This window comes from Thrips palmi, unplaced genomic scaffold (genome assembly GCF_012932325.1).
Source record: "Thrips palmi isolate BJ-2018 unplaced genomic scaffold, TpBJ-2018v1 HiC_scaffold_2, whole genome shotgun sequence".
NCBI classification, from domain to species: Eukaryota; Metazoa; Arthropoda; class Insecta; order Thysanoptera; family Thripidae; genus Thrips; species Thrips palmi.
In genome coordinates this window covers 9,566,277-10,113,548 of record NW_023144629.1, presented here as the reverse complement: position 1 = coordinate 10,113,548, position 547,272 = coordinate 9,566,277, and the positions used below count along the sequence as shown (strand labels likewise).

At 48.7% G+C, this 547,272-nt stretch overlaps 53 protein-coding genes across 150 annotated transcripts; 28 read left to right on the top strand and 25 right to left on the bottom strand.

Moving 5' to 3' along the window:
* Positions 1-170: 170 nt before the first annotated feature.
* On the top strand, positions 171-25,181 carry LOC117647166. Of its 5 annotated transcripts, none has more exons than XM_034388740.1 (8): positions 5,265-5,394; positions 16,739-16,996; positions 17,895-18,128; positions 18,883-19,028; positions 19,970-20,152; positions 22,536-22,654; positions 23,033-23,220; positions 24,254-25,181. In XM_034388740.1, exons 2-8 carry the CDS (start codon positions 16,811-16,813, stop codon positions 25,007-25,009), a joined length of 1,812 nt encoding a protein of 603 aa, XP_034244631.1. In that variant the 5' UTR covers positions 5,265-5,394; positions 16,739-16,810; the 3' UTR covers positions 25,010-25,181. The 5 variants fall into 5 exon arrangements, with proteins under 5 accessions (XP_034244636.1, XP_034244633.1, XP_034244634.1 ...); XM_034388741.1 differs by lacking the exon at positions 5,265-5,394 and adding an exon at positions 11,440-11,457; XM_034388745.1 differs by lacking the exons at positions 17,895-18,128; positions 18,883-19,028; positions 19,970-20,152; ... (1 more) ...; positions 23,033-23,220; positions 24,254-25,181 and adding exons at positions 171-611; positions 922-1,001; positions 3,283-3,428; positions 4,041-4,232; positions 4,740-4,855 and having other exon boundaries at positions 5,207-5,394; positions 16,739-16,891.
* Positions 25,182-35,187: 10,006 nt separating this feature from the next.
* Positions 35,188-45,213, top strand: LOC117647138. 7 transcript variants are annotated; one of them, XM_034388685.1, is made up of 9 exons: positions 35,188-35,515; positions 36,299-36,390; positions 36,831-36,860; positions 38,678-38,847; positions 39,583-39,786; positions 40,610-40,725; positions 42,449-42,639; positions 43,434-44,257; positions 44,332-45,213. In XM_034388685.1, exons 2-8 carry the CDS (start codon positions 36,367-36,369, stop codon positions 44,223-44,225), a joined length of 1,527 nt encoding a protein of 508 aa, XP_034244576.1. In that variant the 5' UTR covers positions 35,188-35,515; positions 36,299-36,366; the 3' UTR covers positions 44,226-44,257; positions 44,332-45,213. The 7 variants fall into 7 exon arrangements, with proteins under 7 accessions (XP_034244576.1, XP_034244575.1, XP_034244579.1 ...); XM_034388684.1 differs by having other exon boundaries at positions 43,434-45,213; XM_034388686.1 differs by lacking the exon at positions 35,188-35,515 and adding an exon at positions 36,068-36,216 and having other exon boundaries at positions 43,434-45,213.
* A 10,298-nt stretch (positions 45,214-55,511) lies between these two features.
* LOC117647091 lies at positions 55,512-57,347 on the top strand. The gene is made up of 2 exons (XM_034388606.1): positions 55,512-55,863; positions 56,784-57,347. Exons 1-2 carry the CDS (start codon positions 55,780-55,782, stop codon positions 57,033-57,035), a joined length of 336 nt encoding a protein of 111 aa, XP_034244497.1. The 5' UTR covers positions 55,512-55,779; the 3' UTR covers positions 57,036-57,347.
* A 13,306-nt stretch (positions 57,348-70,653) lies between these two features.
* Positions 70,654-75,169, top strand: LOC117647433. Its single transcript, XM_034389174.1, has 3 exons — positions 70,654-71,684; positions 73,632-73,853; positions 74,739-75,169. The coding sequence occupies exons 1-3, from the start codon at positions 71,556-71,558 to the stop codon at positions 74,952-74,954; spliced, it is 567 nt and encodes a 188-aa protein (XP_034245065.1). The 5' UTR covers positions 70,654-71,555; the 3' UTR covers positions 74,955-75,169.
* A 117-nt stretch (positions 75,170-75,286) lies between these two features.
* LOC117647434 lies at positions 75,287-86,263 on the top strand. Of its 2 annotated transcripts, XM_034389176.1 has the most exons (4): positions 75,287-75,940; positions 82,465-82,605; positions 84,158-84,310; positions 85,141-86,263. In XM_034389176.1, the coding sequence occupies exons 1-4, from the start codon at positions 75,890-75,892 to the stop codon at positions 85,318-85,320; spliced, it is 525 nt and encodes a 174-aa protein (XP_034245067.1). In that variant the 5' UTR covers positions 75,287-75,889; the 3' UTR covers positions 85,321-86,263. The 2 variants fall into 2 exon arrangements, with proteins under 2 accessions (XP_034245067.1, XP_034245066.1); XM_034389175.1 differs by lacking the exon at positions 75,287-75,940 and having other exon boundaries at positions 82,158-82,605.
* A 1,077-nt stretch (positions 86,264-87,340) lies between these two features.
* LOC117647182 (cytochrome P450 6k1-like) lies at positions 87,341-91,671 on the top strand. The gene is made up of 3 exons (XM_034388806.1): positions 87,341-87,959; positions 91,289-91,390; positions 91,436-91,671. Exons 1-3 carry the CDS (start codon positions 87,416-87,418, stop codon positions 91,546-91,548), a joined length of 759 nt encoding a protein of 252 aa, XP_034244697.1. The 5' UTR covers positions 87,341-87,415; the 3' UTR covers positions 91,549-91,671.
* A 1,799-nt stretch (positions 91,672-93,470) lies between these two features.
* LOC117647181 lies at positions 93,471-98,997 on the bottom strand. Of its 7 annotated transcripts, none has more exons than XM_034388799.1 (4): positions 98,931-98,997; positions 97,464-97,603; positions 95,655-96,123; positions 93,471-93,772 (listed from the first exon to the last, which is right to left on the bottom strand). In XM_034388799.1, the coding sequence occupies exons 1-4, from the start codon at positions 98,970-98,972 to the stop codon at positions 93,644-93,646; spliced, it is 780 nt and encodes a 259-aa protein (XP_034244690.1). In that variant the 5' UTR covers positions 98,973-98,997; the 3' UTR covers positions 93,471-93,643. The 7 variants fall into 7 exon arrangements, with proteins under 7 accessions (XP_034244690.1, XP_034244693.1, XP_034244692.1 ...); XM_034388802.1 differs by lacking the exons at positions 97,464-97,603; positions 98,931-98,997 and adding exons at positions 96,808-96,994; positions 97,358-97,426; XM_034388801.1 differs by lacking the exons at positions 97,464-97,603; positions 98,931-98,997 and adding exons at positions 96,808-97,085; positions 97,358-97,373.
* Positions 98,998-99,301: 304 nt separating this feature from the next.
* Positions 99,302-102,801, bottom strand: LOC117647180 (leucyl-cystinyl aminopeptidase-like). Its single transcript, XM_034388798.1, has 5 exons — positions 102,537-102,801; positions 101,697-101,863; positions 101,025-101,207; positions 100,399-100,554; positions 99,302-99,746 (listed from the first exon to the last, which is right to left on the bottom strand). The coding sequence occupies exons 1-5, from the start codon at positions 102,798-102,800 to the stop codon at positions 99,329-99,331; spliced, it is 1,188 nt and encodes a 395-aa protein (XP_034244689.1). The 5' UTR covers position 102,801; the 3' UTR covers positions 99,302-99,328.
* A 3,235-nt stretch (positions 102,802-106,036) lies between these two features.
* On the bottom strand, positions 106,037-110,651 carry LOC117647700. The gene is made up of 4 exons (XM_034389596.1): positions 110,519-110,651; positions 109,751-109,944; positions 106,378-106,746; positions 106,037-106,135 (listed from the first exon to the last, which is right to left on the bottom strand). Exons 1-4 carry the CDS (start codon positions 110,646-110,648, stop codon positions 106,037-106,039), a joined length of 792 nt encoding a protein of 263 aa, XP_034245487.1. The 5' UTR covers positions 110,649-110,651.
* Positions 110,652-111,292: 641 nt separating this feature from the next.
* On the bottom strand, positions 111,293-125,158 carry LOC117647699 (aminopeptidase M1-D-like). Its single transcript, XM_034389595.1, has 16 exons — positions 125,041-125,158; positions 124,385-124,742; positions 123,979-124,145; positions 122,751-122,939; positions 121,439-121,594; positions 120,835-121,137; positions 120,118-120,298; positions 117,230-117,386; positions 116,696-116,777; positions 115,499-115,887; positions 114,588-114,637; positions 114,160-114,467; positions 113,396-113,560; positions 112,782-112,931; positions 112,399-112,474; positions 111,293-112,129 (listed from the first exon to the last, which is right to left on the bottom strand). Exons 2-16 carry the CDS (start codon positions 124,739-124,741, stop codon positions 111,764-111,766), a joined length of 3,096 nt encoding a protein of 1,031 aa, XP_034245486.1. The 5' UTR covers position 124,742; positions 125,041-125,158; the 3' UTR covers positions 111,293-111,763.
* Positions 125,159-161,575: 36,417 nt separating this feature from the next.
* LOC117647171 lies at positions 161,576-171,143 on the top strand. Of its 25 annotated transcripts, XM_034388775.1 has the most exons (6): positions 161,576-161,805; positions 162,769-162,846; positions 163,763-163,855; positions 164,609-164,694; positions 167,233-167,324; positions 169,194-169,238. In XM_034388775.1, exons 1-4 carry the CDS (start codon positions 161,584-161,586, stop codon positions 164,663-164,665), a joined length of 450 nt encoding a protein of 149 aa, XP_034244666.1. In that variant the 5' UTR covers positions 161,576-161,583; the 3' UTR covers positions 164,666-164,694; positions 167,233-167,324; positions 169,194-169,238. The 25 variants fall into 25 exon arrangements, with proteins under 25 accessions (XP_034244666.1, XP_034244667.1, XP_034244663.1 ...); XM_034388776.1 differs by lacking the exon at positions 162,769-162,846; XM_034388772.1 differs by lacking the exons at positions 161,576-161,805; positions 162,769-162,846; positions 163,763-163,855; positions 164,609-164,694 and adding an exon at positions 163,519-163,534 and having other exon boundaries at positions 169,194-171,143.
* Positions 171,144-172,045: 902 nt separating this feature from the next.
* Positions 172,046-180,255, bottom strand: LOC117647169 (zinc finger protein 883-like). The gene is made up of 5 exons (XM_034388747.1): positions 180,185-180,255; positions 180,024-180,074; positions 175,840-177,536; positions 174,744-174,873; positions 172,046-172,711 (listed from the first exon to the last, which is right to left on the bottom strand). The coding sequence occupies exons 3-5, from the start codon at positions 177,484-177,486 to the stop codon at positions 172,440-172,442; spliced, it is 2,049 nt and encodes a 682-aa protein (XP_034244638.1). The 5' UTR covers positions 177,487-177,536; positions 180,024-180,074; positions 180,185-180,255; the 3' UTR covers positions 172,046-172,439.
* Positions 180,256-183,416: 3,161 nt separating this feature from the next.
* Positions 183,417-187,771, top strand: LOC117647185. Its single transcript, XM_034388809.1, has 2 exons — positions 183,417-183,534; positions 186,184-187,771. The coding sequence occupies exons 1-2, from the start codon at positions 183,523-183,525 to the stop codon at positions 186,463-186,465; spliced, it is 294 nt and encodes a 97-aa protein (XP_034244700.1). The 5' UTR covers positions 183,417-183,522; the 3' UTR covers positions 186,466-187,771.
* A 7,022-nt stretch (positions 187,772-194,793) lies between these two features.
* LOC117647176 lies at positions 194,794-202,158 on the top strand. Of its 11 annotated transcripts, XM_034388787.1 has the most exons (4): positions 197,205-197,223; positions 197,314-197,473; positions 198,969-199,051; positions 200,532-202,158. In XM_034388787.1, exons 3-4 carry the CDS (start codon positions 199,031-199,033, stop codon positions 201,867-201,869), a joined length of 1,359 nt encoding a protein of 452 aa, XP_034244678.1. In that variant the 5' UTR covers positions 197,205-197,223; positions 197,314-197,473; positions 198,969-199,030; the 3' UTR covers positions 201,870-202,158. The 11 variants fall into 11 exon arrangements, with proteins under 11 accessions (XP_034244684.1, XP_034244682.1, XP_034244685.1 ...); XM_034388793.1 differs by lacking the exons at positions 197,205-197,223; positions 197,314-197,473 and adding an exon at positions 194,794-194,812; XM_034388791.1 differs by lacking the exons at positions 197,205-197,223; positions 197,314-197,473 and adding an exon at positions 196,323-196,341.
* Positions 202,159-213,107: 10,949 nt separating this feature from the next.
* LOC117647170 lies at positions 213,108-218,575 on the bottom strand. Of its 2 annotated transcripts, none has more exons than XM_034388748.1 (7): positions 218,448-218,575; positions 215,419-215,541; positions 215,113-215,342; positions 214,501-215,037; positions 214,149-214,305; positions 213,752-213,900; positions 213,108-213,672 (listed from the first exon to the last, which is right to left on the bottom strand). In XM_034388748.1, the coding sequence occupies exons 2-7, from the start codon at positions 215,521-215,523 to the stop codon at positions 213,261-213,263; spliced, it is 1,590 nt and encodes a 529-aa protein (XP_034244639.1). In that variant the 5' UTR covers positions 215,524-215,541; positions 218,448-218,575; the 3' UTR covers positions 213,108-213,260. The 2 variants fall into 2 exon arrangements, with proteins under 2 accessions (XP_034244639.1, XP_034244640.1); XM_034388749.1 differs by having other exon boundaries at positions 213,109-213,672; positions 215,506-215,541.
* LOC117647179 lies at positions 215,551-218,236 on the top strand. The gene is made up of 5 exons (XM_034388796.1): positions 215,551-216,161; positions 216,255-216,391; positions 216,692-217,146; positions 217,224-217,549; positions 217,675-218,236. Exons 1-5 carry the CDS (start codon positions 216,094-216,096, stop codon positions 218,003-218,005), a joined length of 1,317 nt encoding a protein of 438 aa, XP_034244687.1. The 5' UTR covers positions 215,551-216,093; the 3' UTR covers positions 218,006-218,236.
* On the bottom strand, positions 218,230-219,358 carry LOC117647184. Of its 2 annotated transcripts, none has more exons than XM_034388807.1 (4): positions 219,223-219,358; positions 218,869-219,042; positions 218,688-218,795; positions 218,230-218,608 (listed from the first exon to the last, which is right to left on the bottom strand). In XM_034388807.1, the coding sequence occupies exons 2-4, from the start codon at positions 219,037-219,039 to the stop codon at positions 218,264-218,266; spliced, it is 624 nt and encodes a 207-aa protein (XP_034244698.1). In that variant the 5' UTR covers positions 219,040-219,042; positions 219,223-219,358; the 3' UTR covers positions 218,230-218,263. The 2 variants fall into 2 exon arrangements, with proteins under 2 accessions (XP_034244698.1, XP_034244699.1); XM_034388808.1 differs by having other exon boundaries at positions 219,196-219,335.
* Positions 219,359-224,268: 4,910 nt separating this feature from the next.
* LOC117647173 lies at positions 224,269-240,016 on the top strand. Of its 6 annotated transcripts, XM_034388780.1 has the most exons (4): positions 224,269-224,418; positions 226,895-226,928; positions 235,668-235,791; positions 238,312-240,016. In XM_034388780.1, exons 3-4 carry the CDS (start codon positions 235,771-235,773, stop codon positions 239,707-239,709), a joined length of 1,419 nt encoding a protein of 472 aa, XP_034244671.1. In that variant the 5' UTR covers positions 224,269-224,418; positions 226,895-226,928; positions 235,668-235,770; the 3' UTR covers positions 239,710-240,016. The 6 variants fall into 6 exon arrangements, with proteins under 6 accessions (XP_034244671.1, XP_034244668.1, XP_034244669.1 ...); XM_034388777.1 differs by lacking the exon at positions 226,895-226,928; XM_034388778.1 differs by lacking the exons at positions 224,269-224,418; positions 226,895-226,928 and adding an exon at positions 232,825-232,971.
* A 297-nt stretch (positions 240,017-240,313) lies between these two features.
* On the bottom strand, positions 240,314-243,941 carry LOC117647698 (cytochrome P450 4C1-like). Its single transcript, XM_034389594.1, has 4 exons — positions 243,440-243,941; positions 241,779-241,996; positions 240,737-241,154; positions 240,314-240,331 (listed from the first exon to the last, which is right to left on the bottom strand). Exons 1-4 carry the CDS (start codon positions 243,917-243,919, stop codon positions 240,314-240,316), a joined length of 1,134 nt encoding a protein of 377 aa, XP_034245485.1. The 5' UTR covers positions 243,920-243,941.
* Positions 243,942-244,597: 656 nt separating this feature from the next.
* Positions 244,598-245,416, bottom strand: LOC117647697 (KRAB-A domain-containing protein 2-like). The gene has a single exon (XM_034389592.1). It carries the CDS (start codon positions 245,414-245,416, stop codon positions 244,598-244,600), a length of 819 nt encoding a protein of 272 aa, XP_034245483.1.
* Positions 245,417-248,923: 3,507 nt separating this feature from the next.
* LOC117647175 lies at positions 248,924-254,471 on the top strand. The gene is made up of 2 exons (XM_034388784.1): positions 248,924-249,237; positions 252,692-254,471. The coding sequence occupies exons 1-2, from the start codon at positions 249,226-249,228 to the stop codon at positions 254,039-254,041; spliced, it is 1,362 nt and encodes a 453-aa protein (XP_034244675.1). The 5' UTR covers positions 248,924-249,225; the 3' UTR covers positions 254,042-254,471.
* Positions 254,472-258,194: 3,723 nt separating this feature from the next.
* Positions 258,195-264,290, top strand: LOC117647222 (putative fatty acyl-CoA reductase CG5065). Its single transcript, XM_034388867.1, has 7 exons — positions 258,195-258,408; positions 259,279-259,509; positions 260,902-261,044; positions 261,443-261,552; positions 262,016-262,499; positions 263,133-263,375; positions 263,859-264,290. The coding sequence occupies exons 1-7, from the start codon at positions 258,223-258,225 to the stop codon at positions 263,971-263,973; spliced, it is 1,512 nt and encodes a 503-aa protein (XP_034244758.1). The 5' UTR covers positions 258,195-258,222; the 3' UTR covers positions 263,974-264,290.
* An 887-nt stretch (positions 264,291-265,177) lies between these two features.
* Positions 265,178-266,450, bottom strand: LOC117647223. Of its 2 annotated transcripts, XR_004587827.1 has the most exons (3): positions 266,247-266,450; positions 265,528-265,810; positions 265,178-265,307 (listed from the first exon to the last, which is right to left on the bottom strand). XR_004587827.1 is itself a non-coding variant. In XM_034388868.1 (2 exons), the coding sequence occupies exons 1-2, from the start codon at positions 266,352-266,354 to the stop codon at positions 265,529-265,531; spliced, it is 390 nt and encodes a 129-aa protein (XP_034244759.1). In that variant the 5' UTR covers positions 266,355-266,450; the 3' UTR covers positions 265,338-265,528. The 2 variants fall into 2 exon arrangements, 1 of the variants encoding a protein (XP_034244759.1); XM_034388868.1 differs by lacking the exon at positions 265,178-265,307 and having other exon boundaries at positions 265,338-265,810.
* An 897-nt stretch (positions 266,451-267,347) lies between these two features.
* Positions 267,348-269,811, top strand: LOC117646962 (serine/arginine repetitive matrix protein 1-like). 2 transcript variants are annotated; one of them, XM_034388370.1, is made up of 4 exons: positions 267,348-267,922; positions 268,005-268,328; positions 268,420-269,336; positions 269,415-269,811. In XM_034388370.1, exons 2-4 carry the CDS (start codon positions 268,133-268,135, stop codon positions 269,775-269,777), a joined length of 1,476 nt encoding a protein of 491 aa, XP_034244261.1. In that variant the 5' UTR covers positions 267,348-267,922; positions 268,005-268,132; the 3' UTR covers positions 269,778-269,811. The 2 variants fall into 2 exon arrangements, with proteins under 2 accessions (XP_034244261.1, XP_034244262.1); XM_034388371.1 differs by lacking the exon at positions 267,348-267,922 and having other exon boundaries at positions 267,960-268,328.
* On the bottom strand, positions 269,604-272,187 carry LOC117646963 (protein ALP1-like). The gene is made up of 4 exons (XM_034388373.1): positions 271,814-272,187; positions 271,414-271,729; positions 271,086-271,320; positions 269,604-270,992 (listed from the first exon to the last, which is right to left on the bottom strand). Exons 1-4 carry the CDS (start codon positions 271,899-271,901, stop codon positions 270,243-270,245), a joined length of 1,389 nt encoding a protein of 462 aa, XP_034244264.1. The 5' UTR covers positions 271,902-272,187; the 3' UTR covers positions 269,604-270,242.
* Positions 272,188-280,030: 7,843 nt separating this feature from the next.
* Positions 280,031-296,245, bottom strand: LOC117647696. Its single transcript, XM_034389591.1, has 7 exons — positions 296,177-296,245; positions 295,914-296,110; positions 292,807-293,097; positions 290,372-290,663; positions 287,947-288,566; positions 284,222-284,321; positions 280,031-280,842 (listed from the first exon to the last, which is right to left on the bottom strand). The coding sequence occupies exons 1-7, from the start codon at positions 296,243-296,245 to the stop codon at positions 280,423-280,425; spliced, it is 1,989 nt and encodes a 662-aa protein (XP_034245482.1). The 3' UTR covers positions 280,031-280,422.
* Positions 296,246-297,464: 1,219 nt separating this feature from the next.
* Positions 297,465-298,807, top strand: LOC117647574 (protein YIPF2). Its single transcript, XM_034389394.1, has 2 exons — positions 297,465-298,227; positions 298,311-298,807. The coding sequence occupies exons 1-2, from the start codon at positions 297,724-297,726 to the stop codon at positions 298,665-298,667; spliced, it is 861 nt and encodes a 286-aa protein (XP_034245285.1). The 5' UTR covers positions 297,465-297,723; the 3' UTR covers positions 298,668-298,807.
* Positions 298,808-298,822: 15 nt separating this feature from the next.
* Positions 298,823-300,756, bottom strand: LOC117647576 (ragulator complex protein LAMTOR1). The gene is made up of 5 exons (XM_034389400.1): positions 300,617-300,756; positions 300,213-300,289; positions 300,030-300,119; positions 299,705-299,909; positions 298,823-299,626 (listed from the first exon to the last, which is right to left on the bottom strand). Exons 1-5 carry the CDS (start codon positions 300,659-300,661, stop codon positions 299,534-299,536), a joined length of 510 nt encoding a protein of 169 aa, XP_034245291.1. The 5' UTR covers positions 300,662-300,756; the 3' UTR covers positions 298,823-299,533.
* Positions 300,708-303,471, top strand: LOC117647572 (tRNA-specific adenosine deaminase 2-like). Of its 6 annotated transcripts, none has more exons than XM_034389392.1 (6): positions 300,708-300,934; positions 301,769-301,806; positions 301,893-302,073; positions 302,155-302,307; positions 302,387-302,516; positions 302,595-302,732. In XM_034389392.1, exons 1-5 carry the CDS (start codon positions 300,734-300,736, stop codon positions 302,501-302,503), a joined length of 690 nt encoding a protein of 229 aa, XP_034245283.1. In that variant the 5' UTR covers positions 300,708-300,733; the 3' UTR covers positions 302,504-302,516; positions 302,595-302,732. The 6 variants fall into 6 exon arrangements, with proteins under 6 accessions (XP_034245283.1, XP_034245281.1, XP_034245282.1 ...); XM_034389390.1 differs by having other exon boundaries at positions 301,721-301,806; XM_034389391.1 differs by having other exon boundaries at positions 300,708-300,967.
* On the bottom strand, positions 303,467-306,407 carry LOC117647571 (protein HEXIM-like). The gene is made up of 2 exons (XM_034389387.1): positions 306,260-306,407; positions 303,467-305,844 (listed from the first exon to the last, which is right to left on the bottom strand). Exon 2 carries the CDS (start codon positions 305,695-305,697, stop codon positions 304,444-304,446), a length of 1,254 nt encoding a protein of 417 aa, XP_034245278.1. The 5' UTR covers positions 305,698-305,844; positions 306,260-306,407; the 3' UTR covers positions 303,467-304,443.
* Positions 306,408-306,491: 84 nt separating this feature from the next.
* On the top strand, positions 306,492-308,789 carry LOC117647570 (coiled-coil domain-containing protein 149). Its single transcript, XM_034389386.1, has 10 exons — positions 306,492-306,667; positions 306,787-306,945; positions 307,035-307,199; positions 307,272-307,391; positions 307,471-307,713; positions 307,806-307,899; positions 307,976-308,120; positions 308,196-308,314; positions 308,387-308,458; positions 308,548-308,789. The coding sequence occupies exons 1-10, from the start codon at positions 306,635-306,637 to the stop codon at positions 308,721-308,723; spliced, it is 1,326 nt and encodes a 441-aa protein (XP_034245277.1). The 5' UTR covers positions 306,492-306,634; the 3' UTR covers positions 308,724-308,789.
* A 510-nt stretch (positions 308,790-309,299) lies between these two features.
* Positions 309,300-316,462, top strand: LOC117647569 (E3 ubiquitin-protein ligase KCMF1-like). Of its 5 annotated transcripts, none has more exons than XM_034389381.1 (10): positions 309,590-309,666; positions 310,010-310,103; positions 310,389-310,556; positions 310,633-310,772; positions 310,878-310,994; positions 311,151-311,251; positions 311,330-311,510; positions 311,993-312,186; positions 312,273-312,619; positions 312,718-316,462. In XM_034389381.1, the coding sequence occupies exons 2-10, from the start codon at positions 310,070-310,072 to the stop codon at positions 313,014-313,016; spliced, it is 1,581 nt and encodes a 526-aa protein (XP_034245272.1). In that variant the 5' UTR covers positions 309,590-309,666; positions 310,010-310,069; the 3' UTR covers positions 313,017-316,462. The 5 variants fall into 5 exon arrangements, with proteins under 5 accessions (XP_034245275.1, XP_034245272.1, XP_034245271.1 ...); XM_034389380.1 differs by lacking the exon at positions 309,590-309,666 and adding an exon at positions 309,753-309,802; XM_034389384.1 differs by lacking the exons at positions 309,590-309,666; positions 310,010-310,103 and adding an exon at positions 309,300-309,566.
* An 859-nt stretch (positions 316,463-317,321) lies between these two features.
* On the bottom strand, positions 317,322-321,606 carry LOC117647575 (ras-related protein Rab-8A). 3 transcript variants are annotated; one of them, XM_034389395.1, is made up of 7 exons: positions 321,465-321,606; positions 321,092-321,359; positions 320,669-320,729; positions 320,202-320,406; positions 319,958-320,098; positions 319,535-319,537; positions 317,322-319,205 (listed from the first exon to the last, which is right to left on the bottom strand). In XM_034389395.1, exons 2-7 carry the CDS (start codon positions 321,213-321,215, stop codon positions 319,110-319,112), a joined length of 630 nt encoding a protein of 209 aa, XP_034245286.1. In that variant the 5' UTR covers positions 321,216-321,359; positions 321,465-321,606; the 3' UTR covers positions 317,322-319,109. The 3 variants fall into 3 exon arrangements, with proteins under 3 accessions (XP_034245286.1, XP_034245287.1, XP_034245288.1); XM_034389396.1 differs by having other exon boundaries at positions 321,092-321,355; positions 321,465-321,576; XM_034389397.1 differs by lacking the exon at positions 319,535-319,537.
* Positions 321,579-327,461, top strand: LOC117647565 (longitudinals lacking protein, isoforms F/I/K/T-like). The gene is made up of 12 exons (XM_034389371.1): positions 321,579-321,716; positions 322,468-322,714; positions 322,823-322,981; positions 323,108-323,201; positions 323,282-323,482; positions 323,562-323,725; positions 323,811-324,011; positions 324,112-324,393; positions 324,476-324,757; positions 324,835-325,012; positions 325,091-325,309; positions 325,389-327,461. Exons 2-12 carry the CDS (start codon positions 322,544-322,546, stop codon positions 326,192-326,194), a joined length of 2,757 nt encoding a protein of 918 aa, XP_034245262.1. The 5' UTR covers positions 321,579-321,716; positions 322,468-322,543; the 3' UTR covers positions 326,195-327,461.
* A 76-nt stretch (positions 327,462-327,537) lies between these two features.
* Positions 327,538-328,805, bottom strand: LOC117647577. Of its 3 annotated transcripts, none has more exons than XM_034389402.1 (4): positions 328,722-328,805; positions 328,113-328,267; positions 327,906-327,993; positions 327,538-327,824 (listed from the first exon to the last, which is right to left on the bottom strand). In XM_034389402.1, the coding sequence occupies exons 2-4, from the start codon at positions 328,246-328,248 to the stop codon at positions 327,674-327,676; spliced, it is 375 nt and encodes a 124-aa protein (XP_034245293.1). In that variant the 5' UTR covers positions 328,249-328,267; positions 328,722-328,805; the 3' UTR covers positions 327,538-327,673. The 3 variants fall into 3 exon arrangements, with proteins under 3 accessions (XP_034245293.1, XP_034245292.1, XP_034245294.1); XM_034389401.1 differs by having other exon boundaries at positions 328,584-328,781; XM_034389403.1 differs by lacking the exon at positions 328,722-328,805 and adding an exon at positions 328,408-328,569.
* Positions 328,806-329,023: 218 nt separating this feature from the next.
* LOC117647566 (pyruvate dehydrogenase protein X component, mitochondrial-like) lies at positions 329,024-332,764 on the top strand. The gene is made up of 10 exons (XM_034389372.1): positions 329,024-329,204; positions 329,485-329,666; positions 329,741-329,912; positions 329,990-330,171; positions 330,250-330,595; positions 330,705-330,862; positions 330,935-331,111; positions 331,216-331,400; positions 331,486-331,586; positions 331,686-332,764. The coding sequence occupies exons 1-10, from the start codon at positions 329,078-329,080 to the stop codon at positions 331,871-331,873; spliced, it is 1,818 nt and encodes a 605-aa protein (XP_034245263.1). The 5' UTR covers positions 329,024-329,077; the 3' UTR covers positions 331,874-332,764.
* A 1,455-nt stretch (positions 332,765-334,219) lies between these two features.
* LOC117647567 (serine/threonine-protein phosphatase 2B catalytic subunit 3-like) lies at positions 334,220-375,016 on the bottom strand. 7 transcript variants are annotated; one of them, XM_034389379.1, is made up of 16 exons: positions 374,460-375,016; positions 347,177-347,380; positions 346,959-347,083; positions 346,767-346,878; positions 346,526-346,671; positions 346,301-346,440; positions 346,138-346,215; positions 345,952-346,045; positions 345,747-345,873; positions 345,579-345,659; positions 345,232-345,237; positions 343,613-343,639; positions 338,850-338,925; positions 338,638-338,735; positions 338,357-338,560; positions 334,220-338,268 (listed from the first exon to the last, which is right to left on the bottom strand). In XM_034389379.1, exons 1-15 carry the CDS (start codon positions 374,509-374,511, stop codon positions 338,391-338,393), a joined length of 1,536 nt encoding a protein of 511 aa, XP_034245270.1. In that variant the 5' UTR covers positions 374,512-375,016; the 3' UTR covers positions 334,220-338,268; positions 338,357-338,390. The 7 variants fall into 7 exon arrangements, with proteins under 7 accessions (XP_034245270.1, XP_034245264.1, XP_034245266.1 ...); XM_034389373.1 differs by lacking the exon at positions 374,460-375,016 and adding an exon at positions 361,796-361,923; XM_034389375.1 differs by lacking the exons at positions 343,613-343,639; positions 374,460-375,016 and adding an exon at positions 361,796-361,923 and having other exon boundaries at positions 338,850-338,934.
* Positions 375,017-376,674: 1,658 nt separating this feature from the next.
* On the bottom strand, positions 376,675-378,241 carry LOC117647649 (dr1-associated corepressor). Its single transcript, XM_034389522.1, has 5 exons — positions 378,006-378,241; positions 377,465-377,537; positions 377,227-377,320; positions 376,999-377,136; positions 376,675-376,910 (listed from the first exon to the last, which is right to left on the bottom strand). Exons 1-5 carry the CDS (start codon positions 378,051-378,053, stop codon positions 376,736-376,738), a joined length of 528 nt encoding a protein of 175 aa, XP_034245413.1. The 5' UTR covers positions 378,054-378,241; the 3' UTR covers positions 376,675-376,735.
* A 546-nt stretch (positions 378,242-378,787) lies between these two features.
* Positions 378,788-386,839, top strand: LOC117647645 (DDB1- and CUL4-associated factor 6-like). Of its 2 annotated transcripts, none has more exons than XM_034389515.1 (15): positions 378,788-379,237; positions 379,711-379,865; positions 379,936-380,053; positions 380,150-380,325; positions 380,434-380,569; positions 380,666-380,817; positions 380,904-381,069; positions 381,162-382,014; positions 382,099-382,270; positions 382,372-382,459; positions 382,763-382,826; positions 382,905-383,000; positions 384,680-384,932; positions 385,032-385,137; positions 385,235-386,839. In XM_034389515.1, the coding sequence occupies exons 1-15, from the start codon at positions 379,138-379,140 to the stop codon at positions 385,294-385,296; spliced, it is 2,697 nt and encodes an 898-aa protein (XP_034245406.1). In that variant the 5' UTR covers positions 378,788-379,137; the 3' UTR covers positions 385,297-386,839. The 2 variants fall into 2 exon arrangements, with proteins under 2 accessions (XP_034245406.1, XP_034245407.1); XM_034389516.1 differs by having other exon boundaries at positions 378,793-379,237; positions 382,102-382,270.
* LOC117647646 (ectonucleotide pyrophosphatase/phosphodiesterase family member 5-like) lies at positions 386,831-389,663 on the bottom strand. Of its 2 annotated transcripts, none has more exons than XM_034389518.1 (6): positions 389,172-389,663; positions 388,599-389,070; positions 388,316-388,528; positions 387,903-388,235; positions 387,719-387,830; positions 386,831-387,424 (listed from the first exon to the last, which is right to left on the bottom strand). In XM_034389518.1, the coding sequence occupies exons 1-6, from the start codon at positions 389,556-389,558 to the stop codon at positions 387,364-387,366; spliced, it is 1,578 nt and encodes a 525-aa protein (XP_034245409.1). In that variant the 5' UTR covers positions 389,559-389,663; the 3' UTR covers positions 386,831-387,363. The 2 variants fall into 2 exon arrangements, with proteins under 2 accessions (XP_034245409.1, XP_034245410.1); XM_034389519.1 differs by having other exon boundaries at positions 387,719-387,766.
* A 220-nt stretch (positions 389,664-389,883) lies between these two features.
* LOC117647648 lies at positions 389,884-392,853 on the top strand. Its single transcript, XM_034389521.1, has 8 exons — positions 389,884-390,350; positions 390,469-390,520; positions 390,607-390,633; positions 390,713-390,771; positions 390,947-390,980; positions 391,148-391,263; positions 391,344-391,489; positions 391,578-392,853. The coding sequence occupies exons 1-8, from the start codon at positions 390,310-390,312 to the stop codon at positions 391,937-391,939; spliced, it is 837 nt and encodes a 278-aa protein (XP_034245412.1). The 5' UTR covers positions 389,884-390,309; the 3' UTR covers positions 391,940-392,853.
* Positions 392,854-392,861: 8 nt separating this feature from the next.
* LOC117647647 (lathosterol oxidase-like) lies at positions 392,862-396,271 on the bottom strand. The gene is made up of 5 exons (XM_034389520.1): positions 396,010-396,271; positions 394,084-394,268; positions 393,695-393,943; positions 393,235-393,591; positions 392,862-393,102 (listed from the first exon to the last, which is right to left on the bottom strand). The coding sequence occupies exons 1-5, from the start codon at positions 396,233-396,235 to the stop codon at positions 392,890-392,892; spliced, it is 1,230 nt and encodes a 409-aa protein (XP_034245411.1). The 5' UTR covers positions 396,236-396,271; the 3' UTR covers positions 392,862-392,889.
* Positions 396,272-399,885: 3,614 nt separating this feature from the next.
* LOC117646706 (unconventional myosin-Ie-like) lies at positions 399,886-406,842 on the top strand. Of its 3 annotated transcripts, XM_034387835.1 has the most exons (24): positions 399,886-400,295; positions 400,681-400,806; positions 400,909-400,998; positions 401,088-401,182; positions 401,266-401,443; positions 401,526-401,688; positions 401,777-401,884; positions 401,967-402,095; positions 402,186-402,382; positions 402,457-402,624; positions 402,712-402,882; positions 402,956-403,122; positions 403,213-403,491; positions 403,565-403,712; positions 403,797-403,917; positions 403,998-404,161; positions 404,246-404,392; positions 404,480-404,619; positions 404,699-404,856; positions 404,948-405,124; positions 405,203-405,301; positions 405,383-405,737; positions 405,822-406,003; positions 406,086-406,842. In XM_034387835.1, exons 1-24 carry the CDS (start codon positions 400,293-400,295, stop codon positions 406,160-406,162), a joined length of 3,642 nt encoding a protein of 1,213 aa, XP_034243726.1. In that variant the 5' UTR covers positions 399,886-400,292; the 3' UTR covers positions 406,163-406,842. The 3 variants fall into 3 exon arrangements, with proteins under 3 accessions (XP_034243726.1, XP_034243725.1, XP_034243724.1); XM_034387834.1 differs by having other exon boundaries at positions 399,887-400,295; positions 404,951-405,301; XM_034387833.1 differs by having other exon boundaries at positions 399,887-400,295; positions 404,948-405,301.
* Positions 406,819-412,386, bottom strand: LOC117646707. Its single transcript, XM_034387836.1, has 5 exons — positions 411,615-412,386; positions 411,124-411,347; positions 410,802-411,036; positions 410,578-410,713; positions 406,819-410,502 (listed from the first exon to the last, which is right to left on the bottom strand). The coding sequence occupies exons 1-5, from the start codon at positions 411,908-411,910 to the stop codon at positions 408,955-408,957; spliced, it is 2,439 nt and encodes an 812-aa protein (XP_034243727.1). The 5' UTR covers positions 411,911-412,386; the 3' UTR covers positions 406,819-408,954.
* Positions 412,387-412,396: 10 nt separating this feature from the next.
* On the top strand, positions 412,397-414,567 carry LOC117646708 (DDB1- and CUL4-associated factor 13). The gene is made up of 9 exons (XM_034387837.1): positions 412,397-412,466; positions 412,597-412,796; positions 412,879-413,064; positions 413,152-413,320; positions 413,411-413,558; positions 413,643-413,796; positions 413,882-414,028; positions 414,113-414,276; positions 414,360-414,567. Exons 1-9 carry the CDS (start codon positions 412,397-412,399, stop codon positions 414,445-414,447), a joined length of 1,326 nt encoding a protein of 441 aa, XP_034243728.1. The 3' UTR covers positions 414,448-414,567.
* A 5,752-nt stretch (positions 414,568-420,319) lies between these two features.
* Positions 420,320-427,522, top strand: LOC117647511 (regulator of microtubule dynamics protein 1-like). Its single transcript, XM_034389269.1, has 6 exons — positions 420,320-420,441; positions 422,043-422,306; positions 423,522-423,577; positions 425,169-425,312; positions 425,922-426,036; positions 427,185-427,522. The coding sequence occupies exons 1-6, from the start codon at positions 420,391-420,393 to the stop codon at positions 427,227-427,229; spliced, it is 675 nt and encodes a 224-aa protein (XP_034245160.1). The 5' UTR covers positions 420,320-420,390; the 3' UTR covers positions 427,230-427,522.
* Positions 427,523-428,079: 557 nt separating this feature from the next.
* LOC117646943 (neuropeptide CCHamide-1 receptor) lies at positions 428,080-470,677 on the top strand. Of its 4 annotated transcripts, none has more exons than XM_034388331.1 (9): positions 428,080-428,115; positions 456,351-456,409; positions 464,092-464,152; positions 465,886-466,041; positions 466,385-466,484; positions 466,719-466,958; positions 469,328-469,564; positions 469,719-469,915; positions 470,327-470,677. In XM_034388331.1, the coding sequence occupies exons 2-9, from the start codon at positions 456,379-456,381 to the stop codon at positions 470,592-470,594; spliced, it is 1,290 nt and encodes a 429-aa protein (XP_034244222.1). In that variant the 5' UTR covers positions 428,080-428,115; positions 456,351-456,378; the 3' UTR covers positions 470,595-470,677. The 4 variants fall into 4 exon arrangements, with proteins under 4 accessions (XP_034244222.1, XP_034244221.1, XP_034244224.1 ...); XM_034388330.1 differs by lacking the exon at positions 428,080-428,115 and adding an exon at positions 438,395-438,522; XM_034388333.1 differs by lacking the exons at positions 428,080-428,115; positions 470,327-470,677 and adding an exon at positions 438,395-438,522 and having other exon boundaries at positions 469,719-469,919.
* Positions 470,678-471,062: 385 nt separating this feature from the next.
* LOC117647542 (probable phosphorylase b kinase regulatory subunit alpha) lies at positions 471,063-478,351 on the top strand. 3 transcript variants are annotated; one of them, XM_034389324.1, is made up of 24 exons: positions 471,063-471,157; positions 471,347-471,377; positions 471,502-471,659; positions 471,751-471,909; positions 471,998-472,214; positions 472,292-472,374; positions 472,444-472,635; positions 472,721-472,909; positions 472,992-473,144; positions 473,225-473,398; positions 473,490-473,813; positions 474,562-474,709; positions 475,062-475,134; positions 475,219-475,310; positions 475,388-475,555; positions 475,635-475,764; positions 475,914-476,050; positions 476,141-476,526; positions 476,613-476,751; positions 476,828-476,880; positions 476,961-477,122; positions 477,209-477,262; positions 477,343-477,546; positions 477,630-478,351. In XM_034389324.1, the coding sequence occupies exons 3-24, from the start codon at positions 471,579-471,581 to the stop codon at positions 477,855-477,857; spliced, it is 3,546 nt and encodes a 1,181-aa protein (XP_034245215.1). In that variant the 5' UTR covers positions 471,063-471,157; positions 471,347-471,377; positions 471,502-471,578; the 3' UTR covers positions 477,858-478,351. The 3 variants fall into 3 exon arrangements, with proteins under 3 accessions (XP_034245215.1, XP_034245213.1, XP_034245214.1); XM_034389322.1 differs by having other exon boundaries at positions 475,896-476,050; XM_034389323.1 differs by lacking the exon at positions 474,562-474,709 and adding an exon at positions 474,030-474,177 and having other exon boundaries at positions 475,896-476,050.
* Positions 478,352-478,416: 65 nt separating this feature from the next.
* Positions 478,417-485,197, bottom strand: LOC117647541 (DNA (cytosine-5)-methyltransferase PliMCI-like). The gene is given in 24 exon segments (XM_034389320.1): positions 478,417-478,930; positions 479,012-479,252; positions 479,330-479,496; positions 479,579-479,607; positions 479,610-479,727; positions 479,816-479,927; positions 480,014-480,216; positions 480,296-480,427; positions 480,504-480,655; positions 480,726-480,849; positions 480,925-481,115; positions 481,199-481,433; positions 481,526-481,651; positions 481,740-482,121; positions 482,213-482,362; positions 482,454-482,654; positions 482,730-482,860; positions 482,934-483,257; positions 483,358-483,602; positions 483,682-483,800; positions 483,889-484,107; positions 484,198-484,649; positions 484,724-484,826; positions 484,966-485,197. Coding segments are annotated over 22 exon segments (4,269 nt in total). The 5' UTR covers positions 484,635-484,649; positions 484,724-484,826; positions 484,966-485,197; the 3' UTR covers positions 478,417-478,699.
* Positions 485,198-485,313: 116 nt separating this feature from the next.
* Positions 485,314-501,403, top strand: LOC117647543. 9 transcript variants are annotated; one of them, XM_034389333.1, is made up of 18 exons: positions 487,250-487,562; positions 488,560-488,685; positions 488,758-488,902; positions 488,991-489,110; positions 489,197-489,387; positions 489,463-489,777; positions 490,008-490,269; positions 490,597-490,958; positions 491,039-491,249; positions 493,112-493,346; positions 493,448-493,738; positions 497,846-498,014; positions 498,111-498,272; positions 498,356-498,457; positions 498,547-498,770; positions 498,876-498,891; positions 499,256-499,264; positions 499,373-499,517. In XM_034389333.1, exons 1-18 carry the CDS (start codon positions 487,500-487,502, stop codon positions 499,379-499,381), a joined length of 3,012 nt encoding a protein of 1,003 aa, XP_034245224.1. In that variant the 5' UTR covers positions 487,250-487,499; the 3' UTR covers positions 499,382-499,517. The 9 variants fall into 9 exon arrangements, with proteins under 9 accessions (XP_034245217.1, XP_034245218.1, XP_034245219.1 ...); XM_034389326.1 differs by lacking the exons at positions 487,250-487,562; positions 498,876-498,891; positions 499,256-499,264 and adding exons at positions 485,314-485,408; positions 485,790-485,864 and having other exon boundaries at positions 499,373-501,403; XM_034389327.1 differs by lacking the exons at positions 487,250-487,562; positions 498,876-498,891; positions 499,256-499,264 and adding exons at positions 485,361-485,498; positions 485,790-485,864 and having other exon boundaries at positions 499,373-501,403.
* An 86-nt stretch (positions 501,404-501,489) lies between these two features.
* Positions 501,490-502,663, bottom strand: LOC117647544 (protein DPCD). 2 transcript variants are annotated; one of them, XM_034389336.1, is made up of 4 exons: positions 502,510-502,663; positions 502,134-502,333; positions 501,813-502,043; positions 501,490-501,730 (listed from the first exon to the last, which is right to left on the bottom strand). In XM_034389336.1, exons 1-4 carry the CDS (start codon positions 502,517-502,519, stop codon positions 501,611-501,613), a joined length of 561 nt encoding a protein of 186 aa, XP_034245227.1. In that variant the 5' UTR covers positions 502,520-502,663; the 3' UTR covers positions 501,490-501,610. The 2 variants fall into 2 exon arrangements, with proteins under 2 accessions (XP_034245227.1, XP_034245226.1); XM_034389335.1 differs by having other exon boundaries at positions 502,450-502,662.
* Positions 502,664-503,557: 894 nt separating this feature from the next.
* Positions 503,558-514,654, bottom strand: LOC117647501. The gene is made up of 9 exons (XM_034389258.1): positions 514,367-514,654; positions 508,115-508,993; positions 507,162-507,238; positions 506,004-506,175; positions 505,824-505,922; positions 505,473-505,709; positions 505,174-505,356; positions 504,836-505,028; positions 503,558-504,756 (listed from the first exon to the last, which is right to left on the bottom strand). The coding sequence occupies exons 1-9, from the start codon at positions 514,416-514,418 to the stop codon at positions 504,636-504,638; spliced, it is 2,013 nt and encodes a 670-aa protein (XP_034245149.1). The 5' UTR covers positions 514,419-514,654; the 3' UTR covers positions 503,558-504,635.
* Positions 514,655-516,732: 2,078 nt separating this feature from the next.
* Positions 516,733-528,296, bottom strand: LOC117647298 (lachesin). Its single transcript, XM_034389005.1, has 8 exons — positions 528,192-528,296; positions 526,318-526,338; positions 523,199-523,384; positions 522,751-522,946; positions 521,652-521,780; positions 519,842-519,961; positions 519,047-519,217; positions 516,733-518,059 (listed from the first exon to the last, which is right to left on the bottom strand). The coding sequence occupies exons 1-8, from the start codon at positions 528,228-528,230 to the stop codon at positions 517,809-517,811; spliced, it is 1,113 nt and encodes a 370-aa protein (XP_034244896.1). The 5' UTR covers positions 528,231-528,296; the 3' UTR covers positions 516,733-517,808.
* Positions 528,297-547,272: the final 18,976 nt, after the last annotated feature.

Here is a 547,272-nt window from a genome sequence, read left to right as displayed (position 1 = left end):
TATGATTTTTCTAGTGCACAGTTTGTCTGCTTCTTAGCTTCCAAGACTGTGTATTCCAATCTCAAAGAAACCAGTCCTATTACATGTCAGTCGGATTCTCGTAGGTGTTGGCACTTTTGGAGACCAAAGAAGACAAAAAGATGAAGATGCTTAAGCAGACAGCTCGCAGCCTCCTCACAGCTCAGCTGTTGTTTCGTTCTCAATTAAGAGTCATTTTCACGAAATTTTTCGGCAGTATCATCGTGTTATGGTCCATTAATGACACTATTCCTTTAAGATTAACCTCCGGTTCGCCTTGGAAGCAAGCGCGACGCGTTTGAGTGCTGACAATCAATGTTTGGCTCTTGGCCTATAGAGTGGCCACGACTTAACCTGCTCACAGCTCGTGAATCAAAACGCCCGGCTGTGACAGAACGTAACCACCTCAGTACGGTCCGCGTGTGAACCCATCTTAGCTCACCTGCGAAGAGACCTCCCCACCAGTGTACTTACTGAGACTGGGTAGTAACTTTTGCATCAACATTTGTGTAAAAGTGATATGGACTACCTTTGTTGCTGGACATGAATGTTGGACTCACATTATCTTCTGCGTCACACCCAGTTTGTCACAAGTAAGTACCCTGGTCATCAAGGTGAATCAAAGTGTCCGTAGTTTAGTGTCACAACTGATGGCTGTCACTTGCCAGAGCTGCGTTCACTCACAGACATCCTATTTTGCTGCTGCAAAGCACCTATTTTGAGGCCAACGTGTGCTACACTTCAGGCCAATAAGGTGTACGGAAAAGACTGCTAAGGGCATACGGAGAACACTGTAAAGTCATACGGTCAATATTGACAACAGGGCTACGGAAACTAGTGAGGCCTGGGTACGGAGAATTATCACAAGTTGTTTACAGAATTCTCCATAGTCTTTTGCCACAGTGATGTGGGAGCTGCAGCGACAGCTGGATCTGCAGGAACTGCCGGCTGCGTCGTCCCAGAGCGCTCCCCACTGCATGGAGGTGAGTTTCAGTCGCCGCTGAGACCGAACCGGTAGGAATGTGGAGATGTTTCAGAATTGAATTGAATCTCCGCGGCTTTCTCTGCAAGGTGAGGACACTTAAGTTTGTGGAGTAGGCGTGGCATCGACCAATTATATTCCTTAAAAGATCTGAAACGAGTCAGCCCCATCTCGTCTTCAGATTAAGTTATCTTTCTAACGAACACTAGCATGCATTTTGTGCTTCGGGCGTGAATGGCTGGGTTCGGATTTGTTCCAGAAACTCGTTGAAGAGCTTCAATGAGAAGAAATTTTGGCAGATTTTATTCGAACTTCATTACACTGAATTTATATGTACAAATTTTGTATGAGACGACAGTGAAGACGAACTTTTTGTTCATATCTGTATGCAAAGTTATTTTTGTACATAGTGTGACACAAAATTGAGCATTAGGGTGAGATTCTACTGAAAATCATACTTTCTTCAAATTGAGTCCATCAATATTCATTGTCAATTTAAAGTATTTCATAGTAAATAGTAAAATTTGAAGTTTGGAGACCAATACCTTGCTCCAAATCCAGTCGAAGAGGAATTTTCTGCTATTTACAGTCGTAACTTGAAAAATTCTCCTACGCAAAGTAATGCAACGTTGATGTTCTGGGCATTTCTCTCTTCTTTGGTTCATACTTGATAAACCGTGGCATTAGCAAGATACAGGGACCATTACAAGATCATAAGCTCTGTTTTTAAGACAGCATGTCACTAAAATTTCAATAAAATGGTAAAAATCCTGATATTTTAGTGTCTTTTTTTTTCTGAAAAGCAACGTCATGTAAATTTGTTGGGTCCCATGTCTTGGTGATGCCACGCTTTACTGCATATGAGCCAAAGAAGTGAAAAATGTCCAGAACATCAGTTTACGTTAAAATACTTTGTGTAGGAGAACTTTTAAAGATTTTGCTATATAATAGGCTGAAAAAACCTCTTCGACTGGATTTGGAGGAAGGTATTGAGCTCTAAATTTCATGTTTGACTGATAACTATGTAGTGCTGCGACAAATGTTAACACTGGGGCTCAATTTGAAAAATGCAATATTTTCAGTAGAACCTCCCCTTTAGGTGGGAAATAACCATTGAAGCCCCTTTTTTTTAAAGTGCCTAGTTTTCATTGAAAACTCTTTCCTACCTTAAGGAGTTTAATTTTGTCTTGTAATGTGTTCCTTATAGATTCCAAATTCAGCCAGACATTTCACCCAAGTACCCTATGAGTGTAGAAAACTTCGGCCAAAAAGCAACGCTGCCAACCTTCGGTGCGCACGTTTTCTCGAAAAGTAATTGATCTCCAGGTCCAGGTATTCTGTACAGGATACTTGACACATATATCTAGTTCACACCGTCGCCGTTTTTTGAAAGTGAGTTCCAGTTTTTTGTAAACACGGCAGAAAAGTGCAAAAAATGAAGTATTGACTCTCTATTTTCAATTTTCCGCCTTATACCAAAAAACTGGAACTCACTTTCAAAAAGGGCGACGGTGTGAACTAGATATATGTGTCAAGTATCCTGTACAGAATACCTGGACCTGGAGATCAATTACTTTTCGAGAAAACGTGCGCACCGAAGGTTGGCAGCGTTGCTTTTTGGCCGAAGTTTTCTACACTCATAGGGTACTTGGGTGAAATGTCTGGCTGAATTTGGAATCTATAAGGAACACATTACAAGACAAAATTAAACTCCTTACGGTACGAAAGAGTTTTCAATGAAAACGAGGCACTTTAAAAAAAGGGGCTTCAATGGGTATTTCCCACCTTAACGTATGCACCAATTCGTGCGCAACAACTTGCGAAGAGCTGCGTAACAATTCACATTTTCACACGCGACAAATTCGTGTACTTCAAAACGTGTGCTCGATTTTGTGCGTAGCTTTGCACCAATAACTGCGTAGAAATTAGATGCTAGAAGCGGAAGTAAAGAATAATTTGACAAAGTTCCAAATTGAGGTTTGGAAACAACTAAACCAAAGTCAACGTGACTCTTTTGAAAATATTGTCGGTAGACGATAGCTCAACTTATGTTTTAATGAGTCGAATGTAAAAATAAACAAGTCAACTTCACCTTTCTCATTTTGAGCTGGTTGAACTTGTTAGCATTCATTTATTTAGTTTTCTCTGCTAACAGTTCTGTTTCTCCTGAAAAATGGCCGAAGCCGAAATGGAGTTATCGCCTACTTTCGCTTCCTTGCGTCAGTTGAGTTTGAACTTTGCCGTGATTTCCAACCCCGTGACCGTCCGTGCGTTCGGCGCAGATGGCGGCGCTGCCCGAGGACGAGCTGCTGCAGGTGCTGAGCCACCTGAGTCCCGGGGAGCTGTTGCAGTGCCGGCAAGTCTGCCGCCGGTGGCGGGACTTGGCGCTGCACCCGGACCTGTGGCGAAGTAAGAGCCTGCGCGCCTCGTGAGTATTTTGGTACCTGAGCCCTGAGCTAAAGTCTCTAAAATATATCTATATCTACTCCAAACCTTCATCTTACCAGGCCTTACCGTGACAGCAATGTGAAACCAAACGTGGGCAACTCCACACTTCCTGTTGTGGAGTAAGTCTCCACCCTTGGAATTGCAGAGTTTGCAGCCTCCACACTTCAAGTGTGGAGTAGCTCACAAGGCCCCTATCTCTCTGCATGGTGTCAACGTGGACAACTCCACGTTGGAGGTGTGGAGACTCCAAACTCTGCACTTTTAAGTGTGGAGACTGAACATTCCTCTCCTCCGCAATTCAAATGTGGCGTTCTCCTCGTTTGGTTTCACAGTGAGGAAGCTGCATGTGAATTGAAAACGCTGTCGTCAGCAGTGGTTCAAAAATATTTAAAGTTAATGTTTTGAATTTTTGCTCTCGGTTTTAGCCAGCTACAGATGATTCCATGTGCCTATTCTTTTTGTTGTTACGGGCCTTTTCAAAAACTACAAATATTTTAGAGAACTGGGAGAGGAAGGACAAACTTGAAATTCTAGATAGTGCCCATTACTTCAGATGATAATCGTCCCTAATCACGTGCTGTTTTATTTTAAGCTCCGGCTCCTCCGCCCGCCTGGTCGCTGCTGCACTACGTCTAGCCCCCTGCCTTAACCACCTATCTATGTTGGGTTCGGAAAGCATGGCTCGTCTTGGCGTTCTGCTTAGCTCTACGACGTGTGCCTTTGCCAAGCTCTACATCTGGGTGGATCCAGCTGACGCAGTTCTCGTTGCAGTGGTGGTCAGCAGGTGGGAAAAGGGTTCAGGGCAGCTTCGCAAACACACGTGGCCGCATGACTGTATGCATACACTGGGAAAACAAAGGCATAAAATTTACGCCCTTGAGGGCATCAATACTCTTTTACGCCCGAGGGCGTAAATCGTTTTATGCCCTTAGGAAGGACATAGGTAATTTCTTAAAAATTTGAATGCCCTTTCAAAAGGCATTGACGATTCACGCCGCTCCAAGGGCGTAATTGCTTTACGCTCTTAAAGGGCATTATTTTAATGCCTTTGTTTCACCAGTGTACTGTTCTGAACGGTGTGCCTGTGAAGCACACTGTTTCTAACTCTGTGCCGAGGACCCATGCAGTCTCTCCCGATCAGGCACGCTTCTTTAAAGTGTGTGGGTGACAAGCACACGGTTCAGAGCAGTGTGCACACTGGCGTTTGCATTGCAGAACGCATCACTTCCCATTGTAACTCAACTCCAATTCGGCGGACTCCACGTGACTCACTTTCCTTTTCCTTGCGCAGGCAAGCCGCCCTGGGACGATTGCGTGTTGTCGAGTTGTCTTTGTGGTCTCGGGATCTGAATGAAGAGACTTTCCTGAGACTGCAGTGTCTCCATGAAAGCCTTCTCTACACTCCAGGTAAAAACTTCTGGGGCTGGTCAGAGATCGTAATAGATTTTCCTTTTCATGGAGGGAAAAGGGGGGAGAGGGGTGGGGTGATGTCAATGATCACCTCCCCCGATTCTCGCATTCGACGCGACCATGCCAACCAAACCGAAAGAATTGGTTCATCAGGCTCCCTGTCTAAGAGTTCTTAGTGCTCTATTGTTTGGTTCAGAAGATTGGTTCGGATTGATTGTGCTGAAATAAGTTATCTCACTGATCGTGAGCCAGCAAAAATTTTGGCCACTAAAGTGCATTGCACTTTACACTCGTTCACACAAAAGAGTCAAACACGTGTGTCAAGAGCAACATGTTTGTTTTGCTTAGGGTTGGAACGTTTGTATCTTTCCATCGGCGAAGGCACTGCGGACATCATGAGGTGGAGAGCACCCCTCTCCCACGTAGCTAAAAGCGATCTGCCGGTGCCGGCATCCCTGCAGGTGTTGATGTATCCGTCAGAGTTCGCACATACGTACCTGCCCCTCCACCTTGAGTGGCATGCGTCAACTCTAAAGGTAAGGAAATGAAATGGCGAGATATTTTCGCTGTAACTCAGTTTATATCGCACACTAGATGTTTAGTATGTACTCCTCTTGTCCATAGACGAATAGGGTATTTCGGAGGAGCTCTGGCCTGGAAGAGGAAAAACTAAAACGGAAGTTAGAAATGGCAGTTACTATATGAGAAACGCTATGGATGAGGTCTGGGGCTCATCCGCAGCGAATATTTCTTATAGGAACTCCAATTTCTTACTTCCGGGCCACACTGCAAAAAATCAGTGTCTGATTCGGAGCATGCTACGGCGTTCCGTATACCCCCTGAAATGGTGATACGGACATCTGCCGTACCACTCCTCCCATAAGAGCCTGTGCTTTGTAAAGCGTGGTACGGAAATTTAACGGAAAATGTACCGCTAATTTTAGACCGGAGGTTGCCGTTTCGGTTTTCCGTTTGTGAAATAGTCCAAAATGCTCCACGGACAGTGAGGAAACGGACACTCCGTAACTCAAATTTCTGTAACGGATAACGTGTAAGGGCCAGTCCGTATCCTTACGGAGTGACCGTTTCATGCGTTTCGTCAGAGAACTTTGCGTTACGGAGCGTCCGTTCCTCTTTGTCCGTAGAGCATTTTGGACTATTTCACAAACGGTAAAACAAAACGGCACGAGAAAAAACCAATGGTGCCAGTTTCGAGCGAATCGGAGAAGTTCGGACACGGGTTCAAATCCCAGCGGGGTACTTTTTGAACATTCTTTTTTTCGAGTTGTTTCATTGTTTCTGATGGTTTTGAGGGTGCTGATGACGAAAACGACATTTATTTTAACCCCAGACTCAGGTTTAATTCCCGTCAGGGTCAAATATAGGCGAAATTCGTACGTTTCTTAACGGGACGGGCCAAAGTTGGCAATGTATATCGCTACTTTTCCTGTTACCGTAAACTGGGGCTACTTTGACCCACCGGGGTAACTTTGGCCCATGGGCTAGAAATTCGTTTTAAGTGCTTCTTATTCCATTGGTAACATTTTTAGCCGCTGGGCCAAAGTTACCCCAGTGGGCAAAGTAGCCCCGGTTTACGGTATTGGTGTTCCCAAGAGCTCGGGTTGGGGTGGTCCGACTAAAGCTTTCTCGGCATCTTTTATTTTAGACCTAATGTTTTTTTCTTGAATTATTGGTTGACAATTTTTGTGTTTTGTGATCACTGATCATGTTAACCTAATGTTTCATTAGAACTTCAATGTTACTTCTTCTTGAACAATTGAGTGAAAACTTATTTATGCAGCTTTTTTCTTTGACTTTTTGTGCGCAAATGAAGTGAAAAATTAATGTACCTCACTTTTGCTCAAAATTTGTACAAGGTAGGTGTACGCCAGACCGTGTCTTGTCGTAACAGGCTTCGCGATGCTGCGCCAGTTACGACAATCCACGCCTGGCGTTACACCTACCTTGGCCTGCGGCGCTTGCCTGCCTTCGGCAGGCTAGGTTTCTTTTCCAGGCATCCGCACACCAATTTGCGTGATTGAAGGTCAAAACAGCATTTGATTTCGTGCCTAAGGCTGCATTGGCCTGACTTTTTAACTTGTCGAGGCTGGGGGGCCCGCCCCGCCCCCCAGACCCCCCTTTCTTCAAGACAGAAGTGATCTGCCTGCAGAAAACTCGATTTTTCGCCGTTTTTTAGGTGTTTTTCGGCTATAAAAACCGAACCAGTTGAGCTAGGATAGTGAAATTTCGCGTGTACTGAGCCAAGGACATACCCAAAAAGTGTGCAAAATCTCACCGAGATCGGCCGAGCCGTTCAGGAGGAGTAGCGCGGACACACACACACACGCACGCAGACAGGAAAAATTTTTCAACCCCACCTGAGTAACAGGCTTCGCTATCGCTCAGCCAATTAATTAAATCTTAATATATACTAACAAATCGTTCACTTGCTCGCCCTTATAATATTATCACAGTTTTAAGAGAGAATTATGGCTGTAGTGTCGATTTCTTTATAAACTGTGATAAGGGCCAGCAAGTGAACAAAGTAAAAACGCCCTTTTTACGCATCTAGATTAGTTGGAGCCAATCGTAAAAAGGGCGATTTTTCAAAATACTCCGATTTGACTTCAACTTATATCAATTGATTCGTCTTGAAAAGGCGAAAAAAAGTCTAATGTCGCTCATTAAGTCAGACTTAAAATGGCGATACTGTGGGCCAAAAACTGCAAAAAACAGGTATAAACGCGATTTTTATTCTGTTTTCCATTGGCTAAACCCAAAACCAAAAAGGGTGATAGACCACCATCAAATCTTCCTTAAAAAAATTATCATCAAAAAATTCAGATGCATTTTTTGGGTATTCGCGAAAAACGAATTTTTTGGTACGTATCTCCTAGAACAAGTGACTTGTGAAGTGGCTCTCGGACACTTTTTTTTTTCAGTATACCATGAAAAGAAGGGAAATCCACCGGGCAGGTCGCCCTCGGGCAACAAACAAATTTTTAGTGAAGGTTTCAGTGTTTTTTACAAAATACGCGATAAAAAATTTTTGGGCCGACCACAAAAGTCCAATTTTTTTTCTGGAGCTCTTTGCTACATAGGGAACACACCCACAAAGTTTCGTCGGAATCCGAGACATCGATTTCGGGACCTCGGGTGACTTGGGAAAGAATTATCCCTCACGGATCGGCATGGCTCGGCGCGCTCGGGGCGCGGCGCGGCGGTGCAAGCTGGTGCAAGCCACAACTTGGCTACCACACCTCGCTTAGGTCTATGTATTTTATTGGGCTATCTATTTTATTTCATACACAATTATAAATACTATAATCCCGAACTACTACCTAGAAGAAAGCCTTACGAGTATCATTTGCTTTCATTAACGTTGGTTGAATGAGATTTTAAAGTTATAAAAAGTTTTTGGACATAAAAACTTCACTGCCAACAAAGATTCAGTTTTTCCTCCTCTTTCCAAATCTGGTCTCGGATTTGACGTACGACCAATGGTTGCTGTGCCCTCCAAGGTTGCGCTGTTCCCGTATTCAGCGAAAAAGTAAATTGGCCACAGCTCAGCCCCTAGGGGGCCGGACCCCAAACCAAGTACTGATTATTTCATGGGACCATAGGGGTAACAAACCCTGAAAAGGAGAACCTGATCGGAGCCCAAGGTGGCTAAGGCCTGGTTGACTTCACATGGAATGTCCCATCAGCTTGCCAATATTTAGCACTTCAGCCGCTGGCGATGCCCAATTATGGTCAGTATTTTAGGACCACTCTTCAAACTGAAGTGTATTCTCAGTATGCATCTGCAGATGCATACTTACAAGTGAACACCTCCTAGTGCATACTTGAGTGAGTACACATGGATTCATACTTAGCTGAGTACACATCTGCGGATGCATACTTGGATCAGCTCACACCTATAACGTATGCATCCGTAGGTGTGTACGCATCCAAGAGTAGATGTGTACTCGAGTTTGTAGGGGAGGCTTGCCAACTTTCGGCTTTCAAAACGGCTTTTCAATACCGTGGCAAGCAAACTTGCTAACGGATTGCTGGTTAACAGAGAACTTGCCCGCTCACTGCGTGTTGCCCTTTCAGTCCGTGACACTGGGGAACGCTCCGCCTCCGCCACGCACTGCGGCGCTGCTCTCCACCGTGTCCAACCTGCGGGAGTTGACCTGCCCCATGATGGCCGACATGCCGGCCATCCTCCAGTGCACGGAGTTGAAGGTGCTTCGGCTCTACCCGCGGCTGGAGGATGCAACGCAGCCTTTCTTGCCGGGCGTGCTGAAGTTCCTCCGAGGGGCCGTGATGCACTTGAGGGACCTGGCTCTCAACTTCTCCGTCGTGCCTCATCTCCAAGCCTCGGACACTGTGCTCAGCCTGGGTGGGTCTGGAGAGGCTGCCCCGGCACTCAAACGCCTCGAATTTCAATTTAAGTGTGAGAACGATATGTCACCTCCCCCAGGCTACGGAACTGTACCGCTGCGCAATCTCGCTACTGTCATCCACCGCTTGAAGAATCTTGTGCACCTTGACTTAGACGGCCCGCTCCATGATGACCTGCTGCGTGAACTGGACGGCGAAGTCCTTCCTCACCTGCAGGAGCTGTATTTCGACTTGCCTGAGCCATGCATGCACGAGTGGGCACACAGGGAGCAAGTCCGTGCGGCCGTGCTGAGATGCCCACTGTTGCACTTGTCTGCGATGAGCAAGTGGGAGGAGGGAGCTTGCACTTTTTGTCAGGGTTGCTGTCGACATGATAGCTGCGAACGGCACGTTGTGTTCAGCCATCCAACGGAAGCGATCTGTGGCGTATCTCACTACGATTCTGATATTCACATAAAATAATTTAATTTGGGTGGCACCGTGGCTAGCTCCCCCTCTCCAAAGAAAAACAAAACAAGGAAGTATTAAAGAATTTACATGGAGGAATGTTGAATGCCTCACTGATCCTGTAATTGCTTTGGGCAACCCAACTTTTCTACTGTATTGAGAATAAATTCGATATTAATACTTAAATCGTGATTTTCCAGGATCCTTACGCATGTTTGTATTTGTATTTATTTGCGGTTAATTTACACACAAAGGAATACATGAAGTTCAGCCAAAGTTGGTATTGACGATCACATGGTAAAGGGAACGTTCACAAATTACATAAGGGCGATTTGGGGGGGTGACCTTCTAAGGCCATGTAAGGCCATCTAAGCCCCCTGACCCCCATTTACCTGAGGTTTTCGCCAAAAACTCACTTAAAACCCCTCTTAACTTTTTTTCTTTTTTTACGTGTTTTGTGCACAAGACGAGACAAGAGAGCGGTTTTGGAGGCAAAAATCAATCACGTGTTGAGATGGCACTGCTTTTATTACAAAATCATTTTTAAAAAAGGCATTTGGCCACAATAAAATCAACGCAGCCATGGAAACAAAACATAATACTGACAAGGTCAAAAACATAAAACAGGTATAAAAAAACATTTTCCAAACACTTTTCGTCCCCGTCCGTCCAGGGGCAGGTAAGCCGTTCTGGCAGGCTCGGGTAGGCTTTTGATCGGCTCCGCACTTCCGCTCGGTACCAGCTGGTACTATCTCAATGAGCGCGCTGCAGCACTGGTAAAACTAAAGCGTAGTATTACCCTCTATTTTCAAGCGTAATTAGGTTACGCTTGAAATCAAGCGTAACAGGCTCATCCACCAAGATTTCCCCTATCTAAATGCATGGGGGAATTTCCAGGGTATGTTTCAAGTCAAGCGTAACGTCTTCAAGCGTAACTTTATGCTTGACTCAAGCATAGAGTTACGCTTTAGTTTTTCCAGTGAGGCGCAGCGCCTACAATGCACTAGCGGCGTTAAATTCCCGTTTTGGCGCGTTTGGGAAACCGTCCATAAGGCATGCACTAGACGCCCCATCCCCCACATTAGACAATAGTAACAATTGGCCGGCCACCCCCTACCCTTTTGAAGCCTTCACGTAATTTGTGAACGTTTCCTCAGGATCACATAGATGGGCATAGATGAGCCCAGTATAATTTGACAAAACATCCTGGTAAAACATTTCTTATTGAATAAGATGATTTTTAAAAACAGTTGCAAAGATATTTAATTTACTTTCTTATCTATTATTTCGTTCCTGTAGATCCTATGCAAACTTGAATATTTATATTGCTAGTTCTGGGGAGATCTCCCTGGATGTAAGTGTTATTTCTGGTGCAGTGTTCCTCATTTCGAAGAGTAACTTTATCCAAACATTTCGTAACAAAGAGTACACTCATACACACAGAGTGAGAAGATTGTTAGCGACGAGCGACCGAGGCGCGCCCAGGCGGCGAGCGCTGGCACCACACACCTGCACATCTGCAGATCCCCGTGCGACGTAGAAAAGAGCTTCATTTGTACTGTTTTTGGAGGTCCCGAAGAGCTCCCAAAACCGACTTCTTCGGGACGTCCCAAAGTCGTCGGATTCCGCTCATGTACTACTTTTGTTTACAGGGAACTACTGCGTTGTCGCACCACTAGGGTACGCACCGAGGCACAAACTGCATGAGTCATCGAAGAGGAAGGGAAAGCGTCTCTTTGAGGGATACGAACTCAGCTACCGTGGTACAGTCGACTCTGTCATTTTGTCCACCTACCCGGGAGGAGCTGTGGACAATCAAAACAGCCTGGGCGGATTAGGCCGCCGTAATCCATACCTGGGCTGGGTCAGTCCCGGGCCGGCGAGGCAAGGCACTGGCCGGCGGCGCCCGTCCAGCCAAAGTGGTGGGGATGACTTGTGGACAAAATGACAACAGCAAAAATGAACAAAATGACAGAGTCGACTGTACTAATAAGGGCTACACTATTCTGCTTCTTGGATTCCCACTTCACAGTGCTCCGGATACCACCCCAATGCTTGATGCTGGCTACGCAGTGACATTTTCAGTCGTCACTTGATGACAATTTCAAAGCTAATTTTCCTTTACAACAACGTTTTGTTGTCAAGCCCATGCAATAAGCAATTGCTGTGAAGTGGGAATCCAAGAAGTTCTTATGAAAATTCCATCGTTCTCACAATCATCACTTGAAAGTGATGAAAATATCATTCACGATTAGTCTTAAGGAGGCAGTCTCGTCCCTGTTCCCTTTTTAGGGGGTTTCCCCCCTCTTTTGATGGCGATGATTTTTTAAATATACCTCTCAGAGGCAAACGTTAAAAACCAAATGAAAGAACGGAATTTTTAAAACGTTTCCAAAAAAGATATTTTGTTTTGTCTGTAGTTGTAAGGGAGTATGGTTAAGTAATGCAACAAAAGCCGGCAAAACATACAAAATTTCACTGCGCGACATTTTTATCCTGAAGTTCTTAACTCTTTCGGCAATTGGTTTTCGGCATTTTGAAGATAAAAAAAAATAGCTTTTACTTTGGTCTACAACTATCCCTATAGCCCAAGGAAAACCATTATTAAACCAATACCGAAGTTTGAAGATATGTTTGGATACGTTTATAAAAAACGTTTTCCTTGGGCTATAGGGATGATTGTAGTCCAAGTAAAGACCGTTTTTGTCTTCAAACTGCCGCAAACCGATTGCCAAAAAAGTAAGAACTTCCAAAGAAAACTGTCGCGCAGTGAAATTTTGTTTGTTTTGCCGGCTTTTGTTGCATTACCTGTAACTCCCTTACAACTTAAAAACAAAACAAAATTATTTTTTTTTTTTTGAAAATGGAAAAATTCCTTTTTTCATTTGGTTTTGACCGTTTCTCTCTAAGAGGTATATTTAAAAAATCATCGCCATGAAGAGAGGGGGAAACCCCTTAAAAAGGGTTCAGGGACGAGACTGCTCCCTTAAGAGGATATGGTACACCTCCCCAGAAGCGGCATTTCCAGGGACGCGCAGGGACCTCTTTCTAACGCCGTCCTGGCCACACCGTTCGAGGTATCGATATGAAACTTGACACACGGGCTCAGAAGGGATCAATCTCAATGACGGTGCGTCCAAAAATTTTTTTGAACGCCTAAGTTAGGCCCCAGGGCAGTCCAGTTCTGGTCCAACTTTCGTTCACAACAAGTCCTAAGAAAATAGGAATATCCAAAAAAGGGCCACGGCACGTTGTAGCTGCAACTTTGCTCTATCCAGAGAACTTGTCCCCATCTGCGTGCGGTCAAAAATAGAGATCAAAACCTGGTAGACGGCGGACCTCTGCACGGCGGATTTGAACATCTTGCGAAGTTTTGAAAAGGCACTGTCGCAGACGAGCTCTACTAACCCCGCCTCCCCCCGCCCATCCCTCCGGGCGACCCGCCTGCAGCCCGCTGCTTTGTCTCTGCGCCGGGCCCCCCGCTGGCCCCCTCCTCATTCACGCGCCGGAGCCGAGGGTCGGCAGCGTGACGGCTCGATTTATGGCCTTGTACTCCGAGAGTTAAATTTTTGAACGGATGACTCTAGACTCTCAGGACATGAACCATTGCACTCAGCGCGTGTTCCTTGTGCCAGGCGAATCAAATTTTAATTTTCTACGATAATTTTGACCTTTGTCATTGTTTCAACAGGTCCGGGTCAAATGGTCGTAGAAACTGAAATTTTAGTTGCCTGTCACCAGAATAGCACGCCAAACATCTTCGTACAAGTTTCAAAACTAGAAAATGTCCCCTTTTAAAAGTTTGGCCGTACAGCCTAGAGCCATAAATCGACCTGTCACGGTGCCGAACCTCTCGGGTGAGGGTGGGCAGCCCGACAGTCCCCATTCAGTGAAACAAAGTCGGCGACATCATGTGCGGGGCTTGGAGACGGTACAGCTCGTCGGCACAAATATTGCACCTCCTCTCTCCGACTAGCTCCAAACCGGCCGTGCAGAGGTCCGCCGTCTACCAGGTTTTGATCTCTATTTTTGACCGCACGCAGATGGGGACAAGTTCTCTGGATAGAGCAAAGTTGCAGCTACAACGTGCCGTGGCCCTTTTTTGGATATTCCTATTTTCTTAGGACTTGTTGTGAACGAAAGTTGGACCAGAACTGGACTGCCCTGGGGCCTAACTTAGGCGTTCAAAAAAAATTTTGGACGCACCGTCATTGAGATTGATCCCTTCTGAGCCCGTGTGTCAAGTTTCATATCGATACCTCGAACGGTGTGGCCAGGACGGCGTTAGAAAGAGGTCCCTGCGCGTCCCTGGAAATGCCGCTTCTGGGGAGGTGTACCATATCCTCTTAAACTGCCAACAAATATGCGCAGTGTAGGAACAGAACGATGGTACGCAATCTGGTCAAGTTAAGCAACATACATGTATGCTTAGTGCAATTGGCAATTGGCACTCGCTCCCGCCGTCACTTAGCGTAACATAACGTATGGGCATGTCAAATTTAAACGTACGTGACTGTACATTCGTTTGGATGTGACACAACATATGTTAGCGGGTACTACGAGTAACATTGGTTCAAGTGTCACTCTCGTAGAATGTGACAAAGCGATGCGGTGTGTCACATTCGTTGTACGTGTGACACGATCAAACTGGCACTCGCATTGCAGTTTTCACGTGCAATACGTATGTGATGTCACATTCATTGGCGAGTAGTGTGCCCCTGAATTGGTGACGTCCCAGAGCAGGAGTCAGGAGAACAGGATCGGAAGTAACAACAGTTTTTCGAGATGCACTAGGACATAAAATGTGTATTTAGTACACAGTTGTGGGCGTGTACTTAGAAGCACACACCTGTGAGTGTGCGCTGGAGTGTGGTTGGACAAGCACACCGCTGTTTGAGCGTAGGGGTATGGGCTCCTTGCTCCGTAAGAAAGAACACTGTTAAAAAAAATTACTGAAAAGTCATAATTTTTTGTAAGAAGTCGATTTACTTACATTCAGTCTGAATTTTCATACCAAAACTTTCATACTTCGCGGTCTGAAAGTTTCAGACGACATTAGTCTGAATTTTCAGATCAACATGTTGTATGAAAAATGATACCAGTCCGTCTATTTTATCAGACTAAGTTGTACGAAGAATATGAACAGTCGCACTAAACAATGCCACTCTGTAGAGTAGAGCTCTAATCGGCGAACTTTTGCCATCGGTTTATCGCAGACGCTCAGCGGATCGTCCCAGCTCAAAAATTAAGTGCACGGCAGCAGGCTCCTTCTTGCAAAGGAAGTGAAGAGGCTAGAGGTGACTGCTGAATTGCGAGAGAGAGCGGCCTTAGCCCAACCACGCACCGACCCGTGGCCATGCGCGAGAGTGAAATTGTATTCTTTGTTATTTAGCTTATACTGCACTTAGTAACCTGAATCTTGCTTTGGTGCGCTCATGCTTTTTTAGACAATCACTTGGAATAAGTTTGTAACAAAATATTCGCGATTTCACCTTCAAGAGGCAATTTTAGCTCCAAAAGATCATCCATGCGACACTAGCGCCACCTCGCGGATGGAGCAATAAGTGTCCATTTCGGAGCTCTGAAACATTCTCTATGCTTTTACGGCACTAAACGTTTGAAATACAACAGTAGTATTGATAAAAGTTCTGAGAAAATCGAAAAACGTACAAAGGGGACGGTTTTTTTTCACTCGTTTTCCGATTTCACAAGTATGAATTTAGTTTTCGGACGACAATGTACAAAACTTGATAGCCATCGCTCTAAATATTCAGACTAGCTAGTCTAAATTCAAATTTCAGACATCAGGTCACACTTTTCAGACAGTTGGTCTTAATATTCGTACCATTTTATGAATTTACGATTTAGACCACCAAGTGAGACGAAATCAGTCTGAATTTTCATATATTTTTTAACAGTGAAGATGGCGGCGAGGTGGCGGAGCGTAGTGGCGTCCCACAACAAGCAGAAAGCTCGGCTGATGTCCTGGCGGCGTCCGCTGAGCAAATTACTTTTTTACAATCAACTAGGGTAAAAACAAGTCTAATCCGCCTTAGTCGACCTGGGCGGGACGGAACGCCGCCAGGACATCAGCCGAGCTTTCTGCTTGTTGTGGGACGCCACTACGCTCCGCCACCTCGCTGCCATCTTCTTTCTTACGGAGCAAGGAACCCATTCACTCCGAGAAATCGTATACAGACTTCTCGGTTTTCCGCTCTATTACAGGAATTTTACACGAGAATTACGGCATGGATATGCCAAAATTTGGAACATTTTACCGTTAAACGGCTACGCTCACGTGTATCACGCGGAATACACAGTTTCTGTGTATACAGTACTACGCGAGTGTCTACCCACTCGTGTTTCAGTGTGCTTTCAGATCGGTGAGAGAGGTGTGCTAGGCCAAGCACAATCCTATAGGTGCGTGCCTGTCTAAGCGTACTTGCATCATCAACTCCAGTTTTAGGTGTACTACAGGAAAAGTTTTCTTAAAAAGGGGGAATTCTGTAACTGATACAACAGAAAAGACTAAGTAAACCTTGCTAACCAGTAAGGCCTTGAAAAGAAACATGGCATATTATAACAACATATTTCGATCAAACATAAATGTGATTCTTAAGAAAAAAAAACTTAAAAGTTTACAAGCTATTTCTTCGTCTTAGAGACGACACTTAAGTCCTCTGTAATACAACACAATAACCTTCAGTTATGTCGTTAAATAACATCAGTTCTGCTTTGTGTCTGAACGGGAAATCCATCCATAGACAACAATTTTGTTTCGTTAACAACTCCCTCGTCAACAGTTTCATTTAAGACAGCACCACTTGCAAATGCTTGTAATATAACAAAATGTGTTGCTATCATTACCCTCAACAGCTCCTAACCTTAACAGCATAACTGGTTAATTTACAACACTTTTAACAGTGGCACCTTACGTTCGTGTGCTTTAAGTACTTCGTGAAGTTTTAAGCGTGTGGTTAAGAAGATACACTGTCCCGTTCTGTGACAGTTTGGTAAATCTTGGCTCCTTTGTATTTTCTGCAGCCCATCTTCTGAACACTGCAGCCCGCGCCCGGAGAAACCCCATCCTTCTCTGCAGTCCTCGCCGTCCCCACCATGCAGGCCGAGGTCGTCGTCGACTTGGCAGTGCAGGCGGCCGAGGCGGCGCTGCGGGTGGAGCGCCTCCAGCTGCGGGTGGCCAAGTTGGCTGTGGACGCGGCCAGGACCCAGGTCCGGCTGGCGGAGCGTCGCAGGGACGACGCCGTGGGGCGCAGCGAGCAGCGCGACGGCTGCGGATCTGGGGTGAGTCGCCACCGCAATGTCTGCGGAGAAATTCCCATGACACGAAGGAAATGGCGCAAGCATTGCACGAAGGGGTTTTCTTCGTGTTAAGAAGGTTTTTCTGTGCATTCGCCGCAAGTACAATACAAAGCAATTTATGAGCATTAGTACGCAAAGCTTGTTTGCACAAAATTGTGTGAGACTACAACCAAAATTTGCACGAATAAATATTGTGTGTCAATACTGGGATTCAGGGAATGTGACGATCATGTCACGTTCCTTTGAATACTGTGTCACATTCGTTTAAACGTGAATCGGCTGGCCCCGGGCCTGGACGAGGCTGGTTCACGTTTAAACGGATGTGACACAGTATTCACATGCACTGTTAAAAATAGTTGTTTTAAAACAACAACACAGTTACCAACCTCGACAACGCTGTTGTTTGTGAACAAGTTTGCTTGTTTTGAAACGACGAATTCGTTGCTAATTATTTTAATGACTTATGCTGTTTCAAAACAATATTTTGCTGCGTACAAACAACCCGGACAATCTAAGAAGTGGTTACTGCGGGGTAACTGGGAATCTACTAGGTCTGTGACCTAATCGGCAATAAAAAGTGATGCAAATAAGGCTGTCTATCGGTTTACAAACATCTTGTGGACGAACGACGCAACTCGTTAGTAAACAACAAAAGTCATTTGAAAACAACTTTGATCGCTAAGAAAATTAGCAACATATTTACTGCTAAATTACAACATAATTTTTAACAGTGTGGTATTCGAACGAACGTGACACGATTCACGTTTAAACGAACGTGACGTCACATTTCCTGATTTTCAGTGAAGTGACTTGGCGTGTAGTGCATTAAAATGGCAGCATGCGCCTGACGGGATTTCCTCTGTCTGCGCGGCGCGCTCAGGACGCGTCGCCGTCGTCCCCTGCCGCCAAGAAGCGGAAGGCGTGGCCCTCCCCCGGAGCCGAAGTGGAAGTGGAGGCCCGGGAAAGGTTGGCGGCGCTGCAGGCCCAAGAGGCGGTGCTGGAGGCGGAGGCGGAGGCAGCGACGGGCCGCGTGCTGGAGCTGCAGCGACACCTGGACCTGCACGAACTGCCGGCTGCGTCGTCCCAGAGCGCTCCCCACTGCATGGAAATGGAGGTGAGTTTCAGTCGCCGCCGAGACCGAACCGGTAGGAATGTGGAGATGTGTCAGAATTGAACCGAATGTATGGGGTTTACTCTACCAACTGAGGACACTAGAATTTATGGAGTAGGTGTGGCATCGACGATAGCGTGGCAGGAGGACCGATATTGTTCTTGTGCACTGAGATGTAACCCTGGTGCCTGTCCTAACACTCTGGTGTTTATGAATTGCCATCCCCAATATTTTGCTGACAGTAAGAGTACCTCCTTAGGGTCCTTTGATGGCAGTATGGCCAAAAGTAAAATGGCATATTTTGGGAATAAAAAAAACCGTTAGTCAAAACGTTCTTTTTGGGTAAAGCTTGAGGTCACAAACTTGTTTTTGACTGTATTACGTTGCCATCAGTGGTTTAAACTCATGTGAGCGCCGAAAGACACAGCGCCGTAATTTCATTTGAAATTTCAATAAATCACCACGGCCAAAGTCCTGAATATTTTTCAAAAAAATGTGTAGGAGTGTTCCTTGGGTGCAAGGCTACTACGACAGAAAAAATTGGGTGTCTTCCATTTGAATGGAAAGTGCTTAGTCACAACAATCCTGTAGTCACAACAATCCTGTGCAGAGTGACCTGACATTTAGGATGCTACTTAAAACTATAAGTGAGCTTTTTGAACTAGTTATCATTCATTTACTTAGTTTTCCCTGCATCAATGGAGTGTGAACTTTGCCGTGATTTCCCACCCCGTGACCGTCCGTGCGTTCGGCGCAGATGGCGGCGCTGCCCGAGGACGAGCTGCTGCAGGTGCTGAGCTACCTGAGTCCCGGGGAGCTGTTGCAGTGCAGGCAGGTCTGCCGCCGGTGGCGGGACTTGGCGCTGCACCCGGACCTGTGGCGAAGCAAGAGCTTGGACGCCGAGTGAGTATTTGGCACCTGAGCGAAATCTCTAAAATATGGCTATGTATATCCACCCCAAACTCTCATCATATGCTGGGTAAAAAGGAAGCTGCCTGTAAATTAAAAACGTAAAAGACTGACTGTCTTAAGCAGTTGGTCAAAAATATTGCAGAAAATGTTTTTCATTTCTGCTCTTGGTTTTAAGACGGGTTTGTACTGAGTTTTCCTTACGCTAATACGAGATTTCTTACGCTCTTACAAAATTCTTACGCTTAAACGAAAATTCCATCGAGTTACATAGGGGCATTTGCCATGCTCTACGCTTTGACAAGCCCTTACGCTACGCAGAATGGCTACAACGGGCGGTTGGTTTTAAGCCTTAATCCAACAGGATGTATTTTTTAGCGCAACAGGCCCTTACGCTATGACAAGTTCGCGTTTTTGAAATTTTGAAAGGGTACACTCTGAAGGTGCCACGAAAAAATTTTGAGACATCTCTGATGAATGGATTCTTTGTAATAATAACGCTTTGAATTTTGACTCCTAACCTAACCCAAAACCAGGCCGTTTTCGGACCCTTTTTCATTGGCATAATGTAAGGGTGGTAAGAATGATCTCACTCTCTCTCGCGCGTGATACTGTCAAGAGTGCAGACTACTTGAAAAACTTGAAAAAATTCAATTGGTCTGGTTTGGCGGCAGGGGCTCGCTGACAAAAATGATCCATTGTTGGTACCTCGATCCATGTTCCCTAATTCAGCTCAGCACAGATAATTTCATGTACCTACTTAGCTCTTGTTTTGAGCCTTTTCAATAAACTACAATAATTTAAAGAAGGAAGACGAATTTGGAATTGGAGGTAATGCAACGGACATAATAACACACTACTTGTGAATTAGGGCGTATGTACAGTCTTTAAATCCTCCCCAGCATTACTAACCATGTGTGTCGTTTTATTTTAAGCTCCGCCAGCTTGGTCGCTGCTGCACTACGTCTAGCCCCCTGCCTTGACCACCTCTACATGTGTGGTTCGGAAAGCATGGCTCTTCTTGGCGTTCTGCTTAGCTCCACGAGGTGTGCCGTTTCCCAGCTCTACATCAGGGTCCATCCAGCTGACGCAGTTCTCGCTGCAGTGGTGATCAGCAGGTGGGAACAAGGTTCAGGCAGCGGGTGGAAACTCGCTAGGTGGGGCTGGGACCGGGTCGGGATCGGTCCGCTCGGGGCGCCACGGCCAGCAGACGAACTTGTCGCCCCGCATCGGTACCTTATTTTAAAGAAATGTACCCTAAATCGAAACATTTGGAGTCATATTCGGGTATCAAAATCAAGGTCATTGTCTAAAGAATGCATCTGAAGCATAGTTTTCTCTTTATAATCGAAATAGAAATAAGGGAGGTGATGAAAATGCGATGGCTCGGTCGCGGGAAACGCTACCACCAGATTTTGTAACACTTAGTTTTCAATGTTAGAGCCCTCGGAGGCCATACATGTAAGCGAGCCGATTTTTCCTTACAAAATTTCGCTCGGCGTAGGATACATTTCCTTTTGATTGGACTCACCTTGCAAGAAATATCCCACATAATAGTTGATGCGACGGAATGGTGTCTGCTTGTACTTCTCACTTCAACTCGATAAATAGAATACAAACCACTCGAATCAAAGCTGCATATCTGGCCTAATGCACGGCAAATTTAATGTAGATTCATTTTGCACACGCGGCTTTGGGAAATAAGGTCGGATTTCTTTACATTAAGTGGATTAAAAACACCAGACGCAAAGAGGCTGAAATGACCACTTTTACGGTCTCTACTAATGTGAGAAATCCGACCCGTCTAGACACACGCGAGTTCTTGAGAACAAATCTTCAAACATGCCGTCGTGCATTTTGTTTAAAGGTTTTCGCACGAAACTAACCTCAAATTATACAATATGAATTCTAAAATACTGCAGCGTCAAACACCGTTGAAAGCGTCGTCGGCCCGTGTCGTCTGGACCGGAGGACGGGACAGACTATGGCAAATTCACCGCTCGGCACAGTTTTGTTTCCATTTTGTGACAGTTGCACCTGCCGACATGTTGGCTGCTCGGGTAGCGCGTGTTGCTTTCATTGACTTCCACACTAACCTCCTGAGGAGAATCCATGCTCTCAAAATCAACCAAATGCAATGCCCAATCGTGGAACTGTGAAAAGTAAACAAACGGTGCCGAGCGGTGAATTTGCCATAGTCTGTCCCGTCCTCCGGTCCAGACGACACGGGCCGACGACGCTTTCAACGGTGTTTGACGCTGCAGTATTTTAGAATTCATATTGTATAATTTGAGGTTAGTTTCGAGCGAAAACCTTTAAACAAAATGCACGACGGCATGTTTGAAGATTTGTTCTCAAGAACTCGCGTGTGTCTAGACGGGTCGGATTTCTCACATTAGTAGAGACCGTAAAAGTGGTCATTTCAGCCTCTTTGCGTCTGGTGTTTTTAATCCACTTAATGTAAAGAAATCCGACCTTATTTCCCAAAGCCGCGTGTGCAAAATGAATCTACATTAAATTTGCCGTGCATTAGGCCAGATATGCAGCTTTGATTCGAGTGGTTTGTATTCTATTTATCGAGTTGAAGTGAGAAGTACAAGCAGACACCATTCCGTCGCATCAACTATTATGTGGGATATTTCTTGCAAGGTGAGTCCAATCAAAAGGAAATGTATCCTACGCCGAGCGAAATTTTGTAAGGAAAAATCGGCTCGCTTACATGTATGGCCTCCGAGGGCTCTAACATTGAAAACTAGGTGTTACAAAATCTGGTGGTAGCGTTTCCCGCGACCGAGCCATCGCATTTTCATCACCTCCCTTATTTCTATTTCGATTATAAAGAGAAAACTATGCTTCAGATGCATTCTTTAGACAATGACCTTGATTTTGATACCCGAATATGACTCCAAATGTTTCGATTTAGGGTACATTTCTTTAAAATAAGGTACCGATGCGGGGCGACAAGTTCGTCTGCTGGCCGTGGCGCCCCGAGCGGACCGATCCCGACCCGGTCCCAGCCCCACCTAGCGAGTTTCCACCCGCTGGTTCAGGGCAGCTCCGCAAACAATGGCACTCTCAGTCCCATGTGGACTTTTTTATTCCCTTGCTTATAAAGTGAAAACAGCAGACGTAAATTCTTCTATTTTGTCTTAAGCTATGCACAAGTTTGATCGTTTTTAAGACCAATTTGTCAATAGATCATGAATTATTTAAAAAGTACATTGCAGTTGACAAAATTCAGGGTAAATGAACTGAATACCTTAGAAGATGAACAGAAATGCGCGAAGCTAGCTTGAAGGGAAAATAGTACATTACGGTTGCACAAAAAACTTTTTGGCATTTGAGAAGAAGTTATTTCGAGTCTGAGAGTGTGTGTGCATGGTACCCTGTTCTAAACTGTGTGCCTCAATGCACACTGATCTCAACTGTGTTAAAACTCAGTGCCCAGGACTCGTGCAGTCACAGGCTCCACCACATGACGCTGATCATATTTTTGCGCAGGCAAGCTGCCCTGGGACGACTGCGTTGCGTCCGACTGTCGCTCGTATCAGACGATTTGAATGAAGAGACCGCCTTCCTCAGACTGCAGCGTCTTCAAGAAAGCCTTCTCTACACTCCTGGTATAAATACATTCAACGCTCCAGCAAATTTCGGCTCCCTTGAATCTTTTTCTCGGAAGCACACTCAAAAACCCTTTGAGAAGTATTCTCTGGCAATGTATTGCAAACTCTCTTACAAACTTCCTCCTTTGCATTGCGAAACTTTGCAACTAGCAAAGAAAATGCTTTGCAACGTAACAAACCAGTGCTTCGCAACTTTACAGACTGCTTTGCATGTTTGCTTCAGAAGATAGGTCCGGGTTGATTATACTGTAATAGGATTCACTCACATCGTGAGCAGACAAAAATATTGACCATTAGTGCATTGTGATAAAGAACTCTGTTTACATTAAGGAGTCGAAATTGTGTCAAAAGCGACATGTTTGTTTACTTGTCTAGGATTGGAGCTGTTGGAGCTTTCCTTCGACGAAGGCACTGCGAACATCATGAAGACGAGAGCGCCTGTTATCCATTCAACGAGCAGCGACCTGCCAGTCCCGGCATCCCTGCAGGTGTTGGAGTATATGTTGGAGTTCACAGATACCTACCTGCCCCTCCACCTTGAGTGGCATGCGTCAACTCTAGAGGTAAAGACACTGAAAATGGGCGAGATTTCCACTGTAGCTCAGTTCTTCACGCTTAAGGAGGCTCATACATTTTAAAAGCACTTTGTAAAAACATTATTTTTTTGTAGAAGGATCAAGATTTTGTGATTTCTGTACTAAAACCTTCCTAGATAATTGAGTAGGCCTCATTTTGGCATTAGTTAAAGTGACTTTGGACACTTTTTGGAAACTTAGTAGGAAAGTTTAAAATTTTGGTTCCCTTAAGATTTTCTTCGCATTACTTGCTCAGATCTGGGGAAAAAATCAGGGAGACTCATCCTCAGTAGTGTCATATAATCGACTATAATGGGCTTCTCATCTGCAATAGTTTTCAAAATAAAAACAACCACTTTCTAAACAATTTTTGGAACAAATTTTTGAACACAAATCAATTGTGGGCCAAAACAGTCTATTTTTAATACGGCCGTAGCTCAGTAAATGAGGGTGACAGCCGGGCAGCTATGCTGCAAAACGTAGTCAAGGGATCTTATTGAAACGTCTCAAAGTTCCTTTGGCTACTTGTTCAAAATACAAATATTTTTACTATGCATTTTTCGATAAAGTGACCTACAATTGATTTGGCATACAGGACATGAGCCCCGTCCCGATTGAGCCCCGTTGGTCTGAGCCCGGATTGAGCCCCGACCGAAGCCCCAATATCCAGAGCCCGGATTGAGCTCCGATCTGAGCCCCATTTGAGCCCGACTTAGCCTCGCGTCCTGAAATCGCCTTTTTGCATGATTCATTGCCACGGGGCTCAAGTAGGGGCTCGAACAGGGCTTAGGTCGGGACTCAATCCGGGCTCTGGATATTTGGGCTTCGGTCGGGGCTCAAATGGGGGTCAAAGTTGGAGCTCAGGTCGGGGCTCAGACCATCGGGGTTCAAACGGGACGGGGCTCATGTCCTGTACGCCATTGATTTTTTTACCTTAATGCTGTGGCAAGCAAACTTTCCACCGGTTGGCAGTGACAGAGAACTTGCCGCCTCGCGTTAACTCTGCGCGTTGCCCTGCCAGGACGTGACATTCTGGAGCACTCCGCCTCCGCCACGCACTGCGGCGCTGCTCTCCACTATGGCCAACTTGCGGGAGTTGTGCTGCCCCATGATGGCCGACATGCCGGCCATCCTGCAGTGCACGGAGTTGAAGGTGCTTCGGCTCACCGCGCGGCTGGACGATGCAACGAGGCCTTTCTTGCCTGGCGTGCTGAAGTTCCTCCGAGAGGCCGTGATGCACCTGGAGGACCTGACTCTCGACTTCTCCGTTGTTCCCCATCTCCAAGCCACGGACACTGTGCTCAGGCTGGGTGGGTCTGGAGACGCTGTCCCAGCTCTCAAGTCCCTCCAGTTTCAATTTCTGTGTGAGAAAGGTGTGTCACCTTCGCCCCCAGGCTACGAAACTGTACCGCTGCGCAATCTGGCAACTATCATCCACCGCTTGAAGAATCTTGTGCTCCTTGACTTAGACGGCCCGCTCCTTGATGACCTGCTGCATGAGCTGGACGGTGAAGTCCTTCCTCACCTGCAGGAGCTGCATTTCAACTTGCCTGAGCCATGCATGCACAAGTGGGCAAACAGGGAGCAAGTCCGTGCGGCCGTGCTGAGATGCCCACTGTTGCACTTGTCTGCGATGAGCAAGTCGGAAGAGGGAGCTTGCAGTTTTTGCCAGGGTTGCTGTCGACATGATAGCCACGTACGGCACTTTGTGTTCAGCCATCCAACGGAAGCGATCTGTGGTGTAACTCACTTCGACTCTGATATTCACATAAAATAATTTAATTTGGGTGGCATCGCGGCAAGCTCCCCCCTTCCAAAGAAAAACAAAACAAGGAAGTATTAAAGAATTTACATGGAGGAATGTTGGATGCCTCACTGATTCTTATTAGTTCTTAGACAACCCATTGTTTCTACTTTTGTATTGAGAATAAATTCTTATTAAATACTTATGTCGTGATTTTCCAGGCTCCTTTCAGATGGTTGTATTTGTATTTATTTGCGGTAAATTTACATTCAAGAGAATACATGAGGTTTACCTAAGTCATGATCACCTAATAACGGAACGTTCACCAATTACGGAAGGGCGATTTGGGGGGTTTTCGGCTCCCCTAAGGCCATGTAAAGCCCCCTGTGGGCAAAGTTTTGTTCCTTGGACAATCTTACTTAAGAGGACTGCTGTCTCAGCCACTTGGTGCAAAAATTGATTCGATGAGGCAAAATACCCAAATTCATGTTTTTAGTCCGAAAGTGTAACTTTGCTGGGCTATAACTCAGGCAGGACATATCTCAGCAGGACATAATAGTTTGGCTTTTGAAGTCTTTTTAGGGGCAACATGCCCTCAAAATATCAGGACGACCGGAGGGGGTCGTGGCACAGAGTGCCTTTTCTTAAATGAGATTTTACTCAGGGATGAGGCGGGGAAAGGATTTTTCCGAAGGGAGAGGGGGGGCGTTCGTCAAATAGGCAGGGTAGACAGCGCGCGGGAATGTGCATTGTCTCGACGGTGATGGCGATCGACGCCGTCGTGATCCTCGCAGTGGTTCACTCGCTTTCCTGCACTGCAAACCTAACTGTCTACTAAGTACACACTTACAAATGCATGCTTGCAAGTACACACACTGAGAAAACCTTACAAACTATTTTGGGCCTTACAAAGAAAAGTACTTTGTATAACAAAGTATTTTGAGCATACATAAGCTTACAAAGAAAATACTTCGTAATTTACGAACTATTTCTTCGTAAAACAAAGTATTTTAGTTTGTAACATGTATGCTCAAGATACTTCGTAAGGTTTTAAGAGTGCATTTTCTCGGCGGTGATAGTGATCGACGCCGTCGTGATCTTCGCAGTGGTTTACTCGTCTTTTCTGTGGCGCGACGATTCCATCTTCGTAACCGCGGGGCTTGGTTAGGAAGGGAAAGGATCATCCAGCATTACTTCTGAGTTGTATTTTCTGAGTGCGGCTGGTAAATGGTCTCAAGCAGTGAGCCTGCACCTGTACCCCACTTACTAGGGAGTCAAAAATGGCATTCTACGTGTAAAATCACAAGAGGAATCCGAACCTGGCCTCGAATGGGTCGTACCTCGACTCCGTCTACCTGTAACCGCACGTTTGAGCTTGATTTTCAAGCAATTTTCAGACTTTCTGGTTCGCAGTGTCCCCAAGCAAAACAAAATTACTTTTTCAGGGTTCAAACGGTGTCTCTGGTCCGACTTCAAAATTCCAATGCCCGAACTAAAGCGTGGCGTATGAGCCACGGTTTGACACGTCTACTGATCGTCAATGAACTGAACTGCTCATCATCTAATGCATCGCAAGTAGAAAAATCGATTTCCATCCCATTACCTGGCCAACAAAGCTGTATATCATTGTTATTCAAGGCACACACAAGGGCACGGTCATGGTTTTCGATCCACGGCCAAGGTCCAAGACGAACCCTGAGTCAGCCGCTTCTCCGACCAGACCTCTCTGCAATGTCAGTTACAGTCCTTCTGAGGCTCACCATAGTGACTCAGCTCTGCGTTTCCAATGTAGGGTCAGGGCGGGGAAGAACTGGACGTTTTGCAATCTTTCTCGATTTTGACTCTAATTGACTATCTTTAGCCAATGTATCCGTTGGGTCTGTTGATCGAGCCTCAAAGAAAGACATTTCAACCCTCAGCGAGTGCGTTTGCGGCTTCATTCAGTAATAAATGAGAAAAAACAGTGTGCGATTCTTCCCCGTCGAAACGGGGAAAAATCGAACACCTAAGGGGAAAAATCGGACATAGGCTTTAATTTAACAAAAATCTATGAAAGTAGGTCAGAAATCTCTTGGGAACGATATTTGGGGGTAACACTTGCGATACCCAATGAAGCAGGCGCACGAGTATTCCTAGGTAGACAGAAATCATCGTAGCATTGTTAGGGGGTCCGTGGCGGCACGTTTTTGAGGTTAAATGACCAAAATGTATGAAATCGTCAACAGCCGTGTTTGTTTTCCCACTAAATGTTGGAAAATGCTAAAATACATTTGTTACGACCACTTTGGTGGGATGTTAGGGCAATTTATCGATTATTATAGAAAAAAGATGTGTTCGATTTTTCCCCGCACCAGTGTACGGTTTTTCCCCGTTTCGTATTTAACCCTTCATATGGAATCCAGCTGGAAATCTGCTAAAACATTTCAACGTATCTTGGGCTCCGAACTTCCAACTTTCGTTTACAATAAGAATATTCGTCACAGTAGGCTCGGAAAGTCGTTAAAAAGAGATATTGCGGGCACCAACTTTGAAAGTTTTTAAGGTGTTTTAAACGAGACCTCGTTTAAAGGTGACTTTGAATACTTTCCGGTTCAAGTAGGCTAAATTCCTCTTAAACGCAATCTAGCAGATCATCAATAAGCAATACTGAATACTTTGCACGTCCCAAAACTGGTAAATCTGTGGCGAAAGTGCGGTGTGCGTTTCTTCCCCAACTTGCAGGTGTCCGGTTTTTCCCCGCCCTGACCCTAGCTGTTGGCTGGTTGGAATCAAAGTACGGCAAGTCACGGAGAACTGAAATAGTCACAGCACTCCGAAGAGCCCATTTCGCTTTTTCTGCGTAATACGAAACAAAAAGTTAGCTTTATGAAAGTAGCAAAGGTAAAAATTATCAGTAATTTATGATCAGTCTCTTCACTGCACTCTAAATGTCTTACAATGAAATTTGACGTATGTTTTTCGTATGTTACGGTGAATTCGGCGCAAGCATAATACGAAGCAATATTCCTTCGTAATACGAATCTTTTTAGCTTTTTCATTGTGAGATATAAAGAAAAACCTTTGCAATACGAAGAAAAACTACCTTCGTATTATGCTTGCTCCATTTCCTTCGTATTATGGGAAATTTCTTCGTAAGACATTTAGAGTGTGGAACATTGAAGGCATAAACGTTACGCTCTTAAGGGAATACACTTTTTTGCCCTTTAATGCCCTTCCAAAAGGCATTAACGATTCACGCCACTCCAAACTTTGGCATTTTGAGTGCACGGCATTTCTTAAGTAGGGCATGAGAGTAACTTGGCATGTATACTCCTATAGATGTTTACTTCCCAAGTACACTCCTATAGATGTATACTAAGTACACAGTGGATTTTGTAGTGTGATGGCATCTGCCGTTAACACCACCATCTAGAAGTTCATTTCGAGATTTTGCGATTGCAGGAATTCTTCCGAGGCGCACTTCTTCGAGTTCCTCGGAGTGCTGGCAACGCATTACCGAGACCTGTCACCGAAAAGCCACAGCGCTGTCGCCCTGTGCGTCGACTGGGAGACGCACCGGCCCTGGATGCCCGCGCACCTGAACTACGTGCCGCTCATGCTGCTGTGCCCGGGTTCCAAGGTGCCACCGGGCACAGCGGCGGGCTTCATGGTGGTGGCGGCAGCGCGGCGAGTGCTGCAGGTCCTGTCGGGGATTCGGCCAATTCCCTCAGCACTGCACTGGTCCGCAGGCAAGGGGAAATAATTCCAGCCAAATTTGTACACAGAAATTCATCAAACTTGTAAAATTCATCAAAATTCATCGATATTTGATTGAAATTCATCAAAATTTGACTAAATTTCATCTAATTTCGACTAAAATTCATCGAATTTAGACTGATTTCCATCGAAATGTGACTGAAATTCATCGAAATTTGACTGAAATTCATCGGAATTGTTCACTGAAATTCAGTCGTTATTTCCCCTTGTCCACAGGCATGACCATCGTGGTGCGTGTGGACGAGAGCGCCGATCCAACTTCTATGCAGCCCTTGGTCCCCGAGCTGATCGCTGCAGTGTGGTCGAAGTCCTGGCGACGCTTCACCGTGGCGGTGGCGGGCCGCGAGTCCGCCACCCTACACCGTGGCACCCTTTGCCAACGCGTCCGGTGTGTGCGGCAGTCGCGCGCCAGCCGCTCCGGCCGCCGCCACGGTCCGCCTGGACCAGATCTCGCTCGAGTCGATCCGCACCATCCTCCACGACTCCGCTGTCCCCCCACGCGACCTCGGCGGGTGCATCCTTCGCGCCAACCTCATCGTTAGGCAGGAACGCGACTGTGACATCAGCGCCGAGCCGAGAATGTCCACGGAGGCGAAGGTCTCCAAGGCCATCATGAACACCATGGCGCGGTACAGGAACGTCAGCGTGGAGTGGCGCACCACTCTTGAGACGGCACTCGACTTCCAGAACGGCACCTACTCCGACGCGCTGGCCGGGCTCGGCCGGGACTCTGACGTGGTCCTGGGGGGCATTTTCATGACGCAGGACAGGTTGCGGTCCTGGGGGGCCACCGTGCCGTTCGCACACGTGCCCGTGGTGGTCGTGGCCCGCTGCCCGGACTCGGGTGAGGAGGGACCGCACGTCTGGGAAGTGGTGCTCCGCAACCTGGTCCAGCCCGGCGCTGGGCTGGCGACCACCTGCACGTTGGTGGTCGGTTCCGCGGTCACCGTTGCCCTGCGCGTGGCCATTGCGTCTGTCACGGTGAACCGCGGGGGAGGCTGGTGGTCGTCCGCGATCTCAGCAGCTCTCCTGGACCAGTGGGCCAAAGTCTTCGAAGTGCCCGCACCGGTGTCCCGCCTCTTGCCGGACGTGTGGTCCGGCCGCGCTCTCACCGGCGCGTGGCTGCTGTACATTCTCAACTTCAACGTGGTCTTCAAGGGTCTGCCCTTCACCGAAAGCGCCGTTCGGACATCAGCGCCGTACCCAAGGACAGTCCGTGAACTGGCCAACGCCGTGCCGGACCTCGCGGTGGGCATCGCGGGCAGCAGGTTGCGTGGAATCTTGGAAAGAGCAAAATCAACTAAGACGGACCACTTCTTCCGGTGACCCTCTCCGATTTGCCTGATTTTTTGTAGGCTTAATAACTCACTAAAGGAGAGTCTAAAACTAAAATATTAGGTCCGGCAAAAATTTATTGCCCGAGATATGGCCAACTTTAGTTTAACTTTTGAAGAAAAAACACGAATTTGGGTATTTTGGACTAATTTTACACTTTTCATAGTAGAGGGTTTAAATTTTGTCAGTTTATGTAAAATTGGCCAAGGAACAAGAATATGGCCTCAGATTTGACCTCCGACGAATACTTACAGAGTAAACCCCCCAAAACACCCTAAAAACACATAAAAAACCGTTTTTTCTTGGGGTTTCTGGGAAAAATATGTGGACAAAACTTTCTGATGATCTTATCTTGTAGAAAATCACACGATGAATCGAATGAGACCACGCGCAGATTTTTATGTCAAACCGTTTAGAAGATATAGAGGTTCAAAGTATGAACATTTTGCCATTTATTTTTTAAAAATGCAGGTTTTGAGCAAAGTTTGACGTTTTTTGCCTCCTTGGTGCGTGTTGGTGTTCTTATCTTGTGGAAAAAGACGCGCTGAATCGAATGAGACCACGCACAGAGTTGTATCTCAAACCGTTTAGGAGATATAGTGGTTTAAAGTATGGGCACTGTAGTCCGCCCGCCCAACAGGCGTGATTGGCGGCTCTGCCTTGTCGGGTGTTTGCAGGAGCTCTCCCGTGCCCATACTTTAAACCACTATATCTCCTAAATGGTTTGAGATACAACTCTGTGCGTGGTCTCATTCGATTCAGCGCGTCTTTTTCCACAAGATAAGAACACCAACACGCACCAAGGAGGCAAAAAACGTCAAACTATGCTCAAACCCTGCATTTTTAAAAAAATAAATGGCAAAATTTTCATACTTTGAACCGCTATATCTCCTAAACGGTTTGACATAAAAATCTGCGCGTGGTCTCATTCGATTCATCGTGTGATTTTCTACAAGATAAGATCATCAGAAAGTTTTTTCCACATATTTTTCCCAGAAACCCCAAGAAAAAACGGTTTTTTAATGTGTTTTTAGGGTGTTTTGGGGGGTTTACTCTGTAAGTATTCGTCGGAGGTCAAATCTGAGGCCATATTCGTGTTCCTTGGCCAATTTTACATTAACTAACCAAATTTTAACCCTCTACTATGAAAAGTGTAAAATTAGTCCAAAATACCCAAATTCGTGTTTTTTCTCCAAAAGTTAAACTAAAGTTGGCCATATCTCGGGCAATAAATTTTTGCCGGACCTAATATTTTGGTTTTAGACTCTCCTTTAGTGAGTTATTAAGCCTACAAAAAATCAGGCAAATCGGAGAGGGTCACCGGAAGAAGTGGTCCGTCTTATTTGATTTTGCTCAAAGAGAAGGCTTGCCGTCGAAGCAGGTCATCTATCGTGCGAGACCCCTCAGGAGATTCAACAGTTCGAAAAGCGATTCGCTAGTGACACCAGCACCGCCGTCGCGGCGGCCGATGTCTTCACACGGTTTGGCTGCCTCCGCGGCTGCCACTACCAGCTGGCCACGCACCTGGTCCACGTCACCTTTGTCCATTACGCCATGAAGAACCACCCTGCGGTGAAGCTTTTGGATGAGACTATGCTTCGGCTGCACAACGGCGGTGTCATCACCAGATGGATACAAATGCAACTTGAATGGAAGAAATACAAGCGGGCTAGGGCTCGGATGCGGCACTCCGAAGCGCAACGCCGGACCCAGGGGCGCGCCATGGTGAAGGACTTCGTGAGCCTGCTCTCCGTGGGATTCCTGGTGGCTACGGCGGCTCTTCTGGCTGAGATTGTTGCACACCGGGCACTGCAGAGAATCTGAGCGTGCACTTAAAGAAGTATGCACGCAGCGTCTGATTCGTAACTACGAAGAAACTGAAGGCTGTGTAGAATTGCTTCGTACACACTAAATGTTTAGGTAGAATTTTGTACGTGCAACTTGCACGATTTTGTGCACTCGTGGAATTTGCACTATATCATGCGTAAAAATTGATAAATTTATGCAAATTCACGCATTATTTTATACACAACGGTTCATAGGTTAAAAATTATGCATCACCACGTACAAAATTGTACATAAAGATTTAACGTGTATAATGAAGAAATGTTTCGTATCATGAAGAATGCTGTAACATAATACGAAGTGTTTTCTTTTTTCGTAGATTTTCCACTGCTTTTGTTTGCTCTGTATTTTGAAGCGATGTTTTGTGCGATTTTTATTGTGTGCCTTCAGCAGGCCTACGAAAGCCTGATTTGTTGCTTCGAAAATTTCGTGAGCAGCTTGCATGGGCGTCAGTTTGAACAAGCCAATAAAAACGACAGCCCAAAAATACAAACGCATTTTCATTGACCTCACTCTAAATGTCTTACGAAGAAATTTCCCATAATACGAAGGAAATGGCGCAAGCATAATACGAAGGTGGTTTTTCTTCGTATTATGAAGGTTTTTCTTCGTATCTTACAATGAAAAAGCTAAAAAGATTCGTATTACGAAGGAATATTGCTTCGTATTATGCTTGCGCCGAATTCACTGTAACATACGAATAACATAGGTCAAATTTCATTGTAAGACATTTAGAGTGCTTATCGGGGTGCCCACTATCTTTGGAAAACAAAATTACCTGACTTTTCCCTGACCTTAAATCCACTTTCCCTGACCAAACGTGCACGGTACGTGGAGAGATAAAGTAGAGAAAAGAATGGGTTATGTACGTTGCTTGTAGACACTATGTAATTTTGGACGCGAGCACACTCTAAATGTCTTACAGTGAAATTTGACCTATGTTATTCGTATGTTACAGTGAATTCGGCGCAAGCATAATACGAAGCAATATTCCTTCGTAATACGAATCTTTTTAGCTTTTTCATTGTAAGATACAAAGAAAAACCTTCGTAATACGAAGAAAAACCACCTTCGTATTATGCTTGCGCCATTTCCTTCGTATTATGGGAAATTTCTTCGTAAGACATTTAGAGTGCAAAGCGAGCCCAAAGAACACGCATTATATTGACGAAAATTTGATTCCGACGGTCTCCAGTCAGCCTTTACGTAGATACGTTTTCTGCCCTCACTTAAAAATCAGTGTCCGACAATTCGACGCGTCCTAATACAGTGATCCTAAATGCCAGGGTCGAAAGACAATCCCAACTTTTCGTGTCAATTCAGAACTATCCTAAATGCACCTCACGTGAAAGGCGGTGTTTTCTCAAGTCCGTGACGCCAACATACTTCATCAAAGTACTGGCCCAGGGGCTTGTTGCAAAGTTCCATCCTTACATAAATACGTGGTTATTGTATTTCAGATATATCGAGATTCTCCGATTTGCAGAGATAAACTTCATCAACACTTTGAGGTACCTCTGCAGTTGGGATAGTTCTAAATCTGCACTGCACTGTTAAAAAAAATTACTGAAAATTCATAATTTTTTGTAAGAAGTCGATTTACTTACATTCAGTCTGAATTTTCATACCAAAATTTTCATACTTCGAGGTCTTAAATTTTCAGACGACGTTAGTCTGAATTTTCAGATCAATTTGTTGTATGAAAAATGATACCAGTCAGTCCGTTTTATCAGACTAAATTGTACGAAGAACATAAACAGTCGCACCAATAAATGCCTCTTATATAGTGGAGCCCAAATCGGCTAACTTTTGCCGTTAGTTTGTAGTAGACGCTCTGCAGATCGTCTCGAGGCAAAAATCAGGTAGACGGTAGCAGCCATCTCCTTCCCGAGGTAGTGGAGAGTCTAATGGAGACTGCTGAAGTCCGAGGGTGAGCGGCCTTAGCCCAACCACGCGTCGACCCGTGGCCATGCGCGAGAGGGAAATTGTATTCTCTGTTATTTAGCTTATATTGCACATATTAACATCAATCTTGCTTTGGTGCGCTCATGCCCTTTCAGACAATCATTTGGAATGAGTTTGTAACAAAATATTCACCCATTTTCGCCTTCAAGAGGCAATTTTAGCTCCGAAAGATCAACCATGCGACACTAGCGCCACCTAGCGGATAGAGCAATAAGTATCCATTTCGGAGCTCTGAAACATTCTGTTTGCTCTTACGACACTAAACGTAAATATTATTTGAAATACAACAGAAGTATTGATAAAATTCTTGAGAAAGCCGAAAAATGTAGAAAGTGGACGGCGTTTTTTCACCAGTTTTCCGACTTCACAAGTATGAATTTAGTTTTCGGACGACAATGTACAAAACTTGATAGCCATTGCTTTAAATATTCAGACTTGCTAGTCTAAATTCAAATTTCAGACTACAGGTAACACTTTTTGGACCTTTAGTCTTAATATTCGTACCATTTTATGAATTTACGATTCAGACCACCAAGTAAGACGAAATCAGTCTGAATTTTCATATTTTTTTTAACAGTGTGACAGTGAGGATTGTCTTGAATCAGCTCTGGCAGTTAGGATTGTCTTGGATGTGCTCTGACGGTTAGGATTATTCGAATAGGACGCGTCGAATTGTGATTTTTCCTCACTTCCTTGACAGACTTTCATTTCCCTGACTTCCCTGATACGTTGCCACCCTATGTATGGAACACCTCTGAGCTAACTTTCCAAATCGTGAGACAGTCCAATAGGGTACTTTCGTAGATCCCTGAACCGGAAGCACACAGACGCCATGTTGGCGGAAGTAGATCCAAACTTGACATGGGAAAGAGACGTTAGTCAAACGTATCGGCACCACTTGAACATTAACAGTCGTTTGATTCTTGTTTGCGATGCGTATGTGTTTCGCGAACAATATTTGTACAGCTCGGCTATAGTTTTAGATCCGAAGAGAGGTTAGTTTCCGGCCAATTTGGCGTCTGCTGGTCTGCTTGCTTCCGGTTCAGGATCTACGAAAGTACCCTATACGCGGCGCACACTCTAAATGTCTTACAATGAAATTTGACCTATGTTATTCGTATGTTACAGTGAATTCGGCGCAAGCATAATACGAAGCAATATTCCTTCGTAATACGAATCTTTTTAGCTTTTTCATTGTAAGATACGAAGAAAAACCTTCATAATACGAAGAAAAACCACCTTCGTATTATGCTTGCGCCATTTCCTTCGTATTATGGGAAATGTCTTCGTAAGACATTTAGAGTGCACGTCTTGTGCACCGTTTATCGTTTACTTTGACATGCCACATCAGTTTAAAACGAATGTAACATCGTTTAGAAACAAATGTGACTGTTGATAGCTTGGTAACTCATCTTTTCCTTTAGCAGTCATCTAACACAATGTTACGCAGGCCTTGACCCCCTGTGCCCCTCACGTACCGCACCGTTACTCTCTCGAGATACCCCCTTCTTTATAAGTTACGCGATTGAGTATTTTGACGGCTTCGCGGTTCGCAGAGCAGAAGTAAGAAGCACACGATCGGAAGTGACAAAATTCTCGAGAAGTGCAGGCTGCGAAGCTCATCCGCGTATTCATGAGGTAAGGGGCCGTCCATTAATAACGTAACGCACTTTTGAGCCTTTTTTGGACCCCCCGTCCCCCCATGTTACGCTGCGTTATGCTAGTCCTGACCCCACCTCAAGTCGGGCTACATGCGTGCTGCGGAAGGCAGTAAACGAGAGCTCTCTCTCTCTCTCTCTCTCTCTGACGCCCCCCACCCCCCACCCAGCGTAACGCAATTCAAACTCTCTCAGATAACCACATTATTTACCCTTATTAACCGTCTGAACATCTTAAATGGGCTCTCATATAGGGTACTTTCGTAGATCCTGAACCGGAAGCAAGCAGACCGGCAGACGCCAAATTGGCCGGAAACTAACCTCTCTTCGGATCTAAAACTATAGCCGAGCTGTACAAATATTGCTCGCGAAGCACATATGCACTGCAAACAAGTATCAAACGACTGTTTATGTTCAAGTGTGGCCGATACGTTTGACTAACGTCTCTTTCCCATGTCAAGTTTGGAACTACTTCCGCCAACATGGCGTCTGTGTGCTTCCGGTTCAGGGATCTACGAAAGTACCCTATTGGAAGTATCATGCGTAACGCTACGCTAGCTCGGAGTCCATGTCCCTCCATGTAACGCTGCGTATCTCAGTGCGGATTCCCCCTCCTCCCCCACCCGATCTCCCTTAGATGCATAACATATTATAGATGGACGGCCTCTGATACAAACTTAAGTAATTTCTCTCGTTTTTTATTCTTTACACTGGCGTTCTGGAAGGGCGTTGGAATACCATTTCAGTGAACGTCCTCTTGCAGCATTTTCCGAACCTGAGGGCTGAAAACAACATTTCGGTCACGGTTCAATAGCAGTCAGAGAAAGCATCATGTGCGAAGCTTCTGAAGAAATGCAAAGGGGGCATCCATAAAGTACGTCCGCACTCGAAGGGGGAGGGGGAGGTGGACAAAAGCGGACGTTGGCGGACGTGAGGGGGAGGGGGGGTCCGAGGTGGTCGGACGTCCTACTTTTATACGAAGAAAATTAAGAAAAATTAGACGATTTGCGCCGTCTTTACGCGCGGCGCCGATGTCAGCGGCGACGGAAACGGAACATAGTCATCTTTATTTTTATTTTCTGAATAACGCAGAAGGCCTCTTTTTGTGGCTTAACACGCGTTTTTTATCAGTTTACCCCCAAAAAAGCGCTTTATTGTTGAAATTTGGAATACTTTGGCCAAAATGGACGTCCAAAGGGGGGAGGGGGGGTCGCCGAAAGCGGACGTTAGCGGACAGGGGGGGAGGGGGGGTCAAAATTACCGAAAAAAGTGCGGACGTACTTTATGGATGGCCCCAAACCGAACAGTGTGTAGTGAGATCAGAGGTGAGATGCGGCGCATTACGGCATAGCGGTTAATCTCACGGTTTCGACAAAATGTTCCGAACTGTACGACCAACCGTCGTGATTTAGGCTTCTCTGGAAAGCCAGAAGGCTTGTCCGGGTTTGCTCGTCATTGCAGAACGATTAGAGGAATTAAAACCGGGAAACGATTGTTTCGGTAGTAAGTAGCCAGCTCGGTTGGTTGTCAAATGTGGTATTTTGTCGAATTTCTTCTCCATCATTATATGTTGATGCATGCATCAAGCCTTTCACCAGAGTGTGCTCTTTGCGAAGGTATTCGTGTCCTTGAAGCAGTATCGAAATTCTGTAAGGGAGAGTGGGGTAGTTCCGGACGCTTTTTTTTCTTTTTGGTCTTTGAGCTTGAATATGCTTCTTGGGTTAAATGTTATGTCAGGAGAGTAAAGTATGGACCTTTACCTTCAAAACGGTACACTCTACCAAAAATGTCCTGTAAATGCCGCTAATTTATTACCAGTTTTCACTGTAGGTCAATTCACAGCGTTTACTGTGATCTGCTCACGGGATTCACTGTGATCTTGTTCGCGGTGTTCACTGTGATCTGGTCCCCAGTAAACACTGTGAGTTTGACGCCGCTGAGCACCGAAGTACTGCAAATCAGGCTCCAATTCACGGCGTTTACTGTGGCCAGATCACAGTGAACACTGTAACCGAGATCACAGTGAACGCCGTGAACTAGTTCACAGCAAACGCCGTGAATTGCATAACAGCAAACATTGGTAATAAATTAACGGCGTTGACAGGACATTTTTTGTAGAGTGTATACATGAAAGCCAAATCTCAGCAACGGTTAGGGAGATATAGGCACCTAACAAAAGCCCTGCACGTGTCCGGAGTTGCCCCAGGCTGGGGTAATTCCGGACGACCTATGGGGCAATGCCGGACGACCTTAAAATTTGACACTACTCGAGCTTACTTTCGCTTGTTTTGATGTGAGGCATGCTTTTAGAAGGCGTTCAAGGACATTTGCTGCGAACTGAAGTGTTTGATTATTACTCAAAGCATATTATAAGGAATAATTTCTATCAAAACCCCTAAATTGACAACACTGTCTTGAGTAAAGCTCTCAAACATAGCTGCAATGCTATTTTTCGTTCTTTCTTTATCCTTCTTAACGGTGGGGATGCATGTCCACAATATTGAACCCACTACCTTAACATTATGCGGGAAATTGAAGAAAATAACCCTTATTGTCCGGATTTACCCCACTGGTAGTGAAAACCTTTGATGTTCAACTGTAAGAAAACGGCGAGCCATACGAGCACTCCCGAAACGCCAAAGTAAAGTCCAATGACCATATTATATGATAAAATTTTAGTCATGGGACTGAACTTGACGGTAAGGTACGATAAGTACATGGAAATACGAGGGAAAGATGCAGCTTTTGCCTATTTTTGATGGTACTCAAATTTCGTGAAGCGACCACAGGCAAACGGTTTGACCTCCTACTTTGGCGATTTGGAATTCTCCTTTTAAACTGATTATCTTCCTCTGTTAGGCGGGCTTTTGAGTTATCTTCACTCAAACCCAGTGAAAATCGAAGTGTCCGGAATTACCCCACCCTCCCTTACTTATGTGCTTATCTTCCGTAACATAGTATACTCTCAGCACGTTACTGACTTTTTTGTCTTTAATTACGTATTCGTATGAGCAACAATAATACTTAGTATTATTTCAGTTAGTATGATTAATTTCCTTTGTAAAATTATGTACAAAACCAAATTGCCAATACCTTACTCAATATTTCCTAATTATTTCTTTAAAAAGACTGGCTGTTGCAGATGGAGCTGGACTCGCTGTGCGACGATGCCCTGCTGCAGGTGCTGCGCTACCTCAGCCCCGCGGAGCTGTTGGCGTGTCGCTGCGTCTGCACGCGGTGGAGGGACCTGGCGCTGGACCCGTTCGTCTGGCAGGACAAGGGCCTGACTGCCGTCTTTAAGGGAGAACGCGAGTGAGTCGAATAACAGGAAAAGTAGCGATATACGTCGGCAACTTTGGCCCGCCCCGTGTTACATTAAGAAACGTACGAATTTTGCCTATGTTTGACCCTTACGGGAATTAAACCTGAGTCTGGGGTTTAAATAAATGTCGTTTTCGTCATCAGCAACCTCAAAAACATCAGAAACAATGCAAAAACTCGAATAAAAAGAATGTTCCAAAAATACCCCGCTGGGATTTGAACCCGGGTCCGAACTTCTCCGATTCGCTCGAAACTGGTACCATTGGTTTTCTCTCGTCGCCCCGATTCCAAAAATACCCCTACATGCCCTCCTAGCTGCATCCGTTGCCGAGATCTTCCTCGACCCCATGTAGACCATGGTGCACCTGCAGCAGCGCCCCCGGGGCTCGGATCGGATTTGCTGCCACCGGGCGGTTCTTAGGGTCACCCAAGGAGGCTGCATACCAAATTTGGTCAAGATCGGACCACGGGAAGTCCTCGGACGGACGGACGGACGGACGAACGAACGAACGGACGCACAGCAAGGATCATACTATATGCCCGTCCCTCCATCATTTTTTATACAAAAAATAAACGGGACGGGCCAAAAATTGTTATTTATTAAAATTGGCTGTATTTTAAGGTGGGTCTGCCTTTTAAGTTATTGACGAGACCGCACGTGTGGAGTAGACCACGTTTGGGTATTTGGTGAATTCTCACTGATTCCTCTCTCTGACTTTCTCTCAGTGAAAGATACTTTGGAGTTTGCTGCCAATTGGTCGCTGCCACCTTGCGGCTGGCCCCTTGCCTGCGCTACCTCTGCGTGGGCGCCGACGGGCTGCACATGGATTTCCTGGGCGTGCTCCTGGCCACCACCAACTGCGCTGTGTCTTCGCTCGGCATGACCTGCAATCCAATAGATGCGCCACTCTGGTCGGTGGTGCTCAGTAGGTAAGAGTGCAGTACGTTAATCCTCTGGAGGAATTTCTTTCTGAGGATACTCGCCCCCTCCAAATTTAATAGTGTACAGAGCATGGCTCTAAATGCGTGACCTTGAAGATGCTTGTCATGTGAGCCAAAAGAACCCGACCGCTCCGGCCGGCTCTGGTCGGGGTTTTCTGGTCACAGCGTCTAAACCGTTGAATTTAGAGGGGTAAAGTAAGCGAGCCGATTGTTCCTTGCACAGAGACCTACAATCGGCTCGCTTACTTTACCCCTCTAAGTTGAACGGTTTAGACGCTTTGACCAGAAAACCCCGGCCAGAGCCGGCCGGTGCGGTCGGGTTCTTTTGGCCCAAAACCTGGAGAACCGGCATTTACACTTCAAGTAGCACATTCCTTCATATGCTCTGTTGTTCTGCTTTACCTCCGTCATGCAGGCATGCGTCACTTAGCATATGCCAGGCGTACTGGTGTGCTTCAACCTCAAATCCTTAATAGCTTAGCAATGTAACAAATCAATTTTGTTGAAATTCGATCACCTGTGTAGCCACACAGACTGAAAATTGTTTTGGGGCTTAGCCCTATGCTTCGAAGTTATCGTTCATTATTCTTTAATTGTTCCCTCAAAAAGGGGTTTTAAAAGTTCGATTTACTAAATACTCTCGTACTTCCTTTGTCCACAAGTGATGCTTTATTCACGCATATGTAAGCTTTTTACAATTTATTTTATAATTTGGGGTCAAAACTTTTAAAATAACTTATAAAGCTGTTCCTACATACTTCCTACATAATAGTTATGTCTGTGGCAATTGTTGGCACCATTTTGTTCTCAGGCAAGCTGCCCTGGGACGGCTGAAACACGTGGAGCTGTGGGTGAAGTCGGACACGGAAGAAAAATCTCACTTGTGCAGACTACGGCAGCTCCTAGATCAACTTGTGCACACCCAAGGTAAGTGGGAAGCCGATCTGCAAACCCAAGTGTGTGGCAGGCGCACACTTCTTTTCTGCACGTCCGGCAGGCACACACTTCCCGTCGCTAATGCATGCATACAAGCAAGTGAGTGCTTGAGACGTGCAGAAAAGAAGTGAGTGCTTGGCGCACACTTGAGTTTGCAGAGCGACCGGGACCGAAACAGAAGTGCATCGTGATTGTATCTTTGGCCAGGTACACTGTAAATCCAAGTGCGAACCGCTATGTCTCACGCTTACATTTCGAGGGGTCCTATTCAAAAGATCTTATCTGCGCGTTCCCCCCAAGACAATCTTATCTTAAACGCAGGCAAATTCCACTCAGTTTGATCATTTGATACAGCTACATATCAATATAATTTGTGATTAAATTCACTGAAATGTGAAGATGAAAGATCAAAGAAACCAACAGTGCATGCAGAAATATATTCCGCTTACTCTCGTACCCATCACAAGTGGTCAAACTGAGTGAAATTCGCCTGCGTTTAAGATAAGATTGTCTTGGGGGGAACGCGCAGATAAGATCTTTTGAATAGGACCCCTCGATTTGTGAGCCGCGTTTTGTCTCACGCTTGCAATTGATCCAGGAAGCGGAAGAAGGGAATAATTCGACTTATCTCCAAATTGAGTTTTTATTATGTCGTTGTGCCTTGGAATGGTTTGCATCATTGTACCAAATTATTTGACTCAATTCCTAGCAGTTAAACAGAAAATCCACTTTGAAAAAAGATGTAACTCAACTTGACCCCTTTTTCACTCTCAATTTAGCGGAAAATAGAATCATCTGAACCAAAGTCAACATGACTCCGTTCAACATATTGTTGATAGGAGATAACTCAACTTGTGTTTTTATGTATCCATTGTAAAAAGAATCAAGTCAACTTACCCCCCTTTAATTTTAAGAACTTGAACGGAAAAAAGAGCTAAGTCCAAAAAATGCACCAGATGAACCAACACTCTCTGCTGACTATAGTTCCACTTGACATGTCTCCGAATTCCACTTGGTTTAAGAAATTTAAGTTGAGATGACTCTGTTTTCCATTTCAGTGGAAAGTGATAAGTCACAGATATCCTATACGCAGTGACTTGACACTCGTGATGTTTATCTCAAAATTTAACTTCCTTTTTTATTTATAACTTGTTATCATCTATAACATTCCATTGTTCAGTTTTAGATTTCCCTGCTAACAGTTTTTTGTTGCTCCTGAAAAATGGTCAAAATGGAGTTATCCCCTTCTTCCGCTTCCTGGATCAATTGTGAGCCACTGTTTGTCCCACACTTGCAAGCGTGGGTCCTGTGGCATTGAACCAGCGGGAACCGTAGGCAGCAAGTGTGGGAAAAACCACACTTGTATCACTGTAAAAAATTAGTTCGTTAAATTACATACATTTCTTTGGTAATTTTGTTGCACGAATACTTTGTAAATTTACAACGTTTTTATGTTTCTAAACCATTTATGAAATATTCTTCATTCAGGAGTTCGTAAAATTACGAACTTTATACGCGTTCCAAATAACGTGGACCTTACAAATAGATTTCATAAAGTAACGAAATATTTCCGTTTCTTTGCAGGGAATTTGTTACAATTCTTCTCGTAAATTTACAATTGTTTTTTGCAGTGTAGTTAGGGTGATAAAGCCCACTTCGCGGAAGGTATGGACTTGATCTATTGCCATTGCAGAACTTCTCTTGCGTTGTGCAGGTCTGAAGTCGCTGGAGATGCGGGTAGATATTCGCCCCGAGTCCTTCCGCAACGCGCCGCGCCCCCTGAAAGCGGCACAGCTGGACGCTAAAGTGACGGCTTCGTTGCGAGAGCTGATGTACTTATCGCGTACCGCTTTCGTTGACCCCTACCTGCCCTTGCTTCTGGAGCGGCATGCGGCCACGTTGGAGGTGAGTGTAGGCACCAAAGCGAGGGGGTAACCACTCGCGTAATACCCTGTAAGCAAAAACCGTGTATTACGCGTAATACACGTGATCGTAATACCATTTTTGGGTCAAATGTGCCAAATTTTGGCATTTTAGGGCCGTAATACACGTGTAATACACCCGTAATACAGCGTAATACCGAGTAGTCTGTACACGATTTCTTGAAGTGTTAACCCCCTCGCACCAAAGCGTGATGTCTTGTCTGACTGACCGATTTCCCCGGTAAAACTGGTCTAAAATAATTAATCTAAAATTCCTGTAAATTTTCGCCGCCTTTCGATGAGTTGAACTTGCTTCTTACGCGTTAAATGCCTACACTGGTAAAACTAAAGCGTGGTAGTTTTACCCCTATTTTCAAGCGTAATTCGGTTACGCTTGAAATCAAGCGTAATTAGGTTACGCTTGAAATCAAGCGTGACAGGCTCATCCACCAAGATTTCCCCTATCTAAATGCATGGGGGAATTTCCAGAGTATGCTTAAGTCAAGCGTAACGTCTTCAAGCGTAACTTTATGCTTGACTCAAGCATAGAGTTACGCTTTAGTTTTACCAGTGTATGGACTTGTTTGCCCAAATCTACTGCCATATTTGTGCACATGTAGGTACTCTGACATACTGTCTGTAACTTGCGGCAACTCGGTTATTAAACTCCACTAAGCTTCCGTATGCACAAATACGACAATAGTTTTAGACAGTTTAAGTACATATTCAGAGTGTGTTCTCTTACCCCGAGCTTGTGGTGCTTGACTTGGCCGGCAGGTGGTGCGGCTCGACGTGCAGCACCCGCGTGCAGCCGCCCTGCTCGCCGGCGCGGCCCGCCTGCGCGAGCTGCGCTGCCCCTTGCTGGAAGGCATGCCGGCCCTGCTGCGGTGCACCGCCCTCACGTCGCTCAGCTTGGTCGTCGGCGAGGACAGGGCGCCCTTGCCCGCCGTCAAGGAGTACCTGCGCTCGGCTGTGGCGCGCCTCGAGAGCCTGGTGCTCATCTACCCCTACGACGAGGATCGCGACGAGGACGCGGACGTGGTGCTGAGCCTGGCGGGCACGGGCCGTGCCGCCCCGGCCCTGCGTAGCCTTTCTTTCGTGTTCACGGCCGGACTGGACGAAGAGTGCTTAGCCCACTCGATGCCCCAATTACGCCCGCTGACCGCCGTCCTGCCGCGCCTGCAGCACCTCACCCGCCTCTCCTTCAACGGCTTGCTTTTGCGCAGCGACTTCCTGGACGCGCTGGACGGCCAAGTACTGCCGGACCTGGAAGAACTCCGCTTCGACATGGACGCGCCCTGCCCGCACCAGTGGGCCCACGGCGAGCAGGTGCGACGCCTCTTGCAGCGCTACCCGCGCCTGCACTTGTGCGGCTATTCCGTTCACGATGACGACAGTCTCCTGTGCGAGTACTGCAAGCAGCACGACTGCCACTGGTTTGAGTACATGTCGTGTGTGTTGTTCAGCCACGCGGTGGAAGACAGCTGCGGCGTGGACCACTCGAAGAGCGAAGTGCAGATGCGTGTCAGTCTGGAAGCTCCACCACTTGGGGAGGCCCCACCTCTGTAGGAGGCTTTACCTCTGGAGGAGGCTCCACCTCTGTAGGAGGCTTTACCTCTGGAGGAGGCTCCACCTCTGGAGGAGGCTCCACCTCTGTAGGAGGCTTTACCTCTGGAGGAGGCTCCACCTCTGGAGGAGGCTCCACCTCTGGAGGAGGCTCCACCTCTGGAGGAGGCTTTGCCTCAGTAGATGACTTTGCCTCAGTAGATGGCTTTGCCTCAGTAGATGTGTTCGTGTCATCCGCGTCACCGCGCTCATTTGACGACCATGCCTACTGTCTTGTTCCGAAATTCGTAATGAATGCAGCAAAGCAGATGCCAGCGCTTTATCAGTTGTGTGACTATAGTTTTACGGCTGGCGACCTTGTTGCTCTCGTGCTACCGACATATTTTGTTTTCTTTTTATTGTTCCAGTTTGGATTCCTAATTTGTCTTAGTTATTTCTTTTCTGTACTGTATTTAACACTAGAACCGCGGAGGGGGTCAATTTGACCCCTTTTAATTTTCGTCATAAATTTTTCTGACTTATTTTTTTCTTCTCGGATTTGGGGCTTTTTGACTTTTTATAAATACCAGAAAAGAACATTTGGGTGAAATTTCGGCTCTGTCGGACCATTTTTGTGGGCGTAGGACAACAATATACCTAGAACCGCGGCAGGGGTCATTTTGACCCCTGTATTGTTTGCACTCAGGAAGTTCGAATTTTGGCAATAAAAAAAGCGTCACAAGCGTCAATTTTAGTGGTGAATCATTTGGGAGTGCTATGGACTGCCCTGGGAGACCTAACTTGGCCAACGGCATAGGCGACCCGCCGAGCAAACGCCTAAATGTATGCAAGATGCGTGTGTTCCGCGTAAGGTATCTGTAGAATAAAAAAATCTCATTCAACGAACGTTAATGAAAGCAGATGATACTCGTTTGGTTTTCTTCGAGGTAGTAGTTCGGGCTTTTTTATAACTGTGTATGAAATAAATAGATAGCCCAATAATATACATGGACCTAAGCGAGCTGGCCAATGTCGGTGCGAACCGAGCTGTGGCTTGCACCGGCCGAGCCGTGAGACATTGTTGCTGTTCTGTGCGCGCTGTACCCGGGGCAGGGGATTGTTGGCCGGTGCCGCTCGCGCTGTACCCGCGAGGTATTGTCGATGTTTCGAGCAGACTGCCTGCCATGCGACACTCACGATCCCGCCCGGCAGCCACCACCCTAATATTATTGTATTATTGTTAGGATACCGCTTGGTTTCTGGACTCAGCAGTAAAAGCACGGTGTCACCTTAATGTGTCTAATAGTTTCAGATACGTTTCAAGTGTAAAGGTATCATCTGGTAAAAAATCTACGTCACTTAGTACCCATCCCTACACTGAATAACAGGAAAAGTTGCGATATACATCGGCAACTTTGGCCCGTCCCGTACATTGAGGAATGTACTAATTTCGCCTATTTTTAATCCGGACGGGACTTGAACCTGAGTCTGGGGTCAAATTAGATGTTTTTAGATCAGCATAAATTAGATCAGCACCCTCATACACATCAACAACAATGCAAAAACTAGAATAAAAGGAATGTTCTTAATGTACCCCACTGGGATTTGAACCCGGGTTCAAACCTCTCCGATCCGCTTGAAACTGGCACCGTTGGTTTTGTCTCGTCACCCCGATTCAAAAAATTTCCCTTCATGCTCTTCTAGCTGCATCCGTTGCCGAAATCCTCCTCGACCTAAGGTAGACCATGATGCACCTGCAGCAGCGCCCCCGGGGCTCGAATCGGATTTGCTGCCAGCGGGCGGTTCTGAAGGGTCACCCAAGTAGGCTGCATATCAAATTTGGTCAAGATCGGACCACGGGAAGTCCTCAGACGGACGAACGAACGGACGGACGCACAGCATGGATCATACTCCGTCCCTCCGTCATTTTTTTAACAAAAAAAATACAAGGGACGGGCCAAAAATGGTAGAAAAGGAGCAAAACAGGTTATTCGTGCCATGCGGGTTGCCTACCTTTGGCCTTTTAAGGCCCTATATAACTCAAAATATCATTGTTGATCTCAGATACATCATTTTACATCGTTAAGGGCCCATAACATGAGCAAAATTAAAAAAATACGGGCAGAAAAAATAGGGGGTCAAAATGACCCCTTCCGCGGTTCTAGGTATACAAAAAAGTCAGCGGTTCTAGTGTTAAGTTTGTTATGCTGTCCATTAAATTTAACGGTCAACGTTAGGCTCTGAATTTTTGTTTTAAGAATGAAATGCTTGAAATTTTCCTTCCTGTTCGTGTGCCTGCGTGCTCGTACACTTAATGTCATGGGACATCTTTGGTCCCATGAATGATACAATTTTGTGTCCAGGTGACAAGGGGTGAATCACTCGGCGTTGTGGTGTACACATGAGTACGAGTGAGTACACCCGAGGGGCAAACAACTTGAATTTAGGTGTACATTTTCCGTGAAATAACGTGAAATAACGGTGAAATAACGTTGAAATAACGCCAAAATAAGCGTGAAATAGCGTGAAATAACGGTGAAATAGCGCGAAATAACGGTGAAATAGCGCGAAATAACGTGAAATAACACGAAATATCGCGAAATAACGTTGAAATACCCTTGAAATAACGTTGGAATAACAATGAAATAACGTGAATTTGAAATAACGGTGTACAAATTTTGACGAAGTTGTTTGCCCCTCGAGTACACCTAATATTTTTAATTGTTTTTCGGCTTTCTTTAGCGGTTACACAATGCCAAATCGTATAAGAAATGAACTAATTTTGCTCTTTTCTAATTCTGTACACTGAGTACGGGCCCATTGGTACACATGAGTACACTAGTGATTCACTAGTGATTCGCCAGGTGACACTAAATCTTTTCGACGCCTATTGCAATTTCATTTGTCAAAATTGTACCACCGACGGATGTGCTTAAAAAATGCATCATTCGTGGGATCATTCATGACATTCAGTGAGCAGACTTTTCTTCCGACACGGAGAGGGACATCAAACAGTGTCCTTGGCTCGCTACACGTCCAAATCCATCCTTTCACCTCAATCAGAGCAGTCATACATCAAATATATATAGGTTGAAATGCTATTTTTGCGAATGAAGTTTTCATACCGTTTGGTATGCTTGTTTTCGCATGACTTTCTGGGTATCTGTTTTGAACTCCTGGGCGCCTAAACGCCAAAGTGATTGGGGTTGAGGTTGCCCCCGGTAACGCCTATTGCCGGCATTCATCATGTTACTACGTGGGCTATAGCACGTGCCGACATCTCCTCAGTAGAGGAACATTGCGCACTGATTCCGATTGTCTGCTCGGATTCGAATAATGTTGTAGGATTGCTGAGAACAAAGCGTTTTCAGTTTATCGTGTAGAGGTTAGCTGTCGGGCCGGAGGGGCTCGACGGCAGTTTCCTCGTACTAGAACGTGATTGTCCATCGCCGGGGTTTCCACTTAGCGTGCTTATTATCTGAGGCATGACTCCGCGCCCTCAGCTGATTATGAACGTGTGGGGGGACACTAATTACCCCACTTTCCCATAAATTGTTACATCGATACCTTTCTCGAGGAGATGTCGATGACTAAAATTGGTCATTCTGGTGGCAATTGTCAGTAATGCTTTGCCGTCCTCGGTTATGGCGCAACAGCAGTGTTGTCCGGCAGTGTGGGAAGTGGGCCAAGTCTCGACCTGGGAGCTGTCTTGGTGAGCGGTGACCTCACCCTCGTTGGTGGCCACCCGTATTTTCCCCTACACATATTTGAAGGGGAAATACAACTTCGAATTTCAGTGAACAAATTTTTTGAATCCCACATGAATTTTGGACGAACTTCAATGAATTGCAGACAATGCCCTGTGAAATTCCTATCGAATTTCACAGGTTTTTAAAAGAATTCCTTTGAACTTTGACGGTTTTTCATTTTGACTGAAAATGAAGATTGCGCATGAATTTTGGCGTACCAATTTTTGTACGTGTTTTCGGTTTTCCCCTACCATATTTACAGGGGTCACACGACTATGGGGTCGCTCCCGACTTGGTATCTTGCATTCAAATGATACGTACTCTAAACAATTGCAATAATTCAAATGCTAAACAAAATGCCTTGGCAGTGTGTAAGGTCCCAAAACACTAATTCTAACCGGTGAAGTCCAATTATAGAGCACCCTGAAGGCCTCTGGGATAGTGTGCAATTATTTAATGTTCCGATGCTTGTTTGCGACTAGCAGTTTACAGAGATGGTGCAGTTTTTTCTCCTTCCAAATAGGGTAATTCGGAGAATACCTAGACCGGAACTCAGCGACAGAACGAAAGGAACAACAGAGCGTCGCACGGCTGGGCTGAGCGGTGGTCGGTGGTGGGGCACTCTAAATGTCTTACGAAGAAATTTCCCATATTACGAAGGAAATGGCGCAAGCATAATACGAAGGTGGTTTTTCTTCGTATTACGAAGGTTTTTCTTTGTATCTTACAATGAAAAAGCTTAAAAGATTCGTATTACGAAGGAATATTGCTTCGTATGCTTGCGCCGAATTCACTGTAACATACGAATAACATAGGTCAAATTTCATTGTAAGACATTTAGAGTGGGCTTGAAATCGGCGGAGTAGGGGTAGCTGGTCCCACTCTGCCCATCCCGGCCCCCACTACCACTCAGCACGCCTCGCGACGCTCTTTTGTTGCTCCCGTTCTGTCGCTGAGCTCCTGTCTGAATTTCCCCCGAAGTACCTCATTTCGGCATTCGACGCTGGAAACAGCGACCTATCAACTTATTGTTTAAATATTCGTTTGTGTTTTTTTTTTTAAACCGATTTGAGAGTCTGCGTCTTGGAGGTCAAACCTTCCAAGTATAGGAAGTTATCTGTGTTGATAACTACTGTCGTTACAGTACGAGGGGCAAAACAACTGGCTCAAAACTTGTACACCGTTATTTCAAATTCACGTTATTTCATTGTTATTTCAACGTTATTTCAAGGGTATTTCAACGTTATTTCGCGTTACTTCATGTTATTTCTCGATATTTCGCGTTATTTCACGTTGCTTCACAGTTATTTCAACGTTATTTCAACGTTATTTCACCATTATTTTAACATTACTTCACCGTTATTTCACGTTATTTCAAGGAAAATGTACACCAAAATTCAAGTTGTTTGCCCCTTGTTACAGTACGATATCCGTTTACGGCGTGGAGCCCACGGCTAGAGTGACGACGAATGGCTGCAACCGCCCCGGAGTCTGCAGGGCCCCTCACCGCCCACCTGCTGTGTCGCGCGCATGACGTGACGCCCCACGAGCACCGCACCCGATTCCACAGGCAGGTGGCCTGGCTGCGTTCCTCCGCGGTACTGACCCTGATTTAAACTAAAGGAAGTGAAAAGCCTGCTTCTGATTTTTTCAGACGTCTTTTTAACAAAAAAAAGTCATACCCCACAAAACAAGAAGGGTTTGGAAAGTCTCGGGAAAAATGTTGGCAAAATAGCATTCCCGTCGTTGACGAGTGAAGAACGGGTGGGATCACAAAGCCGGAAAGGGCGCCGGCTACTTATAGTCCGGTTTGATTAGTTCGAAGTGCAAAAAGATTCGCAAACACGCGCCGATTAGGGGATCGATAGCACCACCCATAAGCATTAGATCTTGAAAATTCCCAAGAATTCGCATCATGCATTCTCCCGGAAACGGCGTTCTAAGTCCACCATTTTGGATTTCGGGGCCCAAGTGGTTTTCGACCACTATCGATACTATTGCTACCACAATTTAATCTATGTCTAAAACGATGAAAATTGCGCGAAGCTGATGAGAAAATAGTACATTTTACATCTGGTCTGTATCTATATGAGAAGAAAAGAAAAAATTCCAATGCTAACGCATTGCACGGTGTTCCGGTTGTAGGAATCAATTTGAAGTCTGTCGTCTAAACGTTAATCACGTTAATTTTACCGTTATTTACGTAACTTTGAATCCTACCGGTATTTTTACATCCCCAAACCTGATTCAGTTAACACAATGACCATCTCAGTCCATCTCGCGATCTCGCGATTTACAGTGCTCATGTTCGTCAAACAAAAGTCATCCGCGTTCCGAAACCACCCCTCCCGAGTTTGTAAAGTTTGTCAAACCAACCGTCGTGCTGGTTACAGAATTGAGGAAAACATCACAGGAGAACCGCAGCCTTTAAAAGCAAGCCAAACAATCCAACCTCAGCAACAATGTAGGGGCAGTTTCAATGCGCGACTACTCGTGTTTTCAGCCTCGCGATTTTCGAAAGGGCGCAGACGCCGAGAAAATTGTTGCCAACCCCAGAAAATTAATTTATTGCGTCTTTTCTGCTACGAACTTTTTACTGACAGACTTCAAAGATGTTCCAATGTCGGGACACCGTGCGATGCGTTAGCATTGGCATTTTCGAATTTCACGGCGTTTTTATTTCTTTTTATCAGCGACTTTAAATTTTGACAGTTGGTACGATGGCACCGTGTCGTTGCCATGGAGACTATTTTTTCATGTTTTAACCATTTTCTCAGAACACAGACGATTTCTTGTCACTTTGATGAGGCAGGAGGTTTAGTTTTGAGGAGTGGCACATTTTCTCTTTGAAACGTTTCTGGAAAATGTGAACGGATAAGGGTGCTTGATTGTTGCAAATTTATGTTTTAGTCGTTCACGTTAAATTCTCACGATAAATTTTTGAAATTTTCAGGAATTTTTATTTGATTATGATAACGAGTAATTTGGCGGGATCCATTTTCCAATCACAGGATACCGGAAAAAAAATAAGAATCTGAGCCGTCCCGGGCAATAGGGGTCCTCCTTCGTCGGAACCCCTAAAAATATGTGGCTCAGAGTGGAACGCTTTAATGAGGTTCTGGGATTTAGGGCAGCATGGTGCTGGTGGCGGTGATACTCGTCTTCATCTCGAGGGAGCTGTCCTTGGAGCCAGTGCTGTACGGGACGTACTCGCGGTACCTCGTGGGAAGCATCTCGTGCATCCAGGCCAAGCTAATCTACCGTTACCGCTGGCGCGAACTCAGAGACGTTTTCGTCCGTGCCGCTCAAATTGCCTCAGTGCTCGAGCGGGGCACGAACACAGGGTCTCGGGTGAGCTATCGACTAATGTTATCATTTTTATAAAGACGGTCGTCCGCCAAATGCCAAACGCCAATTTTGTGTTTTTGGTGCGACGGGCATTCGAAGAGCAACCTGTCCAAAGTTTATCTACGATCTGAAATCTTTAACTTTCAATCTGTCCCTTCGAATCCAAATTACTCGTCCGACATGAAAACCTACCTAGGTATAGGTTAATGGTGGTTGCGTTTTCGTGGCGAAGCAAGCCCAGATGAGATCACTGAAATTCAATGAGTGAGACATCTCAACAATTTGCGGCGATACAAAAAGTATCACAGAAAATAAGTCGTCCACCAATGCATCACCAAAAAATAGGTCGTACAGTACACAAATATGTCCCCGAAAAAAAGGTCGAACAAAAATGTAACACCACAAAAATGTTAGACGTCAGCGAGATTGGCCCTTGTTTTTCTGGGGATGTATCACCCTTCTTCGGTGTACGCTTCTGTACGACTTTTTTTAGGTGATACTGTATCACTGATACATTTTAGTATCACCCTTTTTCGGTGAGACAGTCCTGTCTCATCCCTCAGAGAATGAGATGTATCACTATTTGATTTTCAGCGATGAGTGTCAGTTCGATTTGCATGCCGACATCTGTCGAAAAGAGCCCGTCAAAGCCAGGCGACGCACTGCAAGTACAAAGGCGATACTTAAGTACAATTTTTGGCGAAACAATTGAGTATCGCCAACAAACGGCCTTACGGAGAAGTATTGCCTTCGGAACGGCGATACACAGTAGTATCGCCAAAATTTGGCGATACTTTTGGGTATTGGGTATCGCCAAAACCTCGGCATTAAACTAAGGACTTGCCCCCTTGATTTGTTTAACGTTCAGTGCCAAATCGTGGCAATATTCCGAAGTATCGTCAAATTTTGGCAGTACTTTTGTGTATCGCCGTTTTGAAGGCAATACTTTACCGTAAGGCGGTTTATTGGCGATACTCCATTGTATCGCCAAAAAGGGTACTAAGAGTATTGCCTTTGGATTTGCAGTGTGCCCTAGGCCTAGGTATACGTGCAAACGCCTCGCGTGGAATGTCTAAACTGGCGCAGCATCGCAAAGCCCGTTACCATGATAAACGGTCTGGCGAGAACACCTACCTTGTGGTAGAACCTTCATGTTCAAAGTCCTCGAGCTGTAAGGTTTATATTTAAAATCCGGTAGGTTCGTCTCGAGCGCACAGCCCGCCACTGCAACAGAGTGGTGAAAAGGTTCCAGCTTCTGTGTGCGGCCACTGTTATAACTTCGTCTATCGACAATTACAATGGACTGCGGTGGGACCAGCTCCTGGCCCTCTTGTTGGTGCGAGTGCTCAGCATCTCAGAGGTATTAGATTTTAGCATGACGAAATGGCAGTTTACAGTGCAGATCGAGCCAAGAGGCTAAAACGAAAACTTCTCTTAACACTGTGAAGGGAAATTAGAGCTAAAAGGGGTAGTGCGGGGTAGTGCTCTACGCAAGGTCAATAATACTATGTTTCCGCGAAACTTTTGTGGATGGATGACTTACGAGCTGCAAAACTGATCATGGGATCTGTTCATACTGTAACTTAAGATCAAAATCACAAATTTTGTTACTTACCGTCAACGGGGGTAACTTGGGACACCAGGGGTAACTTGGGACAGTCTGCCCTGTACAGCTTGTTGGTGCTGCCATTCAGTGACGGGGGTTCCTAGCGTCAAACCCGCGGCAGGGTTTTGTTTCAGAGGCCTCAGGGCACGCGCGGAAAGGTGGAAGAGTGCATAACATCACAATTAGTATTTGAGAAACGGGAAAATACATAATAGGGTTTTTGACAAAATATGTCAATCATTGACAAGTTGACCTTAGTGCAAGAAGTGAATTGCAGATTTGGCCGATTAGTCTTTCTGGGTAGTTAGATCATACACAGACAACAAAGTTTGCAAAAGGGCGTTGGTTATAGTTTTCCTATCTTCGGTCCAGACTTCAATTTATCAAAAATCGAAATTTTACGGGGTAACTTGGGACAGTATTTTCCTCATGTTTTCAGCAGTCCTAGCCTTCTAGGAGTTGACTGACCCGGTCCCTGACATAACTTAGACTTCGTATTTTACGCTGATGATGGAAAGAGATGCCTTGCTCTGCAGTTTTGTCTTCTGCTAATCCATATTTTGAAATTATCAGAAAATGCCTAGAAAATACCAGTAGAAAAGAGACGTTCCACGTAGAGCCCTAGATATAGCCCAATATCGGCCCTACAAGGGTTCATAGGCCTGAATTCTTGGTCTACATGTTGTGACTTAAATTTATTACATCCATTAACATCAATAGATGCATGCGAATGTAGCTAATTGCCTACTGTCCCAAGTTACCCCTGGTCATGGGGTAACTTGGGACACTCTTTCGAGACCGCTGGGAAACGACATAATCGAGGGAAATGAACCAGACAAGCATGAAATCATTGGAAAAGGGTCAAACTTTAACATAGTTAGGATCCATTGGTCTGGGTTGAGAATCTTGCCTCTGGCGTTTAAAAAACGTGAAAAAGTGTCCCAAGTTACCCCCGTTGACGGTATCTTAATCAGCTATCGTGAGTTCGTCGTATTCCCACTGCAAAGAATACACATTTCGTTCACTGAAAATTGAACAGTCGTATACCTGGTAAAACTTTAGCGAGGCGTGACGTGTGCGTCACGCCATCATCTTCTGGCGTTCATGTACAATGTGTGTTGGATTAGTGCGTATACTATGCGTCTTATGAGAAGTCATGCCAAAAACCGGTATGACAGGAAATTCACGCCAAAACTTGGCGTGAATTTCTGAGTCAAGCCGATTTTTGGCATGACCTTTCTGTCGCTTTTTTTGGCGTGACACGTAATTCACGCCCCTGCAGCGGCACGAAGTCCCGCCGATAGATATTCAGTGTTGGTTTTGGACTAAACGGTACGGCACGTGCAGCGACGTGCAGTCTAATGCGCCTGTTTCATTTTTTCCCAAATTGGAGTGTTCTTGTCATGTGCACTGTAATTTACAGCTTTCCTGCCATAGTAGGGTAAGGTGCCCAGTGATGGCCACTTTAGACGGTAGTGTCAGAAGAGTTCACTATGTGTTTTCAGTTTGAAGAGTTAACTTTATTTCTAGAGTTCGATCAAGTTTTATTGTTATGTTTTAATGATAATCGTCTTCTTAAAAGGGATCGTATACTTTTCGTGCTCTGGCATGATTTCCGAATAGGATCAAACTAAAGAAAACGTCGAAACTGCTTTCAAGATAGCGTCTTGGCCTCTTAAATGGGTCGTAGCAGCGACGTTTAATGTTGGATTTTACGCAATCATTGCCTGCTTCGTCGTTATGCCAACTGTGCTCGCCACTTTCTACCAAGAAGTCTCCCACGCAGTCGAGGTTTGTAAGAAAAGGAAAAAAGATTTCCATTTACCATTGCAGGGAGGGGCTTGAAAAGATTTGCTTGCACCGACCCAACTGCACTCTGTCTCATATTGACTTTTTGTCAGTTACCCGTAATATAATGACAATTCGGACCAAGGTGCGAATACACATTAAGACCAAATTCGCACCAGTGGTGCGAATAAACATTAAGACTAAATTGGCACCATTGGTGCAACTCAGTACCTATCCACTATTCGCACCTGCCACCTCCAGTGCAATTAAGAGATCGCAGACTATTGGGACGCACTGAGATTCTAAACGCTAGGAGTGGCACGTATGGTGCAAGGCAGCTGAGATATCGCACCATACGTGCAATGCGATAGCCATATTGCACCTTACGTGCAATGCGTCCCGGAAACACTGCAAATGCAACGGCGATACTAGAGGACATTTTTTGTCGATACAATTGAGTATCGACAATAAACGGCCTTTCGGAAAAGTATTGCCTTCAGAACGGCGATAGAAGTATCGCCATCGCCAAAATTTGGCGATACTTTTGGGTATTGCGAAAACCACGGCATTAAACAAAGGTCTTGTCCCCTTGATTTGTTCGACGTTTATTGCCAAATCGTGGCAATACTCCAAAGTATCGCAAAATTTTGGCAATACTTTTGTGTATCGCCGTTTTGAAGGCAATACTTTTCCGTAAGGCCGTTTATGGGCGATACTCAATTGTATCGCCAAAAAAGGTACTAAAAGTATTGCCGTTGGATTTACAGTGTATTCGCACCTCCAGTCCTCCTCCTCCCCTTCCCGCCCTGTCCACTCCAAGTGGTGCGAATAGTAAGAGACGTGTAGTACGCCCCGACGGTGACAAGCATGACATTCTCCATTATCTGTACCAGTTCCTTGACTATAGGGTGGTGCGAATAGACTGTACGGTCTTGCGTGCGCGCGTGGTGCTAGTAAATATTACCCTAACCCTTACTGCAACTTGAAAGGCAGTGCTATTAGCCGTTAACGGGTATCTTTTTCTGACTAGGACAGGCCTGCCTCTTATCAGTGGGCTGTCGTCCAGAGAGCTACACTGGAGGCTTCGATGGATATGGAGCGGATGGCGTTCACGGCGCTGCCGGCTGTCCTCGTCATGGTCTACGTCATGCCCATCCTGTGCACCATAGAGGTACGGTTTCAGTCTCTTCTTCTCACGAGAATCAATGTTCGTACTAGATAGGTGTACCAGACCGTGGCTTGTAAATGGTCTTGCGATGCAGCGCCTGGCGTTTACACCTTTCCTTGGCCTGCGGCTCTGGCCTGCCTTCGGCACACTACAAACCTGTATACGAAGCACATGCATGCTTGCAGGTGCGCACTTACAAACGAATGCTTGGCCAAGTACATACTTACAAACGCAAGTTTGGCAAGTGCACACTTACAAACGCATGCTAGGAGCCGTATAACTTCATTCCAAGCATGGGCTTTTGTACGGCCTACATAATTTCTCCACTGATGCCCTTTAAGTTCTGTTGGTTTCTTCTAGTATTAGCACTGCCTTTTTTCCAGGTTAGACGATTCTGAATTAGATGTGACTGCAGATGTGAATGAACATGACGAAATGATGATCCATATTCCTCAACTCTAAAGAATCCCTATTTTGTTCTCTCCGTCCTAATTTTCTGAGCACTCTTCTCGCCACTTAGTATTTATACATTCATGCATAGGTTTTCCTTACCTTCCAAATGTTATGTTTATGCTATTAATGTAAAAAGTGTGAATGCATTATTTGTTGGTAGACGTTTTGAAGAGTCGCTGGTGTCTGCTATCATTCATTTCCTACTTTAATATAATTATGGTGATGATTCCTAATTTTATCGTAACTAGCAATCAACATATTTGAGGCACATTAAAATTGGGTAATGTTTTTTTCCCCACTCAATGACATTCTAATAGACTCCATAACCTTACCTTTCTTCATGAAGGGAGTGACGTTTTGCCTACTCCCACTACGTTCGTTTCTGCCTGCATCAAATTGCAACTTCCTGGCCCTGGCATCCTGAGGCCTACCCCACTCTTTACTCTTACCCTTTTTTAATGTTACTCCAGGTTCTGGTCCTGAGCAACGAAGCTGAGCTGTTCTCTTACGTGACGGCGTCGCACGTTTTGACTCTGCTGCTTCCCATGTGCATGGCTGGCGACCTTCTGAGCCGTCTTCGGAACGGCGTGTGCAACGGCGCCTACAACGGACCCTGGACAGAGGTGGGTGCATACCTACGTAATACGCCACGCCGCCACGTGGACGTCAGACGATGCGACTTTTACGTCTGTATTTCATGTCGGCACGAGTTTGCACACTAAATGTTGTGTACAATTTTGTACGAGACATCACAGTTTTTTGTGCACACGAAATTTTCGTACCATTTTCGTACAAAACACTGCACATTTTTCGCCTTTTTTGCACAAATTTGTCCAAAATCATGTACAGATTTGTACGAAAAGTTCGTGTGCACTAAAAGCTGTGATGTCTAGTACAAAATTTGTACAAAAATATTTAGTGTGTGGGCATCACGGATGGCGAAATTCTCGGTCCCCCTTAGCTTACAACACCCAATCAGTTGGCTAACTAATTGTGAAATAGTGCGCATTGGATTTCATTTGAAACTTAAGAGGTTCGAGCCGACGAGTGCACCGATTATGATGAATCTAGCATCGATTGTTAATCCCCCTGCACTGAAAAAGTTTTGGTCGCCTTCGTGACAACGTCGAGGCAAAGTTTTCTTGCGAAAATATCATTAAAGCTACTGATAACGTTGTTGTCACATCAACATCAGCGCTCAACAGACCGTTAGCGTTCCAGTAAGCAACCAAAATATGAGTATCGATGAAATTGTCAGGAATTTGTGATGAACCTGTCATCATTTTCAAATGGTGAAAATATTAGACACGGTTTCTTTATCAATTGTCATCAAATTTACCAAAGGAGAACATGAATGTGTTCGTTCATGAGCTGCAGACGATGCGCATGACAAGGATTGCATGTCTGGCAGGAACGACCTTCTGGACGCCGCTTCCGCCTGCAAATGATGCAGTCGTCGTTCGGCGTGGCGGGCCGGCTGCGAGGCGTAGGCATCGGTGTTCTCGACCGCCGGTCCTGCCTGAAGGCTCTCAGGTCGTGGTACAACTTCGTACAGCTTTTCCACAACATCGGGTTTGGTGCGCCGCATTGAGACGCATTTCCACCACTGTATTAACACTAGAACCGCGGAGGGGGTCAATTTGACCCCTTTTAATTTTCGTCATAAATTTTTCTGACTTATTTTTTTCTTCTCGGATTTGGGGCTTTTTGACTTTTTATAAATACCAGAAAAGAACATTTGGGTGAAATTTCGGCTCTGTCGGACCATTTTTGTGGGCGTAGGACAACAATATACCTAGAACCGCGGCAGGGGTCATTTTGACCCCTGTATTGTTTGCACTCAGGAAGTTCGAATTTTGGCAATAAAAAAAGCGTCACAAGCGTCAATTTTAGTGGTGAATCATTTGGGAGTGCTATGGACTGCCCTGGGAGACCTAACTTGGCCAACGGCATAGGCGACCCGCCGAGCAAACGCCTAAATGTATGCAAGATGCGTGTGTTCCGCGTAAGGTATCTGTAGAATAAAAAAATCTCATTCAACGAACGTTAATGAAAGCAGATGATACTCGTTTGGTTTTCTTCGAGGTAGTAGTTCGGGCTTTTTTATAACTGTGTATGAAATAAATAGATAGCCCAATAATATACATGGACCTAAGCGAGCTGGCCAATGTCGGTGCGAACCGAGCTGTGGCTTGCACCGGCCGAGCCGTGAGACATTGTTGCTGTTCTGTGCGCGCTGTACCCGGGGCAGGGGATTGTTGGCCGGTGCCGCTCGCGCTGTACCCGCGAGGTATTGTCGATGTTTCGAGCAGACTGCCTGCCATGCGACACTCACGATCCCGCCCGGCAGCCACCACCCTAATATTATTGTATTATTGTTAGGATACCGCTTGGTTTCTGGACTCAGCAGTAAAAGCACGGTGTCACCTTAATGTGTCTAATAGTTTCAGATACGTTTCAAGTGTAAAGGTATCATCTGGTAAAAAATCTACGTCACTTAGTACCCATCCCTACACTGAATAACAGGAAAAGTTGCGATATACATCGGCAACTTTGGCCCGTCCCGTACATTGAGGAATGTACTAATTTCGCCTATTTTTAATCCGGACGGGACTTGAACCTGAGTCTGGGGTCAAATTAGATGTTTTTAGATCAGCATAAATTAGATCAGCACCCTCATACACATCAACAACAATGCAAAAACTAGAATAAAAGGAATGTTCTTAATGTACCCCACTGGGATTTGAACCCGGGTTCAAACCTCTCCGATCCGCTTGAAACTGGCACCGTTGGTTTTGTCTCGTCACCCCGATTCAAAAATTTCCCTTCATGCTCTTCTAGCTGCATCCGTTGCCGAAATCCTCCTCGACCTAAGGTAGACCATGATGCACCTGCAGCAGCGCCCCCGGGGCTCGAATCGGATTTGCTGCCAGCGGGCGGTTCTGAAGGGTCACCCAAGTAGGCTGCATATCAAATTTGGTCAAGATCGGACCACGGGAAGTCCTCAGACGGACGAACGAACGGACGGACGCACAGCATGGATCATACTCCGTCCCTCCGTCATTTTTTTAACAAAAAAAATACAAGGGACGGGCCAAAAATGGTAGAAAAGGAGCAAAACAGGTTATTCGTGCCATGCGGGTTGCCTACCTTTGGCCTTTTAAGGCCCTATATAACTCAAAATATCATTGTTGATCTCAGATACATCATTTTACATCGTTAAGGGCCCATAACATGAGCAAAATTAAAAAAATACGGGCAGAAAAAATAGGGGGTCAAAATGACCCCTTCCGCGGTTCTAGGTATACAAAAAAGTCAGCGGTTCTAGTGTTAAAAATAACAGGAAAAGTAGCGATATACATCGGCAACTTTGGCCCGTCCCGTTCATCAGGGAATGTGCAAATTTCGCCTATGTTTAACCCTGACGGGATTTGAACCTGAGTCTGGGGTCAAAATAAATGTTATTTTCGTCATCAGCGCCCTCAAAAACATCAGAAACAATGCAAAAATTTGAATAAAAAGAATATCCAAAATATACCCTACTGGGATTTGAACCCGGGTCCAAACTTCTCCGATTGGCTTGAAACTGGCACCGTTGGTTTTGTTTCGTCGCCCCGATTCCAAAAATACCCCTACATGACCTCCTAGCTGTATCCGTTGCCGAAATCCTCCTCGACCCCATGTAGACCATGATGCACCTGCAGCAGCGCCCCCGGGGCTCGGATCGGATTTGCTGCCACCGGGCGGTTCTTAGGGTCACCCAAGGAGGCTGCATACCAAATTTGGTCAAGATCGGACCACGGGAAGTCCTCGGACGGACGCACGCACAGCAGGGATCATACAATATGCCCGTCCCTCCGTCATTTTTTTTACAAAAAATAAACGGGACGGGCCAAAAAAGACCATACCGGCGATTGCTATACGGTATATTTGGCACTATACAATACACAACAGCACCGCATCACATCAGAGTTTTATACTCATTCTGGACATATGATCCAATTGTTGTGATCCAAGTACAACCCCTACCGTATCCCTAAACGTCCCCGATCCCAGAGCCCCCTTCAGGGCGCAGGGTCATGAGGACTTCAAGAACCTGGTCTGAATTTCAAACTGACGTCATTTTCGTTATCAGGACCCCCGGAAACATCCGATATGATGAAAAGCTCATGATGAAAATTGTGATTAGAATCCACCCTAACGGGATTCGAACCAGGGTCGGGGGGTGAAAATGGATTGTACATTCGTCATGAGCACCCTCGAAAACATATGAAACGATGTAAAACTTGGTTTAAAAAGTACAGTCACAAAAAAGGTGCTTTTTTCTGCCGTTTTTTTTAGTGTTTTTCGGGTGGTATGACTAAACCGATTCACCTAAAAAGCTGAATTTTGGTGTGTGGCGAGCCAAGGACATACCTAATGACCCTGCAAAATCTCAGTCGAATCAGCCCAGCCGTTCAGGAGGAGTAGTGCTGACACACAGACACACACACGGACAGACAGAAAAAAACTTTTCAACCCCACCCGAGTAACGGACTTCGCTATCGCTCAGCCAAAAAGTAGGTGCACTCTTAAATGAGCCTGTGCCAGGCTGGCATTGAAATCGAAAGTGTGTTGAATTTTCCTTATTTGGCTGTGGTGCGACCTAAAATGTGGTTACCTCATTCTACCCCACGTACAAATGAGGCAAGAATTATAAACCCTCACCTGAACATTGAGCCACTCATTTCAAAGTAAGCAGTGTAAATCAGATTTCAGATTTCCAATCACCACTGCTTTGCAGTGAACAGGCCATGCATTGATTGTATTAACGTTCATCTATCAAAGATAAAACCATTAATAGGAATGTCACAAGTTCCACGGTAATGTATATTATTTCAAAACCAAAAATACCATTAGGTCAGCAGACAGTTGAAATTTTCTAGGATTTGATGAATTTATATTCTACAAATCCAAAAGCGTGCATTGTATGCTCTTCCTGGAGCATGCCTGTAAGCACGCTCTAGCTAGCGCATGCCTGCCAAGCATGCACTTACTAGTGCATACATGCCAAGTACACGCTTACTGAAGCATACATTTAGTGCATAAGGGATAGGAAGTTGCCTGCATCAGGCAGCGTGGCATGTATGCACTAGTAAGTGCATGCTTGGCAAGCATGCGCTAGCTAGAGCGTGCTTGCAGGCATGCTCCAGGTAGAGCATTCTATGTACGCTTTTGAATTTGTAGAATAGGTTTAAATACATTTAAAACGAATGCATTTTTTTCAGATTCTGGTTCCAGCTCTGAAATTGAATTAATTATCTTATCCTGAAAAAGGCGAAATGCTTTATGTGGAAGACACCGCACAGGGTCGTCAAAGGAGAGCAGAAACCTGCAGACAGGATCCCCTTTTTTTTCTTCAACTCATCAATGATGGCTTTCTCATAGGGAGTAATTGTACCTGTGCAACAACTTGAGGCTTCTGTTTTTAGGCACGAAGTAGCCTTATAGTATACCCAGGACTCAGCCGGCTCGAGATTTGATTTGTGTGGCCCTTTATGCATTTCGGAAGTTTTCTATACGATTTTAATGAGATTTTGCAGACTAGTAGAACTTTGAACGCTGATTCTGATGTTGAAATCTGGTCAAAAATTTGGTGGCCAATTTTGAGAAATTTGCTGTCAAAATCGCCGTTTCCATGGCAAAACTCGACTCGTCAAAGGAAAAAAAAGGGAGTGGGGGGAGCCGAGCCGGGGCGGACCAATAGCGGAGCTTCTTTTTGGGTCTGTACAGCTTACTCCAAAAGCTGAAAAAGCAACGTTCGAAATGAAAAATTTCTTTGACTGCAGGTAGACAAGATGCAACAATAGAATTGGTGCCGGTTCGAACGCAGTTTTTCGGGTAGAACTATCCAATAATACTTCTTGATTGGAGTGTTTTTGGACATGCGCAGTGTTGTTGTTGTGATTCAGTTAGCACTAGGACCACTTCGCTCCACCTCGCGACTTGCAGTGCTCATGTTCCTCGAACAAGACTCACCCGCGTTTCGAAACCATCCCTCCCGAGTTTATGAAGTTTGTCAAACCAACCGTCGTGGTGTTGATACGTTGTAAGGGAGAACTATTACACAGAATTGAAGAAAACATGACTAGAGAACCATAGCCTTTTGAAACAAGCCAAACAATTCAACGTCCACAACAATGGAGGGGCAGTTTTAATGCGCGACTGCTGGCGCTTTCAGCTTCGCGATTTTCGCAAGGGCGCAGACGCCGAGAAAGAAGTTGCCAACCCGAGAAAATTAATTTACTGCCTTCTTTCTGCTAAGAACATTTTAATCATGATGGACTTCAAAGATGTTCCATTGTCAGAACACTGCGGAATACATTAGCATTGGAATTTTTTGAATTTACCAGCATTTTGATTTCTATTTATTGTCAAGTTTAAATTTCGACGGATGGCACATCGACCACATTGGTACCACTGCCATTGGTAGTCCCCTGAGCCACAACTTCACAACACCACTTCTTTTCTTTCTCCACACTCTTACAAAATAATCAAATTGACTTCGTGACTCCTAGGATTTCTTGAAATCGTATTTTTGCTTCATCTTTTGCTCTAACCTTTTCTTTCCTCTTGCATCTTCTTTGCTTTTTCCACCTCACTTATCTTCCGTTAAATAACATCCTCCCGCTCTCTGTCGAGCCGCTCCTGCTTCTCCCTCTTTAATCTATCCTTCCTCTCAGACAGCGTTTCAATTTTCTGAAATAACATGCAAGCCAGGAAATCAAAATTTGAAAGGGTAAAGGAGCCTGAGGAGAAACGACTTAACAGAGAAGATACCTTTGACTTTGTACTCTTTTTTTAAAATATGGAAGCTGAATAGGGGTAGGTTGGGGAAGAAAAGTACAAAACGCGTACTTTGCACTGTACAGAAGTCTCAAATGAGGATTCAACTATTCTGCTCTCGTGAACTTGTAATCCGATGGCTTCCTAATGAAATGGATCACTGTGCATCGATTATAGTTCCCCACATTACGTACAACATGCTGAAATGTATATGATTTCGGAACTCATCGAAAAGGGTAAGAAAAGTACACCACCGGGAAAGAAAAGTACAACGAAAAGAATTGCGATTTCGAAGCAGGAGACCACCAATCCTGGCTCAATACACGTTTACCCCTAAAGTGGAGAGCTTTCACTTGCCATTAGTTCAAATTTCGTCAAAATCGGTCAATTGGTTCTGATTCTACATGCAGTCATCACAGAAGGTCCAAGAAGCCGTTTCTCAGAGATAAGTGGGTACAGCATTTTTGTACTTTTCTTCCCCTTTTCACGTAAATGCCCAATAACTTGTTTATTTCGAGTCTAATTCTATAACTTGTGTTGACATTTTTTGCTTGTCTCGCCCAATCAAATTTATTTCCGTGATCAATTCAATTTTCATCCCGCTTTTAGTTTCTTAGAGGGTGTTCTTTTCTTCCCCAATGCCTGTACTTTTCTTCCCCAGCCGACTGTACTTTTCTTCCCCATTTCATTTTTACACTTATAAAACATTGTGTTGAAGCCTGAGAGCATCGAACGGCACTGTTTTTCAAAGATGATGGTCTAAGCTATAAGGTGGTACTTTACATTGGACTGTCGGCTGATTCTGCTGGAAGCTGTACTTCAAAGTACAAACAGTTAAAAAAAAGATTTTCATAGTTATTTTTAATGTTTTTTTCAAACGTGCAGTTTGTTTCTAAATATTATATGTAGAACTGGGCTAAATTTATTTTTTGTCAGCCGGATGACCAATCTTTCTAAAACCACTAACGTGATGGTTCAGTGTAGTTTCAGTTCGGAGATATAACGGGTGTACTTTTCTTACCCGAGCTTCGAGTGTACTTTTCTTACCCAACCTACCCCTATGGGGAGCTCTTTATCTTCTTATTTTTGGTTACAGTATTCTCCCGCAATAGGTCGACGGCTCGGGACCGGATCTCGGACTATAACGGACACGAAAACCGAACAGCACATGGTGCGAAGGCCGGGCTCCAGCAGTGCTCCGAGCTCGGGGAGGCCATAAAACAATTAGCCGGCCCTTGGGTCCTACACTGGAGTGGCCCGAAACGCAGTGCCGGCCGGCGCCTTACGGGTGTCCGTTACCTGGCCAGGTCGGCACTGCGGTTCGGGGTCCCGTCAGCGCCCGGGTTCGCGCGTGTTCTACCTGGCGGCACGGAGGACCCCTGTCAATCATCCCCGAGGGTCGAGCTCGCCGGGCCATAAACCCCCGTGCGTAAGCGGGGGCCGTCACATGAATTCGACTTATTGCGAGTCGACCTAATGCGGGAGAATACTGTAGTTTACTAGCATCACCTGGACTGAAATGGTTCCGATGGTTCGACAAGCGCCTTCGAAGACCATCCCACATTTTTCTGCACGCATCTGCTAAGTATACAGAGCAAAACGAAATAAGCAGTCAATGCATGTGCATGAGTCATTCTTTGCTGAAGCAGTGATCACTTACGAGAACCACCAACGAATGTGGCTCCTTGTGAAAGGTGTGAAATGGATCCCTGGGCGACTGCTAACCAGTGTTCTTTGTGTGCGTGAGTACGTGTGAGCGTGTCGTCTTTGAACATAGAGGAAACAAACAAGCAGACGACGCAGTGCTTGGTTTGTTTATGTTGTGGTACTGGTGGCGCTGCGCCACGTGATAATAACCAACCTAACCCCCGCTAAGGAACGCGTCCGGAAGTCCTTTTCCCAACATGGTTCAAGTCGGTTTGGAAAAGACCCTTGGCGGGATCAGCTCCAACTAGCTCGAACAAGACACCAAACGTCCGATTTTACTCCCAGAGAAGTGTGTCCCAGCCCAGCCCCCAAAGATTCATCGAGGTTTGCCCTTTGATTCTTTTATATTCTTGGTAAAGTAAGCCTGATTTAGGGGGATCATTCAATCATCTCATAAGACAGCATTTGCTTCATGTGAAAACGACAATAATTTTGTTTGGACTTAATTTGTTCCTCACTATAACCAATACATTGGGATGGGTTGGCTACGGAACCTTCCATAGCCGGTTCTGAGGGTCCCTAAGGGTCCAGAGCCAAGACCCTTAGCTCACAAGGGAACCTATTCAGGGGGTACACTCAGATTTCGACCAAACTTTTTTTTTTCGTAAGAATAACATATAAGATTAAGAATGCACCTCAAAGTTGGTGCCAAGATATATATCTACACCCTTTACCAATTTTTTAAAACCGAAAAAAGGGGTAAAATAAGCCTTTTTGCATTGTGTGGGTCATTTTCGGACATCGAATCGGAAAATTTGAAGTCGAGTTTTTTGTCATTTCCTTCAATGTTTGGTCCCCTTGTGACGAAAATGAGAAAAAATTTTGCTCTGTTTCATATATTATCATATTTTGCACAAATTTGGTGCGACTGCCCAATTATGACCGAAAATCTGCTCGTTGCATGTAAAATCATGGGCCATTTTACCCCTTTTTTCGGTTTAAAATAGTCAGGAGGGGTGTGGATATGTATCTTGGCACCAACTTAGGGGTGCATTCTTAATCTTATTTGTTATTCTTACGAAAAAAAAAGTTTGGTCGAAATCTGAGTGTACCCCCTGAATAGGTTCCCTTGTCAGATGACCGGCCCTTGTTAAACAACAAATTTTTTTACCGTGGATAGGCTGAGAGCTGTGCAAAAGTTGTACGTAGTGACTCGGACTCTTGGCAGTCATTACAATACGGATAGTGCCTACAACAGGGATCTACGATATACATCTCATCAATAGGACACATAGTATGGCACTCCACACCTTCTTGCTGCATCTTCTGTAAAAATAACAAAAAGATAAGTTTTACTGCTATATAGGAATGTCAGTGAGGGTGAGAGCTATCAGAAAATTTGCAGAGAAGAACTAGAACTGTGTAGGTGTGGAATAAATAAAATCTTTCACCTACCAGGTTCTATTTCGACATCCTCTTCATCAGGAACTTTAAGCACACCAGCGCACCACAGTTATTGCATGAAGGTTCCTTCAAATTCAACTTTGATTGGCACATAAGCAGGTGCTGGTGCCACCTGTTGTTGACCGACAGTTGTTAGTTTCAACTTGAGAGCTGTTGTGCTAACAGAAGCAGCAAAAAATGCGGGCTGATGTTCATGAATGATAAGTGGTTTGTTTTGTTAAGGTCGAGAGATGGGCATTGCCACAGGTGCAGCCTGCACTTTCAAAAATTCCGTAGTACGGAAAATGTACTGACGAAAAAGGTACGGGAGCACGGAAAAAAGTACGGAACGTCCGTACTTGTCCCAAAAGAACTCGTGTAATCGAGTACGGAAAAATAGTAGGGAAGTTCCGTAAGGACAGTTACGGATGGTCCAGGCAATTTGTGACCGGAAATGGTCCGTCCTTATGTACACTGTTAAAAAAAGTCTGAAAATTCAGACCAATTTTTTTAGACCTAGTGGTCTGAATCTGGAATTCAGACTTGAGTCTGAATTTTCAGACAGCTGGTCTTAATTTTACACCTTGTGGTCTGAAAAATGAGTTTCGGACTCAAGAGTCTGAATATTTAGATGGCGTGGTAGAAATTTTCGGCGTCGGGGTCTTAAAACGGTCATTTGTAGTAGAAGGTCTGAATTTTCATCCTGCGCAGTCTGAAATTCTCGCTTTATTTTCTGATAAAAGGCATGACTGCGTTTCAAGTGCGATGGGCCCTTAATTGCCAGAGCAGTACTTAACTAACTTTTGTTCAGCTAAGCGAACGGCCATCTAGTGTTGAGCAGTGTTGAGTTTAAAATCGGCTTGCACTCCGCTGGAAGATGCAGGATGCGACACGTTTGCCCTGGTTCCGGCCTGGACCGAAGCCCGGGTCACCCGAGCCGAGCCGCTCCGGCGGCGGCCAGCCGAGCCAGGTACACCGAGCCGAGCCGGGGCTTTCGGAAAATCACCGCTGACCGACGTGCCGGCCGAAGCCTACCTGCGCGGGGCGGGGCGGGGGGAGAGGAGGGGCCCTTAATCCCTCGGCCACTCGGGATTTCTGGACACTATGCGTCAGTTTTAGCTTGTCTCCAGAGCAGTGCACATCGCATCCGAATACAAGTTCGCGTCGCGTGGCATCTTTCTTGTGGCGCTCCGTCGTGAAGCAACGTTTTGTGTGTCACTTCAGCGCTCAGCACAGTGTGTAGTGCCGTTTTGCCTTCGCCTTTCCGTGCTCAAAAATTGCTTCTGGGTGCCGTGCAGTCACCACTCTGAAGCATCCGAAGTCCGCGGCAAGCAGGCTGTGAAAGTGGCGTATCCCTATGCTGATAATTGCATCTTCCAATCTAAAGGGACGGGTGAAGAGCGAGTGGGTGGCGTTTTGAAAATTTGGCACTCCTCTTTCATCCTGGTCCCAAAAGTATTTACATCGTGCCGAAAAAGCTTCCACAAAGTGGGCATCTCGTTCCAACATGCTGCTTTCCAGTGTTCACAGCTGCATCTCCGGGAGTCTAACATTCGAGGACAAGGTTTTTTTTTCGGGAAGCTCTCGCAGCACACTATCATATTTAGTTAAAGTTTTGCGCAACTTTGGGTGCTACAATTAACAAGAACTGTTTTACAAACTGTTCAATTTTGTGCATGCATTCCATGTTTCTCAGCAATTTAAAACATGCATCTCCAAAACATAATATCCATCCTGACAAAAGTGGTAATTTTCTTACCTGGGTGGCTAAGAATTCAAACCCGCGAGGTGGAAAATTCAGACTGCCAATTGGTCCGAAAATTCAGACTACCTGGTATAGTCTTAAAATTTAAACTACATGCTAGTCTGAAAATTCAGATGACAGGTGGTCTAAAAATTGAGAGTGTCCGGGGGTCTGAAAATTCAGACCACGGGGTTTCAAAATTGACTTCATCCTAAAAAGTCTGAAAATTTCGACTTTTTTTTTAACAGTGTACTTTTTTCTCACAGTGTGCGGTGCTTAGAGTTGCAGTTGAGGGGTGGGCATTGCCAGTGGTGCAGCCTGCGGTGCCGAGAGTTGAGGTTGAGGGGTGGGCATTGCCACGGCAGCAGCACGCGATGCTGTGAATGCTACCATTTTCTCCATCGCAACTGCGATTCGCAGAAGCACGGATTTACTTACTGCAAAAAGCGTCAAAAAGGGGAAAAATTGTGAGGGAAAACAGCAGAAATTAGAGGTTACACTAACCAAATGTCATTGATTAATAGTTTTTTTTTTTCAGATATTTTGGCATTTTGCCTCAATTGTTTTGGTAAAATTAGTACCGAAACTTTACATTCTTTGGAACAAAAATATTGGAACCTAAGTACTCTAGAAATATAAATGAATATATATATATATATATATATATATATATATATATATATATATATATATATATAAAATATATATATATATATATATAACGTTGGGTTGCCTAACTAAACGGGCTCGATGGTACCGAAAATAAATGTTACAACGGAAACACGTATATATTATATATATATATATATATATATATTATATATATATATATATATATATAGTTAGGCAACCCAACGTTCCCCGCCCCGCCTCCGTCCACTCCACAAAAAATGTCCTGTCAACGCCGTTAATTTATTACCAATGTTTGCTGTTATGCAATTCACGGCGTTTGCTGTGAACTAGTTCACGGCGTTCATTGCGATCTCGGTTACAGTGTTCACTGTGATCTGGCCACAGTAAACGCCGTGAATTGGAGCCTGATTTGCAGTACTTCGGTGCTCAGCGGCGTCAAACTCTTAGTGTTTTCTGTAGACCAGATCACAGTGAACACCGTGAACGAGATCATAGTGAATCGCGTGAGCAGATCACAGCAAACGCTGTGAATTGACCTTCAGTGAAAACTGGTAATAAATTAACGGCATTGACAGGTCATTTTTGGTAGAGTGTCGCTTGACGTTACCTTTTCCGCCACCGGACCGGGGCGGCGCTGCACCAAGTACTCCCCCTCCCCTCTCTCTCCGGCCCCCTCTCGAACAGCTGATCTAGCCTCGGGGCCTGGATCGTCAGAGCTGAACGTTTTAGCAACCCGAGAGGTCGCTCTCCTACTTTTCCATCATGTGTGTCCTCGGTAAGCCTTGTCCCTTTTAACCTATTTCAGTCCACGTGTTAATTCAAATTGATAACAACTGTCTTTCTCTTCTAGGGTTTTATGGTTTTTATTTAGTTATGGTACGTCTCTGACTTCCTTCGATATTACTGCCATTTTATCTAAAATGAATTATCAAGTTTTCTTCAACCACTCTCCACATGTGATTTGAGTTATGGACTCACCCTTTAAGACTACTGTGATTGTATAGTTAAGGATTATGGTTATTGTCATTCTAGTTTTGAATCGATGCTCTGGCATGCACTTGCCTTTGTATAATAAACTTGTTTAGTTCTTCCGATGTGTCTTTAGGGGGAGTTAGCTCCCTGGCGCCCTTAAATAGAAATCTTAAGTTCACCCTCACCCACTCAACCCGGTTGTGCTGAGGTAGCCACAAGTTTATATTATCTAGTCACCCAAACGGAGTATTAGCTCAAGCTAATATTTTTACCCGTTACAGACGTTCTGTTCTCTATTCGTCTGTGCATTTTCCGTACAAAAGGACGAACTTTTCACAGGGAGTGCACGCCCTTGCCTGTCATAATTAACGGGCGGTGATATGTCTGGGCCCCACTCACCCTCTAATCGCTCCATCGACATGTTCTTCGAGAAGGCGATGTCCATTTCGGAAATTGGTCACTCTATTGACGATTGTCGATAATGCTTCCCCGCCTTTCAGTTGGCGCAACTGCAATGCTTTCTCACAGAGTGGGACAAGTCCCCAGCTGCGGTCTGCTCCGATGACCCTTTACACTCGTCCCTCGTTACCTCTATTCTTCATTTGACATTGGTAGTTTCCTGCGCGGTTCACCTCTTCAAGTGAAGGACAGGTACATGCACTCTCATTCCAGGAGCGTGACATCACGTTGAAACGAACGTGACAAAATGTCACGTTCGTTTGAGCATTGTGTCACATTCGTTTGAGCCGAGGGGTACCTCACTTCGAAAACAGGTGTACACTGACTGGTGACTATACTCAATTTCCACTTTGACTAGACTGAAAATATCACGAAATGCGTTGCAAAAATACTAAAATTGGGACAAATTTACGTGGTTTTGCCGACTTTTTCAGTGACTAGACTGAAACAAGGCAGTGACTGGAGTCAGGGGTGTACACTGACTAGACGAAGTGAGGTACCCCTCGGTTTGAGCATTGTGAACAAGCTAAGTTTTGGCCGATTCACATCAAAACGAATGTGACACAATGCCCAAACGAACGTCACGTTCGTTTCAACGTGATGTCACGTTCCTGGAATGACAGTGTACGCACTTGCTGGCGTAGACCAAGATATCCAATCGCAACTGTCGACCATTCATGTCCCAATTGTCGACTTTTTCCAACGTAGGAATTCCGTCGAAATTGCGATACGTCAATTTGTCCGAGGCCTGCAAGTGTCGACCGCACGGTGTCTTTCTTTAGGAAGCATAACAAATCGATGGTTATCGAACGTAAAACAAGCTGTGGCCTACGCTTCGCGGCAGGACACTGTGTGGTCGATACTTGCGAGTGTCGGGCTGTATAGCCTGCGCCTGCAAGTGTGTACTTGTCCTAACTTCGATTAGCACTGTAGCCAAAGGCTGCTTTAGAAATTAAACTGAAGAAAGAAAAACCAGCAGTCCTGAGTCCGCCACACTGGGCTCGGCTCGGTGCTCCGCCCTGCTCGGTGTCGAACGGACTCAAGGAATTTGCGCCCCTGGAGTGGCGTAAATCGTTAATGCCTTTTGGAAGGGCATCAAAATTAAGCTTTAAATTCTTATACCATTTACGCCCTTCCCAAGGGATTAAAACGATTTATGCCCTTTGAAGGGCGTAAAAGAGTATTTATGCCCTAAAGGGCGTAAGTTTTCAGCCGTTGTTTTACCAGTAGACCTGCACACTCTCATTCCATGAACGTGACATCACGTTGAAACGCACGTGACATTTCGCAAGCTTGACTGTTGCCACGTCTCTTACTGGTGAAGCGCGGCGCGGATATTGTCCTTCGCCTTCAGTGCCTGGCCTTCACGGCAGAAAAACGGTAGCGGGTCCTCCCAGGCAGCTAAGAAATATGCGATTTCCAGGGGGTTCCTGGGAAAACCAGTAACCGTTTTTGCCGTGAAAGTAGCGTGGGGTGTATTTTCGTCTGTTTCCAGTGTAAAGCTCAAGGACAGTAGGAAATGGCCGCAACAGCCCCGGAGTCGGCAGGGCCACTGTCCGCCCACCTGCTGTGGTGGGCGTACGACGTGACGCCCAACGAGCACCGCACTCGCTTCCACAGGCAGGTGGCCTGGCTGCGTTCCTCCACGGTACTTGAGGGGCTGGTAGTGGCACGTTTTGCGAAGAAAGTCTTCTCTGCTGAGCTGAAGTGTGTACTCGGCATGCAACAGATCATGAGAGAAGGGCGCCCGGGGGACGATGCCTGGAGTGGGGAGAAGTCTGACCTGCTAACTTGAAGCGTTCACTCGCAGACGATATTTTATCACGTATTTGCAAAGCACCCGCTACGCTGCAAATTTGACACTTCGTAGTCCGCCGCAGCGATATGCGAAAAGCATAGCAAAAAGTGCCAATGTGAAAGAAATTTATCAGCAAGTGGAACGACCGCCTTTCACTGGCTGTCGGAGTGCCACCTCGGCTATCGGAGTATGAGCAACATATCCTTAAATAGAAATGCTGTCATTTTGGCATACAGGACATGAGCCCCGTCCCGTTTGAGCCCCGATGGTCTGACAATGTGAGCCCCGACCTGAGCCCCAACCTGAGCCCGGGTTGAGCCCCGACTTGAGCCCCGACCCAAGCCCCAATTTCCAGAGCCCGGATTGAGCCCCGACCTGAGCCCCGATTGAGCCCCATTTGAGCCCCATTTGAGCCCCGCGACGTGAAATCACGCATTTTTGCATGATTTATTGGCAAGGGGCTCAAATGGGGCTCAAATGGGGCTCAATCGGGGCTCAGGTCGGGGCTCAATCCGGGCTCTGGAAATTGGGGCTTGGGTCGGGGCTCAAGTCGGGGCTCAACCCGGGCTCAGGTTGGGGCTCAGGTCGGGGCTCAGACCATCGGGGCTCAAACGGGACGGGGCTCATGTCCTGTATGCCGTCATTTTCTTTCATACAAGTACACTGCTGCGTACCTTAAGCATCCTGAAAAAAAAAAACGGTGATTGCGGGTCTGTAAAAATGTCCCAGCGCGCGGGTAAGTAATTCCGCGACTGTCGGAAAACCAGATAAGATACGCGCGAAGTGGATCAGGCGAGTGCTTATAGCCATTTGATTTTGAAGGAAGAAGAGATAAACCACACTCCAGCGCAAAATAATATGTCCTATCGAAAAGGTTTTTAATTCTATGTTGAAACAATAATCATTTGACAAAAGCCATCAATACTTGCTTGTTGGTGCTAGGCTTACTAGAGAGGGCGAGGCAATTAAGAGCGGACACTCTTCGCTTCACTGCGGCAAGTTACAGAGAAATCTGTTAACAACTTCTCATATTTCACCGTACACACGCAATCTCCTACTGAAATGCCGTGCAGTCAAAATACTGAGCTGGTTCTTAGTACTTGGCGACACAAATCTGTCATAATGCAGATAACTTTGTTCGTAATATGAAGAAAGTGGTCATAAGTTACTGAGTGCTCATCGTCACCATGGTGAAGGCGCACCTTCGCTGCGCTGTCAATACTAAGCTTTTAGTTCATATTACGAAGAAAAAGGTCAGTAGGATATTGGGAGTGTACCCAGGACACAAGAAAGGCTACAAGAAATCTTGTCAATCTTCTCTGTAAGGGCTTAGAGTCATCTCCGTGCTGGTCTGCACTGGGAATGCGGAGAATACCGTAAAAGGCTACACTACGGAAAATACTGGGTTTTAGATACGAAAAATAACAGAAAAAAAATTAAATGACTTTTCCGTAGTTTTGGCCACAGTGAATTGTTACACCGCAAGTCGCATGGGCTGCACTGTGATCAGACAGAGACGCAAATGTCATTCCATAATGTGGCGCGACATTTTTGTCGGACCAAACTTTGGCCATACTTCCAGCTCTGACCGGGATTCCATCAGTCTCGCCGAGTAGTCGGAAGTCTGACAAGTCCTCCATTTTGGGATGCCCGAAGATAAGGAAACACGCAGCAGTCTAAGGGAGTCAAAATGACATCGAAATGATGCTTTTTTTTTCTTTTGACATCTTGATTTTAACTTGTCATTTTGATATCAAAATGACGTCTCGTCGCTGTGAGCGTTTCGTTTGGGTGCAGATCACCATGGTGCTCGTGATGGCCGTCTTCATCTTCATCTTGTGGGAGCTAGCCTCGGAGCCAGTGATTTACGGAAAGTTTGCGCGGTACACCGCGGGGAGCGTCTCGTGCATCCAGGCCAAGCTCATCTACCGGTACCGCTGGCGGCAACTCAGAGACTTCTACTTACATGCCGCTCGTATAGCCACGACTCTCGAGCGCAGCTGTGACCCCGAGGCCCGCGTGAGTTTCGGTATCAATTCTGAATTAAATTTCGTTAATTATTAAATTGCATCTAGCAGTAGTGAGTATATACCAAATAGAAGCCTACTTTTGCTTGTTTCTTTAAAGCATAGTGGTTCCAGTGGTAGGTTTGCTTGCCTTGCCACTTGACTGGCAAGCCTTTTCCAATGCCGAAAATTGGCTAGCTTTTGACCGGGAATCTTCATTAGATTGCCCATATTTGGAGCTTCGGCCGTCAGTAACGCCAAATTTTGGCAAACCGGGGAGTATTTAGGGCCGTGCTTGCTACGAGTTGGCATTTAAAACGGCTTGCCCATTTTGTGGCACCAAACTTTGCCATCGGCTTTGCAGTGCAGTCACTGTTTCGCGAATTTTCGCCACTACCATGCCTGTTGGTCTGTCATGTTTAGACGAGTTTTTGTTCTTCTAGGAAGTTAAGAGATTTTTTTCCCCTAAGTCGATAAATCTTGAATTCACCACACTGCAAACCTTACTGTCTACTAAGTACACACTTACAAATGCGTGCTTGCAAGTACGCACTTACAAACGCATGCTTGGGCAAGTACACACTTACAAATGCATGCTTGCAAGTACACACTTACAAACGCATGCTTGACGCCGTATAACTCCATGCGTCAAGCATGCGTTTGTAAGTGTGTACTTGCAAGCATGCATTTGTAAGTGTGTACTTGCCCAAGCATGCGTTTGTAAGTGCGTACTTGCAAGCACGCATTTGTAAGTGTGTACTTAGTAGACAGTTAGGTTTGTAGTGCATCCGTATGTTTTATGAACATTTTTTTAGATTTGTTGCCGGCTTGATGTGGAAAGTTTTACCTTGTAGTTGTATGGTTTTCGAGCGTTACAGGTTTTTTTCTTATCCTGTAGGTACGTCTCGACAGAACAGCCCGGTACTGCACCAGAGTCGTGAAATTGTTCCAGTTTTTCTGTGTGGTCACTGTTGTACCCTCATGTATAGACGATTACAATGGATTGAGGTGGGACACACTCCTTGCTCTCTTGTTGGTGCGAGTGTTCAACATCTCTGAGGTATCAGATTTGAATTCGTCGAAACGGCCCACACTGATCGCTTCTAGAAGCTGAGACCATAACGTTTTCAAAATGAAGCAGACTTGGAGACCAGAGCCATTCAAACAGCACATTTTAGCTGAATATTTTCAAGGTCAACAGTGAAGTGTACAGAGCCGGCATGCAAATCTCCAGCTCAGCCCGTGTCAAATAGTTGGCGAAGGAAAGAAACATTTTTGTCGTATCCCCAAAACCGGGGTACCACTGAACTACCTCATTCCGTGTTTCGTGCTTCACTCTAAATGTCTTACGAAGAAATTTCCCATCATACGAAGGGAATGGCGCAAGCATAATACGAAGGTGCTTTTTCTTCGTATTACAAAGGTTTTTCTTTGTATCACGTATCTTTGTATCACGAATTGCTTCGTATTATGCTTGCGCCGAATCCACTGCACTGAGAATCCCAACGCCATGAGTATAGCGTCAATTGGTGCAATGCAAAAGCATTGCACATGAAGTGCAATGCCTCCCCATTCCCATGCATTATCATAGGGCCTTTTCGGAATGCATTGAACGTAAAGTGCGATATGGCTATCGCATTGCACGTGTGGTGCGATATCTCAGCTGCATTGCACCATACGTGCTATACTCATAGCGTTTGGAATCTCAGTATGTAACATACGAATAACGTAGGTCAAATTTCATTGTAAGACATTTAGAGTGTTCTTCTTGTTCTTTAATTTTGTCGACTGGTAAGTTGCTATGCAATGATAACAAATCGAACAAGTGTTTATTTTCAAAGGTTTTCTCAACCTTCGTGTTATGTTTTATTGATTATCGTTTTCTTAAAAGAAATCGTGTACTTTTCGAGTTCTGGTATGATTTCAGAATAGAATCAAACACAACAGAACGTCGAAACTGCCCTCAAAATTGCGACTTGGCCTCTAAAGTGCGTGGTATCAGTGACGTTTAATATTGGTTTTTACCCAATCATTGCCTGCTTTGTCGTCATGCCAACTGTGCTAGCCACATTCTACCGGGAAGTCATTCATGCAGTTAAGGTTAGTAAAGACAAAAGAAAGCCCCTCTTTTCCACAAGGGAACTGAGGCATGGGACTCTACATAGTAAATAAATCAAAGGGTGGCCCAGTGTAAAATTTTGTGAACAATGATTGTCTTAATGTGTAAGAATGTGCAAGATTTCTGGCATTTTCGGCACACATGTCGCCTTCTTACAGGCGCCTTAGCCAAATTTTATACAACAAATGTGGCAAGCTGTTCCCCCTCGAAATAAATAAGTACGATTCGATACGTGGCCTCACACAATAGCGCGGGAATTTTCGTGAAAATTTATATGCCAATTGGCACAAATTCGTGCGAAATTTCGTATTCTTTAAAAATTTGCACGCATGCGCCACATTGTGTGAGACCACAGTGAGATTCCAAACGCTATGAATCATTTGTGGGTCACGAATCATTTGTGGGCCATTTTTTTGACGGGAAGCTACAATTCCATTAATGAGCGAATCGATTTCTCTTTCGGTGTGTCTTCGTTCAACCTTCCTTTGTCACCTGTAAAGACGCGGATGTCTGAGCAACGAACACAACGCCATCTACAGGGTGAGTTTTCTCAATGTGTCAATAATTTGTAGGGAGCTAGGGCACCCCTAGGGGATCATTTTTCGCCAGTGAACTAGTGGGCGCAAACGTCTCGGTACGGAGATAATTGGCGTTTTGTATTTGGCTTTCCCGCCGCCGAGCTAGGCAGCCCCTAGCGCCTGCCCGCGCCGCGGGCTGCCTACCTCACCATTACCATTGCCATTAAGGGCTGGACCACACATGATCGTATGCCATTTCGGGCCCGACACATGCTCGCCTGCACTGCAAAACGAGACATGGCCGTCCTTACTAAGGTGACACTTTATCCCGGCGGAGAAGAACCACCAACGGCTACGACTCCCACTCGCAGTATGGCCAGTCAGGGTGAAGGAGTACATCCCCCCCCCCCGAGGGGGTTATGCAGGCCTCCACCCCGGAACAGCCCCTGCGAGCACTACCGGTTCCGGTGCCCCCCTGCTTCGTCCCCTTATCTCGGGGATCAACGGCGTCCTCTTGGTCCAAATCTTGATGCATTGAGAAAGGTGTGCTTCGCCCTGCCCCTCTCTTCATGCGACCTGTGTCCTGGCGAGAGCATCCTGCGACCTTGTCGACAGAGTAGACAACTTCAGCACACCGAACACCCGACCGACTACACACCAAATCGCCGTGCTGTGCATGTTGGTCTCGGATCTGCGATCTGGCGGCAAAAGAGACATCCCACTGCTGGCTACCTGTAGACAGGACCGCCTGTGCGCGGCCCCGTCGCCGCATCACCACCGGCGCGCCGTCGCCAGAGCGCGCCGAAGCCGGAGCGCTCGGCCGCGCGCCGCCGCTAGAGCGCGCTGGTGCCAGGGCGTGCGTCCGCGCCACCCGCCGCGCCGTACGCCAGGTGCATGTGCATGCTGCCAGCTCCTCGTTCACAAACCCATCCATGTTGTCATTACGTTTTGTGCTGAACCAACTCGTGCTGCCTGGTTCGGTCAACGCCACAAGGGTGTTTTCTGCTGTCAGCGAAGACAAGCGTCAGCACCAGTCAACACAGCGCGCTCTAGCGGCGAGGCGTGGAAGCGCGCCCTGGCACCAGCGCGGTCTAGCGGCGGCGCGCGGCCGAGCGCTTCGGCTTCGGCGCGCTCTGGCTGCGGCGCGCCGGTGAGGTAGGCAGCCCGCGGCGCGGGCAGGCGCTAGGGGCTGCCTAGCTCGGCGGCGGGAAAGCCAATTACGAAACGCCAATTATCTCCGTACCGAGACGTTTGCGCCCACTAGTTCATTGGCGAAAAATGATCCCCTGGGGGTGCCCTAGCTCCCTACAAATTATTGACACATTGAGAAAACTCACCCTGTATAGGGCAGCAAAAGCAAAGAAGGGCCTTAAAATTTGATAGAAAATTGGGCCTATTCGAGAGCATTAAGGGGGCCCATTGTTAAAAGCACTTTTTTTAAAAAAAAATACGATTTCAAGAAATCCTAGGAGTCACGAAGTTAATTTGATTATTGTGTAAGAGTGTGGAGAAAGAAAAGAAGTGGTGTTGTGAAGTTGTGGCTCGGGGACTGGGACTACCAATAGCAGTGGTACCAATGTGGTCGATGTGCCACCCGTCGAAATTTAAACTTGACAATAAATAGAAATCAAAATGCTGGTAAATTCAAAAAATTCCAATGCTTATGTATTCCGCAGTGTTCCGACAATGGAACATCTTTAAAGTCCATCATTATTAAAATGTTCTTAGCAGAAAGAAGTCAGTAAATTAATTTTCACGGGTTGGCAACTAGTTTCTCGGCGTCTGCGCCCTTGCGAAAATCGCGAAGCTGAAAGCACCAGCAGTCGCGCATTAAAACTGCCCCTCCATTGTTGCTGACGTTGAATTGTTTGGCTTGTTTCAAAAGGCTATGGTTCTCTAGTCATGTTTTCTTCAATTCTGTGTAATAGTTCTCCCTAACAACGTATCAACACCACGACGGTTGGTTTGACAAACTTCATAAACTCAGGAGGGATGGTTTCGAAACGCGGGTGAGTCTTGTTCGAGGAACATGAGCACTGCAAGTCGCGAGGTGGAGCGAAGTGGTCCTAGTGCTAACTGAATCACAACAACAACAAAATTGTTTTATTGACAGAAAAAAAAGTAATATTTGAGAAACTTTATGTCAGAAAAAAAGAACTTTTGTTTTGCTATTTTTCTGTTAATATTTTTTTAGAAAGTCATCACATAAAAATTGAAAATTTGTTTTATATGAATTTTCATAAGCAGGAAACAAAGAAAATCAAGTAAGAGAGCAAAATTAATACAGATTTCAAATGCTACAGTTGGTTAAACTGTTAAACAGGTTGCAAACCTACTGCGCATGTCCAAAAACACTCCGATCAAGAAGTATTATTGGATAGTTCTACCCGAAAAACTGCGTTCGAACCGACACCAATTCTATTGTTGCATCTTGTCTTCCTGCAGTCAAAGAAAATTTTCATTTCGAACGTGCTATTTTCAGCTTTTGGAGTAAGCTGTACAGACCCAAAAAGAAGCTCGGCTATTGGTCCGCCCCGGCTCGGACTCCCCCCACTCCCTTTTTTTCCCTTTGACGAGTCGAGTTTTGCCATGGAAACGGCGATTTTGACAGCAAATTTCTCAAAATTGGCCGTTAACTTTTTAACCAGATTTCAGCATGAGAATCAGCGTTCAAAGTTCTACAAGTCTGCAAAGTCTCATTAAAATCGTATAGAAAATTTCCGAAATGCATAAAGGGCCACACAAATTGAATCTCGGGCCGGCTGAATCCTGGGTATACTATAAGGCTACTTCGTGCCTAAAAATTGATGTAGACGGATTAAGATTTTACAATTTCTATGTTAAGGGGGGACATCACTCCAAAATGATAAAAAATCGCAACTTTTTTTTATAAGTTCATACTAAAGACGTCGAATGGCGAAAACCGCATTCCGAAATTCAAAAAATTGCAGTTTTGGGAGGCTGTGGGCCGCAAACATGCATAGGGGAAAAGCCCAGTTTCCCCAACTTTGATCGCGTTTTTCTCGGAACATGAAATTGCAAACGGTTGCAGGCCTCTAGGGCGCAGTTTTTGAGCTACAGCGGGGAGATTTAGCATGGAAGCTCCTACGACATGCCGCTATGGTGGGAAGCAAAATAATTTGCATTGGTCAATTTTTATTATTTTTTTAACGTTCAAAATTGAACAATTTTGACCCAAAAAATTGAACAATATTTTTTGACATGAAACAAATACAACTTAAAATGATTTTTTAAATGTGATTGAGGTACCCACCATAGCCAGACATCTCAGGAAGGGTCAGTACTAGAGCTCCCCCCTCCTAGAGCTCCCCCCCTATTTTCCGCCTTTTCTTGAATTTATTTTATTTAAATGTGATAAAATGAATTAAATATGAAAAAGAAATAAAATATAATTAAATGAATTAAATATGATTAAATAAATTAAATGTGATTAAATGAATTAAATCTGATAAATTTGATTGCACTGCTGGTGCCGAGTGCAAGTTAGATGGATTGGAGTCTACACTAGCCGCGTGAGACCAGCATCGTTCTACCACGCAGCAAGATGCTACGAGAGCTCCAGCGCGGCGGCGGCGGCACTGACAGGGCTGAATTTAAGTGATCTTACCTATCCTAACCAAACCTAACGGGCTGGCGACGGATCTCACTCTCTCGCAAGCTAGAGAAAGATCTGTCGCGAGTGAGAGTGAGATCCGTCGCGAGCCCGTTAGGTTTGGTTAGGATAGGTAAGATCACTTAAATTCAGCCCTGTCAGTGCCGCCGCCGCCGGAGCTGGAGCTCTCGTAGCATCTTCCTGCGTGGTAGAACGATGCTGGTCTCACGCGGCTAGTGTGGACTCCAATCCATCCTACTTGCACTCGGCACCAGCAGTGCAATCACATTTATCAGATTTAATTCATTTAATCACATTTAATTCATTTTATCATATTTAAATTTATTTAATCATATTTAATTTCTTTTATCATATTTAATTCATTTTATCACATTTAAATAAAATTAATTCAAGAAAAGGCGGAAAATAGGGGGGAGCTCTAGGAGGGGGGAGCTCTAGTACTTCCTGCTCAGGAAGGCTGTCACCAAATTACGTTGTTCTAGGACAAACCGTTTGGCGTCTAGCGCTGCAACCGCGCGAAATGGTCTAACCCAACACTCAAAAATGCGTTTTCAACGAAAGCGCTGTACTGCCCTGGCGGATTGACTTAGTGTTGTTTTATACTTTATCTGTTAAAATATGAACAATTTTTCTCTTTCCGTTTGGTTTTTATGACGATTTTACAAAAGCACTGTTTTTGGAGTGATGTCCCCCCTTAAAATCCTTTTAGATAATTTAGTGAGCTTCATTTTGGCTTAAGGGGGGACATCACTCCAAAATGGTCAAAAATTGCAACTTTTTTTTATTAGTATATATTATAGACCATTCTTTTCTGCGTCAAATGGTGGAAACCGCATTCCAAAATTCAAAAAATTGCAGTTTTAGGAGGTTGTGGGCCGCAAACATGCATAAGGGAAAAGCCCAGTTTTCCCAACTTTGATCGCGTTTTTCTCGGAACATGATATTGCAAACGGTTGCAGGCCTCTAGGGCGCAGTTTTTGAGCTACAGCGGGGAGATTTAGCATGGAAGCTCGTACGACATGCCGCTATGGTGGGTAGCAAAATAATTTGCATTGGTCAATTTTTATTATTTTTTTTTCGTTCAAAATTAAACAATTTTGACCAAAAAAATTGAACAATTTTTTTTGGTATGTAACAAATACAACTTAAAATGATCTTTTAAATGTGATTGAGGTACCCACGATAGCCAGACATCTCAGGAAGGCTGTCACCAAATTTCGTTGTTCTAGGTCAAACCGTTTGGCGTCCAGCGCTGCAACCGTACGAAATGGTCTAACCTAACCCTCAAAAATGTGTTTTCAACAAATGCGCTATACTAACCTGGCGGATTGACTTTGTGTTGTTTTATACTTTATCTGTTAAAATATGAACAATTTTTCTCCTTCCGTTTTGTTTTTATGACGGTTTTACAAAAGCACTGTTTTTGGAGTGATGTCCCCCCTTAAGGGAAAGTGACTTTGGACATTTTTTGGAGATTTAGTCGAAACGTTTAAAATTTTGCTTCTCGTAAGATTTTGTTCTCATACTTGCTCAGATCTGTGGGGAAAAAATCAGGGAGACTCATCCCCAGTAGTGTCATAGAATTGACTAGAATGGGCTTTATATCTGCAATAGTTTTCAAGAAAAAAAATAAAAACAATTTTTTGTTGAAAAATTTGTTTAAAAAATTGTTTAAAAAATTGTTTTTATTTTTTTCTTGAAAACTATTGCAGATATAAAGCCCATTCTAGTCAATTCTATGACACTACTGGGGATGAGTCTCCCTGATTTTTTCCCCACAGATCTGAGCAAGTATGCGAACAAAATCTTACGAGAAGTAAAATTTTATACGTTTCGACTAAATCTCCAAAAAATGTCCAAAGTCACTTTCCCTTAAGCCAAAATGAAGCTTACTCAATTATCTAAAAGGATTTTAACACAGAAATTGTAAAATCTTAATCCGTCTACATCAAAAAATTTTTTTTTAAAGTGCTTTTAACATGTATGAGCCCCTTTAAGAGGGGAAGTTTGGAACATATAAAAAAAAGGAATTGGAATAGAGGGGGACGCCCTTACTGATTTGGGTGAATAATAAGTGAAGGAATATAAGTCAACCTAGGTTTGGCAGAAATTGTACAAGGCTTGGTGCGCGGATAGCTTTAAAAATTGCTGAGTCACGACCCACAATGCACAAAACCCGTAAGTATAGGCGGAGGTAATTTCCAGGGAGTTAGTGGGAAAACCAGGAACTTTTACCGCCGTGCAATCTTTGAGACTTTGACTGTTCCTAACCATGAAGTCGATTTTAACGTATTGCTGTCTCTCAGTGACACTTAGTAAGGCAGTGTCTTTAATAATTTTTTCGCTACTGCAGGACAGGCGTACAACCTATCAGTGGGCTGTCGTTCAAAGATCCACACTAGAGGCTTCGATGGAGATGGAGCGGATAGTGTTCACGGTGCTGCCGGTTATCCTCGTCATGGTCTACGTTATGCCCATCCTGTGCACCGTAGAGGTACGGCCTTCAGTTTTTTCTCGTCAAGTGTTACGTATAAGCAAAGTAGGTAGGACAGCGCTGCAAAGAAATCATCTCTACTACACTGATAATCCAAACGCTATGAGTATAGCGTCAATTGGTGCAATGCAAAAGCATTGCACATGAAGTGCAATGCCTCCCATTTCCCATGCATTAGCATAGGGCCTTTTCGGGAAGCATTGCACCAAAGTTGCAATATGGCTGTGGCATTGCACGTATCGTGCGATATCACAGCGCATTTGCACCATACGTGCTATACTCATAGCGTTTGGAATCTCAGTGTAAGAACATGAGAAATAACGAAACGTTGGTATCTGCTCTACAAACTGAAATGTGTACTTAGTATGCGTCTACAGATGCATACTTGCAAGTACACACACTGTAAAAAATCATGGGTAAATTTACCCGTGCACTGCACTGATAAATTTTACGCCATGGCCTGAGAAAATTTTTTCTCACATAATGGAGGCGCAGAGCTAAACTAACTATGTGGCTGGAAAATTTACCCACTGATAGTGTGGGGAAATTTATGAGCCACAAAAGTAAATTTACTCTTTGGGAAGATAAACTGATTTCACTTGCCACGACAGTAAAATTACCCCAGCAAGTCAGGATAAATTTCTACACCTGGAGTGGCCGACCATCTTTCCCGCGCCACAGGGGCAAATTTCCTCGCGCCTCTGCTCGGCCAGTCCGGCCGGACCAGTACAGAGCTCGCAGCGACCTGCCAGTAGGATGTCTCGTGGCGCAGTGGATAGCGTGGTGTGATTTGAATCACAAGGTTGACGGTTCGACTCCCATTGAAGTTAATAACGTGGGCAAGGTTTAGTCACCCTAACATAGTTTTAGCCACTGGCGCAAGCCAGCAGGGTAATTTTACCCCTGTGGCGTGAGTTATTTTGGGTCGGTAGAAATTTACCCCTGTGGCTCGGGAAAGATACACCCTCAGTCCATGTGCGTAAATTTCACAAGAAATGGGTGGAGAAATTTCTTACGCCATGTACTGATCTATTTACCTATACATTTCATGAGAAATAACTACCGCTTGATGGTGGACCAAGCGTTGCCCGGTCCAAATGCGTAAATTTTCCCCCGGGATTTTTTACAGTGCATGTACAGATGCATACTCAGATGAGTACGCGTCTAAAGATGCATGCGTACTCAGCTGAGTACACATCAGCAGATGCATACCTAACTCATCTAAGTATGCATCTGTCGACGTGTACTCAGCTGAGTATGCATCTGTAGACGTGTACTCATCTCAGTATGCATCTGTAGACGCATACTGAGTACACATTTCAGTTTGAAGAGTGAGTGGCTAAAACGGTTCCCGTTTTTTTTTTTTTGTTTTTTTTTTTACGGATTCCCTGGAAATCTGCTGTGATTTTCTTGCAGGCTTCCTGGAACCCCAGAAACCGTTCTTGCGAGGACAGAGCAGCCCGACTGCAATTGCGGAATCCTTCGAACATGTGCCCCACCATTCCATCTTAGTACCCAATGGTTCTGTAAGGATCAGTGTATGCTTCTCCAGGTTCTGGTCCTGGGGAAGGAGGCTGAGCTCTTCGCTTACGTGACAGCGTCGCATGTCGTCACCCTGCTGATTCCCATGTGCCTGGCTGGAGACTCGCTGAGCCTCTTCCGGAACGAGGTGTCCAACGGCGCCTACAACGGGCCTTGGACGGAGGTGGGGTCCCACTACCACTACATTACCTGTTTTATCTTCGACGGGCATTTGATATCCAATACGAGATCACGTTATTGGACTGTGCCTTCATGAAACTTATTTCACCAACCCGTTTGACTTTCACACGGTAAAAACGGAACCTGGTTTTCCCGGGAAGCCCATGATAGAGACGGGTGATTTCCGGGGAGTTCCTGGGGAAACCAGGAACCGTTAATACCGTGCACATGTCTACAATCGGTTTCACACGCATGATTTTTTATTTATTTATTTTTTCTCGGGGGCGGGGGGGGGGGCACCTAAATTGAGAGGTACTGCTATGCAAACTCAAGCGTGTGCCTGGCATGCACTTCTTGGTTCATGCCTGGCAGGCACACACTTCTTTTCTGCATGCCTGGCAGGCACACACTTCTTTTCTGCATGCCTCAGGCAAACACTTGCCGTAGGTAATGCATGCATACAAGCAAGTGTGTGCCTGCCAGGCATGCAGAAAAGAAGTGTGTGCCTGCCAGGCGCATGCAGAAAAGAAGTGTGTGCCTGCAGGCATGCACCAAAGAGTGCATGCCTGGCACACTTGAGTTTGCAGAGTGGCCTCCGAAGTTTTCTCAAGTTAAGACACACCTATTTTTTTAAACGGAGTTTTTTTTTTAGTTGCCGGTCCCAATTGATAAAAAGAGACAATAATCTTATTGTCAATAAATTGTACTCATAGTATATATTAGAAGATGTCTCGAAACTCGTATTAGGATTTCAACAAAGTGACAATTGGTTATTTGAGGGGTAGTGGCGCTTTTGAAGCTTTACGGTTTTCCGAATGATTGCTTGTCTGGTAGGAACGACCATTTGGACGCTACTTCCGCCTGCACATGATGAGGGCGTCGTTCGGCGTGGCGGGCCGGCTTCGAGGCATCGGCATCGGTGCTCTCGACCGCCGGTCGTGCATTCAGGCTCTCAAGTCGTGGTACAACTTCGTACAGTTTTTCCGCAATTTCAGCCCAGGTGCGCCACGCTGAGGCGCGTTCCCATTACACGGGGAAATAACTTTGAAAGAAACTCAGTCTGCAAATTTTTGAATTCCTCATGAATGTTGGATGAATTTCAGTAAATTGCTGCCAAATTTCCTGAAGTTTTGCTATGAATTTCACTTATTTTGAGTACTTAAAAATTTTGACTTCCTATCAAGAATTTTCAAGACATTTGACTCCTCAAAACTATAGGGCGTAAGTGCTCCACGTGGATTTGCTTTTACAATACGTTTTGGGTTTTAAGGGTATGAGGCTGGGTTGGAAGTGCCAAGTACCGTCCAGAAACCGCATGAGTACTACTATTAGAGTCACTGCCTTGCAACCCTGTTCTCCACTGTGCAACTAGCCTATGGATAATAAAGATGGTTCTGGAGTGTTCCCCTGTTGTACGAATATGTTTTTTTGTTTCTTATCCTGTGGTCACAACACTTGATTTTAAACTATTCTGTAAAAGAATAGAGTATTTTTATAAACTGACTTCCTCCTATAGGGGTAAGTCACGTCAAAATTAAACTACAAGCAACAAGATGTCACGCCGCAGTCACATTGGCTAAAAAAAACTACGGAAGTCAGTTAATTTGTTTGCAACGATTCTTCGTGCCCAAAACCCAACATTTTCCATTAGCCTCTTAAGAATCTTCTCCGCAGGACTGACATCATTTTCCCCATGCCCATTGCAGACCATTGGGTTGCACGGAATTGACTGTAATCCACGGAGAAGATTGACAAGAAGGCTACGGAAAACATTTCGTCCTGGGAAACGGACACAACAAGTTTTTAACAGATTTCTCCGATAAACACGCTGGTAAATTCCTGATACTATACTTGTCAAGTGCGCACAGTCCTAGGTTTACTTACGTTCACTCGCATGGGAGTACTTGTCAAGTTCCGGGCGTATCGTTTAGACAAACAGTATGGAGTGTCCACTCTACAGTCTCCCCAGCTTGACAACTGCCGCGCCCAAAATATTCCGCGAGTCCGACCACTTATCTACTGCCGCTCCCGCGGGCGGCTGGCGGGGCGGCGGCCAGGCGGCATCAACAAGTGACTAGTACTGCGCAGCGACAGCTGTGACGGGCAAGGTCAGCCCGCGGGCCGGCAGAGCGATTCTCACGTTTTGGGGTAATTTTGGCGTCTCTGATTTGCCGAAAGTGAAAAATATCCAATTAAGTTTTTCTGATTATTGGGGTCCTGGATGATACTAGAGTTATGGCAATGGTATTTATAGTAAAGACCTTGTACTACCTTCCTAAAAACATGAGCCATAAGGTATTCCCACACGTTTTAGTGGGTGTTTTGATCACGGAAATTACGTTATCACGGAAGTTACAAAGTGTGAAAATCGGCTTTAACGGCTGACTCGGGCTTGCTGTGGCTTAAAAGTCGTTCCAGGGTCAAATGATACTCTAAGCCCGACATTTAAGCGGAAAATTTTTTCACCTAGTGCTGCTGCATCATTGGGTAAAGGGTGCCACGGAAGTTACAGGTAATTGTTGATACACGCCATTTTATAATGCTCTAGCCCGCTTTGAGACCGTGTACAGCATCTTAGATTTCCGCGACCCATGCAATTATATCCCAGGGACTCCACTTTGATGGCTTGTGTCATGGAAAGTTAAAAGTTTGGCTTGGGGAGAAGTCCAGAGCTGCCTTTTCGAAATTAGTTTAGTGAAATTGAATACACGGAGGACATTTTTCGTTGCAGCATAAGTACCTTTGAAAGAAGTCTGGCGTGTTGGTCTTCGGTTGAAATTAGCTCGAGACATGCCAAGCTTCGAATCCCCATCGACAGTTGGCAGCATTTTCGAACCACACCGCCACACTGGGGGCGGAAAGTTCGAGTATGTTCTCTTTGGACAATCACGGAAGTTACATTTAGGGTATTCCAAACGCTACGTAGACCAATCCAACGAACGTGAACTTTTCGAAATGTGTGCGTTTAGTGGGCAATGGCCCTCCCTAACATCAGAAACAAACCCCATGTCGATATCTGCGCTCGTTTGGGCACAGGAGTCAGAAGAAACGAAACTACCCCGTAACGTGAGAATCGCTCGGCACAGTGTTGGCGGCTCCACGGCGCGAGATGGTCGACGCGACGAGCGTGCTGGTGGCGGTGCTGGCCGTGCTGGTGGCGGCCGCGCTGTGGTCGCGGCACCGGCAGGGCTACTGGCGCAAGCGTGGCGTGCCCACGCCGCCCGGGAGTCTGCCCTTCATCGGGGACATGGGCCCCATCGTGTTAGGCCGCAGGAGCTTCGCGGACCACTTCACCGACCAGACGCGTGGCCACCGCGACCGCGGCTACTGCGGCATGTACATGTGGGGCCAGCCCACGCTGCTGGTGTTCGACCCCGAGATGGTGAAGCAGGTCGTCTGCAAGGACTTCTCCAGCTTCCACGACCGCGCGCCGGCGAGCGTCTCCGCGGAGACCGACCCGCTCAGCCAGCACCTGTTCAGCATCACGGGCAGCAAGTGGCGGAACCTGCGCAACCGGCTGTCGCCCACCTTCACCTCCGGCAAGCTCAAGCTCATGTTCCCGCTGATGCGCGACATCAGCGACCAGCTCAGCGTCACGGTCGCGGGCGACGTCAAGAAGTCTGGCGGCGAGGTGGACGTGGCTCTCAGAAGAGGTGCTCAGGAAGAAAAACACCGCTGAGGGAGCCACCATCCACGCAGTGCATTAGCCCGTCCCGATTGAGCCCCGATGACCTGAGAGCCCGGGCGAGAGCCCGGGCCAGAGCCCCGGCCGAGCCCGACTGGCGCCCGGACTGAGTCCCGATGGCCCCAGACCTGACCTGAGCCCCATTAGACCCCATTTAAGCCCCGCGCCAAAAAAAATGTTGCAATTTGACCCAAAAGCTGGGCTCAATCGGGCGAGACCACTCTTACAGCTTGGCCTGACTCGGACGGACTCTGCCGGGGCTTAGCCAAGGCTTAGCCGGATTCCTATGGGGCGACCGGGCGGGTCAGGGCCGGGACTGAATAGGGTCGGGGCCTATGGGCTGGCACTTCGTCGCAGCAAGCCCCGGCCAGAGCGAAGGGTCAAACACTCTGATAATCGTTTGTACACTTCTTCCAGTAATTATTAGTAATTACACGCCAAAACTGGCTATTTTCGCTGTTGTTATCGGATTTGGGGGGGGGGGTCCTATGAAAATAGGCGAAACATGCTCTAGGCTGGCCAAAATAGGGTAAACTATACAGTTATCGGCAGGGGTACAGTTATCGTCATCTCGGCGAATAATTGGGTCCTGCTCTGCAAGTACGCGTCCGTTAGTGATACGGCCAATGCAGGTCGCTAGAGACACCTTTTGAGCATGCAGGACCGAGACAGCATCGCGTTTGACTGAGCATGTCAGCCAACAGAGCCACGTTTCTAGTCAAGTGCAGAATGAAGCCGCTTCGGCCGCCTGTTCTTATCTTCCATGCTAGGAACAGGGGTTCAATCTTTCGTTAAATTCGTGAATGTGGGCCAGAAAAAACTATTCTTTCTGCCAGGTTCCTTCTCCCCATCTATTGAAGAGGGCATACTGCGATTGGAGCATAGAAATTCCTCTTACTTGCCCTCATTCGGGGGGTGCTGATAACTGCACCAGAGAAATCACCCCAAACACAGTTATCGTCAGGGTGGCCTCAAACTTCATTGGTGTTCCGGGCGTCGCCCGGGAGTTAATATTCTGATGCATTATGACCAAAGGAAATCCCCTGCCAAATTTGAATGAAATCGGACCACTTTTTCCCAGTGATCTACGTGATTTACGAAATTTCCTCCTCGGCGCTTTGAGAGGTTGTTTTTTCGCAGCTCTTGGTGCTAGTTGTCCGTGAGTCTAAAATAAGGTGTGCAAGAGGCATAACAGAAGAGAGAGGGTGTTCGTGACATGTCGAGGGGTGATATAGAGTGTCTGTGACGACTGTTAGAAATTTTCGTCACTTTCGGTCATGTTTTGCCTTTTTAACAAGGGGTGCCGATAACTGTCATAAAGGGTGTCGATAACTGTATTTTGGCTGCCGATTACTGTGTTTCAGGTAACCTTTTTCTCAGGTTAAATATAAGCGTCACAAAAAGTTTTTGGTCAAATCTTTGTCAGCCACTTCTTTGTCTAGATCCTTCTGAGGTGTCTGGAACAAGTCACACGGGTCTAAGCGTCATAACCTACCCTCGAGGCCCTCGAAAAGAAAGCGATGCTCCCAAACTGACGGTAACTGTATAGTTTACCCTACTGGAGTTTTAGAGTATTTTTGTAGGTAATCACTGGTAATCAGTAATCCTGTGTACACTCCTGAGCTGAGTGGTGGAGCCCTCGGGCCAGAGCCCAGCCCGAGCCTGACTCGAGCCCCGATGGTCAGAGCCCCGGGATGGGCCCGGTTTGAGCGAGCCGTACTTGAGCTCCACGCCAAAAAAAAAACTTCCGTTTTGAACAGTTTTTGTAAAGCTTTTGGGTCAAATTGCAACATTTTTTTTTGGCACGGGGCTTAAATGGGGTCTAATGGGGCTCAGGTCAGGTCTGAGGCCATCGGGACCAGGGCGTGGCAACGGCCTAGGGAGAGCGTGAAGCGATGCTCGCGCCGTCAGTGCAGAGGTTGCGCACCTATTCGAGATCATGAAAGCTAGACAGTGTTTTTCAAAACGCTTTGCACCGATGGAAACGGCTTGAAATTTAGGGTGCATTGGGCTAATTGCTCTTCTCGAAACTTCCCCCTGACTTTATGTTAAGGTGCAGTGAAAACACCAAAAAACACGAGAAATCATAAAATTCGGGAAAAACTCGAATGCGCCATGTTGATGTAAATTATTCCGCCCTTGTGTTCGGTTAAATTGGAAGTATCGGGCAGTCTACTAGGCCTAATGCACCTTAAATTTTGTGCTCTTTTGATCTGCGCAAAGCGTTTTGCAATCAACGGGCTAGATCCTCCAATCGAAGCAAAATAAGTAACCCATGCACCTCCCTCGCGCATGGCTTCACGCGCTTCCTAGGCCGTTGCCGCCCCCTGTCGGGACTCAGTCCGGGCTCCAGTCGGGCTCGGCCGGGGCTCTGGCCTGGGCTCTCAGGTCATCGGGGCTCAATCGGGACGGGCTAATGCACTGCGTGGATGGTGGCTCCCTCAGCAGTGTTTTTCTTCCTAAGCACCTCTTCTGAGAGCCTCTTCTTTAATCTGCCAGTGGGCTGCGTTTCGCCACAGTATCACCTTCCTCTGAGCCGAGCTCTTCGCGAAGGCAGGCAGGATACGTGTCGTTGAAGGCTCAACAGTCTGAAAAGATGCAAAAACAACGTTTTCGGCACCCTACGAAAAATGGCTAACTTTAGAGCTGCGTATCTCCTGAACGGTTAGTCTCACGGACCTGGGCGTGAGCTCATTGTATTCCCTGGCTTTTTTTCTACAACATGAGCGTTGAATCGTGTCAATGGGTCCAGTAGTTTCCGAAATCCCAAGATTTGAGTATTTTCCTACATTTTGGCCCTTTTTTCCAACTTTGGAGGCCGATATATCCGTAAGTATTGGTCGTAGATCCATTCTGAGAGCACCATCGTGTTCCTTATTTAATTTTGCATCACGGAGCCAATTTTCATCCACCTGGCTTAAAAAGCACGTCTCGTATAAAAAATACCCAAAATACCCAGCTTTTTTAAGAAATAAAAACAAAGTTAGCTATAACTCAGCCAAGAAGGCTTCGAGCGACCTAATATTTTATTTTTGGACATCTACTTAGGTAAGCAATCTGCCAAGCCATCAACCGCGGAAATCGAAAGGGGTCACTGTAAGGACCTGTCCTTATTAAATAAATCTACTCAGCAGATGCGATGCCCGCACGGCACTGCAGCGTGGTTTCTAGGGCCGTCAAAGCAGAGGCGGCACTGCTCATCTTGCCCCTCTGCCGAACTGGAAGCAGCTGCCCTTGCATCGGCATTCGCAGCCTGTTGAAGCGCGTGCTGATGAGTCCGCCTTGCTGTTATTTCAGCTTCATCCATGAATCCTTCGGGCAGCTCTTGCTCTTCTTCATTTCCTTCACTACTCGATGAAGCGGACGGAACATTCCCAGCACCCCTGCCGCGACCACCCCTTCCGCGACCACCCCTTATGTCTGTCGAAAGTTATGTCTGTCAAGTTATGTCTGTCGACGGTTATGTCTATCAAATATTATGCCTGTCAAATGTTATGTCTGTCAACAGTTATATGTATATGCGATTTGGTTATTTCTGTAAAATGTTATGTCTGTAGCAATTATAATTATAATTTAAATAATAAATGCTTTTTATTTCAGAAATATATCCGTTATTTCTGTCACCAGTTATGTGGATTTACAGTTATGTGGGTCAAAAGTTATGTCTGTCAACAGCAACTCGATTTTGACTAAAGCTAAAACTTTGATATCCTGAAACAGCCAAACGGGGTGAGATATCGCAAAACCCTTTGGCAGGGGGTCTTTTTATGATGACCCCTACCCCCAAAAAAAGTTCCATCAAAATCGGAGAGATGAAATTCCAAGCGTTCGTTGGTTTGGCGTGGAATCGCCCAATTGGCTTTCCCGCCGCCGAGCTAGGCAGCCCCTAGCGCCTGCCCGCGCCGCGGGCTGCCTACCTCACCGGCGCGCCGCAGCCAGAGCGCGCCGAAGCCGAAGCGCTCGGCCGCGCGCCGCCGCTAGAGCGCGCTGGTGCCAGGGCGCGCTTCCACGCCTCGCCGCTAGAGCGCGCTGTGTTGACTGATGCTGACGCTAGTCTTCGCTGACAGCAGAAAACACCCTTGTGGCGTTGACCGAACCAGGCAGCACGAGTTGGTTCAGCACAAAACGTAATGACAACATGAATGGGTTTGTGAACGAGGAGCAGGGTTCGGAAAGTTACTCAAATTTTTGTAACTAGTACCGTTACAGTTACTTGTCCCAAAATTTTTACTAGTTACTGTTACCGTTACTTTCGTCCGGAAAAGTAACTAGTATCGTTACTGTTACCGAAAAAATTGTAACTAGTTACTTTTACTGTTACTTTTTGGCAGAGTAGAGAAGTTCAATGCATAAAAACGCCCCCCCCCCCCTCCCCGGTCACTTTTCCAAGCTGATCGGGTTCAACAAACGTCGTCTCTTCATTGCTTCTGCGACCAAGGTCAAGTGCACAGCCTCGCCCATTACGACCGGTGCCCTAGCTCCCTGCAAATTATTGACACATTGAGAAAACTCACCCTGTATAAACTCGGGAGGGGTGATTTCGGAGCGCGGATGACTTTCGTTTGGGGAACATAAGCACTGTAAGTCGCGAGATGGAGTGAGGTGGTCATGGTGTTAACTGAATCAGGTTTGACCAGAACTCTTTTGTATTGGTTAGTTTGAGTTTAGCGCATGCGCACTTTGAAATTTTTGGATTTTCTCATAATCATTGACCAGTTGGCACTGGCAAGGCACGGTCCAATACATGGATATTTCAAAATAGCCAAATGTGAAAATGGGAACACCTTGCAATGCGATTAAGTGAGCAGAAAAGCAGCAAGCACTAATAGATAACGCTGCGGGGCGACTTTCCTGTAGCACAGTAGTGAAAGGACTGTTAGTGAGAATAGTTCACACACAAGCCTATACAGAGAGGAGGTAAGATAAATTGGTTTAACTATTATTCTCTACAAATCAAAGAGTGTACATGGTACGCTCTAACTGGAGCATGCCTACAAGCACGCTCTAACTAGCGCATGCCTGCCAAGCATGCACTAACTAGTGCATACATGCCATGTACACGCTAACTGAAGCATACATTTACTGCATAAGGGATAGGGAGTTTTCTGCATCAGGAAGCGTGTACATGGCATGTATGCACTAGTTAGAGCATGCTTGGCAGGCATGCGCTAGCTAGAGCGTGCCTGCAGGCATGCTCCAGTTAGAGCATACTATGTACACTCTTTGATTTGTAGAGTTTTTTTAAAATGAAACTCAACTTTAATACTGATTTGTGTTAAAGGAATTCAAATAGGGTAGCAGATAAAACAATAAAGCTAAGTAAGCGAGAAGCAGCAAGCCTTAATAGATAACGCTCCGCGGTGACTTTTCTGTAGCACTGCAGTGAAAGGACTGTTGGCGAGAATAGTTCTTAAGACACAAGTCCATACGGAGAGGAGGTAAGATAAATTGATTTTAGTAAGATTATTTTTTTTAAACTCCACTTTAATACTGTTTAGTGTTACAGGAATTCAGATAGGCTAGCAGATAAAACAGCAACCACAAGAGAGCTTGGAACCGATGCAAACAGTGAGGCAAGACAATTTGTTGTAGAAACTTAATTCGATTCATTCTTATCGACCTTAATAAAAATATCCTGCGCAGGGAAAGAGATTACCAATCAAGCAGAACTTGATTCACACTATCTGGTACGGCAGCTGACTGACGGACGTGGAATCCTGGACTGACAGCTGTTGCGCGGCTGGAAACTTCCTGAAGCGGACCACTATCAGGAAGGTGAACCTGGAAAATGTCATAGAGGGACATCACTCCAAAGTGGTCAATCATTTTTGTAAAATTCTGCTCCCAACTTGACAGACTGTGTTCTACGTTGAATGCTGGACAATGGAAACCGTATCTATTACGGACAAAAGAAAGGCAAAGAGCAAAATTGCCGTTTCTCCACTTTTCAACAGCATTTTTCCTAAAAGTAAATTTTGCAACTTGCTCTTAAAGTCGCATAGCGCGTTATTTGAGATGTAGTAAAGAGATTTCACGTCGGATCGCTATGGCCAGAACTGCCAGAACTAGAAAAACTTTGCCGGCGCCATTACTTTCCGCGATAATTTTTATCGTTGTGCATTTTTCAAAGCCCCAAAGTCCTACTGGCGGGAAATCATCAGTTCGCGAAACTGAAGGTGTTGCAACCCCGTTTGCAAAGAAAGTATATTAAGGGGGCACACCAGTGAAAATGCAGAGGTTTCGAAAAACGATCATTCTGAGAAAAGTAACCGATGTATTCGATTGATATTTTATTCTTGGCTCAAAATTATGTCAAAGAAAAGGAAAATCAGTATGGGAGAGCGAGGTGGCGATGGCAAGATGAAGCGCCAGTGCACTTGATTTTTCAACGACCCTGCTTCACTCCTGCCACGATTCCGCCTCTCTGGATTGAGCTTCGCGCACGGGATTTGAAAATTTCTCAACAGGACACATGTGGCTATGGTCTGAACCACGGGCATGCCAAAATAATGATTTCGAATTTGTTTTTTCAGAGGGCAAAAATAGAAACAAATTTTTTAACCAATTTTTTCGCACTTTCATGGCTGCAGCTCACGTCCTATTTATGGGATGGCCATTTCCGAGGTTCAGACCATAGACGCAAGTGTAACGAACATTTTGCCGCAAACCGCATTAAATTATCTTAATTTTTGCGCCCGTGAGAGTGGCACAAAGGTACAAAAAAGGTGTTTTGAGAAAAAGCCCTTTTAGTAGAAACATAGATTTGACGTGTTTTTCGGATTATAAATGCGTCTTTTGACGTATTTTAGTTCAGTTTGCGCCAAAATGTCCCTCTTTTCAACTGCGTTTGGGTGGTTCAAGGGTTTTGTAATTGAAGTTCAAGTGAAAACCCTGAACGTTAACAATTGGTCAAAAATATGCAAAAATAATTACCTTATTAGCAACTTCAAAAATGTGCACAAGCCAAAGTATTCGGAATTTCGGGGTGGGGTTTGCGGCCTTCGACTCGGGATGAATAGCAGAAAAATAAGATAAAATAAAAGAGAAGGCAAAAATTTGCCGATTTTCACTGGTGTGCCCCCTTAAGCATACATACAGTCTCATTTTCTTTGTTATACGAAGAAATAGTTTGTAAATTACGAAGTACTTTCTTCGTAAGCTTGCTCGAGATACTTCGTTATAACAAACTGCTTTTCTTTGTAGGGCCCAAAATAGTTTGTAAGGTTTTTCCAGTGTGGCTACCGCATGAACTGCAACTATAATAATCAGCCACTCGTGAGTACAAAATTTTATGAAACAAAAACCAGGTTACGCGATTTTATGCTAGATCGTCGTCGAAAAGAAGTTTTTGGATGAGATTGGAATTTTAGTTGATCTTCATTCATAGATGTAGTTCATGCAATAGCCACAGATGTGCTTTATATCCTGTGCGTATATGACCACGACCATGACCCCGACTGACCGCACTCTTAAAACCTTACGAAGTATTTTGAGCGTACATATAACAAACTAATTTACTTTGCTATACGAAGAGATAGTTCGTCAATTACGAAGTATTTTCTTTGTAAGCTTATGTATGCTCAAAATTCTTTGTTATAACAAACTACTTTTCTTGCAAGGCCCAAAATAGTTTGTAAGGTTTTCTCAGTGCGCATCGACCTACCTCGAAGGCGTTCCCGTTCTGGCGAAGCTGCAGCACGATCATAGTAAGCAGGCGGACTTCGGCGCTCGAAATAGGCCACCTCCATTCAGTTGCATCATTCTTCATCACAAGCTGGATTTCGCACCAACGGGCTGTCAGCATCCTGGCGACTTCTTCAACGTGCTGCAGACCCTCCAGCGGGACCGTCGCCGGGTCCTCACACTTGTCCACTGCGGCCTGGAGCTCACACTCACCCTTTGCCATGACTTCCAGCTTTGCTTCCCACTCGTCTATTTGGTTCTGGAGTATGTCTTTCGATTCCCTCAGCGCCTTCAACACGCCGTTGGCAAAATCTTTCGCATCCCGTAACTGCAGAAACTTTGGAGCCGCCTGCTCTGCCCGTAATGTCCGCAGCGAGCACAAGGAGTGCGCATCGTCGGCGCAGGATTCAACCGCCTCCATGGAACAGTCTCTGCACCAGAGCCATAACCTGCGAACACAGAAGGAAGTCCCAAGTCTAAAGCAACAGGGTGATGCATGTACGTTGTTTCTCTAGCTATAAAGAGCTAACTACAACTGCTGAGAATTCTGCGAACGGAGGTTCACTCTAACGGTAAAACATTTAGTACCCTTCCTGCCTATACAAAATCTCGTCTTTCTTGAGGCGAGAAACAGAAGTAACGCCGAAAACTTGCCAATACTTCAGTGAATCGTCAACATCTTGCAACAAACCTTGTGTTGCTAGTTCATTAACGGATTTTAGAGATACTATTAAGTATCAGCAAGTTTTAGGAGACACGTTTTTTAAATATCACCTCGAAAAGGGCAAGATTTTGTGGAGGGCCGTTAAATGGCGTCGCAAAAGGCATTACAGTAAGCTTAGGCACGTCACCTTCGAATTTGGAGTGTCTAAACCAGGAAGGTGTGAGTTAAGGTGTACCTTCACTTCAACGTTTCGGCAGTTTGCCACTTCTCACAGAGTTCAGACTATGAAATTTGATTCAGAAGGCTTCAAACGACCCGGTCCGAAGAGAATCCTGTTAACTCGTCGCATTTCGAAAAGAGGGTTTATCGTTAAGCGGAGCCAGCGCACTAATACAGCGGTTTCCTGGTCACGACCCCAAGAATTTTTCACGGAAGATTGCAGAGCTACCTTTGAAGGCGTTGGACTTACTTGGGAATCGTGTTCATCGTAGATGTAGATGTCGCAACCTGAGACTTGTTTGTGGAAATATTATCTAAGACCTTGGTTGGAACCACAGGTTTAGGAGATTTCATTCAGTTTAACTGCTATGATTTGTTTGTGTGCTTTGCAGTACTGGTCAGACCAAAAGTTGGCCGAAAGAAACAGGGCGCAGGAACTGAACAAGTACAGACGGCACAATATGGGGGACGACTCTCACATCTGCTCGCTCCTCATATGACCAGCGGGTTTTTAGCTGTATGGGTGCTCTACAATTCGAAGAGACTACATTGTATGCTCGAACTGGAGCATGCCTGCAAGCACTCTCTAGCAAGCGCATGCCCACCAAGCATGCACTTACTAGTGCATACATTCCATGTACACGCCAACTGAAGCATGCATCTAGTGCATAAGGGATAGGGAGTTGCCTGCATTAGGAAGCGTGTACATGGCATGTATGCACTAGTAAGTGCATGCTTCGCAGGCATGCGCCAGCTAGAGCGTGCTTGCAGGCATGCTCCAGTTAGAGCATACAACGTACGCTCTTCGATTTGTAGAGTGGCTGGGAGTGCGTGGTTGGACTTTCATCTACAAAGGACGTATCGGAGGTAAGCTTGTTGGCCAAGCAAGTGAAAGAATATATTTACCAGTGAGAGGTCTTTGTCCTGAATGCTTTGAACTTCTTTTCTAGGTTGATCCCTATGGAAGGAGACACGAAAGGTCTCGATCTAGGGTCAGGGACGCTCCAGAGGATTTCGATCGAGGAGTCATGGACGTTCCAGAAGATCTAGATCCAGAAGTCATAGAGGCTACAGAAGATCCAGATCGACAAGTCACGGACGCTCCAGGAGATCCAAAATTACCAAAATGTTTTAACCAACTTCAACCCATCAAATACGAGGTAGGTGTACGCCAGACCGTGTCTTCTATCGTAACAGGCCTCGCGATGCTGCGCCAGTCACGACACAATCTACACCCGGCGTGTATACCCACGTTAGCCTGCGGCGCTAGCCTGCCCCATTTGAGCCCCGTGGCCAAAAATTCGTCCTGGGGCAAACCAGGGCCAATCAGCAGTGTCCAAAATGGACCATCGACGATTTGGCCCATTTTTGGCTCAAATGTTACCTACCCATAGGTTACCATCGGGGTAAAATTTTAGCCACCTAGGTGTCGTTTCATAGGAGGTTTAGGCAGTCTTAGTTTTTGACTTTTCTTCTTAAGTTGTTTTTGACTAAATTGCTACATTTTTTAAAAATCCCTCTCAAGTCTACACTTTTGCCCCAAATTGGCTGAAAACTTCTTCTCTCAGGTAAAATTGCATGAGGAATTCGATTTCAGGGCCCAAACGGACCCCTGGGCAGTCTATCATAGAGAAAAACGCCAATTTTGACGAAAAATCCCTTTTTTTTAAGGTTTTACGTCGGTGCGTTTTAAAGCTACACCCAAATCCAAACTTTGTCAACTCTATGCCGGAAATCGTACCTCATACTACCACCTAAAATAGCGCTGCTCGACATTTGGGTGGTATGGGTATGGTTTGGGCGCTGCAGCCTTGGGAACTTTAAAATTATGAAAAACTAGCAAATTCCTCCTTACGGCGAGGTCAACCCTCCTGCATTGGCTGTCTCGTGTTCAACTGAGGCCCCACGGTAAGAATTAAGTTAGAAAGGTCCTTCTTACCCCTACCATCACTGACCCTCTGAGAAGCGCACTGAGGTCACTTTTGGGTCCATGGCTGCAGCCAAAATGACAGTATTGACGAAACGCCTGAAGGGAAGGCAACTTATCCTACGCGAACTTCAAACACGAAGGGTGTGGTCGTCAGCGCCATCTCGCGGGACTAGTTCAGTTCGTACCATCACCCACTTCTTGATGTTGTTATGTTGTTGTCTGTGTCTCCAGTCTTTTGGGTGGGCTTGTCTTGTTGTTGTCAAGTATTTTGTTATTGCATTTATCATTGAATTGGTCCATTAATTCGCGTGCATGGTGCTGAACCAGTTGAACAGTAAAACTGGAAGAGGTGAGCTGTAGCACTGGTAAGAGCTGAGTAGTGTGTATATCCGCGATGTGTTTGTTGCGGTTCATAACCCTTTTGTCTGTCGAGGAGTCCTCACAGAAAATATATCTTCCAGGCTCTGCCCCTGCTGTCCCAACATGCTGCGATCCTCTTTCAATGCACAAAAGGCCTATTACCAGCAATGTAAATTGTGTGACTCCACTGTTTGAGACCAAACAGTGGAGTCACACATTTTACAATGCTGTTTGGTCCACTGTTTGAGACCAAATAGTGGAGTCATAGGGTTTTTCTCTGCAGGGTGTAAGGTAACCAGAACACGAACATTTAATTTCATTAAAAAGTTATAACTTTCCACCGGATTTCCGGTGATAAGCTAGAATAGGCTTATAACACCCTTTGGCCACGTATGAACTGTGGCAATAATGTTCATGCGGATTATTGCCCTTGGTCAACGTTCATGTGCATTAAAACTGTCTGTGGCAGTGATCGCCTTGTTTATTGGAACATAAGGATCAGAAGAGATGCAAGTACAATGGTGCCCATGCAAGTCGTTTGCCCCGCGCCACTCCTCATCGTTGAGGACCTGGGTGGGTAAGCGGTGGGCCTGTTGGTAGGCCTATTGGTAGGCCTGTTGGTGGGTCTATTGGTAGGCCTGTTTGTAGGCTTATTTGTTGGTCTGTTGGTAGGTTTGTTAGTAGGCCTGTTGGTGGGCTTGTTTGTTGGTCCGCTGGTGGGCCTATTGGTTGGCCTGTTGGTTGATGAACTTTGATCGGCAAACTGGTCGAGCTTCGACAATGCCTTCGGCCCCACCGAGTACGGTGTGATGTTGGTGGAGTCGGACACCACCCACGCAAGGAGACTGGCGGCCATCGGGTCGGTCTCATCGAACTCTGTGCGAGCAGCGGTCAAAGATCTGCAAAAGAAGCGCCATTTCAATCTCAAAAAGCCAATATTTAGGGGATCTGTGATCTCGGATCGGTACACTTAAGTATACCTCTGTCAGTCCAAGGAAGAAAATTTCTCCAAGTTTATTAATAACACTAACAGGTATTAGGTAAAATACCATAATTAAAACCATACCGAAGTTTGTCGATATTTTTGGATACGTTTATAAAAAAAAAAAACGTTTTCCTTGAGCTAAAGGGATGATTGTAGACCAAAGTAAAGACCTTTGTTTTTTATCTTCAAAATGCTTCCGAAGAAAGTTAAGAACTTCCGGAGAAAACTGTCGCGCGGTAAAATTTTGTTTGTTTTGCCGGCTCTTGTTGCATTACCTACAACTCCCTTACAACTCAAGACAAAACAAAATATTTTTTTGGAAAATGTTGTAAAAACTCCGTTCTTTTATTTGGTTTTTACCGTTTGTCTCTAATAGGTATACTTAAAAAATCATCGCCATCAAAAGAGGGGGAAAACCCCCCTAAAGAGGGTACAGGGACGAGACTGCCCCCGTAATAAACGTCCTAACATTTTGAGCGTCTCTAGAGCTTAGGTGAAATCCACAGTAAAGTTTATACTGAATCGGAACTCTCTTTTTACGCGTGTACTCCCGAGGGTGTACGTACATGTTGTTGCGGCTGATCTGGGGCACGTTGGACTTGGCGGTGAGGGCTCGGTCGTGCTCCACTACGACCTTGAAGGGCGCCTCCACGGCAGGCTCGTCGAAACACGGGAAAGCGTAGCGAGCGGCGCGCGGTTCAAACTGCGTCGCCGCCAGGAAACTGCAAATGACCAACCATCAACGTCGTGCCCACACTCTGAAAACCTTACAAACTTTTTTAGACCTGTCAAAGAAAAACTGCTTGTTATGACGAAGTATTGAGAGCATACATAAGCAAAGAAAATTGTTCATAATTTACGAATAATTTCTTCGTAATACCAACTAATTTAAGTTTTCATATCATACATGTGTGCTCAAAATACTTCGTGAGGTTTTCACTGCGAAAACCGTACAAACTATTTCAGGCCCTACAAAGAAAAGCAGCTTGTTATGGCAAAGTATTTTGTGCATACATGAGCTTACAAAATACTTCCTAAGTTACGAACAATTTTTTCATGTAACAATCAAAGCAGTTTGTACCTTCCGTATGCTCAAAACACTTCGTAGGGTATGAAGCTTGGCCTCCTTTAACGAGACAGGACATTTGGTGGCGTCTGAACAAAATGCTTCGGGGGTGTTCTCTTCACTCACTGTGTGCGACGATCGTGGTCCGTGTAGGAGGACAAGTAGAAGCCCTTGAGGTCCGACCTGAGACGCGACCCGAACAGGGGGAAGCGCAGCAGGTAGTGCTGGCCTGCCACCAGCTCCCTCTCCAGGTCCACCACGAGGCGGTCGTCGAAGCGGCCCAGCGGCACAAACTTGGCCTCGCCGTTCCTGCGGACAGATTACAAAAGAATGAAGAGCTTGAAGAGAAGATTTCGGTTTCATTTTCATTTCATTTTCGCGATAAAAACATCTCATTTGGTATGGCGTGAGTTCAAAAATGTCAGATCTTGACCAAGAATCAGCTGTCCCATTTTCCCCCGTGTCCCATAATTACCTTAACTGACCCTACAGCTTGCAGTTTTGGAGGCACACGATTTGGGCGTGTGGTTTTTAAGACCCACAGTGTTCGACGATTATACTTAGCAAAACCCAAGCGCACTATTATGCACTGTTTTAAGCGTAGTTCTACGTTTTGAGCGTCTTCGCCTTTCTTAACGAATTGGACAATTCCTTCTCTATACAAGGCTTCAAACGTAATGTCTTCTAGCTTATTTTGGGCTTGAATGAAGTGAAATCACGTTTCAGTGTTGCCAGAGTATCGCGTCAATTTTTTCCCGCAATGGCAAGGTTGAAAATAACGTCGAAAATGCCACTTACTCTTCAAAGCGGTTCTGCTCGGCCGAGTACTTGAAGATCTGCACTTGGCTGAACGTGATGTCCGGCGAGCCGTGGAGGACGATGCGGGAGGTGGCCTCCAGCACGTCGAGGTAGATGTCCGTCGACCCGAAGAACTCGCCACTGGTCAGGTTGGGCGCCATGACCACCTGGAGGAAGCCCTCTCGTAATTTTCATGTCGAAACGTTGCTCAACGGTTGCACATTGAGTGCACTGTAAAACCAAAAGCGGTCTAGACCGCACCACTGGTGTGGTCAAATTGGTGCCATTTTGACAACATCAGTTGGTGTGGTCTAGACCACGTTTGGTGCGTTGGTGTGGTCATTGCATGGAAAGACAATACCAAACGTGGTCTAGATCACACCACACGTGGCCAAACGTCAACATGGCACCCATGTTGGCACCAGTTGGTGTGGTCTAGACCACGTTTGGTTTTTGAGTGTGCTCATGGACTTTTCTACGTAAATATTGACGTGCGGGTGTAAGTTCTACGTACAAATATTTATGCCTTTAAAAGTATAACATGGAAATATTGTCCCTAATCTATGTACATAACATGTGCCTAGATGAGGCAAAAGTTAACACTTAAAACCTTACGAAGTATTTTGAGCATACGCACAGTTCAAACTAAATTTATTTTCTCATACGGAGAAAGAGTTCGTAAATAATGAAGTATTTTCTTTGTAAGCTTATGCATGCTCAAAATACTTACTTTCATCAAGGTGCTTTTCTTTGTAGCCTAAATAAGTTCAAAAGGTTTTCTCAGTGTTCGGAACAATAAAAGTACACAAACATTTAGTGTGTGAAATCTTGACCGCGTACCGTGTATCTGGTGGGAACCACTGTGGTGGGCAGCTTCGTCTCGTGGAAGGCCTTGTAGTCGGCGAGCTTGGCCCCGGTGCCTTCGACGGCCACCTCGGCGAGGGGCTTCCGCGGCGGCAGCGCGAAGCCCCGCTGGGCGGCCAGCTCTGCGAGGGGGAGCTCGCTGGAGGCCGGGTGCAGCGGCAAGGGCTGCGGGGCAGGCGCGGCGGAGGCGGCCGCCAACGCCACCAGGACGACGAACAGCGAGCAGCCGTGGCGAGCCATGCTGAGACAAAGGCATTCATCAGTTGTCTTGGTCGCTTCTGGTATAGCCTATCATGTTCATGTTCCCTACCCTCCACAACGAACCCCGCTCTGCAAACTGAAGTGTGTGCCAGGCATGCAGTTCTTGGTGCATGCCTGCACGCACACACTTCTTTTCTGCATGCCTCAGGCGCACACACTTGCCACTGTGGCAAAAAGGTACGGAAAATTCTGTTAATTTTTTTGCCAGGATTCTCCGTAGCCCTCTTATCAATATTCTCCGTAGGCTCTTACAGTATTCTCCGTAGGGCCGCACAGTCTTCTCCGTAGGACCTGGAAGACTGTATAGTCCTACGGAGATTACTGTAAGGTCCTACGGAGAATACTGTGCGGTCCTACGGAAAATACTGTAAGAGCCTACGGAGAATACTGACAAGGCGACGGAGAATTACCACAAGCTGTTTACAGAATTTTCCGTAGTTTTTTTGCCGCAGTGCAAGCAAACGAAACCAGTGCCTTTTATCAGTACACATCAAGTTATATTAATACGTGGCAAATGTCCGGTGTCCGGAGCTATCGGATCGTTTGTATATCGAATGATATAAAAAAAATCTAGTTTCAATCGAGACAGTTACGGAGCTGACAGTTGACTTGGCAAATCCAATAATATTCATCGTAGACTTACGTTTGTCCTACGTTACCACACCAAGATTGTTAATTTCAGGGATCCTTAACTTAACTCAACATTTAACTAACACTGCTTTCATAACGTAACATAAGACAATGTTCGCTAAAGGTTAAGGGTACGGACTTATGAAAGTACTTGGAAAAGTATATCCACACAAATTCGAGACATAAAAAAATAACCTACCCTTTTGAAAAGATGTTAGAAGTTAAGGGTAATAACTTTAACTCTTATGATAAACGTTATGATGCCCTTATGAGGTAAGTTAAGGATCCCTGGTTAATTTACGAAAATTCTTCGCTAATTTACGAAGGAACATCCGGCTACAATTTTGGCAGAGCGGTGCCTTTGCCATTTATGATTTATATTTCACTGTTTGACCCGTCACACTGATGTTAATGTTCAAACACTGAGTTTTTCACACGCAAGTAAGTAAAGGTCGTGAAAACGCATGACTTATGTCTGTCATTCTGATTATGATTGCACACCCTATCCTACAGACCCAAGAGTAAATCTATTGCGTTTGCGTTTCGCTTACTCTTACCTTCTTGTCGTGCCTACCTGCGTTGGTGATTGACTGAAGTGACACACGCGCCTGCCCAACCAGTCCAATCTAACGACCGACCGCGCGATTGGGCGGAAATGAATATCTATGTGTGAGCGTTATCAGTCCCAGTCTTCGCTGATAATACTTTTTATCACAGGAAATAGGCTAAATAGATCAGCAACTCTTAGTGGACAGTCGCGCTTCTCGGGTGTGTGTAAGTCAGTGTGATTACTGTGTGACGGTTTTCGAGACAACGTCATGACGTCACATCCCCACTATGACGACAGTGGTGATGCGTGTAGCCAGACGCCTCCAACGTCGCTCAAATATACTTGAGCACTATCGTGGGCTCAACCACTTCTCATGGCGGGTAATTATTACACTTAAAAAATCAGTGAAGTTTTGAACTCTGAAGTTTGCTTCAGAGGGTGAAAGGTTACTTCTTTCTCCCAACTATTTGTCAGATTGCAACCATGAGACTAGGGGCAATGGACTCGCAACGGAGCTGGCCGGAATCTCTGCCTCGCTAATTGTAGTTCACTATTTCTCCGACTAAATATGCGATTTTTGAGATGGGTCGGGCATTTTCGGAAAGAAGACATCTTAAAGTATGCCCTAAATTCAAAAAAGTTTCAATTTTCCCACCAGGGCTCGAACAGGAACAGGTTAACCGTTGCGCTACTCAAATGCGCAGGGCGACGGGCATGGTGCCAGTGGCGACGCAGGGGGGGCGCCTCTTCAACTTGCGCTAGAAGCTTCCGGATGCCGCAAAAGTGATGGGACAAGTGGTGCACCTTGATATATGTCGAAGACAAACTATGTCCCATCACTTTTGCGGCATCGGGAAGCTTCTATCGCAAGTTGAAGATGCGTCCCCCCTGCGTCGCCCCTGGCACCATGCCCGTCGCCCTGCGCATTTGAGTAGCGCAACGGTTAACCTGTTCCTGTTCGAGCCCTGGTGGGAAAATTGAAACTTTTTTGAATTTAGGGCATACTTTAAGATGTCTTCTTTCCGAAAATGCCCGACCCATCTCAAAAATCGCATATTTAGTCGGAGAAATAGTGAACTACAATTAGCGAGGCAGAGATTCCGGCCAGCTCCGTTGCGAGTCCATTACCCCTAGTCTCATGTTGCAACAATCAATTTAATGAGTAGCTGAGCGATCTCTCGGCAACGAAATTGGTGGTCTAAAATTCTTCTCCGAGCCGGAAAATTCCTTCGCTCAATGCAGTAGTCTGTGAAACTATCGTCAGGAAAGCGAAATGTCTACTGCCATGTCTTTGGCCCATATTTCCGTGAGGGATTCGTTTGAAGGGTTGTTTACGAAGAAAAACGCCATATGATGGTGAGCGGTTTGTTTTTATTCTCGATTCGCGACACCGTCATGCCTCCGGAGACTCGAGGATCTTCAGACACGGCGGCACACAGAAGCAGTGCGCTGCAGGCGACTACCCACCGACTCGGCCGCGCTGTGCCAAGAGAGACCAGTACATAGTTGTAAAACACCGACCTCCGTGCGCTGCACTCTCCATTCAATCGAAATTTCGTTGACGTTTGTGCTGCACATCAATAAAATTTCGTTCAGGAGCCTCACAGATTTGTCAAGACGACAGTGATAATGATGTTTCTAAAACAAGTAAAAATGCTCTGCCAACTCAACTGTGTACGCAGTACACTCTTTAGCGTGTACTAACGAGTACACTCTCTTCATCGTGTACTGACGAGTCGAGTTCACATTCTACAGCGTGTGCTCAAGAGCACACTCCCACGAGCGTGTAATAACCAAGCGGTTACCCACTCTGGTAATCGTGTGTACACTTCGTTCAGTAATCATTGGTAATCACACACCAAAACTGGCTAGTTTCGCCGTTTTCATCGGATTTGGGGGGTTTTCCTTATGAAATGAGGCCAAAATTCTCTTCGCTGGCCAAAATTATGGAGTTTTTTTTAGTATGTTTGTAGGTAATCACTGGTAATCAGTAATCCTGTGTACACTCCAGAGCTGAGTGGTCAACCCCTCGGTACTAACTGCATATACTTCCAGGATCTGGGCACACTCTCGTTAGAGTGTACTCATCTGAGTATACTTGCGAGTACAAGCGGAACGGAGTGTGCTGAGCACACTGTTGAGTTTGCAGAGTGCGTGTTATTGCTCATTTGTGCACAAACGTTTAAGTTATTATGCAAAAGCTCACGACGAATGTGAGAGTGCACCATTTGGCTGACTTGCCTGGGCCGTCAGGCCGGTGTTGGTGCCACCCGAAGACTTGGGGGTCCGTGGCGACTGTGCCGTGCCCGGGGCGAGTCTCTTGCCGACGGCGTCGTCGGGGGGCGCGGTGGCGGCGGGCTGCGCGGTGGCGGCCGCCTTGTCGTCGGCCTCGATGGGCCAGGGCGGCGGCCCGTCGAACGGGCCCTCGACCAGGGTGTTGTTGACGACCCTGGCGCCGCGCCACGTGTGTATCTTGTCGTCCTCGTCGTCGGGCACCCTGACGCCGGTGATGACGGGCACGCCCTCGTTGTCCACGAGCATCTGGGACTTCTTGGTGTCGCCGGCGCGGCCCCTGGCCGGCCGCTGAGCGCGGCCGCTCTTGCCCAGGCGGCCCGTGGCGTTGGACGGCCGCCGCGACTGGACGATGCCGTGCGCGCTCAGCGCCGCGTGCGCCGGGCTGAGGCTGATGCTGCGGCCGTGCCTCTTCACCACCAAGGAGACCACCTCGCCGGTGCGGGTGGGGACCTGCGGGCAGCACACTCTCAGCACGTTACTCACTTTTTCCTCATTAATTACGTATTCGTATAAGCAACACTTAAGTACACTGCAGGAAATAACCACAACAAAAGTACACAAATTTCTGGCAAATTTTTTTGTCAGGAACACTGTTAAAAAAAAATTCTGAAAATTCAGACTAAATGAACTGAAGAAAATTTCGCAAAAGGCACTCCTAATTTTCAGACCAACTTTTTCAGAAACATGCGGTCTGAAAATTCAGACCTGTGAATTCAGACCACAAGTCTGAATATGTATTAAGACCTCAAGTCTGAATTGATATTAAGACCGCTGGACTCTGAAATTTAGGAATTCGGTGAGCTTAAAATTGAGATGTCTTATTTCTTAAAAAAGGGCTTCCTGGTCTGAATTTGCTTTGAGCAGTTCACTCCCATACCCCTCGCCTCCCTCTTTGTGCGCAGTGCGGGGAAGGTAATATATAAGAGTTGATCCAACCAATGCTTTAAGAAGGATGAAAATTGCTGTGGCTAGTAAAAGTCAATTTTGTAACCTTAAGGAACTGTCAAGTGAAACTTGCATGTCCTAGAAATATATGTCACAGGGAGTTCATTTTGAGGTCAAAACTCCACCACTATTAGATAAATTTATTCGCAAAGTTGGGGACTCCAACTCTTATTAGTTTCTGAGTTATGGAGGTTTACGTAAACTTTTAGTCGTTTCCTCCAAATTCTTCTCACGACAAAGGATTAGCTACCCTGTCTTTAGATTCTGGCAATTATATCTATTTTTGCATATGAAGAAGAAAGAGTCGTCAAACTTGAAAAAAAAGTCCAGAAGAGGCAGTAAAAGCTAACTTATCAGGCCCACTTTTATTTTTCTTCAAATTTAAAAGATTTTGCCTTATTATTGGTTTATGGTTTTTCAGGAAAACTAAGGGAGATATTTTTAAAAAAAGCAACACTCTCTATTTTCTTTGCAAAAATAGATGTAATTACAAGAATATGAAGACTGGGTAGCTAATCCTTTGTCGTGAGGAGAATTTGAGAGAAACGACTAAAAGTTAACGTAAACATCCATAACTCAGAAACTGAAATAAGGTGGTGTACAACTCTTAGTGCATGAGTTAATGCAATGGAAAGGAACTTTATAAAGTCACTTTGGTTACTTTAGTCATTATAACCATAAATTTCTTTGCTTATCATTGCAAAATCAACTCAAACCTTGGTTGTAACAATTAACTCACTGTGGCAAGCACACGATCCAACACGCAACGGTGCACACGAAGTGAACGCATCAGATTCGCCCAACCAGAAGTTTGAACTAATATCCGATGAAGGCACTTTGGGGACGAGTGTGAACGGGGAGAGGCGAATAACTTAGAACACCTCTCGCCCTCTCACCGCCCGCCCCCTCAGTTTCGGGAGATGCGTAAAGCGAGCGCAGAGTCACTACAGCGTCAAGAAGGGTCATCAGCAGAAAACACTTCGAACTAAAATGCACTTCTTTCCGTCGACATGACTTCAGCGCGCCGAGCGAGTGGACCAGACGCAAGTTAAACGCGATGTGTGCACCTTGGAAGACTGCTGGAGACTGATGTTTAGTTTTGCGTGCAGGGCGCCGGGTCGGCCAAAACTTTCCGAGTTGCCGACGGATTAACGCTCCCCTCCTTGCCGAGCCAATCAGAGGGCGCCTCCAGCCGGCCCTGCCTCGCCGGACTTTCCGAGAATGCACCGGCGGAGACAGTCCTGAGGCCGCTGCACAGGGCTCGGCTCGGTGCTCGGCGCTGCTCGGTGCCGAACGAACTCAGCCGAACAATTCCGAGACAAACTAGATCGCTTTCGGGCCTACTAGCTTAGCTGGTCAAGGTGCTGCCAGAGCGCTATAAAGAGGGCTACTCTGGGGCTCAAGGTGCTACCTTCGGGGCAGTCCGATTAAGGCAGCGTATATAGAGAGAGAGGGCAGGAGTCAGACGAGTCGGGCAGAAAATTAAGACCGGACGCTGAATTCTACTTTCAGACTCGCGGGGCAAATTATTAATCCTTGTCAAGTCTGAATTTTCAGACCGCCACGTCTGAAATTTTTTTCAGACTACAAAGTCCGTATTTTTAGACCTGCGGTCCAAATATTAGGACTCTAGTCTGAAAACGAAATTCAGACGGACAAGTCTGACACTTTCGGTCTGAATTTTCAGAATTTTTTTAACAGTGAAAAGTTGTCATTTTGTGGATCGGAGCTGTGTGGACTTCGCTTGAAGTATTTCCCGTTTTCAACAAAATTTAGACCGTCGAAGGGGTCCAGTTTAGTTATATCTATACTCCTTGGGGATTTTCTGCTATACTGCTGGGACTTACGCCAAATAACTCGGTGAAATAATGTAAAACACTCTGAGGCACATTGAAAAACATATACCTACTCAATGTCAAGATAAGTCAAGTTATTCCTTCTTCCGCTTCCTGGGTCAACGCATGCCTTGCGAGTATTACGTCACATTAATTGAATAACTGTGATGAAGGTTAATCACTGTAAAGCCAGTGGTAAGTTTTCTTGCCACAAATTTGGAAAGCTTTTTCGAATGCCAAAACTTTACACGCTTTGAACAGAAATCTTCAAAAGCTGGCCGGCTGGGGAGTATTTCCGAGCCAAGCTTACCAATTTTCGGCATTCAAAACTGCTACGAATAACTTGTAATGACGTTACACTCGTCGAGTAACTTATAATGACGTCACATTCGTCGAATAACTTACAATGACGTCACATTCGCGTCGAATAACTTATAATGACGTCACATTCGTTGAATAACTTATAATGGCGTCACATGCGTTGAATAACTTATAATGACGTGACATTCGTGGAATAACGTAAATGACGTCACAATTGTGGAATGACTTGTAATGGCATCACATTCGTAAATAACTTGGCGTTACATTCGTCGAATAACTCATAATGGCGTCACATTCGTCATTAATAACTTAAAATGACGAGACATTCGTTGAATGTCTGCGATGACGCCCACCGTGATGGTGTCGTAGTCCTCCGGGCTGCCCGTCTCCTTGGCTATTTGGATGGCGGCTTGGGCGGCTTGACCGGCTTGGCTTTTGGCCTTGGCCTGGAAGTTGGCGCCCTTTCGCTCAGGGCGGACGCCTTGTGCCGTGCCGGTGACGCCCAGGGCGTCGGCCCAACATGCCTGCAGCACCACCAGCAGCACCACTTGCGGAAAGAGGAAAACCTAGTCTTAGACACTGTGAGAAAAACTAGGTTCACTGCAAGAAGAAAAAGTGAAGAGTTCACCAAAGGTACAACAAAAACATTGAAAGAAATGTCATCCCTGCTTTAAAAAACGTAGCCAGAAATTGTTGCAGGTTTGTTGCGGCTTTTCCTACCCGCTCAAAATTCTATGGAAAATGCACACTCTCAGCCTCCAATTGACTTCATCATCAGTGGTCAGGTTCGAAAGGCTACAACAGTACGATGTACTGTTTTCTTCCTGAACGTGACATCACGTTGAAACGAATGTGACAAATGTCTCGTTCCTTTGAGCATTGTGTCACATTCGCTTAGATGTGAATCAGCCATTAAAGTAGCTTTTTCAAATTCAAACGAATGTAACACAATGCTCGAGAGACGTGACATTTTGTCGCATTCATTTCAACGCGATGTCACATTCCTAAACTGAGAGTGTGAAGGACAAAATTTCCACATTGTGCGCAAGTAAAAAATGTACCTAATTTATGTACACAAACTTGTACAACTTAAGTTTGCACAAAAACGTCTCTTTACTTACGTACAAAAAGTCCACAAGCGTTTAGAGTCGGACGCGCTTCTTTTTTCTCATCTCTTGGCCGAAGCCAGCCGGTCCGCGGCGGACGCGGGGCGGCCCCCCTGGTGCCGAGCGCGCCGAGACTCTGCTGCATTTGTCGCAGTCGCCAAGGCGAGGCGCGGCGTGGCGTGGCTGGGAGGGTGGGCGCCGGGCGTCGCTGTGCCGCCGCTATCGCTCAGTATGACGTCATCGCAAAGCGCAGCGCCGTCAGGTCTAGCCTTACCAGTGCTAGGGGGAGAACAAAACGAAGAAGAAGGCTTTTGCGCATGCGTTGACCCCCTCCATACTCATCCTCCTATTTCTGAGCAAATTTGGATAATCGCACATACTGCTTTAATGTTTTTGGGCCACCCAAGTGACTTTAGTCTCCAAACAGCGGGGTATGAAGAAAGAAAATGCCGTATTTTGAACACATTCATCTCCTTCGCGTAAGAGAGGGTGTGACAGTTGAGTTCGAATGGCATTTAGAAACAAACACCCACATGTACGCGAGATTGCGAATTACGCAGTTGATTGTGTACGCAATAAATTAGTGGGAACTCCTGAAGGAAATGTGAGTATAAACCGTCTTTTAAAGAATGCTATTGGTTTCTAATTAACACAGGTTGAGAAGAGGGTGAAAATTCCAGATTATGTTACGAACCGACCCACCCTCCCTTAATTCGTTTCTTTTATTTTACGACCAGCAAACCAAATCAAGTAAACATCAAGAAAACAAGAAATGTTTCACGTGCTCACTTAATGTTCACGTACTTTTATTGCCCGTAGTTATTGCCATATTTGATCATACAAAATGATTGCGGACTTCACGCAAGACAGCTTCGGGGGCGCCAAGCGCTCTAGAGTGGCCACCCGTCCCGCACTGAGATACCAAAGGATATGAACGTAGCACGTTTGGTGCAATGCCACAGCCATATTGCACCTTACGTACAATGCTTCCCTATAAAGCCCTATGCTAATGCATTGGGGAGGCATTGCACTTCATGTGCAATGTAAAAGCATTGCACTTCATGTGCAATGTAAAAGCATTGCACCAATTGACGCTATATTCGTATCGTTTGGATTCTCAGTGCGGACTGTGGTTACATCAGCCTACACGGTAGAAACGGAACCTGGTTTTCCCAGGAACTCCCTGGAAATCGCCTATGTCTCCACCATAGGCTTCCTGGGAAAACCAGGTTCCGTTGTTACCGTGTAGCTGAGGCTAGGCTACGCATTTAAATCCATGATTCGTAGAAGCAAGACCGCCAGGAGAGACGGCAGTAGAATGGTGGCGACGCCCGTCGCTCGGCCCGCGGCACCTTTGGCCTTGGCGGTCGTGGTAGCCACTGTAGTGGTTGTGATGGTTGTGGTGGTCCTCGGTGGGGGTCGCGTGGGCGGCCCCTCGGTGGGACGCAGTGTAGGCGCCGTGGGCGGACTGACGGGCCCCGTGTCGGTGGCCGCGAACAGCCACTGCGACACCTCGGCGTAGTGCCTGCGGTTCCACTCCAGACCTTTCCTGGTGGCGTCCAGGAGCTGCTCAACCTTGGCGGCCATGGCGGGGTCGGGGTAGGTCTTGGCCATGAATCGGTCAATCTGATGGAGACGGAAATTTCCATTATGTGCTCGTGCTTTATGGTTTGGTATACTGCAAACCTGTCATCTACAAACTTACAAATGCATACGTGTAAGTTCACGCTTACAATTGCATACTTGCAAAGTATACTTGGTGCCAAGTATACTTGGCGCAGTTGAGTGTGCTTTACAAGTATGCATTTGTATGTTTGTACTTAGTAGAAAGGTAGTTTCGTAGTGCGTTCTTTTGGTAACCAGCTCAACTAATTCGGTATCTGGACGACACTTGCCTCTACTAGTTCATCCTCCGAACGCGCATCTTTGATAAGGGCGGTTAGGAGGCTGAAGAAGAAGCCACTTCCAGCGCTGAATGGAGAAAACTTAAGTTAGTGGGAGCGGTCGCAGTTACACAACATAACCATCATCATCGGACAAGTCTATATTCTCACTCTGCTCTCGAAATGTCTTAATAAAGGAAATGACATACGTTTAAGAAAGTTCCCATTGAAGGGAACGGTGCAAGCATAATACGAACGTAGTTTGTCTTTGTATCTTACGATGAAAATATAGAAAAGATTCATACTATGGGGAAACTCTGCTTCCTATTGTGCTTGCGCCGAATTCGTTGTTAGATTGCTGTAATTTCATGGCAAGACATTTAAATTGTACTCACAATGACTCAATTTCGTAGCTTCTTTTCTGGAAGTATGCTAGCATGAATTTGTGGTTGTCCCACTGGCTGAGGATGGCGTTAATGAGGACCCTCAAGTCCGTTGCAGTCGGCCGCGGATACCCCTGACCGTTAAGGATGCTGTCTAAAAGGCTGGTAAAAAAAAGAAAAAAAAAGAAAACGGGAATTAGCAGGGGTACACACCAATAAGTATAACAACTTTGAAATTTTAATTTTTTTAAAAAGATTTGAAAGTGGAAGTGCCCAAGGCCTAAGAGTGTTTTTGAAGTCGGTGGGGCGTCGAGTATGAGACAGGGGGACTTTTAAACCTTAAAACCCTACGAAGTATTTTGAGCATACATGCATACATACGTACAAACTAATTTACTTTGTTATACGAAGAAATATTTCGTAAATTACGAAGTATTTTCTTTAAAAGCTTATGTATGCTCAAACTACTTTGTTTTAACAAACTGCCTTGCTTTGTAAGGCCTGAAGTTGTTTGGAAGGTCTTATCAGTGTGTGACTGTGACATTAACTGCCCTGAAAATTCAAGTGAGTACTGAACACACTGAGGACTTATAAGTTTTCTGAAAGTGAAGCGCCACCCCTGATACCTCTCGAGAGAGCCGTAGCCCCGAGTGCAAGCGAGGGCCGCGGCGTACTGCGCCTTCTCTGTGGACACCTTGGCCGACATGTACATCTCCAGGATCCTGGCGCTAGTGCGGGCCGAGTTCTGCACGGCGTAGCAGAACGCAGCGTCCCTGGTGTCCGCAGGGGCTCTGCAGCAAAGGGAAAATGGGGTGATTTGTCAGCATCCGCATTCTCGCCGAAAGATCTGCAAATAGTAAATACGAGCATTGACACGTCGCGCTACTACATGGTAGCTGTGCGCCAGACCGTGGCCGTCGTAAGAGACAAGAGACTTCGCGATGCACAGTGGGCCAGAAGACCGGAGGGCGGACAAAGCTCCAGACACATTTTGAGCTCCAGAGTCGCTCGAACCGAATGTGTGACCCCACCAATGGATGCCTCGTTCGGAGAAAAATCCATTGGTGATCAAAGCTCCGATACTTATTGCATGGGCGTGACAACAATGTCGTTGTTTAGATGACATTCACTGAGAATGAAAAAGTAATGATCAATACCCAATTTTGGGCGAGGTTTACTACCCAAATTTGGGTGAGGAAGGGTGGATCAGCTCCCTATATAGCTCCATAGTAATGTGACCCAAGTTTGGGTAATAAAGAATTCCTCACCCTAAATTTTAGTCATGATCATGATTCTTTCAATCTGTGTTGTTGTAAGGAAAAATAGCCTTGAAATTGTCATCAAGTGACGACTCAAATTTTCTCAGAGTGTACCGGTGTGTACCCCTCACCGAGAGTAGTCGTGTTGCGCCGTTTGGACGGCCGCCTCGGCCCCCCGGATGCACTTCTCGTTGCCGCCGTAGCACGCCTGGCTGGCGACGAGGCGGCGCAGGTAGCGCTCCTCGTCCTTGGCCGTGTCCTCCACGGACGGCGAGCGCTCGGCCTCGAAGCCCACGGCGTCGAACGCGTCGGCGGTGATCTGCCGCACGAAGGCCCTGAGGGCCTGGGCGGCCTCGGTGATGGCCAGCCGGTCCCTCAGGAAGGCGAGCGCCTGGATGCCCGCCTTCCAGGCGGCGGCCGACCTCTCGGCCTTGAGGGCCTGCAGCAACGGCAGCGCCGCCCCGTAGGCCAGCCGCCCCGCGCGGGCCAGCGCCAGCGCGTCGTGCACCAGCTGGGCGCGCGTCGACGCCGGCAGCGAGGACGGCGAGGACAGCAGCGCCTGCTGCAGCAGCCGCCAGTTGGCCGGGTCGTAGTTGACGAGGTAGTAGCCTGCAGAAATATACGCTCTGAATTCCTTCGTACAATTTTTGAGAGGGAGACTGGGGCACCTCATGATGCCTTTTTGTAGGAGTTTGGGTCTGGACTTCAAAATTTCTACTTGATGAATATGTCTAGTCAGGAAACATAAGTTGTCCTCAACCTTAGATTACACTGCTAATCCAAGTGTGGACCAAGTTCACGCTAGAGAACGTGGACCACGAATGGTCCACGCTTGGAAACGTAGACCAAGCTGTGGTCCACACTTGGGAGGGAAGCTGGCCTATGAGGAGTCAAACGCTGTGAAGCGTGGACCACAACTTGGTCCACGTTTCCTAGCGTGGACCATTCGTGGCCCACGTCCTCTAGCGTGGGCCACCGTGCTGCGTGGACCTGATCCACACTAGGATTAGCAGTGAACCCGTTGATAAAATCAAAAATATGTCATATGGAGCAATGTCCTATTTTGGGCACCTCTGCAATTGACATTAGCCGGGGCTCCGGACGCGGGCGAGTATTCTCTGGGAGAGTGGACGGCTATCGAACATAATGTTTATGGTCCATGATAAATCAACCCTGCACTGCGAATCCAAACGCTATGAGTATAGCGTCAATTGGTGCAATATGCAAAAGCATTGCACATGAAGTGCAATGCCTCTCCACTCCCATGCATTGGCATAGGGCATTTTCGAGACGCACTGCACGTTGCACGTAAAGTGCAATATGGCTGTGGCATTCCACGTACGGTGCGATATCTCATTGCACCATACGTGCTTTACTCATAGCGTTTGAAATCTCAGTGTGTTTTTAACCTCTCCAGAAGAGTCAACTATGCACACTCTTTTGAAAGCTGAGTTGCGCTGCGAGACACACCGGTTTGCTGGGGGTTGACCGCGATCCACTCGTTGGCGCTGGCGGCGATCTCGAGGTCCGCGATGGTCGGCGCGTCCGGGGTCAGCCAGCGGGCGGGGGCTGTCTTCGTCCAGTCGCCGGTGCTGGCGGTCACCACTTCCGGGATGGGCACGTACCAGAGCATCGCCTGCTCATCGTCCGGAGTCCCGTACAGGAACTGCTCCTGGGTGATGGTGGCAGTGCCCCGCTCCGCGTTCCGGGTGACTGTCACCACGGGGACGCCGGCCTGCTCCGTCCACGACCTGGCCATGGTGGCGAAGTCCGCGCCGGGCGGCAGCGAGGGCCCCGAAAGTGCCGCCTCTGCGTTCATGGCGCGGAAGAGGAGGTCGGGGGAGCCGGAGCCGAACGCACTGCGTGAAAGAGGAGGTTAGTGTAGAGTGTAGCCAGGAACACCTTTATTTAGCACCTTCGCGCCGAAGTGAGATGAAAGGGATGGGAAATCGCGGCAAGGGACGAGAACACACTGAAAATCCAAGTGTGGGACAGGCATGCACTAGATAACGTGGGACAAACTGTCCCACGCTTGTAAGCGTGGGACAAATCCGTGTCCCACACTTGCAAGCGTGGGACAAACCGTGTCCCACGCTTGCAAGCGTGGGACACTTTGTCCCACGTTATCTAGTGCATGCCTGTCCCACACTTGGATTTTCAGTGCACAGTTCTCGCAATGGCGTGAAGGTGTTAAGGTCAGTTGGAGTTAGTTTGGGACACGTGGTTCGAATGAGTCAGCTGTTTCCTAGACAAGATTTGAAATTGTAGCCCTTATGCCATACCAAATGTTGTACTTGTAAAATGTAACCATTACATTTATAACAGTAATGGGTCTAAAATGTCAAATCTTGCTCACGGGCAGGCGCGGTTTAACGGGGAGGGCGAAGGGGCGATAAACTGGGGACAAACTGTCCCATTTTTACCCTCCGTTGTGGTTTTCCGAGTTTGTTTCTGCTTGCCGTTTTTCAAAACAGACTGTTTCTACTTCTTGTGGAAAAGCAAATTAACTTATTAAAACTTATCATTAACACAAATTAACATTTTAAATGGTTGATATTGAGATACTTAGGACGAAAAGTTCGAATTGATTAAAAGTTACAAGCTTTGCGATGGCGCGGCTGTTCTACGGCCCTCCGAAATGATCTGCGCTCTTCTCCATGGGCTTACTTTTCGGACAGGTAACGGTTTATGGCCTTCTTGAACGTTGTCGTTCCGAGGATGTGTTCGAACATGCGGAGCACGGATCCACCTGCGAACGAATTTAAAAACTTCTTTAACATCTGAACGTAAGATGGATATTAACTTTGCTAGTGAAAAGAGCTGCCAGCTGTCGCCAAGTTATGAAGGAGGAACGATTAGTTTGGTTCCGATTCGAATCAGGCATGCAAGATTGGGTTCGATTCGGAGTTGAATTTGTGCAGTCTGGTCTGAAATTATTCGAGCGAATCCTTGGTGAGTGGAAAGATTAGGGAAACAGTCATAAAATGGCAGAAATGTTATCGGCATCAAATCGTTAACTTCGATTTAATTTTGCAACTTTTTACCTGATTCAAATTTGATTAGGTAACTTATTTCCTGACGAGATTCGAATTCGATTCGAAAGTAGTTAAAAACTCCATTCGAAATGGATTTTAAACGAAAATCCTTGACTAATACACCCCTTGATATGGGCAGGTTTGATAGGTTCCGTAGTTTACTCGCCTTTCTTGTACGAGATGTGGTCAAACTTGTCTGCAATGGCGCCTGTGGTAGTCACAGGGCTCGACATGGCTACCTGACCGGGCAGAACGTCGTTCGCAATCGCCGCGTGCACGTTGTCGGTCACAAATTTGTCCATGAGGTTCCATTCTGGGAAAATCTGTGCGGAGCAGACCATCATGTGATGCGTCAGCATTTTTAATCGCCCCTAATGTCATTAAGGGGGCACACCAGTGAAAATCGTCAAATTTTGGCCTTCTTTTTTATTTTATCTTATTTTTCTGCTATTCATCCCGAGTCGAACGCCGCAAACCCCACCGCAAAATTCCAATTACTTTGGCTTGTGCACATTTTTAAAGTTGCTAAAAAGGTAACTTTTTTGCATATTTTAGACCAATTGTTAACGTTTAGGTTTTTCACTCGAAGTTCAATTACAAAACCCCTGAACCACCCAAACACACTTAAAAAGAGGAACATTTTGGCGCAAACGGAACTAAAATACGTCAAAAGGCACATTTATAATCCGAAAAAACACGTCAAATCTTTGTTTCTACTTAAAGGGCTTTTTCTCAAAACGCCTGTTTTGTACCTTTGTGCCACTCTCACGGGCGCAAAAATTGAGATAATTAAATGCGGTTTGCGGCAAAATGTTTGTTTTAATTGCGTCTATGGTCTGAACCTCGGAAATGGCCATCCGATAAATAAGACGTGACCAGCAGCCAAGAAAGCACGAAAAAATTGGTTAAAAAATTTGTTTCTATTTTTGCTCTTTGAAAAAACAACTTTAAAATCATTACTCGCGCTGCTCGCTGGGGGCTCCGCCCCCAGACCCCCGCATGTGTGGAGCGCGTGCCGAAGTATTTTCAGTAAGTCCGTGGTGACCAAAGGCAAATTTTCTAAGGAAGTAAATGTCCTGCTTCTTTGAAAGCTCTATTTAACCGCTTTTGACCTTATAATAAGGCTACTTTTACTGCCCAAATAGATAGCTTGTATTGCATTGGCTACTGTGGCAGTCAATGGGTGCATACAAGGTCCGGAAAATATTGAAGACTGCTTTGACAAGGATAGAGGTGAAAGGAAAAAAACCTTGGGTCTCTACGACCACTCCTTGACCCCAAACATTTCTTTGAGTCAGTAAGTGAGTGAGTGAGTCAGTCAGTCGGATTGGGGCTATATAGATTCTTGATGATGATTGCCCAATTGCCGGTGGTGGGGTCCCGATTACGGCACAGTTTCGGAAATTCTCGACCAGACCTACCGATGAGGCGAATAAAAATTTTTAGTCATTCGGTCCCCTTTTTAGAAGATTAAGTAGGTTTGCTCGGAAACGGTGAGAAATTTTCAACTTTTGGGATATTTCCCTATTTTCCCATTAAATTTGGAATCGAATGGAAAAAGCCGCAAGTCTCTACGACTACTCCTTGACCCCAAACATTTCTATGAGTGAGTGAGTCAGTGGATGAGTCAGTGAGTTGGATTGGGGCTATATAGGTTCTTGATAAGTGAGGGAGTCAGTCAGTCGGATTTTGCGGCTATGTAGGTTCTTGATGATAATTGATGATTGATTTTGAGTATGTTGCCGGTGACGGCGACCCGATTGCGGCACAGTTTCGGAAATGTCTCGACCAGACCTACCGATTGGGCGAATAAAAATTTTTAGTCGGTCGGTCTCCTTTTTTGAAGATTGAGTGGATTTTGTTGAATTTAGGCCTATTTAATCGTTTTTGAGGATGTTGCCGGTGACGGGGACCCGATTGCGGCACAGTTTCGGAAATGTCTCGACCAGACCTACCGATGGGGCGAATAAAAATTTTTAGTCGGTCGGTCCCCTTTTTTGAAGATTGAGTGGATTTTGTTGAATTTAGGCCTATTTAATCGTTTTTTGAGGATGTTGCCGGTGACGGAGACCCGATTGCGGCACAGTTTTGGAAATGTCTCGACCAGACCTACCGATAGGGCGAATAAAAATTTTTAGTCGGTCGGTCCCCTTTCTTGAAGATTGAGTAGGTTTGCTCGGAAACGGTGAGAAATTTGTTCCCCTTTTTTGTAGATAAAGTAGGTTTTCTCGGAAACGGTGAAAAATTTTCAACTTTTGGGATTTTTCCCAATTTTCCCATAAAATTTGGAATCGAATGGAAAAAACCGCAAGTCTCTACGACCACTCCTTCACCCCAAACATTTCTATGAGTGAGTGAGTGAGTGAGTCAGTGAGTGAGTCAGTCGGATTGGGGCTTTATAGGTTCTTGATTTTTGCATGCCCGTGGTTCAGACCATAGCCACATGTGTCCTGTTGAGAAATTTTCAAATCCCGTGCTCGAGGCTCAATCCAGAGAGGCGCAATCGTGGCAGGAGTGAGGCAAGGCCGCAGAAAAATGCAGTGGACTGGCGCTCCGTCTTGCCATCGCAACCCCGCCCTCCCATACTGATTTTTCTTTTCTTTGATATAATTTTAAGCCAAGAATAAAATATTAATCGAATACATAGGTTACTTTTCTCAGAATGATCGTTTTTCGAAACCTCTGCATTTTCACTGGTGTGCCCCCTTAAAATTTCTAAAATAGAAGCACAAGTAAATACGTAGTTGAGCGTCTGGACGCTTTCACTAAATTTGAGACAGATGTTAAGTAGGTTCATCTTATTTTCTTCAATGTCGGGCCCACTGCGAAAATTTGTTAGAAATATGAAATCTAGCTTAGGGAGGATCAAAATTTTACATTTTAAGTCACGTTTTATCCTCGAAAGTCAAAGAGCCAGTATGATGTAAAATTTGAGTCTAAAAAGCTTCATATTTGTACTCAGTGGGACCCATTTTAATGTGGGACCCATTTTAATGAAAGAAGGATTTCCACTGAATGCTGCAATTATAGTCTCGCCTAATGCTCATGCGTCACCTTGTCACAGATGACGTTCTCGAAGTAAGTCGCGAAGCCTTCGTTGAGCCAGGTGTTGGACCACCAGTCTAGGGTGACCAGATTTCCGGTCCATTGGTGTCCAAGTTCGTGGCACACGGTGGTCGCGATGAACTCTCTGATGCGAATCGATGTGTCCTCAGTCTCCAGCAAGTAACTCTCCCTGAGACCGACAATGTCTTCGGTTTGAACAAGCATGCGTTGTATGTATAAAAACCAAGTAAAGACGATGCCAAAGCGTAAAACCCCCAGAAAATGTTACAATAATGTCACATGACAAGAGCCCAGATGACATCATTTCCGACAGTTAGCGTTCTTCGTGGGTTACGAAGGATTTTTTAAATTGTAGATTGATTAATATTTATTCTGTAATACTAACGATTTTGCTTGAAATTGTGAACGATTTCCTTCGTAGGTTGAGATAAGCAGAAACAAACTCCAAAAAATTTGTGCAGCAAAATTCCAAGAACAATCCTATAAATTTTGGTAAAACTTCTTGAAATTCGATGAAATTTATAGATATTCATCGTAAATCAGTGAAATTTTCTCAAGAAAATTTGACTAATTCGTGTGGAATTCCAGGCGTTTCCCCCTCGGCTGGAAAACCGCTGATCTCCTTAGAAGGATCGTTCTTTGTACGACTTTATCTATGTTCCTGGTTCCAGGCAGACCGCCAGTGGCCGTGCGCGCCAACCATACTTGAACGTCACGAGCCCCCAGTTCTCCATGGCGCCGGCCTCGAAGTCTGGAATGGCGAACTGGTCGACCTTGGGCAGGGCGTACGGGATGCCCGTGAGCTCCTCCAGCAGCTGCAGAGCCTTCGGCCCCACCGTGTTGGCGAGGTAGGCGGAGCGCGGCGACAGGAGGCTGCTCCTGCCCCACGTCCTGAAGTTGCCGGCCGCGTCGGCGGCGATGTTCTCCAAGTCGGAGACCACCCACGCGAGGAGGTAGGTGGACATGGGGAGAGTCTCGTCGAACTCCGTGCGAGCGATGGCTAAGGATCTTGAAAAGACAATGCAAATCATTCCGATAAAGTACATTGTTGTACGTCAATAAAGGCACTCTCGTAGCTCACAGAAACACTCTAGTTTGCAGAGTCTTCGATTTCCTTATATAAGACCGATGCAGATGTACTACGCGAAAGTCTATTAGAGCTACGCGAACTGTTGATTGAGACCTATGAGTACGTCTTACATCAACTGATGTTCTGAACTGCTCAGAGTCCAACCTAAATCTCCGTTAACGCATTTGGCGGGACCTGACTCTGAATTTGGTGTTGCAGTGCAACAAGTAAGGAACGTACATGTTGTTGCGGCTGATCTCGGGCATGTTGGACTTGGCGGAGAGGCTGCGATCGTGTTCAATTAAGATCTTGAAGCGCGCCTTCAGAGAGGGCTCGTCGAAACACGGGAAGGCGTAGCGAGCGGCCGTCGGCTCGAACTGCGTCGTCGCCAGGAAGCTGAATGAGGAAAGACTGAGTCAGGGCCTCTTGATTTTCAAGCGAGTTCCTCGGAAATAAACAAAATATTCAGGGTCGTGGTGGAACCACGGGAGGTATGCGGGTTCAGGTCATTCCACCCGACGTCAATTTGGCTGCTTTGCACTCGAAGAGGTTCTTACGAAGTTTCTGTGTCAGTATGTGACTTGATGGCCACCGACAATTTTATCCGTTCACTTTGCAAATACAAGTCTGAGACTTTTCGGCGTGTCGTGAGACCAATAACGCTTCGTCTATGGTGGCTCCCGTGGTTCAATGCTGCCACAGGGTCGGCGATTGCAAGTGTGGGAGAGACCGTCTGTCACACTTGCAGGTGTGACATTAGGGTAAAGTGCCGAACATGGATCGGGGTACCAAACATGGATCATTTCTGTTTGGGGGTCTATATCTAAAGACCAGGTGGCCAGATTCTAAATTTCTGTCTTTCCTTGCTTAGACTGACCCTTTGACTGTTCGATGTGAATCTGACAAGTTTGCAACTGCGTCTCTCTACTCTGCAGGGTTGCGTTTGGAAAGACACCTAACACAGGCCCCCGAAAATCGATGGAAAAATGACGTTTAAAAAGGTGATTTTTGCACCCCTGATTCTGGGCCAAGCAATCACCGCAGTCACTTCAAAATTTTTCATCGTGCACTTTAGACGGACCACTTTGATATTTTGGGACTACTGAATGCATACCTTGCTTTGTGTCCAAACGCTGGTGGGGTATCCATGATTGGACCACCCTAACCTAACCTTAGCAAAAATAGCCATATTTTCTTGTCCTCACAACTTCCAAAGTATTCGAGCTAGAGGTACCATTTTTGGTAGCCATACGACCAGTGAGGTAAACATCAACATAAGATTCAAAAATAGTAGTCAACCCATACTTAATTTCGATCTAGAGAAGATCATTTAAAATGTGATCCATGTTTGGTAACCTTACCCTACATTGTCCCACGCTTGCAAACGTGAAACGTGAGCCATTTTGGTTATCCCTTGTCCTACATTTGTATCGCATTGAACTCTGCTGAACAGCTCGGGATCACGTTCGTCAGCAGAACAACAGAGAGAAAAGTCCGTGACACCGACATGACTCATCCGCAAGAACACTTGAATGCCGGTGAGAACACTCACTGTGTGTGACGATCGTGGTCCATGTAGGTGGACAAGTAGAAGCCCTTGAGGTCCGACCTGAGACGGGACCCGAACAGGGGGAAGCGCAGCAGGTAGTGCTGGCCTGCCACCAGCTGCCTCTCCAGGTCCACCACGAGGCGGTCGGCATCGTCATAGCGGCCCAGCGGAACGAACCTGGCCTCGCCGTTCCTGCGGATAGGGGAGTTGGCGTTGACTTGCACTGAGGCACGAATAAACTAGCTCGTAACTTGAAGACCAGGTAAGCTCAGGATCTATTGCGAAGACGGTCTGCCTCTGTTATCAGAGTTCCACCACTTTCAAAACTACACACTAAACTTCTTACGGATACATCCTATCTGTATTACGGACATTTTTGTGCAATTGCAATTACGGATAGATTTTGCTTGTAATACAAATGATTTTATCCGTAATACAAAGGTTTTCGTGTCCGTAACATACAGACGAAAATATCCGTATGGTACGGACGTAAAACTCTTTGTAATCCGGATGATTTCATCCGTATTACAAGCAAAATCTATCCGTAATTGCAATTGCACAAAAATGTCCGTAATACAGATAGGATGTATCCGTAAGAAGTTTAGTGTGTAGAACCTGAGATGACATCCCGAGGATTTTCACCACGATTCAGGGGGTTTCTAAGGATGGTCGATAGTTGGGATGAAGAAGGGAATGTTACACTGGTAAAACAAAGATATAAAAATTACGCCCTATAGGGCATAAATACTCTTTTACGCCCTTTCAGGGTCATAAATTGGGCTACATGGACGATCGTAAAGTAAAGAGGATTTTTTCATCTTCAAGATGCCGCAAACCGATTGCCAAAATGTTAAAAACTTCCGGAAAAAAGTGTCGCGCAGTGAAATTTTGTATGTTTTGTCGGCTTTTGTTGCATTCCCTATAACTCCCTTACAACTGAAGACAAAACAAAATATTTTTTTGAAAATGTTCTAAAAATTCTGTACTTTCATTTGGTTTTTACCGTTTGTCTCTGAGAGGTATATTTAATAAATCATCGCCATCAAAAGAGGGGGGGGGAAACCCTAAAATAGGGTACAAGGACGAGACTGTCCCCTTAAAGGACATAATTTTAATGTTGTTTCACCAGTTTAGTGTTACCTCAGCCAGTCTCCATCTACGCCTTCTCTTCAGTTACCTACCCCACCAAACATGTCCAACTTCTACGGTGTGGATCTAAAATGCCACTTACTCATCAAAACGGTTCTGCTCGGCGGAGTACTTGAAGATCTGGACTTGGCTGAACGCGATGTCCGGCGAGCCGTGGAGGACGATGCGGGAGGTGGCCTCCAGCACGTTTAAATAGATGTCCGTCGACCCGAAGAACTCACCACTGGCCAGATTGGGCGCCATGACCACCTGATGAGCGACAATTTGATTTTGTACATAATTTTATAAAGGAAATTTGTCATACTTACTAAGGAAACACTCATTGTTGCTTATACGAATTCGTAATTAATGAGGAAAAACGTGCTGAGAGTGTACCCACTCCACACTTGCAGCGTGGAGACTGCAAACTCTGCACCTTCAAGAGTGTATAGTGCATGCAGTGTTCTCCACACTTGGTTTGACAGTGCAGCACGTGACTGCCGGCGTACCGTGTATCTGGTCGGCACCACACTGGTGGGTAGCCTCGTCTCGTCGTAGACGTCGTCGGCGGCGCGCTTGGCCCTGGTGCCACCGTGCTCCCTTTGACGGGGACCGCGGGCACGCTGCGGCGGCTGAGGGTCCGCCATGCCGAAGGGGAAGCCCTGCGCGCCCGTCACAGTGCCGTCGACGGCCACCTCGGCGAGGGGCTTCCGCGGCGGCAGCACGAAGCCCCGCTGGGCGGCCAGCTCTGCGAGGGGGAGCTCGCTGGAGGCCGGGTGCAGCGGCAAGGGCTGCGGGGCCGGCGCGGCGGAGGCGGCCGCCAACGCCACCAGGACGACGAACAGCGAGCAGCCGTGGCGAGCCATGCTGAGACAAAGGCAATGGGTCCTTCAGACCAGACAACGCACACTCTCATCCTTCAATTGACATTTCATCAAAATTCATTGACGTTTGTGCGCATTAATAGAGTTTCCCTAGGAATTTGTTCAGACCAAATTGATAGCAATGTTATTGTAAAGCAAACAAAGATGTTAATACACTCATTAATTCGCATAAACGTCAATATGTTCTAAAACTAAAACTCAGTACGAGTCTGAGAGTGTTGGTAAATTATCAGTGACCGATCGTCCTGCTTCGCTGTTGCTTTGCTTTCGAAAACTTTTACCTTCTCGGAGCCTTCCTTGGATGGGAAGTGACAGCAGCGGCACACGCGACGTTCCGTTTGCACCTTCCCAAATCCGTGCAAGGTGACTAATAACGCATCGTGCTCCATTGGACCGAGGATAAATAGTGAGCTTTATCTGTCCGAGTGATTATCTGAGACGCTTGGGTGATGGTCAACACGCTGTCGACAGGGGATGAATCAACTACTTGAGTATTTCGAGTGTTCCATGTATGACATAGTCCGATACAGTCATATGCACCCAATGGCAGATCCACGGTTCAGGAGGAGGCTCGGTCCGGTCAGTAGCAAGGTACCGGGAACGCATTTCAAGTAGCAGACCTGCCGTCTGAAAGGCACAAACTATGAGTCAATGTGAGTGAAACATAAGTAGTTCGATTGCCCTTACTCATTACATTAGTATTCTCAGAGGGAATTCGGCGCTTGTGTGTCTGTATGCCGACTGATTTCGTGCATTCGAGCATTCCAGTGTCATTTTATGTATTTCGTTGGCAGTCCCTGCATTTTCGTTGACATATGCGTATGCATTTTGATGTCCGTCGTTACATTATTCCGATCATATTTCTACTTGGATCGATCAACGTCATCACGAGCAAGCGGCCCCAAGCAGGTCCCTCTGACGTTGATATGGCAGCTTTGTTTCTATTTAATCGCTGTTGTCACTCGAATTGGAACAGAACAACCAGAAAAGTTGCGTAAGAGCCCACGATCTGAAATGAGGCAAAAGAAACATTCAGTTAAGTGCACTCATGAGAAACAGCATAAGTTCCCTGCGTCGGACTGGCACGCAGAACACTCTTTTTCCAGGAACGTGACTTCACGTTGAAACGAACGTGACGCATTGTGTCACGTTCGTTTGAATGTGACCAAGCTGATTTTTGGCCAATTCACACCCAAACGAATGTGACACGATGCTCAAACAAATGTGACACACGTTCGTTTCAACGTGATGTCACGTTCCTGGAAAGAGAGTGGAAGGCAGTGGGCCAACATGTCCTCCGCTTGGCAGTGAGTCGCACGGACTGTCTGACACTGCATCCCCCACTGCTGACCGCGCTCATGGTGGGGAAGTCGAAGTACAGCAAGTCGTAGACCCCGCACCGGCAGTCCTGCAGCTGCACCTGGTGGCTGAAGCCTCGCACCTGCAGCACGACGTGAGGCACGACCAGGTTAGGTTAGGCTTGCCGGCAATGCATACTCACTCAGAGAACGGGCAACGTACTTCTCTTCTCGTCTGGTCGGGAATGGAATCGTTGCCCACCAGGAACCCGTCCAGCGTATTCGATATCCTCGAATTCTGAAGAAAACAAGCGAAACAACGCACACGCCTTATTTTCACATGAAGTAAGATGGACGGAAGTTCATGTGGTAACCTCAAAATTAGCCGTCCTCAACACGTGGCACCTCCGGGCTTAACACCATTTCCATTTCCAAACGTGATCTGGATCACTCCAACTGGTGTGGTCAAATGGGTGCCGGTTCGACCGCATCAGTTGGTGCGGTCTAGACCTAGACCACGTTTGGTGCGTTTGGTGTGGCCGTTGCATGGAAAGAAAACACCAAACGTGGTCTAGACCACGTGTGGTTTTTTAGTAATTATGGAGCCACTTTTCATTTGTAATACAAAAAAATTTCTTCGTACATCTACACTTTTTCACACTTAAAACTCTACAGTATTTTGAGCATATGTAAGGTACAAACTATTAAGTTTTTTACACGGTTTCGTAAATTGCGAAGTATTTTCTTTGTCAGCTTTTCTCAAAATACTTTGTTATATCAAGCTACTTTCGTTTGAAAAGCTTAAAATAGTTTGAAGGTTTTAGGAGAGTGCTTAATTCGGTGAGCAATTTATAGTACTGTGTTGAAATTTTCACTTACGTTTCTGCACAATTGTTGGCCCAGGATACAGTGGACGATGAACCTCAGCATGTGGGCGAGGCCCCAGAAGATGGGTGTGATACCAGCCGGTCCAACAGGCCTACCGCGCAGGTACGCGATGCCTACGAACGTGGACACGGCGGCCTCCGTGATGGTGATGAAGAGGCAGCACAGGCTGGCCCCGCCGTGCGCCTGGTTGCTGGCCGCCACCACGTCCAGCAGGACCTGCTGCCGCGTGCGCAGCGCGCGCAGCTCCAGCGCGATGCGGCGGTCCTCCTGGGGACTCATGCCCGCCGCGACCCGGCCGGCCAGGCGGCGGACCTGGTGCTGCACGTCCTCGGCGGCGTCGCGGCCCAGGAAGGCGCACGCCGCCACGACGGCGGCAGAGGCGCTGTCGGCCAGCATCATGTGCAGCGTGGGCGCGAAGTGCGTGCAGACGATGAGGGCCATTCTCGCTGGGGTCACGCCCTGGGCAGAGTCGGGTGTTTGCACCACAGCAGCGTACGGCACATTGGGCCAGAAGACCGGTGGAGGCGGCCGAAATTCATTACGCGTCTTGAGTTGGTCTTGAGTCCCCGAAACGAACGTGTGACCTCATCGACGGATTCCTCTCCGAATGAGTAATCCGTTGGTGGGATCACACGTTCGGTTTGAGTCCTGTTTGCCGACTCTGGAGCTCAAAACGCGTCCGGTACGGTATTGTGGCCCCCTCCACCGATCCTGGGCCAGTGGCACTGCTCCGTAGCGTGAAGCGTTGACCGACGACACACCGACAGGAATGTGGAAACGAAGCTGTACATGGGAAGGAGAATGGAACTCCCCAAGTGCCCCGCCAGCACCAGAGCCATGCCGAGCCATGAGTGGATGGAGGGGCAGCAGCATGCCGTGTACAAGACCAGGCCCTGCACCAGGGCGGCAAGCTCGAAGCGGCGCCGGATCAACATTGCCTGCGACGGAAAAAGAGCGACAAGGCATTATGCTACACTCTCATCCTTCAATCGGCATTTTATCAATATTTATTGACGTTTCGTGCGCATTAATAGTTTCGTTGAGAAGCTTAACAGATTTGCCATGACTAAATTGATGATAATGTTTGTAAAACAAATAAAAATGTCAATACGCGAGTCTGAGGGTGTAAGAAGACACGAGGGGTCCACCACTCAGCTCAGGAGTGTACACAGGACTACTGATTACCAGTGATTATCTACAAAAAATACTCAAAACTTTATAATTTTGGCCAGCCAAGATCATTTTTGACCTATTTTCCCAAAGAAAAAACCCAAATCCGATAAAAACAGCGAAAATAGCCATTTTTGGCCTGTGATGATTATCAATGATTACTGGACGAAGTGTACAGACGATTACACACTAAATGTTTTTGTTCAAATCACAGTTTTTTGAGCACACGAAATTTTCGTACAAATTTGTACAAAATTTTGTACAATTTTCTACAAAAATGGCGAAAAATGTGCAGTTTTTCGTACGAAAATTGTACGAAAATTTCGTGTTTACGAAAAACTGTGATGTCTCGTATAAAATTGTACATAACATTAAGTGGGTACCCGGGTGGTGGACCCCTCAAGAAGACATGAACTATCCGCCTTAGAACGTCGCATAGGGTCAGGGCGGGGAAGAACTGGACAGGGGAAGAACTGGACACCCCATATTTTACTTCAAATACCGGAGGCACAGGAATAACAACTATCAAAAGTTGTTCCGTGGCCTCAGCGATTCATTACACGACAGTTGTCAGGCCAGTACATACGGCATTTGAAGTAAAATGTGGGGTGTCCAGTTCTTCCCCTGTCCAGTTTTTCCCCGCCCTGACCCTAGGTTCTTCCAACGTCAACGACCTGCAGCACTGTTGAGGCGAAGTTCTTGATGAGGGTGTTCATGGCAAACAACGTCCTCACGTAGGACCTCTGGCCGTCAAAGCCCAGCGGCACTTCCGGCAGGAGCAGGCACACGCCCCAGGCCTTGGCGGCGGTGAGCAGGGCCAAGACGAGGACGCAGTAGCGCGTCCTGGTGCGCGTGGGCCGAGGCGGCCAGCCCGCCCCGCAGTGGTGGCCGCAGACGTGGAGCAGCAGCAGCAGGGCGCGCCACTGCAGCGAGCACAGCCTGGCCCAGCAGGGCCGGGGCTCCCCAGGCATCGTCCCAGAGCAGTGGGTTTTTCGGAAGGCCTGCGCAGGCGGCCGAAACCCAAGACGCGTTTTGAGCTCCAGAGTCGCTTAACAGGACTCGAACCGAACGTGTGACCCCACCAATGGATTCCTCGTTCGGAGAGCGATCCTCTGGCGGGGTCACACGATCGATTTGAGCCCCATTTAGCGACTCTGGAGCTCAAAACGCGTCCATAGCTTTAGCGGCCTGCGTCGGTCTTCTGGCCGACTGAGCAACACCTTCCGGAGACAGGGCGACTGCGCACGCGGCCACCGCACAAAGCTTGGGTCGATTCGCGTCCATCTCGTCACACAATCGACCGATCTAAAAGCGAACCTCACGAGTCGCATTGGCAAACACCCAATGGAGAGGAAAATGATGATGACCGCACTCTCATTCCAGGAACGTGACATCACGTTGAAACGAACGTGACGAAATGTCACGTTTGTTTGAGCATTGTGTCACGTTCGTTTGAATGTGAAGAGGCTGATTTTTGGCCAATTCACACCGAAACGAATGTGACACAATGCCCAAACGAGCGTGTTGTCACGTTCGTTTTTACGTGATGTCACGTTCTTGAAATGAGAGTGCGAGGAGAGAATTTTATTTTTCGAGAGTGCCGGGAGCTCGGCCGGGAGGGAGGAGCTTGGACTGTGAATAACCAAAATCTACTCTACAAATCAAAGAGTGTACATGGTACGCTCTAACTGGAGCATGCCTGCAAGCACGCTCTAACTAGCGCATGCCTGCCAGGCATGCACTAACTAGTGCATACATGCCATGTACACGCAAACTGAAGCATACATTTACTGCATAAGGGCTAGGGAGTTTTCTGCATCAGGAAGCGTGTACATGGCATGTATGCTCTAGTTAGTGCATTCTTGCCAGCAGGGCTGTTAAAGTTAATTTAACGATTAACGAAGTTAATTAACTCCGTTAAAGTTAATTAACGAATTAACGTTAACTCGTTACTTTTGTCCTAGGGTCTTAACGTTAACGAGTTAAGTTAATTTTGTGTGTTAACTTTTTAACGTCGTTCAAGTTAAAAGCATTCATCTTTTTTTTCAATTTTGGCCGAAAACTTGGAAAACTGTTAGAAAAAATGTGTCTGAAACGTACGAAAATCGACGAAACATCAATTTTATTGAAAGGTTTTGTAAAATTTGCAATTACCTTAAGTTTGGTAAAGTTATCACTTTAAGAAACTCACATAATTTTACTGGTCGCTAAGATACGCCAAAGCACGAAATTAACTTTAGCGCCGTTAACGCGTTAAATTAACGTTAACTCGTTAACAAGCTCAACAGAGCCTTAACTTTAACGAATGCGTTAATTTGGTCCGGTTAACGGGTTAACTTTAACGCGTTAACCAAAAAAATTAACTTTAACAGCCCTGCTTGGCAGGCATGCGCTAGCTAGAGCGTGCTTGCAGGCATGCTCCAGTTAGAGCATACTATGTACACTCTTTGATTTGTAGAGTAAGGGGCACACTGGTAGCCAACGAATGTGACGTCATATACGTTGGAGTGTAAATTTTGTCACGTTCGTTTGAACATGATGTCACATTCGTTTCAACGTGACTCAGCCGACAAAGTAGGGTGTCACATTCGTTTGAACGTGTATCAACATTTAACGAATATGACATCATATTCAAACGAACGTGACAAAATTCACATCCGAACGAATATGACGTCACATTCGTTGGCTACCAGTGCAACCACTTTTGATGTCTACTCTCTGTAGGGCACACTCAAAATGCTCTACGAACCGTCAACGGGGGTAACTTGGGACACTTTTTCACGTTTTTTGAACGCCAGAGGCAAGATTCTTAACCCAGACCATTGGATCCTAACTATGTTAAAGTTTGACCCTTTCCCATGATTTCATGCTTGCCTGGTTCATTTGCCTCGATCATATCGTTTACAAGCGGTCTCGAAAGAGTGTCCCAAGTTACCCCATGACCGGGGGTAACTTGGGACAGTAGGTAATAAGGTACATTCCCATGCATCTATTGATGTTAATGGATATAATAAATTTAAGTCACAACATGTAGACCTAGAATTCAGGCCTGGGAACACTTGTACGGCCGATATTGGAATATATCTAGGGCTCTGCGTGGAACTCTTTTTTCTACTGGTATTTTCCAGGCATTTTGTGAAAATTTCAAAATATGGACTACTAGAAGACAAAGCTGCAGAGCAAGACATCTCTTTCCATCATCAGCGTAATATCCGAAGTTGAAGTTATGTCAGAGACCGGGTCAGTCAACTCCTAGGAGGCTAGGACTGCTGGAAACATGAGGAAAAGACTGTCCCAAGTTACCCCGTAAAATTTCGATTTTTGATAAATTGAAGTCTGGATAGATGGGAACAATATAATGAACGCCCTTTTGCGAACGTTATTGTCTGTGTATGATCTAACCCAGAGAGACTAATACACTCTACCAAAAATGTCCTGTAAATGCCGTTAATTTATTACCAGTTTTCACTGTAGGTCAATTCACGGCGTTTACTGTGATCTGCTCACGGGATTCACTGTGATCTTGTTCGCGGTGTTCACTGTGATCTGGTCCCCAGTAAACACTGTGAGTTTGACGCCGCTAAGCATCGAAGTACTGCAAATCAGGCTCCAATTCACGGCGTTTACTGTTGCCAGATCACAGTGAACACTGTAACCGAGATCACAGTGAACGCCGTGAACTAGTTCACAGCAAACGCCGTGAATTGCATAACAGCAAACATTGGTAATAAATTAACGGCGTTGACAGGACATGTTTTGTAGAGTGTAGGCCAAATCTGCATTTCAATCCTTGCACTAGGGTCAACTTGTCTATGTTTGACATATTTTGTCAAATACCCTATTATGAAGTTTTCCGTTTCTTAAATACTAATTGTGATGTTAGGCACCTTTTCCACCTTTCCGCGCGTGTCCTCAGGCCTCTGAAACAAAACCCTGCCGCGGGTTTGACGCTAGGAACCCCCGTCGCTGAATGGCAGCACCAACAAGCTGTACAGAGCAGACTGTCCCAAGTTACCCCCGGTGTCCCAAGTTACCCCCGGTGTCCCAAGTTACCCCCGTTGACGGAACTGAAGTTTGAACTCAGAATGCGTCTAGATGCATACCTAGCTGCGTACACGTCTACAGATGCATACTCAGCTGAGAGCACATCTGCAAATGCATGCTTGGATGAGTCAGGTATGCATCTGTACATGTGTGCTCAGCCATGCATCTGTAGATGGTATTCAGCTGAGTATGCATCTGTAGAGGCGTACTGAGTGTTGTAGAGTGTCTTACAATAAAATTCGAGATATGTTACAATGAGTTCGGCGCAAGCATGACATGAAGGTAAATTTCTTCGAAGTACCAATCTTTTCAGGATTTTCATTGTAGGATGCGAATTTTTTACGCATGAACGAAGAAAACCTACGTTTGTACCATGCTTGCGCCATTTCCTTCGTTTTATGGGAAATTTCTTCGTAGGACCTTCAGAGTCCACTCTCAAGGAAAACAATCCTCTCGTCAAGGTTCTTTTCCTCGTCTGGGCTCTTGCTGATGCGGGCCACGTACACAGATCGGTCGATTGTGTGACACGACGTGAATCGACCTGCGCTTCGCGCGGTGCGGCCGTGGGTGCCGGCAAGACGCCGTGTGCGCCACTTGCCCTGTCTCCGGCAGGCGCTGCAAGGTGGGCCAGAAGACCGACGCAGGCGACCAAAACTCTAGACGCGTTTTGAGCTCCAGAGTCGCTAAACAGGACTCAAACCGACCGTGTGACCCCACCAACGGATTGCTCCCCGAACGAGGAATCCATTGGTGGGCTCACACGTCCGGTTCGAGTCCTGTTTAGCGACTCTGGAGCTCAAAACGCATCTTGGGTGTCGGCCGCCTGCGCAGGCCTTCCGAAAAACCCACTGCTCTGGGACGATGCCCGGGGAGCCCCGGCCCTGCTGGGCCAGGCTGTGCTCGCTGCAGTGGCGCGCCCTGCTGCTGCTGCTCCACGTCTGCGGCCACCACTGCGGGGCGGGCTGGCCGCCTCGGCCCACGCGCACCAGGACGCGCTACTGCGTCCTCGTCTTGGCCCTGCTCACCGCCGCCAAGGCCTGGGGCGTGTGCCTGCTCCTGCCATACGTGTCACGGACCCGTGACAAACCATGGTCCTACGTGATGACCTTGTTTGTCACGAACACCATGGTTAAGATCGTCGCCTCCATAGTGCTACAGGTTCTATTAAATTGTTGTACACGCAAAATTTTGTACGCTGCTTTTGGCAAGGCACCTACCACCTACCACGTGTAAGTCGGTTCCTTATGGCGGTTTGGCCTCTCGCTTCGTCACAGATGATGTTGATCCGTCGGCGCTACGAGATCGCCGCCGTGGTGCAGGGGCTGGTCATGTACACGTCAAGTTGCCCCCCCTCCGTCCGCACGTGGCTCGGCACGGCTGTGGTGCTGGCAGCGTACTTAGCGAGTTCCTTTTTCCTTCCCACGATGAGCATCGTGGCCGTAGCCCTTGTGGTGTGTGGTCTGTTCGGGTCTGTTACCCACACCGAGAATAGAGTCACCACGATCACTTTAGATGGGTGATGGTAGTGACTCCCAATTTTAGTTGACGAAAAATTTAGCATTCGAAATTTGATAACAAGTGTTAGTACACCCAAATTTGGGTAAAGGCGTTGGCCAGGCCGTGAGGTCCCCAATGACGTCCTTCTGGGGCCACCCACGATGACCCCAATATGGCGTTGAGGACGCCTCCGGGCCTCACGGCGCCCAAAGCCGAAGTCCGTTTTGTTGTACGTCACACTGAGAATCCAAACGGTAGCGTCAATTGGTGCACACTGCAAAAAATTCCGTGGTTTGGCACGGAAAATGTACGGAAAAATGGGGTACAGACGGGCACGGAAAAGGTACGGACCTTCTGTACTGGTTCTCTGTGGTCCCCATAAGGATCTCATGTAAACGGGTACAGAAAACATGCACAGAACCACCGTGGTTGGCAAGGTACGGACGGTCCGGGTAAAAAATTGACCAGACATGTTCCGTGTAATTTCTGTACTTTTTTCTATCAGTGCAATGCAAAAGCATAGCACATGAAGTGCATACCTCCCTTCCCATGCATTAGCATGGGGCCTTTCGGGACGCATTGCAGGTAAGGTGCAATTGGCTATCGCATTGCACGTATGGTGCGATCAGGGGGTGGAAACTCCTCGGCGCGGCTGAAGCCAAGCTCGGCGCGCCGCGCTACGCCACGCCACTGCCCAGCCGGCGGACGGCGGGCGGAGACGGTCTGCCGCCGCGTCTTTTATTGCTCAGAATCACTTAAAAATTGAATGTTATGGATCATGATTTTTAAACAATGGATTAAGACCCAAGGAATCGCCCTGTCACATTCATTTTGCCCAAACTTCCGTCATTTCGTACAGTTGTCGAGAAACTTGCGGCGGAGCACGAAAATCCAGACTGCAGTTCATATTTTATTTTATCGGGTATTTGTTGCTCTGACACGTATAGTGTAGCGAGTCAAGTTCCTTGTACTTTCCTCTATCCAATGCGATACGGGATGTTGAAAAAGACAATCCGCAAGAAATGCACCGTCATAAAAGATGCGACGGCGAAATGACAGTTTTCGGCAACATTCATTTCCCGCTTGGATTAAATTCATCTTTGAGGTTATCGAATAAAGACACCTCCTATGCCATGTCAAATTATGTAGACCAAATCTGTCCTCGGATTTGAAATCCGTTGAAGGATTGCTGAAATCGAAACGGATTAAGTTTGACTTGTAGAGGTTATGTGTACGTGAGCTCTACGGCTAACCTCTACAAGTCAAACTTAATCCGTTTCGATTTCAGCAATCCTTTAACGGATTTCAAATCCGAGGACAGATTTGGAATCTACATAAAATTTGACATGGCATAGGAGGTGTCTTTATTCGATAACCTCAAAGATGAAATTATAATCCAAGCGGGAATGAATGTTGCCGAAAACTGTCATTTCGCCGTCGCATCTTTTATGACGGCGCATTTCTTTGCGGATTGTCTTTTTCAACATCCGCGTATCGCATTGGATAGAGGAAGTAAAGGGAAACGTTTTACCGGCCCTGACCCCAATACGTCTTCAGAGGCCCAAACCCAAATGACCCGAAAAAAAAAAAATTGAGGACGCCTCGGGCCTCACGGCGCCCAAAGCCGAAGTCCGTTTGTTGTACGTCACACTGAGAATCCAAACGGTAGCGTCAATGGTGCACACTGCAAAAAATTCCGTGTTTGGCACGGAAAATGTACGGAAAATGGGGTACAGACGGGCACGGAAAAGGTACGGACCTTCTGTACTGGTTCTCTGTGGTCCCCATAAGGATCTCATGTAAACGGGTACAGAAAACATGCACAGAACCACCGTGGTTGGCAAGGTACGGACGGTCCGGGTAAAAAATTGACCAGACATGTTCCGTGTAATTTCTGTACTTTTTTCTATCAGTGCAATGCAAAAGCATAGCACATGAAGTGCAATACCTCCCCATTCCCATGCATTAGCATGGGGCCTTTTCGGGACGCATTGCAGGTAAGGTGCAATATGGCTATCGCATTGCACGTATGGTGCGATATCTCAGCTGCATTGCACCATGCTATACTCATAGCGTTTGGAATCTCAGTGCAGAGACGCGAGGACGTACCATGAGGAACCGCCGTCCAGGTGGAGGAGGAAGTGGTGATGTTTTTCGAGGCCAAGGAATTCTGGCCACGAATCTACGTGCTGTCCGGAACTTTTGACTTCAGAGAAGGGTTGAGGGGGTCCCAGCCCAAGGGACAGAAAATTGTCACATTGACGTCAAGTGACTTGAATTTGACCAATTTTTGTCAAGCTCAGATACAGTGACCTCAAGTGATGTCAATTTGACCTGGTACAATCCTATGCAAAACAACTTGAATTACAAGATAAAGTCCAAATTGTTTCAATTATTTGGTTTAGAGTGAAAGGAACTCAAATGTTGAAAATTTAATAGCTGAGAGAAGATTTAGTCACGATGACCTCTGTTTGATGTCATCTACGAACGCATTAAGGTTGTGTTATTTTAAGCAAATGGCGCGGCAAAATCATCCGTTCAATTTTTTTCTGAACATTCAAACTTTGTCCTGCGTGTTAAGATCGCATTTATAATACCTTGATCTGAAAAGTATCTGTATTTTGGTAACTCGCTTAGTACTCATATTATCTGAATATCTAAAATTTTGCACATTTTCAAACTTGGGTTGTCTGACAAGAATTTCCAGGCAAATCATTAAGTTTCACGCTCACTCTAAAAAAATATCATCAAGAACCTATAAAGCCCCAATCCGACTGACTCACTGACTCACTCACTCACTCACTCACTCACTCATAGAAATGTTTGGGGTGAAGGAGTGGTCGTAGAGACTTGCGGTTTTTTCCATTCGATTCCAAATTTTATGGGAAAATTGGGAAAAATCCCGAAAGTTGAAAATTCCTCACCGTTTCCGAGAAAACCTACTTTATCTACAAAAAAGGGGGACAAATTTCTCACCGTTTCCGAGCAAACCTACTCAATCTTCAAAAAAGGGGACCGACCGACTAAAAATTTTTATTCGCCCTATCGGTAGGTCTGGTCGAGACATTTCCGAAACTGTGCCGCAATCGGGTCCCCGTCACCGGCAACATCCTCAAAAACGATTAAATAGGCCTAAATTCAACAAAATCCACTCAATCTTCAAAAAAGGGGACCGACCGACTAAAATTTTTTATTCGCCCCATCGGTAGGTCTGGTCGAGACATTTCCGAAACTGTGCCGCAATCGGGTCCCCGTCACCGGCAACATCCTCAAAAACGATTAAATAGGCCTAAATTCAACAAAATCCACTCAATCTTCAAAAAAGGGGACCGACCGACTAAAATTTTTTATTCGCCCCATCGGTAGGTCTAGTCGAGACATTTCCGAAACTGTGCCGCAATCGGGTCCCCGTCACCGGCAACATCCTCAAAAACGATTAAATAGGCCTAAATTCAACAAAATCCACTCAATCTTCAAAAAAGGGGACCGACCGACTAAAATTTTTTATTCGCCCCATCGGTAGGTCTGGTCGAGACATTTCCGAAACTGTGCCGCAATCGGGTCCCCGTCACCGGCAACATCCTCAAAAACGATTAAATAGGCCAAAATTCAACAAAATCCACTCAATCTTCAAAAAAGGGGACCGACCGACTAAAATTTTTTATTCGCCCCATCGGTAGGTCTGGTCGAGACATTTCCGAAACTGTGCCGCAATCGGGTCCCCGTCACCGGCAACATCCTCAAAAACGATTAAATAGGCCTAAATTTAACAAAGTCCACTCAATCTTCAAAAAAGGGGACCGGCCGACTAATAATTTTTATTCGCCCTGTCGGTAGGTCTGGTCGAGACATTTCCGAAACTGTGCCGCAATCGGGTTTTTGTCACCGGCAACATCCTCAAAAACAATTAAATAGGCCTAAATTTAACAAAGTCCACTCAATCTTCAAAAAAGGGGACCGACCGACTAAAAATTTTTATTAGCCCAATCGGTAAATCGACATTTCAGAAACTGTGCCACAATCGGGTCCCCGTCGCCGGCAACATACTCAAAATCAATCATCAATTGTCATCAAGAACCTATAAGCCCGAAAATCCGACTGACTGACTTCCTCACTCATCAATCATCAAGAACCCATATAGCCCCAATCCGACTGACTGACTCACTCACTCATAGAAATGTTGGGGGTCAAGGAGTGGTCGTAGAGACCTGCGGGTTTTTCCATTCGATTCCAAATTTAATGGGAAAATTGGGAAAAATCTCAAAAGTTGAAAATTTCTCACTGTTTCCGAGCAAAGCTACTCAATCTTCCAAAAAGGGGACCGAATGACTAAAAAATTTTATTCGCCCCATCGGTAGGTCTGGTCGAGAATTTCCGAAACTGTGCCGTAATCGGGACCCCGCCACCGGCAATTGGGCAATCATCTTCAAGAATCTATATAGCCCCAATCCGACTGACTGACTGACTCACTCACTCAAAGAAATGTTTGGGGTCGAGGAGTGGTCGTAGAGACTTAAGGTTTTTTTCCTTTCACCTCTATCCTTGTCAAAGCAGTCTTCAATATTTTCCGGACCTTGTATGCACCCATTGACTGCCACAGTAGCCAATGCAATACAAGGTAGGTTTACGCCAGACCGCGTCTTGTCGTAACAGGCTTCGCGATGTGTCGCTGCCCGTTCCTCCAATCCACGCCTGGCGTACCTACCTTGGCCTGCGGCGCTAGCCTGCCTGCGGCAGGCAATGGCTTGTCCGTTGTCGGTTATTTTTTAACTTGTTGAATGTTGTGGGGCTCCGCCCCCCAGACCTCCCTACATTCTAAATAGAGTCGTTTTATCTACAGATAACACGATCTTGACCCTTGTCACTTTTTGGCTGAGCGATAGCGAAGCCCGTTACTCAGGTGGGGTTGAAAAGTTTTGTCTGTCTGTTTGTCTGTCTGTCTGTGTGTCTGTGTGTCTGTCTGTCTGTCAGCACTACTCCTCCTGAACGGCTCGGCCGATCTGGCTGAGATTTTGCACACATTTTGGGTATGTCCTTGGCTCGGCACACGCGAAATTTCACTATCCTAGCTCAACTGGTTCAGTTTTTATAGCCGAAAAACACCTAAAAAACGGCGAAAATCGAGTTTTCTGCCGGCAAATATCTTCTGCCTTGAAGAAAGGGGGGTCAGGGGGGCAGAGCCCCCCAGCCCCGGCAAGTTAAAAAGTAACAAGGGTCAAGATCGTGTTATCTGTGGATGAAGCAACTCTATCTGGAATGAAGGGGGGTCTGCGGGGCGGAGCCCCCAGTATGCAACAATTTAGAAGTAACCGACGATGGGCAAGCCATGGCCTGCCGAAGGCAGGCTAGCGCCGCAGGCCAAGGTAGGTCCGCCAGGCGCGGGTTGGAGGAACAGGCAGCGAGACATCGCGAAGCCTGTTACGACAAGACGCGGTCTGGCGTAAACCTACCTTGTTAACTTGTCGGGGCTGGGGGGCTCCGCCCCCCAGACCCCCCTTTCTCCAAGTCAGTAGTCGTCTATCTGCAGAAATCTCTATTTTTCGCCGTTTTTTAGGTGTTTTTCGCCAATAAAAACTGAACCAGTTGAGCTAGGATGGTGAAATTTCGCGTGTGCCGAGCCAAGGACATACCCAAGAAGTGTGCAAAATCTCACCGAGATCGGCCGAGCCGTTCAGGAGGAGTAGTGCGGACAGACAGACAGACAGACCGACAGACAGACAGACAGACAGACAAAACTTTTCAACCCCACTGGAGTAACAGGCTTCGCTATCGCTCAGCCAACAAGCTATCTATTTGGGCAGTAAAAGTAGCCTTATTATATGGTCAAAAGCGGTTAAATAGAGCTTTCAAAGAAGCAGGACATTTACTTCCTTAGAAAATTTGCCTTTGCTCACCACGGACTTACTGAAAATACTTCGGCACGCGCTCCACACATGCGGGGGTCTGGGGGCGGAGCCCCCAGCGAGCAGCGCGAGTCAAGAACCTATAAAGCCCCAATCCGACTGACTCACTGACTCACTGACTCACTCACTCATAGAAATGTTTGGGGTGAAGGAGTGGTCGTAGAGACTTGCGGTTTTTTCCATTCGATTCCAAATTTTATGGGAAAATTGGGAAAAATCCCAAAAGTTGAAAATTCCTCACCGTTTCCGAGAAAACCTACTTTATCTACAAAAAAGGGGAACAAATTTCTCACCGTTTCCGAGCAAACCTACTCAATCTTAAAAAAAGGGGACCGACCGACTAAAAATTTTTATTCGCCCTATCGGTAGGTCTGGTCGAGACATTTCCGAATCTGTGCCGCAATCCGGTCTCCGTCACTGGCAACATCCTCAAAAAACGATTAAATAGCCAAATTCAACAAATCCACTCAATCTTAAAAAAGGGGACCGACCGACTAAAAATTTTTATTCGCCCTATCGGTAGGTCTGGTCGAGACATTTCCGAATCTGTGCCGCAATCGGGTCTCCGTCACTGGCAACATCCTCAAAAACAGAAAATAGCATAAATCGGCAATTGCCACGTCATCTTCAAAAAAGTACGATCGCTAGATTTGATCCCACGGTACCGAGTCTGGTCGAAACATGAAATGTGTTTTCGTCATCGGCCCGTTCAAAAACGCAACATGCCCAAATAACTGATAAAGTATGCGAATACTCCGCAATTTGAGACCCGGTCCGACAGTTCCCGATTCGTCGAATTTGCGCACCATGGTTTGTCACCCGACGGCGATTCCAAATCCTAATGTCTAGTGGTTACACGAATCCTCGTCGATTCAGTAGACCATAGCACCTGCACAGCGGTCGATACGATTGCGCCACTCGTATTTACAAAAGGAGGCTCAAAAAATTTGGCAAGATTGAACCACGGGAAGTCCTCCGATCGCTCGAAAACGGGCACCATGGATTTTATCTCGTCCCCCGTATTTTCAAAAATACAACCCGGACGGCCTCAAAAACGATTAATAGGCCTAAATTCAAAAAATCCACTCAATCTTCAAAAAAGGGGACCGACCGACAAAATTTTTATTCGCCCCATCGGTAGGTCTGGTCGAGACATTTCCGAAACTGTGCCGCAATCGGGTCCCGTCACCGGCAACATCCTCAAAAACGATTAAATAGGCCTAAATTCAAAAAATCCACTCAATCTTCAAAAAAGGGGACCGACCGACTAAATTTTTTATTCGCCCCATCGGTAGGTCTGGTCGAGACATTTCCGAAACTGTGCCGCAATCGGGTCCCCGTCACCGGCAACATCCTCAAAAACGATTAAATAGGCCTAAATTCAACAAAATCCACTCAATCTTCAAAAAAGGGGACCGACCGACTAAAATTTTTTATTCGCCCCATCGGTAGGTCTGGTCGAGACATTTCCGAAACTGTGCCGCAATCGGGTCCCCGTCACCGGCAACATCCTCAAAAACGATTTAATAGGCCTAAATTCAACAAAATCCACTCAATCTTCAAAAAAGGGGACCGACCGACAAAAATTTTTTTATTCGCCCCATCGGTAGGTCTGGTCGAGACATTTCCGAAACTGTGCCGCAATCGGGTCCCCGTCACCGGCAACATCCTCAAAAACGATTAAATAGGCCTAAATTCAACAAAATCCACTCAATCTTCAAAAAAGGGGACCGACCGACTAAAATTTTTTATTCGCCCCATCGGTAGGTCTGGTCGAGACATTTCCGAAACTGTGCCGCAATCGGGTCCCCGTCACCGGCAACATCCTCAAAAACGATTAAATAGGCCTAAATTCAACAAAATCCACTCAATCTTCAAAAAAGGGGACCGACCGACTAAAAATTTTTATTCACCCCATCGGTAGGTCTGGTCCAGACATTTCCGAAACTGTGCCGCAATCGGGTTCCCGTCACCGGCAACATCCTCAAAAACGATTAAATAGGCCTAAATTTATCAAAGTCCACTCAATCTTCAAAAAAGGGGACCGACCGACTAAAAAAATTTATTCGCCCCATCGGTAGGTCTGGTCGAGCGGTTTCTGGAACTGTGCCGCAATCGGGTCCTGGTCACCGGCAACATCCTAAAATACGATTAAATAGGCCTAAATTTAACAAAGTCCACTCAATCTTCAAAAAAGGGGACCGACCGACTAATAATTTTTATTCGCCCTATCGGTAGGTCTGGTCGAGACATTTCCGAAACTGTGCCGCAATCGGGTTTTTGTCACCGGCAACATCCTCAAAAACTATTAAATAGGCCTAAATAGAGTATTCTAGTCGTCACCGATCGAAGAACAAGAAGAAGAACAAAGCCGGAACTGGCCCCGGCAACATAACCTCCCAAACGTCTCTGAGTGGGCTAGTTTCTGAGTTTTCTGTGTCGAATCTCTTTCAAAAGCACTTTCGTTTGTTTCAAACACTTTTTGACTCAGGAAATAAAAATATTTGTCGACATTTCTCGTTGAAACCGGGCTTGATACCTACTCCGTTTCTTCCCGGCTTCCGGTTTTGTTCTTCTTTATGTTCTTCGATCGGCGACGACTAGAATGCTCTATTTAACAAAGTCCACTCAATCTTCAAAAAAGGGGACCGACCGACTAAAAATTTTTATTAGCCCAATCGGTAAATCAAGTCGAGACATTTCAGAAACTGTGCCACAATCGGGTCCCCGTCACCGGCAACATACTCAAAATCAATCATCAATTGTCATCAAGAACCTATAAGCCCGAAAATCCGACTGACTGACTTCCTCACTCATCAATCATCAAGAACCCATATAGCCCCAATCCGACTGACTGACTCACTCACTCATAGAAATGTTGGGGGTCAAGGAGTGGTCGTAGAGACCTGCGGGTTTTTCCATTCGATTCCAAATTTAATGGGAAAATTGGGAAAAATCTCAAAAGTTGAAAATTTCTCACTGTTTCCGAGCAAAGCTACTCAATCTTCCAAAAAGGGGACCGAATGACTAAAAAATTTTATTCGCCCCATCGGTAGGTCTGGTCGAGAATTCCCGAAACTGTGCCGTAATCGGGACCCCGCCACCGGCAATTGGGCAATCATCTTCAAGAATCTTTATAGCCCCAATCCGACTGACTGACTGACTCACTTACTCACTCAAAGAAATGTTTGGGGTCGAGGAGTGGTCGTAGAGACTTAAGGTTTTTTTCCTTTCACCTCTATCCTTGTCAAAGCAGTCTTCAATATTTTCCGGACCTTGTATGCACCCATTGACTGCCACAGTAGCCAATGCAATACAAGCTATCTATTTGGGCAGTAAAAGTAGCCTTATTATATGGTCAAAAGCGGTTAAATAGAGCTTTCAAAGAAGCAGGACATTTACTTCCTTAGAAAATTTGCCTTTGCTCACCACGGACTTACTGAAAATACTTCGGCACGCGCTCCACACATGCGGGGGTCTGGGGGCGGAGCCCCCAGCGAGCAGCGCGAGTTTATACATTACAGGCCCATACAGGCCTCAAGAATTTCAAACGACCTGCATCTTAGAATACGAGTCACAATTGTGGGGCTACATCGTGGAAGCTCCATCATGGCTTTGAAGCGTTTGAGCCACGGGCGAAAACATTTCTTATGCCGCCCTCAAAGTAGCGCCTAGCTGGGAGAACAGTGTGGCAAGGTAGAGCACGGAAAAAAAGAAATTCGCTGATTCAGCGAGAAAATCGCTGATTCAGCGAATTTCGGCCTTCTAGATTTGAGACGAGGGGCAAATTCGCTGAAACAGCGAACTTTTGTTCGCCAAACAAATATTCGCTGGACTAGCAAACAAATATTGCTGGGATTGCGATTCATGAACGCTGGGGCAGACATGGGATGTTGGCTAGGAATGTGTTAGCGACCTCTGTTCGCTGAAATAGCGAACAGCCTTTGCCCTAGCTAAAAGCGTATCGCTGGCTCATCCAGCGTTAACATGCTTGCTGCTTGACGTTGGTCCAACCCAATTGATTTGCACCGTAGGATACCAGGTGACGCTCAGCTTGACAAATATTCAACCTCAGTAGGATTTGAACCCGTGATCTCCTCAATACGAGACGCACGCTTTGCCTCCAGACTACCATGCCATTCTCCTCGCATCAGCCAGAGGTTCGCACTTGTGTCTTGCGCCCACCTTTGGCATGGTGTTTGTTCGTTTAGCAAATAAATTCGCTCGTAGGTAGGCAAAATGTGATTGCTAAATTAGCCAACTGGGGTTCGCTAAACTAGCGTTCTAAATCCTTGTGTCAGCGTTTATTTTCGCCACTTCAGCGAACTTGAGTCTAGCAAACGCAGTTTCGCTGGAGTAGCGAAATAATTTTTTTCCGTGAGATAGGCACAGCTACCATGTAGCTTCGTGGCGTAATGGTAAAGTGCGCGCCTACGGAGCCAAGGAGTCGGGTTCGCATCCCGGCTACGGCGCAGCGGCGTTCGCCATTTGACGGAGAAAGCATACAGTAGGTGATATTCACCAAGTCAGGTTTCATCGGAAGGGAGAGACGGAGTAGGTTGCTAGTCCAAACAAATAATTTTAACACCACTTGACACAATGACATCAATTGACATCAACTTGATGTCAAAATTAACTCAGTCTGATGGTCCAGTATGATGTCATTTTGACGAACATAAATTTGACCTGAGTTTGACATCATGTGACGTCAAAGTGACAATTTTCTGTCCCTTGGGAGCCCACCTGGAAACCAAGTTCCGGCCAGCCGTTTGTCCAAAATGACATTGATTGTTTGATCAAACAGCTGAATTTTTAGACTTTTTCTGCTCACTGGATGATGTTCATTCCTAGACAAACTGCTGGCCGGAACATGACCAAACTTGGAATCCAGGTGGGCGGGGACCCCCTATGAGCAGTTGCCAAAATAAGGGTATCTTTCGTGTCTTTTGGCTCTATAATCGTTATTTTTCAACGTATTGAGATGCGGTTTGGTGCGTTGTGTTGGGCTCGACGTCGCCCACTCTTACCCATCTTAAGTCACCACTTTTTCAATTCAGAAGATGTCAATAAAGTGCTCCAAAGGGTCATTTTGTAACGTTCCGGCATGTCCCCCGTCCATATATTCAAAGTTTCGATGCTTATATTTCAGCTAATATGGAACGTAGAACGATTCTGAGAAGATATTCGGAATCGGAAACTTTATTATTTTATCTATCAGACACATGTTACTGAACTCGTTTTTACGAGCTCGATTTGTGTGCAATCTGTAAACGCAAAATGTCCTCCGTGGTTGACTTTACGGAACGTTACATGTGAATTATCACGGTTTCTCGCGTTGCACTCCACTGATAGTTCTCGGCCTTGTCGTCAGATTAATCTGTGGCATTTTTGCCGTCGAATGGTGCAAACGGGAACTCTGACAAGTTAATAGAAAGCTCAGAATCTTGTTTTATAGGTTAAGTTTCGGTAGTGTCCGACCATGATTTTAAAATGCTTTTCTGTTCCCCGGGCAAGTTCTAGACCAAACAGAGATATGAGCAAAATCAACTAAGACGGACCACTTCTTCCGGTGACCCTCTCCGATTTGTCTGATTTTTTGTAGGGTTAATAACTAACTAAAGGAGAGTCTAAAGCCAAAATATTAGGTCCGGCAAAAATTTATTGCCCGAGATTTGGCCAACTTTAGTTTAACTTTTGGAGAAAAAACACGAATTTGGGTATTTTGGACTAATTTTACACTTTTCATAGTAGAGGGCTAAAATTTGGTCACTTTGTGTAAAATTGGCCAAGGAACAAGAATATGACCTCAGATTTGACCTCCGACTAATACCTGAAGAGTAAACCCCCCAAAACACCCTAAAAACACCTAAAATTACAGTTTTTTCTTGGGGTTTCTGGGAAAAATGTGTGGACAAAAATTTCTGATGATCTCATCTTGTAGAAAATGACGCGATGAATCGAATGAGACCACGCGCAGATTTATATGTCAAACCGTTTAGGAGATATAGCGGTTCAAAGTAAGAAAATTTTGCCATTTATTTTTTTTAAATGCAGGTTTCGAGCATTGTTTGACGGTTTTTGCCTCCTTGGTGCGTATGGGCAATGTAGTTCCAACAGGCGTGTTTGGCGGCTCTGCCTTGTCGGGTGTTTGCAGGAGCTCTCCCGTGCCCATACTTTAAACCACTATATCTCCTAAACGGTTCGAGATACAACTCTGTGCGTGGTCTCATTCGATTCAGCGCGTCTTTTTCCACAATATTAAGACACCCACACGCACCAAGGAGGCAAAAACCGTCAAACAATGCTCAAAACCTGCATTTTTTAAAAATAAATGGCAAAATTTTCTGACTTTGAACCGCTATATCTCCTAAACGGTTTGACATAAAAATCTGCGCGTGGTCTCATTCGATTCATCGCGTCATTTTCTACAAGATGAGATCATCAGAAATTTTTGTCCACACATTTTTCCCAGAAACCCCAAGAAAAAACTGTAATTTTAGGTGTTTTTAGGGTGTTTTGGGGGGTTTACTCTTCAGGTATTAGTCGGAGGTCAAATCTGAGGTCATATTCTTGTTCCTTGGCCAATTTTACATAAAGTGACCAAATTTTAGCCCTCTACTATGAAAAGTGTAAAATTAGTCCAAAATACCCAAATTTGTGTTTTTTTTCCTAAAGTTAAACTAAAGTTGGCCATATCTCGGGCAATAAATTTTTGCCGGACCTAATATTTTGGCTTTAGACTCTCCTTTAGTTAGTTATTAAGCCTACAAAAAATCAGGCAAATCGGAGAGGGTCACCGGAAGAAGTGGTCCGTCTTAGTTGATTTTGCTCTATGATTCTTTCGGGACATGTTGAGGAATCTTAAAACAGGTGCTCGCACCAAATGGCGTGTTTTAATTCATAGCAAGAGAGTTACTAGGCCTGTTTGAATGACAATGTAACGTTCCGTGTCCCGCTTTTTTCTGCAACGTTCCGTGTATTTCCCCTATACTTTTGATAGGGGCTTTTTGGTCTTTCTGCAATATTGCACCGGGAGCTCGACTGCGTTCAGATATAAGTCGTGGGACATCACTGAATAAATTGGCCGAGAAAAAAGCCGACTTTGCCACATTTTTTTCTTGCGGTTCTATGGCCTTCAAAAGTGCCCCGAATTTTGGCAACTGCTCCTTACGCAACCCTGAAGCCAAAAGTCCCGGACACCAAGTAGGTTAAGGTTCGTGGCCAGACTCCTCTGGCCTCGAAAAGAGTCACCACTTCCTCCGCCTGGACGGCGACCTCGTGTTACGTCCTCGTGTCTCGCCGCGCCATGGTGATGGATCCCCTTGCTGCTCAGGGCGTACGCGCCACTAGACTGGCGATCTTCTTCTTCACCGACCTGGTGCCCACGCTGCACATGATGCTGGCCGACAGCGCAACTGCCGCCGTCGTGGCGGCGTGTGCCTTCCAGGGGCGCGACGCCGCCGAGGACGTGCAGCACCAGGTCCGCCGCCTGGCCGGCCGGGTCGCGGCGGGCATGAGTCCCCAGGAGGACCGCCGCATCGCGCTGGAGCTGCGCGCGCTGCGCACGCGGCAGCAGGTCCTGCTGGACGTGGTGGCGGCCAGCAACCAGGCGCACGGCGGGGCCAGCCTGTGCTGCCTCTTCATCACCATCACGGAGGCCGCCGTCACCACGTTCGTAGGCATCGCGTACCTGCGCGGTAGGCCTGTTGGACCGGCTGGTATCACACCCATCTTCTGGGGCCTCGCCCACATGCTGAGGTTCATCGTCAACTGTATCCTGGGTCAACAATTGTGCAGAAACGTAAGTAAAAATCTCAACTCAGCCTACACAAGTCTGGCCCATGCTTGGCCATGGTCGAGTATTCTACAAATCGAAAAGCGTACAGTGTGCGCCCTTTCTGGAGCAGGCCTGCCAAGCACGCACTTTACTGGTGCATACGTGCCATATGCGTTGTTTCGCTTGTTTTCTCCAGAATTCGAGGATATCGAACACGCTGGACGGGTTCCTGGTGGGCAACGATTCCATTCCCGACCAGACGAGAAGAGAAGTACGTTGCCCGTTCTCTGAGTGAGTATGCATTGCCGGCAAGCCTAACCTAACCTGGCCGTGCCTCACGGCGTGCTGCAGGTGCGAGGCTTCAGCCACCAGGTGCAGCTGCAGGACTGCCGGTGCGGGGTCTACGACTTGCTGTACTTCGACTTCCCCACCATGAGCGCGGTCAGCAGTGGGGGATGCAGTGTCAGACAGTCCGTGCGACTCACTGCCAAGCGGAGGACATGTTGGCCCTCTGAGTTGCTGTAACGCACATCATCGAATGTCCCTTTTGTCTCATTTCAGGTAGTGGGCTCCTACGCAACTTTTCTCGTCATCCTGTTTCAGTTCGAGTGACGATGGCCGATAAATAAAGTCGAATCGGGCAATGGTTCTGAGATGTGAAAGGCGCACTGATTTAAGAGTTAGTTGTCAAATCGATGCTTTGAAAGGTTAAGGTGCGTTAGCTGCTCGGAGATGCGTCCGCCCCTCCCCCCCCCCCTTTCCAAAAAACAACAACAACAAACCAACAGAAATGATGTTAAAATTGGGAAAATTCACCTGTTTCGAGGGCTCCGTACATTTCACTACCCTGATGAGAAGGGAATTCTTGAAAGTTCATTTCGGGGCTCGTTTTGTAAAAGCAACTTGAGCACATCATCGATTGAAACCGCTAGTTGGACCGATAAAGCCACCTCTAGAGCAGGACGCAAGACGGAAAACAGTTTCACCAAAAAGTAAGAAATTCTACTATTTTTCACAATTTTTCTTGTTAAAATGTTTTATAGTGGCTTAAATACTTCAACTGATTCACCGTTTTCGATAAGACTGAATGTCTTAATTAATCAGATCCTCCATTTCGCTTGCCTCACGGTAAAAACGCCGCCGAGGAATATCTTAAGAGATTGTTCCAGAGCCGAGACAGCTTGATCCAACCCCAAGACTAAATTGAGTTTTCTTGGCTTAGGAAATAGGGCAGTTGATGTAATTTTGAGACACGGGTTACGAAAATGAGAAAGTTAGTTACTAAAGATTTGACATTTTATAACTCACGCCATGTCCCTGATGGGAATTTATGGACGACTTTGGATGTCGTATTCTTGACGTCCAGGGACATCCAGGATGTTCCAATGACATCCACGGATATCCGGAATGTTTCATTCTGGAAGTCCCTGGATGTCAGCTCCTCACATCCAAACAGGTCCAACCACATCCACCGACATCCAAGCGACATCCAAACGTCATCCATTCACATCCAACGACGTTCCCTGACAGCCCAGCCACATCCATTCAGATCCACCGACATCCATATCCAGTAACGACCTCCACTGTCATCCGTTTGCATCCACCTGCATCCATTCTCATCCATCGGCATCCATCGACATCCATTCACATCCAAATCACATCCATCGTCATCCATTCACATCCTCTCTCATCCAATCACATCCAAATGACACCCATTCTCATCCATCGACATCCGTTCACATCCAAATGACATCCATTCTCTTCACACATCATCCATTTACCTCCATATGACATCCATTCTCATCCATCGTCATCCATTCACATCCAAACGACATCCGTGCTCTTCCACCTACATCCATTAACATCCAAAAGACATCCATTCTCATCCAAAGACATCCAATTGACATCCATTCTCATCCACCGTCATCCATTATCATCCATATGACATCCATTCTCATCCACCAACATCCACTCACATCCAAATGACATCATTCTCATACACCGTCATCCATCATTAACGTCCATATGACGCCTAATCTCATCCATCGTCATCCATTAGCTTCCATATGACATCCATTCTTGTCCATCGACATCCATTCACATCCAAATGGTCCTGTGGAGGAGCTCCCAAAGGAAGTTTCTAAACCTAAACGACCGTTGGGCGCAAAGGCCGAAAGGACCAAGTATGGTGAATGATCGCAAAAATGTCCTACAGCCTACTTAAAACATCAACCAACACTGTAACCGAGAACGAACAACGGAACGTTGAGCACAGCGCCATCTGGCGGCGGCTCCATGAACCTCATCCTCACACTACGAATGTTCGGGCGCTCACATCACCGACATACATTCTCAACGACCGTCATCCATTTACATCCATCGTCACCCACATGCATCCAAATGCCATCTCTTTGCATCCCAGCAACAACCAGGCACATCCAAGCGACATCCATTCAGATCCAAGTGACTTCTATTCGAATCCAAGTGACTTCCATTCACATCCATCGCCATCCACTCACATCCAAACGACATCCCTACTATTACAGTCACATCCATTCACATCCAAATGACATCCATTTTCATCCATTCACATCCAAATGACATCCATTCACATCCATTCTCATCCATTCACATCCAAATGACATCCATTCACATCCATTCTCATCCATTCACATCCAAATGACATCCATTCACATCCATGCTCATCCATTCACATCCAAATGACATCCATTCACATCCATTCTCATCCATTCACATCCAAATGACATCCATTCACATCCATTCTCATCCATTCACATCCAAATGACATCCATTCACATCCATTCTCATCCATTCACATCCAAATGACATCCATTCACATCCAAATGGCATCCAAGTGACATGGATGTTATTTGGATGAGAATGGGTGTCATTTGGATAAAAAGGGATGACGGTGGATAAAATTGGATGTCATTTGGGTATGAATGGATGTAAATGGATGTCATTTGGATGTGAATGGATGAAAATGGATGTCATTTGGATGTGAATGGATGTGAATGGATGTGAATGGATGAAAATGGATGTCATTTGGATGTGAATGGATGACAATGGATGTAAATGGATGTCATTTGGATGTGAATGGATGTCAATGGATGTCAATGGATGTCATTTGGAAGTGAATGGATTAAAATGGATGTCATTTGGATGTGAATGGATGTCATTTGGATGTGAATGGATGACAATTGATGTGAATAGATGTCTTTTGGATGTGAATGGATGTCATTCGGATCGAATAGAGGTCATTTGGATGTGAATGGAGGTCATTTGGATGTGAATGGACGAAAATGGATGTGATTTGGATGTGAATGGATGTAAATGGATAAAAATGGATGTCATTTGGATGTGAATGTTTGTCGTTTGGATGTGAATGGATGATGGTGGATGGGAATGGATGTCAGGTTTTTGGTCGTGGCTGGATGTCGGTGGATGCAAAAGGATGTCGTTTGGAAGTAAAGCCCATTGACTTAAATGGATGTCGTTGGAGACGAGCGGATGTCCCACGGAAGTCAGTGGATATCCTTGGACGTTTGTGGATGTGGCTGGGAAGGCAGTGGATGTCGTTGGATGAGGTTGGATGAGATTGGATGTGGCTGCGTAGTAGGTGGATGTCGTTGGACGTAAGTGGAAGTCGTCTGGAAGTTGGTGGAAGTCATTGGACGTGCGTGGATGTGGATGAGTAGACAGTGGATGTCGTTGGATGAGAATGGATGTGGCGGGGAAGGTGTGGATGTGGATGGACGTGAGTGGATGTCACTCGGAAGTCAGTGGATGTCTTTGGACGTGTGTGGATGTGGTAAGGAAGCTAGTGGATGTCCATGGACGAGAATGGATGTGGCCGGGAGGTGGGCGGATGTCGTTGGACGTGAGTGGATGTCGCCCGGAAGTCAGTGGAGATGTATGGACGAGTATGGATGTGACTGGATGTCAGTGGATGAAAATGGAGGGAAATGGATGAATTAGGATGTCTATGGAAGAAAATGGACGACTTTGGATGTGAAATCCGATCTCCAACCACATCCAAGTTCTACCAGGGGTTAAATGAAAAGTTCGGAATAAAAAACGTAACATTTGGTTAGCATGAGGTCTAAAATGTCAAATGATAAACAGCTGTTCAATTTTCGCGACGTGTCTCAAAAGGTTTCACGAAGGAATGTCCGCTGAAAAAATGTCCGCTCAAACTAAGGCCGCTCGGACGGAATGTCCACTAAAACTAAAGTCCTCGTGTAGAAAGTCCACTAGAATTGATGTCCGTTCCTCAAAAATGTCACAAGAAATAATGTCCTCAATATATTTATTTGCATCCGATTTGAACCCAACCAAAAGGCCTACCCAACCTGTCAATCGTGAATTTTAAGGTTGTATGCCACTGCCTCCAGATGACGTCGTCCCTGTCTTTATAATTGTTGTAATCTTCCGCCAGGCGATGGATTCGCCGCTGAGACATCTCATACCTCTTGCTAACCGGCTGCTTTACATTTATATGACAAGTCCGTACTTGCGCGAGCACCTGGTGGAAATCGTGCTCCTCAGCACGGAGCTCGTCCAAGAACTTCCACACGTAAGCGTGGTGAACAACAATCAATTTCTGGAATTTCGAGTGGTAGGCCTCAACCACGTTGTTGGTGCGGAAGGTGTTGTCCGCGGCTTGTTCATGCACGTCCCACAGTCCCTGGGGGAAACGTAGCGGTACGGCATTGCGGCGCCGCAGCGGACGATGCCCTCGGATGTAGTTCTGCTCCATGTGGGTGGCCACGCCCAGCACGCGGTGGTCCAGCTCATCGACGACCTGGTCGAAGGCCGGCTCCACGTCGTCAGAGGGCACGAAGGGGATCGCCATGAGCCGCTGCACGTCCCTCCGCACGGTGTGGTCCTCCTGCTCCGCGTTGATGTACAGCACTCGAAGTCCCTCGTTGACCACATAGCGCCACAGAGCCTTAAAAATGTTAAAAAGGCAAAACGGTCAAAGGTTAAAAAGGTTCTCCAAGAGGCCATATCGCGGTCTAATCGTCCCAGTACCTGGTTGAAATGGAAGAGGCACCCCTTGTGGGCGGCGAAGGGGAACGCCTGCTGGTGGACGTTACTTGCAGCCAGCTCGAAGTCCGTCATCATCAGGTTCACTTTCAACTGCAGGTTGAGTCGGCCCACCTCGTCGATAATGGCATCCCAAATTTGCTTGTAAGTTGCCTCGTTCTTTCGCACGCAGATGCAGGAGACCAAGGGAAAGACTAGTTTTCTCTGAGCAGTGTCCACCACTGTGCCATGGATGGTGTACAGCTGGCCAAATTGATTCGGGACCGTCTTGAACGTGCCGTCAGCAAATATCTAGTTACTTGCACAGAGAATCTTAAGCTGTTCCTCTGAGCAAGAGACGAGGACTCGGTCAGCATCATCTTGACCTACAACAAAAATAAAACGGCAACATGTATTTTACATGCATTCCACATGCAGAGACTAACAGCCCGCATCAGGGAACTTACCTGAATCGAACAGGAGGCAGCGCGTGCCTCGTTTGGTGGTTGTATATGGAGCCGCCATGAGAATGTCTTGCACGGTAACCGGGTTTCTTGGTCGGCCAATATTTTGATGAAGGTTGATCACCCTCCTCATGCTGTTTCTCTCTGGCAGCTTGGCGAGTACCTCCGGATCGTCAACATTGCCAACTGCGTCGCGCAGCGCCTGCTGCGGTGGTTCATTCGGGTGTTCTTCTGCCCGACGCTTGACTCCTTGCATGACTTTCTTGGCGATGACAGCGCGATGGTCTGCTTCGTGCCCCATGTGAGCTTCCGTCCCGTCCTTGAGGAGCTCTGGTTCTTCCAGGTCGAGGCTGGTGTGGGTGCGGGCGTTACAGCGGTCCTCCGTGCATCGCCAGTATATCTTCCTCAGGCGCAGGTTCCGCGAATGTTCAGTGTATGTGAATCCGTTCAGGCAAAGGGTTGCCTTGCCCTTGTTTGAAGGGATGATTTCCATGTTGGGCCCGGTTGGTACGGCCAGACTGCTGGGACAAGTGCCTTAGCAAGTGCCTCTGTTACTATTGAACGGCCGCGGCCGCGGCCAATAATGGGGACCGGACTTAAATACAAAGGCCATTGAAACAAAGGACATTTAGGGAAGGGACATTTTGTATGTGACATTTTAGTGTTGGACAAAAAATAAAGGCCCATACTTCGCGACATTTTTTTCAGCGGACATTCCTTCGTAGCACCGTCTCAAAATTAACCCTTCATGTGCAATGCTTTTGCATTGCACCAATTGACGCTATACTCATAGCGTTTGGATTCTCAGTGATGAGAGTGCACGCGGCCACCGCACGAAGCTCGGGTCGATTCGCGTCTATCTCGTCACACAATCGACCGACCTAAAAGCGAACCTCATGAGTCGCATCGGCAAACACCAAATGGAGAGGAAAATGATGTTGACCGAGGAAAGAATTTTGTTCTTCGAGAGTGTCGGGAGGGAGAGCCTGCAATAACCAAAATCGAAGGAGCAACCACTTTTGATGTTTACTTTCTAGGGCGCACTCATAATGCTCTACAAACTGAAGTGTGTACTCAGTATGCGTCAACAGATGCATACTTAGCTGAGAACACCTGCAGATGCATACTTGGATAAGTTACGTATACCTAACTCATGCATCAGTATACTCAGCCATGCATCTGTAGATGGTATTCAGCTAAGTATGCATCTACTTGCAAGTATGCATCTGTAGACGCATACTGAGTACACATTTAAGTTTGTAGAGTGCCTTACAATAAAATTCGAGCTATGTTACGATGAATTTCGGGCAGACATAACATGAAGGGAAATTTCTCCATAATACCAGTCTTTTCTGGATTTTCATTGTAGGACGACAATTTTTTTTCCCGTAAGACGAAGAGACCCTTTTGTACCATGCTTGCGCCATTCCCTTCGTATTATGGGAAATTTCTTCGTAAGACCTTCAGAGTCCACTCTCAAGGAAAACAATCCTCTCGTGAACGTTCTTTTCCTCGTCTGGGCTCTTGCTGATGCGGGCCACGTACACAGATCGGTCGATTGTGTGACACGACGTGAATCGACCTGCGCTTCGCGCCGTGCGGCCGTGGGTGCCAGCAGGACGCCGCGTGCGCCACTTGCGCTGTCTCCGGAAGGCGCTGCAAGGTGGGCCAGAAGACCGACGCAGGCGACCCAAACTCTAGACGCGTTTTGAGCTCCAGAGTCGCTAAACAGGACTCGATCCGAGCGTGTGACCCCACCAATGGATTGCTCTCCGAACGAGGTATCCATTGGTGGGCACTCTAAATGTCTTACAATGAAATTTGACCTGTGTTATTCGTATGTCACAGTGAATTCGGCGCAAGCATAATCATAATACGAAGCAATATTCCTTCGTAATACGAATCTTTTTAGCGACTCTGGAGCTCAAAACGCGTCTTGGGTTTCGGCCGCCTGCGCAGGCCTTCCGAAAAACCCACTGCTCTGGGACGATGCCTGGGGAGCCCCGGCCCTGCTGGGCCAGGCTGTGCTCGCTGCAGTGGCGCGCCCTGCTGCTGCTGCTCCACGTCTGCGGCCACCACTGCGGGGCGGGCTGGCCGCCTCGGCCCACGCGCACCAGGACGCGCTTCTGCGTCCTCGTCTTGGCCCTGCTCACCGCCGCCAAGGCCTGGGGCGTGTGCCTGCTCCTGCCATACGTGTTACGGACCCGTGACGGCCGGAGGTCCTACGTGAGGACGTTATTTGCCATGAACGCCATGGTTAAGATCGTCGCCTCAGTAGTGCTGCAGGTTGTATTAAATTTTTGTACACGCTAAACTTTGTATGCTCCGCGAAATGGAAACACCTAACCTTTATTTGGTCTTTATTTGATCTTTAAATGGGCGTTTCATTTTACTCATTCTTATAACGTTTTTATAAATCTTACTTTCTTATTTAAACCTGCAAAAATATTATGTAACTATGCTGCTCTGTTAAAAGAGTCACCATGTTAATCGAGACCTACGTATGATGTATATATGGTTTAAATTAAAAAGCCCTTATAAGTTATTTTAAAACCTTATAAGAATAAGTAAAATGAACGCCCATGTAAAGGTCTAATAATTGTCAAATAAAGGTTTTATTTGTTTCCATTTCGCGTTCGCACGGCACCTACCACGTGTAAGTCGGTTGCTCATGGCGGTGTGGCCTCTCGCTTCGTCACAGATGATGTTGATCCGTCGGCGCCACGAGATCGCCGCCCTGGTGCAGGGCCTGGTCATGTACACGTCGAGCTGCCCCCCCACTGTCCGCTCGTGGCTCGGCACGGCTCTGGTGCTGGCAGTGTACTTAGCGAGCTCCTTTTTCCTTCCCATGCTGAGCATCGTGGCCGCAGCCCTTGCGGTGTGTGGTCTGTTACCCACACTGCACTGTGCGAAAAAAGTACAGAAAAAAGTACGGAACATCCATGCCTGCACCGTCCGTACTTGCGAACTACAGAACTTCCGTACTTTTTTCCGTACCCGTTCACATGGGTTCATATGGAGCCAGTACGGACGTTCCATACTTTTCTCCGTACTATATTTTTCAGTACCATTTCCGTACACAAGTACGGAATTGTTAACAGTGTGAGAATGATGGAGTCACCGCCACCCTAAATGGGTGATGAAACTTTATTGCCCAGTTGTAGGTGATGAAAAATTCATTATTCGAAATTTGGTAACAGGCGTTATGTCACCCAAATTTGGGAAACGTCGTCGGTTCTTCTGGGGCCACCACGATGACGGACGATGACCCCTTTATGGCGTTGAGGCCTCCGGGCCCCACGGCACCTAACGCGCAGTCCGTTCTGTTTTACGTCGGAGATGCGAGGACGTACCACGAGGACGCCGTCCAGGCGGTGAAGTGGTTATTTTTTTCAAGGCCAAAGGAACTCTGGCCACGAATCTACTTGGTGTCCGGAACTTTTGATTTCAGAGAAGGGTTGAGGGCTCGGTGAATGGGGTTCCAGCCCACCTGCAAACCAAGTTTGGTCAAGTTCCGGCCAGCCGTTTGTCCGAAATGGCATTAAAGAGCTGCATTTTTCGACTTTTCGGCTGATTGGATGATGTTCCTGGTCATCCTGGACAAGCTGTTGGCTGGAACTTGACCAAACTTCGGATTCCTAGACCAGGTTCATACACTCTCAGACTCGTACTGACGTGTGACCCCACCAATGGATTCCTCGTTCGGTGGAGCGATCCTCGGGTGGGGTCACACGATCGATTTGCGTTCAGGTGGGTCGGGACCCCCTCAACCCTACTCTGTAGTCAAAAGTCCCGGACAGAGCTCCTTTGGCCTCGAAAAGAATCACCACTTCCTCCTCCGCCTGGACGGCGACCTCGGTACGTCCTTGTATCTCGCAGCTGCTGTGCCATGGTGATAGATTCCCCTGCTGCTCAGGGCGTGCGCGTGTCCACTAGACTGGCGGTCTTCTTCTTCACCGACCTGGTGCCCACGCTGCACATGATGCTGGCCGACAGCGCAACTGCCGCCGTCGTGGCGGCGTGCGCCTTCCTGGGCCGCGACGCCGCCGAGGACGTGCAGCACCAGGTCCGCCGCCTGGCCGGCCGGGTCGCGGCGGGCATGAGTCCCCAGGAGGACCGCCGCATCGCGCTGGAGCTGCGCGCGCTGCGCACGCGGCTGCAGGTCCTGCTGGACGTGGTGGCGGCCAGCAACCAGGCGCACGGCGGGGCCAGCTTGTGCTGCCTCTTCATCACCGTCATGGAAGCCGCCGTGTCCATGTTCGTGGGCATCGCGTACCTTCGCGGCAGGCCTGTTGGCCAGTCCGGTATCACCCCCATCTACTGGGGCCTCACCCTCATACTGAGGTTCATTGCCAACTGCATCCTGGGCCAACAATTGTGCGAAAACGTAAGTCAAAATCTCAACTCAGACTACACAAACTGCTTGGCCATGGTAGAGTATTCTACAAATCGAAAAGCGAACATTGCATGCCCCGAGGGGGCAACCACTCGCAAAGTCCTATGTGCACTTGATTTGCCAAAATTTTGCGCGAAATCGGTAGAAATCTCGCAAAATCCCTTCGAAATCTGGTGAAATTTCACGAATCCCCATCAAAATTTAGTGAAATTTCGCGAAATCCCACCAAAATCTCACGGAATCTGGCATAAATTTGACGCGAAATCATGGGAAATCTCGACAAAATCCCTACTTCACGAAAAAAAATTCGAGTGGTTGCCCCCTCGGCCACATTACCAAAAATGTCCTGTCAATGCCGTTAATTTATTACCAGTTTTCACTGTAGGACAATTCACAGTGTTTACTGTGATCTGCTCACGCGATTCACTGTGATCTTGTTCACGGTGTTCACTGTGATCTGGTCTACAGTAAACACTGTGAGTTAGACGCCGCTGAACACCGAAGTACTGCAAATCAGGCTCCAATTCACGGCGTTTACTGTGGCCAGATCACAGTGAACACTGTAACCGAGATCACAATGAACGCCGTGAACTAGTTCACAGCAAACGCCGTGAATTGCATAACAGCAAACATTGGTAATAAATTAACGGCGTTGACAGGACATTTTTTGTGGAGTGGCATGCCCTTTCTGGGGCATGCCTGCCAAGCATGCACTTAATGATGCATACGTGCCACGTACACATTTCCTGACGCAGGCAACTCCCTATCCCTTATGCACTAGATGTATGCTTCAGCACCAGTAAGTACATGCTTGGCAGGCATGGGCTAATTATTTAGCGACGCGTATTTCCGTAGCGATGTACGGAATGCACAGAAATTAAGGCGTGTGCGTTGTTTCGCTTGTTTTCTCCAGAATTCGAGGATATCGAACACGCTGGACGGGTTCCTGGTGGGCAACGATTCCATTCCCGACCAGACGAGAACAGAAGTACGTTGCCCGTTCTCTGAGTGAGTATGCATTGCCGGCAAGCCTAACCTAACCTGGGCGCGCCTCACGGCGTGCTGCAGGTGCGAGGCTTCAGCCACCAGGTGCAGCTGCAGGACTGCCGGTGCGGGGTCTACGACTTGCTGTACTTCGACTTTCCCACCATGAGCGCGGTCAGCAGTGAGGGACGCAGTGTCAGACAGTCCGTGCGACTCACTGCCAAGCGGAGGACATGTTGGCCCACGCAAGCCTAGTCCGACACTTCGGCTTGATTCGCTCTCAGTTGACTGTACACTGTACACTTAATCGACTGTATCTTTTGTCTCATTTCAGGTAGTGGGCTCCTATGCAACTTTTCTCGTCATCCTGTTTCAGTTCGAGTGACGATGGCCGATAAATAAAGTCGAATCGGGCAAGCTCTGGTTCTGAGATGTGAAAGGCGCACTGATTTAAGAGTTAGTTGTCAAATCGATGCTTTGAAAGGTCACCATTCTTCTTGTTCAAATGTTCTATGGTGGCTTAACTTCATCAACTGATTCACCGTTACGACTAAATGTCTTTATCAGGTCCTCCATTTCACTGCCGCACGGTAAAAACGCCGCCAAGGAATCTTAAGAGATTTTTCCAGACCCAAGAGAGCTTGATCCAACCCTGGGACTGGATCGAGTTTTCTTGGCTTAGGAAATGTGGTCAGTTGGTGTAATTTTAAGACACGGGTTATGAAAAGGGGAAAGCCAGTTACTTAATATTTGGCATTTTATAACTTTTGCCATGTAAAATGATAATTTCGGAATGAAAAACATAACAATTTCATTAGCATGAGGCCTAGAATGTCAAATCTTGTCCAGGATAAACAGCTATTTCATTTTCGCGCAGTGTCTCAAAATCACCCCAACTGACCTCATCCCTTCGGATTCCTAGGCCAAGTTCATGCACTCTCAGACTCGAACTGAGTTCTTGTTCAGTAACGTATTGACGTTTGAGCGCATTATTGAGTGTATTAACATCTTAGTTTGCTTTACACTATCAAATTCGTCTGAACAAATTCTTAACAAAAGTCTACTAATGCGCACAGAAACGTCGATGAATATTGATAAAATGTCGATTGAAGGATGGGAGTGTACCGTGTATGATTCCCTTAAAATATCACGACACCTGTGTCAGTAGGTGCTCATGTCACTTGGAGCCCCACTATCGCGACGGCTAGAGAACAGTGGATTCGGCTCAGCGATTGGAGTGTGCCCATTCTTTTGACCCAGACTACTCTCTAAATATGGAGTGTCCAGAAACTGGGCGCCTTTGTCGCCCAGTCTCGGGGTGCACAATTCACACAGCAACTGGCCCTCTCCCATGGTATAGCATGCACAGGTGGCTGGTTCCAGGACGACTAAGGTGCCCAGATTCCTGGGCACCTTGGCACTTTTAGGCGCTGCTGAGCCATGGGTGAAGGCAGGTTCCATAATGCATGGTAAAAACGGAACCTGGTTTTCCCAGGAAGCCTATGGTAGAGACATAGGCGATTTCCAGGGAGCTCCTGGGAAAACCAGGAACCGTTTTTACCGTGTGGTTTGTGCACCCCGAGACTAGGCGACAAAGGTGTCCAGAAACTGGGCGGGTGGGCGACAAAGGTGCCCAGTTTCTGGACACTCCAACTTTACAGTGTAGGCACATAGCCCTTCAGCCCGCTTCGCCGCAGCGGCACCTTGACGTGAAGGGTGCTCCGCCCTGACGAGCGATTACGCTGCCCGCACTTCCAGCTCCGTCTCTGTCGCGCTCATGGCGTGTGCCGTAGGAGTGCGAGAGAGACAGAGCGAAGCGTGCCTGTTCGACTGGCGAAAGCCAGCCAGTGGATCGAGCGCTCGCTCCCGCGGTCGACGTGCAGGGTTCGCACTCTGCGCCCGGCGATGCCCTACCGCAGGGCTACGATGCTCCTGTGGGCGGCAGCCTTCCAAATGGGGGCCTTCTTGGGGTACATCCCCGTGACGTGGCACGGAGGCGCTGCCGGCGGCGCGTCGCTGGCAGCCCTGCTCCTGAAGTGCGCGTGCCTGCAGCTCGCGACTGCGGCCCTCTTCGTGATGGCCTTGGGCACCATCCCCATTTCGCTGTTCCTCGTCGGCATCCAGCTGGCCGAGGGCCTGGCGTACGGCCTGCGGCGCCGCGAGCTCGCCGTGCTCGTGACCTGCCTCAGCAAGTACCTGATTCCGAGAGCCGTCTTCGTCGCTCTGTCTCTCTCGCACTCAGAAGGGATACGCCTGTGAGTGCGAGTGAGACAGCGACGAAAACAGCTCTCGGAATCAGGCTGCTGGACGTGCATCCCCTGGGCGCGGCCCGGTGGCGTCCTCTGTTCATCGCCACGTCCGCGACCCTCCTCGTCCTCCTGGCCAACGCGTGGCTCAACACCCACCACGGCGTCCTGCTGCTCCACATCCTCGCCCTCATCCGCCTCGTCATCGGCGTCTGCACGCACTTCCGCGTCATGTGTCCGCTGGCGGTCCTCGGGGCCGCGGCCGCCGACCTGCGCGTCGAGTACGGCCGGGAGGTGCGCGTCAAACACTACATCGCGAGAGAGCGACCACATTGGATGGTTGGAGACACAAGGTTTTTTTAAGGCTAAACATTTCGTCGGGTTTCGCAAGATTTTAACCGATATTACGCCCAAAATTTGCTATTTTTGGCCTATTTTGGGGACAGATCTCAGATTTTAAGAGATTTCTAGTGCTCAAGGGGACACAAGATTTCTAGAGTGGTTGCCCCCTGGCTACATCGTTTAGAGCACTACTCTCTAAATGTCTCACGATGAAATAGGAGCTAAGTTACTGCATGGATCCTCAATCTAAAAGTCGTATACTGAAGGTTCTCTACATTATGGTGGGAGTTCTCTACATTGTGGAAGTGCAGCTGACTCTGTAAGCATTCACGGTACCTCATAGATATTAAACTAATTTCGTTCGTATTAGAGAAAATCTCCTCCGTAATATGATGGTGCAGCTGCATTTACAGTGCTTAACTTAACGTAACACTTTTCACGAACATAAGACAATGCTCACTGAAGGTTGAGGGTATGAACGGTAGTTGCAAGTACCTCCAAATACAAATTCGAGAAGTTATAAAAAAAAACTTTTCCTTTCAAAAAGAATTTACAATTACGGGTTATAACTTTAACGCTTGCGCTATCGTCATTATGCCCTTCCACGTTTCATACCTCCGAAACCGTGTAGTCTACACACGACTTCTTGAAGTGTTTACCACCTCGCTCTTAAGAAAATCAATAGACGCGGGAAATGAATAAGCATGTTTGGCAGGTGCGCGCGGCCTGGCAAGACCGCCGTCTGGTGGACGGCCACGTGTGGCGAATGCTGCGCCAAAGACAATTCCTCCTCCACGACATGTACCGCAAGTGCAGCGAGGTGAACGGCGCCTGCGTCCTGCTGATGGCGGTCTACACCCTCACGATGCTCAACGTCTTCTATATAGATTCACGCAGCCCTCACAACCTCACCGTGGCCGCCTACCACGGCGTCGCTATGGCCTTGGTGGTTGTCGTCATCTCAGTGTGTCAGTGGCCCGCCACGGAGGTAATCCAAACCTAGTAGTAGCACTTGTAAAACTAGGGCGCAACAACACTGAAATTCGAAGGGTGAGACATCTGACCGATTTTCGGTGATACAAAAAGTATGATCGAAAAAGGGTCATACTTATGTATGACCAAAAAAAGGTCTCACATCAGCGAAACTGGCTATTGTTCAGCTTGGGGATATATCAGCCTTTACCTGTGATACACTGTGAAGTATGACCATTTTTCGGTCATACATCGAAGTATGACCTTTTGTCGGTCTCACATTTCAGTTTGACCCTTTTCCGGTCGTACATTTCAGTAAGACCGTTATAGGGGTCGAAAGTCTGACCTTTCTATTTTCAGTGTTAATACACACGCTTAAAATCTAACAATGTATTTTGAGCATACATATAATGCAAACTAATGTTGTTATACGAAGTAGAAGTTCGTACATTACGAAGAATTTTCTTTGTTAGCGTATGTTCAAAACACTTTGTTTTAACAAACTGCTTTGCTTTGTAAGGCCTAAAATAGTTTGTAAGGTTTTCTCAGTGCCCATCTGGAGGCGTACCGGAGTTCACGCGCTCCATTCGCTCTATCGGGACGCAAAGGGGAATTTGCCCTGAAGTATAGTTGTGCTTTCCGCGTACAACTCCGCTTCGTTTTTACCAGTGAATAGGTATAATTCTGAATGTTAAGAGACATGAGGCGTTTAGTTGCTCAAGGAGAAACAAGGATTCTACGTACGTAGGGGAATCTTGAAGACACTGTTTTGCTTCTCTTCAAGCGTGCTCTGTTCAATTCCACTCCTCTTCCGTCTATTTAAATGCGAGGAGAATTTCCAACGCTTGACTTCCAGCGTAGTTGTATGAAGCTTTTTGCCAAGAAACATTACGCTTTTTGCCCGCGTGCCCTCATTCAAGTGAGGGTGGCCCTGGTTGTTCATAAGCTGCCTAAATTGATAAAATTCGTTCTGCCGCAGTTCCAGGCCTTGGCAAAAGAGCTCAAAAGCCTCCACGTAAAGCATCGCCAAGTGTTCGGACCCTTGGCCGACAATGAGGTGAGCTGAAGTTTTCAGAATGCATTGGACTTTACATTCGTCTCAGCGTCAATCGTTCAACGTTCACGGTCGGTGCAGTAGAATGCCTCAGCGGGGGAGGGAGGCATTTCGGACGTTTGACTCAAACTGTGCACGGTAAAAACGGTACCAGGTTTTCCCAGGAAGCCCATGGTAGAGACATAGGTGATTTCCAGTAAGTTCCTGGGAAAACCAGGAACCGTTTTTACCGTGCTTTGCTTCGCTCAGCACTTACACTCTCACTCCGGGAACGTGACATCACGTTGAAATGAATGTGACAAAATGTCACGTTCCTTCGAGCATTGTGTCACATTCGTTTTTACGTGGGTAGGCTAATTTATGGCTGATTCGCGTCCACACGAATGTGACACAATGCTCAAGAAACGTGACACTTTGTCACATTCATTTCAACATGATGCCACGTTCCTCGAAGGAGAGAGTATATCACAGTATATGAACGTGACGAGTACATGTACATGAACGTGACGTGTCCGTCTGTAGTATGTAAACAAAACTTCATTTGTCACCGAGTGAAATACGAAAGTAATCAAGTAATCACACAGTAGGGACCGGCAGAGCGCCACCATGGGGTGGTTCACTGAGGATGAAAGAGTCTTGATCAATGCCCAATTTTGGGCGAGGTGTACTGTATCACCGAAATTTGTGCGAGGTAGGGTGTATCAGCGACGAGGATGGTTACCTTGACTTTCCATGACTTGTCGTTCTCTCGGGCACATACAGCTGATAGGGCGTGGGATTTGAGATACGATCGTGTTACATTGGTGTGAACGTAAATCAACCTTGAAACTCTTGTGGCATGATTGTCGAACAAAAGAGCGTCATTTTTGTTCACATCGTCAAGACGAACGTGGTTTGATTCGGCTGAGTCTTTCGTTAGTTGCAGTGGCTGCTTACGTGCATCGAGCAGTGCCAGGACAACCGGTTTAATATGATTGGAATAAGCTACTGCGACCGCGAGTCTGTTACTGGCGTAAGTCAAAGTCTGCAGAGTCAGTGCTACTCCCACTGCAAAGCCAGTGAAGTCTGCACACTAAACTTCTTACGGATACATCCTATCTGTATTACGGACATTTTTGTGCAATTGCAATTACGGATAGATTTTGCTTGTAATACGGATGAAATCATCCGTATTACAAAGAGTTTTACGTCCGTAACATACAGACGAAAATATCCGTATGGTACGGACGTAAAAATCTATCCGTAATTGCAATTGCACAAAAATGTCCGTAATACAGATAGGATGTATCCGTAAGAAGTTTACTGTGTGCTTGCCTCAAATTTGGCAAGCCGTTCTGAATGCCAATATTTGGCAAGCTTTGGTCGGAAATCATCATAAGCTTGCCAAATTTTGGCAAGCTGGGTGGTATCAACAGGCCAAGCTTGCCAATTTTTGGCATTCAAAACGGCTTGCCAAATCTGTGGCAAGCAAACTTACCACCGGCTTTGCAGTGCTGCCATGCACACTGCCGAAAACACTATTTAACTCCGAAAAATCAAAATTGATTTGCAATGTTACAAATAAACTGGGAAATCTCGGGAAGTGCGATCCGAAGCCCCGTGGAGAATTCCCAAAGGCTTTAGTTTTCAGAAAGTTTGAAAACTGACACAAACGTAAAACGATCCAAAGATCGGAGGCAGTTTTTTTTTCTTAACAAAATCTGCAGGAATTGCCCCTAAAAACTTATACGGTTTACTTCAGTGGTACGGTATATACCTGTTTCAGATGCTTTTGTCGGCCTGCATGTACTTCTTCACCTGCAAGCTGCACGAATTCAAGTGAATGGGAGACGATCAGGCAGCTTCGTTAAGGTGAAACCCCAAGTCTTCCATAGTGAACACCTAGTCTCTAAGTTTCAAATGTCGAAGGGGTGGAAAGACGTGACACTGGCTGAGGTTGTTCGCTTTGCAATGTATTGGAATAGTGGTTTCTCTTAGCAACTGATTTGCGGGCAGGAGAAGAGACGTCTGAACCGTGCATACCAACGAACTGAGCTTAGAAATGCATGTGTCTCTAAGAGTGACTTCAAGATATTCCAGGAAGTCGTTACTTTTGACTCCGACGCCGATCAAAGTGCGAGACAGTACGATAAATTATTCTTATCATCAGTCAAAACGTTTCTTAATCTGCACGCAAATAGTCGCAACAACACTCTCATTTCGTTGACCTGCAGAAGCCAAAGTAAGGTCAAAGGTGAGGAGTTTTTTTACTGCCAGCCACTCAAAATGTCAGACAATGAAGTCCAAGCTACAAATGTGACTGAATTCGGCGCAAAGCTTAAGAGAAGCAATATTTCTTCGTGGTAGGATCCTTACCGATACTGTTCAAATAAAAACTTTGCGTAACACGAAGAGAAACTGCTCTTGCATCATTACACTGGTAAAAATACAGCAAAACTGTATGCTCCAGTCAAGCAGAAAGTTCCGCTTGAACATGTTCCGCCTGAAATTGAGCCTGGACAAGAAAATACCCGATGCAAGTAGATAGGAGGAATCTGTGTGGAGGAACCTGGTACGCTTGATCTCGAGCGTAAACTGATAACGCTGGGAAACAGATGGTAACACAATGCTTCAGTTTTACTTGATAAAGCTTGCGCGAATTCCTTCGTGATACAGGAAATTTCTTCGTAAGACATTGGTCAGATTGTACTCGTGGTCCCTTCTTCACCGCGCCATCCAGCTGTGGATTTGAACTGTCTAACAATTCCTTTATTTCTTTGCATTTGGTTTTAAGTTTCGTTCCCAAGAAACAATAACGTAGTAAGTGAAAAGAGGGGAGCAGACCCACTGCCGCGTAGTGCCCTCCTTATTTCCCACTTGACTTCCGGTTTGCTTCTTGCTTGAGGTGCCCTGATAATAGGGTACTTTCGTAGATCCCTGAGCCGGAAGCACACAGACGCCGTGTTGGCGGAAGTAGATCCAAACTTGACATGGGAAAGAGACGTTCGTCAAAGGTATCGGCCACACTTGAACATAAACAGTCGTTTGATACTTGTTTGCAGTGCATATGTGTTTCGCGAGCAATATCTGTACAGCTCGGCTATAGTTTTGGATCCGAAGAGAGGTTAGTTTCCGGCCAATTTGGCGTCTGCTGGTCTGCTTGCTTCCGGTTCAGGATTCTACACTGTGGCAAAAAGGTACGGAAAATTCTGTTAATTTTTTTGCCAGGGTTCTCCGTAGCCCTCTTATCAATATTCTCCGTAGGCTCTTACAGTATTCTCCGTAGGGCCGTACAGTATTCCCTGTAAGTCCGCACAGTCTTCTCCGTAGGACCTGGAAGACTGTATAGTCCTACGGAGAATACTGTGCTGTCCTACGGAAAATACTGTAAGAGCCTACGGAGAATATTGATAAGGGGGCTACGGAGAATTACCACAAGCTGTTTACAGAATTTTCCGTAGCTTTTTGCTGCAGTGTACGAAAGTACCCTATTGGGAGGTGCATGCAGAAATTTATTATTGCGTGACGTTACGAAGTGGTAGACGAAATCTAGGCCGACGGAATACTGCGTAACATCGGGTGAGTCTTCAATTTAGGGATGTGTCGATCGCTTTCTGTCAAAATCGTGGATGATAGTGCACTTTCAAATGAATACAGACGATATCATTACGGATTGATAACCATTTCATAGGAGTTCATGTACGCATTGCTTGCCCGTGACAACAATTTCATCAACAGGGTTCTTACGTGGATCGTGAAACGGAAGTCAGTATACACCATTTTGTCGGGAACCTAAACTCGCGCGGAATTTCAGATTGGGAACCAAGCACTCCAAATGCATCGCTTCTACGTAGTTTTTTCAGTAGTGTGGCCTGAAATTGTCACTGATCCAAGTGACTGTCGTCTTGTTTCTATGTTAGATAATCTACTCCCGCTATCATGGCGACTGTGGGCTTCCGGTCCATGACCTACGAAAGCACCCGATTGTCTTGGTGACACTCTTTGTGTGGAAAATTAGCCTTGTTACAACCAAAGTGTTGCAGTGTCAAAGCCTCGGGAACAGCGAAACGTAATAAACGGGGACGTCACAACGTAGCTGACCACGTCACTCATATTTGGGCAACGAATCGTGGGTTACCAAATTTCGGGTGGTGAATATTTCGTCAGCCAGAATTGCGCATTAAAATTGTGTCACCCATTTGAAGGTGGTGACTCATTCTCAGTGAAATGTTTGAAGATCTCTACGCAATTAAGTTCGTTAATTTTTCAAAGAAGTGCATTGTTTGGTGTGGGGTGGGTGGAAAGATAATTGTTTCGGAAAGACCTTGTGGTTCCGTTCCTCCGGCTCCGCTCCAAGACTCTCCAAACGTAGCCTTTGAGAAAGTAATGTGTTCAAATTTTACGTTCTAGGCTTCACCCTGACGGACGGCGCTTCATTGGCTGTGCCTCCTCAACGTACTGCGTGGAAGCTCTGCTGCGTCTCTAGAACCATCGGCGCTATGGTGAGTCGTTTTCTTCAGCAACATTATAGACACTGAAGTATGTACCCAGTATGCATCTACAGGTGGATACTTGCAAGTACTGTATGCACACCTACAGATGCATACTTGGCTGAGAACACATCTACGGTTGCATACTTGGCTGAGTACACTCTCACACTCGATTTTGACTCTTAGTACATGGTATTGACAATTTGTCAGTAGCTTCTCTGCAAATGCCACGACAATATTAAAGTACATTTTTTTGGCGATACAATTGAGTATCGCCAATAAACGGCCTTACGGAAAAGTATTGCCTTAAGAACGGCGATACAAAAAAGTATCGCCAAAATTTGGCAATACTTTTGGATATTGCCAAAACCACGGCTTTAACTAAGGTCTTCTCCCCTTGATTTGTTCGCTCTGCAAACTCAAGTGAGTGCCAGGCATGCACTTCTTGGTGCATGCCTGCAAGCACACACTTCCTGGTGCATGCCTGGCAGGCACACACTTCTTTTCTGCATGCCTGGCAGGCACACACTTCCTGGTGCATGCCTCAGGCACACACTTGCCGTCGCTTATGCATGCATACAAGCAAGTGTGTGCCTGAGGCATGCACCAGGAAGTGTGTGCCTGCCAGGCGAGGGGTACCTCACCTCGAAAATAGGTGTACACTGACTGGTGACTATACTCAATTTCCACTTTGACTAGATTGAAAATATTACGAAATGCGTTGCAAAAATACTACAATTAGGACAAATTTACGTGGTTTTGCTGGCTTTTTAAGTGACTAGACTGAAACGAGGCAGTGACTGGAGTCAGGGGTGTACACTGACTAGACGAAGTGAGGTACCCCTCGCTGCCAGGCATGCAGAAAAGAAGTGTGTGCCTGCAGGCATGCACCAAGAAGTGCATGCCTGGCACACACTTGAGTTTGCAGAGCGACGTTTATTGCCAAATCGTGGCAATACTCCAAAGTATCGCCAAGTTTTGTTCCAGATTTGATTTCTTTCGTTTAAAGACAGTGTTTTGTCGTTTCGCAACAGTGGTACACTGAGAAAACTTTACAAACCATTTCTTCGTGTAACTAAGTTAATTAGTTTGTACTGTATGCTTAAAATACTTCGTTAGGCTTCAACTGTGTTGTTATTTATTCTGCGTTAAGGGGTGCTCGTACATGTTAATAGCACTTTGTAAAAACATTTTTTTGTTGTGGAAGGATCAAGATTTTATAACTTCTGTATTAAAACCCTTTTTGAGTCAGCTTCATTTTGCTATAAAGTAAATTGATTGTGGACACGTTTTGGTAATTTAGTAGAAACGTTTAAAATTTTGGTTTTTGTAAGATTTTGTTCGCAGACTTGCTCAGATCTGTGTGTGTGTGTGGGGTGGGGGGGAACCAGGAAGACTCATCCCTAGCAGTGTCATAGAATTGACTAGAATGGGCTTTCAATCTGCAATAGTTTAAAAGAAAAGAAGTTTTAACAATTCGTTCTTTTAAAAAAATTCTTAAAAAATAGTTTAGAAAATTGTTTTTATTTTTTTCTGCAAAACTATTGCAGATTCCAGTCAATTCTATGACACTAGTAGGGATGATACTCCCTGTTCCCCCCCCCCCGATCTGAACAAGTATGCGAACACAATCTTACGAGAACCAAAATTTTAAACGTTGCTACTAAAGTTCCAAAAAGTGTCCAAAGTCACTTAACTTTCTGGCAAAATGAAGCCTACTCCATTATCTAAAAGGGTTTAAATACAAAAGTCATAAAATCTTGATCCTTCTACACCCAAAAAAATGTTTTTACAAAGTGCTCTTAACATGTATGAACCCCCTTAAATTAAACATTCTGGAACGGCTGGATTTTGAAAGGCGAATCACTCGTCTGCCCGCAGCTGCTGTCGCTGCCGGACGAGACGCTGCTGGCCGTGCTGGCACACCTTGCTCCCCGGGAGCTCTTCAACTGCCGCGTTGTCTGCCGGCGCCTCCGCGACTTGAGCCTGCACCGCAGCCTCTGGCAGGCTGCTGTAGTCAAGGACAAGGGCCTGCTGCGCGCAGCGCTCAATCTCGCGCCCTGCCTCGGCAAAATATCTCCCCGTCTACCTCTCGAGACCATTGCCTCCTTCATGCCCAGTACCACCTGTGCGGTCGCGAACCTGGGCATAACTGTTCACAACGAGAGCGACGCGGCCCAGGCCACCATCATCCTATTGAAGCTATCTGCGCTCAGCGGCGTGAGAAGTCTCAACTTGGAGAATCGTTGTCCCCCTGGACAGTCTCTATCAACGCTCTTAAATGCTACCCACAACGTAATTGGTCTCCGAAAACTCAGCATCCAGAACTATTCTCAAGAGTCACTGTCTGTTGCCTGGTGTGACTTGAAAACAAGGCCGTCCCTCACGAAGCTGCTTTACAGTTCAAATTTATCGGAGCCCTTCCTCCATCTCCTGCTTGAGACACACGCGGCCACCCTTCAGGAAATGTGTTTATTCTGCCGAAATGACCAGGTCGGGACCTTGCTGGCCCAGATTCCCAACCTCCGCTCCCTTACTTGTTTCCCGAGCAATGACCTTTCCCACTTGGCGGTGCTGCCCGACCTCCAGTCGATTCATGTGATGTCACTGTCCGAGGCTTACCCTCCCGGCGCTCTGGAATTCCTGCGTGGAGCTTCGAATCTCCGGTCTGTGAAAATAACCAATAATTTTTCCTCTGAGCCCGCCCTGGCGCTGGCTGAGTCACCAAGTGCGTCTCAAATCGAATCTCTGACCATAACCACAATCCTATCCGAAACATTGGCTTTGGTGGTTCCCGTGCTCTGCAAGTTTTCCTCCCTGACGTCCCTTAGCATGAACTCGATAGAGTTCGACTGCGTCAATTTTCTGAGGGCTATGTGCTGGACATCGTTGCCGTGCCTCACCACGCTGAAAATTCCGTTTCCCAGAGAAATCTGTCTTCACTCGTGGCTGCATGGACCAGCTGTTCAGGGCACTCTGATCCGGAACCCCCGCCTGCACATCCGTGACCGCACAGCGTCAACAACCGCCGAGGACTGTTCTTGCCAGTGGTGTCAGTGGGGATGCCACGAACTCCTGCGTGAGTCGGACAAGCCGAAGGCTTACGCATCTCATTCTAGGGGACCTGAGTGCCCGGCTGACTGCTACCGGGTGGTCCTTCCGACGGGCCCGCCTTCTGTAGCCAATTAGCCCGTGGCTCGTGCAACTGAAACTGTCGACGGGGTTCCCAAGTGAAGCTGAAGAGACTCACCAATTTGCATCGACTCGCGATATTTGGCCGCCGTAAGGCAGAGGTGCTCGGGTGGCTTCTGTAGGTGGCTTTGTCACAATGAGAGAGATTCCGTTATCCTGAGGAAATTGCTACACTGCAAATCGAAAGTGTTTGCCTCCCTAGTGGTGCTCCGTTTTGAAAGCCGATAGTTGGCGTCCTGACCTCGGAGGATGCAGGTGAGAATGCCACTCCTGGTCGCCGGAGTGCCAAATTTCGGCATTCTCTGTTTAGGATTGCTCTGTGGTCAGAATGCCAAATTATGGCACTCAAAACGGAGTGCCACCAATGTGGCTAGCAGACTAACCAATCGATTTGCAGTGGACAGCAAAGTTCATGTATGTGTAATCAGTACACAATTGTGATTCTTCGCGTTTCAAGTCTGTAATTTTTGTTTGGACTAAGACTAACAGTTAATTCTCATCGGACCAGTGTTGAAACTTGTTTTATTTTCAACCACAAGGCGTGCTCAGAAACCATTTTTGTTTGCTAAACAACTTTGTTATTATGTAATAACGTTCACAAACAATGTCCACTTATGAATAAATTATCAGTGTAAAGGTCCTGTCGTGATTTAATTTTAAAGAAACCTTTGGTGACACTTATGAAACGGAACACTGATTATGAAAGAGTAATGATCATGGCTCAAATGATGGTAGAAGCTATTCAGACGTAAAATTGGTGGTCGACACTCGCTGATTCTCAACGTAACACCTCAATTGCCCCCACACACAAATTGATACATTCTACCTTAAAATTGTGTTCTGACCAGAAAACAAACACCTCTCTGAGTTTTTCAAGTTAATCACTGTGCGAAAAAACCACAGTGAATCCCGTTAATTTCATTGCCGGGATTTGCAGTAGTTCAGATCACAGGATTTACTGTGCCGTGCCTGGCTACAGTATTTACTGTACACCTGGTACAGGATATTCCGTACTCCACTCCTGTGGTACAGTGAATCCCGTACAAAGAACAGTAGATCCTGTAGAAAAGTACAGTAAATCCTGTACTCTGAACTACAGTGACAGCTGTACTTATCACTACAGGATTTACTGACTGAGATTTTTTCTCACAGTGAAGGGGATCTGCCACCTTGGCCGCCATTGCAGCGGCCCTGGACCGCGAAACCTCAGAGGTCTTTTTGGTCAGAGTATAAGAATCCAGTTTGAGCTTATTGCTATTAAAGGATCCTGTTGCATCATGAATTTCTCTCAGAGACGTCGAAATAATCATGAGCATTTTCTAGCTGCTCCTTAAACGGTTCCTGGTTTTGCCAAAATTTCTCTGAAAATCGCCTATGGCTTGTCGAGGGGCTTCCTGGTAAAACAAGGAACCGTTTGTGCCGTGTACGCGACCTACTTATCATTAAGTGCGGTCAATACTTCGTTAAGAAATGTCTCACGTCATGTCTCGGGATATGAGCGCATTCGAGCGCACTGGTTCACTTGAGGTAAAATAATAACGTTCGCATGAAACTCATTAGTTTATTTAACTAAATAAATTTGAACCGTGTTCGGAATGTGTCACCGATGTAAAGGAAAAATTGGAATACATTTTACCAGTGTAATTCAGGGTACAGAAATCACTGGAATTAATCTTCCGTTAAGGCAGATAAGTAAAAATATCAGCACCATTAAAAACAGTAAAACTTAACTTGTGATAATAAAACACTTGATCATGAATGATTTAAAATATATTGAAATAAACAAAAAAACTAATGATTAAAAACGCATAATACATGCTTATGATAAATATAAAACTCGCATGCATTAATTGATCAGCACTATGCTGAAGTACGGAGTCACGGAGTATTAAAAAAACAATTACAAAAGTTCTAACAGGCAACCAGCAGGATTACCTAGTCAACAATGTAATCTTTGAATCGCCTGGGTGGTCGCCGCAGTCGGCTTGGCCGAGCTTGCTCCATCGATTTGGTGAGTGCAGCAAATAACTTCCGAGGCTGCGCGACTGGTAGTGGACTCGTGGGGCTTCTCGCGGGAGGGAGGGTCTTGATGGGAATGGAGGGAGCATCAGCTGCGGGTGTTGAAGCGGCCGCAGGGGTTCGGAACTCTGCGATGTCGACAGGTTCAGGTTCCGTCTTGACCGAAGGTAGTTGCTTTGAACCAGCAACTTAAAACAAACAAAAGGAAACAGGTCAGAGCCCACACACGTAAAACCCTACAAAGAACGCTTGCTGGCTGCGAAGAAGTTCTTTGCAGTTCTTCTACAAAGGATATTTTCTTTGAAACAAATTTGTTTTTAAGGGGGGAGACTCGTCATTCTCCTTCAAAAAATCAGATTTTTGTTTTTGAGTTTTTTAATTCTTTGTGTCAAACGCTTGAATTGGATGGCTGGCTGGTTTCGAAATTCAAAACCGTTTGGCCAGAGGACGACATTTTGTAATTTATTTTCCACAGGATAGGTTAGACCGTTCAAACTTTGAAGCCATTTTACTCAATTGCAATATTTTGGGTCTTGTGCGCACGATTTAAGCCAGACCGTTGATTGTATTGACTTCATAATTTTTCCAATGTTTCACCTCCATAAGGCCGTCAGTCTGAACTAGGATATTTTCAATCGGACAAGCGGAAGTGGCCGAAAACAGTTATTGAAATGCTTAAATTTGAATGCTTTTTTTCGTACACCTAAAAATGTAAGTTTCAGGCACTTAGGAACCACCAATTTCAATTATCCTAGTACAATCTAGAGTGCCGGGAGTCCTTTTGAAGGAGGAACAAAGACATTTATGATATGATGCCGCATTCTCCAAAAATCATGCGCGCAGTGAATTTTTGTCGTATTTTCGAGGTTTGGCAGAAAGATTACAGATCCTAGGTTATGAGGCCTAGAGTCAAACTTTTTTTTCCAAAATGAACCTTAGAGAACCAGCTTTTTATTGGAAAACCCCCCTGACCCTCAAATCTATTGGAAATAGTTTTCATGTAAGCCTGCAATTTGCTAAAATTATGGTGTTAAAGACGAGTCTCCCCCCTTAATACAAAGAAACTTTGTAATACAAACGATATCCTTCGTACGCTACGATCCTCCGTTTTCTTTGCAGCTAAAGAGAACGTTCTTTAGAGATCTGTGGCAGTCAAATTGATTGAGATTTGTTGCCCGCAGAACGAGAAATCTATGAGAATTAGTCTATAGACACATTCCAAGCTACACTGGGAATCTGAGGTTGGTTGCGTCCGCCACAGGGTGAACCAAGGTATTGGCGAAGCAACCGGTGCTGGCATTTCGGTTCGACGAAAGGGCGAAGACAGCTTTTCTTAATTAGACTTCCGTTCAGTCGAGCAATCTCTTAATCGAGCCCCAAATCACACGGTAAAAACGGTTCCCGGTCTTCCCAGGAACTTCATGGAAATCGCCTATGTTTCTAGCATAGGCTCCCTGGGAAAACCAGGTACCGTTTTTACAGTGCACGCAAAATCAAGGGAGAAATGCTTCCTATAATGAAGCAAAATTCTTCCTACGAAGCATTTCTTTGAAATACGAAGCAATTCTGCAACGCCTTTATTTTCTTAACTACACTGGTAAAACAAAGGCATAAAAATTACGCCCTTTAGGGCATTAATGCTCTTTTACGCCCTTGCAAGGGCATAAATCGTTTTATGCCCTTGGGAAGGGCGTAAATGGTATGGGAATTTCAAGCAAAATTTTAATGCCCCTCCCAAAGGCATTAACGATTTATGCCCTTTAACACTGGTAAAACTAAAGCGTAACTCTATGCTTGAGTCAAGCATGAAGTTACGCTTGAAGACGTTACGCTTGAAATGAAGCATACTCTGGAAATTCCCCCATGCATTTAGATAGGGGGAATCTTGGCGGTTGGGCCTGTTGCGCTTGATTTCAAGCGTAACCTGATTACGCTTGAAAACAGAGGGTAATAATACGCTTTAGTTTTACCAGTGAAGCGCGTAAATCGTTTACGCCCTTGGAGGGCATAATTTTTATGCCTTTGTTTCACCAGTGTAAAACGCAAATGTTTCGTGGGCTTTAAGGATTGCGATCTTCGTGGCTTCCTGTCAAGGCATGGTCGGAAGATTCCGGAAAAAGCATTCGCTTTAGTTTGGTGGGGTGCATTCTTTATTTAATAATCTAGAATCCGTCGAATCACGTTGTTCTACTTACGTTCACCAACTTCCCTCTCTCCTACCTGAATCATTGGGTGGCAGCTCCACACGTACTGCTTCGTGTAGCAGCGGTATGTGGTCGATCACGTCCGTGGTAACGTCTCCTCTCTCCTCTGACTCCAACTCCTTCTTGACCTCGCTCTCGCCTTCGCCCTGCCAAATAAATAAACCATCAGTTCAGAACGTGCAGTGGAACTCCTTGGAACTGCTGCACTGGTAAAACTAAAGCGTTTGTGCGTCCTCGCACACCTAAAACCTTACGAAGTATTTTGAGCATACGTAAGGTACCAGCTATTTAGTTTGTAATACGAAGAAATAGTTAGCAAATTATGAACTATGCTATGAGCTATGAACATTGTGCATACGTGCCTTACACTGAAAATCAAATAGTGATACATCTCACTCTGTGAGGGGTGAGCCATAACTGTCTCACCGAAAAAGGGTGATGCTTAAATGTATCACTGAAGAAATGGTCGCACACAAATGTGTCACCGGAAAAAAAGTCGTACAAAAATGTATCGCTGAAAAAAGGATGATACTTCTCCAGCAAAACAAAGGCCAATCTCGACGGTGTCTCACCTTTTTTCGTTGATACATTTGCGTACGACCGCCTTTTCGGTGATATGTGCGTGTACGACCATTTTTTCGGTGATACATTCGTGTACGACCTTCTTTTCGGTGATACATTTTATATCGCCGAAAATTGGTGAGATGTCTCACCATTTGAATTGCAGTGTACGTACAGATGTGTACGCGTTTTCGCACGAAATAGGGTATGTATTTCGGAGGAGCTCTAGCCCCGAGGGGCAAACAACTTCGTCAAAATTTGTACACCATCATTTCAAATTCAGGTTATTTCGCGTAAATTCACGTTATTTCAACGTTATTTCAACGTCATTTCACGTTGTTTGAAGGAAAATGTACACCCAAATTCAAGTTGTTAGCCCCTCGTCTAGCCCGGTAGAACAAAAACGAAGTAAGAAATGGCAGTTTCTATGAGAAGTATACACTGCGGATGGGCCCTAAACCTCATCGGCAGCGTGTATTTCTAATACAATCTGCCATTTCTTACTTCCGTTTCTGTTCTTCCTCTTTCGGGCCAGAGCTTCTCCGAAGTACCGTATTGTAAGGGTGCCCAGTGCTCGAACAAACCCTGCTCATTGAAGGCTGCTCGCCGGTGATGCGCAGATGCGTGCGAAGGGACCCTTCCAAATAGAACTTCTTACTGCAGACCGTGCATTCAAACGGCTTCTCGTCAACGTGGGCGTTGAAGAGGTGCGCTCGGAGTCCGCTTTCGTCGTTGAAGCTTTTGAGGCATTCCGTGCACCGGAAGGACCTGTCTTTGACGTGACTGATGAGGACGTGCCTCTTGAGGTGGTCAGCCCGACCATACGTTTTCTGACAAACCGTGCAATCGAAAGACTTTTCCAAGTGGACGTACACGTGCGACCGAAGGTCTCGGGCTTCAACAAATGTCTTGCTGCAGACAGTACACTCGAAAGGCCTTTCTCCCGTGTGGGTGCGGACATGCGCCCGGAGGTCTTTGGCTCGGATGAAGCCCTTGTTGCAGACGGTACACTCGTAGGGTAGTTCCTCAATGTGAACGCGCACGTGTGCCCGCAGGTCTCCGGCTTGGAGGTACGTCTTTTTGCAGACCGTGCACTTGTAAGGTCTCTCCCCAGTGTGGATCAAGAGGTGCGTTCGAAGGGACCCGGCTGAGAGGAACTTCCTCTGACAGACCGTGCACACAAAGGGAGTATCTCCAGTGTGCATCCGGACGTGCACCCGTAACGCATCCTCCCTGCCAAATTTCTTTGAGCAAAACGTACACTTGTACGGCCTGTCCCCGGTGTGGGTCAGATAGTGCCTCTGTCGTTCAGGTTTCGTAGTAAACTTGGTATTGCAAACCACGCACTCGAAAGGCTTTTCAGCGGTGTGGGTTTGGAGGTGCTTTCGTAGGTCCGATTGAGAAATGAACTTTTTCCCACAGACCGTGCATTCAAAAGGCTTCTCCCCGATGTGGGTGCGAACGTGCATAGCGAGGTTTTGAGCCCACGTAAACTTTCGGTTGCAGACCACGCACTGGAAAGGCTTCTCCCCAGTGTGGGTAAGGAGGTGCTTGCGGAGGTTTTCTTCTCGACCAAACTTCCTTTTGCAGACCGTGCACTCGAAGGGCGTTTCTCCAGTGTGGATCCGAAGATGCGCTCGGAGGCTGCATGCCAAGCCGAACCTCTTCAGGCACACCGTGCATTCGAAAGCCTTCTCCCCGGTGTGGATACGGAGGTGCCTCTTCAGATGGTCTGCCTGGCCATACTTACCCTTGCAAATCGTGCATTCAAAAGACTTCTCTCCAGTGTGGGTGCGCAGGTGCTCACGATGGGATCCCTTGAGACGAAACTTCTTACCGCAGACCAAGCACTTGTATGGCTTCTCCCCAGTGTGGATGCGAAGGTGCGTCCGCAGTAGCGTTGCCACAACGAAGGTCTTCTTGCAGATGGTGCACTCGTAGGGCCTCTCCCCAGTGTGGGCGCGGAGGTGCGTCCGAAGGGACGTAGACTGGTGGAACTTCTTGTGGCAGACGGTGCACTCGAAGGGCCTCTCATTGGTGTGGATCCGCAGATGCGTTCGGAGGTAACTTCTTTGATTGAACTTCTTTTTGCAGATGGTACACTCGTACGGCTTCTCGCCGGTGTGGATCCTGACATGAACCTTGAGTGCGCCTGCAGAATGGCAAAGTTTGGAACAGACAGCGCACTTGGAACGCATCGTCTTCTCATCAGAATCACTGCACGTCACTCGATGCGAACGCCGCCAACCTGGAACAAGACCAGTTGTTGGAACTCTGAGGGGGATCCGGAAAATTCGTCCCCGAAAATTCATCCCAAGTACTTTTGGGACGGCAAACGAAATGAGGGGTACGAATAGTCCGGGGACCAATTTTCGGGGACGAATTGTCCAAGACCGCTCTGGGAACTAGGCGTCATCTCCACCACTCTGAGAACCTAACGAAGAGTGTGGCTTCAATGTAGTCAGTAGGTTAGGCAATAGGAAGACTGAGCCGAGGACTGTGAACACCGGTTTGCCTCAGGCAGCCTCAGGTTGCGACTTCTGCTGCCTACTACACTGAGGTAAATTTTATTCTCAGAATCTCAGAAACATGTCTAAAATCCTGATCGAAGTTCGCGCACCTCTGAAAGCTGAGATTCTAAAACGTTACCTGATATTGATTGCCTGAGTTCAACTCAATGTCAGAATAAAAACTCTGAGGTGCGCGAATTTTGATCAGGATTCCAGCCCCGTTTCTGACGTTCCGAGCAAATCCCACGAGTGTAGGCAGTCACGCAAAAGCTGCGGCGAGAAGATGCCAAGTAGGCACAAGGAAATGCAACAGCTGAGGCACACTGGCGAGTTTAAGCTACTTTTGGAGTGTCTGTCTGGCAACACCCTTTTTGTCTGATCGTAGTACGAAATGGTAAAGTGTTTGAAAGCGTACAAACAGGTTGTTTGCAATGTGAAGCGCCCGTTCGTAAAATGCCAACTACTGATGGGCGTTTGGTGTGGTACGTGGGGGAACGGGGTGTCAGAGCTAGCGTAACGTTACATCCAGCCCGTGAATAACCAGAGCCTGCTACTAGGTAGGTGTACGCCAGACTGCGCCTCGACGTAACTCGCTGATTCGCATCTGCGACCAGCTGTGTCCGACGCTCTAAAGTGTCGACCACACTGTCCGACGCCTGCATGTGTAGGACACTGTTTGTCCTACGACAAATTACACGAGTTTCCTATTGTGGCCCCGGCGTTTCACACTGCAAATCCAAGTGTAGGACAGGTCGACACTTTGAGGCGTAGACCAGTTTGTCCTACGCTTGCAAGTGTCGACCAGTTGTGTCCGACGCTTTGAAGTGTCGACCACACAGTGTCCAACGCCTGCAAGTGTCGACCACAGCATGTCCGACGGCTTTAGAGTGGGGCCACAATAGGAAACTCGTGTAATTTGCCGTAGGACAAACAATGTCCTATAACTACACATGCAGGCGTCGGCGCAGTGTCGTCGACACTTGCAAGCGTACGACAAACTGGTCTACGCCTTAGAGTGTCGACCTGTACTACACTTGGATTTGCAGTACACCTACCTTGACCTGCGGGTCCAACCTGCCTTCGGCAGGCCCTTTAAACAGATTGCCTTCAAGCGGGGTTTCAACGCAGGAATCATAATGTTAAGCCCGGCCTAAATATTTGAGTCCTTAACTGCTTCTTTAAGGGGTTCCACTTGAAGAATATTCAATCATCATACGAGTTGCAGCGTGTTTCGTGGGTCGGGTAGGCAAAACAACGAATAGGGTACTTTCGTAGATCCCTGAACCGGAAGCACACAGACGCCATGTTGGCGGAAGTAGATCCAAACGACATGGGAAAGAGACGTTCGTCAAAGGTATCGGCCACACTTGAACATAAACAGTCGTTTGATACTTGATTGCAGTGCATATGTGTTTCACGAGCAATATTTGTACAGCTCGGATATAGTTTCGGATCCGAAGAGAGGTTAGTTTCCGGCCGATTTGGCGTCTGCTGGTCTGCTTGCTTCCGGTTCAGGATTCTACGAAAGTACCCTATCCGAGTGCTTGAAACGACACCCGTCTTACTTTTCCGGTCAAAGATCGCCTTGGCCGGCCAATGGATCATTTCATTTCACCTTCCGCTTTGAATGTGATTGCTTCGCCTTTGAGCGTCCGCGTCCAGTTCAATAGTTCGAAGACGCCAAGACTGCTTCAAACTGTAAGTTCAACACAATGAAGCTCATTCCAAGTACGAAACATCACGTTGAATCGAATATGAGAAAATGTCACATTCCTTATAGCATTGTGTGTCACATTCGTTCGGATGTGAACCAGCCATATGTTACCTTAGTGGTACTTAGTACCATTCACGAATGTGATTCAGTGCTCAGTGAACTGTAATCAAGACGGTAGTCCAATAAGTCGCCATTCATCTTACGAAGTTGTTGTAGATGATGTGACCAGCTCATCTGCTGCTAGTTCACATGTGTGCTGCGTGTTATTTCGCGGTCACAAACAAGGTATGAGGACGTCCGCACAGTAAAAACTCTACGGAGAGTCGCTTCGTATTACGAAGAAAATGAAGGCATTGTAAAATCCACGAAGAAATGCTTCGTATTATGAAGCAAAATCCTGCGTAATACGAAGCATTTCTTCATATTACCAAGTAATTCTACAGCCTTCATTTTCTTTGTAGTTATGAAGCAAATGCTTCGCAGACTTTTAAGAGTGCGTGTAATGTGTTACTTTTCGTGGGTCGAGCTGCGCAAAGCTGCGGCTTAGGGTACTCCAATGAATCTTGAAACGGAGGAAGTACAAAAGTTAGTCTGAAAAACCTGCTTCGGCGCTTGCGCACCGGGTGGAGGGGGGACGTCTGAGCATGCGCAGGAGCTGTTTCTAGGCCTCACCTCTGTCAGTGTTCTTCCGTCTGAAGATTCGTTGGAGTAGCCTATCACTTCGGTCGGGGGATCCGAGCCGGCGTAACGGTACGTAGAACATCTCAGGTGTGAGAGAACATGTCTGAAGTTCTAACAGTGAGTAACGGCAAAAATAGTGGTTACGCGAGTAAGTTCTCCGCTGCGCTACGCTGTGGGAGTGGGCTAGGGGTCCCTGCCTGCGTAACGCCTCGTCAAGGGAGGGGGTCGCACAGTCCCGGCCGATGCGGCTTCACTTGACTTCCGGTGCGGAACCAGCGGAAGTCGAAAGCACACTGCCAAGGATCTACGCGTCGATTATCATTCCCATCACGAGCTCATGTGTAATAGAGTATTCTAGTCGTGGCCGATCGAAGAACAAGAAGAATAACAAAGCCGGAACTGGCCCCGTCAACATAACCTCTCAGACAGTTCTAAGTGGACATTAAGCGGTTGATGGACATTGCCAGGAACACCTGGCACCGGAGCCAGTTCTCCATATCGTCATGTTTTGAGGTTGCGGTGGGCTACAACCATGAATCTAAGCTGAAATTATTCAGAAGCAACTGTCAGTAACTAAGATAGCACGTATTGTAATAAGGTTAGGTTCTTTTGGGGACAGTTTTCAGTTTATGGTTCTTCTTCCTTGCTCTGATGGAACCGCCAAGTGGATTCGTTCTTTGTTTTTCCCTCAAACGAACAATCGGGGGGACTGGGCTGGAGCTTCCGGTTTTGATCTCAGCACTTCTGGTTTGCTGCTGCGTTAGAGTATCACACTCTGATTATTCTTCCAGTGCAAACTTCATCGGTGGACAAGTGAACCGTCGTCTCAGCCGCTTTCCAGTTAATTTAAACCTACTTAGACGACTACTCTGCAAACTGAAATGTGTGCATGGCACGCTCTATTTGGAGCATGCCAAGAGGCACGCTTTAAATAAGAGTGTGCTTACCAGGCACGCTCTAAATTAAAGCGTGCCTGCCAGGCACACTCTATTTTAAAGCGTGCTTAGCAAGCTTTTACTCTAAACTACAGATGGACGGCGGAAAGCATTGAAAGGTCATGACCGTCGCAACGTTTCTTCGATAAGCGACATACCTCCCTGAGTGGTGCAACATTTTGACGAGTCATTGGATTGAGATCGTGTATTCAAGTCAGCAAAGTTCTCCGCTCGACTTTCGAAACTACTTGCATGTATAAAGCATCGAATATCGTCAAATCCTTGGAAATATACAAATCGGCAAACGTGATTATACACATTTAAAACCTCAATGTAAAAAATTCGAGATCATCGTACGAGGCGACTCTCGGATGACCTCGTTTTGCTTTAGTTTAGAGTGGGGACTTGCACGGCAACGCTTCTAAAATGTCTAGAGTTTTTTTGATACTGGCAAGCACGATTTAAGTCTGTTTGAGCGGTGCTCGTGTAAGTCACTACTCTCCGGAATTCAAACTCATGAGAAAATGCACTTATGCTCCAAATTGTAAACGTTGCATTTACTATGCTCTAAATAATTAAAAAATAAAAACCATTACGAGCATTCAGGAGTGTGGTTGCTGTAGTTTAGAGTGAGCTTGCTAAGCACGCTTTAAAATAGAGTGTGCCTGGCAGGCACGCTTTAATTTAGAGCGTGCCTGGTAAGCACACTCTAATTTAAAGCGTGCCTGGCAAGCACGCTCCAATTTAAAGCGTGCTTCTTGGCATGCTCCAAATAGAGTGTGCCATGCACACATTTCAGTTTGCAGAGTACTGCAAAAGTGGATGTTAATGGATACTGCAACTGGGTACTTCAGAGAAGAGCTGGACGGAAGTTGAAAAGAAATCCCGAATGAAGCATGCGTATTACACGTCTTCAGTGGACCCGAGGAAAACAAAATGTGCGCGGACTACTTCCGGTTGGGTCTCAACAAACGACGCGTGGGTTGTCTATCAACCGAGGGGTATAATTTCATGGTATTTGCACTCGCATGAGTCTTAAATGTTATGTTTCACATTGAATCTGACAGACACCTAAAAGAGATTTTCGGCGATATCCTCTGTCGTCTGTTGTGACTCAAACGGAAGCGGCCCGCTCGCCTTTTCATTTTCCTTTCGAGTCCGCTGGAATAATCCAGAAGTGAGAATGAGCGTCTGCGTCGCCGTTCTGCCGCTTCCGCTGACCGGCGTCTGTTCTTGATTTCACGCTTCAAACCTCGCGTAGTATATTTAGCATACATTGTTCTGTCTAATGTACTTAGCTAGACGACGAAATTGTTCGTACGAAAAACTGATCCAGGAAGCGGAAGAAGGGGATAACTCAATTTTGGCCATTTTTCAGGAGAAACAAAAAACTGTTAGCAGGGAAAACTAAAACATAACAAATGAATGTTGCAGATGTTAATAATTTCAAAAAGCATTAGTAAAATTTTGGAAAAAAATCAAAAGTGTAAGGTCACTCCGTAGAGGATTTCTGCGGCTTATCACTTTCCGTTGAAATGGAAAACAGAGTCAGCTCACCTTATATATCCTAAACAAAGTGGAATTTGGAGACAAGTCAAGTGGAACAATAGTCTGCATCAAGTGTATGTTACTCTGGTGTATTTTTTGGACTTAGCTCTATTTTCCAAATTGAAATTTAAAATTAAAGGGGGGTTAAGTTGAGTTGATTCTTTTTACACTAGATTCATAAAAACACAAGTTGAGTTATATCCTTTTGCCAATTTGTCAAACGGACTCATGTAGACTAAGGTTGAGTTATCTCCATTTTCCAATGAAATTTAGACTGTAAAAGGGGTTAAGTTGAGTTATACCCTTTTTCCATGTGGATTTTCTCCTGAACTGCTTGGAATTCAGTCAAAAAATTTGGTGTAATGATGTAAACCATTCTAAGGCACAATAATAAAATAAAAACTCAATTTGGGGATAAGTCAAGTTATTTATTCCCTTCTTCCGCTTCCTGGATCAACTTTCCTTTTAAGTTCATGCAACGCTCAAAATACTTTGTTGTAGCAAGCTGCTTTTCTTTGAAAGTCCTACAATAGATAGTTAGGTTATCGGAGTGTTCTTTCGAACTTCCTGTCCAGCTATTTGCACCCTTATTGTGGATCTTTCCTCGGTGCTTAGTACTATGCGGCAAACGTGCCATCTTTTTCAAAGTTTCTCGTTCTTTTCCCGAACTTATGATCGTCTCATGCGGGTGGAATTCCGTGGACTTTGTTGTGGTCAATGGATGTTATTTTACGTTGCAGATCGATCCATCTGTCTACTCCACTGCTGCTGGGGCCGTGCCGGACTGTGAGCGAGGCTACGAGATTCTTCTGCGGATTCAACTGAAACTTGGAACCCGTGGCTGCAATGGACCTGTCGGTGAGTTGGTTTCCCTTTCACGATCAGAATCTAGCTTTTACACTGGGTTGCATTCTTGCTGGAGGCATGTGTTACCATATTTATTATCTACGTATATGTAGATCAACTGCTTCGTTATAACCCATTGAGGCTGTCTTAGACCGCTCCCTGATTGGTCGGAATACTTCACGCTTAAATTTTAGGATTTAAAAATTCGATCAATGTAAATTGTAACTGAGTTATTCGGTCCAACCGGCTCAAATCTTTCCATCCACCGTCTGGTGAGTTACGCGTCTTGGTGTTGATACCACGTGCTGCCTAAGGTCCTCAGTTGACGACGCGAGCATGTCTCGGCTGGAAAACTTTCTCCAAGTCTCAGAAGCTTATATCATAAATCAAGCTCAATCATGAGGCTTCCCGTTTATAAAGGCCTCTCTTATGTACTGAAAGTAGCCAAATATCGACTTAGGGTCAGTTGGGGTAATACGGATGAATTGGGTAAAAATGGGACACCTTTCATTGTGGACAAGATTTAACATCCATAACATACACTGTGGCAAAAAGGTACGGAAAATTCTGTTAATTTTTTGCCAGGATTCTCCGTAGCCCTCTTATCAATATTCTCCGTAGGCTCTTACAGTATTCTCCGTAGGGCCGTACAGTATTCTCTGTAAGTCCGCACAGTCTTCCCCGTAGGATCTGGAAGACTGTATAGTCCTACGGAGATCACTGTAAGGTCCTACGGAGAATACTGTGCTGTCCTACGGAAAATACTGTAAGAGCCTACGGAGAATATTGATAAGGGGGCTACGGAGAATTACCACAAGCTGTTTACAGAATTTTCCGTAGCTTTTTGCCACAGTGTATTTAGGCTCGAAACGTCCGTCTGCCTGTGTAGTATCCCATTTTTCATACGGCACGACTTCATCTGCTCTCAGAAATAAGATTTTATACACACTAAATGTCTTGGGACTTTTTTTTTGTCCCACGATTTATTCAATTTTAAGCACATCCGACGGTAATACAATTTTGTTGCCGTCTGGAGACACATTTTGTCCGACGCCTGCTGCAAATTGTACTTTCACTAGACAATTTGTCCCGCCTGGCGGACACAAAATTGCATCACCACCGGATGTGCTTAAAATTGCATCATTCTAACGGAAACTTTCTAACACTGTACCAACGGACTTAAGGAGGTCCGAAAATTTTGCTGCCGAGGTCCAGAATTTTGATCACTGCAAAACGTTTAGCAAAAGAAGAGTTAAGTGTTATAGCGCGATAGAAAGTTAAAAGAACGGGGATTACGCTCAAATAACTCGGTTTCACATAAATACATTCATTTACTTCTTAAAGTAAAATTTTTGTTTGGGCCAATAATGGGACACGACTTGGGGTGATAATTGGACTATTATCAACATGGGGATTTGGAAAATAAATTTTCATGACTGTCTAAATTGATATAACTGACCGGACGGAAATGGATTGGTCTCGTCTCGACAAGACAAACACTAATGTCAACATGAGCAATGGGTTTGCATGGAAAATGAAAATGATGGAGGGCTTTAAAGAAATCTGATGTGTTCCACGTCGTTTTGTTACTTTAGCTTCATTGAAGCTTCATAACTTCTTCATTTTTCATCGTAACTTATGGCATGTGCTGACATTTATTGTTTGGTCTTTCAAGACGAAACCATTTCTGTCAATGAAACACCTAACATTTTCTTTCCTTCGATACCGAGCCGCCTGTCCCATTATTTCCCCAGGATGTCCCATTTTTACCCCAAAGTGATATTTCCGAATTGACACAACTATTTCAACTTAACTTCCAATCTAAATAAGTTTTTGATGTTATTTCAACACCAAACTGTAGGGAAAAGATACTTATCACTGAGAAACATTGTTAACACTTAGAGGCGTCACTGCTGACTTGTGGAACCCTTATTTCAGAAATTGTCCCATTATTACCCCAACTGACCTTAATGTGCATAAAATCGCTCCACTGGCGTCGACCGCACCAAGCTGCTTCGGCTGCGAAATTACGAACGCTGTGTCCTGGCAGAGATTCTGGTCAGCTTCGGTACGAGTCCATCGCCCCTTGTCTCATTGTTATGGACAGTAAAAGTATGCAATTATTTAGTGTGATGCGCACGTTTTAGCCACGCCACGTGCACACTGAATTACATCGTGGTTGATTTATCTGTGCATAAGCTTTTGAACAGAATTTGAGCAAGCCCGTGAAACGCATGCACAATTTTGTGCAAAGCTTCTGCACAAGAAAACTACGCAGTAATTGATTGTGTTCTAGATTACTCATATTTTCGTGAGGATGTGGGCGATGAATGTTTCATAACTTGAACTCTCACCCTTAATTCTACGTAGTTTTTGTGCATAGCTTTTGCACCAAACCACTAGTAAGTGCGCCAAAACGCACACTTTCTTGCATTGTTGCGAAGAAAGTGGTGCATTTTTAAACGCATGCTTAGTTTTGTGCAAAACTTTTGCGTTACAAACCACATAATAATTTAGTGCTTTGTGCGGCAACTTCTTAGCTAGCACTGGTTAGGGTGAGAAAACCTTTATCACCTCAATTTGAGCGAGGAAACTTCATCACACGTATTTTCCGAATTGCCAGTGTAGCCAGCGCTCTGACTGTCCCTGCTTGTGCCGCAGCTGCTGGACCTCCCGGACGACGCGCTGCTGGCCGTGCTGGCCTACCTGTCCCGGGCGGAGCTGCTGGGCTGCCGGGTGGTGTGTCGCCGCCTGCGCGACCTCTGCCTTCACCGCCACTTGTGGAAGTCCGCCGCCATAGACACCGTGAAGCGGCTCCCGGGCGCTCCGTGTCCTCCCCTGCCTCCGGAAACTCTCTTTCGTGAACCCGGAACGGTGGCTGACGGTGGCGCTAAGAAAGAAGGTGCTGTCGTTGGTGGCCAGCACCGAGTGCGTCGTCGCTGATCTTGAAGTGCGTGCGGGTTCTGATTACGACGATGAAGTGGTGCGCTTGGCTACGGCCATTTGGGTTTTAAAAAATTCTTAGCTCTTGGTGGCTTGCGAGCGCTTGGACTGCAGTTTGCTAACCTTGAGGATCCGAGTTCTCTTGCTCCCCTTCTGAAGGCGGCTTTCAGTGTTGGCGGACTCCGCGAATTGCGGATCGATCTAGGACAGACGATTCCGCCAAATGCGGCTCCATGGTCCTTTTCGGAGAAACGACCCTCCTTGACCAAGCTGGAGTACTTTGGTAATTTGGACCCCTTACTCGAATCGTTGCTCACAACCCACGCGCCAACCCTGGAAGATGTAAGTTTGAGCCTAAGTAAAACAGATCACCTTCCAATGATGCCATGCCTTCGCTCGTTTGCTTGCAAGGCCAGTGCCTTGCTTGATACAGCGGCTCTGTCGAACCTAAACACTCTCAAGTTCTTCGATGCTCCACTACACTTTTCTCCCAGTGCCCTAGACTTTCTCCGCCAGGCGCCCCACCTCAGATCGGTGTCGTTTCCTTTACCTCGGGAAAACCACACGGCCCCGCTGCAGGCTCTGGCGAGCTCGCCCTCTGCCCGCCTCGTCGAATCCCTCACTGTGCGCTGGAAAAGCAGGAACCTGGACGCGATCGGTGTGGAGTTGGCAGCGAACATCCTGCCCGACTTCCCTTCCCTGCAGTCCCTGTCCTTGGAGTGCTGGCTACATGGAGATGCTGTGGACGGTTTTCTGCAGGCAGTGACCCCCACGTCTGCGCCTAGCCTCACCTCGCTCACGATGAAGCAACCTTTTCATTCGTGCCGCCATGGCTGGCTGCACTTCCCTGCGGTTCAGGAACTCCTGGAAAGGAACCCGCGCCTCCACCTTCACGTGCTCGGAGGAAATCGGGCAGAGTGTCGTTGTGAGTGGTGCCGCCTCGGTTGCCATGAGGAGCTGCGGAAACTGGTCAATCTGCAAGATTTTGTGTTGGCTGCTCACCGCAGGATGGCGGGCTGCCCGAGTGGCTGCCGTAGGTGGCCGTTGTGATCTGGTGTCGTGACAGAAATCCTGAAAGTGCATTGTCAGTCTGCAATTAGCATACTGGTGTGACTTTAAGCAGGTGTTTTTTATTGTGTTTGGAACTGGTTCTATTTGCAACTTGCTGAAGACAAACTGTTTTCTTTATTGTGTTGTGAAACAGCTCTTATGTATTTCCGTCTGATATCTTTATTAGCAATATTATCGGTTTTGTTTGATTATATACTATGTATAATTACTTGAATAATTAAACTATTTGCACTTACTCCTAATTTTGGTAACCTCAGTCTTGTGGAAGTGTTCACCGGGACCGATAAAGTAATGGCAATGCAATGGCGACAATGATGACCAATTAAAGCTGTATCAACTCAAATTGGTCATTATCAACTCGTTTAGAAGTGCGACCAAACAGGTGAAGGCGGTGAGGACAATTTGGACTCGATCGGTGCAAAGCAAACAACGCTTTGATGACCACAAAGGTGTCAAATCGGCAGGTAGACACATGGCGTTTGCCACCTTTTCCAATTGGTTGGCCTTTAGCACCTTGGCAATGTACACTCTCGGGACAAAGTAATTTTTAACTATGTCTGTGCAACTGAAACTAAAAATTAAATTGTGGTTGGTATCTAACACTGACACAAAATCAAGAGCAACAATAGCAATAAACATCCCAATAAAACAACAGCTACAGAACAGAACCATCACCTGGGCCCAGAGTGAATAAGATAGAGAAAGTGTGCACACTCACCAACCATTGCCCTACAGGGTCAAGGCAATATACATTGTAGAACAGGATGGAGGAAGATTGTGCATTGAGGGGCGCCTCCCCAACACACACACATTCACACCTAGCTTCACTTCATTTATTTACTAAACAAGGCGTAAACACGTCCAAGGCAGAAAGAGATTTCGATTTCACGTTGTTTCACTACATATCTCAGAGCGGCGCACCGCGGCACAACACTGGCACTAGCACTTCACTACGTCACGGCGGGCGCCCGAGTTGCCTCGAGAGCCGTGACGTCACGTCGGCGACGGCAAAGCGGAGGTGGGACGGCGTGGACAGGCCCGCTCCGGACGGAGACAGAGACCACTGAAAATCTATCGGCGTGACTTCGTGCCGCTGCATGGGCGGAAATTAAGTGTCACGCCAACAAACGGCATGACAGAAGAGTCACGCCCCAAATCGGCAAGACTCAAAAATTCACGCCAATTTTTGGTGTGAATTTCTTGTCATGCCACTTTTTGGCATGACTTTTCTAATAAAACGCGTTGTCAGTCACGCCAAACGAGGGCGTGACCCACAGGTCACGCCGTTTATCGGCGTGAATTGCGTGTCACGCCAATTTTTGGCGTGACTTTTTGGTCACGCTATTCTATGGCCATGTGTCCGACCATTACGTTTTCAGTGACGGTGTTGGGTGGCGAGGCGAAACATGGCAGCAGCAAGACGGCCTCTCACACGAGGCACGAGGCAGAGGCACGGCTTCGGCGGATGTTTAGCCCATCATAGTGTGTGGACTAAGCCCGGAACTTGACGCCCTTGCCATTAATCGGTGGCTTTAGCACTTGGCAATGTACACTCTCGGGACAAAGTAATTTTTAACTATGTCTGTGCAACTGAAACTAAAAATTAAATTGTGGTGGTATCTAACACTGACACAAAATCAAGAGCAACAATAGCAATAACATCCCATAAACAACAGCTACAGACAGAACCATCACCTGGGCCCAGATGAATAAGATAGAGAAGTGTGCACACTCACCAACCATTGCCTACAGGGTCAAGGCAATATACATTGTAGAACAGGATGGAGGACAGATTGTGCATTGGGGGCGCCTCCCCAACACACACACTTCACACCTAGCGTCACTTCATTTATTTACTAAACAGGCGTAAACTACGTCCAAGGCAGAAAGAGATTTCGATTTCACGTTGTTTCACTACATATCTCAGAGCGGCGCACCGCGGCACAACATGGCACTAGCACATTCACTACGTCACGGCGGGCGCCGAGTTGCCTCGAGAGCCGTGACGTCACGTCGGCGACGGCAAAGCGGAGGTGGGACGGCGTGGACAGGCCCGCTCCGGACGGAGACAGAGACCACTGAAAATCTATCGGCGTGACTTCGTGCCGCTGCATGGGCGGAAATTAAGTGTCACGCCAACAAACGGCATGACAGAAGAGTCACGCCCCAAATCGGCAAGACTCAAAAATTCACGCCAATTTTTGGTGTGAATTTCTTGTCATGCCACTTTTTGGCATGACTTTTCTAATAAACCGTGTCAGTCACGCCAAACGAGGGGTGACCCACAGGTCACGCCGTTTATCGGCGTGAATTGCGTGTCACGCCAATTTTTGGCGTGACTTTTTGGTCACGCTATTCTATGGCCATGTGTCCGACCATTACGTTTTCAGTGACGGTGTTGGGTGGCGAGGCGAAACATGGCAGCAGCAAGACGGCCTCTCACACGAGGCACGAGGCAGAGGCACGGCTTCGGCGGATGTTTAGCCCATCATAGTGTGTGGACTAAGCCCGGAACTTGACGCCCTTGCGGGCGATGAATCGGCGGGTGTAGTCATGATGGAAAATCCACGGATAAACGTCGGATTGCAACGGATTGATGGCAGAAACTTCGCGGAACACCAAACACGTGCACTGAGCGGCAGCGTCTCGTCTTGACGCTCCGTCGGCTGACTGTAGACTGACTGACTACACTGTTAGAAATTAGCTCCGAAATTTTATGGAGAAAAACCCTATAATCACGTTCATGGAGACTCCATTCATTTTCCATTTTTTTTTCGGAGAGATTTTCGCAGGGCTTATACAGATGTTCTACGGAGCATTCCTTGGGTCCAGATAGGAGGTAAAATGCAAGTCTTTTAAAGAGGACTTCGCTGAAGCATTTTTTGGTCTGAAATGGTCAAAGAAGGGACAATCTCATTCGAGCTCATTTCACTTATATCCTGTAGCTTTCCCTTAATATTATGAAAACTGAGCTCAAGAAGTAGGGGAATTTTAACTGGTTGCAAACCTTTTCTTCGTGTTTTTGTGATAGTGAAGCGTGCATTTTTGTTCAAAGTTCCGAATTTTTTCGGAGAAAGCCCAGAATTTGCATTACTGGAGAGCTCCATGCAGAAGTTTCGGAAAAACTCCATGATTTTTCCATTTTTTTCGGAATTTTCTGACAGTGTAGCCGGGCACGTTCTCTCTCTCTCGCACACCCATCGGCAGGCAGCGCCACCGTGCCGTCTCGCACGCAGCGACCGGCGACTGACCACCCGTCAGGGGAGACATCCGAATTCGGTGGATGGTATGCCTACCTTCACGGCGCTTTGTCTCGCATCGCGCGACGACTGCCATCGGAGTTTCGACGTCCAAACAAACGTGACGTCACGGGGCCACCAGAGAAAGGTGTGCCAACATTTAAAACAGTGTGCGCATCGCATATCCATATATTTTGAACCGTGCGCTGCAACGTGACACAACTCTCAGTGAAGTCACAGCTCATGGGTAGACTGCCTACTGGACAATCGCGAGACCACGATCTCGCCCACAAAGGCTGCAGTCGCCACGAGGCTGCCGGCTATCCAGACCTCGAAGCACACCCACACCTTGGCGATGTCCAGCGCAACGACCCGAGGGTTTGCACGCTCCGCCCTGGTTCTCTGGGAAGCGTACAGGCGCGTGTCCTTGACGTTTTGAAACCGGTGCACCACCTCGGGGTGTAAGCCAACCGCCCTAAATCGGTTAATAGTCACCCCAAAGCTTTTCGCTTGAGGCAAGCCTTTCTTTGCCATGAATAAAGTAACAACGGATTGTCTGGGCAGCGTGAATTTGTGCACACTGTCCATTGACCCCACTTCCGGTGCGATGTGTGAAAGACTCGTCTTCGTCAGCAGAAATGCGGCGCTTCGGTTTGCAACGGCAGCCAAGGCCTCACGGGCTGAGCCGGTAAAGACAGCGGCTCTGACGCTCAGTGCGTGCGATACATAATGGTCTTCCACGTCGATCCCAGGTTGGATGAGAACATTAAGTTTGGTTCGCGCCAGTTCTTCCAAAGTTTGTATTTCTCCAGCGGCGCATTTGCCGAGAAGACCAGCCAGAAGTTTCCCGCTGTAGGCCGAGGAGAGGACGACGCAGACGAGCAGCCATCCGCCCAGCAGCGGACGCCGCGCATCCCTGCCGACCGGCGAGCCGGACTGGCCGACCAGAGGGGCCAGCGCGTCGAGGAAGGCCCTGGAGCGCCCGTTGAGTGCATGCAGTAAGGTGGCGACCCCCAGCAAGGACAACGCCGTGGCAATCCAGAGGGCCGTTGAAAACTGTCCAGTGATGCTGTCGACGAGACAGTTGCCTTCCCCCATCCCGGCCGGCACCAGAACCACCACGCTGTCCATTGCCCAGGGGAAAGCATCGAATTTGCTATAAGTATGCACATGTAACGGGTATTCTAAGATGAACAAGTTGTAGCGGCAGAGTACTAGGAAGTTTCCCATCGTCTCGGTTTGTTCATTCGGACGAAGCTTAAGTTCCCGTATTTGTTGACAACTGTTTTTGCGTACTGTTCCAACATAGTTTGGTACACATTTGCGTCACCAGCGTTGAAGTACATTCCGGTGCTACGTGTCGCGTCTCCTCGAAAGTAGCATGGTGGGAAGAACATCACAGATCCTGGAAGCCAAACCCTTGCTGGCGGCGGACCCTAGTTGAGGTTTAAAGGTCCCCAGGTACACAGCCGAGCTTGAACCCACAACCCCAGCCAGTCGAACCACGAGCATTATTGGTGTCATGGAAAAAATTCTCCAAGATTCTGCGATTTTGTTCAGATCTTTCTCTGTCCAGCCAGACTTGTATTCTGTCCATAGCAGCGTTCGGCACTCAAGGGGCTTTTCTATGGCCGCGAGAACGGCGATCAAGTCTGATGCTCTTTCTTCGGCGACCAGAAGGACTGCACTCGGCAGAGACAGAGTATAACGATCCGCTGGGGTCGGCCATGGCCGTCCCGGGCTGGGCACCAGGACCACAGACGCTGTTCCGTGCAGTCTCAGAAAGGCGTCCATCCACTGCGGCCTTCCCGCGACAACCAGCTGAGGAGGATGGGGTCCGGTGCGCAGCAGGGCGGGCTCCAGCAGGCTGAGGATGAACCGCGCCTCCACTGCGAGAAAAGATCACGGTAAAGCCTGTACTGAGTACTCCAGAACACCGTTCTTTCAAAGCCAGCATCTGCCGTACATGTTACAGTGATTGCCGTACTCGTTTTACAAACCATACCGTAGTCTTTTCAACACTAGATACTGTGCTTTTCGACAGATCATGCCGCACTTTTTTGCAGGCAATGCCGTACTTTTTTGCAGGCAATACCGTACTTTAATACCTATCAAAAACTACAATAATTTTTTCCAGTCTGTTGACCCTCGTTTTCCAAGATCCTGATGTAGCCAACTGCCGAAGTCGGGCTCCTGGACCCCCCTTCCGGCCCTTGCGTAAAAAGGTCTTGCCAAGACCTATCGAAAGGTGCAATAAAATTTTTCAGTCGGTCGACCCCCTCTTCCCAAGATTCTGATGTACGCACCTGCTGAAGTCGGGACTCCTGTACATCCCCCCACCCTTTTCGGACCCCTAATTGAAAAGGTCTTGAAGAGATCTATTGAAAGCCGCAATATTTCAGTCGATCGACCCTTTTCTCAAGATCCTGACGTGGACAATTCTCGGAAGCGGCCTTCGTCGGGACCAGATCGGGGCCTTCCTCTATTTTTTTGAATAGAAAGGCGGGTCAATACGGCAGGGACTGTACTAAAGAACGGGAACTACTGTTAAAAGACTACGGAATATTTTGTAAAACAAGTACGGTAAATCCTATAGGCCAGCGGTTCCCAACCTTTTTCGGTTCGCGACCCCAAATTTGTAGCCAAAAATTTCCGCGACCCCCAGGAGAAATTTCGCGACCCCACGCGACCCCTCCTTTAGCATGCCTTTGATACAAAGTGCGATAATCTGCCTTAGTTCGGGAGCAGTATAGTCTCAAAGTTGATCAAAACGGTCACAAATGTCTTTGAAAAATCGTGTTTTGGGCCGACTTTAGGCACCCATTGTGTCTGATCCGAGGCGGTATTTCGTCCTTCCTCAACGGGCAATTGGTCTTTGGACCTTTCTTTTGCATGCCTTTAAAACGTGACGCGATTATCTGCCTTAGTTTGGAAGCAGTACTGCCGCAAAGTTGATCAGAACGGTCACAAATGTCTGAAAACACGTGGGTTGATCAACTTTGCGGCAATACTGCTCCCAAACTAAGGCAGATAATCGCACTCCGTAACAAAGGAATGCTAAAGGAAGGTCCTAAGACCAATTGCCCGTTGGGGGAGGACGAAATACCGCTTCGGATCAGACGCAGTGGATGCTTAAAGTCGACTCAAAACACGATTTTTCAAAGACATTTGTGACCGTTTTGATCAACTTTGCGGCATTTAAGCAGCCACCGCGTCTGATCCAAGGCGGTATTTCGTCCTCCCACGACGGGCAATTGGTCTTTGGACCTTCCTTCAGCATGCCTTTGTTACGGAGTGTGATTATCTGCCTTAGCAAATCAGTGTAGAGCAGGTCGCACTTAAGCGTAGACCAGTTTGTCCACGCTTGCACGTCGACCCCAGTGTGTCGACCTCGAAGTGCGACCACCCGTTCGGACGCCTACATGTGTAGGACCACTGTTGTCCTACGGCAAATACACTGAGTTCCAATTGTGACCCCACACTCAGCCGTCGGACATTCTGTGGCGAATGAAGGTTCGGACAGCGTGGGCCGACATTCAAGCGCGGACCTATACTGGTGCGACACTCAAGCGTGGTCCGTCCCGCTGTAAATGTCGACGTCCTACACTTGGTTGCAGGGTAAGTTTGAGAGCGTTCCGAGTTGTTCCCGCCACCGCGACCGTAGGCGACCGCGGGCGTCGGCTACCGCGACCCCAAGGTTGGGCCAACCGCCCGATTGGACACTCTGGTACATACTAGTTTTACAAGTACGGTAAAGTTTGGCAAAAAAATTATCCAGGATTTACCGTCATTTTTTCTCAGAGTGTCGTCCAAGCCTGTATCGTTACTTGGCAGCAGGGAGGTCCAGCTCGCAGAAAGTGCCTTGGCGGGTACCAAGAGGACCACGGCGAGCACTGCAGCACACATCGTTCCACTCGGACTGGCCATCCTGACTGAACTGCGCCACAGCAAAAGTGACCTGAACTTTTCGTGTGATGGCAAGCGTAGTCTTGCCGCACCATTCGAAGGGCGCCGTTCCATCGAAGGACTTGTCAAAAGTAAATAGTGGGCTGTGGAGCGAGGCCCGCCTATTAATGGGAGCTTCAAGCATTCACAGCGAAGCGACTGGAAACATGCTATTGCCCTTTCAGAAATCACTCGTAACTTTATCACCTCTTTCTTATGTCACCAGACGTGACAGCTGGTGCGCACCATTGCGAAGCGTATTCTGGACAAGAGGGGCGAAAATCACCACTTTCACGAGCACGCCTGCCTGCCCTGCGCGGAGTGCGCGCATCATCAACACACACACACTAAATCACTAAGTAGGTTTTTCTGCGCGCCAATGCACGAAATTAAACATGCATTTCGTAACGCACAAATTTGTGCGCGGCAATTCACGATTTCGAGCGCAAGTATGCAGCAAAGCGTACATTGTCACGCAGAAATTAGTACGTTACGAATTGCATGTTTAATTTCGTGCATTGGCGCGCAATGCTGCCTGCAGACCTGGCTGCAAGACCGATGCTGACAGGCGCATCGTCTCCCTGATCACCCGCTCGGTGCCTGCAAGAGAGGGCGCCGCTTAAGCCGTTCAAAGCCTTAAAGCGCCCTCAATTTTTCTGCTTTTTCAAATCGCAGTTCATAATTGGAATCGGCAGAAAAAATGCTACAAAATGCGGCATCTATAACTTTTGAGATATAGAAAAGAAAAAAAAAGGTTACAACACAAGTGTTTTTACCACCCGTACTTGACAGTTGCCCATGGTACCCGCTGTCCCATTGTGCCCCACGCTCCCTAAGAATGGTCATGAACACACATTTTTTTTCAAAATCGCAAAGGGGCCATTTTTTCTGCCGATTCGGTCCGAAGTGCATGCACTGTGCTTTGAAAAAAAATTAAATATTGAGGGCGCTACTAGCCTTGAAAATTCGATTTTTTTTTTCTTTACTTTGAAGGCCGGTTGCGCCCTCCGTTTTACTCATTTTTGCAAGACCAAGTACATGTTCGGAATCAGCAGGAAAGTCTAACTTTTGAGATTTCCACAAAAGAGTACTTTCGCCACCCCTTAACTAATGTGGGCGAACGGATGTCGTATCAGACATCCGAAATGAGATTTGGGATCCTCAGGACTTCTAACGGCATAGGCACCATAGGCCTCTTTTAATAGGCAACAGTGGTGACATCTGCCATTGGGGAATTTGAACCTTAGTCCGGGGCCAAACTAGCTTCGATTCCAAAAATTTATAATTTGTTTCCTACACCCAAAATTTGGCGTGCCCTGACAATGGCGCTCTTGTCGCCTGCTTTACACTTCAGGGCGCCGAATGTCGCCATGTCTCAAGGATCACAAATCATTAAGCAGCTTGTCTCTAACTGTGGGCCGCCGTAGCTCGGCAGCGCAAAAGGTGCCTGCCTAGAAAGTGGGCACCTGTGTATGCTCTACCATGGGAGGGGGCCGGGGTATGATTTGAGGACCCCGAGACAAGGCAACGAAGGTGCCCAAAATGTGGGCGACATTTGCCGCCTCTAGAAGTGGAGCAGGCGGTAACGGCGCCCAGTTCCAGGGAATACCGAATTTGGAGTGTAGGTCGCATGATGGCCCCGACCGAGGGGTGAATCACTCCGTGTCTTTGTGTACACATGAGTACATGAGTACAGATGAGTACACCTGAAAATACTCATAAATTGGGCTTTTTGTCGACGTTTTTACGCCTTTTTAGCGTTTTAAACGTAAATCCACACCGAATCCTGTATAAATTTGGCTATTTTTGCTCTTTCAAAATTTGTGAGTACCTGAGTACGGGCTTATTTGTACACATGAGTACACTAGTGATTCACCCCTCGGCCCCGACAAAATGTTTCACGGTGCAAATCCAACCTCAGGGTGAATTGTTGATGTCCGCCGAGGTGAGGCCCTCCTTGCCGCTCAGCTGCTCCAGGACCAGCGTTCAGCTGCATAGTTCCAAGACTCTAGGACTGCATGAGGCAGATAGTTAAGCACAATCGCTCATTTCAAGTACGAGACATCACGTTGAATCGTATATGTCAAAATGTCACAATCCTTTCAGCATTGTGTCACATTCGTTCGGGTGTGAACCAGCCATTGGTTGCCTTATTCCCATTCACGAATGTGATACAGTGCTCAAAAGAACGAGACATTTTGTCACCTTTGATTTACCATGGAATCACGTTCCTGTGTTGACCAGAAGTCATCCACTGAGCAAAAAATGTCCTGTCAATGCCGTTAATTTATTACCAATGTTTGCTATTATGCAATTCACGGCGTTTGCTGTGAACTAGTTCACGGCGTTCACTGTGATCTCGGTCACGACAGTGTTCACTGTGATCTGGCCACAGTAAACGCCGTGAATTGGAGCCTGATTTGCACTACTTCGATGCTCGGCGGCGTCAGACTCAGTGTATACTGTGGACCAGATCACAGCGAACAAGATCACAGTGAATCGCGTGAGTAGATCACAGTAAACGCTGTGAATTGACCTACAGTGAAAACTGGTAATAAATTAACGGCATTGACAGGACATTTTTATCTAACAGTGTCTGCCGTCAGTTTGGTGAAAGCAGACCATAACGTGAGCTGCAATCAAGACGGTAGTCCAATAAGTCACCATTCACCTTAGGAAGTTGTTGTAAATGTGACATGCTCGTCTGCTAGTTCACAAAGTGTGCTGAGTGTTATTTCGAGGTCACAAGCAAGGTATGAGGACGTTCGTGTTGTGTTTCTTATTTCGGGGGTCGAGCTGCGCAAAGCTGCGGTAAAGGGTACTCCAATGAATCGTGAAACGGAAGAAGTACAAAAGTTAGTCTGAAAAACCTGCTTCGGCACATGCGCACCGGGTGGTGGGGAAACGCCTGAGCGTGCGCAGGAGCTGTTAGGGCTCACTTTTGTCGCTGTTCTTCCGTTTCAAGATTAATTGGAGTACCGTACCTCATAGGTCGGGGGATCCGAGCCAGCGTAACGGTACGTTGAACATCTCAGGTGTGAGAGAATAGGTCGGAAGTTCTTTCAGTGAATAAGGTTCCCCCTTATTCGCTGAAAGAACTTCCGTGGTGGTATCGCGAAATTCTCCGTTGCGCTACGCCGTGGCAGCGGGCTGGGGGTCCCTGCCTGCGTAACGCCCGCTTCACTGGAGTTTTCTGAAAGGTTTTCTGGAACTATTCAGAGGCAACTGTCCGCAGCCAATATACCACGTATTGTATTCAGGGTAGCTACTTCTGGGGAGTCTCCGGTTTCTGTGTTTCTTCTTCGCTCTGATGGAACTGTCAATTGGATTCGTTCTATACTTCCCTCGAATGAACAATTGGAGGGACTGGGTAGGAGCTTCCGGTTTTGATCTCAGCACCTCTGGTTTGCAGCTGCGTTAGAGTATCATACTGTGTTTAGTCTTCTAGTTTGAACTTTATCATAGGACAAGTCGACTTCCGTCTCCACCGCTCCCAGTCGATTTAAATCCTACTCAGCCGATTACTGCAAGGTGGGTGTACGGATACTGCTACAGATTACTTCGGAGAAGAGCTGAACGGAGGTTGAAAAGAAATCCCGGTTAAAGTATGCGTCACAGATTTCCTCAGCGGAACCGAGTATAACAACAAGTGAGCGGGCCACTTCCGGTTGGGTCTCAACAAACAGACGACGACTACGCGTTAGTTTTCCATTAACCGAGGGGCCAAATTTCATGATATTTGCACTCGAATGAGTCTTAAATATTATGTTTCACTTGAGAACTGACGTACAACTTCTTAAAAGAGATTTCCGGTGATATTTGAATCCTCCGTCGTCCGTTGTGATCCAAACGGAAGCGACCCGCTCGCCTATTCTCCTTTTCGGGTCTGCTGAAATAGTCCAGAAGTGAGAACATAGGTCAGACGAACTTTGTTACACGAAGAAATAGTTGGGAAATTACGAAATATTTTTTTTGTACGCTTATGTATGCTTTAAATACTGTGTTGTATCAAGCTGCTTCTCTTATGTAAGGCCTAAAATAGTTTGTTAGGTTTTCAGAGATCTTCTAAACTTTCAGTCCAGTTCTTTGTAGCCTATTTGTGAATCTTTCCTTGGTGCTTAGTATTATGCGTCAACCGTGCCATCTTATTAAAGGTTTCTCGTTATTTTCCCGCATCCATGATGGTCTCAAGCGGGTGGAAGTCCGTGGACTATGTTCAGTGGTTAATGATGTTCGTCTACGTTGCAGGTTGATCCGTCTGTCTACGCCACTGCTGGGACCGTGCAAGACTGTGTGAACCCGTCGCTGCAATGGAAACAGTGGACCTATCGGTGAGTTAACTTTCCTTTCACGATCAGTAACTAGCTTTCACACAAGGTTGTATTCTTGCTGAAGGCATAGACCGCCGGCTTCGTGACAAACCATGTGTTACGCCGCTCCCTGATTGGTCGGAGTACTTCACGCTTGAATTTTAGGATTCAAAATTTGATGAATGTAAATTGTAACTGAATTATTCGGTCCAGCGGGCTCAACTCTGCCAATCCACCATCTGGTCTTTGAGTTACGCGTCTTGATATTGATACCAGGTGTTCCACGAAGTACTCAGTTGGCGACGCGAGCATGTCTCGGCTGGAAAACTTCCTCCAAGTTTCTCAAGCTAAAGTTTATTAAATAATATCAAGCTCGATTATAAGGTGTCCCGTTCATGTGAGCTTCTTTATCATCTACTAAGTAGCCAAACATCGACTTTGATCAACTCCGGTGCGAGTCCATTGCCCCTTATCTCGTTGTTATGGACAGAAAGTAAAAGTACGCAAACATTTAGTGCACGCGTTTCAGCCTCATTGCAGTGAGAAAACGTTACAAACTATTTTGGGCCTTACAAAGAAAAGTAGTTTGTATAACAAAGAATTTTGAGCATACATTAGCTTACAAAGGAAATACTTCGTAATTTACAAACTATTTCTTCGTATAACAAAGTATTTTAGTTTGTTATACGTATGCTCAAAATACTTCGTAAGGTTTTAAGAGTCTGAATTACCCTGAAGGTTTTTTTTTGCATGAGCTTTATGCTCAGAATTCGAGCATGCGCGTGAAAAGCACACTGCAAGAAAAAGTGTGAATAGTACAACAAAAGTACAACCAAAACTGTACAATAAAAGTACAACACGGATTGTATAAAGTACAACGAGAATTGTACAAACCACAACGAGGCCGGACTGCCCAGCACTCGTACTGCCGGTTTCATTGCACTTTGTACAACAATTGTTGTCCTTTGAAAGTACAATAAACTCCTGATTAAAAATTTGCCAGTAATTTGTGTACTTTCGTTGTGGCTTTTTTTGCAGTGCACGCACAATTTTGTGCAAAGCTTATGCACAAAAAAACTACACAGTCAATTAGTGTGTGCTAAATTACTCAAATTTTCGTGAGGATTTCATTTTTCACCCGAATCTGGGCGATGACTGTTTCATAACTTGAAATCTCACCCTTGATTCTATGTAGTTTTTTGGTGCATAGCTTTTGCACCAAACCGCGTGGAACGCACGAGTTCGTGCGCAACAACGCACCCTTTCCTTCTTTGTTGCGCACAACTTATGGTGCATTTTAAGACGCATGCACAATTCTGTGCAAAGCTTTTGCGTTAAAAGCAGCATAACAATTTAGTGTGTTGGGCGGCAACTTCTTAGCTAGCACCGGTTAGGGTGAGAAAACTTACATCACCCCAATTTGAGCGAGGAAGCTTCATCACCCGACTCTACCGAATTGCCAGTGTAGCCAGCGCTCTGACTGTCCCTGCTTGTGCCGCAGCTGCTGGACCTCCCGGACGACGCGCTGCTGGCCGTGCTGGCCTACCTGCCACCGGCGGAGCTGCTGGGCTGCCGGGTGGTGTGTCGCCGCCTGCGCGACCTCTGCCTTCACCGCCACTTGTGGAAGTCCGCCGCCATAGGCTGTGAGCTGCTCCCGGCGCTGCGTGTCGTCCCCTGCCTCCGGAAACTCTCTTTCGTGAACCCGGAACAAATGGTGACGTTGGCTCAAATGAAGAAAATGCCGTCGTTGTTGGCCAGCACCGAGTGCGTCGTCGCTGAACTTGAAGTGCGTGCGGATGTTTATTTTGCTGGTCCTGAGGTGCCCTTGGCTACGGCCATGGTTAAGAAATTCTCAGCTCTTGGCGGCTTGCGAGCGCTTCGACTTTCTTTTTTCAGCCTTATGGATTCGCACTCTCTTGCTCTCCTTCTAAAGGCGGCTCTCGGTGTTAGCGGTCTCCGCGAATTAGGGATCGGTCTATGTAGCAGAATTCCGTCACATCCGGCCCTATGGTCCTTAACGTTGAAACGACCCTCCTTGACCAAGCTGCAGTACGTTGGTAAATTGAACTATGTACTCGTACAATTGCTTACAACCCATGCGTCAACGCTGGAGGATGTGAGTGTGTGCCTGGGCACAGATCACCTCCCAATGAACTTCTTGCGGATGATGCCACGGCTTCGCTCGCTTGAGTGCAAGGCCGATGCTTTGTCTTATTCTGCGGCTCTGTCCAACCTCAACACTCTCAAGTTCATCAATGAAGATCTACCACCTGACTTTCCTTCCAGTGCTCTGGACTTTCTCAGCCAGGCGCCTCACCTCAGATCGGTGTCGTTTCCTGTACCTCGGAAAAACCACGCGGCCCCGCTGCAGGCTCTGGCGAGCTCGCCCTCTGCCCGCTTTGTCGAATCTCTCACTTTGAGCTGCGTTGGCTGGGATTTGGACGCGATCGGTGTGGAGTTGGCAGCAAACATCGTGCCCCTTTTCCCTTCCCTGCAGTCCCTGTCCTTGGAGTGCTGGCTGCATGGAGATGATCTTGACGGTTTTCTGCAGGCAGTGACCCCCACGTCTGCGCCGAGCCTCACCTCGCTCTCGATGAATCCACCCCTTGGAGAGTGCGCCCATGGCTGGCTGCACTCCCCTGCGGTTCAGGAACTCCTGGAAAGGAACCCGCGCCTCCACCTTCGCGTGCTCATCAGAAATCAGGCAGAGTGTCGTTGTGAGTGGTGCGGCCTCGGTTGCCATGAGGAGCTGCGGAAACTGGACGATCTGCAACATCTTGCGATGGCTGCTCACCGCAGGATGGCGGGCTGCCCGACTGGCTGCCGAAGGTGGCCGTAGTGACCTGGTGTCGTGTCAGAGATCTACCTGCCATCCTAGAAATGCATTGTCAGTGTGCAATTAGCATACTGGTGTGACTCTAAGCAGGTGCTCTTTTGTTAAATTGTGTTTGAAACTGGTTATATTTGTAACTTGAAGATGTGCTGAAGACTAACTAGACTTAATATTTTCTTGTGGAACATCTTTTATTTCTGTCCTATATTTTAATTAGCCATAATTTTTGCCGTCGGTTTTGTTTGATCATACAATTTGTATTCTTACTTGAATAATTAAACTTTTTAAGAACTTACTCCTTATTTTGAAACTCACTCTTGCCCCGATGATGAAGTTATGGCAATAGCTACATTCAAGCTGTATCAACTCAAATTGGTGATCATCAACTCGTTGAGAAGTGCGACCAAACTGGTTAACTATGGCGGTGAGGCAAATCGGCAGGTAGAAACACGGCATTCCCCACCTTTTTTCTTTCAATTTGTTGGCCTTTAGCACCTTGGCAAGGTGCACGCACGCTCAGGACAAAGAAATTTTTAACTATTTCTGTTCAACGTTAACTCGCTGCACAGGACCAGAAAGTATATTTTATCAAAACTCAGTACGTGGTAAAAAGTTTGAAGTGACCTGAGTGACACTTTAAAATAATCCGAAAAGTTTATAGAAATACGTTCAACTCTTAACTTGGGACCACCTTTTAGATTGGAAGAGCTACTCCTCTATTTATCAAAACTGTTTCCCCGTGCACACTGAAGTTTAGCATCACAATTTTGCACGAGACGTTGTACACTTTTTATTTTTTAATTACGATTAAAGAGCTTACATAGTATTGTGACAGCACAGCGATGCACAGTGGTTTAAAATGCGATTTTCGGGGGAATAAGTCCTAGCAAGCGTCCCGTGCGACCAAATGCTACCAGAATTGAACTGAATCATCGGTAGGCAATAGGCAAAGACTGGTTCAAAGGAAAAGGCGGTCCGATAAAAATTGGATTTATAATGCTGAAATAATGAGAAAAATAGCAAAATTAGAAGAAAAATGACAGAATTGACAAAAAAGGCAAAACTAAAAAATGCTCAAAATACTTAGTTTTAACTTCTGAGCCGCATTAAATCATTTTGATATAAAGAAAAACAAAATATTTGAAAAGAAAAACAATCCCACTTATGTTTTTTTCATTTTGTATGGTGTACACCAGAAGCAAATAGCCCCAAAACTAGTCAATTTGGCACGTTTTTGTAGTGTTGATCCCTGCGTTTCGTGTTGCGGACGAGTGCGGAAAAGTTATCATCGGGGCATCTTAATATACATGTAAGGGAAGCGCCTCGCACCAATAACTCCGCCCCATCGGGCCCCATCGATGTCCGAAACTCCAAAAGTGTGTTTTTTAATGTTTTGAACGCATTTGTGGCAAAAACCCGCCACCGTGAGCTAAACCGCGAACGAAGTGTTGCGCTGTGTGCTGCTATCCTTTGATTAATGATGATACGAAAAGAAAAACACGCCAGCATACCAGTAGCATCGCCCTCATTGGAAAAATAAGGGTAGGAAACATCTAAGAAAATCAGGGATCCTTAACTTACCTCATAAGGGCATCATAACGTTATCGTAAGAGTTTAAGTTATAACCCTTAACTTCTGACATCTTTTCAAAAAGGTTAAGTTATTTTTTTGTGTTTCGAATTTGTGTCGAGATACTTTTGGAAGTACTTCCAAAATTCCGTACCCTTAACCTTTAGCGAACATTATCTTATGTTACGTTATGAAAGCAGTGTTAGTTAAACGTTAAGTTAAGTTAAGGATCCCTGAAGAAAATTAGGTGAATCTGATCAAAATACAAAAGACTAAAATCAAACCCTTCCCAGTGGCTCCCAGCGTCATATAACTAGCCAGGGGAAGGCCTTCGGCCTCGCTGCTGAGCTGGATTTTGCTGGAGATGGAAATGCATTTTCATCAGTAGTAAATTAGGAAGTGAATATTTTGAAAATTATTATTGACCTCGGAGTATTGATCTCGGACTATTGATCTCGGACTATTGACCTCGGACTATTGACCTCGGACTATGTATACATAGATAGGTATAAGATTAAGATCAATAATAAGATACCTATTGTCAGCGAGGTGAACCTCGCTGCCTCGGTGCACGCGCCCTCACGCGCACGGCCCACTAGAGCACAGCTTGAACAGCACGCGCCGACGCGCGGTGCACGCGTACTCACGCCCCGCGCGGTTGTCTACCTCTAGGCGCCCGGTGACTCACGCGCTTGCCGCCCGGTAAAGTAGGTCACACTCATTCATACCGGTGGCTGGTCGCGGGCCGCGCCACCGGGAGTGGACTTTACTCCGGATCACACCACCCCGGTTGGAGGGTATTTAATCGGCCGCATTGGCCGCACAGGTAAACTAAAGGTATCCGGGGGGAGGCGGACAATTCGAACGTTTAAATTCCCCAACAGGGTGCTTCGCTTCGCTCAGCAAAAATCTATAAACGTCATTTTATATTGTATTAGAGTATTATAGTTCGTTTCCACCCCCCAGAATGCCCCCTGCGACACTTTTGAAAAACCGATTTATTCCCCCTAAAACAGGATTTTAAACCACTGTGCGATGGTTGTAGCCGGTCGTGAAGGGTTTTCAGTAACTTACGGTTAGTTTGTTCATATGACGAATAAAGTTCTCTGGTGATAAATTTGTGTTGCAGGGTACTGAGAATTAGCGTAGTATTATGACTGCTCGGCATTGCATAGTAGAAAATTAGGAGTGCAGTTTTTCGTGCCAATGGACTTTTCGGACGAGAAAATAAATGCACATGTTTCTCATATTTTATTCTAAATCAGAAACACATTTGTGCAAAACGTCTCGACAAAATGTGTACACCCTAAATGTCATGGGACTTTTTTTGTCCCACGATTTATGCAATTTTAAGCACATCCGACGCTGATACAATTTTGTTCCCGTCTGGTGACACATTTTGTCCGGCGCCAGCTGCAACTTGTACTTTCACTAGACAACTTGTGCCGCCTGGCGGACACAACATTGCATCACCACCGGATGTGCTTAAAATTGCATCATTCGTGGGACAAAAAAAGTCCCATGACATTTAGTGTGTACAGAATCGTGTGGTGTGCGGGGTGTTCCCGCGGTACTGCAGGAGCTTGGCTAGGCGGCGCGGGGCGTGCAGACGACGCGCACGCCGCCCAGCATCCTGGAGGCCACGTCGAACGTGAAGGGGAAGTCGGCGGGCTCCGTGTGGCCGTCCGGGACGGCGTCGACGCGGTAGCGCGGCACCAGGGCGGCCAGTGTCGTCTTGATGACCATCATGGCGTAGCGGCCGCCGATGCAGTTCCTCGCGCCCGCGCTGAAGGGCAGGTACGCGTACGGGTGCCGCTTGGCGCACGCCTCGGCCGAGAAGCGGTCCGGGTCGAAGCGCGTGGGGTCGGGCCAGTGCTTGGGGTCGCGGTGGCGGGTGATTCCGTGCGTAGGGGGTCATTTCAGGTCACCGGGGCCTTGCGCCTGAACTGAGGTTGATTTGGTAGCTTGGGCAATTCAAATTTGTTTTACTAAACGAAGGCCATGTCCTCATGTGGATAAGTCAATCTAACTTTTGTTTTTTTAAGTTTCGTAAGCTGCTTAAGTGTCGTTTTGTAAGTTCCGTCATGGTCACCAACACCTATAAGACAACTTTGCCATGATGTAGTATATGACTCAACCACATCAAAAGAAAACTGGCTATTTCTCTCTCTTCCTTGACTTATTCTTCACAAAATTACGAAAGGTGACCTTTGTATTATCACTTGTTGAACCCGAAACAGCCTATGGGAAAATGTCCACCGTGTGACCATGTGACCTATGCTGCTTTCACAAATGACGGTCTACAGGGGTTCCTTTTCGTTTTAGAACCTCGCGACCACTTGCGATCGAGAGAACATCGAAAACGCTTCCAGAAACCCGTGCCCGCGGGACCAGGGGCGGTCAAACGACGCTTCCAGGACGTCAGAATTGTTCAAAACGGTAAGGATGTAAAAATAGATGTAAATTCCGTTTCGGGCCGTAGCTCCTCCATCTGAGGGAGAAAGTTCCCACAACCTTTGCTGAAAAACGCTATTTTGGATGCTCAAAACGACACCGTCAACAGTTTTTACCTATCTTGTAACCCAGCGGGTCAGGAGTCTAAACACTTCGCTTTGTAAATTCCGTAATCTGTAAATTCCGTCATAATTTCTGTAAATTCCGCCGTATTTCATAGGGGGTGAAATTAAAAGTCAACTTGTAGCGCTGCCACGCTCAGAGGTGTACTGTGGGGTACTATGTATGCCATCTACACCAAATTTAGCCCCTAAAGTTGAACTTTAAAAAAGAACATTTGGAACATCCAAAATGACCCTCTACGCACGGAATCACCCTGGCAGCCCACGATGTTGAGGAACCGAGGGGTCGTCAACTCGCATCGCTCGTGTACGAAGTATTATAGTAATATATGGTAATAAACATACCATATTACCGTCTTTAGGCCGATTTTTCATTACCGATGATCTAAGTAGTCTATTAGGTATGGACTTTTAGCGGTAATATAAGAGTCTTACATTCGAGGACAAGGTTTTTTTCGGGAAGATCTCGCAGCAAACTATCATATTAAGTTAAAGTTTTGCGCAACTTTGGGTGCTACAATTAACCACAAGAGCTGTTTTACAACTACTCAATTTTGTGCATGCATTCCATGTTTCTCAGCAATTTAAAACATGCGTCTCCTAAACATAATATACATCTTGACAAAAGTGGTAGTTTTATTACCTGGGCGGCTTAGAATTTAAACCCGCCAGGTGAAAAATTCAGACTGCCAATTGGTCCGAAAATTCAGACTACCTGGTAGTCGTAAAATTCAGAGTACATGCTAGTCTGAAAATTCAGACGACAGGCACCCAGGGAATGATTTACTTGTTACAAAAAAAATTGCATCAGCACAAGACAAAATTTGTCTCACGGCTGGGCAATGCAGGTGTTGTGATTGTTAAAAGTATGTTCTCTGTCTCCCTGCTATGCAAAATTTATCTCTGGTCGAGACAAAATTACGTTTCTCAAGAAGTTTTTAATCAATTTGATTCAGACCCAGCATCAGCGATGTGACGTCAGACAGCAATGTTTTCTTGCTATTTTTGTCTCTGAATTTTGCTCGGCACAATGCTGCTTTTTGCATCAAGTAGTGAGAAAAGAACATTTTCTCAGTCTGAGACTAACATTCTTGTTTCTGCTGCGCCTGCGCACTTCTGATCTCTTCGACCAATGACAAGCAGAGCGGGAACTGCTTCGAACGGTAACCCGGTCCCTGATTGGCTGTGGCCTGCCATACTGAAGAAGAGCGGCGCGTTCCATGGCTCTCTCTCAAACGCGTCGGAGCAGCAACTGCTCTCGTAGCACAGTGGTAAAGTGCCAGCCCTCCTGGATAGTAACCCGGGTTCGGTTCCCACCGAAGCGCCACCAGTTTTCTCTGGCCAATTTATCACGTAGCCACCCAGAGAATGGACGGGAGTGTCAAGATTTCCGAAAAGGAGGGGGAGTAGTTTTTTCGAGTTTTTTTGGTGGGGTAGAAGGGGCACTGGCAAAAGATAAGACTGGCGGAACCGAACCCGGGACCTATGACTTTCCGACGTAGGCCTTAACCCCCAAGACTGCCGGACATGCCGAAACGTGCTGCCTCACGCACTGCACATAACACAAGCACTTGCTTCGAATCCTGGCAGAGGCAACTTGTTCCCGGCGTGAATGGCTGTCGACGAGGCGGGCGCGTGTTGCATTGAGGTACACGATTAATGTAGTCACCATCGCCGCTCAAAACACGGGAAAAAAATTACCGCGGTGCCGGGACTCGAAGCTGGTCCGCGGCTCGAGGCTTGCCGTGGAACGCCGCCTGAGCATCTCGGACGCAGTGGTATCGATTTGGAGGCTCGACACCATTAAAAAAATGAACCCTCCAGCTGAGAGTCGAACCCGGATCCTTCGGAGTCAAACGCGGGCACCGTATCCATTGCTCTACGGAACGGTTTGACAAGCTTGGCACGCAAAGGCGGCAGTTCTGTGGAGTTGAGTGGCGGGGAGCGCCTACATCGCGAAACTAAGAAAGCCGCGCGCCCAGTCACTTTCCTTCGTCGTTCCACCTTCGTAGCGAAGTGGGCAAGGCTACTGCACCCCACGTCAGAGGTTCCGAGTTCGAACCTTGCCACATGCAAGCGTTTTGTGTCAGTTCTCTCGAAACCTGAGCAAACATTTGTCTCATCCATGAGACAAAAGGCGTGAGAAAAATGCTCAATTTGAGAATAAAATGTTTGATTCGAATCAAATACAAGGTAGGTTTACGCCAGACCGCGTCTTGTCGTAACAGGCTTCGCGATGTCTCGCGGCCTGTTCCTCCAATCCGCGCCTGACGTACCTACCTTGGCCTGCGGCGCTAGCCTGCCTTCGGCAGGCATTGGCTTGTCCATCGTCGGTTACTTCTTACGTGTTGCATGCTGGGGGGCTCCGCCCCCCAGACCCCCCTTAATTCAAGATAGAGTTGCTTCATCTACAGATAACACGATCTTGACCCTTGTCACTTTTTTACTTGACGAAGCTGGGGGGCTCCGCCCCCCAGACCCCCCTTTCTTCAAGACAGAGGTGATCTACCTGCAGAAAACTCGATTTTTCGCCGTTTTTTAGGTGTTTTTCGGCCATAAAAACTGAACCAGTTGAGCTAGGATGGTGAAATTTCGCGTGTGCCGAGCCAAGAACATACCTAATAAGCCTGCAAAATCTCAGCCAGATCGGCCGAGCCGTTCAGGAGGAGTAGTGTACACACACACGCAGACAGACAGACAGACAGACAGACAGGAAAAATTTTTCAACCCCACTGGAGTAACAGGCTTCGCTATCGCTCAGCCAATCATGAAAAGTCAGGTGAGACAAAATCGAGCATCGATGCAAGTAAATCGTTCCCTGGGTGGGTGGTCCAAAAATTCAGAGTGTCCGGGGGTCTGAAAATTCAGACCACGGGGTTTCAAAATTGACTTCATCCTAAAGAGTCTGAAAATTTCGACTTTTTTTTAACAGTGATACAAGTAATATGGGAAGTTGCCAAAATTGTGGGTCCTTTTGTGTCTTTGGGCCACAGTTTCCTTATTTTTCGACGTATTGACCTGCGGTTTGATTCCTATGACTGGGCTTCATCTCCCCTGCTATCCCACCCACTAACCGAGTTTGCAGGTCAAGCATTTCCCTGTCAAAACAGGCTAAAACTGGGCAAAATGTAACTTCCGTGCTGTCCATTGTCGAAAAAGTCCGTGTTCCAAGGCGAAAATCTCCTGAACTATTTGTCGGAGAGCAAATCCGCGAACAGCCTTTTGTTCCGTTGGCAACCCTTTATGACACCCTTGGATAGCAATTTCTTCCAGTGACTCTCACCTCCTGCTTTATTGGATGAAAAAATGTCCACCGTGTACTGGTTTTCAAACATCGTCAGCTTTAGTTTCGCGCCTCAGCGCCGAACCTGTAGCGGGAAAAGTTCGGCTCAGCGTCCAGAATCAGCAGCACGGTTTCCTCTTTCCAGCGCGGTAGGTGGATTTTCGCTGGAGGGCTCCATTCCGGCTGGCTAGACCAACGAAGGTAAAAATCCGGCATGTGTCAGGTTTGTGTGTAACATTCCGTGTCATCAATAGCGAGCTTGCTACTCGACCTACCGACTTCAGTCCACCTGGCCATTTTGCGCTTTCACGTCTTTTAAACTTTAGGCGAGACACCTGTTCGATTTGGTGAACGGGTTGGTCCGTTTTCGCGGTTTGTTTGATGATGTAACTTCCGTGCCATGCACATTTTCGGTAACTTCCGTGCCATTCCCCCATGTAAAGTATAGGGGAAAAATCGAAGTGCGAGAAAATCCTGGCCTCCTTCGAAAATGCGTTTAGAATGACCCCTAGAATACAGGAAAAATACTAAAAAAAATTTAGAACGAGATATTTTTTTCATTTTTTTAGGAGCCAAAAGGAGCCACAATTTTGGCAACTTCCCATATAGAGCCTGTGTACGAAGTAATATGCAAGTTGACGACCCCTCGTGAGGAACAGGGTCGTGGTGAACTTGGTCTCCTCCCCGACGACGCGCGCCGTGTACGGCACGCACGGCAGCAGGCGCATCGTCTCCTTGATCACCTGCTCGGTGTACTTGAGCCTGCAACAGAGGGCGCCGCTTGAACAGTTCAAAGACTTGTCCGCTTGGGATACCCTTACTACTTAACAGCGATCTCCGTCTTTTAAAAGACGGAGATCACTGTGGTTTTGGGTGCAGAGCGACGCTGTGAAAAAATTAACAGGGTTCCCTGTAGTTTTTTCTCGCAGTGTGCAAGAGCCCTACCGCACCTGTGAGCCGCCCGAACGACGAGATGCGGTGGCAACTCGTCCAGTAATCATTGGTAATCACACACCAAAACTGGCTAGATTCGCCGTTTTTATTGGATTTTGGGGGGTTTTCTTATGGAATGAGGCCAAAATGCTCTTAGCTGGCCAAAATTATGGAGTTCTTTTTAAGTATGTTTGTAGATAATCACTGGTAATCAGTAATCCTGTGTACACTTCTGTTCTGAGCTGAGTGGTCAACCACTAGGGCAACACTCACTCGCGGACGGTCGTAAAAACCCTTCCCGGTAGGGGCCGTTCAAAAATGACATCACACTTTTTAGGGAGGGAGGGGTCAGAGAAATCGTGACCGAATGTGACATGGGGGAGAGGGGGATGCAGGCATTGTGACATCACACTTGTAAGTAGTGTAAAATAGTCAAATAAATGGAGTGAGCCACTAAAAAATAACTGAAACCGGCAATCCCCGCCTACAATCACTGAAAACGTAATGGTCGGACACATGGCCAAATTATGGCGTGACAAAAAGTCTCGCCAAAAATTGGCGTGACACGAAATTCACGCCGATAAACGGCATGACATGTGAGTCACGCCCTCATTTGGCGTAAATGTCAACGCGTTTTATGAGAAAAGTCATGCCAAAAAGCGGCATGACAAGAAATTCACACCAAAAATTGGCGTGAATTTTTGAGTCACGCCGACTTTTGGCGTGACTTTTCTGTCATGCCGTTTTTTGGCGTGACACTTAATTCACGCCCCTACAGCGGCATGAAGTCACGCCGATAGATTTTCAGTGAATAGCTTAAATTGTCACTGGCTTCGGTATTTTAGCTGCACTTTCCTCAGATTTTCCGAACAAGTTAGCGTTAGACCAGATTCGACCGGATTTGCCGAAATGCAATCAAATTGTTGGGAAATTCCAATTTAGGCACCTAATTAAGACGATGTAGTCGCGTATCTATTCCCGTTGCCAAGCATAATGATTTGGACAATGTGACGTCACGGGGAGGGGTGAGTCAAAATAGTGACCATTTGTAACTATAGGGGGAGGGGTCGAAAAATGAGCCTAAAAAGTGTGCCGTCATATTTGAACGGCCTCTAACAGACTGGGCCGTCCGGCACGCTGGTCGCTGCCAGCAGCGGCCCAAATGGTGCGTCTTCGCACCTCACACAGTGAGGTCCAGAGCGCACCGCCAGCCACTAGTCCTGGCCGCCCAGGCCACGATGTTGTGGCTACACAAGAACTGTCATCGTGTGGGTTTGGTAGAGCTGCCATCATGTGTTTCGGGTTGCAGCTGTGACGCTTTTAGTGCCTGCGAGGTAGGCCACCAACCCGTCCCGCAGCACACTGGTGTAGGCACGGTGGCCTACCTTGCCCCTGTGCCAACGTAGGCCACCGTCTCCACAGCGGTGCGTCGCGGGCCAGGCCGCTGGCCTACCTCGCAGGCGCTAAGGTGTGCCCGTGACTTTGACAGGCGGCTCAAACCGCGCACTAAACCTTACCAAGGTTTGAAGAATCTAGATGTCCTGAGATAAGGCGTTCTCATGTGGCCAAAACAGGGGCGCTCCATGGCCCCTCGTGCACCTGCTTCAAAAGGCACGCCACTGAGACTGGACGCAGTGGCCGCCGAAAGACATTTAAACTGAAATTTCAAATCCCGTGGTTGTGGGTGTGTGTGCGCGTGAACGTCCGTGTGCGTGTGTCAGTGCGACTCGCCAGAGGCGAGGAGGGAGATGACGGCCGGGCGTGCTGGGCCGTCGTCGAGGTGCCTGTCTCGAGTGCCCAGGCAGAGATGCGAAGCGGTGCTGCGGAGATCGGCGATGACGACGGCGATCACGGCGGGCGGCCTCGGTGACCATGACGGCGAGCTGCTGCTGCTACTCGGGCTGCAGGAGGGAGGCCCGCAGGACGACACCCCAGGAGCTTGAGACGAGACATAGACACATCCGCACCGTCCGGCCCGATCAGCCCTCTCCTCCGTTCGTCGTCCGTCCGCACCCACGCGCGTCTACCCCGCACGTGCCCCTAGACCAACGGGCGACGTGTGAGGCCGCCCAGCTGCGCCGCCATCGGGGCCCTGCACACTATTTTGTACGAGACATCGCTGTTTTTTGTGCACACGAAATTTTCGAACAATTTTTGTATGAAAAACTGCACATTTTTCGCCAGTTTTGTACAAATTTGTATGAAAAGTTCGTGCGCACAAAAAACTGTGATGTCTCGTACAAAATTTGTACAAAAACATTTGGTGTGTGATTCCAGGTGATTCCGAATACCGTCCGGTCGCTCCGTCGTCTCTCTCACGGACGCGCAGGAAGCCCCGGCCCGTCCAGTCCTGAGATAGGCCCTCCCTGCTTTGCCTCCTTGCAAGACGCTTTTTTCGCCCCAATTCACGGCCTTCACGGAGTGCCCCTGGGAGCGGCTACAGGTCTGTGGCACGGCACGTGCAGCGCTGTTTCGTTGAGGGGTTTGGCAGCTGCCTAGCTGCCCTCTCGTAGGGCACCGCTTACTTGTGACCTAGCGCCCGCGAGGTAGGCCAGGCCCAGCCCGCAACACACCGCAGCAGAAAAGGTGGCCTACCTCGCTTCTTTCAAGGGCGACAGGGGCAAAGTTTGGCCACTTGCCGATCGGCGGCCGCTCATGATGATGGTGTGTTAGGTGACGATGACCAATTATGGAAGTAATAGAACAAGCAGTTTCAAATATTGATGCTTTCATAAGATTAGATTATTTCATTTTCATACCAGTCATTATATCCAATTGATCTGTGAAGTATTTACTTTTCCTGTGACAATACTGAAAAAACAAAGAGGGATAGAAATGGGCAACTGATTTACTAATTAGAGTAAGTATATTCTTGAAATTTTACAATTATAATTACGTCAAGTACATCAAGCTTTTTTTTTGTTATAATTTTAACCAGCAAAGCAAAATTTAAGATAATAACATTTTAAACACACAATTAACTTGAAACATTTCTTGCACCTGCAATGAACCACATGGGAACACAAACTTAAGATGTTAATTTAAGGAAATTGAATATTGCTCAGTAAATTTTCTGACTGCTTCTTCATTGATGCGAGGTCTATGGTATTTCTTCAAATGGGTTTTCATATTGAACTTTTGAACACTGGCCCAAGACACATTACACACAGGGCACTTCACTCTTGACTTGTTTGCTTGTAACACTGGCAAAGTACCCAGCATTGCATCCGGGTCAGGGGCAGACACTGGTTCAAAAGATACACATGCAGCACTTTTTTCTTGCGTTACTGATGGTTCCACAATGAGGTCCATCCTACGAATGATAGTTGACTTTTGGAAATACTGATCCTTGATTTCGACAATACCATTTCTATTGCGATAAGCATTCAGAAGACTTGGTTGATGAACAGCAATTACATCTGAGAGGTCAGCATGCACTGAGTCTGGCCTGTAACCATAATTAACACCAGATGTACCTCCACACAGTGTTGCGTATCATCATATGAAACAGCTCATATAGTACTTACTTGCAATTGCATTGTAATGAGACACAGCCATATGGAATCCACTTGTTCGTACCAAAGTTACAGGCCTCAGACAAATTTGTGCCCAGGTTCCATCCAGCATGTGCACAGTTAGGAAGAAGAACTATGCCTTCTCCGGCATACTGAATCACCTGCAAGAAAAAAATAGAAATAAGTAAATAAGGCTATGACGACTAACTCCCTCCACAGCAATGAACAACCAGCATTTATTCGATCTAAGCCTCTCAAAATACAGGTACTGAACCGGTCGTAAAGAGGGAGAACAATAAATGTCAGGACAATAAAAGCCAACAATGCAAGATGTGGAAAAAGTCCAACAAGATGGAATAATTTCTGAGTGTTATTCTTTATCCTTTGCAGATATTATGCATTTTCTTACCAATTCAAAAGGAATATTTTCTTCCTTTAGAAATTGCAATGTAGGTAGAAAGAATTTGTGGTTTAATATATTTCGGCACCAGCTCACATAACCCAATTCTCCCCTCATCTGCAGAGCATCTGTCAGGCGGCTAACTGACGTCGGAGGAATAATCATCCTGAAAAAAATAGACACCATAAGTGATCGTTCGAACGTTACTTATTGTTGAAGAGGGCAGACCAAAGTGATTTAACGATTAAATTAAACCATTTCTAAAATTAGATGAATATTATTTTTTTAAACGATAAGAATTTGCCCCTGAAAGGAGGGTCACTCGAAATAATTATCAAGTGATATAAAAACAACCACATACCACAATTTGGGATATCCATGAAGTAGAAAATTGAAACTCCAAAGACTTAAATCCTCAATATGAAGTGGAATAAAAGAATGCACGCCACCAAGGTAAAGTTTCGGATATGACACACCAGCGTACATTGAGTCAAGATCAGACAGCATATTAGAGAAACAAAGTTGACTCATAGCAAAATTAGCAGTGGTCAAAACATAATCATCCTGATTTTCCTCTATGCCAAGACAATAAAAGATACCAGTTTCAACTGATGGCTGATCATAGGTAAGGGCACATAAGTTGCAACGGCAGGAAGAGGATGAATGAGTTACTCTCTCGAATTTCATGGCTATGGCGAACGCACTCTTCCTTCCCACCAGGGATGGAATGTTCCTAAGTGACTGACGTTTCTCAAATGCCTTCTTCAAAGATTGTGCTCGTTTACGTACAGTATTTAGGGAATCTTTAGATTTATTATGCATGGTCACAGAATGCCTTGAAACTTCGTCAAATATGTGCGTTAGGAGAGCCTCTTCACCATTCTCCAGTTCCTGCATGCTGAAAAGACAAGGTGAAATCATAGTAATACGCTTGTGAAATTTGATGAAGTTTTTGATGAGGTAATGTACTCACCAGCAATTGGAAGAAACTTGAAAATTTGTTGTGTCACCCAATAATGAGTCCATGTAACATTTCTGTTGCCAAGCATAGGTTGGGACAGCTGCAGTTCCGTAAAGACTCTTCACATCTGGGTTCCGCAATGGAAGAAATCTCTGAACGCTCTTCAGACACTTGATGGAGAACATTTTCTTGAATTCATCCAAGGAGGTACTTTGTCCAGCACACGATTCATCGAGTTTGATCTGAATGCAAACACAATGAGAGTATGAGCAGAGAGAAACTGTAATTACCGCCTTAGTGATGCGTTGTGAAATATACCTTGAAGAAACCATACTTTTGGCAATTGACATCCTCATATTTCGAGTCGCAAAATGAGTCAAAATGAAACAGATCATTTTCACTCACCGTGAAAATGCTTGCCATGTTTGAAATTCAGTGTCCCTGAAATCATTCATAAACAAATTTTTAATGTACATACATGTACATGTACGGGTACGGATTCCAGCCCCACCCCGGAGCAAGACTATATGAGAAATTTGCGGCGCTTTGTAAGCAGCGTTTTTACGAGTGTATCCCACTCCAACCGCTTCATAAACTTAACAAAAATAATCTTACAATGAACTACGCTAACTCTAACTAGCGCGTGCTGGCTGGCCGGCCTTAAGCGGCCTTGCTGGCCTTAGCTGCGTTAGCTGGCCTCGACACCTGACCACCACTGTTTCCATAGATTAGTCTCGTAGTTGTTGGCAGCGCCTCCTGACCAGCCAGAAACCTAGAACCTAGAGTACTATAGCTGGCTGGCTAGGACTCGCTAGGACTCTACAGAAACCACGGGCAACCACAGCGCGAGCAAGTCTCCACAGACTAGAGCTAACTAGAGCTGGCTGGCTGGAGTCAGTGAGAGCTGGGAGAAGTGCCTGGTCCCGCTGCCCGCCCGAGTAGCCCGAGTGCTTTGTGCTTTGCAGGCAACGGTAGACGCGACCTCCTGGCCTGATGGCAACGGCGAAGAAAAGACGTGCTGGGGCAGGGAAAACCTCGGCACAGCAGCCTACCTCTTCTGCGTAAGTCGGCTACAGCGTGAATTTTCTTGTTGGATACCTATCTTTGTCTTGCACAGTGCTGGACGACCATATTTTCTTCTATTCTGTTCCCAGATCTTTTGAAGCTCTCCCGCTTCTATCCCCTTCACAGTTACGGGACTTGTGGGACTTTGATAACCAGTGTGGATTTGATATTATGGGTGCTCCCCTTAGACGCTGTTCTTGCAGAGAAAACGATGAAAACACTGAGGGTAAAGTCCAGATCTCCAGAATGAAACATTCAGTGCACATTATGATTGCAGCACTGTAAATTTTGTCAGCATGTCAGAAACCTGTCTGATCATCCTGATCAAAATTCGCGCACCTCTAATAGCTGAAATTCTGAAAACTTACTGTAATTGATGGTCTGAATGATGTCAGAATTAGTTTTCAGCTTTCAGAGGTGCGCGAGTTTCAATCAGGTTTTCAGTCAGGTTTCTGACATCCTGACAAGATTTACAGGAGTTATTGTTACATTTTACAATAGAGTTACACTGTTCCATCTGTTGCAGGGTGTGATGCTATTAGCTCTGATGAGCTAGACACTTTGAAAGTTTCCATAAAGGAAATGTGGAACAATGCAAAATCAATTTTTGAAATTTTTTATGATCCCAATGCATCCCATTTAGGGTATCGTATGAGAGTGAAGAAGGACATGCCCATTAATGTGACTCTGAGAATGGAGGACAGTTTTTTCTTTGGATGGTGTGCTTCTGCGCCTGAAACAGGTCCTTGCTCCCATTTGTATGCACGAAGCCCGGTTCAGCCCAGAGGATATATGGGCGGACCTGCCAGCTTTTGTAACTGGGCACCTAGTACGGCTACCATATCCCTCATTAGGCCAAGCAACTTCAACTCCTGCTTTTTTGTGAGGCTGGAATGCAAAAATTTATCCAACGGTACCGAACTAGTTTGGAATTATGGTTGCCCAAAGAGGCAGCCTGTTGACAGTAATTGGTTTAAGCAGGTAATGAATGTGAACTAAGATAGTAATCAGGTAACATTTTCCTTTATGTGTGAAACATCTTTCTTTTTCTCACTTAGTGCTGTGTCTCAATTGAAAGCAAAGTCTTCAGACGACATGAAAAAAGGGATAAAATATGCGATTTCATGCATGCAGAAAAATGTGTCTTATGTGGACTTCCATTTTCTACCAAAAATAAAGAACGAAGGATACAGCGAAAGCCTCACTTCGTCAACAGTCATGCAGACTACCTTGGCAGCACCTGGAATGGTTTGGGATACTTCAAGAATGAGGAGGTCACTTCAGCACAGGTCCTGACCAACGCACATTTGCTAAATGGCCTTTTGCAGTCTTTGACCAGGGATCTCAAATGGACAATAGTTCCTGCCTGCATTGTAATGAACAGGTAATGCACCTTATGTTACTTCTCTTGTCATGAAACTCTACCTCTCTTGGCCAAAATTCTTACATTTAGGTGGCATCCATCTTATGTTCTCTCTGTTAACTCTTGTTCCCACTACCCACTTGCAGGGATAAAGATGCCTTTGCTGATTCTGAGTCTCTACTTCAGGAGTTCAAAAAGAGGTGTGAACTGCTGAAAGAGTTAGGCATTCTCGTGTTGAGAGGAATGGAAGAGGCACTCTCAATTGAAAACCTCAGTGTTGAACATCTTCAGCCCATCCCAAAGTCTGTGTGGAGGACTCTACAGTGGAAGGATGGTGTTATGCCCGTTCAGGGCATATACTCAGCACGCTCCGAAGGCAATTCATCAAGTTCTGACCACGATGCTGCTCTTCGTATATTAATTTCGAAAGTTTTCAGCAAGACCAACTTGAAGCAGCCTGACGAAGAATCATCTTGAACGACACCGTAAACTGAGTTTGATTTGTATTCCAGTTTGTTTCTGCAGAATCTATTTGATGTGTTTGCTTTCCAATATTTTTCTGAAGACGGGAGAATGTGACAGTAAAAAGGTCTGTAAGGATTTTTCAGTTGAAAATTACAATGCTTCCCATATTTTTTGAAAACCCCTGTAAATTTGGATCCAAATGTGAGCCTGAGTTTAGGGAGAGAATAACAGAAAACTTTTTCAAATGAAGGTATTCTGTACTACACTGGTTCATAAGTGCCTGCCGACCAACACTTCTATTTCACTCTGGAGAACTCTTTTCATATGACTGATTAACTTGCCATACAGGTCCATAGATTTGATCATAAGTTGGATAGCAGTAGAGGAATGCTTTGACTGAACATGCTTAATAAGTTCATGCATGCGGTTAAAGCCCTTAAACCAGATTCCACACCTTGGACAGAAAACAATTGGTAGGATTGAAGTTGGAGCGTTCCTGAGCCAGGATATCCCCGCTGATGCCACTCTTTCATAGTCCTCTAGAAGAATCATCAAGTAGATTATCCTGTCAAACTCTATTGATGGTGGAAGCATCTGAGATTCAATCTTCTTTTCCTGAAACATATACAAATGCAACAAGTTAGTCAAATGAAATGCCATCACTACAGCCCATGACAAATTGGTTAATACTTGCCTCATCATCGGGTGCGTCGGCCTTTGCAGAAGGTACCCAGATCTTGGGTTCCTCTTTCACAGCGTCCAGACTCATTTCTAATGAATGTAGGGGTAGTGTCTTTTCACACTGAAATTAAAAGAAAGCCAAATAAAATGTCACTAGAATATTTAGTCTAATTATGATGAAATTGGTATGAGACCTCATTTGCTTCTCCAGCCAAAGCTAGATCATATTGGCCTTCAGACTTCAGTTCCGTTTTGGCAATGTCAAAACTCATTTCCTGCGAAATATTGTCATCAGATCCTTGATTGATGGCGTTGGTGAATGTTTCTCCGTCATTTGGTTCTTCTTTGACAATATCCACATCCATTTCCTGAGCATTCAAGAGAGGAGATTTATGCAAGACAAGCAATTTACTTAAATATGAAATCTACAGGACCAGCAGACGCTCATAACTAGAGATATTTGAGGTTATATATCACGACATTCCTTCGAAGGGTCGAAATCATGAGCAAAGGTCTCAGACTTAAACAACGTTTTAACTGCCGCTTACTGTGCGTGGATTATCGCCCTTTTCCTCCCCGCAATCGAAAGAGGACACAAAACTGTGCCGAAATACAAAGTTAGGGACTTTCGTGAGTGTAGGGGAGCTTCAAAACCCTCGCCTCAACACAGCTGGTAGGTTGCTTATTTGCAGCATTATGACACATGCTTATTCACACGACAAAACAAAAACTTCATGTAATGCATAGTTTCCTGAGGCAAGGATGGCAAGAAGACGCAAGGATAATTTTAATTTTTATTATAGAGAAAATAATAAGTTACTGCTTTTTCGCTGTTGTCGTGTGTACAGAGGGGCTTATGTCACGCACGCCTTGGCGCTGTAAGGTTGGTGCTGTGCGGCAGGCAGCTGTTATGCACACGGCGAGCGAGCGGGCAACCGAGCCGAGAGTTGTAAACAAACATCAGGCGAGTGGGATGGAGGCCGTGGCGGCTATCTGCAGGCCGAACTCTTTCCAATTTTTCTTTGTTCAGACTCTAAAGGGAACACTGGGGCTTTATTAAAGCTGAGGCATATACTATCAAATGGATAGGTTCTTGGAAACTCAGGCAGGAAATATTTGCATTCTCATTGCAAAGTCGTCAGATACCCTTTCTGACCATGTCGGGGATCGACTCACCGCCTGCTAACGGCCTGAGGACGTCCAACTTTGTAAGGAGAATGCAAATTTCCTGCCCTGATTTTCCAGAACCTATCCATTTGATAGTATATGCCTCTAGCTTTAATAAAAGCCCCAGTTTTTACCTTTAGGAGCTGAACAAAGATAAAAAATGTATACTATGTGGCCTGCAGATGGGGCCCGCCGCGGATCCTCGCCAGACACGGCAGTCGACCCCCCCTTCCTTTTATGTCATTTTCCACGTTTAAACCGGCTAATCCGAGATAAAGGTGTTCGTTTTCCCAAAAAGTCTTACTGAGTGCGCCTCAATATATATTTTTGCTTATATATCCTTTAATTCTGAGTATTTTCGTTTCTTCAAACTCCTACCGACCATGGTCAGAACGCCAGACCGAGCGTCCGTTCCCGAGCCGAAGGCATTTATAATTCTCCTGCAAACATGTTCCAGGTGAACTGCGTTAGAGACCGAATCAAAACGAAGCCAGAGCAATTTTTACAGAATATGTCCATCCTAAATCTCATAAATCCCTAAAACCCTCATGGAGACTACAAGAATCTGCATGTTCTTTCAAGAATGTCATGTCTAGGTGAGTCCAGTAACCCGGTGCCGCCGGTGCTATCCCCATAATCTTTCCAACTTTATTGTTGAGAAAACAATAAAAAAATTTTGACATGTTTTTTATTTTTTAAATATTAGATATGTCTGATTACTTGTGTTGTTACGGTTTGATAGCTATGCTTCTCTTGTCTGTTGATAAGCAATTCCAATCCATTTTTCTCTGTTGGACAGGAAACCCTGGGCTGTACTGCACTGGAATTTTGAAAAATCTCCTGCACTTTTAAACTTTTAGGGTGGCCCATGAAGATGATGGCTATCTGCCGCAGGTATGACCAGTGCTTTGCCTATTTTTCCTTTACGAAGTTTGTCAAACTTCTTTTCAGTAATGCAAATTATTCTTTTTGTTTTTTGTTTATTTCATTAGTTGTTATGGAACGTGTTGCTATAGTTAGAAGCTTTCATTTTACTTGTAAAAGACAGTATGTATGTTGGTTGAAGATAACTCTGTGACAAACCTTCATGAGCACTAAGTTCCTTGGTTTTTATATAAAGAACAATCGCTCCTGGAGAGATCATATTATTATTTTAAAAAAGCATCTAAACAAGGGTATATTTGCACTGTATCATGTTTGTCAAAGTGTTGATCTTGCTCAGTCCAGAAAAATCTGTTGCATGTGTTGCTTACCAACATTTTGAAAAACTTTTACAGGTGGGGTTGCATTTGTTATGCGCAATTCGGATGACAGACTCAGATTACGAAGCCAGCAGGCCTCTAATTGATCCAGTTTCATCTTACAGCAGTTTCAACGCAGTACTAATAAGAAACATCTGGAGGAAGTCATGGATTTGTCAGAAATGAAGTAAGTCTGGTGTTTTCTTTTCTTTTTATCTTACTGTTAGGAATGTGTTGTTTACTTCACAATTGCATTACGATTGCCGTATCAACAGGCAACAGACCTTCATAAAAGCAAGCCAAAGGCGGAAGGTTCCTCCAATTAGCACAGTTAGCACTGCATCAGAGCGCCATTCTCAAGGTTGGTAATTTACTTCATATGTAGGCCGCCATCTGTTCTCAGATAAATGACTATTCTTTCTATTCTTCATTTTATACTGAATCTGACTCGGACAATGTGCTGGCACACTCCTTCAGAGTACCTTCATACTGAATCTGATTTGAATACACTTAAATGGTGGGTTGTCTTGTCATATTATTCTCTACGAGACAATCTTTGTGATTTACACCAACAGGTAAGATCATCATAAGTATACCGTACAAGAATTTTGGCAATCATGTATGATTATTGTTCAAATCAATGTCAGAGCTATGCTATATTTAGTTCCAAATAATTACAGCGAAACATTTTATTCACCAATGTTGCTGAATTTTTTTAAAATCTTGATTTTTTTTAAATGAGTCCTTACAGATTATCCATATCACTGTTTAATCCTGCTCTGATTTAGTTTAACATAAATTTCAGATATAAACATAAAACTTTCCAAAAATTTAAACCTGACTTTTGAGACAGAATGGTGTTTCGTATGTGTTATTGATATTTTTTCATCTTGTTCGTAGCATGAGTTGCACCAATATTATTAGAAAAGCTTTGTATCAGTTCAGAGTCCCTCTCTTAAACATTTGATTAAGAAACATCAACTCATTTATTAATTTTCCTTTACTTATTCCATTCCTATCATTGAGGTTTGCGAGCCAGTGTTGTTTCATGTTTAGGGGGAAATCTAGATTCGTTCTCTTATTACTTCTGTTGCCACTTTTTTAAATGTTTTATCTCTCTTTTTCTCTCTTTCCCTCTCTCTTCTGCTGTCTTCTAATCCATGACGGTGTTTTTATCAACAGAGCCAGCCAAAAGTGCAGGTGCATTACCAGCTATAAACATCTGGAAGAATTTAAAGTCTGTCACAAAAGAGGCAAGTCTGGTTTTTTCTTTTTCCTTAACTTTTTGAGTCTTTGTCAGTACTGAGTCTGTCATTTTGTGCATGCTGTCTATTCCAGAGCTTCGTCAATTAGTCAACTGATTTTGGAGCAAAGATATCGAAATATTGGCTTAGTGCTGCTGGGGGGGGAGAAATTAACATGGAAGCTGGTCTATGCAGCAAGTCACCAGATAAAGGCGGAATGTAAGTTTATATCTGTTAGGGGGTTGTTAGTGTTTTTGGTAGGGTTGCTGTAACTTCTGAAAGTGGAAAGAATTTGGTTTGAAATCACTTCGAATTCCCTCACCCCTTTTTGTCCTTGGAGCACCTGCATATCTGGGCTTAATCACTGCTGGATTGTTTTTGTCTTGGCTTCAATAATAGTTTAACAGAATGAAAAATTTTGAAACTAATGACAAGTATTGTCATGCTAGAGGATTATGATTGAATCACAATGTTGTTTTTTCCCTTCAATGAGTGATTTTACAAAATGTCAAACCTTTTGGACAGATTATTGTGAATTGGTATTTTAACTGGAGAGGCATGACAATGCTATTGTCCTGTTCCTCAAAAATTCCCTAGAATGATTGATTGTTCATATTTACCTTTTCTTATTTTGTAAACCAAGAAAGTCCCTGATTTTTCTTGAATGGTAGAGCCATTCCTTATTGGTATGTTCCAAGCAGCCCTCTCAACCATCTATGGCATTGGGAAGCTATAAAAGGACAGACAAGACCTAGAACAATCTCCCCTGGAGAGATCTTTTTATTATTTTCAAAAAGCAGCTAAACAAGGGTATATTTGCACTGTATCATGTTTGTCAAAGTGTTGATCTTGCTCTCTCTAGAAAAATATTTTTTGCTGATTTTTCTAGCTTTTAGCAGGAAACTTGAGTTTTAATGTGACAGGCAGCCAGCTGACCTTTATACTGTCAAAGTTTTCTAAAAAAAGAAAAACTACAGCAAAGGGCAAATTAATTTCATCTCACCAGGCCTTCTGTTGTACGCTCCCATGAAGTTTGCTGAGTTCGCAGTTCTTTATTTTGTCTCCCTTTTTGGGAAATTCCTAGTTCCATTGCCTCAGCATGTTTATGATTAGGGGTTGATCACAGGGGTGCACATGATTTGTATATTCATAATTTTTCCATGTAGAGGCTAACGGATTAATTATTTTTTTTTTTTAATTCCTCATTTTCCAGGTTTCAATTTTTTAGGTTTTGTTAAAAGGGGCCAAAATTCCCAAAAATGGGGAAATTGGAAAGACATGGGGTTTTAAAAGGTGATCAAGATCCTGACAATTTTGGATGCTCAATAATTTAATAGGAATTTGTGTTTTTTTTTTTTTTAATCTTCAATTTTCCCAGTTTCAATTTTGGTTGGTTTAAATTATGGGACAAAAATATTTAAAAAATTGTTTGCCTTTTTTTGGGTTTAAACTTGTCAATTTGGTTGGAGGTCTAAAATTTGTTTTCTATTTTTATGCTTTTAATTCATTCTTAGTTCTTTGTATGATCCTTAGCAAATTTATTTTTAATTTCTTTTAATAAGTTGCATTTTTTGTCATAAAATTTTTGACAAAAAAAAAGTTTCCCGAAATCTCAAAAGATTACTTAAATATGCTGGGAAAGTTTTTCATTTTGTAATCTCAAAGCGGAGGAAAAATATTTCATGAGAGTTCATGGTTCTCTGAGTTAGTTTCACATGTATTCAAGGCAAAAGGATGATACATTTAAAAATTAACTTGACTTCTTACACACAATGCCCTTTCATATGATAACTTCTGCGTTTTCTTATCAAAGTTGTGTGTTATTTTATAACCTTGATTTATTGAGTGTCAGAGTGGTAATCACTCATCTTTTTATTTAAGCATTAACTGAGCTAAAATAGAAAATTAATGCCCACTCCTCTTTGTAGGTGGGTGACTCCTCTTTGGCGCATTCCTGACGATTGACGAGGAGAGCTGTATCATATGGCACCAGATGTCTGCTGAAGACGCATCTCCCAGACTGCTACATCATACCAAAGTCCTTCATCAAAGACTAATACTTCTTGGTGGAACAGGATTCTCTGATATCCAGGTTTGTCAAAGCAGCAGCTGACGGGAGGGTCTCTAGCGGTTTACCATAGATACTTTTTTTGTAAGTGGTCCTTCCAAAATCAATTTTTTTAACCTCACTTTAACCGTCACTTTTCCACCAGTGTTTTGGGTATGGAGTACCCTCTCCACTAATTATGTTCAGAAATACATTTTTGATAAGTGTTCTGAATCTCAATGGGACAAGATATTTGGTTTCAATGAAATTTGTGCAAATCCTACCTTACATCAGTTTATATGCTTTGTAAAACCCTTTATTCATTTTGACCTACGAATTTTCTGAGTGGCTGCAGCAACCATATTTTTTGAGAGGTTCCTGAAACTGATTAAAAATGTGCTTTCTATCATAGCCAAAGAGTTTTTTGGGAAATTTTTTTTTTTAAAAATATGTATATATTGCAGTGAATGTTATTTTGCATACAGCAGACGATTTGCAGTTACAGATCAGATATTCAAAGCACTAATTAGCAAGCACTCGTTTTTGACAAATTTTTCACAGCATGACATGCAGGATGGCCGAACGAAGCATATGAGATTTTGTTTTGGGTCACGGAATCTTTTCAAATTTTGTGGGTTCAATAGGTGCCACTGGAAGCTAAGATCCCTAAGGGGAAAGTTGGCTACCCAAATATCACATGAGATCTTTACATATTTCTGACTTTGACAGATTTAGCGGGAAAATGTCGCCCTCTGTTTTTTTTTATAGAGAAAGTTGTTCGTACAGTTCTGGCTTGTGATTCTTTTTCAAGTCCTAAAAAAAAAAGGGGAAAAATAGCGCAGGCCATGTTTTTTGGCTGCTTGGTTTGGCCTTCATGAGGAATTTTATCGAAATGATCGAAACTCTCATCCCCAAAAAACTCCACCTTAACCCGCTAGAGTTACTCATGAGAAGTTATTATGTACTCACCAAAGGGTGATCTGTGCGGGCTTGGTGTGGTGCGTACTCTAATGGCGGACGGTCGCGTCGTCGCGCCCGCGGTCGCATCACCTCGCGGCATTCGCGAATGCAGCCTCCCTCCCCTTCCCCTTTCCCTTTGTCTTGACCAGTGGTTCCCAAACCCCGGGGGTTTTGGGGCGCGGAAAAAATTTTTTGGGGTCGCGGCATGCTACCTGGGGGCGCGTGGGGTCGCGAGTTGGCTCCTGAGGGGCGGTCAGTACCAAGCTTGGATGTCAAAATTAACACAGCAAGGCAGCTATCATTTGAAGATTAGAATGTCTCATTACAAATTTCGGCCCTCTATTTTAAATACACTCAAACCCTCTAAATTCGGTCAAAATTCAAAATGTGAAAGTTAATTTTCGAAAAAATCCCTCCTTCCCCTGAAAAAAGATGGGGTCGCGTAATTTTTTTCCTGGGGTCGCGAAAAATTTTTGGGAAACCGTTTTGGGGGCGCGGGCTGAAAAAAGGGAGGGAACCGCTGGTCTAGACGCTAGACGATGCACCCCCAACCCCCTCCACCTCCACCGCCCGCGCGATGCGCTGTGGGACTCACTGCTCTGTGACTTCCATTGTTCGAGACGATGCTGCACGTTGCGTTGCATGGGAGCTGTGCTGCTCTCGCTGTCCTCCAGCCGAATGATCGAGTGCGGCGAGCAGAGCAGCAGGCCGAAAAGAACGATTCCCCCCCCTCCATATCTCCCGGGCCAGGTGTGGTATAGGGTGCGCGGGAAAGATGTTAATCAACATAGGGTGGCCAAGAAGTTTCCTCTTCTTTGTCCACCTGGTGACGGGGGGAGTACACAGGTATACAATGTTTTCAGGTGGGGGCCGTATAGTGGCCCTGGGCCTCGGAGCCCTGGCGCACTTCTCGTGCCGCGCACGTAGGCAACCAGTCGGGCAGTGGCTTGGGTTATTGGTGGCTGGACCCTAAATGACCCTACGTGCCCGATGCCATTGCTATTGACGGCTGGACCACATATGATCGTATATACCATGGCAGGACCGCCCACGTCGGTCCAGCTGGGACCCGTACGAACACGTTGACATTGTGGAATTGATTGCGAGTTGTTTTACTCACCGCGTCCTCCCTAAACCTCAGTACCTGCGAACCTTGCACCTAGCGATGTGGCCCGGCTAGACACTAGACTAGACTGCGAGGGGGTATACACTCGCGTAATAGTCGGTTCACTCTATCTGTAATAGCACGCGTAATAATACGCGTAATAGTCGCGTAATAGCCAAAATTGTCAAAATTTTATCAATTTTGGTGTGTTTTAGGCCGTTTTTAGCTAAATTCCGATTAATTTGTGGCGTAATAGAGCGTAATAGCGTAATAGTCGGTACACAGGTTCAGAAAGCGCATACCCCCTCGCTAGACTGACTAGCGAGCGGCGCGACGTGGCGGGAGGATAGCCGCGAGGCCTCCCTCCCTCTCCCTCCCTACCGCCCGTCCCCACCCCCTCTCCGCAGAATGGAATCGAGTGATCATCTGCTGTCTCGCTCTCTGTCCTGTGCCCAGACGCGATGAGAGGGCCCAGTCGGGCGCGAACAAAGTAAGTACCGTTTCAACACCCCGCTTCTGTAAGACGACTATACTTCTGTGCATCCGTCTCTCGCACATTTCTTTTGTACCGCCAAGTGGGTGCTAGTCAGGAGATTGCTGGCCCGGCGGCGCAGGCGCGCGTCACCTGCCTGCCTGCCTCTGCAGCACCTGCACTGCAGCGGCAGGCAGCGATCCTCCTGTGCTGTAGCGGCCCAGGACACTCCTGTGCGGCCGGCCTGAATTCAGGGATCCGTAACTTACCTCATAAGGGCATCATAACGTTATCATAAGAGTTAAAGTTATTACCGTTAACTTCTAACATCTTTTCGAAAGGGTAGGTTATTTTTTTATGTCTCGAATTTGTGTGGATATACTTTTGCAAGTACTTTCCGAAGTCCGTCTTATGTTACGTTATGAAAGCAGTGTTAGTTTAATGTTAAGTTAAGGATCCCTGCCTAGATTTGTGTTTTCGACGAGCTGGACTCTCCGTCTGACGCGACGCGCAGTCGGCGCGTTCTCGGACCCGACCCCCAATGCCCCGCGGTTTTCGCATGACGCACCGCATCCCCCCCCCTCCCCCGCGACACGGCCGCATCGTGCAGAATATCGCGTATCCCGTGCCCGGTCGCGCATTCCGAGAGCGCCTGCACTCTGAGAAAGAAATGGGCATATAGGGCACATGGGGTATCTTTTTCTCTCCGCACTGTAAAATAAAAGTTGCGAATTTTTGCTACTTGCACGGCAAAACCAACGTCCGGGTTTCCCAGGCGCACCCTGGAAAAATGCCCTGTTTTTCCAGGGTGCGCCTGGGAAACCCGGACGTTGGTTTTGCCGTGTGCGTGCTGAAACTCCCCTGCACCCACCCTTCGATCACGAATTTCACAGCCCAAAGGGTTGCTAAATTTAGTAACCCACTGGCGCCAAATTTTTGTTGCCCAATGGGTGGGAACCATTCTTACCCAAATAGTAAATTTCTCACGTGGGCAACAGTAGGCCCTCCCACTGCCCAAGGTGCATAAATTTTGCATCTTGGTCCCAACTTGGTCCTAACTTGCCCACGTGTATAAATCCCATACACTCTGGGCAAGGACCAGTTGGAGGTTTCTTAAATGCGGGCTGACTTCAGAAAAACCACGAAATGCATGGGCATCGAACCTGCAACCTCCACTCAGGACCCAGCTCCTCTTACCACTGCGCTACCACGCTAGCTGGTCGAAGAGGCTAGGCGGAGGCTACTTGACCCAGCCGGCTCGAGACCCTCTACAGTTAGCGGCGCCCTCGATGGATGATTTGCTTTTGTGGGCAAGTTTAGGATCTCAGCTTACCCACAATGTTAATTTTCCTACAGGTGGGCATGCATGTGCGTATCATGGAGTTATATGGCCCCAAGCATGCAGTTGTAAGTTTGTACTTGCCAAGCATGCGTTTGTAAGTGCATGCTTGACTAAGCATGCGTTTGTAAGTGTGTACTTGCAAGCATGCATTTGTAAGTGCGTGCTAAGTAGACAATTAGGTTTGCAGTGTAGAGTTGCAAGTTGGCGGCCCCACAACATTTGGTGAGCGCCATCTGTCTCTCGCAATCGCACGGCGTTCACAAAGGTAGCTCGAAGTCGTCCTCCCCACCCCCCGCTAGTTTTCATGGCTAAATTAATGCAGAGAGGTGAGGAGGCGGCGGTGTTAAGCGGTGTTGCCTCGAATACCAGGTGTGGCCATCTCGCGGTGAGGTAGTCTTGTCCAAAGCACAAAATTTGATGAGCGCGGTGCTTTTTGCAGCATTGCAATGAGCAGCTGCGTGATGCCTCCGCTTGCAGATGAACGCCCGGCGCTGGGCAGCTTGTTTAGCAGAGGTGCTTGTTGGGCTGCCTATCCCTCGGCCGCCAGGGGCTCCGGGCACGACTTTGAGATGCTGGACCACAAGCGGTCTTCTCTGCCCCTGTCCCGCTGCGCGAGTGCGACTTTGCGTCTGCATGCGGAGCAGTATTTCAAGGCGAGTTTTAAAGGAGGGGATGATAATGACTAGGGTCAGTTGGGGTTATTATGGGACACGGGGTAAAAATGGGACAGCTGTTTCTTGGTGAAGATTTGACATTTTAGATTTCATTCCATACCAGATGTTATTTTCACAATTGAAGCGTCACATTTGGAGTGGTATGAGTCCTGTGATATCAAATTTTCTCCAAGAAACAGCTGTCCCATTTTTACCCCCATGTCTCATAATTACCCCAACTGACCCTAGTGTATGTCCTTTCCCGGAAATCAATGTCATGAGACATGTTGGTGTTGGTTTGCCACCTCGGACGCATTGGTATCTGTCAACGCGTCGCGGCGACCGAGACGCACGCGAACAGCCTTTTGTTCCGTTGGCAACCCTTTATGACACCCTTGGATAGCAATTTATTCCGGCGACTCTCACCTCCTGCTTTATTGGATGAAAGAATGTCTACCGTGTACTTGGTTTTCAAACATCGTCAACTTCAGTTTCGCGCCTCAGCGCCGAACCTGTAGCGAGAAAAGTTCGGCTCAACGCCCAGAATGAGCAGCACGGTTTCCTCTTTCCGGCGCGCTAGGCGGATTTTCGCTGGAGGGCTCCATTCCGGCTAGCTGGACCATCAAAGGTAAAAATCCGGCATGTGGCAGGTTTTTGTGTAACATTCCGTGTCATCAATACAAGGGGTTACCCACTGAGGTAATCCTGTGTACACCCACTCGGTAATCATGGGTAATCGTGGTAATCTCGGTAATCTTGGTAATCGTGGTAATCTTGTAGTAATCGTGGTAATCGTGTGGTAATCTTGTAGTAATCGTAGTAATCCTGTGGTAATCTTGGTAATCGCAACTGTGTGGGCGGGAGTCTAACGCCCGCAGTGCAGGCGGGCATGTGTCGGGCCCGAAATGGCATACGATCATGTGTGGTCTAGCCGTTAATAGTAATGGCAATGGCAAGGTAGGCCACCGATTAGACTCGCAAGGCACCAGTGTGGGAGTGGAGGCCGACATAGTCCCTGCTTGGGGAGGTGTCTTCCCCGGACACCCGAAGGACCCGAAGCCACCCAAGGCGTATCTGGTATGTGCGTCCTCGTGCCACATTTTAAATTTTTTGTGAACTAAATTGACTATTATTTTCCTATCCAAAACTATTGCTGACAAAGATACTACTTAAGAGGACTCTCAAAGAAGTTGCCTCTCCATATTTTATTATTAATAATTTTTTGTTTGCAGTTTTTCATATTTAACCAAAAAATGGAACTGTTATAACTTAGTCTCTTTGGAAGTCAGGGGTGGAATGGCGGCAAAATAACTTCTCTTACGCCCGACCACGCCAGAATCTTGTACCATGCCCAAGAAAACCAAGCAGACGAAATCGCGCAACACCGTCACTTCTCATCACCTTGGCTGTTCCTATGGTGAGCTTTGGCGGCAAATACACTATGCATTATTCGCAGTAGCTCTGTTCCGGAGACGAGGCATTCAAGTGAAAGTGAGAACACGGTTATTATCAAAGAATGCTAATAGACTTTGTTATCGCTGAGGTATCATGGTAATCATTAGGTAATCATGGTAATCGCTGGTAATCGTGGTAATCTTTTGGTGATCATAGTAATCATTAGGTAATCCTGGTAATCCCGGTAACCTTAGTAATCCTGGTAATCAAGGTAATTTTGGTAATCACGAATCCTGTGTACGCTAAAAATTTGAGTGGGTAACCCCTTGATATTTACAGTGTGGAGGAGACGGGGGACGATCTCCGAGGCCACCTACGCTGACGGCGCTGACGGTGCGTCCGTCGGCCGGAGCACACTGTGGCAAAAAGGTTCGGAAAATTCTGTTAATTTTATTGCCAGGATTCTCCGTAGCCTTCTTATCAATATTCTCCGTAGGCTCTTACAGTATTCTCCGTAGGGCCGCACGGTATTCTCCGTAGGGCCGCACAGTCTGCTCCGTAGGACCTGGAAGACTGTGTAGTCCTACGGAGAATACTGTGCGGTCCTACGGAAAATACTGTAAGAGCCTACAGAGAATATTGACAAGGGGGCTACGGAGAATTACCATAAGCTGTTTACAGAATTTTCCGTAGCTTTTTGCCACAGTGCAGTGCTGAACTTGCACTGCCGGCCATGCTCGCGGGGCGCTGGGCCTTCGCCGTTGGCAGTTGGCCTTCGGCGTGTGCAGGGAGGTCCACTCCAAATCGAAAGGCGGTAATATTTCCACCCTTTACTGGTGGTAATTGGCTATTGGCGGGCTCCAGGTTTTACCGCCAATACGAAGGCGGTACAGAAATTACCGCCCTTACAGAACCGTTTGTACCGCCTTTGGAGAGCTTTACCGCCGATTTCTTGGCGCACTGAGAGAACGTAAAAGGCGGTAATATTTTGTACCTCCTTTTTCGCACCATCTAAATGGCATGCAATTGGCGGTAATACTTTGTACCGCCTTTTTCGTTCAGTTTGTAGGGTGCGTAATTGGCGGGCTCCAGATTTTACCGCCAATAGAAAGGCGGTACAGGTTTTACCGCCTTTTCCACACCATGTGTACCGCCAATAGATTTGTAGCGTTCAGGTAGGTCAACGGGCGGGCACCGTGGTGTGTGGGTGGCGCGGTCGGTGCCGTCGGCTGGATGAGCTTCTCGCTGGCCTGCTGCCCAGCCTGCTGCTGCTGCGCTCGCTTTGCGCCAAGGTGGTCGCAGCGGACCACAGCCCGGCCAGGAGAAGGGCGGGGCAGCCGGTCGCTTCCCCGACGGCAGGCACGTTAAGGGCACTCGTGAGAACACATGAGTCTTGAATATAATCCACAAGGCCAGTCCCTTTGCTGCATAGAGACTGGAGACCCTCCCGTCAGGGTTGGTAGTCCCGTGGAGGCAAAGGCACCCCGAGTCAGGCTAGCGGGCGACCGCCGCGCGGGGCGAATTCGGGCTTCCCGCTCCGAATGGGACTACCAGTCGTCTGCGACTGGCCGAAAGGGGCCCCCATTGCGCATCTCTGACGGGGGAAGGGTCTGTAAGAGAGACCCACGTCGTTCATCCAGCCGTCGAGTGCCCCCAGGCCCTTTCTGACGAGGCCGGCGGCGTGCTCGGCAGAGATCCCCTGGAGGAGGCCGAGAGGGAGTCCGCCGGTTCCTGGTTTGGTTCGGCCGATGCTGCCCTGGACGTGGGGTGGGTGAGGTGAGGAGGCGCATGAAGTCCTCCGTCTATCTCTGCGTGGAGAGGCCTGCGGTTGAGGAGCTGGCCATCACCTCGTATTGGACATCGGGAGAGGCGGCCGGGGCCGGGGCTGCGGAGCATGACGAGAGGTAGAGTCCTAGAGTGGGAGAGAAACGCCATGCCTGTCCGCACTTTCTGACAGCGAAATCTGCCATACTTGTCACTCCCGGACCGCTGGTCTTGTTTCCGGACCGTCGTTTCCGCCGTTTCACTCGGAGAGACAGACGGCAGACGAATTATTGTTTACGTTCGGGTGGTTGGCCTGTCTTGTGACATTAGCGGGTTGCGAAGGTACGTCTTTTCGCGATAATGGTGTTTGAATTCCGGAAAACGGAAACCGGCTCTGCGGTCCGGAAATGACGAGTATGGCAAAGTGCGCGTAGCATTTTCGCAATTGACTTTTCTCTCCCACTCTAGGACCCTAACGAGAGGGAGGAAGCGCCTGCGAGCGCGGCGGATTGGCAGCCAACCACGCAGCTGCGCTTGGCGGGCGTGCCTACCCAGGAGATCGCAGGCGGCACGGACACACTACCTTACTACGAAGTTTTTCTTAGTGCATACGCTTTACTCAAAATAGAGCATGCGCGACTTAATGCACAACAACGCAGACTTTCGTGCTTGGTTACGCACAAATAAGTGCAATTCAGAACGCGTGCACAATGTACAATGCAACCACATAGTAACTCAGTGTGGAGACAGATTCGTGTTTCGTAGCGCTGTGCACTTAAACGAGGAGGGGGGGGGACGAAACCAGAGTAAGATAAAACCAGTGCAGACTGCTTGTGACAATGAGGCAACACTGCATAGTGCAAAGTGAACTAAGACACTTCACGCCAAAATATGGCAAGAAGTTTTGGTAAGACCTGGTCTGGCCATTGTGACGCATCGTCCGCCGCATGCTTTTTTTTACGGTGGTGGTGGTGGTGGTGGTGAGACAAAAAAAGTCTCGTTACTTTCTGGCGAGACTGTCCAGATTTTGGCGAGATTTTCAGGTCTGACCAAAACTTGACGATACCATATGTCTCACCTCGCCAGACCGCGTCTTGTCGTAACAGGCTTCGCGATGTCTCGCGGCCTGTTCCTCCAATCCGCGCCTGGCGTACCTACCTTGGCCTGCGGCGACGCGGTGTTTGTCTATCAACCGAGAGGTGTAACTTCATGGTATTTGCACTCGCATGCGCATGAGTCTTATTGTTATGTTTCACATTGAATCTTACACACGGTAAGACTCGGTCCTGGATCTTCCAGGACCGTCCTGGTTTCTCCTATGCTAAATACATAGGAAAACCAGGACGGTCCTGGAAGATCCAGGACCGAGTCTAACCGTACAGACATTTTCCTACAAGGTAGGTTTACGCCAGACCGCGTCTTGTCGTAACAGGCTTCGCGATATCTCGCGGCCTGTTCCTCCAATCCGCGCCTGGCGCACCTACCTTGGCCTGCGGCGCTAGCCTGCCTTCGGCAGGTATTGGCTTGTCCATCGTCGGTTCCTTCTTACGTGTTGCATGCTGGGGGGCTCCGCCCCCCAGACCCCCTTTTTCTAGAAAGAGTTGCTTCATCTACAGATAACACGATCTTGACCCTTGTCACTTTTTTACTTGTCGAAGCTGGAGGGCTCCGCCCCCCAGACCCCCCTTTCTTCAAGACAGAGGTGATCTACCTGCAGAAATCTCGATTTTTCGCCGTTTTTAGGTGTTTTTCGGCTATAAAAACTGAACCAGTTGAGCTAGGATAGTGAAATTTCGCGTGTGCCGAGCCAAGAACATACCTAATAAGCCTGCAAAATATCAGCCAGATCGGCCGAGCCGTTCAGGAGGAGTAGTGTACACACACACACACAGACACACAGACAGACAGACAGAAAAAACTTTTCAACCGCACTGGAGTAACAGGCTTCGCTATCGCTCAGCCAAAAAGAGATTTTCGGCGATATTTGAATCCTCTGTCGTCCGTTGTGACCCAAACGGAAGCGGCCCGTTCGCCTTTTCATTCTCCTTTCGAGTCCGCTGGAATAATCCAGAAGTGAAAATGAGCGTCGGCGTCGCTGTTCTGCCGCTTCCGCTGACTAATGTTTTCATATTAAAGTCCGGCGTCCGAGGGGGAAATCACTCGCGTAAAAGTCGGGTCACCGATTCCTAGTATTACGCGTAATAGTAATAGCGTAATAGCCAACTCTGCAAACTCAACAGTGTACTCAGTACACTCTAGTTAGAGTGTGCTCATCTGAGTACACGCTAGTTAGAGTGTACTCATCTGAGTACACGCTAGTTAGAGTGTACTCATCTCAGAACACGCTAGTTAGAGTGTACTCATCTCAGTACACGCTAGTTAGAGTGTACTCATGAGCACACTCTACTTACTGAGTACACTGTTGAGTTTGCAGAGAAATTTTTAAAAATTTTCCCTATTGAGGGTCCGATTTTAGCCTAAATCTGAATATTTTCGAGCGTAATAAGCCTTCTGTACACTGTTAAAAAAATCAGTTGTAATTTTCATAACATTGGTTGGCATTTTTTTTCACAAACAATTGTTATGAAAATTAAAATCACAAATGATTGTAAATTGTTTTACAATCACGTTATGAAAATTCATATCATGTTATGAAAATTCATATTCGCGTTTGCGAGGTCATTTTAGAGCAGTTAAGCAAAAGGACAACTAAATGTTCATGTATGTGAACACCCAAGCGGCCTTATGCCATTCATTGAACCGATTCTGCTTTTGATCAGCGGGTTTCGAACCCGGGATCTTTGACTTGTGATGCACGCTCTTTACCGCTGTGCTACCACGTCCCACGGGAGGCGGAGGGTCAGCTACTGATGACTCTACCAGCGCCCCTTGGCCACGCCTCTTGAGCTAGTTATGAAATTTACAATCGGATTCGGAAAATTACTATTGTGTGCTCAAAATCAACATTTAAGATTCGCAATTTTCAGAACATGGTTTTAAAATTACCAACAATTGTCAATTTTACGAAATTGTTCCGAATTTTCGCATCAAGTTATGAAAATTGCAATGTTTGTAAAATTCATATCCGTATTCATAAAATTGTCATCAAAATTGCTTTGAAAATTCATTACTTTTTTAACAGTGTAATAGCGTAAGCGTAATAGAGCGTAAGGGAGTAGTCGGGTGACAGTTTTTAAGAGTGATTTCCCCCTCGCCGGCGTCTGTTCTTGATTTCACGATTCAAACCTCGTGAAGTATTGTGAGCATACATTGTGCAGTCTAATTCACTTCGCTACATGATGAAATTGTTCGTACGAAATACTTTCCTAGTAAGTTTATGTACGCTCAAAATACTTCGTTATAACAAGCTGCTTTTCTTTGAAAGGCCTAAAATAGTTAGTTAGGTTATCGGAGTGTTCTTACGAACTTCCAGTCGAGCTATTTGCACCCTAATCGTGGATCTTTCCTCGGTGCTTAGCATTATGCGACAAACGTGCCATCTTATTTAAAGTTTCTGGTTCTTTTCCTGAACTCATGATCGTCTCAAGCGGGTGCAAGTCCGTGGACTTTGTTGTGGTTAATGGATGTTCTTTTACGTTGCAGATTGATCTATCTGTCTACTCCGCTGCTGGGATCGTGCCGGACTGTAAGTGAGGCGACGAGATTCTTCCGCGGATTCAGCTGAAACTGGGAACCCGTCGCTGCAATGGAAACAATGGACCTATCGGTGAGTTGATTTTTCCTTTCACGATCAGCAACTAGCTTTTACACGGGGTTGTATTCTTGCTGTAGGCATATATCATCATACGTACATGTACCACCATACCGCCAAGTCTCTTAAGCTATAGCTTATTTCAATAACAGGAAAGGTAGCGATATACATCGGCAACTTTGGCCCGTCCCGTACATTTAGAAATGTGTGAATTTCGCTGATGTTCAACCCTAACGGGATTTGAACCTCAGTCTGGGGTCCAAATTTATGTTATTTTCGTTATCAGCACCCTCAAAAACATCAGAAACAATGCAAAAACTCGAGTTAAAAGACTGTTGAAAATATACCCCACTGGATTTGAACCCGGTCCAACTTCTCCGATTCACTTGAAACTGGCACCCGTTGGTTTTCTCTCGTCGCCCTGATTCCAAAAATACCCCTACATGCCCTGCTAGCTGTATCCGTTGCCAAAATCCCTTCGACCCCATGTAGACCATGATGCACCTGCAGCAGCGCCCCGGGCTCGGTTCGGATTTGCTGCCACCGGCGGTTCTTAGGGTCACCAAGGAGGCTGCATACCAATTTTGGTCAAGATCGGCCCACGGGAAGTCCTCGGACGAACGACGACGGACGGACGCACAGCAGGATCATACTATATGCCCGTCCCTCCGTCATTTTTTTCAATAACAGGAAAAGTAGCGATATACATCGGCAACTTTGGCCCGTCCCGTACATTAACAAATGTGTGAATTTCCCCTTTGTTTAACCCTGACGGGTTTGAACCTGAGTCTGGGATCAAAAGAGATGTTATTTTCGTCATCAGCGCCCTCAAAAACCTAAGAAACAATGCAAAAACTCGAGTTAAAAGACTGTTGAAAATATACCCCACTGGGATTTGAACCCGGGTCCAAACTTCTCCGATTCACTTGAAACTGGCACCGTTGGTTTTCTCTCGTCGCCCTGATTCCAAAAATACCCCTACATGCCCTGCTAGCTGTATCCGTTGCCAAAATCCCCTTCGACCCCATGTAGACCATGATGCACCTGCAGCAGCGCCCCCGGGGCTCGGTTCGGATTTGCTGCCACCGGGCGGTTCTTAGGGTCACCCAAGGAGGCTGCATACCAAATTTGGTCAAGATCGGACCACGGGAAGTCCTCGGACGAACGGACGCACAGCAGGGATCATACTATATGCCCGTCCCTCCGTCATTTTTTTTTACAATAACAGGAAAAGTAGCGATATACATCGGCAACTTTGGCCCGTCCCGTACATTAACAAATGTGTGAATTTCGCCTTTGTTTAACCCTGACGGGTTTGAACCTGAGTCTGGGATCAAAAGAGATGTTATTTTCGTCATCAGCGCCCTCAAAAACCTAAGAAACAATGCAAAAACTCGAATAAAAAGAATGTTCAAAATATACCCCACTGGGATTTGAACCCGGGTCCAAACTTCTCCGATTCGCTTGAAACTGGAACCGTTGGTTTTGTCTCGTCGCCCCGATTCCAAAAATACCCCTACATGCCCTGCTAGCTGTATCCGTTGCCGAAATCCTCCTCGACCCCATGTAGACCATGATGCACCTGCAGCAGCGCCCCCGGGGCTCGGATCGGATTTGCTGCCACCGGGCGGTTCTTAGGGTCACCCAAGGAGGCTGCATACCAAATTTGGTCAAGATCGGACCACGGGAAGTCCTCGGACGAACGGACGCACAGCAGGGATCATACTATATGCCCGTCCCTCCGTCATTTTTTTACAAAAAAATAAACGGGACGGGCCAAAAAATAAACGGGACGGGCCAAAAACCAAGCTTAATTTTAAGGCTCCCCGTTAAGCTTCTTAATCATCTACTAAAAGTAGCCCAACATCGACTTAATGTGTACAAAATCGCTCTACTGGAGTCGACCGAACCAAGCTGCTTCGGCTGCGAAATTGCGAACGCCGTGTCCTGGCAGGGATTCTGGTCTGCGTCGGTGCGAGTCAGTAAAAGTGCGCAAACATTTAATGTGTGATGCATCGTTTCACCCACGCCACGTGCACACTGAATTACATCGTAGTTGATTTGTTCATAAGCTTTTGAACAGAATTTGAGCAAGCCCGTGGAACACATGCACATTTTTGTGCAAAGCTTCTGCACAAAAAAACTACACAGTTCTTGATTGTGTTCTAAATTACTCATATTTTCGTGAGAATCTGGGCGACGAATGTTTCATAACCTAAAATCTCACCCTTAATTGTACGGTACGTAGTTGTTTTGTGCATAGCTTTTGCACCAAACCACGTGGAACGCACGAGTTAGTGCGCCAAAACGCCCACTTTCGTGCTTCGGTGCCCTTTTTAACACCTCAATTTTGTGCAAAGCTTTTGGGTTAAAAACCACATGATAATATAGTGTGACAGGCGCCAACCTGTTAGCTAGCACCGGTGAGGGTGAGGAAACCTTCATGATCGCAGTTTGAGCGAGGAAACCTCATCACCCGACTTTACCGAATTGCCAGTGTAGCCAGCGCTCTGACTGTCCCTGCTTGTGCCGCAGCTGCTGGACCTCCCGGACGACGCGCTGCTGGCCGTGCTGGCCTACCTGTCCCCGGCGGAGCTGCTGGGCTGCCGGGTGGTGTGTCGCCGCCTGCGCGACCTCTGCCTTCACTCCGACCTGTGGAAGTCCACCGCCATAGACACCATGAAGCTGCTCCCGGCGCTCCGTGTCGCCCCCTGCCTCCGGAAAATCTCTTTGGTGAACCTGGAACAGAAGCTGACGCCGGCGCAGAGGGAGAAGGTGACGTCGTTGCTGGCCAGCACCGAGTGCGTCGTCGCTGAACTTGAAGTGATTGCGTTTTTTGATGATGACGATGTGCCCTTGGCTACGGCCATGGTTAAGAAATTCTCCGCTCTTGGCGGCTTGAGAGCGCTCGAACTGATTTATGTCGGATCAAACGTACCAGATTCGTATCTTGCTCCCCTTCTAAAGGCGGCTTTCGGTGTTGGCGGTCTCCGCGAATTGAGGATCATTATAGAAAGTGAGAATCCGCCAAATCCGGCCTCGTGGTCCATAACGGCGAAGCAACCCTCCCTGACGAAGCTGGTGTACACCGGTATATTGGACCCCTTCCTCGAATTGTTGCTTACAACCCATGCGCCAACCCTGGAAGATGTAAGTTTGAGCCTGAGGGAAACAGATCACCTTCCAATGAACTTGTTGCGGATGATGCCACGGCTTCGCTCGTTTGCTTGCAAGGCCAGTGCCTTGCTTGATACAGCGGGTCTGTCGAACCTCAACACTCTCAAGTTCATCGATGAAGATCTACCAGACTTTCCTCCCAGTGCTCTAAACTTTCTCTGCCAGGCGCCCCACCTCAGATCGGTGTCGTTTGCTTCACCTAAGGAAAACCACGCGGCCCCACTGCAGGCTCTGGCGAGCTCGCCCTCTGCCCGCCTCCTCGAATCCCTCACTGTGTGCTGGGCTAGGTTGCATCCGGACTCGATCGGTGTGGAGATGGCAGCCAACATCCTGCCCCACTTCCCCTCCCTGCAGTCCCTGTCCTTGGAGTGGTGGCTACGTGGAGATGCTCTTGACGGTTTTCTGCAGGCAGTGACCCCCACGTCTGCGCCGAGCCTCACCTCGCTCTCGATGAAGCCACTCCCTAGCGAGTGCGCCCATGGCTGGCTGCACTCCCGTGCGGTTCAGGAACTCCTGGAAAGGAACCCACGCCTCCACCTTCACGTGCTCGGAGGAAATCGGGCAGAGTGTAGTAGTAAGTGGTGCCGCCGCCTCGGTTGCCATGAGGAGCTGCTGAAACTAGACGATCTGCAACATCTTGTGTTGTCTGCTCACCGCAGGATGGCGGGCTGCCCGAATGGCTGCCAAGGTGGCCGTAGCGACCTGGTGTCGTGGCAGAGATTTGCCTGCCATCCTGGAAATGTATTGTGCAATTAGCATACTGGTGTGACTCTAAGCAGGTGCTCTTTTGTTAAATTGTGTTTGCAACTGGTTATATGTGTAACTTGAAGATGTGCTGAAGACTAGCTAGACGTAATATTTTCTTGTGAAACATCTTTTAATTCTGTCCAATATTTTAATTAGCCATTATTTTTGCTATCGGTTTTGTTTGATCATACAATTTGTCTTACTTGACTAATTAAACTTTTTAAGAACTTACTCCTTATTTTGAAACTCACTCTTGCCTTGCCCCGATGATGAAGCAATGGCAATGGCTACATTCAACCTATATCAACTCAAATTGGTGATTACCAAGAGAAGTGCGACCAATCAGGCGAAATGGTGGTGAGGACAACTTGGATTCGGTAACTAACGACGCTTTGAAGACCAGAAAGGTGTCAAATCGGCAGGTAGAAACACGGCATTTCCCACCTTTTTTCTTTCAATTTGTTGGTCTTTAACACCTTGGCAGTGTGCACGCACGCTCGGGACAAAGTAATTTTTAACCTATTTCTGTGCAACGTTAACTCGCGGCACAGGACCAGAAGAAAGTGTCATTCATCAAAACCTAAGGGTGGCATCACAAACTTTGCACGAGACGTTATACACTCCCAAGATCCTACTAAGCATTTCATTTTTTATAATTACAATTAAAGAGTTTACACAGTATTGTGACAGCACAGCGATGGTAGCAGCCGATCGTGAAGGGTTCTCAGGAACTTATGGCCAGTTTTTTATGTCACAAACGAATTTCTTCGATGATAAATTTGTGTTGCGGGGTACTGAGAATTAGCGTAGTATGACTGCTCGGCATTTCTTAGAAGGAAATTAGGTGTACAGTTTTTCGCGCCAATAGACTTTTCGGACGAGAAAATAAATGCACACGCTTCAATCAGGAACACATTTGTGCAAAACGTCTCGTCAAAATGTGTACAGAATCATGCAGTGTGCGGGGTGTTCCTGCGGTGCTGCAGGAGCTCGCCTAGGCGGCGCGGGCCGCGCGGGGCGTGCAGACGACGCGCACGCCGCCCAGCATCCTGGAGGCCACGTCGAACGTGAAGGGGAAGTCGGCGGGCTCCGTGTGGCCGTCCGGGACGGCGTCGACGCGGTAGCGCGGCACCAGGGCGGCCAGCGTCGTCTTGATGACCATCATGGCGTAGCGGCCGCCGATGCAGTTCCTCGCGCCCGCGCTGAAGGGCAGGTACGCGTACGGGTGCCGCTTGGCGGACGCCTCGGCCGAGAAGCGGTCCGGGTCGAAGCGCGTGGGGTCGGGCCAGTGCTTGGGGTCGCGGTGGCAGCCCACGATGTTGAGGAACAGGGTCGTGGCGGCGGGCAGTGTGTGCCCGCCGAACTTGGTCTCCTCCCGGACGACGCGCGCCGTGTACGGCACGGACGGCAGCAGGCGCATCGTCTCCTTGATCACCTGCTCGGTGTACTTGAGCCTGCAAAAGAGGGCGCCGCTTGAACCCACTAGGTTGAGTCTAATCCGAAATTTGAGAGTCCACTCTGAAATTGGGAGTTGATTTCGGGGTTTTAGAGATAATACTGAGTTAGACTCTGGAATCCAGGGATCTTTAACTTACTCAAAAGGGCATCATAACGTTATCGTAAGAGTTGAAGTTATATAACCCGTAACTTCTGACTTCTTTCCAAAAGGATAAGTTATTTTTCTAGTTTCCCTAATTTGTGTGGAGGTACTTTTGGAAGTACTTGCCGAAGTCCGTACACTTAATCTTCAGCTAACATCGTCTTATGTTACGATATGAAAGTAGTATTAGTTACACACTGAAGTACTTGGTAGGTTTTTCTACGCACCAATGCACGAAATTAAACTTGCACTTCGTAACGCACGAATTTGTGCGTTACGAAGTGCATGTTTAATTTCGTGCATTGGCGCGCAGAAAAACCTACACAGTAATTTCGTGTGTAAAAAGTCAAGGAATCCCAGAGTCTTTACCTGAATCCTTTTCTCGAGTTTCCGCGGGATTACGAAATTTGGAGTGTAGGTCGCATGATGGCCCCGACAAAATGTTTGACGGTGCAAATGAAACCTCAGGGTGACTTACTTGTTGATGTCCGCCGAGGTGAGGCCCTCCTTGCCGCCCAGCTGCTCCAGGACCTCTGCATGCACGCGCTCCTGCACCTCCGGCCGCACCGACAGCACCTTGAGCGTCCAGCCGAGCGCCGCCACGGTGGTCTCCACGGCCGCGCCCAGGAAGATCTTGACCTCGTCCAGGATCTCGCTGTCGCTCATTTCGAACAGTGTGCCCTCGGACGTCTTGCTCTGTGGATGGAGGGGGAAACCACTCTAAGTTTTGTATACTTTTTCCTTGCAATAAAATCGAAATGTGAAAGAACGTGAAATAACATCGAAGTAGTGAGAAATACGAGTGTAAAATGCGAAAACGCTCTTTGAAATGCAAAGAAAACGGAGAATTTGGAGCCTACGAAGGAAATCGTTTGCAAAACAGACGATTGTGCTTGTAATACAAATGAAAAATTCTTCACAGGCTGCGAATAAGTTCTTCGCAGGCTACAAAGGATTCGCACTAAGTTACTAAATGGACTTTTTTGTGCGTGAGCTTTGCATAAAAATTGAGCGTGAGTTTTGAAATGAAGGGATTTGTGCGTAGCGAAGGTGCGTTGTTGTGCATGACATTTATGCGTGCTCAATTTTGTACAAAGCTTGTGTTCAAAAAAGTACGTAGTAGTTTAGTGTGTTTTTCCTTGTTTACAAACAAAACCGTTCGTACTAAAAAGGATCTGCTTCGTAGCCTGCGAAGTCTCCGTTTTTTTTCTGCAGGAATTAATTTGTGCTCGGTTCACCAAAATGAGGAAGTCACTAATTTCCCGTTTGCGCCAAAATGCGGTTCCTTCAAGTGGCTATCGCATTAACTACGCTACGACCATAAGATTGTTTTGCTGGGATACCCGCGGCTCTATCTTGTGTGTGCGAACGAGAGAGAGGGAGCGCCTGCGAGCGCAGGGGATAGGCAGCCAACCACGCAGCTGCGCTTGGCGGGCGTGCCTACCCAGGAGTTCGCAGGCGTTACGCATACACTACATTACTACGTAGTTTCTTTTTGGGCACAATGTCCACGCAATGACCACACCAAACGCAGCAAACGTGTTCCAGACCGCACCAACTGATGCGGTCAAAATGGCACCCATTTGATCATACCAGTGCACTGAGAATGAATAGGTCACCAACATCACCCTTAAATGGGTGATGCAACTTCGTTGCCCAAATTTTGGTGACGAAAAATTCATCACCCGAAATTTGGTAACAGGCGTTTGGTCGCCCAAATTTGGGTAACGCCGTCGGCGACGCCATGAGGTTCCCGATGGCGTCTTTCCGGGGCCACCACGATGACCGGAGGCCTCAACGCCACATTGGGTCATCGTGGTGGCCTCGGAAGAGCGTCATCGGGGACCTCACGGCGTCGCCGACGGCGTTACCCAAATTTGGGCCACGATTTTATGACTGCCCAAAATTTATTCACCGCGGGCTCGTCACCCAAATTTGGGCAACAGTGCATGCGTTACCCAATGAAAGGGCGATGGTGGTGACTCTTTCATTCTCAGTGTGGGTTAGGTCTACACCACGTTTGGTTTTTCAGTGTCTGGAGTGGTGGGAAGTATGACCTTTGGACTTGTAGTGAATTGATCATTTTCATTAGCCTCTGCTTGAAAAAAAGCCTATCAAAGATGCGGTCTCTGCGTGTACCTTGGGGTCCAGCAAGATGTCGATGAGCGTCCGCCGCTGCCGGATGAAGTCCGCGCGGTCCTCGCCCTCCGCGCTGCGCTGGCCGAGCTCGGCGCGCCGCTTGGCGATGACCCGTCCGGAGAAGGCGTCCACCTTGGCCCTGAGTTGGCGCACCACGCGGCCGAGCGGCGTCAAGCCGAACACCAGGTCGGGCCACAGCAGGGGCTGAAAGGAGCGCGAGTTGACGGAGCGGCTGAACTCGTGCAAGCAGTCGGTGAACGTGGGGATGGCCTTCTCGGTGTCCTCGTCCAGGTCGCCCACCAGCGTGGTGCGCACGAAGGCGCGCGCCGTGAGCTGCAGCAGGTTCTCCGTCACGTCCTGCTCCTGGGGGTCCGACCAGAATATCAAGCATAACTTTAAGGTGCTGTAGAATATCAAGCATAACTGTTGGGTGCTGTAGGGGCGGGGCGAGAAGGTGGGGGGGCGCAGTGGCGTTGTCATGGTAACCAGGGAAGCTAGGCAAGCTAGCGAAGTCCAGGGAAGTCCGGTAAACCATGGCCATGGCGCTCCAGGCGGATGACTCCGATTTTCCTGACAAGACCAAGTTCTATGAAAGGCTGGAAGAAGCCCTGTCCACCCGTCGACTTGAGAACTCCAACTACATCAGAGCCGAGCAGTACGAGAAGTTCATCAGAGAAACGAAAGAAGCAAAGAATAACCGCTCGCTCTCCCTGTCGAAACGGCGCTTGCAGCGTTTCGCTGTGTGTGAAGTGGACGGGGTTGAGCATCTGATTGTCCCTCTAAAACCAGGCGAGACTAATATGAAATTCTTCGTGAAAGTGGAAGATTTGTATGATCGTATCAAGACGCATCACACGGCAACACACAAAGGCCGAAACCGTATTGTTGCCAGCTGCAATTTGAAGTACAAGAACATAACCCAAGAGGCCATCACTATTTTTCTTCAGCTGTGTCCTGGCTGCCTAGGGAAAAAAAAATGAAGCTGAGAGGTTTGACAGTTAAACCAATGGTCTTCAATAAGTTCAATGATAGGTGCCAAATTGACTTAATCGACCTGCAATCCGCACTTGTCGAGTGTCAACCCGGGGATGAACAAGAGGTCGCCACAGACAGCTACAAGTGGATTTTAGTCGTGCAGGACCATCTCACCAAGTATGTTCATCTCCGCCCTCTGAAGTCTAAGAAGGCTGTGGAAGTGGCCCACCATGTCGTGGAAATCTTCCTGGACTTCGGCGCGCCCGCGCGCCCATTGTCGGACTGGAGAATTGCGGGCGCGCCGAAGTCCAGGAAGATTTCCACGACATGGTGGGCCACTTCCACAGCCTTCTTAGACTTCAGAGGGCGGAGATGAACATACTTGGTGAGATGGTCCTGCACGACTAAAATCCACTTGTAGCTGTCTGTGGCGACCTCTTGTTCATCCCCGGGTTGACACTCGACAAGTGCGGATTGCAGGTCGATTAAGTCAATTTGGCACCTATCATTGAACTTATTGAAGACCATTGGTTTAACTGTCAAACCTCTCAGCTTCATTTTTTTTTTCCCTAGGCAGCCAGGACACAGCTGAAGAAAAATAGTGATGGCCTCTTGGGTTATGTTCTTGTACTTCAAATTGCAGCTGGCAACAATACGGTTTCGGCCTTTGTGTGTTGCCGTGTGATGCGTCTTGATACGATCATACAAATCTTCCACTTTCACGAAGAATTTCATATTAGTCTCGCCTGGTTTTAGAGGGACAATCAGATGCTCAACCCCGTCCACTTCACACACAGCGAAACGCTGCAAGCGCCGTTTCGACAGGGAGAGCGAGCGGTTATTCTTTGCTTCTTTCGTTTCTCTGATGAACTTCTCGTACTGCTCGGCTCTGATGTAGTTGGAGTTCTCAAGTCGACGGGTGGACAGGGCTTCTTCCAGCCTTTCATAGAACTTGGTCTTGTCAGGAAAATCGGAGTCATCCGCCTGGAGCGCCATGGCCATGGTTTACCGGACTTCCCTGGACTTCGCTAGCTTGCCTAGCTTCCCTGGTTACCATGACAACGCCACTGCGCCCCCCCACCTTCTCGCCCCGCCCCTACAGCACCCAACAGTTATGCTTGATATTCTACAGCACCTTAAAGTTATGCTTGATATTCTGGTCGGACCCCCCGCCCCTAAAATTATTCTTGATATTCTGGTCGGACCCTAACCGATGCCGGTCGGTTAGGGTCTCCTCAGGCTAACCCTAACCGGTTAGGGCCCGAGGGACTTCAAAATAAAATATTGTATCGGACATTAACCGGGCCGGAGCGGTTAGACCGGACCCTAACCGGTTAGGGTCGACCCTAACCGGCGATCGGGCTCTAACCGTAACACGTACACAAAAAAAGCTTGTGTCACTTTTTAGAATAGGGCAGAAGGATCAAGACGAATTTTATCTCACCGCTCTAACTCTGAAGGTATATCCCGCACGTCTGCGATATCTCAATATTTTGAATTTCTTCCACTTCAAAGGGCTGTTGTTTTGAGTATTATTAAATGCAAATGACTAAATTGGAAAAGAATTTGAAAAGAAAAGTGATAAGAAGTCAGATTTTGGCTTTGGTGTTCCCGCCCTCGCGGTTCCCCTCTCGTGAGACGCTGTCCTCACTCTTGAAAGTTTGCTAGGAAAGGTACTTAGCAGAACGAAGCATTCTCCGGCTTTGAATTACGAACTTCCGTGCGAACTTTTTTCTTCGCATTGCGAAGAAATAGTTCGTGAGTTGCGGAGCCTAGGTTTGTAACGTTGCAAAGCATTATCTATGCAGGTTATAAAGTAATACTTCGCAATGCAAAGAAAAATGTTTGTAAGAGAGTTTGCAATACAATGCCGGAGAATCTGTGAAAAGTTGTTGTCACTTTATGACAAAAACGTGGATGATATTTTCATCACTTTCAAATGATGGCAATCTCATCACAAATTGATGACATTTACATCAAAGCTCCTATACTTATTGCATGGGCATGACAACAATGTCATCAATTGATTTGATGACATCCTTGTAAGGAAAATTAGCCTTGAAATTGTCATCAAGTGACGACTCAAATTTTCACACACTCTAAATGTCTTACGAAGAAATTTCCCATAATACGGAGGAAATGGCGCAAGCATAATACGAAGGTGGTTTTTCTTCGTATTACGAAGGTTTTTCTTTGTATCTTACAATGAAAAAGCTAAAAAGATTCGTATTACGAAGGAATATTGCTTCGTATTATGCTTGCGCCGATTTCACTGTAACATACGAATAACATAGGTCAAATTTCATTGTAAGACATTTAGAGTGCAGTGAGACTGCAACCGCAAGGATTTTTGAGTGCGCACCCAAATGTCCAGAACCTCCAGGTGAAAGGCGGGCTGTGTCGCAATGCCAAGAAAATAGTTTGCTGGAGAGTTTGCAATACAATGCCGGAGAGTACATGGCAATGTTGTTAGAGTGCGCACCCACCTGTCCAGGACCTCCGGGTGGAAGGCGGGCTGCAGGGCGCGGCGGTGAGCGCGCCACTCCGCGCCGTTCAGGGTGAGCAGGCCGCGGCGGGAGAAGTACTCGAGGAACTCGTAGAAGAAGCGCGACTTGTCCTGCAAGTCGCGCCGCTTCATGACCCTCTCCATGTCGTCCGCGTCGCTCACGAACACGATCAGGCGGCCGAGCAGCGAGAAGCGGACAGCTCGTAGCGGCCGCCCCACATCCTGCGCAGCGTGGGCACCACCGTCTCCTCGGTGACGTTGAAGAAGTCGAGGGTGTTGCCCAGGACGGGGAGCGTCGGCGGCCCGGGGATGGACAACTCGGCCCTGCGGAACCGCATGTAGGCGCGGAGCAGCCGCAGCACCGCCAGCACCGCCACCGCCAGGACGCCGGCGAGAAGAGACATTTTTATTGCCGCCACGTTCGGCGTCCACGCGCCGGGCCTCTGAACTAGCTCCGAGCGAGCACACTCCGCCGCCTCGGAGCAGCAGGCGACGCGTGTGGGAACCCGCCAAAATTATCGTCTTGGATGATGGATGCGCAGGCAAGGCCGCCTTTCCCCGTAGTTTGGAGGTAAGCGTGCTGGGCCGGGGAAGAACAGGCGGAGAGGGGCATTTTCCAAACCAAATCCGTGAGATTTCACGCGTCAAGCAGTCGTTTAATGTCTTTTTTTCTGAGGGATTTATAGTTTGGATACGGAGTTTACGGTCTAGGACTAATTTTATCGCGAGTTGTTTTGCGTGGAGCCTCAGCTTTGCGAATCGAAACCTAAAACACGATGTGCCCGTGCGAAAACATGTAGATCAGATGCCTCCACCTCGCTCCACACTGTTAAGCTTATTCGACGAATGTGGCGCCACTCATTGGAATGTAATTCGTCATGTTCGTTTGGGATAGTATGTCTCATTGGTTTGGAACGTGCCACTGCCTTTTAACGAGTGTCACGGTCATTTTAACGTCGTGGATCAACATTCAAGCAGATGTGACCATATCGAGGGGTTGCTAAGTCCGCGCCCGCGCCGGGCATCATTCTAGATTTTATCCAAAATCCTACGTTTCCATATGGAATGTCATTGTCAATGTTGTCGTGGTACTGACGCAGAACACTCAAAAAACAAAGTCAAATGTTCGAAAGTTCTTACTTTTCTCGTGGGATTAGTTCGGGAAACGTGGGAATCCGGAATCGTATGTACGTCAAAGTAACGAGGTACTACCCCTCGGACCATATTCAAACGAATGTGACAAAGTTCACATTCTACGTCACATTATTTGCATAACAGTGCACTGGAGACAGACACGTCGGTAAGCCTTCCTAGAGACGAACGGACACATCCTGGAGAGATTGACTGTCCCAAAAATTTGAGTACGAATAAAGACTCTTCGGGATTATTTGGTGAAATTACGATTAATTTGCTGTTAAATCTGTACCACGAACTGCTCGTAAATTTCAAAAACGATCTGATCATCCATCTTTTTTTCGTCAATTTACAAAAATATTCTTAAACTTACCAACTTAATCCTCAAATTTTGGTCGTTTCAGGCACTTTTTCTTTCTATATAGTAAGGAAACAACAGACAAAAACACAATTTTTCAGATACTTTTACAATCATCCTTGTAAATTTACGATTTCACCTGTCAATTTAAGAAGCAGTTTGTAAAATGATGAACAATTTGTCAATTTACAATTTACTTTGTAAAAAAAAAACAGTGCAGTTCGAGGTACAGATTGGACAGGCAACTATTCGTAAAAGTAAGCTTGATTTGTAAGAACACAAGTTTACGCGTGACAAAACGAGAATAGTCGTAAGATAACGATTTAATAAGTAAAACTACGATCTTTCGTCAGTAACACTGGATCGAAAGCAATACAACGTGTGGTTGTCAGCTCATCGCGCATTACGAAGGAGTAAGTAACAGTATAGGGGGAGGGAGGGAGAGAGAGAGAGAGAGAGAGAGAGAGAGAGAGAGAGAGAGAGAGAGAGAGAGAGAGAGAGAGAGGCACATAATTGGTCCGTGGCGCACATTAGTCCATTTCAAATTTGGCAGGGATTGAGCGACCGCGGCGGCGCCATCCGCACTCTCTGACAGATCTTACACAGATCTGACAGACCACTGTTTCAGCCGTGTTTCACTTCGTAGCTCACGTTCCTCATTCTTGTCCCTCCTCCGCCATTGGCGTGCTCGAGGCTCTGCATCCGGTGTGTGCGTACCCCTGCAGTTTGTGACGTGGTCGACGAACGTTTAATCGCACGGTGTTCGCTGTGAATTCATCGGAACTTTGGAATCCACCGCGTGCTGCCTCAACAATGGACCAATCGGTGAGCCGTTTTCTCCTTCACTATCGGGGAATTTGCCTTGGGCACTGCAACGGATTTCTGGTCCGGAAGAAGAGCCAAAACGGAATTGAGAAAAAACAGTTTCTCTGAGTTCTGTTCGCGGCTGATGATGTCTGGGACTTACCGTATCATGCCTTATCGTATCTTATCGTAACGCAAATTTCTCATAGAGCCCGTATTTGTGACTTCCGTTTTCGTTCCTCTTGCGGGCCAGAATTCTCTTCGAGTACCCTGGCCATGGAGCATGTTGCAGTCACTGGCATCGGTCCGATGTGGGGAATTTGCTGCCAAAGTTTACATATTTTTTCTTTCCCTATAGTTCTATTGAAGATTGCGACGTGTTACGCTAGCGCGGTATTCTTTGTAACAGCTCAAATTTCATTCTTAGGCATCGAGTGTACGGTTTTGCAATGCTTCCTGTTCTTCTATCGACGACGGCCCTCCGTTGTGGCGTTGCTCTGCGCTGTCCCCGAACCCTAACATACACGCCTTGCGTAACGTCGCCCAATTCTGCACGGGGTTGTAGTCAATTTCCTTGGTGATTCGCAAGTTTACGCTCCTGTTAGGCCGTTAATGATTTCGTTCCACGGCGGTTTTTGAACTTGCGGCTTCGTCCCGTTTCTCTTAAACGGGACGAACGTACTCTCAGAAAACCTTACAAACTATTTTGGGCCTTACAAAGAAAAGTAGTTTGTATAACAAAGTATTTTGAGCATACGTAAGCTTACAAAGAAAATACTTCGTAATTTACGAACTATTTCTTCGTATAACAAAGTATTTTAGTTTGTTATATGTATGCTCAAAATACTTCGTAAGGTTTTAAGAGTGTAATACGATTCGCACTTTTTGGGCAGGTTTTTATCCCCTCTTCACTGTGGCAAAAAGCTACGGAAAATTCTGTAAACAGCTTGTGGTAATTCTCCGTAGGCCCCTTATCAATATTCTCCGTAGGCTCTTACAGTATTTTCTGTAGGACCGCACAGTATTCTCCGTAGGACCGCACAGTGATCTCCGTAGGACTATACAGTCTTCGAGGTCCTACGGAGAAGACTGTGCGGATTTACAGAGAATACTGTGCGGCCCTACGGAGAATACTGTAAGAGCCTACGGAGAATATTGATAAGAGGGCTACGGAGAATCCTGGCAAAAAAATTAACAGGATTTTCCGTACCTTTTTGCCACAGTGTTCCCCTACCATTCAACGCGTCGATACGTTAGGCCAGAACCCCGGACCTCCTCTCACAGCGTAATGCAGTATTTGTACCCTTATTCACTGTTTGTACCGAGGGTTTAACCACTCGCGTAATACCCTGTATTCAAAAACCGTGTATTACGCGTAATTCACGTGTTCGCAATACATTTTTTTGGATCCACGACATTTCACCCAAAATTCTCTCTCCCACCGCAAAAATGCCCACTTCAATTCAATCCACCAATATTTGACCCACTATTTTTATTCCGAAAAAAAGAGACCCGACCACCATTTGGCCCACCTTTGTACCTCGAAACCCACTAGAGTGTGACGTTATTCCCGCAGGCCATGCCTAAGGTAAGGTACTGTCTGTTAGTTGCAAACCGAATTATTCTACTTTTTCATGAATATTGGTTGTCTGTAACTTTCTCAGTTCCAGTTTAGCCATTTACCTGTCCCATTTCTTCTGTACTTCCTTGATGCGTATTACGACGGTATGTCATTATGGGGTACGGTCAATGGCACTTACGTAATTTGCACAGTTGCCAGTGCAAGGTATTGAGGTCTGCACAATGAAAACTTTGGTGGTCAGTTGATGGCCATTTCAAGGCTTATTTTCCTTACAAGGGTCATCAACACTGATCACATAGTTGTCACGCCTATGCAATAAGCATAAGCCGTCCTAACGCATGATTCATCGGAAGGTACGGTGAATTTTATCGTAAGCGCGTATGTTTTTGTAAGGATCATAAGGATCTGTGGGTGCAACATTGGGGGAAAGGGGAAGTACAGTGGGACAAATGCTGGTGGGCTATAGTGGTGGTGGGCTAAATGAGGTGGATGTAATAGTGGACAAAACACAAGTGGGCATTGCTGTTTCGGGTGAAAGGAATTGGGTGAACCGTCTTGATACCCATTTTTTTGGGGGTCAAATGTGCCACATTTTGGCATTTTAAGGCCGTAAATACACGTGTAATACCCCCTTAATACAGCGCAATACCGAGTAGTCTGAACACGCTTTCTTGAAGTGTTTACCTCCTCGGTTTGTACCTTCAAAATGTGCTCTCATTTTTTAATGTGTCCACCGTATCTTTAGGCTGCCCCCCTTTTTTTCCCCAAGCATCAACGCGTTACGCAAGGACAGATTCCCCCTCTCCTCTAAGTGAATAAAGTGGATGTCCTCTAAATACAGTACCATTCAATTTGAGTAAACAACGCTGTTACAAAAAGTGACTTTTTACAACGTTTTTTTTTTTCATTAATTTTTTGCTGCGTGCACGATTTTTCCTGAAGTTGAAGTACTTATCTTTTTCAGCGTTGTTCGAGGGGCAAACAACTTGAATTTTGGTGTACATTTCCCTTGAAGTAACGTGAAATAACGTTGAAATAAAGCTAAAATAACGTTGAAATAACCATGAAATGACGTGAAATAACGCGAATTTGAAATAACGGTGTACAAATTTTGACCAAGTTGTTTACCCCTCGGCGTTGTTGCAATGCCGATGTGAAGGACTTAATGCCTTTTGGCATGAACAAAATGTTCTCTTCAAAATTTGTCCAGCAGATTGCTGTGACATGACCAAATCTCACTGAAAGCCTGCGGTGTTTTCTATGGTGCTCTGCGGCGGTAGTGGCCCCTTCCCTCTCTTCAGGAGTCACGGCTGTTTTTCGCAGTACTGACTTAAATTTTCTTGGGAAAACCGAATCTGACCACCTCAGGTTCCAGTCGGGAGAGTAATTTTACGATATCTAACGTTTTTGATCAGCAGGTTTCAGCGTTTCTTCTGCATTTTATCTCACGTCAAAAGCAACGCCAGGGATTCACAGGCAAAGCTCCTGCAAAATATGTCCTTTTTTCAGGGTGGACCTGGGAATCCTAGGCGCTGCTTTTTCCGTTCAGGCTAGGTGGGTCATTTGGTGTCCGAATTGTGTGCGGCTTGGTTTCTGGTGTTTGTTGAAACCAACAAATGGACCCACTTGGCACAATTGCTCACTCCGAATGTTCATGGGCCTAGCGTCCATAATTATTGCCACATTTGTGCATACCGAAGCTGAGTAAAATTTTACTACAATAATTAGGGACAATATTTCCGTATTGGTCTTAAGTATTGGTCAAAGTTTACCTAAAATGTGTCCCAATTTGTACATAACGGACATGCACCAACATCGCAACAGTTATGGACAAGAAGTCCATGGGAATTTAGCATGCAGTGTTGGTCTGACTGTCCCCTGCTTGTGCCGCAGCTGCTGGACCTCCCGGACGACGCGCTGCTGGCCGTGCTGGCCTACCTGTCCCCGGCGGAGCTGCTGGGCTGCCGGGTGGTGTGCCGCCGCCTGCGCGACCTGTGCGTGCACCGCCACTTGTGGAAGTCCGCCGCCGTAGACTGCGAACTGCTCTCGGCGCTTCGCGTCGCCCCATGCCTCCGGAAACTCTCTTTCGAGGACTTGGACCTGAAGCTGACGCCGGCGGAAAAGGTGGCGTCTTTGGTGGCCAGCACCGAGTGCGTCGTCGATTATCTGAAGTTTCTTGTGAATTTTGACAATGACGAAACGGAGTTGGCGTTGGCTACGGCCGTAGTTCAGAAATTTACCGCTCTTGGTGGCTTGAGAGCGCTCAGACTGATTTTCCTGTACAAAATCAGGTCACCTGCTCCGGTGGCATCCCTTTTGAAGGCGGCTCTTAGTGTTCCCGATCTCCGTGAACTGATGATCTTTATGAGAGTTAAGTCATCACGAATGCCGGTTCCCTGGCTTGAAGAGTTAGACGCAAGACCCTCTTTAATCAAGCTGACTTATTTGGGAAAATGTGACCGCTTCCTCACATGGTTGTTGAAGACTCATGCGGACACCCTGGAGGATGTGAACCTGATGTGTGATGATCGTCTCCCCATAAACTTGTTAGCTATGTTGCCAAGGCTTCGCTCCCTGGCTTGCAACACGACACATGGCTTGCTTTACTCAGCGGCTCTGTCCAACCTCGACACCCTCAAGTTGTTCAACAAAGATCAAGATTTTTCCGTCTTCCCTCCAAGTGCTCTAGACTTTCTCCGCCAGGCGCCCCACCTCAGATCAGTATCGGTTTTCTTACCTTGTGGAGAAAATTTAACGGTCCCTCTGCAGGCTCTGGCGAGCTCACCCTCTGCCCGCTGTATCGAATCCCTCACTCTGAGCTGGAAGGGCTCGTATGAGTCTGCTTCAGTCGCTTCGGAGTTGGTAGCCAACATCCTGCCCCACTTCTCTTCCCTTCAGTCCCTGTCCTTGGAGTCCAAGCTCTCTGAAGACGCTCTGGTCTTCTTCCTTAAAGCAGTCACCCCTGTGTCTGCACCCACCCTCACCTCGCTCTTGGTGCGGCCAGATGAGTTATGCATGCACGACTGGTTGCATGGGCCCCTGGTTCAGGACCTCTGGGAGAGGAACCCTCGCCTCCACCTACGCGTGGACTGCCCTAGCGAATTCTGCCTATGCATTTGTCAGTGGTGCCGCTGGGGATGTCATACTGTGCTGCAGAAAGCCGGCAATCTTCATCAACTTACGTTTGCTGCTCACCGCAGGGTGGAGGGCTGCCCTAGTGACTGTCGCAGGTGGCCGCAGTGACTGATATCGTGACAGACATCTCCCTGCGTCCCTGGAAAGGCTTGTTTGAAGTCCCTGTTTGTTTGACCTGCATGGATTGAGACTATCCGTGCCAAATGTCTTTTTGTTAGAAACTATGACTTGATTATTTCAGAGCCTGTGGCATAACTTGTTCAATTTTAAACTCTGTAAATTCTAAGAGAACTTTGTAAACTAATACCTATCAGTTGTGCGGTGGCATTTACTTTGTTTGCGAAACACCTTTCTTTGTATGTAACATTATGTTAGCAATTAACATAGTCAATTTTTCTTTGTATACGTGATTATAGAAGTGCCACCGCCTATCAGAACTTTTTGTTTTGTAAAAGTGAACACTGAGGTGAACACTGAGAATAACTAAAGAATAATTAATTGATGGCTAATGAACAAGCTATTTAAACTCAAACTTGTTGATCAATCGCTTTTTCTCTCAGTAAACCCTACTTAATTCTTGAATACATCTCAACTAATTTTTACCATCACGAAAAGGCCGTGTGTTCGGGCCGATCCCCATCAAAGCAGGTGGTTGTCACTCCATTACTTCTTGCACTCGTTATGATTCGTCACTCTGTTCATCATGTCACTCCGTGAATTGTGGCACTCGTCACTCCATCAATTATGACAACAGGGATCCTTAACTTAACATTTAACTAACACTGCTTTCATAACGTAACATAAGACAATGTTCGCTGAAGGTTAAGGGTACAGACTTTTGGAAGTACTTCCAAAAGTATCTCTACACCAATTCGAAACACAAAAAAATAACTTAACCTTTTTGAAAAGATGTCAGAAGTTAAGGGTAATAACTTTAACTCTTACGATAACGTTATGATGCCCTTATGAGGTAAGTTAAGGATCCCTGTATGACACTCGTCAGTCCATTAATTGTGGCACGCATTGTCACTCGTCACTTTATTATGTCACTATCGCGTCCCTCCATTATTTCCCGACATCGATACAAAAGATTCGCAGTTGATTAAAAGTTGACCTCATTGACTGACACTAGCACGGACTATGAATACTAAAAGTGACGAATGCGTCATTACTGCAGTTTGCTGTCGTTTGCCTATTGGCTCGTCCAGAAGAACAGGAAGGCAAATATTTTATTCATACTGTTTTTTTGGTCCCGTATGCAACCGCTCCTCTGACCGCGTTCATACTCTGGTTGAACAAAGGCGTAAAAACTGCATCCTTAAGGGCATAAACAGTCTGCCTTTTGGAAGGGCGTGGGTTCGTAGAGGACTTTCAGGCAAAATTTCAATTCCCTTCGAAAGGCATTACGATTCACGCCATTCCGAGAGACTCAATAGTTTACTTTCTGTAAGGGCGTAGTTTGCTGCAGTTGAATTAAGGGGGCACACCAGTGAAAATCGTCAAATTTTTGCCTTCTCTTTTATTTTATCGAATTCCTACTATTCATCCCGAGTCGAATGCCGCAAACCCCACCACAAAATTCCAATTACTTTGGGTTGTGCACATTTTTAAAGTTGCTAAAAAGGTAATTATTTTTGCATATTTTTGACCACTTGTTTACGTTTAGGTTTTTCACTTGTACTTCAATTACAAAACCCTTGAACCACGAACATTTTGGCGCAAACTGAATTAAAATACGTCAGAAGACGCATTTATAATCCGAAAAAACACGTCAAATCTATGCGAATCTATGTTTCCACTTAAAGGGCTTTTTCTCAAAACACCTTTTTTGTACCTTTGTGCCACTCTCACGGGCGCAAAAATTAGGATAATTTAATGCGGTTTGCGGCAAAATGCTCGTTACACTTGCGTCTATGGTCTGAACCTCGGAAATGGCCATCCCATAAATAGGACGTGAGCTGCAGCCATGAAAGCGCGAAAAAATTGGTTAAAAAATTTGTTTCCATTTTTGCCTTCTGAAAAAACAAATTCAAAATCATTCTTTTTGCATGCCCGTGGTTCAGACCATAGCCACATGTGTCCTGTTGAGAAATTTTCAAATCCCGTGCGCGAAGCTCAATCCAAAGAGGCGGAATCGTGACAGGAGTGAAGCAAGGTCGTTGAAAAATGAAGTGCACTGGCGCTTCATCTTGCCATCGCCACCTCGCTCTCCCATACTGATTTTCCTTTTCTTTGACATAATTTTGAGCCAAGAATAAAATGTAAATCGAATACATCGGTTACTTTTCTCAAAATAATCGTTTTTCGAAACCTCTGCATTTTCACTGGTGTGCCCCCTTAACGTGAAATGACCTTAGTGGGAGATATTAGTGTATAAAATTTCTCGAGGTTGCTTGCCCCTTGGCGAGAGACGAGTCGGAAGCCGCGATCGCGACAGGGCGGCCGGTTGTTGACCGCACCGATCGGATGCGGTTAAAAGCGTGTTGTGGCTGAGACACGTAATATTCCGTCATTCAGCCACGGCCCGAGTCAGACGGAGCGGCGCTTCGGGGCACCGGTGAAGACCGCCAAGACCACTCGGCCTCTCCGCCTGCATTCGCCCTCGGACAAAGCTCGCCGCCACACTCGCCGTAAGTTGTAGCATAAGGCGAAATATCAATTGTAGGTCACTTCCTTTAAAAATGCATTTTTGAATTATTAATATTGAACAAGTAGCCAAAGTAGCTTTGAGACGTTTCAATATGATCCCTTGACTACGTTTTGAAACAAAGCAGCCCCGTCTGTCGCTCTCGTTACTGAGCTACGGCCATTTTAAAAACAGGCTGTTTTGGCCCGCAATTGATTTTTGAAACGAATTGGTCAGCAATTTTTAAAGCTTCCCCCGCGCCAAGCCTTGTACAACTTTTGCGGAACTTGGGTTCACTGGTATCCAAGGAATGTGACATCACATTCGTTTGAACGTGAAATTTTCACATTCGTTTGAATGTAACATGCCCTAATTGTCACATTCAAACGAACGTGACAGCCTATGGGTGTCACATTCGTTTCGATGTGACACGATGTATGTCAATGGGTACCATGTGTCACATTCGTTTTAATGTGACAGTTTGCCTGCTGATTTCGTGTCACACCCGAAGTAATGTGACAGAGCGGTGCGGTGTGTCACCTTCGTTTGAGTATGAATTTTCTCTGTTTGTTACGTTCAAACTGACATCGTAGTTTTCACGTTCAAGCGAATGTGATGTCACATTCCTTGGCTACCAGTGATTGACTTACAGTCCTTCACCGGACCGGAAGGACTTCACAGTCCTTCACATTATACACTTTATCGATTCGCTCATTCATATGAATGGATTTGTAGCGGCCCGTCAAACAAAATGATTAGTGACCCACAATTGACCTTTTACCTTAGGCACTGACAGTGAGGGGACTGTTTTTGTCCCATGGGACTCGTGCGCGAGTTATGCAATTTTAAGCGCACACACATCCGACTGTGATACTTACATTGTCAAGGAATCTGCCTCGTCTTGAACTCATTACGCTTCCGGCCTACACTCACTCCCACTATCAGATTTTGGCTTAAAAACGCCTGAATATATGCAATTTCTGAGACAAACGCCAGGCAAAAAGCTGGTCGAGTGGAGAAGAAGCTCACTACACTCTCCCGCAATTGTACATAATTTTAGTCAGTGACAGGCCCCTTGTAAACATTGTTCGTGCACAGTGACACATATTGACAGTGTACTGCAATTACATGTAGTCGTCACTTAAATAAGAGCGGCGCACTGTTAAAACTTTTTGCTGGAAATTCAGACTATTTTGACTGAAGTAAATATGCAGAATCGCCCACTGAAAATTCAGACCATATCCTGGTCTGAAATTTTCCGACCGAAATGAGTCGTAAAATTTCAGGCTGTTAGTCCGGCAAAATTTTCGTGGAAACCTTCCTCACCCAAATTTGGGTGATGAAGAATTCCTCGCCCAAAATTTTAGTCCTGACTCTTTCATACTCATCTCAGTGCGCCTGTGATTCAAACGGGTATTTTTTGTCCTTTCGAATGATGGGGCACCTTACTCCCGCGGTTCCTGGAGCGCCATGCAAGTCAGTGGCCGCGCTCGCTACGCGCTTCGTTAGTGGCCGCGTCAAATTCGACAGCGCGGCCTTGACGGGTTCACACGAGGTAGTGGGAGATTTCGAGCCTTATATGCATGTATTCCGTGTTGCTCTGGTCGGTCTCGGTGACGCGGGCGTCGTCGTCGAGCAGTCAGTCTTCGTCGTCGCCTCTGCCATGGAGATCCCCGACTTCTATCGCGGCCGCAGCGTGCTGCTGACGGGCGGCACGGGCTTCATCGGCAAGGCCGTGGTGGAGAAGCTGCTGCGCTGCTGCCCGGAGGTGGAGCGCATCTACCTGCTGGTCCGCGAGAAGCGCGGCGTCGACGCCAAGAAGCGCCTCAGCCAGCTGCTGGCCCTGCCGGTAGGTCGCAAAAACCCAACCAAGATTCCAAACGCCGCACTCTCAGGCTGTTATTGACCAAAAAGTCCTTTGGTAAAGAATTTTTCACACAGCAATAAAAATTACTATTTCGTCAATATCCATGTAAGATTTTGTTTGTTATATTGACTTAAAGTCAGTTTGTTATTGACAAAGAGTTAATACACAATAACTTAGTCTTTATAGTGAACAATACTGTACATTGTTACGAAGGAAATACTTCATATTATTGCTGCTTAAAAAACTAAGTAAGCAAAGGATAAAAAGCCAATAGAGAAAATAGTCATTTTATGGTGCGATGCATTGAGATATTCCACCATTCGTGCAATGCCATAGCCATATTGCACCTTACGTGCAATGCGTGCCGAATATGCTCTATGCTGATGCATCCAATTGACGCTGTACTCATAGCGTTTGGGTTCGCAGGTGCTCTCAGGGAAAAAGATGATTTATCTGCTGATAGCGTATTGGCAACTCAAGCATGTAAATTACACTAGTAAACCAAAGGCACAAAAAAACTACCAGTTTTTCACGCTCTTTACAGGCCGATTTTTTTAAAAAAGATTTTTGTGCTCATGAACTTTTTGTATTATTTTCGTCAAAAAAAACTGCGCAAATCTCTGTTTCTGTGGAATAACGCGTACAAATTTGTACAAAAAGTTTACCAGCATAGAATACTGTGACGCCTCGTACTTTGTCAAAAATGTTTTGTGTGCGCGCATTTTAGCTTTTCGGTACATTCTCAGCGCAACAGCCGCCTGGCACTTGCTGCACTTACATGTTAGTGCAGCAAGTGCCAGGCGACTGCTGCTGCAGAGAATGTCTTTGTATCGCGCACGGCGTGCTCGGCAGGTGTTCGCCGGCTGCCCCATCGGCAAGGTGACGGCGGTGGCCGGCGACGCGTCGCTGCCTGGCCTCGGCCTCAGCGCCGAGGACCGCGACGTGCTGGTGTCCAACGTGTCCGTCGTGCTGCACTCGGCGGCCACCGTCAGCTTCGCGGAGCCCCTGCGCGTCGCGGTGCCGCTCAACGTGGAGGCCGTGCACCACGTGGCCGAGCTGGCCCGCGACATGGAGCAGCTGGCGGTGAGTGGGCGACACGCCTTCCCCGCCCTGCACGCTCGGTCCCACAGTGCTTTCGTCGCTCGTGTCTCTGTCGCTCACTCCAAAGGCGCGCATTAATATAACAGGAGAAGTAGCGATACACATCGGCAACTTTGGCCCTTCTCGTACATTAAGAGGTGTGCGAATTTCGCCTATGTTTAGCTTTAACGGGATTTGAACCTGTCTGGGGTCGAAATACTTGCTATTTTCGTCATCAGCGCCCTTAGAAACACGGGAATGTATGGTATGTATGTACCCCACTGGAATTTGAACCCGGGTCCAAACTTTCCGATTCAATCGAAACTAGCGCCGTTGCCCCCCCCCCCTCCCCCCAAAAAAAAGCACCTGGATGGCCGCCTTGAAAGGTAGGCAAACAGTGCCACTTTGCCTTTGTAAGTAGGCAAGTTACCGCTTGCCTCAAGGCCGCCTATGGACGCGCCACTGACGACTCCGACACAAGGGGAAATATCTCACTTTATTTCACTGTACAAATGTTCGAATTCGGGATGCATTTAAACGAAATGCAGCCAAATCTCCAAGAATTTCGGTCTACACTTCACTGATTTTTGAAAAATTTCTTATAATTTTGACTAAGTTTCATGAACTTTGAAGAATTTTTTCTCATATTCGAGATTGTCATTGACTTGCACAAAGTCTGTGGAGTTGTTTGCCCTTGCTCTCACCGTGAGAAAAAACTACGGCACGGCGACTCCTGTTAATTTAAATGCCAGCGTGTACTGTTCTTTCAGGTACAGGATTCACTGCATTTTTATGAGCACCCCCACTCTCATTCCAGGAACGTGACATCACGTCGAAACGAATGTGTCAAAATGTCACGATCTTTGAACATGGTGTTACATTCGTGTGAATAAACTAATTGACAACATGCTCAAAGCAACGTGACATTGTGTCACATTTGTTTCATTGTGATGTCACGTTCGCGGAATGAGGAGTGCCGAAAACTAAAATTGTTTAAATGAGAACCAATCGTAAAATGGATGTCGCAACAGTGTTCAGAACGTCCTCACGTCCTTTTTTGGTGTTTTGAATTGTGCTCGCTTGACGGAGCCGTTTGTTGAAGGTCCATCTTTAAACCTTGAACCATCCTAATTGTCACACAAATCCTGTCAAGTTAAGATAGTCATCCTTTGTCCCGGTGGTGATTTGGGATCGATGGTTTTTGGAGTGCGGGATGGACGGTCCAAAAAGTACAGTGAATCAAGCGCCTTGGTACAGTTAGCATGCTTAGAGACAGTCCAGTTTGATCTTTTAATTATGACAAAGCAGAAGAGTGACGAAACACTGTTAGGAATCAGCATGCAGGGCTGCTACACTTGCAACGCCATGGCCTCCCACGCCAAAATCCTCCTCAAGGCCCTCGTGCACGTGTCCACAGCGTTCAGCAACTGCAACCTGCCCTCGGTGCGCGAGGAGGTGTACCCGCCGCCCGCCGACGTGCGTGACATCATCCGCAGGGCCAAGGAGGACGGCGACGCCCTGGAGAGGGACACGCCGCGGTGAGTCGCACACCCTGATAGGCGTATAGTGATGATTCTCTATGGTGAAAGTTACCAACATATTGTGGTGAAAATTTCCTCTTTCAAGATACATTAGACATAAATAAAGAACTATGAATTTTCCACTCATTGTACTTCAACTTCACTGCAAACCTAACTGTCTACTAAAGTACACACTTACAAATGCATGCTTGCAAGTACACACTTACAAACGCATGCTTCGTCAAGCATGCGTTTGTAAGTGTGTACTTGCAAGCATGCATTTGTAAGTGTGTACTTGGCCAAGCATGCGTTTGTAAGTGTGTACTTGCAAGCATGCATTTGTAAGTGTGACTTAGTAGACAGTGAGGTTTGTAGTGTTCCCTGTGCAAGTTTCACCCAACCGCTTTTGTCTGCAGGATCATCGGGGACCGCCCCAACACGTACACGTTCACCAAGGCGCTCGCCGAGAGTCTGCTGGCGGAGGAGGCGGCGGACTTGCCCGTGGCGATTGTGCGGCCCTCTATCGGTAAGCAGGCTTCTATGCTTGAGTCAAGCATAAAGTTGCGCTTGTACACGTTACGCTGGGGGAATCTTGGCAGATGAACCTGTTACGCTCTAAACCAGAGGGTAATTCCAAGCTTTAGTTTTCACTGTGATTTTTTTGGTGGGATATTTACTCCTAAGACATTACTGGCAAAACACAGGCATAAAAACTGCGCCATTGAGGGCACAAACAGTTTTCACGCTCACCGTTTAATGCCCTTTGAAAGGCTGTAGTCAGAAATATTTCGTTATGTTTCAAAATTTTTGATGTTGACTTAATTATTGCTATCATGCACACTTGGGCAAAATTTCAATGCCCTTAAAGGCACTGACGATTCACGCCGTCCGTAAATCGTTCACGCCCTTGAAGGACACAGTCGTAATGCCTTTGTTTCACCAGTGACTCAGAGTGAATCTCTCGGTGCCAAACCGTGCCGCCTTTGCAGTGGGCTGGGCGTGGCGCTACCCGTCCCCCGGCTACACGGACAACGCCAACGGGCTGATGGGGCCCTTCAACCTGGTGGCGCTGGGCGTGGTGCGGAGCGCCTTCTGCGAGTCCGGCTGCGTGGCGGACACGGTGCCGGTGGACTTCGTGGTCAACACGGTGCTGGCGGCGGCCTGGCACACTGCGAGACAGCGGCCCCCCGAGCCCCGCCCCCGGGACCACGTCGGCGCGGCGCCGCGGCCGCCCGCCCCGCCCGCGGTGTACAACTGCGTGGCGGGGACGCACAACCCGGTGCCGTGGGGCACACTGCTGCAGACCTGGGTGCGCCGCTGCAGGGAGCGGCCGCCCGCCCGGGCAGTGTGGTGGCCGTCGTGCCCCCTCACCACGTCCCCCTGGCGCCACCAGGTCAGCACCTTCCTCACCATGGTCCTCCCCGCCGCCCTGCACGACAGCGTCGTCGCGCCCCTCATGGAGAAGCCCGCCAGGTGAGTGCCCAAGCCGGCCGCACGGGAAAAAGTTGACGGAGCATCACTGTGGCTAAAAGCTACGGAAAATTATGTTAATTGTTTCGGATTATGAAGCAAGGTCTTTCGTAGTATGAAGCATTTCTTCATATTGTTGGGGTGTATCAGCTACCTATATGGCTCCATATAGTACACCTTCTAGGAAACCTTCCTCACCCAAATTTGGATAATAAAGAACTCCCCCCCCCATTTTAGTCATGAACACACCGTAAATGTCTTACGGTGAAAGGCTGCACCAACATATCATGGTGGAGATTTTCTCCATAATACCAACGAAATTCGTCAAAATATCTATAAGGTACAGTGAATTCTGAATGGTACGTTATAAAGTCAGCTCCACCATAATATGGAACATTTTCACCATACTATGGAGAATCTTCACTGTACAACATTTAGAGTGCATCACTCTTTCATTCTCAGTGAACACCCTCTGTCCAGGAAGCCAATTTTCGACTGATTCAAATGGAAACGAATGTGACACAATGCTCAAAGCAACGTGACGTTTTGTCTCATTCCTTGCAACGTGATGTTACGTTCCTTGAATGAGAGTGAAGCCGTGTCTGGCCCCGACACCGTCAACCACTTCCATCGCAGGTTGCTCCCCAAGCAGCGTAAGTTGGCCCGCCGACTGGAGGCGTTGCACTTCTTCACGACGCAGCAGTGGCACTTCCAGGACGACAACGTGCGCGCGCTGTGGTCGCTGCTGTCGGACCGCGACCGCGTGCTGTTCCCCCTGGACGTGGAGGCCATCGACTGGGACGCCTACTGCAAGACGGCCTTGGCGGGCACCAAGCTGCACCTGCTGCGAGAGGAGGGGGTCGACGGCAACCCACGCGGGTAGGCGCACGCTTTTGATTCAAAACAGAGGACTGAGCGGCCAACCCAAAGGCAACTGTCTTTTCACCCCTCGCTATCTACAATACTTCACTGTGAGAAAAAGTATAGAAAAAGTACGGAATATTTCTGGTCAACAATTTGCCTGGACCGTCCGTACCTGTCCTACTACGGAACGTCCGGACTTTTTTTTCCGTACCCTTTTACGTGGGTTCATATGGAGCAAGTACGGACGTTCCGTACTTTTTTCCTTACCTCCATACTTTATTTTCCTGTACCATTTCCGTACAAAAAGTACGGAATTTTTTACAATGTTGACATCTTATTTTTGGTATACCCATCGCTAAATCGATTCCTGGTTGGCCTCGGCATTCCCGGGAAATCGCCACCATGTCTTTACTATCGGTTCCAGGGGAAAACCAGGAACCGAATTTTGTGACGCGCTTGCAAGTTCGTAATTACAGACACATTGTGATTCCTTTTCAGACTTTACCTGTTGCACCGTCTCACGCAGACGGCGTTGACTTGCGCCGCACTGTTGACGCTGGCAGGGTGCGCCTTTGTGGCCAACCCCAGCCTCACTGCCGTCATTTCGACTTGAAGAAGCTTGGACCACAAATGATGCTCAGCTTTCCGTGTCCGCACGAGTGTTGCCTGCACTCCTTCACAACACAAGTCCGTCCCTACGTTCACAGCCCACTGTCAAGCGCGTCAAGTTCATCGAGCTGGTTCAAGCCGATTGGTGTAATTGGCGTACATCTGACACCACCTCACCGATGTTTCCAGTCCGGTGCCGACCGTCCAACGGTGTCCCTTTCCACTGGTAGCCAAGGAATGTGACGTCACGTTTGTTTTCACGTGATAACGGCGATGTTGGTTTGAGCGTGACAAACGGTGAAAATTTACAGTCAAACGAATGTGACACACCGCACCGCTTTGTCACATTACTTCGGGTGTGACACACAATCAGCTGTCGAACTGTCACATTAAAACGAATGTGACACATGGTACCCAAGTACACATGTCGTGTCACATCCAAACGAATGTGACACCCGTGTACTGTCACGTTCGATTCAATGTGGCATGCCCACTTTGTCACATTAAGACGAACGTGACACCCCTTAATCTGACAATCATGGCGTGTGACATTGAAACGAACGTGACAAAGTGGGCATGTCACATTTAAACGAATGTGACATTCGTTTGGATGTGACACGACATTTGTACTTGGGTACTATGTGTCACATTCGTTTTAATGTGACAGTTCGACAGCTGATTGCGTGTCACACCCGAAGCAATGTGACAAAGCGGTGCGGTATGTCACATTCGTTTGACTGTAAATTTTCACCGTTTGACACGCTCAAACTAACATCGCCGTTTTCACGTGAAAACGAACGTGACGTCACATTTCTTGGCTACCAGTATCCCCGCGTCCTTCGGCCCTTCATCCTAAACCTATTCCACCACCTACTCCTCCTAGTATGCGGGCATGCTCCCAAAGTGCAAAGTGCAAATAATCCAAACGCTGTCAGTATAGCGGAGTAGCGCCAATTGGTGCAATGCATTTTAAGACGTTTTCATTCATTGCACCTGGTGCAATGCTTTCGCATTGCACGTGAAGTGCGATGCCTTCCCATGCATTAGCATAAGACATTTTCGGGACGCATTGCACGTAAGGTGCACTATGGCTATGGCATTGCACGCATGGTGCAATATCTCAATACATTGCACCAAACATGGTATACTCATAGCGTTTGGAATCTCGAGATTGAGTAGTGAGCATACTTACTTTAAACACCCTTTAGTTCGTGAAGTACTGGACAATGGGTGTTTATTCTGAGACCGAAAAGACGATTTGGCGTTTCAGCAGCGTGCCATCGTTCGCCTGCCACCGTCTAACCGGCCAGAGGAGTACGGTCTGTTGGTGCAGAATTCCTGTATTTTAAACGACAATAATAAAAACAATTGGTTACTAATAGTTTGTTTATTGCTATGTATCGACACTCATAAAATGCATAAATTACAATTTATTCAAAAAAAAACTTTCGTTACATAAGTCATCAATATTTCCGAATGTGACTCGTTCTTTTGTGGTTTCGTACCATAAAAGATGACATATAGGAAATCGTGTGCACGTTTAGAAGAATTTTCTAACCTCATGGGTTAACAGCCCAATTTCGCTTCCGCAATATGTCCAATAGAAGCTGATCTCTCTCTGGAGGTTTGATCACGGGGACCCCTACGTCGGGTAAGTGAAGCGTCTGTTGGTGCTCTTGCATCGAACGGCCAAGGTTTATAATTACGCGAATTATGAATTTCACGACGAAGAATGTGACAGCGAAGGCGAAAATCGCACAGAAACGCGGCATGCAGCGACCGTAACAACCGTTGGGCGATCCTGGCACGTTATTTGCCTCCCGTCCGTTCTCCACTGGGACCTGAAAACCGACACGACACATTTTTACATTGAGTTGATTTATCGAGACATGCAACGCCTTCCCGTGCCCCCCCCCCGGGATTTCCACCATATTTTATTTATCAGATGCTCGTAGAAGTAATAGGTCAAATGCAATTTAAGAAAAGGTAGCAACGGATCGAACGAGAGAGCAGGTGTCTTAGAAACTATAGACCGCTCAAGTTTTTTGGTAGACGCAAGGGTAACATGAAGAGATGCAACATGCAACTAAGAAAAAAAAATTTTGTTCAAGAAAAATTCGGCAAGCTTTTAGTTGGGTGTCCCAGAAGGAAGTCGACTATGAGCAGCTGTGTGTGTTTTTATTTTGATAGTTCTTATTAATTTATTTTTTGGTGGTAAATTTTACATTTTGTAGGTGTGTTTTGGCCCGGCGTCTTTTGCCTTGTGTTGCTACTTACCACGACGACGCCGTCGCTCCTGGAGACTGGGTCTAAAGGTTCTCGGTCCTGGTCCATGTCCGCTACGTTCGGTCCCTCCCTGCGTTTGGTTTCTTTCTGCCCTGTCATGAAGGGCCTCCGCTTGACTGATGCGTCGCTGCCGTTGCGTGGTCGCAGGGGCCGGGTGCTGTGGCAGACTGGTGGGGCGCCTGACTGTAAACATGATCGTGACGCGAGGGGGACGACCGCTCCACCTGGCCGATTCCGCTCGCTCTCTCTCTCTCTCTCTCTCTATCTATCTATCTATCTATCTATCTCGCTCTCTCTCTCTCTTTCTCTCTCTCTGTCTCTCTCTCGTGCACTCACGGGGTGTCCCATATCGGTGCGAAAGAGATAGAGCCACGAATCACAGTGCTGAATCGGTCTGCAGTGCCGGTGGGTCGAACTTGGCGGTGTTCAGCTTATCGGCCGCTTTATCAGAGACCGTCGGTTCACTTTTCCTTCTCGACCCGAGATGCCTCCTTTTGCGGTGTGTTCGCTGGTCAATAATTATTGGCACTGTGACTGTCCAAAAAAAAACACACGTAGCAGAATGTTTAAAAATAGAATAGATTTGGTTTTCGGTGGTAGTCGCTGTTCGATTTATTGGCTGCTGCGTGCCAGCCTAAAAGATGGTTCAAGTCCCGTCGTAGAGAAGTTTAACCAAAATTTTTCATTGACCTCTATTTTATTTCTTATGTTCAAGGGCGCTGAGACCAAAATTGTCATTCAACTTTTAATTGTTTTGTTACTTTTGTTTCATGAATAAATTACAAAGGAATATTTAATTATTTACGAGGGAAATACTAAGCATGGTGGTTGCTTACAGAAATGCAACGGAGCCCAGTAATAGGGTGCTTTCGTAGATCCTGAACCGGAAGCAAGCAGACGCCATATTGGCCGGAAACTAACCTCTCTTCGGATCTGAAACTAAAGCCGAGCTATACAAATATTGCTCGCGAAACACATATGCACTGCAAATAAGTATAAAACGACTGTTAATGTTCAAGTGTGGCCGATACGTTTGGCTATCGTCTCTTTCCCATGTCAAGTTTTGATCTACTTCCGCCAACATGGCGCCTGTGTGCTTCCGGTTCAGGACCTACCCCATCTGTTACACACTGCCACTTGTATGTTTATTGCAAACCCCAACCCCAGAACTATTTCACCCACAACAGGACATCTTGAAAAAGGCGGTCAAAAATTGCTAAGACGCGGTCGCTCAAGCTGGCCCCACAATGGCCGCGGCCGGACCCAGGCTTCAGGCTTCAGGCTTCAGGTGTCGGATCGGGGCACTCTAACATTTCTGTTAACCGTCATCTCATTAATAAGCTTCAAATCCACCGTCCCGTTTCAATTTTCGTCGAAAAACAACGATATCGGTTATTATTTTACATTCTCTGCCCGGGAGCCGAGAGTGAGTGCCGGCATGTTGGTAGCGCCTGCCTGCCGCAGCGGCGGCGTCGCTGTCGTGTTTCAACTTGGAAAGTGTACGTACAATCGTTAGCCGAAATGGTTGTCCCCTACTCTGATTCGGCATTAATCGATGCAGTCCGAAGGAGACCTGTAATATGGGACCACACGATGAAAAATCATCACAAGAAGGGCGTGGTGAACAAAAGCTTGGGTGGAAGTGGCCGCTGAGTTTGGAACTGACGGTGTGTAGCATAACCTAAAAAAGTTTGTGTTTATAAAACCGAGCTATTTTCTATTAATCGTGTTTGGTTGTAAATTCTGCAGGTGAATTTTGCAAAAGCAACTTTCAAAGGCTGAGGAGAAACAGGGCTCAGAACAAAAGAAGGAAGGGGGATAAATGTGTCAGCGGAGCTGGCGGAGGCGAAGAAGCCATCAACTTTGGTGCCGACGAGATGGCATTCCTGGACGAGATCGGCAAGGACATGTCCCGTGTCAGGATCTCGAACGTCAATGTGCGTAGAGGATCTCAGCGGGAGGCGGCCCCTCAATTTCCCGACCCGCACGACAATCCTGCCGCTCTCGGTGCGAACGGCGAGGTCCAGGATCCCGTCAGCATTCGCTTTGCCAACGCCCCGCAGCCATCGGCTGGTGAGTGATTTCCTTTCATTTTTCTTTTGCTAAAGGACAGGCTTGTATTTGAAAGATTCCGCTAAAATATGGGCCGCTTGCCTTGTTGCAGATTGCTGTGCTGACATAGCCCTATTCAACGAAAGGCGCGCAGCAGAAGCAGACCAGCGGCCTCCGCCTTTGTCGCCGACCCCTGCAGGCCACGGCGGGCCCCTCGATCGGCCCCTCGATCTATCACCAGCTACCAGAGGTCGCATCCATCTGTGGACGCGGTCGCCGACCACTGCAGCCCTGCTGTCGCCGACCTCTGCAAGCCGCCACGGGCCCCGCAATTTAACCCCACGCAGTAATACTTCACGAGGCCTGCTGGGCTCGCCGTTCGCCGCGTCCTCACCATTGGCCGCCACTACACACCCTGCGTCGCCTGGCATTGGTAAACGTAAGCCCCGCCGCGACGTCCGCCCACCACCAAGATATTCCCCGTCACCCCCCGGCAGGCGTCGCAACACTTCCAACGACTCCATTGCGAGTGGGCGTTCATTCGTGAGTGCGTCATCGAGGGCCTCCGCCAGGAGCGGCAGACGCCGCCGCCAGGCCGAGATCTCATTCCAATCTACTGACATGCTGCATACTATTCATGAGGATGAAACTGTGGTCGGGGACAACGCCAACGTGTCTCGCCACTCTGAGTCTCAGCCTGCGACAGCGCCAGGCGGCCAGGCGGGGCAAGTGGTCGTGCAAGCCCTAGTGCACGACGGAGCGAGCAGCAGGGAAAGCGATGGACTTCCCCACGTGAATAGCATGGAGTTGCCGCGCGGCCCCCGGGCCGGGCGGACTCACATCCGGACTCCTTCCCCTCCCCCTCCCCGCCGCGGGCCCCGTCCACGGGTCCACTTCTCGCCTGTCATTCAGGAGGCACCGTCGGACCTGCCGGAAAATGTCTCGCCTGCGCGTGGACGCGGTCAACGCCGTCGTCGAGGGCAAGGGCAAGGGCTGTCTCGCGCTGCAGAGCGACAAGCCAGAGCTGCGGTTAGTTCGCATCCTAATTCGCTATAAATATGAATGACCCGACCTTTTCATCAGCTTGCTTTCTTCCATCCTTTGCAGGAGGCAGAACGCGAACGGAGACAGCTGCAGCTTTTCCATGAGGAACGAAGGGCAGGCCTTCGGGACAACATTCGGGCTCAGCAAGCAGCGTTAGCCAGGGAAAGGCCCAATGTCCAACAACATGATCAGGGTCCAGTGCCAGCCGAGGGTGCCGAAACTGCCATGCTGCGTCAATTCCTCACCGAAAAGGACCTAGATGTGTATGGGGCCTGGGGCCAGACAATGGCCTGCCTCCTGCGCGGAATAAGGGCGCCCGTCAGTGGTAAGCTGATGGTGGAAGTTCATGCTCACATCAACAAAATAGTTCAATTAGATGATGAGGCGGCAGATGAGTACCTAGCAGAAGGTTACAACTTCGATTGAGATTCCATCTACTTTGACTAAGATCTTCCATTCATTTTCCTGCGATGTACCTGACAGACTAGTCTTTTGTGTTCGTCAACATATTTCACTGTTTTATGTTTAGTTATCTTAATATTTTGGATCTATCATTTTCCTTCTGGATTAGATTTAATAGATTTGTTGTCTACTTTTTGACTTTGTATATTTTAAAATAATTGTGGACTTGTAAATTGGGTTCCCAAGCAAATTTTATTTTTAACTTGACTTTGTCACACTTTTTATTACTTTGATTTAAATATACATTGTTTATTGTACTTAATGATTAGGAAAGAGAGCACAAGTACCACTTTGAAATAAGTACAAAGACTACCTACTCACAATTGTGGTATTTTCTATTTAATAAACAATTTACATACACTCAATACAAGACATCAATTTTTTCAGAGGTATCCTTACACATCTCCTACAGGGGTCCTGCCCCTAGGCTTAAACATCAGGCACATTATCATATTGCCATGGTAAAGGATCAGACACAAATAACTCAACAAAGTTTTCTCGAACCTCATGTGCACTCTCTAAATTAACATGGACTCCTTCCGGTACTTCCTGTTGGACCAACCTCTTAAAAATGCAGAGCTCCTCATCCTTTGTTTCCTTCCTCCACCGGCCCTCCTTCAGGAATCCATTACTTTTGTACAAGTCTGCATATTCCGGGGGCATATAAACACGCTGCTTAGGTGGAATGCTATCCTCTCTAGTCAGATGCAGATTGTGGAGAGCGCAACAAGCTAGAATGATGTTCTGCACCAGAGTCTCACTTCCAATTATGGATTTACGAAGAACTCTGAAACGAGCAGCTAGGATGCCAAATGAGTTCTCTACAACACGTCTAGCCCGTGAGACTCTGTAATTGTAAACAACTTCTTCTGGTGGGAGAAAATCACCCTTAAACGGCTTCAACAGATGCACACCCAAGGGAAAAGCATCATCCCCCAAAAATACATAAGGGAGATGTGTCCTCAGAGCTTCATTGTAGGCCGGTGGTGGAAGTTGCAGCTCATGGTTGTTGTACAATTTTCCGAATGCTGACCTGGCAAAAACTCCACCATCGCTTTCACGTCCTCTTGCTCCTACGTCCACAATGATGAACTTGTACTTGGCATCGGTGAGAGCAAAGAGAACAACACTATTGCCATACTTATAGTTGAAATGCTCTGAGCCCCGCATTGGAAATTTCTGGAAAAGGAAGTACCGAATTAAAAGATCAATTCTGCAACAGGATGTTAAGTAATAATGTCAGTAAGAGGTATTAAGTTCGATGGAATGTACCTGAACAAAGCAGTGTTTGCCATCCATTGCTCCACCACACATAGGGAACTGCCACATACTTTCAAACTCTGCACTTTTTCTTCTCCAGAAATCCTCAGAAATGGGCTCAAATACCTCATCTTTAATAGCAAACCAGATAGCAGCAGTTGTCTCCAATATTATGTTAGATATGACCTGATTTGATACTCGGAACAAGTATGACAAAGAAGCCATGCTATCACCAGATGCAAGATACCTAATATGAGAACAATAACGTTAAACAATCATCACACTTTACAAATTTTCAGATGACCAGGAGGTCACACACATACGTTCAAAAATGCATTACCTTAATGTTATGGCAAGTCTTTCACCCTCACTGATGGGTTTCCGCTGACTTCTTTTCTGTATAAGAGGAGAAACTCTTTCTAACAGATAATCGAAGCTTTCCGGAGTCATCCGCATAAACCTGAAATATTCTTCACGATCGAATTCTCTCATAATAGGTATGAGGGTTGTCCAAGCTCCATATGCTTCACGATCCAGAAATATGGGCCTCACATGAAAACGCCTTTTTTTCTTCGCTAGAGCAATACGAAGGGTGGACTTTGCTCTAAAGCGTTCCCTTTTCAGGAAGTTGTACACGGCCAGACGTTTAATTGATCCTGGATAAAAAAATAGATAAAAAAGAGTTAGTATAGGCATCCTCCTGGGCCCTATAACCACACTTGAAAAAGTTTCCAACTTACTGGCGCGATTAGAAGAAAGCGGTTGTCCCCTTTTACTTCTGAGTATAGAAAGGAGAAGAAACCAATTCACAAGATTTTTCACCTTCATTGTTTGTTGACTTTGCCGACCGAACCAACAGAACTCAACTGAGCAGAACAAAAACAAACAGAACGCAGCTCATCCCTCCCCAAAGCGCTGAGCTACCAACATGCCGGCACTCACTCTCGGCTCCCGGGCAGAGAATGTAAAATAATAACCGATATCGTTGTTTTTCGACGAAAATTGAAACGGGACGGTGGATTTGAAGCTTATTAATGAGATGACGGTTAACAGAAATGTTAGAGTGCCCCGATCCGACACCTGAAGCCTGAAGCCTGAAGCCTGAAGCCTGGGTCCGGCCGCGGCCATTGTGGGGCCAGCTTCACACCAAACTGTTATTGGAGACCAATTTTTGGCGAGAAACAGATGTCTGACAGCGCTGACGGTGCTGGCTTTCTTGTCTATTCTTCGTTTGGCGTAATATCTTCCAGCGTAACTTTAGGCTTCAGACTCTAGCATACAGTTAGGACACATCCAAAAGAAAGTGACTCGTCGCTGAAAGGAGCGTGACATTTTGTGACGCTGGTAATGTCACACTACGTCACCCTCCTGAAATGATTGTTGCTCAAGTCTCTCGCAACTGCCACCTCTCGGCCCACTACACTCGTGTAACTGTGTTAATGTCAGTGCACTGCAAATGCAACGGCGATACTAAAGTACATTTTTTGGGGATTCAAAAAGTATCGCCAAGAAACGGCCTTTCGGAGAAGTATTGCCTTCAGAACGGCGATACAAAAAAGTATCGCCAAAATTTGGCAATACTTTTGGATATTGCCAAAACCACGGCATTAAACCAAGGTCTTGTCCCCTTGATTTATTCGACGTTTATTGCCAAATCGTGGCAACTCCAAAGTATCGCCAAATTTTGGCGATACTTTTGTGTATCGCCGTTTTGAAGGCAATACTTCTCCGTAAGGCCGTTTATTGGCGATACTCAATTGTATCGCCAAAAAAGGTGCCAAAAGTATTGCCTTTGGATTTACAGTGTAACGTGTTTGAAATCGCGCACTTCTGAAAGCTGCACTGAATCCAAACGCTACGAGTTTAGCGTCAATTGGTGCAATGCAAAAGCTTTGCTCATGAAGTGCAATGCCTCCCCCATGCATTAGCACAGATCATTTTCGGGACGCATTGCACGTAGGGTGCAATATGACTGAGGCATTGCATGTGTGGTGCGATATCTCAGTGCATTGCACCATACCTGCTATATTCATAGCGTTTGGAATCTCAGTGTGAGATTCTGAAAACTTATTCTGATATTGATGGCCTGAGTTTCTACAGAACGTCAGATAAAGATAATGGATGCCACGTCCACACGCCATGTGCAGCGGCGGGACTGCACCGCGCCCACAGGGACTTCCCCATCTATCGTCGAGGAGCAACAGGAACAGAGCCTGCTCGGCGACGAGCTGCTTTGACCGGGGGACTACGTGAGGGGTCCACACTCGGGGTTTAAGCGTACACATGATATCCCTGATTACACACACTGCCGCTCAAAATTAGCGGTTCCTTTTTTGCGAACGGCGCAGGGTGCTTCGTGCTGAGGGGTCGGTCATCACTATGAGGGTCGGGGTTCGATTCCCCAACGCGTGACTCCTTTCCCAAGTTTGCCGCTCTGATCTGGTGCCACCAGTACGAGTTTTGAGCTCGAGGCAGTCACGTGAGTTGGTTGCTGAGGGTATTGGCTGAAGCGTCGGTCGCCACTAGAAGGATCCAGGTTCGAATCCCAGGCGCCCGACTATTTTCCAAAGTTTGCGGCTCGAATTTGGTCCTAGTAGAAGTTTGAGGCCACGGAAAGGCATGGATGTTGGTGGCTGCGGGTGCTGAGGCGTCGTTCCCCACGAAGAGGACAGGTCTGGGTTCGAATCCCAGCCGTTCGACTGCTTTCCCATGTTTGCGGCTGTAAACTGGTGCCAAAACAGTACGAGTTTCGGGCCATTCAATGGCAGTCGGTGGCCGAGGGTTCAGAGGTGTTGGTCTCCAAGGGAAGAAACGGGGTTCGAATCCCCGACGCGAGACTTTTTTCCAAGTTTGTGGCTCGATACTGGTGCCTTTACTACAAGTTTCGGGCCAATACAATATATGAGTGTCGGTGGCCGAGGGTGCTGAGGCGCCGGTTGCCACGGGAAGGTTTGGGATTCGAATACTCGACGCTGGACTCTTTTCCAAGTTTGCGGCTCTTTGCGAGCCCTCAGTACGAGTTTCGGGCCGTGGTAAGGCAAGGGACTTAGTGGAGTCCGGTCCCGGCCGCCGCACGGGACGGACGCACGGGTCTCGGCTTCCCCTGAGCAGGTCGTACGCGTCGCGTCGAGTGAGGCAGCGCGCCTCGTTGTGTTGTGTAAACATGGAAGCACGAGTGAACACCCTGTTGTTCACAATCGATAATGACGGTCCTAAAGTGAATTCACTTAGTTTCCAACGTTTTCTCCGAGACGAACTGTCCTGCACCATGACGGATATATGTGGAATACAGCAGGAGTTCGGCACGCGCCGAGTTTTCGTGAAGTTTTCCACCGGACCCAAATGTGATGAAATAATACAGAATACCAACGGCAATAGCAAGATAAAGAACGAAGATGGCTCCAGAACCGATGTAGAAATTACGCACTGCGGGTTCGGGTACAGAGAAGTTCGAGTGTTCAACGTCCCGTTCGAGCTCAGCAACGAAAAGGTAGCAGCCGCCCTCTCTCCGTACGGAAAAGTACACAACATCCGAACGACTATGTACGGCGAAAACTACATTTTCAAGTGCGACAGTGGTGTGCGTCTGGTGCGCATGGAACTCAACAAGCATATCCCGTCGTTTGTATACATCGGGACTGCGCGCACCCGGGCGACGGTGGTCTACGACGGCCAAGAACGTACATGTGCAGTGTGCAACAAGACCGGACACCTCCGGTTTGATTGCCCGACACGAAGAAGTGCCCAAGAAAGAATCCGCTCCTATGCAGATGTGGTCGACAACCTAGTAATTAACGAAAACAATAACACCGGCAACCCAGCAGAAGACACCACCGTACCAACACCGAAGGCAACCGTCGCCGCGCAGACAGCGCCATCTGTCGGCGGAAACGAGAACCCGCTGCAAGGAACAGGGGCGAAGGTAGGCCACCCAAACGGCACCGACCCCGACAAGGTAGGCCACACAAGCGGCACCAGGACAGCGCAGCCGCTGTTCGAAGGGTTCGAGACGCTGCTCGGGCCCGCTGGCAAGCCCCTCACCGACACCCCCCAGTGGCCGAGTGTATCGAGGCGTCGGTTACCACGAATGTGATCGGGGTTCCATCCCCAGGTGCTCTACTCTTTTCCAAGTTTGTGGCTCGATACTGGTGCTATCAGTACGAGTTACGGGCTACAGTATTACAGGAGAGTCGTTAGCCGAGGGGGCTGAGGTGGTGGTTCCCACGATGAGGATATAAGTTCGAATCCCAGTCGACCAACTGTTTTCTTAAACTTGGCCCTAATCTGGTGCCATCAGTACAAGTTTCGGGCCACTATACGACATGTGAGTCGGTGGCCGAGGGTGCTGAGGCGTCGCTCGCCACTCAGAGGATCCGGGTTCGATTCCCCCGACGCATGACTTTTTTCCAAGTTTGCGGCTCCATGCTGGTGCCATCAGTACGAGTTTCGGGCAATTGAATGGGAAGGTAGTCGATGGCCGAGTGGGCTGAGGCGTCGGTCGCCACGAATGAGTCCTGGGTTCGATCCCCAGGTGCCTGACTCTTTTCCAAGTTTGTGGCTCGATACTGGTGCCATCAGTACGGGTTACGGTCCATGGGATCTCAAGGGAGTCGGTGGCCGAGGGTGCTGAGGCGTCGGTCGCCACGGGGAGGATGTGGGTTCGAATCCCAGGCGACTGAATCTTTTCTAAGTTTGCGTCCCTAATCTGGTGCCATCAGTACTAGTTTCGGCACGCAGACCTGCAAGGAAGTCGGTGGCCGAGGGTGCTAAGGTGTCGGTCGCCAACAGAAGGATCTGGGTTCAACTCCCAGATCAGGCCAAATACAGGAAGGGCCGGAACGAGAAGGACTTGGGTTCAACTCCCAGGCGAGGCCAAAGAGGGGCGGTGTGAGAGGACTTCGGTTCAATTCCCAGGCAAGGCTAGAGAAGCGATGTGAGAGGACTTGGGTTCAACTCCCAGGCAAGGCCAGAGGGGCGATGTGAGAGGACTTGGGTTCAACTCCCAGGCAAGGCTAGAGAAGCGATGTGAGAGGACTTGGGTTCAACTCCCAGGCAAGGCCAGAGAGGCGATGTGAGAGGACTTGGGTTCAACTCCCAGGCAAGGTTAGAGAAGCGATGTGAGAGGACTTGGGTTCAACTCCCAGGCGAGACCAGAGGGGTGACGTGAGGGGACCCAGGTTCAATTCCCAGGCGAGGCCAGAAGGGCGGTGTGAGAGCACTTGGGTTGAACTCCCAGGCGAGGCAGAGGAGGTGGTGTGGGAAAGCTTGGACGCAGCCTCGAAGCAAGGCCAAACCAGTGACAGTAAGCACAGTGAAAGGAAGGTTGAGAAGATTCCGTCCAGAACCATGACTTTAACTATATGGCAATCAAAGTTTTAAATATAATTTTTTCATTGTCTTTTTATTTATGTACCTAGGCCGTGTATTTATAAAAAGGTGCACGCAGTTTGATAAAAGTGTTGGCCTCCCTGACTACTTAAAACATATTCGGGATTTGGTGTTAATTTCTCACAGGGTCGCTTTCACCTTGCCTGGGAGTTGAACACGAGCCGGCTCTTGCTGTCTCTAATCTCGCCTGGGCGTTCACCCAAATATTTCCCTTACCGAACCTGCCTGCCTTTGGCCTCGCCTGGGAGTTGAACCCAAGATCTTCTCTTGCCATCCTTTCCTGCGTTTGGCGTCACCTGGGAGTTGCACCCAGGTTCTTCTCTTACCGGCCCTGCCTGTCTTTGGCTTCGCCTGGGAGTTGAACCCAAGTCCTTCTCTTGCCGGCCCTTCCTGCCTTAGGCCTCGCCTGGGAGTTGAACCCAAGTCCTTCTCTTGCCGGCCCTTCCTGTGTTTAGCCTCGCCTGGGAGTTGAACCCAGGTCCTTCTCTTGCCGGCCCTTCCTGCCTTAGGCCTCGCATGGGAGTTGAACCCAAGTCCTTCTCTTGCCGGTCCTTCCTGTGTTTAGCCTCGCCTGGGAGTTGAACCCAGATTCTCCTAGTGGCGACCGACACCTCAGCACCCTCGGCCACCGACTTCCTTGCAGGTCTGTGTGCCGAAACTCGCACTGATGGCACCAGATTAGGGCCGCAAACTCAAGAAAACGGTCAGTTGCCTGGGATTCGAACCCAGATCTTTTTCGTAGGGATCACCGCCTCAGCCCCCTCGGCTACCAACTCTCTTGTCATCCTGCAGTCCGTAACTCGTACTGATGGCGTCAGTTGGCCGCAAACTCAAGAAAACAGTCGGTCACCTGGGATTCGAACCCAGGTCATGTTCGTGGCGACCGACGCCTCAACACCCTCGGCCACCAACTCGCTTACACGGGGTAGGTCCGAAACTCGTACTGATGGCATCAGTTTAGGGCCGCAAACTCAAGAAAACAGTCGGTCGCCTGGGATTCGAACTCAGGTCATATTTGTGGCGACCGACGCCTCAACACCCTCGGCCACCAACTCGCTTGCATCGCGACGGCCCGAAACTCGTACTGATGGCACCAGGCTGGTGCCGCAAACTCGGAAAAGAGTGACGCGTCGGGGCATGGAACCCCGATCCCCCGAGTGATACCGACGCCTTAGCGCCCTCGGCCACCAATCAGTTTTCTGTCACCTGGACCGAAACTTGTACTGATGCCAACAGTTTCGAGTCGCAAACGTGGAAAGAGTCATCGAGGAATCCATTGGTGGGGTCACACGTTCGGTTCGAGTCCCATTTAGCGACTCTGGAGCTCAAAACGCGTCGAGTGCATTGGCACACCAGCGCAGCGCGTGTGATGGGTTGCCTACCTCATGGGCGCAAGGCGCAATGCTCTGTCTAGGCGAGAAACACCAGTGCATCACTCGCTTTGCGCCGTTCTCAACGGCGCGAGCGTTGCCGCACACTCTACAAAAAATGTCCTGTCAACGCCATTAATTTATTACCAATGTTTGCTGTTATGCAATTCACGGCGTTCACTGTGATCTCGGTTAGAGTGTTCACTGTGATCTGCCCACAGTAAACGCCCAGAATTGGAGCCTGATTTGCAGTACTTCGGTGCTCAGCGGCGTCAAACTCACAGTGTTTACTGGGGACCAGATCACAGTGAACACCGCGAACAAGATCACAGTGAATCCCGTGAGCAGATCACAGTAAACGCTGTGAATTGACCTACTCTAGAAACTGAAGAGAGTGCATGGCATGCTCCTCCTAGGAGTCAACCACAAAGCACACTCTTCCCAAGAGCATGCTTGCAAGCACACTTTTCCCAGGCGCATGCTTGGCAAGCACACTCTTCCCAGGAGCATGCTTGGCAAGCACACTCTTCCCAGGAGCATGCTTGGCAAGCACGCTCTTCCTAGGAGCATGCTTGCAAGCAAGGAGAGTGCTTGCGAGCATGCTCCTGGGAAGAGTGTGCTTGCAAGCATGCTCCTGGGAAGAGTGTGCTTGCAAGCATGCTCTTGGGAAGAGTGTGCTTTGTGGTTGACTCCTAGGAGGAGCATGCTATGCACTCTCTTCAGTTTCTAGAGTACAGTGAAAACTGGTAATAAATTAACGGCATTTACAGGACATTTTTGGTAGAGTGCATCGGGCTGAAAGTTTGGGGGCTTGCAGAGAAGGATTGTGTCGAGATGTCACACGTGGAGTTTGGACGCTACCCCACCTCAGTTCGGCGTTCATGGGCACACTGAATGTTTATGTACAATTTTGTACGTGGTGATGCATAATTTTAAACTTGTGTGCCGTCGTGCATAAAATTGTGCGTGAATTTGCATAAATTTATGCATTTTCACGCATAATATTATGCAAATTCCCCGCATGCACAAAATCGTGCAAAAGGCACGTACAAAATTCTACAAAAAAATTTAGTGTGGGGGATGAACTTAGGGAATGTTTTCTCTGCTTTCGACAGTTTCTCCATCCTGGAGGGCAAACGATGCACCGGATCGACTTGAGAATTTCAGGGACGATTCAGCCGTGTCTCTTGCCGAGGCCATCCTTGAACGGAGTTCCTACCCCTACCGGGCGAGCAAGGAGCGCTAGATGGTGGCCTCCCCTACAACAGTGGATGAAAATTTCCGGAACTGGTTTTTTTTTATTGGAATGGCTTTGTAAGCACCTAAGGTGTCTCCCTATGAATTTCAACGCCCAAATTCAACCCCTTTGCACCTGAAACGCCTCAGGGTACAAAAACGCGGTAGGTCCTCCAAGGGATTGGTACAGCCTGGGGGTGGTTGGATTTGACAAAGTAAACTTGCTGCGTGTACAGTGGAGGTCACTGGATCGTTTGCAGCCGGTTTCAGACATTTTCGAAAATCACCCCCAGGAGGGGGTGGACGTGACTGTGGAAAGGGGTGGGTTTGTCCGATTACAATTTCCGCTTGCACGGCTGTGAAGGGGAGACTCATTTGAGTCGTTACACAACAAATTTCACGTTTCCGCTCACTTAGAGTCAAAACTATCGCCACGTTTATCTCGGATTTCACACCCTTAACCACGGAAGAGGTTGCACAGGCTGGAAGGGATGACGCACGGAGCGCGTACTTCGCAGGGCTCAAGAAGAAATGTTGGGGCACCCGACCAAAGTTCAGCGTCCTACTCGACAAACAGAAACTGCACCGTTCGAAAGAAAGGAGCTGCGATTCCCTCCCATGATTGCCGGATGACTCCTGAACAAGATGTACACTGAAAATGTATTAGCGCGACTTTGTGCCGTTTCAGGGGCGTGAATAAAGTGACATGCCAAAAAACTGCATGGCAGAAAAGTCATGCCAAACATCGGCATGACTCAGAAAGTCATGCCAATTTTCGGCGTGACTTCTCTGTCATGCCGTTTTCTTTGACGTGACACTTTATTCGAAACGCCACCATCCTTACCCAATATTGGATGGCCATATAGGCAGTTGCAGCTCATGTTAGCACCCAAAAGTATACCTCGCCCAGAATCATCAAGTTAAAGGTTTTCAATTACAAATGAAAGATAAGACACATTACAAGTGCATAGATGCTTGTATTCTTGAATTCAGTACAAATAGAAAACATGCAGATCCTTCCACACGGGCACTAACGAACAAGGCGAAACCACTGAATTTCAGTGTACAAATGGAATGAATTTGGGTTAAGTTTTGATGAATTTCAGGCAAAAACTACTGAATTTCGAGAAAAATTTCAATGAATTTTATTAAGTTTTGATGAATTTGAAGGAAATTTAATGAATTTTACATGTTTGATGAATTTTGGTGTGCAACTTTGGCTGGAGTTACTGTATTTCCCCTTGATAACGAACGAACATAAATTAAACATAAAACAGTCATTTAAAAATCCACTCATCATGCAAACTTCAGTGCACAGAATCGAAGAGGTCGTCAACTGCGTGTCCAGATTAAGATTAATTGCTGGAACAGGTTTCATCCACGAATACATCGAACTGCAGTTTCGGGCTGGCACCGAAGAGGTCCATCTCGAATTCACAGCTCACGGTGTTCGGGGGAGGGACAAACCCTCCGGACACAATTTTGCCGACTGCCAGTACTCCGGCTGAATCCTGGCCAGAAGGAGCGGGCGGAGCGGGCACAGGTTCAACGCCCTCAGGGGACGCAGCGTCCTCGTCCACTAGCCCTTTCACCACCTTCCAGTCGGGAACGACTTCACCGCCACCGCGAAGATTCATGAGCAGGTACAAAGTGTCTTCATCCCTAATACCGTAGTCTCTGAGGGTGACACCGTCCTGTAGTCGCATGCCGCTCCAAATAATTGTCTGATAATCGGGCCAAACGCCCTCCCACTTTCTGATCCGCTCTTTCACCACCTGAAACATTCAGCAACAGAAAGCATCAGTTTACAGCACGTCACTGAAAACTCAATGGCGAGAATTCGTGCTCCACGGGAAAGAAAAGAAAAGTCTTGCCATTCTGTGGCGAGAATCGAATTTCTCGCCATTCTGTGGCGAGAATTGAATCAAACGTCTCGCCAACATATGACAATAATTGCCACCTATCTCTATTTGATGTGAGGAAACACTAGATAAAATATTCTCATAGATTAAAGACACGAAATGAAATTTAAATCATTGTAGAATGATATTCAATGGCTAATATATCCCATGTATATCCGTTTCATGCGTATCGGCAGACAACGGCTGCCCAGCCCTGTCTTCCGCTTAAATCCGCGAGGCTTTCGATTCTCGCCAAATCTTGGCGAGAAACTTGGTTCTCACCAAATAATGGTAAGACTTTTGTTTCTCGTCACAGTTTGGCGAGAAATTTGATTCGGCGTGGAGGGAAGAGGGGTGGGGAGAGAGACAACCCATGCTTCGGAGTGCGTCCGGGGTCTATTGTCTTTTAATTTACTTTATCCATGCAATACCTGCTTTCGGTCAGAGAAAAGTTTAGGGTAGGTCCTTGGCTATGGCAAAGCATAGGCCGATAAGGGAAGGTGGGGCACAATGGGACACTTTTCTTTAAATTGACGTACCCAACTGAATATTTGACTTAGAATGCCCCAAACCGTCCTCAATGATAGTAAATCATGTACTCTTTAAAGTGGTGGAATGTGTACCGTGAAACGGGGTAATTTCGGACACTCGGTGTAATTTCGGACAACTCTGCCCGGAAGCATTGCGATGATGCTCCCATCTAACGGCCAACTTGGAGGGTTGTCCCGTTGCGCGCATCGCATCGGCCACACCTAAAACCATCTGATCAATCACCCGGAGGCCAAATCAGGGGCAAACTCCAGGAGAAATGGTGGTTTTTGTATTTAACCATTTTTACCTAAATTCGCTTTATGCGTAAAAACTTTGACTGGCAAGCCGAAACTGTTCATGGCCGGTTCATGAGGTGATTGTTTGTCGATTCAATCATGTTAAGAGCATACTGTGTCAAATTTTCAATCACCTGGGTCAAATAGTATGGTTTATATGGGCTCAAAACTAAAAAAATGCTACTTTACGGGGTAATTTCGGACATACAAACGTCACTCCAGGGAGAGTGGGTATGTCCTGAACACTTCCAATTTCGCAGGGTTTGAGTGGTGGAAGCTGAAGAGCTCTTCTGAAAGTTGAAGTTAATCCAATAACAACGATAATCCTCAATTGTTAAAGCGGTTTCTTTGTAAACTTCGAATTTCATGAAAATGGGGCAAAGCTACATCTTTAATACTTAGTTTTTTTATGTGCGTGTTCTACCTTAGTGTCAACGACTGTTTTGTGATTAATTTTCTTTCATGTGACATGAGAGTTGGACTTGGCGAATGGCTGCATAGCTCGCCGGTTTACTATGCAACGCTTTCCACTGAGCCCCTGTATCTTCCTAACCGTACATACGACACGACTACTTGCCTTTCATATGCATGCATGTGATCGTATGTAATCTTGTAGAGGCAGATTTAAGATTCACTTTCGCGTAATAAAGTATGGCCCGAGTTGCCTGTGAAAGCTAATCGGTCAAAAACTAACAAATAGAAGCGTTCTAAATGGCTCTACTAGTTCCACCCACTATTTCTGAAATCGAACTACATATGAGTGCAAAACATGACTTAAAATTATGTATGAATGACCACCCCTACCTTTCTTTTACATCTTAACCCTTACGAATTTCTCACATAATCATATTAGCACTTTAGAAAGAGACAGTGAGCGATTTTGGGACCAAAATCAGAACGAAAAGTCGTTTTTTCCAAGCGTGTCCGAAATTACCCCAAAATACGGGGTAATTTCGGACACTGCTTCGGACCCTCCACTGTAAAAACGGTGAGGTGCAAATATTTGAAATCAGCGCCAAATCGAAGCTAAAGGTGCGTAGATGATAAATTTTAACCCTCAAGTCCATGACAGCACCACAACTTTCACAATTTCAAAAAAACCTCTCAAAAGTGTCCGAAGTTACCCCGTTTCACGGTACTGTTGTTTTTTAATGTCATCAGGTACATTTCTTCATTTTCCCAAAACATTGCACTTGTCCCATTGTGCCCCGGTCTGGGGCACAATGGGACACCCCCTGGAGTAGGATGGGACACTGCGTTTTTTCATCGAAAAGATAGGTTTTAAGAGCTCGAAACACCGACAGGTGCAAAGTCCAATGTTTATTGACTCTTAAGACAAACTTGTGGAAGTATTTTGAGTAGCACATATACGGAAAACGCATCATACCCGATGAGTGCTGTCAACATGAAAGAAGACCTTAAATTAAACCAAGATAAAACTGCCTTCACTTGCACATTTTGCTCTGGAGTAAAAATGCAACACGGAGACATATCAATAGTGAAGTACTCGATGTATTTTGAAAAAGTTTTGTTTACGAAGGGGTTGGGGCATAATAAGACAGTAAGTGGGCTGTCCCATTGTGCCCCAACCGGGTCTGTCCCATTGTGTACCGAACGACACATCCGACCAGCCGCGGTCTAGCAGCATGACCACTCATCCGACAGCGTGGCGACACGAGTCACAGACGCGCAAAGGGTCAAGGAACAGGCCCCTGTTTCAAAATCTCATCTACCTTCATTATATTCCGAGCTACAGGTAATAATAAATCGAGTGCTGGTGCTGGTTTTACCTTGATTTTAGTGTTTGTAAACTTCGTAGCTACCTGCCCTGGCGGGAGAAGGTCGATCGGGGTCAACTCCTTGTGTCAACTTATCTGCTACTCATAGGCTATCTCACCTCGTGATTGGGAGATCCCACGGCAACAGGAAGGCGGCAAATTTGAAAGTGTCCCATTGTGCCCCGTGTCCCATTGTGCCCCACCTTCCCTTAATGGAAAAATAAAATAAAGGGTCTTAGGAATAAGTTTAGCAGGATAAGTTTAGCATGGCTAAAATTACGGCTCAGGTCTCGCTACGGAATGGCGAGACATTTTGGTCGCGCCAAATTTCGGTCATCAGTCTCGCCATTTAATTTTCAGTGGTCCGCTGCGACGGGGTTTTCGTCAGTTTGACACTGATTGCGATGCGAACGCCGCCTCATTCACGCTCTCCTCATTCCAGGAACGTGACCTCACGTTCAAACGAATGTGACAGAATGCGACGCTCCTATGAGCATTGGGTCACATTCGAACAGATGAGACAAAATGCTCAAAGGCACGTGACAATTTGTCACTCGTTTCAATGTGATGTAGGTTCCTAGAATGAGTGTTATTGAGGGTGGTGATTGCTGAAGTCACACGACTCCCGGATAAGACAAAGAAACTCACCGCAATTGTGTCCGAATCGTAGCATTCCAAAAGACGCAACTTGCCAGTGAGAAATAAGATTTTGATGTATATCACCGAACTAGGGGGCCGGGCTGGAATCCTGAACAGACATAAACAACGCTTAATGTCCTGCGAAGAAGTGTCTTCGTTCACTGAGATCCCAAACGCTATGAGTATAGCACGTATGCTGCAATGCACCGTGATATCGCACCAGACTTCATGTGCAATGCAAAAGCATTGCACCAACTGACACTATACGCTATATTCATAGCGTTTGGATTTTCAGTGTATTATGGTACGAAACCATATGGCTTATGGCTGTGTGTGCGCTCTGTAACTTACGAAGTCAAATTCTTTGTTAGAAACGAACAAATTTACATACTTTCCTATATTAGAAACGATTTTCGTACCATAACATGGCCGGCACAGCCTTTCTTAGTAAGAAATTGAGTCTGTAGACGTATTGGCAAACAGCAGGCAAATCGTCCACATATTGAGCGAAATTAAGCGATGTCTCAAAAAAGGCCGTCAAGCAAGGCCGTAGAGCTTAATTTTGAATTGGTTCATGACTATGCCCTATTGTGGGAATTTATTAACAAAGATTGGCCCAAATCCGTGGGGGTAACGACTGGTAAATATCGTGTCAGCCGGATTACGGATTACCGTGAAACGGGGTAACTTCGGACACTTTTGAGAGGTTTTTTTGAAATTGTGAAAGTTGTGGTGCTGTCATGGACTTGAGGGTTAAAATTTATCATCTACGCACCTTTAGCTTCGATTTGGCGCTGATTTCAAATATTTGCACCTCACCGTTTTTACAGTGGAGGGTCCGAAGCAGTGTCCGAAATTACCCCGTATTTTGGGGTAATTTCGGACACGCTTGGAAAAAACGACTTTTCGTTCTGATTTTGGTCCCAAAATCGCTCACTGTCTCTTTCTAAAGTGCTAATATGATTATGTGAGAAATTCGTAAGGGTTAAGGGGGGAGACTCGTCATTCTCCTTCAAAAAATCAGATTTTTGTTTTTGAGTTTTTTGAATTCTTTGTGTCAAACCCTTGAATTGGGTGGCTGGCTGGTTTTGAAATTCAAAACCGTTTGGCCAAAGGACGACATTTTGTAATTTATTTTCCACAGGATAGGTTAGACCGTTCAAACTTTGGAGCTATTTTACTCAATTGCAATATTTTGGGTCTTGCGCGCACGATTTAAGCCAGACCGTTGATTGTATTGACTTCATAATTTTTCCAATGTTTCACCTCCATAAGGCCGTCAGTCTGAACTAGGATATCTTCAATCGGACAAGCGGAAGTGGCCGAAAACGGTTATGGAAATGCTTAAATTTGAATGCTTTCTTTCGTACACCTTAAAATGTAAGTTTCAGGCACTTAGGAACCACCTATTTCAATTATCCTAGTTCAATCTAGAGTGCCGGGAGTCCTTTTGAAGGAGCAACAAAGACATTTATGATATGATGCCTCATTATCCAAAAATCATGCGCGCAGTGAATTTTTGTCGTATTTTCGAGGTTTGGCAGAAAGATTACAGATCCTAGGTTATGAGGCCTAGAGTCAAACTTTTTTTTCCAAAATGAACCTTAAAGAACCAGCTTTTTATTGGAAAACCCCACTGACCCTCAAATCTATTGGAAATAGTTTTCATGTAAGCCTGAAATTTGCTAAAATTATGGTGTTAAAGACGAGTCTCCCCCCTTAAGATGTAAAGAAAGGTAGGGGTGGTCATTCATACATAATTTTAAGTCATGTTTTGCACTCATATGTAGTTCGATTTCAGAAATAGTGGGTGGAACTAGTAGAGCCATTTAGAACGCTTCTATTTGTTAGTTTTTGACCGATTAGCTTTCACAGGCAACTCGGGCCATACTTTATTACGCGAAAGTGAATCTTAAATCTGCCTCTACAAGATTACATACGATCACATGCATGCATATGAAAGGCAAGTAGTCGTGTCGTATGTACGGTTAGGAAGATACAGGGGCTCAGTGGAAAGCGTTGCATAGTAAACCGGCGAGCTATGCAGCCATTCGCCAAGTCCAACTCTCATGTCACATGAAAGAAAATTAATCACAAAACAGTCGTTGACACTAAGGTAGAACACGCACATAAAAAAACTAAGTATTAAAGATGTAGCTTTGCCCCATTTTCATGAAATTCGAAGTTTACAAAGAAACCGCTTTAACAATTGAGGATTATCGTTGTTATTGGATTAACTTCAACTTTCAGAAGAGCTCTTCAGCTTCCACCACTCAAACCCTGCGAAATTGGAAGTGTTCAGGACATACCCACTCTCCCTGGAGTGACGTTTGTATGTCCGAAATTACCCCGTAAAGTAGCATTTTTTTAGTTTTGAGCCCATATAAACCATACTATTTGACCCAGGTGATTGAAAATTTGACACAGTATGCTCTTAACATGATTGAATCGACAAACAATCACCTCATGAACCGGCCATGAACAGTTTCGGCTTGCCAGTCAAAGTTTTTACGCATAAAGCGAATTTAGGTAAAAATGGTTAAATACAAAAACCACCATTTCTCCTGGAGTTTGCCCCTGATTTGGCCTCCGGGTGATTGATCAGATGGTTTTAGGTGTGGCCGATGCGATGCGCGCAACGGGACAACCCTCCAAGTTGGCCGTTAGATGGGAGCATCATCGCAATGCTTCCGGGCAGAGTTGTCCGAAATTACACCGAGTGTCCGAAATTACCCCGTTTCACGGTACCCCGGATTACCCCCGAATTACCTCCGGATTACAACAAAAAAAATATCCTGGATTACCTCCATATTTAGCAGGATTACCCCGGATTACCTCAAAATTTTCCCGGATTACCCCGGATTACCTCAAAATTTCGGGTCAACCGGATTACGGGTTACCAATTTGCTGTCAGCCGGATTCCCGCAGTCGTTACCCCCTCGCCCAAATCGGAGCGAGGGGTGAATCACAGTGCGCTTTGGTGTACACATGAGTACATTACAGGTAAGTACACCATGTAATACTCAAAAATTCCACATTTTGCAACGTTTTTATCCTAAACTTTGAGTCTGAAACGACATACTACACCAAACTACGCAAAACACTATGAAACTTTTGCGTTTTTAAAACGTCTGATTACACTGATTTTGGAAAATGTGTACACATAGTGCACTTGTGATTCACCCCTAGAATCGACTGAAGGAGAGAGCACTATGCTCATAATACTCGGGTCACTTATCCGTCACAATAGAGTACGTAGCGTGGCCGAAATTCTTGAAATTTTTCGCATGGCGAGATTTTTGAAGTTTTACCTATTCATAAAGAAGTTTTCTCAAATCCCGATATTTCCAAGCCCACATTACGGTAACGCCGGGTTACGCGCAATACCAGCGTAATAGGCGGTCGGCTCACCGCTTTCAACCGCTTTGCACTCGAGTGCAAATCCCGTCGCAATCGACTCAGCGTGTCTGTACGCAAGGGGAAATAACTCCAGCCTAATTTGTACACCAAAATTCACCAAACATCTAAAATTTACTAAACTTCATTGAAATTCATCGAAATTTGGCTAGAATTCATCGAAATTCGACTGAAATTCACCAAATTTTGACTGAAATACATCGAAATTCGACTGAAATTCATCGAAATCCGACTGAAATTCGACGAAATTCGACTGAAATTCATTGGATTTGTACACCGAAATTCACAGTGATTTCCCCTTGTCTGTACGTACGCACCTTAGAACCAGATGGGCTGTCTGAGTGGAGCATAGGCCGCTCTCCGCAACAGAGCGATCCAAGTCAAGCTTCTCGTCCCCCAGGGCCAGCACGCAGTCAACAGATCGGTTGAGGCGCCTGACTTGTATGGAGTCTGTGATGGTCTTCAAGATGACCCTCCGTCGGAGCACCGCTACCGCGTCCTCTGGGTCGACGCCCACCTCCACCGTCACGGGGGCCTTGTCGGCGTCCTCCACGGTGAAGCTGAGGCGCAGGGAGCCTCTCTCGCGCATCTCGAGGGTGTCCAGGCACGCCACGTTGTAGCAGGACAGAGGTCGGTCACCGCGCAGCTCCTTGCCGTCCAGAAAGAGTCCGTCTAGGCCGCCTCTGTACCCTGGCACCTCGCTCAGCAGGCTATTCACTTCCTCACAAGACTTGGCCGCCAAGAACTTCTTCCCCTTCGGATGTTGCACGTAAAGCCAGAGATTGGGCCCTAATGTTTGCTTGCCGCACACGTATAGGGTAGGGAAGCCCTTGCCCAGGGCGGCGCACAGACTCCCAGCGCCGTCAGGGCAGGAGCCGTCGGCAGCGCGCAGCCGCTGCTCGGCAAGGGGGATGCCCAACTCGCGCTCGATGCTCGCCTGCACACACACCATCAACACTGCATTACACACAAGGCCAACTCTACGACTTCGACCCTCAAAAGGCGTTTATCGGGCGGGCAGCAGACGACATTCTCGTCGGTAAAACCAACATTTTAAAATGACATTTTTCAATTTTCTTTTAAGGTGCTAGATCGCGTAAATTTTGGGTCACCGATTTCGTTCAAAATTTGTACATGCATTAAGGACGACAATACAAGCACCCCATTCAAAGGATTTTCTTCTCAAAAAATTTTGAACCGAAATATTGAACGTTGTAAGTGTGAAAACAGCGCTCGCGGAAAAAAACGCCTTCGGCTCAACTATGCGGCATATTCGTGTAGGGGAAAGGTGTCCGGAGGGCAATTGATCAGGCCGGGAGCCGCGCGATCAATATTTGTACGTTTGGTGAGGTGTTCAAAACCGACTACTTTCGCTCTTTTCTTTGACGCTACCCCAATGACACTAATTATTGTCGGATTACTTTCAGACTGATCAATTGCCCTCCGGACACCCTTCCCCTACACGGATCCGTTTTCGGATTCGCTGTACTTATCATAGTTTTTGCGTAGGCGTTCTTGCCGTTTCACTCAGTTTTCCGTCCTTTTCACACGTTTTGAATTTGGCGGTCGAATTTTGAGGCATCGGAGGGTGGCGCGGCGGAAAGAATCGGAACTGCGTGCAGGACGGCCGAGTCGGTGCGACACGTTTATGATGGACACCTCGCTGCATTCCGATCTATTGTCTCCGCTCCGTCTGCCCCCTCCCCTCCCCCCGCTGGAGACGCAGCCCAGGACCGGCAGCGCGCTCGGCCACTGGGGCAGCCCCAGAAGGGCCAACAACAGGATTAGGCCGCGGACACTACCCGTTCATTTTGCACTATTGGGATAAATTTATATACCCCTGGCACCGCGATGAGACGAGGAAAACGACTGAAACAAGTTTGATTTGATAAATTTGAAATCTCAGAAGTTCACCCGTTGCTGTGCTCATGCTGAGTGACACCTGTCAAGCTGTCTTTGTGCACTTTGACGAGGGTGCCGGTGCTCGCCTCGGCCGCACCGGCAACTACACTGCCAAATCAGGCGGCATTGACACGAAGATGATGCACAGTGAGGATAGGACTCTCCACCCCCAACAAGGGCCTTTTAATTTTTTGGAAGTACTCGACTGTGGTGCCATCTCTCGGGAAAGTGCTACACTGCCTGAACTGCCTGAACGAAAATGGCAAGGAGTATTCGCATGAGAGGACTCCGGTCAATACAACGGTCTAAGTTCCTTTAGCCGTTGCTTGGACCCCGGTCCGCGATCTCGCACCTTAATTTTTTTTTTAATTTTTACTGAATGAATTGCAGACTTTAAATATGACGTAGTATTTTAAGCATTTGAAAGGTACAAGTTCATGAAGAATTTCGTAAAGTACGAAGTACATTCTTTATGCTTACACTAAAACAAAGGCATAAAAATTACGCCCTTTAGGGCATAAATACTCTTTAACGCCCGTTAAGGGCGTTGTTTTATGCCCTTGGGAAGGGCGTGAATGATATAGGAACTTTAAGCAAAAGTTTAATACCCTTCCCAAAAGGCATTAACGATTCACGCCGCTCCAAGGGCGTAAATCGTTTACGCTCTGCAAGGGCATAATTTTAATGCCTTTGTTTTACCAGTGTGTGTAAGCTCAAAATACTTTGGTTTAACAAGCTACTTGTTTTTGTAGGGCCTAAGAAGATCAGTAATGTTTGATACAGTGACTTTTAGCTTACTTTTACGAACTAAGGAGAGTTTGGACGACGAATGAAACTCACCTGCAGCGAGTCGATGGAGTCAGTGGGGCATGCCGCCAGCAAGGCGTCGCCGGTGGGAGTCCGCACGCAGAGGGGCACCTCGCGGCCCTGCTTGGCGTCCAGGAGGCGCCATCGGCTTCCCGACAGCTGCTGGTCGCCGTTCCTCTCCGGCCACGCACCGAGGCGCCACTTGGTGCGCGCCAAGCCCCGCACCTCGGCGTCCTGCTCGCCGAGGGGGCGGCCCTGCGCGTCCCGCAGCGCCTCCACCAGGATGCTGCGGCCGCCAGTGCTCTCGTCGCGGCGCACGGTCATGCTGCAGCAAAAAACACGCAGATCCGAAATCGTTCACAAGAATTATTGCGTCTGGACGGCTCTCACCGACGGTTGAACTACTGCAAATTTTTTGGAAAGGCGGGTTTCAGTACAATCGAGCCCAATGGAGGTTCGATTCTCGACTGCTTCGCCGGCTTTCGGCTCTGCGGCCTTTCTTAGGGAAATATACACAGATTTAGATTCGTCTCAAGAAGACAAACAAAACATCTCAACACGAGGGGGAAATCACTCGCGTAATAGTCGGGTCACCGATTCCTAGTATTACGCGTAATAGTAATAGCAGCCAATTTTTTTTTTTTCATTTTCCCTATTTTAGGTTTGATTTTAGCCTAAATCTGGATATTTTCGAGTGTAATAAGCCTTTTGTAACAGTGTAAAAGAACGTAATAGGGAATAGTAGGGTCACAATTTTTAAGAGTGATTTCCCCCTCGTCTCAACACGTGCCATGGGTTAAAATGAAAAATGAAAGAGTTATTGAACTTCTAATGTCTTTTTGACCATTTAAGCACTCTATAAGTCCAACAACTCTTTCATTTTCCATTTAAACCCATGACGTGTGTTATCATATCATGTTTGTCCTCTCGAGACGAATGAAAATCTGAAAGGCCATGTCTATCTGGTTTGTTTAAATATTCACTCAACTTAGCGAAGTTCAAACCAGAGAGGACGGAACAGAGAGGTATAACTCCCATGCTAAGCCGACAAAGCCGAAAATCGAACCCCCACCTTGTCAAAATATCGAATAGAGCACTTCCAATTGGGGTTCGAGGGCCCGCCAGAGAGCAGCACCATCGACCCCAATCAGTTGTTCAAGCAGATTTATAAATGCCTCCGCCAAGCGTTTACGCTATTACGCTTGTCGGGGTTAAGTTTTCTAAGATCAAATGAATTTTAGAGAGCTGATACGACACATGTTTCGACATGTCAGCGATATTTAGTCGGCGGCGTCGTCTGCTGTCCCATGCTCTCCGCGATTTGACAGTAGCATGGCACAATTCTTTTGTAGTTCCGCGGGTGGCCACCACGCCTGGCCAGGCGGCGCTGAGCTTTGCCTTCGAACCCCAATGGCGTACCGTTATGTTTGGCGGGAGTCACTGCCGGGTAAAGAACGTTCTCCGCTCGCTGAGGGCCGAGCAGCCGACGCTACGAAATCGCTCAAATCTCGGGAATGCTAAGTCTTTAGGACTAAACAAAACCTGTTCTGGCATCACCTGATTTTGCACTTTCATACTGAGGACACGAAAGATACCTAGGAATAGTTTTTAAAATTAAGTCTGCAAGCGAAAAGCCGCGGCAGTTCAAACAAGGGTACGCGTAGCACCATGATTTAACTCTTAAATTCACCCACGGGAGCGAATTCTGTGAATGATATTGTGACAAAATGTTTCGGATATCTTAAGGAACAAACTGGTAACATTAATCTGGTGGAAAACGCTGACAATACTAAAATATCGCTAGTTTCAAGCGTCTGGCAGGCGTCTTCTGCTGGCCCTCAGCGAGCAGGACTTGCCATACTTCGTGCCGCCATATTTCACATATTGGAAGTGCTCTATCATGCCACCGAGTCCGATTTTAGAACCGAGATGGGTTCGATCCTACTTAATCGAAAATCGAACCCTCTCCTGTGTCCTTGCCATTTTTTCATAAGAGCGCCCCCCCCCCCGATAAAACCGATAAAAACAGCGAAAATATCCTGTTATGGCCTGCAGTGTACGGCTATACAAGAGAAGGGCACCCCTCGATTTAAATCGCCTGAAGGTAGGCAACTCACAGAACAATCCACCTCAAGGTGGCAACGCACAGAACATTCCACCTGTGACAGTAAGCAAAAAGTGGGACATGAATTCCCTGAAGGAGAATCCTGGGTACGCGCCCGATGATGCAGTTCTTCCCGCACAGCACTCGACTCCCTACACGCTTAAAACCTTACAAAGTATTTTGAGCACAAATAAACAAACTAATTTACTTTGTTATAAGAAGAAATAGTTCGTAAATTACGAAGTATTTTTTTGTAAGCTTATGTATGCTCAAAATACTTTGATAAAACAAACTGCTTTTCTATGTAAGGCCCAAAATAGTTTGTAAGGTATTCTCAGTGTACAACAGCCGCCACTGTACGCACCTCTCGCCGTGGTAGAGCAGGTTGGCCTTGTTCACTTGGCCGGCCTCACACTTTTCCCAGGAGTCCTTGGGCCCGAGCTCAGCGCGCTCCAGCTCCAAGTAGCAGCCCGCCCGGACGCCGCCGTTGTGGAGCCGCACGGTGAGGCGGCCGCCGGGGCCGGGCGCCACGAAGCGCACGCTGGGGTGGTCGGTGGCGGGGTCCACGTGCGACAGGGCGCGCAGGGGCACGTCGTCGCACAGCACCTGCAGCGTAAGCTCGGGCTCGCCGCGGGGCCCCACCAGCACAGCCAGGCTGGAACAGGCGTAGCAAGAGTTGTAGACGGGCATAGCTTGACGAGGGGGTATGCAATCGCGTTATTCTAGCTTCCTCTGGCCTGCTGCTAACATCGGCGACCCGTGGCGCTACCTCACGGACATAATGCGAACTACTGATATGGCGGGAGATTTTGAACTTGGAACATATCAAACAAGGTTTGGGAAGTGAATTTTGATCCGTATGACCTAAATTTCAATGAAGATGCTTCCCATGATTAAATATTGTGGCCTAAAGTTGATCCCAGGCACATGATTGACTACTTTTTGGTGTTCCCAAGAGCTCGGGTTGGGGTGGTCCGACTAAAGCTTTCTCGACATCTTTTATTTTAGACCTAATGTTTTTTCTTGAATTATTGATTGACTATTTTTGTGCTTTGTGATCACTGATCATGTTAACCTAATGTTTCATTAGAACTTCAATGTTACTTCTTCTTGAACAATTGAGTGAAAACTTATTTATGCAGCTCCTTTTTTCTTTGAATTTTTGTACGCAAATGAAGTGAAAAATTAATGTTTAAAATTTGTATTAATTAAATCTTAATATATACTAACAAATCGTTCACTTGCATGCCCTTATTATCAGAGTTAAGAGAGAATTATGGCTGTAGTGTCGATTTCTTTATGAACTGTGATAAGGGCGAGCAAGTGAACGACTGGTTAGTATATATTAAGATTTAATTACTACAAATTTTAAACAAAGGTGAGGAACATTAATTTTTCACTTCATTTGCGTACAAAAAGTCAAAGAAAAAAGGAGCTGCATAAATAAGTTTTCACTCAATTGTTCAAGAAGAAGTAACATTGAAGTTCTAATGAAACATTAGGTTAACATGATCAGTGATCACAAAACACAAAAATAGTCAATCAATAATTCAAGAAAAAACATTAGGTCTAAAATAAAAGATGTCGAGAAAGCTTTAGTCGGACCACCCCAACCCGAGCTCTTGGGAACACCAAAAAGTAGTCAATCATGTGCCTGGGATCAACTTTAGGCCACAATATTTAATCATGGGAAGCATCTTCATTGAAATTTAGGTCACACGGATCAAAATTCACTTCCCAAACCTTGTTTGAAATGTTCCAAGTTCAAAATCTCCCGCCATATCAGTAGTTCGCATTATGTCCGTGCCGCAGCGCTGTATGTTGTCCCCTGAATGTAGGCAATTTCAAGGAGCCGAGGAACCAAGAATAGTCTGTTCACTCTATAAGTAATAGGACGCGTAATAATACGCGTAATAGCCGCGTAATATCCGAAATTCTCAAATTTTTACCAATTTTGGAGTGTTTTGGGGCAGTTTTTAGCTAAATTCTGATTATTATGAGGCGTAATATAGCGTAATAGCCTAATAGTTAGGTCACAGGTTTAGAGCGTGCAACCCCCTCGTAGCTTGACCCGAGAGGACAGTCACTGGGGACTGATGAAGCAGATCAACCTGAAAACGTCGCCCTCAATGACAAACTTGTTCATGATACACTTTCATGAAAGTTATTTCAGATGTAAAGCCCCTGTTGCAGGTATTTGGCACTGCATACTAATGACTTGTGTTCATCGAAACTGAAATGCTATCAGCTGTGAGCTGCCTTTGAGCGCACTGTTGTCGATTCACTCAACTTGTTGGTTCACTCAACTTGTCGATTCATAACAACTTTTACCATACCTGAAGTCTCTCTGAAATGTCGTACATTGTCCCAAAGACCTTTTAATACTAGATGCTGAGATGCGACTAATGGGCTTTCATCAGATAACATAAATAGTCTCCTTGAATATTGTGTGAAGGAAGCTATGCAACCTGATTACATTGCTTCATATCAATACTTTTCAGAGTAGACAAAATCTGTTCCTAAAAGCAAAAATAAATAACGCTTTTTTGAGCAATTTATGTTAAGGCTTATTGGTCCACTAAATTTTTGTCAGAATTTCTACTAAGTACATATTCTACTACAGGAACATTAAATCAAGCTGTTACGGAAATAGACAGCTTCCGCTAAATTAGATAGTTACAGCACAACCTTTCCACCAATCTTTAAACCCTAAAGGCGGGCTCAGAGCCTACTTGCTTTGTTGCTTTCTTGGACAGCTTACTAAAAACTGAGCTCCAGCCAAATCGAAGATGGCATAGTTACAAATTCAAATAAAATTGACCTATTTGGTCAAAATTTTAAAATTTGTAGGAATTTTAAAGAGATGCTGTGGTCAAAGACTGGACTTAGGCACACAATAAATAACAAAGAGTACGAAATTTCTTGCAGTTAGTGCACATCGCATTCATATGACTATTTCACTTTTATAAGTGCAACTGGACTTGCTCGCCTTTGGACATTCTAGTCATAAAACTAACCGTTCAAGTTGGGGAGGACCAGGGTTTGGCGTACACTAATACACTAACCTGCTAAAACAATCGCCTGAATATGGCTCGCCTCTCTCCCTATTTGAAGGCCTCAGCCACCTCCTTCTCCCGCGCCGCCCTCGACGTTTCCGAAGGACCTTCATATAGTAGGCGAACCCTTGTAAACACATTGCTGCACCAGTCATAATTAAATCGTCTAAATTATTCAAATCCATGGTTCAACAACGTGCGACAGCACTCTCAGTGCGTGCACGGTGCCACGGCCTTCAGAAAGTGCGCACCAACGACCTCAGGCCGCAAAATTCCGAACCTTGCGACTTGCGACTGCGACAGCCCTTGCGACTATTGTAGACGACGTACCACAACGCCATCATAACCTGTTGCTGAGGCCGGCTCGCTACACAGGAAGGAAGTGTGGCAAGACTAAACAGCCTTCGCGACTCACCTGCCCATGGCGAGGAAAAGATTCTGCCAATTAACGCCGAACTTCTTGTCAACAGGCGACTGAAAGCTGCTGCAACCGACAATGCACTTGCTGCACTTGTTGTTGACGACCGTCTCCAGCGTCTCCAGCAGTCTCCGGGAGCGGGGGAGGGGGGTGGAGAGAGGAAGGAAAGGGGGAGAGGAAGGGTAGCTCCAGTACTAACAACGAACAAAATAAAAATTAGAGCCACAATTTGGAGATACTGACCCTGCAGCATCTCAAACCTGTTCGAAACTCTTTTTATATTTGCCACCAGATAACACGTAGCGGGCGTCCAAATGTAATACGTCCATGCTGTTATCGATATAATGGACTACACAGCGGCAACGTTGCGGCACATGATGGGCGGTCTTTTTGATTACTGCTCGAAGAGAGACTAATTTGCCATTAAAAACTGAGACATTCTATTCGATGCGAAAATTACAACATAGCCAACGGAGGCGGGTTCGAGTACGTCGGTGGTTACTGCTGCTTTGTTCTGGTCGGCTCAGAACAAACCAAGCGCCGTGGCAAGCCACTGTCCACACACTTGCGAGCCCGATGGTTGGCCTACCTAACAGGCATATGTTGAAGAGCCTCTGGCGCCACTGTCTCTTCCTTCCCTCTGGAAGATTCCCCCCCTCCCCCCGATCCTTCAGGACATTGACAGGAGGGAAAACTGCAGTAATTTGCACAGTCAAAAAATAACTCTTGAGGGCTGCGGCAGAAAGGTGAGGGCTGACTGCAGCGCTACAGCTACTTGCTCAAGTCAGAGGTCAATGACTTTTTCGTGTTGAGCTCTTTGACGAATTCATCTTGAATCACTGTAAGTCTGATGTATTTAAGAGGATGTCTTATGACAAGAAATTCCAACTAGTAGTTTCTGGCCATTACCTCAGCCATAAACAGAAGTACCATGTTTTATTTGGAAGTGGAGAGTTAATTCTAAAAACAAAAGCATTTTTAAGAGTCTTTATTACAGGGCTGATGATGGCAATATCATTTAAAACAAAACTGTGATACAACATTGGAGAATTGGTGAAGTGCTTCAGTTGCAAAAGATTAAAAGATATACAAAAAATAGAATATAAAGCAGTTTTGCCTAAAGTTCTTTGCAAGAAACTTTTATTTAATTTATTGATTTTTCTGATTTTGAAAAAAAAAAAACAGAACTTGTTTTTGAGGATGTGTTGCTACACTCACATATACTTCATTAATTTACGAGGAGATTCAAGCAATGCTGATGATGATGATGATGATACCTTCAATTATTCACAGAGAGAGAGAGGTGGGGTGGCGTTCCAGCAGACGACACAGGCACACCAGTGTAGACACTGTTGCCAACTGTGGGGCATCCCCCGAACTGTGATGGCGTGCGTCTCCATTCTTCTGCCTTCAATTATCGTGTGATACTTGAAAAGAGGTAGGTTTGAATATTTTAGAATTGTATCAGTACTTCTGATGACTGTTTAATAGACACTGTTGGAACCTGTTTGGTCGAGGACCATTTTGTGACGTTGAGTTGGTTGAACTGAACTTGGCTGACAGCAGAGTGACAGAGAGAGACGTTTTTGACAACACTGCATTTGTTGTGAAGTGTGGCGGTGTGGCTCTTGCAGCTTCCTTTAATTTTTCGACACATTTGGGCGTGGTTTTCGCTGAGATTGGCTCTAGTGATGTAATTCTTTGTTTTACGGCTGCCCTTCGCTCAACGCTGCTCATTTCAACTGGAAGTCGGCTGAGAGACATTGTAACCTCAAAGTGACTTAGTTCGACACTATTTTAGGGCAGTATGGATCCACAATTGGAATTTCACAATGCCCCCAGCGGCTCCATGCAAAATGCTGCGTTGTTGGATATTGATTCTGACTCCGACATGGACCCAGGCAAGACGAAACTGACTGACAACCCTCTAGAGGACAGCACCGACCAGTCTACCAAGAAAACATCATTTTGGTCCCTCGGCTTTTTCCAAAATCTATTTGATGTAGATACTGATCAAGTATATGATCGCCTTTATGGAGCCTTAGTTCCTTTTCCCAAGAGTTTCCTACAACATCATGTAAATGGAAAGCCAGATTTGTACGGACCGTTCTGGATTTGCACAACTTTAGTTTTTTCTATCGCAATTAGTGGAAATCTTGCAAATTATCTTCAAGCTGGAGCAGCTAATGAAAACTATCATTGGAAATATGATTTCCATGCAGTGACACTTTCAGCAACTGCCATATACAGCTATGCGTGGATTGTCCCCCTCGGCCTGTGGGCAGTTTTCAAATGGATGGTCCCAGAAGAGGTGAGGATTTGAGCCAACTTGCTGCAGATAAATCTCTGTCTGTTTACACTTTTTAATTTTTTGTATCATATTTATTTTTGCAGCATCGACTGTCATTCTTGGAATTGCTGTGTGTCTATGGCTATTCCTTGACCATCTACATTCCTGTTTCTGTACTCTGGGTGATTCAACTATCGTGGCTCCAATGGCTTCTTGCCCTCGTTGGTACAGGGCTTTCAGCAACTGTTCTTGTGACCTCTGTATGGCCTGCCATTTCTCAGATGGAGGCTCGCCGTTATCTAGTTCTTGGTATTATAATTGTACTTCATACTGTTTTAGCAGCAGGCTTTATGCTTTACTTTTTCCATGCTTATCCAGTTTTAAATAAGAAAAATGTAAGTCTAGTTCCTGAGGTGACCACCATTCGGAATGTGATGACTAATAATGCTACCCATTCGTAGCCATATGTTATGGTATCCTTTTATGGTATTGTTATGTACAAGTCATTCCTTTCACCGTAGTAAGGTTCTTTCCTGATTTTAAATTTTTCCTTGTTCCCTGTCATTTTTCCGAAATACAAATGTTTAATGTTCAAATGGAATGAGTAAGTCCTCAGTGCTGCATGATTTTTTATTATCTTCATTCATATTAACGGTAGTAAAATTAAAGAAAAGTTGTATTTTTCTGATGAACTCACAAGAGTGGATAGACAAGTTCATATTTTCTGTCAAATAACAAAAAGAAAAATGTACAGTACAAGAAGTATGAGGTAATGTCCAACAAATAGTTAAAAGCAATACATACTAATCAACTTTTTACAGATTGATTTCATGTGTAATGCTGTGGCCAATGCCCACCACATGCTTAAAGAAATACAATTCCACAGCCAAAATTTGCAGTTACAAATTCCATGTGCCACCCACACACATAACAAAAGATAATTGTAAAGGTGTTATAAAAATGTTTAAGTTAAAAATAGTTCCCTAGAATTCAAACAGATAAGGAACGAAGATGACCAAAGTGAATAGGGAGCTTCTCTAGTAAAATTTTTGTATTCAGTCATGGAGCAGGGTGTTCAAATGGTCTGTATGTATTCCCAAAAGAATTCACATTCCATTTACCCTAGATTATATCACAAATGATGATTCATCAGTATCATTCACTACTCATAAATGGTAGAATTTATGGCTTGACATTTCTATACAAAATAATATATATATAAGATAAATGACTTAATATTTCAACAAATCTGTGAGAAATGACTCCTTCATTCTCAGGAACACATCAGATGTGAGAGAAGAACGCATCCTTATTTTGTAAGAGTCTTTCACGGGATTCTGAAGGGCACAACAAGGTCCTCTCTGTGCTCCACCTTCAATTCTTCCAATGCAAAGTTGGCATTTTGAACAAGTAGTGAAATCTGAAAAGTAAAATTAACGTAGAAATTATCATATTTATTGTGTCAACTAAAATTAAACCAAACAATCTAATCGCTTACCATGTCCATGTCTGCATAGCTCAGAGGTGGGGCTGCAAGTACCTTTTCTGGCATAGGTATATCAATAAGGAGACTGGGTGCAGACAAATGCCATCGCTGGCTTGATCCTTGCATCAACAACCTTTGCTGGTATTGTTTAGAACGTTCTTTATATTCATGCTGCTCTAAATTATGTGAATCTAATGCAGCCACATCAATTACATTTCTGTAAACAAAATTGCAAAGCCATTGTTGAGATTAACAATAACATTTCCATAAAAAATAAAAGCAACAAGGAGCAATCTGCAAAAACAAAAAAAAAAAAAAGACTTCTGAAAAGACTTACGTAGCTGTTTCTTGTAATATCCTGCTCAATGCAGACTGTTCATCTGTTTTCTTCGGTATCGAGTTAGGGTAGCGGGAGATGAAGTCGTCACTACCAACAAGTAGAATGAATGGCAATGAATTTCAATTAAGAAAGAATAACTCAATTCACAAAAGAATTTTACAATATTTGAGAAGTACACACCTGTTTGCCCTTTGAGCCGGAGTGTTGTTGCTGACAGGATCCACAAGGAGGTGGGTTCGTTCATTCGTATCTCCACCCTGTAAACCAAAGAAGGTGGTGTCATAAATGAGAGAATAAGCATGGACATCAGGCTTGGGAACTAGTTGCTACAGGAATGTGGCGCTTTCCAAGACGAGGACGACAAAGCAGGCTGAGCACACTGCGCTGTATAGTCACTACCTGGATCAGCACATGTCATGGTTGCCTCTGCCTTGAGGAGTAATGTAAACAGTAAAATACGAAGAAGATTCAGAGACCAATGGCACAACAAGATAAGGAGAACGACGCCCATCAGGAGCCTTTCTAACCTCAACCAGGATAGGCTACGTGACAAAATGCACCATTAATAGATCAACGAAGCACACCTGAGACGCGCTGTCTTCTTTGCAACTACCCCAACAGCACCCCATGGCTCAACAGCACGAAATCAGCACATGTAGTAAACGTAGAAAGGTGTAAAGGATGTGTCACCGGGGAAAACAATGGGAGTGCATCACAGTCCTGACACTTCTGACTTCACTGTTCTCGGTCGTGTCAATATCGGGTATCGCGTACTACGAATAGTGAAAGAATTATTATCAACTGCAAATAACCACAAGCGTCTGCTGGCGTCTTCTGCAAGGAGCGTGAGCGTGGACCGCCTGCACAGGCACCTGCTGCGATTTAGGATTTGCGGCTTTTCAGTTCGTACTCCGCGTGGAAAGCCGGAATGTGTGGTGTGTAGGAGCCCCCTTGCCCACCTAGCCAGGATTTCCTTACAGTAGCTTGCATTGGGGCATGTCGATTGCGAAGTGGACAGTTGTTTTATTGTTGTTGGTGTTCGGCCTGTGGATGCTGGGGGTATTGGGTGTAAAAAACGCATGCATTCTAGTCTTGTTTGTTCTTCACTGCTCAATTCACTTCTATTTAAGATGATGAAATTGGAGAGTGTTGACAATGAGGTGGAAGCGATACAGGACGGTCAAAGCTTTCAAAGTGATGACATCGACCAACCATCAACAAATACCACATTTGTTACAAATTTAAGCCCTTCGATAGCTGAGGAACTCTTGCGCATTGAGCTAGAACTGTGCGCACAAATAAGCTCACTGATGTTTAGTCTGCCTGTACGGTATGTGTACAGTCCAATTGAGTATGCATTTGATCTGCACGCTCAGTTTGTCAGGAATTTCTGTAACACATCAAAAAAGGTTCTCTTCTTGGGAATGAATCCAGGACCTTGGGGCATGTCACAGACTGGGGTGAGAACTAGTTCAATGTTTACTTTGCTTCTTGCTTTCAATATCCTCCTTTTATCACTTATTTAAAAAAAAAAATCTGATAAAGTAACTGCAGTGCTGTAGCATGGTTTCAATTTATTAGGTCAGAGATGGAAACACCTGCATGACAATTTTTTTTCGACCAAAACTGAGCATGAGTATTCGAGCTTGATTTAGTATTACAATCAGCTCTTTGTTTTTTCTCTCCAGGTCCCTTTTGGAGAGGTATCAGTTGTGAAGGATTGGTTTGGTTTGCAGGGGTCTGTCAAAAAGCCGAAGCACGAACATCCATCAAGGTGAGCTAAACAAGTAATGTTTGGCTGTTGCTCCAAGCTAATCCCAAACTTACAGGACATAAAAATATTTATTTTCCATTATCTAGGCTGATACAAGGGCTAGACTGTCGACGCAGTGAAGTTAGTGGCAAGCGATTTTGGGGTCTTTTCCGAGAAATCTGTGGCTCAAACCCCTACTTATTTTTTAAGAATTGTTTCATTTACAACCAATGTCCAATAGCTCTTATGTCTGATACTGGAAAAAACATTACACCTGCAGAGTTGAAGGTAAGCCACATTTTTATTGATGATAACAAAAAGCTGTTGATTCACTTAAAAACTCTCGCACCAATTTTTGCTTTTGACCAGGCTTCTGAATCAAAAGTTCTGCTAGCTTTCTGTGATAAAGCTTTGACCAAAGTGATTCAACTCCTGAAAGTCCATTTGGTTGTTGGAATTGGGAAATTTGCAGAAAAGAGAGCTTGCATAGCTTTAAATGAAGCATGCTTGAAAGAAGTCAAGGTAAAGTTAAACCAAGATTGAAAAATCAAAAAAATAATTACTCACTTAAAACGTTTGATTAATAATGTTGCTCTTGTAGGTTGTCTCAATTCCTCACCCAAGTCCCCGTAATGCTCACTGCAGTGGAAATTGGAAAGAGGTGGTAGCAAAGATTTTGACAGATCTGGGCATTCTTGACCTTCTATCTGGCAACTGAAATTTATTCTTAGGTTTGTTGCAAATAATCAACTGTGTCTATTGAATGAAAAGGGAATTCAAACATAATCATCAGAATACCTTGTCTTCAGGCTTTCTGAAAGAAAAGAAAGAAGTTAAAATGGATTCTTCTGCGTCCAAGTCAGATGACTTTTTCCCGGAGAAAAAGGAAAGTTCTTCCAGAGGGGACTTGAAGGATGACATTCCGGTTGTTGGGGACAAGTTGAAAGAAGACGGTATGGAAATTGCAATGAAACTGGCCCAGCAAGCACTTGCAGTTGGAGAGGTTCCTGTGGGATGTGTTTTTGTTCATGAAGACAAAATCATTGCTATTGGAAGAAATACTGTCAATGAAACGCGAAATGCAACAAGGCATGCAGAAATCAACTGTATTGATGAGGTATGTATTTTTTAAAATTTGACACATGTGTTTCTTGCCTCTTTCTTTAAGCTAATTGTGAAGTTTTGCCCCTAGGTACTAAAGTGGTGCAAAAATAATAACAAGGACTCCTCTGCTGTTCTTGCAAACACAGAAGTTTTTGTAACTGTGGAACCATGCATTATGTGTGCTGGTGCACTTCACAATCTTCATCTTAAACAAGTCACTTATGGATGTCAGAATGATCGATTTGGTGGCTGTGGCACTGTTTTGGATGCAGGGCTATTGGCAGAAAATCCCTGCAAAATAATTGGTGGAGTGAGAGCTGAAGAGGCTATGCAACTTCTTAAAGACTTCTACAAAGGTACAAACCCAAATGCTCCAGTCCCTAATGTAAAGAAGAAGTCTGGAAGGAAATCTGATACTGCTGATTCCTAAATAGGAATTGTAAACTTGTGAACATTTTGAAAATTTTCACTTGTGTATCCATGACAAAACTCAAGAACTTTTCTGAGTGTGTGAAGAAAATGAGACTGCTTTGTCAGGGCAAATTATTTTTAAGAAATTAATAAAAACACCAGCATGTTAAATATCTCAGTCTTTAATGCTTAAAATTAATCTGACAAGTAGCAAGACTTTACACAAATCACAGTGATCTCATGAGTTAACTCAACAAAATGGTATTTTTTGTAAGAATTTCTGAAGACCTTTAAAAAGAATGGAAGACTTGACACACAAAGCAACTGTTGCTTTCCCAGTGAAGATATGTTACACAAGTCTGAGCACATTAGTAAGTGAAAAAATGGCAAGATGAAATAAACATGAATGCAGCACAATTGGAAAAAAAAAATAATAAATATCAAAAATGGGCATAAAGCTAAGAGAACTCCTCACAAAGTGGCTGTTATCATACAGGTAGACAAAGGCACCTACATTTTGAACATAATGAACATAAATAGGTAATAATCAAAAGTTTCATAAGATCCATGATAAGATGGATACAAACTGGTGAAAGTACAACTTACTAATTCTAATTCAGCACCAAAGCACTTAGCAAATTTTAAAAATTATCTAACACGTGCCAACAAATGCCATACAAAGAAAAAATGGGAAAAAAAAATCATTTCTGACTGACCAAGTTTAGTGCTAAACCAAGACAGGTAAGAAAGAATGTGAACTTGAAGAGCAAATTTACTAACTTAATCAACACACATCTTTCTTATTAATACTAAAACTTAAAGCTAGCTTACAACAGTGAGATATTTTATTAAAGATATGCCAATACTCCTACAGAACAGATAAAAACAAAGACATAAACTGCTTAGTTATTACTATGTACAAAGTAAATTGTAGTAAAAATATGCTGCCGAACATTATCAAAATTACTAATAGCACTGGCATATCTTTAATTAAAATAAGCTTGTGATTTACATCACAAGTTCTAGGCTCAGTACACACAGCCTTTAGTTAGGTGGATTATAGTTCCCCATCCACTGTTTTTGTCTGAGTAAGGAAATATGAAGTTACAGAACAGAACATATTCGTTGTTTTACAGATGACACCTAATGGGCAGTGACAGACGAAACAGTTGAATTCTCTTCATGGACAGATTCCAGGTGGAGAGGAGCGTCATTCAAACTTTCACTTTCCATATCCTGGTCAGAGGACAAATCAATGGTTTTGTCCTCCAATTCAATACCTGGATTATTGTTTCTGATTGCACTTTGGGGTGATGATTTACCACTGTGACTGCGTCCTGAACCACTTGATCGACTGGCTCCACTGCACCCTGAACTGCTTGACGATGAGCTCCCAGATGAGGTAGAACTATCGCTTTCAGAGTCGATGGATGATGAGAGGGATGAGGATGATTGCCTCACAAGGCTGCTTGATGATTGGATTCTTTTATTTTCCTGAACCAATTGTTCATTTTCAACAGCAAGCTTCCGAATCTCTTCCTGGAATATTCGTATCTTCTCTGCCATGACGGGTTCTATTGCCAAGTCTCCTTCAGGAACTTCACTCTCAGAATCGGTGCCCGTGCTGCCTATCAATTTTTTCTCCAGGTTGCCAACTTGCTGTTCTAACCGAAGATACTCCTGGATGAGGTCCACCTTGGTCATTGTACCCAATCTCTCCACGTGGACATCTTCATAGGTGTTAGAGAACTGTTTCCAGAGGTACGCCTCATCCTCTGGGGATGAAGAGAAATCCTCATCCGAGTCGATGCTGAAGCTCGAGTCCCTGGCCCTGCTGGTCCTGGAGCCCCGCAGCGCCTCCAGGTCCAGGGCTGGCACGTCCGTATGGTCCTCCATGATGAACTGCGTCGTGTTGTTCGGGGCGGGCAGGGCTGCGTTGGAGCGGTTTGAACGGTTGGGCCGTGGTCTCTGCTGCCTCTGCCTCCCCGACGAAGGGCTCGCCCCGCCTCCGCCCCCGCCCGCCGCCAGCTCCTTCTTCCACAGCCACACCTTCTTGTTGTGCTGCAGCCGCCGATGTTTCTTCCTCTTACGTCCCTTCTCCTTGTCTTTGTCCTTCTCCGTCTCCGTGTCCATCAGCTTGTCCTTGTCCTTCTCGTCCTCGGGGGTGTCCGGGGCGTCCGGCGTGCGGGTCCCCGCTGAGGATTCGTCGGGCGCGCGCTCTTGCCTGAACGCCTCCATCTCCACCGAGAGCTTCAGCCCGACGCCGCTAGGGGGCAGCACCGCGCCTCCTTGCTCATGGCGATCATGGCGTCGCGACGGATCGTTAGCAACCTCAATTCTAACCTCGGCCGCATCTTCCATACCTATTTCCTGAGCGTCCTCCGTCTCCATGTCCATGCTGCCGTCTTCCTCGAGCCACCTGCACACTGCGGACGGTCCTGGGCCCCCAGATCCTTCCCAGACAGCTCCCAAACACGCAGCTCTCCCGCGGTGTGGCGCGCGTTGCGCCGCGTAGAGGACTGTTGTGTGTAGTTCCGAAGTACACTGTCAAAAGATCGGTGGCAAAAAAATTGAGCTCATGTCGTGATTACTTTCTTCCAACATGAAGCAGATTGGCGGTCATCAAATAAGTGGAACTTCCAGGCAACACTCCGTATTATGTCCGTTTTTAAATAAATTTATAAATAAATTGTGATATTTTTTGGGGGCTGCAAGTTACATGTGCTTCGGGTACCTAAAGTGGGTTACTGAACTGAGAGCCGAGAAATGACAAGAACGGTGTGCCTTTTCATCAGAATCGTTAAGAGACACGTAGCAAATTTTCCAAATTTCGTTTTTTAACAAAAAATAAATTTACTCTCTGTGCCATTCCAGGCGAGAGGGAAATCGCAAATCGTGTCAACTTATTTGGCCAACATGAAATAATGAAATTTAGACTGGATTCGTCTTTGAACCTTACCTTCGGTCTTGTGTCGAATCGACTGTTGCTCAGAAAGACTGCTCAGTCACACATTTTTGGCCATGCTGTCAGAGCTTCTAGAATGACGATTGTCAAAAATCTGATTCTTGTTTTTTGTGTTTCAAGTACACGATGTAGGACTCTAGTGTCTAGTGACCCTTTTCTCCACGCCCCCTCCTCACCCCTCCTCCCTCCCCCCCCCCGGCCCCTCGCCCCCTTCGCCTCGCACGTCGTCTGCTGCACAGCTGCGGGCTGCAGGCTCGCTCACTGACAGTTGACAGGTTGCTACGGCCAATACGGGCTGATTGCAGCCGCAATCGGTCGTTGTTTCAGGAGGAAAATGACGTGAGATGGAGTGCTTGGTCTTGAATCACGATGGAAAGTTACGTGGAGGGATGTGCGTCCGAGGTAAAGGATCGCGCTGTGTTTGTGCGCACGTTCGGTGTTTTGGTGTTGGTTAGACTTAGACTACTACATTGCCCTTTAGTTTAACTCCCAGAAATAAACTTGTCCTGTTCTTGTTTCAGAATGCTATGCTTCGGAGGAAGCTTCAGAGCAAAACTGAAGCTGTTTTAATTCTAAGCAAAGATCTCAACAAATGTAGGAGTGAACGAGACCAGTTTAAACTTCTGGTCGATGAATTGCAGCACCGGCTGGCCAGCATCAAACGAAATGTGCACAACAAGGTAAAGGAAGAGAAGTATATTAGCTTTACAACTATCATCTTAAACCTTAACATTTAATTTGCTCTTGGGTGTTATTTTGATTTCTCTAGGGTTTGTACCGAGTGGCACTCTACACTGAAGATGAAGAGGATGGATTTAGACCTGGTGTTACTGTTGCTGAAATGCTAAGGGATGCACAGAAAAGGAATAAAGCTCTGCGTATGGAAATAGATGATCTGAAACAACAGCTTTCTGATGCTAGAGAGGACATGGAGGTCAGTGGTGACTCATTAGAAGACGAAAGCTCATGCTGGTGTCTGTGCTACCAACATCCTTCTTTGTTTCAGGCTCTCCGATCAAATTATGCTCGACATCGCTGTGGCAATTCTTGTAGATGGGAGGGTCAGGCCTTCCCAAATCATCCAAAAGAGGAACTAATACAACAGTTGGAAACTTTGGATACTAAAGTAACAGAACTTATCCATTTTCCAATAAAGCTGTAACATGCCTGAAAATTTAAGAGACAATTTTTACCTGCTGTTCCAGTGTTCACAACTGCAGGTGAATCTTCAAGCTCTCCTAGATGAAAAAGAAGAATTAAAACAGGAGTGTGATACTTACAAATTTAAAGTTCACCGTTTGAATTATGAACTATCCTCTCTTCTGAAATCCAAGCAGAATAATATTGATATTGATGCTCTAGTCACAGAAAACAGGTATCTCCATGACAGATTGCTTCAATCGCAAGAAGAGATTGAGGTCATCCAACGATCTCTTCAAAAATACAAGGTACAACTTGTGTTAAGTATACTTTTTTTAAATGCAAGAAGTCTCTTCTATGTTTTGTGTTGCTTAATTTTAAAAAAATTTATCATCACCAGGCTGCTTTTGACCAAACAAACAAAAGCTCGAATTCACAAAGAAAAATTTCTGCTACTCTGTCTCCCGCAAATAGATTTATAAGCCAGAGCCAAGGTAGGTGCGAGTTATAAAGTGGAATCCAAATACGACTTTTGTCAACATTTGAAAACATAATAATTTATTTGAACAGTACGGGAGTTATTGGAAGCGGTGTCTCATCCAATGAAGTCGAGCACTCCTGCTTTCATGGAAAGCATGAGAAATGTATGTCAGGCATTGTTTGATTCTTTGGAGGACAAGAGTCTTCGTCTTGTACATCAGAAAAAAGCCAATCGGTAATTGATCCTTAATCTTTCTCTTGTTATTACATGTTGGACTATGTGACATTTTTATGCATTATCTTGCTGCAGGATTCTTGCTAAACGTATTGTAGAACTGGAATCCCTAGCAGGCGAACAAGGCACGCCAGTCTTCCCGTCAATGCTCCTGTTAGAAGGATACTCTGAGTCTGATGCAGCAAACACATTAGGTATTTCACTCCCTATAAACAATATGTTTAGAAAATTGTGCTCTCTCATCACGCCTTTTTTTCATCCCCCAGAAAAATTTAAATTACCAGAAAAGGAAGTGAAGATAAATAAAGAGGCAGCACCTGAAAACAAAGAAAATTGTGGTAAGAAGTAACTTGGAAATTAATTAGCTCCTACTCCTCTTGCGTTCAAGATGAAAATGTATTTTGTCCCTTTTTTATTTATTTTCTAGATGTGAAGAAAAAATCTACTTGGAGGAAAAGCAGTAGTAGCTCAGAAGTGGAGGATTTTCAACCTTTGCCTCCTGGAGTACGTGTACTTGTAGAACAGGCATTGGAAGAGTTGCGTCAAGAAAATTCTCAACCAGAGAAAGTTAATGTAGCTTTAAGTACCAAAGAAAATTTATGACATATCTAGTCACTTACAATAATGTTAAAAATTAAATTTATTGCATTCCTTGCATTTTATTTTAAAGATGACTTTTTTTTCACCAGATTCAAATGACAAAACATCATCATATTTTTTCAGACGCAATACAGTTTTTTTTTATTTGACAAATTATTTTGAGACATTTACATCATACATTTACACAACAGTCGTGGAACGGTTCATATAGTGATCAGGCACACTGGCACTGGGTCATTACATAAACTGAATTGATACACCAGAGGAGGGCACCGTCTTCACAAAACACAAAGATTAAATCTAGGATCTGCACTGATGCGATGCTCCGCAAGTAAAAATTAATAGGGGCTGGGGGCACGCTTACCTACGAAAGACGTACGCAAAGTATGGAATTTGGGAGGGCACGAAACGCACACGTCCTCGAGAAGGGAAGGGCCACATTTGAAAGAGAGGAGGAAGCGTTCATTTCTTAGTGTCAAAGCACTTTTTTTCAATTTATTGTTGTTCATTTAATGTGGGGGTTTTCGGCTTTCTGTGTGGGTTCTAGAGAGTCCCTTGTCCGTCGGATCTGAGTGTAGTCCGCACAGTGCAGACGTCTCGTCGGTTCGGTTCGGGCGGTACAGAACAGAGTCGGGCTTTCCGGACGAAACATCGTGACGTCATTATGGCCTAGATGGGTTAGGATTGGCGATGGAAATGAACTAAAATTTTCGTCAATGAAATTGTTATTATGAAGCTCACTGCAATACTCACGTCTAGTATTATTTGAAAGGGGAAATTGTTGCTCATTGTTGGCGCTAGTTTCGAAGTCGTGGGGGCACTGCGTTGAAATGTCTCGTCATGAAGGTGAGTCCCTGAGTTGGGTAGAATAGGCTTATTGGCCTCTCAAACCACATACGAGTTTTGTGTTTACCTTTTTGCACTTGTCAGCATCGTCAAATTAAACGTACTTAACCGTAACTGGTTTGGATTCATACGGTTGGTTCTCCTGGAACCTTTTCCCCCAACCGTCAAGTACGGTTAGCTCTCGTTCTGATCAAAGCCTAGGCCAGGCCCCCGTATGCGAGAAATGCAACATCATTGTTCGTTCCACTTTAGCCCTTAAATTCCTCTTTCAATATTTTCATTCACCGTCCCTCACCACCCTGGTTTTCTCCGCGAGCTTCTCACAGCTTATCAGTTCTAATCTGTCATCTGGTTGACAGCACAGAGTTTTATGACTGCTGTCTAATTGTGTGATAAGTCTTTGTTTAGTTTATGAAGATTTCTCTATATTCCTCGCATTCCAGCCGCTTCGCTTTCATAAATGTTTACTCGAACATAGATTATTGCTATCCATTGAGTGTCAAATGTTGGAGTGGTGTTCCTCACTGCTTGCGGATGGTGTGTCAAGTATTATACAATGTCTTTTTCTATAATCTGAATTTCATCATCTCTTTGAAACCCCTTTATATGTTTCAAAGATTAAGTTTAGTTTGTGTCAATTTTGTTGTGATGTTTGTTCTTTGCAAATTGTAAATGGGAGAAAGCATCTCTGCAAGTGTCTTAAACTAATTGTCAGTTGTGTCCCATTTGCTTTTCTTCCTTTTCATGTTTGACGTGAACTTAGTTAAGATAAAATTTTATTAATATGCTGAGCATGAACTGACACAAATGTTTTTGTTTCAGGTGTGAGCTGCGACTCCTGTTCTAAACGTAACTTTCGTGGTCGTCGCTACAAGTGTCTTGTCTGCTATGACTATGATTTATGCTCATCATGCTACGAAACAGGGGCCACTACGCCTCACCACACGACAGGCCATCCTATGCAGTGTATTCTCACCCGATCAGACTTCGGTAAATTTTTCTCTGATATTTTCACAAAATAACTAGAAGTTGAACATTTATAACACATTTTAATTCATTTCGACAGAACTTTACTACGGTGGGGAATCACTAACTGTTGAACAGCCCCAATCTTTCACTTGCCCGCACTGTGGAAGAATGGGCTTGACTGAAACAACTCTCCAGGAACATGTGACTTTAGATCACATGGTCACCACTGCTGAAGTGGTATGTAACAACTATGCAATTAAACGAAAAGCCTGGGCAGCATCATGTTTATTTGGTAGTACGGTTTTGTGCCATTTCTAAGTCTTTACCTCATATTGTTTTCAGGTTTGTCCAGTTTGTGCATCGTTACCTGGAGGTGATCCTAATCTCATGACTGATGACTTATCTGGCCATTTGAATCTTGAGCATCGAAGTGGACCTCGAGATCTTATATCATTTCTAATATCCTTTCATTGCCGTAGTATTGAATTTCCATGAAAACTATTGTCACCTTACTTTGCTTTCAAGTTTATTCGTACCTGTTTCTGTTTTCTTTTTATACTGAACAGTCTCATGTGCCCTCCTTTTTTAGAAATTTTCCTTAACAGACTGCTTTACGATGAACCAGCTAGTCTTCGGCATGGTGGCGTCCGTCGTGGTCCTCATGCATCAAGAGGTGTTGGTGGTCCAAGGCCTAGGAGGTGCAACATGCATTTCAGGTGATTGCTTTGTTATGCACCTTTGTGCTCTTTAGTTGAGTTGAGAATGCAACCCCTCTTCTTTATTTCAATTTCCAGTACTGGTGGCTTATCTTCTATATCACCTTCAACTCGAGACACTGTGGACCCCATTGCTGAGCTACTGTCCCAGCTGTCTGGCGTCCGACGATCAACGGCTAGTACTTCAGCTCAAAGCTCGACACCATCTCAATTACAACAGCTTCAAATGCAGCTGCAGTTGGAACGTCAGCAGGTGAGGGTATGAATGCTTCTCCTACTTTCAATTTTTTTTCATTTCTGGGGAAATGAGCGGGAGGGCATAAATTTGAAAAAATATTGGACAGCCAATCTTTACCATCATATTGTTTGTCATCTGTCTAATTTGAAGTTGTCTTTCTTAAAATTCTATTCTGGAATGTTTGAAATACTCATGCTGGGTGGCACCTAGTGGCACCCAGTTGGTAACCCAGACTTCTCAACAATGAGTTCTGTTACTGTGGTAGGCCATAGCCCAGTATGTCCTCTTCCAATGGCAGTCATGCTGTCAAAGTTTGGTCAGTCCTTTTTCAAAACACAAACTGGTGTCAATGATGGAGGAGGTATTAAAACTTGAGGGTGTACTGCTAAATTGCTTGGTCTGCTCAATTGGGTCCTCAAACAGTGCCTAATGTATCAACTAAAGAAGGTAGCCTAGAATTTGAGGGCAGCTTTAGTGTGCTTTGTTTGGTTTGTCTGTTTCAGGCGGCACGACAGCAGCTAGAGAGGCTACCTCGACGCCAGGCACAAACAAGCACTTCAAATGCAGCCAGTGGCACTGCAGCTGCCCCTACAGCCTCAGCGGCAGCTGTCGTCAGCGCTAGTTCTGCAAGTTCGAATGGAGAGTTAGGTTCAAGCACACCCACTGCACCTGTTAACTTACAGTTTTTACTTTCAAGGTTTGTTCTTGTGTAATTGTTTTAATAGGACTTTTGGTTTTTGACATTGCCGCCTATTAAATGTAATTGCAACTGTGTGTTTGCAGGTGCACTGAGCCGCCTCTCACTGAAGCAGAACTACAAGCAGCAGAGCAGGAGCGAGCTGATCACAGTCTGTTTGTTCAAGAGCTAGTAATGTCCACTTTGTCGGACTCAACTGCCTCAATTCTTTCCTTGGGTCAGAATGCAGTAGCCCCAAATAGGAATAGCGAAAACAGTGAAACTTCTTCAAGTAGGGAGTCTCCCGGTGGAGGAGGGGGGGCAAGGGTTCAATCTTCTCCACCTTCTTCTGCCCCCTCCACTGGCTCTTCGTCCAGCTCTTCATCAGTCCCAGCTTCATCTCAGCAAAGGGCTGCAACAGGAGCTGTCGCTGCAAAGCGCAGCAGCACTAGGGGTATGGGGCTCAACCATTATTGTTGGGCTATCCTCACAACTCTGAAACTTGTTTAATTTTGTTCCTTTCATCACTTTATGAAGTTTATGCAATTGCAGGTGTGGGGCCCGTGACTGCATCAAGTGGAAGTTCACGCAACCAAGCGCAGGCCGCGCAGGCCGCGCAGGCGCAGTCCCAACAAGTGGCCCAGCCTCAACAGCAACCGCTACACCTTCGCGATCGTGGCGCAGTGATGTCTCTGCAAAACCAGCCATCCCAGCAGCCTCCACAACCCATGCGCGTCGTCACAGGCACGGGCACCATCCGGGAAGTGGTCGCAGCACCTAGCTACGGCAGTCCAGGATCAAGCAGGAGAAAGCCAGTTCGCACTGCAACTGAGCCACCACCGCCTCACTAAAAGTGTTCATAGTTCTAGTCCTTATGCCTGTTTCTAGGTAACTAAAGCAAGTCCCTCCCCCTCTCCCCTCCCTGTCACCTTTCTTCATCCAATTGTTTTCTTGTCCTTTTCTCCCAAGTTTTGACCTAGTTAATAAAGTTTCACATAGTGAAAATGGTTGCTATTTATGATTTATTGGACAGCTGGGGTGGTTTGAGATTATCTTATGAATTGCTTTACCCAATGTTGGCAATATGTTTCATTGATTATTCTTGTTGATCCAGCTCAAGGTGCTTAGCTACTTGTTTTGTGTTTGTTTCCTGCGGGTTGCCTGAATTCAAATTTTTGAGTACATTAAAATTATACTTTTTTTATCACTGTGCATTAATGACACATTAAAATAAGTACTAATTTTGTACAATTCTCATCTCATGAAATTTCATGGTGATGGTTCCTTTAGCATTAATCATTTGAGCATTCAGAAGTGGGTGCATGTAATGGAAGGGGGTGAGAGGGGGATATTCTCAAGCCAGCTGGCTTAACACCTGAACTGATAGACTGAGAATATTGTGCGCACTTTTCAGCAAAATTAATGCCAGTTTTCTTCTTTTTTTGCAATTGAAATGAAATAAAACTACTTTCTCCTGCTGCTGGGAACATACTTTTGCACCACTGGCATGACTAGGATCTTCTCGTGGCTTCCTTTGGCTGTCTTTTATTTAGTATTTGCTTTCTGCTCAAATTTGAAATTGAAACCAGTGATGCTGTTTTCCCTTTGGTGTACAATTGAACAGTGTTTTGCTTGCCTTGGAATTTTGATTCTTCTTGGTAAACTTGCTAACTTTCCATCTGTTGGCTTCAAAATAAATCCTTGTAGTATGAGTAGTTTGTGCTTGTTATTAGCTCAGTCATCCATAAACTGCCTCATTCTCATGGTTTATTCCTTGTTAATTGTTTTTTTGTTGTTGTTTTCATGTTACAATCATTCATTTTATTGATCTATCATAACAGAACTGGTAGCAGGCAGACCCCACTTAGATGAATTGTTGATGTGGCATTCGTAATTGTATGTTGTGTTGATGCTCCCTTCACTTAGCTAGCTGACATTGTAGTGTGTGACATCATTTTGGTCCCCTGATAAGCCTTTTTTAGCTATGTTTTTGCTGCAAGAGCGTGTGATTAAACACATTTTTATGCTTTGGTAGTCTCTTTTATTAAATATATATTTTCTTTAATCAAATATTGGCTGTGTCAGACAAATTCAGAGCACAAGGGTTAATCATCAAAATTCATGGTGAACAGTTGTCATTGACTTGTGTCGCCTTAATAATAACTTTAAGACCAAGAAATTGATTGCATTAGAAGTGCTGTTTAGTTTCCAAAATTCACAACTTTGCCAACTTCTTTTGGTTGTAACCAAGAGAATCTATGTATAGGTATTTCATAATTCGAATTATCTAGTGTTGAAGGCTGTGGACATATCTACCAACTGAATATATTTTTTATGTCCTGACTTAGTCCAAAACAAGTCCAGTCGTTGAGGAATTCTGTTCTTTTGTATGACTATTTTAAAATTAACGTGCATAACTGAATCAAAGCCTTGGCACCTCGGCAAATTCTTTCAGTGTTATTTCTGAAATGCTTCAATAACTAATTTAATTTCATCCTAACCTATGAGCAGATTAAGTAAGAAAAATTTAATTATAAATGGCGGATATAGAGTACCATCATCATGGGGGTTTGGCAGAGTTGAGGGAAGTATGAGGAACTGTCCCAGCAAACATCCCTTCCAAGGATGTTGTTCAGGGGAAGTGAAATACTAAATAGAAACGCATCTGGATATTGAACTAAATTTTCCTTAGATACAACTCCTTTCTAGTTATGGGAATAATTCTCAAGTGTTTTAACTTAATTTGTAAATTATTTCATTGCTGAATGTTGTGGACATTTGGTGTTCTGTGATGAGATTAACCAACTTGTGGACATCGGCTATTAACAAGTTTGTGTGCACATTTGTCTGTTGTGTGACCTCTTAAGAATTTATATTAAATGTATATATTTAAATATATACATATGGTGTGCGCTTGTGTGAGTGCGAGTGTGTGTATGGTTGTATAGTTGTGAGTGTCCAATTGTAAATTTAGCCAATGTGTTAAATGCCCATACCCTTATTTTCCTCTTTGATTCTTACCCCCTTTAAACTATCTGTAAGGGGAGGACTGATCAATAAGCAAGCTCTATTTGGATAGTGATAAATTTGATTTAGTTTGTCTGAATTTAGAAGAGGAAGAAGGTTCACATTGCTGAGCAGTAGACTGATGTATATTACAGAGATGGCTATGGGGTTTCTCCGAGCCTAAAGGTTCTTTACCAATCTGAACATTTTACTTGTTTCCCCACAAATTAGATACTCTGTGAGTGTGTGTGCAATTAATTAGTGATCGACGCATTGCATAACTCTGGCTGAAATGTATGATGTATTCTGGGCAAAGAACTATTTTGTTATTTCAGTATTTGTTACAACCCATTTGCCAATATATTAACTATCTTAATGAACAAACAGAAATCGAAACCTTTTGCTAAAGCAAGACTTTTCTTGATTGGCTTAGCTATAACCTTGAACTTGAGCTGAGCAAAAAGTGAACTAATGTTTTGCTGTGGAAACCTTCGAATTTGTGGTATTCACTTTGAGGAGAACATTTCCCTATTTGACTCATTGAGGAAAAAGTTTTTTCCTGCTGTTATCATGTGTTAGGTACTTTTTAATCTACATTGGTGAGGAGGGCTCTCATGCTACCCAACTAAGTATTTTGTAAATACGTCAGTTTATCTTAAAGATTTCCTTGTTTTTAACATCATTGGTAAATTGATTCACAAATAAATATAAATTGGAAAAAAAATACTGTTTTGTTGAATTGTAAAGATTGTAGCTATCTGCTAGTCTCCTTGAAATATGTGATACAAAAGAAAAAATATAAAAAAGAAAGTAAGGGAACCTTATCAGCTTAAATCTTACTGGACCTTAAGGCATACAATACAAGTGCATTCTCCATCATACCTCAGTTACTGGTGGTAAAATAAGATTGCTGCTTGTTTCAAATGAAAAGATGCTTCTGCTGTCTGACAGTCTTGAGAGTGTGTGTAGATCATGTCAATGTATCTTCTCTCCCCTAATAAACATATAATTGAAACTGAGACAGTGGGCTCTTTTTTTGTTACTAATGATTTTTTTTCTGTTGAAATTTCTTGATTGTTATCCCTGTTTTGTTGCGAAACTAACCTTTCACACTCACATTACAATGAATGAACTTCATCTGATTCTGGAAACACGATCAAGGCTTTGTGATAATTGCTCACCCTGCCAAGTGCTATGGGCTTGCGGTGTGGTTTGTTAGTGTTCTTGTATTGTATGTTTCTTCACTATCAAATTGGAATTTTATTTATAAATATAAAATCTTGTAGCACAATCCTCCTTTCTTTTTTTGTTCTCTCACCACTCCTACTGTCAGTGGGTTAATTTTGTTCTCCAAGCATTACTGGATCTAGAACAATGTTTGAGGAAACATCAAGTGCCCAGTGTTGTTGAAAAGTTTTTTAGTTTAAGAGAGACATGCAGCTTGTCAAGGAACATCATTGAAATAAAATATTATTTGGAAAGGGTTGTAATTTTTCTCAAGATGAATAAGCGTTTCAGCAAAATTAGGACCCAGGTAAATGTTTCTCTTGAACTAGACAGTGCTTTATCTGGCTCAAAGGCCAAGATGCAGTACTGACCTGGCACTGCCCAGGGGTCCAGGGCAGCCCCATTGGCCATCGCAAGCCAGGCAGCACAGCGTCGCAAACGCACTCGCGGCAATGAATGATTAAGGGAAAAGCATTAGTCAAAAAATTTGGAATATATAAATAAATTTATTTGTAAGATCTACATACTGCACAATTATCTCCATATAAAAGATGCTAAATTTTCCACTGAATGCTCTGCAAATAATACAAAATACATGTAATACAATAAACTCAATCAATAAGCAAAGTTTTAGTCAAAATAAAAAGGGCAAGCAATTGCATGCCATGAGAATTATTTCACAATCTTCATAACAAAAATACATGAGATAATAACATTATAACTGTTGAAAAAGAACATGAACAAAATGAAAATTTTCAGAGCAGGCAGTCCAAAAATTTTCTTTGATTTGAAGTCTTAAGGGCAGTGTCTCTTACTCAGCACAAAGACATCAGCAAATGAAATAAAGTAGTATCACGTATTCAGAGACTAACAAGACCAATCATGTTTTATAAGGATGGGGAGGGAGAAAGAAAACAATTTAGGCAAGAACTTTGAGTTTCTTACAGAAATATTAAAATTAATAACTTTACAAATTGTACAAGCACACCATAAATTTTATTAAAAACACAATATATGACCTGTGCAAAATTTCAACTTATCAATCCAGACTTAGATGCCTTTTCATTACGCTGGCAAGCAGGATGACAGGCACTTATCACTTGAGTCATAATATCAATATGAGGTATTATCTCAAAGGATTTTCAACATAAAATATAAGAGAAACATTAACAGAAATTTTGGCAAAATAAACGAAGATACTGGTGTAAAGTCACACTTGAAACACTAGGCCTTATTTCAGACGTGTTTGGCTCCTGAATATTGCAAATACAACAAACAGGTACACATTATAAGTCAGATTTCAGGTAATATTAGAAACAATTATATTAACCACAAGTCACATCAGGCGTGTTTTAGAGCCACAAAAATGGTGAAAAGATAATAGCGAAAGAGGGATGACAGAAAGCCAATTAGTAAATGTGAACCCTGTCATTTGCAGAACAAGTGACACAGCAAAGCTTTAAACAACAATGTCATGGCTTAGCAATTACAAACATACATTCACTAAAACTATGCTTCCAATCATATTTTAAGGCATATTGATTGTGAAATCACATGCCTCAGCACGTCGAAAAGAAAAAAAAAGAGGGGGGGATGGGAAGTGGGAAGAAAAGTAATCCTTAACACATAAACAACATGCATAAATAAACAAGCCATCTACCACTGCTTTTAAACATTCACAGCAATTTTTAAATCAATATAACAGTGCACTAGAAAGCAAAGGAAAAAAAAATGAAAATGAAAAACATAAAGAAATGAGTATCCCCTAAACAGAAGTCTGACAGCCCCTATCTCTGTTGGGCTGACCTGGTTTATCACGCAAGTCAATATACGACAGGTATCATAATCATACTAAAGTCTTGTGCAAATATGCATTCAGGGATGAAAACCATCCTCTGAACTGAACGAAATTGATAGACCATTGTTCCCAAAAATGAAGCAACATTATTCTTCAAAACCACCTCCATAAATAATGAGTAAAAGTACAGTATCAAACTGATTTTAATTAAACAAAAGAGAAACGAAAATAAACACTGTGGAGTGGGGATAGTTAAAATCCATTGTTCCAAAACATTGGCAAGTGTAAATGATAAAAAGATTTGAACCAATTCCACAATCTTGAAAGACAGAACAGCACCAAGGTCCATCCAGAAGTAAATAGTACTATATAAATTTATGTTCAGTAAGAACTGATAAGAAATTGTAAATTTAACTGGATTCCAACGTGAAAGACAAGATTAAGTAGCACTTATGACTAAAGTATGCAACAATCGTTTGTATCTCCAGGTAGGAAAACAGTCTCTCCACTTTAAAGATTTATAAAAGAAGTGACAAAATACAATCTGAGAATGAGGAAAGTTAAAACAGTCAGCACACTTTCATTTTACCATTACTCCTTTTTTGTATTATTATTAAACGAATATACATCAGAACCAAAAAGAAATATAGGGTGTAAATTAGTCAATAATTGAGATCCCAGCTGTTAGTTGAAAGCAAGCAGAAATATTTGACGGGAGACCAAAGTTTGAAGATATTTTTCTTTCCAAAATGTTTGCTTACAAATGAAAGTACCTCTGTGCTCAGGTCTTTAGGAATATTGTTTGGATTTTTTTCCTACCATAAAAATGGGGAAAAAAATTCGAACAAATCCATAGAAAACGGCTAGCAAAATCAGACATTAAATTGAGCGAATGAAAGCACCAGTAGAGACGTCATAGTAAAGAACAACGTGACAACCAATTCGTAGGCTTTCGCTGCGGCTCAGCAGGTTTCAGTTGATGGCCTCCTTTGGGGGGGTTGCTTGCCTCCTAGAATCACAAACAAGATATTTTCATTAATTGAGGAGGGAAATGAATACTAAAGAAGAGTTAAGAATGAGTACCTTACAATGCATTCACACTACAAAAGACAAACTATAAACTAAAGACACCCTGTAGAACTGATTTGGAAACTCTTTGGTTCAATACCTCTTAAATAAAGCAAAGTCACAGTGCTCAAAGCTGTATTGAGAGTATTAATTATGCTCATCTTCAGCATAAAAGCAGAGATTGAAAATCCTAGGACTACCAAATACAGAAGTATTTTCATATTCCTCATGCACTGGACACAACACACACAAAAATACAGTCGTATTTACCTTCTGCCATGTCCAGATGAAAGCAAAGACAAAAGAGAAGACAAGAAAGGACATTAGACAACAGAAAAGATGACATAATTAACTAGAATAATCTTGTGATGTGCGGTAAATATATGAGTAGAAGGGTCACCAAGAGACATCTCATTTTGACAAAAGCTCTCTCTCTCACATGAAGTATAAGCACACACACACTTTCTCAGTTTCTATCGGCAAACCTAGCTTTGCACATAGCAAGAAAACAAACTACGCATTGAAAAGAGACACTATCTTTAAAAAGGGACTGATGAGAGAGCAAGTTCTGTTTCCAAAGACAACATAAAAGAAAAGGAATGACTTCACTGAGGCAGTAAACCACAGAAACTATGTTGGGAAAAACATTGGTTTGAAATGACACTTTAAATTATGATGTGAATAAATTCTTACCAATTTCTTCTCAGTTTTAGCCTTAATATCTCTTGCTAAAGTGTAAAACGCTTCTTCCACATTGATTGATGCTTTTGCACTAGTTTCCATAAACTTGATACCGTACTCTATTGCTAGTGCTTCACCTCTTTCTCTTGAAACCTGCAATGGAAAGACCATGACATACAGGCAAAACGCAAGTAGTTAAGCAGACAATTGAGCTGTTTGTTTGAAACAAGAATAGATTCATTAAAAAAGCTCTGACCTGTCGTTTCTCACTTAGTTCACACTTGTTTCCCAACAACATTTTTTCTACATCTGCTGATGCATTTTCTTCGATGTTCCTGATCCAGTTTTTGATATTTTCAAAACTTTTTTCATTTGTAATATCATACACTAGCATGATTCCCATGGCTCCTCGATAGTAAGCAGTTGTGATGGTGCGGAATCTTTCTTGACCAGCTGTGTCCCTGATGAGAGAACATAACAAGACTGTGGTAGGGATTATGGTTGATTAAAAGGGGTGTTCTGAACACAGGCTATTATTAACATTCAGTTGATTAAATAACTACACACAAATATTTCACTTGTAAAAGTTAACTGCAATATTTTTAACACACGAAACTTAGTTGCTGCTAGTGCCAGCAAACAAGATATTCGGAAGTCGCAGAATGGACTCTTCCCTACCATTCATAAGCTGCTTAATGAAAGATAAAGGTATACAGCACTTACCATATTTGAAGCTTTATCTTCTTTCCATCCAATTCTATTGTCCTGATTTTAAAGTCTATACCTGAAATATAATATTTCAAAAATGAATGACAGCAGAAACACAAACTTAACGGTTGAAAACACAAACATAGTTTCTTGACATCACAAGAATGACAAGGCCTCTTGAATGGTAATACAAAAGTCAATTAAAATAACCCTACATGCAAGTGATAATGTCATGAGTACCAGATGTCAATTGAAGACATTGGGTGGGACAAGAGAAGGTACTATAATTTGACATGACAAGAAGAGTAACATGGAAGATTTTGACAGTTCAGACTTCCTTTGGAGGCGTGAAAATCCGTTTTAAAGTGATTGCATTGAATTAGTGTCCGTCAAAATGGCAAAATAAGTTGTTCAGGGTGTTTATAACACTTTTCTTACCAATTGTTGATATAAATGAAGTATTGAAGGCGTCCTCGGAGAACCTGAAAAGGACGCAAGTCTTTCCAACACCAGAATCGCCGATAAGCAGTAACTTAAATAAATAGTCGTATGTTTTAGCCATTGCGGAGGATGAGTTGATGAGTATTCGCAAGTATTCGTGTTAGTTGGGTTAAGCCTCTCGGGGATCTTTTTTCTGTAATGGGTTAGGCCTACTTGGCCGTAGCAACCCAAGAATGTTGCGGACTAGGTAGCCGGCGGTTCCTGTCTTCACCAAAAAAACAATATTGAAAATTAGAGAGATGCTATTACGGTAAATGAAAACATTTCGGCACAGGCATACGTCAATTCTAAGAACGGCATTTAAACGTACATGTCATTTAATGACCGCAAGAGTGCCCAAGAGACTGGCTACGAATAAAACTATCTTTAACCCAACACACCAAGAACAAGAAAAGACTTTTGGCGTTAGTTCAGACCGCTGCCGCTCCGAGCGCTAGTCACGCAGGTCCGCCATTTTATAAAGTGCGTCTTGTTTATAGAAATGGCCGCCGCGCTTTGCGCTTTTATTTTGGATTTTTCCTCGACTTGCAAACTTATTGCCGATAGTCATTGAAAACGCGAGGTAATTGAACCCCGAATTCCCAGTGTAATTGGGCGCTGGTCCTGCCCGATCTGAACCTTCTACTGTTGGAATCGTACCAACTTGGAGTGTACCGTAGGTTGGCTTGCCCCTCAATGGCCCTGTTTGGAATTCACTGTTATCATGGAAGTAATGCGATTTAGGCGTTTTCTCGTTGTTCTTCGCGTTCGCCGCTTCTCCAACTTTCCGTGATTCATATAATGGAGTTGTTAGCGTTCTAAAAGAGAAATTCGCAATCACGTAACCCTGCCGTACACCGTGTAACCTCAAGTGTCTCGTAGTTTTGTGAAGTTCAGCAAGTTTTCAGCCGAATTTTTTTTTTGATCTTGGAACACACTTTTGCTGTCAAGAAAATTTGCGTTTCTGATCTTTCACTTGTTTTAAGGCTTGCCAGCTCACTGTAAAGTAAAATTTTCGGTACTTTCCATTCAGTTAAACTGTTGTGCTGTGGTTATGAAGGTCTTGATTGTTTGCTCACGATGGATTTTCGGTCATATCTCTTTCATTTCATTAAACTAGTGATCTTCTGAAAATTTCGGTGTTGACGAAATGGAATTTGCTGCATTTTATGTCCTTGAACTTGTCAGTAGTCTACCTTCGCATTTCTCGCTCTGTTACCGTCAAGCGTAATTGGCAGACACTCTTCGCAATTCATGCCGATGTTGATTCAAGTGGCTGATTACCTTTGGATTCCAGATATTTGTGTCTATTATACTTCCTTTTTATGTTCCAGGCTTCAAAGATAGTTTTGCAGCTCAACAATCAGTACCAAAGATTTATGAAGCATTGTTCCCCTATTAACTCATAATATGGGTGGAACTCGTTTTATGGTCCAGTGGGAGGAGCATCCCTCCCACTTGGCCACTCGACTGGGACAGCTGCTTGAGCACCAGACGCTTGTGGACGTGACTCTAATGTGCAATACTCACACATTACGAGTACATCGTGCCGTCTTAGCAGCCTGCAGTCCATATTTTGAGGTATGATCAAAATTTAACCAAGCAAACCTCTGAGCATTTTTCAGAAATTTTCCATCCTATGTCAGTTTTGATCTTATTAAATTTGGTTTACGCTTCTGTGTGTTGCAGTCTATCTTACAGCGACAACTTGGAGCTCATCCTTTAATTGTTCTGAAAGACATGCAGTTTTCTGTGTTAAAATCCTTAATCGAATTTATGTATTGTGGAGAGACAAGTGTGACTGAAGACAACCTAGGAGCCTTGCTTCAAGCAGCAAAATTTTTCCAGGTATGCCTTTAAACTTCCATCATAACAACCGACTTTCCTTTTTTATTAATTTTTTCTGTCACTGTCCTAGTTGAATGTTCTATTTTCTAATGTAACCTCTCTATCTTTTCTCAATCTTCCCTTTAGGTGAAGGGATTGTCATCTATGACAAAGGAGGCCCTTGGGCTGCCATCGTCTCCATCGAAACCAGTACCAACTCCCACTCCTGTACCCATCAATGGTTTGTGCTTCTCCCAATTTTTTAGCTAAAATAACCCAATGTTAAGCTGAAGTACGAGTGAAACATTTTTGTTTTTTCAGGGGACTTTGCCAAAAAAGTGCCACAACTCAGAACCCCCACTTCAGGGAAAAAAATTGGTATGCAGACAACCCTTGTATCGACTGCTGAAGTCATGAATAAACAAATTGTAGCTTCAAACAGCACCGCCACTACTACCACTGCTGGCACTGCTGGCACCGCATCTGTTCACGGACGAGTTGGTCCTGGAGGAGACTCCCCTGGTATGAACCTGGTCTTGCTCATCGTGTCTTGAAACTTTTACCAATTCATGACATTTTTAAAAATGGCCTGTTTGTACAGCTGTCAAGGTTGCATCTGCTCAAGGAACTTCAACGATTTCTACTGACACAGCTCAATTGCTTCTGAATCTTTCTGGAGTGGAGGGCACATCTCAGGCTGTCACCACAATTGAAACTCCTGTTCAAGCAGCTGCTTCTAAGCTAGCAACAACGACATCAACACAGGTGTGTCTCAAAGGACAATAACTAGTAGAAACAGTTACCATTATTATTATAAAGGTCTCATATGTGATTTGTTGTTTTTCCCCAGTCAAGACCTATGCTTCAAATGTCCAGTCGCAACGTTCGCCTCACAAATATACGTGGTTCAAACATGATGAAGATAGATGCTAAAACTTTGGTGGAGAAATCTAAACTTGGCGAGACTCCAGCTGTAGGTGCTCATCACATTGATGAGTCTCCCCGGCGAAGAGGGCGTCCATTAAAGAAGCAAATTAATGTCATGTTCCAGGTAGTGTAATCAAAATTATTAACCAATCCTTACCCAAATTCTTAAATGCCTTTTAATTTAACAATTTTTGTGACATTTTGTCTTAAATTTGTTTAAACAGGAGAAAGTTATGTCAGATGCTGAAGTGGCATTGCAAAAGGAAGCCGATGCTAGCCGCATGGCACTGGAAGCTCTCAAAAGAGAAATGAACACAGGAGATCCTGGTAATGCTGCTGCTGTTGAAGCTGAATTAGTGGAAGCAGGAGCAAGATCACAAGAAATTCAAGATGAAGACATGATGGTCAAGCATGAAGAGGACATTTCTCATGGCTCTCAGACTTTAATTGCCTCCGAAGAAAACAGTCAAGAATCTGAAGCAAATCCTGGTGAAGTTTTGTATCAGGTGAGGATCAGAGGCTCTGCTGACTCCACATCTGACATGAATCCATATCATTATTATTTTATGACCGGTTGTTTCCTTTCAGGTAACAGCAGATGGTCAGGTGGTTGCTACTGGGGGATCTGATCCCAATGCGGCTGGTAATGTAGCCTCTTATATGGAAGCTCTGAAGGAAGCTGGTTTACCAACAGACCTTCCTATCCTTTTGGATTCTGGGGATGGGTCTTATGTAACAGTCAATGAAGAAGTACTCATGAATATCTGCAATGGTGGTGTCATTCACTATCAAGTTGCTGAAGGTAATCTTGTCCAAGGCACTGATGGGCAGGTTGTTGTGGAAGAAGGAGAGAATGAAGCTGAGCAAGAGGTTTGTTAGATTCTATCCCCTGCAATTGGAATGGCATCATCTGTACCTGTTTTAAAGCCAACTTCTTTCCCATTTAGTTTTTACAGACTGAGCCTCAAGAAGAGTTAAAGCAAGTTACAACCGCATCCCAATCTGTTATCCAGGAAAGTAAGCCTGGTAGCAAACCAAAAGTTGCCACTCCGGCCAGTAGCTGTGGGTATACCACAGCAAGGCAGATTGTGAAGGCATCCATGGAAAAGTTCCGTCAGGAACAAGGTCTGCTTTTCACTGTTGAACCTTTGTATGGTGTACTCAAAGGTCTGTCTTTGTAAAAATCATGAAATTTTCTTTCAGCTGGCATCCGCAAATTTGTTGTTAAAGAAATGCAAGAAGCTGAACTTGTAATGGAACCAGGTGATGAGAATCCTGAATTAGTGTCAGATGAAGTGCATATGGAGCAAGGAGAACAGGCTGATGACGCTATCATGCATGATGAGCATGGGATGGTGAATGATGAGCAGCAACACTTGGTCTCCACCACAACAGTTGAACCTACTCTTGTGCAATCTGGAGGTATGTAATGTTTGGTTTAGTTTGGTTGATTGCTGGTAAATTATCCTTCTTTATCCAAAATGTTTGTATGATTTATCAGGTCAAGTTCAGGCTTTGCTCCAGACTTTTGGAGAGGATGGAGAGAGTCAGCAAGAAATGGTTTATTTGGTAACGGAAAATGCTGATGAAGTGATTGCCAGTGGCAACTTTGGTGATGGAACCCATAGCTTTGCTGTTGTTTCCGATGGATCCACAGTGGATGGGACCCACACATTCTCCATCGCCGATGGTAACATTGTGGTGCAGCAAGGACAGGAGGAAGCAGAAATGTCAGTTGAGCAGGCTTTGGAAGCAATGATGGGGGGTTCTGATGCATCTAACCATGACACCCCACAAAGTGCTCAACAGGCAGCTGTTGATGCTGAAAGCATGCGTCTTGTCTTGGGTGCTGAAGACCATGATGATAAATCAAGCAATAGTGTTTTGCTTGGTGAAAGTAACAAGAATGAAGATACCCTTGCCATACTAACTGACAATACCAAACTGGAAGACACATTGTTAGATGATTTGAATGATGATGATGACGAAACATCAAGCAAGGATATACCACTTGCAGTTGGTTTGTTGCCTTTGAGAACTGCTCTGGAAAGAATCCAGGCTACACCTGAACACCAACCTCGTAAAACTCGTGCCTCTAGTCTGACAGGAGAAGGAAGTAAAGGTGGAAAACGAAGGAGTGATTCAGGAAGTGAAACTGTGGAGAAAAAGGCTCGTTCTGATGAAGTGGTTGATAGTGATGGAATTGGTGATGATAGGTTTGATGCTGAGGAAGAAAATTCTTCTAGTTATGATGTAGAAACATCCCTTGGCGTGATAACAGAAGATGGGCTTAAAGATGCGCCTTAAGTACAATATAAAATCTATTTAAATGGTGGGCTAAATACTTGTCACTTTGGTGTCAAAGATTTAACCTCAGGCCGATGTGGCAATGCTATTACTATGGTTTCCTTTTTAAGAGTGAGACTGGTAGAATTTTCAATTATAAGGAAAATATAATATATTTACTTGAAGAAAGGCTCAGGAATGTAGTTTCCAACTGCAGAACTATGCTATGTGTTTTGACTTAACAATAGGCAGTATTGCCTAGTTAATATATCAGGTTTGCTCTATTCCACATTTTCTGCTCAAGATTTTCTGGTGTACTTTCTATTTCCTGAAGGTAGCCTTCCAACTTTAATGATCGTTCTAATTTCCATTTCCTTACTAACAAGGAACTTCAACGAGGACCCTCTTTGATTGTGGGCTTTAGATGTCCTGTCTCAATACCCCTCTCTGACCCCCCCCCCTTTTTTTTTAAAGAGTTATAAAAAAGGTGTCTCTTCAAGGTTGTTCCTCTGCATTTCTGAATCAGCACAGAACTTGGGATGTCCTGCTATCAGTTGTATAGAAAGGTGCTACATGGTGGTTGATGCTTATGTACAACTGCATATGTGGTACACTACTTTATATCTATGTTGTAATTATTGAAGCATTTTTTGTATTAATTATAATCTAAAAAATCGCAATGGTGTATATGTTATGGGAGTCAGTGACATTGACAACACTGGTGTAGATTTAGTTGTGTGTTTTATTGTTGAAATGAAAGGTCTGTTTCGTTAGAATAATAATAATGGAATAATCTGAACTATGGACTGATTATTTCTTCTATATTGGACTTTTGTCTTATCTTATTAGATACTTTACAACCATTTTTCTTACAAATATGGATGTATTTTAAATTCTAAAAATAGTGTATTAAAACTGTTCCAAATGAAAATAGTGTTATCAGAAGAAAAAAATATTAAGTTTTATCTCTAATTTTATTTATACTTTTCTTTGATATTTCGTGAAGTTTATTTCAAGTTACCAGATTGGTGGCAAACTTGTAAAGTCCTCTGTAGACCTGACTGCTCGCTCCTCTCCCCCAAATCTCTCAACTCTGGGAGTTATTTTCTTTTGAAGTTCTTAGTACATAGTGTACAGCTTTACCAAGTCACTGTTTTGATATTGTAACTAGAGCTTTTTTTTTTCATAATTGGTTTATTATTGATTGAAAATCTAAGAATCACCTAAATGACATTGTAATTTGCAGGAACTCATTTTCCATTGCAATAAAGTATCCATGAGTCACTAATGTGCACACAATTTTTTTTTCTTTCAACCCAAGCGTACTGTTTGGATATACATATTTGATTACAAGTGAAGGGAAGTAAAATACAACGGTCTTTATTGCTAATGAATACTAAAGCCAAGGGGACAGGTAATTGGTAAGTGTTAAAATCAATATCACCATTTAAACAATCAGTATCAAATTACAATGTTCCAACAAAAAATGTACAAAGACTTTTAAGCGGCTTTTCGTTTTTTCTCTTCAAAGTCGTCCACAACCCCCTTGGCAAGCATAATTGACGACAGGGCCCCCAATGCACTCAGACCCATGATGACCAAAGATGCTCTCACACGAAATCTATCCATGTTCTTAGACATAGAACTAAGCCTGTCACAGAAATATAAATTTACATCACATAATTTCTAGAAATGGTGGCTCATTAGTTATATCAAGAAAAAGAAGACTCACGTCATTTTATCAGGGCAATCAGCAGCGCTCTTGAAAAGGCCTGCCATGACAAACATTCTCTTTCTTGCAGCGCTGACCTGGACATAATCTGAAGGCCAAATATTGAGGCATTATTACTGAAAAACACCTTGTGACACATCGAACATTGCATGATTGCGGTCACTTTGCATGCAGTCTAGATCATAGTTGGCGCACATCCTGTCCTACCTTTTGGAGTTTCAGAGGTGGTCCCGCCAAGCGACTGCTGGGCTGGTTTTTCTGTATTCTGTACTTGCGATGAGAACCTCTTTGAGAATGGATTGGGCTTTGTAAAGCAAGATATGAGCTTTGTCGGGGCTGACATGATGGAGTTCGGGGAGAACCTGTAAAGTTTCATTTCGAAGTGCTTAGCAGTGAAATAATCGAATACCAAGAACGACTTTGGGCAGAGGCGACGATGATCGACAGTTTAATGATTTTATGTAACAATAATATTGAATTGAGAGGTTATAAAGTTTCTTAACTACACAATAGACGTTTAGTTGCTCTTATTTGTCCATCGGGAGTCACACAGTGATAGGAGAAGAAAACTTAAAACCGAGGAAATTCTTTCATCTCAGTGGAGTAAACTTATTCCAGAATCGACAAAGAAGGGATGGACATGTTCCGACAGGGCAGCAGACGATAGGAAGGAATTAACAGTTTAGGTGTTTAGGCAGGAGATAGAACAAGATCTGAAGGCAAAATTAGGTACACGACACCCAGATCCGGCCAGGATAAAGAAGAAGACTGCTAACAAGCAGTCGGAATCGTGTTAATCAGGAACTACACCGTCACCTGTCAGGGTTCTGGTGTTAGCTCCGATGTCAATGTCAAGCATTCAAAACACGCGCTTAACTTGGTACAGGTAACCAACCAAAGCAGTACGAGGTACAAAGGTACCTCATAAAATCAGGTTTGAAGAAAAAGATCATTTACTACTACCGTAAATATCAAACTTAATCGAAATTAAACAAAAAACATTTTTTATAAAAATTATTTTTTACGTTTTATGGTATTTGCATCTGCAACACAACTGTTTTTGTGCCATCAAGGATGAAGCCCTGGTTTGTGACGTTAGAAGTAGATTTGGTATGAGAATCTTGGCGTGCGGTAGTCCCTGCTGCGAGCTGTCTGCTGGTGCCTTCGCAAACATGGCGGCTGTAACGAAGGTCCGTCTCGGTGGTTTCTCCCAAAAACTGTTTAAATCTTTTGTAACCAAACCACAACTCTTCCGAAATCATCCAAAGCTATGTTTCCACCACACTGCACTTCTCCAGGGTGAGTTGAGACTGTCGGGTAATGGCGAAGCCCACAGGAGCCTCTGACCTCCACGGAAGGAGGTTGGGTTCACAGTGTCAGGTTCACCTTGAACCTGATCCGGTGTTTGGCTCAGTGGCATGTCCCTTGAAAGTCCGGTCAGGCAATTAAATAGGAAATGCAAGCCTGTCTGTCATCTGACTGCGCTGGTCGCCTCGACGGATGGCAGAAAAGCTGTCATGTCACTCGTGCGAGGTGACAATGTGATAACCTCCGAATGTCTCCTGCTTGCTCCTTCCAGTGGCTGGACAAGAAATCAAAATGCCGTCGCTGTCGCCGACCATGACGGAGGGCACCATCGTCAAGTGGATGAAGAAGGAGGGAGACGCCGTCGCCCCCGGCGACGTCTTGTGCGAAATCCAGACGGACAAGGCTGTCATGTCTTTCGAAATCGAGGAAGAGGGAATCTTGGCCAAAATCTTGGTGAGTGGACGTCCCTTTGTCACTTTCCTGAACATTCTGCCTCTTAGTGGTGAAGATGATGTTCTTTTCCGTAGATGCCAGACGACTCCAAGGATGTCAAAGTAGGGTCCTTGATTGCCCTGATGGTGGCGGAGGGTGAGGACTGGCAGAGTGTGGACATGCCTTCAGGGTCTGGATCACCAGCAGCTGCTCCCAGTGCTGCTCCTGCTGCTGGAGCACCTTCTTCCCTTCCATCAGGGGGCAGTGGTAAGGTCATCTCCACTCTGCTTTTTGAGTGAATCATCTCTTGAAAGTTACTGATGAGAGGTGGGCCTTACTTACAGTTCCTGGGGTAGCCATCAATATGCCTTCGCTTTCACCAACAATGACAGAGGGCACTCTAATTAAGTGGCTCAAGAAGGAGGGTGATGCAGTATCACCGGGTGACGTGCTTTGTGAAATCCAGACCGACAAAGCAGTTATGTCATTTGAAGTAGAAGAAGAGGGAATCCTTGCAAAAATTCTTGTAAGTTAAGAGATTGCAACTGTTTCTGAACTCAGGACTGAACCTTGATGTTTCCATTTATGTAAATTTTGTTTTAAGGTGCCTGAGGACACTAAAGACGTCAAGGTGGGGACACTCATTGCTTTGATGGTAGAAGAGGGCCAGGATTGGAAGGATGTTGCCATTCCCGGCAGTGCCGCAGCCGCAGCAAGCCCAGCCGCACCAAGCCCCGCGGCACCTAAGGCCCCTGCTTCCTCTGGCACTCCGTCAGGAGGACACGGACACTCAGACTTGAAAATGGGTCCTGCAGTGCGTACTTTGCTGGAAGCATATCAAATGAGCCCATCAGAGGTTGCGGGTACCGGACCTCACGGTCTTCTTACCAAGGGAGATGTTCTTCAGGTGATAAAACAGAAAGGCCTTACTGCCAAGCCTCCCAAGCAAGGTATTGTTTGAGAATCAGCATTTTTTCAATTGAATGATTTCATTTCTTTATTGTTACTGTTTTTTAACTTCTGTACTTTATTGATTGTATATTTTTGTTTGCGTTCCAGTTCCCCCACCAGCAGGTGCTAAAGCTGTTTCTGCTGCTAGTGCCAAGCCAGGCAAAGCCTCTGCACCTCTTCCCTCATTGAAGCCAACGGATGGTCACACAGATATAGAATTAACTAGTATGAGGAAAACAATAGCTAAACGTCTTACTGAGTCTAAGGTATTGCACTTTCCTGAGTATTCATTTTGTTTTTAAATTTTATCTTGTTTATTTAATTGTTCTCATTTTTAGACTCAAATTCCACATTCATATGGGGTGGTTGAATGTCAGCTAGATAAAGTTTTAGCAATGCGGAAGCAGCTGAAGGCTGAGAATATCTCTGTCTCAATCAACGACTTCATCATAAAGGCAGTTGCTGTGGCTTTGCAGCAAGTCCCAGAGATGAATGCTCTTTTCTCTAATGACAAGGTTAGTAGTATTATTACTTTAGTGTTTACCAGGGAGTTATAGGATAAAAATCTAGATGCTCTAGACTTACTGTTTTATTACTAATTTGGAACATATGGGGGTAGGTGTCTGTTTCCAACACTGTAGATATTTCAGTAGCTGTGGCAACCCCCAATGGGTTGATAACACCAATTGTTAAGGATGCTGATCGCCTTGGACTGGTTCAAATATCTCAAAAGGTTAAAGAGTTGGGTGGCAAGGCTAAAGAGGGTAAACTTCAACCTCATGAGTTCATTGGTGGTACATTCACGTAAGTTACTGTCTCTTCTAAAAGCCGGCTTGAAGACTAGAAAGAATATCTCTGGTAATTCATTTTATCTCTTTTTATTCAACAGTATTTCCAACTTAGGCATGTTTGGCATCTCTGAATTCAGTGCCATCATTAATCCTCCTCAAGTAGGCATTCTTGCAGTCGGAGGCGGCCGTCCTGAACTAGGTGAGCTTGTACCATCTGTTTCTCCTCAAATTTAGAAATTTATCTGACAATATGCTGAAATTTTTGTTCTCATCACCAAATGTTCTATGTTTGTGACAGATGAGGAATGCCAGCCAAAGACTATGATGACCGCTACACTCTCTTATGATCGTCGGGCTGTTGATGAAGTGGAAGTGTCCAGCTTCCTTGAAGCTGTTCAAAGGAATTTGGAAAATCCGAACATGATGATTGTTGGTGGAGTGCCATCAAGTGGGGATGCACAAGAGCGCCATGCGCTAGGTGTATAATTTTGCACTCTCCTGGTGCTTTGAAGTGCTCTTGTTCTTCATTGGATCAGAATTGGGTCACTTTAAGTACCCATAAGGCACAGCTATAGAAAATTGAAATTCTATTCAGCTCCAGATTCCATTTGCTTGGACAATGCCCTATTGAGATTTTGTCCAGCCAGCAAAAGTCACTTAGGGTTAATCAAATTTATTTATGAATGTGAGAACTCATTTTATGTTTGTAAAAATGAACTGCAATAGTTAATTTATTTAGAATGGTGTAATGGATTGATTAATATAAAAGTTGTGATGAAAAATGATTCTCATTTGTTGAGTTTTTGAACACTCTATTTACTGTACAGTACTGTACATCTGTAATGATAGCTGTATGTTTTTTTTCCATTTCTAAAAATTTTACTTATTTCACTGCCAAAAAACTGTGCAGAGATTCCCAAGAGCAAAGCTGGTTGAATAACATCAGAGAGGAATGTGTTCTGTACCTAAAAATGTTGCTTATCTTAATAGATTTACATACATATTTTTGTGACAGGTTTTTATTGATATTAGTTGTTATGCTTGTATTTTGTAAACCATTGAGTTTAACTCTTTACGAGTATTTTTATTTTATTTTGTTTTATGGGTATGTAACAACTTTCCCAGCGAATCATCAAGATTTATGTGTTGTTTTGTAGAATTTGAACTACTTGTAATGTTGTTTTTGATTGAGTAGTACAAACAGGTTTTAATATGTTACCAAGCTGTTGGGTCGTTCGGAAAACTCCCTTATTGGCTTCTGGACAGCTTTTAGGGTAGATTCAGAACATTATAAATAAAATTTTCCATAGGAAATTTTCACTGCAATTGAAAGGCTGCAAACCTAAATGAATAAACTGAAATTGAGTTGACAGATAATGTGAAGGAAAATTTCTTATCCCCTTTTCACCCTTTTGAGTTTGACCATGCTGTTGGGAGTTGAGGAACACAGCAATTGGGGTGATTCACAATAACAGCAAGTGAGCAGACCCTGTACTTTTCCACACATCTCCTTACAGGCCCGACCCTTCAGGCCTCGCCTTGAGCTGAACTTTAAATTTTTATCGTTTGTCTTGTCTGGTTTTTTACTCGTTCTTTACAAAAACCAAAACAACAAAAACCTATCACCTAAAGAGAACGAGTATTGTGCTCAGCAGCGAAATGTGGTGATGTGGTTCATCTCGAAATCTATTACACATATAGCTCCCATATTCACATGATTTGATGCATATTGTTATTGCTAACAACAATACTATGAGGTTTTTTTTTCAGTTTCTATGTAAAATTTTGAGAAAATCAGGTTTGAATGTGAGAAATGATGAATGGTGAAAATTGTGTTGCATGTACTTTCTGATCAGTTTTTCTCAGTGAAAATAACAAGGAAAGAAGATTTTATGGTTTTCTATACAATAATTACAGTCCCATTAAAATGTTTTTTAAGAGGTTTTTTGCAGTTATTTATCTAAGTAAAGAGATATAAACAATTTTATAAGATATATAAACAATTTTATAAGATGAAGCATCAGTTGATGGAAAATGATTGCAAATGAATAATTTGTCTTTAAAATGTAAGCATATGAGTAATTAGTGCTTAAAATGAAATATGTAATTATTTGTTATTACAGAGAGTAAAATGTAGCAACATAGCAGGTAAATTATTCATGTTAATATTATTTTGAGGTTAAACAGCTAGTATCTGCGGCGGTAGCGCCATCTGTTGACATTTCTCGTCGTTATCTCCAATACTTTCTTTTGTTCAATACCCTGGACGAGACTACAGCCTTCCCCTCTAAACGTCAGCTCATTCAATAAACGTTCAACGCAAACTCATACATAGATTTCGACTGAAAAGAACGAGTCCTCCACTTTAATATCAAATACTTTTGATATTCTAAATATCCCATTAATGTTGTTCCTTGGCTTCTTGTTGTTATTTCCTCGACGCGTTGTGTACCGCATGTTCTAGGGCCCCTGAGGTGTGCTGCAGGTGTGAGTGCTGGGCACTCAAGTCACCTAATTTGTTTTCTATTTTAAATTTTAAGAGTGCATGGCAAAGCCTCAGCCATACATTTTAATTGGTCTCTTCCAGCACTCAAAATTGTTCTGTATTTATTTCAATTGTTTACTGATCCATGCAGAATATTGTTTCCTCAATAAATTTTGAAAAGAGTGGGAATTTTTCTCTAAAATACAGTAACTGCATGTTATGTTGTAGTTTCTGAGATGAAAGTTTTTCATTTAATGACACCATGGGCACAATACTCGTTCTTCATACCCTTGTATGGGCATAAACACAAGGAAGGGAAAAGAACGAGTAAAAAAGCACACCACAAATGTGCACAACAGGAATTTATTTTTGTTTTTAAGACAAGAGTAAATGCATTATAATAAAAAATAAGATTTTTTTTGTATAATATCCTCTTTGTTATTATTATTGCATTAAGAATCATTAACAATAGGATAAATGTTTGTGTGCTGTCATAACACACACCATAGTATAAGCAAGATTAAGACACCATGAGTTGGCCATTTTCAGCATGAGGGCAAGTCCCCGTTATGAAACATGCATTTACAAATTTAAGTTAATACTCCAATTAACAAAGGTGCACTTTGTACTGATGGCCTACATTGAAAAATTACAGGTCTGCAGCCTCCGTTATTACCTTTCTTGCCATAGGGGTATTATCTGCATAACGTTCAACTCAAGATTTATTTGATAATGGAAAATTGTATGACTTTTGCCTCTGAATAATTCAGTTTTCATGTCAGATTGACCTTTGATGATTTTTTAAAGTAATGAGAGTCTATGATATTACATACACTACTTGGCGGAGAGTGGCTACTATTAAAATTGAACAAATGGCTCTTGCAAATTCAGATAATTATCAGAGAGAAAACCAAGGCTGGATGACACAGAACTCCTCTGGTAATTACTTCACTTTTATTATCGAAAGGGTTACTTACAAAATAGTATAGATATATGTAGTTGAATATAATTAGATTGTGGATATAGTATTACAGGTATTTAGAAAAAGAAACTAGCAAGACATGGTAAAAAAGGTGCCAAGCATGAAAAAACAAACAATATGATGCTTTCCCTATGAATACATAGATACAAACCATAAAATACCATATCAATCCAACATGAAAGTCAAGAACATCAACAGATGGTATAATTTACACAGAACTGAGTTTTGAGCTATTCTCACGGCAAATCGTCTCACAAGTCTGTCTACACAGATAGTGTGTGTTTCTCTCATTCTAAGCCACATGGACCATAAATCACCATTTGGCCTTCTTCATCAAGGATCAGGATTGCTAATTCTGCTTCAAATATTTTATACCTGAAAGAGAGCTCAGCAAGATGGCATCAAACACCACACTAGTAAATTGTGCACATTTGACACCTCCAGGTAAATTGCAATTAATAAATTGACAGACAGAATTCATAACTCATGAGCAGACACTGTAAGAATAACGCTGCTCTGTTCAACAAACCACAAAAAGTTTAACAAATTGTGCTAGTTAGAAAGGAGATGTGAATGGCAAAGTCACATCACTCATCTAGTTCTTAGATCCCAAGAGCATTTATCTCCAGTCAAAGGGTATTTTGGTAGGTGAAGAGACTTTCTTCACATCCAAAGTACAAGCTTCATGAAAGTTACTAACTTAGTGAGGCTTGACTTGCTTCATATTATGAGGATTCATTGTTTCAATATCCGTTCCAGTTCTCAGTGCCTTTCTAAGCTTATAATGGGACCATTCAGGATTCTAGAGGAAGATAAGAACTGCCAGCAGTCAAAATGAATGATCTTTTAAGTGAATTTTCGTTTTGATACATGGGGCAGTGTGAAACCACCTACAGTCAAGTATTCGTCAAGTTAAGTACTGAACAAATTGTAAAGCTCAAATAGAAGGAATGAGGTATTGCGTTCATTATTACTTAGGATAGTTAATACAGTTCAAGGTTCAGAAGCTACTATAAAGGGACTCAAAACATGCTATGAAATGATATTAACTACAATTAAGGGGTATTGTTTACATATGAAGATGAAGAGGGTTCCTATGCATGCATACCTTCATGACTATGTTGATGGGCTCATATGAGGACCTTGGAGGGTCAGTAATAACCTCACGGCTATTGAAAACTAGACCGACCTCAAAGACAATTTCACCTAAATTCACCACAATCAATGGATTCTTCTCTACATAAAAGAGAGCCAATGATCTGTGGCACAACACATTTATATAAAAAAGTCAGGGAGAGAAATAGTTTTTGTACCATGGCTAAACACAAATTATACAAATCACAGCCAAAGATATGCTGGAGAGGTAGAAATCCTGACCTCTCTTAGTATGGCAATTCCTGATTCAGAGCATTATCGTCATCTTAAAAAATAATATAGAACTTAACCAAAAAAAAAAAAAAAAATTTAAAAAAAGAGAGAGAAAGAAAAGAGAAAATATCTACCTATCTGAACAAACAGTATATAAATTAAGTAGAAAGATTTTGATTTAATTCACTGAAAGGTTGTTTAGATTCACGTCATCCTTCTGAAGGCATGTAGTAAATACACCCAAAGACAATAGCAATAGAAGGGAGGATAATGAGACTTCCATGTTTTGGCCCACCTTATTAAATATTACTTTGCACTACTCAACCATTTGGGAAAATTTTCTGTACTAGATAGTTTCAGAGTGCATGGTGCTTACTTTGTATTATCATTTAAATATAGCAACTGTTTAAGGGTAAAACCAAGAACACAACATCTGCTGTCATCACATGAAGAAAAACACTTGAATATTCATTTCCTTCTGTTTACTTCAGAAATCAGAACAATTTTTGATGTTTGAGGCAGATAAATCCAGCATTGTAACTTAATTCAAAGGCTTCACATAAGAAGGGAGGATAATCCAGAGTACAAAATACACCACTTCATGACTTTCGCTTCAAATGAAGTGCACAATGCATCGAAAAATATGATGCAAGTTAAACATTTTCAAACGCTGGAGCAGATAGGAAGTAATGCAAGAATGATTTCACATATGCCAACATGACTGTTCACCGTACCTTACTCTAGAATAAGATTCAAAAGTATCCGTTTGGCATAAAAACTACGGAGTAGAAAAGGACTGATAATCTTAAATGGAAGCATGTGATAAACCACACAATCTGAAGTGAGGACTAGGAACAAAATTGAGCTGGCTCTCCATCTCAGAATTTGATGTCTCTAACAGGAACAAGAAAAATTTAGCGGTCAAATGAAGAATGAAAATTGGTGATCAAGCAAATAACCTCAGACCAAGAGCACAGGTTCACATAGCGTTATGCCAAAAAATTACATAAATGGCGCATGAAAAGAACTTGCAATGCTGAATACATTTTGGGGACCATACAAATTACAGGTAACAAGTTTATTGAAGACCACTCAAAGTGATTAACTCCCACCAAAACCGAATAACATCGGATATATATTAGTAGTTTCTCATTAAAGGAAACAAGATTCATCAACAAGTCAAGCTAATAATGGGTGACTATTAAACAGGAAGTCTTGCTTAGACTGGTTAACAGTCTTACATACACACAGGCACACAGAGTCTGACTCACAAGCACACAAGTCACACACCCACAATCATTCATACTTATCACATGTGGTAGTTCTGATTGCTATGCGTTGCATTTTGCAGAATGGACTGAGTTTCAGCAGATCACTGATAACAAATACAACTATCAACAATAATGTAATTGATTCAGTCCACCTGCATTCGGAAAACCTGTTCACATGATGCAGTATTACACCCACACAAGCAGACACACAAGAAATCTTGCCAGCAGAAAAATAACTCAGGCTCATATGACTTACATATGTTTATACGGCACTCCTATATTGGGTATGTGCATTGAGAGCACCAATATTTGGACATCAGCAATTTAAGAGGAAGGTTTAACACATATAGTCAAAGACTGAGGCAAAAGGCTCAATGAAGGCGCCAATAAACATTGTAGAGCCAATTTCATGTAACCCCCATCCCCTAATCTACTGATAGATTTCAGCTAGCAAACACATAACGAATAACAATAATAAAAACAAGACATGAATCTTTTGTGATCCTCACAGTTTCCTGACTCCATAGTACCCAAGGCTATCCTAACAAAGGTGATGCCAGAATTATTTCATTTAAGTCTTCATGGTGCAGTCCTAAACAACAAAAACATGCACAGCAGTCGAAAGTCGAAAGAGTGTCCAGCGCTCTCCTTGGACCTTGCCTGACAGCCCGCTGCCAGGCATTGGAGGAAGTGGAGCAGAGCAAAAGGCGGCACCAGTACAAGGGAATTGAGTTAGATACGATGCCACCTGGTTGACTAAGAAGGTCTTGAAAATCTAAAAAAGAGGAAAGAGAAAAAATTTATTTTTTTGAAATGCAAGAAATATGAACAACTTTTCAAATGTACACAGGAAAAAGCTATACCTCAACCAGGCGGTCACACGCACTAGTCGACTCCTTAGCGGGTAGCAGATGAAGAGGAGGGATCAGCCTTAACCAGCGGCTTTTCTTCAACAGCTGGTGTGGGGGAAGCATCTCTTCGGGGAGGCATTCTTTCATTGATAGCATCTAAGCCTTTGGCCTCCGCAAATGAAGTAATTTTGTGATTTGGTGAGAAGCCCTGCAAGGCTGTGGGGAAGATCACAATAAGTAGACTGACATACAAGTTTGTACCATAATTTGAAATAATAATCCAGAACACTTACCATTCTTGAGAGACGTTTTACCACCTGATAGCGCTCCAAGAGGTAAGGAACCAGTAGGAGTGAGACCTTTAAGTTGTAGGACACTTTCACTTTCCTCTCTGAAAAACAACACAAAACAAAACTGAACTAACAATGCACACAAGACAATTTTGAAGGCTGATTTGATCTCAAAGCAATCAATTTTCTAGACACTAGATTTTAACATGACTTACCTAAGAACTGAGAAGACTCTGGCCATTTTTCCTATTGCCCGAATCTTGTTGCGAATTACTTCTTTCCTTAGGTTTGCTGCAGCACCTGTATTAAGCAAAACATGTATTATAAGAACATGAAAATGATTTGTGCCCTGTTGACAGCAAAGGGGCTCCCAGCATAAGCTGTGTGTCAACTAAAGGCAAAACTGGAATCTCATTTTACAAGGGCCCGATAAGTAGAGGTTTGAGCCAAAGCTTTGGCTGTTTCTTTCTGTTAGGATAATAAAGTTTTCTGTATAGAATTTCTTTCAAATGTTTTCTTTGAGGTATTATTCTAGGCCAATCTCTTCACTAACTCAAGGCCAGACAAGAAACAGACCAATTGAGCACAAATCTACTATATTCGTGGCACAAGAAACTCTAACAAACCCACAGCACAAACACCACAGAAAAACAAAGACACACTCAAACACCAAAAACTAGAGGTAAAAAGATCCAAAGTTTCCAATCCACCAGGAAGAAAGGAGACACATAAAGGGAACACGTATATATGACAGACCACAACAATACTCCAGAGTAGAAAGATTATCACTTCTCTACCATAATCCGCTCCTTGGCAGCAATCCTTCAGTGCTGACTCAACACCTCTGGTACAACAGTGGTAGGTGTCTCATCAGATTCACAGAACAGAAACTTGACATACCCCGCAAAGCAAAGCCGTAACAACTTAACTGCTTTACAGTTATCGTATCAATTCAACTGTTCTTTGGAGGGAACCGTAGCAAAAGCTTAAACTCTACCTCTACAGCTTCGAAGATATGAAAAGGTTCATCATAATGTATGAAACATACCGCTTATTAAGTCAGTGAAGTTACAATCTATCAGGAGGTCTCCTATGGCTCCCACTTGGGATATCAATTTACCATACTATGATACTGTATTACAATGCTAATTCACTTCAGCATAATCCAAAGGAGTCATTTCTAGTCAACCACAGAGCTATAAGGAACATGCGCTAGAAGAAGCAACACAAATTTCACAGCACACAAAGTCGGCAAGACACAACTGAGGAAAACAAGAAGCTGTTCAAGGGAAAATGTAGAAGTCCTTGACAAATAATACCCAGAGAAGGATTTTACAACCCAAAACATTGAGAAGAGAACTTTGAAGCAATAAAGGTCACAGTGGTGTTACTGTCAAGGAGTCCTCTCCTTCCTTCAATGGCTGTAATTCACAGTTCGCTACACTTTGTTATGAACCCAATAAATTCTATGTCAAGTTGTCTAGGAAAAAATAATAAATCTCACTATTAAAAACTACATTTAAAATAATTACGTGTTCTTTTCCATGATGCAATAAATTTTCTACAAGAACTCAAATTTAAAAAGTAGCATAAAAACTTCTTCAACATGAAAAGATCTGAATACCAGGCCACTTGTAACAGCTTTGCTCTCAAAACAAGCAAAGACAATAAAATCAATTCATCTTCCAGCAGCAATGTCTACCCAGCAGCAAAATAAGGGGAAGAGAGTTACAACTTATGCACTATGTACATTGAATGGCAGTCAGAACATAAAACAAAACTTAAAAGCAGGAACTATAATATTATACTAAACATTGCAAAATAATAATACAAGTTTTTGTTTTTTGCTTGCATGCAGAAACAAGAAAGCACACAGAAACTGCCCACCCACTCCCATAACAAAACTGTTCACAAAACAGCACTTCTACAAAGGCATTAAGTGAGTTGCTTACTGCTTCAAACCATTTCCTAAACGTTTGTTTGAAGAGCTTACAGTCAGTTATCTGTTTAGAGGCGCAAGAACTACAAGCCACACACTCCACTACAACTTTTTACACACATAAATTGGGGCAACGCAGCAACTCACCAACAAATCAGTCGTCGAACAGGCCGAGTAGGAATTGAGATCGGCAGTAGGCGTACCATTCGGCGCGAAAAGCGTGAAATTATGGGAAGAAAAAAAGTGCAAAGTGTGAAAAACATTACTTCATCAAGTCAAATATGAGCATGGATTTATGGCAGCATATGCTGATACCATGGCATACATGGACAGAAAATACATCATTTGCTTCAGAAACATAACAGACTCATACCAAGATACAAAAGCAACATGTATTGATATATTACAGCAGTTATATGGCAGTGTTTATGCAGATCAGTCCAAATTCAACATAGTTTAGGCATGAAAACATACAGTCTGAGTTTTCTGCCAAAGAGCAGATACAATCTAAAAATCCAAACTAAGATATTTGTAAAAACAAAACTGTCAGGTTTTGCAGAAGAGAAATAGATGATACAATTCACTAGAGTTGAGTGTGTCATCTGATTTAGCAAAATAGAAAGTGGCAGACAGCACTCCAACAGTACAAATAAATGGCATTTTCTTGCATTTTTCTTTTCAAAACAATGATCAACATAGTACGGAGATATCTAGTGCAGATCTAAGTTACTGCAACATGCTGTTGTTCGTATTCAAAGTATGCAAATCCAAGTAAGCTTGCAGTCTCAAACTACTCTTGGAAAAATTTTCCTTCATCTTAGGGTGAAAAGAAAATCAAATCAGAAATTGACCATTGACCAATTTGACCATTGGCAATTTGGACCATCTTCAAAAACAATTTCTGACAAATCTAACATGCGTATCTTGGTAATAGTCCATTCAATTAAAATAGCTTGCAAAATATCCTATTATGGTGAACATTTTTACTTCCTTTCAAGGGCCAGCAGACCTCAAAAATTTATAAGAAAGCAACTCTTCACAACTTCATAAGAGCTGCATCAAATTAAACAGAAGAGACATGAAATAAAAATGAGCAATCAGGTGGGGCAGAAACACAATCATCTTCCTGAAGTACCAACAAACACTCCTCCCCACAGGCCGGAGGGGACAAATATGCATGATGTGGGGCTGAGAGCAAAAAAAAAAAAAAACTCAAAAGATTTGGTTTTCTCCCTTACCTGGTACAACTACTAATGCATCGAATTTCTTTAAAATTAAAAGGCAGAAGTAAAGGTTGTTCACAAATGTGCTAAGATACAATTGAATTTTTTCCACATTGCCACTTCAGCCTTAAACAATACGCATGGTCAAAAAAACAAGGAGAAAATGCAATGAAATTGATGCAGAAAATATAATGAAATCATTCATCAGAGTTTTAGCTGCAGTTGAATAAGGATGCTAAAAAATAACATGCAGGGACTGAGTCTGAAGGCTAGGATGAAATGCTGCTAGTCTAAAAAACATCAACAAAAAAGACGAAACCAAAACAAGTCAAACAAACTAAGCTGTTCTGTGGAGAAAGAAAAAAAAATGGTTTAATGTGCAGCAAAAGGCATGCAAGGGGCATAGGAGTAAGAATTTTGTGACTTGTGCATCTAGGACTGTTCACATTAACGTCAGTCTATTGGAAACTAACAACAAAATCCGCAGGTAAAGTATCAACCCCCGACCATGCTGACTGACGTAATGAACATTTTGAACTCATTTTGAAAATAGCATGCCAAAATTAGGCACAAATGAAAGAAATAAACAAGCCCAGAATAAGAACGCAGATACTCTATGCAACACCTTTTTTCACTGAGACTTCACTACATATAGTGCTGTGTGGGTGCAGAGGCAAAATTGAGGGTGTGTAAAAGATGAGCCATTATAAGAAAATGCCCCTCCCCCTAATCATCAGTATCAACTCTCAATCCACATTGATCCAATTGATGAAACTTTGGTGTGCAAGCAATTAGGATGTGTCCAGAAAGAAGACAATCTGACACCAAAATTGAAATGTGACAAAGGAAACCTGACTACACAAATTGCCGGCCTGTTCTCTCAAGACTTGTTACTTTACAAAGTCCACCAATAAGATTAAAACACGCTCTAAATGACATGTTTACAGACAAAGAAGAAGTAGACCCAGAAGAAGACAGAAAATGCAAGATAGATATTAAAAATTTAAAAAAAAAGACAAAAAAAGGAAATTTTTGGAGACTAAGGTATTTAGAACATTTAATGTCAATCAAGTGAAATCAATGTTGTAGAGCTAACTATTTAGAAAAGTGATATTTTTCAAAGATACCCGTTATTTTTTACCAACTAACTCAGTTTTTTCATTAAATCAATGAATAATTATAGACAAAAGATACAGAATGAAAAAGCATTTTGGTGATAGACTTCTTTGTAACATTAAGAACAATTGAATGCATAGCAACTGTGATTTCCTCTATGTGAGGGTATGTTGCACTACTGCATGCTGTTATTTGATCAATTTAAAATTAAAATCAAGTTAAAAACAAAACTCAAAAATTTAAAAAAGAAACCTGGCGATAGAGAAATTATGAAAAAGTTAAAGAGAGGAAAGATTGAGAAAGAGCAAAGAGAGACAACTGTCCCTTAAACCAGATCTGCTTCACTCAATAAAATAACTTCTGACAGGTAATTTAACCAATTAAGATCCTTTGAGTAACAAAGAAACCAGGGAACTTGAATCAGCCTGGTAACTTGTGACTATCTGCATATACTACTGAGACCACCAATTAAAAAACTGACTATCTATTCAGTAACCTGCCCTACGACAGGCTTCATCAAGCTTGAACATTAGAGTTAGGACAGTTCTGGTTAAAAGGCAAATATCAAAGAGCAAGAAAAATGAAAAAAATAAGAGAAATAAACAGAAAAGGGGAAGGAAGCGTGTAAGGAGTGGCCGACACTGCATTGCACTCAGTTAGATGGAAACCCAAGCTTGTAGTCTTCATCACAGGCACTTACCACTCTTAGGTCTTAAAATAACTTTCGCTGAGGGAACCGGCATTTGTGGGGTCCAAGGCAAAAATAGAAGGTAAAAGTAAGAAGGCAAATCAGATAGGTGAACAAGTCCGAAAGCACTGGGCACTGAGTGAGACAAACGTGAGCAAGCAATTCACATGACATTCACTCAATGCTGGGACCGAATAGTTTGAAAAATACAAAGATAGCATTTTTCGCCAAGAAGTGCTTTCATAATTATTATTTATAAAGATATGAGAAAATGATGAAATATAAGCTTTTCCACAGAGGACTGTCCCCTAAAATGGATGACATGAGCAAACACTGTCACATTTTGCAATTGACGAGCTATGGCCAGAACTCATGACAAAAAGAAAAAAAAGTATGAGATTATCAGTAGCAGCATTCCTTGGGTATTGGGAAACGCCGAAAACTACTTATCACACTCACATTTTCAAAAAAAGGATACATAATCTCCTTGATTTGTTTTAAAAGAAGAGCAATCAAAAGAAAAAGAAGTTGAAACAGAATTAATGTTGGCACTGTTAAAGCTATTCCAGGCTGAGTCTCTTTACTTGGAGGCATTAACGTATGAATTGAGAAATTTTGAAAAGCTTGCAGAGATGTGCACATTTTCAACCTAAAACAAGGCATAAATTTGGCACATTTCTTGGTCAGATGAACACAATAATAGATTACCATGATATTTCACTAGTGTGCACAGTTACAATGCCCTGAGGGCATTCACATTAATGCTGTGATCAAGCAGGCACAGGGTGCTTTAAGCAGTTTTTCTCATTGTGTTTGCATGTTTTAAGCTACTTCAGCTTAAACTGAAAAATGCTTCTGGGCCATTATGTACACAATTTGGAATTCGCACAATCAAGGCAACTGTACAATTTAACTTTTTGTTTGGTGAAAGATAAAACCTCATCTTTCATTGAATCAAAATAACTTAATATGCATATTACCTTTATGATTATCAATATTTTGAGACTAACAAATGCCTGTTTGAAAAGGGAGAGGTCAAAACAGAAATTTACAAGAAATGGGGAGGGGGGAGGGACACATGAGTATGGCTTTACAATGTCAAAAGCAAAGTGTGTGCTAGGTTTACTAGCTTAAACCTACTAAAGACAAAATCTGAAATGTAAGAAGACACCTCCAAAAGGCAAAATGTGTCATACTTGAAACAGCAGAAGTGTTTTGTGGTCAGTGGAATTCTTCAAATCTTCAGCTAACAATTTTACTCGCCAACAACAAGAGTGATTTCACATAAGCACAGGCCTATAAAAAAATCTGATTGCCATAATGCTTGAAGCTTTGGGAACCATCATCACATTATACACCCACTTAAAAATGTAATCCCCAATTTTTCAAAATTCGATGCTCCCAGCACTTGAGATGCACACAAACTACATAGTGACAGGTGGTGAGAGGAGACCTCAGTTGGTATCTCCACTGAGATAGAAATAAGAAGAGCCCAGTGCAACAAATAAAGCAACAATCGAGTGTACAAGAGAGCTACATTACTCTTCAGAATTCCCAAGTAAATGAATTGCTATAAGCAGGCATGGCTACAGTGTGCTGTCTACATATAATGATGTTGAACTGATTCTTACCATCAGCTTCAACGTAATCCGCACGAAATTTACAAAAAGACACATAAAATTAACACACATAGTAATAAAATGGAAATAAACACATAAAAGGCGATATCTTAAAACATAGAGGGAAAAGGATGTGAATTCACTACACAGGTCTCATGTTCTGCAAGGATGTTATATGATAATGAAAAACAAACTAATGCTACATTAACCGGGAATCATAAGTGTTGGACACTTTTGTAATACTGACAACGACCAGAAGACACGGAAGGAAAATCCAATTAAGGAGGAAAGTATCTTAGAATCAGTCAATAATAATTTAAAAAATGAATATAGAAAAAAAGATTCATTAATTTTCTCACCTTCTTCAAGAGTTTCGTCTCCATCAGACATAAGCTCATCATCTGAGCAGATACTGAGGACATTTACCAGCATCTCAGTGACTGTAAAAGTAAAATCATATTTGAGGATTTCAAGAAACACCAAACTAAAAGCGTGATCTCATGAGAGCCATTTGTATGTTAACTTACCCTTTTCACCAACAAATGGCAGGGACCATGTGAATACATCCATGAAATTTGGAAGCCAGTAAGGATGGGGTGAGCAGTTAAATTGCCTGATGTTCATAACATTGTTTTCATACTTCAAAACAGCAGCCTGGAAAGACAGACATGAGACAAAACAAATTAGATCAGATGAAGAGACATCGGAAGTAACATAAACCGGGCTACGAACCTTATTGTTGTATACATCAAGGTAATTTGGTGCAGAAAATATAGTAATGAGGGAAGGGAATCCAGTAACTTGACTTTTACGGTACATCCGATACCTGGAGGGAAAGTGAACGGACACAAAAAAAGGGACGGATTAACAGGTCCTAGTCTTTTCAAAAGTTTCATTAAACGTGATTGCTTTACTTACCCTGCATCTTGGGCTTCATGAGCTCTGATTATTGAGAGCAAATTATTGTTAGCCAGGAAGTCACAGCATGCTGCGTAACTGCAAGATAAATAATTACAAAAATTTGTTATTGTGATAACAACCGAAGAAATACAAATTTCATCATCTTTTAAAGGTGACTTACCTGTAAAAGTATGAGCAGCCTCGAACGCTATTGTGTGTGAAGTGCTCTACGTTTTTCTCATTGCCAAAGTCTTCCAAAGGATCTGACCACAACAAATCACACATTGGTCCAAAGGCAGGAGGCTCCTTAAACCGGTCCAACTAGATAGAGAGAGATAAGAGCCAATCAATTTGGAACAAAAATGATCTTAAGCACAAAGAACAAAATTATGCCCATGAGACATACTCTTCTGATGTCATCTAGGACGTGAATCTCTGGAGAAAGGCCACCATGAACACAGAGGAATTGTTGGTTCATAAGCGCTGCTAGTGGCAGGCAATCGAAAGCATCCATACAGGCATCATAAACTCTTTCTGAATATTTTATTTTACCTGCAAATACACAATGAAGCAAACAAATTTATGATAGGCTAGGCTTCATGAGAAAGTGACTTCAGTACATTTCATAAAAAGCCCACAACACTTACATTCTTGTTTAAACGTGAAGTATTCTGTCAAGTGCCTACATTCATGGTTTCCTCGTAATAGAAATAGAGTAGTTGGATGGCAAAGCTTCAGTGCCCATAAGTATAACACACACTGCAACAAAACACGACACCAATCTATAACATTCTTCCTTCCAATCCAAAATTTAAACAGACCGCAATTTCTTTACTCACCTCAATGCTAAAGTACCCTCTGTCTACATAGTCACCAAGAAACAGGTACTTGGTGGTGGCTGGTGGGCCGCCCACCTCAAAGAGCTTCATCAGGTCGTAGAACTGCCCGTGAATATCTCCGCATACTGAAAAATGCACCCGGAATAATGTGGTTTTCGAAAATTCCCGACTTAACTTCTTTATAAAAATAAGCGTGTTTTTCTTTTTCATTCACTCACCTGTGACGGGGGCCTCGATCTCGATCATGGTCTTCTCTGACTTGAGCAGGGTGGCGCCCTCGTGGACGATTTTGAGCGCGGCGGCCTCGTCGATGCGGCCCTCCGCGAAGAAGTGCTGCTTGAGCACGTCGGGCTTGGGCTTGCCCGTCCGCTGGTCGAAGCATTCCGTCACGCTCAGCTTGTGACTGGGCGGGAATGGAGTGTCTGAAACGAAACGAAACGCAAGGCGGCGGTTAGGCGTCAGTGTCGTGACTTCGTCACGCTCGTTCGGGGGAACGTTTTTAAAGGGGGGTTCCGGCGTTGAACGCAGCCATGCGCGGCGGGTCAGCCGTCGGTCGGCCCAGGGCTCGGCCTTCCCCTCGGCCTTCCCCGCGGCCTTCCCCGCGGCCTTCCCCCGGCCTTCCCCCCGGCCTTCCCCCGGCCGCCCTCGGCCTTCCCCTCGGCCTTCCCCTCGGCCTTCACGGGCCCTTCGGCCTTCCCCCGGCCTTCCCCTCGGCCTTCCCCTCGGCCTTCCCCTCGGCCTTCCCCTCGGCCTTCCCCTCGGCCTTCCCCTCGGCCTTCCCCCCGGCCTTCCCCCCGGCCTTCCCCTCGGCCTTCCCCTCGGCCTTCCCCTCGGCCTTCCCCTCGGCCTTCCCCTCGGCCTTCCCCTCGGCCTTCCCCTCGGCCTACCCAGTATGCCCGCGGTGCCGTGCCCGTGCCCTCCGTGCCCCTGGTGCCCCTGCAGCGCGGCACAGCGGAGGCAGCGGCAGCAGCCCGCCTTGGCCGAGTGGGTGGCGGGCGGGGGGTGGGGCACGGACCGCCTGGACCGGAGCGGGAGGGGAGGAGGGGGAAAGGGGGGGGGGCGAAGCGGCCGGAAAGGGACGGAGATGAGCAGCAACGCGCGGAAATGAGCAGAGTGCTCTGCCATGCTTTCCCAAAGCCATTCGGAGCCGTTGGCAGCCATTCGGGGGGCATTATGAGACTGAAAAACACACAGCCCCCTGCGGACACGCAGCCCCTGCAGCCCCAGAGCCCCGCTTCACGCTGGGCCGCTGGGCGCAGCGCCGAGTGGCTCCCCAGACGGCGGCTCGGCTCGGCTCGACCACCCCGAACCCGGACCCGCCCCTCCCGGCCCACCCACGTGAGCAACCGTCCACGGCGCAACCGCCACGAGCAGCACCGGGCCGCAATCGCGGCGAACAGATTGACAACAGGCCCGGGCCCACCAGACACACACACACACACACAGCCACACACGCACACACACGACCGCAGCCCCCCGGACTGTGGCGTGCGACGAGAAGGTGATCCAGTTAGCGGGGGGCGCCCCGCCAGCCACGCCGGCCAGGCCGGCCGCCCGGGGAAGCCACTCAGGGCCTTAATTGGAAACAAGGAGGAGGAGGGCGAGGGCGATCCCGGGGAGGCAAGAAAGAGCGCCACATGAATCAGAACCGCCACGGCCGACCGTCCAGCTGGTTTGTCGCTCCGTTTCTCTCACGCCCTTCCGGAGAGCCCCACGAGTGCGACAAAGACAGAGCGACGAAACCACCCTCCTGTGCCGGGCGGGTCACAGTGGGCCAGAAGACCGGTGGAGGCGGCCAAAACTCCGGACGCGTTTTGAGCTCCAGAGTCGCTAAATGGGCCTCGAACCGAGCGTGTGACCCCAACGATGGATTTCTCTCCGAACGAGGAATCCATTGGTGGGGTCACACGTTCGGTTCGAGTCCTGTCGAGCGACTCTAGAGCTCAAAACGCGTCTGGAGTTTTGGCCGCCTCCACCGGTCTTCTGGCCCACTGTGCGGGCGGGCAGCCTTCAAGGCAGCCTGTGCGTCGGGCCGTTGGGCCGCGGGGTGTCGGCAGCCCCCTCCTTGATTGGGGCGCGGTGTATCGGGACGCCCGCCCCCTTCCCCCCGCCGGCGCGCCCCTCGCAGCCTCGCAGCCCCCCGGGCCCCCGGGACGACATGAATAGTAATGCATCACTGTGCAACTCTCATCTATAATGCGAAGGCGGTCTAAAGGGAGGGCGATGAATCGAGAGGCAGGGGGAGGGGGAAAAGGAAAGGGACAAAGAGGAAAAGGGACCCACCGCGGCGGCGACTGGCGGCTCCAACAGGCTCACCACCGCGCCAAACTTTACACAGCGGCCTCGCCCCGGCCGCACGGCCGCGCCACGCACACAGGGTAAATACACGCAGAAGGTTGGATGTTGGCCCGCCGCGTTACCCGGCAGGCCGAGTCCAAACGTCGCTCCGTCTCTCTCGCACCCGCACGGGGCGCCGCGCCAGAGAGACGGAGCGACGCAGCCCGCCGCAGACTCAGCGCCCCGCCTCGCCGCAGTGCCGTTTCCGCCTTTACGCGCACCAGCCTCATCCCGAAGGGTGCTTTCGTCGCGCGGCCGCCACGCCCCGTGAGTGCGAGAGAGAGAGGCACATCACCCGCCTCGAGCGACGCCGAGAAGAAGGCACTCTTTGGAATCACGCCGCGCGCGGCCGCTACGCCCTGTGAGAGAGAGAGGGGGGGAGAGAGAGAGAGAGAGAGAGAGAGAGAGAGAGAGAGAGAGAGAGGGGGGGGAGAGAGAGAGAAGGGGGGAGAGAGAGAGAGAGAGAGGAGAGAGAGAGAAGGAGAAAGGAGGAAAAAGAGAGAAAAGAAAAGAGGGGAAAAAATCATCGCCTCGAGCGACGCCGAGAAGGCACTCTTCGGAATCACGCGGCGCGCGGTTCCACGCAGGCCATCCAGATGAAACTGTTTCCGAAAAGGATTTTATCTTTTCGTGGAAACATGCTTTGGTCCCCGACATCATCAAAATCAAAGACAAAGCCTCGGGTAAAAAAATGAAACAGTGATTTCGGAGTGGTTTGTAAAGAAGAAGCGGCCAGCTCTCTTGGCCGAGCAGAGCAGGGCCAGCCTCAAAGCGGCGCTGGGTCCATTGGGGCCTTCTCTCTCGCCCCCTCTCCCCCTCCTCTCCTCCCTCTCTCCTCCCTCTCCCCTCCCTCCTCTCTCTCTCTCCCTCTCCCTCTCCTCCTCTCGCTCTCTCCCTCTCTCTCTCCCCCCCTCCCTCTCTCCCCGCCCCCTCTCCCCCTCCTCTCCTCTCTCTCCCTCCCCCTCCCCCCTCCTCCTCTCTCCTCTCTCTCCTCTCTCTCTCTCGCTCTCTCTCTCTCTCTCTCTCTCCTCTCTCTCTCTCTCTCTCTCTCTCTCTCTCTCTCTCGGCCAGGGATAGAAACGTGAGGTAACGATCGCTGCCTCGCCTACCTGCGCTGCGGCCGGGCGGCATATGTTCTCGCGTGTGCCGCGACAAGCCAGCGAAGGGAGCCGTGTTTGCAAGCCAACTATCCTCATTAACACGCCACCGCCCCAGGAAAATATGGCACGTCGAAGTGCGGAGGCGGCGCCGCATTGCGCCGCACGCAGAGCTTCCTCGACGCCGGCCAGGCCTTCAGCGCACAGTGGGCCAGAAGACCGGTGGGCGCGACCAAAATTCAAGACGCGTTTTGAGCTGCAGACTCGGTAAACGGAACTCAAACCGAACGTGTGACCTCACCAATGGATTCCTCGTTCGGAGAGCAATCCATCGGTGGGGTCACACGTCCGGTTCGAGTCCCATTTAGCGACTCCGGAGCTCAAAACGCGTCTAGAGTTTTGGCCGCCTCCACCGGTCTTCTGACCCACTGTGCAGCGCCTCGCCCGCAGCACCCTCAGCGGAACCGGCCGTAACGAACCACAGCCTTCACGCCGTGCGAGTGACAACCAAAGTCCGGGGGATGCGACCGCTACAGTGTAGTGGCCGCGCGACCCCGGTGTGCATGGCGTGCTCGACCACGGCCGGGCCGGGCGGGCGGAGGAAGTGGCCGCAAGCCGCGCCAAAACGCCGCGAGTCCCACCGAGCCTAGAGGACATGACCGCCAGGCTCGGCGACACGAGTCTAGGCCGGGCCGGGCCGGGCGGTGGGGTGGTCACGCCACGGCGGGCACTGCGCTCCAATCGATACCTCGACGCTTGTTCGATTCGCCGCGATAAGACGACCCGGCCGGCGGCACACTGCCACGCCCGGAGGAGGGGGCCGCCGCCCACCCAGACCCGGGGTTCGCACTGGGGCGCCCCGGTCATAAGTCGCACTGGGTCACCCTTGGGGAGGTCACCTCCTCGTTGCAAACCGCTCGCACATCGACCCAAGGTCGAGAGAGAGAGAGAGAGAGAGAGAGAGAGAGAGAGAGAGACAGAGAGAGAGAAGAGAGCAGAAAAGAGAGAGAGAGGAGGGGAGAGAGAGAGAGAGAGAGAGAGAGAGAGAGAGAGAGAGAGAGAGAGAGGAGAGAGAGGGAGAGGGGGCAAACGGAAAACCCGGGGGGGAAAGGGAAGTCCCAAAAAACCCGACAAAACAGAAACACCATCCCTATGCCCATCGCGGATAAAGCACAGTGGCAGCAGCAGGCGCGGTTTAAGGGGGGGGGCGAAGCGGCGATTCCCCCCCTGTGAGATCCCCTAAACGCCTGATAGTAGGCAACCAGCATCACATGCCCCTGTAGGTAGGCAAAATATACACAACCGCCCCTCCTGTCGGAGGCCCCCTAAACCGCGCCTGGGCAGCAGCAGCAGCCGTAGGCCGTGCCCTCCACTCCACGGCCCGTCCAGCCAGAGCAGCAGCCAGCGGCCAACAGCCCGGCGGGTAGGCAGCCCGCCGGCACCCCTGTCGGGCGGGCGGGCATCGCCGTGCTGCAAGGCGCTCCCCTCCGGCCCGCCTTCCGCGGTCGGGGCCAGGCCGGGGCCCGGACTACCGCACTCCGCACGCCCGCCGTCGCTAGCCGTCGCTGTCTCTGTCTCGCTCGCACGCACGGGGCGCTCTGTGGGGGCGAGCGAGAGAGCGAGAGAGAGAGAGAGAGAGAGAGAGAGGAGAGAGAGAGAGACGAGAGATGAGAGAGAGAGAGAGAGAGAGAGAGAGCGAAGCGGAGACAGACGAGAGAGAGAGGGAGAGAGCGAGAGAGAGAGCGAAGAGAGCGAGAGAGAGAGAGCGCGAGAGAGAGAGAGAGGAGAGCGAGAGAGAGAGCGGAGAGAGAGAGCGAGAGAGAGAGCGAGAGAGAGAGCGAGGAGGAGCGAGAGAGAGCGAGAGAGAGAGCGAGAGAGAGAGCGAGAGAGCGCGAGAGAGAGGAGAGAGAGATAGAGGAGAGAGAGAGAGAGAGAGAGAGAGAGAGAGAGAGGAAAGAGAGAGAGAGCGGAATAGCTGTGCGGTGCAGCACGTCGCGGAGGACGGCCGGGACGCCACCACAACAACAACAACAACAACAACAACAAGAGCCCATTCAATCGCACCGGTCCAATTTTAACCTCCTGAATTGCCAGCGTCACGCATCCAACAGGAACACGCTCAACAGTTAGCCAGCCCGGCCGGCGCTGGCTGGTCGGGCTGGCCGCGGCACCGCGGCGGGGCCAGCGGGGCGAGGGACGAGCAGATCGGGGCGGCGGGGGCGGGGCGGGCGGGGCCCCTCACTCCCTCGGGGCCGGGCCGGGCGGGGCCTCCACGGCGGGGCGGAAGGGTGGCGACGAAACTCGCGGCTCGGGGACACCGGGGCAACGCCTGCGCCCGTGCTTTACAGGTGGTGTGACGGAGAGCCACTTCGCCAGCAGGGGGCAGGGGGGTGTTATCACGCAAACAAAAACAAAAAGGGACAGCCCTCCGCCGCCTCGCCGCCCTGCGCCAGTGCAGTGCGCACGCCACTGCAAACGCCACCGCACACGCACGCGCGTGTCGCGTACGAGAGTATGTGCCTCGACAAAACCCGTACACTGTACACTTTCGATCCCGGCCCTCCACGGCGCGCCACCACCCAAATACAGGCCGCCGCACCCCGCCGCCGCAACCCGGCCGGCACGCCCCGGCCGGCACGCCCCCGGCCGGCAAGCCCCCGGCCGGCACGCCCCCGGCCGGCACGCCCCCGGCCGGCACGCCCCGGCCGGCACGCCCCGGCCGGCACGCCCCCGGCCGGCACGCCCCCGGCCGGCACGCCCAGGCCGGCACGCCCCCGGCCGGCACGCCCCGGCCGGCACGCCCCGGCGGGCACGCCCCCGGCCGGCACGCCCCCGGCCGGCACGCCCCCGGCCGGCACGCCCCCGGCCGGCACGCCCCCGGAACGCCCCCGGAAACGCCCCCGGAACGCCCCCGGAACGCACCCGGAACGCCCCCGGAACGACCACGGCACGCCCCGGCACGCCCCCGGCACGCCCCCGGCGGGCAGTTTCATGCGGCCCTGATTGCAAGAAGGTCGTGGCCGGCGGGCAGCTCCACCAACACGCCAGCCTTACTTTTATTTTGTTTCGTTTTTTCCTCTTTTCCTGGCCTGCCGCCGCCACTACCAAAGCAGGCCGAACGCGCTCTCTCTCTCGCACCCCTGCGGCGCGACGCGGCGCGACGCCCCACGAGCGCGAGCGAGACAGAGCGGGCACGCCGGGGCACGCGCACGCACGCGGTCGAGATTGTCTTGAACGGCACGCGCCGCTCCGCCCGCCGCTCCTTGCGCAACCCGCCGGCGCTATCGACCGCGCGCGCGGGAAGATAGCGGCAACACCCAACGCCCTCCAACCCCCACTGCCAGGGATTAGCGCACCTGCGATTCCAACCAAACAAACAAACGCACATGGCGGACGCCAAGCAGGCCATTAGGGGCCATCCATAAAGTACGTCCGCACTTTTTCGGTAATTTTGACCCCCTCCCCCCCTGTCCCGATAACGCCGCTTCGGCGACCCACCCCTCCCCCCTTTGGACGTCCATTTTGGCCAAAGTATTCCAAATTTCAAAATAAAGCGCTTTTTTTGGGGGTAAACTGATAGAAAAGCGTGTTAAGCCGCTTCTGCGTTATTCAGAAAATAAAATAAATATGACTACGTTCCGTTTCGTCGCCGCGACATCGGCGCCGCGCGTAAAGACGGCGCAAATCGTCTAATTTTTCTTAATTTTCTTCGTATAAAAGTAGGACGTCCGAACCACCTCGGACCCCCCCCTCCCCCTCACGTCCGCCACGTCCGCGTGTCCACCTCCCCCTCCCCCTTCGAGTTGCGGACGTACTTTTCTGGATGACCCCTTAGCAGTGTGTGTGTCGTGGCGCGGGCGGTAGCGCGCAGCACACATCGCCTCGCCAAACTGGTCCAGGGTCCAAACTTTAGAGCGCCAAGCTCTCTCTCATTGTTTCTCTCTTTCTCTTTCTCTTTCTCTTTCTCTTTCTCTTTCTCTTTCTCTTTCTCTTCCTCTTTCTCTTTCTCTCTCTCTCTCTCTCTCTCTTTCTCTGTCTCGTTCTCTTTCTCTCTCTATCTCTCTCTCTCTTTCTCTTTCTCTTTCTCTTCTCTTCTCTCTCTCTCTCTCGCTCTCTCTGTCTCTCTGCAAGGCAGAGGCGAACGACCGCGGGCCGGCGCTGTGCATACTGATGGCTGTACTTATCGACCCGCGCGTCGCGCCTGCCCTCAACCTCGCGCGCCCAAGAAAAAGACTCCCCCCCGCCCGCGGAGCGGCTTTTGGTTCACGCGCCACCAAATGAGCGCGGCAGCGGCACACAACAGGCGGGGCAGGGTCCGCGCAACACGTGTCCCTCCGGACGACGAGGACGCCGTCGACGAGCTGGACGAGGAGCGAGGACTCGCGGGGAACCCCGAGGCAGCCGAAGGCCAGCGCAGGTGGGAGCAGGCTCGGACTGGCCAGGGCAGACAGGCAGAAAAATCTGCCGGGGCCTTTCGGGTTTGGGACCAGTAACGTCACAAAGCTGGTCAAAGAGTCCTAGCATATATGGGACGAAAGTAGCCGTTTTCGCTGATTTTGGGCGGCCACTGCGTCCGATCTAATTGCGGACAACGGCCTCCCTCGACGTCCTAGTATTCTTCAGACCCTACTCTTTCATGCCCTGTATCGGGAAGACGTTGACCACAACGATTTTGGCTTTGACCGCAACGAATTTCCGACCAAGTTGGTCAAAAAGTGGTCGAATCACGGAAATTTGCTGATTTTGCTGACTCTGGGCGGCCACTGTGTCCAATCTAGTTGCCGTAAAAGGCTTCCCTCGACGCCCTAGCATTCTTAAGACCCTACTCTTTCGTTCCCTGTATCGGGAAGGCTATTGACCGCAACTAGTTTGGGAGCGGTAGCCTCACAAAGTTGGTTATGAAGGGTAAAAACATAATGATGATCGGGGGCCTTTTGCGGGCCAGTCCGAGCCTGGGTGGCAGCACCATACACTGTGAGAAAAAAAGTACGGAAAAAGTACGGAACATGTCTAGTCAATAATTTGCCTGGACCGTCCGTACTTGCCAACTACGGAACGTTCCGTACTTTTTTTTTCCGTACCCATTTACATGGGTTCATATGGAGCAAGTACTTTTCTCCGTACCTCCGTACAATATTTTTCTGTACCATTTCCGTACAAAAGTACGGAATTTTTTTACAGTGTAAGCCGCTTCCTGAGACGTCAAGGGTCCCACGGTATCTCACTACACCGAAGAGAAGTCGAAACGTTACCAAACGGCGCTGCAGCCACCACTGTCGTGTGCACAAACAGGTAGAAACTTACCTGCAACACAGAGAGAAACGGACGGTTAGCGGGGACAGTAACATCAAAACAAGACGGTCTGCACGTTAGGGCTCTGACTTTTGCGCGGGTACCCGGGTTACCCAGTTACCCGCCCGCCCGGGTTGGACTGGGTCCGCGGGTAGACCCGGGTACCCGCGTATGCGGGTAAACTCGTGGACCCGGGTTTACCCGGAGCCTTGCACAGTAAATGTCTTACGGTGAAAGACTGCACCAACATAATATAGTGGAGATTTTCTCCATAATACCAACGAAATCCGTCAAAATCTCCATAAGGTACAGTGAATTCTCAATGGTATGTTACGAAGTCAGCTGCACCACCATAATATGGAACATTTTCACCATAATATGGAGAATCTTCACTGTAGAACATTTAGAGTGTGGATCCACCGCCCTGGCAGTAGGCAATACGGCCCACTGGAGCGTACTACTGGTGGCGCCCACAGGTTTACCCGCACACCCGGGTACCCGGGTCTACCGGCGAACCCGCGTCTACCCGCGAACCCGCGTCTACCCGCGAACCCGCGTCTACCCGCGAACCCGCGTCTACCCGCGAACCCGGGTCTCACCCGGGCAACCCGGGTACCCGCGGTCCGGGCTTTTAAGAGCTCTACTGCACGTTGAAACCCTCCGCGCGCCATTCCACACATTTTCATTCCCTCATTTTCAAAGGAGCAGGGCTCCCTGCGCGCTACACGCGCTGCGTGCGCATGCCGTGTTAGTTTGCACATCAAAAGGGCGCCAACTTGGCGGCGCGGCCTCGGCCCGGACTCGGCGCCTCGGGCCTCGGGGGCGCAAGGGAAAGGGCGTACGCCTTTAAGCCCGCGAGCCGCGCCGTCGCTTCGATCCGGCAGGGCACTGCCACGCCACGCCACGCCCCCCGCGCACGCCCCCCCGCCGCGCCACGCCACCCCGCCCACGCCACGCCACGCCGCGCCACGCCACGCCACCCGCCCCCCAAACGCCGCGCCACCCCCGCCACGCCACGCCACGCGCGCCCCGCCCCACGCCACGCCCGCCGCGCCCGCCACGCAACGCCGCGCGCCGCCACGCCGCCCCACGCAACGCCGCGCCACCCCACCCCCGCCACGCCGCGCCGCCCCAGCACCCCCGCCACCCCGGGGGGAACGACCGAGGGGGCAACCCAGTGGACAAACCCGGAGTGCGACAAGCGCCAAACAGTGGCGAACCGCAAATAGCGCCCGGGGGAGAAGGGGAGGGGGCACACGCTCGAAACCTGACGGAGTAGTCAGAGGCAGCAAGAGCAAACTATTGAGTTTGTCATTTAAAAAAAAGGACCGTACGAAAGTTACCAAAGGTTTTCTTTAAAATATTCTATGTCATGGCAAGCTGCTCTTCCCCCCTGGGCAGGGGCTAAAGTTGTTTGAAAGGGTTTTCAGAGTGCACCGACGACCTCACCCTTCGTGGAACGGAGGGGACGGTAAACCTCGGGCAAATCCCGAAAGCGTGGCGCTAGCGCCGAGCCAGCACGGCAGCCACAGGACGAGGCAGGGCGCCACGACAGAGACCGGCAACCGCTTTGAAAGAAAAATTACTTTTTTCGGCCGTGCGCTTCACTGTGGTAAAAAGGTACGGAAAATTCTGTTAATTTTTTTGCCAGGATTCTCCGTAGCCCTCTTATCAATATTCTCCGTAGGCTCTTACAGTATTCTCCGTAGGGCCGCACAGTATTCTCTGTAAGTCCGCACAGTCTTCTCCGTAGGACCTGGAAGACTGTATAGTCCTACGGAGATCACTGTAAGGTCCTACGGAGAATACTGTGCGGTCCTACGGAAAATAATGTAACAGCCTACGGAAAATATTGATAAGGGGGCTACGGAGAATTACCACAAGCTGTTTACAGAATTTTCCGTAGCTTTTTGCCACAGTGTTGGCCACAGCTTCTAAAAGATAAAAAGATACACTCTTCGGCCGAGCGCCCGACCGGTGGCGCCCCCTTGCCCCGCTTCTGTGGTCACCGAACCAGAATCCATCGGAAGGCGGGGGGAGGGGGATGATATGGGGCGAGACGGGAATCAAGAGCCTGGCTGGCCGAAGGGGGTAGCGGACCAGCGCACCAGCGGGGCGACTCTGCTATTGAACGGGCGAGGTCGTGGCACGACCCGGACGACCATGACGGCGTCCCCGGGCACCAGAGCGACGACCACGGACGACCACTACTGGGGCGCCACCAGCACGGCCAACGACCGCCAGCCAGGCCAGCCAGCCAGGCCAGCCAGCCAGCCGCCCCAGCCAGCCGCAGCCAGCCAGGCCAGCCAGCCAGCCAGGCGCAGCCAGCCAGGCAGCCAGCCAGCCAGGCCAGGCCAGCCAGCCAGCCAGCCAGCCAGGCCAGCCAGCCAGCCAGGCCAGCCAGCCAGCCAGGCCAGCCAGCCAGCCAGCCAGCCAGCCACGGCCAGCCAGCCAGCCAGCCAGCCAGCCAGCCAGGCCAGCCAGCCAGCCAGCCAGGCCAGCCAGCCAGCCAGGCCAGCCAGCCACCGCCAGCCAGCCCAGGCCAGCCGCCAGGCCAGCCAGCCAGGCCAGCCAGCCGCCAGCCAGGCCAGCCAGCCAGCGCACAGCCCAGCCAGCCAGCACCAGCCAGCCAGGCCAGCCAGCGCACTGCGGGAAACCTCCCCCGGGACAGTTGCCGGCAGTCTAGTCCTGGACCTCTCCGCGCTGCCCGGCGAGCCCGGCGGGCAGTGCCGTACCGAGTTCGGCTTCAGGCTTCAGCTTCAGCCCTGCCGCCTGCAATCCCCTCGGGCCGCTTCGGCCGTCCGCTCCTCTCAACTCCATTCCCGCCACCGCCACCGCCCTCTTTCGTGGCTCTTTTTCGCTCAGGTGGACGGGCGGGGCGGGGCGCGGCACAGGTTGCGAGAGAACCTCGTCGGCCGGAGAACACTCCCGCCCGCACAGCAGGACACTCCGAGTGGACACCGCGCAAACATGGGCCCCTGTCTTTGCCGATGCGGTGGTGCGTGTTTGGCGAGCCGCGGTGGTCGCAGCCTCGGCCCTGCGTGGCACGGCGCGGCGACCCAGCGCAACACGCCCGGTCCATTTCGCCCTCTTTTTCCCCAACCAGCAGGCTCGTTCCGAACACACCCTGCGTCTCTCTCGCACTCATGAGTGCACGGGGCGTCCTGTACGGGTGCGAGAGAGACAGAGCGTGCGTTCGGAATCAGCCTGCAGCGACCGGCGCCGCGCCCCAGGACGCCGTCGGCCGGTCCAGCAGGAAGAAGCTAGGGCTCCGCACAGTGGGCCAGAAGACCGGTGGAGGCGGCCAAAACTCTAGACGCGGTTTGAGCTCCAGAGTCGCCAAAAAGGCCTCGAACCGAACATGTGACCCCACCAATGGATTCCTCGTCGAGAGAGCAATCCATTGGTGGGGTCACATGTTCGGTTCGAGGCACATTCAGCGACTCTGGAGCTGAAACCGCGTCTAGAGTTTTGGCCGCCTCCACCGGTCTTCTGGCCCACTGTGCTCCGGGGCCCCATGGGGCGCCTTGCCTTCTTGCTCTTGTCGCATTCATTCCTTTTTGCGTCAAAAGCCGCCCCCACCCTTCAGCCCCCCGGGCTGGCCGCGGCCCCGAGGCGGCCGAGACGGTCCCGAGACGGCGGGCCGGGCTGGGCCCCCAGGAAGGTGGATGCTTGCTCCCCGCGCGACCCGAGCCGCCCAGCGCGACCCAAAACAAAAGACACGAGTGGCGAGCGTCGTCGTCGGAGAGAAAAGAGAAAGGGGGGGGGGCACATGGAATTAGTATCAGCGGGAAAGCAACTGCGCCAGTCCCGCACAGTGGGCCAGAAGACCGGTGGAGGCGGCCAAAACTCGAGACGCGTTTTGAGCTCCAAAGTCGCTTAACAGGACTCGAACCGAACGTGTGACCCCACCAATGGATTGCTCTCCGAACGAGGAATCCATTGGTGAGGTCACACGTTCGGTTCGAGTCCTGTTTAGCGACTCTGGAGCTCAAAACGCGTCTCGAGTTTCGGCCGCCTCCACCGGTCTTCTGGCCCACTGTGCCCCGCTCGGAGTCGTTTCCGTCGCCGTCTCTGTCGCACCTGAACGGGACGCCCCATGAGTGCGAGAGAGACAGGTCCGTCTGCCGGGTGCCGCGCGGTGCCGCGTCGCCGCGTTCGACGTCGGCCTCCCTCTCCACCGAGGCCGGCCGGCAGTCCATTCCCATTTGCACCAGGGCTTCCGCCCATTTTCGCCAGCAAACCAGAAATCATGGCGGCCGTCAAAGTTCTGGCGCGTAGAACGAAATTTCTATAGATGTCTTCCCGCCGGAAAAGGGGGAGGGGGCAGGGGGTGCAGTCGGCGACGTGAGCAGAGAGTATAACGACTGGCGGGCGGGAGTCCGCTGCCAGGCTGCCCGGCTTGGCTCGCTTGCTGGCTCCAGTTCCTCTAAACGCCCCGCCCCGCCCCGCCATGGCGCGCCACCCCGGCCCAGCTCTCTCATTCCAGGATATTTTTTTTTCGAGAGGGCCGACGTTCCAGTTGAGCCCAGGCCAGAGAGCCGAGTTAACCACCCCCTCGCTCCCCCACCCCCGCAAGCGTGCACGCAGCCAGCCACGCAGCCAGCCACGCAGGCAGGCAGCCAGGCAGGCAGCCAGGCAGGCAGGCAGGCAGCCAGCCAGGCAAGCAGGCAGCCAGGCAGCCAGCCAGGCAGCAGGCAGCAAGGCAGCCACCAGGCAAGCAGGCAGCAAGGCAGCCAGCCAGGCAAGCAGGCAGCCAGGCAGCCAGCCAGGCAAGCAGGCAGCAAGGCAGCCAGCCAGGCAAGCAGGCAGCAAGGCAGCCAGCCAGGCAAGCAGGCAGCCAGGCAGCAGCCAGGCAAGCAGGCAGCCAGGCAGCCAGGCAGGCAGCCAGGCAGCCAGCCAGCCAGGCAGCCAGGCAGGCAGCCATCCAGGCCGCAAAACCTGGAATCCAGCCCGGCCAGACTCCGTAGCGCTATGCCATGCTACGCCATGCTACGCCATGGCTACGCAGTCGCAACCACTTTGTCGGCTTGCTATGCTATGCGGTTCGCTCGGCGCCTTGGCGCGCCTTGGCGGCAAAGGACTTCAAAGCGACCGAGCGGCTGGGGCGGCTCGAGCGGCCTCCGTGCAGCTTCCACACGGACTCCTTTGAGGCGGCGGGGAGCGGCATGAAGCCATGCCTTACGCCAGGCAGGACGCCCCCGCCAGCCCACAATGCAGCAGCGAGGCGAGGCGCGGCGAGGCGGCTCCAGGGGAAGCCCTTAATAGAGGCTCCTATCAAAGGTCAGATTAGCACAGAGGGGGGGGGGGGGCGTTTACAGGGCTCTGCGGCCTACGGCCGCGGTGGCCGGGACGAAAGGCAGGCCTCGCACGACCCGCCGCGAAGCGCGAAGCCCGGGGGAGCGAGTGAGAGGGAGTCTCAGAGAAAACAACAAAGGGCCCATCCTCGCTGGAGTGCACAGTGTGTACACCGCCCCCAACAATTAAACAGAGAGCCTGCGAAGCCTATTGGCAGGCGCTGCACCGGCGGAACGCCGTCAAACTCGATAGGCGGACGTCGCTCTCGCACTGGACGGGCCGCCGCCGTCTCTCTCGCACACTGCTCCCCGGCCGTATGGCGAACCGCAGGGCAAAAGAAAGCACCGCCGTTTCGAGTCCGTTCTCGGTGCCGTCTCATTCTCGGATGCAGGGAGGCAGGTAAGGCAGGTCGCGGGGTGGCTGTGGCGAGGGGGTGGGTGCTGGCCCGCGCCCCGTCACGCGGTCACGTGGTCAGCACACGTCTCGAAAAGGCAGGGGCCTCGGAGTGCGGGCGGCAGCTGAGGCAGCTGCAGCAGCCTGCCCCCCGCGTCCCGCTGGAGGACGTGACCGTCGCGATGCAGAGCCCACTGCAGAGGACACTAGTCTCGGCCGCAGCCACCACTGGAAGGGGCACTGCAGCAGCGCCAGCAGCGCGCGCGCCTCCAAGAAGCGCCACATCCTGGAGTCCCCGCCAGCGCCACGACGGCCACCCCATAGACCCCATTCCGACACCACGGCCGCGGCCTCCTCCAAGCTGCCGTGCGGCGCGGCAAGTCCTCGGCCAGCTCGTCCGGCGCGGCGCCTCGTCCTTACTTCGTTCCTGGCGGTCGTTGCCGACGTTGGTGTGCTGCACGGGCTGCTGGTTGGCAGGGGGCGCTGGACTCCGAGCCGAGGGCGCGTCGGCGCGCGGTGCTCCACCCTCCATGGCGCTCGCGAGCGGACTGGCAGAGCGGCGGCACCGCCACACCGCTAGCGCACTGGCGGTCGGGCCCGACTCGGGCCGCAGTGCGCACCGCGCCAGCGCAGCCCTAGCCGCCCTCACCAGCCAGCCGGGGCAGCCGGGCCGCCCCCCTACTAGTGCTGCCGACGGCCCCGCCGCCCCACAGCCCCCCCCCCCCCCCCCGCACCGTGTCCACTTTTTGCCGCTACTACTTCCACCTACAACCCCTTGCCCGCTCGTGTCCTTTTTCATCGGCCGCTCTTTTTTTTTTATAGCGCAGGACCAGCACCGCCAGGACATTATTTATTCTATTTAACTCGACACCTCTCCACCGGAAAAAAAAAAGAAAAAAAATTTGCCGTCGCGGTGAGGCTGAACTTGTTGCACACGACGTCGTCCCGGCCAATCGGCACCGACTGAACGACTTGGTGGCACCTGGCCGAGCTGTGCCTCGCCCGCGGCTTTCGGATACCCTTTTCCACTTCTGCCTTCCTGGTGGTCTTCCAGGCTGACAGGCAGCTGCTTGGACCACGGCCGTTCCAACGGCCACGCACCAAACACCGATGGTCAGGAAGCCAATCTGAAACTCGACAAACAGCCCCTCCCCCCTCCTTTCCTCCTTGGCGCTCAAAGTTCTTCAGCGCGACTTGCTCGCCCCGTTTCCGGGACACAACACTCCCAGGTTCCTCTCTGAAAAGAAACGAGCTGACACCTTCGAATGTCTTGTCCTTTCTGTGCGGGAGTTGTGATAAAAAGGTCTGCTTGAAAAAAAAATTAACTCAAAGAAATGACTTCCCCCACCCCTTTCTCTCGGGGCCACACAACGGGGTGCAGGGAGAACAGAGGCTGCACCGTGGCGCTGCAGGCCTCGCTGCAGGCCTCGCTGCAGGCACGCCCACACCCCCTCGGCGCGCCGGCGACGCAAAGATTAGCCACGCCACTTTAACTACCCCCCCCCCCCCCCCCCCCACGGTCGGCCCGGGCGTCCCTGGCTTCCAGAGATACAGTGCTCCGGCGCCGCGACCGCAGCTGCCTGACAGTTAGGGATGCAAAAATACCGGTAAGATTCAAAGTTACGTAAATTACGGTAAAATACGGTATTTTACCGTATTATACGGTAAAATTGGGTAAAATTGATTTTTCTTGACTTAAAGAAGTAACTGTGGTTCTTCTTGTGAAATAGGGGGAAAAGAGGTTCATTTGGGTGAGGGTGTATCATTAATTATCGGCCGCATCGTTCCAAACATGGTTGCAAACCATCATGACTCAAGGACAATGTCGCATATTTGAAATAGACAAGGACGAAAGACCCTGTGGGTCAAAAATATGAACTATTCTCCCACTAGACCCTCCCAAATTAATTTTGAATCTGACTGCTTTTCACTTATTCCTACTGGGCTGGATTAAGAAATGCGTAGAGCAGCAAAGTTAACAGCCCAAATATACTTAAGAATTAACAAAACGGGCGCCGTTTTTCTCGTAATCCAAGTAAGTTGTCTCAATTCCATGAAGAAACTTTTTTCCTTAAAGGCTGCAGGGTGTCCAACAACCATACCAATGTTCATTACACTTTTCAGCTCAAATTTCTAACAAATATCTACCCCTAGATTTACCTCTTTTCAATTTTAAGTTAGTTAAAATTATATGAACCTTGGCAACAAAGAAAGGTTTTCGATTTGCCTTTCGGAGATTTGGTTCGCGTAAATGGATTTTGATTTCCACAAGTTTTGCAAAAGAAGAGAACATTAACTTCACATTAATTTTAAGTGGCTAGACGTCTTACACGTACACGGGGTGGCACGAGGGGCAGATACAAACCAAGAGTTCAAAAGAAGCGCTATTTTCAGTCCGTACGTCCTGTCTAATCGTATGGAAGCTAAAGAAGTTCAAATAAGTCAATATTTCAAAATTACCGAAAAATACCAATTTTACCGGGGTCTCCGTAAAATACGGTATTTTACCGTATTATACCGTTCTTTACCGGTAATATTACCGGCCTTTACATCCCTACTGACAGTTCCAGGGCCAATTCCAGCGCTGCAGTGCGCTGCGCAGTGGGCCAGTCGACTGGCGCAGGGGGCCAAAACTCCAGACGCGTTTTGAGCTCCAAAATCGCTAAATAGGCCTCGAACCGAACGTGTGACCCCACCAATGGATTCCTCGTGCGGAGAGCAATCCATTGGTGGGGTCACACGTTAGGTTCGAGTCTCATTTGGCGACTTTGGAGCTCAAAACCCGTCCGGGATTTCGACCGCCTCCACCGGTCTTCTGGCCCACTGTGCGCTGCAGAGCGCGCGGGGATTGCTCGTTCGCCCCACTGCTCAAACAGTCTCCGTCGCACTCGCGTGCGGCGCCCCGCGAGCGAGAGAGACGAGTGCGGCGTGCAACACGGCGCGCACGCACGGCACGGTGCGTTCCGATGCCTCTCTGTGTGCTGCATTCCGTGAAAAACGGATCGCGACCCACAGAGCGAGGATGGCCCCGATTCATTCCCCCCTCCCCTTTTCCCGGAGCAAAGCCGCGCACAGTGGGCCAGAAGACCGGTGGAGGCGGCCAAAACTCTAGACGCGTTTCGAGCTGCAGCGACGCTAAATGGGACTCGAATCGAACGTGTTACCCCACCAATGGATTGCTCTCCGAACGAGGAATCCATTGGTGGCAAGGGGTCCCCAACCGGCGAAAATCGGTGTACACGGGTGAAAATGTCATTAAAAAAGTCACTAAAAGTCAAAAAAGTCAAAAAGTCACAAAAGTCAAAAAGTCACAAAAGTCAAAAAGTAACAGAAAAACCACTATAAAGTATCCAAAAAGTCACGAAACAGCCTTTAAAAATGCCAAATTTCAATGAACGCTGGTGGAAAAGTAACCTTTTAAGTCAAAAAAGTCATTTAAAGGTCAAAAAGTCATTTAAAAGTCAAAAAGTCATTAAAACGTGTGAAAGTGAAAATAGTTCCAAGGCAAAACAATCGCAAAAAGTCAGAAAAGATACTAAAAAAAGTCACAAAAAAGTCAAAAAACAATCAAAAAGTCACAAAAAAGTCAAAAAAGTCAGTTTTGACTTTAAGTCAGTGTACGCTCGCCGGCTCGGTTGGGGACCCCTTGATTGGTGGGGTCACACGTTCGGTTCGAGTCCCATTTAGCGTCGCTGGAGCTCAAAACGCGTCTAGAGTTTTGGCCGCCTGCACCGGTCTTCTGGCCCACTGTGCCGCGCTCCGGATCGGTTTCCGACTAATCAAAATCAGGCGAAACAAACGCCTCATTCATTCAGCGGCCGCCGCGCCCCGCCTCAATGGCAAACGCGCGCCGCTTTGCGCTCCGCACGCATCAGCGCAGAGCAGGCGGAGCAGGCAGAGCAGGCAGAGCAGCAGCAGCACGACAAAAGCAATAGGAAGTACAGTCCAGATTGCAGCCGGCGCGCAAATGCACACCGACAAAACAAACGACATCACAACAAAGCGCCAGCAAAAGAAAAACAGCGCGATACTCTGGCGATATGACCGGAAGGGGGGGGGGGGGGGGCAAAAAGAAGGGACGAAAACAAGCGAGGGGCACCGGCGGCAGCGCACTACACCGACAGAGACACGCCGCGCCGCGGACACTCGCCGTTCACGGCATTTGCAATGCAGATGGCCCGCAGGCACCCGCAGGCCGGCCCGGCGGACCAGTGGCGTGGACCGCGGCCGATCGCTCATCCCGCTCTAATGTTGGGGGGGGGGGGGGGGGGGAGCCGAGCCGGACGAGTGTGATCACCCCTTGAGCCGACATTCGAAAAGCCGGACTAGAGCCCCACGCCCTGGCGGCCCCGCCCCCCAAGACGAGCACATTTGGCACGGCGGCGACAGAGTCGGCCACGCGGCAGGACGGGCTCAAAAGACCGTCAGATTAACCTCCCCCTTCTCGCTCGCTCGCTCGCGCTCTCTCTCTCTCTCTCTCTCTCTCTCTCTCTCTCTCTCTCTCTCTCTCTCTCTCTCTCTCTCTCTCTCTCTCTCTCTCGTTTTCGTTCTCTCGCGCTCCGTGCCGCCACCGCGGTGCTGACAAAGACGGAGTGGGCGGAGTGGACGGAGCAGGGCAGCGGGCCCCACGAGTCGTCTGTCACGCGCCATAATGATATCCACGGAGGAGGATATCCCGAGCGCCGTGCCGTGCCGCCGCCAGGTCGAGCCACCGTCGCCGTCTGGCCAATCGCCTCATCTTCAGACCCCGGAGTCTGAGAGGAGCAAAAAGGAAGGGGGGGTCGTAAAGTTGCAAGAGACGGGTGGAAGGGCCGCCTCCATCGAGGCCTCCATCGGGGCGGGGCGGGGCGGGGCGGGCTGCAGCGCGCACCACTCGCGGCCCGGGCGGGTATACGGCTGTGTTTACGACGGCGAGGGGCATCCCAGCCGTGCCAACCCCCTTCACACGGATCCGCAGAGTATATTCTTGAGGCCGGGGAGAGAGACGGGCATAGAGAGCGGCGGGGGAGGGGCGGGGGGAGGGTGTCCAGAGGTGGTCCGCGCCGAATGGAAAATCAATGCCGTCCCTTCCCGGCTGCGCTGCGCCCCCCCCCCCTCCCCTGGAAGTGTGCGGGGGTCGGCTTCAGCCTCACAGCGGGTCGACCCCCCCCCTTCCGCCCCCTTTGCCCGGGCGCTGCCGCGCTGCCCTACCCCCCGGCCCACTTCACACCTGCGGCCGTAGTCTACCAACAGGCGTGGAGTAGGGCCCGGCCAGGCCAGGCTGCATGCAGGCAGCATGCAGGCAGCGAGGGGGCAGGCGGTACCTCTGGGACGACACGCCGGCAGGCCGGTTAGCGCAGCCAGCCCTTCAGGCAGCCAGCCCTTCAGGCAGCCAGCCCTTCGGGCAGCCAGCCCTTCAGCCAGCCAGCCCTTCAGCCAGCCAGCCCTTCAGCCAGCCAGCCCTTCAGCCAGCCAGCCCTTCAGCCAGCCAGCCCTTCAGCCAGCCAGCCCTTCAGGCAGCCAGCCCTTCAGGCAGCCAGCCCTTCAGGCAGCCAGCCCTTCAGGCAGCCAGCCCTTCAGGCAGCCAGCCCTTCAGGCAGCCAGCCCTTCAGGCAGCCAGCCCTTCAGGCAGCCAGCCCTTCAGGCAGCCAGCCCTTCAGGCAGCCAGCCCTTCAGGCAGCCAGCCCTTCAGGCAGCCAGCCCTTCAGGCAGCCAGCCCTTCAGGCAGCCAGCCCTGCAGCCAGCCCATGGACCAGCAGCGGCAAGGGCAAGCCTCCACGGCGAGCGCCCGCGCGCTAGGCAACCGGAGCGCCGCAGCACACGGCTGTCTGCGGGTTGCCTACCCGCCAGGCGCTCCGCCAGGCCACGACCCTGCTCGCCCTGCTCCGCGGAGGGGGGCTCGGGGGCCGCGGGGCGGGGGCCGGGGTGGACCAGGCCAGAGTGCGCTGGGCCGAGTGCGGCGGAGCCTCTCTTGAGCCCACGACGCTGTGTGCCCGGCCGATGTGGCAACGCTGCTGCCGCCGCCCTGCCGGCCCTGCCCCCGCGAGCTCCCTCTCCCATTGGTGCCGGGCCGTCGGGGCTGCCGGGCCGCCAGGCCTCCCCCACCCCCACCCTCCTCGGTCGTTTCAAGGCCGCCTTGGCATCCCCTGGTCCCTGGTCCCTGGTCCGCACCAGCGCCATCCCTGAACCAGCCACCCAGCACCGTGGGCCACGGCACCCACCCCACTGTTGCTACGCTGCTACCCGCCACCCCCGCACTTCGGCGTTGCTAACGCTGTGAGAGATAGACGAACCGCACGCCGTGCACGGGGAGGGCATTCACGATGCAGCCCGACGCCTTCACCGCGCCGCTGCGGCCAAGCTGGCTGCGGCCACTGGCGGCCACCCCCAGCGCAAGGGTCCCGGTGTGCCCACGGTGTCCACCGCGTTGGTGCGGGCGGCCTGGGGCGGCCTGGGGCGGCCTCCACCTCTCGGCCGCTCTCGGCACGCACGCACGCCGGGAGTATCGCCGAGACGAGACGGTGTATCGCAGCCATCTCTCTTTCCTCGGAGCGCCGCTCTAAGTTGGTCGACTTCCAAAGTCCCCAACACAAACTTCAAGTCCCCGAGTCGCGAAGAGCGGGCCAGAGCGACGAGCGGCCAGACGAGGCCGCAGAGGAGTCGCGAGCTGTTGTTTGGCGACCTGATCTGTCTGAGCGGGCAGACTCATTCCGTCGCTGTCTCTCTCGCACCGACAGGGGACGAGTGCGAGAGAGACAGAGCGACCGCAGACTCCACAGACACCTGGTATCGACACGCAAGCCAGCAGCAGCCGGAAGCTAAGGTTCCAAAGTTGGCAACGAGGATGCACGCCCCTCGAGATGACACTCGAAAGGCGGCGGCAGAAGACCCTCACTTCCAGATCGGCAACCCTCTCGCTCAGATTCGGGCATCCCTTCGACCTCTGGAACGGAATGTCGCGAAAATGGAGCACAGTCCAATCAGCGAAACCCATATGCAAGCTCCTCGTTTTGTTCGGAAGTTGGCAACGGCGAAGGAAGGCGGTCGTCAACTGTTGAGCGAGACGTGGCGGCGCATTGTTGCAGTCGGGCTGTCAAGTGTCGGGGCGGCGGGGGGAAGGGCAGGGAATGCAAACTTGGGAACTCAACTTTTCAAAGTCCTTTGACTTGGCCTAGTATGAACACGCTACCCCCCAGCAGTACATGGACTCGGCGCAAGACTCGGTCACCCCCACCACCACCGCTCCGCTTCCCACCCCCAAGCGGCCGTGGGGGTGGGGTAGCGACGACAGCGCCAGCCCCGCCGCCGCTACCCCACGCCCGGGGCACGGGGCACGGCGGGCACGGCCGCAGCGAGGCAGCACGGCAGCGCAGCGCCATCTCGCGGCCAGCGCCGGAAGCGCGGCCCCTTCACATTTATCAGCCTTGTTTCGCCTTCAGCCCGCTTCAGCTTTTGCTGCGAGGAATGACAGCCAGGCGGGCAGGCTGAGGGGCAGGCAGCCACGCCCCCGTCTGCCAGGCAGACCTACCTGCCACACACACAGCGAGGAAAAGAAAAAGAACACCCAGCACAACAAAGAAAAACAACACCGAGACAAAACGAAGAAAACAGCCGACTTTGGTTTAAGATTCCAACAAAACGAAAACCGGCAGAAGAACCGGACGGACCGCGAAACATTAAGACCGCGTCCGATTTGGGGCCAAAAGCAACGCGTGCCAACCTGAGAAAAATTCTAACGACGCGGTGTGCTCGTTACAGTGGCGCGGCACCGCGGCATGGCGTCACTTCATGCAAATGCGAGCCCACCCGGCCTGGCCCGGCCCGACTCTGCCTCGCCGCACACCTCCAGCCTGCTTAATATTAATCGGCAAGACGCGCGAGGAACGCCTCGGACACTAAGCCAGGGCGCGAGGAACGCCTCAGACACTAAGCCAGGGCGTGAGGAACGCCTCAGACACTGAGCCAGGGCGCGAGGAACGCCTCAGACACTGAGCCAGGGCGCGAGGAACGCCTCAGACACTAAGCCAGGGCGCTAGGAACGCCTTCTGTCCAAACGCACTAATCTCCAAGCAAGCCCGCTAGCCTCGCCTTATCACACGCGTGTCCCCGATAAAGAACAATCTGCTTCCAATACGCCCGGCCGGGCCTTATCGCCGGGTGCGTTCACCAAGTGCGTTCCAAAGCAGTGCCCGGCCTGAGCCGAGGCGCCAGGAAAAGAACGAGATAGACAATTTATATCGCGAGGAGAAAGAGAGCGAGAGAGAGAAAAAGCTAATTACGTCTGGCCAATCCTGTCCCCACCTCAACACGCACTCACACACACTCAGACACGTGCTATAACTCTGTCACACTTTTCGACGCGTATATTGTCGGCTTGCCAACACCGCCGCGCCTCCTCCGCTACGCCAATACTAGTCTTTCTCTAGATGGGGGGCAGCACGGCCGCGCCACGCTCTGCCCCTCTCACACCCATGCGTCATGATCCACGAGTGCGAGAGAGACAGAGCGAAGAGTGCAGGCGGCGGAGTAGCTCGACAGGGGCGAGTCGATCCAGGATTCAGCCCGACGAACTGCGGGTAGGCAGACCCGCAACGCAGGCGCGCGCGGAGTCCGACCGGCTGCCTACCTGGAGGCCGGCAGGCGCTTCAGGCGGGCCGAGCGAGTCGTCTCGGTTCCGGGCGGTGTACTGTACGATGTCGCGGCGGGGCGGGGCGGGGCGGGGCGGGGCGGGGCGGGGCGGCGTGCATTCGACCTGTCAAGTGCGTTGCTATCTAGCGGAGTGGCGGGCCAGCCCCCGCCAGCGATACAGACCCACTTCCCTTCCTGTCAGGCGCACGTCGGCCGCCAAAGCGAAGCAAGGCGAAGCAAAGCGCCGAGAGCGAAGAGCGGTCCCGCAGGGCCCGTCCCTTTCGTCGCTCTGTCTCCCTCGCACCTACACGGGACGCCCCGCGAGTGCGAGAGAGACAGAGCGACGACTCTCGGAGCCAGTCTGCTGCCTGCACGCCAGCCTGTCCGCCTGTCGCAGTGCATTTATGCATTATGAGTGCCTTGACGCTGCCGCGCGCCGCGCGCCGCTACACTGCCGAGCGAAGAGTCGTTTCGTCGCTCTGTCTCTCTCGCACTCGTGGGGCTCTCCGTGAGGGTGCGAGAGAGACAGAGCGACCGGGCTGCTCGGCGGGCCGGGCGCGGTGACACAGTCCTTTGGCACGGCGCCGCACCGCGCAGACCGCGCACCGCATCCATTGCACCGGGACCCAGTCCGTGAGGCAACAGACCTTTTGCAACGGCCACGTCCGCTACTAATCAATATGCCGAGGCGTGCCCGGCAGGGAGGGGGTGGGGGCAGGTGGGTCCAGGGAACGGCGAGGCCCTGTGTACGCAGCACGCCGAGGACGAGGGGGAGGCAGCAGCAAGCAGACTGGTTCCGAGAGTCGTCTTTCGTCGCTCCGTCTTGCTCGCACTCTCGGGGCGTCCCGTGTGGGTGCGAGAGAGACAGAGCGACGAAACGGACTCTCGGAATCAGTCTGCTGGGTGGGTGGCCCAGGCCCACAGAGACCAGGCGCGCAACTTCTAGTCTAGGGGCTGCTCGAAAAATGTGGAAGCTGGCCTGCACGAAGGCCGTCCTCTGCCCTGGTCCGGGCCGGGCGTTGTTGCCTGGCCGCGGCCCTTGCCGATCGCGGCGGACTATAACCCAGCTTGACGGCCGGGCGACGCAAGGCGAGGCGAGGGCAGGCCGCCATGTGAGCCCCAACGCAGTAAAACGCTCGCCATGTGCGAGGCTAAGGCTCAGGCCCTACTCATTCGGTCACCAATCACATTCTCCCATCGAATGGCGTACAGCCGAGCAGCTCCGGGCCGCCCCAGCCCAGCCCCGCCCCGCCCCGCCCGGCCGCGTCGGCCACCTAGTGGGGCGGGCGCCGCGCCACCCCCTCGACGCTGACCCTCCCCCTCCCCCTCGCACAGCGACCCGCGGCGCAGACAACCTGCTGTTGCAAGAAAAGTGTCACTTTCAATTTTATCGCTCGCATTTAATGAGACCGCGTTGGCCCTTTCGCAGACGGCGCCGCGGCACTGACGGGAGAGGGGAGGGGGGACGCGTCGGGAGGTAGGGCAAGGGCGGCAGGGCACACCGGCACACCCCGTCCCGCCCCGTCCCCGTCCAGCGCGGCCTGGCCCTCCTGGCCCCCGAACCTGTTGCCCTTCGCGCAGGGCCACGCAGGGCCCCGCCAGCCCAGCCGCACAGCCAAGGCAGGCAGGCAGGCAGGCAGGCAGGCAGGCAGGCGCGTCCACGTGGAGTCCGCGCGACCGGGACGCGGACGACGCGGAGCGGGACGCAACGCGAATCAACCCATTGGCCGGCGGCAGACTGATTCCGAGAGTCGTTTCCGTCGCGCCGTCTCGCTCGCACCTGTACACGGGACGCCCCACGAGCGCGAGAGAGACAGAGCGACGAAAACGACTCTCGGAATGAGTCTGCTGGCAGCCTGCAGGGCCGGGCCGCCTGGGCACGTGACCAGCATGAGCAGCAGACGGCGATCCCGCTCGTTGAAGCCCTCGGCGGCTCTCGGCGGCCCTCGGCCCTGTCAAGGCGGCCGAGGCGACCCACACCGCAAAGACGCTGCTCCCGCTGCAGCCGCCCGAGGCCACCGCGTCGCCGCGTCGCCTTGCAGGATGCGAGCGAGGTGGTGGACCGCGGACCAGGGGCCGGCGGCGGCCACGGGTCGCAACCTGGCGGCGTTGCCAGGCCAGCGGCCCACCGGCCACACCGAGGGCCACACCGTTGCCGCGTGGCGGCGCTTCCTTTGAGTCAGAGGCCGGCCCCGCCAACCCCCGCCAACCCCCGCCAACCCCCGCCCTTGGCGCCCCCGCTGCCCCCGCGTCCGTCAACCTCCTGGACGACCCCGACGACGACCCCGACGACGACCCCGACGACGACCCCGACGACGACCCCGACGACACGGCGGCCACGTAAGTGCACTTGCACGAGTGCAGATGTCCACCGTGCCTGGCCGTGCCGTCCGTCCGCGAGCGCAACGAGCATCGCGTCGAGGGGGCGTCGCGGCCGCGGACAAAAGGCGCCGCACCTCGCGGCGTCCGCAGTCCGCAGCTGTCGGCGGCTCGGCGGTTCAGCGGCTCGGCGGCTCGGCCGACGGCGCGGCCACGCGGCCACGCGGGCAGGCCGCCCGGCCGCAGCCACCGCCGCGTCGTCCCCACGGTAAAAATAGTCGTGCGAAATGTAGAAAGAGAGGCCCCCGGCCATTATCCGGCGCGAATCGTGTTGTGGTGGAGGTGTAGGAGTAGTGCCTCGCCTCGGGGCGGCGGGTCGACACGGCGGCACGGCGGCAGGCCCTCGCCCCGGTGCAAGCTAGTACGCCGCCAGTGCACGGCGCACGGCGCCCCGGGCCCCGCTGCACCGCGCCGCCACCGCGCTGCTGTCCCCCAAGACGGGGAGTGGCGTGGGGGGCGAGGGCTGCTTGGCTTGGCGCTTCGCGGCTTCGCGTCCGCGCCGCTCTCGCCGCGGCCAGGGTTAGCGGCTCGGCAGCGGGGCGCGGGGCGTGGCGGGGCGGGGCCCTCCGATAAAAATAATTCCAAGCTTGCCCTGCCCTGCCGTGCCTCGCCCTGCCCGCGGCAGAACAACCGGCCGGTCTAAACTAAACCGGCCGACGGCCAGAGGCAGAGGCAGGGTGGCTCCGCAGCTCCGCGTTGCAGCGCGTGCGAGCCGTGCGTGCCGGTGCGTGCCCCGTGGCGCGGCGGCGTGGCCTGGTGTGCCCCCGGTCAGACAGACGCCACTCGCCTCGCCTCACATGCACATGTCGCCCCACTCCCCCGCCCCGCCGTGCCACGCCACGCCACGCCAGCTGTCACCGTTCGAAATGCCATCCATCAGAGATAATAAACGACGCCGGGCGCGGCAAAGGCGCGGCAAGGCACCTCGCAGTGTCTCAGGTGCGCCTCAGATTCACTTAATGCCTCCGCCCCGTTCCGCAACGTTTAATTCTCTGAGTCACCAGATTTAGGTGGCCGGCCCGGCCACCACACAGTCGGGGTGGAAGATGAATTGTTCTAGGAGCATGCCAAAAGGCTGCACTAAAATGGGGAGGAAGTATTTGCATTGTTGCAGCAACAAAGAGGGCACAATTGTCCTGGTGGGATTCTGGCAAATGCCAAGTAAACCAGGGCAGTCTCATTAATCTGCTTGAAAACATTTATGAAACAGCTGGCATGCGTCATGCTCACATCACTGTAATTTTCCAGGCCAACATTTTGTGCATCTGGAAATAATTTAAATTCGTTGCAAAAGAACTTAATAAAGAGCATTAATTATAAGTTAGTCTGAGACACCCCACACACAATATTGATATTCAATGGTCTTCTGTCTCAAAATGGCATCTGTTTGTAAAGCATTGCAAGACATTCCTCAACTGCGGGGCAATTTCAAAGAATGCCACTGTGTCATTCATGGTCAATATCTAACACTAACATAGATCACGTCACCATAAAATTTAAATATGCTAATAAAATAATTTTTTAAACAGAATAACTATTGCTATCTGTAAAATAAAAAGGGGGCATCCAACTGTCAAAAGCTTTTCACATATTAATTAAATAATTACATAAATGTAAACAACAAATAAAATAAGTTTGCGAACAAATAAACAGATGTAAACAAAAACTGACAGCAGACAGAACCATTAAATCCGGGGCCATGGGCTGAACGGAAATGAATTTAACATCGATCGAAAGACGATACTTGAATTCGACAGTTCTTGGAAATTGACGAGGGGAGAGATTCGAGCAGAAACAAAAGGGCACCCCTGCGCGAGCGTTCATGCCCTCAGCAGATGCATAACCTCTCAGGGCGGCCGACAACCCGCACACGCGAGCTGGTCGCGGAAATCAGACCACAGAACCCTCAAGCAATTAAAATACAGCTTCTGGGCCAACCCCGACATGTAAACCCTTTCCTTGCAACGACCCCAGAGGGAAATAACCTCAAAAGCAGCTGCCCTGCGCCCACATACTCTGACATGGCGACACAGGCAGACGGCAGACGGCTTGCCCAATCGAAAAGACGACGGCAACCAAACAACAAGGTTACACTCACTTTTCACTGTCCGATCCGAGGTGGACCCCTTCTGGTTGGCGTCGGACTTCATTCTGGACCGTTGTCACTGGCAACACACTTCCACATACGACAAGGGCGGCCCTTGAAAGTGTGACCCGAATCCGAACCGAATTCAATGACTCGCACTCGCCACTCGCCTGGCCGCGGAGCCGCGGGCACTTCGCACTACGACCGGGGACCTCGGGGACCTCGGGGAGCGCGGTGCATCAAAGTCAAAACTTCACTCTCGCGAAGCCCGTCGCCCGTCCCGCAGCCCGTGGCGTACACTACGGTCGCGGTGCCGTCGCCGTCGCCACTCGTCCCCGTCCCCGTCACTCCACTCCGCGTACCAACACAACACAGCCGAACTGAAGCGAACCGAACCGAACCGAACGCGGCGCCTCGCGAAGCTGCGCGGCGCGGGCGCGGACTTGCGTTGCGTTTCTCGTCGGGACACACAGATGTTACTTGGGCCCTTCCCTTCCCTTCTCCTCCGCCGTGCGCGGGGCTCGGGTACTCGGACGGGGCGGACGACGGACTGCTCGCGAAGCGCGAAGCGCGAAGCACGCCAAGCAATGCCGACGCCTCCTCGAGGTCGAGCGGTACTACGACAAGTCCGCGGTGCGGGGCGCGGAGTATCGCCGACAGGCCCGACACCGATGCCGCGGGATGTCGCCGACGGCGTCCTGGGACAGCTACAGCCGCTACAGCAGCGCGACCACGGCCAGGACGTGCTGCGTGACACGACAAGACGGACACCGCGGCGGCGGGGGCGGAGCGCGGAGCCGAGCGAGCAGCGAGCCACGTGGGGGTGTGGCGGGGCGTGGCGCCGAGTGGCGGCTCGGCTTCCCCGAGCACGTGCGCCACGTCGCGTCGGCCACCCCGTGACACCCGCCACCTCCGCCACCCACCCCGTGGGCTCATCGATCGCCTCCGCGCCCAGCCCTTCCCAGCCCAGGCCCAGGGGGAGGCAAGGGGCGAGGGGCGCCGGTCGCGCACGGGCCCGGGTTCGAATACCCGCGCCGCCCCAAGGCCCCGACCACTTTCCGGCCTGCCCAGCAACACCTAGCAACACCGCGACCCATGGGGAATGACCGCCGCGCGCTCCTTTGCCTTTCACGGACGAGGACGTGTTCAAAATTAATGCTGTGATTATTTTGTATTAGACAGTGGACAGCCAACGGGAATGAAAAGAAGACACCTGTCTGTTTTGAAAAACATATCTATTGGAATTTTTTTTTTTTTACACGGATTGAAAAAAAAAACGCCATTGATTGAAAGAAAGTTGGGAAAAATAGAATTTTACACTTATTTGTGAACACAGATATCATCATGACAAAAATTAATTAATCCGGCACATAATGCTATTGAAAATGTAAATCCTAGCCAAAGTGCCAAGCTTTACACAAATTTTGACTTGAGCTTATGAGTTTTGTTCAAAGTAAAGCCCTTACTTTAACAGTCATTTTGTGACAATCAACCTTACAGGTAAGGTGATAAACACTATTATCTGATCAATTGAAAGCTATCATATTCAGAGTGAAAACACAAAAAATGCTGTGAGGATTTGAAAGTAGCCAATTTCAAAACTAAGAAATCATATTATATGGTAGGCCTTACACAGTATTACACTTGATTCAAGCTGATCATTATCACAAAAAAAATTCTATCACACAAGTTTTTTCTTTAGAAAAAATAAGTGCACTCTATCATGCCACAACAAGTACTCACACATTCAAACATACACACTAACATTCACAAACAAGAATACATAAAAAACAAACAGACAATGTACAGACAATATTCACTCTAAACCACCACAGTGAATAATACAATAAAATAAAAGGAACAATGACTTGGAATAGGAATAAAGGCAGCACTAATGGAGATTCTATTGAAAATGTACAGCTTGACGATTTGATCTTCTCAGCAACAACAGCTCCAATGTTAACGGTTTGGCCTCGCCTTAATACTCTCTCTCAGTCATCAAACATCATAGACACAACAAAAATCAAAAAATATCACAAATCTCCAAGTAATTAGAGGTGAAAAGCACAGAAAAACCGAGGTGGAATAAGAGAGAAACAGTGGGTACAGCTTTGAACATATCCTTAAAACTAAGTTTTATTAAATACATGGGTTGTTTTCTCTGCATCCCTTGAACAAAAAAGGAAAAACTATTGTACATTGCCAGACTAACTTTAACTTTTCTTGACTGCCAAAAGGACACACACCCAATAAATAATGTGTCAAGTGAGTTTATGGATAAGGAACATTCAGGATCCATAGTCTTCATCAATCACAAAGTCTGATGTACTCTCCTCGGCGTTCATGACAGTGTCCTTTTCTGATTCAGATGACTCCGAATCTTCTGACTCCTTATCTTCATTATTTTCCATGTCTTGCTTCTCTTGTTGATTGGCAGTTCTGTATCTTCTACCAGTAAAGGAACTACCAAAAAAGGACCAAATTTAATTAAAGGATGATAAGCACAACAGACAGTGAAATCAGTGTGATATATCTTATTTGGAGAGCTCACCTCAATGATTCTTCGTTAGCAGGAGCAGTGTTTGACACCGACGCAGCTCCATCTTCATCAAATGTGTTGACATCGGGTAAGCTTCTTACCAGGTCTTTAAGGAAATGAAAGCGGCTGTTTGATATTATACACTGCTTCCTAAAATAAAATGGTTTCAGACAAAATTATCAATTTTCTACTGTTATTCCAGATGAATTTCAAATCATACCATAAGCAACATTTACTCACATGTGGGATGGACTGAGAGTCCGCGCATTTTTGGCGTTGGTCACAACTAAGGCGCTGTTCAGGAGTGATTGCACGAAAAGCTCTAAGGTTCGAGGTAAAATACTGTTAAGGATAACACATGAAACACAACATGAACACTTCAAGCTTAAGGATAACACATGAAACACAACATGAACACTTCAAGCTTAACATGAACACTGCAATGAGTAATGTGCAAGAGAATGTTTAGAAAGGATATAGATTATGATGGGTACAGCTTGAGCAACTTTTCCAACTTGTTCATCAGTTTGCATTATTTTCTTTATGCGTCCCTGCAACAAAAAGAAGCGATGTCTTGATAAAGGTGACACACGGAAAAATTCAGGTGATAAAAGGCGAAAACACACAGTGAACCACTTCAATATTAACCAGACCCTCTCATGAATGAAAATTATTGGTTCAGAATTGAAAATCCCTGCCCTAAATTTGATTTTTAAAATGCAAACAAATAAGGTATGTAAATTAGTTGACAGAACTTCCATGTACTTCGCAGCAAGTGTTTGGAGCGCCTCTACAAGTGTCCTAACCCACACACAACAACATCTGAAGTTTGAAATCAAATGGCGCGCAATGGAATTGGAGACTGTGTGGTCCATCTAGTGCCCATGTTAACTTTTCATGTGCAGATGGTATATATTTAAGAACTAAATAAGAACAATAGTACAAAGCTTGACATATTGAAACTACTGGTGACAGGGTTCAACAACACGAAACTAATGAGACTACCGTTAAGTTCTTACCGCTGGAAATCTTGCATTGTATTTTCTACGCTTGCTTGGCATTTTCATTAGATATTAAACTTGATTTAAAGTAAAACGTGTATTTTCCTCTCCATTCAATAAAAACAATCCATTTACATTTACATTCGCCTCGCTAACATAACGAAAGCACAGAGTATGAGAAATTGCGTACTGAACGAGGACAGCAGTCCGGAGTTTACTTATAACTTTCCAGCCTTCTTCCTTTATCAAATACATTGATGCAAAAAAGCGATAAGAAGACAAAAATACGAGATAATTAGAGTGACATTGATGATGGTGTTAGTTTTTTAGTGGTGGCTAGCCTGTAATGGATGAAAAATTTAAAATGCCCTTTTGAAACTTGTTTTGGCGGGGCTTATGAGTTCCTTCGGGTGACATTCCCTTTCTGCATGTACGGAGGGCCGTCCTTTTCAGGTACAACCACTTGCTGGGACTAACTGGCAATATAAAAGTTTGAACTGCGACACATTACCACTACGTCAGCGCTGCAAAGAGAACAAACAGAACTCCCGAAGGACTTCCCCGTCCCATAGTGCACGGAAATTGGCGGGGCGCAGTCTAAATTTTGCTGTACCTTCTCGTCCTTGGATTCAGAATTCAGAGACGGAAGGCCGCGCGGAACGCGGTTACTAGACTCTATCCCTCACGGGTGCATGTGCCTACGCGAGGAAAATCACGACCCACTCCGAAGGGGTGGCAGATGGTCTCCGTACAGCCTGCCGACCGAGGGAGAGGAACCCCCGCAAGATCAAGTCGAAGGTCGCAGCGTCGCAGGAAAATTTATCGGATGTCAAGCGAACAGCTGATTCCTGCCATTCCCATGAGCCTAGCCCCGCTCGGGGCTTGACAGTCGGGGCTATTTCTGCGCCTAGCGCCCCCAACCCCCCGCACCGCACCGCACCGCCACCGTCCGTTCGCGTCTGCGTGCCTGCGGATGCGGGGTTGTTGCTGTTGCGTAGAACACCAAAGTCGGCTGCTAGGTTGTCTGGGGCAGCTGGCTATTTCACTTGCCGTCGCGATACTCTACCATATTCCCCCAAAATGTTTAGTTGAACTGACTTGGGTCGCTGTAAAGTTTGTGGCGTTTAGTACGTAAGGAACCGAGAACAAAATGAAGAGGAACAAGATTTACGAGAAGAGCCTATTCCATTCAGCCTGCAACCTCCACTATGATGATATGTCAAGAGCGAAGTTATTCCGGAGCAGTAAAGGTTAGTGGTTCAATGCTTACGTCTATTTTAACGTTTCTTAACCTATCGAAATGGATCCACACGCATACTTTGTATTTCCATTTTCTTTGTTTTCAGTGATCCCAAGTTTATGGTTAAATTTTACTCATGATATCCGTGAATTAGTTTCCTTCAGTTTTGTTGTTTTCATCCCTTTGTGACAGCTTCTCATTTTTCTCTTCTTGCCTTGCTGAAATATTCTCGAGCTTGTTTGGCCTGCTCTGTTACGTGCTTCTCGTCATTGTTTCGATAAAGGTTTATTGAAACTTTAGGCTTACTTTCAAATTTACGATTAAAATCTTTTCTACTTATAATGTAGTGTCTTTGTCTTGTGTGGAATCAAAATTGAATGTAAAGTTTGCAATTCATCTTGATTTTTCATTTTATTGTTATGACATCTCTACATATATGGGGGGAATGTGAGTTTTAACTTGCTTGGATATTTGTGTTTCTAGCTGACGTGTCCATCTTACAACGAATGGGTTTGATAAAGAATCTGAGTGTACATTCAGGATGTGTCAACACTATATCATGGAATGAAACTGGGCAATACTTATTATCAGGCTCGGACGATCAACATTTGGTCATATCTAATGCATTCACACACAAGGTACTTATTACTTTATGTAAATCCTAGCAAATTGCGAATTTGTAACTACACAAGATATTTTGCTCAACAGGTGATTGAAACTTATAAAACTAGCCACCGAGCTAATATATTCAGTGCCAAATTTTTGCCTTGTATCAGAGACTCAAGAATTGTGTCTTGTTCAGGAGATGGAATACTATTGTACACTGGTAAGATTTCATTGATTTTGTATGAACTTCTTTTCAACTTTGTTTTATGTTTTCATTCGAAATCGTTTTTCAATGTCTTCTCTCTCTTCCCCCTAGATCTAATGTCAAAACAGCCAGTGTACAAACCTTTCAACTGTCATTGTGGAACTGCGTATGAGGTTGCCACTGTTCCTTTGGACCCACACTCCTTTCTAAGCTGTGGAGAGGATGGGACTGTCCGATGGTATGATCTTAGGATCAAGGATACCTGTAACAAAACAAACTGTCAAGAGGTCAGTGCAATTTTTGCTGTAAAATCGAGCACTGTATTGAGTTTAACTAAGAGGGAATGTAAATATTAGCAAGGAGTGCATTTTTTGCTTTCTGTATGTTTTATGTAGGATGTGATGATCCAATGTCAGCGAGCCGTAACAGCCATGTCTGTAAATGCCACGGCTCCTTTTGAACTAGCAATAGGATGTTCAGATAGTACTGTCCGTTTATTTGATCGGAGAATGCTGGGCACGAAATCTACTGGTAGGTTCAGTGTAGTCATCCTTTTTACATTTTTAAAATTAACAATTGTAAGTCCAAACTGGGAGCGTGTTCTTATCAGCTAATACTGTGTTCCAGGTATGAATATGAAACAGGCCGAGCCACTATGTGCCTTCACGGTCCCTACATTCAAGCGGGCTTACCGTATAACTTCACTCTGCTTTTCTCCTGAGGGTGAAGAGATCTTAGTGAGCTATTCATCTGATGACCTGTATCTCTTCAGTTTAAGGGTAATTAAAAATATTTTACACCATATGAGCTATTCACTGTGGCTCTATATCCTGCAGCTTTTCATGAAAATTATTTTCTTCTTCAGGGAAAGGGAAATACGCAGTTAAAGTCTCCATCAGCTTTGTGCCGGAAAGGTAAATTAAAACTCTCTGTAGCTGCTCCGACTCCTGTACGCCGGTTACGTTTGAGAGGGGACTGGTCAGACACTGGACCAGATGCTAGACCTGAGAGAGAAGCCGGAGGAAGGGGAGGTAAGTGCTTCTGAGCCATTGACGTTTTATATGTATTTCAGTTTAAGTCAACTTTAGAAACTCACTCCTCATTATGTCTTTTCCTCCCTTAGACATTGCACAGGCAAGGCCAACTCTACATACTCCTCTAATGCAACACCTCACTAATGTAATTTCACGTTTATTGAATGACCCTGCCACTCGAGCCGCACTTACCAGCGGCACTGATGATGCTGGAAGCGTTGAAGGTTCTCAAGGAACAGAAGTCACAGCAGGGACTGCAAATCCACACCCTCACAACATAGGAAATAGCAACAATGAAACCCAACAAGTTCCTCCTCCTACTCCATTTGAAAGCGATACTGAAGAAAACAATCAAGCTAATGATGGGGAAGAATCTGTCAACTTTCGACTATTTGAAGAACCTGGTACTTCGCATGCGTCCTTACCAAGCACCTCCCGAAATATTTCTATCCGTTCTGAGGAAGACAATGCTTTACCCTATGCAACACCTTTTGAATTCTGTGAAACACCATCTCCTGCCATAGAACAGCCTCAAACTGAGTATAAAATAGCTCCTCTTAAAGATCCAGATGATATCACTGATCAAAATGACGGGGAATCATCTAGTGGGTTGAGTATTTCAGATATTCCAGACCCCGAGCAAAATCGAAACATGAATACAGTATTAGAAACAAGTGCTTTAGTGGGTTCAGATTCTCAAAGCACTGGCGGCTCAAACCCGGCAAATGACAGTAGCACTGTAGTTGCCCAAAACAGTCACTCAGTTGCTTGCGACTCTGGCAGTGCTCAGCAAAGTAGAACTCAGAATGAAATGGAAGACAGTCATGCAGAGCAATCTTTCCAAACCTCAACGGGAATGTATGCTGAAGCAGGAATACATGAACATGATCTCGATACTCTACAGTCACGGCTTGTTGACATGAGAGAAGGATATATTGATAGGTGAGCACTTCTCAAGCCATTTTGAATTTAATCCACAAATTTGTGAAAAATGAGCGAGTGTTTGTGCTTTGTCTGTTTGTGAAGTAGGCATGGGGTTGAGCCTGGTGTCAGTCTCAGCTATTCCCATCTGGGAACAAACTCAAGTGTGATATCGCTGAGACCAGATGAAGGGACACCTGAGGGTGGTGCTCAAACTTCTAGTGGGTCAGTACCAAACAATGTTACTCCATCTTTTCCAACACCTGCAAATGATCAAGTAAGATGACTCTTTTTTCCTTCATTCTCTCTTTACAATTCCTCCTTATAACAAAAAGTTAATTACTGGTTCAAAAATTATATGTGCAACTTTTATTTCAGGGTACTCATTCTCAACCTCAACCTGAACCTGAGCCTGAACCTGGCCCCAGCACTCAAAACTTTGGGTCATCCTCAGAGTCGAATCCAGGTAAGGTTTCGATCTCAACTCGAATTCCTACACAGTGCACTCAAGATGTCATGGAAAGTGGACGCTTTCTTTTTCCCACACACTGAGAGAGGCTGTCTTGGCTCACACAGCATTCTATTTTTACCCCTGAGAACCATGACCTTTGAAAGAACAATGCTGCTTGGCTTGGACATATGCCAGCATACTACTCAAGGCTACTCTTACTATTATTAAACTGATTCCTTCCTGGTTTTCTCTGCCCAATGCTATTTCATCATGTGAATATAATTAGTGTATTAATTCTTTTCTGTGTTTGACTTGCAGAATCTTTGTTCAGTGACTATGATAGTGAGGAGGATGAAGAAGAATTAAGAAGAGAGCTCCGAAGGTGGGAAACATGGCACTAAAATAACTAGAGTGTTACAGTAAAATTCTAATCCTTTCTGTTCATGATTCTGTATTACAGTCGTATATCACCCCCTGCTTTAGAAAGTTTTCGGAGTAACCTTGAAATTCCATTCCCTGAAATCAAGCAGCAATACAGTGGGCATCGCAATGCAAGGTTTGTCTATCAACTAAGCCATTCTTCTACATTTGGATCCTGTACCAATTAACCTCTTAACTTAACTTAAATTGAACTAAAAGCATTTTAAATCATGAGTGTTGACTCCTTTAAGATTATTTCTTACTCACTTTGGGGGCCTCTAATTCATTTACCAAGAATTTATAATCCCCTTTCCAGTCTATATCTCACACTATATAGCCATCTTCTAGTCATTTCCAACAATTTTCCTATACTTATTTGTATGTAGAAAAAGAAATCATTTTTGCACACCAAAGAAAAAGGACATCATGTTCATGTTTTTCCTTCTCTTTCCTTGGTTCTGTTAAGAACAAGAACAGTTATCTCCTGACAACTAATGGCATAAACAGTTGCTCACGATCATCCCACCGACACTTAAAAAAAACACAGAAACCTTAAGTTTGGCTTCGTGGCATTCTTTTCTTCTTTCAATATTAAATGTACTTAATGAAATTCCTTTATTTTAAAAAAAATTATTGTTTAAACTTGTTTATGATTACAGCTTCTTTAATACAATATTATTGAAAGCTTAACATTTTAATTAACAACATCTTGAGTTTAAAGTCTACCCATCTGCCTGTCCCGCTCAGCAAAATCATTACTCTAAACTTAACTCCAGCCAGACATTTTCTTTTTAATCTTGCAACTAAAACATGAGCAATAATATTTGTCATCTGATTTTTTTTTCTCTCATTTCATATTTCTTTGCCTCCTCTCACCATGTTGTCATTTGGTATCCTGCTACCATTAAAACACTTTTTTTTCTCTATTGTCCTGCCCTTCATCAGAACTGAGATGTGAGTATTTTAGGTTTGTGTTAATTTTCTGTGTGGACATCTGAGAAATGCAATGTGGTATGCTCCAGCTCTTCGTACAAATCTGGCATAACCGGCTTTCACTGTAGTTGGTGCATTGTGTTTCAATTTTGGGTCTGTGACATACTGGAGTGGCACAAAACACTTGCATTTTGGTTTGCCAATAATGTTTGATGGACAAGACAACTGCTGTGAGATCCATTACTCAGTGGTGTTTGCTATCTGTATTTTTTTGAAAGCTAAATTTGTATTTGGATGTTACATCCTAACAGTTCTTTGAGACAGAACTCAGTTTTTTCTCTAAATTTCTTTTACAGCTACTGTACAGTGTGTATGTGTCTAGCAAAAAATTTGCTAGGTACCCAACATTTATGTATTTGCTGGTTTATGCAGAATGGAGCAGAAAATCATTATGCACAGGGTTCTAAAAATTCATTTTTGTCATTAAACCTATATATAGTCTAAATATAACTCATGCATGATGAGATGAGTGTGCCGCTTTGAAACTTGTTTGCTAGCCCTAGAAAACAATGGGGAGTGTTTCCAGCGAAAAAGAGTTTATGCTACTCAGAAAATGTACTTCATGGTCATGGAATTACCATTATTGTGTTATTTTTCGATTTTTGTCTCTCACTCTCTTTTCTTTTCTGATGACCCCCTCTCCTTTTGTGTCCCAAACAGAACTGTGTGTACAAATGGTGTGCAAGAATGATTTGATATTTTTTTATTTTTTTTGTTTGAGCCGACTTTTGCTGCTTAGCAAATCATTATATCCCATGAATCCTCATCTCTCCTGTATCCAGACACAGTCAATACATTATACTTGGAACCTAAATTTTTCAGGACGATGATAAAAGAGGCGACTTTCTGGGGCTCTGATTATGTCATGTCTGGCTCCGACTGTGGTCACGTCTTTGTTTGGGATCGAGTAACTGCCAAACTTGTGATGCTGCTCCAAGCTGATCAGCATGTGGTGAACTGCCTTCAACCACATCCGACTGAACCCATGCTGGCTACCTCGGGTATTGATCATGATGTTAAGCTTTGGGCACCTATTGGAGAAGGATCACAGTTTGATCAAAGCTTAGCTGATGAGGTATGTTGTCTTTATTAATTTTCATTATAGTCGCCTGCCCCTTTTTCTACTCAGTGGGATATTTTGTAATGTGTTCATTTGTCCTACTTTCAATTTTAGATTGTAAAGAGAAATGCATTGATGCTTGAAGAAACAAGAGACACCATTACAGTGCCAGCTTCGTTCATGATACGTATGGTAGCCTGTTTGAATCAAATCAGAAGAGGTGAGTCTACTTGTCTCATGGACTTATTTTTAGAAACAAATTTATGAGCTAACTATGCTTCTGTCTTCAACTACCTCACATTATTATTCTGTTGCAGGTGGTCGGTCCAGACCAAGAAGGAGAGGACAAGAATCTCAAGGATCTCAAGATGAGGGCTGAATCATTGATTAAAAAGACAGAATAAGAACCAGGAATCTATAGTTTCTTTGGCTAATTCATAAGTAATGGCTTTCAAATCATACCTGAAATTACCTCTCCCTCTTTCTTATTTTAGATAGAATGGAGAGATTGGAGAGTTAACTTGTTAGTGTGTTGGGCTGTGCTGTGTTTTCTTCTGGGAAAACAATCTAGATTGTTTCATATTATTTGCAAATACTTTTAAAATACTTTTAAAATATTGTTTTTCCTACCCACACCTTGAACAGCCACTATTTAATTAGAGTTTCAAGTTTGACTTTTCAGGGTCCGTACCTTATACAGGTGCATAACAAAATTCTCTTGGAAAACTGTACAATCTGTGTGGTGATACATAGTTACTTTATTGTTATTTTGTTCGTCAGCTATGGTACTGACATGAATGCCTGTTTGTGTTAGTTGTTTACATCAGGCATGGAATCGGATATTTGTAGTTTTCCTTTTATTTATTTTGAACATTCCGTTACACATAGAATACATTTGATCTGATCAGTTTATGTGAAAGATTGACAGTACGAATATCGGGTAGAATTTGGCACCATGTAGGTCAAGTACAGCAAATGGTTTTTAAAAGAAAAATTTGATCTTGTGCATTAGTTTTACAGTCTATCAAATACAAGGAAAATTCCGATTCCTCCAGAGCTTGAAATGTCTAGCACCAAGGGGTTCTTATTAGTAGATCCATACACAAGGGTAGTCATTGAGGATTTAGAAGGCAATGTGGTGAAATCAATGTCACTAGCTCAAGCTTCATTTTCCATTCGTACGTATAAAATGAATTTTTTATCTGTTGTAGAAAATTTTATCTTGACTTATGCATTTGGAGTTTTGACTACGTAGACACTTCGCACTTTCTAAAATTCTAGGCTTACTATTCCACATCTTTGAATTTCCTGTGTGAGACAATACATACTTATGTGTGCTGTTCATGGCCAGGGGTGCATTGTATTTAAATATGACTTTGTTAGATTTGTGATTTCTATGTTACACTCTGTTCTTTAGGGAAAAGAGTAGCTGATTGTTGAATGTTCTGTTAGAGTTTACAATTGCATTTCATAAGCAATTATAAGGATAAAGTTTCCGCCAGGATGTGTAAATACGTAAAATTTTATATGGGCTATTGAGTAGATGCTTCTGGTATCTGCCTCCCTCTCCATTCTAAATACTTTACAACTAATTCTGATTAGGTGAAATCTTAACATAAGAAATTTTTGCAAGACAAGTTTCCTGCTGTATTGTTATTATTCATATCAGACTCTGATTTCATTTGGACGTGAAGAATTACATGGAGTGAATTTTAATGTGAGTTATGACAAGTTCGTTTTGTGTTCCCATAAGTCTTTTGTCTGTACATACAGGTGTTTTTTCTGTTGCATAAATAGTTGAGCTGTGATTCTATTTATGTCTTTTTCTTAAGCTTGATCGAACTAGTCATCACTGTGTTGTATGAAAAACATGGATTATCTTGATTGATTTTGAGAAATAAGAACAAATGTTCAACTTTTTATCAATGATATTTTAATTTGCCTTCAGTTAACCTCATTAATAAAATTCCTTAAACATAAGGAAATAAGATTTAAATTAGAACAATTGCAGTCATACATAAATAATTATCTTCCTATATAATATCAGGTACCCAATGTCAGTGGTAAGAACAAAGAAGAAGAAACCCTGAGTGTCATGTGCTCAAGGATTTGATTTCCATTTCACTAGACATAATATCCCATCCCACATGGCAGTCTGTCTAATTTCCCCAAAAGTGACTAGATTCACAGCCTTGATCAAACCAAAACTTGAACAATAAATAACAACATACACTCAAAATTTGCAAAAGTAAACACCGGTTGAAAGTTCTGAGTTAAGAAATAAAGCTTAAGCAAGACAACAAGTAAATTGATTGCAATTAGTAGAAAATTTTGAACGTATTGAAATAAACAAAATTAAGTTAAAAACAAACCAAACACCGAGCTAAAAGTGGCTCTCAACTGGATGGACGGCAGTTACATAGCTGATTATTCTACATTAGAATTGTCAAAGTCTCAACTCATCCTCGGATTCAGACACAAGCAGATGTTGGTTTTCTACATCATTCCTGGAAACAGATAAGTGCATACAGTCAACTGTAAAAATATCATCCCAGATCCTGCAGATAGAAAACTTGAGGGAATAAATAAAAATGATGCGATGTGAGGTTTAGGAAGATGATCGGTGACGGGATGGGCGGGAAATGGTAGAAAGGCGGTGGCACAGGCAGGGGCAAGGGGGTCGGGCTAGGGGTAATTGACAGGGGCTAAGAAAGGGGCAAAGAAAATTAAAAAGGAAAGTTTCGCATGCAGGGAGAGCACAGTTGAGCTTCAAAATAATTTTGATGTAAGTGGTGTCTTACCTCTGAACTTGAGGAATTATGGGCTCGGATGTTCTATGCGATAGACTTCTACAAAACAGAGCAACAACTCCTGTGATAACAATTATAAGTGTCACAGCAATCAAACCTGCAACTGCAGATGAAGGGTAAGATTTTGTTTTCACGAAAATCCAACTCCAGCAATTGAGTTAGTTCAGATACTTACACCAGTACGTCCATATTGGTGCTCCAGCATTCAATTGGCCTCTTGTCGTGTTAAAAGGCACCTGCAGTACAACATTCGGTTTTGTTATTGCTGGATTGAATTTGCCCACAGATGAGGTACTTGAGCGCAGCATACTGAAATTGGGCCTGGAGTAAACTTCATGCTCCAACTCCAGGTTCAATATGTAAGCCCACAAAGGATACAATTGTGTATTATTAAAGGGGTCTAGCACCATTCCAGATTTTACTAAGGGTCCCCAAGCAAAAAATACTGGAAACATAGACAAGACTGAATTGCTATATCCATGAATACCATATTTGTTTCTTGGGTTGGCTGAAAAAAAGAGAGACAAAAATTATACTATGCAAAATGAAGTTAGTATTTGGAGCCAAAGGAGTGAAAATCGATATTACGTTCAATGTCAAATCTTTTGTTCTCCGCATCAATATTTTTGTAGAAATCTTGAAATGCAAAGCCTTCATTGGCAACCACTAAAATTGGGGGTGTCCGGTTGTTAGCAGCGTAATGCCATTCACTGGGAATATCTTCACGAGTATACACATTGAATTTATTTTTATGGTCTGAATGTGCCTTCTTCAAACCAGACAATACATCCCATTCCTTTCCTGGATGAAATAAAAGGTGAGTAACGGCATTACAAACTGATACTTGAAATATGTCAGAAAGATGGCGTACCTTCACTTGGGAAAATTTGGAGCACTGGGGAATACCCAGCCATCACATACGTTGAGTTATCAACATAACGGTTCAGATCTATTATGTTGTTTTGGTTGAGATTCACCATGCCATGATCGCTCAGAGCAAACACAGTAACAAGTTCATCAAGACCGTGCTTCTTGAGCTGTTGAAAAATATAATCCAAAGACCTATCCAATCGCTTGACCTGATCACGAACTTCAAGTGAATCAATGCCAAATGCGTGTCCATGAAAGTCTGGCTCTTCAAAGTACAGCATAACTAAATTTGCTGGTGTTTCCTTATGAGTGAACCATGACATCACAGCATCGACACGATCTTGATAAGAAGTATTGAGGTTCCATTTCTGAGAAAATGTTGGCGTGGTTTTCTTACAGCCATATGGAAATTCACCTCCTGGCCACATCATAACTCCACTGTGTCGCCCCTTGCCAGCAAGTTGATTCAAAGTCTGAAAAGAAGACGAAAGGTGGAATGATCACATTGTTACGAAGGCAGCCAACAGTAGGTCATTGTAAATCATGGTATTAAGAAAGTCTAAGTCAAAATTACCCATATGGGAAGGATGTCATTGTTATAGTGGTATAATTCATAGCTGTATCCAATGAGAGTGCGATTGGAACAGCAGCTATCTTTTGAAGTGTACACAGTGCTATCCAACACGCCATGGACTTCTGGAAATACTCCAGTCGCAATGCTGTGATGGTTGGGAAAGGTTTTGGTCGGGAAGACGTTCCTTATGTAGGGAGCATAAACACCAGAGCTGCGCAACTTGACAATTGTTGGAGTTAAGCAATCATCAACATAGCCTGGTCTAAATGCATCCATAGAAATGATTAAAAGCTTGGGGTACTTGGAAACAGCCTCAACTGTTAAGTGGGCCCCATAGAAAAATGTGAAGAAGGAGGTCCACACAAGGAACACATAGTTAACTATCATGGTACCCGGCCAGTTACTTCTAGATCTCTAACAATTCATTGGACATATGGGAAAGCACTAGTTTGTTATTATTTACAAACTCTCACTAGAAAACAAATGAGGACCAGCCAGACAAGAGATAGCGGCACCAACTGTGTCGATGAATGATTGAATGAATGAATCAATAAACAACTTGAAATAAGGCAAATATCAGGTCCTTAATTTTAAAAATTATATTGGTTTGTTTCTTTTTTCTATGAATCGGGCATTGATCAATAAGTCTTTGAATTCGACATACCATTTGCTTAAATTTTTGTTTTCCGTAAGTTTGTTTGGAAACCCACAGCAGAATGCGTCGGCTGTCTGCTGTTTACAACTACAGCTCTCTCCAACTGCACTGGGAACAAACAGAGGAAAACCATGAATTCTTAAGGTTTAGACATAAAGGAGCTTCTACTTGATTCTCAGGATCCTTTCAGAACTGCTTGTATAGATTTTGCGACTAGACGATGAAAGCTTTATGCTCCTGTCATCGAGCAAGCCCCAGTGTCAGACACACCTAGTTCAGCTACACCCACCACCAGACGGTCTGCTGGGTGTTGGGTCAGTCCCAGGCAGCAGGCAGCAGGCAGGTCCCAGGTTTTCTTTTGGAATGGAAAGATGAGGAGATGATAAATTTCGGAAACTTGGAACAGGTGCATATCATTTCACAAACAGCTGTAATTTTCCTCTTCTTTTAAGACTTTGACGCTATTGTAACAGCAATACTTCAATGGGCACTTGTTTGGGCCATTGTTTTGGTTCTAATCCAAGGTAAGCATGATACTTTTATCAAACTATCCTTTTTGGTTTCAAGTTGGATGCATATCGCAAAAGCTTCTAGCTGCTATGCTAAACAAACATGTGGTTACAGAACTGTTATTTCTTGCAGGAGACATGAAAAATGTCATTCATTATATTGTTCTAAAACAGATTATGTGCAGGTGAGAAATAGGGTACGAAACGTATATCAATGTCGCCTTCTGAATCGTAAATGTCTAAACTAATGCAAATGCTTTTATTTTTCCAGTTTGGGGCTCTTAACAATAATAGCACGGTAATATTATACCCTGCATTAAATTTTTCTCTGTATTTTCAGGAGCAGGAATCGTAACTTGGTTTGTTTTTTGTCTCAGATTTTCAACAGACAAACCTACATCCCATCAAGGTGCGAACAGACCTTCTTTCCATCAAGGTACAAACAGAATAAAATTTATTTAATTAAGTTTAATCCTTACCAAGTTGCAAATTTTGAACAGTAAAATTTACTAGTTCCAGTTTGATTAGTCATACCATAGTTACGATATATTGCTCTAATTTAGTCTTCCTTGTTTTGAAAAACTTGATTGTTATTTTCATTTGGAATGCAGCCTATCATCAATCTTTTCCATGACAAGGAGAAAGGTATGCCACAAGTGGCAGTTTGATTTTCCCTTTGGACACAGTAGATTATTTTTTGATGTGTTTGCTATGCTGTATTAAAAATATAAAAATATGTTTCTTCTTCTAAGTTGTTTGCAAGACCAATCTACCAAAGATCTCAAAAGCTTTGTTTTTCTTCATGTTGCTAGGAGCAGCGGGAAGGACATGTGTCACTTGAACTCATTGAGAATTCCTGCTCACTGCAGTTTTGTGACCGTTATGTGGCAGAAACATGTGTTCCATACCGCCATCACCTAGATATGGAGTAAGTGTGGGCCATCATGCAGATTTGTACTATTGATCCAGGGCACTGTCCTCTTATTGGACTTCTGTGTTTAATTCCAGGACATCATCAGATCAGGCCTTCCAGTGCCTTGATGCAAAGGCCCTTGTAGCACCCTCAAATTATGTAGGGTTCACGTTGGCGCAGGAAAATAAAAGCTTAAACACGACTCCCCCTAGTTCACTGGATCTAGAATGGGAGCATGAAGGTATATTTCTGTTTTAAATTTTTTATTTTTCATGGAATGTTATAGAATTTTGCCTAATATCATTATTTTTTTTTTCTTTTTTATGCAGCCTTATGCCATCCTCGATCTGTCAGGGACGAAGAAGAAGATTCTGATTCTACAGCGGCAACTTCAATCAATCATTCCCGAAACCGGCCATATTACAAGTCACTTCACGCAAGAGCCTGTGTGGGAAGCAGACAAGGAAGTCTGACTCAAGACTCCTCTACTGGAAGTAAAGAAGGATCAAGAATGACTACTCCAGATTCTCTTGAATGGGATTTTGTGGATTCTTCTATTCCAACCATTGATCAAGAAACAGAGCAGTTAATAGCGGAAATAGAACGTTTAGCAGCAAATGCACTAGAAGAAACAGGTAATTATAGTTTGGATGTGCAAAGAGGATCTTTATCTGACGGTGATGAAAATTGAAAACTGGCCTACTTTTTCAAAATTTCAGCTTCTTGGGGCTGTTAGTGTATTTTGATTTCCTTTAACGTACTTGCACTTTAGGCACAGAAAGCAATAGGTACCTTTTTACTCGTTCTGTTTGTCTGAGCATATTGGTTGTGTTAAAATAATGTGAAAACACTTTAAGTAATCTCATTTTTTTCTGAGAAATTGGAAACAATGTCTTATCTTTATTCATTGTATTTTCTGTGATTAGCTTCATTCACATGCTTCCATACATATCATTAGTGTATGACTTATATTTAAAATTAGACTGTAACTGCCAAAACCAAAAATTATTGCGTCTGTCTCTCAGTTGTTTGTTCCTTGCCTAATTTATTTTTAAGTTTTAATTCTAAGGTTTGTCATTTAAATTCAAAACTAAACCTAAATTTTTTACGGATATCATTAAGACCTGATTCTTATTTCATTTTCAAAATTGTGCCAAGGGACCAACATAAATAGAATTTATCAATTAAAAACTATATGAAAATTGAATTGTGATGGAAAGTTGCTGGATCAAATGTTCGTTAGATCCAGTTTAGAGCACCTTTTGATATTTTGTGTTTGCCAATAAGTCTGTGTATAATTGTGTCAAAGCATCATAATAGAGGTAGCCAGAGAGGTCCTCTCTGGAGGTAGCTAGGGAAAACATATAGTGTTGGTATTATTCTGGGTGAGGATTTTCAGGAGTGGAAAACAAAATTAGAATTCAGGAGTCATAGAATTTTTTGTTCTCATTTGTAACTTCCTGGTTGCCATATCCTAACACAACCCACGACCATCCGGGAATTCCCCCGAAAGCTTCGTGGGCTCCTTCAGACACTCTTTTTATCAACGTTTCATCCGCATTCCGAAGTATTACTTGTAGTCTGTCAAACAAAATGTCAAAAAAAGGACTCAATAAAAAAATATATGTGTATTTTAATTTTTCACTTGTTCTTCTTGTTGATGGTGCTGTTGACCTCCTCCTCGGAGATGGCGAACTCCATCTTGTCGTCGCGGTAGGCCTTGGGGTTCTCGAGGTGGCGCTCCTTCAGGTCCTGGGCCAGCTCCTCCCTGGTGGCCTCGCCCAGGGACTTGCCCTGCCCGTAGAACGTGTCTTCCCTGTAGATGCGGTCCTTTCGCCGGTACGTCCCGTGGAGCTGCAAAAGAACCGGCTTCAGATCGCGACAACAAACTTCCGACCCATTTGACTGCTTCCCCCACCCAGGGGCGGCTCTAGGCAAAATGTGCTCTCCCCCCCTCCCCTAAACGGCCGGCTCCACGCCTCTTACCTTGTCCCAGAGGAAGCAGTTGAAGCCGAAGTTGACGTGGAAGTACTGGTGGTGGTTGTCGTGGAAGATGGCATCGGGCTGCCAGGGCTGCCACCAGTACGCCTTGAAGTTGATGCCCGAGTGGTCGATGATGCCGTGGTAGTAGGTGTAGAGCACGATGATGTAGAACGGGCCCCAGTGCACGGGGATGGTGAACAGGGGCAGGCTCAGCGTCATCTGGATGTGCAGCACCTCCACGGGGTGGATGGCGGTCACCGAGAAGGCCGTCGGGTGCTTGTAGGTGTGGTGCAGCTTGTGGAAGTGCTTGTAGAGCCACGGGGTGTGGTACATCCGGTGCAGCCAGTACGTCACGTAGTCCTGCGAGCGAAAGCCTTTCAGCGCGGGCAGCATTTCCGGTGGCCGCAGCTTTTGTGTGTGGGGGGGGTAAAAACCCCATGTTTTCGTGTGTTTCGGTCGTTACCTGGTACAGGAAGATGACGGGGAACTGGAGGAGGACCCAGGCGTAGCCGTACTCGCCGATGTCGTAGTAGACCGAGCTGTAGCCGCCGTTGGTGATCCAGCAGGTGAGGAAGGCCGAGAAGGAGCCGGTGACGAGCAGCGCCAGGGACCCCACCTTGATCTCGTGCAGCTCCAGCTCCGGGCTGAGCCACGAGTTGGGCTGGCACTTCCACTCCTCGGCGCTGGCGCGTTGCCGCACGTAGAAGTACCACTGGGGACCGAGTGCACGCCGTTAGGAATCGACAACAACAACAACAACAACGACATAACATAAAAGAACGAAAACAAAAACAAAAACGACAGTTTCCAGTCGGCCTGGCCGGTGCTCGAACCCGCGCACTCGGGACTCACGTGCAAGAAGCCGCCGATGCCGAAGTACAGCGCGTACGAGACGAGGTTGGACGAGATGAGGAAGTAGGGGAGGTCCTTGAAGCGCACGTCGAGGAACTCCTTGATGGAGGAGTAGGTGCGGGCCTCGGACGTGGGCGTCAGGCCGAGTTGGCGTCTCGCGTGCGTGAAGATGGCCATGGACTCGCCTGGTAGGGGGATGAAAATGGAGATCAGGGTTCGGCTTCAACGGACGAACGAACGCGAACCGCAAGCGGATGGCATCAGCCTCGACACCGTAGACACCGGACGGAGCGCCCGCAGACCGCGGGATAGGCCGACCCGCAGCACAGCAGAGCGTTGCGTGGCTGCCTACCCGCCGTTCCGCGGGCGCTCCGGGTCGGGGGAGAGAGCCGCGGAAGGATTCCACTCTCTGGGAGACAGAAGATTCATTTTTTTGTTGTGTTCGTTTGGCTGCCGGACGCGGGAAGCAGGCCAGTCAAGTGGGCGCGAGGACAGATGCCCTGGACATTGGACAATCGGGGACATCCCTATCGGAGTTCGCACTGGCGGGGAAGTTAATCAGCTCCTCCACTGCATCCTCCCCCTTCCCCCGCTTTCCACCCGCCAAGACAAAGAGCGCCTTCTTTGGTCGTGTTTTTTTCTCATTACGATTATCTGCTCGGACTGGTTCAGCTGCACGCGTGTAGAGGAGGTCTTGTACAGACGCCTGCCGGTGTGCGACATTTCAAGGGTCGACGGCGTCCGGGTTGGGGGTGGAGTGGGGGTGGGGGTGGCGCCACGCAGAAGGTCGCGGAACCGTAAGGAGGGCAGGACGCGTTACCCTAAAAGACTGCGTGCCGTTATTAACGCGTTAAAGGTAACGCCGTTGTACGTAAAAGCCTGATCCTCAGGCGGAATAGTGTGGATCCACCACTCACCGCGTTCAATCAAACGCCATGACAGTAATTATTCTTTTAACGCGCGCCGTCGCGCTCTTTGGTGGCCGTTGCTCGGCGCAGGGTCGTCCGAACTTTGTGCCGGTGATTTATAATCTTGTTCGAAGCACTTGGCGGCCACCTGGCACTCGAAGATTGCAAAAGATAGGCGAGATAGGTACTGTATTCGTGCACGGTGCACCGAAGCGGCACGCGGCCGGGACGGCGGGCTCGAACTTCGGGGTGAGAGGGCAAACGGTGTCCGAGGTGGAGGTCGAGAGTTTTGTCGTTTTGGCACGAGTTTTCGGAATGAGTCTCCAGCCGGCGAGCGCGGCCAGCTGCGCGGCACTTCCTCCGATAGGCCGGCCGGTCTGGAGGCAGTCCGTGCAGCGAGCCTTGCAGCGAGCCGCCTTGCTTGAGGCCCTGCCCGGGGCCCTGCCCGGGGCCCTGCCCGGGGCCCTGCCCGGGGCCCTGCCCGGGGCCCTGCCCGGGGCCCTGCCCGGGGCCCTGCTCGGCGGAGCCATGCGGAGCCCGACCACCCGACCACCACAACACTGGGCTGGGGGTTTCCTTAGTCATGCGGTTACTAATAAATAAAAATTAGAGGAACCGCCATCAACTCGTCAGACCAAAAGGAACTCGAAAGGGCCCATCAGGCGCGGCAGAGGGGATGTCCGTTACCGCCAGAGGGGGAAGGAAAACAACCATGACACTGCGCCTGGAGCCCCAGGCAAAAGGTGTGACATGGTCCTTTCCGGAAAATCCCAGAGCCACCTCAGGATCTCGCCCACTGCACTCGCGCAGCGGACAAGCTGACGTGATCAGTGTTCGCGCGGACTCGGGCGAGACGCCGCCGCTCAGAACGGCGTGTGTCATGTGCAAAATCCGCGGCGTTCCGTTCTGGAGCGACGGAACGATCCGTCGGAACGAGACGGACCGCAGCGTGCCACAGCGCGATGTGCGCCTGCACTCGCAAGTGCAGGGGACCTCGCGGGCCTACTGGTGTACTCACCGCTCATGGCCATGCCGACGACGAAGACGGCGGCCATGACGAGGGTCCTCTTGAGCACGATGGGCACGCGCACCCAGGCCTTCTCCAGGCCCTCGTTGTAGTTCTCGCTCCAGGTGAGCGACATGGGGTTCCAGGCCTTGGCGACCTTGCTGTCGGGGAGCCTGGCCCCGGCGGGGGCCTCGGCCTCGCAGCCCGCGAGGACGGGCTCGCTGATTCGGGGCGCCATGCTGGACGCGCCCGACTCACTAGGGGGTCCCTCGAGAGGGACACTGCTTATGAACGTGGCTTCTGTCTGCGCGCTCCGATGCGGAGATAGAGGCAGCAGAGATTGCGGCCATTCAATTTGCCGGTGCCGGATTATTGTTTTTGTTTTTGATTTTTTTTTTTCGCACGCTGATGTTGATTTAATCCGATCGGGATGCCCGATAGTGGGAGCGGTGAGTGCGGACGAGTGGTTCCGAAGGATTGTCCTTGTCCTTGTCGCACTCAGGGCGCGTCCCGTGGGCCGTGGGGGTGCGAGGGAGACGGGGGCGGCGCGACCAACCGGTCCTTCGGACTCGCTCTGCAAGGCTGCGGGTCGGCCGCGCTCCAGATCTGCGATCGGGGCGCTCGGGCGGTGTGCAACGGTGCAGCTGTGCAGCCCCCCGCGGCCTGGGGTTTGGTTTGGGGCTGTACGGCCAGCCTTGCCAGCGCCGCGCAGAGTAGCGCCGAGTAGTACAGTCGCCGACATCGCCTTCGTCGTTCTTCGAGTGCGTTGGCCGGTAACGCCGCGCGATGGGTTGCCTACCTCACGGGGACATCTGCCGCCACTCCGCCGCTCGACTCAACGGCCTACAGTGGGCCAAACGACCGGGGAGGCAGCCAAAACTCTAGACGCGTTTTAAGCTCCAGTCGCTAAACAGGACCCGACCCGAACGTGTGACCCCACCAATGGATTCCTCGTTCGGAGAGCAATCCATTGGTGGGGTCACACGTTCGGTTCGAGTCCCATTGAGCGACTCTGGAGCTCAAAACGCGCCTAGAGTTTTGGCCGCCCCCACCGATCGTGTGGCCCACTGTGCGGCCCGCGCATTTGTCGCTCCGTCTCTCTCGCACCCCTGCGGGTCGACGGCACAGTGCAAACGAGAGAGAGAGAGAGAGAGAGAGAGAGAGAGAGAGAGAGAGAGAGAGAGAGAGAGAGAGAGAGAGAGAGATCGGCGCACAGCGGAACCGTTCAGCAGCCCGGCCGAGATACGGCAGCCCGCGGCCCGCCTACGAGTTGATAGATGGGGCCCGGAGTCAATCGGGGGAATTGGAAGGGAGGGACAGGGTTGGGGGAGGCGGAGGGGAGCGGGTGGATAGGGGCGGAATCCAGGGCGGATTGGGGTCTACGGAAGATAAAGGTCAGCTTTCGATGTCAGGCTGAGGGGTTGGTCTGGTGGGGTAGCGGCTGGTAGCGACGCACCGGAAAAAATTGTTAAGTGCAGAGCAGAAACAACGGTGAAAGAGGCCGAGTGCACCCAATCGGGGCAGGACAACCCAGCACACACCTATCCTGAACATAGTACGCAAGGGTTCATCATGACAAGGTCAGATGTCAGATGTGCCCAGCGGGTATACGAAGAGCAAAGGCACCAGGCGAGTTGCACTGGTAAAACAAAGGCATAAAAATTACGCCCTTTAGGGCATAAATACTCTTTTACGCCCTTACCACGGGCATAAAACGATTTATGCCCTTGGAAAGGGCGTGAATGGTGTAGGAATTTCAAGCGTGGGAACCGGCCCTGCGCCTGCCAGGCAACAAATTTGCTGCGTGGCAACCCGGAAAAGTTTGCCACACATCAAATTTGCTGTACAGGCAGGCTGGTCCAGGCTCGTACGTACAGGCAGGCTGGTCCAGGCCTCGGCTTATTGTACCCCCAGGTAAGCAGAATTATCGAGGGGTCGGCAACTTCCCTTGGCCGTGTACGGGGGAGTATACGTATATTACCAGTAATATAGGTAATATATGTGTAATATAAAGTAATACAAAGTAATATACAGTAATATAGGAGTATTATAGAGGCGAAATTGTGGTAATATGCAAGTAATATATAGTAATATACAGGTAATATACGGGTAATATAGCCACCGCGTACGAAGTAATATATGAGTTGCCGACCCCTCGAGAATTATTCATTATGACCCCCGAGGTATCATGACCCCGGGATAGGTGTACCCTAGAGTGTCCCGCGCGGGCAGGTGCAATGCGCCTCCCACACCGGCAAACTCATGTCATTCATTTCATTTCAAGGACTCGGGAATCGTAGAAAACACGACGAAATTTGAGATGATCCGGTTTTTTGGAGCAAGTATCGCGCGCAGCTTCTAAACGTCCTGGTTGCGCGTATCTGCAGGATAGTTCAAAGTGCGACCTGTGAAGTGTCAATTTTGAGAACTTGATTTCGTCCGCGCGCGTGTTGCTCCCGTTTCCACCAATCCGGTGGCCTAGCCGAGCGAGCCGAGGCGCGGCCTCAACGGGCAACACTTATCTGAGGCCGTCTCTGTCAAGTTCGACGGAAGGGCTCTTGCCCGCGCAGCGCCGCGCAGCCTGCAGGTGTTTGTTGTCATGCTTTTTCACCTTGAGATACAGCGACGTGCTCGCTGGCCCGTCCCACGGTGATTTTTTAGAATGGAGTCGAGTGCCTTACGCCTTGGGACTAGAGCTCATTCATACTACTCGAACCTTTCCATTGATGAATAACGCCGCCCCAAATTCGAGCCTCGCGTGTCGCTCGTGGGAGGGAAGTCCCGGGACATCGTCGTGCCGCCTTGGAGTCCGCGATCTCCGCGTTCGCGAAACCGGCGACCTCAAGTCTTTGCCTCAGGCATGATATTCGTTGGAGGGACAAAAATCGAGACAGTGAGCCTTATTTTTAGATATGTACGTCAACAATTTTTGCTGTCACGGAACCGACAGTTTGTTCGTCGAATCATTTTTTTTTAAATTTAGTTTTGTGGCGGCGGCGGTGCCGAAGGGGTTGCCTGCCCACCCGGCGGTCGGCCTGCTCCCCACGCTGTCCGTACCGCTGCTCTTTTATCTGCGTCACGTCACGATGCTCTTATAGCCTGCCCTTCAATTTCGTCATTTGCTATCTTAAAACGCGCGTCCAAAATACTCGCAGACACGCCTTGAACGCAAAAGCCGAGGTCGAGGTTGCCTTAGTTTCGTTTCGATTTGTCTGACTGGGTGTGTTGTGCCTGAGGCATGCTCTCCAGCGCTGGCGCCTCCTCTTCGCCGCGGTGGCATGCCTCCGTCGGAGTCTCGCGAGTCTCGAGTCGCAGAACTACAGAAGTATGTCAACGTCATGTCAAGGTTCCGGAACGTGCGTCCCCGCGTTCCAGAGCGGCGCGCTTCCATGCACGGCAAAAGCGGAACCTGGTTTTCCCAGGAAGCCTATGGTGGAGACATAGGCGATTTTCAGGGAGTTCCTGGAAAACCCAGGTTCCGTTTTTGCCGTGTGCCTGGTTGCCGCAATTTCTGGACGGCCCCCGAGTGGCTCTGGCGCTTGGCTCGCTTAGCGCTCTGTCCGTTTGACGCGCATCCGCTCTTTATCTCAAACGGCAAACGCCGTTCTACCTTCTATCGCGAAGAGCGGACGCACACTGGCAAACATAGAACAGCCAGCGACCCTTTTCTTTCTCTTCTTTTTTGCGTTTCTAGTGAATGAGTGGGCCAGGCTGGCCAGAGCCAGGCCGCTGCCGGAGCGTCTACAAAGCCCCCGCGCCCCCGCTGTCGCCGCCCTCCCTCCAGCGGCCCCCTCTCCCCCCTCCCCTCTCCCCGTCCTTTGCGCACCAGTGAGTCACCAGCGGGGCACTCCCTCTCTACTCCGCCCCGCCCCCGCCCCTCCCCTTCCCTCCCGGCTTCCTGAGGCGTGCGGCCGTGCGGCGTGCAGCTGTCAGGGCTATTCGCTCGGACCAGCAAAGCCCTTGCGTTCATGCAAACTTGGCCCTCGCGGAGTGGCTGCCGCGTCCCAAGAAGGGCGGCTGCAGTGGTTGCACTCCGACTGTCGACGCCGCGCCTCCCGGCCGCGGCCAACCTACTTTCGCACCTGTGACCTCCGTCCGGTTGGACGCCCTGAGTGTCACTTAGTCACACTGCCGTCCCGTCCCGAGTTTGAAAGCCGTCCAGCAGCCGATGCAGCCGAGTGCTTTCCTCGCGAAGCTGGCCCCGCGGCGAGTGGCAGTCGCGATGGCGTGAGTGAATCACCTCGGCAAGAGTGCAAAGTTAGCGCGCGCGCCCTCAGCGGGGACCATCAGTCGCCATGGTGAGTGTGGATCGTGTGCGGGTACCTGGCGACGCGGCCCCGAGGTTATATTGACACCTCTCCCTGGCACTTTACTCTGCCCAAGGCTGTTGTCGTTTCATGAGATGTCTCCATGAACTGTTCCTTGAAACGACCAAGATTGGGGTGATGTGATTTTACAGTGGCACTTTGCTATCATTTACTTTGAGGCAGGAAATGCCTTACTATGTATGAGTCATGAAGTGGTCGTACGCTTTGTTTGCCCATAAACTCTCTCTTGGGGTTCCGTTGAATGACTGTGACAAGCAGAGATTTGAAATGTAACACGACTTGAGAGGTGTCACCAAGTCTGTTCAAATTTTTGACCAGCTCATTCACATCAGACATTGTACTTTATGCGTTCCAGGTTTATCACTGGCAGTCGCACAATGTCAAGCTGTGTGGGGTGGATGACATGGTTCTTCTTCCAAGACCCACTGAAGAATCCATTGTCGACAACCTAAAGAAGCGATTCCTTGATGATTATATTTATGTATCCTTTCATATGCATATTGTTCTCCTTTCATCATTTTTCCAAATATTTTTTTATAAATTTATTGTTTTATAATGTGTCACTCCCTTATAAATATATCAGACCTGTATTGGACCTGTCCTCATATCTGTGAACCCTTTCAAGCAGCTGCCATATTTTGGTGAAAAAGAAATAGAACTTTACCAAGGGGCTGTAAGTATAACTCACAGCTGAAGTGGTGTTGGTTGTTATCAGAAGTTAAATGTTATATTTTTGGCCTGTCCCGTGTATTTTTGTTACAGGCACCATATGAAAACTCTCCTCATATATATGGGTTGAGTGATCAAATGTTCCGTAATTTATTAATTGACAATGAAAGCCAATGTGTGATAATAAGGTATAAGAAATACTCCAGAAAAATTAACTGTTTTCCAAGATTGCTTCCTATTGTATTCTATTTTCAACTTTTTTTTTTTGCAGTGGAGAATCGGGTGCAGGGAAGACAGTGGCAGCTCGCTACATCATGAGCTACATTGCACGTATCTCTGGTGGATCATCAAAAGTTCAACATGTAAAAGATGTTGTTCTCAATTCCAACCCACTCTTAGAAGCTTTTGGCAATGCCAAAACTATCCGTAACAATAATTCTAGTCGTTTTGTAAGTGCCTATCTACCTGGATCTCTTTATATGCGAGTACAATTTTGATCAACTTTGTTTTTCTTGTTGTTATTTTGTAAAGGGAAAATATGTTGAAATAGTCTTTAATGTTGCTGGTCAACCTGTGGGAGGTCGTATTTCAAATTTCTTGTTAGAAAAGTCTCGTGTTCCGAATCTCACGTTAGGTGAACGCAATTTCCACATATTTTACCAGCTGTGTGGAGGAGCCAATGCTCACCTGAAAAGTGAGTACATCGTCAGGCTGTGTAATTTTAAGAAGAAAGTGATCAATCCAAGTTAATTCAATTTTGCAACCTTAATTTTATTTTGCAGAGGACTTGGGAATTGTTAATATGAATAACTTTCAATACCTGTATGCTGGTGGCTCATTTTCTGTTGATGGAGTCAATGATGCTAAAGATTTTGGAGAAACTACTGCTGGTGAGTTTAATTTGGAATACCCTATTCTTTTAACATGGGCATTTTGAATCATTAATTAATTTACTATTTTGTTTATGTGCAGCTATGAATGTAATGGGGTTTTCTGACTCGGAACAGCGAGAAATTTGGAACAGTGTTGCTGCCATTTTGCATCTAGGTAACATCAACTTTACTGAAAGTGGCAACTATGCCCAAGTGAGCGACAAAGGAGGTAATTAATTTTCCAATTGTTAACTACTAGTTGGCATGCATAAAAAATTGTTTTTTTTCTAAACTCTTTCATATTTTTCTTTTATTAAAGCTTTAGAGTGGCCTGCTTATCTCTTGGGTGTTGACGTATCTCAATTGGAAAGTAAAATGACTAGTCGCTTATTTGAAAGTAAATGGGGTGCTAAAGATGATTCCATTAATGTCACTCTAAATGTTGAACAAGCTGTTTACACAAGAGATGCCCTAGCAAAAGGCATCTACTCAAAAATTTTTGACTTTCTTGTCCAGGTATGGCTTTGCCTTTCATTTGCTGCAATTAATGTCCCATTTTTGCCTCATTCAATGTTTTTGTTTGTATTTAGAGAGTAAATGCAGCCATGTTCACTGATAGTAGAGGAAATAACATTGGCATCCTTGATATTTATGGATTTGAGATTTTGGATAAAAATGGCTTTGAGCAACTTTGCATCAACTTTGTGAATGAAAAGCTTCAGCAGATATTTATTCAGCTGACTTTGAAAGCCGAACAGGTGTGGTCTTTTTGTCTTGTTTGCATGTTTTAAATTATTTTTTAAAATTATGATATTTATGTTTGCATGACGATATTCTGACTTTAGGAAGAATATGTAGCAGAGAAAATTGCATGGACGCCAATTGACTATTTCAACAACCAAGTTGTTTGTGAACTGTTAGAGGCCCGACAGCCACCAGGCCTGTTTCTTGTGTTGGATGATGTATGTGCAACTTTGCATGCTGTTGCGGATGGAGCAGATCAGGGTTTGCATAAGGTGAGTTTAAAACAAACCTATTTCCTTTTCTTTTTCCTTATTCTAAAATGAGTGTTTCTATATTTGTTTTTAGAAATTGAATGGGAGTGCTAGCTCTCACAAACATTATTCTCCCACTGCAGAGGGCTTTGTCATTCAGCATTATGCTGGTGTGGTGAGTTACTCAGTGGATGGATTTTGTGATCGGAATAGGGATGTCTTTTTCCCAGACTTGGTGCAGCTTCTCCAGACAAGCACAAGGTTGGTTGTATTTTTAAGGTCTTATTCCTGACCCCTGAACAAAAGTGAGGAGACTTTAATGGCTTCACAAATTTGATTCACACTTCACAGCCAGCTCATCTACAGTCTTTTCCCTGAGCCAGTTGCTAGAACAAGACCAACCACAGCTGGAACCAAGATTCGTTCCCAGGCTGGTGAGTTGGTGGCAAAATTGATGCAGTGTGCGCCTCATTATGTCCGTTGCATAAAGCCCAATGAGTCCAAGCGAGCTCGTGAGTGGGATGATCTAAGAGTCAAGCATCAGGTGGAATATTTAGGTTTGCGAGAAAACATTTCTGTTCGTAGAGCTGGGTTTGCATACCGTCGTGTGTTTAAGAAATTCCTGCATAGGTGCGTACCCTTGGTGCCTCATTGATCTAGAAATCTACTGCAGTTTTTGATTGCTGATGTCCTTTTTTTGAAGGTATGCAATTTTGACCAAAGAGTCTTGGCCTTCTTGGAGAGGAAGGGAGGACGAGGGAGTGAGGCATGTACTGGCAGCTTCTGGTCTCAAAGAGGGTCATGAATTCCAACTTGGAAAATCAAAAGTCTTCATAAAAAATCCAGAATCAGTACGCTACTAATTTTGATAAAACACAAACTCTCTCTTAGCTGGTTAAATGTACTACTTAAGGTGGATAATTGTTTTGTTTCAGATTTTCCATTTGGAAGATCTCCGAGAGCAGCACTTTGACAAACATGCTAGAGTGATTCAAAAAGCCTTTAAGAGTCACTTTGCTCGCAAGCAGCAGAACACTCAAAGGCAGGAGGCTGCAGGTATTTTACCTCATAAGTAACTCTCATTGTTTTTCTTGATAAAATTAGATAACTGGGGGTGGTTGATAAACTTGTTCCAGCACTATTTTGTGGAAAGAAAGAACGCCGGAGACTTTCAGTACATCGTCACTTCATTGGAGATTACCTTGGAGTTTCGAATCACCCAGAGCTTCATTCCCTTGTGGGGCGACGAGAAAGAATATTTTTTTCTATTTCAGTCACTAAATATGATCGTCGCTTCAAGGTGAAAATTCAAAATTATGAAATAAGTTGTTGCATTGTTCTCATAATTTCCTTTTCTGAAAGAGCTTTCATCTTGAATTTTTAGCCTAGTGACCGTGATTTGATCATTACATCTCGATCCTTATTTTTGACAAGCTATGAGCCTGGCTCTGGTGATCATAGAAATTATCCTATTATCAAAAGAAATATTCCATTCCCCAATATTAGTCATGTGTCACTCAGTACTTTACAGGTAATTTTTCCAAATTGAAAGAACTTAAAAGCTGATTGCAAAATCTTGACTGTATAGTAAAACATCACTTTTTTTTTATTTTTACAGGATGATTTTGTTGTGATTCATGTGAAAGATGATTATGACTCATTGCTAACAGTACCTTTGAAGACAGAATTTTTGTACGCTCTTCACAAGAGATATGGCGCTCAAGTGGGACGTCAGCTGAATATACATTTTTCCAACTGGTGAATATGGGAATTTACAAATTTGAGTTCTGTTGCTTCCACATCACTCAACTTCAATGACCATAAATTTCTTTTTCAGTGTTGAGTTCTCTGTGAAAAAATCTGGCATTGGAGGAGGGGGAAAGCGATGTGTGGTGTTTGTTCCAACCATAACTGGCCTGGACTCTCCGTCTCTAAAAATCAGCGGAACTACCTTAACAGTTGGTATTGGAGCTGGTCTGCCTCCTGACACTGCTGGTGAGTAGTCAAAAATGCTGAAGTATTTGTGGGTGATTTTTGGTTCAGTTTAAAATAATTTTCAATTTTTCTCCACCCCAAAATAAAAAAGTAGTTTCTCCTGAAAGAAATGAACCAACCAGACGACGGGTGAATGGAAAGCCTGGATCGGCAGCACCTCAGAAGATCTCCAACCGCACTCCCACAAGAGCTGCTCCTCCTCCCCCTGGCCCACGCCCCACAGCCAATCGTCCTACAGAACCTGCCCCTCCTCCTCCCCCAGTTGCCCATGCCACTGGACCTGCCACTTCCCCTCCCCGAGTTCCCTATACGACAGGACCCCCCTCTCACCCTCAACCAGTTCCCTATGCCACTGGACCTGCCACTCCCCCTCCTCCAGTCCCCTATGCCACAGGACCGGCCAATGCTCCAGCGCCAATTCCCTCTGTTACAAAAATTCAAAATGGTACATAATATTATTAATCATCATTGTAACAATTTATTTTAACAGAAAACTTTCTTAATAGAGAAGAATTTTTGTTTTCAGGTGCCATTAAGGAGGACCTTCTTGGTAACAACAATTTTAAGTTGAACAAAAAGACAAATGAGGGACAACAAAGTGACCTCACCAAGGAACTTCACAGTACCATTGGACGCTTTAAATCCAAAGACATTATCAATCAGCAAGATTTACTTGAAAAGAATTTCAACAAGCCTTTCAGTCAGGACCTCACAAGCACATTAAAGCGAATCAAAGCCAAAGAGACAGCTAAACCAATAGTGTCAAGCGAAAATGCAAATGATAAACTGAAAGTTGGAGGTGATTTAAATGCAGATCTCACCAATACACTAAGGCGTATCAAAGCCAAGGGAACAGTATTTAACCCACCAAATAGTAATCTGTGAGTATTGTCTGTTAAAAAGTTGTTGACAAATTACTGCAGTTGTAGAGCTCAAGAAAACATATTACTTCTTTTGTACAACAGTGTACCAGCAGCAACTCAACTCAACAATAAAGTGGCAGAGAAGCCTATTCCAGGAGGAGGACGACCAAGACCAACTTTAAACCCTAGTCAAATCCGAGTCAAAGCAGTTTATGATTATCAATCTCAGGATGTTGATGAATTAACTTTGAAGGAAGGGGATCTAATTGATCTTATAAAAGAACGTATGTGCTTATAATATTGTTGTTGTTTTTTAAAATTTTGCTACTTATGTTTTGTTTTTTTAATTTATGCTCTCCTCTTCAGATCCAGGTGGTTGGTGGCAGGGCCGTCTGAAGGGTAAAGAAGGCTTATTTCCTGCAAATTACGTACTTAAATTGTAAGTTATTTCTACGTATTTCCCACTCAAGGGATCAAATTACTTGGTGCTTCAAAAGTAGGGTCGTATAAAACTATTTTAATTATGTATTACCACTAATATTGTGCACCAGTGCACCCTTTAACAATCTGTGTTAGCCTCCCTCCACAAGCAGGGATTTTACTTGCAGTAGGGTGGCTCCATTAGCAATAGATTCAAAGTGCTTTGACTTTTTGTTGAAGCTTGATTCCTGTTTGTGCTGTGACTTAATGTTTTCTCTTTTATCTTTATAAATGTAATGCTTCTAATATTTTTTTAGGTCACCTATGGTTTCTAGACAATGCAAAAGCAAATTTTTTTAATGATGTACCTGTGAGTACATAGTCCTTTTTATCAGATTCTTGACATGAATGTGTAACATAACAACCTTGTTCACTGCTTCCACAGAAACAGAATGAATGAGTCAGTTATTGTCAACCATGACATTTGTAGGAAGTTTATTGAGCTTTCTAATTGTAGGTGTAAGAATATTTATGTTACCACTTTTTTGTGCAATGTTTGCAAATACGAATTGACCATGAAAAACTTTGTACCTAGTCCACCAGTCTTTCTCTCTATCTTCTTTTGATAGAAGACATGGTTTACTTTTTTTTTAAGGGTAGATGGACAAAAGCATCTATATTTAAAATAATCATGCTAACTTTATTCATGTGGCACACTTTATGTTCATACCAGTTATTCAAAACCAGAATATAATATCAGGAGATAAAAAGGTTCAAAACATGCAGTTACGCTTTCAATATTATGAAGTAACCAGTCTAAATAGGGACAGTTAGAATAAGTTTAGCTATGAAAATACCACTGTATGGTTACAAAGCAAACCATACAAACTCCTTATGTGAACATCTTGTCTGAGAAGCCAAACAAGATTAAAATAGGGTGTTCTGCTTTTTTAAACAACCTTGTAACATATGCATCTCAAGACATTCCTAAACAATGCTGAAATCTGGAACAACAAGCTACCAAACTACCACATGGTTGCTGTAGAATTATCACAGGTTAAGACTTGAGATCTAATTCAAATAAACATTACCTAAATACCAAGTGTAACATTCATAGAAATGATAATCTTGTAATTTTGAAGATAAAGAAACACCTTAATTTTTTTATGAGCAGCAACAAACCTTAAAAATTTACTGTTAATTGTAGTTTCATCACCTATATAATATACACACCATAACTCGGACAATCACAGCAAAATGCCTAACTAAGGGCCTGCATCTGAAAGCTGTTATTTTGATATCACAAATTCAAAATAGTAAGGCTCATTCAATGAATGAGGTAGAACCCAGAAAAATGAACACCACATACAGTGATTTGACAGAACACACTAAATACAGGACATGCAAATAAAATCGAGTACAGGCAGAACTGTGGCATACCGGCATACCAAAGTATTTCTGTTCAGCAGCAGGCCTTTGCATCTGACCTTAAAAATATACCACAAGCTGAGTACAACTTAAAATATTAGTTTTCAATATCAAAATACAATAGAAACTCTTGATTCACATCTCTTGCCAAAATGCAGATGGTACAATAAAGATATGTACAATAAAACAAAAATTGTTTCTTTCAAAATATGTTACACCTTCTAAAATAATTAATTTGTACAAATTGAATCAGGTTATGTTCAAATATACAATGTAAATTCAAAATTCAAATCTCTTAACTACAGGGCAAGTCATGACATGAAAAAAATCAAAAAAAAAAAGGAAAAGATGTTTTTTCCCAATTGCACATAAGTGTCTGATTTGATGTGCTACTGAAAGAAAATAACAACCATAAAAACAAGGGCAAACTCAATTCCAGAATACATACAGTTAACACCAAAATACCGCATAAATATTAACAGACTCTCAGGAGAGGAAAGGCCTGTATGGCATTACATATCCTAATGGAATAAACAAAGCAACTTTCAGGAAATAAGACTATAAATAGCAAATAGCTTTTGACGTTACACTAATAGCAATAGAAATGGTTAATTTGTACTTCATAAAGATGTGGAACAGTTACAGGCCCAACATCCACCATAGAAGATAAGTCCTCATGGAAATGCTTCCCCTAAAACATGAGAGTAAAGATAGGGCAGGAACAAATATCAAGCTGAATTGCACAATGTATGACAAAAGACAAATTGGAATTAGCTCGAAATGGTTCAGTACACTACACAACATTGGTGTTACGCAAATTGTGCCATAATCTACTCTAAGCTAATGAGCATTTCGTTCATTCACATTTAGTGAATACATGTGTGTTCATAATAAGTCAGTTAGATTTCAAATTGTGGAACCTACATCCTACCTACATCCAGGAGGTAGTAATAACAAATATGAAATGGTGTCTTGATTACAATAATTGATAATGGACATAATTTACTAATCATGATTCTAAATGGCAAGAAATATTCCTGCAATAGCTTTTAAAAAAATGCTTTCGCCTGCCGCTTAAGAGAAATGACAATCAGGTACATAGAAACAAAGACTTCCTAGAATATAGGAAATCATTTGTTTTGTGGCCCTTCTTCTGCAAGAAGATACATATAAACAAATTAATAACTGTATAACACATAAGTGACTAGTATACCAAATTTTTCAGGCCATTGCAACCAGCTTCAGAATTAAAACCAAATACAATTTCTAGGACAGTCACATAAACAATCAAAGAGAAACTGAATGTCCTTCAGTTCAATTAGTTTGCTTTGCTTTCTTTTTCCAATACCATATACTCATGGTAAAGAAACCAAAACCCCTCAATGACCTACATTTGAAGAGTCAAGTGGTTGGCAGAGGAGGAGGAGGGCAAATAGGCTGAATGATTGATAGATGACAACGAACCTTCAGCTGTCTGAATGACCTCAGAAGAAATGTGGGCATTAGAACTGAGATAAGTCTGAGAGATGGAAGCAACTGGGGTCAGAAGGGTGGATTGGGGTAAATCTTCTGTTGATTCATTCAAATAACCATCGGGCCCATCAGTTGCACTGACAGGTAGAAAAGGTGGCTCACTTATGTATTCAACTGCGCTAGGAGATGATAGGTATGCATGGTCTGTTGCGTGATGCTGCATGTACTCCTCCTGTTCTAGGAAGTCTGAGTCTGTGGGTACTAAGTAAGTGGTTGGTGTCAAATCATCACAGACTGAGAACGTATGAGATGAATAACAGTCAGACATCATGGAAGGAGATGAGAGCGAATTCGATAACATAGTATGCTGAGAATAAGAGTCATCTTGTTCAGAGGAAGGAGTTGTCAGATATGACTGAGAAGAAAACTGATCAGCTGTGTTGGAGGACGACAGATCTTCCGAAGTTTGTGAAATCAGGTAAGTTCCCTCATCCAGAGAACCAAAGGTAGAGTCATAGACCCCATCCTCTGCTTGGTCCACATTCTGCAGAGCATTTGGTGAAACGGAGTTCTGTTCTTCTGAAACAGGATCAAAATGATCTTGAGAAGTCTCCACAGCTATTGGAGGCAGGTCAACCCGTTTTGGTACCATTTCTGAGACACTACTGTCTTGCTTGGCTATTTTTGATCTAGGTGAAGAAGAACGCTTGTGCTGATTAGTTGATTGGAATGAAGGTCGTTCATATTTATCAACTGCACTTCTCTGAGACGAAGAGTGAGGATGAGAATAATGGTCTTGGCGATTCCGCCTTCTGTGCCTTCTTGAGCGAGGTCTTGCGGGCCCATTCACATTCTTAGATTGCGATGGCATGGTTTCATTTCCGACTCTACTCTCAGATGAATGAGAAACTGCAGGTGCTTCTTTTTTATCATGGGGAGGGGGTTGATGGGGAGCAGCTGGTTTTGCAGCAGGTGCTGTTGAATTATTTGAGGCAGAGCTGTTTGAATTGGGAACAGGCTGGGTTGATGATGAGTCAGTTATCAAGTTTGCAGGTGCCTTCGACCTCTGATACGCTTGCAATATTGATCTGGGGCTAGGAGGTCGTTTGCTCTTAGCCCTATGATTAGCAAGGGTCTTTGCAAGCTCGAACACTTTAGCTGTGTGAACGTGATGATCATCTCTTGTGACGGTCTTTCCATGTTTTGTTGAGTAAATTCTTATAGCACAGTCAAAAGGATGGTTATTTCTTCCCACCACTGAAGATAAAAACCAGTCAGGTAAAAATGAATATTGAGATCGACCAGCTATCATATCACCTGTAACAAAGTGAACTCCTGGTTCCCAGCGAAATCTCCACACAGTGAAAGGATCATTGCTCTGAGGACATTCACGGACAGTCTTAGTAGCAAAACTTAAAAATTGATCCAAGAAGGTCATGCACACAGCAGGAACCCACAAATCCTAAAGGGAGAAAAATAAATCAATTAGTAAATCAACAACAGTGATGAATAAGTTATGTCCAAGTTTGCCACCTACCTTAGCTAATTTAGGAATTTCTTCCACTTTATAGAAGGCAATATTATCAACAATACCTCTGTCATCACGGAATCCACATATAATATGTGCCACATTAACTAAAAAATTTTGAGCCCACCAATTTAATAATTTAAATCTGTAAACAAAAAAGCAACAAAAACAAGAAGAAGCTTCAAAAAATCCTTTAGATGAGGAAGAAGTGCTCAAATACTAGAAAATCTTACCTCTTAAAATTTCTTTCTTGACGCACACATTCTAACTTTCTACTTGTTTTTAATTCAATAAATTCAGCTAACATAAGGTCTTCTAAACAATCTTCAAGAGGTACATCACTTGTTACTGCATCCATTTCTGCCCCATAAATAAGCCTCCGGTCGTTCAGTTTAGTTCTGAAGAGGCAACAAAATTCCTCTCCTTCTTTGACTGGCATGTCGACTTCTGGTGGACAACCTGGTTGATCTTAATGAACAAATAAATGTATATTAAGGTTAAGTTTCATGAATTGACGGAAAACCACACACTTGGATGAATTAAAATTAACTTTACCTGTACTCATGTACTGTTCAAATTTAAATCCCCAATGACAGAAGCGCTTTTGAGCCTCATCTCTGCTCATACGTTCTCGTCTCTGCTCTGGGGTCTCTTGGGCACACAGAAAAATCACTCCTCGAAATTTACTGACAAGGATTTCCCAGCCTTGATTTTGTTCATAAGGTGTAGTCATAATCTTCGTCAGAAGGCCGCGTAGACACATGATGGAGGCAACCTCCCTAGGAAAGAAGTGAAACAATATTGTGGATTAAAGCACGGTTTGCGACTTCATTTCATGTGACAAATAACAGAACTACATCTATTGCAACTAGACAGCAAATAAGGACCAGTGCTTTGAACAAATGGCCAGACAACATAAAAATTCTTGGTCAGCCACAGAAATAATTCAATTCCAAACCGATACAACATAGGTCGTTGCTATTCGCACACCACTTATCTGAAACGTTTACTCAGAGACGTGGACAAGGGCGGTGAAGGACACTTACGGGCTGACAGCCAGGCCACTGGCGAGGACACCACGCAGTAAATTGTCGATTCTTTCGTTGCTTTTGGCGTGATCAGACCGTTGGACGTTGTCAATGCCGTGGTTCAGGTCCCAGCCTAGGGACTCGGCTTGGCGCGGCAAGTGCATGTACCGCAGCTGGGAGAGGTCCGGGGCGAAACGCCGGTCCTGGTCCAAGCTGAAGTAACTGACAACCATCGGCTGGGCAAACGGGGGAAAGGTAGCAGAGGGTTTCACCCAAACCCGCATACTAGGCCTGTTTTTGCCTATGCTGTTCATCTTGACAGGTGTTGGCAAGTCAATCAAACAGGTAAGATATCATTCGTGCGGCCGTTCAGCTCGCCAGACCTTTACCGCCAAACAGAGGGACGACAATTTCTCGGTGCAATTTCATGTCAAGTCACGGAGAATAGCGCAGACAACAACAAAGAGAATAGAACACAACCAAACAGCAACAAACTTTTCAAGACGTGGTGGGGTGGCAGGGGGGAGGAAGGGGATAGGCGTTGAGAGAAAACCGCAGCGCGCTCTGGTTTCGCGTGGTGGCAGATTTCGGAACCACTCCGTGACAATACAGCTGTCAGCTGTTTTGGTCACGTGGTTTCGGCCCTGCGAATAGAGCCTGAAGCACTATTCGCAACAATCGTGAACCAAAACAAGAGGTGACATGAGGACCATGTGTCTGCTTGTTTTAGTCTGAACCTACCTGCAAAGGACGTTTTCTGACAAGCATTGGTTCCGGAGGGAAGCCCCTAAGCAAAAACCATGAAAGTGAAGGTTCTGTCTCGCAACCCGGACGAGTACTTGAGGGAGACAAAACGTGACATCCACAAGGGTAGGTTATGACTGCCATGGTCGAGTGCGCAGCTGTTGTTTATTTCCTTGATCCTCTCGGAGCGACGCGTAGGTTACGTCTATGCACTCTCTGAGTGACTCATTCATTCACCTGTTTGCTCTTTCTTCAGTCCCCAGGAACTATGACCCCGCCCTGCACCCACTGGAGGCGCCCCGCGAGTATGCGCGGGCGCTGCAGTCCACCAAAATGGAAAGAATGTTTGCCAAGCCGTTCGTAGGGAACCTGGACGGTCACCGAGACGGTGTGGCATGCATTGCCAAGCACCCCCAGACCCTGTCGCTGCTGGCAAGCGGAGCCTGTGATGGAGAGGTGATCTACCAAGCTCATGCCTCGTCTGCTTCTTCATCAACTGATTGATTCTTCTCCAATTAAAAATTCCTTTACATTTCAGGTACGCTTTTGGAACCTGCCCCTTCGTGAGTGCACTAGATCGTTTCAAGCCCATAACGGCTATGTTCGTGGCCTGACATTCACTCCAGATAGTCAGAATCTCTTATCCATTGGAGATGATAAAACTATCAAACTGTGGGGTCTTGAAGAAGGGCAGGAAGAGCCAATCAACACAGTCCTCAGCAAGGTGATTTGTCTTATAATGTACCAATCATTTTTGTCTATGATGGATGTCAGCTAAGCCTTTGATTTTTGGTCTCTCTTGTTAATCCAGACTATACTTACCTCACTGAGCCATCAATATGGAGAAAATAAGTTTGTGACCTGTGGAGAAGTATGTCAACTCTGGGAACATGGCCGCAATGAACCTATTCGTACCTATGAGTGGGGTGTAGATAGTCTTCACAATGTCGCATTTAATCAAATTGAAAATCATTTATTAGGTAAATCCTGCTTGCTCTTTTATTTTACTTGCTAAATTACTTAATTTTCTCCCCTACATCAGATACAATCTTTTTTTGTTCCTGTTGCAGCTGCATGTTGTAGTGACCGAAGCATCATTTTATATGATACTAGGGATACTGGCCCAATCCGGAAAATTGTAATGAAAATGCGTGCCAATAGCCTCTGTTGGAATCCTATGGAAGCCTTCCATTTCACAGTAGCCAATGAAGATTTCAAGTGAGTAAAATGGTTTCTCATCATGTTTTGTCTATTCTAGCCTATTTTATACTGATTTACTTAATTTTTTTCTTTTTGTATCAGCCTTTACACATTTGATGCCAGAAAGATGAAGTATCCAATCAATGTCCACATGGATCATGTGGAAGCTGTGGTAGATGTTGACTACTCTCCAACAGGCAAAGAATTTGTTAGTGGTAGTTACGACAAATCAATTAGAATATTTGAAGTTCACAAGGTAAGTGGAGTGATTTATAGCACTTTGGTGTGTTGTTTTTTAAATCCTCTTTTGTTAGTATTAATTTTCATCAACTTTTTTTCAGGGTCATTCTCGTGAAATATATCACACAAAACGGATGCAAAGGCTTACAGTGGTTTCATGGTCGCTGGACAATAAATACATTATGAGTGGATCTGATGAAATGAACATAAGGGTTTGGAAGGCCAATGCATCAGAAAAATTGGGAGCTGTAAGTTTCATAACTGAAATGCCATTCCCTGACTTTAGTTTCCTTTATGAAGAATCTTTAACACTTATACCTTCTGAATTTCAGCTGAGGCCAAGGGAAAAGGCGGCTCTTGAATATCATGAAGCTTTGAAAACTAAATTTGCCCAGCATCCACAAATCAAACGCATTGCCCGCCATCGTCATGTGCCCAAACACATTTACCATGCGTCCGAGGAACAGGCCATCATGCGAGAGAAGATGAAGCGCAAGTAAGCTATACAACTTTCAGAAACTCTTCTATCTTAATTTTATTTTGGTCAATTTCATTTCATATTTTACTTTTTCTTTTCAGGGAGGCTAACCGGCGGAAACACTCTAAGAAGGGGACAGTGCCTCACGTTCCAGAACGTCATAGACATGTTGTCAAGGAGCAAAAATAGAATAATTCTGTCACTTTCAAAATTCTTTGTTAAATGTAGAAAAAGGAAAAAATGGCTTATGAAATATCTGTTACTTTTGACTTTGGCTACCACATATTTAATAAATTATCTTATTAATCAGCAGTTTGCAATACTACCCAGACATCTTGTTGAGATCACCTAGAACTTTCCATTAGGTCACCCGTATCTAAAAATTATGACAGCAACACGAGCAAAAAACTAATCAATCTCGTACAGCAAGTCGAATTTGGTAGATGACCCGACCTTTCGGTTCTCCTGTGCCACTTTGAGTGCAGAGTTCACTCTCTCCCCGTCTCGACGGGGTCGGGCTGGTGGGCTGGTGCTTCTGCACCGAGATGAGACGGAGCGAGTGCGCGTGTACCGGCCGGTGCTTGTGTCACGAGGAGCGAGGCTGCCGGCGCGGCCGCGGCCGCGAGTCTTCTGTTTGTGTGTCGGTGCGCGTGTCCCGAGTGCTTGTGTCCCCAGCAGCCTGCCCCAGCCCCGCACAGCGCCATGCGCCATCAAGGCCGGCACTGAATACAACAGTATCCCCAAAAAAGAAATTGTTATTAACAGATAAGCTATCCACGCCTCTAGACGGGCTGGTTCTCGCGGACAAGCGTCCCTGGACAGCGCACGATGCAGACAGTCCCTCGACTCCCTCCACACTGCCTCACACAGGTCCAAGTTAGGGGGTTCTAACTCTAAGACGACTTCACACGGGACCGCCGACAACTACTCGACACAGGACTCCCTAAAACTATGTGCCGCAAAAGGGACGGGGCAGGGAAGGCACGCCAAGGCGCGCCCCTCCCGTTCCGCTGCGTTCCGCCTCATCAAACAGAACAGACTGAGCGAAGCGAGAACAAGCCAGCCAAACAAGAGCAGGTGCGATACCGGTGGGAAAGAAAAGGGGGAAACCAGAACGCCTTGGGGGCTGGGGACACGCGATTACCTGGATTACCCGACGCGTCATAAACGCAAGGGCCCCTGGAGGTGCAAATCTAGTGCACAAGTGGAGGGCGGGGGTTTGCCCGGGGGCCTGCACTGTTATCAAGGAGAAAAGAGGGGGGGGGGGGGTACTGCGAAACACGGCGTGTTTATTTTGTTTCATTGCGCGTCTCGTCGACGGCTCTTGACCCAAAAGAGTCTCCCCTTGCACGCGGTTGTTGTTGTTGTTTTGTTGCACGGCAGGACGGGATGAACCGGCACAGGCCGCCTCCGTCGCCGACCAAACAGGCAGACGTCAGCAGCGCTTTCCATCCGCAGAGGAAGGAGGAAGACACAAAACGCTTCCGGGCGGTACAGAGACAGAGCGATGGAATGATGGAATCGAACGCGAGAGTCCGCCTGGCGCCCGCCAAGTCCGGGGTGGGCCAGCCGAACAGCCGTCTGATTCCGAGCACTGCTTTCGTCGCTCTGTCTCTCTCGCACTCATGGGGCGTTCCGTAGGGGTGCGAGAGAGACAGAGCGACGAAGCAGTGTTCGGAATCAGACGGCAGGCCGAACCCACGAGTGGCTCGCAGGACGGCATATCCTATCCTATCCTATCCTCCCCGGCCGGACCGCCCCACATCCAAAGAAAGCGGCGCGTGTCTCTGTCTCTGTCACTCTCGCGCGGTAGGCGAGCCGGAGAGGGAGAGAGAAAGGGCACTTCGCGCGGAAAGGCTACGCGGCTACGCTGTCCGTTGCCTTGCTCACCACCACGCCTCACGTGCCTCGCGTGGTCTGTCTGGAACAGCACACGCCGCCACGCCCCGCTCATAGGGCTAGGGCTCACAACAGTAGGGCAGTCGGCAAAGTTAGAGTTTGCTTCATGCCCAGTGTTTGCGCTCTGTAGCCCTGTAGCGGCGGGCTTAGGGCCTTGTGCTTGTGCTGGTGGCACACTGCCGGAATATGGATGGAGCTGGGCACTAGGCGCCGCCCGCACCGCCTGCCAGCCAGCCCCGCCAGCCCCGCACTAAGTTGCCGAGGACACTCCGCGCCAAAAGTTTGACACATTAGCCGCTCGCGAGATGCGCCGTCCTGACGCGCTCCTTTATTGTCGCGACGCGATGAAGGAAGTGTTCCAGTGGCGCTGCAGCCGCTGCAGCGATCCCCCCTCCCGCCGCCTTGCAGGACGCGTGGCCGACTGACTCACGTCTTTGTGTCGGCCGCGCGGACTCGGACGGCCGGACTGTCGTAGAGTGTCGTGGTCGCGGAGCAAGTTGCCGACCGAGCGAATCCCGCGGATACCGCATCAATGACGCGGCGCGGCCGAGCAGCTCGCCGCCGAAACCTAGACCAAGCCGAGTCGGCTTTTGTTTCTATCAGTGTGTCGCTGTTGTTATTGTTGTTGCTGGTGGCGGTGGTCGGCACGGTGGCGGCGGTGGAGGACGCGACATTGCCGGTGTTGCAACTTGCGCGGCTGCAGACTGATTCCGAGAGTCGTTTTCGTCGCTCTGCCTCTCTCGCACTCATGGGGCGTGCCGTACGGGTGCGGGAGAGACAGAGCGATGACAACGACTCTCGGAATCAGACTGCTGAGATGTGCCTCTCGATGCCGCGCTCCACGCCTGCAGCCAGCGATCCGCGCGATCCGTTGTCAGTCCGTCAGTCTCCGAGTGGAGTTGAAGCAGGTCAGGTCATGGCGAGCAATCTGTGGTGTCGCTTGGCGCGGGCCAAGGCGCAGCAGGGCGCGGACGCGGCGGCGCTGGGGGCGGCGCTGGGGGCGGGGGCGGCGCGCCGCGGGGGCGGCAGCACTCTGGCGCGTCTCGAGCGCCGTCGCCACCAGGAAGGCCGCCAGGAAGGCCGCCACCAGGAAGGAGGCGACTCGGTAAGGGAATGTTGGCTCTGTTTGTTTGGGTGGCCGCCGATCCAGGATCGAACTCTTTCCCGTCCACTCTGCACCGGCACTGCAGTCTCCTTAATCTCCGGCGATCCGACGGCCGCCGTCCGTAATCCTCTCCGGATGAAACGGAAGCGTTGTCTCGGCGACTTATGCGCGCAGTTTTGTGGGGCCCTCCCCTTCCAGTGGGGCGACCCGCGCGGTAAATCGCCCTGCCCCTTCCACCGTGCCCTCGCACGCCGAGAGCAGGGATTTTTAAAACCGCGACTGCTTAATTTGCCCCAGCGCTGTGGTGTACCCTTCCTCTCCCTTTTTGCTGATGCACTGATGAGACGCACTCGGCGCTCCACGTGCTGAGCTGCTTTCCGGACGAGTTTGGCCGGCAGGTCCGCGGTTCGCGGCTCGGCGGAGCCACAAAGGGACCAAGGGCTGGGAGGGGTGGAGTAGTGGACCTCTCGGCTGGGCGGGTACCTTTCAGCGGGTACCTCACTGCCGCTGTCCCCTCCGTGGGCCGGGTCCACAGTGCGAGATTCGTTGCGTGGCGTGGCTCACAGTGGGCCAGAAGACCGGCGGAGGCGGCCAAAAGTCTAGACGCGTTTTGAGCTCCAGAGTCGGTAAACAGGTCTGGAACCGAACGTGTGACCCCACCAATGGATTGCTCTCCGAACGAGGAATCCATTGGTGGGGTCACACGGTCCGTTCGAGTCCTTTTCACCAACTCTGGAGCTCCCGGGATTTCGACCGCCTCCACCGGCCTTCTGGCCCACTGTGAGTCGGCCAGTCGGCACGAATAGGAGCTTCAGCGCTTCAGTTTTCAGCGCAGCCATAATTTACAAAGTTGTGTGCGGAAAACTTTCGACCGAGTTGTGACGCGAAAAAGCAAACAGCAGGAGGCATTCACTCTATCCCGGCTGCGGGGATATAATTAAGATGCATCCTGATGAAGGACAGTTTCGCCGTTCCGGGTATATGAGTGATTGTTCGGTTTTGCGATCAACACACCGATGAGCCTCGGCTTGGTTCCGGTAAAGATAAAGGCACACATTGCATCAGCGGCATAAAAGTTTATCATAACAAAATTTCATTATTTAAGTCTATTCCATATCTCCCCAAAATAAGAAAAAAGAAAAAAAAAAAACTTCGTAAAAATTAGCAAAAAAATTAACAACAGCAAAAATAAAAATAAAAACAATACAAATGACCGCATTAATCCGCTGATGGGTCGGTACGCGTGGACTCGGTGCGCTGCTGACACACACGAGCCGGCTTTATCAGCCACACATCGAGATGCGCACACTCACACACACTCTCACACACTCACACAGACGCAAAGGTCGTAGCCCTTAAGACTTGGTTCCGCGATGTTGTTCCTGCAAATGGTGTCGGCACACGCACGCGCGCGCGCGCACACACACACACTCACACACTCACACACTCACACATACCCCCCCCCACACACACACACTCACACACACATACACGCACATCTCTGGTGATAAGGCAGCCCCCGTGGCGCCAAGGTGAAGGCTCCCGGTCAGCGGCGGCGGTGCTCCCGCAGTCCAACCAGTCCACCCAGCACAGCCAGATGCAGCGGAAACACGCCAAGAAGGTCCGATCGTTTCTCCCCGCGCGAGGCTAGGGGCTAGGGCTAGGGCCGGCAGGGCCGCTCTGGAACGGTGTACACTGTGGAACTGAGGGGCGGGCAGGAAAGGGGCGGACGGGTTCGGTAATTAGGCAGAGGCCAAACCTGCGACCGAGCGAGCGAGTGCTGAAACAGGAAAAAGTGTACACTCAAAAAAATTTCAATACAAAATTCTGTAACATGGTTACGCAGTAATTTCCACTACAAATGTTACAGAATTTTGTATCAACACTGATACAAAAGTTTGTATCACGCGTTACGGTAAACTGTTTCCCGGTTACAGAATTCTGCAATGCTAAAATGATAAAAATTTGACGTTTTAAAAATAAAATTTGAATCTCAACGGTCGTTCGTTTCTACACATTCACTCCGTTGCTCCTGTACTCCCGAACACCGGAGAAATCGAACTGCGTTCCCCGGGAATCAAACCCCCGGTCCCCCGGATTGCCAGCTCGGCATGCTACCGCTTACGCCACAGCGCCGCATGGGGAGGCACGCCTCAGACTGTCGATCACGCCGAGCGGGCACGCCGCATGCCCAGGTAGTGGTGGGAAACGAGCCCTGCGGCGCGACAGTTAGAGTTCCTGGCCCGAAGCTTCTTTAGTACCATGCCCTACGTTAGGACTTTTCGCCCGATCAACTGTGATGTAAAAAATTAAGCTCGTAAATTTTACCTTAAATTTGCGTTATTAAATTTGCATCAGACGATATGTAAACTCGTAACAACATTTACAGTTTTCTGTATCAGTTACAGTTATTTGCATTAAGATCGCATTTTTACATGGAACTGTATCACTGATTGTGAATATTGAAACAAAAAGTACAGAATTTTGTATCAGTTTTAGAATTCTGAAGCACTGATTCGTAAATTCGTAACATTCTTGACGTGATACAGAATTTAGGATCAAGGATACAAATTTTTGTATCACACTGACGTGTTACAGAATTTTGTATCAAAATCGTTTCAAAATCCTATATTATTTTTTAGAGTGTAGGTAGAGAGAGAGAGAGAGAGAGAGAGAGGAGAGAGAGAGAGAGAGAGAGAGAGAGAGAGAGAGAGAGAGAGAGAGCGACGTTCGTCTTGTAGTCTCTGTGCCCCACCTCTTGGGAGGAATCGATCAGTCTTTTTTTCGTCCGTGGAATTAAGAGGGAGGCACGCAGGCTTGGCCAAGTTTTCGGTATTCCGGCGCGTGCGGCGCGCGGCCCTGTTTTCCTTGCCGATGGCCTCGCCACACTTCGCAGGAACAACAAAAGCGGCTAAGCCTATTTTGTGTATTTTATGTTGTTGTTTTTTTTTGGCCTCCAGCAGCAGGGCGGCCGCGGCGCCGGCGGCCGCTCCCTGGTGGCGGGGCTGGCCGTGGCCACGCTGTCCACCAGCGCGCTGCTGCAGCGCGACGGCCGCGACGGCCTCCAGGACGGCCTCCAGGACGCCGTCGAGCCCCAGGGCGACGTGCTGCGCGACGCGGACCTCCACATGGACTGGGCGCGCGCTGACGAGGCCAGCAAGATCCTCAACCCGTACCGGGTGAGTCCCCGAAGTCCAGGCCCTGCCCCTGGCTGTGCCCCTGGCAGTGCCCCTGGCAGTGCCCCTGGCCGTGCCCCGAATAATCAAGAATCGCAGTAAACTTGGCGTGGCACTGCGCACTTCCAACTGCCGGCTAAGCGGCCAAACGAGGTTCCGCGCTGGGACGCGGGGTGGGACGGGGTTGACGGCGACCCCCCCGGACCAAGTGCCGCTCCGTTTCGCGCTCTCTACGGCCGTGCCAAAGGTTCACCAGATTTACAAGAGGCGAAAGGGTTGCCAACCTCAGCCTGCCTTGCTAGGCAACGTCTCGAGAGCGAACCCCAGATGACTCGGTGGCCAGGCTGAGGCGGGAAGCCCTTTCAACACTGGTACATCGAGGGAATTTTCGACCGCTTGTGTGGCCGGATTGCGGGGGTCGCAGCCACCAGGCTAATTCGGTCTGTCGTACAGTGTACTCACTTGGAGACTGAAAGCGCCACGCTGCGTGATTGCTCACGTGCCTCCGTCTCCCTCGCGCCGCGACTCCGTGACGGGGCGCCGCGCGAGTGTGAGAGAGATGGAGCGCGGCACCGGCGTCACGCTGGTTGCCTAGCGGCAAGGCCGGCGTGGGGGCGAGGGGCGTCTATAATTGGCTTTCTTAAAACGGCATTTCTATGTGCATTTGCTCAGGCGGCCCTCATTTGAATTCCGGCGGCCGCCGGGCCAGCGGAAACAGTTTCGAGATGGAGTTGTCGCGTGGCGCCGCGGCGCGAGGAGCGTGCGTCAGCCGCGTCGTAGACTCTTCCCCAGGACGCCGTCGGCGGCCCTCGACGGGCAGCTACACTGGCAACACGGGGCGCCGTGTGGTCCGATTCCGAACAGCGGCCCCGTCGCTCTGTGTCTCTCGCACCCCTGGGGGCAGCCACGTGAGTGCGAGAGAGACAGAGCGACGGAAAGCACCGTTCGGAACCCGCCTGTCTTTCCCGCCAATTTGTTCCCCGCTTCCCACTCGTCTGTTTCTGTTTCCGAGAGGCGCCGCCTCGCTCCTCAGGAACGGCGGGGCGGCGCGCGTCGGGCCCGAGCCTCGCAGAATGCATATTCATAGATTTCTATTACCGTCTCATCTATCAGGCGCCACGCGCCGCCACGACGGCCAAGGCCCTCTCGGCTCATCACACACCGCGGCTGTGATTGGGTCAGAGTGGCCGCCCCGCCCCACCGCACCCCGCCGGCAGGGCCACCCTTTCTGTTTACGCTCGGCCAAGCGCCGCAAATTATTCGATTGCGCACCTGGGGGTCCGGGGACGCACAGTGGGCCAGAAGACCGGTGGAGGCGGCCAAAACTCTAGACGCGTTTTGAGCTCCTTCGACGCTAAATGGGACTCGAACCGAACGTGTGACCCCACTAATGGATTCCTCGTTCGGAGAGCAATCCATTGGTGGGGTAACACGTTCGATTCGAATCCCATTTAGCGTCGCTGCAGCTCGAAACGCGTCTAGAGTTTTGGCCGCCTCCACCGGTCTTCTGGCCCACTGTGGGACGTGGGGCCACCCCGGGCCCCCCTGCTAGCTCCCCGTGGCGCGCTCTCTCTCACCCCGCCGCTCCGACGTCGTCCTTGCAGGGCAGCCGCCACCCCGAGGTGCTGTGGCGCCGCGGCCGCGTGCTGTACCTGAAGGCCGAGGAGGCCAAGTCGAAGGGCGGCGACCGCGCGCGCCACGCCCGCCTGGTGCGCGAGGGCTTCGCCGCCGTGCAGCTGGCCCTGGAGCAGGACCCCGACTGCGGCAAGGCCCACCAGTGGATGTCCGTGCTGCGCTACTCGCTGGCCGAGCTGGAGGGCACACTGGCCAGGCTCAAGAGCGTCGACAACATCCGCGCCGACATGGAGGTGAGTCACCAGCAGCGGGAACAAAAATGATCTTTTTCGGAAAAATATAAAAAAGTGAAACCAATTGTGACTGACGCGGCGCATTTATGACGGGACGAACACCGACTGAAAAATCCGTCGAACCAACCGATCCATTTCTCTTTTCCTCGTAAAGGGTAATTAGCTCCGGTGAGCGATGGAGCGCGCGAGGGATGAGCGGTCGGGTGGGCGGAGCCATGGCGGAGCGACGACTCTTGCCACCTGTGGCCCGCTCTCTCTCTCTCTCTCTCTCTCTCTCTCTCCCTCTCTCTCTCTCTCTCTCTCTCTCTCTCTCTCTCTCTCTCTCTCTCTCTCTCTCTCTCTCTCTCTCTCTCTCTCTCTCTCTCTCTCTCTCTCTCTCTCTCTCTCTCTCCCTCCCCCTCTCTCTATCTCCCTCACGCCCATGGCCATCATCAGCGTGCCCACAGCGCGATAACTGGTCCCGTCACACAGCATCAATTATTTAGGTCAACCAATGCACTCTCGGCGGCTCGGACTCGGAGGTGCGGTGGTGGTGAGGGTGCGTGTGAGTGAATCTGAGTGCGTGTAAGAGAGAGAGAGAGAGAGAGAGAGAGAGAGAGAGAGAGGAGAGAGAGAGAGAGAGAGAGAGAGAGAGAGAGAGGAGAGAGAGAGAGAGAGAGAGAGAGAGAGAGAGAGAGAGATATGAGATGGATGGGAGCGGGTTGAACAGGATTAGCCAAACGCTCCCGCAAATATCAAATCAGTATATCTCCCGTGTGCGCCGTGTGCCCCCCCCCCCTCACGGCCGCACCGCCGTGTCTTGATTAAAAACCGTCCATCCCCATTGGCCGGCCCGGCCCGTCCCGCTGCCATTGCCGATACTGACCACCCTGCGATATTCGATCAGGGCGGCCAGGGCGCACGTGGGCCACCATGCCACTTCTTTTGGGACGCATAGCAGACTGAGAGTCTGTCTCTCTCGCACCCATACGGATCGCCTTGTGAGTGCGAGAGAGACAGAGCGATGGCCTGGCGGCGCTCAAGCGGGCCCAGGAAATACGGCAAATACGCGCCGACATGTTTTCCCAACTCGCAAACTGTGTTCGCGCGCGGCACCCCGGTGCGCCAAGGCGGACGGACGGACAGACAGACAGACAGACAAGCAGACAGACGGGCGGGAAAGACAAACAGAGCTAACCTGGCTAACAGGTCTTCTTCTCCTCCTTCTTGTTGCAGCGCGCCATCCAGCTGCTGCCGGGCGAGGATGTGCCGCGCACCATGCTGGGGATGTGGTAAGCCTCACCGCCCGCCGTCGCGCCGCCGCCCCGTCTCGCTCGCACTCGCGGGGAGTCCCGTGCGGGAGCGAGAGAGACAGAGCGACGCTGTTTCGGAATAAGCTCTTCCCCGGCAACCCAGAAAGCAACAAGCTTAAAGTCCGCGTCAATCAAAACGGAGCATTACATCGCGACGCGTGGCGCGTGGCGAGGCCGGCGCACAGTGGGCCTGGAGGCGGCCAAAACTCTAGACGCGTTTTGAGCTCCAGAGTCGCTAAACAGGACTCGAATCGAACGTGTGACCCCGCCAATGGATTCCTCGTTCGGAGAGCAATCCATTGGTGGGGTCACACGATCGGTTCGAGTCCCATTTAGCGACTCTGGAGCTCAAAACGCGTCTCGAGTTTTGGCTGCCTCCACTGGTCTTCTGGCCCACTGTGCGGCGTGGCCGCGGCCCCGCTGTCTTAAGACTCCAAGCCCTCTTGGATCGTAATCCGGCAAACTCGCGGAAAGCATCGCGTCTTCACGGCCCGGTTGATGCCGGGTACCGAGCACCAGTCTGAGCAGCCCCTTGGCGTGGGCGTTGCCTGCACTCTGCTGTCGCCCTACCCCTGACCTTCTACCAGGTGGCACCTCCACTGGAGCCTCCAGGCACCTCCAGCCCCGACTACCCACTAAATTTGCCGCACAGGGCGCGCAGTCAGCAAAACTCGCACTCTACAAAAAATGTCCTGTCAACGCCGTTAATTTATTACCTATGTTTGCTGTTATGCAATTCACGGCGTTTGCTGTGAACTAGTTCACGGCGTTTACTGTGATCTCGGTTACAGTGTTCACTGTGATCTGGCCACAGTAAACGCCGTGAATTGGAGCCTGATTTGCAGTACTTCGGTGCTCAGCGGCGTCAAACCATCAGTGTTTACTGGGGACCAGATCACAGTGAACACTGTAACCGAGATCACAGTGAACGCCGTGAACTAGTTCACAGCAAACGCTGTGAACTGACCTACAGTGAAAACTGGTAATAAATTAACGGCATTTACAGGACATTTTTGGTAGAGTGCGTCCCGAGCCTTTCCGCATCAAGACGAACTGTTGTCGACAATGCTCATAAACGACCGCCGGGGCCGGGGGGCTTGTCGCGGCAAAAAAAGGACGAACCCAACGCAACATCAACAAAACAAACACGAACAAACAAAAACAAAAACTTTTCTTAGTTTTCTGAGTAGTGTGAGGGTGTGAAAATGATTCCCCGCGCGTGAGCCTTTATGGGTTTCGCGGTGTGTGTGTGTGTGTGTGTGTGTGTGTGTGTGTGTGTGTGTGTGTGTGTGCGCGTGTGTGTGTGTCCGTCCGCGTAATGGCCGTAAAAACGCGTGCTTCGCCTCGCATCCTTCGCAACCCAACGACTTGCCTGCTCGGGGGGTGGGTCCGGCGCGTCTCCACCGCGTCTCCGCCGGCTGCCCGCATAGCCAGAATAGCACCTGACGCACTCACTCACACACAATCACACACACACACACACACACACACACTCACCACACACACACACACTCACACACACACACACACACACACACACACACATACTGACTCCGACTGCGGCTTGCAGGTTCTACGAGATATCCCAGCTCACGTGGCTGGAGCGGCAGGTGGTCCAGGCGGCCGGGCAGACGGTGCCCAAGCCCGACCACGCCCTGCGCCAGGCGGTGCACTGGTTCCACGAGGCGGAGCGCCTGCACCCCGCCAAATCCTGGTAAGGAATACGGAAGGGACTCTCTCTCTCGCCATTTTTTTTCCCTCTCGTTGTCGAAATTTCAATCTGGCGCGGTGGAACGGCCGATGGGCGCCGTAGTGTCTTGTTGAGTCGAGGCCGTTGTGTGGCCGAGGCCACCGCCGCCCCGCAGGCCTCGCCCGGCCGGATGAAGCGGCCCAGCGGGCCAGCGGGCCCCGGCCGCCAATACCCAGCGCGACCTTTCTGCAGTAACCCTTGGAGGCCAGCCCGGCCAGCCCCGCCAACCCGTTCGACTCGGGCAAGCTCAGCACACTCCAGCGCTAGTCATCACGACGCCCCGCCCCGCCCCGCCTCGGATCTAGGGCGTGCAGGATGCATGTCCGTGCCGGGGGCGGTGGCGATGGAACGGATCGCAGGCCAAGCCAAGCCAAGCCTTAAATCCGACGGACAGATCCGGCATGCAAAAAAAGAGAAAAAAAAAACCGGAAATTTTTCAGAGAAGTCTTACGAGAAAGCGTAATGGCCATGCAGTACCGCATTGGTGCGAATCCCACCGCCCTGCAGCTGCGGGGCGTCAGGAAAAAAAAGATCAGTAAAGATGAGAGGTAACTCGGTCCGTTGGTGTTGCAGCCTGAACCAGCTGATGCTGGGCAAGGCCCTGCTGGCCGAGGACGACCCCGAGCGCGCGCGCGCCTGCATCGAGAGGGCCGCCTCCATCCCCCCCACCAGCAGCTCCAACGCCAAGGTAAGGCGCCAGGCGCAGGGCACGCAGCCCGACGATACGCATCACGCCCATCAACAAACAAAAACAAAAAAAGAGAAAAGAATGAAATCTTGATGTTGCTGACTGTAATAAGTCGCGGAGAATTAAATGCTGCTGCAAAAGGCCCTTAAATCTGCGAAGGCCCTGCTTTCCTCGGCCGTCGAGCAGAACGAGGAAACTAGCTAGCCGGGGGAGGGGGGGGGGCGTAATGAGAAAACAGATCTCTCTCTTTCTTTTTTACTGGAAACCGAAGGGCACTCTCCGATCTCTCTGTTTCAACCCAAGTGCGCATGGAAACTGAAGCAGAGGCGAGATGGAGGTCGACGCTGAGCGGAGAGACAAAACTTTACGTTCCGGACGTTGTTTCTTGTTGGTGGCTCAAAAGGCAACGCTCTTGTGGAGTCCTCACTCATGCTCTGCCCGGTCAGTTCACTTTTCAAAAGCTTTTAAAACAATAATTCCGAGGCCTACATTTGTGGTTCTGGCAGTGAAGCGCCTGTCAGAGTCGGGGTAGGCAACGCGCCACGGACGGGTGCTGACGCGATGCCTACCCAGCCATTACCATTACCATTAAGGGCTAGACCACACATGCTCTGCAAACTCAACAGTGTACTCAGTACACTCTAGTTAGAGTGTGCTCATGAGTACACTCTAACTAGCGTGTACTCAGATGAGTACACACTTTCAGCTGCATAAATTGCCAGGCGTGCTTAGGTGTGTACTCATCTGAGTACACGCTAGTTAGAGTGTACTCATGAGCACACTCTAACTAGAGTGTACTGAGTACACTGTTGAGTTTGCAGAGTGATTGTATGCCATTTAGCCGGGCGCTCCAGGTCTCACCACGCCGGCGGCTGACTAGATTGAAGGGCCGACTAGCTGCACGAAATGGGAGCCTTTTTGACGAGCAGAATGTCGCGAGACACCGAAACACTCACCTGTCACGACGTCAACAATGCGACAACGGCCTTTCGGCCCGAATAGGGGCGACACGGCGGCGGCGCGTTTCTGACGCCGTTTTGGCTTGTGTCGTTTTGACGTCTTGACGTGTCATTTGACTCCGCGCCGCGCGCGCCGCGTGGCGTGTGCGGCGCACCGCCGCCGCTACAACCTCCCTGTGTGTGATTCAGGCGCAGCTGGATGCCAGGCAGCTGCTGGAGTGCTGGAAGCAGTGACATCCGTCTTGTCGCGATCCTCCCGACGATACCCCTGCGTCCCGGAGCGACGCGGCACCGTGCCGCGCCACGCCGAGCCACGCCACGCCGCGCCACGCGTCACGCTCCGGAGATGAAGCCTCAAGCACGCGTGCTCTGTCACGTGGCGAGCGTCCTTGTCGCACCGCGTCAGTCACGCACACAGCCGTCCCTGCCGCCGCCCCACGGCGATAGTTAGTACCTTAGGAGTAATTTAATTAGTTTGTAAATATGTATGTATAAAGTATGAAATAAATAAAGTGACTGTGTTCGGAGTGCGTGTTCTTCCAACCGTCCGCACCAGAAGCACACCGCAAAGAAGAAGTCCCGATGGGACGGCCGGACTGGCGTAGCAGAGAGGCGGGTAAGGGTTTTCCGACTACCTTTGCAATTGCGAGGCCAGCCGGTGAGGGTTGCTTTGTTGCGTTCACGACGCTCTACTAAACCACACGCCCTCAAAACAAAAATACAAAACAAAAAAACATAACGGGGTTCGAACCAGCAGGAGGGGCTGTTTCGGGGCGTTCCAGTGCGATCGGAGCGTTAATCCATGCGGCCACCGCGACAGACAGGCTGGTGATGGGCCAATCATCGGCACTTATTGCCGCATGCCTTGACGAGCCGGGCCGAGCCGGGCCGAGCCAAGCCGAGCCGGACCGAGCCGAGCCGGACCGAGCCGGGCCGAGCCGAGCCGAGCCGAGCCGAGCCGAGCCGAGCCGAGCTGAGCCAAGCCGAGCCGGGCCGGGCCGAGCCGAGTAGGGCCGGGCCACGTGGGCCGGAGCCGGAAGTGCCGACGGTGTGGGCGGTGCCGGGCCGCACCGACCACGTGGACGCCAACTTGATTCCAGCCAAACTCCAAACTGAATTGGTAAGCTCTGGCCGGCTCCGCGGACGGATCAAAGGACGGGGCGGGCAGGCGGGGCTGGCAGGGGGGCGGACAGGCGGGCAGGCAAGCTGGCAGGCAGGCTCACTAGGAAGAATTACCTTGGACAGGGTGGGGCCGAAGGCCGAAGGGCGTGCGAGGGTCCATGTAGGGCTGCCTGTCTGTCTGCTGGCCCCGCGTGGGCGAGCTCCCAAACAGTCCAGCATTTTGAAGTGGGCCCGAGGCCGCCTGCCTGTCTGGCGGGTCATGAGGGAAGGCCTGCTCTTCGCGTCAAACTGGAGGCACTGCCTACAAGGCAGGCAGGCGGGCGGATGACGCGAGGTGATGACTGCGCAACAAAACAAGTACGGTGGGTGGGGTGGTGGGGCGAGAATTCGTTTTCTCCCAGGTCCGGCAGCGGGCGAGCCGGGGCAGGGCACCCACCGGGCGTGGGGAGTAAATCCCACTTGCGGCGCAATGAGGTTTGCGACCGCCACTCTTGTCCAGCCAGCGGGCTGAACAGTGAACATGGCGGTTCCGCCGCTAACAAGGGAACCTATTCAGGGGGTACACTCAGATTTCGACCAAACTTTTTTTTTTCGTAAGAATAACATATAAGGTTAAGAATACACCTCAAAGTTGGTGCCAAGATATTTATCTACACCCTTTACCAATTTTTTAAACCTAAAAAAGGGGTAAAATAAGCCTTTTTGCATTGTATGGGTCATTTTCGGACATCGAATCGGCAAATTTGAAGTCGAGTTTTTTGTCATTTCCTTCAATGTTTGGTCCCCTTGTGACGAAAATGAGAGAAAATTTTGGTCTGTTTCATATATTATCATATTTTGCACAAATTTGGTGCAACTGCCCAATTACGACCGAAAATCTGCTCGTTGCATGTAAAATCATGGGCCATTTTACCCCTTTTTTCGGTTAAAAATAGTCAGGAGGGGTGTGGATATGTATCTTGGCACCAACTTTGGGGTGCATTCTTAATCTTATATGTTATTCTTACGAAAAAAAAAGTTTGGTCGAAATCTGAGTGTACCCCCTGAATAGGTTCCCTTGTAAGTCTCCCTAACCTAACCTAACCTAACCTAACCTAACCTAACCTAACCTAACCTAACCTAGCCCAACCTAACCTAACCCCGGGAGTACGAGAGAGGCGAGGCGACGTCCTGCTTTGCTCCCGAACTAAGTCCTTCCCGAGGGGTTAACGACTTCGGGAATCCGGCTGACAGCAAATTAGTAATCCGTAATCCGGATGACCCGAAATTTTGAGGTAATCCGGGGTAATCCGGGAAAATGTTGAGGTAATCCGGGGTAATCCTTCTAAATCCAAAGGTAATCCAGGAATTTTTTTGTTGTAATCCGGAGGTAATTTGGGGGTAATCCGGGGTAATCCGGGGTAATCCGGGGTAATCCGGGGTAATCCGTAATCCGGCTGACACGAAATTTACCAGTCGTTACCCCCTCGGTCCTTCCTGAACCAGAAGAGTTGTCACCATGGCCGCGGCCCAGCCAGAACCCCTTACCGACCCTTTTACATCACGCCCTTCACGGCCTCGGCCTCCAAGGCCTCCAAGGCCGCCAAACACTCGGCCGGCGGGCACTGTCATTCCCCGCTCGGACTATTAGTCATGGTGATGTTCGCTGTGATGGTCACTGCCGTGGTCATATCGCCCCGGAGGGATTAGCATACAAACTAGAGTTTGGCTGGGCCTCGGGGCGGCCACGGGGCGGCCCACCTCGCAGCCTCGCACCTTGGTCAAGACCTTGGTCGCCACGGCCTGGCGTCCGCGTGGCTGCCGCTACGCCCTGCCTTGGGAAAAGTAAGCAAAAAATAATGAAGTGAAACACGGAATCAAGCACGGATCAACAGACAGGGCGGAAGGACGACTACCCCTCCCTTGACCCATAGAAAGCCGCCTGGTGGAACCTGGTGCAAACTGTCACGGAGGACTCCGGTCTTTTACAGACTTCATGGTGCTGCCGAATGACCGGGACCAACTAGGACCTTTATATCAGGACGTTTTGCCTCCTCGGACCGCGTGGCACTCGTGTAAATCTTGTCAGAATGTCAGAGACCTGTCTGAAAACCTGATCAAAATTCGCGCACCTCTGAAAGCAGAAAACATCTACTGACAGGCTGTAGAACTCAAACCGTTAATATCAGAGTAAGTTTTCAGAATTTCAGCTTTCAGAGGTGCGCGAATTTTGATCAGGATTTCAGACATGTTTCTGACATTCTGACAAAATTTACACTAGTGGGGTTGGCGGGAAACGGTGCGTTGCTCACTGCGTTGTGGGCAGCGGTTTTCTTTAGGCCTGCATTTGTCCTGCCGAGCGCCAGCCTAGCTCCCTGAGCCCAATGCACGGCCCGCGTCGCCCTGTCGGCTGCCCCGCTCTCCGCCCCACGCCCCACCCCACCCTGCGCCGCCCCGCCCCGCCCCGCCCCGCCCCGCCCTGGGCTGCTGACAGGGTCTATGATTGATTGCAACGGCGTCCGACGCCCCGCCTTGCAGCCACCCCCACCCCCGCAGATTAGAGATAAGTCCCGGAATTCGTTGTCGCCACTTCGCCAGTGTGGACGCGGACATGGCTCGGCGCGTCAGGACGTCGCTGGAATCTGGAATCGGGAATTTCCCACGGCCGGCCACCCGAATTGGCGACGGGGTAAGGTTTGTCACCCGCACGGCCCGGCGCACAGTGGGCCAGAAGACCAGTGGAGGCGGCCAAAACTCTAGACGCGTTTTGGGCTGCAGAGTCGCTAAATGGGACTCGAACTGAACGTGTGACCCCACTAATGGATTGCTCTCCGAACGAGGAATCCATTGGTGGAGTCACACACTCGGCTCGAGGCCTGTTCAGCGACTCTGGAGCTCAAAACGCGTCGAGAGTTTTGGCCGCCTCCACCGGTCTTCTGGCCCACTGTGCGGCGCGCCCCGGCACGCCCCGCGCCCTGGACCCGCAGCATGCCGAATCTCGCTTGACGGCCTGCCCCGCTAACCCACCCCGCCTCACTCCGCCTCGCCTTCGCCCCCTCGCTCGGCCACACCCTGCTGGCCCCTCCCCTGGGAACGTTTCCCACGTCCCCACGGGCCAGCCACTCCCAACCGGCATCACTGCGCCTCCCTTCCCTCCTTCACCCCTTCTCGCCTCCACACACACACACACACACACACACACACACACACACACTCACACACACACACACACACTCCTTCACTAAGGCCTCTGGCCCCAGGAGACCGAAAGCCCCCCTCCGCGTTGACTTGACGACACCAACCTCGCGCAGAACGGCTAGTCCGGGTCACACCCCTTGTCCCGGTGAGGTCCGGACCGGACACCCTCTGTCGCCCCTTGCCCTTGCCCGCTTGAATTCCCCTCTTGGGGCCGGGGGGGAATCCCCCCTTTTCCCCCCTGCCACAGGGGGCCCGGGGGGCCCCGGGGTACCCGGCGCCCAACCCGGCCCCCCGGTTCCCCCGGGGGCCCCATTTTGGGGCCCCTGGGTTTGTGCGACCAGCTCGGCGGGGCCCCTCCACGGGCCTCCCATTTGTGGGCTGTACCAAGGGGTGAACGGAACGGACCGTGCCACAGGGGCCCCAAAAACCGGGTGGACCCGACAACCCCCTATACGCTTTAGCTATCAAAAGGTTTCGCTAAATACCCGAAGTCTAATTGGACCCCAAATGGAACCCTTTAAAAATTTGGCTATTACGTTCGGTTAGGCGTTTAGGACTCTGGAGCCGACAACGCGAGTGATTTTGGGCCGCCTCCACGGCCGGCCACGTGCGTGCCTCGCCAGGGGCCCTGCCCCCGTGCCACGCCACGCCGCGCCACGCAAGTTGCGGTTTTTGACTCGCCCGCGACTTTCCGTCTCGGAGGCGGAGGCGCGGACTGAAATAAAGTCGCCTCCATCTCAGTTCATCCGGTGGTGGGTCTAGTACATCATTGGACGATATCATGGGAGGAGGACGAGTGAGTGTAGAGTTCCACTTTCATTCCCATTTCCGAATTTGATCCAGGAAGCGGAAGAAGGGGTTAAGTCGAGTTGATTCAGTGACCTCTTATCAGTCTGTCAAGTGAACATGAGCAATTTGGTCCAAAAATAAGTGTGGTGAGACAAGTCCCATCCTCTTGCATCGTTTTTTAGATGACATTCCCCACCTGTTCTCCCATCTGCAGGGTTTAGGCCTTGCAAAAGTGCACGGATTCAACTCGACTTATACCCTTCTTCCGCTTCCTGGATCATTTCTGCACATCAGATGGGCATCCCTGGTACAGTTTGAAGTCTTAGAGAAACGCGGTTTCTGCGAGGACTCACGGCGCTGAAGGACGCCGAGGATCCCCCCACAAGGCACAGTGCGGTGCGCTCTCCGAGGCGCTCTCCGCCCCGGCCAGCCCCGGCACTGGTGCACTGAGGGGCACTCCACCGCGCGAATGGGAAGCCTCCGCCTCTCGGGCTCTCGGCCTCGCGAATAACGAGCAGCAAGACGAGCAGTGTGGACACCGCGAGGGGGTAAACACTTCAAGAAATCGTGTACAGACTACTCGGTATTACGCTGTATTACGGAGGTATTACACGTGTATTACAGCCTTAAGGGGGGAGACTCGTCATTCTACGTCAAAAAATCAGATTTTCGTTTTTCAGTTTTTTGAATTCTTTGTGTTAAACCCTTGAAATTGGTGGCTGGCTGGTATTGAATTTAAAAACCCGTTTGGCCATAGGGTGACATTTTGTAATTTTTTTTTTCCACAGGATAGGTTAGACCGTTCGAATTTTGAAGCCATTTTACTCAATTGCAATATTTTGGGTCTTGCGCGCACGATTTGAGCCAGACCAATGATTGTTTCGACCCAATAATTTTTCCTATGTTTGGCCTCTATAAGACCGTCACTCTGAACTAGGATATCTTCAATCGGCCCAGTAGAAGTGCCCGATAAAAATTATTGAAATGTCTAAATTTAAAGGCTTTTTTTAATACACTTAAAAATGAAAATTTCAGGCACTTAGGAACGAGGTTTTCAATCATTCTAGTTCAATCTAGAGTGCCAGGAGTCTTCTTGAGGGAGGAACAAAGACATTTATGATATGATGCCGCTTCTCCAAAAATCATGCGCGCAGTAAATTTTTGGCGCATTTTAGTGTTTTAGTAGAAAGATCACAGATTCTAGGTCATGGGGCCCTAGAGACAAACTTTTTTTTCAAAATCAAGATTAAAGAACCAGCTTTTTATTGGAAAACCCCACTAACCTTCAAATCTATTGGAAACATTTTTTATTTAAGCCTGAAATTTGTTAAAATTTTTGTGTTAAAGACGAGTCTCCCCCCTTAAAATGCAAAAATTTGGCACATTTGACCCGAAAAAGGTATTACGACCACGTGTATTACGCGTAATACACGGTTTTTGTGTACAGGGTATTACGCGAGTGGTTACCCCCTCGGGACACCGCCGGGCACCCGCCGGGTACACAAAAATCGTGTATTACGCGTAATACACGTAATTGCAATACCATTTTGGGGCTAAATATGCCAAATTTTGGCATTTTAGTGCCGTAATGCACGTGTAATGTCCCCGTAATACCGCGTAATACCGAGTACTCTGTACACGATTTCGTGGAGTGTTTACCCCCTCGGCGCCCGCCACTCCCGCCACTCGCCACGACGACGCACACTGTCCACGCTTCTCTGCGACAGAAGCGGAAGGTTGATGCAGACCAAATATTGGCTTGTTGTTATTCTAAAAGGAGACGCGTTGCTGCGCGCCTCCTTCGGTACAACAAGCTCGAGGCACTGCACTGCGCTGCGTGCATCTCCGACTGTCGGCCGGGAGAAATGCGCACCCAGGGAGTAGGAGCACCACCGCTCGAGTCCATTCCGACGCTTAGCCACCCGCACTGCCCCCCCCCCCCTCCGGGCCCCTCACCCCACCCCGCCCCACCGCTGCGCGCGGGCTGACGTGCAGCAGTCCCTTTGGCCAGCGGGCGCGTCCCCTCCGAGTGGCTGTCACCTATCGGACGGATGGCCCTCCAAGGTGTGGTCACCGGTCGCCATCGGCCGATCGCAGACCCCGCTGAAAGAGCTCCGACACGGGGGCCATGCTGTGCAACGCTGTGCGGGGTGCCGTGGGGGGCGACCTCGCCACCCCCAGCGATAAACCTGCCCCAGGCAGGTCCCCGAACACGGCGACGAGGGCGTCCTGGTGACCGACGACGGCGTCCTGGTGACCGACGACGGCGTCCTTGTGACCGACGACGGCATCCAGGACACCGACGACGGCGTTCTGGTGACCGACGACGGCGTCCTGGACACCGACGACGGCGTCCTGGACACCGACGACGGCGTCCTGGACACCGACGACGGCGTCCTGGACACCGACGACGGCGTCCTGCTGACCGACGACGGCGTCCTGGATACCGACGACGGCGTCCTGGTGACCGACGACGGCATCCTGGTGACCGACGACGGCGTCCTGGTGACAGACGACGACGTCCCGGTGCCCGACGACGACGGTGACGACGGCGACCTCGACGCCGACGGCAGTGCCTTGGTGGCCCGCCCCGTCAATGCAGTGCATAATGGTGGACGCTTCCTGGCTTCCGCCTCGCTGCCCTGGCGGCCCTGACGGCCCGGCGTCGCCATGACTGCCATGACCATGACCACGCACAGCGCGCAGTAAATCTGCTGGCGGTCAAGTCGCACTTCCGCCGCGTGGCAGCAGTGCCTACACTGGCCGACACGCCAGCGCCGCCATCGCCGCCTGCGCCCAGCAACGCAGCGACACCCCGACGGAAGCGCCCCGCCATGTCGCGCTCCGAAAGGGCCGAAAGCGCCGAAAGCGCCGAAAGCGCCGAAAGCGCCGAAAGCGCCGAAAGCGCCGAAAGCGCCGAAAGCGCCGAAAGCGCCGAAAGCGCCGAAAGCGCCGAAAGCGCCGAAAGCGTCGAAAGGGCCGAAAGCGCCGAAAGCGCCGAAAGCGCCGAAAGCGTCGAAAGCGCCGAAAGCGCCGAAAGCGCCGAAAGCGCCGAAAGCGCCGAAAGCGCCGAAAGCGCCGAAAGCGCCGAAAGCGCCGAAAGCGCCGAAAGCGCCGAAAGCGCCGAAAGCGCCGAAAGCGGAGACGTTCAAACTGCTGAATGCGGCGCTGCCCACTGTTCACGAGATGTGAAACACACGCTAGGAACACAGAGAAACGTTCCCGACGCTCGACGCTCGGGAAAAGCCGCTTTTCTTCGCGGTGTGCGTCACGGCGTCGGGGCGCCGCCGCTACATCGTCAGGTCAAGTTGTTTTGACGGGACGCGGGGCCGGAACGTGCCGCTTGGCGCTTGGCCTCGGCACAGTGTACCCGGCGAGCAGGTCGCCAGCGGGGCGGCCGGTGAGTGCGGCCGGCTGCCTACCCCGCCGCTGGCAGGCGCTCGCAGCGCTCGAAGCGTCCTGGATGTCCTGGATGTCCTGGCAACCGCGCGGCCTAACACGATTACAGTTCGCGTGCCGCCGCCCGCACCGTAAACCGCCATCGCCACTCTTGTCGTCACGCTTGTCGTAACGACGGCGAGCCAAGTTGAGCCAGTGGCCGCGCCCCTCGCTCGGACTCCAGCGCGGCGCGCCCTCCACTTGGGGCTACTCCACGTGGTCGGGTACACTGCCAGCCGCCGTTAGGCGAGTACTTTTCTGTTTTTCCGCCTCCGTCTCGGTACTACCGCGGTCTGCGTCGCTCCCCCCCCCCCTCCCCCTGCCCTCGTGTCACTTGAAATTCACACTGTCCCGACGACGCGCCTCCGCCCCGCTTCCGACATCCTTCAAGTTCGCCTGAACGCGTCGCCCCATGGACGTGCAGCAAGCTTCGCTTTTAAACGCCCTTCCCCCTCCCCTCCCCGCGCCCCGCCGCCCCTCGCCGAGGAAAATAATTGAATTCTACGCCTGCCGGCTCTAACGCGTTAGAGACGCGCCCCCAGCCTCCGCTTGCTTACCGCCAGCAGACTGATTCCGAGAGTCGTTTTCGTCGCTCCGTCTCTCTCGCACCCATACGGGACGTCCCATGAGTGCGAGAGAGACAGAGCGACGAAAACGACTCTCGGAATCAGTCTGCAGGTCGTGCGCTGCGCGTTGCGCCACGACGCGGAGTCGAGTCGCTGCCGACGGCGCGGGAAGGACTCGGCGCGCTCCGCACCACTCTGCCGAAATGGCTTCCCTCAACTTTGTACACGCTCCTGCAGATCGCGATGCATCACCAGCCTCCCCCGGGACCGCCACCGCTACCGCCGCTCGACGCCGTCCTCGCCGCGGGCCTTGACGGCGGCCTATTGGCGGCGGCCTTGGCGGCAGCCTTGAGGGCCTCTTCCGGCAAGCCCCTTCCCGCCCGCAGCCCCGGTGTGTTTGTCACGGAATCCACGAGATGGAACTCTGCCGGAAAGTATTGGAAACAGAGGCTTCATTTCTCATGCTTTTCCGGTCGCTCCCCGGGGACTCCGTGAGCGCGAAGCGCCTCTTAGAGACTGGAGAGAGAGAGGGGGTGGAGGGGAGGGGGGGAGGAGAGAGGAGGGGAGGGGAGGGGAGAGTCGTTGCTGGGAAGCACACGACGCCGAGGCCCGCGGGTGGCGTGTAACTAAATGTAGTCGCGAAAAACAACAACAACACCACCACCGCGGCCACCACGACGGCAACAAAAACCTAATCACTGCCTCGGCAAAAACAGTGGTGGCGCGTCCTGAATCCTCGGCCGGTGTATAATCCGCCAATCAGGGCGAGGGGTCCTCAAGTCCTCGACTGCCGCCAACGACTCGGCATTTGCCTGGAGGCTTCGGCTGGCTTCGGCTGGCTTCGGCTGGCTTCGGCTGGCTTCGGCTGGCTTCGGCTGGCTTCGGCTGGCTTCGGCTGGCTTCGGCTGGCTTCGGCTGGCTTCGGCTGGCTTCGGCTGGCTTCGGCTGGCTTCGGCTGGCTTCGCCTGGCTTCGGCGCGGGTGCGTTTCGGCATCGACAAGTCTTTTGAGCGACACTGTACTTCGCATTGGCGCGCGGTAATTTGAGGGGGGGGGAGGAAAATCGGCTACTTTGAATGGCTCAGCGGTTTAAGCCTGCAGCTCTGCGGGGGGTTCCCTGTGGTCGGATCCCTTTGGCGGGCGGACGGGGAAGGGGAAGTGAAAAAAAGGGAGGGAGGGAGCTTCGATAAGCCACCTTCGTCAAATAAAGCGGCTCGCTTTGTAAATCGGTCCCGCCAATACCGTCCAGCCGTCGTAAAGTCCGCACCCCGCCTTTTCGCCGCCTCGAAAGTTTTTCATACGCGGCGGTTGTGCGCGCCGCGCGCCAGTCAAGAGCACGTCGAGCACGTCGCGGACTAACAGCCCGCAGCAGACAAGCAGCGGCGCGGCACGGCGCGCCACGCCACGCCACGCCACACCAAGGCAGCACCTCGGGGAAGGAACTCGAATAATTATTCCGGCGGTACGACTAGCTCCGCCACTGTTCATCAAAAAGTTGCGTTCAACCTCGGCATCACAAGGAGCGCGCGAAATAATATAATTCAAAATGAGGAAGCGCGCTCCCCTCCCCTCCCCTCCCCCGCGCCCCTCAAACCCTTCAAGCAAGCCTCGTGCCTTGAAGGAAGCCGCGTGGAAGCTCCCCACTTCCACTTCCACGCAGCCCGGCGCCGGCCAATCAGACTGATTCAATTTCCATGAAACTCAATCAGTCAGTTTTCAATGACGCCTCACGTCTCCACACGCTCACACACGCTCACACACGCTCACACACACACACACACACACACACACTGTCGGGGTTGCGTCCTGTCGACAGACAGGGGTGGGGAGGGGTGGGGCGCGGCGGGGAGGGGCGGGCGGGCTGGCGGCGCGCGGACGGCGGGGGCTGCCGGGGGCCCCGTCGGACGCTCGCTGGCTCGCGCAGCAGTGTGCGTCCCCCCGTTGCTGCCGCTGTACCGAGGCCAGCCGGCCTCCCCGAAGCTCGCGCCCACGCCGCCCCTCGGCACCACGCGGCACCACGCGGCGACAAAGCGTGTCGTCGACTCTCGCACTGACTAGGCCGTCAGCGACAGCCAAATTCTCAAAATATCCCGCCGTTTCGTCCACGCGCGCACCGGCAAGCACCGCGACCACGCCGACGAAGACAAGGCCCGGGTGCATCGGGTGGCCGTCGACGGGGAGGGTCGAGGACGACACCCAGGCCCCCATCCAGGCCCCCATGGCCGCGGCGCCGCTAGACGTCCGCCCCCGGCGCCCCGGGACGCCGGCCACCCCGACCTGGCCGTCTCGGCCGTCTTGTCCGCGGCGAGGATGCGGCGCGCGCGGCCGGCGCGGTCGGCTGTTCTGAGGCCGCGGCCGCGGAGGCAGCCAGGCAGCCAGCCAGCACCAACTGTTGAAGCGACGGCCAGCCGGCCAGTCGCCAGTGTTTGACCTCAAGTAAGTCGATCATTCAACAACTGCGGGAATCGTTTCGTTCTGCTTCGTTTTCGTTTCGCCGGGCCGCGGCGCGCGGCGGCGGTCGAGCGGCGGGGCGGTGACCGCGCCCGCGCCGCAGAGGGAGAGAGAGGGGGGGGGGGGCGTGTTGGATAATCACAAGCAGGAAGTGGGGTAAACTATCCACCGCGAAAAGCAAAGTGTCACGGCTCTGACAACAACCATCAGTTAGTTTGCCCGTGCTGTCTCTAATTTGTGCTGACGTAACATGCATACCACTGAAGCGTGAATCAGCAACAGAATTTCGCGCCAAAAACATTTTTCAGTGTGTTCACTCAATCGATGCTCTCCTTCCTCTTATTTTACCAGTGTAAACTAAACGCCCCTCCCCCCTCCTTTCCGGGGTCTTGATGAACGCGCCCAAAGAACAGAAATAGTCACATTGACATCAAGTGACTGAAAAATGACAAAATTTAGTCACTCTCTTGAAAGGTGACATCAGGATGATGTCAATTTGACTCATTACAAACTACGAGCAAAACTAACTGGAATTGCATTATTCCTTTCAAAAAGTCGTACGCCATTTGGAAAAGAGGTAAACTGGCGATAACCTGTGAAGTTAAGATCTTGGAGTACACTTGGTCACGATGACGTCCGTTTGATGTCATCCATGAACGCATTTAATCAGCAATTGCGGTGAAAAATTCAGACTTCTCTGGTATTCTGGAAAGTCTATCGCGTTCGGGTGATGAAGTGGAAAATACCAGACATTTTTCATCCCAAAGATTGCCGTCACTTTCGAGTCAACTGCCGGCAGATTCCGACCGCTGGTCTTAGAGCAGCGGTGAGCAGTCGATCTTTAGATGTCTTCGTGGCGCAGTGGTAAAGAGCTCGCCCCCGAAGCCGAAGACGTGGGTTCGAGTCCGCCGGCCACGGAGCGACTTTCGACATTTAACGGAGGGAGACACTACTACCACACATAGGCGGGACAACTAAACAGGGATATCAGCCGATGAGTAGAGTCGTATCCTTTATACATTTAATGGATTCGTGACATCATTTGACATCAACTTGACGTCAAAATTCCCTAACTTTGACCGTCGACAATGATGTCATTCTGACAAACAGGATTTTGACCATTCTTTGATATCATTTGACGTCTGGATGACAAATTTCTGTTCTTTGGGCGCTGGAATAGGTCGAGGGTCTCAGGTAATCGCCGGACGCTCCCTGACGCCCTGGAGGCTGGACGGCTAGCCTTGCTTTCGTCACTCTGTCTCACTCGCACTCACGCGGCGTGCCGTACGGGTGCGAGAGAGACAGAGCGAGACAACAGCGTTCGGAATCTCTCAGCTGGAGGGCTGAAGGGACGGCTGGACAACACCGTCGTCACTATGTCTGCGTCTCCAGCAGTCGCCACCCGTCCCCACTCTGTCTCTCTCGCACCAGCGCGGCGCGTCCCATGAGTGCGAGAGAGAGACGACGGTTCCATCTCCGGCAGGCCGAGGGGGCGTTCATTAATTACGAATGCCGCTCCTGTGTGGGTTCCTTTGCCGAGGCCGCGTCCGAACGCCGCGGTCCGTCACTAGACGTGAGTGCGAGAGAGACAGCGCGACAGCGAGGGCGTGTTCCCAGCCGCCCCAGGCGCGGCCGGCGCGGCCCTGAAGACTGCCTCCAGGCCGTTTCTCTAATTTATGATCCGCCCCTCTGCGGGGGGAAGACGGAAACTTGTTGAGCGTATTCCGCGAGGCCGCGGCCGTCGCGGCGAGGGACAGGTTCTCGAAGGGTCGCCGGCAGGGCCACTTGGAGCCACAGCCAATGGCCGAGCCACTTCGGGCTTCGTGACTCCGACTGCTGGATCTCGGAGAGTGGACGCCGCCGTCCTCGAGACAATGAGATTGGCAGGACAACAGGTTTGCTCAGTCCCTGCCGGCCTGCCCCCGGGCTGCCCCCGGGCCGGCCCCCGGACCGACTCGTGTTTTGTGGCACTGCGGACTGGCTCCAAGTTTCGGACCGTCTCTCTCGCGCACGCACGGGGCGCCTCGAAGTGCGAGAGAGACATGGCGCTGGTTGTCCTGTCCGCACCGTCGTCTGATCCCGCTCGGCTGACCGGACCGATGCACTTCAAACGAATCCTCAAGGCGGTCCGTTCGCCTCCTCGATGACCTTGTGGGGTGTCTCTCTCACTCCTGCCACGCTCCAGCCACGCTCCAGCCACGCTCCAGCCACGCTCCAGCCACGCTCCAGCCACGCTCCAGCCACGCTCCAGCCACGCTCCAGCCACGCTCCAGCCACGCTCCAGCCACGCTCCAGCCACGCTCCAGCCACGCTCCAGCCACGCTCCAGCCACGCTCCAGCCACGCTCCAGCCACGCTCCAGCCACGCTCCAGCCACGCTCCAGCCACGCTCCAGCCACGCTCCAGCCACGCTCCAGTCCACGCTCCAGCCACGCTCCAGCCACGCTGCCAGCCACGCTCCAGCCACGCTCCAGCCACGCTCCAGCCACGCTCCAGCCACGCTCCAGCCACGCTCCAGCCACGCTCCAGCCACGCTCCAGCCACGCTCCAGCCACGCTCCAGCCACGCTCCAGCCACGCTCCAGCCACGCTCCAGGTCCCAGCGAGATAATCCCTCTGTTGGCACCTTGAGGTCGGCCTCTCCCCCATACCCCTCCCCTCGGCCTTCCACTTTTTCAACCTTCCCTTCGCGTCATTAACTCGGTGGCGTCCGGCCGCCTGGCGGCAAGCCCCCGCGGCCGCGCGGCCCAGACACCGCAAAAGGTGTGGCAGATTTTCGCGGGTCTCCTTGCGGCCCCGCCAAGGGCGTCCCGTCTCCGATTTACCTGGTCTGCTTCTGACGTCGCCGCGCGTTGCCGTCGACACCCGATCCCCGGGTACGGTGTGGGGCCCGCCGACGCCCTGGAGGGAGAGCGCCGCGCCCGCCGCGCCAGCCGCGCGCGGGGATATCATGGCCCAATATTGCCCAATATGCACGCAAATATGCGCGCGGACGGAGCAAACTTTCCCGACGCGTTCGCTCGCGCACTAAAAGTTTGAATGTTTCTTTTTTTTTCTTATCGACTGCTAATTTAGCCGCAACGCACTGGTTAAACCGCAGCGCCGCACAACTCCGATAACACAGCCTGCCTGCAGCAGCAGACTGAATCCGCGAGTCGTTTTCGTCGCTCTGTCTCCCTCGCACTCATGGGGTGTCCCCTATAGGTGCGCGCGGGGCGGAGCGACGAGGGCGACTCTCGGATTCAGTCTACAGTGTGTCCGGCCGGATGAAACTGCGGCGACCTTCTCGTGGATCCGATCCGCGGGGGGCCGCGGCACAGTGGGCCAGAGGACCGGTGGAGGCGGCCAAAACTCTAGACGCGTTCTGAGCTCCAGAGTCGCTAAACAAGACTCGAACCGAACGTGTGACCTGTGACCCCACCAATGGATTGCTCTCCGAACGAGGAATCCATTGGTGGGGTCGCACGTTCGGTTCGAGTCCTGTTTAGCGACTCTGGAGCTCAGAATGCGTCTAGAGTTTTGGCCGCCTCAAACCGGTCTTCTGGCCCACTGTGCGCGGGGTGCTCCACTCCACTCCCCCACGCGACCGCGTCGTCACGTGTTGCGGCGGTGCGGCGATGGAACGGCCGCGAACGGCTCGCCCTGGGAATCGGAATGCCGAGTCTGAAAACGCCGCCTAGCTGCGAAGCCGCGAATAACTGAATCACTGCTGCCGTGCCGTGCCGCGCCCTGCCGTGCCGTGCCGCGCCCTGACACTCATCGCTCATACAGCCCTCCGACGCTGCCTCGCTGCCACCCCGCCCGCCTCGGCCATGTTTAACGCGGCTGTCGGATACAAGGAGACAGGCGCCGTCGGCCCCGGCCCTGGCACGCCCTGGCATTTCCAGGAACCACCACCACCCCGCTTCCAAAAGCACAATAGCAGTAGAAAAGAAAAAAAAATGCGGAAACGAGATTTCTTTTCCCGTTTGGTTGTTGGCTTGCAAAATGGAGGCACGCGGGAGAACGCTTAAGGTAAGACGCACCATTTGCTCTGCAGGCCTGTCCCGTGTGACAGCGCAGCAAACCAGGCCCACCGGCCCGGCGGCTCCGAAGGACCTCGCTCTGTCTCTCTCGCACCCCGGCGGGCCTACGGCGGGCCTACGGGACGCCCCGTGAGTGCGACGGAGACAGCGCTACGCCTGCAGGCTGCTTGCCTCGCCGCCCAAACCGCCCGTAAAGCTGTTTCTTTTATGGGGCGCGGGCCTCCCTTGCCCCGGCTGCCCTGCCTGCGCTGGGCCGGACAGGCGGCCCGGGAATTTCAAAAGGCCCGGCCTTGGCCCCTTCATCGACTTCGAGATATCGAAAATCGAGCCGATACGAGTTAGCCGATCGTCACAGATATTACTTACGATGGTCGATGATTTTGGCCCGCAAATTTAATCAAATCTAACTGTCGATTGGAAGGCGGGTCGTTTCGAAGTCACCGCTTTCGACGTCGAGGCGGGGCTCTAGGCACGGCCGACCCTAAACATCGATAGTATCGACACCGCTTTCGAGACCCTAATCATCGCGGTGGCCTGGCTGGCCAGGCTCCTCCCTCGGCGGACAATGAGTGCACTCCCGAGCATGCGTGTGAACGGACGTTAGAACCGTCGGAGGCGTCGACCACAAAATTACGTTGTATTATTCAAGTCCCCACTAATTACACGTCGAGCCCAGCCCGGCCCGGCCCGGTGCAGCCCTTCCCCCTCCCCCAGGGTGGCGGGAGGGTCTGGCAAACACAAGCCCCGTTGTCTACCCAGTGTTTGTGTGCCAGACTGCCAGGTAGGAGGCCATACGCCATATCAGGGTGGCCGTCCGCTCTTCGGCCGCTTTTGTGTTTTCCCGCTGCGAGTTAACGATACGTAAGCACCCCCGCCCCCTTCCCCCACCTCCCACCACCGGTCCGCCCGCGCGCGGCAGCATCGTCGAAAATAATGAACAATACACCCCCCCAGGTGCCGGGTTTAACATGATGTCTGGAAAGTGTTGTTTACAGTGGGCGCGAGTAGTAGAGTTCTCTCACTCCCACTCCCACACACACACAGATAGGTACACCCAACGCACATACACTATCCCGATACACACACACACACACACACACACACACACACACAAACACTACGGCGCTACGCTCTCAAGGTTAAAGGAGCCAAGGCGACTAAACATATATGTCTCCCCGTATCGGACTCGAAGTTCTTGTTCGCTTTGCTCGCTGGGGGGCTCCGTCCCCGCCCTCCCCTTCTCTGCGGGGCCACAGCCTCAGGCAGCTCCCTTTCCAAAGCCCCATTGAGAGTTTGATCGAGTTGCCCGGAGACAATGGACGCCTTAGTTCGCTTAGCTCGCCCGGCCCGCCCGGCGAGGTGGAGGTGGGCGGTGGGCTCCAAGGGGATCTGTCGGCACCTCTGGCTAACTGGCCGTATTACCCGACCGTGAAGCGCACCGTCACACACGCCACTACACAAAAAAAAGGGGGAGATATTTAAAAAAAGACTAACCAACTTATCGAAACCAATTTGACGCACTACCAGCCCGTCACTGACTTTTACTCATTAGCAGACGTATTTCCAAGCAAACACAGTCCTTTTTAAACATTTAAAAATGTCATAGTAATTTCTCCCAAAAACGATATGGAGTGATTGCTTAGTAATGCCAAACATCATGTTCGCGTACAGAAATGTGTACGATGGTGAGCAAAAGTCAGAAATGGCCGGCCGGGAGTGCACCATTGTTTACCGCCGTGAATGATACAGCGGTTGGCGCGTGGAAATATTTCAAGGAATCGCGAACGATCTATCGATTGGAAAACACTGATAATAATTTAGCAAGGCGGCGCGGGTTTCTCTCTGTTCCCGCGCAGTCCAGCTGCACACTGTTGCGCCGGCCGCGCGGGCCAGAAGATAACCAATAAAAAAGACCGCAGTCGCTGGACGGCTGGCGGAAACGAAAGTAAGTATAGCGCCGTCGCTGTCGCACTCGCCCGAAAGAGTCACTCCCACTGCGACGCAGCGTCGTAGAATCGCAGTATCACTGCCTCGAAGTGCCCCGAGTGCAAATGTCGGCAAGGCGACGGCAAAACGCTCATTCCAGCAACATTGCGGTCGTAAAAATTGGCCATGAGGAGAGCAAGAGGGCGCGACGGGTTGGGGTGAGAGGGGGCAAGGGGTGTCTTTGGCGAGGCTTGACGTCGTCGCCGGGCTCCTCAGCGCTCTATAGACCCCGCACGCCAGGCTGCCGGGCCGGGCCTTCTCGGCAGGCCTCGCCGGCCCGGCTCGGTGGACCGAGTGATGAATCGGAGGACGGAAACCCATTTTTCATGTGGAAAACTCGGGAAACTGCACACTCGGGGTGAACAATAGCGGAGCCGTGTCGGCCGGGCCGGAGCCGGAGGGGGCCGGAGGGAGGTGACGGCGATTTCAAAAGGAAGGCGCGGGCGGAGGTTAAGGTGAGGGCCTTCTTCCTTATCAGCCTGGCCCCCGTCTGCCGTCTCTCTCGCACTCACGGCGGCGTGAGGGCGACGCCGTTCGAATCAGGTGGCGGCCACGACCACAGCGGTTGGAGAGGGCCTCACATGTCAATCGGTGCGGGCAGCATCTAGGCGCGCACCCGCTCACACACACACACACACACACGTCACGTACGCGGTGGACGTGGTGGGCGGGGCCGGAGCGGCCGCGTTCTGGGCCGCCCGCCAGATGGGCTGGCAGCAGCCACAGATTGGATCGATTCAAAACTTGGTTATGATTTTTTGTCGGATTTTTATTTTTTCTTTAAAATAGGATAGTGGATCAAAAGGTAATGGCGGCGACCCCGCGAATGAATACCGGGGCCGTATTCACCACGGCCGGCTAATCTGATGATCGCGCTGGCGAGGCCTCTGGGAATATTTCATCGCGTGGCTCGTTGAGAGTATTAGAGTGATGGAAGCCCGCCAATTCAGGCAATCGGATCCGACGTGTTTTGCTCGCTCTGCCCGCGCGGACCGGGACATCATTTCTGGCGGGGTGATGTTTGGGGAACGCAGAGGCGTGGCTGGCCGGCCGGCTGGGCGTGACCACCCCGATCGTGTTCTTGTCAGCTGCCGGCCGAGAGGCCGAGGGGCAGTGATTCTCCCCGGGGTGCTGCCAGCCTGCCGCCAGCCCCTGCCGCCGGCTGCCGCCAGGGCCCCGCCACCGCCGCCTGCCGCCACCGCCTTTTCCGCCGCCCCCTGCAAGGTGTGAGCCGCCCGCCGCCGCCTGCCCGCCTGGCCCCCCGCCCCCAGCCTCCTGCCTGAAGCCGCCTGCCGCCGCCTGGCCGCCAGCCCGCCTGCCGCCACCCGGGCCCGGGCGGCCCCAGCGGCCTTCCGGCCCTCACGGATCACGGGCCTCCGGCGCCACCGGCCTTTGGCCCCAGGCAAGACCTTCCGCAAATGGGGTTGATAAAAAAGAAGTCCCGACTGCCCCGAGGCCGTGGAGGCCTTCGGGGCCTGGGTCCACCCCGGCGCCTTATGCGTTAACCAACGCGTTTGGGCCCCGGTCGGACGGCGCGCCAGGCCCGGCCAGGCCGAGGGGCGTCCGTCTTGTATCGCCAATCTGGGCGACGCGACGACGACGCCTCCCCGAGGCTCCCGGACTGTTCCCGGGCACTGCCACCGGAAATCGCACTGCCTGCCCGCCTGCCCGAGTTTCCGGGTGCCGCTGTGAGACGCGCACAGTGGGCCAGAAGACCGGTGGAGGGGGTTTTGAGGTTTCCAGGCCCGAGCCAATGGGACTCGAACCGAGCGTGTGACCCCCCCAAATGGACTCCTCGTTCGGAGAGCAATTCATTGGTGGGGTCACACGTTCGGTTCGAGTCCTTTTTAGCGACTCTGGAGCTCAAAACATGTCTAGAGTTTCGGCCGCCTCCACCGGTCTTCTGGCCCACTTTGACGCGCCGCCCCGGGACGGGTCACGACACAAGAAACCCGACGGTGTCCTGGGCCCTGTATCTTGGAGTCCCATCCGCAAACCGAATGCGCATGCATTCAGCTCCAAAAGCGTCCAGCAGAGTCGCCCTTCCCCCGGTCCGCTGTCCAGACTGGTGCAGGCCCGCCTGTCGCTGCACTGGAGTGCGCCACGCCACTGGCAAACGCCCTGTTCGGCAGTTACGGTGTCGCCAATAAAGTTGCAGGCAATTACGGACGGAAGAAAGTACCCGCCGTCGCTACTGCGGGCGCGAGGGACTCTCAATGGACGGCCTTCGGGCGCGGGGTAGTGGCGACGGGACGGACCCTCCTTGATGCACAATCGGCAAACTTTGGGGCGGCGCGAGGCCCGTGTCGTGTTGCCGTCTCGACGGCCTGCGGGTCCTTTCCGGGCAACTCCCCGCCACGCAGCAGAGAGAGAGAGGGAGAGAGAGAGAGAGGGGCGGGGGAGGAGGCCAAAAAAGGGGGGGAGGGGACCCCGGGACTCCCGGCCCCAAACCGCGGGCAGGTCCAAAGGACGAGAACCCCAAAAGGAGGGGCCCCCCCGGGGGGATCCAGGGGGCCAGGGGTTCCCCTGTCGGACGCCCCTTGCCCCGGGGGGGGGGGGGGCGGGTGGGGCCCCCGGGGCGGGGGGCGGGGCCGGGGGGGCGGGCGGGCCGCCAGGACCCCTCTGTCCCCCCGGGGGGGGGCGGGGGGGGGCGGGGGGCGGGCGGGGGGGGGGCGGGGGGGCCGGGGGGGGGCCCCCAGGCCCTGTCTGGGGGGGTTTCGGGGCAAACCACAACCCCAGAAAAAAATCCCCGTGGTTTCCCCTGTTCCCCAACGGGGCTAAAAATCCCGAAAAAAAATTGGTTTTTTGGGTCTGGCTTGCTTCCCCCGGGGCTTGGTCTTTGCCCCAAAGGGGTCGGTCCTCGCCCTCTGCTTGTTCTGCGTGCGGTGCGGAGCAAGCAGCGTAAACAGACCGGGAATGAGAACACATGGGTCGCCGTGTCAAAGCCGACGAAGAGCGTGCTGCTGCAGCGCCTGCCCGCCCCCGCGCCAGAAAAAGAAAGGAGAGAGAGAGAGAGAGAGAGAGAGAGAGAGAGAGAGAGAGAGAGAGAGAGAGAGAGAGGGAGATAACAGGAAGGGGGGGGAAGAAAAAGGGGGGCAAAAAGGGGAGAGAGAGAAAGAAAGAGAGAGAGAGAGAGAGAGAAGAGAGAGAGGAGAGAGAGAGAGAGAGAGAGAGAGAGAGAGAGAGAGAGAGAGAGAGAGAGTGGCGAGTCTCACGCGAGATAAACAGTTTCGTTTTCAGTAACAGCCGCGCACACAATTTGCTCTACAGTCGGTGTACAATAACGTGGCCCGGAGAGCACAACCTGACTTTTGAGGGTGTGGGTTCGTGAGGGAAATCTTGGATCAGCCTTCATTCCCTATGCGTGCGTGTGTGTTTCGGTATGTGTGTGAAGACAGAACCGACACAGTCACCCGCACAGACATTCCTCCCCCCACACACACATACACACACAGACGAAGTAAAGTGGCCTCGTCGGCCGCAGGGTGAGCCTACTGTATACTGCATATTACTCCACCGCGACTCACAGGACTCACAAGGCTCACAATATATCCTGCGAGATCTGCCGCCTGCCGCTGTCACAGCAGTGCCTTCCAGCGCGTCCTCGGCCTGGGGGGTTGGGGGCGTCCTGGCGGCGTCCTGGCGGCCCTGGTGTCGCAGGGGAGCGGGACAGGATCTGCAGCACGCGGCAGCAGGCCGTGGGCGAGGACCAGGGCCGTGGCCTGCAGGTCGCAGAGGCCGGAGTTGGGGCCGGAGGCACAGACCGCAAGAAGAAGGCCGTCTTTGTCCCGGAGCCCCCCCCCCCACCCCCACCCCCCCCCCACCCCGCCGCCACACGCGCCGCAAGCACTTGATCCCAACTTTACAGGGCCGGGGCCTCCGCGTTTTCCAGTGACACAGAGACCCGGGCTAGGGGAAATAGGGCAGAGTCACAAACGTGGATCACTGCCGCGGACCACAGAACACGCGCCAAAGAGCGCGGCGCGGTCCGCAACACAAGTCAATTACCACGCCCCACGCAGCGCGCGCCAACGGCGCTTTGGAGCGCGTCCCTTGCAGTGTCGCGGTGTCGCCGGCCAGACTCGCCCTGCCCTTGGCATTCCAGTGTGGCTGGCCTGGCTGGCCTGGCGGACGTCGGCAGTGCAGTGCCAGGGCTAACCCGGGGGCGAGCGCCGAGGGTCCCCGGGCCAAACGTCCGATACGGAAGTAGAGGCAATATCTCGGTTCGAGTCCCTATTGGCCCTCGCACAGATCAAAGGTGATGAATCGCCCCCGGAACCAAAAAAAAACCCTTATGGGGCCTTGCTTTTTCTGCTGCTCCTTCTCCTCCTCCTTCTTCTCCTTCGTCTCCCTGATGAGTGCAGCGTCTCATCGAGGGCTGCTGGGCCAGGCGGCCAGGCCTCGGGCCGAGCAAGCCCGCCACTTTAAAAGGCCTCACGTTCCATTAACCTGGAGGGAAACGGAATGGCAAAGCGGACCATGAATTAAGTCGGGGACAGGAAAGTGGGCGGGGAAGGGAAGGGGTGGGGCACTTTCATAAAAGGGGGGCAGGGGAAACCGGCCGCGCTGATTTCCTGGCGCGTTCAGTGGCTGTTTCGTTATTGCTGCCAAGTCAAGGTGCATGCCGGCGAGTTGCCCAAGCACACAGTCAAGTTGTGTTGTCAAGTACAGTCGAGTTGGAGAGCGGCGGGGGTGAGAGGGAGGCGAGGGGGAGGCAGGCGGTTCGGTGTTTCAACAAGACAAGCGACTCGGGCTGGGGAGTCTGCTATGCAGCGGCAAGAAGGAATTGTCAGCAATTTCTCCCAGAGTGACGCGCCAAGTGGCTCGGCTCGGCTTGGCTCTCGTGGAGCGATGGCGCGCCCCTTCTGTTCGACTGCCTGCCTGCGTTGCCTGCCAGCGTTTAGCCCTCTCGCAAACCCACGTGATTTCGCGACGGCACAATTTTGTCTCGCACTGCCCCACGCCGCGAACAGCTGGCTGTAATCCCAAGTGGTGGCGGATTGGGTTCACAGCCAGTGCCGATGTTCAGCCAGCCGGCTGGAGTCGAGGGCCCCGCGCCCCGCACGACGGTGAGACCGCGACCGCTGCAGAGACAAGGGCCCCGGTGTGCTCGGCTACGCCCTGCGGTAGGCACCGGTAGGCTGGGACGCAGTGGGCCAGAAGACCGGTGGAGGCGGCCAAAACTCTAGACGCGTTTTGAGCTCCAGAGTCTCTAAGTAGGACTCGAACCGAGCGTGTGACCCCACCAATGGATTGCTCTCCGAACGAGGAATCCATTGGAGGGGTCACACGTTCGGTTCGAGTCCTGTTTGGCGACGCTGGAGCTCAAAACGCGTCTAGAGTTTTGGCCGCCTCCACCGGTCTTCTGGCCCACTGTGCGGGAGCCCGCTCATTCCGCACAGCGCTGTCGTCGCTCTGTCTCTCTCGCACCCCTTCGGGCCTTCCGGCCTGCGGGCCTGCGAGGCGCCATGTGTGAGCGCGTGGGAGTGTGAGACGGAGCGAGCCAGTCTGCAGCGCCCACACTGTTGGCTCCGCCTCGGCAGCGCCGCAAGGTGCTGTACCTCCTGGGGCCTCCACCGCCGCCCCGCCTTGCCCCGCCACGTCCCGCCCCGCCCGCCCACGCCCCGCCTCCGCCGCGCGCCCCGCCACCCGGAGCGCCTGTCAACGGCGGGGTAGGCAACCCGACCGCGCGCGCGTCCAGCGGGGTGCCCACCTTCGCGTCGCCGGGCGGCCGGGCGGCTCTTGGCTGCGGTCTGGCTGGGCCGTGGTGACGCGCGCTGGCACGGCGCGGCGGGCCCTCCACTCCTCCCAAAATTAGGCGTCAGCGCGACAGATTAGCAGCGAAGCAGCGACTTCCGGCAGGCGAGCTGGCAGCCAGGCCGGCGGCCGCCCCGGCAGGGCTGGCAGGCAGCCTGTCACGGCGAGGAGATGGCATAATAAGAGGCGCTTGTGCGGCGGCGGCGGCCAAGGCGGCGGCCCGGAGCTGTGTTGGATGCGGACAATTGGGTTTGCCGAACTGAGATTAGCAAGTAAATGCGGCCCGGATGCGATGTGGCCCAGGCGGGGACCGGCAGCGGGGCAAGAAATATCGGACTGTGGATTTCGGGACTCGACTCTGAAGCATCTCGAGGACCGTTTAGGAGGTCGCAAAACAAGCATCAATCGCACACAAACTTCCTCGCAAACTCGCGTCAAGATTAGCCTTCAATTCATGAGAAATCATTGACATTTTTTTGAAGCTCTTTCAATTAAACTTCGATCATTTTTGGGGAATCCCGAGTGAGATCCGTTTCGACAAGGAAGGCTCATGAGGAATTCACCACGTTGGGATGGTGACAAGCTGCAGTGTGTCGGTGTGGTCGAGGTGGTTGGTGTGGTCAGTGTGCACTGTGCGAAAAAACCACAGTGAATCCCGTTAATTTTTTTGCCGGGATTTACTGTAGATCAGAACACAGGATTTACTGTGCCTGGCTACAGTATTTACTGTACCTCGTACAGGATATTCCGTACTCCACTCCTGTGGTACAGTAAATCCCGTACAAAGTACAGTGGATCCTGTAAAAAAGGTACAGTAAATCCTGTACTCTGAACTACAGTGACAGCTGTACTAATCACTACAGGATTTACTGTGATTTTTTCCCACAGTGTGTGAGTGGTATGTCCCCCAGCGTGAGTACGCAACAGGGATCAAACCCAATATCTCCGGTTGCCCGCACACCAAACCCGAAAAACAACCGGACACCGGCCTGTGGCGGCCTTCCGGTCCAGCGGCCTTTCACGGTGTACACAGTAATACAGTACTCTCATTGCGAACAGCAAAGAGAGAGAGAGAGAGGGGGGGGGAGAGGGAGAGGGAGAGAGGGAGAGGGAGAGGGAGAGAGGGAGAGGGAGAGAGAGAGGGAGAGGGAGGGAAAGAGGGAGAGGGAGGGAGAGAGGGGGAGAGAGAGAGAAAGAGGGGGAGAGAGAGAGAGAGAGAGAGAGAGAGAGAGAGAGAGAGAGAAAGAGGGAGAGGGAGAGAGAGAGAGAGGCGCTGTACGCAATGAGCGTGCTCACGCTGGCCTTGAAAGCGATACCCCTCTGCCTGGCCGCCACCGAGGAGGCGAAGAACGCGGACGTGACGCGAGGACCTCTACGCCGTCTGTCTGTCCTCGTCTTGCAGCTTGCAGCCACTCTATGCGACTCGAGACCACAAAAATGTCACTACTCTCATCATTTGCTGCGGCCGAAATTTGGGCGCCTCAAGCTGATCGTGTGTCTGGGTCGGCAAGCCGCCTGCAGTGCGCGGCGATGTTCGGCTTGGCGCCAAAACGAGATCGACATCCACTCCGGAACAGTTGAAAATCGCCCGCCCTCCGCGCCCTCGCCTGCTGCCTGTTCTGCCCGCCGCGTGCACCTGCACTGCACGGGGACCGCGGGGAGAATACTGCGCCCATGCGGGGCGACTGGGTGGGGAGGTGGGGGGAAAAGGGGGGGAAGGTCGACGATAATCGGTGAGTTTCAGCGAGTCGTCCCCGCCACGCCAAACGTGCCCGCCTCACTGCGGCCGACTTTGCTCGTCGCTTTTCTCCTGGCGGGGCGGGGCGGGGCGGGGTGGGGCGGGGCGGGGCGGGGCGGGGCCTTTAATGACCGCCGCCCCACGGGACTTTGACTAAAAGGGCCCGCCCCCATAAGTTGGCTATGCTGCGCGCCGCGCGTGGTCGGCGAACATGTCGCGAGGCTATCGTGCAGGCAGGGGAGGAGGCAAGCAGAAGGCTTCGGCTTTTCTGGGGGAGGGGGGGGGGCTGCCGCTCCGCCTTGGCCCTAGCCTCGCACAGGGGTCCTCTTTCCGTCTGCACCGGCGGCAGCGCGACGCTCCGGCTAAACTTTGCCGCCCAATTGCTTTGGATTTGCGCCGCGCGCTGGCTTCCGGTAAACTAACACGCCAGACTACCCCCCCTCCCCCTCCGGCCCTTTCTCGGATCAGGCCGCCCGGATCGCTGTAATGAATTTTCACTTCAGCTTCCCTGCGCCGCCTGCGAGTGAGTGAACCACGCTCGCGCCTGTGTGTGTGTGCTGGTCTGTTTGTCCGTCTGCCTGCGTGCCTGCCTATCCGTGTGTCTTCTGCCTGTGTGTTTCTTCGCGTGTCTCTGTGTGAGTGAGCCGCCTGCGGTGTAGATGCTGTAGGTGTGCGGCACGCTGTGCCCCTCTGACTTGGCCGGACTCGGCCCAGCAGCCGGTGGGGGGGGGGGGGCCTCACCCCTACTGCTGCCCCTTGACGTTGTTGTTTCGTCGGCCTGTCCCCCGGCCTGTCCTGCGGGATGAGCACGTAAAAGAGCTTGCCCCAGTCATCCCTTCCCCTTAGCTGTCACCCTTATCGCTGGCTAGACCGTCCCCACCCTCCCCCTCCACGGCCCTATCAGTGTAGGGCCGTAGGGCCCCCGAGGCGTGCCTGTAATGTTGCGGAAGCCGGGTCGTTGAGGTGCGGCCATGCCGGGCCTTGCCCGCCGCGCCGTGCCTTCCGCCGTGCCGGCCATCGAATGGTACGGCACGGCGGAGGTAGCCGGCGGGCTCATTCGCACCGTCTCTCTCGCACTCATGGGGCGGACCGAAGGGGTGCGAGAGAGACAGAGCGCGGAATCGCTCTCGGCACGGTGGACCACCGGAGGCGCTGCGGGGTTCCGTGTGACGGCGACGTTCCCCCGTCGCTCTCGAGGACCTTCATCGTGGACCTCACGGCGGAGGCCACGCCGCCGGCGGCGGTGGCGTTTCGGAGCCCCCGAGGCCCCACGGCGGCCATCCAATGGGCGAGTGCTAAATAAAGTGGCAGCCCGTCGCTCCTCGAGGCCCCCCTGCTCGCCGAGCTGCTCCCCGACTCGGACTTCAGACACCCGGAGGTGGAGTTGCGACTTTGGTAATGGCAACACTTGGCCCGCCGGCCGGGTTTCGGGTGTATCGCACGAAAGGGGGGGGGGCCTTGCTTGTTGCCTGGCAGAGCCTCATTGGAGGTGTTTATGAAAGGGTTGCCAACCACCGCGGGGGCGGCCGGGGGCGGCCGGGGGCGGCCCGGGGATTCTCTGGGGGTGGGTATTTGGGGAGGCGGAGACGCCGCTGTGGAAGGGGAGGCCTCTAACCGCACTGATTGTCGGAAAGCTACAAAATGGGCTGCAGAATTATCAAAGCGATCCTCCGGCAAACAGATAGAACAGCGCCGCGGCCTGAGGGGAATGGAGGGGGGAGGGCAACAAATTGAGAAATGAAGTCGGGGAAGCCGCACTGGTCGGATGATTAAAACTTGGCAAATCGCTTTGTCTCACTCTCTCGTTATATAGTGTGCTCGATGAGGGTCCGCAACATTTCTGCGACGAGCGAAAATACTGATGAGGTGGCCGGCGGGGATCGAACCTCCGGTGCGGCGTGTGCTGAGCCGACGCTTTAGCGAGCTCGGCTACCGCGGAGCGCTGGGCATGCATACAGCGACGCGAACACGGCGGTAATCTGCTGAGTACCGAATGCCTGGCCGTTCCAGCGGTCGGAGGGGGGGGGGGGGGCAGGCCACTTAGTGCTGGGCTCCAGGCTCCAGGGACGCTCCAGCATGACTGCGGATCGTCCTCGTCCCGCTAATCCCGGACCAATGAAGGGCTCCCGGGCTAATCCACACCGCCGACCCTCTGAAAAGTCGAATGGGGCGACGCGGCGACGGCCCGAAAAAGGTCAAAAGGGGCAGCCGACAATAAACGCTCATTGGCTGCTGCAGCTGCTGTCTAGACTCATCAGCGGGACGCGCGCATTTGCATTATATCCGGTTCCGTCTTTTTTCTTTCGGGGGAAAGAGGTTGACACGAGTAAAGCGATCGCATCAAGAGGCATTCACTTTTTGCTTTTTTTTTTGTTTCGCGTTGCGCGCGTATCCTCGTTTATGGAGGGTGATCGCATTTTCATACCCTCTTTCGGCAAAAAGGCGGCGAGGGGATCGGGTCGGCCAGTGCAGCGCGCAGAACGACGGGCGGACGGACGGACAGACAGACAGACAGACAGGACAGACCAGACACAGTCAATTGTGAGTGAGGTTCTGGCTGTTCGAGTGCCGCCGGGCCGCGGTCGCCGCCCCGCCCCGCCCCGCCCCGCCCCCGGGGGCGCGAAGATTCGAGGATTGCGGGGGAGCCTTTGAAGTGTTAGGCCGTCTTTCTGGCTGCCATTTAGACACGGCCCTGCCAAAGGACGGACGGCCGCACGGGGGCACGCCGACGACGAGGACGGGGCTTGCCGAAGAGGAGAAGGAGGCGACCGAGGCCACGTTCCGGCCTCGGAACCGCTCGGAACGGACCCCGGCGAGTGCCAACGGAAATAAACTCGAGGTGGCCCGCCCGGGGAACACCCCAAAGGCCACCCCGCCCCGCCACGCCTCTCACGCCATTTCATAAATTTGCTCAATATTCTCCGGCGAGACCCGCCGCCGCCGCACAGTGGGCCAGAAGACGGTGGAGGCGGCCAAAACTAGACGCGTTTTGAGCTCCAGAGTCGCTAAATGGGACTCGAACCGAACGTGTGACCCCACCAATGGATTCCTCGTTCGGAGAGCAATCCATTGGTGGGGTCACACGTTCGGTTCGAGTCCCATTTAGCGACTCTGGAGCTCAAAACGTGTCTAGAGTTTTGGCCGCCTCCGCCGGCTTCTGGCCCACTGTGCGCCGCCGCCGGGGGCCAGAGACGCGCTTCCCACGTGGCACTGTCTGCGCGTGCATAGGGATAGACACATAGACACGCAGACACGGACGGACGCGAGAAGGGGCCGTCGGAATGTGCAAATATGCCGCGGTGCTTCAACGGGCGCGGGAATTGCTGCTCGACAGAGTAATCATTGTGCCGGGGGTTTGCCATGGGTATGAATTTTCCTGTTCCAGTCCGCGCAAAGTCAGCTCGAACCATTAACTGCATGGCCTGAATCTTATAACTGACTTTGTTGTCGTGCGGATGGCCGGGGCACCTGTATTATGTTGCTCGTCCCCCGGCGCGTCTGCAGCGTCCGCAGCCCCGGGGCCCCTCGGCAGACACCTGTCAGCCGCGCTGCGTCGACCTGGGCGGCAACAGCAACGCGGACGCCGGGGCAGGGCCCTCGCCCTGCCAAGTGCCCCCGCCGCCGCCGCCCGCCGCCCCCGCCGCCCCCGCCGCCCCCGCCGGCCCCCCGCCGTCTGAAAGGCGATAGCTCTACGGAACGGAGAGCACGGGGAGCGCTCCCCGGGGAAGATCGAAGTACTCCAGGAGCATCTTGCAGGGCGCGGCCAAGGGCCCGGCCCCCCGGCCCGCTCGGTGACATAGACAAGCCGAGCGCGGTCGCGCCTTGTGGGTCGCGGCGGCGGCGGCGGCGCCCCGTATGGAAATTTAGTTTTACGGTGTGGTCGTGTGTGCGCGCGGAGCCCTGGCAGGGCACTCGCCCACTTTCGGGACAACTGCGCCCAAAAATAAAGATTTGCTGAGATTGCTGACGGTGGGAAGCTGCCCAGCAGCGCGCTGCCCTGACTGCAGCCTGGGCATTCTGCCGCTCCCTTGCGCACGGTGGGCCAGAAGAGCGGCGCAGGCGGCCCAAACTCCAGTCGCGTTTTGAGCTCCATCGTCGCTAAATAAGACTCGAACCGAACCAATGACCCCACCAATGGATTGCTCTTCAAACGAGGAATCCATTGGTGGGGTCACACGCTCGTTTCAAGTCCAAGAGCTCCAGACGCGTCTTCTAGAGCTTTGGCCGCCTCCAGCGATCTTCTGGCCCACTGTGCTGGCTTGTGCTGGTTAAATCGACTCTGACTGACTTGCTGTGTGGCTGTTGGCAGGCGCGGGAATGGGAATGGTGCCTCCAGCATGACGAGCACCAACAACGGGACCCTCCACTGTGAGTATCGGCCAAGCCCTCGGCCAGGCCGCTGCCCGCTGGGCTGGCCCGCCCGGGCAACGCCTTCACCGGCCGACACCCCGCGCTCACGCTTCCCCGCCAGACTTGGCAGTGTGGGCACGGCCCCGCATGCCGCACTGCAAAAAAAAGTGATGATCCCCGCCGCCGCCTTCAAGACCCCCCGCGGCGCGGACTCACTTGATGCCCGTTCGAGTAGCACTGAGATGAGTCCCTCGGGTGAGGCCGTGGCGCGATTTGCTTCTGGGGTCGCGGCGCTGTGCACAGTTCAAATTAAAAAACTTTGGTCCTCGAGTGGTGGTACCCCCCGCCGCCCCGCCGCCCCCGGCGTCGTCACACTACGGCTCTCTCCGCGCCAACTCGTCCGAAACTGCGCGTTGCGCTCCGCCGCCTCCACCGCCGCCTCGCCCCCCGAGTCGCGGGGCCGCGGGGCCGCGGGGTGGCCCCATCCGTTTTATTTCGACTTATCCATTTTTCGCTTCGACATGTCGCCGCATAGCGGAAGAGCCGTGACGCCTGTCCGCTCCAGACGGCCAACACGCCCGGTCGCCAACAACTTTTTTTTTCAAACAAACTTTTCTCTCTTTTTTTGGATGCCTGCGAGTGTGTCTGTGTGCGCGCGTGTGCGTGCGATGTACGCTACCTGTCAAGGCCCAGTCACGAATTTATTTTCTTGGTTTCATGTCCCAATAATTCCGTACCGCGGCCCTCTACCCTCGGGCGGGGCGGGGCGCGCGCGTAGGCTGGCTCTGCTTTCATCCCTCTGCGAGCGTAGTGCGTCGACTGTATGACGGCCCGGCGACACACCCGTTGCGGACCCAGGCGCTGATCTATGGCACGCCCCATTGTACATTGAATACTCACACACACACAAAAAACTTTCAACAATAAATCAATTCCATCGTACGCAGTGCTTCGCAGTGTCGGCCTGAAAAAAATTGATTTTCTACCCCACGCCGCCACGTGTGACAGCGTAGTTTGCGACGTGAATTCCAACCCCCAGGTCACTCTGCACTCCTCGGATGAGTCCGTGGAGCCCTCTCCGTCGCTCAAGCCTCTCGACACGCGTGGGCCGGGGGCGCTAGGTGACACGGAACCGATGGCCTACTCAAAAATTTAGAGCGAAACGGGGGGAATCGAACCCGGGTCCCTGGGGCCGCCGACCGTCGCCTCTGCGCGCTCGGCCACGCTGAGTTATAGCCGCGACGGGTGGCGCGTCCAGCGGCGCGTTCTGCAGGACGTCCTGGAGAGCGAGCCTGCAGCCGCGGAGCGCCAAGTGCGCGGGCTTCACAGTGTAATGACGTAAAGCCAAGGGCGCTCGGGCAGTCCTGCAGCCCGGCGCTCCTGGAGTCCTGGGGTCCTGGAGTCCTGGAGTCCTGGGGTCCTGGAGTCCTGGGGTCCTGGAGTCCTGGAGTCCTGGGGTCCTGTCCCAAATCCAGGCCCATGCCGCGGGACAGCACCCGGCGGACCCGGACCCTCGGAAGGACGTGGCCTCGGCCAGGGACTCGGAGAAGGACTCGGAGAGGTTCTCGGAGAGGTTCTCGGAGAGGTTCTCGGAGAGGGACTCTTCTTGTTCGTCCTCTTTATCTCCACCAGGGCACGGCGCGGCATCGGCACGCCCGGCACGCCGGGGTGAATCGCACGGAGAATCCGGTGCGGGGCGGGGCGGGGCGGCAGTCTGGCGGTATGAGAGACCTCGGAACCCTATCAAGTCCCCTTTGTCAATGAAGCCACGGGTGCGGCAGTGCGGCAGCACGGCACGCGGTCGCAGTGCGGTGGGGCGGGGTCTTACGACGAGGCAACGACCCATAAAAAAAACCGCGCAAAAAAAAACCATCTTTATTTTTATTTTTTGCAGAGCGCTTTCTATTGGCACGGGAGATAGTTCCGACGGTCGCCGCGACGCAGCGCCGCTACGCAAATGACCGGCAACCGTCGGCGCAGACAGACACGAGAGGCCCGCGCAAACATTTGACGAGAAAATGATTCCATTCAAACAGAAGCGGAGGAAGGAACAAGGACAACACACTACGACGTGTCGGGAGGACTCGCCCCTCTTTTTTCCCGCTTCGTTTCCGGCCTTTCTTTCCCTTTCAGGGCTTCCAGGGCCTTCCAGGGCCTTCCAGGGCTTCCAGGGCCTTTCAGGCCTTTCAGAGCGATAACGCGTTGTGCCCATCCATCGCACCTCGCACGCCCTTATTAAAGTTGAGGAACAATCCGACGGCGGGAACAAGGAACCAAGGAACCGGCCCGGATGAAAGGAGAGGGGAAGCGGCAAATCTGCACGGACAGAGCGAGAGAGAGAGAGAGAGAGAGAGAGAGAGAGAGAGAGAGAAGAGAGAGAGAGTGAGGAGAGAGGAGTGAGGAGTGAGAGAGAGAGAGAGAGAGAGAGAGAGAGAGAGAGTGAGTAGTGAGAGGAGTGAGTGAGAGAGTGAGAGTGATGAGTTAGTGATAGAGAGAGTGAGAGAGAGAGAGATGAAGAGAGAGTAAGAGAGAGGAGTGAGTGAGTGTGAGAGTGAGAGAGAGAGATGCGGATTGTGTTGTTGTGTGTATGAGAAGAGAGAGAGAGAGAGAGAGAGAGAGAGAAGAGAGAGAGAGAGAGAGAGGCATGCCTGTGGAATGTCAACGCAGACGGCATCCCAGCCCGACCAGTGTGCTGGCTCCCGGCGTCCTTTTCGTCGCTCTGTCCCTCTCGCACCTCTGCGGGACGCCCCGGGAGAGCGAGAGAGACGGAGCGACGAATTAGCGTGCATCGGGCCTCGGCCGGGGTGTCGGCGCTGAGCTGCGCTGAGCCTGAGCCGCCGCGCCGACGACGCCCCGCCCTGAACTTTGCTAATATCAATCTGCCTGGGTCCGGCTGGGACAATTATCGATGACACGGTGTGGCAAGAGAGAGAGAGAGAGAGAGAGAGAGAGGGGGGGGGGCAGAAAGGGGAAAAGAGCGAAATGCCACGCGGCTCTGGCGGAGCGGAGCGAGCGCGCATCCAACTCCGTTCCCGTTCCCCCACCAGCGAAAAGTTTAATAAAATGGACGAGGAGAATTTAAAAATTGTGACGCGTGTTTCCGGCCGGGCGATGGAGTGAGATAGAAATTAAAATAATTAAATAATAAAAGAGGAGAACAACTGTTTGTCAAGAAACGGGGGTTGGGGAGGGAGACGGGGAGCCTCGGCGCGGGCCTCGCCAAACAGTTAGGCAACTTGATGAGGATCGCGGCTTCATCTAATCAGCCAATCGCGGCCCGGCGCGGCCAGCGCGCCGCGGAGTGCCCCGCCCCCGCAACTCTAATGAGATGAGCAGAGTTGCCACATAAGTAGGCAAATATTCCCTCGAAGAACCAGTGTCGCGGAAGGTTGCCGACCCCTCACCCCGCCTGCACTGAACGGGCCAATATCGGGGATTCTCCATCGAGAGGACGTCCTACGAGCAGGCTGAGGTTGGCAACCCTCTCCAAAAACAGCGCATCGCGAGAACTTATTTGGCGACACTGCGCACACTAAATTCTTGTGGACTTTTTTATGCATAGTTATGCATGCACAGATACGTCCATATGTTATGTATAAAATTATGCATCACTGTGTACATTTTATGCAGGAAGGTGCATAAAATGTACACAATGATGCATAATTTTATTCATACCTTATGGACGTTTCTGCGCATGCGGAACTATGCATAAATTATGCGTCATTATGCATTTAAAAAGTCCATAAGAATTTAGTGTGCGGCTAACAAGGATGACTGGCGGTTCGCAGTTCACGGGCTCCAACACAGGCGCGCAGAGCGCAGCACAGCAACGCCATGCGAAAAAAACGACCACCATTAATACAATAAACGCTCTGAAAAAAAAAAAACACCAACGAAAAAGAAAACAGAAAGAAGTGTGGAACTCTGCGTTGGTGCCGCGCGCGCCGCGCGCCTGTGAACTGCCGGGTAGACTAGCCCGCCGCTCACACGCGTGGTGCGGGTCTGCCTATCCTCGGTTCCGCAGGCGTTCTGGCTCAGCAGCATTCTGTCGCCTCGCCGCGTCGCCCCGCCCCACTCCGCCACGCCCCGCCCCGCCCCGCCCCGAGACCGATTTGTTGGCGCACTACAACGAGAACGCGCTGCGGAACAATGCGGTAAATTCCCCGAAATTCCCCGAAATTCCCGCTGCCCCGTCATTAACATGTGCGGACGAATCGCAAACAACGTCGGCGCGCGGCGCACAGTGGGCCAGAAGACCGGTGGAGCGGCCAAAATTCGAGACGCGTTTTGAGCTCCAGAGTCGCTGAAAAGGACTCGAACCGAACGTGTGACCCCACCAACGGATTGCTCTCCGAACGAGGAATCCATTGATGGGGTCACACGGTCGGTTCGAGTCCCATTTAGCGACTCTGGAGCTCAAAACGCGTCTAGAATTTTGGCCGCTCCACCGGTCTTCTGGCCCACTGTGCGGCGCGGCGGGGCAGCTGCGGACCGGATCCGGGAATTGCTTTCGTCGCTCTGTCTCTCTCGCACCTGCGCGCTACGCCGCGGGGAGTGCGAGAGAGACGGAGTGGCCTCCGGAATGTGACAGGAAGCTCGGCCTTTCCATCAAAGTACTCTTTATGCAGGACACGGTGGAGCAGGAATGGCGGAGAAGTGCGGACAATGGGCGAAAGCGAACTACAAAAGCGGTACTACAAGAAGGCGGTTTTGCAGCGCTCCGAAAAGTTTCCCGCGATAAATCTGTTTCCGCGCTCTTCCAAGAACCAGCACCAGCACCAGCAGCAGCAGCAGCGCGGGGCAGTTTGATTTCTACCTCGGCACAACATCTCTCCGGTTCCTTAGCTCCTTAGCGCGCACCGGTGCGGCAACGGCAAGCCCCGCAAGGACCAAGGCTCGCCTCTCTCGCGTCTGGGTCGCGCCCCGCGCCCCGCGCACTTCGCCACCCGTTTAGACATTTCAGACTGCCGCCGAGCCGAGCCAAGGCCATCTGGGTGAGAGTCCTAATTTTTGCAAACGAGTTAAAGTGACATTTCTGAGCCATGGAGTTAGCCGGCCCCCTCCCCTCTCTGGACGGCGTCGTTCCGCCCTCCTCTCCGTCTCCCCCCTCCCGCTGGCGCTCTTCTTCAACAAAGATGGCATTAACACCCGATTTATTTATCAGACTTAAACTCCGCAAAAACTTTCCCCTCATCGCGCGGCCGAAGAGGGGGCCGGATTCCGTCTGGCACGCGACTCGGACGCAAGGCGGCTGCGAAACAGCATTTAAAAAAATGAAAAGGGGGGAATATTCCGGCCGGAGTGAAATCGGTGGAGGAGGGGGGGATAATTCATGTAGGATTGGGGTCCAAGTTTGCCGTGACAAATTGACACCGTAGACGCTTTCGGCTCGGACGAGGGACGCGAGGGATGCGGCCCGGCTGGCCCTCCGCCAGGAGGCTGCCTCCAGAGAGGGCTCTCTGTCTCTCTCGCACGCACGCGCGACGCCCCGGAGGCCCCGCGAGAGCGAGAGAGAGGGGGAGAGAGAATCTCGGAATCGGTCTGCGGGGCGTCCGCGCTGCCCGCTCCTCCATGCCAAGCGTGATCGCCCTGCCGTCCCCGGCGGCCCTACGCCCTGGCCTCGCCGCCCTGGCCTCGCCGCCCAAGCCCTGGCCTCGCCGCCCTAAGCCCTGGCCTCGCCGCCCAAGCCCTGGCCTCGACCGGCCCTGGCCTCGCCCCCTGGCCTCGCTGCCCTGGCCTCGCCGCCCAGCCCTGGCCTCGCTGCCCTGGCCTCGCCGCCCTAGGCCCTGGCCTCGCCTGCCCTGCCCTGGCCTCGCCGCCCAAGCCCTGGCCTCGCCGCCTAGGCCCTGGCCTCGCTGCCCTGGCCTCGCCGCCCTAGGCCCTGGCCTCGCCACCCTGGCCTCGCTGCCCTGGCCTCGCCGCCCTAGCCCTGGCCTCGCTGCCCTGGCCTCGCCGCCCTGCCTGGCCTCGCCGCCCTGGCCCCCCTGCCCTGGCCTCGCGCCCTGGCCCTGGCCTGCGCCCTGGCCTCGCCGCCCTGGCCCCTCGCTGCCCTGGCCTCGCCGCCCTAGGCCCTGGCCTCGCCACCCTGGCCTCGCTGCCCTGGCCTCGCCGCCCTACGCCCTGGCCTCGCCACCCTGGCCTCGCCGCCCTACGCCCTGGCCTCGCCCGCCCTACGCCCTGGCCTCGCCAGCCCTGGCCTCGCTGCCCTGGCCTCGCCGCCCTACGCCCTGGCCTCGCCACCCTGGCCTCGCCGCCCTACGCCCTGGCCTCGCCGCCCTACGCCCTGGCCTCGCCACCCTGGCCTCGCCGCCCTAGGCCCTGGCCTCGCCGCCCTGGCCCGCCTCGCCACCCTGGCCTCGCTGCCCTGGCCTCGCCGCCCTAGGCCCTGGCCTCGCTGCCCTGGCCTCGCCGCCCTAGGCCCTGGCCTCGCCGCCCTAGGCCCTGGCCTCGCCCCTGGCCCCTCCTGGCCCGCCCCTACGCCCTGGCCTCGCCACCCTGGCCTCGCCGCCCTACGCCCTGGCCTCGCCGCCCTAAGCCCTGGCCTCGCCACCCTGGCCTCGCCGCCCTAGGCCCTGGCCTCGCCGCCAGCCCTGGCCTCGCCCTGGCCTCGCCGCCCAGCCCTGGCCCCCCCGGGCCCGCGTCCAAGCCCTGGCCCTGCCGACCCTCAGCGCGGCCCGTAAGAGCCCGCTAACACTAGGCACACACTCACCTCGCGGCCTCTCGGTACACAGCCGAGCCATTCCGAAGACCCGATTCGCCGCTCTGTCTCTCTCGCACCCCTGCGGGACGCGGGGCTCTCCCATGCGTGCGACAGAGACGAAATGTTCCTTCGGCAGCGGTCTCCCGGGGCGCCGCCTCTCGGAGGCGCTCGTCGCGTTTGGGTTTGGCGTCGTGGTGGCCGTCGCTCGGCCCGCCCGGAGAACACGGAGACCACGGGGAACGCCCCGCCCCGCCCCGCCCCCACCCCGCCACCGCCCGCCCGCCCCCGCCCCGCCCCGCCCGCACGCCACGCCACGCCCCCAACTCGGCGCTCTACTGTGATAGACTCTGTGGTCACGCGGTAAACAAAACTTTCAGAAACCGGCGCAGAATGCGCTTTCGAGAATTTCATTTGCCGCGCGCGCTAGACTCGGCGAGCGGAGCAAGGAAATATGGAACAAAATGTAGAGCGGCACTCAATTTTTCATCTCTTTGGGACTCCAGGGGCTCGGCTCGGTTTACCGGGAACTCATACCATCCGTTGCTCGGTGTTTCTCAGTGAGGCGAGTGCGGGGCGTCCTCGGTGCGTCCCTGCTGGGGACGGCTGGGGACGGCTGCACTGTGAGGAAAAGGTACGGAAAAAGTACGGAACATGTCTGGTCAATAATTTACTGGACCGTCCGTACTTGCCAACTACGGAACGTTCCGTACTTTTCTTCCGTACCCATTTACATGGGTTCATATGGAGCAAGTACGGAACGTTCCGTACTTTTCTCCGTACCTCCTAACTATATTTTTCTGTACCATTTCCATACAAAAGTACGGAATTTTTTACAGTGTGGGGACGCAGGCACCGCGCGGGGCATATTGTTTCTCGGTTCCTTCTCGGAAAAAGGACGAAAGGGGGACGGAATGAAAGCCCGCGTGCCCCGTAGACCTACAATGTACAATCCCATACATGCCTCGTCGCGCTGTGTTGACTCCTCTCCATCTGATTCCAGTGGACTACGCCAATGCGACGCTGCTGTCCAATCTCACCAGGATCGGCAAGGAGGGCGAAGGGTGCGTATTCCGCCTCCCCCACCCCTTTTTTTCCCCTTTGCCGCTCTTCATAGGAATGCCTCTCGTCTGAATGAATGGCATTACCGCCCCCGCTTGCCGGCAGGCCGGTTCCGAGGCTCGTTTCCGTCGCGCCGTCTCTCTCGCGCCCGCTCGGGACGGCCCGTGAGTGCGACAGAGACAGAGCGACGGAAACGATCTCGGAATCGGCCTGCTGGCTCGCCCGGGCCTGCACAGTGGGCCACAAGACCGATGGAGGCGGCCAAAACTCTAGACGCGTTTGAGCTCCAGAGTCGCTAAACAGGGCTCGAACCGAGCGTGTGACCCCACCACTGGATTCCTCGTTCGAAGAGCAATCCATTGGTGGGGTCACTCGTTCGGTTCGAGTCCCATTGAGCGACTCTGGAGCTCAACACGCGTCTGGAGTTTTGGCCGCCTCCACCGGTCTTGTGGCCCACTGTGGCCTGCCGAGGCCCACAATGCATCTGGCGCTTCTCCCCGAGATCACATTGATTTGACTTCATGCATAATTCGAAGGGAATTCCCTCGCTGCCTCGTCGCTCTGTCTCTCTCGCACCCCTGCGGGACGCTCCACGTGTGCGAGAGAGACAGAGCGACGGGAAGCTCTCCTCGGAATCGGTCTGCAGGCGCACGTCGCGTCGCGGGCGTCGCGGGCTGTCCCAATTTTCGCGCCTTTTCCCGCCAGTTGTTTTTCCCCTCGCTTCATATTTAACAGCTCCACCGTTTCTCATGTAATTTTCGTCATTGTTTCTCTTTTTTATTTGGGACGGATCCGAGACAGCGTCGCGCTTCTCTTTATTCAATTCCCCGTCGAATGCCGGACGAATGCACTTTCGTAAATGGCGGAGCGGAAATGACTCGAGATTCGTCCTCGGTGATGAAGGCGGCTACGAGAGAGACGCTACGGCGCCTCCTTGTGCCGCGGCGATTTTTCATATACAGTCACCTGCCGTCGCCCTGTCTCTCTCGCGCCCGCGGGGCGTGCCGTGTAGGTGCGAGAGAGACGGAGTGACGTCTCACGGCGCGCTGGGAGCGCCATCCGTTGCCGAGGCCGCGTAAATTGATACCAAAGCCCCGTGGTCTCGCACAGTGGGCCAGCAGACCGGTGGGCGGCCAAAACTCTAGACGCGTTTTGAGCTGCAGAGTCGCTGAATGGAACTCGAACCGAGCGTGTGACCCCACCAATGGATTGCTCTCCGAACGAGGAATCCATTGGTGGGGCACATGTTCGGTTCGAGTCCCATTCAGCGACTCTGGAGCTCAAAACGCGTCCAGAGTTTTGGCCGCCTCCACCGGTCTTCTGGCCCACTGTGCCTCGGCACGGCCTCGGCGCGGCCTGGGCCACGAGGACGACGACGAGCTCGGCGAGCACGGTGGGCACGCACACCGGCCGCTCTCTCGGCTCTCGAACCCTGTTTGCCTGCAGGCTGTCTCCGAGCGGCGCTCCGTCTCTCTCGCACCCTCACGGAACGCCACGCGCGAGCGCGAGAGAGACGCAGCGACGTCGGCACTGTTGTTCCGAATGAGCCTTCTGTCCCGCGGTCGCTAAGCGGCTAAACGGCTCAAACGTCCCTTTCTCCAGCCCGGTCGGGGTCCGGTACCCATGCACGCCGAGGTCCCCGTCAGGCCCAGGCCACACAGTGGGCCGGGCCGTGGCTCTGGATCCACCCCTAAGCCGCCTGTCCTGCTTGCGCCGCTCGTGCCGCTTCTTGCAGGATGTACGTGCCGTACGAGGAGCGCGTCGAGACCTACCTGGTGCCCGTCGTCTTCATCCTCATCTTCGTGCTGGGCACCGTGGGCAACGGCACCCTCGTTTTCGTCTTCATCCGCCACCGCGGCATCCGCACCGTGCCCAACATCTACATCTTCAGGTAGGCACCCGTCTCTCTCGCACCCACAAGGGACGCCCCATGAGTGCGAGAGAGACAGAGCGACGAAAACGGCAGACATCCCCTCTAGTATCTAATTTGGGGTGTTCCCCCTTCCCCCGCTAGATTCACGCCTGGGGTTGTCCGTTCGCGCCGCGCGGAGGCGGTAGAGTTGCCGCCAAAACGGGCCGCCCGCACGCGCTAGCCATAGTTTGTCCAGCTAACATTGTCCCAACCGGCAGGTCTTCCCCTTCTGCTATGTATTTTTCCGCCCGCACTACTGCTACACTATTCTGTTCTCTCCCCGCCATGAATTGTTCGCCCGGTCCGCTCGGCCGCTCCGCAGCCTGGCCCTGGGGGACCTCCTCGTCATCCTCACCAGTGTGCCCTTCACGTCCACGCTGTACACCGTGGACTCGTGGCCCTACGGCACCGCCGTGTGCAAGGTAGGGAGACTTCTCGCAGCGGACAGCGGTCCAAAGGTTCGAAATATTCCTAACCTATCCCAACCTAACCTAACCTAACATAACCGAACCCAACCTAACATAACCTAACCTTACCTAACCTTACCTAACCTAACCTCTCCGACCCTAACCTCTCCGAACCTAACCTCTCCGAACCTAACCTCTCCGAACCTAACCTAACCTCAACTGGATTCTAAAACCCACGCCGACGGACAGGTGTCCGAGGTGGCCAAGGACGTGAGCATCGGCGTGTCCGTGTTCACGCTGACGGCGCTGAGCGGCGACCGCTACGTGGCCATCGTCAGCCCGCTGCGCCGCCACAGCTCCAGCACGGCGCGCCGCCACACGTGCATCATGGCGGCCGCCATCTGGATCGCCGCCATCGCCTTCGCCGTCCCGGACGCCGTCATCGCCGAGGTGCAGGACCTGGAGCTGGACGACGGCCACATTATCCAGGTGCGTCGCGCAAGGGCAATGCGAAGCGGCGAAGCGCAGTGCGCAGGTCCAAATCCCGGACGCGTTTTGAGCTCCAGAGTCGCTAAATGGGACTCGAACAGAACGTGTGATCCCACCAATGGATTGCTCTCCGAACGAGGAATCCATTGGTGGGGTCACACGTTGGGTTCGAGTCCTTTTTAGCGACTCTGGAGCTCAAAACGCGTCTTCTGGCCCACTGCAGGACGATGACAGGGAAGCGTGGTCCGGGAAAAGGGCAGCAAGCGCACACCTGTGAGGGGATTTCCCCCTCCGCAGTCAGGCAGTAAGGAAGGCCCCCCAGGGGGCGGTAAATTGAACTGCAGATCTCTGCCGCCCCCGCGACCCGCGTCACAACAACACGTCCGGACCCTTCCGCCCGTCCGCGGCCAACCGGGCAGCCTCCCCCTTCCCTCCCACGGTGTCCGTTGGTGACATTTCCCCGCTGGCCGTGCCCGGCAGACTGATTCCGAGAGTCATTTTCGTCGCTCTGGCTCTCTCGCACTCACGGGACGTCCCGTGTAGGTGCGAGAGAGACATCGCGGCCAAAACGACCCTCGGACGCAGTCTGCTGGCCGACTGCCCCGGCCGGCTGGCGTTGGCGTCCACACTGCAAAAGTAAGCGGCGGCGACGTGGCTGCAGTGCAGACGCTGCTACACTGTGTGGTCGCCGTCCAAGTGACATGCACGGCACTCACGGCGCTCTGCACCCGGCCAGGCCCCAGCCCCCAGCCCCCTAGCCCCAGGCACGTGGCATGCCCGGGAAGAGTGGCTTCCATTCCATGAAACATTCGGGCGCGCTTCAATGAACCAGCACCGCCAGCGCACCGCGACGAGGGCGAGGGCGAGTACGAGGGCGAGGGCGAGGACGAGGGCGAGGGCGAGTACGAGGGCGAGGGCGAGGGCGAGGGCGAGGGCGAGGGCGAGGGCGAGGGCGAGGCGAGGGCGAGGGCGAGGGCGAGGGCGAGGGCGAGGGCGAGGGCGAGGGCGAGGGCGAGGGCGAGGGCGAGGGCGAGGGCGAGGGCGAGGGCGAGGACGAGGGCGAGGGCGAGGGCGAGGGCGAGGGCGAGGACGAGGGCGAGGGCGAGGGCGAGGACGAGGGCGAGGGCGAGGGCGCGAGGGGACGAGTGCACGGCGGGCGTGCCGAGCCTATTGCCGGTCCGCTGGCGGCCGTCGCGCGGGGCCTGGGCAACCGGTGCCGGGCGGGGCGAAAGGGAAGCCAGGCCGAGGCAGGGCAGGGCAGGCAGGGGGAAAAGGGAATAGGGGTGGGATAGGGCCGCAGGGTCGGGCCGGGCCGGCCGGGCCTTGCCGGCAGGGCGGGCAGGCCGGCAGTGCCTGCCTTGCCTGCCGCCCTGCCGCTGTCCGCGTCGCCCTGTCTCGCGTTGCCTGGGCAACCGCGTGCCGGACGCGGGGCGAAAAAGAAACCAGCCTGACGGACCGGCCGACAGGCAGGCAGGCAGGCGGAAAGGGTAAATAGGGGTGTGGATAAGGCCCGCACGTCGGGCCTGCCCTGCCTAGCCCTGCCTTGCCCTGCCTTAGCCCTGCCTTGCCCTGCCTTGTCCTGCCTTGCCCTGCCTTGCCCTGCCTTGCCCTGCCTTGCCCTGCCTTGCCCTGCCTTGCCCTGCCTGCCCTGCCTTGCCCTGCCTTGCCCTGCCTTGCCCTGCCTTGCCCTGCCTTGCCCTGCTGCCTTGCCCTGCCTTGCCCTGCTGCCCTGCCTTGCCCTGCCTTGCCCTGCCTTGCCCTGCCTTGCCCTGCCTTGCCCTGCCTTGCCCTGCCTTGCCCTGCCTTGCCCTGCCTTGCCCTGCCTTGCCCTGCCTTGCCCTGCCTTGCCCTGCCTTGCCCTGCCTTGCCCTGCCTTGCCCTGCCTGTGCCCTGCCTTGCCCTGCCTTGCCCTGCCTTGCCCTGCCTTGCCCTGCCTTGCCCTGCCTGCCCTGCCGTTGCCCTCCCTTTGCCGTTGCCCTGCCTTGCCCTGCCTTGCCCTGCCTTGCCCTGCCTTGCCCTGCCTTGCCCTGCCTGCCTGCTGCCTGCCGTGCCCTGCCTTGCCCTGCCTTGCCCTGCCGTGCCCTGCCTTGCCCTGCCTTGCCCTGCCGTGCCCTGCCTTGCCCTGCCGTGCCCTGCCTTGCCCTGCCGTGCCCTGCCTTGCCCTGCCTTGCCCTGCCTTGCCCTGCCTTGCCCTGCCTTGCCCTGCCTTGCCCTGCCTTGCCGCCAGCGACTCCGAAGAGTCGCTCCGTCTCTCTCGCACCCCTGCGGCCTTACGGGACGGCCCGCGAGTGCGACAGAGACGGCGGCAGTGGCTGTCCCGGTGCTGTACCTCCTGTTTGAGTTGCCCGAGTTTGTCTGCCCCGCTGCAGGTGTGCACCTGCTTCCCCACCAGCATGGGCCGGACCTACCCCAAGGTGATGGTGGTGGCGCGCTTCCTGGTGCTGTACCTGCTGCCGCTCGTCGTCATCTCGGCCTTCTACGTGTGCATCGCCTTCCACCTGTTCCTCAGCGTGACCAACCTCAACGCCACGGCCATGGCGGGCCAGAACACGGCGGCGCAGATCCGCGCCCGCAAGAAGGTGGCCAAGACCGTGCTGTCCTTCGTGGTAAGAGTCTGTCTGCTGTCTCTCTCTCTCTCTCTCTCTCTCTCTCTCTCTCTCTCTCTCTCTCTCTCTCTCTCTCTCTCTCTCTCTCTACTCTCTCTATCTCTCTCTCGCACGCACACATCCCTCTGGTGCTCACTCCCCCCTTGCCCTGCAGGTCATCTTCGTGATCTGCTTCGCGCCGTACCACGGCGTCACGCTCTGGTTCTTCTTGTACCCCAACGCGCGCGAGGAGTACAACGGCTGGTGGCACGCGCTGCGCATCGTGGGCTTCGTGCTCAGCTTCCTCAACTCGTGCGTCAACCCGGTGGCGCTGTACTTCGTGTCGGGCCAGTTCCGCAAATACTTCAACAGGTAGCGTCACACTCAGCGAGCTTCCTGTCGAGTACTCTACAAACTCAAGTGTGTACATAGTACACTCCACCTGGAGTAAACATGCATGTACACTTCAACCTGGAGTGTACTTAGCATGTACACTTCAACCTGGAGTGTACTTGGCATGTACACTCCAGGTTGGCGTGTACCTTCAGGTACACTGTTGCTGGCTCCCTGCTGCAGGTATGAGCCACCTGGCATGTACTTAGCAAGTACACGCCAACCTGGAGTGTACATGCCAAGTACACTCCAGGGTGAAGTGTACATGCTAAGTACACTCCAGGTTGAAGTGTACAAGCATGTACACTCCAGGTGGAGTGTACTATGTACACACTTGAGTTTGTAGGGTCGACAGTGCGCGGCGGCTTTCATGTTTTACCTTGACTGCAGGTACCTGTTCAACGTGCGCGGCCCCCGCGGCCTCGGCTCACGGCGCGGCAGCTCGCGGACGCGCGTCCACTTCCACTCCATCAACACGGCCACGCAGCCGCCGGCCTCGGACCACGGCGCGCTGGACGACAGCCTGGTGCACGGCCTCGTCCACGACCTCGTCCACGACCTGGACGGGCCCCGCGGCCACGCCCTGCTCAAGGACAACGGCGACCGGCTGCTGCAGTCCGAGGCCCTGACCGCCGTCACCCACGCCACCGAGCAGTAGCGCCACCGCGGCGAGCACGCTGCATGTTTACAGTGGAAGGTCGCTGGCACTGCCGGATTCCTACGGCAAGAGTCGCCTCCTGAATCCACTGCACAATGCCGGTTATGTAAAAATAAAAGAATTGTCTCTCTATAAAAAAAATTAAAAAATATATTAGATTAATAAATTTTCTAAGAAAAAAATGTGTGTTTGTATTCCTCTCCCCCCCCCCCCCGGCACAAAAGAGCGCTACGAAAATTTAAAAATAGCGAAGTGTATTAAAAGAAAATAAGTAGAGTTTTTTTTCGTAAGGTTGTTTTTTTTTTGCAATGCAGTAACAACACACGTGCCTTGGAAAGAATGGAAATGACACGAACACAGTACAGTCTGAGGCTCGATGAACAGAACCGCGCCCGAGGGGGGAACAAACTGTTTCCCATTCCCCCCCGTCCATGGTGCCCATTCCACATCCTCAACTAAAGTACTCCGAAAAGGGAACAGGAGCAGAGGACGTTGTGAAGTGCTATCTGCAGGATTTCTGCTGTACAAGTTTCATTTCCAAATAAACATTTCTTCACTTCGACATGCGCCTGATACTAGAACCGGGTTCCCTTCGCCCCCCGCCCTATGGTGCTGCCATCTCCGGAAAGTCCCTCAACTAAAGACTCAACCCCAACCTCGCCCAAACCCCCGACAGAAATCACGTTTGTGAAAAAGATCCCCAATTCTGCGACAAATTTTATTTCCCCCAAATGTACACCCGTCACTTCGACATGCTTGATACCTGCACTACCTAGACACCGGGTAGGTCGCGCTTCGCGAGTGCCCTATAGGGTTGCCACCTTTCCGTTTGTAACTGTTGTCACACTGAAGGGAGACAAATCTAACCTCCTCCTTTCGTCCTTCATAATTTCTTTTCATCCGACAGAAGTCATGTCTCTGTGAAAGAGACCCCAACCGTGACGACAGTAATTTTTTTGCCCCAAAGAGTGTACACCCGGCTCAATGATGAGGAGCCGAAGCAATTCAGGCGCTCGCCTGGACTACTACCAGAGAATAGTCCACAAACTTCTTATGTGCCATCAGGTGAAGTAAAGCCTGAACTGTGGGCTGCTTGGATCCAAACATCCCTAGATTGTGGGTTTTTAATTGACCTCATCACATTTCACATTAACAGAATCCAGTCACTGGTTTATTCCCAGCGAGCCCAGAAAACGACCACGCTTGGATTCGAGACAATGTTTACTGCGTGCTGTCTGTCTGGGGCCTTTCTATGGCATACAAGAAGATGGCTGATATGGATGAAGACAGAGCCAAGACATATGAATTGGAGCAGGTCAGTGCAGGGCAACCATAGTGCAACGTTCTGTCTCATTGCAAGCTGTTCATACTAACAAGAACGATATTTTGTTCCCAATTTTCAGAGTTGTGTGAAATTGATGCGGGGTTTGCTGATGGCCATGATGCAGCAGAAGGATAAAGTAGAGCTTTTCAAAATTTCTCAGAATCCATTGGATGCCCTTCATGCTAAATATTCCTCAACAACTGGTCAGTCAGTCGTCGGTGATTCTGAGTGGGGGCACCTGCAGATGGATGCTGTGTCGTTGTACCTCCTGGTACTTGCACAAATGACTGCCTCTGGTAAATCTGCTCCCATTTTCTTCTTACATAATTACATATACCCTTATTTACGTAATTCATTGTTTGAATTTTGATAGGCCTACAGATTATCTTTAGTTTAGATGAAGTTTCTTTCATCCAGAACCTAGTCTTTTACATTGAGTCTGCCTACTGCATACCCGTAAGTAATCTCCTCTTCTTCTTGATGCCTCATCCATACAGAATTGCTGAAGCTGTTTGCTGGTTTCAGGATTATGGCATATGGGAACGTGGTGACAAAGCCAACCATGGCTTACCAGAACTCAATGCCAGCTCAATAGGAATGGCAAAGGCAGCACTAGAGGCAATGAATGAGCTCGATTTGTTCGGCGCTCGTGGAGGGCCCTCTTCTATAATCCATGTACTTGCCGATGAAGCTCAAAAATGCCAAGCTGTTTTGCAGGTGACTAACATCTGCTCTACAAATTCGTATCCTTAAGGCTTTTTTTGGATTTTTTTCTACAATTGATTTTATGGTTTGTTTTTAGTCTATGCTACCACGAGAGTCCAGCTCCAAAGAAATTGATAGTGGACTTCTGTCAGTTATAAGCTTTCCTGCTTTTGCTGTAGATGATCCACAACTTATTAACCAGACTAGACAAACAATTGTTTCCAAACTTGAGGGCAGGTATGGGTGCAAAAGATTTCTGCGAGATGGACATCGCACTCCAAAGGAAGTATGTAAAACTTTCAGATTGGTTTCACTTTAACTTGAAACATTCGTTCATCTACCTGACTCATGCCATTTTCCCTCACCAGGATCCAAATAGATTGTATTATGAGCCATGGGAACTACGCATGTTTGAAAACATTGAATGTGAATGGCCATTATTTTTCTGTTACCTTATACTGGATGCCTTCTTCCTTGGCAATCAAGAGGCTGCCTCAAAATACACTGAGGCTTTAGAATCAGTGAGTTTTTGTAATTTTGAAATGTCTCATACCTTGCCTAGTGAGCTCCTTGTTATCTTCTGGGTCTAAAAATTTTCCAGGTGATAATCAAGGGGGAGTCTGGAATAAAGCTGGTCCCTGAGCTGTTTGCAGTTCCTGCGAGCAAAGTTGCCGAAGAATACAAGTTTCCTGGCAGTCAGGAAAGAGTAGCTCTTGGGCACTGCCCATTCCTATGGGCTCAATCCCTCTATTTATTAGGTAAACTGCTTCAAGATGTAAGTGCTAAGTATAAGACTCTCTACTCAACTTTTCCAAATAAATTAGCTAAATGAAGAAAGTATTTCCTTGCTTGTTTCTGTTTATTAGGGCTTTTTGGCTGTTGGAGAACTGGATCCTTTGAATCGACGACTTTGCTCCGAAAAGAAACCAGATGTCGTTGTTCAGGTTGTTATCCTGGCAGAAGACAATGAAATTCGTGAAAAACTGAAGCAGCATGATATAATTGTTCAGACAATTGCTGAGGTGGCCCCCATTGAGGTTCAGTCCGCTCGTGTGTTGTCACACCTCTACACTTATCTTGGTCGAAACAAGAAACTGGGATTGTCTGGTCGCAAATCCCGAGATGTTGGCATATTGAGTACAAGCAAGCTCTACTCTTTGCATGATCGCATTTTTGCCTTCACACCTCAGGTAAGAAAAACTATTTTTTTTTAAATGACTTGTTTATAATAAGTAATTAATTTACAGTTACAATCACCTCTCAAAGACATTTTTTTTCTCATTTAACCTTTGTTTTCATTTCAAAGACTGTTTGCATTGTTTGAGACAACATGGAGGTTCTGGTGACCACATTTGTCTTCACCTTTATTCTTGGTAAATTTAATTGATGTGTGTACTGTGCCTTAGCTGACAGATCTGACACGGTTCTACATTGTGTCTGATAATGAGCTCATGATCGATATTCTCAAGAGTGAAATTTATTTCCTGAAGTCAAGCTGGCAGAATATGTTGGGTCGTCCCCTGGTCGTCATTGGCATCAAAAGCATGCATTTAGGTACAGGACAACACAAGACACTGGAATGAGCCCTGACTAAAATAGAGAAGATTCTGTATTTCATGCCCAATAATGTATTTGTTACAATTTTACAAGAAAATTTTCCAATGTATCAAATGGGCATGAAATAAATAGCCACTGATTGCATGGCTCTCCTGCTTGCATTCAAAGCTGAACCTGTTCTGCTTTTGCTTACAGAACTTGAAAAATCACATTAACAAATGTTCCCAATGTCCCCAAAAGTTGTTGTGTTGTATGTGTTTTTGTACCTCAGATGAACACCTCCTTTGTTATGATTTTCTTGAAAGAAGTTTTGTTTTTTGTTTTTTGTTTTCATCTTGACTAACATTGCATGAATTTGTTCTGCTTGTACCATATTTCTAGAAAACAGATCTTGAGGAAGTTTATACTGTAAGCGACATAGATTTCTTAGCCAGCAACTTCACAACAGATTTTGCATTTTTGGCCATGAATTGGCGGAACACTTTGGGCCGTCCTACTTATGTCATCGTCTCTACTCACAGCCATCTAGGTAAACCCATCTTTTTTAAAGGTTGATGGAGCAAACAATTTTTAGTTGTTGTATCATTCATGATTAATTTTTAGCTCTGATTTGCTAAACAATCGTAACACTTTCTTTCCCTATCTATTGGTTTGAGTATATTGTTTGTATTGCTTTCTGCTATCAAGCTCAAGTGTATTAACATTAGAACAACATTTTACTGCTATCTTCTCACCTGAGAATATGTATCAAATTTTATGGCTGATTTTTCATGAGCATGGGCTTTCTAGAAGACGTTTTTGGCTAAATACTGTATCACAATGAATTTATTTTGTGTGATTTCTCTTCCCCATTTCACATTACATCCTTATGCTGCTTGCAGATAATGGCAAGATTCCACTTGCTATGGTTACCACAATGAAGAAACTAAAAAGTGGATACATTAATGGAACAAGGTATGCATATTTTATCATCAAAATCCACCTCAGTCGTTTCCCCCATTTCAATTAAAATTTACAGAGAATTTCTACTTTTGACAGAGTGACATTAGGAAATTTAAATGAATTTCTAAGTACATCATGCATAACAAATCTCAGTTTCCTGGGCAGCCAAGAAGATGGGCTTCCAGACCGTAAGTAATGTGTTCTGAAGGAAGTTCTGTTTGTTTTCCTAACCTAAACAGCTGTGTTCTAATATCACTAATTATAGGACTGAATCCACAAGTGGAGAAATATCTGGAAGACCACATGATGAAATCTCTTGCCACTAAAAGCCAACTTTTAACAAAACCTGCTCATGACAAAAAGAAAAATTTACGAAGAAGAATGTCAGTTAAAGGAGCCATTAAGAAGACTCGATCAATTATTTTAGTAGAAGGTACATCATCTGTGAGATTTTCTGCTCTTTCAGTTTGCACCAACTTCTCACCCTGTTTCTGGTCTTTTTTTTCCGCCAGCTGATTCTTTGGGAGTGCCTGTGGCTGGAGAGGAAAGGCGGCCCTCAGAGAGCAGCAATGATGGGAAGAATCGCAGTCCTTCTCCAGAGGATCTGGTGCCTCTCTGGAAGCAAACACCATCTCGACACAGGTTTGGGGACTCCCTCTGTATGCTACACCTCTCTTCATATATTTCGCTTTACTTCTTTTTCTTTCCTATCTCTCTTCTATTTCACCGTTTCACTCTTCCCTTCCATTGTCCCCGCCGCAATGGCATACCAGTGAGGTCATTGTTCGTAGGCTGCAGTCAGAAACGCAGTATGCTGACACAGAAGTCGAGGAGCTTCTTACCATGTTACGAGAATCGGAGCATCTTGAAGAGCAGGGTGATATTTTGCAGTACCTGGTGGATACACAAGGGCTGAATTTCAACACAGGTAGATGGCACTGGCATTTTCAAATCAACTTTGTACTGTAGTTAGCTTTTATCTTTAAATATTTTCTCCTTTTTTTTTCCAACCGGCTAGGCATTGTGGAAGATGGAAAAGAAGTGACCGTCAAGGATCTCCTGAAGATACTGTACGTGAAGGCATCACAGCAGAAACTTTGGGGTCTTGTGCGCCACACAGCTGGTATGCTTGGAAAGCGAGTAGAGGATCTGGCCAAAGCAGTGACTGATATATTAGTTAGGCAAAAGCAGGTCACAGTTGGCATGCCTCCATCAAATGAACATACCATCACTGCACCTTTACCTGAAAATGAATTGAGGCAGCTGATCCACCAAGCTTATGGAGATGATGAAAGTACAGCTATGCTTACTCAGGAATTGCTGGTTTATCTTGCAATGTTTATTAGAACCGAACCCCAACTCTTTAATGAGATGCTACGTCTTAGAGCAGGTCTCATCATTCAGGTTGAGTATTTTTTATCTTTATACTTGAGCAACTTAAATGTGTGTATTATCTATTTAAGTTTGGCAATCTATTGCTCCAAATGTAGGTCATGGCCACGGAACTTTCTCGTTCTTTGATCTGTACCGGTGAGGAAGCCTCTGAGCATCTCCTTAATCTGTCTCCCTTTGAGATGAAGAACCTTCTACACCACATTATGAGTGGAAAAGAGTTTGCTCTCAGCAGTGGTGAGTCTTGTGTTTTCATACATTTGTAATTTATTTCTTGCAAAAGTATTGCACTGTGTGATGCTCTTATTTCTAGTTGGAAGGGGCAATTTTTCTGTCATCAGCTGCAAGTCCAGTCGTGTGAGCAAGGTAAGCATTACCTCAGGAACAATAATTTTTCTACACGGAATTCTCCCAGTTAATCAAATTATTTTTCAAAACGTGTTTAGAGGAGCCAAATAGGTGGCCTTCTCGCCGTCCCAGAGGGAGATACTGAAGAGGAAGTCGGCTCCGACCGTCAGGGGCAATGGCTTCGTCGCCGGCGGCTCGATGGAGCGCTGAACCGAGTGCCCACAGATTTCTATCGGAGAGTTTGGCATGTGCTAGAACGGGTATGTCAATTAAATAAAATTATCTGAACAAATGAATAACAGTGGCCTTTAGTGTTACTTAATTGTTCAAAAATTTTGTATTGCAGTGTCAGGGCCTTGCCATTGAGGGGAGAGTTCTTCCACAAAATCTCACCCAGGAAGTAAGTTGCTGTCTTTTTTCATCTCAAAAAAGTTTTCTGTTTGTCGGGGGAGTGTTCTTACAATTTGGTTTTGTCATTAGATGACTTCCGGTGAGCTGAAGTTTGCCCTGGCTGTTGAAACTGTCCTGAACTCAATACCCCAACCAGAGTATCGCCAGCTCATCGTTGAAGCCTTAATGGTTTTGACATTGGTGTCAGAGTACAACGTTGCTAATACCCTTGGTGGTGTGATTGCTGTAGAGCATCTTGTCCACAAAGCAAATCAGATTTTCCTTGAAGATCAGGTACTGCCTCATCTTGTTCGCTGTGCTGTGTCTTTGGTAGGTACCATTGTCACTCAATTTCTTTTTCCTTTTTGTTTTTATAGATGAAAGTGAATGGGGACGCCACACTTTGCTGTGCCAAACCACGTGAACAGCGAGACATGTCCTGCTCTGGGGGCCTTCTCTGCGGCGGAGCAGCCTACATTTGCCAGCACTTCTATGACTCTGCGCCATCGGGAAGCTACGGCACAATGAGCTATGTCACAAGAGCTGTTGCGTCCCTATTGGACTGTTTGCCGCGTGAAGGAGATATGGACTGTACAATCACCTAGTGTAGCAATCTGTCTAGTACAGTACTTTATACTATGGCTTTTTCCCCCCCAATAATTGCCCATGAATTTATGCAGGATGCAATATATATGAAGTACTGATTTCCCAGACTTCTTGTAATGTATGCTTGTGGATATAGTTCCTGATAGTATTTTGTAATACACCCCAGGATGAAATTGTGTGATCAATTTTACTGACTAAATTTGTCAGTTTACTGTTATATTTAATGTAAGTGACTAATCTTGCTTTATTTTGTTTCCTGGTGTTTCTTACAAATACAAATGCACCTGAAATTGGTGTGGCCATTAGCCATATTATGAATTAACCGACTAATTGATTTGCTCATTTAGTGCTCTGATGCATGTACATAGATTCATGCACCAGTTGCGATAGAGCTGTGATAATCATTGTGCCATGACCATACTTCCTATACAATGAAGTAGGTTCTTAAACATCAAGGTTAAGAGAAAAACCTGTTATGTTGTAAATCTTTTATTTCTGTGTATTGAGAGAGAGGATTCAATAAAATATTCAACTTACTAGTTTGCTCTTTATTAATTAGGTGGGCATGATTTACAAATTAAAAAAAAAAATCACCTGTGAAGGAAACATGAACCAGTCACCACAAAACAATTATTCTTTTAAAAAATTAAAAAATTATGGCATTTTATAAAGAAAATTGAAACCCTTTATGAGTTAACAGTTACCCAAGAGTTTATAAATACCTAATGGAATGTTAAAATACTGAATGAGATCAGAGAGGACTTTGCAATAAGGGCAGTACTCAAATGACTTACAAGGTACATATGACTCAATCAATTACTAAAAAATTCAAACTCTCCCACTACTCCATGTCATTCAATGTATCTTTTGAATTTTTTTCTTCCTTGAGAGCCACACACTTTCTTATTTCCATTCCAATGTACCGGCCCATAGGAGGAGGTACAGCATTTCCTATTTGCCGATGCCTATCAAGGATGTTGCCAAAGAAACGATAGGTGTCTGGGAAGCCTTGAGATCGTGCACATTCTCTTACACTCACTACACGTGTCTGCTCTGGATGAAGCACACGGCCCTGTTACAGAAAAATGGCACATTAAGGAGAGCCATTTATAACCATGCATATGAAGATGAAGACTTTTAATTTCAGACTTACCTGTTTTCCCATTGGTTCCGGATTAGTAACAGTTGTAGAGAAGAAACCATCCCATTCCAAACGACCGTACAGTCCGGCCCAATTGTTGTGTCGATTGCCCGTGTGAGGCAGGCACCAAGGGATCAGAGTATTGTACTGACGGCACATGGGGTCGCACACTTTGCCCTCAGCACAAGAGCAGACTCCCCTCAGAGATCCAGATAATGCCTCTCCATTTTTTTTGTCATGGTGGGTGTACAACCTGACAAAATGGAATCAAACTTGGTAACGTCCATTGAAGAACCTACATCAAAGTGAGAATGCAAAACAAACACTTACAACTTTGCAGTCATTTTCCCATCATTAAGACGCACTGCAATATTAGGAAGGTCTCTCCAGTCGGAGCCTGGCGCAGTAGGAATGTTAGCCATGCGGGCCTCCACCAGAGGTGCCATTTTCTTGCAGACGTGGTCCCGTAAAATAGGCATGTATTGGTTTCCTCGAATCTGAAAAACTGGCAATTTTAATGGCAGAACTAAACAGTAACAAGCAAAACCTAAGAGAGGTGGTATGAGGCTGATATTTTACCTGTCTTTGGAAGTGGGTCAGAGCCTCGCCCCATAAGCCATTTCATCCTTTGAATGACCATTACTAATTTCTGGAAGGTCTGACATGGCGTCCCTCACTGTGATTGTTCGCAGTGGAGCACCCTCAGGCATGTCTCGTAGTGGGCTAAACTGTGTGCCCAAGACAGAAAGAAGATTAGGCATGCACAATATTAATATTTAGTTCAGAGATTCCTTGATAGACAACATTTAAAATTACCTTTTTGTCATCAACCACAATAGAAAGCTGAGACGCACGCTTGTTAAAAGTGTGCAGAGCACTCGGATACTCAGGAAGCACTTCACCTGGAGCTGCAGCAATTATAATTGCTCTGAAATTTTTTAAACCAAAAATGTTTAGATAAAATTAAGTTAAATTCAATGTGTAGAGACAGCTATGAACATGGGGTGCAACTACCTTCTTCGGGTCTGAGGAACACCATAGTTCCCTGCTTGCAGAACTCCAAAAGCACACTGGTACCCCATTTTAATGAGGCAGCGCAGTGTAAGCTTCAACACAATACTGCGTTTGAAAGAAACAAAGTTTCTCACATTTTCAAGAATGAAAAACCGGGGTCTGTAGTAATCACAGTAGGACAAATAGGAAGCCACAAGAGAATTCTGCAAGGAAGAGTTATGAGGTAAATCAATGTCATCAAATGTGTGCATGAAATCTCAGGGAAAAGCACTTTAAACTCACTTTAAATAAAGAGTACTGTCTTGAGTTAAAACGATTCATTCCACTAAAGCCCTGGCAAGGAGGACCACCGCACATGAGGTCTATATCACCTCTTTGAGGCAGTGACTGCCCTTTAGAAGTTATTTTGTCACCCTGAAAAAAACTGAGATAATCAAAATCCTGTGCAAAAATGAAGCATCTGATGAATTTGTCACTGTACTGCACATACCTTCATCACTAGCTTGAGAAGTTCATTGCAATCATCTGAGAAAACTGTGGTCTCAGGATTATTGAGGCGGAAAGCATTAGCAGCACTGTCATCCTTCTCAATGGCCCACAGTGTCTTTGCAAGTCCGGACTGATGGAAACCTTCTGACAACCCTGAAAAGCGGCAACGCCGAGTGAGTATGGGGCAGTGCAATACAACAGGCTAGCACACAATAATACTCACCACCACAGCCAGCAAAAACATCCAGGCAGCGTAGTTGGTTTGATATCTGAGGCCATTCCGAGGGCTTGAGGTCCCACTTGGCTGAGCTGGAAGACTTTCCCTTGCCTTTGCCTTTCCCTTTGCCCTGAAAACCAAAAACCGCAGGCAATTAGATGGACTGAATACGCTTTGTCATTTTTGCTTTCACTTACGAACTTACTTTGCCTCTCATCCCCGCGGACAGACCCTTGGCAGACGGTTCTACAAATGTTTGGTTCGCAGAGTCATATGCCTCTCTGAAATAGTATCTATCTGGTCCTTGGGAAGACCATTCTGCTTCAGGACCGTCGAGATTATCGCTACAAACAATGAAGCATTTCCCTATCACCTCAGAAAGATTAGTGCTGAATTCTGAAAACAAATAATTAACATCATTAAGGTAGACCACCCACTAAAGGTATTCACACAGAGAGGAAAACATGTGAGATATACACCTTCATCACTCCAAAGTAACAGATTCAGATCAAGCTGTTGACCATATGATTGACCACGGTGAGTATTTTCCGGCCTATACATTTTATTCAAACCAAGAATTACATCTCCAGACTTCTTTTTCATGATTGAAGAAATATAGCCAATACAATACGGTTCACAGGTCTCTTCATTGGAGCCCTTTACATGGTCAGATGATTTCCGGTAGAATTCAGGATACATTTCTTCATCAATTATCTAAAAAGAAAAATTCATGAGGTAAAACACTTACAATATAAATAGTAGAGCAGGGAAAGAACTCATCTACAAAACCAAAGCCCTTAAGTTACCTTTTCTCGTTTCTCCTTCTTAACTCTCACCAGAGATGAACCAAACTTGAAGGTATCAGATCTCAAGTACACACCATGGCCTACCCTGTATTCCTCACCATTGAAATGGGCCACTCCACATTTCACCTGTAAAGTAACAAAGAAAATGTGTAATTCTCTTCCTCTCACCTTTTTTTGTGTGTGTAAAATAAAGAAAGAAAGTAAGTATGTATACCTCATTTAGAGCTGAGTTTTCTTCTTCCAATGGTTCCAAAGCAGTTGGGGTCATCTTATAGTCAGCCAGTCTCTGAATTTCACAGCATTCACAGAATATACAAGGCTCCTCAGTATCGGGACACTCCATTTTTTCTTTTAAATCTTCAAACCGACCTCTGCCCGCATCATACATCTTTTGGTAGAAGAAGCTTGTGCCATCATCAGGAAAATCATCAATTGGCAGAGTTTCACCTCCAAGCATGTGCCAATTATCAGGGGTTTGCAAGTGCTGGACATTTGCAACTTTTGATATTAGTCCAAAAGATACGTCTTCACAAACATTGACTACAAAAATTTCTCTTGGATCTGAAGTCTCGCCAAGGACAGTGTCAATACCACGACTGTGCAATAGAGCAAAAAAAAAGGAAAGTCAGATTAGAAGGTGAGAGCAAAACCATACCTTATCTACAGCCCAAACAGTAACAGACTCACATGAACCACTGTAGATGAGCTTTTTTGGAGCCTTTTTTGTCTTCGTATAAGCTGACAACACGGGCAACAAACAATGGAGCCTTCGGGTCGTTTGGCTTCACTAAAACACAGTCCTTTGGACCAAATTCTATGCCATTGACATTAACAAGGCTAAACAAGGTAAAGAAATGATTTTAATAAAAAACGATTCGGACAGTGACTCAATTACTATGCAGCGATCAAGAAACTAAGCAACAAGTACCTGAAATATTCAAAGTCATCATTGGAAAAGATAGGGTCTCCGATCCAACGAACTTCCGCGGGCTGATTAGACTCAGCTTCATAGACTGGTGTTGGTATTTTAGAGTTCCGAACCTTGCCACTGACCTTGATAGGTTTCTCAACATCGTCATCCTCCTCTGCTTCAGAATCATCGGCTTCCTGTACAGCTAAATTGGGACACCTGCCAGCAATGGGGGAAACTCATTAATGAGGAGGGTACACTAACACAAAGCAGGTTCACGGACATTACTCTCACCTTCTTTGAGCACAAGCCTGTTTGCTGCGGCCAGACCCTCCAAATTTCACCATGTCTCTACAAGATGTGCATTCTCCACAATCAGCCATCTGACACACCTCGCACACTCCGCACCGCCGGCGGCGTGGTGCCTGCAATTCAAATTTCAGAACCTCACTAATTTATTTTAATTTTAGTCATACATTAGGACTGGGATATACTGACCGCTTTCTCCTTCTCATCCTCTTTGTCTATTTGATCAACAAAGAAAGTGTCAAACACATTTCGCACTAACTCGGTTGTAGTAGCCTTAGTCCAAGCAGGCTTACGGTCTGCTTTTGTTCTGCGTTCTGTTTTCCGCATAGCCCTCCTTTTGCCAAGAGTAACACCAGATAACTTCATAAGAGTTCTCATGCAAGGGGTGGTGATGAGCATATCACTATTTGTAGCTGCACCATCAAAGCTCTGCACTTGATCACAAATAAACTGGGAGTGACGAAGTAAACTGTCTTCTGTGAGCATTGTTAGACCTTTAGGAGGAACTGTTGTCTGTAAATTTACAAATTTGAGTTACCAGGATAAAAATGTGAGAGATTGTCTAAATTTAATTTGACATGACACGTGCAAAATAATTTTCAAATGAACTTACATGCAACTTGTTTAATAAGTCCTCATACACAGGCTCAATTTCATCAAGTAAAAATTCAATAACAATTTTACTCATGAATATTTTTTCTCTCATGGGCTCCATAAAGCCAGCATATTCTTCCGAGGGTTCCATGAGAAAGTATTCACCAAAAGCTGTTGAAAGTCCGATGAGTGCTGCCTCCCCACCATCAAAACCAGACACCCACCATTCATTTATTGGGCCAATATCCATGGCTGCAACACCATCTGCAAAAAATCACCAAGTCATTATGCACAAAAGTTGGAAAATTAAGAAGACAGTGGCAATTTTTGCACATAACAATACCTTCTGGATCTGGGTTCTCTTCATACACTGGTTTCATGTATCCGGAAACAAATAGTAAAACATTATCTTCTATCAGACCAGAATCTAGAGGACATAAATGACCCTGCTTGTCATATACACTGAAAAAAAAAAATAACCATTCAATTTTAATCCAGATACTTCAAGAGTAAAAATAAAAGCTTTAGTTTGACTTTCAATTTTTCTTACCTGAAGGCGGTAAGCTTATTTTGGGGTCGCTCATCTGTCTCGACACTCTCCTCATCTCCGCTGAAGAGAGACAGCTTGGGGTTGGTCAGGGCAATGAATTCTTCCACAGCTTCATTAGGGTGACCAGAATAAATGCAAGTATTTGGCCCTCCTAAGATCTGCCTGCATATCTCACACCTTTGCAACACTTCGGATCTAGGCGTTACGCTCACATCTTCCCTAAAATTAAAAAAGGATGAAAATATTTTTTTAGTGAATAGAATCAGAGTTAATATGAACGAGGACTGCTCAAAAAAATCAAAAACTTACTCTACTGCTTTTTCATCTTCCTCTCTTTTTATTTTTTTTTCAATTGGTTGCAGCCTTTTTTCAGTTCCATTTGTTAGTTTCTCGGGAGGATTGTCTTCAGCAACAACTTGACATTTCCGCTTCAGCGCATTATCAGGTTGCGTATCCTCCGCCTCCTGCTCGACGTTGACATCATCCTCCTTCTCTTCTTTGATGTTAGAACAATTATTGTTGTTCACAGGCGTCTCATTTGAAGGTGACGGTTGATCAGCAGTTGCAACAAGCTTATCTGGTGAGGAAGATTTGCTAGAACTCCCAGCTTTCATAAACATGCTTGAAATCGTTTGTTGCTTGCCCAAAGCTTTCTTTTTGCCCGCTTTCGGGGTGGATGGTTTGGAGCTGGATGGCTTGTCCTTCCCATCCTTACTAACACTGCTCTCTTCAATTTTGACGGTCATTGCATTGGAGTAGACCTGTAGAAATCAATGAATTGTTACTGAAGGCTATTCCTTCCGTTGAAACAAACAAGGCTCGGATTACTACAGACCTGGCAGAATCAGAGCGCAACTTGCAAACTGAAACAGGACTCTGCTCTAGACAGTAGAGCTAAACACAAGCTCACAGTCCGCGGGACTCGAGGGTGCAAACAGCTGGAAGCAACGAAAATGAATGAAAATGATAACTGTCGAGCTCCAAGAGTGCAGCATGCAGACCGACGTCTTGGCTAAAGTACAGAGAAAGAGATAGTGTCTTCGGATTTCTGCCCGTTGTCACGGTTGGGTCGCTCACCTCCGCGAGAAGCAGCCTGGCCGACTAGAGAGGCGATGGGACGTCCAAAAGCAGCATGACAGGATGAGTCGACGAAGAAATTAGAATCCAAACAATCGGCCCAGCAGAACAACACAAGGCTCCCTCGGCGCGAAAAACGTCTTGCGTCTTTGTCGGTTGGAGCAGCACATTCGCTCATTCGCTGTTCCCGCGCCGCGCTCACCGTCTCTCTCGCACTCGCGGACTTCGCTGTCTTCTCTCTCTGTCGCCGCAGCCGCGCGGCTCGTGGAGCGCACCAAAAACATTCTCATGTTGGTGTAGGTCAGAGGGCGGTGGTGAGAGGTTAATTTCTCATACCCTCAGCTGACTGTTTACTGTATGACAAATGCACTTGTAAGTTTTCCTCCCATCCTTCATTGCAGTCGACAGAGATAACTGACGAAAATTCGTCTGTCCTTTGCTAGGTGGGTGTTGTCCTCTGTCGCCGGACGATTCTGCGACACGAGGTGGTTCTCTGTTCACATGTGTTCTGTGTTTGTCTCATCATGATCGATGTAAGATGATTATTCGTCCCGGATCCATTTGAGGTGTCTGCTACTGCACTGACAGGTTGCATGTTTGCTGTTTTAATATTCAAATCCGAAGTCCCTGTGACGGTGTGTAGGTTTTGATGATGTTGTGATGGAACAACTGTAGTTTTGATTCCCTCAGGCCTCCTCTTCTGTCTGCTTATTATTTAGTGTCACAGAAAAATTGATAGAAGCTGCAACGAGAACTTATTCTTCATCTTCTGCTCACAAATCTATCTGAATTGGATTTTATTTTATGCCTCTCTTTCTCCACAGATGTCACCATCCCGTGAAAAATGACTAAAGGTGTAAGGTGCATCCAGGATGAACATTCCAGACGATTCAAACATGGCAAGTATTAAATGCACTCTCGACATGTAATTGAATTTTTACGACAAGGCGGCTTGACTTCAGCAGTTGGGAAAGTGAAGGGTTTGTTGCGATAGGTGACATATAGTGCAGAGTGCGGAGCAGCCTAAAACAGCATTCTGTTGAGTGATGGCGGGGAACTTAAAGCACAGGATACGGCAGGATGTGTTTGATGCAGTCACTGCGGTGTAAGGGCTAAGTTTGGTGTGGGGGTGGAGTGTGAGTGAGTGCAGGGTAAGGGGTAAGTGGGCGGGAAAAGGGGGGGGGGGCTATCGCGAGGTAACCACTGCACCGCGTGACGGGGCTTCGACCTTCGTGCACCCTGGGCATCAAGACGGCCTTGCCCTTGCCGCCCTTGCCGCCCTTGCCCGGCAGCCGCAGGGTGACGCAGTGGGGCCCTTTCACCGGGCCGACAAGGAGGACAAGAAATCGCAGAGAGCCACATTCGCTGCCGCTGATCCGGTCGGTGGCACTCTCTATCTCTCTCACTCTCTCTCGTGTTTACCAATCCGACATGCGATACGGTGGGCATGGGCGGGCCGGGCGGGGCTTCCCGGACTTCCTGTGCGCACTGCGCGTATCACGCTCGAAAGGCGCCGCCATTCACACCGGTGAGAGTGGCGGAGCGTGGCCCTGGCCCTCCTCCCGAAATTGGTTTCCCTTCCCCTTTCCCCGCCCATGGCGCCGCCCGTCGTTCCCTTCCTGCGGCTTCCCTGCCCTTCCCGGCCCTTCCCTGCCCTTCCCTGCCCTTCCCTGCCCTTCCCTGCCCTTCCCGGCCCTTCCCTGCCCTTCCCTGCCCTTCCCTGCCCTTCCCGGCCCTTCCCTGCCCTTCCCTGCCCTTCCGCTCTGCCCTTCCCGGAGGCGCCTGGAAAGGTGGCAGGGTGCTGGCTGGCTGGGCTGGGTTGTCCGTCGTGCGTCCTCCTCGGCGCCTCGGCCGGACTCGGGTCGGGCGGGCAGCCCTTGCCTTGCCCTTGCCGCTCGGCGCCGCTCGGCCCCGCTCGGGCTGCTTCGGCTCGGCGCCGCTCGGGCTCCACCCCTGTATTGATCGCGGCGGGGCGCTCCTTGGCGTGCTGCAGCGCCATGGAGCCCTGCGACGCCGACGGAGGCGCCCCTTGTACAGTAGCTGGCGCGCCCTGCCCGCCCCTTCGTCCTCGCCGACGCCCTTCTTGGACGCGCGGAGGGTCGACGAGCTGCCGACTGCCCCTCCGAGGGAACCTGTGACGACGGCGCGGCCGCGTCGCGAGCGTTTTGGGGCGTTCCGAGGCGTTCCGCGAGGCGTTCCACGCGGGCGTTCCTGGAGCGAGGGCGCGGGGTCGCTGGAGCGGGGTGGCGTTTGTCGAGGCGCCCACCCCCTCGCGTTCGGCAGGTCCGCAGGGGGCTTTCGGGTGTCCCTTCAGAGTGTCTCGTCGCGCAGTGCCTTCCAGACGTGTCACGCTGCAGGCGATCGCACCGAGTGACGAAACGTGACCAGTGTGACTGACTGAGTGTGACTGTGTGACGAGCCCATGGCACGCGCGTCGCGATGCACGCCGCCGTCACGGTCCCAGTCGCGACGGGGGCCTCGGTGGTAGCGGGGCCGCGCAAGCCGCGGGACTCGAACGACAACCCTTCAGCAGTATGCACTCTGTGGCGACGCCCGCAACGCCAGGCGTCGGTCTCGCCATGGGACAGTCCTCCTCGGTGAGTGTGCTTCTCTCTCTTCTCGTTCTCGTCCTCGCTGGCGGCGGCGAGCGGCGGCTGGTGTGTCATCCTCCACGGCGAGCGTGTCGCGGGGCAGCGGGGCCTCGCGCGGCCGCCATGTTTGTTTGCAGGGGTTGTGTGCGCTGTGCCATGCTGTGCGCTGGGCACTCGTCGAGGCACTCGCCCTCCAGCGCCCGGATTGGCCGTCCAAACATGGGCCCACACTGCTAGAGGTCAGACAGGCAGCGCGCTCGGCGTCGCGAAGGCCGCGAAGCACGCCAGCGGCGCCGCCACCTGCATGGCACGGCCTGGGGGAAAAAATGAAGCCCCCTCCCCCCACCCCTCCACCGCAAGGCAGTGTGTGGATTTGCATATCTGACGTCTCTGACGTCGCGGCCCGGCCCGTTCGCCCTGGCTAGCCCTGCCTGCTTTGCCGTCGGGGCGCGTTTTTGTTTTTGGCTTTTGGTTTTCGACTTTTGGGGCTCGTCGTGGTCGCGTTGTCGGCCCACCCTGGCCTGGGCCGCGCTAATAATAGTTGCGCTCCGCCCCGGCGGTCCGATAACGCGCCGATGCAGCCGACCGACAGTGTAGTGTGCATTCTGGCGGGAAGTCACGCACCGCGCCCCAGCAGCGACAGCAGAGCGGGCTGGCAGGCCAGCAGACCGGGCACCGCCATACGGGGAAGCGGGCGGCCTAGGGGACGGCCTAGAAGGCCTAGACGCGGTCCCGGCTTCGGTCCGCGATGCGGGTTGCGCGCGGCGCGGCCGTGCTGTGTTGGTGGGCCTGCAGTGCGTGGTGGTGGACGGCCGCCCTGCACTGGGCCGCCGCCAGCCGGCTGCGCGCCGCGGTGGAGCGCCGGCTCTGGCCCCTGCAGGTAGCGACGCGGGACCACCACGAGGGTTTTGCTGCTCTGTCTCTCTCGCGCCGTATGAGTGTGACGGAGACGGAGAGACGCTTGGAACGGATGCTCACGGCGTCCCTGTCTGTCTGCTTGCAGAGTGAGTCCAAAGGGCTGAAGCGCGCCGGGCCCTACATGCGGGGCGCGGCCAACTCCTTCGGCTTCCGACGCAACAAGAAGAGCCCCGACGAGAAGGCGGACCTGGAGCAGCGCAACTACAGCCAGGTGAGTGGTCTAAAGGCCGCGCCCGAGACGCGTTTTGGCAGTGTGGTGCTGACGGCGGCCTCTCTGCTGCAGGAGGCGCTGTTCAAAGAGCAGCACAATGTGACGACGGCCATCAAGGCCAGCCCCAGCCTGGTCAGGTCGTCCAGCAAGGACGGCGCGCCCAACCCCGCCGCCCCCAAGACGAACCGCTTCGGCTTCAGAGCACCCGTCAGTGCGGGTAAGAAATAAAAAGACAAAAAAAAAAAAAAAAATATTTTTATGGTATTTGAACCCGGGAAGTGCACGTGTCTGACGCTTTGCTGCAGGTGCCGCTGGCCGCGGGCTGTCCAACAAGGTGGGGGACTCCTTCCAGTCGGGGGTGCTGGCCACCTCCACGCCAAAGCCCGGAACACGCCCCAACTCTTCCCCCGCCAATGTCGCCAAAAGTAAGTGCCCTTTTCGCTCCTTTTCAAAAAACTGACGCAATTTAATTTCTAGATGACTTTGCGCTTAATTGTGGGTGCGTTTGCAGAAGCGTCGCCACCCGTCGCCGCCGGGCGGCCCAGTGTGCGCCCCGCGCCGCCCAAGACGCTGGCCGTGGCCAAGCACGTCCCCGCGGCGGCCAGGGCGCCGGGGTCGCAGCTGCCGCGGCCCCAGTTCGTCGGGCGCGCCGGCAAGGACGCCAAGACCGTGGCCAACTACGGCACCAGGAGAATGGCGCCGGTAAGGACGAAGGCCACGTCGCGGACGTCTACGCAAACCTTCAGACACGTAGACAATAAATGAACTCATTTCCAGATCGCGACCTTCGACGACGAGATCGGCTCCTCCAAGGAGAGCTCCATGAACGAGGACTCGGGGCTCGGCAGCCAGTTGGCCGGTGACACGGACACCCTGCACGGCATGGACGTCCTGGACGTCAGCCCGCGGGCCGGCCAGCGCCTGCGTCGCGCCGCCGCGGCCCAGCGGCCCCGGCGCAGCCTGCGCAGCCTGCGCGACGAGGACGACGACCCCAACGTCATCACCGAGATCGTCCCCATCGCCAAGATGGTGTCCAGGGCCTCGCTCAAGAGCCTCACCTCGCTGGGCGGCCAGAGCGCCTCGCCGCACCTGGTACGTTTGTTCTGCCTTGGCGGTCAGCCTGCCGGGTAGGCAGTCCCGTTGAGCGCGCGTGCCTGCCGGCTGCCTACCCGCACGGCGCGCTGGTCAGCCCGGTGGGTAGGCAGTCCCGTTAAGCACAGGTGCCTGCCGTTGCTGGTCGGTTGCCTACCCGCACGGCGCGCTGCCGGCTGCCAAGCGTTATTTCACAGTAGACTGACCGATTCTGCCTGTTCCTCGGCCAGCTGTCCGTCAGAGGGTCCATCAAGAGCGCCTCCTCGGACGAGTTCCACACCGACTCCAGCCTGTTCCGCGACTACGGCGAGGGCCTGGACGACCGCACCGAGGCCAAGGTGCTGATCGACCGCCAGATGGCGGAGAAGAGGCCGATGGGCGGCCGCTACATGAAGGACTACGGCCCCGGCGAGGAGCAGGACGAGGACTGGGGGCAGGGCGAGGCCATGGCGGACAACGAGTGGCGGGACGTCGTGGGCTCCGTCGTCATAGGTAAGGTCTTGTCTCTCTCGCACTCGTGGAGCGTGCCGTAGTACAGTGGGCCAGAAGACTGGTGGAGGCGGCCAAAATTCTAGACGCGTTTTGAGCTCCAGAGTCGCTAAATGGGACTCGAACCGAACGTGTGACCCCACCAATAGATTCCTCGTTCAAAGAGCTTTCCATTGGTGGGGTCACACGTTCGGTTCTACACCTATTTCGCGACTCCTGGAGCTCAAAACGCGTCTTGAGTTTTGGCCGCCTCCACCGGTCTTCTGGCCCACTGTGCGTAGGGGAGCGAGAGAGACAGAGCACGGGGATGACGAGAGCCCTGTGTTGCAGACGAGGACGTGAGCTTGAGCTGCGAGATGAAGGAGCTGAAGACGGCGGCGTCCTGCAAAGCCGACAGCAGCAACCTGGCCGAGCTGGTGGCCGCCTCGGCCGAGCACGGCCTCATCGAGGACGAGAGCGCGCCGGAGGACAGCCTGTTCAGCAGCAGCCCCGCGTCCACGAGCGACGACTCGCCGTCCAAGCACAGCGCCCACAGCGCGCACAGCGAGGGCAAGGAGGGCCAGGCCCGGCGGAGGGTGCGGACCAAGAAGCGCGAGGGCAAGGACGCGTCCAGGCGCAGCCAGGACGCCAAGCCCAAGGACTCCAACAAGGAGGCCGACAAGGCCACGAAGGAGGCCGACGAGAAGAAGGAGGTGAGTGCACGCACGCCGGCCTCTGCAGTCCGTCGCTCAGGCGTTTCCGTAACCAAGGTTTCCCCACTTGACGCGCGCAGGGCCACCCGGTGAGTCCCGAGGGGTCGGGGACGCCCTCCAACTCCTTCTCGCTGTCCGACGGGCGGGACTTCCTGATCGACGACGAGATCGGAGACCAGCCGCAGCTCACCATCCACAACAAGCTGGACGGGCACGGCGACGACAGCGAGCTGGCCTCCATCACGGAGAGCGCCGCCTCCATGACGCTCAGGGACTCGTCGCACCACCAAGGTACAGCCACAGCCCTGCGAGGCTAGACGGCCTGCGCTTGCGCTGCGCTTGCGCTGCGCGGGTAGCGGAGCCTTTGGGTGTTGGAGGGAAAGGGAGGCGTTCGGACGCAGGTTTGGCAGTGTGAGTTCGAAATGATGTGGGATGCTCTGAGCGTGGTGTTGGTGGTGTGGTGTGGTGGTGTTGGTCTGAGCATGCGAATTTCCCAACAGAGAAAACGTCCTCAAAATTATCATCAGGGGCTATTCCCTACACTGTCGATTCCCTCCCTTTTCTATCGACTTTAGATGTTACAAATATCATACCATTCTTCATTATCAGCATAATCAATCACATAAAATATCCTAGAGGTTTTGAAGAATGTTCAAACATACGTAGGCCATATAACAATCTTAGCATAATTTATTCAAGGTGCTTTGTGAGCTCTTCCATTTTCATAGTTGTTTTTTGCTTGCATTTGAACTGGTGTTGAGAAAAGCCCAGAGATTTGTGATAGAAGGTGCCATTTTATGAATAAGGACAAAGTGGTGAAGAAAGCGCTACAGTCATTTTCACTCTTCCATTACCATTTGAATTTTTGTGGTGGCGATTCTTCCAAGGCTTTTTACATTCCTCACAAAAGAGCTCTCATTAAATCTTCCACCTGTATTTAACTTTATTTAATATGCATAATGCAGTATTTGTTTGTGGTGCATTATGGTATTAAAATTTTCCATGTACACTTTACTTATTGTCTGTTCATTCAATACTATTTAAGTGTGCTGTAGGTGTTGAGTAAAATATTTAACAATTGGAGATTTTTTTGGTGTATCTTTCATTTTGAAGGAATATTTTGGTGGTGGTTGGTGTTTTTCATCTGATCTTTTGATGAAGCGACTAATTGAATGTGTTATTAGTTTTAAGATTGGGGGATTTGCTTAATCCTTAGTGATTGTTATGGCTGTTTGGATAGGCTGGGAATTTTTTTTAGCAATTAGATACATTTAGTGGCCTTATTGGTGGTTGTCATTTGTATTTCAGGTTGTTTGTTTTCTTCTCTTGTGCCTTCTGTTCATAAACACTTGGTTCATCTGTACTGTGCCTGTTGACTAGTTCTTGTATACTACTTACAAGATTAAATTATGTTAAAAATCACGCATACGTTTTCTTTTCAATGGCATACCTGTATGACATATTAAGTAGAGTTGTGCTTATTTAATTAAATCAAAACTTATTCTGCTCTTTTATAGCAAAGAGTATTTACGTTTTCTCTTTGCTTATATGATCTTAATCAAAGGCACACTTCTGCTTGGTATCACTTCTTGAATATCACCTCCTCTTAAACCACTCCCGGATATCCTGGCGTTCCCGTTTTTCAAGATAGGATGTGTTAGGGACAAAAATGAAACAGTTAGAGCATGCCACATCATTCAGACCACACAACCATCCTGGGGCTGGGCAGGTTGAGGTTTCAAAAAGTCGAGTGCGAGTATGTGCTTTCCGTCACGATGGGTTGTCCAGCATCGCTCAAAACTCCAGACGCGTTTTGAGCTCCAGAGTCGCTAAGTGGGACTCGAACCGAGCGTGTGACCCCACCATTGGATTGCTCTCCGGACGAGGAATCCATTGGTGGGGTCACACGTCCGATTCGAGTCCTGTTTACCGACTCTGGGGCTCAAAACGCGTCTAGAGTTTTGGCCGCCTCCACCGGTCTTCTGGCCCACTGTGCGGCCGGCGCTGGCCGGCGCCGCTCTCAGGCGCTGGTAGGCAACCCATCGTGCCGCCTTGCGGGGCGTGCGGCCCGCCCGGGAGGGGCTCCTCGCCGCGAACGGGCCGCCCCGGCCAGGACTCTGGGCTGTGACGTGACGACGGTTGTTTCCACGCAGCGCTGCCGAGCGGCATCTCGCGCGCCATGAAGCAGTCCCGGGGGCTGGACAGCACGGGCAGCAACGCCCCGGGGGCCGGCGCCGACCTCTCGCACCGCCAGGACCGGCAGCTGAGCCGCGACAACACGCTGAGGATGTCGGCCGCGCGCTTCGGCGGCTCCATGGACTCGCTCGCCACCAACTCGATCGACTCGGAGGACCTGATGATGGACTTCGAGGAGGACCCCGCCGACAGGTAAGGCGCAGGCCGTGGCGCACGCTGGGGCGGCTGAGGCGGCTGAGGCCGTGGCGGGGGAGGCTGGTGCAGTCGGTGACACGGTGACGCGTGCCCCACAGCACCAAGAGGTACCGCTCCATCACCAAGTCGTGGGGCGGCTCCCCCGTCCTGTTCTGGCCGCGGCCGCGCAAGGCCAAGAGCCTCAGCGTGGTCGATCTGGAGGAGCTCAAGAGCATCAAGACGGACTGCTTGGCCAACAGGGCGCGGAGCCAGAGCTGCGGCACCGAGGACGACGTCGCGGCGGACGAGAAGGGCGAGAAGGACGACGCGCTGGACGGCGACAACGTGCTGCTGGAGCTGTCGTCCCTCATCGAGAGCATCACGGGGGCGAGCAGGGAGAGCGACGGCAGGTGAGTGGCCGGGGTGGCGAGCCAGACCAATTTGCCACCGAGGCGGCGCGCAAGGCGCAGCGCGCGCAGCGCCCAACGGAACATGGAGGCAAGCCGAGGCAAGCGTGGGTGGGAGTGGGAAATGCACGCCGGGACGCCGCGGCACGCCGCCACGGCGCTGGCTGGGCGCGCTGGGCGGAAGGCACGCCTTGCACACGCCGCGCGGCTGGAGGCCTGGAGCCCTGCAGCCCGGGAGCCGCCGCACCGCCGGCCGGTTCCAGGGCCTCCAGCGCGACGGTGCGCGGCCGCGGCTCGGCACGGCCTGGCGGCGGCGGCGGCTGCGGCGGTGGTGGTCATATGTATCGAGAGCAACAGCGCCGCCGCCACCGCAACGCCACGGCCCGGGCTGGGCCTATGACAGGGCAAGCTCCAAGGGGTCGGCGTCGACGTCGGCGGCGTCGCCCAGCTACGCCCCGCCACGCCGCGCGCGCAACGCGCCGCCACTCCCGGCAACCGCGGCGTCGGGCCGCTGGTGCTGGTGCCGCTGGTGCCCGCTGGCTGGCTGTGCCACGGCTGTGCCCGTTCTGGCGCGGCGCGGTGCGGCTCGGCGCGGCTCGGGAACTCGGGAACCCACCATTCCACAGTCGTTGTGCGGAATCTGTTGGCCTGCCTGGGCTGCCTTCGTGAGTCAGTACCTCGCCGCAGCGCCGTCGGGGCCGTCGGGCAGCCTGTTCCGTTCGTGCGCGGCTGTGCGGCCTGTGCGGTCGAACCAGGACGCCGTTGTCGTGACGCTGTCCCCGCGGTTGTGGATAGCCAGGTCCTGCGTCGCGCCTCGCATCGTGATGCAGCCATGAAGGAGCCCTTGGTGGGCGGCACGGCGCCCCCGGCCACGACGGCCACGCCGGCGGCCTCGGTCCCCAACGGCAACGGCCTGGCGCCCGGCCGCGGGACGCTGGGCCTGCCGGCGGCGGGCGTCGAACCCGGGACCCTGCCGCTGCCGGCGCCGAGGGTCAGCCGCTCGCCGTCGCGAGCCAAGGCGACGCTGCTCAACGGGTCGGCGTCGTCGTCCGTCAGCCTGGCCAGCTTGTCCAGCCCTGGGTGTGTGAGTGTGGTGTGTGGGTGGCACTGAGCCTTACCGGGGCGTCACCGGTTCCATTTCCCTGGCCTCTTTCCGCGCCAAACTGCCGACAGTGTAGGCAAATAGCGTGCACTTGGTGCACTCGTATCGGGACGCGGCGCCGCGCGGTGCCAGGCAGCTGTCATCGGCTTGGTGCTTCCACTCTCTCCGTGGCGTGGCCTGGCAGCTTCACGTCAACTAAAACCGCAATCTGGGACGATCGCCGGAGCGGCTGGAGCGGCCGCAGCAGCTGGGACGTGCGTGTCTACGCCGGCCTGGGTCTTTCCGGAGCACCGCTGGAAACATTTCGTGGTGTGGCCGGCCAGGCCCGGCCAGGCTCGGGGTTCATGTAGTTCACTCCGCGAGGCGCGCTTACACTGTGCCAAGTCCACTGTGTGGTTCCGGCCCACTTGTCAAGTACGCCGTGCACCCAGAATGTGTTTGGCGTTTCGCCACCCCTGGCGAGGGCTTGCGCAGCTTGCACAGCCTGCGCACAGTGGGTCAGAAGACCGGTGGAGGTGGCCAAAACTCCGGACGCGTTTTGAGCTCCAGGGTCGCTGAAAGGGACTCAAACCGAACGTGTGACCCCACCAATGGATTGCTCTCCGAACGAGGAATCCATTGGTGGAGTCACACGTTCGGCTCGAGTCCCATTTAGCGACTCTGGAGCTCAAAACGCGTCAAGAGTTTTGGCCGCCTCCACCCCTGTGTTGCCCATCAACCTCACCAAGTAACAGTGAGAGGCTCATGCTTGACAGAGCCGTTCGTTGAACGTCCATCCTTAAACCTTAAACCGGTCTTCTGGCCCACTGTGCTGCGCCACTCCACGTGTTGGACGCGTGCTTGCCAAGCTAGTGCAGCACCAGCCAAGCACCCCCCACGGCGCTGGCGCCGCCCCCGAGCCCCAAGCGCGTTCCGAGAGATTGCACTGGCGCGCTCGAGGCGTTCGAGTTTCTAATGCACGCTGCATGACTGCATGGCGGAAGCGCGGAAGCGTATGTGCATCTGCAAATGCGATTCATCCGCCTCCACGCCCTGAATCCCTGAATGCTCGCATCGCTCGCTTTCTAACGGACCGGCGGCCCTGGCGGCCCTGGCGGTGCGCGTGCCGCGGCGTGCCGGCTCGGACCCCCGAGCAGCCCGTCGTGTGCTCCAAGTACGCGTGCTACGCTCTGGTTGAGCCGATGGCCTTGAAATTCCTCCGCGACGCACTGCTGCAGCGGACCGTCCGTCGGCTCGCGCGCCTCTTTCCACTTTCCACGAACCGGGAACCTGGCCGTCGTGGTCGGCCGTCGCGGTGCGTCCGGGACGGTCCGGCGCCCCGTCAGTCCCGCGCCTCATTAAGACTCACTCGGGTGCCGATGACCCAGTAATCCAGCAGACTGATTCCGCGAGCGTGGCTCTGTCTCTGTCGCACTCACACGGGACGCCGCATGAGTGCGAGGGAGACGTCCCACTCGGAATCAGTCTGATGCGGGACGCCCCTTGCGTGCGAGAGGGACGGAGCGGGATGGAGCGAGCGCGCTGACGCACACGCCCGGTGCACAGTGGGCCAGAAGGCCGCTGGAGGCGGCCAAAACTCTAGACGCGTTTTGAGCTCCAGAGCTAAATGGGGCTCGAATCGAACGTGTGACCCCACCAATGGGTTCCTCGTTCGGAGAGCAATCCATTGGTGGGGTCACACGTTCGGTTCGAGTCCTGTTTAGCGACTCTGGAGCTCAAAACGCGTCTAGAGTTTTGGCCGCCTCCACCGGTCTTCTGGCCCCCTGTGCGGTGGGAGCGCCTGCAGCGGCCTGCAGCCTGCGGGGTAGGCCGCCCCGCGTCACGGCCGCGCGTTGCGGGCGGCGGCAGCGGCCAGCCTATCTAGTTATCTAGCCGGCCCACTGTGCGCCGGCCATTGCCAGAGATTGCCGCCCACGATTCGCCACGCGCTTCGCGCCACGTGTCCTCGTCGATGCCATTTCCATTTCGGCGAGGATGGATTGGACAATTTGTGGCGGCGTGGCCGAAAGCCGAGTGGGCCGGACGGGCAAGGCAAACCAAGGTGGAGCCGAGCGGAGCGGGCCAGGCAGCTGCAGACGCGGTTCCAATAACGTGAAAGAAAAGTCGCGGGTCGCGGCCACGGCACCCACGGCTCTCCTGTTGGTGAGGCGGACGGCGCGTGGCCACCGGCAGCCGCTCTCGTCGCTCTGTCTCTCTCGCACTCGTGCGGAACGCCCCGTGAGTGCGAGAGAGACAGAGCGACGAAAACGACTCTGCAGCCGGCGTAGCACAGGGCCAGAGGCCGGTGGAGGCGGCCAACCTAGACGCGTTGAGCTCCCGAGTCGCTGAACAGGGCTCGACCGAACGTGTGACCCACCAATGGATAGCTTCCGAACGAGGAATCCATTGTGGGTCCACGCTCGGTTCGAGTCCTTTTAGCGACTCTGGAGCTCAAACGCGTCTAGAGTTTTGGCCGCCTCACCGGTCTCTGGCCACGGCGTAGCCACGGCGTAGCGGATCGCCCCGCCGGCCCTGCTTCTCGAGTGGCCGTGCCGTGTTCCATGTTCGGCCAAATGTGAATCCTGCCCGGCTTCTGTCCCGTCCGGCCGTCTGTCTGTCCATGTCCTGTCCAGCCGTGCGCCCGACCATCTGCCCGGCCGTCAATCCCTATCAGCCCCTGCCTGGTTTGACGCGGCCCGGCGCACCCAGCTCAGCGCGGCCGGCACCGCCAGCACGGCCAAGCCCATTGGCCAAGCCCATTGGCCAAGCCCCCATGGGGGAGCAGCCCCCCCAATGGGGGGCCCCCATGACCCATTGCCGCCCCTCCCCTTTTTTCTGGTGCGAGGACGAACGAGACAGCCAATCGGGGACAAGGTTGGACAAGGCGTGGGTTCGTCATGGGGGAACACAAAATTGAAAGAGGCGTAGAGAAAGGATCTGGAACCTGTTTTGAACGCTAAAATTATTATAAATTATTAAAAAATTTAAAAAATTATACAGATTAAAATGAGAACAATTTTGTGTTGCAGCACCTCGTTGCTGGCCAGGCACTCCTCCGTGCACACGCGGTCGCGGCCCACGGCCCAGGCCAACATCCAGGCCGGACTCAACAGCAGCGGGCCCAGCTCGGCCCCCGACAGCCCCCGGTACAGCCTTGGCTCCAGTGGGGCACCCAGCCCCCTCAGGCCACCCCGCCAGGTAAGTCCACCCCACAAAATTTAAATTATTTTTCTCATGATTTGATTCCCCCCCCCCACACACACAAATATTACACATGTATAAATTTCCTTACAGCTTGCAAGCTCAGACAGTGATGAATCCGCAATGATGAGAGTGGATCGGGGCACATATCAGCACATGTATCAGGATGTGGTTCACATAAAAACAATGCTGCTGAAGCTCAAGAGGGTACTTCAAGAGGCTGAGACCTTAAATCCGTTTGAAAGCTCTCTAAAGGTACTTGGATTTATTTGTTTGACTGCATGGTTGAAATATCAAAAGCCTGGAAAGAAATGCTAATTGCTCTGTTCTTTTTCTAGAATGGGTTGTTACATCAACTCGTGCATGCAGACGATTCAGGTGAAGACAGTGAGGGCAGAGTACGGAACCCAGATGAAGAGGTTGTTGATCTCAAGAGACAGGTACCTATTATACCTTTGTTAAAAATTGATCAACGAATGATGCAGTGTAGGTAGCAAATTTCTACAGTGACTTGCGTTTAAAATTACAGATGGTATTAATGAAGCAGCAAATGGAGGAAAAGGATCGTACAATCCAGTTGATGCAAGTTCAGATGATGAAGTATGAGAGGATATCCGATGATGTCACCGAAAATGGTCAACCTGCTGACATGTGCAACGCTGCTACCCAAACTGAGAGGATGAGACCTGTGTCTGCAGGGCCATCCTTACTGCAATCGCTGCCTTCTGATTCAAATGGAACACCCCTTGTCAGGTGTGTAGAAATCCGTGAATGGAAAGTTGTGGGCTGCAAAGCCCTTCTTGTGTGTTTGGTTTTAAAGTGATGGATTTAACCCTTACGTCTTCTATTTTCATGCAGCTTTCGGATTGGGAAGGTAGAGTGTGTGGATTACATTTTGGGTATTTTCTTGCTTAGTGCTATCAACTTTTGGATGCACTCGTTTGTTTGGAATAGAAATTTATTTTCCTGCTGAAGTTCCTCTAGTGGCTTAGTGACATTCAATTTGAGAGTTAATTTTTTTTTCCTATGGGTAATTTTTAGTTGTGATATATCTTTTAAGCCAGAAAAGTCTATTATTCATGTTAGAACGCTAGGTGGTTATACTCACAATAAATTTTATTTTTCAATTGAAAAAAAAAAAACCTAACGTTTTAATTAAGCATCTTTTAAAATAAAAGACTGTTGAGACAGCTTAAGCTAATTTTTTTTATGACTATGTTACATGCTGCTGCTAATAGGCATATGGAGTGAGTAAACCCATTAGTTTGTTGTTTGCTGTAGCTCCAAATCCACCGCCGCCCTTCAATTCCTGAGGTTTTTTCCAAGTTGCAAGAATGCGTGTCTTTTTGTTGCAGTTTGACTGATACATGGGGCCGCCGAAGTAGGACTCCAGCTAGTGCCAGCAGCATCGGTGGAAGCCCTGCCGTAGAAAACAGAGCTCCTTCTGCCTCCAGGGTTCCCACTGTGACCTCTAGAAGCAGCAGGAGTGTCACACCAGGACACCAAAGGCTTGGACTTTCACTTGCCTTCACTGGAGATAGTCCATCAAGCATTCCTCTGGTCAAAGGACATCACCGCAAGACTGGAACTGCTGTAGACTCAGTGCCAAATACTAGAAGGCCCCCTGTAGTTACGGCATCTCTGCCACGAAAGGCTGGAACAGGGATGGCTGCCACTCCGAAACCTTGATATTGCATTCGCTAGCATCTCTAAGTGCAAGCGTTTTGCAAGCATCAGCAAACCACCCAAAGCTAGGGCTGTCTATTTTAATTTAGCTTCGTATTAATGGGGGAAATTTAATACAATATCTTGTGCAATTTTTTCTCCCATACAGTATTTATGGCACAAAACAAATCTAAGTTTTTTGTATTTAAAGTTAGAAAGTGATACTCATTATTAACTGTTGAGATGTATTTTGGTCTCTGTTGAACTGATATTAGGCATCTGTGCGTGTCTCTAGTATTTTTCTGTGTAAAACACATTCCTACCTCCCCCTTCTTTATTTAAAAAAAAAAAGGGTTCATGGCAGCCTTTGGGAAATGGATGTGCAATGTGTGGATGTTGTTGATAGGTTTCTACTACAACTTTAAATTGTGATAAATTGTCAGAGATAACAGTTGAACCCATTGGAGAAAGGCGTATAAGTGTCAAAATAGGATATACAAATTATGAAATCAGACACTTAGTCACCATCATGGGCTTAATTAAACACTCAAATTAAATAGTGAAATTAAAATAGCCTTTGGTTGGTTGATATAATATGTGATGTAGTCTTATAAAGTAATGCTAAGTACCTATTCTCCTTACCAAATTGACTTTTTCTTTTAGATGAAACAGTTTTATGTTAAAATGATAGTAAGTTGCTTGTTTTCGTTTCATTATTGTGATCTGTTTTTATTTCTTGCTATTTATATATATATATATAATGACGTTTTTACTCGCACGTAATCATGTTCCTGCTGTTAAATGTGATTGTTTTGGTGTTGTTTGGTGGCGTGATGAGGCATTTCGGATATGACTAACGGTGTAGTCTCCTTCCTTTAGCACCTGCTGTAATTCTTTTCTTTTTAAACAAAAGCAACAAACATGTCTTTTACTGAAATCCCTTACCTGAGCTTATCAGATTTTGTAATTACTGTAAGTGACCCTGTGTGGTTTACAACATTTTGTCTGTGCAATATTGGTTTCATTATGTAGCTTTGTTTCCATACTTTTGTTCTTTAACTAGAGGTGGAGAAATCCTTCATATGGCTCTCAAAAGTGATCGTCATAGCAATCTAGACCTAGGCTTTACTCTAAGCAAGCTTGATTGCTTTAAGTAGAGAATTTGAGAGCATTAATTTTAAGATAGGGTCAAACAGTCATTTTGATCCCATTGTTGATGCATTTGTCTCACATGCTTTTTCATGTTACAAGTGAGTACTCCTTTTCATTCAAAACAAATTTTGATTGAATTAAATATTTTTGATCTCTTTCTGTCACTTTAAAATCACATGTCTCCTATGTGTTGTTCTTGATTTATGAGACATATTGTATTAATTTCTTTGTACCAGCTAAGATCTGTACTTAATCAGGTGAATTTGCTGCAGAGCACTTAAATTGCTTATTGGTGTAAGAGAAAATTGGATTATTGAGTTTATGAGATTTGTTGGTGCAAACCTTTTTGTCGAATCTTCCAAAGCTGTTTGCCAAATGTGTTATCCCCCTCTTTTTTTTTCCACAATTAATAAGAATTACTGTTCCAGCATTGTTTTCTTCGTTTTTGTTGAGCTTTGTTTACACATTGTTCCTGCCTCTTATTTTGAATATGTAAACATTTGTATTTGCTGGGTTTGCTATCTTTAAGCCACAGCCATGGTGATAAAAAAAAAGTCAGTTATATTTTATGCCCGCATTACAATTGGTTCATTATTTAAATGCCCTATGCCATGTGATGAAACCACATTCTGGTCTTGGCCATATACACCCTACATTCTTTTTCTTTTTGATGTTTCTTTAATTCTTATAGATATCGAGCCACAGCATACACATAAATAAGCAGAGAGACAAGATCAATGGAATAACACAGCATAGAATGTTTTTAAGAGAGGGTTTCAACTGGGTCTACACTCACTTGGTGCATCTTTCAAGTCAGGAACTTTAGTTGGTGACACTAACTTTGCCATTTCCAGTATTTTAGTTTCCATCTCTGTAACTTTGGTGGGCTTCTTATACTGTAATCAGAGAAAAGAACAACCACATACAGACAATCCTGATATGACATACATGCCTAATAGGTAAATCAAAATTACTTACAGTAATAATCAACGTATTAAACTGATGAGTGAATGAAAGGAGAGAATTGTCAGTTTTCAGTCCTGCTCTCTCTAATTCTGGCACATTTATTTTCTTGAAATATTTCTTATTGGATGTTCGCACAGTAATTCCTTCATCATCAGCTTCAACAGAGTACACATCCCGAGGATATGGTAAATTACGTATTCTCCATTCTATAGACTTCTTGGTAATCCTTTTGGTCAAGGTAGGCTGTGAAAGCAAATTCAACAACAGACAAAATAGTCTCCAAATAATTTCAATACTCCAGCTAAAAGTAATAATAAATGAAAATCGACTTACAGCTGTTGAATTTTCTTTGATACCAATTGAATCAACATTATCAAGTTGAGCGAGTGGATCCCCTAGTTCTACATTCCATTTTTCACCACGAAAGGGGTCAAATGCTTTCCACATTCTTCGTTGAATCACATCTGTCGATATGTTGTATTCTTCTACCATTTCTTTGCCATCGGGTAACTTGTAATGAATTTTTCTGACACCTGCAAAGTTGAGAGTTGGAGTTGGAGTTAACACTATCACAGGGAAGCACGATAAAGCAACAATGAGTAAAGCTAATTTCACAGTAATTTTTTGACAAAAGGCAAGTAGCCTGTACCATTTTCAACCAATGCAGATCTTTGAGCTGATGACAAATAGGACACCCAATCACAATCACCTTTAGCCATAGTACTACAAATGATGATGCAGTAGAAAACTCAAGAAATCCTGCCGTTGACCGGATAAATTGATTTGTAAACAACTTTCAGCTCACATGCCTCCTTTCCTAGCAACTCAAACCAAACAACAATAGCGATAAAAACAACAACATTTGTCGTCGGGGTCTGACTCAGGGCAGGAAAGGCTGGTCCCAGCAAAGCCAACCTAACTGGGCCAACCAACACTAACCTAACCTAACGGGGTCGTGAAAGATCTTTCGCTACTCGCGACAGATCTCAAGCTACTCGGGACAGATCTTACGCTACTCGCGACAGATCTTACGCTACTCGCGGCAAAAAAAACAATAACCGACCAGGATTCGAACACACCGCCTGCAGCATGTGGGCACGGTAGAGCACATGAGCGACTTGGGATCGGGCGCCGGCGCCGTGTTGCCGGAGTGCCACGTGGGGCGCGGTTTTTAAAGTTTTTAAAGTTACCGGCCGACCGCTAGTGTACCTGTCAGAGCATGGTCAGAGGTAAGAATTGAAAATAATTTGATGTAGTTTATTTTCCTTGATATTTTTTAGTGATGGGTGTGGATTGTGCCATGTTCTCCAAATCGCTCACAATGTTATCACATGATGTCAGAGTGAGAATTTTGAAAAGAAATTGCGAATTGAACTTTGTTTTGATTGATTGGTAAACTTATGATGGGCAGGGTACGGTATACCCCCACTGGGTTTGCTGCCAAGTGAGTGCGGTCTGACATGTTGGCGCGCCAAATATGGAGAAGGTTTGAAATTTGTTCACAACTTGACAACTAGATGTCAGGCAGTGGTACTCTCAGTTCTTTCGTGCGTAGTATATGATAAGGATTTGTGTATTGGTTGCGTGTAACTTATCAAAAACAAAAACACCTGCAATTTTACTTAAAGTAATACATTTACTTAACATAAAATCACAGTCAAAACAAATAATAATAACAAAATAGTTTGAGAACAGAAACAATTTTTATACACAATCTTTAAAAAAAAAATGGAAATCTTATTCTGAGGGAAAAATTGTTTTTTTTTCAAGCAGCATGTAGTCATGCTAAGCCCCGTTCTTCAAATTGAAGTCTGCAGATAACTTGTATGTCTTTAACAATTTAAATGATTGCTTCCACACTACCATTGTTGGTCCATCAAATACTGTGGTCAGACCATCAACACGACCACATTTAAACAGAGTGAAAGTGACTCCTGTCACATCACATCGCCAGGCTTCTTCATATCATACACGTTTCCTGATTTATTAAAATTAAAATTTTTGGGGCCGTTGGTTTGTTTAACCATTTTATATATTATATTAAGTTATATTAGATCAAACCCAAAGTTATTCAATTTAATGTTTATAGTTGATAATTGATAATAATGCGACATGATGTTACATTGAGCAATCACCTTATTAAATAACTTTGAAAACGAAAAGATGGTTTGTTACATAAACAACAGATCACAGAAATAATAGAATTGGAGAGCAAGACCCCCTAATCTAACCTTAACAAAATGAGACATTACATACATGGCTTTGAATTATGAGTTACACTAGAGCACATGAGTTAGAGTCTGGATTTTAATCGGACATATGCCAGTAGTGCCTCTGCTACTTCCAAGATTCACAATGCTGGATAATGGAGCTTAATAACAGCCAAAAAATAAATTCTTTGTGGGTAGACAACAGAGCAATAATGACTCCTTCACTGCAAAATATTATAAATTCACTTTTATATTGAAACAAGTAACTTACCAAGGAAGAATTGAAGATAAAGACAATTCACAACAAACACCTACAATAACACAATAATCATACAATACATAATGGGTTTTCTGTTTGAAGAGACAACTCACTTTTAAAAAATAAAAACACAACAGAAGAGATAAGGAAGGAATTACACAGCCACAGTTTTTTTCAAAAACCTCATTCATTCACACACACAAGCCAACATTACTACAATGTACAAACTGGAAAAAAAGAAGAGAAAAACAAAGATTCTTAGTCAAAAGATGACCATCATCATTAAAATGGAAACAGCAGCAACATAATCGTAAAGAGATAATGAAACAGAAAAATAAATGAACAATAAATATTGGCATAATTGAATTATTTCACAAGTTTTCTGCCCGCTTTTGCCTCAAGCCTTTTCAAATTTGCCTTTGGTCCAAACCCATACACCCTTTTGCGCTCATTCCGTACAAAGGCGCCATTTCCCTCTCGGTAGTACCTAGAAGCAAACATTACAATTCATGCTGATTGCACTTAGGAACAAAAATTACACATCTGCATAAAAGAAAAATACTTACCGCATAGTGCGGCTCATGTTTGCATACGTCATATGCCCATTGCCTTTGTGATTGCCCCAGAGACGCGCGATTTCTTCTGTGTTAACAATACGGAACAATTGTTTCTCCTTATCTTCCCAACGCACAACATGCTCCATATCCTTATTTTGAAGAAGATTATATACAAATTCCCAGAGCTGGCCAACACATTTATCTGCAGAGCAAAAAACATTTGTTAAACAGAAAGTCTTTTTTTTTAAAGTATAAATAGAATAAAAGCTTACAAAATTGATTTCAATTCACAAGTTTAAGGCGGTCAAAATAAAATTTATAAACACAAACAACAACAAAAAATATACCTCTTCTTCTCCTAGGTGGCTTGTTAAGTTTTTTGGAAAGACCAATGTTTCCGAGAGGGGCTGACATATTGCCTCCTGTTGTGTAGTGGGAGAACATGTTGCATCCAAGCATGTCTACGTCTCTTGACAGTGGCTCGGCAGAGTAATTGTGGGGCCTCAATGATGTGTCTCTTGATCGTTCCACTAATTAAAAAATAAATAAAATGACACATTAAAATTTGCTTTCTTGCTCGGTGAAAGATAAAAAGAAACAATACAAAATGTAAGACAGGAATTGTATACACTGAAGATCTACTTACTGACACATTCCCACACAAACTCCCACATTCTTACAGGGGAATCAGGTTCATCACAATCGGACAGTTTTTCCTTCCACAAATCCTTAGTGAATGTAGACAGGTCAAAGCCATTTTCTTCTTTCACTTTAAGCAATGTCTTACAAATAGCACTTTCAGAAAATTTGTGCTCTCTCAATGTTTTCCAGAGCCACATCTGAGCTTGCTTGCTGGACCAAGAATTAAACTTCCCTGCGAGACCTTTTGTAATGAAAAACAACCAGAATTAATATTGACCAGTGCTATGCTCGTTTTAAGAACAGTTTTAGATTCAGTCTCAAATTATTGGTTGGTGTAAGTTAATGCAACACTTACTGACGGAACCTTCACATTCAAGAAGATCATGGCAAAAACATCCTTCATAATGGTCTCCGCCCAACTGAACATATGCTGGGTTGTCTTCTTTCGTCAGTTCTAAGAGATGGAAACCAAAATGAATTACAATAAGGAACAAATAGAGATAAGGAAAATTGAAACAATGGTGAAAACTGTTACCCATTTTGACTATATCCAGGCGAGGTTTTCGTTTCTTGAAAGGAAGTCCGAACTCAGATGTTAGTTTACAGTCATCCGCAGATTCTTCATCGTCATCATGTTCTTTTAACACATCATGACTGTCACTCTGCGGCGACAAGTCAAGTTCCTTCTTAGACACAGTTACAGCACCCTGCAAAGTTATCACTTGATTAACAGGTGGTTAAGGTAGTAAAAACCAAAACGAGTAAAAAACTCACACATGACATTTAAATAAATTGCAAATACAAGCACAATGAGCGTATGCAAAGGACTGGACTGACAGGCAACATGAAACCTACGCTAAGCAAAGGACTGACAGGCAACAAACATCAAACCTACGCTACGTAAACTCCAAATACGACGCTTTTCAGCCTGCCTCTGGCAAGTAACAATGCATAACTCTTTAGAAAATCCTAATCCAGGCAGACAATGATCCGTTCCGTCCGCTTGCACACACAACACAAACAAACACTAGCCAATCGGGAGAGTCCGACTGTCGAAGCTCCACCAATCGTCTGCTAAGGCTGTTGCGTCGTTGCCGACCCAGCCAGTTTTCCTCCTCGCGACTGGAAATAATGATTCCCGATTGCTCGGTTTGCTGCAAATAGCGGCAGCCCGCGGCAAGGCCCAAGCGCGCCTTGTTTTCAAACTGTGCAACTCGGCACGCCCACTGGCCCATGCCAATGCGACGTGGGCGCGGGGCGCGGGTACTCCTTTCTACGGTTTCTAATTTTTCTAGTTTCTACTGCTGTTGGGCGAATCTGGTGCCGGCAGGACATTGGGAATCAGTCCCAATCAGTCTGCGGACTGATTCCGAGTGAGAGGCCGAGAGGTCTCTCTCTCTCTCGCACTTATGGGGCGTCCCGTAAGGGTGTACTGAACAGTGTCGCTCTGCCGAGTGATTCAAAAAATCGGTTTGTCGCTCTGTCTCTCTCACACCCTTATGGAGAGCCCTATGAGTGCGACAGAGACAGACTGGCGAAACGAATCTTCTGAACCGATCGGCTGCTGGACATAAAAAGAGAGGAAACAAAGCCAAGCGGCGAAGCAGCAAGCCAAGCGCAGCGCGCGGCTGGGCGGCAGTGCGCGGAGCCCTCAGCGCTCAAGCGGCAAAAATGGTAAAATGTTGTAAAATACCTTCTCTCCGGAATGCAAAGCGGCAGCTTTATGAGAAGGCGGAGGTAAGAATCGAAGATCAGAGCAGGACCGAACCACTACGAAAGAAAAATAGAAAGTAATCATAAAGGAGAATATGGTGGTCGTCACTAGCTTGTCAGGGTTCAGTGTCCAGGCCAAGCAGTGACAGAGTGACAGTGGCGGTGCTCCGGCCGCACAGTGGATTGGCCAGAAGACCGTTGCAGGCGGCCAAGACTCTAGACGCGTTTTGAGCTCCAGAGTAGCTAAACAGGACTCGAATCGAGCGTGTGACCCCCACCAATGGATTGCGCTTTCCGAGATGGGGTCACAGGTTCGGTTCGAGTCCCATTTAGCGACTCTGGAGCTCAAAACACGTCTAGAGTTTTAGCCGGCTCCACCGGTCTTCTGGCCCACTGTGAGCCGGCCTTCGGGCTTCGGGCTTCGGCCTTCGGCTTGGCCACTGACTCGGGCCGTACAAGCACAAGCCTTGTCCTCCCTCGCTACCATGTCTCTAATAAAATACGTTCTCCAAAGCGTTCTTACCAAGCACCAGACATCACTAGGAAACTAAGTCTAAGAAGTCTCTGTACGCCGAAGAATGACAACTAACTAGTGATAATGTTTGCGTTCAAAGTTGCCCTGATTGGGACTGGACTTGATTCATCAGGTCTTTCCTCGAAACCAAAGTTCATTTCCGACAAACTCTTCTCAAAGGGATTGGCTGGTGGCCGCTCAAAGATGGACGGTGTCGGAGTCGACACAGAGGACAAAGGAGCTGCTGTGCTGCCGAGCCATTCAGAAGAGTAGTCTCGTGTCTCTGTCGCACTCGCAGGGACCTCCGCACGGGACGTACGGGTGCGAGAGAGACAGACTGCCCTTGCGAATCGCTCGGCTGGCCCGGCCGTGCGGTCCCTAAAGACTAGAGTCTCACTGATTGGCCGATCGAAATTCACCTCGTTGAAAAGCGGAGCCCTCCTGCGCCACCATGTTGAGGGCGAGCGGCGAGGCGTCCAGCATCTGGGCCTGGATGGCCTGCACGCTCCTGCGCGCCGAGGAGGCCGAGGAGGCCGAGCCCAGCGCCACGCCGGCCATGCCCGCCATGCCCCAGCCGGGGAACAGCGGCCGGTGCTCGGCGCGCAGCCCCCGCAGCCCCGGGTCAGGGGCGGTGGGCACGCGCTGCTCCACGGCGTGGCCGCCGCTGAAGATCATGGTCTTGTGGGCGCGAGCGGCGTGCGCGGCGTACAGCGGCGCGTAGACGCCGTAGTGGGGCCCCTGGCTGAGGCCCTGGCCGAGCCCCTGGCCGAGGCCCTGGGCCAGGCCCTGGGCGAGCCCCTGGCCAAGTCCCTGACCCAGCCCCTGGCGCTGCAGGTGGGGCGGGCGCAGGGCCAGCTCGGGCCAATGCGGCGATCGGAAGCCGTGGCCGGGCGCGAAGCGACGCCCGTCCAGGCGTCCATCTAGGCGTCCATCCAGGCGCCCGTCCAGGCGTCCGTCCAGGCGTCCATCCAGGCGTCCATCCAGGCGCCCGTCCAGGCGTCCTTCCAGGCGCCCGTCCAGACGTCCTTCCAGGCGTCCTTCCAGGCGTCCTTCCAGGCGTCCTTCCAGGCGTCCTTCCAGGCGTCCTTCCAGGCGTCCGTCCAGGCGCCCGTCCAGGTGGTGCAGGTGCGAGAGGTCGGAGCGAGGCCGCCGGAAGAAGCCATCGTCGATGTCCATGGCGGCCGCCGCCGCCGCCGGCTCCGTCGTCATCTTGTAGTTGAGCGGGAGTCTGAGCGAGCCGTCAGAGGCTGGGTCCGGGGCCCACGCCCGCGGCGGGCACGTCCCGAACGCGGCGGCGCCTGCAACACGCCGGAAACAACTCGTTTTCCACAAGGTTCGATTTGCTTCACCAGTCAGTACCGTGAACTGAAAATAGATCGCCGCCGAATCCCATTTTCGGGGCGGGGCCGGCGGGGCGCATCAAACAGTAACAGGGGATGAATTAATTAAGCCGGGAGATGCCGTGTCGCGCAGTCAGGGCTCTGTCCCGGCGGAGTGGGGTGGGGTGGGGGGTCGGGTCGGGTCGGGTCGCGCGGGTCCCGCTCGATGCCTCTGAAACGCTGTGAAACGCGTCCAGAATACGTGCGTGCCCAGTTTGGCGCGAGTGTGCCGTCCTCGCCGTCCTCGCCGAGAAACGCGTGGCGCGGGTCCAAGGCCGCGCGTCCCCTTTCATCCCTCCATCCCTCCGCCCCGAAACCCCGCGACCCCACGACCCCGTTCCCCACTGCCAACTCGTCCTCTATTTCCCCTCCGCGGTGATTATACCAATTATACGCCTACCACCGCGTTGTCGCTCCGGCCAACGCTAGGCCGCGCCAGCAGACTGATTCCGAGAGTCGTTTTCGTCGCTCTGCCTCTCTCGCACCTGTACGGGACGCCCCATGAGTGCGAGAGAGACGGAGCGAACATCACGACTCTCGGAATCAGACCGCAGGCCACGCGCGCGCGTTCTGCGTTTTCTCGCTCCACGTGCTTTTTATTTCGTGTTTTGTTTTCATGCGCGACGCTCCGCGCCCCGGGACGCGCCGCGGCGCACGTACACCCCCCTCCCCCGGAAAAGGCCTCCGGCTGCGTGGCCCGCTTCCGGCTTCCAAAGCCGGTGACGTAACGCGGTGGTGGGGGTAGCGCGGCATCGACTGGAATCGAATGCCGGGACAGCGAGCGCGCGAGAGAGACCGACGAGGACGGCAAGCAGCGAGGCAAGCAGACTGATTCCGAGAGTCGTTTTCGTCGCTCTGTCTCTCTCGCACCTGTTGGGGACGTCCCATGAATTCGAGAGAGATGGAGCGACGAAAACGACTCTCGGAATCAGTCCACTGGCAGCGCCAGGCAAAGCGTGGAGAAGCAAACGCCGAGTGAGCGGAGCACACGACGAACACACCGGGCGATGCCGAATGTCTGTGGAAACTGACGACCACAAGGGGGGGTAGAGGGGGGGGGGGGTACAGGCGTACCCCCTTCGGGCTAGGTCGGGCCGTCGGGCCCTGGCAGACCTGGCGGGCGGAGCGCGGAGCGGGCTCGGCAGGGGTTGCGGGGGGTGGCGGCGGAGGCGGGCGGTGGCGGCACTACCCCCATCAGTCGCGCCTTTTCAATTTGTGCCGTCCTCTGGAAGAGAGAGAGGGAGGAGGAGCTGGCTGCTAGGCCAGCGCAGGTCTCGCCTGGGCGGAGGGGGGAGGGGGAGCGACGGAGGGACACTGGAAGCATCCAGCTGAGCCGTCTGCGAGTTCGACCGACATGGAAGGCAGCAGAGTATCCAACAGCACACAGGCAAGGCGAGCACGCCCAGGGAGAAGACACACTGCTCGCGAGACGCGGCGTGATGCGCGATGCACTAACCTACTCGTCGCCCGGACGGCCCGGACGGCCCGGACAGCTCGGCGGACTGGGCGGACTGCAAGCGACTCCCGGCGCCAACCGACAGCGACGGCGCGCGGACCGACGGCGCGCGGACCGACGGCCCGGGCGGCCCGAGCGGCCCCCCTGCGGCGGGTGTTGCTTCGGTCGGGCTGTGTGCCACCATGGCGCAACCCCGGGGGCCCCGGAGGGGGCGGGGGCGGTCGCACCTGCTTCCAGCTCGACCCGCTACGCACTGAGCGAGCCGAGCGCCGAGCGAGCGCCGAGCCCGGGACGGCCGGGACGGGAGCGAGTCTTGGGCAGGCCAGGGACAGGCGGCGGAGCGGCGGCGCGGCGGGGAGGGGGAAGGACCACCCCTCGAGCCTGAGCCAGCCTGAGCGCGCGGCCGGGCAGCCCTGGCAGCCCTGACAGCCCCTTCCCCTCCCCTCCCCGCCACGCCCCGCCCGGCTCGACCGCCGCCGTCCCCTCCCGCCCCCTGCTCCCAGCCCACTCACTCATACCCGGCGCCACAGCCACCACGCGCCGGTGCAGGCGGACGAAACTAACCCCTCGCCCCTCAGCCCCTCCTCCGCTGGTTCTGGCGAGCGAGAAACACAAAAGACAGCGTACCGCCCGAGGCCGCGAGAGGGCCGCGAGAGCATGGACACGAACAAGCCGAGGGCCGAACCCTCCCGAGACCGAGACCCGGGCACACATGGCCGGTCAGAAGCTGCCGCCGACTTGGAGAAACTGGAGGACCTGGACCCTCCAGTCCGTCATGAGAAACCCGTGGCCCGTGAAGGACAGCGGTGACGGCGGGGACGGCGAGGTCTCTCTTTTCCAGGGCAGCGAGGCTGGGGCGTGCTGCGCGTCCCCGCCCCCTCCCCGCGGCCAGGCCCGTCCACCAGCCCCTGGCCAGCCCCTGGCCAGCCCGGGCCGGACCCGCAGCAGCCGCAGCATCATGACAGCCCCGCCCGGCCCCGCCGGAAAGGCTCCGGGCTCCGGGCTCGCATTCCCACCACTCCACTCGGCGACCCGGCCCCGCGCGGCCCCGCGCACACCTTCGCGGGAATCAATATTTTCATTCCCATTTCGCTCCGTTTCGCTCGCACCTCTCGTTTCGTCTGCGACGCAGCGACACCGGGCCGCCGCCCGCCGGGGAGAAGCGGCGGAGACGAAGAGAAAGGGAGGCCCTTCGCCCGCGTCGCTCCGGGAGACAGGTCGCGAGGTTGTCTTGGTCATTCTTCGTCGGGCGGCGCGGGGCGGCGCGGGGCGGGGTGGCGCGGGGGGCGGGGGCGCAACAAGTAGAGGGTTGCGTCGGATGGCCGTGTCGTGCCGTGCCGCTGGCGGTGGCTGCGAAGCGAGCCCCGCCTGGGCGGCCAGGGCGCGGCCCAGCCCGCGGCACCCTCGCAGAGACGGCCCCGGGGGAGGACCTGTGGGACCCCGCACCCTGCACCCCGCAACCCGCGCGCCCCAGTTCGGCGAACGGGCGGCTGTATGGACGCTGTGCCTGTGCGTTTGTGAGTGAGTGAGTGAGGGAGAGAGAGAGAGAGACAGAGAAAGAGAGAGAGAGAGAGAGAGAGAGAGAGAGAGAGAGAGAGAGAGAGAGAGAGAGAGAGAGAGAGAGAGAGAGATATGAACGTTTCTTGATTTTGCACAAAACCTGACTTAGTATTTTGACCGCACATGTGTAGGATACAAACTATTCAGTTTGTCATGCGACGAACTATTTTCTCTTGTACTAGGCTTATACGCTCAAAATACTTTGTTATGAAAAGCTATACTCTTCTTCGTAAGGCTTAAAAGTGTTTGTGTTGTAAGTTGTCGAGTGAGTGTGCGTGGGCGTGCGTACGTTCCTTGACCCCCCGCACGTCCGGCGGCCCAAAGCGCCCCTCGCCCCGCCCCACTCCAAATCAATGCAGCCCCCATACACGATCGAACCGAAGGCCAGACTTGCCGCAACCGCCCCCCGCCGCCACCACCGCCGTCAGGCCGCTAGCGGCGCTGGCCCTGGGGGGCCAATTCTTTTCTCTTCCCCCGCCGGCGGCTTTCTGCCACGTGTTTCCCCCCCCCCCCTTTTCCCCTGAAGTGTCCCCGTGTCGAGCCCCGTGCATGCACTGCAGAGCGGCAGAGCGTCGGCCGTGTTCTCAAGGCAATAGCCAGAGCGCCTGCGGTGCGTCGGGTAGGCCGGCCCGCAGGACATCGACGTGGGCAGGTTGCCGGTCGCGCGCACGCAGGCGCGCTGCGGAAGTGCGGAGCACACCGCCACACCGCCACACCGCGACCGGCACCTGGACACCTCGACACCTTGATACCGAAACTTTGACACCTGCACCTCGACACTGACAACTCGACACCTTGATACCGAAACTTTGACACCTGCACCTCGACACTGACAACTCGACACCTTGATACCGAGGGGGAAATCACTCTTCAAAACTGTGACCCGACTACTCCCTATTACGTTCTATTACGCTATTACAGAGGGCTTATTACGCTCGAAAATATCCAGATTTAGCCTAAAATCGGACCCTAAATAGGGAAATTTTTAAAAAATTTGGCTATTACGCTATTACTATTACGCGTAATACTGGGAATCGGTGACCCGACTATTACGCGAGTGATTTCCTTCTCGCTTGATACCGAAACTTTGACACATACGCCTCGACACCGACACCTCGACACCTTGATACCGAAACTTTGACACCTACACCTCGACACTGACAAGTCGACACCTTGATACCGAAACTTTGACACATACACCTCGACACCGACACCTCGACACTGACACCTCGACCCCCACACCTCGGCACCGACACCTCGACACTGACACCTCGACCCCCACACCTCGGCACCGACACCTTAGCACTGGCAGCTCGGCATCGACTCTTCGACATCGAAACTTCGACACCTATACCTCGACACTGACACCTCGACACCGACACCTCGACACCGACACCTCGGCACTGAGTCCGCGATAAAGTTACCACGCTTGTTTTTCTTCCTCTCGGGGAGATTATCCAATCCCTTTTTTTTTCGAGGGCCCGAGGGATCGACGGGCTGGCAGGCTGCGAGCAGCAGACTGATTCAGAGAGTCGTTTTCGTCGCTGTCTCTCTCGCACCGAAACGGGACACCCCGTGAGTGCGAGAGAGACAGAGTGAATCAGTCAGCTGGCAGTGCCGCCGGCCTGCGCCTGCGCGCTCCGCGCGGCCAGACAGATGGCTTTCAATAACGGTCTGTTAATGAGCTTGGAACAGGACAGTATTGCGGGTGCAGGTATTGCGAACAGGATGCGATCGCGTTTATGTTGTAGGGAGTACGTCGTTTAAATAATCTTGAGGGCAATGCCAGGAAGCAAAAGTATAAAATATTTCAAATAGAAGAGGAGAGGAATTGAACATATTGTGAACCCCAAAAGGCAAAGTGAAATGACTTTAAACTGTTAATTATTTTTCAACGCACGTCCCTGTTCGGTAGAAATAAATCGTTAAGATAAAATGTGGGTTTCCTTTTAACTCGAAAACGCCCTTATCTGTCTCGCACGAAGTGAACGCAGGCAGCTTTCCCAGTAGCACGAAAACCGGCGCGCCGACTCACGATCACGACTCACAGACACGTTTCAGCAGAAAGGAAATGATAGAAAAGAAGAGACACACACTTTGTTGCCCCCAGGACAAAATTTTTTTTTATAAAATTTCCGAAATTTACTTTTAAATTTAAAGACACGACTAGTGGACGAGGCGAGTACACGTCATGCAAGGGCTGGGCAAACTGCTCCGACGGCGCACAGAAGCCTGGGAGAGGCCGCAATCTGAAACCAACACGTCAGTCTGCTCACCCGAACCGCTCTCATCTTCTCTGCGAGGCGACTGCGATTTTTGGCAGTGCATGGATGCAACTCATCCGGACCGCCAGGGCGCCCAAGGCGACGCGGTGCCTCGCGGTACAGCCCGCAGCTCGCCAGAGCCGCGAACGTGTGATTCTGAGAAACTGGGCGACGAGTGCAGCGCGGGGTCGAAGCACCAGCAGCAGCAACAACAGCAAGAGGAAAAGAGACTAACGACTTAACACGACCGTTCCGCGCCTTGCCGGGCTTGCCGGGCTTGCCGGGCCTCGCCGCGCTCACTATGCGTTTTTCCTTGTCGGCCGGGTAGGCCGGGACGGGAACCGGGAAAATTTTCTTCGGCACACTTGAGTGATAAGAGCCGCGACACCAGCTGATAAGATAGACCAGGCTCCTTCATTGGTCGGCCGACTTTTCCCCACAAAGCCCCCTTCCCCCTCCCCTCCCTTGCTCCCCTCCACCCCGCCCAGCCCGAAGGACAATGCATTCTTCCTCGTGTCTGGCAACGGGCGAGCTCTGTTGCCGCACAGTGTACAGTAGCAGCGCGGTGCTTGAATTTTGGGCAAAGTCTTTGAGTCTTTGGGTGTGGACGGGCCGGATGGGCACCAGGGTCAGCAACCTAGGCCCGTGAATGGGCAACAACGGTAAGTGATAAGAGCTACGCTTCGCTTATTACGGACCATGCGGACTAAAAATAGAGACCCTCACATCCGCTGAAGCTTCAATGAGGTAGATAGGTCAGATGAACCTTCGTTTTCAACTCACCAACTAGATTATCTTTGGCACGTCTGTCGAAATATAAATAATGCACCGTTTAATCCCTTGAACAAATCGTAAACCACCTATTTATACGCTTTTTCCCAGTTGTTTCTGATTTTGATTCATTATCTTCTTCTTCCATAATCTTACTTGAGATTCAGAGAAAACGGGTCCGTTGAAGAGAGCTGGGTGTCAAAGACTTGTGCTGTAAAACTCGCCTCAGGCGACAAAGATGGAATTTCTTTACGATTGTTCAAGAAAATCTTTAACAAAATGATAATTTGAGGTAAAAATTAATCAGCTGCACAGCTGGTTTCGATGTTTGCGTTGTGTTTTTACTGCTTTACTCCTCAACAGGCGCGGTTTGCCTGTTGCCACAAGAATCTAATCTGCTGGCAGTAAATGGGATGAGATACTGCCGGGCACTGAACGTGCAATTCCATTCAAACGGCACGGAAAGTTCTCAGATAAATGCCGAGCACGTGCGTGACGCATACACTGAAAAAAAATCTCATTCAACGAACGTTAATGAAAGCAGATGATACTCGTCTGGTGCTGTCGTGTGTGCTAGTTTTGGCAGGATGCTCTCATCTTTGTGATAGCCCAACGAATGGTTCCAAGAGTCCTTGCCGCGCGGGGTCCGCGGGCGCCCGCGGGGCTGAGCCTAGCCGGGAAGCATTGTTGAATTCCGCGCAGGCTGCGCCGCGCCACAGCCAGACAGACTACCATCCCGCCCCGGCAGCCGCCCCTATTAATTGTTAGGATAGACTTCGTTTCTGGCTCTGGATAAAAGTACTCCCTTTGTCTCGTATATTAGGTATATTTAAAGCAGGTCCTAAGGTACACTGTAAAAAATCTCATTCAACGAACGTTAATGAAAGCAGATGATACTCGTCTGGTGCTGTCGTGTGTGCTAGTTTTGGCAGGATGCTCTCATCTTTGTGATAGCCAACGAATGGTTCCAAGAGTCCTTGCCGCGCGGGGTCCGCGGGGCCCGCGGGGCTGAGCCTAGCCGGAAGCATTGTTGAATTCCGCGCAGGCTGCGCCGCGCCACAGCCAGACAGACTCACCATCCCGCCCCGGCAGCCCGCCCCTATTATATTGTTAGGATACGCACTTCGTTTCTGGACTCTGGAGTAAAAGCTAGCTGACACCTTTGTGTCTCGTAGTATTAGGTATATTTTAAAGCAAAGGTACCAAAGGTATCATCTGCTAAAAAGAGAGAGTTCTCGAAGCGAGATTTTTCCCCCACTTTGGTGTATGCTTTTTGAATAGTTGAGAGCATTGGATCACTGTGAGGCAAATATGCTCTCGGATGAAGAACCCAGTGTTTCCAACGAACTTTTAAAACAAGGTTAAAACGACTGAAGCGCTTTGACCAAGATGTGGTTATGACGACACGATTAAAACTATTAAATTTAGTCGTGTTAGCCAACTCTTTGTCAAGAGTACTTTTTCTGCCTGTGTCTGAGTACATGGGGAAAATCAACTGAATGTCCACCAATTTAATTTAACTTTGTTCATAGAGTGTAGCAGCACTTCGACTGCAGTGTATCGAGTCGAGACTTACCTAGCATGTGTGCTGCTGAGAGTGGAAGGGCATGAGGAGTCACCTTTATAACATAATGTTAAGTTTTATAACAATCGATTGCAGCTAGCTTTATGTACATGTTTGCAGTTTATAACAGTTTGCCATAAGTAGTAAAATTACGTTTACATGTTTCCGATAGAAACAAAAGAAATCACCGAGTTCACGCACTCTGTTATTGCTCTACATCAAAGCTTGAACAAATGACAGAAACCTACTTTGATGCTTAGTAACAAATCGCACAGTATTTTGAAGCAGGTCTTATCTATAGTTCTGCTGTACATTGGGTTATTGTGATACAGTCTGGCACTTCATATGAGTACCGGCCATTGCACCAAGTTGTGTAATAATTCTTTACACATCACAAAAAATGTAAGCTAACGGTCTCCATCTCTCGTTTTATGTCAAGAAGGCGAATTTTCACGTGATCTCCAAACCTTGGAAGAATCTGGCAGACAGGTGGCTTCACAACTATCAGCGGTTGACTTGATATCACTAGTTATCGGTGCGTTGACGCCATTGACGTCACCGTCCGCTGAACAAGTGTTTCGTCACTCTGTCGTGTCCGACGACAACGCGGCGACTGTCGGCGGTGCCACACGTCACTGAACCAGCCCAGCACGCCGAGGAAACTCGTTCATTTTCACAGAACCTTACAGTGACGAGCCTTGCAATGTCGATTTCACTGTCCGGTCGCGATCGCGAGGACTTGACACATCATGCACTTTGCTTGCCGGCCACCGCAGTTCGCCGAGCTGGCGGGCGCTGCCGAGGGTCGGGCCGCGCGCAAGGAAAGAGTTGCCGGGTTGCTGGCGGTTGCTGGCGCCAGCGGGAGGGAGACGGTGTTACGCAACGCTCGGATACAGTAGTGCGCAGTCGAGCCTCTTACCCCTCTCTTCTCTTTTTCTCTCTCTCTCTCCCTCTCCCAAACGCCACACGGCAGTCAGTCTATGCTGGAGACGGGGCCGCGGTCCACGAGCATGGCCTTCACCGCCTGCCGCACACTAGCGCACCTAGATAGTGCAGGCCGGCCGCAAGGTTTTATCAGTTTATTTTGAGGTCGACTTCGCGGACGGTCTCGAAGGTGACCTAGAAGTGCCTCAGCGGTGTCAGCAGCACCAGCATCAGCAGGGCGGCAAGGCCACCGCGCACAGGGGTGGCCGTCGAGGTCGCCGACGAGGAGGCCGAAGTCCCTGAGGCCTCGTCCGGCGAGGGAGCCTCGGCGTCCTCCTCGTCCAGGGCCTCTTCCGCGTCCTCGGGCAGCGTGTCCTGCAGGTGCGCGTCGGACAGCTGCTGCTCCGGGTCCAGCTCCAGGGACTTCCGCCTGGGCAGGGTCAGCTCTGCAAAAAGAAAAAAAAGCCAAAAGATAACTTATTTTCTGGTCGAAAAAAAAACATTAACATGCAAAATGCGCATTGTTTTGAATTTTTCCATCTTTTCCAAGGCTCTTGGAAAAATACGGAAATTTTCAGAAATTTTCTGCATTTTCCCCCGGAAATTTTCCGGCATTAGAATCACTATTAACATTCCTTAATTTCTGGTTAAATAAAACAAACCAAAAAACACGTTACTTATTGTATGGTTGAATGAAACCCCTCATAAAGAACACGGGTAACATAAAAGTTATTTGCTTTAATAGTATAAATGCGGCTTGCGCACTCTCGATTTTTTTTGAGGAACAAAGAACACCAGTACTGTGCGTCTGGATGAGTGGTCACGTCTGAAGCTAGGCCCTCGATGACGACTGCCGTCGAGTGGCTTCACTGGTAAAACAAAGGCATAAAAATTACGCCCTTTAGGGCATAAATACTCTTTTACGCCCTTGCAAGGGCATAAATCGTTCTATGCCCTTGGGAAGGGCGTAAATGGTATAGGAATTTCAAGCAAAATTTTAATGCCCTTCCCAAAGGCATTAACGATTTATGCCCTTTAAGGGCGTAAATCGTTTACGCCCTTTAAGGGCATAATTTTTATGCCTTTGTTTCACCAGTGTTTGCGTGATTATTCGGAGCAACTCTTTAGTGTACTATACTCCGTACTGCGCTCCACTGGGCGGGCGACTCAATTTTATCGCTAGCAGGAAGCTAGCGAGCAGTGTGCAGGCCTTCGCGCAAAAAATACTACTTCTTTGTTGTTGTCTGGAGGGGGTAAATACCTCCAGAAACCGGGTACAGACTTTAAAGTGTACGCCGGTCGTAGCAGCCAGCTTTTGCTTGTAGGTATCATATTTTCGATGGCAGCTTTCGATTTTAGACTATCGAACACAGTCGATCACCTGAACAAAGTATATTTTCCCCGTGTTGTCACCAGTTTGTCACGCCACGTACCGTACAGTCGCACGATGCCCTCCGCGTCGCCGATCGAGTTCTTGGATATGCACTTGTAGGCGCCAATGTCCGCTTTCCGGAACTTTCGCACCGTCAGCTTCATGAGAACGCCGTAGGCCGACTGGGGGCTTTCGTCCATCTGGTACTTGTCGTTGTTGATGATCATTTCCCCTGAACAACACCGATAGAAAAAGGCAGCCGATGAAAACATGCATAGGAAATATCTTTGGTTCGTTGAATCCATATCAAAACTGATGATGTACCGTAATGTACGTATCGAAATTTTACCAAGTATTTATTACAAAGCCAGAACATTTAAAATTGAAAAGAGGGACTCAAAAAAAGGGTCTACTTGATCTCCTTTTCTTTTAAATTTAAATTTTTACATTTTTAAATTTAAATGTTCTGGATTTCGCTTTGACAAATACAGTCAAACTCCTCGTTTTGTCCCTCTACCCGGGAGTTGCTGCGGACAAAACGAAGGACCGAGGCCGGCCGGCCGATGAGGATTAGGCCGCCCTAATCCCTACCTGGCCGGTCAGCGACGGCAGGCATCGGCCGGCGGGGCGCGACCCGCGCCACAATGGTGGGGATGACTCTGGGACAAAACGAAGGACCCAGAAGAGGGACAAAACGAGGAGTTTGACTGTACCTGGTAAAGTTTCGATACGTCTATCTCCAGTTTTTGATAGTTTTTAAGGGCCTATTAGGATTGATCAAAACAGAAAATTGAAATCAATAGGTGTTCACCAAGAATTTTAAAAAAATTCTACACTCTGCTGCCAACCGACGTACCCTTCTCTCTGGTCCAGTAGTTGATGGCCTTGGGGCAGGCCTCGACGATGCACTGGATCGTCACGTCGGTGGCGACGGGCGCACCGACCAGCTGGTTGGGCACTTGGATCAGCGGGTGAACTGCCAACAGAGAGGAATCGATTCGTTTGTTTCCACGGAGACGATGGCTCGCCTGCACTCAAAATGTATCGGCCATTTCGTGCCTTTTCAGGTTCATGAATGAAAGGTCTCCACTCTGAATTGAACCTTACAAACTATTTCAGCCTTCCGAAGTAAAATAGCTTCATATAGCAAATTATTTTGGGTATACGTAAGCGTACAATGAAAATAGTTCGTAATTTACGAACTATTCCTTCTCATAACAATAACTAAATAAGTTTAGTATGTATGTTCATACTCAAGGTTTTAGGAGCGTCGAGAAAAACACCCCGCATGACAGAGAAGTCACGCCAAAAATTGTCGTGCCCATATTTCTTTGCATGACTTTTCCCGTTAAACGCATTGGTGAAGGAACCAATAACCCACAAGGTAGTTAACCACGCCGGGGAAAGGTCGTAACTCGCATGCCATGCCGTTTTGCGGCGTGACTTCCATCCCATGGGCGTGGCTTATCGGCATGCCGTAATTTGGCCCTGAGTCCGACCGTTCCATGTACAGAGTGGTTTTGCGGCAACCACGTGAGCAGAGCTGGATTTTGCGTTGTGCTGTTGCATGTGAATGATCTGGAATGATGCAGAGGTCCTTGGAGGAGGATTTACTCTTCGCTGCGACTTTTCAGACTTTGATGAATTCAGTTCACGGGAAAAGGAAAACAACTGAAGCTCCTCCCGCAGTGACGAGTCCTTTCGTCCTCGACCAGACCGTCCCGTCCCGTCCGTCGGGTTTGTCCGGGTTTGTCCGGGTTTAGCGCTCAAACAGTGCCTCGCCCTTCCTTTCCACGTGGCTGCCACCGGCACGACCCGAGACGCTGCGAAGCCCCGCTTTGTCGCTACCTTGTGAAGGGCAGGCAGGGCGGGCAGGACCGAGGCTTATTTGGCAAGCCCGTTGTGGCACAGAGCGAGTGAAAAGAGAGAGAGAGAGAGAGAGAGAGAGAGGGCTCAGGCAAGTTGGGGGTGGAGAGACGAGCTCGTCTCCTCGGCCTCGTATGTGATCCAACTAAGCAGTTATTAATATCGGCAAATTCTTGATACTGTTAGTTCTGCCGCTTGGATTCCGTGTTCTCCCTCCCTCCCCCTGAACTTCCCTCCCGGCTTTCCTCAAGCCACAACGTACCTGCGTGTGTGCGTGCGTGTGTGCGAGTGTTCTTCTGTCTCTGTCTGTCTTCGTGTGTGTGAACGCGCGTGGGTGTTCTTCTGTCCCTGTCTTCGTGTGTGTGTGTGTGTGTGTGTGTGTGTGTGTTGTGTCCATGTGACGGTGAAAGGGGCCCACGAACGCATCCGGGCCACTTACTTTTGCTTACTGAATGCATATACTTTGTTGCGAGAGCAACTTTTTTGCCGCGCTCTCTAGTGTGAATGTGTGTGTGCGCGCGCGCGCGTGTGTGTACGCGTGTCTGCCAGAGTTGTGTGTCGTAGCAAGGCGAATAATGGCAAGCGACGTTTGTGTGTGTGTGAGTGAAGTGCGTGAGCGAAACACTCGCCGTACGTGGGCGGAGCGAGCTGCGGGAATGTTACGTGTCGTTCCAAACCCAAGTTTCTCGTCACGGACTGAAAAAGTTGCGCAGGTCGGATTTCCGGTCGCGTGTACTGGAACATTGCACTTCGTTATTGGGTTAAAGTTTATTTATCTTTAATTTTTTTTTGGAACTCACAGTTGACGAAGAGCATGAGGCGCTTGCTGACGGGCGGCGGCACTCCGTTGGAGGCGATGCACACGTAGACGCCCATCTCGGAGCGGGTCACCTTGTGCAGCACCAGGTCCTCGCCCTCCACGGCGTGCTCTGGAACCAAATTAGTGCCAGTCACTGAGCCCGTCCCGAAGAAAACAGCTTCCCTCGCTGACGAGCGGTCAGGGGAACGAGACAAAGTATCGGCCGCCCCTCTCCTCCTTCGTCCCTCGCCCCCAGCCGGAGTGTACACTCTAAACGGCTCAGGGTGGGAGGTTGCGCTCAAGGGGCAACAACTCTAGCCAACTTTGCACATTAAAATTCATCAAAAATTTAAAATTTACAAAAATTCATCAAAGTTCTTTAAAATTTTAAAATTTAACAAAATTTATTCAAATTTAATCAAAAATTCAAATTCACTGAAAGTCGTTAAAATTTATCGAAATTCTTCTCCAAATTTACGAGTTTTTGACCGAAATTCATTCGAAATCCAACTGAAATCCATTTGATTTGTAGTACACCGAAATTCAGTGTAATTCAAAGGTTGCGCTAGCATATTCTCTGCAAACTGAAGTGTGTACATAGTACACTCTTATTAGAGCATGCTTCCAAGTACACACTTATTTACAGCATACTTGCTAGGCACACACTAAAATAGAGTGTACATTGCATGTACACGCTAAATAAGAGTGTACCTGGCAAGTGCACTTAAACTGGTCCATGCTTTAAGATAGGACTTATCGAGTGTATTTTAGCGTGTACATGGAAGGTACACACTTATTTGGCGTGTACTTGCCAGGCACACTCTTTTTTAGCGTGTGCCTAGCAAGTATGCTGTAAATAAGAGTGTACTTGGAAGTGTGCTCTAATAAGAGTGTACTATGTACACACTTCAGTTTGCAGAGTTGTGGTGGAGATTTTCCCCACAATACGATAGAAAGAAATTCAACATAATATTAATACGATACAACGAATTTTCATAGGTTAGTTACAAAGTCAGCTGGACCACCACCATAGTAAATTTTCACAATAATATGGAGAACCTTAGAGACTAGGGGTGAGTAGACCGTTAGCAAGTTCGTACTTCTCGTCTTGCTGCCCGTCGAGTCGTTGCGCACCACGATCTCGCCGCCGTCCTCCCGCTTCCAGACGATCCTGGGCGGCGGGTAGCCCCGCGCGCGGCACCGCAGCTTCAGGTTGCCGCCCTCGGGGGTCATCGTGTCGCCCGACGTCTCCTCGTACACGATGTCGGGGGGGATGACCACCTCCAGGAAGGCCGTCTGCAACGTGAGGCGGCCTTGGCGTTACACCGTGGGTGGGCGCACGGCAAAAAAAGGTCCCTGGTCTTCCCTGGTAGCCCAAAGTCGAGACAAGGACGTTTTCCAGGCAGTTTCAGGGAAATCCAGGGAACTAGGGAACTTCTTTTTGCCGAGCAGGCCCGCGTGGCGGCACTGCCCACCCACACAACGGACTGCGGCTCGCCAAGACGACGACAACAACACAAACAACAACAACAAAGCCCACTCGCCCACCTGGCTCTTCATGGGGTCCGTGTTGACCTGGCACATGTAGGTGCCCTGGTCCTCGCGCTGCACGTTCCGGATGTTGAGGGTCCAGGTGTTGACGTCGTTGTGGGTGACCGAGAGCCGCGCGTTGTTGGTGATGACGTGCTGGTGGATGGCCAGGATGGCCTTGGTGTCCGACTTGATCCAGGCAACCTGCAGCAGCACGCCGTTAGCCCGTGCGCGGATCCACAGTGGGCCAGAAGACCGGTGGAGGCGGTCAAAATCCCGGACGCGTTTTGAGCTCCAGAGTCGCTAAATAGGACACGAAGCGAACGTGACCCCACCAATGGGCTCTCGGAACAGGGAATCCATGGGTGGGGTCAAACGCTCGGTTCGAGTCCTGTTTAGCGTCTCTGGAGCTCAAACCGCGTCTGGTGTTTTGGCCGCCGGCGTCGGTCTTCTGGCCCACTAAGGGCAGTTGGCCCCCACTTGGCGTCTAGTCAGCCGCCTGAAGGATAGGCGAAGAGCCACACTTTCGACCTGGAAGTAGGCAAAAAGGGCTTCCGTTTGCCCGTCCCTCAGGCTGGCTCTAGACCCACCACTGTGTCGGCCAGTGCCCAGCCCCGAGACAGGGCTCCAGGATGGCTCCAGGCCCTGTCCCCAACCACACACCCGCACACCGCACTGCCCGCCCTCGCAAGACGAATCAAAGATCACGCCGCCTCCTCGAGTCTGTATTTCTGTAATTTCTGTACTATTGCATCTTTTGTTTGGTTGGCGCGGCGGAGGCCATTCTGCCGTGTCACCGCACGTCATCACCCCGTGACCTTTCTTCGTTCCAGATTCACCCGCCTGCAGGCTGCTTCTCGCTCTGTCTCTCTCGCACTCCTGGGGCGTCCCGCAGTGGTGCGAGAGAGACAGAGCGACGACCCTCTCAATCGGTCTGCTGTCACGCTCCTCCACTGCAAGGCACGTCCGAGAATGACGCGTCGCTAGGCAACGCCGAACGGATATGCAACAGGGCTTCCCTAGTCCTCCCTCTCGGCGAAAAGACTCTCCGCCGAGGGTCGTCGCTCTGTCTCTCTCGCACTCTCGGGGCGTCCCTGTGGGTGCGAGAGAGACAGAGCGCGACGAAGACGACTCTCGGAATCCGTCCCGTGGCATGGGCTCTCCGATAGAATGTGGCGGATGCGCCAGTGGCCCGATTCGAGCGCCCCTTCCTGAATATTGCAATGCAGAGCTGTGTCCCCTCCCCCTGCCCCGCGGCCGGCTGACCCCATAGCAGGCACGCCCCTTCCGTGTTTGAATGAACATTTACATGCTATTCTCTCCGTCTCTCTCTCTGCCACAAGCAAACGCGCGGGGCGGGGGTTCCTATTGCTTGGTGCTCCATCCAGAGCAAAATGAGGCCATCAAAGTAAGTGAATTGGTTCAATGTTCAACACCACCCCCGACACTACTGTGCTTATTGTGTTCATTGTTTTATTCTGCTCGTGACCACTTTCTCACAAAAAAGTACTAAAATATTGGCGACGCTCGAATCGAGGGGCAAACAACTTCGTCAAAATTTGTACACCGTTTTCAAAATTCACGTTATTTCATTGCTATTTCAACGTTATTTCGCGTTATTCCAACGATATTATTTCAGCGTTATTTCGACCTTATTTCAAGTCAATTTCACGTTATTTTAAGGGAAAAATTCAAGTTGTTTGCCCCCTCGGCTCGAATTTATTGATCAGATGCTTGCCTGGTCAAAAAAGCTCATATAAATTGACAAGCAGGAGAGTAAAAAACTCAAATGAAGAGGTGGCTGCCCATTCACTGGTAAAACTAAAGCGTAGTTTTACCCACTGTTTTCAAGCGTAATCAGTTTACGCTTGAAATCAAGCGTAACGGCTCATGCGCAATTTTCCCTTCTAAATGCCATGGGGGAATTTCAGCCTATGCTTGATTCAGCGTACCGTCTTCCAAGCGTAACGTGCTTGACTCAAGCTAAGAGTTACGCTCTTAGTAAGACCATGAACACTTTCGCTCACGTCCGACGCGCACGCAACAACACGAGGCCAGACATCCGGGACCAGCACCGGCAGGGCCCCCTCTCCTCTTGGCAGTGGCTAGGCAGCGGGACCAAAAATTGCAGGTAGCTGTCCGCCGTGCGGTGCGGTGCGCGCTGGCGGCAAAGCCGTAGCAGAGAGACGTCGCAGAAGACCTGCAAACACTCTCTCGCTCACGTCCGACTGCCGTCCGCCAGACCGAGCGCCAGACCGCATCCCGGGCCCAGCACCGGCAGGCCGCCGCTGCGTCGCTGCATGGAGATGAGCAAGGGAGTGGAGCTAAGTGCACGCGGGCACCTTGGCAAAGGGCACAGGGGGTTGGGGGAGGGGGGGGGGCTGCCTCTGCGGCGCTGCGGGACGGGGCCCGTGGTTCCACTCCGTGTCGCATCTTAAGAAGCCACCTGCTTTACATGTGAAAGAAACGTCTGCGGGGCCCGCGGCCCTGCGGCCCTGCGGGTAGGCCGTGGGGCGCAGGGCGGGGCGGAGGGCACCCCTCGCCGGCGCGCGCGCTGCTCGGCTCTGCTTCCAGTTGAGCGATCCAGAAGAGCGGTCTGTCTCTCTCGCACCCCCACGGAGAGCCACGCGAGTGCGGCAGAGACGGAGCGGCGACTTTTCTCAATCTCGGCAGGTGGATTGCAGCGGGGCACGTTCCGACGAGTGTTCCAAAGCACGGCCGCCTTGGCTGTTTCTGAACCGGAAGTTGCCGCTTTGACGTGGAAAGGAGCGTCCCGGAAGTAAAGGATTTTCCTTTTTTCAAAACTTGAAAGGGTACACTGTCACTGAGGAAACGAGGGCGTAGAGTAAGTCAGTGAACAGTTTGGCAGTGAAAATGTTCACTCGGTCGGTACACAATTATTGTGTGGTCCTCAATGTGCAAAGTACTCAGTACAGAGCGTCGTTCACAGTGTATGCTGGGAAGTAAACAGGAGCAGTGAAGTTACAGCACAGTGTGGGGGATTGTTTCGGCAATTCAACCCGTGTCGGACCTCCCTCGATCTCTCAATCTTTCGATTGGAGGACATTCCCACGTAAAAGTCGTTAGACGACAGGCAGAAAAGAGACAAAGTGCGGATGGCTAAGGATGGAACATACCTGTGCCGACGACGGCGACTTCTGCTCGGAGGCAAGGAACAATTGCAACAGAGAACACCATTTTAAGAAATGTTAAAGATTCAACTCCCGCGAACAACCGAAAGGGTTGTTCGCCGTTTTCGTCCAATAAGGTTGAAAAAAAAACGGAAGACGACATCATCATTTCGTTTTCCATTTAAATGTGAAATATTATTGACAAACTGATTTTTCAAGACATTTTCATGAATTTCATCATAGGTTGAAGTCAATCAAAATACACTCTATTTTAGTGTTCAAAGAGAGGACTACTACAGTGAGAAAATGCGAAGTGGTGATCTATATTGCGATAGCTAGGACTAGGTGCTTTATAATAGTGTGTTTGTGTCAAACTAAGTGCATTGGTGCCCCAAAACAAAAACGTGAAATTTAAAACAAAATTTAAAAACAAAAACAAAAACGAAATCCATGGCCTTTATTAACACATTCAGTAAGGTTCTCTTTGCCTCAAATCTTGCTTTTAAGCACTCAAACTTGTCAAGGCCACTCACTCACACACACACGCACACACACATACACACACACACACTCACCCGCACTGCATATATTCACACTTTTATCTGAGGTGCCACTTCCACGAGTTCGTCTGCAATGCTAATTCGCCTCTGGATGAGTGCGGTGACGCCACAACATACTAAAACGGAGAGAAAATAAAAACACCCCCAACCCCCAAACAGAACAACGAAAAAACAAAAACAAATGTACCAAAAAAAATAAACCAAGAAAAGCATCGCTTGGCGATGTCATTTTCAGGCAGTGAATTGCAGGAAGCTTATTTGAGGGCACAATGGCGCAAGTTTGTTTTTGAGCGTTGAGCGGCTCAAGGCACCGCCTGCCACTCCTATGCAAAGCGATCTCGGCTCGTGCACACTTGCCAACTTCCCGTGAACATTAAGGCCCCGTTTGAGCACCTTAACATGCCTTTGGGACGGGCCGGGCCGGGACGGCCGAGGCCGAGGGGTGCGGGTTCCGAAGACAAGCTAGCAGTGCCTCGGAGACGAGGGTGGGTGAGCAAGCGTGCCCCCTCCCCCTTGCCCCCCTCCCTCCCCGACCTCGGAGTCCTCCAGGCAGGACGGGCCATGATGCCAAGGGACCTGGTATTCGAACCCAAGTGCGTCGCAAAAAAAAAGGCAATCGATATTTTGCTTTTTTGAAAAAGAAAAAGAATTAAAAATTCCATTGGGGTGCTCTGCAGCTGGGTTCGGATATCGGCCCTCCATTTTTACTGTTTACTTTTTCGTGGAGACTAGTGTCCAGCCCAGCTCGTGGGCCACCGGCCGCCCCTCTCCGCTGACGGTCTCACAGTGGGCCAGAAGACCGGTGGAGGCGGTCCATATCCCCGACGGGTTTAGAGCTCCAGAGTCGCTAAATGGGACTCGATCCGAACGAGTGACCCCACCAATGGATTGCTCTCACCGCGAGGAATCCATTGGTGGGGTCACACGCTCGGTTTGAGCCCCATTTAGCGACTCTGGAGCTCAAAACGCGTCTCGAGTTTTGGTTCTCCCCGACGGTGGTCTGACGGTCGGGCGTGCAAAAAGCAGTGTCGACCCGAAGAGTGCGCGGGTAGTGCGTGTACACACCTGTAAGTGCAAGTATTCTAATTACAGTGAAACAAGCAAACCATCCCACGAAAACAAACAAACAAAACCAGTGGCCTGCGGCCGGCAGTAGGTGTGCTTGCTTTCCGAGACTCCAGAGGCTGACAGCGTGAGAAAGAGGTGAGCATTTCCAGTGCATTAGGCACACGGTGCCAGGGCGAGGTGCGGTACGGTGCAGGTGTGGGCGAAGACAGACAGACAGACGGTCAGACAGACAGACAGACTTGAGCAGCTCACCCGATGGCCGCCCAAGTTATTGACGACGCAGGTGAACATGGCGTCACGGCCTTGCGGCACGGACAGGTTCTTCAAGGGGAACTGGAACTCCGGTTCCAGGCAGAAGCATCCTGGAAAAAAGAAAAAGGCCAGGCATCAGTCGCAGGAACCATTTGGCATTTGACGCTCGACGCGAAACCACACGTTTGCAGGCGAGCGTCATTCCCAGGAATAAGCCGCGTTTGCACAGTGGGCCAGAAGACCGGTGGAGGCGGCCAATACTCAAGACGCGTTTTGAGCTCCAGAGTCGCTAAACGGGACTCGAACCGAACGTGCGACCCCACCAATAGATTGCTCTCCGAACGAGAAATCCATTGGTGGGGTCACACGTTCGGTTCGAGTCCCATTTAGCGACGCTGGAGCTCAAAACGCGTCTAGAGTTTTGGCCGCCTCCACGGTCTTCTGGCTCACTGTGGTTCGCCGCGTCTCTCGCTATAACGTGTCCGTGCACTTCCGTACTCACAGACAGACCCAGACCGGGGCGGTAACCAGCTAACCCCCCGCGAAATAAAATCTCGAATTTCGCCAAGTTATGCCTTCGCCACCATAAAGAAGTCCTTTTTTTTCGGTGTGCCCGGTGTGGTGATGTAAAGCGTGGGGCGGCACCCCTTAGGCTTTACACCGTGGCCGGGGCTCGGCCGGGGCACGGCCTGAGCACACAGACACATCGTGTCATCTGAAATATTCATGCGGTCCTGAGTTTTATTAGTTTGTACGGTGCGGGCTGGCACGCTGACACGGGGGCTGCGGGGGCCTCCTCGGCCTCCTTGGCCTTCTCCGCGGTGCAGCGAGCAGCGCTCTGGCTCCGTCTCTCTCGCACCGCGGACGTGGTGGACGGCACGCCCCGTGAGTGCGAGAGAGACGGCGCTACGACAACACGGTCCGCCTGCAGTCGCCCCACACTGTGCACGCACGCCTGCATCTGACCGATTGCGAGCCGTGCTGCGTCCTTTGGGTCCCCGTCGGAATGCAGTGGCGGCAAAAAAAGGTCGCAAAGGGTCTCGCTTTGAAGCGACCCACAGTGTGTGTGCCCTGCCTGGCCGACCCTGGCCCCAAAGGCTTGCTGCAGCCACGCTCTTATTTTAGAGTCCGTTGCAGCCAAGGCCCCCCACCCCCATTTTTTTCTCGGTCGTAGAAACAAGAAAGAAATACGGTGTGGGGCTTGAGGCTTGGGGCTGTCATTTTTCATTTCGGAGGTATGCGGTTCGGCCGGCATGCCTGTGCCGGGCCGCCGCACAGTGGGCTGGAAGACCGGTGGAGGCGGCCGAAACTCTAAACGCGTTTTGAGCTCCAGAGTCGCTAAACAGGACTCGAATCGAACGTGTGACCCCACCAATGGATTGCTCTCCGAACGAGGAATCCGTTGGTGGGGTCACACGTTCGGTTCGAGTCCCATTTAACGACTCTGGAGCTCAAAACGCGTCCAGAATTTTGGCCGCCTCCACCGGTCTTCTGGCCCACTGTGCGCCGGGCCGGTAGGCCAAAGGTCCAGAGCGCCACACGGTAAATCTGCACACGCCTATATACCAAAATAAATTGCCGCTGCACTGCGTAATAATTTATTCAAAGGCTTTTTTTTTAAAGTTTGTATTCTTGATTATTACTAAGTTTCCATATCCATAAATTTCTTGGGTAGTAACTACTGAAACATTTAGAAAAAAAGTCGTCAAGCGCCCTTAGAGTGAGGGTTCAACTCTCCTAATTATTATTTGAGAAGTTTCTTTTTAAAAATAAAACGAAAAGTGAAGAAAAAAGATGATGAGATGGCGAGGTACCCATGCCTTTTGCGCAGCCTGAAGGAAACGTCATCGAAAACAACAAAACAACAGACCCGCCCTGAGGGAATGGTGGCCAGCATAAACTCGTGTGCGCGCGAGAAAGAGAGGGAGAGAGAGGGAGAGGGAGAGGGAGAGGGAGAGGGAGAGAGAGAGGGAGAGAGAGAGAGAGAGGGAGAGAGCGAGAGAGAGAGAGAGAGAGAGAGAGAGAGAGAGAGAGTATGAGAGAGAGCCCGAGGCCGTCCGCGCCAACTGCTTTCTCCCTCTATTTCTCTTCCTCGCACTTGTTGAGGGCGGAGGGGATCGCCAACCCCCGGAATGACGACCTGGCTCGTCGCCCTCGCGGTCCTGGGCCCCGGCGGTCCCGGCGGTCCTCCCCCTCCTTTATGTGTTCACACCACTTGTTTTCCGTGCTCTCCCTCAGCTTTATGTCCGGGGCGGAAGGAGCGGGCGGGGGAGGGGGACCGGCGGTAGATTCCCATCCAGACAGATTGCCCGAACGTGATATCGAAAATTCAATTCTCGTTCCCCGCCGCGCCCCGCCGCGCCCCCGCTCCTCACGAGCGCGCGCGTTCCACAAATCCAAATTATTTTGCAGACGAAGGCGGCAAGGCGGCGGTGGAGCAGTGCCTGGTATCAGAGGGGTGCGTCGCCCTGTGTTGCGTTGCGTTGCGTTGCCAACACGCGGGGCAGCGCGGGGAGCAGCAGACTGATTCCGAGAGTCGTTTTCGTCGCTGCGTCTCTCTCGCACCTACGCGGCACGCCCCCCGTGTCCCAGAGAGACAGAGCGACGAAAACGACTCTCGGAATCAGTCTGCAGGCTCGGAGCCTTGGGGGATGTACACGGCCGGCGGGGGCGGGGGCGGTCCCACACTGCGAATCCGGCTATTGTGCGATCCACACAGTGCCGCCGTCAGGCCGGGCGGCGGGGCGGGGCGGGGCGGACCGGGCCGGGCCGGGGTGTCTGCGCCGAGGCCTGAGTGACACTTGTCTCCCCGCGTGACAGCGAGCCCAGCGCCGCGCGGCCCGGCCCGGCAAGCCCTGCAGGGCGGCCTGCACCAGACAATGAACACGCTGTGCGTCGCTGTGCGTCGCTGTGCGTCGCTTCGCGCACAACAAGCAGCACGCCCTGCTCCACTCCGCCCCGCAGCGCCGCAGCGCACAGTAGGCCAGAAGCCGGTGCAGGCGGCTAAAACTCTAGACGCGTTTTGAGCTCCAGAGTCGCTAAATGGGACTCGAACCGAACGTGTGACCCCACCAATGGACTGCTCTCCGAACGAGGAATCCATTGGTGGGGTCACACGTTCGGTTCGAGTCCTGTTTAGCGACTCTGCAGCTCAAAACGCGTCTAGAGTTTTGGCCGCCTCCACTGGTCTTCTGGCCCACTGTGCGGCGCAGCGCGGCCCTCGACACCGGCCGGGCCCCTGCGGACGGCGGGGTAGGCAGCCCGGCGCACAGCGCAGCCGGCGGCGTGCCCGCCTCGCAGGCGGCGAGCCAGTTGCCCGGTCAGCTAACCCGCTACAGCAGACTGATTCCGAGAGTCGCTTTCGTCGCTCGGTCCGTCTCGCACTCACGAGGCGTCCCCTGCAGGTGCGAGGGAGACCGAGCGACGAAAACGGCTTTCGGGATCAGTCTGCTGCGGTCTGTCGGTTCTCTATCGGGCGGAAGGCGGGAGCGGCCGCCACACGTCCACGCACAGTGGGCCAGAAGAACGGTGGAGGCGGCCGAAACTCCAGCCGCGTTTTGAACTCCAGAGTCGCTAAATGGGACTCGAACGTGTGACCCCACCAATGGATTGCTCTCCGAACGAGGAATCCATTGGTGGGGTCACAGGTTCGGTTCGAGCGACTCTGGAGCTCAAAACGCGCCTGGAGTTTCGGCCGCCTCCACCGGTCTTCTGGCCCACTGTGCCACGTCGATGTCCAAGTTCCGGCAGGTCGTCACGCCCTTTTGCACTTTGCATGCTCGGCAGGGTGGACTGTCGTCTAGACCTGCCCGTGTCCGTTCGTTACCTCCATCGCACCGGCCGCTTCCACGAAATGGTCCACGCCTCGGACCAAGGACCCCCCTCCTCTTTTTCAAACTCTTCTGGTCGCGCCCCTGGGGCCCCACGTGGCCCACTCCGGCCGAAGCGGCGAAGCGGCGAAGCGGACCACTTTCTCATTTCCAGCCATTTTTCTCCATCAAAATAAGTCGCCTCGGCCCCGGCCAGCGCCATAGTTAGGGCGTGTACTGTCCGGCCCCTCCCCTCCGGCCCCTCCCCTCCGGCCCCTCCCCTCCGGCCCCTCCCCTCCGGCCCCTCCCCTCCGCCCCTCCCCTCCCTCCCCCCCGGCCCCGCGGGCTGAGTGTCTCTCTTGCACTCACGGGGCGTCCCGTGTAGGTGCGAGAGCGACGCAGCGACGAAAACGACTCTCGGAATCAGTCTGCAGGAGAAAAGTGTCCGGGGCGTGGGCCGGCCGACCCGTCGCGTGGGCCCGTCCGTGCGCGTCCCAGGGGGGCCATCCACGCGATGCCCCTCGAGGAGCCGAACAGTGGAGGCCCCCGCAGCCCCGCAGCGCTTTATGGCTGGTGTCTCTGCATACGACTCGATCGAGGCCCCCCCCCCCTCCCCCGCACGGCCCGCCCGCCTGCAAGCGCGGCCCCCAGAGCACACAGCGCTCTGGAGCAATCTGGAGAAATTGTTTGGGACTGTGAAAACTGGTCCCCGTCCCCATCATAATCTCGCGGGGGGAGGGGGGGAGAGGGGGAGGAGGTGAAACCGAAGCGGAATCGGCGAGCAGTCACGGAGTGGATACAGCAGCGTGCCGACGTGTGGAAAGGCGGCGGGGTGGGAGAGAGAGAGAGAGGGAGAGAGAGAGAGAGGGAGAGAGAGAGGGAGAGGGAGTTAGAGAGGGAGAGAGAGAGGGAGTTAGAGAGGGAGAGAGAGAGGGAGAGGGAGTTAGAGAGGGAGAGAGAGAGAGAGAGAGAGGCAGAGAGAGAGAGGGTGAGGGAGAGAGAGAGAGAAACAGAGAGAGAGAGAGAGAGAGAGAGGGAGAGAGAGAGAAAGAGAGAGAGAGACAAAGAGGGAGAGAGAGAGAGACGCAGTGTGAACAAGTCGCGTCGGATTCGCAGAGCCATACGCGGTGACCCGTCATCATCTCATTAGCTGGTCCAATAACCCTCGCAAGAAGCGATAAAAATTTGGCCTTACCCCCGTCCAAAAGAATGATGAAAGAAGAAGAATAATCAACACAACGCCGACAATTTTTGGTATCTCTCTTTAGAAAGGCGGACGGGGCACGGCCTTTCTACTGAGACGTGAACACCTCGGCCGCCGACGCCGGCGAGGCCGCCAAGGCCACCGAGGCTATGCCAAGAATTTCAATTGTCGGCTGGCAATAGTATGTCGGCTTGGCGGTGGCGGCGGCGCCAGGCGAGCACCAGGCAAGGCGGCCCGGGGGGAATTCTTACGTATGCACGCGTGGCGGGGCGGGGCGGGGCGCGGCGGGGCGGGGCGTGGGCGGGGCGCGGCGGGGCGGGGCGGGGCGCGGCGGGCAACCCCTCGCGAAAACTTTAGCACCCTCCTGATCGCCTTACAGCATGCTGTAGCGTTACAGGCAGCCTCGCCCCATCAGCGTTTAGGCGTGTAACGAGCGAAGGGGCACCGGGGCCGCTGTATGGACCGCGCCCCGCACGCCGCCTCCCTCACGCCGTCTCTCTCGCACCGCAGCGCGACGTCGGCCACGGCGCACAAGAGCGAGAGAGACGGCCATAGCCCCGGCATCGGGCCGTGGTGTGATTGATACACTTTCACTTTGAGCGGAAAGAATACGCGCTTTCATTGGCGTCGCTATCAATCACTCGGAGCAGCAGACCGATTCCGAGAGTCGTTTCCGTCGCTCTGTCTCTCTCGCACCGACACGGGACGCCCCATGGGTGCGAGAGAGACAGAGCGACTCGGTCTGCAGCGGAGTGGAGGGGTGCGACCCGCTAGCCTCGCACGGGGCTGCAGCCGGGGGGACTTCTTCCCGCGCAAATACCGCTAGTCGCCGCAGACACGGCCGCCCGGCGTTGCCGTCGCTCTGTCTCCCTCGCACCTTCACGGGACGCCCTGCGAGTGCGACAAGGACACGACCCTCGGAATCAGTCTGCTGCCAGACCGCTGCGTCATGTCCATCCGCGCAAGTTCCCAAACTTTGTGGCGCCTCGCGCCCCGAAAAAAAATGCGGAAAATCCACTTTCTCTCGTTTTTCTCCTTTCTTCACGTTTTCTCGCTGCTTTTCCCGAGGCGTATTGTCTCGCGCCTTCCGCGAGAATGACACATTCCCTTCGTCAGGATGCCGGTCGACCCACTGATGCGACTATTGCGTGTGGGGTGCGTCTCCTTCGTCTCCCCCCCTCTCTCTCTCTCTCTCTCTCTCTCTCTCTCTCTCTCTCTCTCTCTCTCTCTCTCTCTCTCTCTCTCTCTCTCTCTCTCTCTCTCTCTCTCCCTGGCGCGTCTCTCACGCCCCACTGCTAATACCCAGGCATTTCGTTATTCACCCTCTTGATGCGCTGCCGGGCCGAGGGGCTGCAGCAAGGGTGTTGATTTTCGGGGACAGCGACAAATTATGTGCCAGCGAGTTGGGTTGGCAGCGGAATGCAGCGGGGCGCTATTCGCAGTCACTCGTGTGCTATTGGCACGACGCACGGGCGCTGCGCGCGTCGTTCAGTGGGCCGGAAGACCGGTGGAGGCGGTCAAAACTCTAGGCGCGCTTTGAGCTCCAGAGTCGCTAAATGGGACGAGCCATGCGTGTGACCCCACCAATGGATTCCTCGTTCGGAGAGCAATCCATTGGAGCACTGGAAAACCAAACGTGGTCTAGACCACGTTTGGTGTGGTCTAGACCACGTTCGGTTCGAGTCGCATTGAGCGACTCTGGAGCTAACGCCTCCACCGGTCTTCTGGCCCACTACTGTGCGTTGCAGATGAAGCACGAACAAGTTGTCGCGAGGTGCCCCACGCTCGCAACAAAACAGAGTCTCTTATGCGGAATACATTCACAAATAAGAAGAATCTTTTGTTTTGTGCGTCGACTTTCTGACTTTCGCGTCCCACCTGCAACGGGGTCTGTGAATAAGCCATCATCGGGGACGAGATCAAAAGCTTGTTTCTTTTCTTTTTTTTTTCAGGTTTTTTTCTATTTCTCTTTCAAAGGCACGGTTTCCCGCCGCAGTCTGCTAGGTCACTGGGTCAGCGGCAGGCTCACACTCTTCACTCTCATTGGACGAACTTGAGCGCCATTCATGTCACGCAGGAGGGAAATCACACTTTTCATTCAATCATAGAAGTAAAATAAAAAGAGCAAATCTTTTGTAGCTCAGCAGGCTCTTTATTTTGAGAGATGAAGTCGTCATTGCAACCACAGTGCAGTCTTCATAGCGATGTAAATCACAGGTTGAGCATTCGCAAGATCACCGGGATTCAAAACCCGCACGGACCATGTCACACTGTTAAAAATTCCGTACTTTTGTACGGAAATGGTACAGAAAAATATAGTACGGAGGTACGGAGTAAAGTACGGAACGTCCGTACTTGCTCCATATGAACCCATGTAAACGGGTACGGAAGTTCCGTAGATGGCAAGTACAGACGGTCCAGGCAAATTATTGACCAGACATGTTCCGTAAACTTTTTCTGTACTTCTTTTCTCACAGTGAGCCTTGGCCAGTTCCACCGAACGCACACGAGCGCACGCGTACAGACAGACAGACACACACTCACAGAGGCAATTTCCCTGTAAATTGGTCGTCCGCGACCCGCAGTCCCCGCGCACCCTTTCGCGGCCCGGGGCTCGGCGTGGCACCGCGTAGCGCCGCGTAGCGCCGTACCTCTGGAGTGTCTTGTCCTTAATGTAAACAGGCCGGCAGACACGGCGCGGGCCGTAACATAAAAGGGGCGGATCCAGGGGGAGGCCAAGACAGATGGCCAGGGCTTCCTCCAGGAGGGAAAAAATCTCGGAGGCGGCCGCCGGCAGGCAGGCAGGCAGGCAGGCAGGCAGGCAGGCAGGCAGGCAGGCAGGCAGGCAGGCAGGCAGGCAGGCAGGCAGGCAGGCAGGCAGGCAGGCAGGCAGGCAGGCAGGCAGGCAGGCAGGCAGGCAGCCTCGCGGGTAGCTAGAGGCCTCCTCTGCCGGCTCGCGAGCCCCCACGCCCCCACGCCCCCACGGCCCTAGAGGAATGCTCTGCGGGCCTCCCTGCCGCCCTGCGCTCCCCACTCTCACGCCGATTTTAATATGGAATATGCCTACACTGGTTTTATTTTTTGTACCTTGGCCTCGGCGCCTCACCCTGGTCTCCCCGGTCGCGGCCCCGGTCGCCCTCTCCGCGCGCTAACCAGGGGACCACATTATTGGGGCTGCCCTGCCCTGGCTGGGCCTCCGCTTATCCGACTCGAGTCCCTTTTGTCGGCGTGTTGTCAGTGTAGCTGCAAGCCCCGCGCCGATCATCATTCGCTTCCCGGCCGTGTGTTTTCTGCTAGACTCCTCTCTCTCTCTCTGTGTGTGTGTGTGTGTGTCGTCTATAAGTTTCACACCGTGTCGTGTGTGTGTGGGTGTGTTACTGTGTGGGTGTGCGCGCGTGAGAGGGGGAGAGAGAGCGGAGGAACGGGCAAAATCTACGCCACAATCCCAATCTTGTTTTTCAACAAGAGGAGGGCGAAGAAAATTGTCGACATGGGGCGGTTTTTCGGATTGGCTATGGCAGGCCTTGCGGGGCGGGGCGGGGCGGGGCGGGGCGGGGCGGGGCGGGGCAGGCTTCATTGGCTTCCCCACAGGGTCCCCGCGGGCCGGCCCTGCTCCCTCAGGACTCTTCTCGCCTGTGGAAACAGATCGGGAGGGACGCGTCCCCCCCCCCTCCGACCCTCCCCCTCCGTCCCTCCCCTCCAGAGCGCTCCAGTAGCAGACTACCTGCTGGCCTGGCCCTATGGCAGGCCCTATGGCAGGCCTACTGGCACGCCCTGTACCCAGGGCTACCTATAGCTGGCCCTATGGCAGACCCTATGGCAGGTCCTATGGCACGCTCTAAAGCTGAGAACCTGCACTTAAGGGCTGTGCACAAAATACGAAAAATCCGAAAAGATAGCATATTTTGAAAATACGTCAGAGGACTCGACTGTTTCCCTCCCAGCGTTACAGCCTCGGTTACAGCTCTTCACATTTCCCCATAGTCCTACCCCCTTAAAAACCACACAAAAACGCGTGACGTATTTTACGCACGGCCCCTTACCCACCTCCTCTCTCTCTCTCCTCTCTCTCTCTCTCTCTCTCTCTCTCTCTCTCTCTCTCTCTCTCTCACCCACCCAAACACCCACACAGAAACACACACGCGTGCACACTGACAGGGGAGCGCACGCACACACCACTCACCGTGTACTTGCCCGCGCTCTCGGTCAACATTTGTTCCCCCGGATACGTGCCACTGCAAGCCTACGGTGGAGGGCCGAGGCTGGCCCAGGGTGGCTGCTGGCCCGGGCCCAGGGCGTCTTCGCCGGTCCGCGCTTCACGCCGCACAGTGGGCCAGAAGACCGGTGGAGGCGGCCGAAACTCTAGACGCGTTTTGAGCTCCAGAGTCGCTAAATGGGACTCGAAACGAACGTGTGACCCCACCAATGGATTGCTCTCCGAATGAGGAATCCAAAGGTGGGGTCACTCTCTCGGTTCGTGTTCTGTTTAGCGACTCTGGAGCTCAAGACGCGTCTAGAGTTTTGGCCGTCGACGCCGGTCTTCTGGCCCACTGTGCGCAGGGTGACGCGGTGACCGCGCCGAGGGTTCGAGGGCCTTATGGTGCGGGCTGGCATCTCGGCAACCCGGCAGACTGATTCCGACAGTCGTTTACGTCGCTCTGTCTCTCTCGCACTCACGGGGCGCTCTTACGGGTGCGAGAGAGACAGAGCGACGAAGAGGACTCTCGGAATCGGTCTGCTGCAGTCTGCCATGGCAGCGTCTCCACGAAACGCACCACCGCGTCGGACGGCGTATGACCTCGTGGCCGTCCAGGCAAAAGGCAGCAGGTGAAAAAGGATAGAAAATAAAAATGAAAGGGGTCTTGCTGCGTGCGCCTCGCCTGCCTGCCCCTCCGCAGTTAGCTCAGCGGCCAGTTCGGCAGGGACGGGTCGCATTAAAAGCTGAGTGTGTGCCTTACGGTGTAGGCAGGGGCCGAGCGCTCGGCGGCGCAGCGGAGCTGCAGAGAGAGAGAGAGTCGTTTTCGTCGCGCTGTCTCTCTCGCACCGAAGCGGGACGCCCCACGAGTGCGAGAGAGACAGAGCGACGGAAACGCAGGGCGCGTCGTGCAGCCGGTGTGCAGGCGAAAAGCTCGGAAAGGTCGAAAGGTCAACGTGTAAAGAGAAGAACACACTCACTATCACACACACACACACACACACACACACACAACATGAGTGAAACGAAAGCCTGACCACCAGAAAGGGTAAAAAAATAGAGAAGAATGAGAGAAAAGACACTGGGGCACAGATAATCGGGTCCAATAAGGAAATAGCGATGGGCTTGTTGACATTGTATCCCTTGACCGTTCACGCCCGAGCCGGAAACATCTGCGGCCGTTCCCTCCGCAGTCTCCCCCCCCCTCCCCCCCTTTTCCCCTCGGCCGGCCGAGCAACAGACGCTCACATTATATCACTTCACATCCCAAAACCTCACAAATAATGAAAGGAGAGTCATTTATCATCAACAGCGCACAGCACGCGGTGCCGCCCCCACTGCCTTCTCGCTGAGCACTGGTCGGTCTGTCCGTCCGTCCGTCCGTCTGTCTGTCTGTCTGTCTGTCTGTCTGTCTGTCTGTCTGTCTGTCTGTCTGTCTGTCTGTCTGTCTGTCTGTCTGTCTGTCCGTCCGTCTGTCTGTCTGTCTGTCTGCAGGTATTGCAGAGATGCAAATGGTTGCAAACAATTTTGTAAACACCTTTAAAAATCAAGTTGAGAGTATTATGCATGACTGTGATACTATGTTGCTCAATAATGTAAATGATGAGGTTCCAAATTCTTTCTTTTTACCAGAAGCAGATTCAGATGATATTGTAAGAATCCTTCACTCTCTGAAGGAGAAGTCTCCTGGAGATGATGGGATAAAAGTATCACATCTGATTGAAAACATGGATACAGTTGTACCAATTCTCCAGAATGTGATAAATAACTCAATGAGCAAGGGGATCTTTTGTGATGAGATAAAATGTGCTACAATAAGGCCAATACACAAAGCAGGATCTCCACAGGAGTATGGAAATTACAGACCAGTCTCTATACTGTCAACCATTAGTAAGGCCTTAGAGTTGTATATTCATGGGCATCTATCTACATATCTTAAAAAGTATAAACTCATCGATGAAAATCAGTATGCTTATCAAAAGGGGAAAAGTACAGTTGACCTTCTACAAAATTTCTCTGATATCATTAATGAATCTCTGGATAGGGGCATGCATGTTGTTGTGATGTTTGTCGACTTGTCAAAAGCGTTTGATTCAATTAGTCATAAAAAATTGTTGAAGTGCTTACAGGATATTGGTGTGAGAGGTGTGGTTTATGACTTATTTAAAAATTACCTTGAAAATAGAACTTGCAAAGTGAATGTGGCTGGTGTGAACAGTTGTGATGTAAGGCTAGAGTATGGTGTACCTCAGGGAAGTTTTCTAGGTCCTTTATTGTATCTCATATATATAAATAATGTTAAACGATGTTTCAAAAGATGTAAATATTTTGTATATGCTGATGATACTGTGATAATATCAGTGCATAAAGACCTAGATGTGGCTAAGGCTCGCTTACAGGAAGAGTTCACTATATTCCAAAAATGGTGTCATGATAAAAATCTGATAATGAACGGAACAAAAACAAAAGTTATGCACATATCTACACCATATTCGAAAAGAGAAAATGTTAATCTGATATACCATTCAATTGAATGTGTACATAGTGACATGAAACTTTGTAAATGCACAACGGAGATAGAAATGGTTGAGACATTCAAGTACTTGGGATTAATGATTGATAAAAATTTTAACTGGAAGTGTCACGTTAAAACATTGCAAGGTAAATTAAGATGTTGTTTATTTAAGATGTCATTACTTAAGGGCTGTGCTCCCCCTAGAATTGTACAAATGACTTACACTGCTCTCTTTGAATCTGTTATGAGTTATGGTTTGGAAGTGTGGGGTTCAGCCTCAAATACCAACTTGCTTCCAATAATAAATCTGCAACATAGAGCCTTGAAGGTACTATCTAAGCAAAGAGAAGAGTCTGTGTACAAAAACAATATGACTTTAGAAAATATGTATAAATTCAAAATGTTGAAAAAGAACTACTTTAGAAAAGAATTTAGGACCAAGATTGATCATAAATATCAAACAAGACATAATCTCTATACTTATCAGAGAACAATGAATAAATATGGAGATAGAATGACTTCGATAGTAGTGCCAAAAATTATAAATAGTATTCCGGTAACTTTAAGAAACCTTACTAGCCAAAGTGCTATGAAAAGAGAACTAAAAAAATACTTTCTAAGTTTAGAGTTTAAGAGTTAAAGAGTTAAGAGTCTAAGAGTTAAGAGTTTAATGGGTTAAGAATTACAGAGTTTAAGAGTTAAGAGTTTAAGAGTTTTTTTTTTCTTAAAAAAAAAGAGAAAAAAAAATGTTTTGCGTCCACTGATTTATAATCTGTTACTTGATTAAGGAGACCATCGGTCCCTGACAAGCCTCAGTGCTTAGGGACAGTTTCTAGTTTTTTTGGCAAAATGTGAAAGTATATGTTAAGTGTATTTTGTTTGTACCTTGTTTTCCCTTTCACATTGTAAATGTTCAATTTTTCTTTTTGACCTGTACTGCCATGGACCAAGGAATCAATAAACTGAAATTGAATTGAATTGTCTGTCTGTCTGTCTGTCTGTCTGTCTGTCTGTCGTCTGTCTGTCTGTCTGTCTGTCTGTCTGTCCGTCCGTCCGTCCGCCGACTGTTCGTCCGTCCGTACTGCACCCAGTCCACACCGTGTGTGTCTCTGTTTGCGGTATCCGGTTCCCAGAATCGTAACAAAGTCGCAATGAAGCGTGCACGAACAACAACAATAACAACAACAACAACACGTTTCGCAGGAACCGCGCCCCACTGCCCGGCTAATCATCCGAACGCATGACTGATGAATCAAATCTGAATCCACCGCCGCCGTTTCCGTCACGTTGGCACCACTGTGTTCCCGGCCTTTAACAGGTGCACCAGCCTACGCGCGCCAATTTTTTAGTTGTTTTTTTTTTGCAGTGGATTAATGGTGAATCCCTGACGGACAGTGGACCGGCAGTGCGTCTGACAGGGCATAACTCTCTCTTGCGGTGTCGGCGGTGCCGGGGGCGGGACCAGGCGGGACAACCCCTCACGGTATGGAAATCGAGGGGGGGGGGAGTTTTTCTGAACACTGACGGGTATTTTCGAGAGTACCGGACACATCTGTCGAGTCGCCAGGGGCGCACGAAGACGGAGCAACTCGCGGGGGGTGAGCTAGAAGCCGAAAGGCAGCGACACTCGAAACAACGTCCACGACGTCCACAACCTCCACGACGTCCACAACCTCCACGACGTCCACTAGGTCCGGCGGCAGCCAGTCCCTTGTCACGGCCACAGCCTGGGGCACATGCTTCACTCACAAAAATAATGACATAGAAATAAAACAATTTACTATTCGAATGCGGCAAATCCACTTTCGTGTTTTGTTTTTTTTGAGCGTTTTGGTAGACGGCCGTCAGGTCCTGGGTTCAAGGTTCAACTCGGTAGGACTACTCCCATCCTGCATTCTTGGGGCGAGCCCAACGATCTTCGGTTCGGACGGGTCGCCCCGGCAGTTTGATTGCGAAATCCGCTCCGCTCGGGGTCGTGTTTTACACTGTCGGCACCGTCGCACAGTGGGCTAGAAGACCGGCGGAGGCGGCCAAAACTCTTGACGCGTTTTGAGCGCCAGAGTCGCTAAATGAGACTCGAATCAAACGCATGACCCCACCAATGGATTGCTCTCGGAACGAGGAATCCATTGGTGGGGTCACACGCTCGATTCGAGTCCTGTTTAGCGACTCTGGAGCTCAAAACGCGTCTAGAGTTTTGACCGCCTCCGCCGGTCCAGGGGGTGGCAACGGCCTAGGGAGAACGTGAAGCGATGCTCGCGCCGTCAGTGCAGAGGTTGCGCACTTGTTCGAGATTATGAAAACTAGACTGTGCTTTTCAAAACACTTTGCACCGATAGAAAGGGCTTGAAATTTAGGGTGCATTAGGCTAATTGCCCTTCTCGAAACTCCTCCCTTACCTAATATTAAGGTGCAGTAAAAACACCAAAACACGCAAAAATCATAAAATTTGGAAAAAAAACTCGAATGCGCCATGTTGATGTAAATGATTTCGCCCTTGAGTTCGGTTGAATTGGAAGTACCGGGCAGTCTACTAGGCCTAATGCACCCCAAATTTTGTGCTCTTTCGATCTGTGCAAAGCGTTTTGCAATCAACGGTCTAGATCTTACGATCGAAGCAAAATAAGTAACCCCTGCACTTTACTCGCGCATGGCTTCACGCGCCTCCTAGGCCGTTGCCGCCCCCTGGCCGGTCTTCTGGCAAATCCACTGTGCCGCGCAGCCCCGATACGAGATCCGCGCTCACGTCAACTTTTCTCCGAGTGCGAACCGCGGCTAAACAAAGGACACGGAGTTTGCGAATGCAGCCGACGTTGATTTTGGCAGTGGCGGGGTGCGGCGGGGCCGAGGCGGGGCTCCACACTGGGGCTCGGCTCCGCAGCTCCGAGCTCCGCATACGCGCGAGTTTGAAGTGGAGCTCGCTGTCGTGGAGCTGACAGTCCCAGCAGACCTTGCAGCCCTCCGTCTGTCTGTCTGTCTCCCTCGTCCTATCCCGGCTGTTATATCTGACAATCAATTTAACTCTCCTGGCCTGGAGCGGCCAAGCCTAGCCAGAGTTGCTGTGGTCCTGATCAGTTGACTGAGAGGACAACGACGGACATGACTATGAGCAAGATTCGCCAGGCCGAGCCGAGCCGAGCGGGGCGTTACGTCACCAGCAAACAATTAATATAATTCACAGACGTCGCGGGGCTGGCGGGGCTGGCGGGGGAGGCCCGTTTGCAGGAAGTGGTGCGGTTTGCTAAGTGCTCGCTAACTCATTGCTGTGTCATCGTCAACCACAGGGGCGGCAGCGCGGCGCAGCCAAAACGCCAGCAAGACGCGTCAAGACCCGCGCGCTGCCGCGCAGACTCATTCCGAGAGTCGTTTTCGTCGCTCTGTCTCTCTCGCACCGCTACGGGACACACGAGTGCGAGAGGGACAGAGCGACGAAAACGACTCTCGGAATCAGTCTGCTGGGTCCGCGCGGCCGCTCCGGAACACAGCTGCAAATCCCTTCGGAAAGCAGAGCGAAAACAAACCGTTCAGGTGGCCTTCTCGGAGCGCAATTCTGCGAAAGCGCGAAAAGCCGAGAGGAAAACTTGACCCTAAATACGGGGCGCGGCTTTCAGTCCACAAATCTCGTTATCTTGCGAGCTGCGAATAATGCGTCAGAGAGAGAGAGAGAGAGAGAGAGAGAGAGAGAGAGAGAGAGAGAGAGAGAGAGAGAGAGAGAGAGAGAGAGAGAGAGAGAGAGAGAGAGAGAGAGAGGTGAGCTCCGGCAGGGCATAACAGCTCTTAGCACATTGCTGGGGCGCGCGGGCGGCCCGGCGGTGTAGAGGGGGTGTATCTCTGGCACCACTGCATCTTGCCACAGGCCTCCCCCCCCCCCTGTCCGGCCCGATTCCCAGTGTGCCCTCTCGCGCACTCTTCCTCCGCGGCTTCGGCGGGGGCTCCTCCGTCCGTCCAGCCTTTGAAGGGGCAGCCGCTGCTGCTGTGGCTTTGGCTTTCCCTCCAGATAATCTCCATTAGCTGAGATGGACTGAGTAGCGGCGGCTATAGCGCCGCAAAGCACTGCTGCTGCCGTTGTTAGACCACTGGCTTCAAGAAAGAACACTGTTTAAGAAAAACTGAAAAATCTCCGAAGGTGCGTTGGGCTTGCAGGAGTTAGTTTCCGGAAAAGATTTTTTATGGTGAAAACTGAAAAGCATTGGAGCGTTAGGAAAAGAGCCCATATTTTTCCAGGGTGGACCTGAGAAACCCGGATACAATTTCTTTTATCGTGTGTCTCCGGGGAGTATTATTTTTATTAACAGTGAGGCGCGTCGTGTTTGTTCGCTTCGAATTAGCCTCGCAAACAAGTTGAGTCCGCGGGCTTGGTGACGCCACTGCACTGTACGGTCGGCGGAAAGCCGCCACCTGCACTGCCAAGACAGACAGCAGTGCGGTTGATAAGATACAGCTCCCTGGGACTTTCGTCCTCGGCGTCCTGTCCCGCCGCTCCTCGCGCACAGTGGGCCAGAGGACCGGTGGAGGTGGTCAAAAGTCTAGACGCGTTTTGAGCTGCAGAGTCGCTACATGGGGCTCGAACCGAACGTGTGACCCCACCAATGGATTGCTCTCCGAACGAGGAATCCATTGGTCGGGTCACACGTTCGGTTCGAGTCCCATTTAGCGACTGTGGAGCTCAAAACGCGTCGAGAGTTTTGGCCGCCTCCACCGGTCTTCTGGCCCACTGCGTCGCGTCGCCAAACGGATTCAACGGGCTCCGTTTGTTCGTCTCCGTTCGTCCCGCGGCGGCAGATTGAATCGAGCATTCCGCCTCGCTCGTGAATGGCGGCAAGCTCAGCCGTCGCGCGGCCCGCGGCACTCGGCGGAGGCAACATCATCTCAGAAAGGAGGTCCTCCAGGACGTCCAGAACCGCGTCCAGGACCGCGTCGAGGGGGAGCCCCCCGCGAGCAGACTGATTCCGCAGAGTCGTCGCTCTGTCTCTCTCGCACCCGTGCGGGACGCCCCATGAGTGCGAGAGAGACAGAGCAAGCGACTCTCGGAATCGGTCTCAGCAGCAGTGGGGACGGAGCGCCGTGAGAATGGACCGTGGAGGGGCGGGGGTTACTTGCGCGGAAGGAACCGGAGATGTTGCGCAGTGATGTTGATGGCGTTGGGCGGGGCGGGGCGTGGCGCGGACCCTGGCCATCCAAAATATCGAGCCCCAGGGAAATATGCGACCGGGAAGTCGATACTCGGACCCAGCGCGCTGCACTCACGGCAGTGGGGTGGGGGGAGGTGGTTAAAAGTGTTTTGTGGCGGCTGTAGGGCCGGAGGCAGCCAGGGGCAGCCGGAGGCGCCAGGCAGCCTTAACCCCACCCACGTCCTACTCTGAACCGCTTCTCCTGCCACCCCAGTTGCAGTCTTTTTTCTGCCGGCCGCGGTTGCTCCACTTTCCCTGCATTCGTAAAAATAAATTAAATGAAACTAAACTCTGGAAAGTGCGTTTAAAAACGCTGTCGCGCGGGATTTTCCAAAGGCATCGTTTTTCTAGAAGACATTTTTATTTTACTTTGCACCGGCCGGGAAAATTAATGAAAGCAGATGATACTCGTTTGGTTTTCTTATACGGGGTAGTATGCGGGATCATTCCAAAGATAGTATTTAAAATTGTGTATGAATCAAAATACACAGACCCGAGCGAGCTGGCCGGTGTTGGTACTAGCCGTGCCGTGCTGTGGCTTGCACCGCCCGCCGCCGAGCTTGAGCGAGCGCCCCAGGCCGGGCCGAATCGGGAGGCATTGTTGCGCGATACTCCGAGCCGTGGCAGGCGGGGAGGGATTGTCAATGCGAGGAGGAGGTGCCATTGTTTACGCCCGGTGCCGCTGGCGCTGTACCGCGGAGGGATTGTCGAATTCCGCGCAGGCTGCGCCTCATTGCCAGCCAGCCAGCCAGCCACACGCACCAGCCCGCCCCGGCCGCCAGCCCCTATTATATTGTTAGGATACGCGCTTGGTTTCTGGACTCGAGAGTAAAAGCACGCTGACACCTTCATTTGTGTATAGTAGTTTTAAGTGTTTCAAGTGTGAAGGTATCATCTGCTAAAAACAGCAGAGACATGGGAGTTATTGGAATTTTTCGAAGATCCGTGGAAATACTTTTCCCGACAAGTTCTCGTGGAATTCCGAAGATTTTTTAACAGTGTGAGGTCCGTTTATTTGCGTGGGTGCTGGCGGGGCTGCCTGGCCGCGGGGTGGATGCAGACAGACTCCGGTAGTCTCTCTCACACCTACGCGGGACGGCCCGTGAGTGCCAGAGAGACCGACTCTCTGAATCAGTCGGCTAGCTTGGCTCCCTCCAGCGGTGCGCGTCGCAGCAGCAAGGCGTGCTCTACTGCTCGCTGACGTCCCGCTTTGCTTTTTGCGCAGGTGGGGGCGGGGCGGCGGGGCGACGCACAGCCAGCGGCAAGACACTACACTAGTAATCTCCGTGCGCGGCGCTGCTCGCGTGATAACGCGTTGTCGCCCCGGGACCGCCGGGGACTGCAAGACTGGGGGGACGGCCTCCCCGCACAGTGGGCCAGACGACCGGTGGAGGCGGCCAAAACTCTCGACGCGTTTTGAGCTGCAGAGTCGCTAAATGGGACTCGAACCGAACGTGTGACCCCACCAATGGATTCCTCGTGCGGAGAGCAATCCATTGGTGGGGTCACACGTTCGATTCCAGTGACTCTGCAGCTCAAAACGCGTCTAGAGTTTTGGCCGCCTCCACCGGCCTTCTGGCCCACTGTGCCCTGCCTCCCTCTGCCTGGAATGCTCCAGCGCTCCAGCATGGCTCCATCGCGCCACCGATCGCTAGCGGTTCTCTCTCTGTCTCTCTCACTCCCCTGCCGTCCGCCCCCTTCAGAGTGAGAGAGACGGAGCACGCCGCTCGGCCAGCGCAGCGGGCTCGGCGCGCAACGAAGTCATTATTGTGTGGCCGCTGCCGAGGCACGAGTGTGGGCGAGGGAGAGGGAGAGAGAGAGAGAGAGAGAGAGAGAGAGAGAGAGAGAGAGAGAGAGAGAGAGAGAGACGGGGGGGGGGAGAACTCGACGAAGAGAGAGGGATGGGTATCGTGGAAAATGGGTCATGCGATCCGCGATGCCACAGCAAAAACCCTCAGGAAGAGAAATTCGATAGTTACCTAAAAATGAAGTCGCAAATTTAAGTCCGCGTAGCTGAAAGTATATTTTTGCGGCGAGACAGGCCAAGGGAAAGGGAGTTCATTTCGCATCCTTTACGTTCTGACCGGACAACACATTAAATAGTTTCGGAGCCCTCTCAAAAGCTGCCCCTTTTCGTTGTTATCTAAGGGACAGTCAAAGACAGGTGAGGTTGGTAGTTTTAGTAGG

Coding starts and splice junctions, on each gene's coding strand:
- LOC117647166 (XM_034388740.1), top strand. CDS start 16,811: ATGCAGGCCGAGGTCGTCGTCGACTTGGCAGTGCAGGCGGCCGAGGCG. Junction 19,029..19,969: donor AGCAAGAGCTTGGACGCCGA/GTGAGTATTTGG, acceptor TTTTATTTTAAG/CTCCGCCAGCTTGGTCGCTG. Junction 20,153..22,535: donor GCTGCAGTGGTGATCAGCAG/GTGGGAACAAGG, acceptor ATTTTTGCGCAG/GCAAGCTGCCCTGGGACGAC.
- LOC117647138 (XM_034388685.1), top strand. CDS start 36,367: ATGTGCGAAGCTTCTGAAGAAATG. Junction 36,861..38,677: donor AGTGTGTAGTGAGATCAGAG/GTGAGATGCGGC, acceptor TGGCTGTTGCAG/ATGGAGCTGGACTCGCTGTG. Junction 40,726..42,448: donor TCAACTTGTGCACACCCAAG/GTAAGTGGGAAG, acceptor TGCGTTGTGCAG/GTCTGAAGTCGCTGGAGATG.
- LOC117647091 (XM_034388606.1), top strand. CDS start 55,780: ATGGATATGGAGCGGATGGCGTTCACGGCGCTGCCGGCTGTCCTCGTC. Junction 55,864..56,783: donor CCATCCTGTGCACCATAGAG/GTACGGTTTCAG, acceptor ATGTTACTCCAG/GTTCTGGTCCTGAGCAACGA.
- LOC117647433 (XM_034389174.1), top strand. CDS start 71,556: ATGGCCGCAACAGCCCCGGAGTCGGCAGGGCCACTGTCCGCCCACCTG. Junction 71,685..73,631: donor CCTGGCTGCGTTCCTCCACG/GTACTTGAGGGG, acceptor GTTTGGGTGCAG/ATCACCATGGTGCTCGTGAT. Junction 73,854..74,738: donor GCTGTGACCCCGAGGCCCGC/GTGAGTTTCGGT, acceptor CTTATCCTGTAG/GTACGTCTCGACAGAACAGC.
- LOC117647434 (XM_034389175.1), top strand. CDS start 82,384: ATGAAGTCGATTTTAACGTATTGCTGTCTCTCAGTGACACTTAGTAAG. Junction 82,606..84,157: donor CCATCCTGTGCACCGTAGAG/GTACGGCCTTCA, acceptor ATGCTTCTCCAG/GTTCTGGTCCTGGGGAAGGA. Junction 84,311..85,140: donor ACAACGGGCCTTGGACGGAG/GTGGGGTCCCAC, acceptor CTTGTCTGGTAG/GAACGACCATTTGGACGCTA.
- LOC117647182 (XM_034388806.1), top strand. CDS start 87,416: ATGGTCGACGCGACGAGCGTGCTGGTGGCGGTGCTGGCCGTGCTGGTG. Junction 87,960..91,288: donor GGACGTGGCTCTCAGAAGAG/GTGCTCAGGAAG, acceptor CTGTTATTTCAG/CTTCATCCATGAATCCTTCG. Junction 91,391..91,435: donor ACCCCTGCCGCGACCACCCC/TTCCGCGACCAC, acceptor ATGTCTGTCAAG/TTATGTCTGTCGACGGTTAT.
- LOC117647181 (XM_034388799.1), bottom strand. CDS start 98,972: ATGTTGGGACAGCAGGGGCAGAGCCTGGAAGATATATTTTCT. Junction 97,604..98,930: donor GCCTGGAAGATATATTTTCT/GTGAGGACTCCT, acceptor TTCTGGATCTAG/ATCTTCTGGAACGTCCATGA. Junction 96,124..97,463: donor AGGACAAAGACCTCTCACTG/GTAAATATATTC, acceptor CTGTGTTCGCAG/GTTATGGCTCTGGTGCAGAG.
- LOC117647180 (XM_034388798.1), bottom strand. CDS start 102,800: ATGGCTCGCCACGGCTGCTCGCTGTTCGTCGTCCTGGTGGCGTTGGCG. Junction 101,864..102,536: donor TGGTTCCCACCAGATACACG/GTACGCGGTCAA, acceptor GGCTTCCTCCAG/GTGGTCATGGCGCCCAACCT. Junction 100,555..101,024: donor GACCACGATCGTCGCACACA/GTGAGTGAAGAG, acceptor GGTCATTTGCAG/TTTCCTGGCGGCGACGCAGT.
- LOC117647700 (XM_034389596.1), bottom strand. CDS start 110,648: ATGCAGCAGAGTCTCGGCGCGCTCGGCACCAGGGGGGCCGCCCCGCGT. Junction 109,945..110,518: donor CGCTTGTGGACTTTTTGTAC/GTAAGTAAAGAG, acceptor TCTTTCCGCAAG/TGGTGCTGCTGGTGGTGCTG. Junction 106,136..106,377: donor CCATCGAGGCCGACGACAAG/GCGGCCGCCACC, acceptor CAAACTCAACAG/TGTGCTCAGCACACTCCGTT.
- LOC117647699 (XM_034389595.1), bottom strand. CDS start 124,741: ATGGCTCGCCACGGCTGCTCGCTGTTCGTCGTCCTGGTGGCGTTGGCG. Junction 120,299..120,834: donor TGGGGGCTCGTGACGTTCAA/GTATGGTTGGCG, acceptor TGTCGGTCTCAG/GGAGAGTTACTTGCTGGAGA. Junction 114,638..115,498: donor GGTCAACCCCCAGCAAACCG/GTGTGTCTCGCA, acceptor ATATTTCTGCAG/GCTACTACCTCGTCAACTAC.
- LOC117647171 (XM_034388750.1), top strand. CDS start 164,885: ATGCATGTGTCTCTAAGAGTGACTTCAAGATATTCCAGGAAGTCGTTA. Junction 164,967..167,232: donor GCCGATCAAAGTGCGAGACA/GTACGATAAATT, acceptor TTTACGTTCTAG/GCTTCACCCTGACGGACGGC. Junction 167,325..169,193: donor CTAGAACCATCGGCGCTATG/GTGAGTCGTTTT, acceptor GTCTGCCCGCAG/CTGCTGTCGCTGCCGGACGA.
- LOC117647169 (XM_034388747.1), bottom strand. CDS start 177,486: ATGCGTTCCAAGTGCGCTGTCTGTTCCAAACTTTGCCATTCTGCAGGC. Junction 174,874..175,839: donor CTGGGCACCCTTACAATACG/GTACTTCGGAGA, acceptor TTTATTTGGCAG/GGCGAAGGCGAGAGCGAGGT. Junction 172,712..174,743: donor GCTGCCACCCAATGATTCAG/GTAGGAGAGAGG, acceptor GTTTGTTTTAAG/TTGCTGGTTCAAAGCAACTA.
- LOC117647176 (XM_034388793.1), top strand. CDS start 199,031: ATGGAAACAGTGGACCTATCG. Junction 199,052..200,531: donor TGGAAACAGTGGACCTATCG/GTGAGTTAACTT, acceptor CTTGTGCCGCAG/CTGCTGGACCTCCCGGACGA.
- LOC117647170 (XM_034388748.1), bottom strand. CDS start 215,523: ATGGCAAGCATTTTCACGGTGAGTGAAAATGATCTGTTTCATTTTGAC. Junction 215,343..215,418: donor AAAAGTATGGTTTCTTCAAG/GTATATTTCACA, acceptor GTTTGCATTCAG/ATCAAACTCGATGAATCGTG. Junction 213,673..213,751: donor TCATTACAATGCAATTGCAA/GTAAGTACTATA, acceptor TTATGGTTACAG/GCCAGACTCAGTGCATGCTG.
- LOC117647179 (XM_034388796.1), top strand. CDS start 216,094: ATGGCAACGGCGAAGAAAAGACGTGCTGGGGCAGGGAAAACCTCGGCA. Junction 217,147..217,223: donor ACAGTAATTGGTTTAAGCAG/GTAATGAATGTG, acceptor TTTCTCACTTAG/TGCTGTGTCTCAATTGAAAG. Junction 217,550..217,674: donor GCCTGCATTGTAATGAACAG/GTAATGCACCTT, acceptor ACCCACTTGCAG/GGATAAAGATGCCTTTGCTG.
- LOC117647184 (XM_034388807.1), bottom strand. CDS start 219,039: ATGGATGTGGATATTGTCAAAGAAGAACCAAATGACGGAGAAACATTC. Junction 218,796..218,868: donor TGGCTGGAGAAGCAAATGAG/GTCTCATACCAA, acceptor TTTTAATTTCAG/TGTGAAAAGACACTACCCCT. Junction 218,609..218,687: donor CCGACGCACCCGATGATGAG/GCAAGTATTAAC, acceptor TATATGTTTCAG/GAAAAGAAGATTGAATCTCA.
- LOC117647173 (XM_034388777.1), top strand. CDS start 235,771: ATGGAAACAATGGACCTATCG. Junction 235,792..238,311: donor TGGAAACAATGGACCTATCG/GTGAGTTGATTT, acceptor CTTGTGCCGCAG/CTGCTGGACCTCCCGGACGA.
- LOC117647698 (XM_034389594.1), bottom strand. CDS start 243,919: ATGACAACGCCACTGCGCCCCCCCACCTTCTCGCCCCGCCCCTACAGC. Junction 241,997..243,439: donor ACATCTTGCTGGACCCCAAG/GTACACGCAGAG, acceptor CTCCATCCACAG/AGCAAGACGTCCGAGGGCAC. Junction 241,155..241,778: donor ACCTCGGCGGACATCAACAA/GTAAGTCACCCT, acceptor CCTCTTTTGCAG/GCTCAAGTACACCGAGCAGG.
- LOC117647697 (XM_034389592.1), bottom strand. CDS start 245,416: ATGGCCATGGCGCTCCAGGCGGATGACTCCGATTTTCCTGACAAGACC.
- LOC117647222 (XM_034388867.1), top strand. CDS start 258,223: ATGGAGATCCCCGACTTCTATCGCGGCCGCAGCGTGCTGCTGACGGGC. Junction 259,510..260,901: donor GCGACATGGAGCAGCTGGCG/GTGAGTGGGCGA, acceptor ATCCTCCTCAAG/GCCCTCGTGCACGTGTCCAC. Junction 262,500..263,132: donor CTCATGGAGAAGCCCGCCAG/GTGAGTGCCCAA, acceptor CTTCCATCGCAG/GTTGCTCCCCAAGCAGCGTA.
- LOC117647223 (XM_034388868.1), bottom strand. CDS start 266,354: ATGACAGGGCAGAAAGAAACCAAACGCAGGGAGGGACCGAACGTAGCG. Junction 265,811..266,246: donor GGAGCGACGGCGTCGTCGTG/GTAAGTAGCAAC, acceptor GTCGGTTTTCAG/GTCCCAGTGGAGAACGGACG.
- LOC117646962 (XM_034388370.1), top strand. CDS start 268,133: ATGGCATTCCTGGACGAGATCGGCAAGGACATGTCCCGTGTCAGGATC. Junction 268,329..268,419: donor CGCCCCGCAGCCATCGGCTG/GTGAGTGATTTC, acceptor GCCTTGTTGCAG/ATTGCTGTGCTGACATAGCC. Junction 269,337..269,414: donor AGCGACAAGCCAGAGCTGCG/GTTAGTTCGCAT, acceptor CATCCTTTGCAG/GAGGCAGAACGCGAACGGAG.
- LOC117646963 (XM_034388373.1), bottom strand. CDS start 271,901: ATGAAGGTGAAAAATCTTGTGAATTGGTTTCTTCTCCTTTCTATACTC. Junction 271,730..271,813: donor GCTTTCTTCTAATCGCGCCA/GTAAGTTGGAAA, acceptor TTTTTTATCCAG/GATCAATTAAACGTCTGGCC. Junction 270,993..271,085: donor GCAAACACTGCTTTGTTCAG/GTACATTCCATC, acceptor TTCCTTTTCCAG/AAATTTCCAATGCGGGGCTC.
- LOC117647696 (XM_034389591.1), bottom strand. CDS start 296,245: ATGGACGTATTACATTTGGACGCCCGCTACGTGTTATCTGGTGGCAAA. Junction 293,098..295,913: donor CTTTTCCTCGCCATGGGCAG/GTGAGTCGCGAA, acceptor CGCCTGTTCCAG/CCTGGCTGTGCTGGTGGGGC. Junction 280,843..284,221: donor ACGATTCGGACACAATTGCG/GTGAGTTTCTTT, acceptor TGAATGTTTCAG/GTGGTGAAAGAGCGGATCAG.
- LOC117647574 (XM_034389394.1), top strand. CDS start 297,724: ATGGATCCACAATTGGAATTTCACAATGCCCCCAGCGGCTCCATGCAA. Junction 298,228..298,310: donor AATGGATGGTCCCAGAAGAG/GTGAGGATTTGA, acceptor TTATTTTTGCAG/CATCGACTGTCATTCTTGGA.
- LOC117647576 (XM_034389400.1), bottom strand. CDS start 300,661: ATGGGGTGCTGTTGGGGTAGTTGCAAAGAAGACAGCGCGTCTCAG. Junction 300,290..300,616: donor AAGAAGACAGCGCGTCTCAG/GTGTGCTTCGTT, acceptor TTTGGTTTACAG/GGTGGAGATACGAATGAACG. Junction 300,120..300,212: donor CCGGCTCAAAGGGCAAACAG/GTGTGTACTTCT, acceptor ACTTGTTGGTAG/TGACGACTTCATCTCCCGCT.
- LOC117647572 (XM_034389388.1), top strand. CDS start 301,112: ATGCATTCTAGTCTTGTTTGTTCTTCACTGCTCAATTCACTTCTATTT. Junction 301,493..301,720: donor GGGGCATGTCACAGACTGGG/GTGAGAACTAGT, acceptor TTTTCTCTCCAG/GTCCCTTTTGGAGAGGTATC. Junction 302,074..302,154: donor TTACACCTGCAGAGTTGAAG/GTAAGCCACATT, acceptor GCTTTTGACCAG/GCTTCTGAATCAAAAGTTCT.
- LOC117647571 (XM_034389387.1), bottom strand. CDS start 305,697: ATGGACATGGAGACGGAGGACGCTCAGGAAATAGGTATGGAAGATGCG.
- LOC117647570 (XM_034389386.1), top strand. CDS start 306,635: ATGGAAAGTTACGTGGAGGGATGTGCGTCCGAG. Junction 306,946..307,034: donor AACGAAATGTGCACAACAAG/GTAAAGGAAGAG, acceptor TGATTTCTCTAG/GGTTTGTACCGAGTGGCACT. Junction 307,714..307,805: donor GATCTCTTCAAAAATACAAG/GTACAACTTGTG, acceptor TATCATCACCAG/GCTGCTTTTGACCAAACAAA.
- LOC117647569 (XM_034389381.1), top strand. CDS start 310,070: ATGTTGGAGTGGTGTTCCTCACTGCTTGCGGATG. Junction 310,104..310,388: donor TTCCTCACTGCTTGCGGATG/GTGTGTCAAGTA, acceptor TTTTTGTTTCAG/GTGTGAGCTGCGACTCCTGT. Junction 311,511..311,992: donor TGGAACGTCAGCAGGTGAGG/GTATGAATGCTT, acceptor TGTCTGTTTCAG/GCGGCACGACAGCAGCTAGA.
- LOC117647575 (XM_034389395.1), bottom strand. CDS start 321,215: ATGGCTAAAACATACGACTATTTATTTAAGTTACTGCTTATCGGCGAT. Junction 320,730..321,091: donor TTCATTTATATCAACAATTG/GTAAGAAAAGTG, acceptor ATTATATTTCAG/GTATAGACTTTAAAATCAGG. Junction 320,407..320,668: donor AAGATAAAGCTTCAAATATG/GTAAGTGCTGTA, acceptor TTCTCTCATCAG/GGACACAGCTGGTCAAGAAA.
- LOC117647565 (XM_034389371.1), top strand. CDS start 322,544: ATGGGTGGAACTCGTTTTATGGTCCAGTGGGAGGAGCATCCCTCCCAC. Junction 323,202..323,281: donor CACTCCTGTACCCATCAATG/GTTTGTGCTTCT, acceptor TTGTTTTTTCAG/GGGACTTTGCCAAAAAAGTG. Junction 324,012..324,111: donor AAATTAATGTCATGTTCCAG/GTAGTGTAATCA, acceptor TTGTTTAAACAG/GAGAAAGTTATGTCAGATGC.
- LOC117647577 (XM_034389402.1), bottom strand. CDS start 328,248: ATGTCAGCCCCGACAAAGCTCATATCTTGCTTTACAAAGCCCAATCCA. Junction 327,994..328,112: donor CACCTCTGAAACTCCAAAAG/GTAGGACAGGAT, acceptor TTTGGCCTTCAG/ATTATGTCCAGGTCAGCGCT. Junction 327,825..327,905: donor GATTGCCCTGATAAAATGAC/GTGAGTCTTCTT, acceptor TTTCTGTGACAG/GCTTAGTTCTATGTCTAAGA.
- LOC117647566 (XM_034389372.1), top strand. CDS start 329,078: ATGGCGGCTGTAACGAAGGTCCGTCTCGGTGGTTTCTCCCAAAAACTG. Junction 330,863..330,934: donor AACGTCTTACTGAGTCTAAG/GTATTGCACTTT, acceptor TCTCATTTTTAG/ACTCAAATTCCACATTCATA. Junction 331,401..331,485: donor TTCATTGGTGGTACATTCAC/GTAAGTTACTGT, acceptor TTTATTCAACAG/TATTTCCAACTTAGGCATGT.
- LOC117647567 (XM_034389373.1), bottom strand. CDS start 361,907: ATGGAGGGTGGAGCACCGCGCGCCGACGCGCCCTCGGCTCGGAGTCCA. Junction 345,874..345,951: donor TTGATGTATACAACAATAAG/GTTCGTAGCCCG, acceptor CTGTCTTTCCAG/GCTGCTGTTTTGAAGTATGA. Junction 338,736..338,849: donor AGAGTCTTCTCAGTTCTTAG/GTAAGTCATGTT, acceptor GTTGTTTTTCAG/AGAGGAAAGTGAAAGTGTCC.
- LOC117647649 (XM_034389522.1), bottom strand. CDS start 378,053: ATGAAAATGCCAAGCAAGCGTAGAAAATACAATGCAAGATTTCCAGCG. Junction 377,538..378,005: donor ACAATGCAAGATTTCCAGCG/GTAAGAACTTAA, acceptor TTTTTGTTGCAG/GGACGCATAAAGAAAATAAT. Junction 377,137..377,226: donor ACTCTCAGTCCATCCCACAT/GTGAGTAAATGT, acceptor ATTTTATTTTAG/GAAGCAGTGTATAATATCAA.
- LOC117647645 (XM_034389515.1), top strand. CDS start 379,138: ATGAAGAGGAACAAGATTTACGAGAAGAGCCTATTCCATTCAGCCTGC. Junction 379,238..379,710: donor GTTATTCCGGAGCAGTAAAG/GTTAGTGGTTCA, acceptor TTGTGTTTCTAG/CTGACGTGTCCATCTTACAA. Junction 385,138..385,234: donor TTTGAATCAAATCAGAAGAG/GTGAGTCTACTT, acceptor ATTCTGTTGCAG/GTGGTCGGTCCAGACCAAGA.
- LOC117647646 (XM_034389518.1), bottom strand. CDS start 389,558: ATGATAGTTAACTATGTGTTCCTTGTGTGGACCTCCTTCTTCACATTT. Junction 388,236..388,315: donor CAAAAGATTTGACATTGAAC/GTAATATCGATT, acceptor TCTTTTTTTCAG/CCAACCCAAGAAACAAATAT. Junction 387,831..387,902: donor ACCAATATGGACGTACTGGT/GTAAGTATCTGA, acceptor CTTCATCTGCAG/TTGCAGGTTTGATTGCTGTG.
- LOC117647648 (XM_034389521.1), top strand. CDS start 390,310: ATGGGCACTTGTTTGGGCCATTGTTTTGGTTCTAATCCAAG. Junction 390,634..390,712: donor CTCTTAACAATAATAGCACG/GTAATATTATAC, acceptor TTTTTGTCTCAG/ATTTTCAACAGACAAACCTA. Junction 391,264..391,343: donor CGCCATCACCTAGATATGGA/GTAAGTGTGGGC, acceptor GTTTAATTCCAG/GACATCATCAGATCAGGCCT.
- LOC117647647 (XM_034389520.1), bottom strand. CDS start 396,235: ATGGCGCCCCGAATCAGCGAGCCCGTCCTCGCGGGCTGCGAGGCCGAG. Junction 393,944..394,083: donor GCATCGGCGGCTTCTTGCAC/GTGAGTCCCGAG, acceptor CTCGGTCCCCAG/TGGTACTTCTACGTGCGGCA. Junction 393,103..393,234: donor ACTGCTTCCTCTGGGACAAG/GTAAGAGGCGTG, acceptor GTTCTTTTGCAG/CTCCACGGGACGTACCGGCG.
- LOC117646706 (XM_034387833.1), top strand. Junction 401,885..401,966: donor TTTTGGAGAAACTACTGCTG/GTGAGTTTAATT, acceptor GTTTATGTGCAG/CTATGAATGTAATGGGGTTT. Junction 405,738..405,821: donor AACCCACCAAATAGTAATCT/GTGAGTATTGTC, acceptor TTTGTACAACAG/TGTACCAGCAGCAACTCAAC.
- LOC117646707 (XM_034387836.1), bottom strand. CDS start 411,910: ATGAACAGCATAGGCAAAAACAGGCCTAGTATGCGGGTTTGGGTGAAA. Junction 411,037..411,123: donor TGAACAGTACATGAGTACAG/GTAAAGTTAATT, acceptor TTGTTCATTAAG/ATCAACCAGGTTGTCCACCA. Junction 410,714..410,801: donor CAAGAAAGAAATTTTAAGAG/GTAAGATTTTCT, acceptor TTTTGTTTACAG/ATTTAAATTATTAAATTGGT.
- LOC117646708 (XM_034387837.1), top strand. CDS start 412,397: ATGAAAGTGAAGGTTCTGTCTCGCAACCCGGACGAGTACTTGAGGGAG. Junction 414,029..414,112: donor CATCAGAAAAATTGGGAGCT/GTAAGTTTCATA, acceptor TCTGAATTTCAG/CTGAGGCCAAGGGAAAAGGC. Junction 414,277..414,359: donor CGAGAGAAGATGAAGCGCAA/GTAAGCTATACA, acceptor TTTTCTTTTCAG/GGAGGCTAACCGGCGGAAAC.
- LOC117647511 (XM_034389269.1), top strand. CDS start 420,391: ATGGACTGGGCGCGCGCTGACGAGGCCAGCAAGATCCTCAACCCGTAC. Junction 422,307..423,521: donor ACATCCGCGCCGACATGGAG/GTGAGTCACCAG, acceptor TTCTTGTTGCAG/CGCGCCATCCAGCTGCTGCC. Junction 426,037..427,184: donor CCAGCAGCTCCAACGCCAAG/GTAAGGCGCCAG, acceptor TGTGTGATTCAG/GCGCAGCTGGATGCCAGGCA.
- LOC117646943 (XM_034388331.1), top strand. CDS start 456,379: ATGACGAGCACCAACAACGGGACCCTCCACT. Junction 456,410..464,091: donor CAACAACGGGACCCTCCACT/GTGAGTATCGGC, acceptor ATCTGATTCCAG/TGGACTACGCCAATGCGACG. Junction 469,916..470,326: donor TTCCGCAAATACTTCAACAG/GTAGCGTCACAC, acceptor CCTTGACTGCAG/GTACCTGTTCAACGTGCGCG.
- LOC117647542 (XM_034389322.1), top strand. CDS start 471,579: ATGATGAGGAGCCGAAGCAATTCAGGCGCTCGCCTGGACTACTACCAG. Junction 475,311..475,387: donor AGAAGATGGGCTTCCAGACC/GTAAGTAATGTG, acceptor CACTAATTATAG/GACTGAATCCACAAGTGGAG. Junction 476,527..476,612: donor GAGCAGGTCTCATCATTCAG/GTTGAGTATTTT, acceptor CTCCAAATGTAG/GTCATGGCCACGGAACTTTC.
- LOC117647543 (XM_034389325.1), top strand. CDS start 487,500: ATGCACTCTGTGGCGACGCCCGCAACGCCAGGCGTCGGTCTCGCCATG. Junction 489,778..490,007: donor AGAGCGCCTCGCCGCACCTG/GTACGTTTGTTC, acceptor TTCCTCGGCCAG/CTGTCCGTCAGAGGGTCCAT. Junction 490,270..490,596: donor CGTGGGCTCCGTCGTCATAG/GTAAGGTCTTGT, acceptor CCTGTGTTGCAG/ACGAGGACGTGAGCTTGAGC.
- LOC117647544 (XM_034389335.1), bottom strand. CDS start 502,519: ATGGCTAAAGGTGATTGTGATTGGGTGTCCTATTTGTCATCAGCTCAA. Junction 502,044..502,133: donor TCAAAGAAAATTCAACAGCT/GTAAGTCGATTT, acceptor TTGCTTTCACAG/CCTACCTTGACCAAAAGGAT. Junction 501,731..501,812: donor TTAATACGTTGATTATTACT/GTAAGTAATTTT, acceptor CTCTGATTACAG/TATAAGAAGCCCACCAAAGT.
- LOC117647501 (XM_034389258.1), bottom strand. CDS start 514,418: ATGCACTGCCAAAAATCGCAGTCGCCTCGCAGAGAAGATGAGAGCGGT. Junction 506,176..507,161: donor CTTTGCATTCCGGAGAGAAG/GTATTTTACAAC, acceptor ATAACTTTGCAG/GGTGCTGTAACTGTGTCTAA. Junction 505,710..505,823: donor TGAATGTGAAGGTTCCGTCA/GTAAGTGTTGCA, acceptor TCATTACAAAAG/GTCTCGCAGGGAAGTTTAAT.
- LOC117647298 (XM_034389005.1), bottom strand. CDS start 528,230: ATGTTCACCTGCGTCGTCAATAACTTGGGCGGCCATCGG. Junction 526,339..528,191: donor ATAACTTGGGCGGCCATCGG/GTGAGCTGCTCA, acceptor GCCTCCGAGCAG/AAGTCGCCGTCGTCGGCACA. Junction 521,781..522,750: donor GACGGGCAGCAAGACGAGAA/GTACGAACTTGC, acceptor ATTTGGTTCCAG/AGCACGCCGTGGAGGGCGAG.